Here is a 572,460-nt window from a genome sequence, read left to right as displayed (position 1 = left end):
AAGTATTGCTTTCTTGCTGATGTTGGGTTTTTAGACATAACTGGAAAGCAACACTAATACATCTTACTGATGCTTTGTCAGTCACAATGTAGGAGGAATCTTGTACCTCTGGGTCATATGAATAAACCATGAGCTGTACCCTCCCTTCCCTGGCTTCTCCAAAGGAGCTTGAAATAGATAAGAAACCCTTTGAGGTAGAAAAAGAAGATAATTTATCCTAGATCGCAAGGTAGGTGACAGACTGGAAACAGACCTCAAATCTTGCTTTGCAAGCCAGTGTCCTCTCTATCTGCCATAGAGCTTTGTGTTGTTTTTGAGCTAAGAAAATAAGATCTGGGTACCCTTCAATGCTCCTAGTGACCCTCACCTAGAAACAGCGTTTTCTACCTCATTTTGCCCTGGCTATGCCCTCTACTTGGAGTGCTGTGAAGAGGGTGGAGTAGGTACTAATGCCAGTCCTACAACAAAATGTTTCTCTGTATCCAAAGTATTGGCACTTAGTTGGCTCTGGGTGGAGTTTAGGTCACCAAAACAAATCAATCCTGCTGGGACCAGGGCTTATGGGACAACTCTTGCAAGACTAGATGTAAATGGGTGTACTGAATGGAGTCAGAAAATGGCAAAAGTTTGTGAGCATTTGGATAAGGCCTTAAATGGTTGCATCAGCCACAATCCACTCTATGCCAGGATCATAAAACCATGCTAAATCATTGTTTGCCAGCTGTTCATAAAAGAGCAAAACTGTCATGCAAATTCCTTGTAGATAAAGCTGTGTGTTTAAGCACTTCCACTCTGCAATCTAGTGCCTTTTTTAAACTGCTCAAAATTGATGACTTTGTTGCAGCAGACACAACTTCAGTAGATAAATATTATTTTTAAGTGGTGTAATGGTGGTTTGTTATCCTAACATTCAGACAACTCATACTGGTCTACTAGCTAAAATAGTGGAAAGTCACTTCCTACTCTCTTTTAAGCTTCTGAAACTTTCAGGATTGTATTTTCAAGCATGTGTGGAGCAGCTTACTAAATGTGTAAAATAACTCATTGGTCAAAGCCAATTGTGCTAATGATTGAGGATGGACTAATTTCCGAAACTCCAGAGTTTGATCCTACTTGTAGGAGAGCTAATGCTAATCCAGTTTATAGCAATAGTTTGTAGAGGCTGTGAAAATGTTCAGGAAACGGATATTTTTTTGACTGAAGGTGCTTTTTGCTCCTATTTTGGAAAAGCTTCAAGAAGGAACTTTCTCACACTCTACAAGGCAAAAGTAATCTTGCCTATACCAAATGGGCAAATGGAAAAAAAAAAATTCAAATTCAGTGCTTTTTGAACCTCCAAATGGTTTGGCTCATATTCTGCTCTAGACATGGCTAATACTTGAGATGAGGAAGTTATCTGATGACTTAGGAATGTCTGTTGTTCCTTGTCATTGCAGTATTCATCCTAAAGTGACTTTTCTTGACCACTTCTGGGGGGGGAATCTATTGCTATTGTACTTGTAAATAGGCCCTCACCTTAATTTTGGGTTCCGATGTGCAGTGTGACCCGCAAGACCCAGTGCAAGCCTGGCAGTGAAAGTAAATGGTAGGTACAATGCTATGCAGGAAAGTGCAAAAGGGGTTAAATAGCACTGGAAAATATTTAATGGGTTGACAGCAAAAAGCTTCAGTGGCATTGCAGCAGGAGGTCAGGGAAGAGAAATGTCACATCAAGCATAAATTTCTTTTAATACAAAATAGAGTAATCCAAAGGGGCTGGAAGAAGTTGAAGGGACTTTGTTGACTAGAATGGATGTGTCTTGCATCAGACACTAAAAGCAACTGATCATGTATGGTATTGGCTTCAGTTTGTCACATAAACCCAAAGGATTACAATCACTTGAAGTCTGATGCTGACTTCTTGAAGCTTTGTTTTCAGTTTGGAGTTCTTAATGGCTTTTAAGTTGCTGTTTATAATTAGCGTAAGAGTCTGAATTTTCCTGTGTACCTTACACGAAGACAATGTTGCACAGGAAATCCAACATAAACCCAGTACTGATTTTATTTTTTTCTTTTGTGAGGACATTGCCTTGAATAAAGTGCCTCACTGCATGGTACTGGGGTTTGGTCCAACAGCCATCAGACTGGGACTTCTCCTGAGGCTGGATCTGAAATTCAGGCTTGAAAACATAACAAAATGTCTGATCCAAATGGGGGAGAGAGACTTCATATTAGGGTGGAGTGTTTACTTTGCTCTGTGAAGTGTTTTTATAGTGTTCTCTATTTCTTCAAAACTCTCTGTGCAATCATTTAAGAAACCAAAATGCTGTCAGCCTTGTTAACAGCAAGTCCTGGAAACATTTTTCAAACCACCTCTCTGATTCATCCTGCCATATCTAATATATATGTAAACAGTTTATTTTTGAAGTTTCATGGTAAAAAGGGTGCTCCTGCATGTACTTACAGCTTGGATCTTTGTAATGAAGAGGTTTAATTGGCACCAGTATGTCAGTCTGTCCAAACATAATACTTTCTGCTCAGAGCTTTTCTTTAAACTGCTTTTGGTTTTACTATGTAAGGACCTCAGACTATTTAACAGATTTAAGGACTAATTTAGCTGTAGTCTTGTTGACACAAAGGTTTGTACATACAGTCCTGATGGGTGCAGAGCTTTGCATGTTAGAAGCCCTAGCACCCATGAGGCTGTCTGGTATCATTTTCCATTATATCCAGTGATGCTGCTTTCATAGGATGTTCAGAATTTCCATCACACTTCCCCTATTCTGTAGGTCACAAAACTGACCCCAAAGATTGCGGCTGAAGCCTACAGACCATGTTCTCATGCAGCCACCTCTTTGCCTCCCTGTCTTGAATTCCTCCTTGATGGGATCATTTCCAGGATGCATTAGAGGGGATGAGGTAGATCTGGTTTCCAAAGGGACTATACCCAGCTGCTGCAGCTGTTCTGTGGGAGCATACCATGGGCAGCAGTACATTAACGAGGATCTAGTCTTTATTTTGTATAAACAAAAGACAGGTTGCTCAAAACCCCTCCAGTAAATGTTATAAACCAGCATTCTGGATCAGCTGATCCTGTCTGCTGATGTCCCCTTGATCTTCACAGGTACCATTGACTGTTTTGGGCTTGCCCAAACATAGTGCAAGCATACTTAGTTCCGAGGAACTGGTGACACTTGGTTTCAAGCTCCCCTGGATGTAGCAGGACTGCAGTGAGAGTAATTGTTTCACAAACTTGGAGGCATGCCAGCCATTCAGAGCCTGCCGCTTCCAATAAGCATGTACGGCTCAAATCTACATACAGTTTAATTGTGGGCTTGAGTTAAAATGAAAATCCAAAATGAAAGCAACTAGTTCCACTTTGAAATTGGACAAGAGACATTGAGTTTGATAAAAGGAAACATGTTTCTACAGTAATGTCTCTCCACCAAGACTGCTAGTATAGTTCAGTCTGCAGAACTGCTTAAAGCTGCCATATGCTGCGGGAGGAAGTTATTGTTTAGCAATTCCTACAAAAAAGGTGCCTTTTCGATAAAATGCTACCCAGGAGCAGTGTTGGCATCTTTGTGTGCCACCAGATCACTTGTATGGCAGCTCTGGTGGCAATGCGGTGTGGTGAGCCACAACTGTGCCTTTGGAGGATGTGCTGTGGGCTTGCAGGGAGTCTTGGGGGAAAAATCTTTGGTATATCAGATGCAGTTTTATCTTGCTGAGTGGATCAAAAGCTGCAAGGCTATTAGCTTCAGCTTAGCAATTAGCCTGAGCTTAGCACTAAGCTCCCAGAGTCTCTGGGTCAGCCCCAGAGCAAGCAGGTTTCAGTGTGAATAATGCTTGGTGGCCACAGCTAGTGTGTAACGCAGTGCACAAGGAGTTAAACACATCTGACTCCCAAGCCTGGGACAGTACAGGTGCACCTGCTTGTCTCAGCCTTTCTGGCTCCACAAATAGGTACTGCAGGTACACTTTTAAATGCTAGAGGACCTGCCTTGTGCAGCTTAATGCTAAGGACACAGAACTAACTTGCAGAGTTAAGTCTTGATCAATGTAGGTACTCAAGAGCAGCAGCATGTATGGGTGATGTTGCATGTTCAAAGAGCCTGCTGAAGTTTGACACTGCCCACAATACCTGGTATTAGACAGAAGAGGGGGAGAGTGTGACACCATCCCTGCTGTCAGCTAAGTCACTTAGCATATGACTAGTTCTGCTAGAGTCATGCTGACCCTCAAAAGCATTGCAGCAAATAACACCTGCTTACTCCATCTTGTTCTAAGATCATAATCTCTTTTGCCTTTTTGTTCCCCTAACTGCAGGGGAGCTGGGCTTTTACCTGTGGGCAATATTCATGCTGAGATTAGCATGATGATGAAGGAAAGAACCTGAGGGAGGCTTAAGCAGTGCCCAGCTCTTGTTCTGACCCTTGATTTCCCCCACCTGATAAGAGCTAGCTTCCTCCTCCCACACCAAACTCACAAACAGCAGCTAGTTATACAGTAATGGAGATTAAGAAAAAGGAATTTGCCAAAGACATCAACACTCTGGGAAGTCTCTTGCTTAAACCCTGTTTTGCACTTTGCTATCGTAGTTTACTTGAGTTATTTCAAACCCAAGGAAGGAGAAGGTGTGCTGCCAACTCATGGGTCATTAATTTCCAAGCCATGCTGAAAGGTGCAAGGCTGAGCATGTTTTTCTTAATTTTTTTACTGACAACAAATATTTGTGTTTGGAATATTTTGTGAAAAGCAGAGACCAGGACTGCTCACTGGCTTGGAGCTGCTCATCACACCAATCTGCGGTGAGGTATTTGGAAGACCTTAAGGCTGTGTGGGACATGCCTAAGTGTCCATGGTAGTCATTCTCAGCCTAAGATTTACAGGATGATAACAGATTCTGAGGGTTTTTTCCAGCTGTATGCTAATACTTTTCCTTTAGTAAAATTTATTCTACTCAGTAGGAATTCTGCAGCCTCCAGGGTGTGAAATTTTGGAGTATGTTCTCCTCTAGCTCTGAGCTTTGCTGCAATTTCTCATCTCTTAGAGGTGATGCTAATGGTTCTCAAACCAGTGGCACTCTCTGGAGTTTGCCAAGTGAGGATAAACCATCTCTGGAAGAGGCTAGATTCTTCACAAGATGCAGAGGCAGGGTTTTGACTTGTGAATATATTGCTAAATACCTTGTGGTATGCTTTTTGTTTAGAGAAATGATGTAAAGTCTAGCGTTGGTCAAGTTTTAACGGTCTTATGTTCTGCCTTTCTGTCTCATCATTGAATTCTTAGTCAAACCTGATGGCTTTAGTTTTTGGTGCCTTTTGTGGTACAGAGCTGCTGAACAACTTTATCTTGCTTTAGAGGTGTCTGTACTTCAGTAAGTATATATGAAATCTTTCATGCAGACTCACTTCTGCAAATACATAAACTGGTGACTAATTTTAAATAAATGAATAATCTCACTGACTTGGGAATATTCCTGTGAACAAAAGTCTTGAGTGGTTTCCTTGGATTTGAATTGGTTCCACATGTAAAGCTCTTTGGGAAGAAAGTTTCTGGATAAAATACAATTCCAAATGTTTGTATTTACACAAAACTACATTCCTCCAAAGTCAAAGGAATGCCTTCAATTTGTAGCTTAAACAGTGTAAATGATTTGTTATAGGTAGTTTTAAATATCCTATTTTCTATACCAGTTTTTATGATCTTACAGTTATGGTTTTCATATAGTTAAAAGATTGTTTTTCTCCTTGTTGCTAAGAGAAAAACACAAACAGCAAAGCAAACTAAATACAGTCACTTTAACTATTCATAAGAAAGCTGTATTAAATGTAAACCCAAATAAACCCCTTTCTCAATTTTTTCATTTGCAGTACACATACATTTCACAGAGCAATAGTAAGATTTTTGGACAGGAACATAATTAAGACTATGCACTTTAAGGCAATGATAAATTGGGTTTGTAGAGCTGTGCACTTAATACATGCCTCAAAATGGTGTGACTGCAGAACTGTGCAGCTTTACATCAACTCTGTACGTTCAAAACCATATCCTAGGTTTTACTTGATCTTGGATACTATTTCAGCTATGACAATGTTGTATTTATACACAGCCACGATGCTGTTATGAATGTCATTATAAATATAAGCAAAAGTTATTTTAAGTCTGAAATGCACAATAAAGTCACCTGCCCTAATGTCTTTACATTGCAGGCTGTAGTTTTACAAGTAATACTGTCTGAAGGGCTTGGGGGGAATGTTGTGTTATCTGTAATGTGGCTTTTATCTGGATTTTGTGTGCTTCAGTGTTAGAGCTTGCTAGTCAAGTGAGGGCTTTTCATGTGGAAATACTTGTGTTGAAATTCCTATTCTTTTTTAACATAAAAGCATTAAAACATGAAACTTTGAAAACTTGGGGTGGAAAAGAAGCCATTAAAATGGTGTAACAACTGAAGACAAGATGAAAAATGTTTAATGAAGTGAGCATAGATGATAGCGACCTATGTGCTATATGCATGTACTTCTATAGGCGAACAACACTAGGTGTGCTGACAAAATGGATGGCAGTGAATGTGCACACAGAAATGCAATCTGGTGGAGTCTGGAATTAAGCTGTGTAATGTACAAATGTCCCCAGGAGGAAGATGGAGGCTCTCTTGGGAGGCAGAGAGCCTGTATGCTGAATTTTATTAATATAGTGCTTGAAGCTAGAATGAGAATGGTCTCCTCTGCCTCACCCCATCCACAAGTGCAAGCAAAAACTGGCTTAAATGGCCTGTGAAAAGACATGGAGTTAATGCTAGGTATTTCTGCATACAAAATACATGCAATATCTTAAGGTATGTTATCTGTGTAACTCAATTTATCAAGGTGCATTAAGCAGATTCAAGTGTGATAAAGTGTTTGTAAACCACTGATGTCTAAAAGCCAAGAGGATATAGTGGGAGATATTCCTCTGGCCTCACTCTTCTCCCCAGCTCTCCTCTCCCCAAATCTGCTGTTTGCTGTGGTTAGAGGATATTACTCTTAGATCTAACATGATTGTCCTTATATCTTCAAAAAGCAACAAATGTGAGTTATCTTAGTGGCTTATCAAAAGCATATAGAAAGATGTGATATTGATACTATAGGAATATTAATATAATATATTCAGGGGTGAATGGGGAGTTGTCAGAACAGCTGTAAACCATACATGAAGGAAAGCCTGTCTATGCAGGGATGTTTCTCCAGCACAGAGAACTAAATGCTTATTATTGGGGGTTATGCTTAATCTGGAGACTGGTATACAGTGCAAGGGCTTAACTTCCAAAAGAGCATTTGGCAGAGCCTGACTCTGCAGCATCACTGAGGAGACTAATTGTACAGTACTTCAAGTGTTTGGACAATATGATGGAGAATGTATGGAATGTCTTCTAAATGTGGCTAACAAATATGCATATGAAGCATATTCTTCCCCAAATATGCCATGATGGACACTGCAGATTTATGTCAGTATGCATTCAAATTAGGAATTTTGATTCACCTGGATTTTGTTCAGATCAGGTATAATAGTTTCATAACTAAAATGAAGAATGTGAAGAACTTGTCTTCAGCTTCTCAGGAAAACACTTCTGAAACTCTAGCTGAAAATCATCAGTTTCTTGCCAGAGAAGAACACTTTGGAAAAGTAGAAAGAAAAAAATCCAAACCCTGTCCTCAGCTGCAGACACAATGCACTGTAAGACACAGTGGACATAACCATGCAGTTCAGTCATTCTTTCTACTTCTGCTGTGTTTCAGATATTCATAGTTTTCTACTTTAAAGCAATAGTTTAAAATAGAGGAAAGGGAGTATCTCTATTTGTATGACCAGGAAGATCAACTCCTATCACTTGTTGGATGAGATGATTCACATTTTGCACAGAATTATGTTTTTGCTCCTGGGTGACAATCACTCTGGAGACTAATTTTTTTTGCATAGGATAATCTGTATTATTTGGTGAAGCCTCCCCAACAAACTTCACTCTAAACATATGTATTTTGATGAAAATTTTTTATTAAACTTAAGGTTCTGCTTTAGAAATGTATAGTAAGTTCTGTATCAAAATAAACAATCCTGCAGTTGAGACTGGTGTGTAGGGCACAGTGGAGTAGAGCAGGGATGTAAATAAAGATTCCAAGTATCCCTGAATGCCTTATCCACTAAACTAAAGAAAACAAGAATGCTTATTATTGTCTTTTTGGTAAAAACCTTCCTTAGGCCCTTGCTGCTTCTTTCTGCCAAAACTTGTCATCTGGGTTTAGTCATCACTTAGACTGTAACACTAACAAACTTTTATGTAAACATTTATGTATAAAGGCTTTGCAATTGTTTTGGTAGAAAGAAAAGTACACAAATTCTGATTGTCATTTTCTAATGAAGCATACAGTCCTCATAAAGGACCAGTTAGAGACACTTTAAAATAAATTCTGTTTTTTCCAATTTCCCCTGCAGCAGTGAGAAACTTGCGGCTGTAAGGCAAACCCTACACCTCTTCTATTCTCTCCTAGCCCTGTCTCTTCAAATACAGCCAGCTCCTGCTTCCCCCTGTGTTTCCAGGCTTACACCTTGACCTGTGTATGTGTCATGAGATTTTTGCTTTTGTCCTGTTTCACAGCCCTTTGAGTGACCTTGCACTGGTGCTGCAGGTCACATAAATGCTGCTCTCCTCTTCATTTTATATATCAGGGTGTTTGTTCCCTAATTTGTCATTAAATATGATTCCAGCTGTTTCAAGCATTTCTATGGCTCCAAACACTTAGAATAGTTGTTTTCAATAAGTACTGCAGACACACAGTGTGTCCAGTCTTTCTAATGTGTTATCATTATGTAAGGAGCAAAATAGAAAAATATCAATAACTAAGTTGTCCTGCTTTTTTAGAATGTGTTCCTGAGGATTTTGATTTCTATCCAGCTATGGTCAAATAATCCCTTGTTCTTGCAGATGAGCAGTGAATTTCCAGTAGGGATGGTCTTAGGAGACTGGTAAATCCACATGTAGTTTCATCTCCTCCAGGCATTTCTCCTTGCTTCCTGCCAGCCAGTGTTTCTCTTGAACACTTCATTTTCTGTAGAAAGCCTTCCTTGTCCTATTTCTAAGCTTCATGTTTTTCTTCCCCAATCTCCAAATGTTTTTTTCTCTTTAACCTAGATATTAAGTACACTGTCTCTTTTATCAAGTCTTTAAATCATTAAAGAAATCTCAGTTCTAAACCTCTGTATAATTATCAAATAATCAAGTCACTGGTATCTGATTGCTCTAACTTGAAATTTGTTTTGAACATTACTCAACATATGTGGAGCAACTAAGCTATGAACTGTAACCGCATACTCAGAGGATATTTGGAGTCCCCACCAGGGAGAGCTTTTTGTAAATGGTCCAAGCTGAGAAAAAGCTGCATTTGAAGCTTGCACTTCTGATTTTTAGATTTCAAAGCTAATCAGGTGTGAGGATGCTCCTGAGTGCACCTGGGGACAGGTGAAGTTGTTGTTCATGCTACATGGCAATCTGGCTTTGCTATTTTTTGAATATGCTTAGAAACACTTGGTTTGCTCTTCTAAATATTAAGAAGGTCAGTTCCATGCTGTGGTCACTTGTATGGGTATGTCCAAACCAGCATCCACCTAGCTTATGTATAAGTAATCAGGGAAGGACTATAGATAAAACTTCAAGAAGGATGATGCAAAAAGCATGGGGCACTTAGTGGGTTATTTCCCTGTGCTAAAAGTCTGTGCTGCTGCACTCTCACTGCTCCTGGCAGCTGTGCTGGCTCCTCAAGTCCACTTCTTCTGCACTACACTTCTTGTATTAATATTTGTGTTGTATTTAACCAATATGTTACAGGCAGGCCTCCTTTTTTTTGTAGCACTTGCAGCAGACAAATTGTGCTCTCTTGCTACATTTGGAGCCTGTAGTCTTTGTTTACAGCAGCTCAGTACCAATAAACTTCTGGTTGATGCTTAATTAAGAAGGAAAATAGCATTATTTTTCAGTAAATGCTGTTCCAGTGGCTGCCTAGCTATACTTCACGCAAAAAAGCTTTGGTGGTGAGTGGGCTGAATAGCTGGTTTGCTCTTCTACCCTTCAAGTTGCTCTGCCTGGGATACTGAAAAGGACCAGTGATGTTTTGTACCCCTGCAGGGTGGTTTTCCACACCATAGTGGCACAGGCAGCTTCGCATTTCAAATCAAGTTGCTGCAGATCTTGGTGAAACAGGGATGAGAATGGCAGAGACTTCTGTACCATCCTGACAGCTCTGCCTTAAGTCTTTCTAAATGCACTGACAATCATGATTTTTTTTCTGACTCTGGATTAAGTTGTTCCTAAATGTTTGGATTAGCAGAGATACTGTCCAGCTGTTATACCTCCTCCTCTTGCAGAGTGATGTCTGTCCTCACCATGTCCTTTTTAACGAGATATCAACAGTCCAAGTGCAAGAAAAGAGTAAATGTTCCACATTCCCTCATTTCTGTGAAGAACTGTTGTGATAGTACACTTACATAACATGGGTACATTCAGTCTATAGGGTATTATCTGGTAGCTGTCTTTTGGCCTGAATCTGGGAGGGTAAGTGCTCACACATGATAGAGGATGATCTCATCTGGCTGTCAGGAACCTGTTTCTCTCTAGCCCATATGCTTGTAAAACTCCTGGGTAAGAATTATTAAAAAATACCAAACAGCAGGGTGCCCCAGGATATGGTCTGGCTTCATATGTGAGAAACAAAGCAATCAATAGGAAATAAAAAAATTGAAGAGCCAGTGCTAGAGCCTCTGAAACCACATCAACTTTACTGGGGGAAATTTCCAAACTGGCATCAGCTCCTAGCAGCTTCAATTTCAGTTGTGATAAGATGTGGCCAAGAGATTAGCTTGACAGTTCTTAATTAATGTCAAAGGCTGTACCCATGGACTGTGGTACCAGATTAAAGATAAGGATTGGGATCTTAACTTTCCTTATTTTTCAGTTTTTGAGCCACATTTCACTTCTGTGGAGAACTCAGAAGACAGCTAAGAACTGAAAACTTGCATTGCTGGATAAGATGGGCTTGGAATAAAATTTTGTTTGGGAGATCTTGGTGTTGCATGCCAGAACAGAGAACTTCAGCAGGGTGAAACTCTGTGAAACACCTCTCTAGGGAAGCTTTACTTTGCATAAAAACAAAACAACAATAAATTAAGACCATAAATCCCAGCTGGCCAGGAGGGCAGGGAATGAATTGACTTCAGTGCTCAGTTCTGCCTCTACTTTACACAGAAGGTTGCTGCTCAGGAGTAATAGATGCTGTAGCAGATAAAAGTCATTTTGCCATCTGGTAGAGAAGATGGGGGCAGTATTTTGAATCTAAACAAATACATGGTAGTTTCCTCAGATGAGCTTAACTCTTAATCTTATCCTGCTTAGCCTCTGTCCAAATGCAAGTGTGCCCAATTTTGAAATGGAGAAGCAAGCAATGGGATTGTATTGGATACATTGCAGAGATAGGTATTGTGGGGTGAGACTTCCTCAAGAAATGTGGACAGATGTGGAGCAAAAACAGGCTTTGGGGACTGATGGCTTAACTTGAATTTATCCACTTTTGGCTTCTATTGCTGGAAATTCACTGCTTGCTAGAAGAGACAAATTGTTGTTTCCCACAACTGGGATGCGAACAAACATACTTAGCAGTAGATCTTAACCCATAAAAACATTTGGTTTGTTTTAACACCTCTTCCTTCCCTCATCTTAGGTACAAATAAGACTATTTTTGCTTCATAACTCCAGCAGAATAGGTTGCTCTACTTGCCCTTCACAAATATCTCTTGATGGAAAAACGTATGAGCTTAGGAACGATTTTCAAAAGAGTGAACTGCTTATGTAGATCATATTTGGCAAACTAATCAGCTCTCTAATTCTAATTACCTCCAAGGTGTATAATGAAACCCCACATAACACTTGACAAATGCAAGGACTGAGTGGATATTTTTCAAAGTCAAACTCCTTTTTCACCTCACAAGACCTGTTGAATAAAGTGAGAAACAGTGCATGAGTCTCAGTATGAGCTGATTGAGTTGTTACAAATGTTCATTAAATCACAGAAGATGGGGGATAATACAATGAGTAGTGGGTGTTGGGAACTGTTTGAGTTCTGTCATATCTTTATATATAAACTTGATAACTACTGTGAGGCTGTTCTGATTATTTTCTATGGCAGGGATTCTGTGGGGTAAAAAAAAATGGAGGAAAGGTAAATCTTTCCTGTCAAATATGAAGGGGGAGGAAAAAGTCACTGTGTGGTGTGGGTGTCAGGTGCTTGTTTGGAGCCACAGGAAGGCAAGTTCCACTGTTTCTTGCAGTGCTGAGCTACTACTAAAGCTCATGAGACTTACATTTTCTTAGATGTCTGCATTTTTTTTTGAGTAACTAATTTGTAGCATCTTGAGTAAGGGGGATTTTTCAGAGGTGTAATATCCTAACTGGAACTGAATTTGGGCACTGAAAAAACTGGTAGTAAAAACCCCCATCAGTACCAAAAACTTAGGTCAGTGTTGCAAAAGCTTTGGAAGACACCAAAGGATTCATAACTAAATTAGATTGAAACTAGCTCAAATCTTTTGGCTTGAATATTCTCAGTCAACATTTCTTCTCTGTGATGACATTCTGTCTCCTGTTGCGTCTATGTCTGGAGCCTTTTCCTTTGAAAGGTATCACAGATTTGAAGAACGAGGTGTCATAATCCATGGGTCTTCCAGCAAAACCTTGAGGCTACAGCATTGCGGATGGCAACAGCTAGAAGCCATTGTGGAGCTTGGAAACTGAGATATCTCAGGACACCTAAAGCCTCAGATATGTTCTCTGCTCTGTTAAGTATCTCAAAGTGTGGGTGTGATGCTATTTAAGTGGGAGCAATGCACAGTTTGAGCACATCTGGTGGATTGTGCCAGAGGAGAGAATATTCTGGGTACTGGTGAGACAACAAACATAAGAATTAACTTGAATATCTTTTAGCCCTCTTAGACATACTGAAGCATCCTAATTCTTATTGCTACTAGCATCTCTTAGCAGTGTACCAATGGTAAGGTAACTTTTTTAGCATAAAGAATGTTTTCAGAGGGTGCTGGATGTTTTGCGGACACTGGGTTGGGAGTGGACAAGCCCTGTATGGACAGAGAAAGGCGATGGTGCTGAAATATTTTCTGTTTCTCACCCTTATGTTTTCATTTAGGGAAATGGCAGATTGGCTCCTACTAGATGCTGTGAACACTTACTCCAAGTGGACTTGAAAGGGATGTGAGTAGTTTACAGGTCTTGGAGGAGTTTTACATGGTTGAATATTATGTCTTTCTTCTCTAGGAGATATATCACAAATTAATTACAGAAGAGCAGACTAGCTACAATATTGAGGTATGAGCCAACCATTGGAAATGCTTATGGTAGTGCTGAGAGTGTCCTGCTTCCCTGTCTGGGAATGACACCACTTTCTCTGCTGGAGCAGGGGAGATGAATTCATGCCCCGCTTTTCAACTTGTATCAAAAAAGACTAGTGGGACTGACATGGTCGTTTGTCGTACTTTGACTGAAAGGGTGTTGTGTCCTAACTGGCAGCACTAATTTTAAAGCATTTTGTTTCTTGCAATAATATAGCTATGCCAATTTGAGTGTGTTAAGCAATTTCTTAATGGAACTTTACTTACTGTTAAAATCCTTTGTTTAGATTTGGTGCTTTGTTTGCTTAAGCTGAATGAAGCAATGATTGCTTTGGTCTCCTTAAAGAGAAACATTAGCTTTGAGGAAAACAATATATTACTTTCCCCTTAACAGCACCTCCCTTCCTGTCTGTCTGTTTCTCTTTCCTAGTTCTTCTGAAGCTCAGAGGTTTCATAGTCTGAAGTTATAGTCATTTGGGAAACTCTATAGAGAAGTAGGAGTTGAATGTTTCTATCTCTGATTAAATAAATTTCTCTAATTTCTTGTTAATGAGAATGTTTGTCTTTGTTTTTCACTCCCCTTTGGGAGACATTTTTAGGCAGTAATGCTCTAAGAACGTATGGCTGAATTATCTGCTGCTGCTCTGATTTCAGTGGAGTTGGGCCAGCAGAGACTTTGGCCCACTGCTTGTCTGTGTTTCTCGGAAATGCTTTTCTGAGCAGATTTGCATTGTTTCCCAGAGGAAGGCTAACTCCACTTAATGTATTAATCCAGGCAAATTTATAAATGCAAGAACCGCATGGCAAAGTGTATATATGGGAGTGAAGGTTACCTCATGTCCAATTCCCTTAACAGGTTTTGTAGTGCATGAAACAGTCAATAGTAACTCTTCCATCTTCATTTAGTTACAAGGATCTGTTAGTCATTTGTCACCCGAATGTGTCTCTTCTCCCCCTGCAGCTTCTGAGTACATGAAACAACTTCTTACCATATCACAGGACCAAATCAAATCAAGTACAGAGGGTTCCCACTTAGATGTAGTGTAGTGAGGTTAAATCTGGCCCATAATGAATGAGCTGAAGAAACAAGCAGGTGCTCATTGTGCAGGAGCTTATTTCAGCTCAGCTGTGCTATACTTAAATATATTATAAAGATCATGTCATGTAATGAGTAGGGTGAACTATAAGGCCCACCAGCTTTTGGGTTTTGTGGCTGGTAATTTGTCACTGATATAAGTGATTTCAGGACAGTGCATCTTGTTGAAGTATCAATTTGTTATGGACAATTTGGAGGCATCTCTGTCTAAATCTGCCTAAAAAGGTCAGCTGGGAGAGGCTTGTGTGATGTATTGCTGCTGTTGGATATTTGCAAAGCAGAGAAGTCTTGCTGTGCTTGCAACTTTAATCAATAAGTGCTGGGATATCTGCATGATGTAAACATTTATGGTCCTTTGTTGTAAAGTCATGTAACTTACCAGGCTCTGAGCACTCAGCTGTGTGTGATCAGCCAAACCATGAAGCCAGGCCCCTGTTGTTATACTTTCCTTGAGGCAATATTCTTCCTTCGTGGGACTTCTGTGGTTTAGTACAGGACAGGGTGCTTGTCACTGAATGAGGTGACACACTTGGGCTGGGCCATAGTGAGGGAGAGCACTTCTGTCCTTGGAGTAACAGATGGAGTTGCAGGGGGTTAAACCTGCATCCCCTCTCCAAAATGACTGGGTCACGAGCAGCATGTGAGTGCATGCAAACTTCTCTAGGTATTCAGCTTCCTTGGAGCTCCTGTTTTATAGGACGTTACAATGCAGGAGTCTTGTCTCCAATTCTAAAGCACAGTTCAAAATTCAGGTGTTGAGATCCACCAAAAATGTTGCATTGGAGAGGAGGGAGGGGTTCCTTCCATTTCAGCAGCTTTCAGACCTTGTTGCAAATATCAGGCTGTTTGACTGCGTATCTTCCTGAGAACAGACTGAGTCGCTGGCCAGTTCAAATGTCCCTTTTTGCCCAACTGGCAGTGTGTCTCTGCTTGCTTATTAGATGTGGAACGGTTGTGGCATCTCTCCCTGCTTTGGACAGAGGCACAACATGGACTTGTGGCTCTGTACAAAAGGCCACAGCCTTACTGACAACATGCCATCATATGAGTCACTTACGAATAATAATATTCCAAGCTGTCTGAGCAACTGTGAGAAAGATCCTGGTATTAACAGTTTTCTGAGCGCTAGCCCAACTGAATCCATCCTTTCATGCTGTTTCCCATTGTCTGCTGTTGCAGAAAGACTTAAGAGCAGCTGACTGCAGAGCTAGAGGGAAATTTCCTAAGTGCTCCTGAAAGAGAGACCACCCAAAATTCCTGCCCAAAGATAGAAATAGTAATTAGGGATGAACACTTCTGTAGATGAGGAAAAAAGGTTATGGCCTACTGCTGCTTAGAACAACTTTATTTTCCTTTTTTTTGAAACTTCTTGGTTATGTTGGTAAGAGGTTCTTCTGTTAGGGACTAGGATATGTAACCAAATGCTGGAAGCAGATGTGTCTGCAGGGTCTTCTGCAAGTTTTTCTTCCAAAAGGGGAGCTGAATATTTGTGTGACTGAGCAGCCTAGAAAGCCTGGAGGGTGTGCAGGTGAACCTACCACTTCCCAATCTGCCTGTCTCTTTGGGTGAGCTTTGGTAAGAGATGGGGAAGGAGGAGGCACGATGATGGAGACGATCTTGTGCTCTGGTGGATCTATGCACTAAAGGACTATTCTAAAGCAGACTGGAGGGAAAAATCCCTTCTTCAGCAGAGTCTGAGTAGACAAGGTACAAGCTATTTCTCTTGCACCTGTGCTAGTTCAAGAACAGGAATAAGTTTAGCCCACCAGGTCTGTCCCCAGAACACCATAATCATTACCATAAAACACCAGCCAATGAAGCTTCCATAAAACACTCTGAATAAATATTTTTTCTCCTTCATCTATTTCTGTAAAAAGGTCTTTTGATGAAAACATCATTAGTATGTTTGAAAAAACCATTCCCTGAGTAGTTATTTACTTAGTCTTTAAATACACAAGGCTGTATAATTGACTCCTGTGAAAGCACTGCCACTGTAGACCAGGCAGAAATGCCCCATGTCTGTCTGGAGCCTCCAGTCGTTTTCTCCCTGTGCTGCAGATGGTGATGTTGATGCCCAAGGGGGGGAAACCTCTGTGTGACCAAACAGCATAGGATAAGGATGGTGTCTTGGACCTTGCCCTTTCCTGTGCATCATGTACCTGGCTGTCCAGGTGGGGAATGGGGTCTTGAAAGATAAGTGACACTGAAACCTGTAGAAGATGTCAAGGGGAACTGGGAGTTTTCAATACCCTATCCCTCTGATAGTGTGTAGGGCTGGAGTCTGTCTCATCTATCAGTGTTGAGCCTGGTCTATTTGTTCAGACAATAACTTTAATGGAATTTAAGGAGTTTCAATGTGGCCTCTTGTATCCCTTGGTGTCTTTCTCCAGAGAGAGCAGGTGGTGTGGTGGTGTTCCTTTCTCCCATCAGCTGAGCACTCTTTTTAAAAGCCTCAGGGAGGGAAATACAGAGGTCACCATCTATAATCAACACAACTGTCCACTCACTGAGATCCTATTCAAAGCGAACAGTAGTATGGGAACTACATCTTGGGTGGAAATCTATGTAATGACTGACTTGGCAAAAATTATTTCAGAATGTTCCTTTTATTGGACATGACCTATTTTGCTGCAAGCCAAACATGCATAGCTGTGAAGTTGAGAGGCTGATGAAAGGTTACCATATAAGTGGTTGATAAATCCTTGACCCATTTCATATCTTGCTGAGCTTTTTACAAATTAAGGAGCTGTAAAATGCCTGTGAATCCTGATGACCAGCAATGTATGAGGGTGAATAGCCAGCTCATACTGGCTCCTCACGAAGCAGGAGCCAGTAAATGGAAATGGTCTTGGTTTCTTTTGCTGTAGGTGTTATGCATGTTATTTCCACTCATGGTCTGTGTCTGCTGTAATGCACTTGAGGTGCTGCGAGATATTGATTGTGAGCAGCTGCAAGATCTTGTTAGCCAAGAATTGATCAGTTCTTTTTATCTTGTGTTTGTCCTTACTCAGGAAAGGATGGAGCTGGGTGTGTGGAAGTATACAGCTATATTTGTGTTGTTGATGGGGAAGAAGATAAGCTGCAGACTCTCCAACTCCCACCTCTGTAGCATCATGCCCTGTCTCTGCATGTAGCCAGTGCTATGCATGTAGGGCTTGTTCTTTCTTCTGTCTGGAGTCTTTTGGGGGTATTGGTATGATAAATTCTGATAGGGATAGAGTTTGTAAGGGGAACTGTTAAGTTTTACAAGCTGCACACCATATTTAGCATAAGTTTATAGCTACAATTTTATGCTTATCATTCCCTGGAGTTTAAACTAGATCAGATGGAGAATTCAAAAGTAATCATGTTCTTCTGAGGAAAAACACAGAATACTGGTGATTTGAATGAACTAGGGTTTTTTGGTCATGTAATACACAAACTAAAATATATTGAATGTACTAAGAATCACTTAGTCCTCCAAGTCTCTGAGATCCTTTAAACATTACATGTACTTTCATTAACACGATGTTTTTTTAAAAAGTTGGCTTTTTGTATCAGTGTCAGTCTGCATCTTTAAGTGCCTAGAGTAGCTCTTAAAGATTCCAAGACACAGAACCAAGTTAAGGTGTTTTGGTGTCTGCCCCTGCCTTCAGGTGCCTAATGCAGCCTAGAAAAATGAGACTTAGGGTCCTAAATCAAATGGTGCTTATTGAAATATATATCTTTTAGACAGATGCTGTAGTAGAAATCATAGTTGCCCAACTGCTAACCTCCAGAATTTTATTCTATTGTGGGTAATTATTGATTTATCTAGAACCACAACAGTTCTGTAGTTGATTTAATTGCCTGTCTAATTATTCTTGATTGCTTTTTCTATTAATCATTAATATTTTTTCATTATTCAGCAAGGTTTAGTATTTTAAATATAATCTTAGCAAGGATTTACTAGTGTGTTTTATCTGTTTTCTCCATTAATGAAGAGGTGCTATGATGCTATTAACAATGTTGCAGTGACAGAGCAACCCAAAGTCACCAGAACGTACTAGTGAACCTTGCTCTGCACATTCAAACATAGTATGGGTAAAAATGTTGGCTCTGACTGTGCTGTTGAGAAGGTGATGGGAATGCTTTTATAATCTGTCATCACCTTTATGGTATATTTTTAGGGAAAAATGAAATACTTGGTAAAAGGCTTAATTTATCAATATATTACTATCACGCACATGTTAAAACCAGGAGCTTTTTGAGGTTTAATGATATTTAAGTCTTTCTGCATGATCCTGGGAAGGATTGTTGAACAAATCCCTCTTATGTTACCAGTGCCACGCAAAGAGCTGTTAGTCTAAGATGGCATTCAGTTTGTCACATTTAAACTTGGGGATGGAGTGTTTGAACCAAACCTCTTCGTATAAATAGTAGCTTGCTTTCTCAATAGCCTCAATATCCACTTAGATACATCCCCTAATTTATAGGGGACTGAACTGAAAACCTAGCTCCAACTTCCTCTGTGTCCCAAACCCATCTAACTCTGGAGCTAGATTTGTGTGGGTAGGAACTGCCTATTTTTAACACATATTTTGAAATGTGTGGTTTAAGGGCTGGAAATTGTGCCTCTGTTCTAGGCATTTCTTATTTTCCATAGTTCCCAGGCTAGTCTCTTCATAAAATAATGTTGATTGTGCTTATATTCAGAGTCTTAAGGGGAAGATGGCTTTGTGTTCTCCTCTCCCCAGCTCATCTTCAGGCCACAGTGGTGATCCAGCAGTGGCAGCATGGCACTATTGCTCTCTAATGCTGTGTTTGAACACTTTGGTGCCCTTTTTTGAAAATACTACTTCACATTCATCTATGCTATCATGCAGACAGCACTAATTTACTTGTGCAACTACCTATTCTGTTGCTGTTTCCAAGGGAAAAGCAGATGAGCGTTGTTTCTGCTTGGTGTGCTCTCCAGAGCCCAGAAGATCCACATGTCCCATTCCCAACATTGGGCCCTTTTAGCTCTTAAGTCACCTTGAAAAACTTCTCTTTGGTATTACTATAGCTCTTGTCTTAAGGTAACAAAGCTCACGGTCGCAGGGGACCATAGATAAGATGCTCAAAGCGGCAGAGGTGACAACCTTTATGTATTTCTTGTAGTAGGCAAGTTATCAGTCAGCCCTAATGTCAGTGTTACATGGATATGTTGCATGAGGCAGCCCCTGCTTGAGAAACCACTGGAACTGCCAAAAAAAAAATCAAACCAAAGAGTAGTTGATATGATGTTTATCAAGTAAACCCCTTACTCTGAGTAAGGAATAAGCTGCTTCCCATATTGCTTGTTTTTTGAAGAGGATCTCCTGGAAGGAGCCTGTACAAGGATGTATATATTAGGAAAAATGAGCAGAAACAGTATTAAATGGAGCAATGGTTCTTAAGAAAATGCAACAGTTTAGGCATCAGGCTTAATGGGCTAAATGCCTTAATTTATCTGGGAAGACATCAGAAGTAGAGTGATCTATAGGCTAATGTATGTCATAACTTTGTTAGCTGTGGGAGCTACCAACTTTAATAGGAATGCCAACTGAGTCTTGGTGCTAGTATTGCTCATTAGCATGTGTATGGTATGACATGGGATCTTTACATCTAATGCTGATGTCCTTGCCAAAGTTGATGTATAAATGTTCATTTTGAGCTGTCATTTGTCACTGTAGACAAAACTAAGCTGAGCTAGATGCTATATTTAAAGCAGAGATGATACTAGTCCTTGCTATAGTTATAGGCTTCCCACAGTACTAAGGAAACATATGACAAATCCAAGCCAACTATTTTTCCAGATTTTGTGCCAGAGTTCAGTTTGCATAGGTGGCAGTATTGGAAACTCTCCAGAGAAAGCTTTTTATCTGACCATTCATTTCTACTAGCTGTTCTCATCTTGAATCCCACTCAAGTTGAGTCTAAACCTGCCATAGCTGAAAAAGCCAACCACTCCGCTATCCAAAACAACTCACTAGTTTCAAACCTACCGCAGATTGAGACAAACAGGTCTCAGATAAAGGCAGCGCTGGGCTTTTCCATTTCCTCTGCTTATCAGAGCCAAAAAGCCCTTTTCTAACAAGTTGAACTCATCCAAAGGACCTAAAAGGAGAATACAGATTATTGGCTGGTTGCTTTCTGCACAAGCATGTAGGTTTTCACCATTGGCATGGGCAAGTAAAATACGTAGTGTGCTGAAGCCCACCCACTGGGCAGATAGTTGGGCAAATGCAAATTTCCTTGTGGGCTGTTCTTGCTTCACTTCAGACAGTCTGAAGGGGAGAGGGGGAAGGGAGCTGTGATTAGTCACCTCTGCCATTGGGAATTGTTTCTACACCTCAGCTGAATGACTGACACCTCTGAGTAAGAACACTGAGCAATTAATAATAAACTTTGTAATGAGGTCTCAGACAAAGGGTCTGTTGTAGTGAAACTTTGGGGAATTGGGCTGTTGTCCAATATCTGAAGATACTGAATATTCTTGTTCTATAAATAATACAAGAAAAATCCTGGAACTCTTCAGTAATATAGGTATTCTTCTAGAATATACATATATACACATACTTGGAAAAAATCACAACAGCTTTACTTTTTGAGCAGTTCTATCAAGTGGCCACCCACTCTGAGCTGGTCTCTTTCTGGGAACCAAAGCTCTTGGAAGCTGAGTCTTTTGATCTGGGAAGCTTTTATAGCAGTCTTGGAAACACGACCTACTTCTTTCAGACCAATGTCTTCTGTCTGTATCTGGAGGGAGCCAACAAAGATGGCCACAAATGGTGTCACCTCTGAAATTCAGGGTTGTGAATGGGCATGACAGAGATGGGTGAATCCATAAGCGGCTGAAGATGAAACAGTGCCTGGCAGATTGAAACCTCTTGTGCATTGTATGCCTTGAGAGCAGTAGTTAGTGCTTAAAATTCGTGAAGCCACCACCAATTCTCTAAAGGCTTGAACGGCCTCTGAAAACCTTTGCTGACTGATGTTCTGTTATACTGGAAAGCAAAGGAAAGATCAAAATCTCATGACTATGAGAATATTCTGAGTTTGTTTAAGCACTTTGAAGGCTGAGGTTCCCCTCTCTTCCGGAGAATATTATTACTTTTTGCTGAGTTTTGAAAAATCAGACCACACCATGTTGAAAAAGAGCAGCTGATGATACTGGGTGAACTGGCTGATCTCAGATGTGGAGTCCTATGTGAAGAATCTGCTTCCATGGGATTCCCACTGGAGAGTGGGAATCGACTGTGGCAGTAAACATAGCCTGAGGCATTTGGTAACTATCTAAAATTCTAGTTTTCATTATAAAGTAAGGGCCATTATATCTCTTAGATTCCCTTGACTCCCTGCATTTGCTCAGTTTTTCTGCTATGGCTGTAGCAGTCACACTGAAAGCCCTAAAGAATCTGAACTAGTGGGGAAGGAACAGCACAGCTGTATTGCACAATCCTGATATGATGTGGCTACCTCTGACAAGAGTTTTCCTGGTCTATTTAGAGTTTGGCTTTTATGTTATAACATAGTGAAGATGCTAAATACTGTTCAACAAAACTTGATGGACTTTTTTTAAATTGGGAGACCTTGATAATGAGCTGGTGTCAGCTGGCAACACTTTGCTGTTCAGTCAGCAGGCTCGGATCTTTGATCACCATTTATTCGAAACAGCTGAATTTGTCACTTTAGACCAGTCTTATCAATTTACTAATCATATGAACTCACTAGTGACTTCTACCACCACAGCTCCCTGCCACTGATCTTTTTACTTGTAGGTGGCAGTTAAAGGTCACTATTTTTTGTGTGTGTGTCCTTCATAGTTATATCTTAGCCTTGCAGTTGAAGTATTTAAATGCATACTTAGTTTTATACATGTGACTGCCCTACTGACTTCACTGGGATTACTTATATGTTAGGCATATGTTTAGGTAACTCACCAGATTAGAGTTTAACTATGTATAAAAAAAGTTTTCTCTGTTCTCTAGTCCAGGAGAAACAGGAGCTGTGTAAAGCTGGAAGGCATTGCCAGTTGGAAGCAAAGAGACTCCTCTCATTAGAGGCCTCATAAGCCTGGGGTTAGAAAATTAAGCTGAAGCATAATAGGAGCATCAGCATAAGGTAGAACTTGCCAGTAAGAAGTGAAATGCTGGCTAAAACAAATACCCTTACAAACCTGTACAGCTGGATTGATTGGAGAGCTTGATTACTCATCCTTTCCTGTCTAGACAGACCTAGTTTTTAAATTTAATTTAAAAGTTAATACTTATCATGTTTGATGGCAGTCTTGATGTTGGGATGAGGTTTTGTGAATTACGTTCAATATAACTGGAAATGGAGTTTGGGAAGTGAGTAAAATGGCTTTACCTTTTGGTGTAGCTTAGCGGAAGAAACATGTGGGGGTATAAAAGAGAGGGAGCCTCCTGCTGCCACCTTTTCAGAATTTGATTACAGCAAATGCATTCAGCATGTTCTAGGCTGGTGTATTTGGGAAAATCTTGGTTCATTTGCCTATAAACAAGAAATATTGCATTATGAGGTCTTGACATAAACCTGAACAAATGCAATGTTGTCAAAGGTATCAGGTGTATGGGAAGTAGATTAATTTGTACCTGGAAGACTTTTATATCTTGGGGATAGCATAGCTTGTTTAAAACTATAAAGGCAGAAGGTGACCTGTGTAACCTCGGCCCGAGGCTTTACATTGTATGATGGTGGTGAAACTGTCCACTTAGTGTGTGCCCAGAAAAGGCAGAGGATTTATTTTTCACTTTCTATCTGTTGTTCTAGTTGCAAAGTGATTTCCCATTATAGATGGGGAGAAGAGGTGATGAGGAACCACAGGGCTGGCTATGTGCTGAGTACTCTTTAAAGGGGGCCATTTGTTGTCAGCCCAATCACTTATACCTGCAGCATCAAAGCTGAAGACCCTGATTTGAACCAGTCCAATGTGTCTTGATAGACTCCAGTAGATTCAAGGGAAAAGAACATGAGAAATAGAGATCTGACATTATAAAAACTTTGAATTTTGTTAGAGAGAGGTAGTTCACTTTTATGTGTTTTGTTTTCTGTTGCCATTGAATTAATCTAGTCAATATGGTAATAATTTTTCCTTGAAATTTCATGTTCTAAAACAGGTCAAACTATTGACAAACTGTTCAGCTTTTGTTCTGATTTTTTAACTTCTTGTAATATCTATTAAACTGCTGGGCAAAATGTAAAGAATCCAAACAGACTGAAAATACTCAGGCTTTGTGCTCAGACTTTACAGGTAAAAAAGCGTGACGGCTTATGATGGCATTTACCAAATGAATATTTTTAGGAAAAATAATATGGCAATAAGAATCGTATCTCCTAATGTTGTACTTAATAGGGTGAATTTCAGAGCTTTCAAAAGAAAAAAGTAAGAATGGTCATGGCTATTTACTCATAAACTAGCACAGATAATCAATATAAAACATGGTATGTGCTTAGTGCTGCCTGTTGCTGCATTAACTTCTGAAATATTAGACAGTGATTTACCTTTTGCAACCCAACTAATATTGAAGTCTGAGTTAGGAACATCTGAGTACAATTCCCACTTCAAATGCTGTTGCTTTAAACAGGTAAGGTGGAGAATAGGAGAAATTAGGTCCTTCTAGCAGAAGGGAAACCCCAGGCAAAGCTAAGATCCAGATTTGTAGAGTCCTCAACTCTTAAATTGGAAGAGAACAAGGTGTGCAAAATACCTGTAGAGATAAATGCTGAAAGGGCATGCCTGCAGCAGAGTTGAGAGCTAAATGAGAATCTCAGTTCCAGTACTTAACTGGATGCTCTTTCTAGGTAGTCTGTACTTCAGTCTACTATGAAGATGGCTGAGACATCATTATATGAGAAACCCAGCAGAGTGCTAGAAATGATGCTGTGCCATACCGGAGTATGAGCTGACTTCATCAATGGTCTGGTTCTAATCTCTCCTCACCAGCTACAAATTTTAGTAACTCCCTACTGATGGTTTTGGATACCCTAACTCCAAGTGTGTCTGATCCTGAAAGTGACCTTGGAGAGAAGCTTTAACAGGTATTTGGCCTGTCCTTTCATCTTTTATGAAGAATGTTATGTTAAGTGCTCTTTGGCTGCTGTTTCAGGGAGCTGGCACAAGCAAAGTGGTAAGGAGCTCATTTTAATAGAGCTGAACTCATTAGCATTCCAGATGCTGAGAATGTGCACAGCTGGATCACTGCCAAAGAGCAGGCCTCCTCATCTGTGGCTTTCTGCTGGCCTAAAAATAAAGTTCAAACTGACTTTATTAAAAATCTCTCTATATGTATACCTATATAAACATATATATTTATACATATATAAACACTCATTATGGCCAAGCTGATGTTTGCCCATTGCCTCCTTAAAGGATGAAGTCCTGCTCTGTCCTTCGCTGGTGGACAGTGTCATATTGCGAGAACTGTGATCACATCCAGGTCTTGAGGTCACAAGTTAGGTTTGCCTCACAGCAGTGTTGAGATGCTCTGCTAGTTCCTGAGCTTGAAGAGGGACTGTCACTTTAGAATACCATATCACCTTGATTTATATGGCTGTATCCTCTCTGTGACCAGGCTGTTATTTCATCATGCATATACAACACTATCTTCTAGAGAGTGGAAATGTTTTGAAACCCACCTTCTTCAGTAAAAGCTGTAATAGGTGATTTTATGAAAATAGCAACTCAACTGGGGTAAGAAAAGGATCAAATTATGCTAAGAACTACCAGGACAGAAAAAAGAATAATCCAAACTTGTGGCAAGGTATAGATCCTCAGCACATCTTTAAGAACTGCATGTGGTGTTTGGTACTCAAAAGTAAAAGAATAAACTATCCAGAGAAGGAAAAAATAGATGAAGGGTGTGGAATGGCTTTTGTAGAAGAGGTGACTGAAAGTGTTATTTGTTTTGATGTGGAAGAGATGAACAAGAAGGGATTGTCTTTAACTTCATGACCTGCAGGGAGAAGGTCAGTGGGTTGTTATTTGCTCATGGTTTAAAAATCAGAGGCATCAAATTAAATTACTAGCTGAAGTGTTCAAAATGAATGAGAGGAGGTACTTTGTCACACAACATATGATTCAGGTGTGGAAGTCATTGCCAAAAGTGGCCAAGCAACTATTGAAATAAAAAAAAGGCTTTAGAGAAATTACCAGAAATAAGATTTATTGGGGATTATTAAACACAAAGGTCTGTTTAAGCATGCAGACTCTGGCTCAAGAAGTCTGAGCTGCACATCGCCAAAACCTGAGAGAATAATGGGAGGTGTTGCTAAATGGCTGTCCTCACATGCTTCCTTATAGAGTTGTCTGCAGCAGCTGGAAGGAGGTTACAGGGCTTGGATGGCCTTGTAGTCTAATCCGTACTATGCAAGTCATCTAAGACAGGTAAAAATGTCCTGATTCAATAGGCTGAAGTTGAAAGACTGGCTGCAGTGTTGCAGAACTAACCTAAGAGACATTACATCCACATCCCCTGAGCCACCATCTGGATTTCTACCCTCTTTCCTTTGAGGAGCTAGTATTCTGGGTTTGATTTTTTTTTTTTCCAAAAGGCAATGAGGGCTAGATCTTAAAGATGCTTGGGCATTTTACTCACATATATTTTAAGGAGAAATCTGTATCCTTATGGATCTTTCCAAAAAAGACATCACCTATATTTAAATAGACCTGTATGCCTAGTTCTTTTATGCTCTGTTTTATCAGCAGAAAGGAGTACCTTTCTCTAGCTACTTGCACTGGTGAAGGCCTCTTTTTTCACTAGGCTTTGCCCATTCCTGGATTTGTAGATGTGTGAGTTTCCTCTCAGGAACTTAAAAATGGCTGGTCTGTCTGTCTATCTGAGCTAGTCACACAGAGCAAATGAGGGATGGGGGAGGGAGAAGATTCATAAATTGCAAATGTAGTTAGGATTGATTCTAGGGGAAAGAGAAGAATGAGAAAAAGCTTGGCAAATTTACTGCAGAAAAAGACTGAGGAAGATCAGTGTCAATGAATATCGCCCTAGGAAGAGGACTGATGCCTCCAGAAGGTCAGCAATGTGCTATCAAATCACGGCTATGGTGAAAGATGAATTAGGCACCCTTCTGAATGTTGACAGTTACTGGAGTATACCACACCATTGCAGACCTTTCAAGGGTGTCTGAGATGGGAAATATCTGTCTACTGTTTGTTTACCTATACATGGTGGCTCAGTGAGTGTGTTTGCAAATGATCCCAGTTTCCAATAAGATGATGTTGGATATAACCACTATTTTCCCATCATAGTCTAGTTCAAAGTTGGTCTTGTGGGTTTATGGCTGTCTAGTTCCTTCTCAATTCTGGTACATGGGCTCATTAATTAAACACCCATCATTTAAGGAACTAAAAACAGTCCAAAAGTTTTGTTGACCAAAGTCTGAAAATATGAAATGTTCTTTGGGGGGTTTTGGGTGTGGATCGTGAGGCACATTTTCGTAATATTTAGTATGTCATCTTCAAGTAATGTTTTTAAACCTCAAAACTCCAGGGAAGTGCTGTAGGCTTTAGCAAACAGATGTTAGCAGTCAGGAAAGAATTATGATTCCTGCCCAAAAATATTCCCTCCTGCCTATCAAGATATCCTGACATGCAACACTTTCAAGATATGCCTCTTATGGAAGTGGGGACACAATGTTTCTGCAGGTCTGTGAATCAATAGATTAAAAAGAGGTCTTGAGTCCCTCTTAATCATCAAGGCAACATATGGTTTGGGATGCCCTGATTAAGAGAGTGTGTGTGTGTTAGGGCATATTTTGTCCCTATCTAGTAGCTGCCTAAAGTTGTTTGACTCAGCTGCTGCTTGTCATTAAACAGTCTTTTAACTTAAATATGTGCACTAAGATCCTACATATCCCAAGTTCTGTAATCTGCTTCAGGGATCAATGGGAATTATTAGCTGTGAATCCAGACCCCTGTTGTTACAAAAACTGGGGAAGGGTTGGCCCCAGAGGTCTTGATGAGGGGAAAATGACGACATCTGGTCGATGGGAAAAGTTTAGCTTCACTTCCATGAAACTGCATCAGCTTTCTGGCATTTTCTATTTAAAGCTTAATGGTAAAGGTATACAGAGGTTCCTGAGACAGAGCATGAAACTCACTGATCCAAAAGGACTGGGAGCTTCTGCTGATTTACAGATAGCGTGACAGTGTCTTCATGAAACTACCAAGCAACATGGGGATAGCTGTGTAAACACTTGAAAATGAGCTGACATTGTGCCTGAGGTACAGTGAGAAACCAAAGGACTGTCTCTACTTTACCATCACAGAGGCACCACATGACACAACTTCATTATCTTTGGGTTGATACAACTCCATGCTGCATCCTTCTCATGGGAGAGCATAAAGAGTATGATCTGATCATTCTTCAGAGCTCTCATGCTTTAAGATTTAATGGAGGCATCTGAAATCTTGCTCTAACTTTCTTTGTAGCAACCCTCAGTGTGGTTAGTATAACAACCTGTAGACAACTTGCCTATACAGCCAACTGAGTCTGTGGTCTCTTGTTGCCTGTTGACCCCAGGTTTATGACCCTAACCCCATCAAAAGTTGAACAGGATGGGACATGTGCTTCCACATGGCAGAAGAGCTGTGTTTTTGAATCCAGAGGTGGTTGGACTTAATCCCTGCAGATGGCTTCCCAGTTTCGCTGCTTTTTCCCACCCTTTCCTGGGCTACAAAGAAAAGGGAAAGGAGGGATGATGGCTCTGTAGAGGGAGTTGTAACACTTGTTGAGGGTGGTACACTCTCCTGCTAGCTTATGTATTACCTTCTGGTGTTCTGCTGCTGTTACAAGTGTATGTCTTTCCATATCTTTGTTTCCACTCTGCATTCCTGTTCCTGAAAGTTACTTTTCAGTGTGGGTTCTAGCCTGACAACTTCTTTCAAGTGCCTGTTGAGTGCTCAGCCTCTGCCCTTTAGGTCTGGAGAAACAGCAGTCACAAACAAAGGTTTTAGGTGGGAAACAGAAAATACTCTTTGGTATCTTCTCTGCTCCTAGTTAAAAATATGGACTGATTTTTAATTCTCTGGGAATTTAGTGTCCAGTCTTAGTCTGAATTGGTATACCATTTTCTTCTCATCTCTTACCAATGGATCCAGTGGTATATACTTCCCCTTTAATCCTTCTGCTTGCTTACGCTTGGATGATTACTGTTTCAATGAAGGTGAGAGCCCCAGTTTCAGTATTTTGGGAGTTCTGATTTTTGAACTTGCGGTGAGATTTATTAATAATTTCAAATGGAGAAAAATCACTCTTTGAAATAGCTCCACTTAATGTAAATACTAAATTTAGGATCATGTTCTACCAATGTTTACCTTAATAGACATGCCCACTCTTCACATGAAGTTTGCCAGACTTTTATATTACAGTAAGGTGAAATTGGCTGCCTGTGAAAAGTAAATAATTCTGATTAATACACACTAATTTTATCTGTGCGGTGTATATATGACCCTTCCATTCATCTTCAAAAAAGCTTCCTGTGTCTGTACTATATTGTCTCATTTTACAAATGATTCATCCATCTTGGTGGTGGGGAAAGGACATAGGGAATTCCCTAGGAAAATGTTGCCTTAGCCATAACTGCAGTTTATTCTTGCCTAATGGAAATAGATAATACTGTGCATGGATCAGCTCTTTGGAGACCAGCCCAAATTCACTTGGGTGCTTGAAATTAAGTTCCACTTGATTTTGGATCTGTGGTGAAACTGTTGCTTTGAGAGGTGTTAATTAAACTTTAGAGGATTATGTCTTAATTATGTTCATGTAATCAGCACTAGTGTAGAAAGAAGCTGTCAGGAAGGCAGTGATGAACCTCATCTAGAGAACTGCAGATGGTATAGGCCAAATAACTGTTTCTCTGTTCATTGATATGAAGGAAAAGAGGTGTTCCAAGAGTAATGTTAATGGTAGTATTTTTTTGCCTAACTCAGAATCCATGAAGCCTTCGGAGAGGCTCCTTTTTACACTTCACCAGGCTTAGGGCACGCTCACAGGCCCAAGAAAATACATGACATGGACATGGTGCTTTGACTGAATGTGAACCCAGACATGTGCTGGCAGATTTTCCTCACTTAAGGTGAAATCCCTTGCAAATGGCTCAGTCAACCTAATAAAAATCAGAACTGCAATCTCTCAGTTCAGGAAAGTACAACATAATTGTGATTATAGCCTTCTGCTGTCTGAACCACTTAAAAATGAACAACATGCTGAAGAAAAATCTGCAAATTCTACCTATTTATTGCCTTCACTTCTTTAGTGGCTGGATGTAAAGCTACACTATATGATTGCAAGTCCAAGAAAGGTGCTCCCTGGAATGTTTTTGAAAGCTTCCAGAAATTGAGTGAAAGTCTGAGCTTGGATTGAAAAGTGCAAAATTCCAAGTACAGAAGCTCACAAGTTTTGTTAGAGGCAAAGAAAGCTTATGTTTATAGCTCTTTCAGGCCTGATCCAGCTCTTGCTGATGTCAATGGAAAGCCCTTTGCTTGAGTTCTTCATCAGCAAGGTTCTGAGCCCTGAGAGAAACAAGATTTATGGAGAAAGCTGTAAATGGGCAGTTTACACCTTTCACCCCATTTAGCAGAAGGAGCTGCAGAAGATTAATCTGCGGCAGTTTCACTGCTGAAGACATTTGAACCATGAGAAGATGCAATGTGTTAGTAATGAGGGCTCAGATGCTGTCACTTGCATTTCCAGGATTTTGAAAGGGTAAGCAGTGACTGCTCAAGTGATGGACTTGGAAAACACAGTGTCTAGCTTGGTATGTTAGGAAAAGCATGTTTGGGTTTTTTTGGGAGACAGGGTAAAGTATGACAGCACCACCACCACTGGAGACAGGCCAGATATACATATTTGGTTAGAGAAGAAAAACAACCATCTGTCTAGAAAAGGATGTAAACATAAGTTTTAACTTTCTGTCTTAGCTGCTTCTGCAACAGAAAGGAAGCCTTGTATGTTGAGCTATTCTGCTACTCTCTAAAAAGCTACTGTAATTCAGACTGTGTTGAAAAGGAGCAATTTAGGGATAGATTTTTTCTTTTACTGTGTTTTTCCAAAATATGACTTTTTTTTCACATAGGTCCCTTCTGACTCAGGAAAGGAGAAATCATTTGAAAGGAAATAAATCTCTACTGATGGCTATTCAGAAAAGCAGCCAATAAGCATCAGTGATCTAATATTAATAAATGCCACGGATGATGCACTGAATAATCTCTCGGTTGTTTTTGTTATGCTATTAAGAAGTTTAACTTTAGGTTTCCAAGAGCCACAGGCACACTTTTTTGGGGTGTGTGCATTGCAGTGAATCTTTGGAGTATCAGTACAAGGAGTGAAGTATACTCCAGAGGCATATCATGATTATGGCACAATCAATCTGTAATACATGGGCTGTAAGGCTGGAAACCTACTGAATGCAAATGAGCCTTGCACACCTCTAGCAGTGCAGGATTCAGCCTCAGACCTGCTGCTGGCCAGAGGTCTGCTGGCATCGTAAACAGGGATAACTCCTGCCCAAAGAATGACTGAGCTGCTGTCTAAAATACCTTACTGCAACACAATTGTGTCAGGCCAGGAATGGACTTAACATGTGTTAACTGAGGACCTGACCCATTCAATTCTTATTTTGTCTTCATTGTTCTTTATCCTCAATCTTGTAGCTGAGGACAGTTTGAATTAGGTTGGGTGCAAGCAATCTTCAAACACAGAGGACCTTTTTCTGCTGTGGCTGATCCTTCATCTGGTGTCTTCTACTTCTCCAATCCATCATCTTTGTCTCTGGCCCTGTTCTCTTATCTTGTTAAAGCTGTTGAATACAAGACCATTTCTGTTCAATCCTCAACTACAGTCAGGAGTTGGATAGCAGATCTAGACCTTAAATCACAAATTTTTTGAACAGCTTTGCCCCCAAGACTATGATAGATGTCACTTTTTCCATTCTGTTGTATCTGGTAAATATCAATTAGCTGAAGCCTGTTATAAATCTGACTTAACAATAAGGGAAAAGTGCTTCCCAATATAATATTATATGTATAATATAATATTACAGCTTTGACTTAAAGATCAAGAAGGGCAATGGTATCCTGGGTGCATTAAGCAGAGCGTGGCCAGCAGGTTGAGGGAGGTCCTCCTCCCCATCTACTCTGCCCTGGTGAGGCCACATCTGGAGTTCTGTGTCCAGTTCTGAGCTCCCCAGTTCAAGACAGACAGGGAACTACTGGAGAGGCCAGCGGAGGGCTGTGAGGATGATGGGGGGGCTGGAGCATCTCTCTTTTGAGGAAAGTCTGAGAGAGCTGGGTCTGTTTAGTCTGGAGAAGACAGAGGGGATCTTATCAATGCTTATAAATATCTAAAGAGTGGATGTTAAGAGGATGGGGCCAGACTCTTTGCAGTGGTGCTCAGCAACAGGACAAGGGGCAACAGGCACAAACTGGAACACAGGAAGTTCCATCTCAACATGAGGGGAAAACTTCTTTACTCTGAGGGTGACAGAGCACTGGAACAGGCTACCCAGAGAGGTTGTGGTGTCTCCTTCTCTGGAGATATTCAAAACCCCCCTGGATGCAATCCTGTGCAACCTGCTTGAGGTGATCCTGCTTTAGCAGGGGAATTGGACTAGGTGATCTCCAGAGGAGTCCCTTCCAACCATAACCATTCTGTGAAAGACAAGCAATTAAACTGTCTCATTTTCACTTAGACTTGGGTCTACAGGGACTGAAGAACACTGGATATGATTATTTTTGGGTTATTCTGTGCTGTGAAACAGAAAATGAACCTGAAAAAATACAGAAGTTTGATTTCTGAGCACCAGTCTAAAATCTGAGGAGATGGCAGAGGACCAGACCATTTCCTCCACCCTCTGTGCTGAGCATGGGGTTGGAGTATGTTTTTGGAGTTGAGTCATCCAGCCTCTCAGAATAGGAGTCTAACATTAATGCATCTGGAACAGCAAGAGCCTGGCCAAGTGCCTATCCTGATTTGGTGAAATATTCTTGGCAACTACCAAGCATTTTTAAACCAGTTCTTCATTAAATACAGTTTTACATGCCAAAATATGCCAGTTTCACTTTATATGCAAACTATTTTAAGGAGACTTATGTGCAGACTTATATTTATGGTAATAGCAGGAGCTGCACTGCCACAGTCAGGCTAGGGTGGTGGGACCTGGGGGATGAGAACTAGCATTTGCTGTGCCAGGCAATGTAAGCACAAGTGCCTCATTTCTGTCATCTATCACTCACCTCATCAATGTAAGCCCAGATCTGGCCACAAAATCTCAGTCGTATGGACTCCCACTGACTTCTGTGGGGCTTTTCTAGCTTGGAGGAGCTTCTTCAAACTGAGCTCAATGAAGCGTTGAGGCCTTTGTGCAAGTCCTAGCTGGTGTTTCATGTGTGGTTGTAGATCAAGTGAAGGCAATGCTGTTGATGGCTGCTTCTACCTTTATGGGGGGGGATAAATGCCAGCTTCTTAGAAAGTTAATTTTAAGTCAAAATCACTTTCTAGATCATTTTAAGATGATGATATTTGTAGTAAAGATGTAAGTAGCAAACTTTGTTTTCCAAACACAGATGGAAATATTGTATGGTTGGGACCAGTACTGCCCCTTGCCCAATATTGTCAGACTTGCTGAATTCAGCCTTCCAGAGTCTAATATTTTGCTGTTTAGCAGTCATGTGGATTGTGTGTGCCTCTACAGAAACTTCAGGGGCTTGATGTAACTCCTTTGCAAATCCTTCCTGTGAAGGAGAGGAAGAACCACACAGCAACACCAGGCAAGAACCAACCTCAGAGCTATCACCTGCGGTGAAGGAGTCAGTGTGTGGATGGAGTGGGTTTAGTAGCATGAGAGCAATCCCAGATGAGGGGGGGGTGATGAGCATGTTCCTCCGCACACTTTGTTCCAGAGAAAAGGGCAGGAGCCACTGAAATTAGCAGTTCTGGGCTTCCCAAGGGAAAGCAAGCTTATGGGCAGCCAGGGTCCTCCTTGGCTCTGAACCAGCTTCTACATATGCCGAATCCTCTCAATTCTCCTGTGTCCTCAGCCAGGATGGGGGGAATTGGCATGGGTGTCTTGCTGGTCCAGATCCTTTCCTTCTCTAGTGGAAACGTGGAGGGAGCTTTGAATCTTGCAGGCAGGAATAAAGCATGTTTGAGAGGTTTTCACACCTTAATGCAGAAATGCATTGCCTTTCTGGAAAGGGATCACTTGCTCTGTATTTGCCCAGGCCCTTCTGCAAAAGGGGATATGCGCTCCAATTCCAGCAGGAGTGACTTCTTCAAGGACCATATGTTTTTCATGTGCCTTATCCTAAGTGTAAATGTGGAACCCATTTACTGAGTGCAGGTCATGGCTGAATTAGGCTGGAATGGGGTGTACCCTGGGGCGCCTGAGCTGGCGAGCATACCAACAATGTGTCAACTCAAGTGTTTGGCTTAGGAAATGTGTCTGTCCCAGGTTGACTCAGGGCTTCTCAGATGGGCACCTCAAGTAGTCTTGTCCTCAGATCGTCAGTGCTTGGGGCTGCTATAGGAAGGGGCATGGGGAAAGGGAAGGTGCAGTAAAGTATCAGGGTGGCACCTGGGCAAAGTAGGCATGAGACCTACAGGTGTTTTGTTATACCTACTGCCTGTCTTGTCTGTGCCGAGGTGGCCCTCTGTTAGTCCTTCATGCCTTCTGAAAGATGCTGTGTATTTGTAGTGCTGATTTGCAAGCCTGTCAAATGAAGCTGTTTTGCTTGTCACATATATTTTTGTAGTGGGCTGAGGGTAGTTTTGCTGATTAAAAATGCATGTTTAAAATAATATTTTATCTCTTTCCTTCTGGGCTGAATGCAATGTTTTGTTTGACCCCAGGTGTGGGGGGTGGATGAATTCTATTTTTTGGTAGACTCAAACTTTTAGAATAATTTTGGATGGGTCTGAAACAAAATACAGTGTTTTCAAGTTCAGCCAGGGAACCAAAATGTAACTATTTGCACAGCTGTAATGGTACTTCAAAGGAGATAGGACTCCTCCTGGAGCCCCAGGTGCGTGGAGAGGGCACTCCAGCCCCTGCCACAAGCTCTGCATCCCTTCTTTCTGCATCTGTGGAAATGCAGGACCACTGCCCCACTATTTTGATGACTACTGTACCATCCAGGCTAACAGGTTGCATTTTACAGTAGGAAGCTCAAAGTATGTCTATGCTATTTCGTCAGCAAATGCAGCTCCTCCTTTGCTATGGGCTGCTGTGCTTTAAACGTGGTGCTGAGCTCGTCCTCACAACTCTGTCAACGTAATCCTCTTCCCTGTTAAAAATCTAACCGGCATCAGGATGCAGCCGGACGAGGCTGTGTGGAGCTGAAGGCGAGGGTGAGGCTGCACTTACGTGTGCACACCTGCACAGGCTCCAAAACTTCTGCCTACAAATTCCTGTTTATAAACAAATAGAAGCAGCTTTCATCCCGTAAACAGTGGTCAAAAAAAATTGTGTGAAAATCAATGGGCTTCTTAATACAAAATTTTCCACCAAAAGTTACCTCTGTGAAAGGTTTTTTTATGACAATGTTTTTTCTAAAGTTATAAAACTTCCAGCAAAATTGTTTATCAAAACATTTTTGTCTTCTGGTAGTAAGAATGTACTCTTGATATTTGCATTAAAAACTTGAGGAACCTTCTTAAAAACCTTGGGAAGATTTGAAAAAAAACCCAACAATGTCTGCCTTAAATGCTTTCAGAACAAAAAAAACCAATTAAAAATTCTGTTTATGTTTATACCAGCAGAATAGGTTTATATAACTTAACCAGCTTGTCCCTTTGGCTTCCTCATACCTCCAGTTTGAGCTCGTGTCCCGAGGGCTGCGGGCACTAAGCTCTCTTGGGAGAGCACTGCTTACGTGGCAAGGTGGAAGTTTATTTGGTTCTGTCTAGACCTGATCATCATTTTTTTTTTCAAAAAAAGGTCTCAGGTGCAGGCTATATTTTAGTGCTCATGCTTAGACATTTGCTTGATATGTGAGTGCAAAAATATGCAATTTTTAAGACGTTTTTCTTTTTTGCAGTTCTCTTGTAGTCTATTCTGCCCCAAGTGCTGTGATGGATGGTATGCGTTTTCTCTGGAGTTTGCATATAAGGGCTGTTTCTTATGTTACTTTCAGGTGAAAATGAGAAAGAAAAAGGGGCTGGGAAAAAGTAAGGAAAAGGTGACAGAGGCCAAAGGTTGGGATAATCTGGCAAAAAGTCATGAGGTTCCATATCATTGGAGAGTTTGGCCTGTTCAGTCTGTCTGCAACTGGGTTTTAGTGGAGATGGGGGAATTACTGAAAGGATTGCACAGAGGCAGCTCTGCAGAGTCCAGGAACACAGAAGAGAAAGTTTACCAAGTTAAACCCAGTGCATTTCTTTCTTTTTTCTTTAATATTGAGTTCTGTATCTGATTTTAATGGGTGTTTATTCCCAGCTTGCTTTATAGAGTGGTTATTAGGAAAAAAAGCCTCTTAAAAAAATTATTAAAAATTGTTTCCATTGGCAGGGGAACTTTTTACAAACAAGGTATGTAATTACTTTTTTAACTAGTGAGAGACCTGCTGTTTCCTTTGGTCACTGACACAGTGTTGCCTCTTTTTAATGACTGGGTACAGAGATACTTTTTTTTTATTAAAGCTTTTGAGAGACTCCAGCTTTAGCAAAAGTTTGTTAAAGCAGACTGGAGACTTCTGGGGCTCTTACTACTCCAGCAAGGCTGTTTGAACAACTCTGTGGTCTGGGCAGGTGTCCAGCTGGATGTATTGATACTTTGCTGGAATGATCCAGGAAAGTTTTGTTGCTAAGTTGTATCTTGACTGGCAAATCCTGCTCAGCAGTGGTTTGAGATCTGCCCAGCCTGAGCTTTTAGTGTTTCTTGGAACCATTTGTCCCACTTAAATCTAGGGCAAGAGCAAGAGATGCTCTTGTGTTACAGCCTAATTGCTATCTCATTTCTCTCTGAGATCAAAGATGCTTGAATAACTTAAGCTGGTGCTAATTCCTTTGAGAAATCCAATGCTGCCGTGTGCCCTGGGAGTTAGTCAGTTGGACAACCAACCTGCCGTGTCCTGGCTACCTCTGTCTTTCCACTTGAGATCCCAAAGAGACCAAGATGAATTCCCAACAAGGGGCTGAAGGAGTTTTCATGCATGTTAAGTGTCCATAGGCTTTCCTTCAAGGAAACAAGTTATAACTTGGGGGCAAATGTTTAAAAGCTGCATTTATCCCCAAATCATCCTCTCTGCTAGAATGCGTTTGTTTTCCATGTGCCCATATTTGTGTTGCTGCTTCCTTAAGCATGATAGCACGTACCAAATCGTACGCAGGCTCAGGACAGGATGTGGCCTCAGGGAAGACCAAGGAGGAGGTCTGCCTGCCAAATAAAATCCCTGCAAGGCTGTCTGGCGTTGGTTAGGCAAACGGAAAGCCGAGACATCTGCTATGCTGTCGAACACTGCTCCCTTCGCTATCTCCTGCTGCCACCCACATTCTCATACGTGTGTCCTGTCCACCTGCCCTGTCCTGACGTGTGCTTTGTACGTCTAGACAGGAGTCTGTGCATCTGCCTGACAGCTCAATCAAATTCATTCTCCTGGATAGTCTGGACACCCTGGAAATGCTTGCTCTGGGACACAAACATTTGTGGCTTACCTAGAGCTGTGTCGTAGCCTTAAACCACAAATATTTTTGTGTCCTGGAATTAGCCTTGCATTTACAAGTGTCTTGGTTAAAACAGCAATAGGGATCTAACCCGGAGACCCTTGTGCTACACAGGCTGCAGGGATGAGAGAAATCCCCTTTTCTGACACATCTGCCCAGATGGTGTTTCTATGCTGGCTGCTTCTGCAATATATACAATTCCCATCGCTGATAACAGTTAATTAAATGGTAGGCTCGGTGCCCTGAAGCACTGGTTTCTGAGACAAGGAGGTAACAGGCTCTGTGTTTATGGTGCTTAGCAATATGGGTTTGGTTTTGAGCAACTCATCAACAGCATGATACTGGCAAATTAGTGAGATTTTAGAGAAAAGTGCATCTAGAAGGCTGGCACAGAGGCATTGGCACAGGGAAGGTTTAAACGTTAATTATGAGTAACTTAACTGAGCAACACTTAAAAGTCTGTCTGCCAGTGATTTTTCTAGTTCAAAATGAAGGAATTACACTAGAAGAGACAAAAAGCACCAGAACCCAGGAAGGGATCCTCAGCTGCTGCCCAATCCCAGAGGCAGATCCACTGGTCCTCTCAGTCACGATAGCAGCCTAAAGCATTCCCTATGTCCCTTTCCCTTTACCTGCTTGCTTCTGACCTCATGTCTGGCATGCTGGTTTGGTAAACCAGCATGCTAAATTGGGTCAGTGAACTATTCCAGGCTATGAAATAACCCTGGAAGAAAAGCCTAACCTGATCTGTTCACTAATGCTGTGTCCTGGGCAGCCCTGAGATCAACTGGACTGTCAAAGCGGAGGGGGTGATTGATGGGAGACAGGCAAATGTGGGAGCTGTTTAAGCTGGTGCAGCTGCTAAGACTAACATGGGCTGACTTTGCCAACCACCTAAAATCCTGCTTGTAGTTAGGTATACCTGTGGTCTGGACAGAGCCAGGTATTTCAGTTCTTAATTGTCATCCATAAATTAGCTATCCTCCAGTTTGTCTTACAGGCTTCAAACTAGCGTACTTTCTTGGACCAGGCAAAGGCAGACTGGATGTCTAGCATAGCTCAGGGCAACAGTGGTGTGTGCCCCTACCCAAGAAGTTATGGCTATAGCACACTCAAAGGATGAGCTATACTGAACTTCAGGTCTTCCCACAGTGAATCAAACCCTGTACATCATCTCTCTCTTCTTCCCCAATGATTATTTTGGCTACTAGCTTGTGAAATGTTGATGGTGGGATGGAGCAGCCCCATTTAAAAATGTCAAATTATTTGCAAGTTCAGGGTCCTACATCCAAATTCTCTGTTTCCAAGTCACAACCCAAACCACTAAGGAGCAGTTGTACTAATTCTCAGCTCACTTCTCCTGGCCTAGTGGCTATGAAATCCTGGAAAATGGAGGGAATGAGAGCACCACCTTTGAAAAAACCTGGGTGCTAGGGCAGTTTCCTGCAAATCAGCATCTGCAGGTTTAAGTCCCTCCAGCAATGAGCTGAACCCCTCCGCGCTTGCCACCAAGTACTGAACTGTCAGATGAAGCAGGGGACCATACCAACTGCTCCTTCCGCCCTTAAAATATAAGTTCCTAGGAAAGTTTTGGGCTGGGAATAGCGAGTGGAAGGAATTGCTTGCAATGTAAGGTTAGGTGCCAGAGTTGTGAGAAGATGATGGGATTTAGGAACTACTCTGGCACAGTTCCCAATGCAGGACAATTCCTGTTCTGTGGCAGTAAATCCACCCATACACTTTGCAGTGCATCTGACTTGGATGCTTGAGTTTCAGTAGGTGAAACAGCACTCCAGCTCTGAACTCTGGGTTGGTGAGAGGTGATTATATTCTTAAATATATGCTATTAATTATAGGAAATGTCAGCCTTCAACTATGCTTAGAGCCACTGGCCGGAGTGTGATTGATCTTTCTGCTTAAGAAAGGTCTTTTTGGCCCTGAAGCATTTCTACATTTTCTTGAAATTTGCTGTTGAAAACCACTTTGAGAATCACACCTGGCTTGTAGCAAACAGTGGTGGCCTTACTTATTGCCTGGGAGCAAAAACGAGGGGAAATCCAAGAGCTTTGACATGAAAGGCATATAAAGGATACTAATGACTTCATACATTCAGCATCAGTCCCTAACTCCAGTGGCAAATAGGAGCAGCTGATGAGGGGAAAGACTAAAAGCTTGTTCCAACTGATGTGCAACATGTTTGCTAGTGAGTGAAGTGGGGAGCCCAGGAAGCTTGTGGATGCACCTAATCAGTACCTCCTCACCACTGAAATGGCTGTGTGTGGGTCTATGATGCTTCTTAGGGTTAAATTACCCTTAATTGTGTTTTGTTGCATCTAACCTTCTAGCAAAATAGCTGGATTTCATCTAACAACTATTTTGCTTTCAACAGATAGGAGGCCTTTTCATGGCTGAGCCGTTCATTCTCTAATCCCTCCTTTTTCCTTGGCTCAGGTTTGCTATAGTTACCCACGGTCTGCTTGTGTCAGTCCCAGCAGGGACAACTCTGAACTGTCTTTTCATTTTAATCAAGATGTCCGTCACTGTTATATATGCTGTTCAAAATACCCAAGCTATCAGACCGGTCTTTCTCAATATGGGTTTTATCTTGAACAGGCACATAAAAATGCTGGTTTGTCTTGCAGTTTCATAAACAGGCAAGTGGATTGTATAGAGTAGCTTTGTTTGGGTCCTGTTGACTGAGAAGCTCTTTGAAGATGTTTTAAATAAACATCACTTGCTAGTAGTTCATTATCTAGTCAAACAAGGAGATTTCATGGTTTGGAGTTATAGAAAGGAATCAGCTAATGTAAATAACAGTGGATGAAGGAAGAAGTAATGATTTTTATATTAGATTGTCAGAAAATGAAGTTGGGACTAGCAGAGTATCTTTGCAACAGCCCTGTAAAATCTTTAACACAGGCGTAAGCGTAACCATTGTGCAGAGCAGTGGGACTACCTGTTTACTGAAAAGTTAAATTCTGCTTAAGTGTTTTGCTGGGTTAGCATCAGCATATGAGTATCTTGAAACTCCAACAGCCTTACTTTATAAATATTTAAGAGGCATCACTATCTTAGACCTACTTATGCATCCAGAATACCTTGAAATGAGGGCTGGAATAAGACTTAAACCAATAAATGGACAAAGGAACACACAGAGCCAAATTCCTGCTTGGCAAAGTTCTTCAGTGTTTGAGCATTTGGCAGACAATATTTAATAAAGCACTTGCATCCACAGTTAAAACTTTATACCATTAGCATTCCCCACCTCTGTATTCATTTTTCTGCAGATACTATTGAAATTAGACAGAGATGACCATTATAGCTCTCAAGGTATTTGTATTATTAGAAATTAGAAGTGTTGGATAGTGTGTGTATCACCACTACTGTTTTCAATGGGCTAGTCCTAAAGAAGACAGGGAATCCATTTTCACTTAGGGATAAAAATCCGCATTTCTTTTCCCTCCAGAAACTAGGAAACTATGACTAAACACACTTTTTGAGATGGTGCTTTTCACAAGAAAAGGAGAGGAGGTTTTTTTGGAACTTAACGGTTGATTAAGGGGGATGCTTGAGATTGCAAGGGGAGTCAGTAGTGCACATAGATAACATGGTAATTTTTTGCCTCATTTTCTGCTGCAGGGTAGAGTGTATCCAGAGCTCTTCTCTGATGCTGCATGGCCAGGGGTCCCCCAGGGAACAGCACTGGGTATCTTGCTCCTTACTCATTTGGGACCTGTGTTTTTTGGATAAATCCCTTCAGCCAAGAGCAGAACAATAATAACTCCATATGCTGAGAAGTTTAACTATTATCTGCAGAGTGCTTTGAATGCACATTAAATTTTGTTTCTAGCTCTGTTGAGAGCCTGAGCAGCTGGAAGATGGCAGGGAAATGGGTAGCTGGTGATTGGGAAGCCTTGCTGTGGATGCGGAGCCTCCCCAGCTCCACTCAAACAATGGCAAAAAGCCACCTACCCCATACTAAAAAATGAAACATTTTACAGACATCCATAAAGGAAACTGATTTGGGCTGCTTTATCCCATGTAGCTAAAAAGGGTTAGGAAGCTGTGTTTTCTTATTAGAAATTTTTAGCCAGGGGATAGTTGGGTAACCGAACAATAATTAATTGTAGTGTTACATAGAACCCTGTTTCCAGGTTTAAGACAAGCTCCCCTCTCTCTAGATGGGAATACCTGACACGTCAGGGAGTGGGGAAGCACAAGTCCTCTATGGGAATGTCAGTCGAGAGCAGGCTGTCAGGTTCATTGGTGATAACTATGAGGATCAGAGTGTCCAGTTTTCCATGGACAGAAAGTAAGTGCCTGCAAAGGGCTGGCTTAGAGATAAGGTGATGTGCTGAATAACAGGAGCCTGGATGGATACCCAGCTAATGTAGAAAACTGGCAGTGACAGCAAAATTTCAAGAGGTGTTTTAAAACAGGAAAAACTTTATAGGATGCTGGCTCAGCTAGAAGGGGGTGAGGATTGCATGCAAGTTCCCAAGCCTGGCCACCTGAATTTGAATGCTCTTTTTACAATTAGTGACAAATAGATGTTAATTCCCTTGCTATGCTGTACAGCCCTTAGCTATCCACTGCTGATCAGCGGGCTTGGAAAAAAGGACACATCAACCATACAGATCTGAGGCAGGTACTTTTCTGGACAAATGCTTTCCAGTTGCATGGTGTTGGAAAACTCATAAGATTTCTGTAGTGTATTGTGCATGTTCCTCCCCTCTTTGCTTGATTTAAGTTCTGCAATATTCCGGAGCTATGTCTTGATATATACTTGTACTGTGCCTACCACACTGGGCTTGATCTTGGGTAAGGGATGACTCAGAAGCAAACTCAGACCCCCTCAAAAAAGCAAAAGGTTTAGGGGGGGCAAGAAATAACAAATTAGGGCTCACACTTGGGTATTTAAAGCATTATGGTTGCTCAGAGCTGAGCTATTTAATTTGTTAAATTGAGAGCAAATGGGTGCTGTGTACTATTCCTAAGTGTCTGACCCTCTTCTCCATCCCTCACTGTCATTCACTTGCTTTTTTTTTTTCCTCATGTCCCCTCACCTCTGGGTGATAAGGAAACTTTCTTTATTTCTCAGATGGGAGAAACATGAGGCAATTAAAGACTTAGACCAGGTCAGATAAGGGGCCCTGCCTGAGCTAGGGCTGAACCACCCTTTGGCATGTTATTTATCAAAAGAGGTCCTGCGCTTGTGCTCAGATTTTCATATTTTTTTTAATCCAGTGGTTGCTTCTGGCTTTTTGAACTCAGAATCATCCGTGGGTGAGAAAAATGCCTCCCTGTGTCTCTAGCTCTAAATGAAAGGTAACACACATTCCTCTTTCTGTATGTAACTTCTCCCTCTCCTTCTTCCCCAGGCTGCAAAGTCGCTTGCTCAGGCTGCCCACCTCTGCTCTCCCTCTCACCCACCCTAATGTGGCTGGCAAGGCCTCTCTGGCTCAGTGTATCACTTCTTACCTGCCTGGGTGTTTTTCCCCTGCCCGGACATGCTCTAGCTTGTGTCCAGCACCTCAACTGGCCTCTGAAGACAGAGGCACTCTTAGACTGCTGATCTTTCCTCTGCAGCTGCCCTGGTAGCAAAGGGAGTAAATGTTGTTTCTGACCACAGCAAGCTGTCCAAAAGAAATAACTTTCATATCAAATGCCCAACAGAAATTCAAGCTTATACCCCAGCTGCGTGGCTGTGTGTGAGAATTGTGCAGATGATTCTCCAAGGGGCTCACCAGGCTGCAGTGCAGGTGCTTGATTTCTCTTCCTGCCCATCAAAATGCCCGGGTTTAAGCCCAGCCACCCTTTTGCCCCTTCATCCCTGGGCTGAGCACTCGGTTGCCCTCAAGCCCTGCTTTGGATGGGTGTGGATATATTGGAAAATTAGAAAGCCAAACTTTCAGAGATGTTTTTCCAGGGGCTGGGAGCTGCGCGCTACCTGCTCCACCCTGAAAGCATCTCACGGCAGGCTTGCTGCTGCGGGGCAGGGCTGCTGAGGCAAGATGGTAGCAAAAGGCAAGACATGAGGGGGCTGGGGTCTAACAGCCCTGATAGCAAAGGACATATCTCAGGTTTTGCAGCCCCTTTTCTTTAAAACCTCTGAGAGGGGTCTGAGAAGTACAAGGGGAGATAGAGATGGGTGATGTTTTTTTTCTGATTATTCTTTTTTCATGAGAACTAAGTTAGAGAAGGTCAGCTGCAGAAATTTTGTCTGTATTTCTCCTTTCTCTGCTGAAAAATCTGGAAGGGAACAACTGGTGAAGATTTTGTCAACAGGACCCACGTAAATAAAGCTGTGTCAAGACAGTAGGTTTTAACCTAAGCCATTCGTGCTGTAGGCAGACCCATGCTGCCTTAGGAAGGCTGTGATATGAATCCCACCTGGGAGGTCTCCAGCACCAGGAAAGGGAGATCCCTTTAGCTGAGGAGACCAATATTCCCACTGCTTTGCACTGCTCAATTAGAGACACTACAGGACCTGGAAATTGGAAGTTTTGCTGGTTTAACAGGCCAGGGGAGAGAGGAGAAGACATTTGCATTCATAGGCTGACCCTGCAAAGGGCAGAGAGCCCTCTAATCAGATGCCCAAATCTTGCTGCGAGCCTTCTAAGCACTGCTTGCTTTAACGCACATGGTTGCTTGGATGGATGCTAGTGCTTGCTGGCACAAAACCTTGCAATGGAGGGGTGCTTTTAGGAGGGGTTTGCCTGATGAAGCAGGAGTAAGAAATGCAACCAGCAAAAGCTTTTGCTACCCTCCAGCCCAAAATGTCAGTGCCTCATCCCATGTTTTTTTCTTTGAGGGCTATTTTCATATTCCTTTGCTCGGGGGCAAATCTTGTTGATCTACCAGCTGCAGGTCTTTCCCCTTTCCCCCCGCCTTCCTTTCTTTTCCCCTCACCGTTCCTCTTCATCCTCAGTTCCCCCTTTCCTGGGAGGGGACGGGAAGCACAGGGCTCTGCACCACGCATCTGTCTGCCAGGAGTTTCGCTTCATTGACAGAATCCTCCACCGCTTTTTATTAAAGACGGGAAGTGTTTTGCAGGCTGGGGGTGACTCTAGGTCTGCTTGTCTCAAGCTTTCTAGTGACTCATCTGTCTGCAACTGATATGATGTTGTCTGATATATTTTTTAAACTGCAGACACCGTTATGTGCTGAGGTATTGAAAGGCTGATTTCTGTTTTGACTGTTGTCATGTTGGCTTGCAAAGTCTAAGGTATGTGTCACTTTTTGGGGTTAACCATTCTCATTCAGTAATTTTATTAATAGCTTCTATGCTCATGAATGAAAAAAAAGAGCAACTTGTTGAAATTGGAAGGAGTAGGAGGGAACTTCTCTTTTTTTTTTGTGATCAGCTGTGTGGATTTCAAAGGCTTTCCCCAGAAAGAGACTGTCACAAGAAGGCTGCATTTTCTTCTGCCCAAATGCAGCCTCTCAGCTAATTACACCAGATCTGACTGTGGCCCTGTTATGCTACAGAATATATTGAGGCTTACAAATGAAACCTGTTATACGTTGGGATGTTAAACATACAGCTGCAGTGTCTGGAGCTATGTAGTATAGCTTACAGGCTTAGAATTTAGAATAAAGAAAGAAGTCAATAGAGTGTATTAAGCTCATTAAAGAGATAAAGGTAACATACAAATTAAATTGATTTCTTTTGTGCTTTAAAAGAATTGTCTGAGACAACTGAAAATATTTCTCTGGCCACTACTTGCTACCTCTAACCCAAGAAGTAAATGATAACAAATATCTCATTTCTTTTAAAGGCATCTGTTTCTTTTGGTTTTAACTGTATTTATTTAAATACCATGACCCTTCTGTGATTCCTCTGTTTTCTGAATAAAGCTAACCTGTTAGGTAATTTGGATGACATTTACAAAAAGGCCCACAGGTTCAGGAATTGTGCAGCTTTCAGATGAATATTTTTATCATGCCTTTCAAGTGTGGCCACATCTTGTGTCCTTCATTGCTGATTTAGGGCATTTTACACCAAGCAGAGCATCTCTTCAGAAATTATGAGCTTGGAAGGGAGATGATCTGAAGAGGGTTACCTTTTATTGCCTAAGTAACCCCAAAGTTACAGCCAGAGGGGAGATGTGCTGAAGGCAAAGAGTCTGGGCTGGGGAATAAAATTTCAGCTCTGCTGCACAGTTCCTGGTCCTGATCCAGCTTGCCTCTGATCCAATGGGCTGCAAATGATTCCTGTAATCTTTGGTCCCTAAGCGCCTCACCAGGATATTAATAATTCTGTATGTCATAAGGACAGAGGAAATGAATTAATTAATGTAGGAGCTCAGATTGTACATTAATGAAGCTATAGGAACGGACAGACAGGACTGCCCTGAGCTGCTCGCTTAACAACAGATACTGGAGGATAAACAGAGCATGGGAAAATAAGGAAACAGCTGAAATGTCAGTGAGAAAGAGGAACCCCCTTGAGATCCTTGCAGTTTTAGTGCAATGGTGTTGCATTCCTCCCTCAAAACAGAAGTCCCTGAGGTTGAACTAACAGGAGAAAGCAGAGTCCCACTCTGGAAGTCTTAGGCAAATAGGCGGAGGGGCCAGGTTATCCCTCTGGAATTTTTATCGGCTCCAGCTGCTTTTCTCCAGGCTGATTCACCCCTGTCTCTAAGGAAACATGGGGAAGAGATGATGTTTCTTGCAATCTGGAGGGACTCACAATATGCCTTCAGGGCACTGGGTGTATAAACAGAAGAATTTGAGATCAATTACCTGTGCTGTTTAGGTTGGCTTTTTCCCCCCTTCCTTTGCTGACCTATAACAGAACTTGTATTGAGGTGACTCATCCCCTAAAATTCTCTTGGTTACTATGGAATACTTCTTTGCAAACAGCATGCATACATGATATAACCAGTCATGTGTATGTGTGTTGAAATGGTTATTGAGGAGTCAGTGGTGGGCTAGTATGAAGCTTTCTTAATTGTGTTTTCATTCATATTAGTGAATTTCCAGTAATTACAAGGTTAAAAATTTATGACTAACAGAAAAAAAACCAGTGCCTATGATTCATGATGGCATTTTGCTGAAGAAGAGAAGCCCCTGTGAGCAAGGTCTCAGAATATATAGAATAGAAAAGGGATTATTTTTCCATGGGACCTTTAAAATGCATTCCACTCAGGTGCAGTTAACAGGTAAAATGAAAGTACCTGGTTTCTCTGCAAATAGAGTTACTAGCAATATATGTTTTAAGAATATCAAAGACCAGAAATTCTGCCAAATCAGTGTAGGTCTGCTCATTTTGACAGCAATATGGTTTAAACAAGCTACAGCCTTAGCTGTATTTTTCTTGACCAAAATAAGAGTGACCAAAAATTGCGAAGTTTCACCTGACCATCTTTGCACAGCCTTGTAGATCACTATGTGTGCCTTGGATGTTATATTTGTGCTGTGTGCTATTTGACAGAAGGCTCCAGATCCACGAAGCACTTAACAGTAAACTCTAAAGATGTTCTTAAACAGCACATACAAAATCACATAGAAATGATCAGAGTCCAGAATAGGGCTCTTAAGTCCTTGATTCAGTGTATTCATCAGATTTGTTGGTCCCAAGTACATCCTTAGTCTTTACAGCCCCCATAGTCTTGTAGTCAAATACATGTGATTTCCTGAATGAGAGGAAAATCTGCTTAGGAATTATGGCAAAGCAAAAGCCAGCTTCTCACTTGTTCTCACAGGGCTATGTCTTGCCATGAGAAAACAAGGGTGGCATTAGGGGTATTAAGTAATGCTTTGAGCAAGACTGTACCCTGGGCAAAAGGAAGATTGAAGGGAAGGTTGTAAAAGGCTCACCGGGCACACACCACGCTGTAACTACACTCACTGCTGGGATTTGTCCCTGTGTGGGGTTTAGAGGAGTAGGTGGGAAGAGGAGTTGTTTGTCTGCACGTTGAGCTCCTGTTAATGGTTACCCAAAAGCAAACTTATACCTGCTCAATAGGACATTGTCCTGTTGTCCACTTGTGTTGAAGAGCAGGTGACCTTTTATGCTTGGGTGGTGGAGGCAGTTCCCTGGACCCCTATGCTGATAAATGCAGATGCAAATCTACTTGGTGTTTCTCAGCTCCTGCCATGCTCATGAGATCCTCCAGGAGGCCCTAAGCCTGAGGGAATTTCCCCCTGATTTCCCCCTGCTTGCAGAGATCCCCATACTTGTAGAATATGTGGATGCACTCTCTTAAATTCAAAAGCAATGCTATTGTTTTGCATCATACAGCGCAAAAATAAGTCTTGTAAAGGTGATGCTGTATCTGGATCAGAGCTGACTTGCACCCTGACAGCTCCACCATGCTCCTACTGTGGTACCTTCAGTGGCTGCAATGACCAAGAGCTGCAGCTTGAGCCTGGAGGGGGACACCCCAGGAAGGTGTGTCAGAAGGGTGAGGTTGCTCTAGAGAGGGAGGGAGACAGCCAGTGTGAGGTGAATCACATAATTATCCCAGCTGATGTTGCAGAACCTCAACTTTCATCCTGTAACAGCTATATCTTTAGTCCATGAGAGGTCTCGCCCGCAATCATACGTGACTCCAAGGTAAATTCACAGGGTAAGACCACCGCCACTCCCACTGCTGATTAGGTGGCCTCTTTTCAGCAACTGGAGCAATGGTCTTCGGTCCTTCCATTTTTAAGGACCAATAAATACCTTTGGACTGAGCACAGTTTGAGGCCCAGTTTAATGGGAGGGAGTGGGTAGACAGAAAGGAGAAGAATAAGGAACCTGTTGCTGCTCACCTGTGCCTAGACCATGGCTTTGCTAAACCATGGGTCAAGTCATGGGCCACAATCCAGAAATCTTTGGTCAACGGCAGTAGGTAGCTAAATTTCATTTCTGCCTGTCCCATCACTTCTGCCAGAGCAGAGCTGCAGAATCCTATGCTATGGCATGTTGGGTTTGCATGAATTGTATTTTCTAACATTAGAAAAATTATCCATAAAAGCAGAAGAAAACCCTATCCAGCGAATAGTCTCAGTTAAACAAACATGTAAATTTATGGTAAGCCCTATGAACTACTGAGAAATGTCTACTAGAGCCAATAAGTGTGCTGGCTTTCAGTCTCAGTCTTAATTACCCTGCGTGCTACTTTACTATGTACTTCCAACCCATGCAAAGAAAATAAATTGGAGCTATCTGATCAGAACAGCTGCTCATGTGTTCCAAAGATTCATCCTTTTGGAAAAATATATATATTTAATAGTTCTGAACAGACAGGCTTGTGTTGATAGCTGGCTTTCACTTATTTGGTAGGATCCTATAATTCCTTCAGATCAAATGTGAGACCACATGAAGTGTGAGCACTTCTGTAGATGTGAATTTGTGAAGAAAATTGCAGTGCTACTAATTTCTGATTAATCTTGACTCTTGAATGTGAGGTCTTTATAGCAAGATAGGAAGTAAAGTTGGTTCACCATAAAACCCAAAAGAAGTCTAAAAACTTAATATTTTATTTTTAGGGAAGTGTGTATTTTAAAGTCTGTTTTCATTTCCTTTTTTTCCTGTTTGATTTGTATCTTTGAGAAATATCTACTTTCCTGGTTTTATTGCACTTCCTCACACCTTCCCCTCTGGAGATTTAAAAATCTGAGATGTTTATGGGCTCAAATAGTCTGATTTTATTGGTCCTCCAAGAGCTCTATGTATGGCTCAGCCTTACAGTCGGCTGATGTTCTTCTCCATGGTTTAAATAATGCTGTTAAAGAAATGAAACTTCTAAGGACAAAACCCCCCAAAGATCATTTATCAGACGTTTGGCAGAATAAGTAGCAGCTCTGATAATGCTTCTGATGGGCTGAATGAAAGATCTATAATCCCTTTTTCTGTAGTAAATGTGGGCAAATCTGGATCTATTCCTCCTAGCAACCAGTAATTTGACATAAATTACACAGCAACTGCTTAGCAGGGTTTGGAGGGTGGTGGGTTTTTTTTCTTTGCCCTAAAGATGAACTTCATTTGTAGCAGGGCTGCCAAATCCGTTTCATTGTAAAGAAATTTGCTTTCTAAACTAGATACCCCTAGGGATTGAAATTGTGTGTAAACTAAGCCAAACCCAATTGCTTGGCTGTCTGTATTGGTTGGATGTACGTTAACAAACGGTATCATTCTTTGCATCTCATATTTACTAAGCTATTTATTTATTGGCTTCAGGCTGCATTCCTGGAAGCCTGTCAAGCTGCTAAAATGCGTGGAGCCTGTCAGAGCTATGGAGGAGGTTCCCACCTTAAAACAGGCGGCTGCATTACCGGTAGAGGAGCGAATGTGGCTTTTTGCAAGGACCTGTCTTGCAACCCCTTGAGACTTTCTCTTTGCAGGGGTGAATCTTATCTGCTGTCTTTCCTCCTCCCAGCCTTTCCAGGTGGGCACTTGAGCCCTTGCATGCCGCTTGTGATCTGGTCCTAAGGTTTTGCTGGCTGATCGCATGATTTGCGGTTGGTTTTCAGTCTTCTTTATGTGTTAGTATGGATATCTGATGGAAATTGCTGTCTAGCCTTAAGGAAATCTCAGAACAACAAAATGCATCAAAATTGCCGTGCTGGACAATTTTGACCTTTCTTTCACAAACATGGTTGTGGACTAAACCTTTTTTTTTTCACAACAGCAATTAAGAACAGTTTCACTTGGAGGGTAGGCGAATGGGTTTGTCTGCTGACTTTGAACCTATGGGATCCAAACTCCAAGGTGTCTGTAGGTGCAACTGCAATATAAACAAACACTTTATCAAGTGCCGCTTGTCCCTACGCTTTGGATTTAGATTGCAGCAATAGGGTATGTGGCAATCTTTTCTGCCTTTGAAAATTTTCTTCCTCCAGCCTATCCACTATCGCTATTGAATTACAACCTAATCATACTAGAAAGGGTAAGTATAGTGGTCAAACTGACAAAAAAATACAGTCCAAAAGGGGGAAAAAAATGTTCTCTCAGCCAATCAGAGTGTGGACTAAAGAATGAGTCATGTCTGATGTATTTAAAAAATATATGGCCTGTTCCTGTAACGTAAAACATTGCTATAGCTTGCTGTTCTAATACAGTGGAAATTCCATATTTATTTCTCGTGAAGCCTATCTGTTATGTTATCCTACTGAGTTACTTAGAAACAGCAGTCACTCCAGTGTTTTAACAGGGGACTGTAACCAAAATTTCCTTTGTGATTTCAGTGTAGGCTTGTCTTGACAATCCATGAAGATGATGTAACCAGAAAACAGCCCATTAATCTCATGTAAAGCTTTACGTTCCAAGGGTCAATAAATCAAGTTTAAATGAGTTTCCACTGAACAAAAGTAAAGGGATTTTATGAAAAACTTTCATTTTCGGTGATGGTTTCTTTTACTCCATGTTGTTATATAATTTTTCAAGCAGCAGCTAGTTATGCTAAAACGGGAGAACACTGATGAATTTCCCTTTGTTTCTGCACCCTTGTAAGATGTTTTGTTTAGCAGATGTAGAAGCTGCTGAAAGGAGGAAAAAAAAGGGGGGGGAGGAGGCAATTTCGGTGTCATACTCTTAGGGCAGGGGGGAAAAATGCAGAATTTATTTCTTTATGGCCTATGGACAAGACTAATTACACGTTGGAGCTGTGCAGAATTACCAGAATCAGCTGGAGATGTCTGAATGCTCAGTTGGGTATGAGTCTGTGAGCTCATTTTCATGTTCTGGCACCTCTAAAGTACTAGAAATACAAAATCAGTTGTGTTTGTAGGCTATGTTTTTTAAAGCAGTTTCCGGCATTGAGTCTTGCCCTGTTCTTTAGCACACAAAATTCGGTAATGCTGTGAGTACGTGAAAGGGTATAGCAGAGATGTGTGAAAATCCAGCTTTATAAGCCTTTGGATATAGAAGCTGCAGAATGTAATTTATACAGATGCATGTGCGTATGCTTGGCTACATACGTGCAGTTACACTAAATAAGCACTTGCAGTTAAGGCTGGCTCTCCTTTGGTGACTTTGCAGAAGTTGTTGGCTGTGTCTCTACACACGTGTTTGTGGTCCCCCAAACCTCCGCCTTGTTCACCCAGCTCCCCCGAATAGCGACACGCGTCGCTCTGCAGAGACAGATGTCAGCTAAGAGAAGAGGAGGGGAGGTCTGGAAAACTAGGGTTCTGCAAAAAAACAGTGCTCTGACTTTTAGCAAAGTTTCCTTACATCTTTTCAGTACCTGCCTGCTGTAGGATGCAGAGGCTCTAGGATTACTAATGCTTGCACCAGACCTGTTGGGCTCTGCAAAGCCTCCAGTCAAAGTCACATCAGCCATTCAAGGCTTTGCAAAAGAAACAGGAGGGCCCTGCAAGGGGAGTCAGAGAAGGGAGGAAAAGTGCATTTATGTCCTCGTTGTTCTGTCTTTGAGATTTTTGATGCAACATTTGTAAGCATGAGTGGTGTGGAAGCAGAACTTGGGTGATTGGAGTAGATCTCTTGGCTTCAGTGGGTCTTTAATAATTTTGGAATTTTTAAAAAATCTCCAAAACTATATTCAGAACCTATAGCTGCATTTGAGTATTTCAGTTTCTTTTTCTCATGTAGTCCCTTCTCAGAATGATGACCGGGGGGGAGTGGGGGGTGGAGGGGAAGGAAAGAATTCAGTAAAGCTGAGCAGGATCATTTTGCCTGAAACTGTTAGGAAACAGCACTGTTACCAGCAAAACTAAGGAGCCAGTAAGCTCTAATGCTGGGGTGTTGTCAGACAGGTGGGAAAGGGCTGGAGCAGTAACCTTTTTCCCCCCAGGTCAGCTCTAACCAGTGCAGCATGCCCCTAGTAAAAGAGGAAGGAAGACCTCCTGTGCTTGTAAGTGGCTTGTCTGGGATGTACAAAGCTACCCGGTGACCTTTCAATGCCTGAATTGTCCTGTGCAGAAAGTGCAGACAACTGTTTTCTCACCCTGCAAGGAGAATAAATCCACACAGTTTGAGATGCCCGGGCACCATCGCCACACAGGCAAGTGTTTTTAATTGGAGCTGCTGCCCAGCCCAGGAGTCCCGTCATGGGACACAGCTCTGCCATGCCTGGCACGGGGATGGCACCAGCCCCAGGGGGACCCTGGCTTAACAGGGATTGGGCAGCTGCCCCCGTTATTTGGGAACATTTGTTTTACACAGTGCTGTGAGGATCTATGGGTACAGCTGTGGCTGTCTGAGGGTCCCCCACATCTGTGTTACTGTTTTCTAGCAGTGATATTTTTTTCATGAATAACTTTATACTTTCTTGGCTTCCAAATATTTGTGTTTTACGCAAGGAATTAAAAGTAAGAGAATCTATTAATTTTCCTTTTGTATATGGTGATATTTGGAAGCATAGCAGGCATGAGAGGATAGGGAGAGGTGTCTCTAGGTGTCACGATTAAACTGTCATCAGGGAGGGCACCTTTGCTATGGAGGCCAACCTCCCCAGCAGCTGAATGCCTCCCTACCCCAGCAGCGCTCTGAGAAGGTTTAGCTTTGATGGCAGGGCTGGGTAAGCCACAGAAGCTGCGTGCTCTTTTGCTGCTAGAAGCACAGGTTGCTGAGGCTCCCTCCTCAAGCGCGGAGCTCCTCTTCTCATCTTCATGTGGATGTCCTTGTGTCTGAGCATCTGCCTCGATGTTCACCGACGACAGTGCGAGCTGGATTCTTCCCCTCCTCTCCTTCCTTCCCTCTCTCCAGGATTTCTGTGTGAATGTCAAGATCTGTGTGGAGGTTGGTAAAGTAATAGGAAACATTTCTGACTGTTCTCAGGAGTTTATGACCAAGGAAAACCAAGCAAGCAACTAAGTCTAATGAATGTCTTGGGTCACTTCCCACTGGATGGAGCAAATGGAGGGCATTTTTGGTTTTGTAAAAAGTGCATCAGGTTGATGCAAGCTGAGCAGGCATTGGGTATAAGGAAAAAATCATAAACCAGCCAAGCTGATACTTGTGTGCAGAAGTCCCCTCTTCTTCAGAAAATCTAGGTGCAGTAGAGCTAACTGTTTGAACAAGAACCTGAGTCTGACACTATCTGAATGATCTGTGAATTTTGCATGGCGAGAACAGGGAGGAGGAATCATGTTGTCACGTTCTTTCTGCACTCATAGCATCAAATACCATTTTGTTGGAAATCATGGCTACATCACATTCCTTTGCTGCTAAAACAAAGAGACGAGCAGAAAGGCTGCAGAAGAAACATGCATGTTCAAGTACAACCACTTACATCAGGGCTCATGTTGCTCTCTTAGTTCAAGAACGTGTTCTTGAAAAATATGTCCCAAGTCAGTCACAAGCTATTGGGCCTGTTAGTGGTGGCTTAGGTAGAAAAGAAAGGTATTTCCCACCCACAGAGAAGTTACAACAGAGGCTCACTGGCTGGAGTGATGGAAGAGGTGAAGATGTATGAGCAAAGGGATCCCTTCTGGCCTTAGCAAAATATATGAATCCACAAATTTTCTCTGACTTGAGCAAAGCTCTCACTGAACTGAGGAAGAGCTGAAACATGCAAAAGTTGGCTGCAGCATCTTTTGTAGTAAGTAGATGATGTAAGAAATAGCATGAAAGGAAAATGGTTTCCTGATTAAATGTGACCTAGGCTTATAGAGCTCTCCAGCATGGGAATGGTTCGGCTGGCCAGCAGACCAGATTTGCTGTCTAACTTACCAGGTGATCTCTTTAATTAAAGCCATTGCAGTGTGCTTCTACTCTCTTCCAAGAAGTATTTTTGGACACCTTGGGAAACACAATAGGTTTGCTAGTGTGTTTTCTTTTAAGCTAACTAAAGGCATATGGGAAGGTATGCCTGCCTTAATAAAATATTTAACAAAAGGATCTACTTCTAAAATCAGCAGAGGAATTCTCTTAGGAAGTCTAGATTTTCACAATAAGAAACTTTCCTCCTATTCTAGCTTTAGGAATATTGCCTTTTGTCATTCCTTTGCCTCTGCTGGCACTGTTACTGTTTCCTTTATTTGGTATAGTGTTTTCCAATAGTAAGTACCCAGGACAGGCAAACAGCTTCAAAAATATTGCATCTGCTTTTCTTTCGAGTGCTTATCAAGGCTGGGGACTTCTCTATTAAGGTGCCTTCCCCCAAGAAACTCTTCCCTGCTTAATTAGATATACTGTGAATATTTCACACTGCCCGTACCATAGGACTGGCTAGCCAGCTTGTGTTCTCAGTCACCATGCAGATCAGACACAGTTTCTGATTTTGATGCCTTTATGCTTCCTGCCTGAAGTTAGGATATCTAGAAATTGCTTCCTTTGTGTTTCTCGAAAGGTCAGTCCTCCTCCAGCTATATGCAGATGAGGCATCTCCCTCCATCCCCATTCTTGCAGCAAAAAGACAACAAGCAGGACAGCGTAGTCAGGTCATACGTAAATTGTCTTGCAGCATCAGCAGAGGCAAGAGACTTGATGAGTCAGCCTTGAGTTATAAACATCCAGCACTAAAGTCTGGCTAAAGAGGCCTCTGTTACTGGCCTCTGGGTGGGAGGAATTTGCACAGCCTTGAGTAAATATCCAGACTCCTAGAAGCCCACCAAATTTGAGCTCAAAAACATGTCTTGGTATAAAGGTCAGAACGTGTATTCCAATTGCATGGTCAGGGAAAGCATCAATTTCAGGTAAAAGAGATTAATAAAGGAACTTAGTTCATTCCATTGAATGTAATTATGAAGCCCAGGGCATGTGTAGAAAATGCGTGGGCTTTTTGATCTCAGCTTCAGGCTTCTAGAGGGATTTTATGTCTCTTCAGGACCTTCTCTGAATGGTATTAGGCTTCTGGGACTCTGGGGCCATTGCAGTCTTGCACTGAATGGAAAAGAACAACAGGGAGTGCAATGAATGAATGCAGATTCTCTCACACTCTGAATTTATGAAAGCAGAGATATTTTTTCTTAATTATAAGCACCTCCCCCTCCACTGAGTTGTGTGACAACAACCCACCGAAAAGCCCACAACCTCAAAAGAGGTATCAACTGTTTTCCCAGAGTAGGGAAAAAGCAATGTTTACCCATGTATGTTCATTTCCAGGATGAAATATAATAAGATCTCATATTTCTCTCTCTTTTGTCAATTGGTTTGTGAGCTTAAAAAACTCTGAATCATGGTATTGGAAGGATTATCTAGAGATCATGTAGGCGAAACCCCCTGCTCAAGCAGGGCTGCCTAGAGCAGGTCATCCATGACCACATCCAGTCAGGTTTTGAGTATTTTCATTGGGTTTTCTGGGAGGAAGGTATTTTGTTAAACTGTAGTGGAAAGAAACTGCAAAATAAGACCTTTGTGAGGAGTCAGAGAGCACAGCTTCTTGCAATTGGGCCTGTGTTTGGCCTCAGCAGGTACATTTCAAACCCTTGCTCTCAGCAATTTGTCAGAAACTTGCTTCTATATCACAGGGAGAAGTGAAAGATCTATTATCAATTGATGCAATTTCATGCTACCCACAAGCATAGAGCTGCAAAGCCCAGCATTGAACTGGGGAGTAGTCCTGGAGAAAGCACAGATCTGTATCTGAGCTCCCTGCAAGGGTCTAGGTGGAGGAAGCTTTGCTTTTGGTTTTGTAGCGTGTTTCCGGCAAAGGTGGCAGCCTGGATGCAGAGCTTTTGCTGCATGAGAACCTGCTGGTAAATGATACTGGGCCAGGCACAGTCTCTGGAGGAAATAAATAGTTGGGAATTGGTGGTTTTATTCCTTTTCCCTCTGCATTTTCCCTTTTTTCCTTGTTTTTCCTCTCAGTAACCTTGGAGAAGCTCTGAAGATGATCAGTCAAGGGGACCAAGCTCCTATGTGAGACTTGGTGAGAGTGCCCACCTTGGCATGGCTGAACAGAGCTGCTGCAAAGCCCCAGCTCCTCACATGAGGGTGTGGTGGTGGATGTTAGGTCTTTGGCATATCATAAACCAAGTAAACTGATTGGGTCACTGTCTGTCTTGCTCCAATGAGAAAAATCCACGGAACTCTGGCATAGTGGAAAATTACTGAGGGTAAACAAAAATGTCAAAAGGAACAGAAACCTCTTCTGATGTATGGCCAGGAAACCTCAAGGTTTGCAGGAAGCTGTGCTGGTGATTCACGGGGTGGTATTCTTCCCTTTGAGTCAGTCCTGAATCCATGCCTGGGTATGACCACATCTGAAATATGGCTCCTCTTTCAGCACAGTGCCCATGAACGCTGTGCTGGAGGGCTGGCTTCTCACTGGATTTTTCTTGGAAAACTCCCATCCAGGAAGAGTTCAGGCTTGACCAACTTAGCCAACGAAAGCTGGCAGAATCACAGCAAAGGCTTTGTAGCTTTGCTTGAGCAAGTAGAGGAATTCAGGGGTATTAGATCAGATCCTTGGTTAGTAAAAACCGGTATAACACTGGTTGAATTGCAACTGCAAACAATTGGTCTAACACCACTAATAAAACATGTCTGCTGATTAAATAGGAGGAGAGGAGAAGAGCTGAAGGACCTCCTTGCTTGCCATAGTTACAAAAAAGATCACTATTACTTTGAGAAACCAAGTAAAATGCATTGTGAACAGTGAGGCAAAAATGAGCAGAATATTGATAACGGTCACTGCTTGAATGAGTTTCAGCTCTCTCTTTCCTGCCAAGGTTGAAATGCAAAGGGAAGTTAATTGGCAGTGGATGTCCCATCTATACCAAAGCCAGTGATCCTACAACAGCCTGTTCAGACATCTGTGCAAAGCAAGTTGGTTTGCTGCAATTCTGTGGACAGGATGTAGGATGGCAAATCACTTCATTTGGCACAAATCCATACCATAGCTGGAAGGACCACATAGGAATGATTGGCTCGGAGGCTTGAATACTTTCTCATACCCAGGCACGGGTCCCCACAGATCTAGATTCAGTCTTGATGACTGAATACATACAGAGGTATGTGCTGAAATACCTACAGAGGTTTGTGCTGCTACTCCTCTGCAGCAGCAGCCGTTCTGATGTATTTCTGCCTGTAGGTTGGTCTGTGCAGTGTGTTGTAGGGAGTAGAAAATCCTTTAGCTGGAGAACTTTAATGCCTGGGAAGAACAACAAATGACTAAGGATGAGACCTTAAGTGCAGTGAGGCTTTAATGTTTCCCTATAAATGAAGAACCTATTTAAAAAGGCAGCTGATGTGGGAATGTGAAAGTGATAAGGCCTAAGGAAACACATTTAATAATAACATTCCATCACTTGATACTGGAATGGTAAAATGGCAAACAGCTGAGAAGTTATTTTCCATGAAAGTTAATATACCGAGAATAATGGGGCTCTCTACTGATTAATGCTTTATAAAGCAGTGTGTTGATGCAAATGTAGTCCAATGGATGTCAGTGGTGTGGAAGATAAATTTTGTTTAAGTGTTTTCCTTGATTAGGTTGAGATTGTAGGATCCATAAGAAATTTTGGAGCTGTAACAGCGCTTAAGCCTGTCTTATTCCATGTCAACCAGAGACATATTAGGCTCCCAAAATAAAGGCTTGTGCAATTGGCAGGTCACGTAGCTACAGCTCAGACAATACCATTGAACTTAGTAGTATTACCTTTGGGTAACACTTGATGAGACTTTGGTCAGATACTCAGGTACACATGGACTTGCATAGATGTGAGTGGGAAGTAGGAGAGAGGGAGACAGAAGGGGAATTAGCACTGCCCCTAGATTTTTTTTTCCCTATTGTCCTTTCTCTCTTCTAGGAAATTAGGTATTTCTGGCAATATCCCTCTCCGGTGATGTTACAGTATCTATAAGCCCCATGCTCTGGGACTTGGGGAGCTATACAAATAGGGAGGGAACTCTCTCCTGCATGACCAAAGTCCCTTGTTCACACCCAAGCAGGGTCTAGATTCTACAGTGTTAGTTTGCACTGGGCCACTCTGTGAACACCTTACAGAGCTGATGATCCTTGGCGGAGGAACGGGTGCATCTTCTGCAGAGTTCCAGTCTGAATATGGAGGGGATACTTCATCACTGAAGTGCAGCTTCACAGATTCATTCAGTCATTTAATTTCCAAACCCACAGTGACAAATGTGGCGATGGTCAGAGCGGGTTCAGCTATACAAATGTGGGAGCATGCTGAAATGGGTAATAGTTTGCTATTTTTTCTGCGGACAGCTTTTGACAGAAACCATTTCTCTGATCCCCAGGTCCACCCATATTATGAGCTCAGAAATAAGGCCTGCAGCCAAACCATTCTTGGTACTTGTTTTGCAAAAGCAAACAAAAAACAAGTGATGAGGTCTGTCCATCTGTTTTAAACCCATTTCTAATTATAGCATGTTTTCTCAATACAATCAATTCTTCTTGCTGCCCTGGTGGGATTGCTTAGATGGTCATCAGGAGCTGATGCTTCTGGCTGAGCCAAATTCTAAGGAGCCTGTATTTTTTAATAAGTTACAAAGCAGTGCTTGTATGCCAGGATGGTTTCCAGCTGCATACTGTGCTGTAGCAGTGGGCTCAGGTGTGGAAACTTGTTCCTTAGTTCCCATCACTGCATCCGTAGCCTTTGCTAAGCTGGTAAGAAGGGACTGAAGAGTGCGAGAGAAGGAGAAGGAGCCTTGCTAGAGGGACCAGGCAGAGAAATAAGTTCACTCTCAAAGACAAGGAGAGCAGTGTGACAAGGCAGCCGCGTGTTGATCTGACCAGCTCACCTTGCAGGTATAGCATGGAGGTGTCGTTGTGCTGCGTCGGTGTTGTGTCGTGTTCAGTGACAGACGTTATGGGCAGATGGAATGTATTGTCTGTGAGCTGCTGGCCACAGCTTCCTTGTGAGTCAGTGCAGAGGCAGCCCGATAATCTGAGTTACAGTATTTTGGGAAGCTGGGCTAATTATGGTGGTAATACCAAAGTTGTAGGAGGGGATAATTCTGTTGAGGAGAGGGAATGAAATATTTAAAGAGCTTGCTGATGGTGATTTTTGCTGATAATTATCTGCAGTTATGATAGACTTTCATTAAAACTAGTCAAAATGCCAGAAATAAAAAAATAATCATTTGGATATGTGCATGGATTGCATGAACGCTTTTTGGCTAAAAGTTTCAGGTTTCCTAGCATTGACTGAAAGTAAAAAGCAAACTTGAGCCTTAAGCATCCTTTTGAGTTTGTCCTTTCATGCCACACAAAATAAAAAGATATTCCAAGAATAATTTCTGACCAGGTCTATTTTTATGCTAATGATCTCTGCAGCAGACAATAGTTTTTTCTGTTGCTCACCCTTAAATTAAAATTAAGGTTCTGGGCAGGATCTTGCTTTTGTGGACACAGACAGCCTGATCCCTGTAACGTGTTTGAGTAGAACAGCCAATTCCACCATAAATAATTTGCAGAAATGTGTGTAGTTTGTTTGGGTTCTGTGGAGTATTTTTGTGTTTGGGTTGTGTTCTTTTTTTTTTTTTGAAAACATCCCTTTTCCTTTAGAAATTATGCTATAAGCATTTAACTGCATAAGCAGTGCCAATGAAAACCCTTCTAAAATATCATTTTTCATGGTCATCCTGCCGGCAGGACTTAAACTTAATGACTCATGTGAATCTCTGTTGCTTTCTCCCAGTGGGAGCTAATAAATCCTAATGGAGTAGCTGCCACTTTATAGCTCTAGGAAAGATGGAGGAAATAAGCTCTGTTAGCACTCTTGGTGGCTGGAGGATAGAATGTCAGAAGACTGAAGGAAGCTTGGAAGAGTTGAGGAGCCACGTGATGGTCCTTCAGCTGTTCTGCGCATCTGTAGCTGGAGATACTGCAGCAATCTGTTTGCTTTACCATGCGTTGGTGCCACCTGACAGTGAAATGCCCTTGTGTTTGCATTGGCAGAATTGAGCTGTTGTAGTCTGTTTCTTAAGGACATGCCAGTTCTCTAGCATTGTAAGACCTCAGGATGCCAAAACGCCTGCGGTCTCTCCCTTCCAGTAACATATTACAGTTTTTGAGGGTTTTGGTCTCTTCTGCTATCAGTCTTATTTTGTGTTAAGTCTGTCTTATGGTTGCGGCGAGTGAGGAATGGATGTGCTGTGGATTTTAACTGGATTAAACACCTCTGCTGTGCTTCTCTGGGATTTGTGGAGCGTGATCTCAGTGCCCCAGCTGGTCTGCAGTCCAGTGGAGATAAGTGATGTCTGTATCCCATTCTCAAAGCGCTGTCAAGGGAATGATTTACTGAGTGCAACTTACTTCATGAATGATGACATTTGCACAAAGTATCAGTGAGAAGCTCAAGTGGGGGATTGGGGTCCCAATTTGCTAAGCACAGGGATTCGTTGTGCAAGGAGATGGCTTACGTTGTCGGTGTGTTCCAAGGACTAGCAGATGAACCCAGCCAGACACAGAAGCCCAAATAACAGTGGGGGGATGACTAATGCATCTGTAATCAGCAGGCACTGCAGCATGCTGCCATCGTTCATTGCTGTCAGAGCTGAGGCAGCTGCACAGATGAAGAAGTGATGTCATCCCTCACAGCCTTACCCCACTCGATGCAAGGCTGGGCTGGAGCAGGGTCTGCCCAGATGCAGGAGGTGGGCAGGATCCTCTCTGAAACAAAGGTCCTCATGATGGCCAAGTGCTCAGGTCCCTCTTAGGTGTAGGATTGCCAAAGGAGTTTCGTGGGACTTGGGCAGGCTGGATGTTGTGCTCCTGCATACCAGAGCTGGGGGGTGCAGAAGCAGCCTGAAGCCCAGGGTGGGTAGGAGCCACAGGGAACAACATGAAGTGTGATTTTCCAGTTCTTGTCTGCTTGGTGGCTAGCTGCACTTGGGGTAAGGTCAAGGTAGTGTTGCCCTCCTGGCTCTCTCCACCAGTTGACTGCAGCACCTAGGATGTGTTTTAATTCAATACACTCAGAGGAAACTTAAGATATATAAAAATCTCATAAATTGTTGAGGTAAGCTGAGAGCATTTTTAATACTGGGTGTCAGGTGGGAGCTGTTTGAGGGGAATTTCCAAGTGTAGGTACTTTGTTGTAGGCATTACAGAGAAGCTTGTCCTGATGAAAGCTATTTTCAGAAAATAACTTTGCCTCCTGTGGCGATCACCCTTGCTGTTCAGGGTTATCTTCTTTTCTATCAACAGTATGCCTGGCCTCTGCCTGCCATTTATCCACCATGTGTCAAATTAACTCTCGTTTCAAAGAGAACAAACTCTTTCTCCCTTCCTTCCCCAAAGAGAAGTTAAGTTAGTTATTCTTTCTTTAATGAGAGACATCTGCTCTCTGGGATCTACAGCAAAAGCAAAGCAAGCATGAAAAAATTTGGGTGGAAAAATGTCCCAGCTTTTATTATCATGTCCCACAGAGATGCATGAGTAAAGTGAGAGTAGAGCTGATTAACAGCCACAGACCAGCGATTCGTTCCCTCCACTTTCCTTTTGCTTTACATTATGCCTTGCAGGTCTTAAACATCATTTAAAAAATCATAAAAACATCATTTACTTAGCTGAGGTAGAACACTAGCTTTCATCCGCTGCTAAGGATCCTTCACTGATAACTGCATATCTGTGGTTGATCAAAAATACTTCAGCCAATTAGAATTTTTTTGTCAGAAAACCAGACATTTAAAAAGTAAATGTGGCTTTTCTTTTCTTTTTTTTAATGAAAAGATTGTGAACTATGAAAAAATACCTATAGAAAACTTTTAGCCTTAAGATGAGCACTCAAGAAATCCAAAAATGCTTCTGGCTGCACCCAAAACTGCATATTTTTTTTATCTGGAAATGATGCTATGCTAATTTATGGGAGGTCTAGCACAGATGCCTTGTAACACCAGGCTTCCTCAGCTGTGCAGCATTTCTCAGGTTGCCTTTCCCATCATGTCTTTCCCTGTGGCAGGGCACTGATGTACCACGGGAGGCACTTGGCTTACAGAAGATAATGGGAAATGATCATCAGCCAAACCAGAGGTTCTGCGCTGCAGAAGTTTCCCTAAGTGCAATGATTTTAGTTTTAGCTGAAGTAGTCAAGTTTACAGATTTCTGCCCCAATGTTTAAATTGTCACTAGGCTTGTTGAAACTGCAGGTAAGTAATTAAGGCATGTCACAGGATGATTTCACTTTCTGCCAGCTTCCTGCAGTATTCATTCTGTAGCTCAGATCTGCAGCAATGGATTCATCATCACAAGAATAAAGGAGAGAATATGACTCTCAGTCACTTTTTGAATCTCTGCATTGTGAGTTGGCTTGGCATTCATCCTGAATCTTAGCATAAATTAGAGCAACCCGAGGTTTGATTCAAATTTGTACCGAAGATGGCCAGGGACTGACTCCAGGACTTAAACCAGACTCATACACTCAAGCCAGGTGTGAGGCCACTGAGTGTTACGAAAATCTTTTTTCCTATTCTAACAGGGAAACACACCCAGCCCTCCTGGGTGAGAATTATTGTCCCTTAAACCAAGTCTGGCTTCAGCTGCGTGTCAAAGTACAGGATGCTGAGTTTGTCTTGGAAATGTTGTTGTGTATCTCTGTGTTTAAAAGGGTGTGAGTTGGTCTACTGACCTTGGTTGTGAATGGTGCCTAGTTGAAAAATCTCATCTGGGCTCCTTCTGGAAAATCTGAGGGTTAAATCATATGTAAAGTTAAATATAGCAGAGTCAAGTCTGAATAGAAGTCTGAACTTCACATCCTGGTCCAGACAAATTAAAATGAGGATGGGAACAGATCTGCGTGGCTTAGATCGATTGCTGATAGATAGGAAAGGAATAACACAAGAATGCCTTCTTTATTAATTTCAGGAAGGTAGGAGGATGGATATTCAGCACAAGATCATTGAGCAAAAATAGGAAAACTTCTGGTGCAGAGATCCTCTGCAGGACTCTGTGGACCAAGATAAGCCCCTGAGGGCTTGAAAGCCTTAGGATCTTACTGAAGCAGCTAGGCAATCTGAGCAGTCAGAGCATTGGCAGCACAATAGCCAAAACATGATTGCCCGTCAGGGTGAGACACAAGTTATTACAGGAACCAGAAGCATGGAAAGGGTTGGGTTTGTACTGTATTATTATAACTTATAACGTGTCCCGCAAAAAGCAGCGGTTATGATGCAGACCTCCAGCTCTTTCCAATAGTTACCATAGCTCGGTTCAGAGGCTGAGGTAGGCTGTTGGAGAAAGGAAGGATAGCCCCACTGAGTTTTTGGGTGGAGTCCTGTGGATTTGTGACATGTGCTTATTAATACTTTCCACTTGCACAGTGGTTCCAGATATTCTTTGAAGATTGCTGGCTGTCTGCTAGGCCTGGTAGAGTGACCTTCAAGACACCATCCTTCACTTACACATCTGTTAAAAAATGAGCAATTTTGAGGACAGGGAGTGACTCCTTCAGAAATGTTTGGGATCCACTCAGCTGTAACACTGTCAAACAGCAGACACCAAGAAGGATGTGCTTGCCCTTGGTTAAGGACATGGTACCGAGAAGGATGATGAGGAACATTGTGGAAACTTAGGGGACAGCTGCTGAGTGTTCACCCGTTTCTGAGCTAGGCAATCACTCTGGATTTCAGAACTTCTCGGATAGTTGGGATATCTGACAAAATGTTTATGTTGGTGGATCAGAGGTTACTTGGGGCCATTCTCACCATGGCTGATTGGTGAATCTCCATTGACTATAACATGATTCTTTGTATTGAATAACAGAAATGAGAAAACCTTGCTTATAACCAAAAGCTGAAACTGAAAGGCTTGCCTGTCTGGAGGCATGCCACACCTTCTTTCATGTATCCAGGAGAGGGCAGAGGTAGGCACAAAAGCTCTGCTAGCTATTGTGACCATGGCTGTCACCAGCTGTAAGACAGTTCCCCTTCTCTGACAGCTGGTGCCGGCCCATGGCTTCCATCAGATGGGACCGGGGCTCTCTGTGAACCCCCTGTACGGAGTGGGCCTGTGGATAACTCCTTCATAGTGAGGTGGTTTTATTTGTGATTCAAAATTGAAAAGGGACTGTGATTCACTGTTGCTTGAATTCCTGAGGGACTTTCTGCTGATTTCAGCACCTGAAGCAAGAGGAAGGGCACACACCCTGCTTGAGGAGCTTCTGCAGTGCAGAGACAGGGCAGTGTGACCATTGCTTCCCTCTCCATGACACTTCACTGGAAGCGTAATCTTTGCACCCTCTTAGAAAGTCCCCAAGAAGCTGCTTGTAAATGGTGAGAGTTCCTCTCATGAGCAAACTGTACTACCCCGTAGGATAACAAAGAAGATTGGAGGAAGCAATGGGGGTTTTCAGAAAACTCTTATTTTTCCTTCCACATTTCCAGTGCTGATATGAGTCTGGATCAGAACCAAATGTTTTCTCCTGCTTCTTAACCACCCCCTTCCCATAAATTGGGAGCTGCTTAAGCCGTAGACAGGAAACTCTCAGACAACAGTGGCTCACCATTTAGGATCCTATACTGATCACAAATGTTATTTGCAGTTGTTCCTAGATTGGTGTAATGGAAAGATTTGGACATGACCAATACAGTGCTTTTCATACAAGAGCATGTAATATTTCCACATAGTGGTTGGTGTCTGTCTTTCCATTTCAATGGGAAAGACAGAAAGAAGGGGTACCAGGATCGTGGCAACAAGGAAATTCCCAAAGCAAAATGTTTCTGGTAAGTATGACTCACAAGAGTCAAAATACTGCTTCTTAACCACTGGCCAGCTGAGCAAGAAGAGGAAAAGCAGATAAACAGGACAGGACAACAGAACAGCATCTCTGCAAAGTTTCCAGTCCTCCTGCCCAGTCTCTGAATACTAGTTTCCAAATGTCTTTCACTCTTTTACAGCTCATTGGCAAGGACAGTGGATTCTTCAATAGGATCCTTTTGTATTATATTTTCCAGGAAGGTATATTTTATGGGATTCTTCAGGGTTAAAGTAAAATCCAAATAAAACTGAGAATAGTAACAGCTTAACTTGAGTACAACTCTGGTAATGATATCCTGATTGCCTGTAAGTCTTTAGAAGCATCTGTCCTTCATTTTCTCTGCTAAACTATACACACACACACATATATGCGTATATTTATATACACCTGAAACCTTTAAGAACTAAGAGTTGTAAGCGCAGATTAGACCAACAGTTCACGTAGCTAGTTTCTTGTTTACAAGAGTGGTCGTTGCTCAGTGCTTCAGAGGAATGTGTAGGAAGCCCTTTATGAACCAGTTCTCAAAATATTCTGCTTCAGAAAAATATTTATTTCAGCCTCTGCAGTAAAGGTCAGCTTCAACCTGAAATATATATTATAGCTTTTCTGAGTGCTCCGATTGATTTAGATAACTCTTGATATAGTTGTCACCCGTAATTTCTTTATGTCCCCGCTAAGCTGTCAGGCTCCTGTTCTTCAGTGACAGGGACTTGCCGTGCACTGCATGGAAAAAAATGAGAGGAAGGCTGGTTCCTCAGATCAGTGGTGATTACCTGCTTGAAATGAGTCTCCAGTATCTCTCCTGTTTTCAGGCGAGCTGTGAGCAGTTCACTAATCCTGTGTGGGGTGTTCTCAGTGTGGAGATGCCTGCATAGGAAGATGAAGTTCATCCTTCTACGTGTAGCTCTGTCAGGGTATTTTGTGGAAAGCTTTCTTTGAGGCCAGAGGAAGCAGGCTAGCATAGGTTTGGACCAAAGTACTATCTTTTCCCCTCCCAACAACAGAGAACAATATTTTCTCTGAATACAATGCAGCCAAGTGTTTTTCTTCCATCAGAAAAAATGATTTTCTGCTTGGTCTCCAGTATTGGCAATATCAGAAACACTCTTCTCCCCCCGCCCCCCCCCAGTGAGATTGGGATAGGTTATGACATCTTAGAAATGTGGACACCAAAAATATAAAGCTTTTGAACTGTTCCTTGATGCAGGGTGAGTTTCCACTGCACTTTTAGCCCGAGCTTGAACCCTGACTTCAGCCTCTCCACACGGAAAAGCCTCTGTGGGGGTGGTTTAGGCCAAAATGAATTCAGCAGGGGGTATAGATAAGAAAGGGATGCTGTATTTCACTCAGGTTCAAATCACCTACTCACGAGTGCTGGTTGTTCTCGATTTCCTTCCTAAGCTGCTCCTTACAGGACAAACACATTCTCCATAGCTGTGTTACACACTTGGATGTTCACCTATATCAGTGCAAAAGAGGTAGAAATATTTATTTTTATTTTTATTTGCAGTGAAGAAAGTAAAAACACAAGAATACTGGGTGTAGGACAGAAAGACTTTTTACTTGAAGTCAAATAGAAAATTGTACTGGATGAAACAAAGCTATTCAGCTGCTGAAACTCAATGTATAAATTCAAAATAAAACTGGATAGAAGTTTGAAAAAAAAATTTATGATTTTGGTTGTGGATTTTCTTGATACTTTTTTGTTAGGAAGCTTGGAACTTAGTTTTTAAGGAGAAAAGTTATCTGTGGGGATCTGCTTAGCAGAGATCCAGATTGTAAGTGAATTTGGAAAGTTTATAGTCAATATTAATTCCTGCATTGCGCTCACAAGGAAAAGCAATGTTGAATGAATGTAATGCCAGCACAGATTTCATTCTCTTGTAACATCTTGGAACAGATACAGATGCAGCCCAGCACAAAACTAGGAATCAGAAGGTATTCCTCTTCTGTGGTGTTTCTGGTGGGCTCTGCAAACACACAACCAAAGAACAGTAATATAGCCTGTGTTCATTTTAATAGCTTTTCATCAGAAAAACAACAGCCTAGCAGCATGTCCTGTATCAGATGTAATACTACAGAAGCAATTAATTAATTAGCATAGCTTGAGATTTTCTGAACTCTGATATTAAGCTCCAAAACATCTGTCAGTCTTCTGCTGACATTGCCCCAGGAAGCTATTTATTTTGTACCTCTTCCTTCTATGTAGGATCAAGTGAATTCCTCTGCCTCCATTGCAAGCCAGCTCTTGCTGAATACAAGCTGGGAATAGATGAACACAGGAGGAAGCCTGAAGCATTGCTGAAAAGAATCAGCGCAGATGGGTCTGACTCCTGAGAACATATTTTGCTGACTTTGAGTCAAATTTAGGGTGAGATTTAATTGTTGTCAGCTCACTGTATGCATTGTACTTTAGCGTCTCGCTGTACTGTGTCCTAAATTAATCCTAGCTGGGATTAGGCTCACCAAAAAAGGGACGTGAGCAATGATACGGCTCTAGAAGGAGGTAACAGGGGCCAAAGTTTTCTCTGTGACATATCTACAGTTCTCACCTTGGACATAAAGCCAAGTGAGAATGAGGAAATGTAGGACCATCTGGGTCTGTGTGACTTTCTTAGGTGACCTTGGGCAGGTCTGGGCCACAGCTCATCATCTAAGTTATAGTTTTCCTGATTTGTCCATTTATATTTTATTCTTCTTAAAGCAGGACATTTTTGCCTCTATAGTTCTTTGGGTTTTTTTTTCCCTTTGGGTGTGAAATGTCATGGTTATGCTCAATAATATTTGCACCAACCTTTACTCACTGATGTCTAGTCATCTGCTACAGTGCTAATAAAACTTGTAAATAAACAGTAATTTTTGCTAGAAACATTTATAGTGCTCAGTATGTTCAAGGAATCATGGAAGGAAACATCAAAATGTTTTCTTTGTAGCTAGTGGAGCTTACAAATATGATCTCAACTATAATTTCCATTTGAAGGAATTTTTTCAAGCATCCCATGGAGTGTAACAAGTTTCAAATATTTCAGTATCTTTGAGGAACTGCAAAGATTAGAATACATAGTACATGTTGCTCATTGTCTTGTGGCGATATGAAAGATATAAAATCATGGCAAAAGTAAAATAGGCTAAATTAATCCTAAACACCACAGCCCTGAAAATGTTGAAACCATCCTTGACTGCTGCCTGTAATGTTGTGGGTTTGATCCACCAGGAAGTGCTTGTTTACAGCCTCAGCAACTTATATTTCCCTTTTGCAACAGCAAGGCATCGTATTGTCTCATTCCTGCTCCAGTTATCTCCTTTGTTGCTATTAACTTATATTGCTCAAGCTCCAGTCCCATTTGCTTCAGCAATGGGAGTTGCATAGATGAAGCAATACCAGGAGCAATACAATCAAATTACAGCCCATTTCAGGAAAAAAAAAAAGAAAATAAAGAAAAATATTTTTAAAAAGGCAACATGAACGGAAAGAGAATTGGGAGAAGGTCCAAAACAACTTTGTGATGCTGAAAAGTAAGAAAGCAGAAATTATAACAGTCTCCACAGAGAAAATGAAAGTTATAAAGGAAGAATTCTTTCTGGAGTTGAAGATGATTATAGGAGATTACACCAGTATCTGTAGGAGATAACTGGTATCATCAGGAGATTTATGGGAATTAATTGCATTTAAGGAAGTTATTGCTAATGGAAGTTACAGGGATTATCACTCGTTCTTGGGAGACTTTCCCACCATGAGTCTTGAGTATGCTTGGTATGCATTTCTCTGCTGATAATTCAGGCATTACTAGGTTGGACTTAGTCTAGATTAGGTCTCTACTGCAGTCCTAGTACTTCAGTATGCAGCTTTAAAAGGAGCTGGCTTTAAAGTACTACCTGAAGTATTGGCATGGCCTCACCACTGCAATGCTGAGCTCAAACCAGGGTACATTTACTGGACAAAAATGGACTGAAGGTAAGTCAGTCTGATGCAGCTCAGGAATTGCATGGCAACTGGATATGTTGTGACAAAATGGTATTTCTCCAAGTGGTTAGAAGTAGGAGCAGGCATGTTGTTGTCGTCTTTCTGTTCCCCCCCCCCCCCCTTTTTTCTTTTGAAGCTGGAAATTCAGACTGACATATGTCTGAGCTCATGGTCTTTGAGATTACATGAATGAATACATAGCACCTGCAGGCAAAGAGAAACGTTGTAAACAAAGATTTAGCTTGAGGAGAAAACCAAAAACTTCTGAAACAGTAGTCAGAAAGGTAAGCTTGGTACAGCTGCCATTGAAGATGTCTTGAGCTGTCCATGCTGGACATCATCTAGAAAGTCAGAAGCATTTGTCCATTGAAATGCATCGAGTAGCCAGGCTGCTAGAAACACTTGAAATCAAGGCAGAGAAAAGACTGGCCAATATGTTTGCAAACGTAACCCTAACTGCAGAAGATGACTGTGTTGATCCACACAGTTACACCTGATGAGAGCCGCAATTGTCTAACTCGGAGACTAGTCACACCAAAACCTTTCCATATAACTTTCTGGTAGCCTGACCTTCATTAGGATGTGCTGGGTAGTGTACAAAGATGATAACAGGGGTTGATTTTTCTAATCTTCTTTCTTATCATATGTAATAGAGCAGGAAGCAGAGCCTGGCTGACCAGGATTGTGATAAGCTTTGGAGCAGGTCAGTAAAGAACTGGCTCTTCCCAAGCTACTTACGTGTCTCTGACAGTTGCATCATTTTTTCCATGTCAAAAAGCCAGTCCTCTTGCTGTTAGCACAGAGATGCATACAGCACTTTGCCCCTGCTGTGCAGTCTCCTTGATGTAGAAGGAATAATAACGGCTAGTATCAGGTTTTCTTTTCATGCAGAGCAGAGGGAGAGAGGACACATCTCACTGTGCATTTGCAGATGGTTTCTGCAGTTAGCAGCAATATCTGGGGTTTGGGGGGTTTTTCCCCTCTAGGGATGGCTTATGCAGTGGACAGTATACTGTGTCTGAGAACATGAAACAGCACGTAACCCCATCTCTAGCTTTCGCCAGAAAAAAAAAAAGTTATATATATGTATATATTCAGTGAACTGTGGCACCCTGACTTCATCCTAACTCTTGCTGTTGGCACAAAACACCAATTTACTGCCCTAAAAAAAAAAAGCCTCTCTTGCAAAAAGGAGACACCAAGCCCCTCAGTTGCATCTGAATTATGAAGTGTTAGAACTCTTTCCCAAAGCAAGCCTTCAAAGTCTTTAGCTGATCAGATAAACATTTCACAAACGTTTCTGCTTGGGGCTGCAAAATCTTTTCTCTCCAGCATGCCTCAACCTAGGAGAACGAGTAAGGACAGCAGATGATGCTGAAGGGATGTGTCTGCTGCGTTTCCTGATTGTGGTAGACAAAACACACATAAGGATTCCCCCCTTTCTTCTCCTGAAATTAATGCTGATCTGACACAACGTTTTCTCTTTCCTTCCCCCTAAATCTGGTATGGCCTCTTGAAACACAGCTCAAAATCTGAGTAGTCTGTAAAAGTAGGATCTTTACAGTTCTTTACCCTCCATCGTCTACCAGACTGCGGCTGTGTACACAGGGGAATCAAAACTTCCTTTGAGAGGAAATTTAGGCTAAAAAAAGAAATAGCAACAAAAAATTCTGTTATGTTTAAGAAAAAAAGGAGGTAAATAAAAATACTATTCTCTCACAAAATCAAGTGATGGTCAAAGAAAAAGAGCCCTTTGCCTGTTATAAAATCATATTCACCGCTGCATATCTAGCGGAGATCTTGTCCAAAAGTTTCTTCAGAAGCCGGCACATTGCTGTAAGAGGGCATCCCAGTGTTGGCACAGCATACCTTCTCACTACCGAAATGTGATATGTGATAAATGACGGTCAGTGGCTTAAGGGCATTAATTGATTCACTCTCTGCAGAAAACCTTTTAGATGAGCTGGGTTCAGATCTCACAGGAAAAGAGCCACTGCAAATACGAGCGTTGTTTATAAGCGAGTTGGGTCTCAAGGGGCCTATCCTTATCCCCGTCACGTCTGCGAAGCTGCCTGGGAAACATCAGCAAATTGCGTGCGCAGCAATTCTTCTTGTAAACACGTGAAGCCAACTTTGTAGCTCCCAAACACTGGGTTCTGCCCCAGGGAAAAACCAGGCGATTGCCTGCAATTGAGGCATCCCTCCAGTTCTCCCTTCTCTCGATGGGTTTGTCACTATTGCAGCACTGTGAATTTGAGTTTGGAAAGTGCCTGCTAAAGTTACCTCTTGGAAAAGATTGGACTCTGGGATGAAGCTGTGCGTGCTGGCCATCGCATTGGTCCACATGCTGAGGTTTAAGCCAAACTGAAAGCCCAGGCTGCTATTTTCCAAGCTAGAAGCTAAGGTGCAGTAGCTTTTATTTGGCACAAAGAGGAACTGCTGCGTGGACTTGCTGGAGGGGGAATAGGAAGGTTTATATACAGCGTGCACATGAGGTTCAGAGGTTTGGTTCCTAGTTCACATTTGGAAAGCAGCAACACTTTTGGAAAACCTTGTTGCACCTCAGGAGCTAGAAGAAGTGGAGACAAGAACATGCAGTAGAGAGCTGATACCCTGCAGATCAATGCAACACAGAGCCTCTGCGTGATCGAGATGTTTGCATTTGGTGCATCAGCAACAAGAAAGGAATATGCCAAGTAACAAGCACAAAATTGATGAGACGGGTGTTTTGCTTTCCCAAGTAAGAACAGGCCTGTGCGGCCGTTGTTTTATTTTTTCTCTCTTCTTTCTCTATGCAGGCAGTCCACACATGCTTTTCCCGTGGATGGAAATTCTTGTCCTGCAAAGTGCCAATACTTTTGCATGTCTGCATGTTTTCAACTTCCAACTCTGTTTGCAAAATGAATCTGCCCTATGCCAGCCTGCAATTTTAGTTGTGCAGTAGATACTGATTGCTCTGGCTAGTAAAGGCTGCTCGCTTGAGACAGCTTGTGGGATAAGACCTTGGTACTGTAAGCATCTTGAAACACAGACTTTTCCCCCGGGCTTTTGGTAATGCCTCGGGATTGACTCTCATAAACAAAATGATATCTGGGATCGACATTGTTCTCTAGATTAGGGTCCTAAGTCTGCAAATATTTGCACAAATGTTTATCCCTGAGCACATGGCTGGGCCCATCAGTTTCAAGCTGCTTAACTTGAAACAGCCGGGAGCTGCGCTCGGTTTGGAGGGAGCCCTCCTTCAAACAGTACCCGAGCGTAGAAAAGGCAGAGGGGGAGGACTGGTCGAATGGATGCATTTCTCTGCCCCAGTGGCTGTCATCATGGCAGGAGAGCGAGCTTCCAATCTGCATGCAAACTGTTAGCAGAAGGTGAGAGAAAGCCTAAACTGTGGCATGGCTAGGCTTTGTCACAGAGCATCTCGGATGGACCCAAATAGCTGATTGCACAAACCCTTTCTGTCTCTAACCCTGCTGGGAGCAGCCCCCGCCTCTGCGTGCGGTGCGTTACAAAGTGGGCCCTTTCCTCAAGGTGTTTCCCCTGGATCCCGCCGTGTTGGCCAATTCTCTTAGTCAAGGGTAACCTCATCGAGTGTATGTCAGCTTACGAGCTCAGATGCAAACGTGATTTTCAGCAGCTTAATAAGTTACCACTCATCAGCTGTGGTGCAGGTACTGGCAGGGTGTGCTCACAGCCTCCCCACCTGGGAGGGAAAGGGACTGGGCGAAAATCTCCAGGAACGGGACCATGCTGCATCCCCACTAGACAGTAAATTCCTGTGGCTCAGCAGACAACAGTGGTGTCTACACAACCCCAGGTCTGTAAAGACATAATTCACGATGGTATACATAAAGGGTATTTGGGGTTTAAGTTTCATTTTGCTTCCAGATAGGTGAAAGACGATGCTCACAAGAGATTTCTGCAGCAGTGTGTGATGTAGCCTGTAGCCAAGTCACCGGGGCCCTCTAACCACTAACTTCTTTTGGCCAGGATTTTACCCACTGGCCTCACTTCAGTGAAGCTGTGAAGCCAGTACATACTCTTGCTTGGCCCACAGGTTCTCATCACAAACAAGAACAATACTAATAATAGCTTATTAAGGAATATTTATGATGAGTTTAAATAATTGCTGTGTGCCTTTTTCTGTGTATATTGCTTAAATTATTTATTTGTTAAATATATCAGAATATCTCAGGTACCTATTTACTTTTAATAGCAGTAAGAGAAAAAGGGGATGATGCAAACTTCTCCAAATAACGGGAAAGTCATTTCTACTATACTTGGCTATTCTTCATTTTCAGCAGGCAGTATGATGCAAAGGAGCCGGATAGGTTCGGGAGCACATACTACTTGTAAATAAAATTGGTTTCTAAATCTCGGATGAGAGTGCCTGTTGGAAATGTGCAATTGCAATTTATGAAACAGGAAACAGATGTATTCTGTATTGTAACCCTCTGTGGTTTGGAGTGGGGAGGTAGGAAGGGTATGATAGCTGAGGTCAAAGATATAGTGCAAAGTAAAGGACTACTAACTCGGAGAATAATAAGTGATGCTTGTCGCTTACTGCCATGCTTTTCTCTGTGGGCCTCAGGGTGCTTTGCAGACAGCAACTAATTAGCTATTGACCTCTCTGCCTCCAATTTGTGACAGGGATGCAAAAACCGTGATTTGGTGGTACAGTAAATCCAGCTCTTGGGTTCCTAACACTAGATCAAAACATAATGGCAGAGCGATGTAAAACAAGACAATCCAGTGTAAAGTCACTTTTTGACCTCAGAAATGTTCTAAAAAATGCAGCTGGGTGAACTCTGCGTTGGCAAGTGTTACACTGCGTTAGCAATTGTCTGATTTCTGACAGCCAGGGTAAAACTAGCATAAAAGTATGAAGCCAGGCTAAATTCCATCTCATATACTCTGAATAGTTTGTCAAAAATGCAATTGTGTGAGCTGGTGTGATGAGGGTTACATCCACAATGCAAGTACGTATGTCTGGTTCCAGTTACCGTGGAACTGAGGTCTGCAGGACCCAGACCCAGCGAACAGAGGTGACGATTTGCAGACCCGACTCCCTGGAACTGGCTCATAAAAGTAGGTTTTGGCCACCCAAGGACAGCTGCTGAGCCTCTTGCTTTGAGATTGCTTCTGGGTGGCCTTGAGCTTGGCTTTGTCTGTGTTTCAAAGGTTAGCTGGTCTAATTGCATTTGCCGGTGCTCCCGCTGTGAACAAAATTTACACTGGCAAAAGCTCTCCAGCCTGAAATAAGTGCTCAGGTGCACTGCTCAATACAGCAGAGCTGCTGAGGCTTAACTGGTACCCATCAGCTGCCCTGAATTTACTGCCTACCTGTGTGCCCAAATTGCAAAATGACACAATGTGGATTAACCTATAATGAAAAGTGATTAAATGAATGCGTTTTGCCTCAAAACTGGGCCTGGTTAAAGCTATACCTGCCTGGTTGTCTGCCTCATCCCTCTGCCAGAGGTTCCAGGGCAACGTTAGCAGAAGATAGTACGTGCTTGTCTTAATTTATGGGATAGCGAGGTTGTGTCGGGAATGAGAATGTCTTCGGCCGGCACAGCCCAATTTGCAACGTCGCCAAGACCTGATTCAGCAGGGTACATACATACTTGCATAAGTTAATGCACCAAGCTCATGCTCACATCCGCCTTGCTGAGCTTTCACTCCAGACACACCAGCCATTGTCTGGGCACACGCCTCTTCTTTGCTGATGGGGCGCATTTGGAGATGACCCACAAAATGCTTCTGGCCAGCGATTTGTCTCCCGTGGCACCTTTATCTAACATGCATTAATATGTCTATCACCAGAATATCCAGTCTTTAAGCTGCTGGCTAGATGATACCTTTGTGAGACAGTGTTGTCCTACTGTCCCTGTTAACAAATGGGGTGGTGAGGCACCAAGGCAAGAACCCCTGGTTCTTAAGGGATGAATTGTCCCTACCCTTGGTTCTCTGCTGCCTACTACAAGACTTGCTATTCTCCTGGTAAAGAAAACAAGAAAGGACACGAGGAGATGTGTCTTTGGATGTAGGCTGCTGGATCACAGCTTCCTCAGAGCTCAGCAGGAGCTCTAACACCTGACAGTTCTCCCAAGCTATTGCCTCTGCAGCATCAGGATCTCACAGAGCTTAGCAGGTGATCCAGGAGCCTGTGGTTTTTTCTTCAGAAACAAAATACCATTGCTGAGCAGTGTCTTGCAGCTGCGAGAGTCGGGGGCACCTAAATCCAACTCCCTCTTTGAAAATGATGGTATACGTATCTCAAGAGCAAAATAAGAAGTCAGGGCAGTGGTGCGCCATCCAGTACCTCTCCACCATGCACATCACAACTGTCTGCTTCTCACAGCATGGCCACTGGTTATGCTGTCAACTCTGTCTGCTCTTGGATCTGAGCTCCATGGCAAATGGATCTGAAACTTATTTCAGGCTAAATTTCTGAGACACTGTTGCCTTTCTTTTCCCAGCAGCTCTAGTGGAATTTGTTTAAATTCCCTGATTTGTTTCTGCTGTTGCACCCAAATTTTTGAGTCTGTTCTGAAAAGCAAAGCCACGTTCCAAAAGTCTGGGGACTGGCATGTGTGAACCGATGGGAAAAGTAGACAGAGTTCTGTGGGGAAGAGATTTTACCTGGGCTTTTATTTCTTTTCTGTGTCCAACAAGAAAGAACGTAAGAACTTGACCTAACTTTGACTTCTCCATCAGCAAGCTCAGACACGGTATTGGGAAAGAGAGGTCAAGCGGTGCTGAGAGTGCAGAGGTGGGCAGCACCAGTGCGACACCAGAAGCACCAGAGAGAAGGAAATTGGCACATCAAGTTGTTTTCTTCCTTCATGCCAAGTGAGAGCAACTGGGGGCGATAGGTTGTTGCAACGTAGGAAAGCGGAAACAGATGCGCTTTCTGCTCCACTGGCACTGCAATCGACCGCGGCTCGGGAAGGGTGAGTGTCGTGAGATGCCCCAGCATCAGAGCAGGGCAGCTGAGGTCACCGGGGTGGATTTCAGAGTGAGAGCTGGCTTGTGTTGAAAACCTATGTGGTATTGCTGTGAGAATATGAAATAAAGCCATAGTTGGAGCATTTGTTGGTCTGTTGCTAGGCAAACATTTCAAAAACAATCCTATTTTGCAAACTGATTCCTTCTTGTCTTTTTTCTTTTCTTTTTTTTTTTTTGAGGCCCTTAAAAAATTATCTAGGGCAGACTGTGATTTTTATCATCGTATCTGTTCTTTGCTGTTGCTGTGACTGAGCACTTATCAACCTCTCGAATCACCCTTGAGTTAATTTTCAAAATATTCATCTAGGTATTTGGTGCATTGTAATTCAATACATGTTTGCGTCGGTTCCTAAGGCACAGGAATTGTTTCTTCTCCATGAGAACAGGCTGAAGGAAGTCAGTTTTCACAATTGTATTGTTGGTATGAATTTTCCTATGTGTGAGGATTGGAAACCCTTATTTCTTAGACTTTATTAAAGAAAGTGCAATCTGTTCCTCACAGTAAAAGAATAAATAAAACATCAAGTGTTTAAACACACCGGATCAAAGCTGCTTACTTTATAAGATTACTTCATAAGTGAATTTAAGCTACTTGTCAAATATCAGGATTATGACCATGAAACGGTCCTTTTTTCTTTCATGAGTGGTGGAAAGAAACCTGGATTCAGCCTTTCCCATGCGTTTCCCCTTGTGCCGTGACATCCCATTGCCCGCACCAGTTTATTTGCCAAACGTGCTTTTGCAGATGATCTCTCTGGTGTCCTCCTGGACCAGCTCCGGGCCAGCTTGCTTTCCTCACTGCAATCGTGGGGCCACGATGATGAGATATGTTTGCATCAGTGTACCAGGAGAATTATGCATGGGCGTTTGTTAAGACACGTAGGTCAGTGTTGGGAGGGCAGACCCGAGCATCAGCCATGCTTTGCCAGCAGGAGAAGAAAGGGTTGTGTGTTGCTCAGAGACCCAGCTGCTTGCATTTGCTCTGCTGGGCTGTTGTTAAAGCTTGCATTCGCTGCATTTAATTTTAGGCATCTACCTGGTACATCTCTCAGTTGCCCTGAACTCCTACTCCAGGATTACAGCCACGAAACAGTCTCTGGAGCTGTAAACCCTGTGTGCTGACGCATGGATGATGACGCACTGTGCTGCATCCAGATGCCTCTTCCTGGCATGTCACCAGCCCCAAGCCTCTCCATCCAATTTGTCCGTCCCAGGAAAGATCAGAAACACCTAAGCCTGGTTTCCTATGAGCTAGAGGTGAGATCGTCCCTGGCACAAACACCAGAGAGGAGATCTCCTGCCTTTCTCAAAGCCACAGGCTCCCAACCCTGCTCCAGGCTGGCTGGCCCAGGAAAGCTGCTGCTTCAATCTCCCGTCTCCATCCCATCCTGAGCAGGAGGCTGGGCCACCCACTCCATGATCCCTCCAGGGCAAGCAGCTGAAGGTAGGAGGTCTGTGTCACCCCAGGTCCTGATCAACCATGACAAGGTTTACAGGTGGCTGGTTTTTGAGGCAAAGGATGCACATTGCTTCCTGGACTTCCTGACATAGCACTGATCGTCAGTGCCAGAGCAGCCTTGAGGGCAGCCATGCTGGTTAGCCACAAAAATTAGCAGCTAGTTTCTCAGCGTTGACTGCTGCTGTGGGTTTCACTTGATTAGTATCAGCAGAGGATTTCAGCTCAGATTTATGTCAGTCATTCGTTATTCCCACTCAGTGTCTAGTATCTTGTATTCTCTCCCATCATCCCAAGATGACAGTCAGCTCATTCCCAAAGAGTAGATGGGACATACTTGAAAGCACACGACTTCGCTCTACTTGCAGAGCACAAATTGCTTCCTCTGTCCAAACACTTGCTTCTAGCACGCTGGTTTTCCCACAGGACTTTGGGTGCATAATATCTCTTCAAGGGCCACAGAGGAATCCACATTGTCATACACAAAAAAGTGGTCTTGAATGAATTAGTCTTTGTATCTCAGCTGGAAAATTATAATTTGAACCATTCCACTGAAGCAGTGAAATAATATGTGCAAGTGCCTGAGAGGAGCCCAGCTTGGAGGCTTCTAGTGGAAAAAGAAAGTTTGGATAGACAAAAAAACCTGGCATGAAGGAGAATGTCATGAGATCAGCACATAGAATATGCTGAGGAAGACAGAAAGTGACTGAACAAATCTAAGTAATTTGGGTAGCAGTTTGCATTTATTAAGTTCTGGCTCATCAGATGTATCAAATTAGGCAAGTGCACAAGTGCTATGTTTATCATACCAGGCTCCTAACGAGCATTCTCTGTCTTAAGGAACTCCATTTAAACAAACAGACGCAGACGGGGGAACGGCTGGGAGGTAATGAGGTGGTGAGAGGAATGTATGTTGAATTCAGCACTTCTCTGGCTAACTATCAAGCCATTAGTCCCACAAGAAATTCCCAAACATCGTGCATGAAAAGATAGGCTCCCTTACACCATGTTGTCTAAGCGGCCTCAACCACGTGGTGTCTGCTGCTGAGAGAGCCTAGACCCAAGCCCAGCTCCCGCTTCCATGGAGAGGCTTGGAGAAATCCAGGGAAAATTCCTGGGGATGCAGGATTTGCCGGTGATGCGAACCAGGCCTGTCTGCCTTCTTCCACGCAGACTTGCTTCCTGCGTTTGTTCCAAACTTTTTGTTCTTCGAGTGCTTCATCTCATCTAATCGAGCTGCTAGACTGAAGGGGAGTGCACTGATATTTAGCATGAATATCCCAAATGGCATTTTCATCAGTTCTTCCTTGTTGCACGCTCCGACTGTAACCGACAGCCATGAGCAGCAAACTCATTTGAAATCACCTCAGGAAAGAAAAACATAAACAGGTCAGGAGTAGATCTCTTATGCAGAGATAGACAATTTCTCCTCAAACTCAGCTTCTCCCCATATCCCCAAACAGTAAATTCACAGATGCGATCTTAAAACCTAATTAATAGGTAAACAGGTGAATATCCTGCCTAGAGAATAGTTTTGCATTCCAGAGAGCTGATACATGTCTTTGGTACCTGATGACTGTATCTCTGCACTGCAGCTGTTACGACTTCATAGAAAGATTGGTTGATTTGTCCCACATCCTAGGTCTCTTACTTTATAAAAGACTGAGGGTTTTTTGGAATATTTTTCTGAACAAATACCTGGTACCGTGTGGGGGCTTGTAAGTGTTTTTGGAGTAGTGCTATCACAGCTCTTGAAGGGTAACTATCTTAAGGGTTTTCTAAATCTAACTATTGCAATGTGTCTTAAAATTATATTAATTTATCCCTTAATCATTCCTATTATTCTTGCCTGAGTTTTCTCCTTTTTTCCATTTAGGGTTGGAATCACCAGTAATTTCCACATAGTCTCGCTGGTGATCCCTTTGCCAGAGATGCGCCATCTTTAATGCACGCAGCACAGTTACAAACAAGTTTATTATAGCTAACTTGCCTTACTGTTTTATAAATCTGTGTCTCAGATGATAACCTCCACCCTGATCCTCACTTTCAAACTATTTCTTCCATTGAATATCTGCACTTTGGATCACTCTCCCTCCCTGGCATACGCTATCATACCGAGTCTCATTTCACTGTTTCCTCCTCATATTTCTGAGTGCTCAGTGCAACACGGATGTTGGCTGCATGTTTCAAAGACATTTCAGATGTGAACGTACCCGCTCCTTTTTATTCTCAAGAAATTAATGAGGTCGTTAAACAAAACCAGACACTAACTTTAATGTTTTTACCGCTTCCCTCAGTATCTCTGCTTTTCAGCATGGAACAGCTACTATTTCTTCTTGTTCTATGGGTCTTCCATCAGTTTGCTGTCTGGATGAAGGATTTCACATCTTCGCCACTCTAAATGTCTCTTGAGACGTCATACTAAAAGTTTTATTCCTTTCACTGCAGCATCACCTTTCATTCATTTGGGACTAACTCATGTCTAAACCAGGGTTACGGTTTACTTGGTGCGATGAGTTCTCTTCCTGGCTATGTGTGACTATAGAAAGGAGACTAAAAATGAACATATAGGCTTAATACCCCTTCTGTTTCTTGCTCATAGTACTGTTTGTCTCTTGAACTATAATTTGCCCTTAAGGATACAGCTAATGTGGGTTCCTCCTTCCCACATAATCTTCTCTCTGTTGATGGAGACAGCAGGAGACATGGGCTGACCTGTTGGGTTGTGTTGCCCGTCCACAGAGGACAGGACAGGTTGATCTTGGCAATGTTTTCTAGGATTTTGCTCAGGCCACCTTGCAATGACTCAGGTTCGGGCTGTTCCCTTTGAGAGTCTATGCATATTTCACAGCCAGGATTCATTTTCAGCCCCTGGCTTCTTCCTTTCTTTGCTCGTTTCATCCCCTTCATCCAGGTGCCATATCCCATTTCCTCACCTTTCAATTTGTCTGATGCCTCCAGCACTTCTGGGACAAGCTGTCTCTGGTTACAAGCTTCACATCTCCTCAGAAAATGCCTATATTTTAAAAAATATTGTGCACCCAGCATCTTCCCTAAATACTAATGAAAGCTGTTGAGTGCTTAGCACATGTGAATCATGGTCGATTCTAGATACTGAAACATGGACATTAAGCCTTAACCTCTAGTTCTGAAAGTTTAGGCTGTAATATAGGAGTGCAAAAGGATTCAGCAAAGGAGTTGTCAGTACACAAACATCATCTATTTATCATTTATACGTTGTACCAAGCTCAACCCAAAGCAGGCATGCTCTTTCTATCTCCGCTCTCTCTGACAGATTTGAATACACAACTATTTCCACTGCATGTTTGTTTCTTCTGCAGGCAAAATTGGAACAACTTTTGAGAAGACATTCATGCTGCGGTTCTTACAGCCCAGGCACTTTTATATGTGGAGCAATATTGGACCAGCACTTTGGAGGTGGCATCTCTGCTCTTGACTCAGTAATTGAAGTGGTGGACGACCTAGGTTGTTTTGTTGCCCCTATTAGACATTTCTGAGATCTGCTAATAAGAAGGGCTGTTGTATCTGTAGTCTGTGGCCAGGCAAATATACATCCACACCGTATCATACAGTGACTTCTTTTTAGTGCAAATGGACAGCACCTAATTCTCACAACGTTTAAAAATGGAGCATAATTCTGTTTGAATGGAAGTTCTTCAGGGTCAAAATCCTGTTCCCATGAAAGTGAATGGGAATTCTTCCTCTGGCTTTCATGGAATCCAGATCTGGCAAGCCATGAATGCAGATCTGTCACATTTCTTTCTCTTTCTTCATTAAGTTACTGTGATTTTTTTTCCTGGGAATCAGATTAGTGAATTCTCATTTGACCGAATACCTCTCTGAGGTACCTCAGCGAGACTGGAACATTTCCTGTGGCTATCGTATCCGCTTCAATATCCTTCAAAGTGAATGTCACAGCCCTTTAACCGTTGAAACAGGCTTTTCTTTCACAGCAGCAAAACAGCAAACCAGCCTGGATAAGATGCGAGGGACACCATAAATATTACACAGGGTCTGAGGCATTTACTGTAAATTCAACAGGAACTTTTCCAGCTTCCCATTGGGAGAGATTTCTCGGGAATAGAAAACTCTCTGGAGTTTGTAATAACTTCTTAAGCGATATTGGGATTTTTAGCATTCCACATTACACAACAGGAAGCAGAATCTTAATAGAAACGCGGCACACAGTTGCCTTTAATAGGAAACAGAGTCTATGCAGCAGTGAAGGAATATTTAAAATATTATTTCCTTTTTTTTTTTAATTAAAACTGATTTTAGATATTTTTTAATTTACTGAACTCTTTACGCTGCTGGATTCAAGAAAGGTCCGTGCAGGGTGAGGCATGACAATCACAATGACAAGCTGTTATACTCTACAGGCTGACTGGATCCTCACTCCAGTTCTGTCAAAGTTGCTGGGCTGGGAAGCCCAGGAGAACAGACTATCACATGAGTGCCGTGAGGCTTCAGCTTTGTGTTTGCAGATGTTCTTGTATAGATAGGACTTTGAGCTGAATCTAGATCCAGGCATTTTTCAATGGCAGTGGGACCTCCTAAACTTGAGGTTGAAGTCCTCAGTTTCCTGCTGAGTCCCTCTCCGAATGGGAGCAAGCTTCAAACTTCAAGTTGGCAGTGTCTGGTTTTGTTCATCTAGCGTATGAGTGTAGGATGCAAAAGCCTGACTGGGAATTGCAAGCACGCATAAATGGCAGGGTTTGCTGGTTAAATCTACAAGCCAGACTTCTGACTCCTCACTTGTGCTGAGTATCAGAAAAGGCACGTGGAAAGGTAGGGCCAGTCCTGAAAAGGGGTTTTCATACCCTCATTGACAATGCCAAATGCTTCCCTTTCCCATTTACATGGGTGAACAACCGCAGTCAGTACAACATATATAGCAAACTATAATTAGCAACTCCTTAGTAACTCCTTCACAGAGAATTTACTTGCTAGGATCCTAATTCACTGAGGCATCCTTAGCCTTGTGCTGCTACAGAAGTGTTACGTGGTTGTCTGAGGTCGAGTGTGTGGTCGGGGTGGTTTGCTGAACAGGGTTTGCTGGCCATATAGACAACAACTGACAGCGAGGAAGGATTCCCCCTGCTCCTGACCCTGGAGAACTATCTTTGTGCTCTGGCATTCAAGAAATACCCAGACCATTCAATAGTCATAAATGTTTTTCCTGACTTTCAGCTGAGAGAAATTCCTTCCAACTGATGTTGCTTTTTTATACAAACCGCAGGGTACACGATCTTGAATTGAACCCAGCCCTTTTGCTTTAAGGTAATTTGTGGCTGTTTCTTGGGTCTGAGTGAAGAACGGGGCTTGAACTTCTCCTTCCCCACAAGCCAAGTGGCTGGTGAGTAACACTTGTGAGTAAGCCTCGTCAGATGTCTGTGCAAATGAACCTTTCCCCCACCCAGTCTGAAACACGTACAGAGCGATCCAAAGAAAGTAGAGGTTTTCTGTGAAAGCGGGCAGGCAGGAGGACTCGAGCAAGCCTTGGCAGCAGAGCTCACCTCCGACTGCAGGAAAGCTGTGACCGGAATCCAGCTTCTTTGCCTCACCCTTGTTTCATTTCCAAATTTAAATGTGGGATAATGTTTACAGTAAATACAGGTCACCTCCATGTCTGGGAAGGAATTTCATCTCCATGCACTTCTGTGCTTTCAAAAGAGTTGCATTGTATAGCAAGTCTTTTATTTATAAGCAGTTGGAAAGGGGCTTCTGTTTTAATAAGTGAGTAATCAATGGGTATGACCCATGCTGTTGGTAGCATATAATTTTCCTGTCTGTGACATGCTCAAGGAGCTCTGTTGACTATTTATGAACTCTGTGCATCACTTAGAAATCAGACTGTGCTGTGAAGCGTACTCATTTGCTGAAAAGGGAAATAGAAAAGGCCATGTATGGGAGGAAATCTCATGCCTGAGAGTTGCACTAGGTCCTGCGTGCTTTAGGATCACGCTGTCAGACCACAGCGAGAAAAGGGCTCCTGTGCTTTTTTCAGCCTCTTCCATAAAGAGCAGGACAGACAGAAATTTCATCCTGGAAGTTTGCTTGCATGGTCATCCCCACAGTCTGGTACTTTTTGCTTGTGCCTGTAGTCATTTCCAGGCAGAGCTGTTGTGAATAATAACTAAACAGAGACCGAGATCTGGTTGCAAGCTACTGAAGAAAGTGTTTTTTTTCCCCTCTGTGCTAGAGGGTTGTATGCTGAGTTCAGATTCAGAGAAACTCTTACCAGACTCCCCTGGAACAAGCTTGGAAGGACAGAGCTGTAGTGGAGGGAAGACTGTTTCCAGCTAAAAACGTGATTATAAAAATGATGTTATGGTGGGAAGCAGCTCTGGCCGACACAGTGGCTGCTGGGGATGGGACTTTGTAGCTCCCTCTGTGCTATTTTCCCTTCAAAGTGGAAGCTGCCTCCTTGCCTGGAGTTGCAGGAGTCCTGTCTTCACCCGCTCCACCCCGCACCTGAGCCTCGGAGCTGGGCAAGGGGCTTTGCAGGCTGATGAGAGGGGACGTCAGCCCCAGCTGCAGCCAGGAGGCATGGGAGGGATTGGGTAACTCTCTTATCGTCTGCTTTTTTGCTGCTCTGTGATGGGGCGTGGGAGGGAAAGCCGATGACAGGTCAGGCATTTTACCTCGCTCCAGCTCACGCTCTTTCCTGCAGACCATGTGTAACCTCAGTTTCAGCATTTGTCTGCCCTTGGGACCCAGATTTCCTTTTTGGTCCTGCTCCTGGCCCGTGGCGTGATTGTAAGAAATCATTTCACAGCTGCCTGCCTTAGTTTCCCCCCACGCAGTGAGTTTTTCAGGATTAGTTAGCTCGTGCCTCTCTCTTCCCCCATCTCTAAGAGATGCTGAGCATGAGGTCTATCCAGGGACTAAGTTACCTGTAAAAGAGATCAAAGAAAGGTCCAAGCTACAAAATAAGATTCCTGGTTGGTGGCTTCTGATCTTTCCCATTTCTGGGTTTACAGTCCATTTTTGTTTGCAATTTTGAGCAAGTCAGGACAATTTTGGTGTCAGGAGTTTCTATCTGGAGCTGTCTGCGAAAAAAGAGGATCTTGATGTATTTTTGCCTTTCCATGACTGAAAGCTGCTATAAGTCCCAGAAAGGCCTTTCCAGCATTAATAACATTTTGTGGCTTCTATCCTGAGGCATATTTAAAAAGGCTTGGTTTTCATAAGGTGGATAATAAGGTGAAAATTGTCTCCTACTACAATTTCTCAAGTCTAGCCCTCCTCCCAGTCAGTACCAGAACTGGCCCCCCTGCTCCTGAGCATTAAATTCAACTGCTTAGCCTTGTTAAAAACTCTAGGTTTAGCTTCCTGCTTAAAGCTGTAATTTTAGATCCTCAGTGGGTATAAATAGTCACAAATACACAATGCAGTTATGCTGACTGACATTAACTGGGAATAAAGCCCAAACGTTTATTCCTTCTCTTCACCTCTGCTGTCTGTCTTTCCACCGCAGACACGCACACATACCCGCATGCACGCTTGTACAGACCGAGACACTGGAAAGGAAAGGTTTTTGGAACTTAATCTCCTGCAAAACCTATAGCTTCCCTTCTCCTGTGTAAATTGATCTGTAGGTTTATTGGTTAAAACTATATATGAAACACTATATATGTCCATAACAGGAGCTGTGTGCCGACCTTTGATGGCATTTTTACATGACAATTTGCAAGAACACAAAAGTGTGCAAATTCTGGTGGCTCACCAGAAACACTGGAACACTGGAAGTTTATCATTCCTTCTCCATGACTTTATGTATAGTGTTTGGAGGAGGAGGTTTTTTCTGGTTTGGATTTTTTTCCTTTTTTTTTTTTTTTTTTTTTTTTTAAAAAAAGAATAATTATAACCCAGCAAATGCTTCTGGAGTTAAAGGGGAAATCATCTCCCATAAGTCTGTCTGGAATGACTCAGCTCTGCTTTGGGGATCTCCAGTGCAGAAATGAGGATATGAATGTGTTTCTCAGCCATTTCTTGAGGGATAGCTGCTTCCCTCATGGCCCCATGGGTCCTTGCTCACCGCCAGTATCCCTCCACCCTGGATGAGGGCCACACTCGGCCCTCAGGGATGGGTGGGAGAAGCAAGAGTGTGTAGGAGCTGTGTACGTGCTCATGTGTTAGTACAGTGAAGGACGTACGATCTGGGGCCAGCTATCATGGCATCAGTAGGGCACGGTGGCCCCATCTTCATGGGCAACCATCCCAAAGGCTCATTCCCCAGCTTGGCTCCTGCAACTGGAGTTGCCGGCCACGAAAAGGCTGTCCGTAGGCAGTGGATGTTGCCTATCACACGTTATCTTTGCCTTCTCCCCTTGAGCTCTGTTTTTTTGGCAGCTCTCTGCAGCAGCCGGTCACTGCAGTTTATATATGTGCGTAAAGCAGCTGGTTAGAAATGTTTGGTCAAGGGGTTTTTTTTCCTCTCCTCCATGAAAAATGACTTTTAGACAAACTACTTCCCATGGAGAAATTTCCTTTTGCATGGACATTCCTGGAGGAGGAGGGGATGCCCCAAACACTGAATTGCCTCTGGAGGATGCAAACATCTGACGATGCTTAAACGGAGGAAAAAACCCCCAAACACGTCCATTTTCACTGGACTTGATTGCTTGAGCGTGTTTTCTCACAGCAATTATGTATGATTAACTGTAAGCAGTTTCCATGACTGATAAGTCCTTTTCTAAGGGCCTGCTCTGCACTGGCTGCTCAGGGCATGAATTCCCAGTGCTGTCATCCCTGCCCCTTCCCAAGCCTTAAATTCCTCTTGGAGAATAGCATCCGAGGGGATTGTCCACATCAAGCTGGATTTATAGGAAGCAGGCAAGAAAGGAAGGGGAATATTTTCACATTCTTTTGAAACATACGTTGGAAAATTTCCCTAGGAAAGAAAAGTGCTTACGCAGCTTTAGTTACTGTACATGTGCTTTGGATTGTGTGAAACCCTATCTGCTTTTTCTCAGCAGAGTCCTGATCCCCACATGAGAGAGGCAGACAGACAGGCAGACCGGCAGACCCGGCGACGGTGACTTGCTGCAGAGCCCCTTCAAGATCCCGCAGGCAAGCGCTGAGAAATGTCCCCACCGCCTGCATTTGTCAGTCCAGGAGGGTGGGAGGAAGAGGAGAAGATATTCCTCCTTGGGCTCAGGCCCAAAGAACTTGTGAAAGCAAAATATTCAGAGCGTAAAGTCTTTGCTAGAAAAGATGATCGTGGCTTAGAAATGCCTCAGAGTTTTTATCAGGCGATGAGTTTTAAGGGTTAGAGGGTCTGTTCCCCTGCACCATGTCTTGATGCTGCTGGTGCAGCTGGATAGTCCCTGCCCGTGGCAGAGTATGCTTCGGATGGCAAACCTGGGACAAAACCCTAACAGCATATATGTACAGGAGGGCAGGGAAGGACTGCTCAAACACTTAGAGCTCGGCCTGATTAGTGTCAGGTCTCCAGTACTGCTCTGTCCTATGTCTTGAAGCCCTCACCTCCTGTCCAGAAGGTTTTGGGGCTAAATGCTCAGATGGCTTTGTTTGCCTTTCCTGGAAACGAGGAGATTCTCTCCTCTTCTGTGCACATGTGTGTCTCGGAAAAGAGTCTGGGGAAAGAGATGATTGTGGGCATATGTGTGTATGTGTGTGGGCAGCCACGCTACCTCTGTAGACGCCAGCAAAAATGACATTTTTTTGTTACTCCTGGCAGGATCCAAGGGTGAAGGCACCTGTGAGAGTACAGAAAAGCCCCTTCATGCCGTAATGGAGATGTGGTGCTGGAGAGTGCAAGGGGCAGCTTCCCGGAGACGACTGGGCTGGTGCTATGGTTTCTCTACTGCTGCTGCCCATGGAAATGTGCGTCCCTGCAGGGGCTTGGCGTATATGTGAGGAGGAAGAGACAGCTCCCTGAGAGCAGGTAAGGCAGGGGAAACACTGGCAATGTGAATACCACAAAAACAAAGCTGTTAATAATTACAGCCCAGTAGTGCTGCTAGCAGCCGCTGCTTTTCAGGCTGGACCCTCACCCTAACCGGGTATCTCAGGCACCCCTGGACTCATCTTGGCTGAAAGCTAGGCAGGGTCTGGCAGAACAGCAATTTGGGGGCACTTTCCAATCTCCTGAATCAGCATTTTGAAAGCTAGACATGCTGAGTTACCCACCTTCCTTTCCCCAAGGCATGTGTGTGTATCTACAGATATAAAATACACATATAGCTATGTGTTAGTACACACGCTCCCGCCTCTGTGAAATGTCAGCCAAAAAATAATTCAAAGATTGCTTGGCCTCGTTCAAATGCTGTTAGGCTTCAGAAATTACACACCCCTCCAGGAATGGGTAAGAGCTGACACAAAGCAGCAATAACCAAAAATTTCCCAGCTGTTGTGTCTGGCCTTTTGAAAACAGGAATTCCTTGGTACAGAACCTGAAACCTTACTCTTTCCATTCAGCATTGCCTGAGGGCGCTAGCGTTAAAAGGATGTATAAGAAAGGATTTATTGTCAGCAAGGTGCTTGTAGCAACAACATTATTTTTTTAAAGACCTGAGTATAGACGGACATTAGGAGGATGGGGGGTAGCCATTGCTAGGTCTGTTTTTCTTCCCAAGACTGTCTGCACAGAGAGCTACTTGCAAGAAACACATTATGCTCCAGAGTGCAATGGCCCTACAATACTTGCAGAGACAGCTCACAGCTCTTCGTGGTTTAGTCAAGTTGGCTGCAGTCAGGGCTAGAGGGACTTGAAGCAGAACAGGATCATCTCAGGAGCACACCGTGGGATAACAAGGTATGATATTCTGCTTGGCCTGTTGTACCTGAGTTTTCTCCAGGGACCTCAAGGGCTGGGGGAACACACACCACAGATGAATGCAGGAATAGTCTGCGATTCCCTTAGCTGCTGTCAGAGTATGTGTAGATTATTCCTAGAAATTCAGGGAAGGGTGGGAAGCAAGTTTTACCAAGACCTGGATCAAGAGTGGAAGCTGCATCTCCTGGTGCACAGGAGCTGAGGCAGATAGCATCCCCGTGAGAACATCCCTGGCCAGGGCCACAGGAGCTTTCTGGCAACAGGAAGGAGCTTTAAAATGCTCCACCAACCCCCACTCTGCCTTCCATAGGCCTTTGGTACATGACTTGATGGATTAAAGCTTCAAGTAAAACACTCAAAAGCCCAAAATACTATTGCAGTATACGTGGTGTATCTCACCTTGAGAATATAGAAGCCCACAGCTTTTAAGCCAGCACACATTTCCTCTAGCTTATAACACTACTGCAGCTATTCCCAGGGCAGTAAAAACCTACTGTTCTTTGATGTGGACGTTTCCCCTTCATGGCTTGTGACATGTCTCTAGCTCAAAAGGTTGTTGGTAATGTGTCTTCAGTTGCATAAGGAATGCTGCACAGATTTATGCTAAATGTCGTGCTTCCTCTGACAAAAGCAAATCTGTGGGAGCTCAGAGTTTTCCTCCTTCAAGCCTCCCCCCAGGCCATCCACATCTTCCCTCCATCTGAGGATACAAACATGCAGCTATTTCAGTGCAGACTCCCATTGTTCGCAGAGTGCTTTGATGATAGAATCCAAACTTTGTACTTGAAGTACTTAATTGGGTACCAGCACAAACTCTGATTTACAGCAGTATATATAGCCGTGTTCTACATTTTATTAATGCTGTGTGCACAATCATGCCACTGAAGTCAGCTCCTTTCAGTCAGAACTCGAGACATGAGGCTGATTATTGGGATCTGGGCATTGTGATAAAATTTTGAATAATCAGAATCTCAAACAGTGGGAAATCACAACTCAATCATCACTCAGTTCTTCAGAGTGTTACTTTTAAAGGTTTCTTTCAATATATAGATGCATGAAACAAAATCTGGTGCAAAACACTTAGACTTGGTGAGCATTTTAGTATGAGATAAGTGTCAAAACTGACCTAGATGGAAATGTGAAAAAGACAAGTCATGATTTCTCTCATGGCTTTAACAACGATTAGTTTGAGTTTTTAGTAACAAATGCTGCAAATACAAAATCCTGGAAGAGAGGGTTGAAAAGTCCCTGGTGCTTATTTTGGCTCTAAGAAACCTGGATTTTTTGAAGTGAAGAACATCTGCAGCTCCTGTTGATTTCAGAAGCAGCACACTACCTCCAGGATTTGAACAACATACGGTGGAAATAGTTAAACATGAATCATTCATTACATAAGTCAGCACTAAGAAAATGATCTCATATTTATTTATGTCCTATCCGAATTTGTACTCATTTCCTCTGTGAAAGGTAATACAGGTAGTAAGTTCTTCAGTATCCCTGTGACCATGTTTCTCTGTACCTTACAACTATTGCACTGGCCAGCCTTCAGCTTTGTCCTTGCAGTAGGGAAGCTGAAGACCTGGGGTCATCCTTACATCAGTGAAGTTAATCTGTAAGTGGAATATAAAGAGCTAATCCAATTAACAGTAAAAACTAATCAATTGGCACATGCTATTAACAAGTCCATCAAATGCATAAGGTGCCTTTAACCAAGGATTAAAATCTTCTCCATCACTTACTGTCGTTTTGTTTCGAACCATTAGTAATTCATACCTATAGCATGTGTACAATGTCCAATACTCATTTCTTGTTTAGCCATCCAGGGATTCATCATGGAGCTAGGAAGAAAGATTCAGTAGTATATCCAATTCTAGGAGTAGTTTTTTCAGATTTTTAAGTTGATCAGTATTTCCAGTAACTGGTAGAGCTGTGTAAGTGGAGACACAGTTGGTAGTATTATAATTATAGTTATATTCCATGATGTTTTATTTAAATTGACTTTATTTCTTCTCCAGTCTAAGTAATGTTGCTATGTTATTTTTATGATGTAGTCCTGTGGTTTCTAAACTAAGGCCCACAGAATCCTGCAGGCTGACTGTCACAGAGCTGGTCCATGGGTTACACCAAGCTGGAGATTCAAAGAGGGCCCCCGCCAGCTGAGATGAAGCTTTATGTCTCACTGCAACAGGGCTTGGCACGTTAAATGTGCACCCTGGCATGCGATGGGACCTGTTGCTGCTTAGTAGTTCCACACACGCACCAAAATTAAAACAGATTTGGGAACCACTTACCTACTACATTCTTGTTCTCAAAGGGGTATGGCTTTGTCAGTATTTTACAAAGAATTAAGTCTAAGGCATGACCCTGGAGAAAGAAGTATTTAATTGGTTCAGAAAGAGCTAAAACCTGCTCCCATAGCAATCAAAGGAGGTTTTGCCATTGTTTTATGGAGTTGGAAGAGATTCAGAGCATCCCGTGATGGCTGCTTTGGGTTATGGGAGTTATGATTATGGTTTCTATTGCTGTTCTTTGAGTCACAGCTTGCTCCAGGTGCATAAAATTCAAAAAACTAAGGTTTTGGTGCATGAAATAGAGACAGGCTGGGGAAATGGAGGGGCATGGGATGGGGACTCCAGGTGCAATTTCAGCCCATGGGCTGGAAGGGATATGTGGCATCTTTCATTTCCCCCACTGTGGAGCTAATCTGAAATTCTGGAAAGATCTTCCCGCTATAAAAGAACTTGTACTTACTACACTGTCCTGGTTTTGGTGGGATAGAGTTAATTTTCTTCCCAGCAGCTGGTATAGTGCTGTGTTTTGGATTTAGGATGAGAATAATGTTGATAACACACTGATATTTTAGTGGTTGCCAAGCAGTCAGGGACTTCTCAGCTTCTCATACTGCCCTGCCAAGGAAAGTCGAGGGGAGCCCGAGAAGCTGGGAGGGGACACAACCAGGACAGCTGACCCAAAATGGCCAGAGGGATACTCCATACCATATGACACCATGCTCTGTATATCACTGGGCAGTTGGCCGGGAGGTGGGGCAGCTCGGGAACTTGCTGAGCATCAGCTTCTAGTAGAGAGCAATTGTGCTGTGCATCACTTGTTTTGTATATTCTATTATTAGTAGTGTTAGTATTGTTATCATCATCATCATCTTCCTTTTCTGTCCTGTGAAACTGTCTTTATCTCAGTCCATGAGTTTTACCTTTTTCTTTTCGATTCTCTCCCCCACCCCACGGAGGGGGTGGGAGGGAGTGAGCAAACAGCTGTGTGGTTGTTTTAGCTGCTTGCTGAGTTAAACCACAACACACAGAAAGACAACTTCATGGTGGTACCAGTGATGGTTATGGTGATGTCAACCCAACTGAGAGGTGTGAGGCGAGGCAAAGTGCATCTCCAAACAGGCAGAAAAGAAACTGCAGTTCGTTTCAAAGCCTGGCCTGGGGCTGGTTCTCCCCCCTAGCCTGCACAGTGCTACAGCTGATTTCAGGGTGGAGGTGCAGGGCTATGGGATGGGGCACCAGGCTGGCAGAAGAGGGTTCAAGAGTGTTGTAAAGGCGTGTGGGTCCTGGCTTCCAGAAGTTTCGGGTATGTTAGCATCAAAGCTTTTGTCCATCCCTGTCATAATAGGTGAGTATCTCACTGTCTTTAACATAATCACTTTCCTCAAACCTTGTGTTTCAGTGTGGAAAAAGCAGTAGAAGGTATCTTATCTCCGGACATATGGGAAACTTGCCATAGGAACTGAACCTGTGTCTCCCAAGCTCCAGGCTCAGACTAAATCAACAGATAACTCCTGCCCTCTTCCTCTGCAGCCACTGATCCGGAAAAAGCTGCGGCCATAATCTGGTGCTAAATCTCTTCAGATCAAATAGCTTTGCTCTTAACAAAATAATCCTATAGAATGACTTGGCTTTCAGCTGAGAGCAGGAGGAAGATCTGGGCAGTGTATTGCAGTCAGGGCATGGCACCAGGAAATTAAACTTTATTATGTGTGCTCTGGCAATGAAGTGCACACGGAAGTGATGTTTATGGCACTTGCACCACGATTCTGTCTCTTAATTCTTAATCCTTTGCCCATCACAGTATGGTTGGAAAGTTTTCTTAGGGAAAAGCAGGGCTAATTTCAAGGCTTACTGTTGAGAAAAAAAAAAAAAAAATCTGGCTGTGGAGTTTTCCTCCTTTCTTTTTTTAAGTTGCCAGACAAGCTGACTGCTCTGACCGGCTTGTCTGTGTTCACTTCTGGAGTGAGCGTGTCAGGTGGGGCATAAGCCAGATATATATCAAGGGTAGGTTCATCAGCAAAATAGCTCGGTCCTCCGACACCCACTTTTCTGCTGATGGTACCGTATGGTCATGAGGCCAAGACCACTGACGTGCCTCCTGTTTGGAACTCAGGGCAGAATATAGATGGATTTGTGCATCACCATCGCTACCCAGACCCACAGAGTAAGGGACAAAAGAGCCACTTTGAGACCAGCTAGTCTGCCACAGAGGAGCATGGTAATAAGACTGTGGATTAGCAATCTGGTATTTATCTTCCCCCCCCCTCCAGCACTAGGAACCTGGTAGTGGTAATGAAAGTCTGAAGCCATGGCTTTGGTTCCTTTCTAATTTAAAGATTAGATACCAGACTGCGAGTCAAGAGCTTTGGTGGCTGGTCTTTAGCTATACTGTAAATCTTTTTCCATTTCCTCTGGCCAAAGCTGGAGTTGTGACCCAAAGCAAAATCCTCAGCCACTGTCAAGTTGCTGGGTAAAGTTTGCCTCTTCTGCTGGTGAATTCCCAGATTTTATTTTAGGGTATCATAATCCTGATAATCAGAGGACTTGTCTCTAAGGATCTATTCCATGGAAATATTTGTGATTTTCAGAAGAATACCTTCTCTGTTAACAATAGTGCTTACTGAACCTTCAGTTAGCTTGCATCCATGTTCAGGAAGTATTTTGCCTGGCATGAGCATGAGGAGGTGTGTAAGGGGCGGATTGGTAATTTACAGTAAAAAAAAATTTCCTGAGAGGCTTTTGAGGAGAAAATGAAGAGATGCATTCAGTATGTGCAGGTCTCAGCCAGCTAGAGATATCTATATTTCAGACGTTGTGCAGATATCCAATAAAGCAAAATACAACTCTCCTTAACTAGAGCTGCAAATGACGCATTTATAATTGGAGCCCCAGGAACAAGGGTTTGTGGTTCAGTCCTACTCAACACTTCTCAGTCCCTGTGTGAGCTTGAGCTTTCAATTCATTCAACACATTAATGCTGAGTATTGTTGAAGCCACCAGGTCTCTCTCCAATGGATTTCAAATCTATTATACAGGATCTCTCTGTTCCCAAATATATACTTGTTTAAAATTGGTGGAAAAAGTTTGGCTAGGCTTGTTCAGAACTGGACCTTTGCTCACTCACAAGGTTCATGAACCTTCACAACTCTCTAGGTGAACTTAGCCTGACTTTCCCATGTATAACCAAATCCCAGGTCAGTCTCATTTGGTTTCATGTTTCACTACAGACATTTTTTTATAGCTCCAGTTTTAAAGACCTGAGCGTGGGACAGATACAGGGCTCCATAAACACAGGCAATAGCCATAATAATAGTTGTGCATGTCATTTGTTGTATCTGATGCTGAAATATATTTCCCTGTAGCAAAATCCTGGAGTAACTGTGATGTGAATTAGCAGCAAAGTAGAAATAGAAGAGGAGTGTTTATGATTCTTATGTTAAAATAATTCCACCAAAGTTTGATTTACGCAAAACCTCACAGTATTTCTGTTTGGTCTAAGGCATTGCAAGTTTGCAAAAGTACCCAAAATATTGAGGGAGGTAGCTCGGTTTGTTCTGAAATGACCACAAAAGGGCAAAGACATTGGTTAGAAATGTACACTATAACACATAGTATATGAAGTCTGCCAAAGAGTCTGAATTAGACAATTCTCTCATGCTATTTCCTTATAAGAGCCCAAAGAGGCGGTGCTTTATGTCAAGAAGCATGAGTCAATCCTCAGAGGAGGATGCTCAAATGGAAAACAGATCGAAGGAGGGCTCTGTGGGCTGTGCTGCTGCAGGTCCTGTCCCTTGAAGTGAAAAGCAGAGGAAGGGAAGAAAAATGGGATCGGTAACAAATGATGTGATGGCAGAGTGTCAATCACAGCGGAATTTCATTCTGGCCCTGTATTACAGCAGTGCTGGGAGTGCTGCTCCAGCGAAAGCTGCGTCAGCACTTTGTTTAGCTTATACACCGATTTATTATCTACCCTTTGGGCTGAGGCTGATTTTTCTAGGAGTTAACCTGGCAACAGTTCTCTTCATGTATTTTCAGCTAGTGTGCAGCTCAAGAGTTGTTTAACCTCTCACCCCTGTGGCCTCAGTCCCAGCTTATCCTACCACGGCACAATTTTCTTGGAGTAACTGGGGCTGTAAGCTTGAGATCCAGGCTCTACAGCAAAGACGGGGGTTTGCGCACAGCTGCCCCATCCTCAGAAAACGCCTGCACGCTGTCCCCATCCTGTCCTTAGGCAGAAAGTCCTTTGGGAGCTGATAGAATTGGTGGATATTTTGGGGCAGTTTCCAGCTAGTTTGAATATGAACATCGTGTGTGCCAAGGGCAGTGATTTACGATTGCAAGTGGTGGAATTGTCCTACCTAATTAGTTACTGCCTGTCGGAAAAGCTGGAATAAATGCGTCGTCTTCATCTGATTCTGTTGTGAAGTAAAACGCAATAGCTTAAAATCCTCCGTCTTTGAAATGGGACATGAATGCAGTCAGCTTGCCTGGTGGGTGATGGCTCATTAACCCATGAGAACTTGATCAGACCAAGCTGAGAGAACGAACGGCAATAAATTGCTAGACTGAGACGCTGTTCTCCCAGAAGCTCTGGTGCCGCTTGGATCGGAAACTACAGCACCGCTTGCTGTAGTGTGAAGCCTCTTGCTTAAATCAATCTCTGTGCCTGAAGTTTGGAGCGTGGTAAATATGTCACCAGTTCTTAAAACATCTCCCGGGACCCATATACCAGGAAGGCTGACTTCTATGTCAGACAAACTGGCAGAAATTTTAGAATTAGTAGGCACTTGGATAAAACTGACAGATCGGGGAGGAGATAGTGCGGCATCCGTAGGGAGAAATCACACTTCACAAATCTATTGCAACTATTTGAAGTGTCAAACAACCTTCGGCTGAGGCTGAGCTGGCTGACAGAGTTAGGAGGTTTTTAACAAGACCCCTCACCAGAAGCTTTTTGAGTACTCACATTGTCATAGAGGGGAGAGAAAGACTTTTCAGCCATTAAAAAGTTGTAAAAATAACAAACAAAGGACAGGAGGAAATCTTCAGATTTTACAGTGAAGTGTTTTACAAACACTTGGGAGTGTGACGGTGAAAGTGATCATGTTTGCTAATAATATGTAATTATCTGGAACTAAAGCTGGCTGCAAAGAGATGCAAAGGATCTCCCAGTACTGAGGGGACATTCAGCAAAATGGCAAATGAGGTTTGGTTTTGCCAAATGCAGGATAAAGCACACAGGAGAAAGGAACCCCAACCACAAGCACACCCAGTTATCAAGCTCCAGAAAGTGTATTATGGATTGGCCTGTTCAAACATCCCCTTGGTGCTCACTAGAGACCAAAAGGTAGGACTTATCACAGACAAATAGCAAACAGCACAGCGAACGCTCTGTGTGATTACAGAAATCCCTGGTGTAGGGATTCTGTGTGCAGTCCTATTCGTCTTGTCTTATGACGGATATAGTGGAAAGGCACAGAGGAGGAAAACAAGTAAAGGAATGAGTGCCTTGAAGGGATATGGGAGAGGGCTTTCAATCACAGATGGCATGGAGAATACAACATAGAAACTCCTTGTCAGGGACTGAAAATGTAAGAGGATTCAGGACAGTGCAGGTCAGGTTCAGGGAGGAGGAATCCATCTATGCCGCCGGCGGTTCCTGACCCGCTGCCTGCTCCAAGGAGGATGGCATGTGAAGGGAAGGATCCCTGCAGGCTCCCCTCTTCTTGCCCTCACTCCCTAGCTATGGTCAGGGTACTAGGTTTAATGGGCCTTTGATTTGACCTCAAAAAGAGCTGTTGCTATGATACTTTCTACCCTATGCCATACCTTTAGCTGTCATTAGGGTCTATTCACATGCTCTTTTCTAGCTGAAGACCTTACAAGGCTGGCCTGCTCCAGCAGCTTGCCACGACCATCTCCTAAGGATAATCCTCCCCTTTTCCAGCACAGATTGCCCTTGGTCCTTCTCAGTCAAAGCCATACATGTCAGTGAAGCCTCTGTATTTAAAGTGCTTAACCTAAAGGGCCATGCTTGCACTGAAACGCTGTTGGGAATCAGCAAGCAACCTCTGCTAAAAGGAAGGGTGGTGAGAAGCTAAAGGCACTGATTCCTTTTTATGCACAGCTACAGGATGGAAGACACTTCCCAGGAGCAGGTGTATGAACCTGCATTGGTTTATAAATCAATCCACCTCTTGGCTGGAAGCTCCCATTCTGGTAAAGAGGTTTTGGGTGTATTTAAAGCTGCACCCAGTCAGGATTTACTTTTGATTTACAAAAAAAAAAAAAAAAAATCCATTCAAGCTAGGTGAGGTTATCTACCCTTGTTCTTAATTGCAACAGTTTAAACTCTGGTCCAAGATCCTGGTGGGAAACTTTTCCTGGGAAGCCCTAAAATCTGGTGGCAGATGAACCTATGCCACAAACTGAGGGTGGTTGTTTTTAGAGCAATAAATGAAACATCTTTTGTGACCAATTTCACTGTGGAAGTCCAACAAGGCAAGCAGTTGATCTTGAAAGGAGATGTGGCCAGATGAAGGAGTATTTCATGATGAGGGAGAGTTTTGGGGCTGTAATGGAGGTGGAAATACTAATGAAACACTGTACTGGAGGAGAGGTCTATCTTTCTGCTAGGATTTGAGCTATTTTTGTACTGTGTCACCCACACCAGTGTTCACAGCAGCTCAGCTGTGTCCCTACATACCTCCAAAGTCTGTCACATAGTTACTATTTTACAGAGATTTTTTAGTCCTTTTAACAGAGGAGTTAGGCTTTTCCAAAGAAAAAACATATAAAATTTCACCTTAAATGACCAAAGTCCTGAAATACAAGGTTAAATGGCCAGGAGTGAGGGGCCTAGTTTCCAGAAAGCAGGTGCTTCAGGGCTGCAAAAGAAAGCCACCCAAATCATGAGCTAAGCTGGAGCACCGAAGCTGCATGCAGGAAGGTATCCAGTGATTGCTGGAGAATAGCTTGTCTTGGTCACTGACCAGGATGATTGCATGTTAAAGTTATTGCTCTTCCCAGATATCCACCACGCACTACGAGTCAGTGGCCAAAAATCAATTAGGAGTGATCACATCACACCACAGAAGGCAACTATACTGTCAATCTTTCATTGAGCAACAGTGCTGCTTATTAGCTTATTGAGGATGTAATAGGAATAGCAATGGGTGAAGAGTTCATGACATTATTTATGCATCAGATTTCCTCCTGTTCGGTCTGTTTGCAAATTGACCTTGACTTTCCCCGATACGTTCATAATTCCAGTGGTAACTAATTCCAGTGGCACAGCTCATTTGAGAAGGCTCCATTTCAGCCTGCTGGTATCTGAAAGGTGGGCTGTTTTTTTTAACGACACTTAACTCTCTCCATCCAAAGGTTTCAAGGGGCTCTGTATCATGCCAGAGATGTTTTACAGGAGCCTGTATCATGATGGAGATGTTTTATGGAAGTAGTATGGTGAAATACAGGGAGACCCAGCAGCCAAGTGTCAAGAACAGAACCCTTCCACTGCCTTCTTTTGAGCTCAGTGCTTTAGCCCCTGAACTCGGCATCCATGGCCACATGCAAAGCCTGATGACATCCCTGAGTGCCTTCCTACTGACCCCTATAGGTTTTGGGTCAATGCTAGGTCTCCTTGGTCCTCTGTCTGTGATATCACAGCCTGCTTTCATACAAATGAGCAGTGAGGTCACACGTTTAGGCCCCCAGGTCTGAAAGCACTGAGGTCAGAGCTTGTTTCAGTCAGGGGAAATAGAGCAGAAAAGTATTTGGCCCTACTCAGAGACAAGGGAGAGGAGAGGATGAGCTGGGCAAGAGCCCACATGTGCTTGAACAGAAAAACGTCTGATGTTTCGCAGACGTGGGGAGGAATGCGACGCAAGGCGCAAGGCGCAGCCCAGGCTGGATGAGCTGTTACAGTTCTCACTTCAGAATAAAAGCCCAACTCTCCCAAAAAAGCCACGTGCTCAGGCAGAAGGGACAGGGAAACAAGCCACTTCTTCTAAAGCCTTCAGGTGTTATCAAGTCCCGAGCACCGTAATGCTTTTCCTTGGCTTGTGCAGCTGGGGCCTGTGACCCTGAGAAGTGATGAGCTCATTCCTGACCTGGGCAAAACCAGCTCAGAGATGGTCAAGGCACGAGTAGTGCTGCCAGCTTCTGTTGGTGGTCTAAGGAAATTACAGACTAGACATGGATGCTTTTGCATTTTCTAGAGTGTCACAATTTGGGGTCATTTTGATGAAAGTCTGGTTGCAGTTGAGGAGCTCAAATTATCCCTTCCAGCAATGTGAAGGACCAGCAGACTGTCTGCAACATATAGAAAGTTCAGGGTCACCCTGACCCAAGCTCTGAGTCAGACTGTCCAAAAAGACTCTGTCTCCATGGGCGATGTGTTTGTGACTGCCCTCGTCCAGCCCTGAAGGCAAGTAGGGGCCTGGGATGGTCACAGAGAGGCAGATGGCACGAACGCAACACTCCTGAGACGCTTTCTGAGGTAGCTTGGGAAAAGTGCTTTTGCATTTTGGGCCAAAGCTGTGAAGAGCAGGAATGTGGCTGAGGACACCTGCCCTGGCTGCTAAATACGTAGTTGATACAGCTGTGTTAAGCCCAGCTCCCCCCCACATCCCTGCTCCACAACCCAGTTAGGCAGCTCTTCTTACAGGGTGAGATCTGCACCTTGACCCTTGGAGCCTGCCTGTTCCCAGGACCAGAGGGAGGAAATAACTGTCTCCAGTGACACAGCCATTAGAAGTTGCACAGGCATCACTGGGATGCTCTAGGAGCTGCAATTTATAACAGGTATTTATCATTTTATGATGTTGGTTTTCCTTCTGTTGGTAACCAAGTGGCAAATGTCCTAATTGGGCACTTGGGTTGTATAATGAGGCTGCTCAGGAGGTTATGTGATGGAGGACTAGAAGTTAGAATGTTACTAGAAGCAAAAAAAAGACATTTTGGTAGGTTGTATGAGAGCCCAGAGGTGTTTGAGGGACTAAAGGGTCTTGAAGCACCTGGATCTGACCCCAAAGAAGGCTTGAGTGGTAAGATGAAGGTGCACAGACATGTATGACTGCATCTGGAGTTATGTCTCAGTTTGTGTCTCTTTTGGCCTCTAAAGTAAGAGGAAAGTTGGTATGTGACTTTGGTGCAGGTTTCACGCGTCCTCTGCAAACGTGCAGTGTTGGCCAAATGTAGATGCAAAGGCGGCGTGTAAATACCAATGAAGTGGAGGAAACCTTAGCAAAAGGCTGCTGTGGTAGATGTTAATGATAGCCAACTACCAGGAGATGAGAATATTTTCTGAAAGGGAACGCTTTCAGCAGGACTTAAGAGCAAATAAAAGGAGCCCTTGAGAACTCCCAAGTCCTACAAAGCTGTAAGTCCAGTGAGGGAGAACAGCAAGTTCACGTATATTGTGGTGACAAATCGGATATAAAGAGATGGAAGAAGTTGCTCATACTGGCAAGCCTTTCAAGGGCATGTAGATTGCCCAAGTTCTCTTTAAAAAAAAAATAAACATGCTTTTTTCTTAAAAAAAAAAAAAAAAAGCATCACAGCTGTTTTTGCAGGGAGTTTCTCTGTCAGGAAGTAATGAGGTCTTGCTGCCTGATTGATAAAACACACACAGGCTTGGAGTAAAGAGGTTTCATCTGTTGTGGTCTTCAGGGCATCACTGTGCTCTGTAATATTAAAAAAAAAAAATAAAAATCACTCTCTCTGCTGACTCATGCTCTGCTCTCTGGAAACTGTAGCTCTCTTTCAATCCCCTTCCTTTCCACCCTCCACCCCTGGCATTTTTTTCCTTGACAGCAATTTTCCATATATATATATATATTTTTATTTTTTTTTTAAACTCAGGCTACATCCAAAAGAGTATAGCTTGTTGAAGGCAGTGTTTTGTCTCTTCTAATCCTATTGGCAACAGATGGAAGATTATGGAAAAGCATGCCAGTGTGGCTGGAAAAAATGCTGCAATATCTATAGCTGCTCATGTGCTGTTGTCTTGCACACATTTAGCCATATGCAAGGCAGACCTGAATATTTTTTTTCCAAATTACTTCTGTAAAGCAACTTGAAAAGAGTTAGGGTGAGAATTGTGAACGTTTCAAAACTAATTTCAAAGCTTTCTGGAAAACAATACTATTTAAAACATTCCGTTGCTGTTTTTCCTAAACAATACAATTTTGGAGTGTTTTTTTCCTATTGAGCTGATGTTTTTACTTGGGATGTGTTTGTAAGATGAAGGCTAATCTGTTCTAAGAGTTGCCAAATTAAGACCTCTGATATTTTTCCCCTTTGAAATATTTTTTTTTCCGTGTTGTTCTCAGTGCGAGCTAATGTGGAAAGTGTTTTGAGCATCTTTGGAACGTTGTCTGCTCAGGGCACAAAAGAGTTTCGGAAGCAAGTTGTGTTTCCAGAGTCCTCATATGCATCATCTCTCTTCAGCCTGGTCTTCAATGTCTATTGTAGTCATTAACTGCTGTTTCCAAAATAGCAAACCCCTCAACGGTCAGGAATTCCCTGTCTGACTTGATGGCCTCAAGCTTCTCTGCTGAGAAGCAGCAGGGTAGATAACTGGTGGTGGGGTACCCTTAAGCATGTAATATTATTAATGTTTGGGGGACTACTTTAAAAAAAAAAAAATCTAAAAAAACCCAAACCTGAGAAAGTCACAATAATGCTTAACTTACCATTATACTTTTACCATGATTGCTTTGTCCTTCTTGAGATTCTTCTTACTCATCACCTAGTTGGTGCTTAGCATCCAATACTTAGGACAGTTTCAAGTTGATCCCTCTGGCCTTTAAAAACCCTTTTTCAGTTCATTGTTGTTGTCATTCTGATTATTGTTATAATAGCAGCAATTATTATTTTCACAATCAGAATGACAGACCATCTGGGTAATCTTGGCTGTTGCGATTGTAGTGACTAGTTCAGAGAGTAGAGTTTAAAGCATAACGCGTATTGGGATTTGGAGGAGGATATAATCCTATGTTTTTCCCAGGAATAGCAGGTCAAATGTCACTAAGTGTTGGCCTCTCTCATACTGTTACTAAGATTTTCTGTATCTGTTGTGTACCTTTTAAGTTTCCCCTTCTCTTTGCTAGCTCAGAGTTGTGTTACTCCTTGAAATTCTGAGGGGGTTTTCTTTTCTTTTAACAAAAGAAAAGCTTTGTCCTCAGCATTGCAGAGAAAGTAACGACAAATGCAAAAGCAAATTAGTTATACTCAGTTGTGTGACTAGGCTGAATAATCAATGTCTTTAAAGCCCAGTGTCGCCAATAAAACACCTTCACGTATTTTCTTCTAACGATGGCTAGAGACTGCGTTAATCTAGTAAATAGTCTGTTCAACTCGAACTTCTGCTTGCTTGCTTGACTATTGCGGGTTCCTTCTGTTACAAGTGTGGTAAGTCCATGAATTCAGCTGAAAAGAGGAAAGTGATGCATTTTGGGGGGGTCAAGTACAAGCATATCTACTGACAAGCCCACTGCAAATGTTCATGTGTGCTGTAATTGGCTGCTCTTTGTTTCCTGAAATGGTCCTTTCACGAGGACCTGGAAATTCTAGGATATCTAGGGACTGGTTGTATTTCTTTTAGGATGCTCAGTATAGACCCATTTGTCTCTTAGTACAACTGAAGTAGTGAAGATGGGGGGAGTTTAGGGGGTCGTTAGGAGTCTTTTGATTTTATTATATATATTTTCTTTATTTTAATTTTTTTTCCTGTGGTAGCTGAGATTTGTGGTGCTATAGGCCTGCTTGGCTTTTCTTCTCCTTCTGCTTAGCTTGGTGACTAAATTCACATCCTAATAGAAAGAAGGAGAATCAGGAAAAAGCAATTGACTGAAGCTGTATCTCATACCTTGTCTCTGAAAGGCTTCTTGTGAGAAATTTGAAAGAAAACCAGAGTGGGCCAGAGCTGCAGTTTACAACCTGATCATCCGTAAACTAATCAGCAGAATTATTCCAGTTAATACAGGTTTGGATAGTTGAGATTCTGGCCCCAGATCTCTCATTTCTAGAACGGCAACAAACAAACAATGTCCTTCAGCATTCCTCTTGCATGGGAAATGCCACGCTTGTTTAGTTTAAGATGTTACTGCTTTTTCAGCCAAGGAGCAGCCATATGAGCTCGGGCTCTCTCTGTACAAAACGGGTGGCTTCTTAAACCATTTGAAGGGAGCCAGCTTTATGGGACACTGGAATGGACTGGGAGGGAGTAGAAACATCTCTAAATCTCCATCCTCCCTTCAGAGGCTGTGCCTTTTTAGGCTGGTCTTTACCAGAGACAGAAGAGCAATGAGTCTGCAAGATCACCATCCATTTCACCAAAACTTGGGTGCATCAAGCCCTCGTGCGGGACTGTGTGATGCACTGCTATCATTGCCTCCCAGGAAAGTCACTATTTTTGCATGACCTGGAGCATTTGCCATTTCGTTGCGTTTGTCCCCTCGTGCCGGGACGCGAGTGTTTGAGGGCAGGCACCATATTGTTTTGTTCTGTTTTGAACAATACTTGGCAAAGAGGAAAGAGAAGGGCGTCTTGGAGCTCTACCAGGTCTCCAAAGTGCTAAAATAATACTAACCCTGTAATAAATCTAAATTTTTTATTATAGTCTGACATTCCGCAGCTTATTTTGGCTCTGGGAATCTGCGAATTTGGACCAAAAAAATGTAAAAACTTGTCAGTGTGGAGCAAATGAGAGCACCCAGCTTCAGTCAGTTTAGCAAGACACAACCATGAATCACTGCTCCTTGCTGAGAAGAACACAGGATTTCCTGGAAACAAATTCAGGCCTTGACGGAGCTGTTTGATCTTCAGTTGATGTTTTGTTTTTGTTTTCTAAGCAGCAATAACATAATTTTAAGCTATAAACAGACCATTTTCCCTTGTCCTTGAAGTGAGTCACTAATTAGTTAATAACATGAATTAATTACTGTGTATAATTAAAGGGGCCATATTTGTTTTATCCACTATGTTCTTTCTAGTAGTGCATTCATATTAATAGTCTCTGAATATCCAGTTCTCCTTGCCCCCCTCCAGGATCAGCTCTCCCCAAAGCCTGGTAGAACACCTGTGCCTGGGACGTAATGATCTGTGACCATGGAGCTTACCCAGGGATAAGCTATGCAAAATAATTACTCTTGTATGACAAAGAAAAGCCCCGAGGGCTGGGCTCACAAAAGGGTGCCTTGGTTTTTTTTTCTTTTCTTGAAGGCTGGATCCCTGCCTGCCCTGCTCACCACCAGCCATGCTGTGATCTCGGGATGGGAATTTCAATGCCGAGTTTATGGCCTGAAACTTTTGACAATTGCTTCGTCATATTTGGTGGCTAAATAAATGGTTTGTCCAATTAATTACCAAGAAGATCTTGCTGATGAGGCTGTGGACAGTTTATTGTGAAAAGTTTATGTGCATTTTTCAAGCTGCTAAAAGAGGACACAACACTTCATATGTCCTCAAACAAAATAGACCTTATTCTTTGACGGAGATGCTCCTGGTAAACAAGCAGGGAAGCAACAAAAGCCAAGCCAGCCTGGGACTGCCTGTCCTCTTTCGGGGCAGATGATTTATTGCTTAGCTTGGGCTCCTTGTGCTTGGCTTTTGGCTCTTCCCTCAATGACCTGTATCCTGTTGGCATGTGCCCTGAATCAGGTGCCATGGTTTGTCCTTGGAACTAAGTTTCAGTAACCTGAAACTTGATGAATGAGATGTGCTGCACAGACAACAAGCGTAGTAACTTCTAGAAATGCATCTCTCTGCCAGATTCCTTCACCAAACTTGTGATGGTGAAGACCTGTGGTAAAACAGAGTGACTCTAAAAACCTATTCCGTGGTTTATACCATCTCTTAGTAGCTCACCCATTACGCCTTTATCACAGCACATTAAAAATGCATTTTCGCCCCCTTTAAACTGTCTGGAAACCTGAAAAATTCAAAGGGGAAAAAAGAATCTGTTAGTTTCTTTTATTAAAGTGGTAAAACTGCTTCTGATTCCAAATTGCTCTGCATATTTTGGGGACAAATGCTTGTCATTCTTGTGAAACTCTTGGCTGCTCTGGGCCATTAATGGTCATGGTTAACGTATTCAGTTTGACCAGAATAGCTGGGCAGCCCAGGGAAACAGTACTGGGTGCCCTCACTTTTCATAGCAGCGCATAGTTCAGATCTTGCAAGTGCTTGACTGTAGGTGATGTCCTGCAGCAACAGTCCCACTGGTGAGGGAAGCATTTCTGGTATTTGAGGGTAATGTGTTGGGTTTATGTTTGTGGTGGTGGGGTTTTTGTGGGGTTTTTTTTGTTTGTTTCAGCCCTTATCAGCTTCTTCCTATAACACAAGAAGAACTGTTTCCCTTAGATAAGTCCAGGCTGAGAAATTTATATTAAAAACTTTGTTTCCTTTCTTTGGATTAACCAGTATGAGAAGCTGAAGGACCAGTGGGCTTTTGGTAGAGCTGCCTTTGAGATAGAGTTAATTTTTTTCCCAGCAGCTGGTATAGTGCTGTGTTTTGGATTTAGGATGAGAATAATGTTGATAACACACTGATATTTTAGTGGTTGCCAAGCAGTCAAGGACTTCTCAGCTTCTCATACTGCCCCACCAATGAGAAGGCAGGGGGCATCCAAGAAGCTGGAGGGGACACAGCCAGGACAGCTGACCCAAAGTGGCCAAAGGGATATTCCATACCATATGACATCATGTTCCGTATATCACTGAGGAGTTGGCTGGGAGGCGGGGCAGCTTGGGAACTAGCTGAGCATCAGCTCCAGATGGAGAGTAATTGTGCTGTGCATCACTTGTTTTGTATATTCTTTTATTGTTGTTGTTGTTCTCTTCCTTTTCCGTCCTATTAAACTTTATCTCAACCCATGAGTTTTACCTTTCTCTTTTCAATTCTCTCCCCCATCCCACTGGGCAGGATGTGTGGATGTTTTAGCTGCCTGCTGGGTTAAACCACGACATCCACTCCTCTTTCTTTCTCCCGCTGTCCCTGAAGTGGAAGTATTTGGGATTCTTTCCTGGCTTTAGTGTCTATTTTTTTCCAGACCTACCAGACCAACCATGTCCTGGGCTGCATCAAAAGGGTCAAGGGAGGTGATCCTGCCCCTCTACTCCACTCTTGTGAGACCCACCTGGAGTACTGCGTCCAGCTCTGGGGGCCCCAGTGCAGGAGAGACATGGAGCTGTTGGAGCGAGTCCAGAGGAGGCCACGAGGCTGATCAGAGGGATGGAGCACCTCTGCTATGAGGACAGGCTGAGAGAGTTGGGATTGTTCAGCCTGGAGAAAAGGCGGCTCCGGGGAGATCTAATTGCAGCTTACCAGTACCTGAAGGGGCTACAGGAAAGATGGAGAGGGACTGTTTATCAGGGAGTGTAGTGACAGGACAAGGGGGAATGGGTTTAAGCTGAAGGAAGGTCAATTTAGATCAGATGTTAGAAAGAAATTCTTTACTGTCAGAGTGGTGAGGCACTGGCACAGGTTGCCCAGAGAGGTTGTGGAGGCCCCCTCCCTGGAAGTGTTTAAGACCAGGTTGGATGAGGCTTTGGGCAACGGGGTCTAGTGGAGGGTGTCCCTGCCTGCAGCAGGGGGTTTGGAACTAGGTGGGCTTTGAGGTCCCTTCCAACCCTAACCACTCTATGATTCTATGATTGATTCTGTGTTTTAAGCTGTGGTACTTTAAGATTCAGCAGGCCATAGAAACTTGTCAAAATCCCAGTAGTTCCTGTGGCCATGACAAGCTTTGGGTCCAGGGGCGCATCTGGTCCATATGCAGCCATACTAGTGTGGTTAGCTGAATAGAGATTGGGGCTAGGGGGGCTGCCGATAATGCTCTGGAGGGGGGACAGCTCGAAGGCAGTGAAGGGGAGAAAGCTCAGTGCTGAGGAAGGGTGGGATCCTGACTCTCAATCATAGCTTCTTCCAGCGCCCTGCTCCAAACCTCCCTGCCTGGCTCCTCTTGTCTGTCCTGAAACTTCATGGCCCCTTATTTGTTTTTTGTTATACTGAAAAATGTGGTGGGTTGTTTTGTTTTGTGATGTGTGTTTGTGGGGGTGCGTTTTGGTTGGTTTGTTTTCCTTTCTACATGACCAAAAGTGATCTGACTCTTGTGCTGTAGCTGATGGGCTAAACCAGAGCTCCCTTGCTGCCAGTCTCTGAAGGATTTGTTATGCCCAGGTGTGCTGCATGTCAGAGAAATCCATCCAGTGCAAACAGAAAAAACTCCTCCTTCCTTCCCGCTTCTAGCATGTCTCCCCTGGCCCTTTATAACCACAGATCTCTTGATGCTTTGCTAAATGTGGTGCACGTCCCACACTGGCAGCCAGCCGAGACATATGTCTGAACTGAGCACTTTGCTTGCACAGATGTCCGCTAGGTCTTTTTTTGTTGTAGGGTTTTTGGGGTAGTTTTTTTTATATATGCTCCAAGAATTGACAGGCTGAAAGAAGTGAGACGTGGCTGTTTGTCACCATGATTTGTATGGTCCTTGGTGGGACTGCAGGGAGCTCAAGGAGTGAAGTCCTCCCTCCCCCATACCTCCCACTGAAAGATCTGGCCATCACACCAGGGCGTACAGCCCTCCAGAGATGTTTGGATGGGACCGGCAAGGGGGCTGCTTCTGGGACAGTGCCTGGTAGGGCTGTGGTGGGGAGCGCCCAGAGGTGACTGGGACCAGAGGAAGTTTGGGTTAGCGAGGAGGAGGGAGTGGGGCAGCAGTCCAAGCAAATTTGAGATTCTGCCAACTACTAGCAATGGAAATCTTGCTGATAGGTGGCTATCAGCCCATCCTGCTCAGGGTCAGCTTCCCTGCAGGCGTGAGTCCTCCTTCCTGCTCATGGCCCCAGGCATGATCGGCTCTCAGGAGAGCTGATTGCAGCTTGGCCCTTTAGGCAAGAAGATTACACCAGATTCAGCTGATGTCATGATCTCATTCCCAAATGCTTTTCCACATGCTTGAGATGTGTTTAGCAGGTAAGGGAGAGCTGGCAACTGTCACAATTTGCAAAACAAAAGGACTCTTCTGCTCTGTTTAGCTCCTTCTAGTTTTTTTGACTCGGAACTCCCCACGGGCTTAGCAAACCATGTCAGCATCTCTGCGTCTTCGTCCTGGCTTTAAACCCTCCCTGTGAAATGTTAATCCTGGCTTTGCTACCTGAGTGTAGGATCACCTAGCTGAAAGGGTCAAGGCATTGAAAGCATTTCGGAGAGCTTCTACGGCCTCAGAGGTCCAAAGGCCACTGACTCTTCTCTGTGTGGGGGATGGAAGAGTATTTGAAGGAATTGAAGAGGTGTGTGTTTGGGGTGGTTTTTCTGCTGCTGTCTCACAGGTCTCTTGGAAGATGTACTGAGCCACTTGAGCAGAGGTTGTGACCTATCTGTCCTCTGTAGAAGCCAGCCTGAGGCCATGAACCAGCAGTGAATATTAACCAGCGCAGTAGCATGATGCCTTGCTGTGCCCGAGGCCTTGCTGATAGGAGTCTTTTGGTCCCAGCCACAGGGACTGCAGTGGTCTTTGCACGATGCTTTGGACCAACTGAAACAGTGGTCATTGAGGCCAATGCTTGCTACTGCCTGGTTTGGTCTGGTGAGAGCAGATCCCCTATTCCCTAATAAAGAGGGCATGAAAAACACATCCTCACCTATCCCCTTGTGTCTAATGCAAGCTTCCCAGTAGCTTAAGCAGCACTTAAGGAGTTTTATAGGGAGTCCCAGGTGATGTTCAGTGCTTCACACTGACCCAATGCTGCTGTCCCTCGTGGGTAGCATTAATTCAGCCAGCTGCAACCTGCTGCGATCCTCTCAAGCTGTGTGTGCAGCGTGTGTATGCTATGGGGACGTGGGGGGGTCATTCTCACAGTTGGCTGGGAAGAACCTCTCCTGTTCATCACTGCAGAAAAATGCACTTTTCTTCCTGGAAGCAGTATTTCGCTGCTCTCCAGGGAAAGCTGAGTGTGAAGGGCTGTCGACAAGTATGAGTGCTGATATTCCTGCCCTCTTCCTCCTGTGCAGGGCTCACGTCTTTGCTCAAACTTGAGGATGGGCCTTATTCTCATGTTCTGCTGAACTGGCCCAGCGTGTGGCTGGGGAGGGGATGTGGCTGCTTCCCGTGTATCCAACAGAGTTGTCAAACGTTATTGCCTCGGCCCACCTTCAGGAGCAATGCCTTGCTTCCTTGCAGCTTCACAGAGCTTGCTCTGGTCTTAGCTGAGCACAGCTGAAAGCACAAGAGCAACCGGTGGGCTGATCCTACATCTGTTTCTAATAACATTGTCTTAGAGAGACCACTTCTAAGTGACTCTGGTCCAAGCATGCATGCTAAGCTGAAGGTACAATTTTAGGAGATACTGTCTATGTTCACTGCTGCCTTCCCTCTAGGCACTTATAATCAAAGAGGCACTGGGGACAGATACTTGCATTTCAGCCCACAACCACTACTAGGTGAGACCTTATGTTTCCTCGTGTGATACTGCAGTATGTAAGAGTAAATGAAGAAATGACTTAAGGAATGCTTCTTAAATTTCTTTTAAAGTTAAATCCTTCCTAGGAACCTGGCCTTATGCAGTATTTCTAGGCTTGACTCTTGGATTAGGAACAGCAGAAACTGGGGAGACCATGCTGATTTTTATTTTTTTTTTCTTTGTCACAGATTTCCTGGGTAAACCTGCTCAGTTCTCCTTCCCCTATAAAATAGGAGGAATGATAAATCTTTGTATTCCTGCAGATACTGTAAGAGTCCATGCCAGTAGATGCTACTGATAATGAGGTGCTGTGACAATCAGCTGTTGTATGTTGTGACAGGTCCCTAATCAAAGAAGCTTGTTCCAGCCTGACCCAAGTGGAACCAGAAATGGTACTGACCTGGGAGCAGGGCATGACTGGCAGCTGTGCTTGTGGGGCCTTTGGACTTGGTGCGGGGTGCATCCAACAAAACTCACACAAGGAATGGGCTTGGCAGCTCCTAGCAAGCTCTTAAAATGAGGAGGTGAAACAGGGATAAGCAACCTTTCTGAATGAGTGAGGTTAGATTAAAAACAACTACTTAGTTCTGTCACCGGTTCAATGTGGATCTGACACAGGGCTCTTCTTACATCCTCTAACGTTTACGTACCTTCATCTTCCCCATCTTTGATTCTCAGCAATGAGAGAGTCAGATTAATATGCTGTTAATATCCATTTGATACTGACTTTTCAGGCTTCAGTGAGACTGGACATGCAAATAAGTGCCATGAGAATCACAAGACCTGAGGCTGAAAATACTGTATCACAGAACAGTGTTTCTATTGTGAGCGCAACCACAAGACAACAAGAAACTCATCTCATGATGATGAGCTGTGTGGGTGTTCTTGTTTTTAAACACAGATTTCCATATGCAAGAGATGTGGGCAGTTCCCACTTCATTTATCTTTGCTATTGAGTTCATGTACAAACAACCCAAATTCCAGATATGTTATTTCACGGTGATAAAGGGAATGGGATCCCATAATACACAGCTCCTTAAAGCTAGGTTAAGTGAGCCTAAAACTTTGAGGGCCATGTTCTGAACTGATATAAACTGAAATTACTGTGATTGCTCCTGACTCTGGCTCTCTGTTGATTTAACCATGGTAGTTTCAACAGGGCTGTGCCTGTTTCTAGAGTATCTTGTTGCCCCCTCGTTTTCTTTCAGATTCCTTAAAAAGAGTAAGTGTCCTGTATATCTAGAGGAGAAAATGAAGAACACTTCTGGTTTGTGGAGAGAGAACATGTTATGGCATCCTTTAACGTATCGTAGGGGGGACAGAATATACAACAAAAAGCAAAAAAGCTGGAGGACAGACTCTGAATTATGTTCTTTGTGTCTAATGATCTCATTCAATCTTGTGAGGTGTTCAAGGGCATGGCTGGGGGAAGGAAGTTGGAAGAATAGCTACACGTCTGGGAGAAGTGGTATAGCAACTCACGTCTTGCCAATACACCTAAGTACCTTTGGGATAGTAGTGTCTGGCAGTATTCACTCTATTTCTGTCTTTTGGAAGACAGAAAGCCAAGCTGCAAACAGTAGGTTCCCCTACTGAGGATAATGGAAGCTTTCTACAGGGCACATCTACGTACAGTCAGGATTCTTGGTGCTCTTTGCAAAACTCAGGAATTTTGTAGGAGGGAAGCAATATAAGGTCTCCTTTTCCGCCATGCTTTTCAAACAATTGGGTAAGACGTCTGAAGTGAGAAGTCTTATCATAAATTATTGCTCTTGGCTGATTCTCATGTTCTGTTTCCAGCAAGCAGCTCTTGCTTTGTGTTTTTTCTCCTGTATCTATGCTATGCAATGACGTTATTTGTGATTAAATGAGAGAATACAAGGAAAAACTTAGACGGTGGAGTAGGAAATCATGTGTCTCCCTCTCAATGCCAGGCAGGCCTTAGTGAGCTTTTGGATCAAGTTATTTCATGGTCTTCAAGGCTGGAACTGGCTTCTAACAGTACCCACTCTTACCATTATTCCAGTGATGACTAATTCTAGGAACTGGGGGAAAATTGCCCAAAGAGCTGCTCAAGAACATCTCAGACGTTCATGTTGTGGGTATAGGACTCATCGGCATTGCTCAAAAGCAAAAAGCGTCTCCCCGCTTGTATATTCGCTTCCCCAGCAGCTTTCTCTGGTTTGAAGGAGTCTTTTCCAAAGCATGATGGAAAGGTAGAGAGTTATGTTGGGAGGAAAGGAAGGTCCTGGGTGTGCTGAACTTCAGGGTGTCAAATTTAATATCACAAAAGGCTGCTGGCAAGAGGTCTGCTTTCCCCAGAGGAGCTTCCCTGCCTGTCTATGAATATGGAGGCTGCCTCTCTACTCTCTGACTTCTTCTACCGATTTTTCCAGCCCATCTGCCTTTATACAGCAGCCTTCTGCATGCTCCTTATCTTGTCCTCCCCTGAGGAAGGTCCAGCCCTGCCTCTTCCTCCTCTTGCACATGGCCTGCCTGGAAAGGATTAATTCTTACTGTCCTCTTTGAACTGAACGATTGAGGTGTCCAGTTGTCCTGCTAGGTAGTTCAGCCAAAGAGTGAAAAGGCTTGTAGCAAGGGAAGCTGTGGAGTAGTTCCCTGGCATTTTAAAGCCGGACATAAGGCAGAGTTAAAGGACTGACTCTTGAGCCCTTTGGAGTAATAACAGACCCCCACTAACAGTGGATGCAGCTCTCCACGCATTTGGGCAACAACCACAAGTCACGGGCAGAACTGATCTTTCCTCTGCAGTGAAAGCTTAAGAAAAACAAAATGCAGGAGTGAGAGACTTAAGGCTTTTCCCCTACTTTCAAAACTAAAACTAAGCCAAGTGATGCATTTTTTCCACTGTATTTTTTTAAAAAAACAGATCTTTTTCTCATAGCTCTGTTTCCTGAAGCGATTCCATTTCTCAAGGTCATCTTAAGGCTGCAGATCCTCATGGTATCGCTCTTCCAGCAGCCTCCCTGGCCCAGCAAGCCTGCATCTGAAAACTGTTAGGGAGGCTAAGCAGCAGTGATAGCTTGTTCCTGTGCCAAGCTGTGCTTTTCTTATTATTGCCAGTATCTCCAGCTATCCCCTTCTGTGCTTTGGGGCTTGCAGAGTAGCGTGTTGCTTCTGATTCTTAATTGAAGATGGAGACTTGACCTCATGTTGGAGGCTTGACTTCACGTTTCAAGGTTCAGAAGTTAATCCTGAGGCACCGTAACCATATTTGATATCTCAGGGTCTGTAGAGCACCTGGCAGGATGGCATTTACTCCCTGGCTGAAGACTCTACTTGGGTAACTTCAGCCATTGGAAGCTGGGTGTGTAGTCTCTCCAACTTGTTTAGGAGGCTGGAGCTGTCTTTTGCAAGTGCCAGTCTCCATTCAGAGCACCAAAAATTGGTGCAACTGCCCTAAAGGACTATGGGCTACGTCAGTCCTTCTCTGTGGAGAGGAGCTGTGTGGTTTCTTTGTACTCAGATGACTGGTTAACTCTATTTTAGGTTCACTTTTGTTCCTTCCTGACCCTCTTCTCCCTATTATTCTCCCTTGTTCTCGAAATTAAATGAGTCAAACCCTAAGACTACAAAACAGAGACTGCAGCAGGGATGAAAGCTGAGAGCCTGGGTCTGGCTGTCGTGGAAGAAATCAATTGGCCTTTGTACCCTTGAAATGAATAGCATGGGGGGATAAGAGTTTGTGGCTGAAGTTTGTAAGTTCACAAATGTTATCTGCTTTGAAAAAAATCAAACATTTGCTCAATCGCACAGGATGGAAACTTTGGGGAGGGGCAGGGAATATGTACGCAATCTTGAATTTGTGCTGTCATTGTTCAGATGTGGTCAGGGATGTGTCATTGGCTTTAACTGGTGGATGAAGGGCCTAGTCAGCACAACATGAAATGCCTCTGATAGAGAAAGGATAAGAAGTTCAGCATTAAAGGAGAAAAAAAAAAAAAAAAAAAAAAAAAAGAAAAGAAAAGAAAACAAGAAAAAAAAAAGGGGGGGGGAACAGAAAAGAAAACAACCCCCACTGTCCCCAGAGAAGAAGCCTCTAGCTTCTGCTTTGACAGAGGTCTTCTGGATGCAGATAGGCATCAGTGTATAGATGTGTTGGGGGAGAAGGTAGGAAGAAAGGGAGGTTCATGGGGTAAATCCTGCTTGCTGCAACACTTCCATGGGCTGGGAAGCGGTCATGGTCAATCTCAAGGACTGCTTGCAGTGGGAGAAGCATTTTGAAAGATATACAGAATTGCAAAGCAAAAGGATTTTCTTACTTTGTTCCTTGTTTCTGCTGCCAGAAAACAAGACAAGGCTTCTCCTTGCACTGTATTTTCTAAAGTCATATCTGTAACGGTTACTGTGTTAGAAAGGAAACATGGAAATTTACAGGAAGGGAATAAAAGCTCAGCCTAATCATCATTGTTCACCAAATGTAGGACATCTCCAGTGGCTCAAAACAAAGGTTCATTTTTTCCCCAGTATCCTTCCTCCACAAGTGACTAGCGTTGGGTGCAGAGGGAAGAATGCAGGGCTAGCACAATACAGAGTGGAGTATCCATGGACTTACCGACCCAACATCTGCCAGTCCAGCCTGGGAACCTCTGAAGTCCAAAGGCTGTGTCTACATCTTTGGTCCGGTTTACTTTCTTGCGTATTCTGAGATGACTACCGGATACCAAATTTTAGTATGTTCCTTTCCTACTTAACAGCATTTTACATATCAGAAATTCTTTCAATAGCCTCTTCCTGTGAGGTTAAATATATTTAGACATTAATAACGCTGAAATGAGTTCATTGTCATTTTTTCTCCACAACTTACTAATAAGAAATATATACTTTTTATTATTACAGTAGATCTTAGAGGCCAGATCACTCATTGTTTTCAATCAGGGTGTTTCCATTCAGAATTTTGAGTTGTTCCTTTCTTTTATTGACAAACCAGTTGAGAATTGGCTCATGCAGCAAACCTACACATGTGGGTGTAAACCCGGACAGGATAAAATAGCCTTTTGCACCTCTTGGTGTGCAATTCCTTTCAGCCCCCGGTAAACCCCAAAATTTGACTAAATGCTGTCTTGCCTACCACAAATAGAGACTGGGAACAGGGCTCTAATGTCAGCAGACACCCCCTGAGTCCCAGTAACTCTGGAGCCTACAAATATGTCAGAGAAACAGTGAGAAGAGCAAAGTTAGGACAGGGTTAGTTAGTGGCTGGGCTTGAGAAAGCATCACCAAACCTCCAATGCCCACCAAGGGTGTTAAATTCAAAGTAGGTTCTGCAAAGGAGTGGAAGAAGTGACAGGCGATTGCGGTTGTCTCCCTCCCATGTAGCTGAAGTGGGAGTCCAGGAAGTTTCTCTGAAGCATGGAGATAAACCAAATCCAGGGAATATTGCAGCAAGTGAATATTGCGGAATGTGTCTGGGGAATATGCCTGCAGCACTTGTGATGGATGAGAGAAACTTGGACCTCGCCATCTGACTCTAATTCTTGCAATTTAGCAAAAATGGCTCCTGAGCTGATTCCTGCCAGGCAAACAGAGGTGCATTGGACCCTGTTGCTGCTTCAGGACTTAACCTACGCAGTTCCCAAGATGTGTATATGTATCTGAGGTGGTTTTCCACTTTCTCCTGCAGGTCTCTCCCCCAGCTGGGACAGTCTCTCTTGCATCTCTCCTATTCCTTGTGCAAAGCTGTGGACCCTCTGACCTCGCCCTAGCTAGTTGACCTGGGTTATACCAAATCCAGTGAGGAGCTGGGCCGTGTGCTGTGGCCGACTCGGCTCCCTGCTATCACTCCCTGTGGAAAGACACCTCTCCTGGGCAGCAGCCAGGCATTTCAGCCTCTGCCCCACCAGCATCTGAACCGCTGTCCCCACGTGAGCTTATAGATGCAGCTCTTGTTCCCATGAGCTTGATGTACCAGATATCCTCTCATGAATAATTGCAGGCAAGGCTTCTTCTCTGACATTTGCAATAAGCCTGCTTTCAAGGGTGTTTTTTTCCTGCTGAATGTGAGCTCTCTTCTCTTACTGAAGTACCAGATCAGACTTCTACAGTCCAAGGTCTAAGCAAAAAAAAGACTCTTTGTCATTTAGCTCCCACATCAAATTGATGTGTAAGATTCCATAGTGCCTGCTACAGGACACCAAAGGGTTAAGCTGTTGCTTTGGCTAAAACTTATCCAGGAGAAATGTAATAAATTTAATTCTGCTATATCTGGATTCTACGATAGGTCTAATGACGTGAGGTTTTGTGCTGTGCAGCCATTCGGTGTTTGTCCAGACTGAAGTCTGCCTCACATTTTGAATTATTTGCAGTAAGTACAAACATGTGCCGTGCATTTTCTTACATCTTATTCTAATATTTGTATGATTTTTTTAATAGACTACCCCCCCCCCCCCCCCATCCTGGGAATCTGGTGTTCTTCTCTTTCTGATGAAGCTGTGCTTTCTGGGACTGCAAAGCCCTTTCTTTGCTTTATCGAGGTCTACTGCAGCCCTCAGTGTCCACTCTTGCCGAGCAGCTTCATCTTGCAGCAGGCAGAGGCAAGAGTTTTCTCACAAAAGAAGCAAGGATTCAGACTGCAAGATGCTCTGGTTTTTTTTGAATGCGTGTCCCTCTGCAATTCTAAGAGCAGAGGCCAGCAGGATGCAAAATTTTCTCTCTGGCAGTATCACCAGCTCATGCAACTCTTGTGTTATTTTGTGCTTGAGGACCTTGAGATAAACTGCAGAGGTGAAAAAAGTTAATAAAACCCTAGCTATCATAATTGTAGATCCAAAGCCTGAAAACATAACCCTCCTGTCTGACAAACGGCGATCAAAAGAACCCGAGTGTTACTATTTGGTAAGCCACTTGCCTTATTTCTCAAGGTTTGCTTCAGGATTACTTGTAGTGCTTTGCAGTTGGCAAAAGGGTGGGTAGTAAAATAGCAAATCCTGGTGTGTGCTTCAGGTGTGGAATCATATCCTGAGACAGGCTGTCAGCCTTGGGGCGAGACTGAGCTGTCCTGAAAATTGGAAGAATTCGTATAAGCAACAGAAATGATTGAGTGGCTGAGGAGAGATGTCCTCTCTAACTCCTAAATTGTGGATTTATGTAAACTGAACCACTGGGATTGTCAGTTAAGATACTTGTTCATTTGTTTCCCTGCTCTCTTATTCATTGTCCCTCCAAAATCTTATGGTGGTGAATATAAGATGAAGGGACCAGTGCTGTGGGGGATGGAGATGCCTGTTCAGAGCATAAAACCCACATGAAAAGACCTGCTCTGGGATTAAAGGAGGCTTAGAGAAGACCGAGGTGGCAATCTGGGCAAGCATGTGCCTGTGCACATGTATGTTGGGGGCAGGGGTTGTTGTGGGGCTGTAGCTTGGCTTTGGTTTTTGTTGGTTTTTTTTCTTTACTCAAATAAACATTGCAGTCCCATTCTTTGACGGGCTGAAGGACATGGGAGCCTCTTTTTCCCAGACACTCTTTCTGGGAATCTATGCTCCCCCCTAGAGCGCAGAATAAACAAACTAGAAATTTTGGGTTTTAAAAACAAAACAAATAACTATTGTTCTGTCTTCCCCCTGCCTCCTTCCCTTCCCACCATCTCCCCAGCTGCCTTCCCTCAACCAGAGCATCCCTTGGGAACTCCTCTGTCCCAGATGTGCTGGCAGTCCTGAGATAACACATCCCACCATCTCCTCCTGCTGAGGCACAAGAGCAGCACTCACTATGTCCTTAGCTCCATGGCTCTAGAAACCAGCCCCAAATCAACAAAACTCTAGTTCGTGGTTTCAAGGGCCGCTGCAGCCCATGGATAACCAGCCTGGTTATTAGGTGAGACCTGTTGACTTTAAAGTCTACCACAAGCAAGTGACAACAGCCTGGTCAGAAAAGGTGAGACTATGGTGCAGGTGGATGATTTACCTCTCAACTCTCAGGAATTTACAGACTTTTTTAAAAACCTAGTGTTAGAAGGACTATGGTTACCAGTACTGGTATCTGGGTTGAAGCAATTTGCAGAGATTGCAAGGTAACTTGTTGAGTTGATGCCTTTGAGTTGGTTCATTTCTGAGTGTTGCCAGTGTAAGAGCCAGAGAGTGAAATGTCACTAATTTGGGAATCGGGTGCTGTCAGGATAATGGGTTTTAGCTGTTGCTGTGCTGCACGGGGACAAGCAAACTCTCTGGGTGCTACTGGGGAAGAACGCATGTTGAGCTCCTCTGTTTTACACTTAAATATGATCCCACGAGCTCACCCTGTGAAAGCTTTCTGTTTTCAGCGTCTCACATCAGTAGCTGTTTTTATATAGTGCCTGGTATAACAGATCTCTTCTCAGGCCTCAGACTTGGACAGGACTTGTATTTGCGAACTGTTGTGACCAGTGGTTAAAATGGGAGGAGCAGGAAATGAGGGTGTCTGTGGTATGGCAGGGAGGGGGGAAAGCTGCTTTGCCAAAAGAAAAAACTACCCCAAACCACTGAGCCTTGCCTACTAGGAGAGGAAGAAAAGGTAGCAGGGTCTTCTGAGTCTCAGGCAATGCTAGCACGGCATATGGAGGTGTAGATGTGATGATCATAAACTGATATGAAAGCTGGTGACAGCTTTTCACCAAATGTTGCAATTAAAGAAAAAATAAATCTGAGAGGATACTTGACTGGCTGTAATGACTCGAGGCAATTTTGGGTGAGAGCAAAGCTTTGCTAATTCACATTAGCTGTAGTGCAGCTCGGATCCTGTTGGTTATTGCTGGGTACCAAAGACATCAATCAGACGTTGGTGGCCAATTTAAACACGGTGGTGAAGCTAAGACGTAAGGCAGCAACCGGAACAATTTGCTACAAGCGTGTGCCAATGCCAAGTCTAATTACAATTGCTAACGAGCTTTGTTCTACAAGCTGTGTGATAGGTGGAGATGGAGCTTCTTCACTGAGGCCCTTCTCCGAATAAAACAGTCAGTGGAGCATGTCCCAACCTGCGGGCTGTGGCCACAGACTGTGGGAGAGGAAATGGCAGCTAGGAAATAGGTGATTGCCTTTAATTGCCGCAGTGCCACAGCTCCCCAGGGCTGCGGGCACGAGTGCTTGTAAGGAACTGTGCGTGTCTCCCGCGTCTCCCACTTCTCGGGCGTCTCCAAGCACAGCAAGTGAGTCCAGCAAGTCTGGCTCTGCACCCCTGTAGAGTTTGGGGGATTACAGGGAAGGAGGATTTATTTGCAATGAGTAAATAGGATGGTGCTCCCTACCTCATCCTGGAAAGACTGAGCTGCTGCCAGCAACTGTTGGTAGCTACGCTTCTCTTGAAAGCGTAAATAGCTGCAAGAGGCTCTGAGGGCAGGGAGATGAACCGAATGATGAAGGCAGATGATCCCAAAACAGGGAGAGAGTAGAGAAATGCTGGGAATACCCAGGTACAAGCACTACCCTGATCACTGCTCAGCTTCTTCCTGAAGCTCTGTAGGAGCCCAGCGAGATGTTCATGTTCCTGTAGAGTGAGAAATGGTGCTTGAGCCCTTATCACAGCTGCTACTTTGTGCTATGTCTTTGGGAGAGGCACTGCAGCATCTCGCCTGAGGTATCTGATGGTTTGGGGCTTTTTCTTATCTCATTAAGGACCCTATTTTGCTCCAAGATAATAACGGGCTCTGATCCCCAAGCTCCTTCCCACACGGGGACTCCTTCCATAACAACAAGCAGATTGGTAAGTAACAGTTGCACTGGTTCTATTACAAAAAGAGAAAAACATAAAAAGGAGAGACTAAGGCCCCTCACCCCTACTAAGTACAAATCAACCGGGGGGGAAAAAAAATCATCTTGCTTCTGAAAATCCAGGGAGAATGCTCCCCAAGCTTGCCTGTGGAGGCTAGCATAAGAAAGTATTGCTTAATCAAAGTCATCCTTGACACAACTTAAACCCGTTACTACTTCTACTGTCCACCACAACTGCTGAGAAAGGATTAATCCATTCTTCTGTCCTGCATGTATTTGAAGGTCATAATCATCTGTCTTCTAGACTAAACAACTCTCATTCTTTCACGCTTTCCGTATAAATTGTGTCTTCTGGCCCTTCTTGCTGTTCCCTTTTGGACTTAATTCACATCTCTGAGAACCCAGTGCCTGGGACCGGTCATCATGTTCCCGGCTTCCTCTTTGGTGTGAAACCACAGCCAGTGCTGGTGAATCTGCTGGGCAAAAGTGAAGGCCTAGGGTTGCCCAAGGCGAGTGGGGGGACAGTGTTGCAGAAATTTGCCTCTTGGAAAATGAAAGCGTCGAGAAATGAAAGTGTATTATTCATAATACGTTGACCAGCACTGGGTCTGGAGATGTTGGTTGCCGATATGGAGATCAGAGGTGCTGTCCGAATGCCAGCCAAGAAGCACCACATCCCTTAGTAATGCAAACCAGCCTCTTGATCTGGATTGCACGAATGCTGACATCTCTGTCTGATTAACACACGACTTCTGCTTTGTAACAGCTTGCACCAAGTGTGTGTTATATTTTGAGATCCAGATCTGTTTTATCACTGATCCCAGGACAATGGCTAAAAAAAATTATAAAATCATAGCATCATTTTGTCCAGTTCCTAGTCTTTAAGAGCATTTTCCTTCTTCCTGCCCCCCAAATGTATCTGTTCATTAGTGATCTTTAAGATATATATACACACAATTTTAAAAGGCTGTTTTGATGTTTCACTATATGGTTAATGGATTCAGTCTGGATCACACGGACACTTGAATACAAGCTTAACTGCGCTCCAGAGAAGAGTCTGGCTTCAGTGAGACCAGCTCAGCCAGGGACTGAAAATTTACAGGGGCTGGAGCTGCAGGGGCTTTAGAGGACAGTCGGGTTTCATCTCCCTGCAGAGCTGTTCTCCTTTCCACTGCAGGATGGTTAGGGCTGGCCTGGAACTAAACACTGGCCCAATGCTTGCAGGAACCACTGGACTTGCACATAGCAGACTTACTTGTGCATGAGATAACAGCATGATACAGAGATATTATGGGATACCAAGACATTTGCTTGTTGCTGACCTGCATCCGTAGGAGAATCTCAGCCCTGCATCTTGCAAAGAGCTGAGCAGTGGTGAAAAACCCCACCATGGTGCAGGAGAGGCATGGCCAGCTCTCCCACTGTCCTTGCTCTGGGACTATTTGTCCTGCATAGCAGCTCTCCAACGCCAATAGCTCTTGCTTCCTGCAGCATAAGGCTGGCTTGCCTAAGATGTGCTTTGAGGAAAAAAATACCAGGATAAAGGGTAAGCCTTTTCCACACAGCTGAGCCTAATAGCTCAGGTTACTCCATAGCTTTACTCCTAGAAATGTTCACATTTAAACAGTCCCTCATTTCTTTAGGGAGAATGATACTTATCTTTCAGTAAGTATAAAAAAGCAAAAGAGAGAGAGGTCTGGCTTTGGTGGCTTTTTGTTGATTCCTTTTGTGCATAGTGCTGGTTCAGTAGAGAGAGAAAAGGTACCATTTTATGCTCATGGCATAGGAGATAAGACACCTCACGGCCTTTGGGAGCTGGGTATAACAGTGCTCCTCAGCAGCGTCGACTCCATCTAGAGATGAGACAGCAGCCAGGGTTGTGTTACCCAAGTGCAGACAGCTATGCTCAAAGAGATGCTCCTTATTGAAGGCCATGTTCATTTGCCCACCCGCTTTTTAGGCAGGGCTGAGGCCAAGCAGCTGTGCCCAAAGGTACCCCTGCCCACAGGGAAGCACTCAGGGTAGGTATAATAGTCCTACCCCCACCTCTATCAGCCCCAGACAGCGTCTCAGTCTGGCAGAGCACCAGCAAACAGCACCCTCAGCCCGTGGGATACACAGGATTCTGTTCCAGTTTGCCCAGTGCTGGGCTTTTCTCACTGCAGCATCCTCCAGGTCCGGACAAAGCCCAGCTTTTGTGCCTGGGGTGGCCAGGGCCTGTTTATAATTGACTCTTGCTGTCAATAATCAAGGAAAAGTGCAGATAAACTTGTTGACTTTATGTGGTTATCCCTACCTGGCTGTTATGCAAAGTCCCCGAAGAGCAAACAGAGGAGAACAGGGCTGTATTGGGAACCGCTGAAATAAAAGCAGGACGGCCACAATGTGTGTCGAGCCGAATGCTTTGCATAGTTGCGCTGTCAGCAAACACAAGGAGCCAGAGGGCAGGGAACCAGCTGCTAGCACGGCTTCTTTCTTAGCTCTTATTTGCCTTTGCATTTGTTATCTTGGACATAAAGAGGTCTGTAAGCCAGGGATTTGGGCAGTTAACCTCAAATAAACCCTAAAAGACCTACTTCAGTGAAGTGTAACAGCGTCTGTTGAATTTAATGGAGCTGGGCTTGCTCTCACCAAGGGTGACTTGGACTCTGAAAGCTTGCTGTTTCCTGGAAGCTAATGGCATTTTTGGGGTGTCTCTTTTGCTTTGCGTGCAACTTTGATTACTGCTTTTGTACCTGGGCTTTATGTCTGGCTCATCTGCACATCTGAGTGTGTGTACACGTGTGCGAGAGAGAATAGCCAGCAGCGAAAGGATGCACCGCTGTAAAGACAGACTCTTGGTTTTGCTGTGAAATATCCTTTATGCTCAGACAGACAGCAAATATTTGACACTGAGCAAGAAAATCAGGTATGCTGTTTGACAAAGCGGATCGCTGTGGAAAGTGGTGTCGTGACTCACCAGCAGACCATTTCATAGCCTCACCCAGCCCCGTTGCTTCAAAATACTGTTCAGGATCAAAGTATCTCGCAGGCAGTCAGTTTTGTTTCTTTAAACAAAACCAAATCACGCTTTATAAGGTCAGCAAGCTTCCAAAGAGCGACTTGGAATACGGTTGCAGATGGATAGCTATGGCATGAAACGAAACTGTTTGGAGAGGCTGTCAGCAGCTGACACCGTTCACAGGGACAGCCGGGTGCAGGAACGCTGTTTTCACTCTTACAGGTTGGTGATTCACTGATGAGTAAAGGAAGCTCACGGCAATTAGAGGCACTGGTCTCGGCTCTTGGCAGGCAGGCTGGTATGGATCGTTTCCAGCTCTACTTCTTGATTTCTTGATGACTTTTGGGTGTTCAGGTGCAGGCTGGAAAACAAGCCCTGTGGTGGACTGTTGGAAAGGGAGACAGGAATTATAGTTAAATATAGGCTTTAACCAAGCAAAAAGTTATCCAAATGGGTTTGTTCTCTTGCTCTATGTAATTACTAGCAATTGAGAGATCATTGAAACAAAATACAGATTCAGCAGTTTGGAGACCCTGGAAGATAAAAGCCTGAAAGCATCTGTTGCATCTCCTAAAAGCACCAAGCTATTTGGTACAGCTTCCAGGACTTGGGACTTCTGATGTGACCCAACTGAGAGCAGCAAACCAGAGGAAATAAAGCATCCCCCCCTGTGAGTGACAACTTGACAAAGACCAAAGTGGCCCCATTTCCCTATTGGAAAATCTTGGCCAAAGGCAGGCAGGAGCAGAAAGAATTAAACTCATGTTGAAATCCTATTTTTAATAGGATTGGATCCAAGCCACAATTTGGGAATTCAGAAGCCCATGTCCCACTCTCTGGTTGTCCCTGATGTCAAGTAGGGTTTCTAACTATTTTATTTATAAAGATGAAGCACTGTGTTTACAGTGCCTCTGGTGACTTCAGTAAGTCTGAACTGACATCTCTGCAAGATCACAGTGCAATCAAGATAGCTCTAGTCTCGGGTGTAATTCTCCTTTGCACTGATTTAGAACAGCGTAGCGCAGCCTCACTATACCACCCTGCCCCTAAATATCCTACAGAGATATGCTGGGTCCCAAACTGCTGAAACCTCAGCAGTCCCTGAAGATCAGGACTGTGAAACAGCCATCCTTCCCCTGGTGTCTCCTTGTAGCCCTTCACAAATCCAACAAAAGCTACTAGCCCCTTTTCAAAGCTTAGACCATCTATTTACATGGCATTTCTAAAGAAAGATGCGTAAGATCTCAGGTGAAGATTTCTTTCTCAAGCAAAGCTTTTGTGTGTGGATTCAAGCAGGTGAGGGTGATGCGTACGCTGCTGCTGAAGAGGATCTGTGCACGCAGGGGCTGAGGGGGAGTATGGCAAAGCCCTCTTCAACACATACCATCTATTCTGAGCCTCTGCCAGCTTTCTGCTACCTCTGGTCTGTTGTCGCTGGGTGCACAGTGAAGGAAGAGGTGCTGATGGCAGTGCTTGTGGGGAAGTCTGAGAGCTCTGATTTAATTCAGATGAAGCGCGCAAGGCAGAGTGGTTTCTCCTTCCCTCCCTGCCAGGAAGGGCAGGATGTTTATGTGCTGCTCAGCTAAAGGTACCCGCAGCCTGAAAGCCTCTTACTCAATTTTGCCTGGTAATTGGGATTTCTTATTGGCATGTCCAGTATCAGTGGATCCAGCTGAAACCTGATGTCCCTAAACAAACCCTGCCTTCAAAGCCTGGCTTGCAACATCCTCTGAGAGGTTTCTGGCTTGACGTCATCCTTCTCAGAGTTTCTTTCAAACAGTCCCTTGTTAACTCAGGAACAGGGCGCATCGTTTGGACGCACGTTCACAGCTCCCATCGCTGCTTTGGGGGCCAAACAGCAAGGGGATTTATGAGACATGGAGACTGGAGCCCGGAGGTAAATATTGGGTAATCAGAGAAGTGGCTTCAAGGAGCCAGTTGGGCTGTTTATCTCACCCTCAGCCTCCCCCTGGGGAGGCAGCTGCACCGTGTCAGCTCCGTCACACACATCCCTGCCCAGCCTCATTCATAAAATCCCACAAAAGCCCTATATTTGTGAAGGGAGCCCTGTGCAGGCTTATCAGCGTGGGGCTGTGCCTGGTGTGAAAGCACAGACAGTCCCTTCATCCCTCCGGCCGGGATTCAGGCCGGCTCAGCTGGGAGATGCCTTCGTCTCCCCTTGCAGCGTGTGTGCGGAAGGTGAGCCAGGAGCAGGATCAGACCTGCCATAAATGCCGTTTGCAGGAGGCAAGCACCAACCGCCAGCGGGTAGGACAGAAATCCCTCGTTACCATCCTCGAGACGTTGAAGGAAGGAGCAAGGAAATGGTGTCGGGGAGCTGGGAAGCTGCCTGCTCTGAATCAGCTCTGTGTGAGATGGAGGAGGGAGGGCTGAGCAGTTATTCTTTTTGGTGTGTTGTTTTTGGGTTTTTAAATACCATCACACATGGGCCTGTGGGTCATTCCTGCCCCGCAGGAGCAGCACAGCTGCAGGTCAGACTCTCAGGTGGTGTAAATCAGCATGCCCTGCCCTGTTAGTGCTGGATTCGGATCGAAAGCATGGTTGCCACCTGCCTGCTTTGTTAACTGGATTAGCCATTTACAGGCAGTCGCTCTTTTATGGCTTCGGTGTCTGGTTTTCCGACATAATTCTTCCTTTCCCTGTCTCAGACTCTGTTGAGTCTGGCCCCTCGCTCTCTGTAATTGAAATATAAGCATTGCTGTGCATCAGACAGACTCAGACTTTCTCTCTGGGTTTTTTCCTTTTTTTTTCTTTTTTTTTCTTTTTTTTTTTTTTTCTAATTTCTTTCATGATGACCCATGGGAGTATGGCTGTAACTTTAAATACCTTCCAGCACCACCAGCTGAAATGAGGTTAGGGAACAGGGAGAATTAAAATATGCTTCAAAGGAGTACACAGGAGGAATACAAATAGGAACAGATAGCCTGAATTTAATCTTTTATAGGGTCTTTCATAGAGAAGAATATCAGTTCAGGAGAGGCTAGTGCCTGTAAGGGTAGAAGGAGAGAGCTGCCTCCTTCCTCCTCTGCTTCCCAAAGTCTTTTATGGAGAAACTGCTCTGCTCCAGGGTGGGCAAATGCAGGGTCCTAGGAGGGTTTTTTCAGCTCTCTCCTCTAAACATGTCACCTAAGTGCCCACCTCTGCCTGGCAAGGAATCCTTCTCTCCTCTCAGAGCAGACTTGTGGTCCTAAAGAAGACTAAAACTAATTAAAAGCCTCAATTGAAACAGCAGAAACTGGTTGTACCTACTGATGTTCTCCAGCCCCACGAGCTCCAGCTGAGCAAGGTGCTGACCTGCACAGTGCAAAGCAAGCACAGAGCGTACGCAGACTGCGAAAACTTCACGTCTGCCTCTTCCTGGGGTGGGAAAACTGTTCAAAAAAAGCTGTCACAAATGCTGTAAATTCAAATGGAAAAGTTAATAGCTAGGAAAGTGTGTACTTGCTTCCATGCCCTTGTTTACTGAAGACTTATATCAGAGTCAGACCAAATGCCCCTCGCTCCTCGCTGTCATATATCACGTATCAACCCAGCCAACAGGTCACCAGCTCTCAGAGGGAGCTGCTGCCCTGTCTCAGGATGAAATCAGTTCTGCATCTTCAAAAGACACAAATCATTCAAAGACAGTCAAAGATGGAAGAAATTGTACAAATATCATGTTTGGGGCCAGGTCCTGAGACACCTGGAGTCGGCAGAGCTGCAGTGATTTATGTGAGCGTACTCGAGGGCATGGATCCCTCCGCTTGTGCATCAGTTGGAGACTTGATCTCACCCAGGAGAGCTTGCCAAAGCCATCGAGAGAGGGCTGTGACCTAGGCGACACACATCGTCACTGTGGGATGGGAAGGAGTCCAACGGGACGGTGTCCTGGGAACCCTGTTACACAATGCCTTGGGTAGCCCCGTCTCCCATTGCCGCTCATCGAGCTTTGAAGCTACAGAAATCTCTCAAGGGTGCTGCCTGCTGTGAGTGATGGTGCTCCATTTGCCTGGGGGATGCATCCCAGAAACATGCAGGTGTCCTGAGCTGACATCTTCCTGAACTGCCCTCCTTTATATTTGAGAAAGGAATCCAAATGAAAAATAGCATTTGGTGCACTTAAAGCAAGAAGATAAACTGCTTCAATCAGGTGTGTTTACAACTTAGTCACAGATGCCCATGCTGACCTCTTCTTTACACACAATTCACTGTTTCCTGCATGTAAAACCCTCTTTTCCATGCAAGATTGTAAGATTAAATGGATGTATTATGTCCTTTTGCGCATTTAGAGGAGATTGCTCTGCAGGGCTAGTTCTCACAGTTGTAGCTTAGCAAGGGAAAACTCACTGTTAAACTGTTCACAACATCAGGATTGTTGTCGTCCCTCTGCAGTTCACTCATCTTTGGTTTTTTCCCTCCTTCAAAGCTACCTTTTTATCCAACGCTTGGTCACCAAGTGCAACCGGTCTTTAATGTAAAAGAAACAGAAAAAAAGAGACAATAGGATTTCCATAAGAAGCTGCAAATGCAGGAATGAAAAGCTGGGTGGTGTGGACCGCTGGATGATCCTGCTTCAGTGCTGAGAAACACGTTTCTTTTTACCTTGCCACTGCTCGGTGACTACTAGCCCTCCCAGATTTAAACCTCAAGCTCTCTCTGCTGAAGTCAATGGCTGTATTTGCATGAAGCATTCAAGAAGGAAAGAGTTTTCTTATCTCTGGCAAGTCTTTCTGCTTAGCGTGGTGGGTCGGAGAGTCAGTCCCAGGCTGGCGGTTATGTCTGTACCACATATTTCACAGTATAGCTGTAGGTTTGCCAACTGTCAGTTCGCATAGTTTCACGGTTACATCTTGCTCTAAAAATAGGAAAAGTCTGGTAATTGCTGATGTCAGGCAGTCCTGTTCCCAGTCAGCCCCCTACCACCTCATTAACTTTTAAAACGTACAGGTTTACGATAATAAAAACTAGGAAATAGGGAGGCGTGAAAGGTAAGGCTCAAAGGTAGAAAACATGTAACGGCAAACCTAACACGAAGTAAGAATAATAAAATGTAAGGAAAGAATCTGAAAGGAGGCGATGGGTTGAAAAAAGAGCCCCAGTATTTATAACTAGTAATGTAAATTGTCAGTATTAAGAAAAATAAGGGCTGGAGAGGAAAGAAACTGCTGCTCTTATCCAGGAGATGCTCTGCATGTGTGTTGCTGTTGAATTTCTTGAGACCTTAGATAGCATATATACATAATTTAAGGAGAAATTAACATCAGCAAGTGATATTTATGAGTATAGGAGCAAAATCTACACTGAGCTTACCTTTGAACATCCTGCTTGTCTGTTGTCTGTCTAGCAGGGTTCGTGTTGGCTTGTAACCGAGGGCTTGCAGCTGGTCCTATTGCCCACGCAGCCTTTTGAAACTGAGCTTTCTGCGTGCCGCTGCTGTACGAGGAGCAAGTGATAGCGAGAGGATGCTGTGGTTGTGGCCGTGTTTGATCTCTGAAGTGTGTCCAGGCTGAATTGAGCTTATGGGAGATATTGGGGCTGCAGGGGAGGTGACTCGGGTCTCTCTTTCTCCTGGTGTGCGGTAGCCCAGGTACGTAGGTACCCTTGTTTCATCGGACTTGCCCTGATAGAGACCCGGCCGCAGCTTCACCGTGCATCTAGTGTGCTCGGCAGTAGGATATCGCTAAGCACCTCAGCATCAGAATGGCGGTGGTCGGGTCCAGTGCGACTTCTCGGACATTTAAGCAAGAGGGAGATTTAGGTACCTCTTGGGCTTTCCGAACCGTTCACCATTCCCAGTATGTTTGCATGTACTTCAGGGAAACTCCTTCTCTTCTGCAAAGCAGAATTAGAGCTTAAGCTGTTTTGATACTTTGCAGATCCTGTAATTCCCCTCTTTTGTCATAGACTTCAGAGGAAGGACACAAACTGCAAACTATGTGATTACCCAAACTTGGGTAATTTCTGTGCTGCATCTTGTTCAAGGAGGTTGAAAGGAAATCTGAAAATCTTTTTCATGCAATTGGGCAAGTTAAAGCCAAACAACACTGTAAAAGCGTATGTCTGATTAGTTCAGGACTGGTTGCTATATGTTAACTGTCTCCCTGTTCAGCAGAACTGCCAGATCATAAACCTTCATGGAAGAGAAAGGCTGCATCTGCCTTTAATTGGGACAGATAAACTGCAGGCAAGCCAAATTCCTAGGCATGCCTGCACATGTCCTTCGCAGGCTATAGTCTCTCTTGGTGATCTCGCTTAAACATAGTCAAAATGATTAAAAGATGCCCTTCCCTTATGTTTTGAAACATCATTTTCACTTGAAAAGTAATCGCAATACTACTGCCTGCCACGCAGCGCACTTTGTTAGTAGGTCTCAAAGCAGTTCACAACAAAGAGTTAAGCATTAGGCGGGGTTAGGATTTAAAACAAAACTAAACTAACTGATTTTCTGTCTGGAAATGCTGATTTATCAGAACTGAAACTATTTGTGGGAATAGGTATTCCCCTGAATTTAAAAAAAAAAAACCAACCAAGTTTTAGCACTGCTTTAAAAGGCACTGCTGCGATCTAAATTTGAAGTTTTATTTTCTGGATAGAAACAATGCTTTATTTGGCTTATACTAAAAAGCTGGAGAGCATTAAAAAAAAAAGTCAAAATTGAAGCAAAACATCTTGAAATTATTATAGCAGAGTCTTTTGGATAATAGCCTTGTGAACGTTTTAGAGATACAAAGTTTTGCTTGAAGACAGATGCAGAAATGCCAAGACCTTGACAATACCTCCAGCACAGGAGGAGCATTTTGCTATCAGCCCGAGTAGGTATGACCTCCCCATCCTGCGCTGGGATGACCTCAAGGGCAGACGGCGATGGGGTAGGTCTGGGAATGGAAATTGAGTTTCCCTATCACCAAGATAAGACCTTTCCCTTCCCTTCTTCCCTCCCTCTTCATCCCCAAATGGCTCACCAGGAACTGCTGACTCGGTGGTTGCCGCTGGCTCCCCGCTGGGCATGTGAAGCATCCCGCCTGGCTCCGGGCTCCCATCACTCCTCTGTCTGACTCCTAAGGAAGAATGGAAATGCAAGTTTAAAGCTAACCCTGGTCACTTGAGTTAGAGGTATCAAAGGAGTATTTCATAGAGGGATAATTCATCTTAACCTGCCCTCCAGTTGAGTTTCACAAATCTTCCATTTCACTTTTTTAATTAAAAAAGTTTAATATATTTTCTTTGTACCCACCACTGCGTCTTTGAAGTAAGTGAAATATTGCATATGCCAATAATGTTTTCCATACAAATCGCTCGCGCCATTTTCAAAAGGGGAGAGATTATTTCAAGCATGAAGGACGTTGACCGAGATGATCCGCCAAGGTCTCCTCCGACCTGAATTTTCCCTGGGATCCCTTGGCCGTGAGAAATGGTTTGGGCTTTATTTTCTTCTTCCAGACAAGGACAGGTAGATCCTCTTGTCACTTGTGGAAATCTTTTCAGAATCCATCCTTGTTATTTTTGAGACTTTGATGCAGAAGAGGAATAGATGGGCAGCTGGCAGAAGTTTTGTTTTTGACTTCAGTGGTGTCTGGACTTGCCCTGCTGTTTGTGTCTCCGAAGTCTGACTCAAACCCAGTTCAAGCCAACGGAAAGAATCCCAGCAGCTTAACAGATATAAAGTTGCCGCTCTTGAAAGGATAAACTTTTGGTAACACATCGTTTCATAAATATCTCGTCTTTCTGATCTGCTGGTGAGCTATCATCAAACAGGGTTTTTAACGATGGTTATTCAGTGCTACCCAGATGATGCACTGGCTGCCTAAATCTGTTTATTTTAGTGCTGTTGGGATCCTATCATGCCAAGGGTGCCCACAGCCTCCATGGCGTCTTCCTTTCCGAATCCAAGTAAGACAAAACAGTCCCCCGAATGTATTACCGCTTTGAAAAATGATTGTTCTCCTTCAAGGGTAAGGATAAGGCTTACGGGGAGAGGTGGTGCATTTCCTTAGACCAACTGATAGAAAAACCTGACAAGCTTTTGGCCACACAAGTCTTTGCTTGAGGCATTTAGGAGCAGCCAGGGAGCAGATTTCTCCACGGCCTCCCTTGTGCAAGGGCAGCTCCCCCGTGGATGTGTCCGCAAGGCTCGCAATTTGTAAGCCAAAGAAATGTTGCTGATAATCCACAACTTGCCTAACAAGGACTCCCCGTGCAAAAATGGTTGTTTGTCTTCAAAGAAATGCTTTTGGAGAGCTCCTTTGTGGTAAGTCGCTCAACGTTACTGATCCTCATTAGATTAGAAAACTACATGCTTTCCCTCCAGGAAGAGTATGTAAGTTGTTGGAGTTTCTAACATCAGAAATGATCGAAACTGAGTGGTTTGAAATGGTAATTTTTCCTATAGCTGAAATTTAAAAGATGACAGTTTTCTTTCCCACGTCCATTCTCATTATGTATCAGAACTTACGGTGTGATTTACATCCATAGCAAGTAAAATGGAAAGCCTGATTCCTTTCAGGCCACTGCCTCCCATCCCTTTCGCCTGCTGCTGCTCCAGCCTTCACCGAACACCTGCACTGCCACCTTCTGCCTGTCTTACAGAGCGCAGTTGAATTTCCACCGTGATTTCCACCCCCCACCCCCCCCTCAGCCTGCCAAATTCATGATGTTATGTCCTAGGAAAATTTGGAATGCAAAGAAGAAACCGTGTGTGTGCATGCAAAGTCAAGATGGTCTGTAAATTGATTTTTGTTTCTATCTGGTCTCTATTACAGGTGGTGATTGCACCGTACCTAACTCCTAGCTTTAATTTAGAGGAAGGGAACCCTACAGTGTTGCTCCCCATGACCCAAAAAACTAAAATACTTCGCCCAGCCACTGTTAAGCCAACATATTGGCCAACGATTAGGCATAAGTGTTCTTCCAGGTTTGCTTAACAGCCTGATTGATACAGGCAATGTCTGAAATAACCGAACGGGCACTGGTGGAAGACAAAGCTTAGACCATCAGTTGGTACAAATCAGGATTTCTCACTTCGGAGAAGCTGCCCTGATTCATACCCAGTGGTTCTCTGTTTGAAGTTATTACGTGAACCGTGCTGGTTGTGTCTGCTTCTCCTGTGGCTTAGGAAAAGGAAACCCAAGTGGCTCGTGTCTATGGCTTATGGATGGATGAAAAATGTCCCTTTTTTTTTTCTTTCTTTCTTTCTTCCTTCACAATTGAAATATTGTTAAATTCAAAGTCGATTTGAGAAAAAAAAAACTCTGAAAGCTAAGTTAACCCGGATGTACTTTAAACCCTTTCACATTGCTCATTTTAAAGAATTCTTGGTATTTAATTTTTTTCCTAGCAAAGGAAGGGGTGCCGAAGTCACCCTCTCTTTAGGAAAATAAATGTTCTTTGGGAAGATGCTAATTCCTGCAGCAGCCAGCCCCACACCGAGGGGCACTTCCAAGCAGGAGCAGAGTCCCTGGCCTCAGCCCTGCGAACCTTTGAAAGAGAGATGGGCTCACCACTGTCTCCTGGAAAGTGCCAGAGCAATTATTAAATATGTGAAACCCAACCTTTAACAGAAAGCCAGTTCTTGCAGCCTTGGGAGACTCGATGCATGCATCAAAAGGTTGGAAAAATTTCCCCTGCAATGTAAACACGATTCCTCGCCGCACGCTGCAGCATGGCTGAGGGAACAGTGGCATCTGGTGTTCGCTGAGCTCTCTTACAGCCACCGCTTCCCAAGTGGGCGCTGGCTTCGCTGGGCGCGGGCAGGATTTGGCTCCCCACACGCAGGTATCTAGTGGCACCTGAGACCTATACGACATCAAAGACATCTGTACAAGCGTCCAGGCGTGATACAGGTGATACGGGAGACTCAAGCCCATCTGAATGGCAGCTAGAAGTCTGGGTGGTGTGTCACACGAGAGAATCCCAAACTTGCTTCTGGTGAACAGGGTAATCGCTCTCGTTGGGGGATGAATTTCCTCCCACCCAGGAGGACAGCGGTGGTGACGCAGTATCGTCAGGGAGTCTCTGATTTGGATGCTGTTTGACTTTTATGTATTTTATGAAATCTTTATTCTATCTTTCTTGATAGAGAGGAACTTGTTGCCTAATGAGGTGCCCTGGTCCATTTGGTGTGGCAGGCTGTCCACCCAGGGGCCTGCGACACTCGGTCTGTGCTGCAACAGTCCCGGGGCGTGATGCTCAACTGTGTGTGTGTCTGGTTTGGTTTTACCATCTGAACGTTTCCTCGGTCTAATCTCATGTTCTCAATTTGAGACCCAAAATGCAAGTGCTGCCCAAGAGCCTTTCCCCTGTCAGGGAGTTTTAACTTGCCCAAAACCTGGAAGGAGTTTCACTGGGAGATGGTTGGTTGCGCTTCTTTCCTCATCTTTGTTCTTCCCATCAAACAGGATAGTCCCACTATATCTGCTGCCACTTTTCCACTGCTAGAGCCTAAAGATGTCTTTTAAACACCTCTGGCAGCCAGTATCGATAGGCAACTGGGCAGTATCTGAACCTTAAGGTGAGCATGTGCCGTATCGGGGTTCCAGGTGGAGGGTCCTCTACTGCTGGTCCCCGAGACACAGTCAAAGGCTTGCTTGGAGACAAACTAAGCTGCGTTTCCTTCTCCTGGCAGGAGAGGAAGCCCAAATCTGAACAAAACAAGGTTAAAGATGTGCATCTCCCTGGTGATTTCTATGCAAATGAGAAAGGGCAAATTACTCTCATCGTTTGGCTAACTGAAATTCAGTTTATCGGTCTTCTACCTCAAGTGCATGAAAGACAGGGCATTTCCTACTGAGATGAACAGAATGACAAACTTGAGCTTGGACCTCTATGGAAACAATTTCTGCTGGTTCCTGTCATTTTTCAAGTCGCAGATTTTTAGCAGTTCTGCATCCTCATACTAATCCAAAGACTGTTTTGCAATATCTGCAGGTTACCCCATGACGGGTTTTACCTGAGTGTTGGGACCGAGCGACCTTTTTCTGTTCGTGTTGTGATGGGTACGTAACCTGACGCACAAGTCCCCAAGCCCGGTTACTCCTCCCTGCTATGCAGAAGTGTGCGGCTCCCGTTAATTCCTGCTCCTCTCCGTGGCTCCGCGCAGAAACCCAGCGCTTCCCCTGCACAGGGCCTTACTTCCCTAGCTAAACTCATTCGGAGATCCTAATTATTGTCTCTCTTAGGCGGTTTCTGTCCTATTAAGTTACAACAAATTGCATTTTGATGACATCAAACCCAGTTTGACAGCTACGAGTGACAGCAAGGGGCGTTTCTGCAAAGGCACTGCTTAACGGCGACCTCCTCGCCCAAACAAGCAGCACCAGAGCTAACAAGCTATCTCTTCTTCTCCCCCACGAGATTTAGAAACTCATGAGGTGGTTTTACGTAACGTGTAATACTCTATAGCGATAACAGCCCACCGGCTAGCTTTTGGGTGGTGTCGTGTACTTCGGCACGGCGTGCCTTGGACCGCCGCATCTCTCTGTTCTGCAAGTGTTTGTTCAAATCAAACCCTGGAGTTGCCATGCACTGAAGTTTATTTTCTGTAAAACCACGGGAGGTTTTCCAAAGTGCAGCTGAACTTCTGCTAAAAAAAAATAAATCAATGGCAACCAGGCACCTAACTCCAAATCCCACTGAAATTAAATTCAATCCCCATCATCTCCTGCAAAGACTTTGGTCTTTGGCTGGCAAACCACCTGATTCTTGCAAGTCAACGGGCAATTGTAAGCGTGCGGAGAACAGGTCGCAGAGGCTTACGCTCTACAAATACCCCAGCCCTCTTGCTATCAGCAGTCAAGATAAACGTTGTTGCCTGAACAGGGTTACAGAGAGAGTGAGAAACGTTGGTTTGGTAATGTGTTTTGTTTATTAAACTCAGTTTTCACTGATGTCCTGAGTTGACAAAAATATTTCCCAGGAAAATTGACAAACGGAAACAATTCATAAATATATATTTATCTGTTTCAAACACTGTAGGTATAAACAAACAAAAGCTCTGGTTTGCTATTTTGGGAGGTCCTGTGTAACCAGCATTTTCAACTGGCCAATTAGCAGCACGTGTGTTAACCAGAGAAGAACTTCCACTTGTTTTTAACTGATCAAATCCAGTGTTTTAAAATTATTGCTCATTATCAGACAAACAAGATATAAAGGGTGTTCATTAAAAATCTTCATTAACAGCAGGGACAGTCTATATTGACAGTACATGCAGCTTTATAGTGGGAGGTCTTTATGCAATTAAGACCAAAACTTTCAGAAATTAAGATGTTGGGGAACCAATCGGAGGATATTACAGGAGCCAAATCTTCAGCAGGTCTGAGCTTGGCACCTTCCTAAAATCTACCTTAAGATGTCGGGGAGAGCACACCCCCCCCCCCAACATAAATGCCTCGGAACCACTAATGGCCAGGGAGAGAGCACCCAACTGCGACCCTGCTCCAAGGCTTTGCTCTCCCAGCTACACGCTGCTCCTGCCTCTTTGCCGAATCCCCCAGGGCTGCCGCGGGCTGGGGACGAAGAAGAGGACCAGCACACAAAGAAACATCACGGAGTTGTAGGCGACTGAGATGTTTTTCCTTCCTCACTGGTTCTCCTGGGTCGAGGGAGGGGACAGTGGCAGGTACCAGCAGAAGGTGGAAACGTGGATCTCCTCGCAGCACTTGGTAACTAGAGGCATCTCAACTTTTGCAGCTACTGGTAGCAACGCCTTGCGCGGCGGGTTCCCCCCCGTGCCTATTGCACGCACTACTCAGCTAGCGGTCTCTCACCGGGGCTACGCTACGGCAGTTCTCGCTCCCTTCTGCTTGGGAGCACCTCGGGGCCAGCGTCCGCCTTCCTGTGCCCTCCCGGTGGGGCACGGCTCGCTGACCTCCTCGCTCTGCTCCGGCCGGCGCGCTCACTTCTCTGCAGGAAAACAAGGAGCGGCACTACTCGCGCTAACCCCTCGGCAGAGGAGCCTGGTCCCAGTTGGAAAGAAACCCGCTGTCTGTCTCACGCCAGCGAGGCACATTCCTCAGGGCATCGCGACAGAGATGCACTGCGGGGTCTTCTGGCTATCGTCCACCCTTTCCCCGGCGGGTCTCTTTGGATACACCACGCTGGCCATCTTGAAGAACTCATCTGCAGCGTCCAGAGCTATGAGACGATCCTGCCAAAGGAACGGGGTGTTACAGTCACTACGGGCTGCTTTGGGCAGCTCCCTGGTCAGGGTCCTCCCTCCGCAGCTGCCAGGCATTAGGTCTAATCTTTTCCCACTTCGTTAACAGGCTGTAAGATCACCCAGTTACACAGGCTTAAAGGAACTTGGGAGGAGGGGGGGAATTTATAGCGCTACTCACACTTCTAAGGAAGCTGAACAGCCAAGTTACAAGTGCAACATCTGACGGGGACGCTCCAGGTGCCACCATGAATTTGAGCACCCTCTGGTGCAGGTCACCTACCCGCTCCCCTTCGTCTGAGCTCACTTGCAGAGACGAGGGCAGTGGGGAGGAAGGCACGCTCGGAGCTACTCACCACCACGAAGAGGTAGCGCTCAGAAAGCTCCCAGCTGGTTGGGAAGATGTTTGTCTCCTCAGAGAGCTTTAACAGGATATCCCGGGCTTTGCCCATGTTCTGGGAGTCGCTGATGATGCTGAGTTTGGTCACGGACAAGAGGGAGTCTGCTTCCTTCTGGAAACCTGGGCAAGAGATGTGTTACAGAAAGGAGTCAAGCGTGCGGGCAGGGGCATCCCTGAGCCCTCTGGGCTCTTGCGTGGTTCCTTCTTCCCCCTCCACCTTGGGCTGCTGCGTTCCCTACTTGCTAAAACAAACTAGCATTTCCCCGAGGCACGTCCCCTGCACTTGGGGCCGGTAAAAGCTTGCTGGTGGGGGGGGCAGGGAAAAATCATACAAATATTCAGAGCAAGTTTGTCGCTAGTTTTCCAGAGAAGGTATATGAACACCCCCGCCCAGGGTGTGCATTCAGCTCTTGCACGTTCCTGATGCCGCCAGAGCTTTCAGGGCTGGTGGGGCTTCCTGAGCACCCCAGTGACTACACCTGTATGTCATTGGGAGGTACCAGTGCTAAAAAACCTTGTGGCAGTAATGGATGCACGTGTAACTGTTCCTGTAGCAGGCAGCAGCTCTTATAGGAAGGGCACCCAGGGAAGGAAAGGGGGAGGAGAATGAACACAGGGATCTTTAAGTGTAATGGCTACCATTAACTTTTTGTTGAGCTCCAGGGAGCTGGTGGTGATGCATCTCACCTGAAAACGCTTACAGGGCAAAGAGTGGTGGTCTTGTGATTAAAGCACAGGTCCAGACAATGAAAGATGCCAGGTTTCACAACTGGTTGCACACCAGCTTCGCTAAGGCCAAATGATCCCTGGCCTTGAGCTTGCCCACCCCTTGCAAAACAGGTCCCGAGCCATTGCGGACGTGAGAGAGATGTGGCAGAGCCTTTGTCAATGTGCAGTAACAGATGAAAGGATGTCAAGTGATCCCTCCTGTGTTTGGTCTGTACAGGCTGGGCGAGCACCTGGGTGGAGATGAACGCTGATACCTAGTTATGAATTTATAATGTTCCTCCCATCCAGAGGCCAGAAGGGCAGGTAGGGCAGGAGCGGCTGAGATACCCATCTCTTTTGCTCCCAGTGGCAATATTCTTGAACAGCCCTACAAGTGCGCTCGACTCGCACATCCTCCTCCCATTAGCTGCCGACCACCTCCAGAGCTTGGCGCAAGTCACCGAGCTGATGTGCCGTGCCGGCACGTCTCCTTGGCCCGAGTGTCGCGCGCTGTGTGCAAGGCAATTGGGAAACCCAGGTGACGCCCGCCACTGCTTTCTCCGGAGGAGCAGCAGCTGAGCACGCAGGACCGGTGGGTCCAGTTTGCTGTTCGCAGGCTGGGAAAGAGCAGGAGTAGGAGGGCCACTGTGGAGCAATTTCGCTTGGTGAAAGAATATTTCAAATTCATTTAGGAGCAAACATAGTGGGTGGTTCAGCTCGGATCAGCTGGCATAGGCTAAGGAAGGAAAACAGATGTATCTGTGTTTCAAATCTGAAAGGAATATTCATTTCTCCCTGCTTATCTTGTTTAGAAAAACCCAGGGTGAACTCCCAGGTATCCCTGCTAAGTTTCCACAAGGAAGCATGATATGGATCACTGTACGTGCTGTTGTGGGCTTGAAAGGCTCTCCCGCTGGTTGTGGTTCGTGGTGGGCTTTTCGACGTGCCTGCAGACACGGTGGCCCTGTCTCCTGCCAGCCGTGCCTGAGCTCTGAGGAACCTCCCGCAGGCTCTCAGCTGCTGTGTGGGCTACCTGATGGCATTGCTCAGCAACCTTCTTTTGTTGTCCTCCCTTTCTCCTCTACCAGCCTGATTTTGTGGAGCCATTCCCACCCTCAACCATCGTGGGACCTCTTATTCGGTACAACAGAAATTACATTCTTTGTTTCCTTTAGCTTACCTAAATCCTCCAAAATGTGTTTCCACCTGCTTCTCACTTCTTTTCGGGTCTGCCGTAAGGTATAAATATCATAGTTGAGCTTTTGCCATTCCTGCAAAGCAAAGGGATAAGAGACACTCAGCCATCTGCATGCGGGGAGGTCTCTGGTGCTTTTCTAGGAATTTCAGCTTTTAGAAGCGGGGCCAGAGTTGAACTGTTGATGTTGGCACTGAGGGATCGGTATGAAGGTCGATGGCCAGGTTGCCGTTGTCCCTGGAAGAAATTACATGGACCAGCACAGAATATTTTAGCCTGGCATTTGGTGCAGCATCTCGGTATCTTCTCTGCATGTACAAAACAGGCTTCCAGTTACCTTGCAACGGGATTACAGAATTTAGCTGAGGTGTTGCTGAAGACCAAAGTGGTCTCCTCGGTCAGACTGGGAAAATATAATTCCAGCTCTGTGCTGGAAATCGTAACGCTGTCCTAGGCTGGAGAACCACATGAGCTTCCAAATGTAGCTCATCTGAGAGACTTTGATCTCTTTGGTCCAAAGCCCTTTACTCCAAACAGCCCAGCTAGCAGCAAAACCTGAGGTTGTGAAAATACTTTATTCGGCCTTTACAGCTTGAGAAACCACAACCACACATTAATAATTACCTTCTATAAACTATTGCAACACCTTATTTTCATATTCTTGCAGTTAAACTGGCATGGCACATTTTCTTACAGCTGATGATAGCCCGCGGGACTAAAATTAAACTAAAACAAAACTAAAAGTTTGAGAAAAAAGTTACTGCTCTCAGTATGGTCACACATACAGTGGCTTCTCCAAACTGCTCAGCCCTCCGTTTGGCATTTAACCAAAACAGGCAGGTTTTCAAAAGTACTGGAAAACAAGGAAAATAGACTTTTTTCTGGTTTGTTTTTTTTTTTTAAAGGCTGGGGTACCTTTTTTTTTAAACAGCAGAGAAGAGGGATGCACGTAGATAGCCGAGGGCTGAGCCGGAGTCATTTGACATAGTAACTGTTAGTGACTGGCAGTTGCTGCAGTTAATGCCTCATTTAACTATACAGCTTAAATCCTTGCACTCGACCTCGAGCTTTTTATCTGCATAATGGGACACTGTCTAAAGGGAAAGGTTTTGAGGTTATTCATTAAAGTTATATTAGCACAATTAAACACATCTGTACAAGTATGCATACCTGTGGAAACACACGTACTCTGTAAGAAAACCAGGAGTACTTTTCCTAGCTGGGTTTAATCAATGCACACGCTACAAAGGATGCCTTTACAGAACAGGAGGTCATAACATCGCTCAGATAATTTCCCTGCACTAACAACCTTAATTAATCTCATTTCTCAGCAACAGATTACATAGATGGTCTCTTGTAGAATAAGCCGGTGTTAATCTGTGCCGTCTCCCTGGGATTTTCCTACGTAAAAGAGGTTAAATAACACCCATTATTTAAGGGCTGTGCTTTAGAAATCCCACTGGTTTTCTGATACCTGGTGCCTTAAAGAGTTTACTTGATTTGATATAAAAGGTTGGAGATTTCTTAGTGTTTTTTTTTCCCTGAACCTGGCTGACACGCCACGACTGCAGAGAATTAAAACGACGAGCCTGTTTTCTTGTTGATAGCTGCAGAAACCCCTTGGAGATTGCGCTTTGGAGGAACCGGCCGACGGGGTTAAGACACTGCTGAATTCAGGTCAGGAGAGCAGGGGAAACACGGCTCTACCTGCAGCTATTTGCTCTGCACCGCTCATCCTCCTGGAAAGCAAAATCCCCTTCATTTTTAGCTTTGTGCTGCTGCGAGCAGCGAGCGGCTTTGCCGATCAGAGCTCCGTTTCTCTCTTGACTGCAGCAGTGCTTGAAAACAGCTTTTTTGTTTTGCACCTGGCTGCCAGTGCAAGGCATCAAAATGTCTTTCCAGCCCTTTGCTAAAGAAAGGAGGCAGGGACAAGATTCCTCTGCCTTGTGACACCAGCTCGTAGCTAGGAACTGAGTTTCTCTTAGTGGGGGGAAAAAAAAAGAGGGGTTTTATTGTATTGTGGGAAGTTTATTGCAATCTTGAAAGTTTTAAAGAAAGAGAAAAAAGGCTGCATGATGCCTCGGTCCCTGCTGGCGGGGATCCCTTGGGAACAGCTCAGCCTGCTCCTGACCCCATGGTATAAGCAGAAAGGCGAGCAAACCAGTCGGGGCGTGCTGGTGGGGAAATAAGCTGCGTGTGTCTGCCCTGCCGTGGAGATAAACAAATGCTTTAATGCACACGATGGATCAACGGAGCCGCTGTGATTCCAGGCGTGCTGAATTAGAAAGCCAGGAGGGTGGGAAAGATGCTCCTCTGCCCAAAACGTGGCTTGCTGGCACCTGGCAGCAGCTTTCAGGGCTGCGGGGATTTACCCCCCGGGGTAGCGAGCCAGACTCCTCACTAAGCGAAACGGAGAGCAGCGCTTAGCACGCAGGGAAGCTGCTCCCGATTTTCTCTGGATTAACGGCAGCCTGGTTTTCCCTTGTCTATTTTTGTTTTAAGGGAATCTAGGTTATGGCTTGCTTGTAGGTCGTAGTTACTGAGCTGCATTATGGAAGCGAATCCAGTGCGTATTCAGTCCCAGGGGATGTCGAACAGTGTCCTGTTGATGAGGAATTTGGGGGGTGTGCAAAAGAGCAGCTTTGGCACAGAAAACGATGCTTAACAGTGGTCCCTGGGAGGGATCTCCTGTTTTAGTGGTGTTTCTTTGTCCTGAGCGTGGAGCTGGATGTATCTCTGTTTCTCCAGAGAAAGCTGGGAGGAGGATACTGCACATGGTCTCAGTTGGTCTCAGTTGTTGAAAAGAGATTGTGGAGATCTCTCTCTGAAGTGGAGATTGTCAGGGTAAGGAAGGGTGGCTCCGGGCTGAGCTCTCGAAGGGACACATGCCCTGTTCTCCATCAGCCTCGGAAACCACCACGTTTTCCCAGGTGATTCCTTGTAGCAGAGACGTCCTAAGTGCTGTGGGCAGGGGGTTGTCCTCTGTGTTGCTTTAATGAGGAAATAAAGTCAAGAGCATCTTTCCATCCCCAAAATTATTCTAAAAAGCATCTCCCGTTAACTACACAGCAGAGGAAGAGCAAAGCTCGTCCTGCCCGTGTCTCCGCATAGGAACAGGCAACATCAGAGACTCGGGAGGGTGTTCTCCATCACATCCTGTGAGTCACCGAGATGTGACGTGCAGAGGGAACGTTTGGTCGGGGCCGGGCAGCATCACAAGGCTGAAGCTGCTCAGCACCCGCTGCCGGGCAGCCCCAGGACTGGCAGCCGGGGCTCCCCACCAAACCCCGCTCTCCCTCAGCCCTCGCTGCGGCTGTGACGGGGACGGCTGCGGCTGTGACAGGGCACCAGTGAGATGCAGGACAGGGCACGCCGGTCCTTAGGGCAGCCCCGGGCAGAGCCAGGCCGGAGCAGGCTGCTCTCTGCACCGCATCCCGGGCTGGCTGCCCCCCAGAGCCCCTTCCAGCAAGGCGTCTGAGCTTGTACGCAGGCATGGGACCAGCAGCTCTCTCCCAAAACTTAGCTTCGTTTTGCATCTCTTGTGCACCTCCGTTCCCTGTCCTGCCTCTTGCATAGTTAGATGGAACTTCTGGGGCAATGAGGTGGCTTCTTGCACAGAATACTGGGAAAGTACAGCAGGAGACTGGTCTTCACCAAACCCCTCGGTGTTTCTGTGGGTCTGGGACACCCCAGCCATGCATTCAAAATCAATCCTTTAAGAAAAATACCCTTTTGCCAAAATCTGAATTAACCACAGGAAACAAAAGCGGGTTGCAGTTCCTGGCCCTGTTTTTTTTACAATCATCAGCTTCGCCCTTTTAAACCTACGGAGCAGGGCACGACACATACCCGTGGGGGCTGGAGAAAACCCTTTGTGCGTAGGTCAAGAATATCCCAAGCGCACCAGGGAAACCCCCCTGCCTCTCTCCTCTGAGTGCTCAGCCCTTCAAATATTTACCTGGAAAAACTCCCCGGACTCTCTAGTGTGATATACTAAATCTGCAAATGCCAAATGGAAGTGAGGAAATGCTGGGCATGAAATACAAGCCAGGTTGGTACGTAACTGAGAGCTCTAGGAAAAAATGTGCCAAGAGAACAGGCAAGCACTGCCCAACTTTTCATCCCTCCCCGTATAGAAATTTCCTAATTAGTAGGTAGCTTTCCTCACGTTGCCAAAGCAATCCTTTACCAAAGCCTTCTCCTTTATTCCCTGAAATGCAATTGGTGTCACCATTCTCTTCAAGAGTTATTTTGGAAATGAGGTCGAAACAGAGCTATCGGGGAAAGACTGCAAAATACCAGTCCAGGCAGGTACCACGCCACAGCCAGGGATGCTCCTACTCTGGCTCCGCGACTGGCCCCACTGGAAGCAGCTGAGCAAATACAAACTCTAGATCCACGCTCATACATTGAACCATCGTCCGACATCTCAGCTTAGAATAAACTCAAATTGGATTCAGTTTTAAGAGGCATGCAGGCATTAAGAGGGTCAGTTCTGGGCTCCCCAGCCAACACTCCCAACCCTGGGCAAATGCCATCACCTCTGTATGCCCCAGCATCAGTGCGTTGCACGGCTGACCTTCTCTGTAACCTGTTTAAAAAACAATAATCCTGTAGGAGAGCAGGAGGAAGCAGAAAAATAGGCCTTGTCAGCTTGTTAATGGGCTTGCCAAGACAATTGTGCCAGCACAGCTCTGCCAGCCAGGCCCCAGCAGAGACGCAGGCAGAGGAATTGCCTTTGCTAGTGGGGTTTATGAGCCCACCTTCCCCAAGGGAAGAAGCCAAAAAAGAAAGAAATGCTGCGCTTGCCACAAGCCGTAAGAACGGTGCGTTTCTCCCGCAGTCACCATGTGAAAACCCGCCTTTGGTTTCTGTTCACAGACCCGTAGCACAGCTGCCCTAAACCCGGGTCCTTCCCCGAAACCAGCACCGGCGCAACAGCCCGGGCTCTCTGCCCACAGCTGGGTAACTCCACGCACCCCACCAGGGGACATCGAGGCACCAGGGCCACCACAAACCGGTCCTCGAGGCGGGGGGCATGTGCCACACCAGGCACATAAGCCCACTAAGCCCAGCTCACGTTGTTAATGTTGGAGGCTTGCTGGAGCCACAGTAGTCCCCCTTCCCCCTAAAACGCTTTTCTCCACACTGGTAGGGCACGTGCTGGAACAGCGACGTGGTCTGTATCTATGCAGCACCTTAAATAACACTCTGTTTTCCTAGAGATCCTCATTTCACCTCCAGATTTGGGGTTTTACTTTATATCACAACAGGTTTGACGATGCTGCAGGGCAGGAGTAGGATAAAACCATTTTTTTCCATATTTGAAACCTTGACCTCAGCCTTGAAAAGCTTTAACGACAGCTTTGATCTCCAAAGCCCGCATCGGCTTTACCAGCCCCCTTAAGCCACCCCTTCAGCTACAGCTTTTCTGGTTTTCTCCGCGCACGCCCTCCCCTGCCCACACTTTGCTTCCAAAAGTGCATCCGCGCACATCGCGCTCATCAAGCGGAGAGAAATGCGGAGCTGCAAGTTGCTCAGTCCTTACGATTTTAGGAGGCTCCCGCGAATCTTGCCTCGTGTACCTATTGCACGGTGGGTTTGGCGACCGCCGGGTGCTCCAGCGGGCTCCACCGTGGCCAGCAGCCCCCCGAGCCGTCGCTCCCAGCACGCGGCGTCGAGCAGGATGAGCAAGTCAGGGTGAAACAGGGCGTACCCGGGACGTCACGGCGCTTGCTTTGAAGAGCTCGCTGCCCTGGTTCAGCGAGGAGCAGGCCCTGCCATCCTTACGCAAGCTAAGGTCACACCGAGCTCGCGCTGGAGCTACCGGATTTCCCAGAGCGTGGCTGTCGGGAGGGGGCCGGGAGAAGAAACGGCTCCGCGTGGATCAGGTGTGGGAGCAGCCCCCTGGCAGGGGCAAGGAACTGACCCCGAGGGAGGACACCAGCGCTGAGAGGTGCTGGCAGCCCCCCTGCAAATGATCTGACGTGCAGAAAATTGACTGAGCTACAGGGTGCACTCGGTGTCGGAGCGCCTGGCCCTCTGCCTGCACAGTTTGGTTTATTTATTTACAGCAATCCACGACACAGAGGTTCCCAGGCCAGGAAAGAGCCATCCCGGCCCACGCTCGCTGACCTCCAGCGCTGTGCCGATGTCACCGCTGCATCCCGGCCCATCGCTTCTCCTGTCCCAAGCTCACAGCACCTTGCCACTATGTGAACAACCATTTGGAAAAAAAAAAAAAAAAAAAAAAAGGAAAATACCCAGGAAAGCAAAAGTGGGTTAGCCAGATTAAGAAAAATGTGATACTGGTTTGAGGCTGAGGTGGTGCACGTACAGCTAAAGCACACGTGACATAGAGCGACCCGCTCTTGGGGATCCTTCCAAAGTCCTGTGCCAGGAAATCGCTAAGATAAAGGTGGGGAATGGCAAAGCCTACAGTAAACGCGCAGCACGCCGAAACTTCTGTGTTAAATGAAGGAGCAGAAATACAGGGAGTAGTTCTCCGTTTAGACTGATTTTAACCAAGAGAAAAAAAGGACCCGCACTGCACAAACGAGAAACCTTTCCTCCGTCCGCTGTCCCGCAGCATCCACACGCTCTCCCCAGGGACCTTGGGAGCGGAGCAGCTCCCGCAGCAGATTATGGCTTTTGCAGCCCAGTGCTGTTCTGCAATTAGACTTTTTCTTCTCTCTCTCTCTCCCAGGGCTGAAGTCCCATAAGGAGGGGAGGGCAACGCAATCTGGCCTACTTTTAAAATGCTCGCTGGAGTAAGGAGAGATTTCAGCACCCGGGGCCGAACACAGGCGTGTTGGGTTTGCCGGCCGAGTCCCTCCCTGTTCTGCCACCCCGAAAGAGCTGCAGCTGGAAACTGCAGCCGTTTGCCGAGCTTCTATACCGTGCCTCAGTTTCCCTAGCTGTAAAACAGAGGCAGCAGCTGGCAATCAATAGCTGCAAAGGGCACTGGGCCGTAATTCAAATCAAGCGTATCATGTGTTGGCTTTCTTCAAAGTCAGCCTGGTGTACTCCTCAGGCTTTTTTATTAATTGCACTGCATAACACCAGCGGGTATGTGATCTTACATTCCCTGCGGAGAGGAAGCCCCATGCTCTTTGTACTTTCTGTTTTCACCGGCAGGCACAGCGACTGCTCAGACCTGCTAAAACCCTTACGGACCCAAAAGCGTCGGGTTTAGGACAAGCAGGCGCCGGAGCGCTCTCCTGCTCACCCGTAACTGATGCTCTCCCCTGCCGCCTGAGCAAGGCTGACACACAAGGCTCCCTTGCCCAGGGAGCCGTCTTTTTAGCGCTTACCTTACTGTTTTATAAATAATAATAGCTTTTAGGAGGCCTGCCTCATAACGAGCCCTAAAGCGAGTTAAAAGGCCGCTCGACTGAAACGAGGAGCTCCGGCACTGCTCTGAAGTGCACCCAGCTCTGCAACAACTCGGGACCGGCGCAGCCTCCTAAACGGAGTTGTCCTTGTTTCCTTCAGCTGGATGCAGCTCCCTGTCTTCCCTAAGACAGCCATCACAAGGCAGAGGAAGCAGTGGTGAGGAGGGAAGAAGATATCTTCATTTATAGCTAAGGGTTACGTCCAGCCATGAAAACCTTGTTACGAAACCATCTATTGTAAATACCACGATTAATTCAATCCCCACAAAAAAAAAAAACCCCAACCATTAAATAGGGATTCTGGGCAACTGTATACAAGGATTGCATTACCTCAGTTTGAGGTTTAAAAATTGTAATTTAAGTTTAAGGCTTCTCGTGCAAGCTGAGCTAGCTTTTGGTTTAAGGGGACTATCACAGGAGGAAGAGTTACAGACGTGCCGTCTCTTGGATGAAGTGGGATCGTGTTGAAATGAAATGTGAAGCCTCCGGGCTTTCCTGCAAACATTCTGAAGTCTTAAAAGCGATCAGAGAGCGGGAAACATGTCACTATTTTCTACAGCCTGCTCCTAATCAGGCCACTGAAATCTCCTTTGCGCTGAAGTGCTTTAGCAAAGGAAATCAGGGCTGCAAAACAGCCTTTATGTAACAGCGATGATTTTTCCCTTCTGCACTAAGCGCTGTGCCAGTTCTCCGCTTCCCGCTAATTGCCGTACAACCCATTAGAGGAGTATTTAACGTGACGCGTCACTGGAGCAGCAGCTCAGCTCCAGGCGCTGCCATCGCTGGGCAAATGCCGCTGCAGGCAGGGCTCGCGCCAGTCTGATCACGGAAAGGCCAAACCCCGGGAATATGGGACAAAAAAGGCACCCTGTGAAGCTAGGAAATTGAGCTGGGTGCTCAACCAGTGCTACCAGTACGTGTTTGCGGGTGGTGGTGGTAGAGGCGCTCTTAGGACATCGTGCCTCCCAGCTCAGGGCAGCTCTCCTGGCTCAGTGGCTGGAGAAGTCCCCTGGTTTCCCAGGGACGAGACGGCTACAGACGCATCCACACGGGATACGGGATAAAATCTGGAGGGTGATAGAGCAGACAGCAGCACCTGATGTCTACGTGAGCCACTCTGGGGGACTTCGGGGTCTTTGTGGCAGCGTAATGGGTGCTTAAATAAAGGCACCGCCAAAGCATCCGACGAAAGCACCGAGCCTCGGTCCGCGGTGAAACCAAGCGCGAGGAACGGCACCGCCTCACCTCCGAGTCCTTGTCCAGCTGGTTCCTGACCACGATCATGTTGTACAGCACTCGGTCATCGTCCGCCTCCGTGTGGGTCACGTCGTGCGGGGTGCTCCACAGGTTCTGCTCCTCGTCCCGTGCCAGCGTGGCTCCGAAGGAGGCGTAGGGGTTGTTGTTACTGCAGAGAGGGGGAGAGGCGAGGCGGCGTTACCTACCGCAGCCTCACGCTGCCTCCTTTTACCTTCCCAGGGCAAAGTGCTGCGGCAGCCCCATGTCCTGCCTGGGAGAGGGGGCGAAGAGGAGGAGGGGGGAACGGGAAGACAGCCAGAGTTTTTTACCTTTGCAAACATCCTGGCCACGCAAGCCACGGTTCAAACCAGGCAGTGCTGCCACGAAAGACATCAGACACAGAAATTTGCTAACGACAGCGGATTATTTGAGCAGCTAGGATGGAGGAACTGCAAGCATCCATCTGCAAGGATGAAAGGCAGCACCTCCCCGTCACTCCCGTAGCCCCCTGCCCTGCTCCCCGGCACACCTTCCCATCCCAAGCCCTGTGCAAGCCCCCCCAGCCTCTCCGACCTTAATGTGGGAACAGTGCTAATTAACTAAGACTCAAAAATCCCTATGGCTCCAGAGAGCATTTTCTCTCTGCCCGGCTAACTCTGCAGCCGTGCCAAGATCCCAGGAGCACGATCCATCCCCACGGAGGGGTACGCCTTGAGCAGCAGGCAAGGGGACAGCTACGTGCAAAGCCTCTCTCTCACTTCTTGGCCAAAGCAGCAGCTGCTACTCATCTCCTCCTCAAAGGCACTGCTGCTGGGCACGGTTTTATTTCGGACAAAACGCACGCCACCTCTGCTGAGGGAGCTGGGACTGGTTAGCCTGGGGAAGAGATGGATCGGGGGGATCTCATCCATAAGCGTAAGTACCTGATGGGAGGGAGCAAAGGAGATGGAGACGGACCCTTCTCAGTGGTGCCCCGTGATAGGGGACACACCGAAACACAGGAAATTCTGTTTAATCCTAAGAAGGGTGGGTGAGCACCGGTACAGGTTGCCCAGAGAGGCTGTGGAGTCTCCATCCTTGGAGACACTCAAAACCCAATTGGACATGGTCCTGGGCAACCTGCTCCAGCTGACCTTGCTCAAGCAGGGGTTGGACTGCGTGGTCTCCAGAGGTCCCACATCCACGACCACATTTCTGTGTGACCCTGCAGCTCTATTTTCTCCTCAGCAGCCCAAACCCTACCGAATCAGCAGGCAATCCCACCCCAGCAGCTCCTACCGGAGAGGATGCACTGAGCTGCGCAAGGACCTGTGCCAAGGCACAGAAAGGACATTTAGCCCCATTTTTATCTGGGGGATGGAAACCTCCTCAGCCTGCTTGTGAACTCCAGGCTTTCTTTGCTCAGTGGTCAGCAAAGCAGAGCATCATCTTCTGGGAAGGCTGTCCCCACCAAGGCAAGGAGCTTTTTTCACTGGTGGCAGTTCTGTGGTTTATGGCTTTATGTTGTTACTGGGATGCGGGGAGGGGGGGTTTATAGGGTTATTTAATTCTGCCGGGAGAACTTTTAGCAGAGGATTTCCATAATGTTTCTAATGAAAATATCCGGACACTTGAGCAGAACACCACAAACGGAGAAATATTTTCGGCCTTACCCAATAGTTTCAGCAGGCATCCTGTGGCAATCCCTGCTCACTTCTTGTTAGAACAACCCACTCTTTATTCTATTTGCTACCCAAACCCCATTCCTTTCGCAAGGAACCCATCCAGCGAAACCTCAGGTAACACTGTGGGCGCTTTAGCTGTGACGCCAAGCCATAAAAAAGATGCTAAGAGGAGCTCCAGCACATAGATAAAATAGAAAAAAAAAAAAAGACATCCGCATCAGCATTCCAGCAGGAAGGTTCATTAGACTTTCAACACACCAAAAACCTGAGCAACAGGTAATAAGGGAAAAGATAATCTCTTATAATCTCTCATTAAAGACAAGCAAACGAACGTAACTTGGAGGGTGTGGACGACATAACTCAGCCTCTCCTGCACCAGAGCCGGCACGGGTTTACTCAAACTGTTTTTCAAACACGGAGCAGGCAGGATCCCAGTCTGGCAGGGATCACTCAGGAGACAGCCGTGCCATCAGCATGAGTTTGGTCCCATCCTGCCTTCGACGGGCTTCTTCCCACTCAGCGACTGACCAGTACCTTCACCATCCGACTTATTTAAACCTCCGCATTTGGCAATAACACTAACACGCCTTAGCTTGTACCAGCCACTCCCTCACAGCTTGCAAGGCGCTTCCCAACGCATCTCTATTTCCAAACCCCGACACGGAGCATCCAGCAGCCTGTAAGGGATGCGGGCAGCGCCCAGGAGTCGGCAAATCCATACAAGTACGGGGAGCTCTGCCAACCGTGAGCGTCCCCAGAGCGTGCTGGACTTCCAAGCAGCATTTAAAATGAAGAAATGGGAGAGAAAAAAGGAGCACGTGAACGGCAGCCTGCTTTGTGGGTTACCGGAGTCTCCGTGGGACCAGAGGGGACTCAGACCATGTCACACTCTGGGCTTTATCCAGAAAATGATGAACGCTAATGCTTCCACCAACAAATCTCTGCTCTGCGGGGGGGGAGCTTTCAGTCCAGATTAAACTCATTTCAGGATTCAGAGCCCAAATCCTCGGTTTATTTGTACCCTGAGGACATCATCCAAGCCGGATCCCACCTTCCCGCATCGAGAGACAGCCAGGCAGCCTGAGCGCTTTGCTGCAGCAGCCTGGCTCGCTGGCTTTGGCCAGGGTTTCTTTTCCCAGCCCTGCGCTAGCGCTGCGCCTCCATCTGTGCTCCGTCCTCACCTCCACGCACAGTGCTGGCTACCCCATCGCGGGTTACAGCCAGCCTCGTATACGCTCGGGTAATATATGCACCTAATTATACGCATACTCCCTCCTCCTCACTGCTTCATTCTTTGACACATTGGATTGATGAGGCTGCAGCGACTCTGCTTGGGGAAAAATAAGGTGAAAAGTCATAAAGTCAACATTTCAGTAGCAAGACCAGCTCTCAAAAACTAAACCTCAGCTACAAGATCTGAAATCTCAAGCAGGCCATTCATTTTAAACAACGCTGCGATAAAAATAAAAATACAGCACGTGTGCTCTTGCAAGGACCCCACTTTGAAATAAAACCCCAAAGCTTCCCAAAGGGGGACAAGCCAGTGATTAGGCTGTTAGATTAATTATGCTGGCACACTTGTGCAAGAGCAGGTGCCTTTCAAATGCCCAGCATTTATACAGGCTTTCCTACTTATAGCCAGCATTAATTGGATCGCCGGCGGAAGGCATGTTACTAAAGAAAGGTACCCAGCGAGGGACAGATGCCCCGGCCGACAAGGCAGCAGGAAGGAGCGCACAGGCATTTAGCTCTCGTTAGGTTAATGCCAATTTCCTGGGCTAGATGCCCCATGCTCAGGATTATCTGGTTATTATTTAGGTAACTGCTTTAACAGCACAAAATCAGGATGTTTCAAGCCCTCTCGCCAGCTCTGCTATTACCTGCTACCTATGTAGGCCACCCTGGGTGCATCCCACCCTCCTTCTTGAAATGCATCCGTCCAAGCTCTGTCCTCCCGTGACACAGGGAGGGCACGGTCCCTGCCCCATCCCAGGGCCGGGTTACCCCCCGCGGGCTTCGGCAGAAGCCAGGACCCCGTCTGGCAGCTGGGGAAGGAGGGAGAGGTGCCGCAAACCCCGTGCACGGATGTTTTGCAACACGCAAAACCTCATTACGTGCTTGCACAGCTCTTCTCTACAACTCAGGGCTTCATCTTTTTTGTATGAAAATTCCCCCCCGACCTCACAGCTCCACAAAGACAGATGTGACCGACAGCGAGACAGAAAAAAAAAAAATCTGCTCTCTAGAAATCAGCACGCGCGCTGCTTTCACATAAAGTCGGCTCCAGCCGTGCCGTGGGGTCTCCTTTCCAGCATCCCCGGCCTGGGGACACAGCTCCGCACAGCACCGCGCTGCCTGACGGTGGGACCTGACCCCCTGCGTAGAGATGCGGGGACCGAGGCACCCCCGCTCGCAGGCGGGATCCCCTTTTTGTTCGACGCCTTGGCCTCCTCTATCGAACCGTGGAAAGGCAAAAGCTGAACGGGTTCCTATGACGAAGGGCGCCCGGGAAACACCGAAGAGATGCCGCTCTTGGTTCGTTTGCTAAAACTCAACCGTAAGCAACCCCACGGCACGCGGCAGTCCGGCGTGCATCGCGCCACGAGGTGTCAGGAACACTCGGGGCCCCGTGGCAAACCAACCCAGGCGGAAAAGAGAACTGAAAGCAGCTTGTTACCGCCGGGAGAAAATCCCTCGGGAGCCCGGTCTGACTCTCGCAGGGGATGGGCAGCTCCCCACGGACAGCAGCGGCCCTAAAATCGCTGGAAACTGGGTTGGGTGAAAGCGGGGCTCGGCTTGGGGCGCTGGGGCAGCCAACCTGCGGGAAAGGGCTCTGGGATCCGGACGGTGCCGGTGGGGGGGGGGGGGGTGAAGAGGGGCTCACGCGTGGCCGTGGACCGAGCGACCCGTCCCCGGTGGGAGCATCCCTCCTCCTGCGCAAGGCGGGGGGGGGGGGGGTGGCTCAGCCCCATCCCTCCGAGAGGGCCGGGGGTTAGGGAAGAGGGAACGGGGCGGGGGGGGTTGTTCTCACCTGAGCAAGGGCTCCTTCTCGGGCGCCGCCGCCTCCCCTCCGCAGCAGCCGCAGCAGCCGCCCAGCGCTCGCAGCCAGGCCCCCAGCCCCATCGGCGCCGCCGGAGAGCCGCGCTGGGCGGGCTCAGCCCTCCGGCGGGCTCAGCCCTCCCCCGCCCCGCAGCGCCGCCGCCGCAGGAGCCGGGCAGAGCTGGGCAGTGCCGGGCTCCGCGCCCGCCGCCCTCCCCCGCCAGCAGCGGCCGCTCCCACGGCGGCTCTGGGCGGGCTGAGTCGGGGCCGGACCCCCCCGCGCCCTCCTGAGCCCTCCTGCTCTCTGCTGCACCCTTCTGTGCCCTCCTGCACCCTCCTGCACCCTCCCACAGCCTCCTGCACCCTCCTCGATGCCTGTTTCATCCGGCGCGTCCCGGCCGAAATGGGCCACCACTGGCCAGAAACCAGAAATCCCCCTCTTTCCAATCCTCCACATCACTACGCTTCCAGACTTATTCCCGCTCAGTTTTCGGGGTGCGGGGCTGCGCTCCCGGGAAGTGTAATGGGAAATGGGCAGGGGGTGATGCACTCGGCCCTATCCTGGTGCAGGGGGGGTTTGGAGGAGGGAGGGAAGAGCCGCCACGATCGCTCCCTTCTTTATTTCTCCCTTTCTTACAATGAATATTCCTATCATGTGCCTAGCTCAGACCCCAAGGAAGAATAAAAAAGCTCAAATGCAGTATTAAGGTGGTCCTGGATCTCGTTTAATCGCCTCGGGTTTGATTGTGTTTCAGAGCAGACCACCAAGCATCAGCCAGTCCCCAAAGCAATTGCTCTAAGTGCGGTTGGCTGCCTGTGTCCCGAAGAGCCATTTAATTTTAGAACAGCAGCTTCCTGACACCACTGCATTTTTTGCTTATGCCAGCAGGTATAATAATATAATCTACTATATCCTCGTGCCCAGCACACACGCACAAGGAAAGGTGAAATAATATCAATTTGCACTCACATTTCTTTCCCTCTTTTTAATTCCAGGGCTTGTTAATTCATCATCAGTGAATTATGGCCGCTTGGATGCCCAAGAGCCCTGGGAAGTGAAGCTCTGTGCTGGACGGGGCACAACCATTTTGTAACAGCGCTGCAAAATGCCCTGAAGGAACATACTCAGCTTGGGGACTTCGTAGCCTCCGAATCCAACCCTAGTGAGGTTTCTCCGACAATTATTTCAGCTGGGGGGGATCGAGTGCGGAGGCTCACAGCCCCCTGCCAGGGTGCAGAAGCAGCCAGGGGCAGAAGGGGGAATCCGGCCGGAGCACGTTTAGGAGGAGTGGAGTAAACTGCACGGACACCGCAAGCATCACGCACAAACCCAGGCAGCGTCAGCGGTGGCTTCCCCTGTGGACTCACCTCTCCTCTCCAATTCTGTACCAGAGGAGGCAGGAGGTGGGAAACCTCTGGGTACCCGAATGCGGGGGGCTGATGATGGAGAACTCCGGGAACCCGCTCAGCCAAGAGGGCTGCAAGGCTGGATTGCGGTGCCACAGGGCGAGCTAGGACAGTTGGGTCTGTTTGAGGCCATCGGGTAACGCGAGATGAAGGGCTCTGCAGTTACAGATGAATTGGAGAGGATGATAAGCTGTTGGCGCTGCTTTTGTCAGCAAATACAGATGTAAGATGAGCCAGGAAGCACGGAGGAGCCTCCGGTCGCTGCGTGGGGAACAGGAGATCTCAGTGTGCTCCGCCACAGCTCCTCACGTGACTTTACTTTCATTTCATTCATCGGCCCCACACCCCATCTTCCCATCTTCCTTAACTGAAAGGCGAAATCAGGGGAGAAGGAACTTGTTTCTCATTGTTTCCAGAAGATCCCAGTGCTGAGGCTTTGCTCCCAGGCAGGGCTTTCAGCTCCCCACGCGCTGCGCATCAGTCATTCATAACGAAGGATTTATGGCAGGATGAGCTAAGGGGGGAGGCAGGATTTCAAAGTCAAGGGCGCTCTCCTCTGCAGACTTCCTCCTCTGACCTTGAGCTTGCCCCTGCCTGCCTTTGTTTCTTCTCCAACCTTTTGTGCGCTTGAGCACGAGAATAACCAGAGAACGTGCCGGCTGCTACCAAAAGGATCTGGCAATTGGCCGTGAAAGTTTCTTGCCCGGGGGGGGGCTCCCCAAAATAGTCATTGCCGCAGAGATCCTTTTCTGCCTCCCCTCTCCCTCGCTGGTTGATCTGCTGGGTCTCCCCTTCCTCTGGGCTCTCTTTTCACATGAGCACTGATTTTTTTTCTGGACCGCAGATGCCAGGGAGCAGGTAGGGACAGCCCCGAGCCCAGCCGAGACCTCGAGGCACAGCTATAGCACACACAGCTAAGACGTCGTTCATTTGTGGCTAACTCCCTTCCCTACAAGGAGGTTTTATCCCGTGCTCCGTTGCTCCTAAGCCGAGAGAATTCTTCATTAATTTAAAGTCTGAGCCCTCTAGGTTTAAAGAGAGCCTTGTAGAAATACTGAGTATTTTCCAATCCCTTTATTCCCTGTTGTGATAATAAATCTTGTTCCTTTTCCATCAGAGAACAAATAAACAGGGGAAAGTCTCCTGAGAGCCGAAGCCTTACTGGAGTCGTAAAAGTAAATCATTTTCTTCACAAGGTAAGAGAAATATCGCTGGCTTCTTTGCAGTGTAAATAACCCAGGCGATGCAGCCAGAAGCGATGCTCCGGGGAGCAGCGTGCCCTGTTTTGCCCATTCACCCGTTACATTTTCATATCGCTGCTACCTTTTTGGTGAAGGGGGGACGCCGGGGTGGAGTGTTTATTTCTTCCCAGCGAGCAAGAGCCGGCTGGTTACAGACTCTTTTCTCTCCTTGGCATAGTTATCACCTAAATACATGTCCCCCAAGCTCCAAGGGGTAGGAAGGAGGACAGTGTCAGCCCCATCCTGGATCGGTACCCTGCTGATGGGGAGGTTGGCCCTGGCACTCCCAGCCGCTCACCCTTTCTTCCCACCTTCTGGGTATCCTCCCTCCAGCGCGGTCCAGCAAAGAGCTGTCGCGTCAGTCAAAGCTGAAATTAAATTGAAGCCAATTAAATTTGTAAGTGAAATGCAGCACCGTGACGGGGCGATTTGCCTCCTCTTCCTTCAGCTCCACGCCGCACGCAAACCGTTTGCAGGATTCAGCGGTACCGGGCCAGCGATGCGTAGGATGGGGCTGGGCACCTTCCACGGGTCGTGCTGGGGAGTCGGAGCAATGTTGGGTGAAATACGGCCCTGGACGTCACCGGGGTGGGCACAGCGCATTCCTCGGTATGTGCGCTGGGTCTGGGTTTCTTTTCCCAGGATAACATCTTGGAGCTCACTACAAGCAGTAACGATGGTGCCAGCATGTGCGTCGTGACCTTGCTTGTCCCAGTTCCTCTCAGGAAATTGCCCGGTGTTCAAAATCTCTAAAATCGAAGCTGCTTATTTCATGCCACAGCGCTGCTTTGCCCAGATCTGAAGGTCGGTGTATCCCCTCCTTTGTCTTCCTCCCACGGGCAGGGGCAGGATGCTGAATTAAAAGCAGCAAGCCCGTGACTTGGCTGTGGGCTACAGCATTGCTGCCATTTTCCAGTCTGTGTTTAAAGATCTGGCCAAAGGGGCACCTCCGCTACTGGGAAAAAAGGATTCAGGACTCACACCATCCCTGAGAGGCCAAGTCCTGCAGCATCACCTCTACACAGCTGCCAGCAGCAGCGGGCAGAGACATCCAGCCTGAGGAAAGGAGAACAAGAAAACTGTGAGTATCCCAAACTCCTTCAGGTGCCACGCATCTTCTCAGCACCTTGAGTTTAGCGAGATGTGGTTAAGTGATGTTCCTCTCCATCCGTCCCTAGTAGCAACTACAACAAAATTCCCTCGTGAGGATGCAGGTGGCCAGAGCTGGGGTTTTCCCCCAAATTCGTCTAGGTGGGTGTGGGAGGGTGACCTGGAGTGTTTTCCAGGTAGAGGATTGTCCACAAAAAAGGTGGGGAACTGAACCCTCCGAGCAAGACATTTTGTAATTACTTTAGTACTTGGAGCCTCCAAAACCGGGAGAGCCTCCGAAAGATGCAGCTCGGTGTATCCGGCAGCTCCGTGGGCAGGATCCTACGGGCAGAGGCTGGAGGAGTAGGAGTGGTGTAACCTGGAGGCGAGTGGGACACCGACTTCATTGCAGAGGAGGCTGGAAGGAGGGTTAAATGACACATCGTTAAGGAAAAGAGAAAACTCATTATGATTTTTTGAGCGGCCCAGGTAGAAAACCAAAGGGCCCAGAGTTGCGGTGGCTGGGCTTAAAATACAGTCATGGAGAAAAGAAATGAGAATTCTTTTTCCATTTGAGAAATAGGTATAATTAATTAGAAGGTGTTTTGCGACACATGTTTTGTAGCTGCAGGAAAAGTAAGCCCGTTAAGAGTTCTTCTCATGAAATTAGGGAAGATCTTTCTGCCAGAAAGTTAGTGCTGGGGACGGCGTGAACGCAGTTACAGAGCCAGGCTTGCTCCGAGAGTGACATTTGTATTCTGGATAAAACGGAGCAGCTCTTCCCCAGTGGCACCAGAACAAGGGAGGAAGGGAAAGGAAATCTTCAGCAATATCAAAGCATCTGGTTAAGGTGACGTCAGATGTTTTGTTTTCACGAGGCAGCACTGTTTCCCTTGGATGTCAGGTCATTACACTGAGAAAAAGAACTCAGTATAATATTTACCGAGGTGCGGTGAAATGAACCACAATAATAGAAACGAAATAGCTTTTTCCATATCAAGATGAGACGTTTTGGCGCTGCGGAAATGACAGCGCTGTTGGTGAATGACACTGACAAGCGATGCAGGAAGACTGACAGGAGTCTCATTTGGGCTTTTTTCCCCAAAATAGATTGGGTTTGGTTTTTTAAAATAAATTTCAGAGTGAAATGCATTCCCAATGAAAAAAAAGAAAAAACCAAACCAAGCACATCTCTGGAAATGGTCCGGGTGCAATGGCTGCAGTGAAACCCCAGCGGCAGAGCGTGGAGGCCGAGCGCGTACCCGGATCGCTGCGGGAAGGAAGGTGAGGACACGGCGTGGGCTGGGACGGCCGCCGGCGGAGGAGCACGGGGTAGGCGTCAGAAGCACTCGAGCAAGTGCCTCTGTATTTCCAAGGACAGGAGTTGATCTCCTGGCCGCAGATGAGGTTAGGGTTAGCTTGCTGATGCTGCTTGGAAAAGCAAAGCTCTGGCACCCAGGGAGGAGGCAAGATTTTAGGAGAGCGGGTGTGGAGGGACGCCAGGATCTTACCATCTCCTGTTCTGCATTAAGCTTAGGGTTTGGAGGTCTATCAATTCAGGAGCCCGCTATATAATTTAAATCTGCAGGGCCTATAGGTTTGGGGAACAACTTGGGAAGACCCCAGGGTGCTTTGGTATTCCTTAATGCCTACAGATTTAATAAGTAGGCTGGTACGATGACGAACAAGGTCTGATTCCCTGTGCCTGGGGTATAACTTACCTTTGGGCTAAGGCTCAGCAATCCAGAGGTCGAGGAGACCAATTTATTGCTGTATGGTACAGGGCCATCGGAGATGAGCTGTCACTTGGGGAACAGGGGTCTAGAGTTGGGGTAGGAAATCAAAGGCAGCTGGATCCAGTGAGCCAAAGGCTGGGAGAGCTTAGAAAAGGACTGGTGCCATTTGCAGCTCAGGACTGGCTCATGTTTTCTTTTACCGTAGGCATTTGGTCTCAGCTGTAGCCAGAGGATAATCAGATAAATATCACCTGTACATCGCCCGTGAGAGCAGCCTGTGCTATGGGGACCACGGAGTCAGGAAGAGGGCGAGTGACTGAAGCCCAGGACATCGTCCCTTCCATCTACACTCACATTCTCAGCAAAGTACAGGCAAAACCAGGGGATCTAAACCCCAAACAGGCCAGACTCTTGCCAGATGCTGCGGGACACTGCAGGTTATGAAAACAAGGGGGCTTTTGGTGCTTGTGGTGTATTTTCTCTGGTGTAGCTATGCACCCTCTGGTACAATTAAGCAGCAGGTGACCCAAATTAAATACTCGGCACAAGCCCAGTAACTCCAACCCATGCTTTGATTCAGCAAACCACTCCAAAGTGGCCTCCATCTCCAGCCCCTGGATAACTTCCACTGACTTCCCTTAAAATTAGGAAGGGCTGTGCTAATTAGCATAGATTCGCAAGCACTGTGCAAAATACAAACTGAAGTGAATGCACTTGAAGCGAAGCACGGCTCTGCTGGCTTCAGCTGTACGCAGTAAGCATCGCTGCAGCGTGGTAAGGGTAAAATCCTGCCCCAAATCAGGGGAGGGGCTCTGCCTAGTCCTTAAATACCAATGCTCTGTGCTCTTAGGGTTCATGCTGGGGTTATACGGGCTGTTTGTGCCTTTGCTTTTCCTGCTGGACGAGAGGAGGAGGCTTCCAGCATCAGCCAGACCTCTAGGTATGCCTTTAGGTGCCTATAGCGTTTGAATCCTGTTCTCCTGCTGCCTCCCAGCATCTGCTGGCCTTCACATCCGCTTCCCCGGACGTGCGGGGCTGCTGAGCATCCCCCTAAATCGTGGGTATTTTGAAAGCTGCCTTTAATTAACAACAGAAACTGCGTGAAGGTGAAGGCTCGGCTCTCGGGCTCCAGGAGCTCGGTGGGATGGAGACTCTGGCAGCTGCCTGCCGCTTTTTTTTTTTTTTTTTTCCGCCGCTCCGGCCGGGACGGCGGTGGAAGGGGGCGGGAAGAGGGAAGGAAGCAGCCGGGGCCGGGCTGCCCGGGGCGGCCCCTCGCTCCCCCCGCGGCCGGGGCGGGCGGTACCGGGGGCGGCGCCTGCGTCCCCTTTGTGCGGGCGGCGGGAGCGGCCCGGAGCTCGGAGCGGGGGGGTACCGGGGCTGCAGGCGGTAAGAGGAGGGGTGAAGCCCCCCCCGGGGAGGGGGTGTGGGGGGGAGAAGGTTTCTCTGAGCCCACGGAGAGCACCCGGAGGATTCCTCCCCCCCCCCCCCCCCCCCCCCAAAAAAAAAAAAGGGGCTTTGGCGGGGCTGCCGCTCCCTGCTGGGAGCGAGTCCGGAGCTGGCCGAGCCGCTGCCTCAGCCCAGCACCGCCGGGTCTAAGCACCCCTCGGTGGATCCTGGCGTCTCGCTCGGGAAACTCCCAGCTCTCGTGTCCTTCCGGCCTTCCGCCCACCCGGCTCGGTGCGGAGGGAGCGGCTGCCCATCCCAGGGGACAGGGAGTCCTTCTGGCAGGCTCTCGGGGTCTGGCCTCGGAGCACGGAGTCACCGCTGTCTCAGCCAGCGCCTGCTCGGGTACCGACAGAACCAGGATACGGCCGAGAGCCTTCCGGCGCGGCGGGCCGTGAGCAACGGGCCGAAATACGCTGGGCCTTGGCTCGCAGGGCTCTGCTTGGGGGGTGCAGGGACCGGGTGGTTTGTAGGAGCTCGGGGGGGGGGGGGGGGGTGTTAAAGCGATGGGTAAGTGGGGCAAGGCTGAGCAGCCGTACCCGCGAACGCAGCTCTGATGGCCGGGCGGACGGTGCTGCGGCCGCGGGGCTGAGCTGGCCGGAGGCCCGGGGGCCCCACGGCGAGGCCAGGCTCGGCTCCGCCTGCGGTTCTGGGCAACGGGGATAACGGAGACTTGGCCTCCAAGGAGGCTTTGGGGATTGCTGGGGCAGAAAGGGGTGAAAAAAATACTGGGTGTTTCAGAAAGTGCACGGTGGGGTTGGTGTGATCGGGCTGCTAACAGCAAACCATTGATTTCCTTAAAAAATAAAAAGTCCACTTTTCTGATGCTAGTTTTTCTGATGCTCTGCTTGGTCCCCCCCCAAATTCACAGCTCTTCCAGCTGTGCTGGTGATTTATTTCAGGAGACACCCAGGTGGGTGGGGAAAGCAAAGGAGTAAGGAGAAGGGTTTAAAAGCCTGGAAAGCTTTTCCTTGTCAGACGCTGCTGGTTTGCTTTCACAAAGAGCTTATACTCGTGGGAGGGATGCTTGGTGAGCAGGTTCACGCTCCCTCACTGGAGCCTCGTGGGCAAAGTCCTCGCAGGTCCCTGCCAGGAACGGAGACTTTAGCACCTGCCGTCACAGGCTAAGGCAGGCAGGAGGAATGTGATCCCGTGGTCACAAACCTGGTTTGCTGCCTTTCCCAGGAGCCAGCTCACCCAAGCATGGCCACCCAGATGTTCGAGGGGAGAGGGCATGCAGCCGTCTACCAGAAATACAGGTTTGCGCCGGGCAAAGAGCTGCAGCAAACCATCCTCACCTACCTGCAGGAGAAGGTGAGTGGGGTATGGCCAGGCTGTAGGGAAAAACCGGGCAGTAGTAGTGTTTGGGGGCAGTAGTAGTGTTTGGGGGCAGTAGTAGTGTTTGGGGGCAGTAGTAGTGTTTGGGGGCAGTAGTAGTGTTTGGGGGCAGTAGTAGTGTTTGGGGGCAGTAGTAGTGTTTGGGGGCAGTAGTAGTGTTTGGGGGCAGTAGTAGTGTTTGGGGGCAGTAGTAGTGTTTGGGGGCAGTAGTAGTGTTTGGGGGCAGTAGTAGTGTTTGGGGGCAGTAGTAGTGTTTGGGGGCAGTAGTAGTGTTTGGGGGCAGTAGTAGTGTTTGGGGGCAGTAGTATTTACCCTGCTGGGAGTGTTACCTGGGTTGGTGTCACAGGGAAGAATAAATCAGCAGGGCTCAGGGCAAGCTGTGGGCACAGAAGAGCCTTTCCATGGGCTGTGCTGTGCCGAGGCTGTTCCTGTGTGGATGCTGGGGGACAGAATGGGGTAAAAAGCACAGAAATTGGGAGGCCACCCACTGAGATGCATCTGCTCCCCCCCTGCAGATGGCAAACCCTGCTGAGCTGGTGGTGGATGTTGGCTGCGGGTCTGGACAAGGCACCCGCTTCCTTGCGGAGCACTTCAAGAAGGTGGTGGGAACGGACATCAGCGAAGCGCAGATCCAGGCGGCCAGGGACGCCCCCTCCATGCCCAACGTCTCCTACCTGTGAGTGTCGGGGGAGCAAGCTCATTCGAAGGCAAAATTCAGGCCCTCGTGTGGAGGTGGTGTTTTGTGAGTATGATTGTTATAAGAGCCAGCTGGCACCAGAGTAAATCCCATTTGATGGGATTGCTGGTGTGAAGGGGCATTATCCTAGACTTACATTAGCTGTGGTCTTGCATCCCAAACAGTCACCACTGACTCCAAAAAATGCCCACTGACTTCACGTCCTACTCCCTAATTCCCGTATTATACACTGCCTTTTCTTCCTTCCCCCTTCCAGCGTGTGCCCTGCGGAGGAGCTGCCGTTCGAGGATGCCTCGGTGGACCTCCTGACCTCATTCACGGCTGCTCACTGGTTCGATATCGAGAAGTTCATGAGAGAAGCAAACCGGGTGGTTAAGCCGGGTGGTTGTGTGGTCATCAGCACCTACACTGTGGACATGAGTCTGCGCTATGGAAACTGCTCTGAAAAGCTGACCAAAGTCTTCAGGGAGGTGAGGTGATGGAACCTAAACCTTGGGGCTTCCCTTCCTGGTCTGGGCAGAGGGAGGTGCCTGGTACTTAGATGCGGAGAGGAAAGCCATGGGCTTCGGGGGGTATGACTAGAGGACTCCTATCGCAGGGTGGGGCAGAGGGAGGGTTAAATACAAGGATGAGGTCAAGGTGAGGTGTTAGTGGTTCCCACGTGGGGCTGGGGCTGGCTGGATGAAAAGAGGGATGTTAGGACTAACAGGGCAGACTTTTTGGTGTGGCAAGAAGGCCCATGGAGCAGATTTGGGGGGGCTTGTGTCATCAGGGACTTCTGCTGCTGTCCTGATGACAGTGAAAAGAGTGGCAAGTAAAACTCTTCAGAAAGAGGGATTTGGTGAATTTTAATGCAAGGAGTAGAAAGACCCAAACAAACAGAACATGATGGAATGCATCGGGTCTAGGGCCAAGCAAACCTGAATTAAGTTGAAACTGAGAGCTTCAAGTGGGTTTGTGTTTGTAATCTGCTGTTTTTACAGTCCTGGGACCTGCTTTTAAAATATTCACATAATAGAATAAAACTCGTCTTGGAAGACTACAAAGACATCTTTGAGGCCCTGCCGTTTCCAGACAAGAAGAGGTGAGCAGGAACTCCTCGGTGCAGCACCAGGAGTAGATGGAGGTGGTGCCTCCGCTCGTCTGCGGGGCTGCTCTGCCACCAGCCCAGTTGAGGACACGAGGGAGCCGGGTTTGCCGGAGCAGGTAGCTGCTGGGTTTCAGCAAATGCCTTTGCGTCGTGGCAGAGCCACGTGGCTGCGCTTCCAGTCCCGTTGGATTTAAGGCAGCTATTCTGGGCCGGCAGGTGTGGTCTAAGGGCTGCAAGGACCCTTCCTGCTCAAGGCAGAATTGGGTTAGAGATTTTTTTTTTAAGTTGGTGGTTTATGATAACTTGAGGCTTCTGGGCAGATCGTTTAATGGATGAAGGGGGAAAATGGAGTGAGAGAAAGAACCTGCCCCAGACCTCCCCACCAAGGCATGGGGCAGGGGCTGACTCCGCAGGCAAAAAGGATGCGTTGGCAGCGGGGCTGGGGAGGTGTTGGTGTCCCGGGTGCTGGAGGGGGAGTGGCCTCTGCAGGTAGGTCTGTAGCGAAAGGGCGGTTCAAGTCACGGATTGTCTTAGGTGGTCCCTGGGACCATCTCTGCTTCTGCAGTGCTGCATCAGTTGGAGCTCCTGACCCCCCAAATGCCACAATCGGATGTTGTTTCCATCTGTTGGATGCTTGATGGTGTTGGGTATTTTATTCACCACCACCGCAATCTGTTGTCCTTGTTCCACTGCCTTTGAGATTTAACTTTCCAATGCTCCTTTCTTCCCCACCTCCCTTCTAGAATCACTGATATCTTTGACAAAATTCCCATGACTGTTGCTGGTGTGGTTGGTTACTTGGAGTCTGTCTCTCCATATCAAGCCTTTAAGAAGAATGACCCTGAAGCTGCAAAATCCCTCCTCCAAGAGACAGAAAAGAGGTAAGAGAACCGCTTGGGAAAACAAGCAGGACATGGAAGACCCCTCTTACACAGTGAATGAAGAGTGAGGTTGTGGAGACCCCTTCAAAGCTAGAAGTGAGCTGTGCGGTGACACGTTCCCTCCTTCCCTGTGGGTGTGGATGGATGCTTGTTGGAGAAGTTAAACAGCAGATCCTCAGCTGCTCACAGCATGGTTGACCTCAGTTTGTGTCAGTGGACTTAAAGTTTAAGTCCATGTAGCTGTATGGTCGTCTTGCACTGATGTATCCACGTGAGTCTCATGTCAAAGGTCTCTTGAGTTTCTCTACCTTGCTCTTGATTAGCAGAGGGGAGGGGGAAGTATTGATAGTTGTATCTCAACCAAGATATTTTGGCCCATAACTAGGGCTTGCTGCAGAGCAGGGAAGGGGAGGCCTCCCTATGCCTGTAACTTCTTCATTGACCACGCCAACCCTTGTGTGTGTTGGAAGAACTTGCCATCAAGACCTTGATGCTTTGGGTGGAAGAGACCTATCTTTGTGGATGTTGCCCCACATGGGTGGGAGCTAGCTGGGCAGAGTGAGACCCTCTCTCTGCTTCTTGTTTCAGGATGCTGGAGGTGATGGGAGTTTCTTCTCGTGAAACCTCAGTGGAGTTCTGGGTGAGGCACGTCTGCGTGCTGGGGTGCAAGGGACGGTGAGAGGAAAACCCTTCTCCTGACCTTGTGCTGGAAGGGAAGGATAAAGTGGGTTGTCTCTGAATACCCAACTCATGACCACCCTTATTCCTTGGGAAGATTGATGGTGATTTTGGTGATTAAAATTTTGATCTTCTGTGGAAAGCAGATGTGGATTTATGCCTGTTCTCAGGTTCCTGTCCATGGTGGTCCTCCAGTCTGCCCAGCACTGTGCTGTCAGCACTGGAAGGGTCTGGTTTCAGACTGGTGGTGGTTGGATTGCACTTAGGGATGAGAATCACAGTAACAGCTGAGAAACTTGCTGCATTTCTTACACAATTCATAATAAAAAAAAAAAACCTGAGAAAAAGTTGCTTGTGGCTCCTCTTTTGAAGAGAGGCTGTAGAGCACCTGGTGGGGTGGGAATAACTGAACTTCTTGGACGTTGCTTACTTTCTGCTTCACGGGGTAGATGGGTTTTGAGGTGGAAAAAGGCCATTTGTCCCTTTCCCTGCCCAGGCGAAGCTAGGAGGGGCTGTTCTTGCCCATTATGTGACCCCATCCCTGGTGCTTTGCTGGCTGGCGCAGGCGTATCGGCACCTTATCTCCCCCAGGTTTGCCCAGCGCTGTGCCAGCCCTGCTGCCTTGGCCCTCACGGGGGTTGCTTGGCCCCAGCACAGCTCCGGAGCCTTTCTGGGATCGCTGCTGCGGGGGAGCAGGTTTGTGCCTGCTCTTGCTCCCCCACGCTGCCCAGGGAAGATTAGAGGCTGTGTTTCAGGGAGGGGCAGATGGAGGCAATGGGGTTCAAAGCCAGGCACAACCCAGCACAGGTCTCCTCCTGTTTGCATTCTGGAGATTTTAAGACCAGGCACAGCATCTGCTGGGACCGTTCCCTTTCCTGTAACTCCTGCCCCTGGCAAGAAGGTGGCACCGATGCCATGGGCAGGGCTGTGACCTTGCTGTTACACCTTGGTGCATTATTAAGGAAGACAGAAGTGATGCCTCTGTGCCCCCCCCATAGAGACAGCACCTGGGGGGAGGCTTGTTGGGGCTGGAGGCGCTTCAGCTGTGGTCCTGGGGCTCTTGGGTATGGTCCTGCCATGGGTGCAGAGACTGAGCCTCCTTAACCTGGCTGCAGAGCAGGGAGGCTGGTCTCTGTGGCTGTGGCCAGGTGTTGGAGAAGACCTCATTGAGTGGTGATGCTGGGTGGACCCCTGCTGCAGGTCACCAGCCAAGAGGCTCTACTGGGTGCAGGTTGCATTTGGGGGAGCAGCACCCAGAAAAACCTTCCTTGCTGGGTGAGGATGGGGCTGGTGGCCTGTCATCTCCTGAAGGAGCACTAGAGGTCTCTCCCTGCCCAGGACTACACCAGGTGAAGGAGCTGGGTGCTACTGGGAGGCTGGTGGCATGTATGGCTGCCTCAGCTGGGGAAGCCCCAGCTTGGCTGGCAGGGCTTGTCCTGGTGAGGTGCATCCCCACAGGGTGCCCTGGGCAGGGAGATGTCCCTAGGGAAGGGACAGGCCGTGTCCCTACAGTGCTGGCACAAAGGCTCTGGTGAAAAAGCACTGCTTTGGGTTTTTTACCTCACTTTAAAATAGTTTGTTTAAATCTGCTTGCTAATTAATTTGCAATTAACAGCCCTTCCCTCCCTGGCATTGACAAGATGCTCAGTGCATTCCCCAGGATGATGCAGTGGGCGACCAGCCGTGATGTAACACCAGAGATTTCATCACCGATGCACTTGGGCATGGCGTCAGCAGCACGAGACGCGTGGAGCGGCACAAACCAGCCCGACATCGCAGCGGCTGCCGCAGCTCACGTGTCCTGAGAGGCGGTGCAGGGTTTTGGGGTGTGTAGCGGGGCCGGCAGCGCTTTGATGGCTCTGATAACCTGGGCCGGCGGGGATGGGCCCAGTGGTGGCTGCCAAGCAGAAACCTGCAGATCCTCCTGATGTCCCCTGCCCCGGTGCCATTGAGCCACAAGCAGGGCTCCTGCACATCACCCAGGCTGGGGGGGGGGTTTAAAGCTGGCTTTTTGGGGCACTTTTTTTTTTCCCCTTATTTCTTTTCCAAGACCAGTGACTTGAGCATGAGTTGGTTTGTCCCAAACAAGCCAACCAGCTCCAAAAGGGGTCAGGAAGGAGCGATCTGAGCTTGTCCTTGCCTTCCTGCTCCAGGGGCATGGCTTGTGGCCAAGGCTTTTCATGCTTGTGTGATGTGGCAGCTGATGAGTCATGGGGTGATTGCCTCACCTGGTGCTGCTGCCATCCTTGCTCCCAGCCCTGCCTGTTTTTGCTTTCCTTCTTGCACCTGGGACCTCCTGGCACCTGGGATTTCTTGCTCTGAGCAGGCTGGAGTGGCTCCAGCTTGCCAGGCTGTGTGAATCTGAGGAGGGGGCTCCATCGTTGCCATCTGCGCCGCATTCTTGGTCCGGTGCAGTTTGCAGTCAGGGCTGGGACCCGCCGGGGCTGGAGTGAAGGCTGCCATGGATCCCCGGCACCCTGCAGATGCCACCGGGCACGGTGCGGTGTCCCCAGCCCATGCCGGCTTTGGGAAACCCTCTGCTGTTGTGGCAGGAACCGGCGCTAGCGTGGTTTGGACGACTGTGCCGAATGCAGCCGAGTTTTGCTGGCTGAACTGGGGATTGGGGTACGGCAGAGCCTGGCGTTGCCACGTGAGATGCTCGCCGGCATGCCGATGCCCGGATGGCATGACCGAATCCCGTCAAAGAAAAGCTCTCGCTGCTGTTCAGCCAGGCACCCGCAGGCTTGGCTACAGCTGGTGGCAAGTGAGGGGCAAACATCTGAGCAAAGCTCCTGGGAGATCTTCAACCTCCATCACGGCCGCCGTAAGTGCCGGGGGGCTGTGCTCGCAGCCCCAGCTTCCCCGCTCGGCTTTCACTTTTCCTTTGGTGTCTCTGGATGTCCTTTCACCTGCGTGAAGAGATGAGGTTTCACTTTGCTTTTCCAACCAGAAATGACACCTGGGAGATAAATGCCGCAGTGATGGGGAAGAGGAGCCAAAGAAGCTGGGTTCTGCAGGGATGGGATGCTGCTTGGGCACCCGATGGGTGACCCCAGAGTGTCCCCAGTGCCGTCCTTCGCATGGGGCACTGGCTCACGGCTCTGCCTGCGTGCTAGGGCAATCTTCCAGCCCTGCTCTGGGAGCACAGGCTGCAGATGGGGCCATTCTGGTGCTGGACATCACTGCTGGGTGCTGAGGACCCTGCTCCGACCTCACTGGTGGCCACTGGAGATCCCAGCTCAGGTGCCAAAACATCCCAGTGTGGCTCATATCTTGGTCTGGAGGAGGAAATGCTCCACGGTGCCTGTGCCATGAGCTGGCCAGGCTCCAGCCTGAGGCAGCACCGAGACCCCTGCTCCCTCCCCTCCCTCACCGGGGCCAAGTTCATTTTTACACCCATCAGGCTGTTTTGCTGAGGTCCCACCTCTTCCAGCTGAGCCGTGCCTCGCTTGGGCAGCGTACGGGAAATTAGTTACGCTGGCTTGGGGTTTTTTCCACAGTTGTATTGAATGTGAACTTGTTGCATTAAATAAAAATTATTTTTCTAAATCTGTGCATTTCTTTAATGGGAGAGACAGGAAAGACAGCGCTGTGGTTCTGTGCACTGAGAGGGCAGACGAAGGACCGGACCTTTTAATTACTGAACCTGCTGCAGCAGGGGAGGCTGGCAGGGCAGCCTGGGTGGGACTTGCTGTGAAGGGAAACCCCGTGCCCACCGCGCTAGCGGGCTTTAGCACCGTGTTTTGCTCTCCTGGCTTTTCTCCAAGCTGTACCTGCATCTGGTTTGGTCGAAGTGGAAATAGCCACCATCCAAGCCGTGCTGCTCCGTGTCTGCTGTCTCTGCTCCTCTTCATCTCTCGGTGGTGCCTGCTGACAGGACAGGAGGTGACGGGCACAACCCAAAACGTGTGAAAGTCTCTCTGATTGCAAGAAAACCCTTTTTTAACTCTGAGGGTGGTCAAACACTGGCCCGGGTTGCCCAGAGAGGCTGTGGAGTCTCCATTCTTGGAGGTAGTCAAAACTGGACAACATCCTGGGCAACCTCCTCCAGCTGACCCTGCTAGAGCAGGGGTTGGACTGGACCATGTCCGGAGGTCCCAGCCCACCTCCACGACTCGGCACGGCAGGTCTGTGCTGGTCTGCCCGCCCGTAGGTGTATCCTTCCACCACCTTATGCAAGAACTTTTCTTGTTTGTGTGGACTCACACTTGAAGTCAGTAATTTATTTCCAAATAAATTAAAAAGTGGGTCCTTCCTCTATGGCCACCACATGAGGCACCACAAAGTGCATTTCTACCTGTTGCTGCGTTATTGTGCATTTGTTTTTTAGTTACAGGTATTGCCTTAATTTTCTGTATTTAATGCTTGAGGAACGCATGAAATTAAAAGCACAGCCGTGATGGTGCTGCATCGTAGGAGGTTACCTCGGGGGAAGGATGGGTTTTGCTGAATGGGGACATCCTTCTCGCTGTCAGCGGAGAGATGTCAATACATAATATTTGCGTTTCCGTGCTAAACAGGGAGGAAACCCCGGCCAGCTCCGGCGGCTGGTGGGGGTGGCAGCCCCGCTCATCTCCGGCAGCCTCCCTGCACAACCTACATCCCACCTGGAAAACACTAGGTGGAAGTGCTTCTGCTTTCACCTTTTTTCCTGTTTTTGTAGCGAACCTGGTCCCTCAGGATAAGAAGCACATAAAGCTCATGCCCGCAGCCTGCATTCAGCAGTGCCCGCTCCCAGCTACTGCTTTTGCTCCCTCCGTGCCACAGCTGTTGTGCTGCGCTTTCCTTGGGGAAACTGAGGCACGAGCTGCCGCCCCTCAGGAGGCACTGAAACCCTCCTGGCCACTCTGAGCCCGCTGTCCCCGTGGGGCTCTGTGCCCGGGGGTCTCCCGCAGCTTTTGGTGTGGAGCTGGGCTGGGTCGTGCCCAGGTTTCCCCGGTCTTGCCAGCACCTCTGCGCCGCTCGACGTGGCGGCAGCGTCCCCCTGTGCGGCTCCCTTGGAGGGGCGCGCGCCGAAGGCAGCCTGAGCATCCCCCCAGCATCCCCAGGGCGCTGGGTGCGCTCAGCCCGTGGAGGTGAGCGGCGGGACAGGCAGCGGGGCAGGCAGGCAGCGCAGCAGGCAGCAGGGCAGGCAGTGGGAGGCGGGCGCTGCCCGCACCTACCGCACCTGCAACAGCGGGATTCCCTCCACCGTCGCTTTCGTTTTCTTCTTTCCAGAGCTGCCAGGCTGCGGATTTTCCTGCCAATCTGAAAGCGCAATCACACCAGGCAGGCATAAAAGCCGGGGAGATGGGGCAGCAAGGCGGCCACAGCAAAGAAGGCAAAGCAGCTCCCTGGAACCAGCTACCAGCGCACCAGCCCCGCAGCCAAGTGAGCCGCCCGCAGCAACACCGTCAGGAGTCTCTGCATCAGGGATTTGGTGGATCTGACCCAGAGCGCTCTGCTTCATCCTCTCAGGCTTCTTGCACCGCAGCCCTTTCGCCTCATCGTAACCCGCTCGCCCTCAGGGTCTCATCAGCAAAATGCTGCGCCTCAGCTTCACCCTGTTGCTTGCACTGGTGTTGGGGGACTGTCTCGGGGCCGCCTTCCCCCCGGACGCCCTGAAGAAGAGCTTCAGCCTGTCCAAGTATCAGTTCCTCGTGCCGCACGAGCTCAAGGCTGTGCAGAAGATGAAGGAGCAATTTGTGAGTACTGCTGGCAACGGGGGCTGGCGGGGGGCGAGGCAGAGGGGATGCTGAACTCAAGACCCTGAGTGACAAGGTGGATGTTTTCCGGGATAGTTTTCCAAGGGAGTCTGGGGACAAGAAGGATGCTGGGCCAAATTTCGTCCTGGTTTCAAATCCCTCCAGGCTGACCAGGGTTGCACATTGCCAAACGTCAAGATGACAGTTTTTCAATCTCTCTCTCTTGGTTTATGCCTGCAGGAGGACATCATGCTGCTGTCGGACCGCAAATGCAACACCAGGCTCTTCCATCGGAAATGGAACACGGCAGAGCTATCGGTAAGAGCAAAGCGATGCTGTAAAAAGGGGCTACACTCCCCCCTCCAGCCAGGATCTCCTGTCAGATGGTCCCACCTCCACCCGCACCCCCGGGCAGGGCACGGGAACCCTGTCACGGCCAGCCCTGCCGCTTCGGGTCCCTAACCGGGGTGCTCCCGCCCGCAGGTGGCCGACCGAGTGATGCTGGTGGAAGCTGAGCTGGAACTCGCCACCGCCATGTTGGGGGTCCCCGCCATCCCCGGGTTCGCCGAGACGCGCCAGCGGCCACTGACCTTCCTTACCCAAGTCCGGGAGGACCTTCGAGGCTGGGTGAGTGCTCCCCCCCCCCAAAACGTGGCGGCGCCGGTGCAGGTGACATTGCCGTGGGGCATCGCCGGTCCTTACGCAGCTGCTTTCCTTGCAGATGGCCACGGAGGCCCCTTCGCATCAGCCCTCCGGGAAACTGAGGCACTGGCTGCAGAAGCTGCAGACGGCCAAGAAAACAGTAAGTCAGGCCAGGACGAGGTGTTTTGGGGTGTTGGCGACCGCGCGGCTGCACAGGGCCCGCTGCACCCTGTCTCCAGTGCTAAATCCATCCCTTCTCCCTGCCGCAGGAGACCATCGGCTGCCTGGAGGCCTCTGCCATCCTCCACCTCTTCCAAGTGCTGAACGACCTGCGGTGTGCAGCCCTCCGGGAGCAATGCACTTAGCCCCCCGCCAGCAGCGCGCCCGGCGTGGCGCCGCGCTCACCGGCCCCAAAGGATGCTCCGAGGATCAAGAAAAAAATATTTTTATTGCATCGCTGGACTGTATTTCTTATTTAAATGTTTTTCTTATTTATGTGAACTCAGGGAACAATTCCCCCCCCCCTCCTCCCCCGAGTCTTTTAAATTATTGGGGTTTATTGTGTATTTATAAATGGCTCAGGAAGAGGTAACGAAATGCCATTCCTGAAAGATGCTGTTCAATGGGAATAAGTCTATTTATTGGATGTCTTTGTTTTGCTGCTTTTCAAAACAGACTGTTTTTAAGAAAATCTATTTTTGTACCTGCTATTTATTACAGAGATATTATGTATATTTGCCATTATTTTTTTACATGCTATTTAATATGAAAAATAAAAGAGATACCATAAACAGACAAGCTGCCAATCATGTTTTCACTACCCTTTGCTGCAATGTCATCCCTTCAGAAAAGCCAGTTATTGGGGGGATGAGGGAGGACATTGAGGTGAATTTGGGGCATTTGAAAATTAGCAGAACTTTGACACTCCTGTTCACCTCCAGCTGTCTGGGGGGGTGCACCCTGACCCCCTCCCCGGCGTTTGCCTCTGGGGACAGAGGGATGCTGTTGTGGCCGGGGCTGTCCCTGCCACTCAGGGCAGGAGCCTGCTGGCCACCTGCTTCCAGGGCGGATGCCCATGCTGGGTGGGACAAACCGGGGCACGAAGCCTGGAGGAGCCAACAGCCTAACGCGATGCTCGCATCCCGGCACGGGTTTGGCCATCTTGGGGGCTCTCAGGAGATCCATAAATGATTTACCCACCAAATCAGAGGTCAGGGCGAGCAAGGAGCCGGGGAAGGCAGGCACCCAGCAGGGAGAGGAGGAAAAGGACCCATGAGCAGACCCAAACCTCACTCAATCTCTATTTCCTCAGGTCAGGGGGATGTTTCATTGGAGACATCACCAGGGGAGGGGAGCTGGCAACAGCAGCCACATGTATTGTGTGATGGTCACACCTGGGGACCACCCACAGCCTGGGGACCCAAAGGGCACAGGTTTTGGTGGCAGGAAGGAAAGAAGCGCAGGGGAGCCGCCAGGTGCTTCAGTCTGGGGTAATTTTAAAGTTGCTGCTTTTTGGTTGCAGGGTTGGGGACCGAGCTGCAGCATGGTCACAACTTCCTGCAAAGAGACAGCCGGGGACGCGAGCCAGAAACGCTTGGCACAGAGCACGTCCCAGGTACCGCCCGCTCGTCCTGCCCAGGCTGTGCAAGGATGCTGTCCAAGTGAAACCTCGTTGCTGCCGGGGAGGCAAAAAAAGCTTTATTTTCCCTTCTGTTTCCAAATTGTTCTCCATACTAAGGTAGCTGGGCACAAAGGTGGGGACAGGCTGCTGCTCCTCTATCTTTTGCAATTGGCCTCAACCTGCTGCTGCAGGAGTGATGGCACTTGAGTGCCACTTGCTGCAGCAGTACTTTGCCCGTCTGGCCACACACTCCCAGGAAAAGGTAGATGCCATCAGTGCCAGCTCCGGAGGGGTTCGCCCCTGCTCACCATTCCACCTGTCAGTTTTGAAGATTTGTGAGAAATCCCTCTCTATTGGCCCTATGTATAGCCAACATCTGCAGGGGGGAAGTTGTTTTTCAAACATTTCTGGCCAGAAGTGCTATGCTGCAATCTCCAATAGGATATATGGATCTGGAGAGGAAAGCCTAATGAGGGCAGAAGGTATTTATTCATCCCCCAAAATAGAGGTATTTGGATTATCCTGCTCTCAATGAAACGCAGCTGCTGGGAAATGGCAATGTGATGCCACTGCACCTGGGAGGAAGGCGCAGGGCTGCCTGTGCATCCGTCTCCAGGGAAGGAAATCAGCTGTATTCCCCGAGCGGCAGCAGAGTCACAGCACAGCTCTCCCAAACAGAAGGCAAGGGCAGAAATTGCTCCTGGGGAAGAGCGGTCCCTCTTTATCTCTCCGCTGCGTTCACATGGCGTCACGTCCATCACAATGCTCCTCGCTTCGCGCATCCTCCAAGGGCAGAAAATAAAAGATGCACCAATACCTTCCGCACTCCCCCCCGCACCGCTGCCTTTGGCAGTTTAACTTCCCGGTATCTCCCATGCAAAGCGTCGTTCACTGCAAATTAAGGCTATTTTGTTCCTTTGCCAGATGGGCCAGGCTTCAGCAACGGGGCAGCCAGGCTCCTCCAGGGGTGCTGGGAGCCAGGCTGATGGGGAAGGGGATGGGACTGCAGGTGCCTCAGCTGGCCAGTGTTAGCCTAATGCCCCTGCCAGCTTTTTGTAGCTCAGGAGGAGCCCCTCTGCTTCTTCTGGAAGCTGCTCGCAGGTGGGCAAAAAGCACTTCAGCTCTCCCCGCAGGCTCAGATGAGGGGTGCCGGGAGGGTGATGCTGGGAGCTAGAGCCTTTCTGAGCGTCGCTGAACACTTGGCTTGTTAACGCAGAGTGACGTTAATGGCAGTTCCCCGGCCTCCCCAGGGAAAAGGTGAGCGGCGTGCTCTTCCCTGTGCTGGTTTCAGTACAGACGCGGCAGGAGGACAGACGGAGAGCCTTGGGTTTGCTGTGGCTCTGTGTGGCCCCAGTGTTTGGGAGGCACCTGTTGCAGTTCCCATGTGGACTCTGATCTCTGGCCCCAAGGGCAAAAATTTACCAGCAAGAAACCCAAAGGGGTGGGTAGACAGATGTATGTTTAACCGACAGTGGAAGGGAGCTTCCTCTGCAAAGCTCTGCTGGAAAATGATCAGGAAAGCATCGAGGTAGACCAAGTGGTTGAAAAAGGAGGATAAGGACAAGGATGTGACTTCTGGAAAGGTCACCCCCCCCCAGCCAGTTTGTGATTTGTAGCCCAGAGGGGAAAATACCGGTGGTGTAGAAGAGACCGAACTGTCGCAGGGTGAAACGTAAAGGCAGTTGTGAGAAGATGGCTCTGTGGCCGAAGAGCACAAACACCCCTGTGGCAGCGGTGACTGTGGCTCCCCCCTGGCGACCTACGGCCAGAAGGTGGCAAGATCTTGTTTGCATTACATCTCTGTCCCTCTTGCTTCCAGCGTGAGCGCCTATGCTGGTTTTGGAGACCTCCTGGAATCCTGCAGGATGTAAATATAATAAGATAAATAAAGTAGGGTCCTGTGGGATTTGGCAGATGTCTGGCTAAGGTAAGGCAGTAACAAACTACCTGATCGCTGCTCTGTCCTGCTGAGGTTTTTGTGCCACTTTCAACATTACCAAAGTATCCTGGTCCTGCGATTAGCAACACGGCTAAGATAGACCGGCAAGATCTGTTTGCTTTCTCCCTCCAACAACTGTTTATGCAATGGAGTTTTATTTTGCTAGGGTTGTTTTTATTTCATGTATATACGTGGTTTTGTGATTCTGTTGAGTAAGAAGGAGAAACAGCTACCAAATTACAGAAAAGAGAGTGGAGTTTGGGAGTTTTTCAGTTCAGCCTTCTTTACACCGGTCTCGAGCAGCAGAAACACCGTAGCTTTGCAGGGGGTGTTGCTCAACGCATTCCAGGTGACGTTTCTGCAGGCAAATCAGGAAAGCTGACAGCTGAGCTTTATTGACGGATCACGTTATACACTCCTGGTCATAAACTGCTGCTGGTCCCAACCCTCCAACCAGAATGCAGGTTGATAATACACAAGGAATAAATGTGCTCTCACCTCTTAGCGGGAGCATTTTTCAGGGATGCTTGGCGCTCTGAGGAGTAGGACAAGGAGTTGCCGCTGGTGTTACGGGAACATACTGTTTTCTAACGTGCTAGAAACTGCTGCTCTTGATGTTGCAATTTCTCCTCCCGTTCGGTGCTGTTCATAATTACAATTAATAATTCCTGTCTATCAGCAATCATACTAGGAATCATTTTGTGATGTTGCTATCTGGGGAGACAGTGTTCAGTGAGATCCGACTGCTTTTAATTTGTTTTGACAAAAAAGGTTACTTAAAAAAATAACCTTCGCTTTGAATTGCAGATGACTTCAGCTGCACATGTATGAGTGGCGGATGGGTGACTCATTTTTTTAGTGCAAAACCCAGGAGTTTGGACTAGAGGAACAAGTCAAAAGATAGCTGTTGAAGGCTCCTGGGACTCCAAATTGCTGCCTGAATTAATAATGATTTGCTTCCTGGGCACTCCAGAAGTCTCACTTTGGCTGTCACCTTAGTAGCCATGATTGAACCATTTTCTCTGTGTCCGGAGAATTCCCCCCAGCAAGCTAGGTCCCCTGACCCCCCCTTTGCACTTGTGCAGGAAATGCTTGCGGATGGGGCCAGGATGGCTTTCTAGCTCCAGGGAAGACACCCCTGTCCTGGGGTATTCTTAATTTTCTTTTTTTATTAAAGAAATCCGTTTGTTTTCTATTTTGTCCTCCGAAAGGTTGCTCCCGCTTCAGCCCAAAATCTTTGAACCCAGCACTGACAGACTTGATAGATAAATGTAATGGCCTTTGAGAAGGAAAAACTGTAGATTTACAAAACAGGAGGCTGAGATTTACGCTAAACCTGCCAGAAATGGGAAAAGGTATGTCAGGAAAAAAATGTAGTCATTGAAATACCTTTGGTGCAGGCATTTAAAGGCTCAGGTTTTAAGAGCGAGCCTCTTGCATCTGCTAGGGTATGACTGTGAGCTGTCAAAGTCATAAGGGAATTCCAGATGGTTTATGGGAAAGCTCTGAAAAAAGATACTGGCCATCACGGGCTCAAGATAACAGTCCCATCCCTAAATGCTGGAATGGAAAAAAGATTAAGGAGAAAAGTTCAGATATGCTTCATAAATATTTTTCCAAGTTATTCCTCGTTCCTAGCGTGCCTCTTGTCTCGGAGGATGTGGCTGGGTTGGGATGACAACTGTACCTTCTTGATGCCGCTACAAGTGCTATTTCCACGACGTATCATTTTATGTAGCAAAAGAGGTCTGCAACCCATCGGAGTGAAGGAGCTCCCAGTCCCTGCGCTCCTTAAATTGCTTCTTAAATTTCTAATGGCTCTTTATTTCCCTAAAGGGGGACGAGCTGGGACCTTCCCTGTCACCGTCTGTCTGTTGTAGTGTGGCTTTATAGGTGCCAAGAGTCAGGCTCAATCCCAAACACCCTGTTTGCACACCAGTGCTACCTACCGGCTATGCATGCATGTTCAAATTGCTTGGCTTTCTATCCCTGCAAAATGCTGCCTAAAACTTGCCTTAGTTCCTGTCATCTCAACAGACTGCAGTGTCCGTCGCCTGTTTTGACCATCTGAACCGATTCACGGCTGCAGGCAACGCGCCACGCCATGTTGGCATGTAGACATGGGCCGTTAGGATGTTTATGGATAACAGCTTATGGGATTGACTAAAAACCTTAAGGTCTGCTTCCCAGAGAGTTAGAGGCAGGCATGCCCTGATAAAAACAAACCAGAATCTCTTTTTAAAGGACAGAACTGGTTCTGAGTCATGCAAGCCAAAAGCTGAAAATGTAACACCTCTCATGGCGCTGGGCTGGCTCCTCCATAGTTTAACCGCAGCTCCAAAGTACAGGTTGTCACTGGGGGCTGTGACACCATGGACATGAAGTCCTGCAGGCAGACTAGGCTTTCAGGAGATGGAATGGGAACATTACTCTGTTCAAGGAGAAAAAAAAAAAAAAAAAAAAAGGTCAGGATTAGGCAAGAAACCTTCAAAAACCAAAATACGTGTGGGCTTTTGGCTTTGTGTTTTGTGGTGTTATTTGTTGGGTTTTTTCCTAGACCTGCAGGCAAAGCCTGGCTTTCTAATCTGATTTTGAACCTTGCTCTGGTGTTTTGTTCTCTGGTTCTAGCAGCGCTCAGGGGAAGCAGCAGCTGAATTCCAGGTCAACGCAGTCTCTGATAGGTATCACAGACAAACGTGTACACTGATTTTAATCAGGGGGTTGCGCCATTGTTTGTTATAACGTATACATGGAATCTTAGCTGCTTGGTAATCATCATCAGACAGAGCCCATAGGGCTGTTTTGCTCTTGTCTTGGCCTGTTTCTCCTTCAGTGCTCTGTTCACAAACTCTGTGATGCACAATTATCAACTAATGGGAAGCCAGCTGTTACTGCAAGAACTTTCGAGATCCCCTTTTTCGCATGACTTTTAATAAAGCTGCGTGTGGCAAAATGCTCCGCTATTGCCATCGTGACCACAATGAAATTGGTGATCTGCTCTTCTTTCAAACGGCCTGCAAGCAGACGCAAGGCAAAGCATGCGGGACGCGAAGTGTCACACGTGGCAAGGATCTCGCATGCCTCCCATTGGCGATACTTACTTTTTCACGTCTGTATGGGTATGAACAGCTCTGTTACTGCGAGCGCCATTGCCATAGTTACTGTCGCACAACATCGTCTTCCTTCTGATACTCCAAAGCCCGTTTCGGGTCTGGTGTGACAGGTCAGTCTCTAATGATTTCAAGCTAAAAGAGGCATGCTCTTGTTTGAGAGAGGGAGGGGAGAAAGCCGACACACGTTAGACCCCAAGCAGCAAACAAGGTGGTAGAATGCAAAGACTGTTTTCTGCCACACCAGAAAGTCCTGCTCGCTCACTGGCTTCCTTCACTGTTTAAATGCTGCAAATTGAGTCATACCACATTGCTTTTACCTTCATACTTAAAATCAGATCCCTTATCTAAAGAGTCTTAAAGAGATATATTTTTCACCTGCCTCTGTATAAAGGCCTAAACCCACGTGGCCTTCTCCACTAAGGACTACTCTCTTGCTTTTCTCTAGGCAAAACGTGTGATCCCAGCTGCCCTAGCTTGAGTACAAACACAGAACTAGCACCTCTGTGGAGATTGCAAATTCTGGGACCGAAACGTGAGAAGCAGGGACTTCTACTTTATTTTTCAGCGCATGGAGTATGTCTGGATATACAGCTAATGTTTTTAAAGTAAGAAAAAAGCTGTGTTTAGAAAAGCCATGAGGGAGTTAGGATAACGGCTGGTTCTCTTTGTTCCTGACAATATGAGAATTTCCACGATTGCTCATTAAGGCAGGAGCTGCTACTTTAACAAAAAACAGACTTCCTCTGCTTCATGCCCAGAAGAGATGTACCTGTTAAATAAAAGCATGAGAAAAGGACACAAGAAGACATAAATACTCTTTAAATGGTGGCATAGTTTAAAGGCAAGATGCTTGCTTCATCTTTTCTAGCTTTAAAAACCGTCACAGTTGGGTAATGGAAAATGGTTCGGTAATCACCTGAAATCCAACAGAGGAGAAATCTTGGTTTTTGTTTGCTGCACCAGGTGATGTCTGCAACTGCTCAAAGTCTTGCTATATGAAACATGAAATACTTGCCAGGTCACAGACACAGTGATGGGAAAACAAAATACTCCATTGTATGTGCATCAGCTGGAAGTGGGTTTTAACTAGGAACGATTTTCAGCCAGTCATTAGTGATTTTTAAGTTCTGATCCAGTTAGAATTACTTCATAAACTGCTCTTGCCAGTGGTTATTTCTTTTGGTGCTGAACCTTTGCGACTCTTGCCTCTTTGGCAGCACCTTCAAAAATATCTCGTTTTGATACCTCAAGCATGCAGTGCAGTGCCTGATTCGGGGTACCTGCCAGGAAAGTTTGAATTTGCCCCAGATCAGCTGGTACTTGTGAAAATCAAGGTTCTCTGTAAGTGAATAGTATTTCTCAAGATCCTGGTCTCCTCACTCTTGGGTGACTGAGATCAGCTTCAGGAGTAGTTTATAGTACACTCCTCAAGCCTAAGTGATGAAAGGAGGTGAGAGAAACATCTTGTCAAACACAAACGAATGAATAAACATGAGTTGAGAAAACACGGCAGTGGGAAGTGTTCACGCACGCCATGTATCCCCTGTGATACACATTTTGTGTATATACACTGCGTTCACTTCGTTTTTTCCCTGACTAGATGTGTGGGTAGAGAGGGAGCACAGTAAAAATAGGAGACTCTTGCTTCCAGTAAACAGCAGTGCCGTCTCTCTGTCTAGACTTACAACAACACTGTCTGAAGAAAAAGAATAACCAGGCCCTGGGTTTAGATTAATCTGATTTTCAAAGATTTTTTTTCTTCACGCTGTTGTAAATTGAAATTGTTAAGTAGTTGCAGAAGGTCACTGAACATCGGATGCTGAATTTCTCTCATCACTGATAACAGGAACTGGCAGAGGGTGTGAGCGGACTTGACATCGTTACAGCCTGTGCTGCACAGTATTGGCTCGGCTTTAATTAGTCTTTAGAGGAGGCAGCAGGTTGTTGACAGCACCTTTATGAATTGGCTCATAAAAACATTTTATTAATCCCCATACAGGTCACAGTGACCAGATATTAACTGCTGTACTGCAGAAAAAGGAAGGACAGCTGGTGATACCTGAAGATAAAATAGAAGCAGATTTCTTGAGTTTTCTAAAGAGCAGCTTAGCTGTTAAGGGTATTTTAAGCCTAACTAATAATAATGCTGTTGCAACTGTGGCCTGCTCATTGATTTTTGGACTTTGGTAGCGGGTAGTGCCCTTCAGGAAATAAAAAGTATCAGCAAAACCAGAAGATACATCAGTATCTTGAATACTCAAACTTGTATATTCCAGGACATCGCCATTAAAAGGCAAACGAGCCAGGAAATACTAGTGCGGAGGTTAGCTTGGCAACCTTTGTTTGCCCCAGCAGTCTTTATGACGGGATCACGGTGTTGTGTTGTAGGGTCCATAGTCTGCCGCAGAGCGTGAAATGGCTTCAGCTTACTGCTGTGGAAAGTACAGCTATCCTCAGGCCATCTTCTTGGTTCCCAGCTGCGCTGGCATGGGAATCTGGAAGCAGAATCACACAGAGGCTTGTCTAAGATGCAAACACAGTCCCCATTGCCCGGCAAAGGGACCCGCTGCCGTGGCACAGCCAGGGAGGTGGCAGGCGGCGAGGTCCGAACAGACGTAACTCTGGTGTGAGGTGCCCTGGCAGGGACCTAGCCGCCTCCTGCACCTCTGCAGCAAGCCGATGGGCTCCTTTTGGATCAACTTGTGCTTGGATTATTCTGTAATTAGAAAAAAACCACCCTAGGATTTAGTGTTTTGGACACTTTTTGAGATTATTTTCCATCTCAGCTGGCATATCCGCGTGGCACAGCCACGGAGCCAGGGCAAAAGGAGGACCGCCAAGTTCACTGTTTCTCGCCACTGTCGGCAAATATACACACATTGAATTTGCTTTTTAATTCCTCTCTTGCCTTCTACCCTGCTGAAGCCAGAGGGGAGAGCAAGTTTTTCCAAACATGTGCTTTCTTTCTCCATCTTTCAGTTACAGTTTTTTCCAGCTGAAGACCAACGCGTGAGCAACTGGAAGCGGGTAAGCTGATCCTAAAAAGAACCGTGGAACAGCCAATTCAACGTGCTGCTCTGCTTTTGCACTGAACTTGTGAAAGGGTCAATTCAAGGCCTCCGAGTTGCAGTTCTGCACTGTTGGACCTGGGTTTAACTAAGCAAAATCCCAATTTTTTTAGGGAAGGGTAAGCAATATTGTTGCAGTGAATGTTTAGGATGCAGCAAGTATTTTAATAGCTGTCTGCCAAACTTTCCTTCTGTCTGGTCTGCAGCTTTCCAACCTGGATGCTTCTCTAATGGCTTCCATTTCAGTTCCCTTATTCGTTAGACAGTAACACTTTTAAAGTTTTGCACATATTTTACAGGGTGAGGGTCTGATCTAATGTGATTGTGAAAATTTCTGAAGATTAAACCGGTCAGGTTTGAGTCAGTGTCACCATAATTCGGGAATAAAAGAAAACTCCTTAACACCAATTTAGCATTAAGAAGCAGGCATTTCCTTATATTGCAGCACTGCGTGTCAGAAGGATAGTTCTTCTAATCAGGCACACCTAATGCTGGTTCTCTTGTCATATTTATACACAAATATTGCAAAGATTACAAAGTGGTACACTCCCCATTACAATAATTGGTTCATATTTCTTTGCCTAGCATGCAAACTAGAATGCATGCTCAGTTCCTTTCTCCGCCTCTATCTTTTGAGTAGGTGGTAGAATTTGGGTAGGGAGCTTATGAGTTGGTGGTCATGGGGACCCTGGCCCAAATTACCTTTCCCCTAGTTTCTCAATACTTCGGTGTTGGTAATTGTTTGCTATATGCCTTATGAAGGATGCTGCTGGAGGCAGTTAGTGTCCTCCCTTTCTGAAAAGTATGTACATAAGGACCTTGAAGTGTCTTGTAGCTCCTCCTTTTTATCATGATGTGTAGCAGGTGCTCATTCTGAGAATCGTTAGCCTTCTACCTAAACTAGTAATGAATAGTTTCCTATCACATATAATACAAGTAGGCCTTCATTACAGGCCTTTCTTCTTGGCTACATTTTCTTATTATGTATACTACAAGCAGGCCTTTGTTACAGGCCTATCTTTTTGGCTACAATGGTAACTGTCATTTACTCTCCAACATTAAATGTGCTCTTATGAATAGTTTTTTACATCCATTTAATCTGATTCACCATTGCTTCCTCTAATCTGGCACTGGAACGTACAGATTAAGTGAATTAATTTAAGCATCCACTAATGCAGAGGCTTTAGCAAGCCAGATGTTCAAGCTCCTCTTCTGACATCATGCTGATGATGCTTGTTGTTTTTCCCCTTCTGGTGATGTTGCCGTTTATCACATCTCCCTGGTGTCTCAGTATAATTAATACTGTAGCCGAATCAACCCGCATTTCCACAGGCCTGCCAGGGTTCGGTAGAAGACAACACTGGTACCGGTGGAAGGCTGTGTTCCGGGCTGGGGCTGGCAGGGGATAGATTTTTCCTCAGGCCCAGCACCCGCTCCGGCTGACACGGCCGCGCCGCCGCTGCCCCATTCAGGCTGCGCCCCAAAATGGCGCCGCCCTGCCGGCAGCCAACAACCCCCCCCCGGCCCCCGCCGCCAGCCCCAACTCTCGCGAGACCGCGGTGGGCGTACCACCCCGCCCACTTCAACTCTCGCGAGATCCCCGCGCGCTGCCCATAGAGCTGTTGCTGAGGGCGCGCGCCCCGCGGCGGTTGCGGCTCCGCCCTCGGCCCCGCCCACTTCCGGCGCCGCCGCTGAGGGAGGGAAGGGCGGAGGGAGGAGCCGCCCCGCCGCCCCCTGCCCCGGGCCAGCCCCGGGGATGGTGTTGGCCGCGGGAGCCGGGCCCTGACGCCGCACTCAGGTAAGTGCCGGCCGCCCCCCTTCCCCCGGGCCGGAGCTAGGCCCCGCAGCTCAGGCTTGGCACCTTCCGCCTGCCTCAGGCCCAGCCCCTCCTCCCACCCGGGGCCCCCACATCTCCCAGGGCCGCCCCGGCCCGCCAGGCCTCGGGGCTCCGGCGACACTGCGGGGGGACCCCGCTGGCTCCGCGGAACTACTCCCCCGGCCCGAGAGGGTCGCGTCCCCACCGCAGCGGCCCCGGCCATCCCCCCCTGACGAGGAGCAGGCACCGGCGGTGCGGAGCAGGGCGGCCCCCCGCTCCCCAGGGAGCTGGAGAAATCCCGGGGCTCTCTTGCCTTTGCCTATAAATAAGCGCAGCAGCCCTCCCTCCCCTTTCTACCCGGTGTGTGCAGTGGTAAAGCCTGACTTTGCGGTTAGTAAGTTTTGCGTGCTTCCTCGCTGTGCTCCCGTGATGAAATTTGGGGTATAGCTGGAGCGAATCATCTCTTTTCCACACTGGTCACTTCTCTTCGATTTCCTAGTTTTCTAGGACAAGCAGTGAGGAAACAGATCTATAAATGTGTTCAGGCATTTAATTCCTATTGAAGTTGACTTCATTTGGACTTGGCACCTAAAAGGTGTTTTTTTGGGGGTGGAGTGGTGCCTGCAGTTTACAGTTTTTCTTTTCTTTTCTTTTTTTTTATTTTAAGACCCTGTGTTGCTACTTCCCAGACTCCCCTACTCCCCCCTTCCTTTTTTAGTTTTGTTTTTAAACCAACTGTTGTCTTTTTTTTTTCTCCAAGGTAAAAAAGGACTGTTTTGTCTGCTTATTCTTTCTTTCTCTGGGGTAGTGGAAGGAAAAAAAAAAATCTACTGAATGTTTTGGTTTGGCGAGCAAGATTTACATTTGCCCTGAATTTGGGTTTTTTTGTTTTAAATCTGGATCTTGAAGCTAATAAACATACTTGTCAGCTTCAGAGAACTTGACCTTCTTGTAGCTCTTTGCCAGAGTTTCATACTGTTAAGTACTATTGTGAAATACATGCTTTCCTTTTTTAAAAAAAACTTGTTACTCATCTGTTATATTCTTCTCAACATCCAAGTGTCATGTCAGTTGTTTTATTTCTCCTTCTTGCCCCTTCACTGGTATTTTGGTGTTGGCTTGATGTTTGGTATAAATCTGTCAGCTTTCTCACAACCTTGGGAAAGCAGTAGGGCTGTCGTTACAGATGTAGTGACTAGATTGGCAGGTCAGAGGCTTTATCCCCTGTTTTCTCTGGGGCAAGAACAAACAAAATGAACAAGCAAAGTAACTACTGTTGCAGTGGATGTGTTAAACTTGACTTCAGGGCTTGCTTACAAGAAGGAAAGAAACATCGAGACACACAGAGCTGAATCTGACAAAGATAAATTTTGTATTGAGTCTTGTCATTTTGTGGTGTGATTGTCTTCATCTCAGTGGTTTACTGGACTTTATTATTATTTGCCTTGTGAATATCTCTGCTGATTCTCCATTTTATACTAAACAGAGCTGATGTTACCAGAGTAACTGGTTCATCTCTTGGTAACTGCTGCATCATACCTGTCTGGTCTTCTATGCAAACTAGTTCATGTAAAGACTGCTGACTTCTTACAAGTTTTTTTGCCTTTATTTCATTGGATTAATTTGTATGACTAAAGGATAAATGTTTCTCCTACCATTTTGGTGGCGGTGAGGCCTAAAGGATATGGATTTTGTCAGCATTACATTGTTTTTGGCCAAACTGTTAAGAAGAATGAGTTACCTTCAGCTAGGAGTAGTGTCAAAATGTATTAAGCCATGACTGAATGTTTTGGTTTTATGACTTTGGCCTTCTGTCCACCTTTTCTTGGAATTTATTTATCAGTGCAGTTATCTTCTATAGTGGAGGACTGACACAGCAAAAAATATCTTCATTTCAGTTACCAGATCTCCATATCTAATTTTCTCCACCATTGCTCTGCAGTGTGAGGAATGTATTGTGAAGAGTTACTCTTGTGCAGCTGCATAGATAATTGCACTATTTGCAGCTTAAATCAGTTTCCTGTGTCCTGTTAGCTGACTCAAAGCTCACTTCCTAGTGTTAGAGAATTGTTCTAGTAACCCTTCCCCTCCTCTTTCTGTCTTTTTGGGTTTTTTGGCCAGCCAAAAAGTAGCTCCTAATATTGTCACATGAAGTATGGATGAGAATGGTCGTAGCAGGTTGTCTGGCCAGGGTTGTGGCAGGGGTATTTTCATAGCAGTTCTTTCGAAGGAGCGATGTCAAGCGGTGGTATACTGTGGTGGATGGTGCAGTGAAATTGGATTGTAAACAGTGATGAAAGTCTGATCTTTCTCCAGAAAAATTACGCTTCCTCTTGGCCTAACGTACTGTAACTCTCTCAGTATTCACATCTGAAACAAACTCTCATTCTTCAAGTACTCTAGGCCATCCTCGTCTTTAATTGATATATACAGTTAACATGACTGCATTTTCTTTGAGTGCTAACAATGTGATGATAGTTGTTGAATAAGGGACTAACTATAACTCAGTTTTGTACATGGGGTTTTTTTCCTCCCTCCTGGTGCTTTAGCTTTGGTAATTGACTGTGTTCCGATATTTGTGTTCCAGATTGAAGACAGCAGTAATGCTAACTCTGGCAAGCAAGTTGAAGCGGGATGATGGTGTCAGAGGACCCCGTGCATCCAATCCAGCTTCCGATTCAACTCGGAGGGTGTCTGTTCGAGATAAATTACTTGTTAAAGGTGAAAGGAACTTATATTTAAATATTTTGGGATTTACCGTTTGCAGGTGTGTTGCCAGTAAACAATAATAAATTGTGTAGAAAATTATTTCTGGAAGTATTATGCTTGAACTGTGCAGCTTGATCTAGCGGCAAGGAATATGTTGTTTAGGCTGATGTTTCTGCTAAAAATGATCAATAACGAATATACTACTGTTGATATGTAAGCTTTCGCTATTAGGATTCATGCCAAAGGAAACTTGCATTTCCTGGTCTTATTTCAGAAAGACTTGAGACTGACACTGGGGTATTTGCCTGAGTGATATTGTCTAACTCTAGCATTACATACAGCTCTTCTGAATTAGGGTAGATTCTGCCATATAACTGTATACTGGAGCAATATTTCACTGCAAATGCTACTACCTCAGTGTACTGGGATTGCCTCAACCAGACTGTGAGAACGTTACCTTCACAATTTTCTCTCTTTGCATTGTTCTAAGGACAGGGAGTTTTGATACACTTTAAACCCTGATGTGATAACTGTTGCAAAGAGCTTGTTTTAGACTTCCAATTTGGAAATCCTCAGTTAACTCTAGTTCTGAGAGGGAAAGATATCAGGCAGGAGGAATAAGCTCTTTAACCAAGCTAAGCTACAAAGCCAAATTACTAAATATATATAATCTGAGATTTTGACTAACCTACAGGTGTAGACTTGAGGGGAAAATAACAATGTAATATAAATAGACTTCAAGTACAATGCCTGGTATAGCATGAGGTGCCATAAGAAATTTTACCGTACCCTTAGAACAATCATGTATTTCACTTTTATGACTAACCCCTTACCTAAGTCTGTAGGGGAAGAAAAGACTGTAAGCTATAGAGAATTAGTATTGATGTTGTCATCGCTATGGCTACCCATTAGCAAACCAATGCAGACTAAGTTTTGAATGAATTTAGTTCCAAACTGACAAATATTAAAAGCAAGTCAAGTCACTGCCGGTATCCTGACAAGTGTGAGTGCTAGATTGTGATCCAGTTGTGTGCGAAAGTTGTATCATGTGGCTCTCCAAAAAGAGTTGTAGGAGTGACTGTCGGTTTGGTTAGAATGGTTTCTAGACTGAAATTGGAACTGACAGTAGATCACTTCAGTATAACCACACTGAAAGTGAGAGGAGAATCTAGTAGCTAGTGTGAAAAAGGCTTGTTGGGGATATTCTTTTTTTAAGCTACTCTTAAGCTAATTGTAGACCACTCAATTGTAAAAGTTTCTAGAACTTGCTCCAGCTCTTTGTAGATGCTGCAGCAGCTGATCTATCTTAATGTTGAGAGCCTAAGTGAAGATGGACTTCTGATGTTGATGGTGTTTTTAGGTCATGTATAGATCTGCAGGAATGAGTTTGATAGGGAGTGAAGAGCTGCCTGTAGAGCTGTGCATACAGCAGGGATGCTATTGCATCTGGGCCTGCGCTGGTGCCTTTTGCTGCTTGATTGTATGGAACTGCAATAGTCTGGTGTGTGCTCAGCTGCAGGCTGTTGTATTAGATTTGAAACAAAGTTGGTGGGCGATTGTGAGAGTAGTTGTAAGTAGAAGTTGTTACTGATGTTTGTTTAGGCTGGAGTTAGCAAACAAACAGGTGACAGTTTTAGAATGGGTGAATGGCTCAATCAGGTCAATGTCCTGGCAACTGTGAATTAAAAAATAATCTGTTCTGCAAAAAAAGAAAAGAAATGCTGGCTGGAAGTAAGGAAGGAGGAGATGAGGAAAGGCCCAGCATGTTCTGTCCTTGTTGGCCCCAGCAGTTATGCTGAGGTTAGCGCTGGTTTAGTTGTATCTCTTAACGGTGTTAGTGGTGGTGGTTTTATTCTGCTGTGCAAAGCCTCTGAGTTGAAAGAACGAGGGACTGTGGTCACATACAACAGAAAGCTCAGTGATAGCTATGCTCTTTCTGTAGCACACCTGCATCCATTTTGGCCTCAAATCAGTCCATAGCTTCTCAGTCAGTAGGGGAACAGTGGGCAGCTGGTCTGTGCAGCATCCTCCACAGCAGTTTACACACATGGTGGGCTGTCTTGGAAGCTTAGCTGAGGGTGATTTTTTTTGGCACACATTTGCCCTGGGAGCTGGTGATAGTGTATGAACCAAGGTCAGATAGCTGCTTGCTTGCTCGAGTGATGATGATGTGGTATTCCTGATCCACAGTAACTTGGTGATAGACTAATAAATTCTGCAGACAGATATCTGCCAGTTTTACTAGAGGTATTACCCAGACACAGACAGTGTCTGGTTTTTATCTGGAGGTAAATTAAAGGCAGCCTTGCTTGTGTTGATAGTCCACTCCAAGGAGGCATTATAGAATCTCTTTGAAGGATGTGTTGTCACACTGATAACCCTGCAGTCCTCAAATGTTTTTGTACACTGACTGGTAAATAGATCAATGCCACTTTGATTATGGGGTAGATGGCCGTGACCCCAGCCACTGATAAGTGCAGACGATGCTTACAAACTTTCTCAAAAAAATGGCATAGACCAACTACATACGTCTGCTAAGTGATGCTGCCTTTAAGTAGGAAAAATAAGTGATAATTTAGATACAATGTTAGCTATTTACAGATTCACAGATTGGTTGGGGTTGGAAGGGACCTCTAGAGATCGTCTAGTCCAACCCCCCCCTGCTAGGGCAGGATCACTTAGGGTAGGTTGCACAGGATGGTGTCCAGGTGGGTTTTAAATATCTCCAGAGAAGGAGACTCCGCAACCTCTCTGGGCATTTGCACCATGTGAATGAGAAGAAAATTTACAATCAGTGTTTGAAATACTTTTAGTAAAACTGGAAGTGTGTGAGCTATCAGTTGAGTGTTGTCAGGTGCTGTCCTTGACTCTAGTGATGGATGCAAGTCAGACTTTTTTCCCCACTTCCGTGAAAAAGTTACTCTTAAAATACTGGTGCCCTTTGTTATTTTTTCTAAGCTGTGCCTTTGCTTACATGTCCAGTATTGTTATATATTCAAATATCAATTGTGGCTCAGGGCAGTGTTTTGTTGGATTATTTCATGGACATATTATGAATGGAAAAAAACTCTTATCTAAAACTTTGTGTAGGGAAGTAATTCTGAGACAGCTGGATATTCTCTTCCAGCTGTCTTCTCAGGTGTTAATCATGGCTGCTAAACAGGATTTGGTAACAGCCTGTGCCCTGCTTATTACTTCAGCAGCTAATGGACTGCACTTGGGAGGTGAGGGGCATGGTGGCAGTTCTGATCTGAAACCCTGGGAAATCACAGGAAAACATCCACCACTTTGGAATAACTGAGGGCAGAAGTGTCTGAGGGTGTGCTAGAGTGAGGACTAGTAATCCAGGCTGACAATTCTTGGAGAGAGGCTTTCTGGACTGGAGATGGACCAAGCAGTGACTGCCATGTTTCAAGACAAATCAAGTGGAGGAACTGTGAACAACTGGAGAAGGCAGAAAGCAAATGCTGATGTGGGGAGAAGTAGCAGACAGAAATGGTGCTTGAAGAGGCTCTGCTGCCTCTCTGGCAAGGAGAGAGGCCCTAATAAAGCACAACTGTGTTAAAAGTTGAGTGTGCCTTATTCTTGCATCCCTGTTTTCACTGGATTTCCAATACAGGCTCAGTTGGAGAGTAAGGCCCTAATTCTGTAGACCTAGTACTCAAGTTAAAATAGAGCAAGCAGTACACTTACTTTAGCAGCTTTCATTTTTTTTTTTTCTGTGCTGCAGTGGCAATTTTCGATGTCGAATTCATCTCCAAGAGGGAACTTCAGGTTAGGAATAGGGACCGCATGACTGCTCCTGCAGGATGTTCTGAGCTGTGCAGTGGTCAACTTGAAAGGCAGATCCTTTCTGAAAATTTGAAGGGAGCTGAGGACGAGTTAAAGTACTATTAAGTTTAATATTCTATAATGAACATGACTACTAAATTGAATTAAAGGTGAAGAACATGCCAGGATGTCAGTAGTAGCAGTGATGTTTATGCTTATTGATCACAAAGGTTGTCCCTTGAAATGTTTTTTTTATAGTGCACCTAAACATCATTCAGTTTTATATTACTAGTGCTGCTTAGTTTGATTGTAAATGACAGCTTGAAATAACTTAATGTCTAAGAAAATGAGTTAGCATGGCTTATTCTTCAGTTGTCTGCAACATTTGTGGGTTTTACAACCAGCTGTATGTAACCAGAAAATGTATCAGGTGTGCAGTTGTAGAAGGAAGTGGAAAACTGATCATAAAAATGAGATAAATGTACATTGTAAGTAAAAATGAGGAGAATCCATGTATTTGCTTTCCTCAAACCTTCAGGTATGGTAATATCCCTCCTCACAATAGCAGGCCAGGAAAATTGAGAGGGGGGAAAAAAATAGGAGTGTTTTGAGAATTATAAAAACCTTCCTTCATTACCACTCTTGAAATTACTTGAGACATTGTTTTGAAAATGCTGCATTTACTTCTGCATGTTGCACAACATAAATCACAAAAGCATTTCGTTTTGTGATGCTGCTTAGTTGTTCCCCCCTGCCATGAAATTCTTTATTTTGGAACAAAACAGTGGAAAGCTGCTTGTTATACGAGTGATTCATATTTATTAGAGGAAACTAGTAGTTTACACTAAATGCTTGCAGCGTAATTTTAATAGATATTTTAAAGCTAAAAATTGAAGTTAATTTGAAAAATTGTTAGTGACACTTTTTCTAGAACTTAGCTGACAAAGGGAGGCCTGGTTCAATGTCTTGCTTGACTCCTTATGCCTCTCACTGTCAGCATACCTGAAGTATGAAATGATATATTGCCAGAGTTAGAGATTTCCAACCACGGTGGTTTTTGTAGTTTTTGACGTCAGGACAATAACTTTTGTAATAGTGTATAAAAGCTGAAGCATGTAATTTGATAGTATCTTGTTTATTTTAGACATTTGGAAGTGAAAGGAAAATTCACATCTTGTACTCTGTTGAAAAACTGGCAGTGTTAGGTCGCTTGTTTGACTTCTAATACTGGTCCATATGGTTGTACAGTTCTGAGGAGCTAAGTAGGGAAAGCTATAAAGATAGATAAGAATTAGGAGGCAAACAGCATTATACTGCTAGAATTCATACTTACAAAATGGGATTTTTTTTTTTAGTGTCAAGGTATTTATCTTCATCTCTAGCAGTCTTAAAGATGTACATTAAAGAGGGACCTAAACAAGAGGTGGGGCTTTTTTTGACAAAACCAGAGGGAAATAAGTATTGCTGTGGATGAGAACGTTCATTTCAGTTGAGGAAATAATGCTTTCATTTTGTATACTTAAAAACAAACTCCAGTGAGAAACATATGGCCAGACTCTTTGTGGCAAGGCTAGTAAACAAAGCACTTCTATATTCTGACTTTTTGAGGTGGGGGAAGGGGAGGGAGCAGAACAACATGATTATAGCCTGTGCGTTACCGAATATAACATTCACGTGGGTCTCTCATAAACCATATGCCTGTACACACATCAAAAGTGCGTGTTCCTATTTCTGTCCTGAGAATTGTCATGGGTAGGGAGAATTATTGTTTGCGAAATCATTTATAAATAGCTCTGGTTGCTTGTGTTAGGCTTAGCTTTCCCCTGTTTTATAAAGTTCCTAAGCTGTTGCTGGGACATAATCAGTTTGCATTCAACTCTTCCAAAGTCTATGGTAGGTGTAAGTTTAACCCTTGCCTTTTAACTGTTTTTATGGTTTAAAATAGCATTTGGAACTGTCCAAGCAAGTGCATACTGAGTCAAGAGCAGGACTTTGCAAATATACTTGCGGCTTGGGTGTGCTACTGCACCAGATCAAGTAAGGTTTCAGGAACACCAGACTGGCTGCTCAGGAGCTAGTCTGGCTCTGGGCTGACTGCACTTGCATTTCCCCCCCCCCCCCGCAGAAGCTCAGGCATGTGTCTGCACTTACGGCCTTTCAGACCTACCCAGGGCGGGTTATCGGAGTGGTTGCAGGGCCTTGCGGTGCTTCTGGGTTTGTGGCTTCTTGGCAATGAGCCCTCTTGTCTGCGAGGGGAATTCAGATGCTCTGCTGTGTTCCTGCACCTCTGCTAAGCCAGCACTCAGTGGGCATTGATGAGCACTGTTTTCCTGTGGATGTTCTGGAGTGCTTACACACAGTATTTCCGGAGACTTGGCTTATCCATTTGTTTCTCAGCATCTTAAGAAATGGTCAGGTGTCTGGCTGTGAATTAAGACACAGATACTGATAGTAATTTTTTGAAAGACAAGGTCAGAAGGATTGTGAGAGTAAGTTTGTTCTTCAGTGAGGCTTTTGGATGTCTTGGAAGTTCAGAGTGTTAGAGCTCTAATTATTGCTTCTATGTTTTACTTATTTACAAATCTGTTAAACCATGCCAGTAAGTTGGCAGACTGCACGAGGGGTGTTCTCTTATGGAGAATATTCTTGTCAGTGATATTGCTTTATGTAGAAAATATATAATGTAAACCATCGGAATCCTTATGGAGCTTGAATGTTGGTGAAAATCTTTGTGTTCTGAGCAGCAAAATATAAAAATTAAGAGACTAAAGAGTCATAGAATATGGAAAATTCACAAACACTGTAGCTTTGGCCCATTACATTTGCTAGTTATTGTTAATCACCAATGTTTATATGGCATGGTTGATAGTAACATCTGTTTCCTTCCTTGATGTTACTTTAAAAGTTTAGATTATTGAAGCAGGCCTTTACCTACTTTATCTTTATAAAGTTCTTTTGGTCTTAGTTTCAGTGGTTTGTTGCAGAGTTAATTAGAAACCTAAATTTTGGGGAATTTGCTTTTGTTCTCAAAGCTTGTGTGGATTAGTTACTGTGGCCTTCCCATGTGTTTGCACACCTTCAAAAAGCAAGGGTGCTATTCTGTACTCATGGGTATGAGCAGCTTCCTTTTAATGTTTTCACATGAAAACCGTTCATCCTTGTGCCAAGACAAAGGGAAACACAGAAGTGTGAAGGCATTACAGGGAATTTTTCGCACTTGAAAGGAGCTGTGGTGATCAGTAAACTTTACTGAACCTTGCAGGAGGGAGAAGTGAGGCCCCAGCTCAGCAGGGCTGCTGCAGCCTGGCCATTGCTGGGTTTCAACACTCTGTCCTTTGGTTTCTCCCTTTTCCCTGCCTGCCCTTTTCTCAGGATTGAAGCAAAGAGCAGGCAGGATTCATTAAGCCAAACAATGCATAAGCATGGAAAGCAATAAGGAAAGCAGTCAACACCTTAAAATAAGAGCCGGGTCCTGAACTCTTGTCTAGTGAAGATTGATAGTGCCTCCCACTATGAAAGGCTGGTGAGTTCGAAGAGAAAGGGATGGGGGAATACTCCTATGATGGGTTTGTATAGCTGCAGCCTTCAGTGGTTGGTTATGTCTTGTCTTTTTTTTTTTTTTTGACCAGAAAGGGAAAGTAAAATTCAAATCCTTGACTATAGCTGAAATTACATTTTTGGTATGTTGCAAAGACAGTATTCCTTGAAAACTTTAAGCAACCGTATGTCCCCAGTGTAGTGTGTCTTTCAGCGTACAGCTTTAGTTAAATTGGCTGTGACTGCTCAAGTGCTGCAGAATGTGAGATTTTAAAGAGTGCAATTGTGAATTTTTTAGGTAAGTGTGAAACACGGTGTTTCTGTTTTGGTGAGGTTTTCTCTCTTGGTACAGTAGGCTTGCAGATGCAGGATACCAGGGCTGTGCCAAGCAAGTGGGAGGTGGGACTCAAATTTAAGCATCGTGCTTGCTGCAGGGACCAGCCAGGTATGGTAAGCATGGATGCAAGAAAAGTTCTGGGGAATTAGTGAGCTCTTAATTGTGATGAGATCAGGTTGGATTCTGTGCCAAGAAATTGCTCCCCATATATTAAACTGAATTACAGTTTTAAGATGTATGTTTTTGAAAATTGGTGTTGAAATTTCTTACACGTTGTTGTTAGCTCAAATAAATGGGCTGTGTCTGTGCAGACCAAAAAGTGAAGTTAGAAATCAAGTGGAAAAAAAGACTACAGGAAATGTAAAAATGTGTTTGATTAGGTTTCCTAGAACTTCAGCAGTAGAAGGGGGAGGTATCTTGATGCATCTCATTCATATTTCTGTGAAATACAGGTAGTTGGAGAATAAGACTTCAACAAAAAAATACACAAGAGAGGGAGAACACAGGGAGTATTTCAGAGAAAGCAGCATGGCAAAAAAGGGGTTTAGGAATAAACTTCCCTTCCTAGGAGCTATGCAACTGAATTGGGTTACTTCCTTCCTTTCATGAATGACTAAGTTTTATGTGTGGGGAAATACAATAAATAAAAATCTTAATTCAACGGGACTGCATATCTATAGCAATCTGTGCTCCCAGGGGAAATACCCATCAGTCACAGGAGGAAAAAAAAAAAAATTATCTTAAGACTCTTGAGTTTGTTCAACAGTGCAGAGGTCTGGGGGCAGTTGTGCAATGGATGCAATCACTGACCGGTGCATATTGCTGTGTCAGGTGCTTGAAGTGAAGGTTTGTCTTTCTCTGTTCTTTTGGTGCTCTTCATGCTGGTTTCTGCAGGCAAGACCACATCTAGTATAACAGTGCCCTTGAATTAGGGTTTCCATAGGTGTTTTCAAGTGTGCAGTACATGATGTCATGCTTGGAGGCTTCCCTACAAAAGCAGTGTGTAACCTCAGGCAGGCTGTAGCTGATGGTGGAAGGACAATAGCGGTTCAGTTAGATGCTGGAGTGTGGTCATGCTTACGCAGGCTGTGAGCCTCCTGTGCACGTTTTCATCGTTGGACTGGCACCTTGATTCTCAAGGTTTTTCTACTCTCGTGTTTTGCAGGCTGTGGAGTTCTGGCCTTCTGTATTTTAGCGCCTTATGTAGATGAGTTTGGAGGTTTGGGTAATGCCAGCACTCTGTGTATTAGAAGCCCTGACGCTTCAGTCTTGGCAGAGCTGAACCTCCTAAATCACAGTAGAGTATGTTTGCATTATCTGTAGGGCAGTTGAGTGTTTTTAGTAATGAATTGCATGACTTAAAGAGAAATTTCAAGGTAAACCTCCAGTGGTGCTTAATTATATTTTTAAGTGAAAATTTACAGGGTGGTTTAAATTAGATCTGCCAATTTGGGCTTCAGAAATGGCTTTATGCTTGCACAAATAACATTTTGTTTTTTTCTTTCAACAGAGGTTGCAGAACTTGAAGCTAATTTACCTTGTAAGTATAACATTTAATGGTATGCATTTTAAGGGGAAAAGGACCATTGAACTGAATGTTTCGACTGAAGTATGAACACTAATGATACTTTTTAACTGTAGGGGAAGCTGTGCAAAACTCTGCCACCCAGGCTGGGACAGGTTTTCTTTGCTCCCTCTTAAGGGGTTGTGGAGAGGTGGATCCCTTATTAGGGTCCCTTGGAAGCAGTATTGATCATTTGCCTCTAGAATTTTATTGGTGGTGGAGTGGGAGCTTCCCTCTCGTGAACCACCCAAAAGGTACCTGGAGCTGAAGAGTACATTTACTGCCTCACTCCTGGTTTTTCTCCATTCTCTAATTTTCAAAACAGTAGATGCTGTTTTAGGGGCAGAGCAAATAGCTCAGTTCTCTGGAAATGTATTAAGTCAACCTAGTGCTCTTTCACTTCACATGCAATCTCTAACCTCATGTGCATGTTAATAGTGAAAATACTAATGAAATTTTTTTTAAAAAAATCCATATTCCTTCTAAAAAAAAAAAGGCAAAATAATGTAGTTTTTGTCCTGGAATCTGTCTTGTATGTTATGCTAAAAGCTGAAAATATTAATGGCCACTTTAAAATAGGCTTTTAACAGCACAGGGTAAGTGGCTTGTTGCTTCTAAAGCTGGGGACAGATAGTTAAAAGTCAAATACATGTTTTCTGCTCTTTAGCTTTAGAAAGCTTCATTCTGTAATAGACAGCAGAACACAAAGCCCTTTTATAAATGGGAGTGAAGTTCCTACTGCTTTGTATTTGTTGCGGAGGGTGGGTGTTGACAGTGAAGCTGAGTTGTTGCTGAGCTCCCTTTCCCTTCAAGCATTGACCAGAACAGCATCATTCTGCCATGAGTTCTTGGAATGCACGCAAGCACAACGAGTTATTGCCTGCTAGGCTCAGAGGTACATTCAGAGTCCATCGCTTGCTCCACAAAACTTCCTGTGGTGCACGTTCCTGTTTTGGAGTAATCTAAGATCTTTTCCCTGCAGGGAAAGAAGCAGGAGCTGGTTGCAGCAGACCGAGAGTGTATGTGCAGGTTATTACCGTGCTGTGCATTCATACTGTCTTGTCCATATGCTTATCTAACAAAGAAAAGCAGTGAATATTCTCTGCTTACGCTGGCAGGTAGCTTGTGATGTTTCTAGTCTTTCTCCATCTAAGGGAAGCTTTGACCATATTTTTTCCTCGCCAGGTTAAATTTCAAAGTGCTGCTTCTGATGAGCATCTTTGGTTTGCTAATGATTTTAAATCCGAATCAATGCTCAGATCTCAAAAATCAAGTTTTTCCGTGTACAGACTGCCTGATGGGAGGAATTACAAGGGGGAAATACACAGAACAGAAGCAGTAAAAAAGGAGGGCAGGAAGAGACATTATTTATCTCTTCCTTTCTGTATGCTTTTCTTAAAGGCAATTATAGAGATTTTACACAGACTAATTTTAACTTTTTTGTGTAGACTCTTCTATAGGATAACCAACACCTGAGAAATGTGTATCAGGGTTTGTGGTTACTACAACGTGAATGCATTACTAGGGTTTCTGTACAGTTCTCGGTTTTTTTGGGGGGCAAATAAGGTCTCTATCTCTGATACTCTTTAGCTACTTGACTACAGAAAAAGAACAGCCAGCTTGATGGATTAAGAAGCTAAAGGCTGCCTAATGTAGATGATAATGTATCCATGGATATAGACATCTTCTAGTGCCAGTTTGACAGCTTGTTGCTGCCATAGTCAAGAAAGTCCAGTTTTGTGCATGGGAAGGCAACTTAGTTTGTGTCATCAAATGCGAAGAACAGGCTGTTATAGTGTGAACTTGAAACTAGTCAGTGGTTTCAGTACAACAGATGTATCAGATTGTTTTATCTTTTTTGCACTTGTTCTTAATTTTCACTATTCTCCTTAAATTCATCTAGTCTGAGAATACGACCATAGCGTTTAGTTTGTAATGATGCTCCATAACTTTTGCTGTTAATATGTGTAATTGGTTATGCAGAAGAAACTTGTTCAATATGACAGCTGAATGGAGACTTCAATGGCTTGGGATGAGGCCTTCAGTAAAGCTTGTATCTCATTAGGTCTTACAGGTATAAATAATCCTTTGTTGGCATAGGGCTGTGGTGGCATGACTTTTTGCAGACTGCAGTGTATGATCAAATGTCAAATATACATTACTATTAAAGAGCTTGTAAGGAAGAGATGCTCATTATCTAGGCTGTCATCTTAACGTGGAGCTAGTATATATACAAAAGACCAAATCCTTTGGCATTTCAAGGTCTTTGGACAGCATGGTTTACTGAAAGGAAATAAGCTTCTTCCTCACAGCTCAAAGAAATGAAGTTCCATTACTGCAGGTGACCTGTGACTGTATAGGGAAGAGGTGCTTAGAGACAAAGTGTAGGGGGGAATCACTTGACTGGAAGGTAGGGATTAATCAGAGAGGGAATTTGAAGAGTGTGAAAGATGGTACACTTGCTTTCCCAACAGTGGAAAAACAATTGTCTGATGTATATTATTCTTTTGCTTCACAGGTACATGTAAAGTGAATTTTCCTGACCCAAACAAGCTTCATTACTTTCAGCTAACTGTAATCCCAGGTAAGTTTGTTTGGTTTTTTTTAAGCATGTTACTTTTGTGTGTTGCTGTTTAGGAAATGTAATTTCAAGAGTTTGCTGAAGAATCCAATAACTTTCTACTCAAAAGACTGGCTGTAATACAGTGATTATTTTATAGATGGAATGGAGAAACTGGGGTGGATTTAGAGAACTAGATTCCAATAAAAATGCCATCAAAATTGAGCAGGTTAAGGAATTGTTCAGATCTTGTTTGGTCACTTCGATTGAAAACTTTTTCTCTTAGCCAATTTCAAACCATTTTGTTTTTGCTGAGAATCTTGGGCTATGTGTAGAGAAATTGTTGTATTACAGCCCTGTCATGTTGCAGATTTATTATTTTCTTCTGATTTCTTGGTTCTGTAGTGTTGAAAAGGTAGATGACAGATACAACACTGCTGGAAAACTTCAAATCCATGCATGTCTGAAGGTGCCTAACAAGTAGGAGTCTCTTAGTCTTTGAATATTCAAGTATGTGGAAGTTAGATCTTGTATTAATAATACAACTTAAGTATACTGCAAAACTTTTGCTGGCATGCTCTTCAGTAAAAGGAAAAGCTCAGGACTACGTTTTTGGAATTTATCATTTCTATTTAAATTTCTTAATAGCCATCTGAAAAATTACAGACTTCGCTCACATGGCTGTCCATTTTAGAAGAGAAACTCGTGTGTTTTATGGATGAATTTGCATGGAAGATTATTTAAACATGACATACACTTATTTTTGCTGTGCCTTACCTTTAAGACTCTGTGCAACTATTTAAATGAGAACATTGATGTGTTCAGTGTACTGAATTGTTTGAGTTACATGTTCTGGGATCAGTATCTCCCTGTCAACTAATTCTTGTAGGTGCATGTTTTCTGTAGATGCTTAATGACAACAGAATTTGGATGCAGTATGGCAATCATAGTGATGTCTTACTATGGAAATAATGGTGATAGGAATGTTTCTGATAACCCAGTATCTTCAAGTCAAACGAGCGCTAGATGTCACTGTTGGTGCTTATTAGCCAAAATCAGCTAGTGTTTCTTCGGCTGTAGAAATCTTGGGTGGTCTTTGTTAATATGTCCATTCATGTCTCCTTTTTGTGATGGAAAAATGAGTGAGACTGCCCTAGTCAGTGTAATCAAAAATAAATGCAAGTGTTGTTATAGAACTTTTAACCTCTTAAACATGAATACATGTCCTACATAGATTACTTGGTGAGTGTTAGTCTGCTTGTACCAGATGTCCTTCGGTTTGCTGCTTATATTTTGGAAATGAGTTGACTTCAAGATCATCACTGTGCAAGTTAGGGATGTCTTGAATGTGAAGCAAGCATAGCTTCTTCGTACTAATTCTGAGGTGTCTAAATACATAGTCATTTTTTGTCTGTTAACTGCTGTGTGGCAAGATGTTGCAGTTGGAAGACAGTTGTTGAGTGCAGGGCATGGTTTTTGTGCTTGCTTGGTTGCTGAAATGATCTTGGGAAGGAGATGATCTTAATTAACATTTTGTTACTCTAAATATAGCTGCACAGCTGAAGTCTCTGCAGTTGCAGTCTGACCGAAGTAAACATCTATTTTCAGCTGTGCATAATTCAGGTACAGAATCTTGTGATCAGCTACAGCTTAGTACAGCTCTCTAAAGGCAGAATATAACACATACCAAGAAAAGTTTTGTAGCTTTGATTCTCGTCATTATTGAGGTTTTTCTTTAGAGCATGCTAAATCTTAGTTATCTCTGGGGTAGCAGAGAGGCAGCTAAGTGGCAGTCACAGAATTTTTCTGGCTCAAATAGACCCAAATCCTTTCTTGAGGCAACTATTCTTGTAGTGTCTAAACAATGTTGCATGAATCTTGACAGTCAGGAGGAAGAGCCAGTTTTCTTCCTCCTGCCTGGAACTGTCTCTTGCATTGAGGAGCTGAGTTACTTCTAAAAATCCTGCTCATATATCTGGCTCTTCAGGGAGCAATTTTCAAATATCTCTACAGCTTTCCAATTGTGGAACAAGAGCTGGGCTCAGTGTGGCTGTTAGTGCCAGGGAATATCTAATGCTGCCTTGCATTTCTCACTGTTAGGAGTTGTGTAGTAAGTGTGTATAGTAAGCCAGGGTTGCTAGTCTGCACAGCAAAGAGGTTCTTGCTGGCTTGCTGCTTAGGGTTGTCGGTTTGCTTATCTGCAGTTACAGAGATTGCACCCTCCTATGACAGATCCGTTAAAGGCATGCTAATTATTTTATATTCATATTTTATGTTTATGTTCTCTTATTCTGATTCACATTAGAGCTTGAATTCTGTAACCACATTTTATAAGGAATCTTACACTGAGACAGTTTCTGAAAGTAGCCAAGGGTCGGGTACCATGAAATTACTGACTGAATGTTGTTTTTTAACTCTGGAAATGCCTTTTGCGGTCAGCATTCTAGCCTTATGCTATTGACAAAGCCTGTTCTCGGGTGCTTTGTTTTATGCAGTCATTTTGAATGTGGCTGGTGGCAAAAGGACAGCGAAAGAAGCTTCTTTAGGTTCTCACAAAAAGACTAATTTGAATAAAAAATATACTTTACCAGCAAGCAGAAATACTTTCTCCCTTGCTCTGTACTTCCTACAATAACCTTTCTTAGTAAGTATTTAATTTCACAGAATTATTCTGGTGACAGTGAGTTTTAAATTAAAATGAATTTGTAGAAAATCTTGATGAGGGTGACTGCTTATTTCACATAAAAAGTTGTCCTCCAGAAATTCCACTTCCTTTGTTACAGCTTTCTGCAGTGCACCATGAGTGGATAGGAGTAGTACGTGCTAGAAAATGGATAAGGCGCAGATTTTACTGCCACAATGGACAAACTGTGTGTTCCCGAGGCAGATACTGCTGGCTTTCTCTGCTGTCTGAAGCTTCTTTTTCCTTCTGTTATCTGAAACAATCGTTCTGTCATTGAAAAATGCCCTTATGCCACCACTTGTGTCTATTGTAGCTTTTGTGCCAGTATCTTATTGGATCAAAGGCTAGGAAAAATAAGGAGATAGATGTTTATAAAGCGGGCAAAGTCCTGCTTGCTGTACTGATATTTGGAGCACAAAATTGGAAGCTGGGGCTAAAACATGATAATGACCTGGAAAAAAAAAAAGCTGGGTTTAGGTAGCTTGCACATGAAGAAAACCAGAGGAATATGTAGAGTTAATGCAATTTTCCTGCAGTTCCCAGGGTAGTTTGGGGTTAGTGTGATTATTTGAGTCCCGTTCTTCAGGGAATTAATAAAGAGCCTGTCTTCTGTTTTACATGCCATAAAATGACAAATTTCGGTGAGCACGGCTGAGCATTTCAACGCTGCTGATTCAAGGAGCTACTATCAAAAGCACATCCTTTGTGGCCTGTCCTAATTATCTTGCATTTTCTTTTAAAGCGATAAAATAATTTGGTATTTTCACAGCACTTCTAGCCATCAAAACACAAATGCAAACTAATCTTAGAGTCAGGTTTTTAATAGTGAAACTGGAGACTAAAGTGGGAGGGATGCTTGCTCTTTTAATACAGCTTGAAGACATAAATTCAGTAGGAGTAAAACTGGAGCTCAGACATACTCCCTTTTTGCAAAAGTCTCATCGGTGGCCAGCTTCCTATGTTATGTGCCAAAGCTATTTTATTTGGCTGTTTTATTTATAGCGCTTTCCTCACTAACTTTGCCAGAACTTCAGTTTTTCCCAATGTTACATGCCTAAAAAAATGAGGGTCTTTGTTCCAGTCTGTATGGGTGTTATGGGACACAGGGAAGGAAACTACCATGTGGGAAAACCTATTTACTTGCTTGAGGTGCCATAAGATGACTTCCTCATGAAGGCTTATCTTGTTAATGCGTTGCAAGTTTTCTGACTGGGTACTGAGGCTTTCCAGAGACAGGAATTTTTCACTATATGTTTGAGGGATTGATAATAAGTAGCATGCTTTATTGTTGTTTAGTGAAAAGATTTACAAAGATACAAGGAGAATTGTAAAAAAGAAAAAAAAAGGGGGGGAGGGGAGAAGAGGAGAGATGCTTTATTGTTCTGATTTGGTAAATATGGCCTTGCTTAGTTTATAACAGACCCAGTAGTGCACTTTTTGGTTAGTGCTAGTGTGGACTGATGCCAAGCTAAACCTGAAACATAAAACGAGAAGTTGTAATGCAAGACAGTGAGTATTGAGGGAAGCAATCCTGTAAGGATGTGGAAGTGACTTGCAGTGTGAGGTAGAATATCTAAAGTACTCTAAGTCTTCCAGAGATTGTTCAACCTTACATAGAACACAGAAAAGCAAATAAAAGAAAATGGAACTAATACATGAGGAATCTCTTAGGGCCTGTGGAGATGTTAATATGTGGTTAGAAAGTGCTTGAGCTAATCTAAAATGTTTTTTGCAGAGAAAAAGGAGTGTTCTTTCACTCCTTGGTCCTGGTGCTACTTCTGCTGACACTGGTGATAATTTAACCTCTCTGCAGGAAACCGAGCTCTTCATGCAGTGATGGTTTTATACAGTGAGAGGCTCAGCTGGGCTTGTCCCCTCCAGCTGAACTTGCCTTGTCCGATTTCATCCTGCACGTGGACGCTGGGAGTTTCTTCTGTGGCTGGGTGGAAGTGGAGCTATCCTGAGCTACGTCTGTGTGGTGGGGAAAAACAGAGAAAGTGAAGAACAACTGTTCAGCTTTTCCCCCCCACTCCATGCATCTCTTGAGCAAGGTCAGAGTGAGTGATCTTGGGAGTCAAAGACTACCTTAATGTTCCTGTACGCTACAGGGGCTGTAGGCCTGGCGTTTTCAGTGTGCAGAGGGACATGGAGAGTGGCTTTTCTCTTTGCTGCTTGACTGGCAAGAATCTGGCAGTGTTTGGCAAGCTCTCCTCCCTTGGAGCTGTTCTTGAATGTTTCTTTTGGACAATTGTGTTACAGTGAGGATTTTCTTTGACATAAGGCACATGTACATACATCTATCAACAGGCATCTATTTCACATTAGCAGGGTCGAATGTGATGAGCTGCTGCACAGTTTGCTCCAAGTCCGCAAAATAAGGAACTATTGAAATTAAGCCAAGGAAAATAATTTTCTGCTGCCGGACTTCCTGAGCGACCTTAACAGCGGTGGTGGTTCTCCTTTGCCTTGCTGTACTGTCAGCAGGCTTCTCCCTGTGCAAACACATGTGGGTGTTTCATGTGATTGCTTGTGTTGGGAAGTGATAGCTTGATAAGTGCTTATGAGCTAATGGGCAGTGAGGAGGCCCGTGGAAGGCTTTGAGGTATGTGGCTTGCACTATAACAAATGCTGAATTCCTGTATGGTGTTGTCTATTTGTTTTAATATGATCACTGAAAGACCCGAGATTCTTTTGACTGGTTTTTACAAGGAGCAGCATCACACTTGGAAATAGTGAGGATGAGGATGCACGTTATAATGTGCTAGATGGCAGATAAAGTGCAGTTAGCTGTGTCCTGTATGGTAACTCGGTGGTGCTTGAGCTGTTTGAACTCCCCAGGGGATATTGGAGCATTTTCCTAATTATTCCTTCCTGGAACAGTCAGAATCTTGCTTTGAGTGTTTTGCACATTTGACAGGGAGCAGTTTCATTAAAGTGATATTGGTATAACTCACCTTTTACATCTCATTCTTTAGAAATGGCTCGCTTTACTGATTTTTATCTTAGTATATTTGAAAACAAAAGATGAATGTTTTTATCTGGCTTTTTTCCATAAAAATCAGTGCATGTGCATTTACTTTCTGGTAAAGCGTAGTGTGCCTGAGAAGACTGCTTAATAAATCAAACACACGTCAAAACTGAATTGGAGTGGAAATGGAGAATGTATTTGAAAAGTGTATGTTCTGGACAGGTTATTAAAGTGAGATTTGCAGTGGCTAAAGGCTTGCAGCGATGTGCTGCACAGTTCAGTGGGGAGGCAGCTGTAAACATTTCTGTGTGTGATGGGGAAGACCAGCCATGTCCTGTTTTCACGCTCTCTGCCTATGCTACTGTTGCAGTCCAAAATTTCTGATGCTGTCCACATGTTGAACCTGCCAGTGGTCTACACAAAGACTCCTTGGAGCAACCACGATGTGCTTCCCAGCAACCCTTTCACTGTTCTGCAGGCACAGGTCTCTTGGACTGTTATGCTGGGTGTAGTGTGCAGTTGAGTGTCATCTTTTGGCAGCATCAGCTTTTACTGGCTCAGTTCCCTCTGCAGCTGAGGGTTTGTGTTATTTAACAGGGTGATGCCCTTGCCTCTTCAGTAAGGCAGCTGATAAGAGATTGCAGAGGAGGAGGATAGGAGCTGACTGCTCTCTTGTGATTATGGCATTTGGTGTGGAAGGTATACACTTGTGCTGACAGTGGTGAGATTGTAGTGCGGAGTGAACTGTGAGTAGGTGGGTGTGGTGCATTGGTTGGCAGGACAAAATAGAAGGCCTTGCTAGATCTGTGTAGGGACTGGGAAAGTGGCAGATCCAGAAGGCACCATCCTGAAAGAGGGTTTTGATGAGACATAATAGAGGAGCTAGAACTTTTTTGTGTTTTAGAACAAGCTAGATAATAAGAAAACTTTTTAAAATCTTTCTGTAAGCTATGGATAGCTTAACAGAACTTTCCTTTGCAATGTTGGTTTTGAAAATAATATTAAAAATACTGTCATACAACAATACCCAGCCTTCCTGACCCTCAAACCTTTACCGTGGCTGTACCAGGTGATACAGAGAGCTAGAGTACTCAAGGTAGTTTTAAGTCTGAGCATTCCTCAGGAGTCCCAAAAGCCCACTGTGGGCCAGGTACCTGTCTGTTCTACTTTGTGAATGAGAATTTGATAATGGCAATGTCAGGCAGACACATCTCAGGTCACTTGCAAGCATTTCACCTTCCAAGCACAGCCATCTTGAGAGCTTACAGGCTGACTATTATCCTATTATATTATCTTTGGTTAATGCAACTAGATATTTTCAGACTTCATATTTTAAAATTTAGCTGTTTTAAAAATTCAGTATTGAATGTGAGGTTGACAGGCAGGCAGATTTTCTGAACTGATATATCATCTGAAGATAATTACTATACAAGAGCCACTTAGTCTTTTATTGTAGCACACTCTGAAGCGTGCTCTTGCACACCATTATTCACATTATGATGTGTGATTGCTAGCACAAGTCTGGGAAGATGTGCTAAATCCTGGAGTGGGATTTAGCATGCATTAGCAAGTGTCCAAGTATGTGTCCAGCTCATTCCAATGGTCGGTGTTGTGGTACCGCATGCCATATAGCTGCTGTGTGGCAGAATTTTGTTTACACAGACATGCGAAAATTATTCAAAGGTTCATCTAGCTTGGTGTTGCCTGGAACTCTGGTCAGGAACGTGTTTTTTCCAGGATCACTTTGGGACTGTTGACTCTTCTGACTTAATTTCTGCTGGAAAGGTTTTGGGAGTGAGGGAAGACACTGTGTGCACACTCTTTGGACTAGGATGCAGCTAGCATTACAGTGTAACTAGGTTAAGTACTTGATGATAACCCTGTGCTGTTATTTTAATCTTTGTAATGACAGATATTTTGTGTTATATGGCATCTGTTATTTTATCTTATTTAACTATTCTGTTGTTTTTTCCTTTGCTAGATGAGGGCTATTACCAAGGTGGAAAGTTTCAGTTTGAAATTGAAGTTCCTGATGCTTACAATATGGTGGTGAGTATTTGTCATTCATCTAGTAGTTATCACTTTAGACTTCCTTTCCAGGTAACAGGACTTCAGGGGCAACTTGGCATTGAAATGAAGAAAGGACCTTCTGTCTGTTACTAAAATATCATGAGTTTGTAGAAAAATTTTGGTTGTCTGGAGTTTTTGGAGGTCATCTGAACTCCTCAAAGTTGGGGTAGCGTTAAAAGTGGGATTTGGTTGCTCAAGGCCTGGGCCAGTTGGCATTTCAAAATTTCTTAGGATGGACATTCCACTGCCTCTCTGGGCCTCTGTTCTAATGTTTAATCACCTTTGTGACTTTTTTCCTATATCAGGTCAGAACTTCCCTCTTTACAGCTTGTCTGCTGCCTCTTGCTTTATCACTGTGCACCTCTAAGAGCCTGACTCCATCTCCTCTGTACCCTCCCATTAGGCAGCTGTGGACAGCAATAGGGTCCCCACCTTCAGCCTTTTCTGCTCCAGGCTGAACAAAACCAGATCCCTCAACTCTCCTTGTACTGTGTGTGCTCTGGTCTCATCACCATCTTGGTGGCTGGCTGCTGGGCTCCCTCCAGTTTGTCATTATATCTGCTACCGGGGAGTTCAAAATGGGACGTAATAGTTCCGGACACAGTGTCATGAATCCCAGGGAGTGGGGAATAATCATTTCTCTGGTTATTCTCTTGCAGTCCAGTTTTTGCAACCAAACAGCCTTGAGACTTTTACTGCCTCAATGATATTATTCCTTAAAGGAAAAGTGAGTATTTGCAGATGAGTCAGACCTGAGGGTCTCCCTTCTGGCTGAGGTTCCACTCTCATCTTTTCTCTCTCCTGTTAGTTATTCTTGAGACCTGCACTTAATGATTATTCTCACCAAAAAAAAAAAAATATCTAAAGAGTGAAATAGGTGAACAGAAAGGAAAAAAATTTCTTTTTGTTTCTCTGGGGCCTTCAAACTGGTGGTTATAGTTGTGATATTAGACTTAGGCACTTAATCCCTTTTGAGGGCATGCAGTGGAAGACGTGGAAAGCACAGACATGGTGACAAGTAGCCTACTTTTGCACACTCTGCCAGTTCTACTGCCTGTCTCCCAGACTGGTTAGTTAAGTATCTTTAAAAAAAATTAACAATTTCAATGGTTATTAAGCAAACAACTTTCTAGAGCAACTACAAATGATTGCAATATCTTATAGTAGATAAATAGAAAGCTCCAGACAACTTGGTCTTTTCAAGCATGAGAAATGCTGGTATTTCATTATTGTACTTTACTAAAATTGCAGAACTGTGTAAGGGAGGGGAGATGCAATTACAATAAAAATAACTTCAGACGTTGTTTTCAGAGTTTAGCTGTCAAAAGAACAAGATTGACTCCAAAAATGGAAAACAGCTGGGGCACATGTCTGGTTCTCAGGAGTTACACCTGCCATTCTGTGTTCTGATAGCTTCTTGTGTAAGGAAACTAGACTCATTTGAGCATTTGAGTTGCAGTATTTGCATTTAGGTATATGAATTGCAGGAAGAAGTAAACCTAACTTCTTTTTTTTTGAACGGTTGTGATAATTTTGCTTGCTTTTGTAACTTTTTTTTCCCATCGTTCTACTTTCTATTTTCTTTCTTTTGGTTTTGATACTTCAGAGCTCTTTCAGAGAGGCTGAAGAATGTATAGGAGAGGATACTAGAGGAATGTTTCCAGGAAGACCTTTGGCTTATGTGTTCAGATGCAACAAGCCTAAATTCAGCATTATATATATGTAGTAGTTGCAGTCACAGCATTGTTTATATACAAATGTGAAGGAGGCACAGTGGTCTAGAATGTACTAGCTTGAATTCCCAGACTGAGCTTGGGGAATGGAGCATTAACACTGCTAGTAGAGTAGAAAGGTTATGTTTCTGAAATTGGAGGAGTTGGGTCTGCATTCCAGAAGATGCCTTCACAAGTTTCCTAATATTCCTTTACTTATACTGCATGTCCCATGTATTCATAGACTATATTTTATAAAAAGCTCATGCTTGTAGAGAACCATAGCACTTCTGAAAGATTTGAATTTTCCTCCTCCTTTTTTTTGACAGCTGTGCTCTTCTTTCATGGTAATATTGGTCAAGAATTATTTCCTCAAGCTTGCTTTTTTTACATGTTTAGGATCCTGACTGTCTGTATTGATCTACTTCTAAAACACCTATATGTACTAATAGTGTTTGCAGTTGTATGGTTTTGACTGTGTTTTTTTTTAAGTTCCCCTTAACCTCACCAGAGAATTTCATACAGGCTTACTAGCTTGTGTGTGATTACGCACACACTATAAATACAAAGGTGGTCATTTAAAGTTGACTGCATCCTTGTTCTAACTTGAATAAATTGTGCCATTGCATACCTGAGAAACATGGCCTTCAGTAAAAAGGGGAAAACTCTGTCACATTGTCTGCTGTCTAATTTTTTAGTCATCTTCAATAATAGCAGTTTAACCACTGTGGTAATGCTGGGCCCAGGGGAACATACACAACATAGACTGATTTTAATTTCTTAAATTTTTGTTTGAAGTGTTCCCCTAAAAAAACACACTGCTGGAGGAAAGCATTTGCTATGTGTTAAGGGAAGAGATGAATGTTAATTTTGATCTGGGTTTTTTTTGCTTCTCAATTTCTATAATTAAAAAATCTTCTGGTTTGTTATGGCTCCCTGCTCAGCACTGCCAGAAAATCTACAGCAAATGTTAATTAGAGACTTTTAAATTCTGAGCATCTCTCATTCAATACAAAAGTAAAAAAGTTTGCCTTTGTGCAATTTGAAACAAAAAGCAATAGGTTGAATGTTGGATTATGGTCAGGTTATTAATGAAAATGTGTATGTTCACAAATATTGAGATAATTATGCTGAGACCATGGTTTGTTTTCTGGCCGGCAGAGTAGGACTGAAACAAGTGTTGGCAGTATTTCTAATGGAGCTCTTCAGACCTGCCAGTGCTCTTTCAGCCCATAATTAAGGTTGGGATATCACACATCTGTGTCAAGCTCCTTGCAGCAGTGCTGAACACATTTGTGTTGGGAGTAAAAATACTGGGCAAGACTGGCAAGTCATTATAGCTCTGCTTCAGAGCCTGCATCCTCTTTCTAGCTAATCTTTTTAGCCTGCAGAAAAAAAGGACATCTGTTTTTAAAGCTACAAAATGCATGATTTATAGTATACTTTCTGTAATGGCATCCTTTAATTTCTGTAGCATACTGTTGCCAAAATCCTGTGTGTTTGCTGCTACTCTGAGGATTTCTTCTTTTTTTGCCCTTCATTCCTCATAAGCAAGCATTCAGCTTCTGCAGTGGGAAAAGTGGATGTGTAGAATGGTGATGTAGTAGAAGAGTATAAGAATACATAATTGAAGAGGAAAAACTTGAAAGATTTTTGTGTTGTGGACTGCAGCCATGGCATACTACTCTGCCCAGTGAAGCATTGGAGGCTGATTTGGAAAGTAGAGAATCTGAATACAGAGAAGTAACGTATCCTTGTACTTTAGGTGTGACTGACTAGGATGTGCATCAATTTCTGATACCTGGGCTATAAAACTTCCTTAGTGTGAAGATTCAAGAGGCTGAAATGTGGGAGGGATGCTTTGGAGCAAGCATTACTGTGAAGTGCTGCCTCTTGCTTGTGAACAGAGCACACAGCTGGTTAGAGTTTAATCAGCCTTCTGTACCATTGAACTGCTGTACTGAGAATTAGAAATGTTTATTATGATTATCTGTAAGGCAATAAAATATTATAAGGGTTCTTCCACTGTATCTGTAATTAACCTATTTCAGCTACTGGAGATGGGGATAATTTTAGAAGCATCTGAGCTTGAGAACTGTTCCTATTTTTAATTGGTTATTGGAGGCATGAGCATGGTTCAGATGGATTTGTGCTACAGTAATTTGCATCACCCCACTCTGCAGCCTCGTGGGCTGTGTTTCACTCTGTGCTTTACAGAAAGGCTGAGGAGAGGTAAGAGCTCACCATGGGCTTTTCCTAAAGCAGTGTGTTTCCCAAAGCAGGGAACTCTTCCAAGTACTACAGCTGGGCATTGTCATGTTGGCTAGTCCCAATGATTGTGTTCATTGTTGCTGATTTAATACTGTAACTGAGCAAGTATAGGTGTTGATTGTGCCTGAACCAAGCAATAATCGAATGAAATGGACCTGATGGTATCTGTGGTCCCTAAATGATCTTTCTCCTGCACTGTTGTTCTGTGGAGGCACACAACACCCCAGAAGTCATGTTCCTGAGTAGTCCTTTTGAGTTCGTTTGGTTAGTACACTAATAAGTACTTCCTGCTGTTGGCTTAATGTTTTAATATGTACTATACCTAGTGTTCTCCGTTAAATTTCTTTCTGCCTGATTGAGGCAGACCCGGGATCTCTATCTTTTTTTCTTTCAGTGAAACTGCTACGGAGAACTCTTAGCATTAAAAGTTATTGTTCACTCGTAAACTCCCGTATTGGAAATGGGGCCAGAATGGGGAATTCTGTTCATGCCTCTGAGTGAACAGTCAGGTGATGCTTCCTGCAGCACTAGTGAAGGAAATGAAGGTAGTCATGCTCCCAAGGGCCAAGCATATAAACATGATCCTGAATGGAAAGGCCTCAGCTTTCCAGGAATGGTCGGAGTAAAAAACATCCTGAAAGGAGGACTTCATCCCATGTATGTCCCAAAAATGTTTTCCAAAATGAATTTGTGCACCTTGGATCTGTTCCTTCTGTAAGCATCTGATTCAGGCTGGCTGCTTTTGGAGCCTTGGGAAAACCTGGCATTGCATCTGCAGAATCTTCTGCTATGATCCAAACTCTTTCACAGCTCAGATTTCCTTGATTTTTTTTTATAGCACTGTTTTAGGGGCATGCCATAGATGGAGCCAATAGGCTTGAGCTTTTGATGTTTTCTGGACTTGATGTACTGTCCATGTTCTGAGTACAAAAAGAAGAAAAAGTAGTTCATCCTGAGAGTCCTCTTCCCTCTAAAGTTGGAGCTAATCTGTGCAGAAGGATACTACAGTGAGAAAAGTAAGAGTATTGATATTTAACTTTTGTTTTAGGGCATTAAAAGTCTTTGGAAGGTCAACACTTAATTTTATCTGTTCTGAATTGCTGTTAAAAGTTTCAAATTTTCTTTCTTAATTCTTCTGTAAAGCTAACTGCTGAAGTACTAAAAGACATGTTGGTCTCTACTAGTATATGAGGGCTTCCTCCTGTCCCAGGCAGAGAGCGTGGGATGTACCTGCTCCACAGCTCAGAACACTTCATATTTCATGATATTTGGGAAGACCAATGGCTGATCCCTGCTTGCGTATCCATGTGTACATGAAACTGCCCTTAATACGTTGCATCCTTTCCAAATGTACTGTTCTTTATATCCATAGCAGGTGTACAGAGTGAAGGGAAGATTTCTTTAATACTGTAACTTATTATTTACCAGACAACCTGTGGACTTTTTTCTTTGGTGATGAGATATTGTGTCAGAACAGAAAACAGTTGGTACTGGTAAGGATGTTGCAGAGGGATCATGAGAAGGACACTGGAGCAGAGTTAGTTAATTTTTGTAGTGTTTCCTTTTAGAAATACTAAAATTTGTTGGTAAACCTGTCACTTGGCATTTAAAAAAAATATTATTCTTGTTAGGAAACAGGCTGCACATTCATGAGCTTTTGTGCAAAGCAAAGAGGAATTTGTTAGTGTTTGTGCTTACAAAACCTGCTGGGAATGTTGCTGTCCATACAGACATCAGAGGAAGCTGTGAATCAGCAAGCAAAACATTTAATGGTGTACACAGCAAATACCTTTAGTGCCAAGTGCTGCTGCCTGACCTCTGTCTCTGCAGCAGCTTTTCCCCAAGCGCTGCTTTTTTTGGTTGACTGGCAGCCCAGAAAGAGGTTAGTGGGAGATGACTGGGGGATGAATTGCTTTAAAAAAACAAACTCCCTTTTTCTGCCTTGAGGTGCAGCTGGTGAAATAATGGGTGCTACAAGACAAGGGACCTGGTGCTTTAAGGAATTGAACCTGATGGGTAGTACAGATCTAGTTTAACACCCATGTAAAACTAAACTGGTTGCCACCACAAGCCTGGCCTCGTTTGTAGCTCCCATGGTTCTGGCATATCATGTTGTCAGAGTAGACAGTCTTAGGGACTCTCTGGTTTACCAAAGTTTTTATGATATCAGGTGCCTTAGGCAGCAGTCAAAAGCTGGGAATTTAGCAGCAGAGCTGCTATTAGTCCTTTTTCTGGCCAATATGTTAGTTGTGGAAAGTGAACAACAAAGGGATTTGGTTCCTGAGGGATCAGATGCCCAAATGAGGGGCTTGCACCTACCTTTTTGGTGACCCTGCTTTATACAGGTCTTGGGTTGGAACTGATGAAATGGAAGTTGGGTTCATGCCTCCATATGGGAGTGTTGAGGTGGTGCAAGGAAGTGTGCATGCCTTGGGCAGTTCTTGTCGAGGCCTACTCCTCTTCCATGTGTCGAGCTGGGTAATCCATTCCACTGAAAGCACAGGGCAGTGTGGCTTTGTTTTCTTTGACTCATTTCTCCGTACTGTGTGCTTAGCTGTGTTTGGTGTTCAGTTTTGGCTGATCTCAAGAAGTTCAAGAACTGGTGGGGGAGAGTGGTAAGAAATACCTTAGGGCTAGCTTTAGCTTGGTCTCTGGAATCTGTATTCCTGTTACTGCCTCTTCTGGGGAATTATGTTTTGTAGAAACTATAAAAAGCTGGAGTCACAGTTGCAGGGCAGTTTTACAAGAATGCTTTGGGACTGTCTAGGGAAAATATTTCAAATAAGCAGAAATTTGGAACCAATGTTAGGAACCCCATCCCTTCTCTAGGGAAACGGTTGTGAAAAACTATGGTTACAGGACACATAACCATACCTCTATTAGTACACCTGTCATGTTAGAATGCCAAATTGAGCAAGATCTGAAACTGTTAATTAAGTTCATTTATTGATTAGCACTTATATTTGGTCTCTCATTTGGTGAGAATAACGGAGGGGAGAGATTTCTTTAAAAATGCAGCTAATAAGTAATGAGACAAACTTGATCCGAAGCTTGTTGTGCACAACTTCTACTAAACTGAAGTCAGCGTATGCGTAGTTCTCAAATGCTTGCAATGCTTTCTTGTACCATCTGTATGTATTCACCAGTATGAAGTGGACTGAGAATGGACCTGAAAGACTGTTTCCATTATCAAAACTAATGAGATCTTAAAAGAGAAGTGGCTCCTTAGAAATGGAGAAGAAAATCAATCTGTTCACTGTTGTGGCCCCCAACAGAGGTTGGATCTACCTGAGCAGCTTTCAGTATCTGAGGCGAAGGATGGGTTTGAGCAATGAAATAAATGGATTTTGTAAGCCTTGTTGTGGAAAGTGTCACATGCGTCACCTGGAGATGGCTGGAGGTATTCAAGTGAAACATCTCGAGGAAATCTTGTGTGGATTTGTTGGTCTAAGGAGGACTCAAAAATGACTTGGAACAAGCTCAAAGGAGAAGTTTTGTCTGAAGATAAATTTTATGATAGTGCTGCACTTGTCCTGTCTGTCTAACAGAGGAAGGAAGGGAGAAAAAGAGAAAATCTTTGTCTTACTGTCAGGAGTAGGTTTTTTTAATTTTTAGAGATGAAAAACACTTTGAAAGGATAAAGCAATTCTTTTGTTTCCATGATACAAAAAGAGACACCAGTTAATTCACTCAGGCTGTGAGGATTTGGGGATTTTTTTTAAAAGATTTAGTTTGTATAAAGCTTTTTTCTATTGATCAATGCATTCCCTGTTTGAAGGTGCATATGATAGAGACTTACTCTTTTATCTTGATCTACTGGCATGGAATAAATACTGCTGCTTTCCCTTTCTTGAGAACTAGACATAATCTTTCAAAACAAATGAGGGTGTAGCTACTGAAAAGCTGTGCTGTTAGAAAACTTCTTAGGAGAACATTTGTTTTGAAGGTAGAAAGTGTGAGACTGTTTTCTGGATGCCATTTAATTTTCAGTAATGCTGTGATCCAGCACTAGCGCAGTCAGTGTCCTTCTGTGAAACAAGTGGAGAAAAGTCAATGTCTATAGTATAAATTGCAGATTCACTGTGGTGATAGTTGTTCTTTTAGTGCAGACAGGTATGTAATTGGTAGCTCAGTACCATGCATGTTTTCTTACCTCTTCATCAAGGAGTCTTAGTTAAAAAAAAATCTGTTTTACTAAAAAGATAATTGGGAAGTTGAGAACAAAGCAATGAGACAAAACACATCATGCTGCTATGCAAATACAGCTATTTAAGCTATTTTATCTCTTGACTGAAGACTTCATGGGAAGCAGTGGAGGAAAATAGCTCCACATCTATGGTATGTGATATAATTGAAGTTATGAAAGGTACTGGTCTGTGCTGATGTGTTCCAGTACACTTACTATAAGAAATAATCTATTTGATTGAAAGCTGCAAATTGTAATTTGGAGAGCATGGCTGGAATGACGTGCTGTTGCTAAGCTACTGGAATTTTTATGACCCACTCTTTTTATTTACTTCACAAAACTAGAACAAATGAGGCTGTATTTTAAGAACCTGTATTTCAAAACCCGCTATGGAATTCAGAAATCTGGTGATCTTGCCTGAAAATAAGTTTGGTGGCTTTTTATGTTAGTGTCTTAAGTTCGGATATGAAGCTTCTTGTGATACTTCCTGTTCAATTGTGAACAGGAAGGTCTTGCGTTTAAAAGAAGCTGTTCTTTTGGTGTAGTTATTACCATTGCATCCTCTGCTGCTTTTTAACAAACTCCCTGACTTGGATAAGCCTTGGGGGAAAACACTTAGCAGTTTTCTGGTTTGAGTTGTTGTCTTACTGGTTAAGTGTTAAGAAACTGAATAACATGGAATATTTTCTTTCCCCTGAAGTAGACAGGATAAGAGAGTAAATTTTGTTAGCTTTATTTAAAGTTTTGTTTTTCTAAGAAATAGCCTAATACCAGCACAAATACTTTTGTAAAGAGTTGAGAGAAGCTAAAAGGGCAGAGAAAGCCAGTGTAATTCCTGTAGGTTTTATTTTTGGTGTCTTTAACGTACAAACCTGGGCTGTGAATATAAAATGTATTTGCCTCTTTCAGTTCTGTGACTTGTACCAGTGATCCAGTTTTATTTTAAAGGATAACATCATAATTTGTTTTCTCTCCTGGCAGCCTCCAAAGGTAAAATGCTTGACAAGAATCTGGCATCCAAACATTACAGAGACGGGAGAAATCTGCCTAAGGTACCAACAGCATTCTGTTTTCTTTAAACCTTGGAGGTTTGTCTGTGTGATGAAACATTGTATGTGATTTTCATGCCAGTATTTTTTTAACAGATTCTTCAAATCAGTGGCATGTGACCCTTAGGAACTTAGACATCTACTGAAAGTATTCTTGCCATGTGTTAGAGACCATGTAGAGCCTGGCTTTTCAGGTTCAGACTTAATGTTTTGTTCTACTTAAGGTAAAAAATGTAAACTCCAATCTAAACTAAACTTAATTGTGGGGTTTTTTGTCCTTCCATCGTTGAATAGTCCTCAGGTCCTGAGAGCCTGAGACTGCTTAAGGCTTTACTTGTTTTAATGCCTGAATGTGTTAAGTGCTTGAAATGCATCTATATTTCAAAAAGGAGGGGAAAAGTGTTCCTTAAACTTTGACAGTAATGAGTCTATGTTTGCCATTTGTTTGTTCTAACATTTAATATCCACTGTAATGTCCACACATGGGCCAGTTAAAACAAAACAGAGTTGCCGGAATGTAAGTAAAAATATCAAGGCCAAAAGCTTTAATTTACCACAGTGAAGGGCTTTTGTTGGGTGGTTTTGCTTGATGGTAAATGCTTCCTCTTCAAAATCAGTTTCTGAAATGTTGCAATTTCGGTGTTTCATGATGAGTACCTGATAATGAAATTGGCCAGAAACCAAACATAAGCAGAAATGAGAAGCATGACTGTCTTTTTTCAAGTTAATAGGACATAAAAGAAAAAAATAGATGAAGCAGAAAAGGAAAATAAGTGAGATTGAAAGCTGTTGTGAAAATCCAAAACTATTGTGAAGATCCAAAACTATTACCACATGTGTAGCAAATTAGTGCTTAAAGCTATTTTTTTTCTAGATTTAAAAATAATTTTAATGTTGTGTTCAAGGTCCTGGTGAAGACAAAGTTTTCCCAGGGTAATCTATCACGTTCCATAGGCAGGTCAGGCTCAGCTGGTAACTAAAGAGCTGATACCAGTCCTTTTAGTCAGTAGTGGTCTGCTCCATGCTTCTGAGAAGCTCATATCATCAAATGGTGATAGAAACCAACCTGGGGAGACTGTAGTGTGTTCCTGATGCTTGATGGTGCCAGACTGCAGCAGGGGTACAGGAGCAAGGGTTAGTGTCCATAGACTTCACTTTGGGTTTGGAGGATTTAAAAGCGGTGGGAAAATGTACTGAATCTTCTGAGACTGCCTAAAAATCTGATTCAGTGCCTCCTAGGAGTGTGTTGCATTTTACACAGCTGAATTTGTCACTTGGCAGTAGGGAGATAGATTTAAGGATTGTATTTTTACAGTTTAAATTCCATCAGACTTCTTGTGGTTTAGTCAACTGGAGAAAGCTTAGACACTGAGTCAAATAGTATGAAGTAAAGGAATAAGCGAGCTGTTCAGAACCAGGGAACAAGAAGTGCTAGACACCAAACAATAGCTAAAAGTTTAAGCTCTGATTACAGTGCTACATCTTCTAAGGGTAAATAAAGCCTCCTCACATTCTTGAGGATATTTCACTGTTTCTTGTCTTTAAATGGTTTTAATTATGAAAGATGAAGGTAGTGTTGGAACATCATAATTTTACATAATGAAGTAATTTTTAGTATCTGCACTGAAACATCACCTTTATTTGATTGACAGATACTTTAACATATCAAACCTTTGAACTGTCTTATTTAGCTGGCAAAACTAAAATAACTTGGATTGCTTTATGCCTGTTATAATGGGTAAGGCACTCTATATATAGCACCCTGCAATCAACTTATACAATCTATACATTAAAATAGCTTCAGTTTTTAAAAGCAGAAGAAAATTCCTTATCAGTGTTTTTCCCAACTGTCGGTACTTAAATGTAACTCACACTGTGGTATGTGTTCATTTGATAATCATCACTGAAATAAAACATAACAAATGATTAAACTTATGGTCAAGTGGGCACAAGTTTTGGGCAGGAAGAGTGTTGTTTCTGTGCTTTATGGATTGCAGCTACTCTGGACCATGTTAATTAGATCTGGATCATACTTGTGGATATTGCCTCCATTGCACTTGTGGATGGAAAACATCAAGATACCTAGAGAGAATTTGTTTACTACATAGGTTTTTAGAATAGTTTAATCACTCAAATTTCACTGCTTTTCTGCCATGTGGTGAGATGGCCAGTGTTGTTGGATGTGTCCTTTTTCTTCAATAGGTGTTGCTAAGGTTTGGTCACTTCATGATGCAATGTTAAAGGCTGCTGAATGGAGAAGTGTTTGAAGACTGATTAATTGTATCATCTAGTATAGCTCAATGTTGCAATTTCTCCAGTTATCAAAGCTGATTGACTTGCTTGTTTCTGCTCCCCAGTGCTCTTTCCAGTCTCCTCATCTGTGCCAATGTGGAAACAAAAAAAAACCCCACCCTTTTTAGAAGGATTTCCTACACCAATTGCTCCACTTATCCAGTCTATAGCGCGGCCTCCAGAATGGTTGCACTGGCAGTGCTGGGTTGAACAGGGGCGTGGGCAGCAGGAACTGAGCAAGAGAATAACCCCTATGGTGTGTCCTTGCCAACAGAAGGTTTCTGAAGTGGATTTACAGCTTTTTAATTCAAACTTACCTTGAATGATACTTTCTGTTGACAAAAGGAAGGCACAAGTTTTGTTGGAACTGACGTTTTCATAGAATGGTCTGGGTTGGAAGAGGCCTTAAAGATCATCTAGTTCCAACCCCCCTGCTGCGGGCAGGGACACCCTCCGCTAGACCCCGTTGCCCAAAGCCTCATCCAACCTGGTCTTAAACGCTTCCAGGGATGGGGCCTCCACAACCTCTCTGGGCAACCTGTGCCAGTGCCTCACCACTCTGACAGTAAAGAATTTCTTTCTAACATCTGATCTAAATCGACCCTCCTTCAGCTTAAACCCATTCCCCCTTGTCCTGTCACTACACCCCCTGATAAACAGTCCCTCTCCATCTTTCCTGTAGCCCCTTCAGGTACTGGTAAGCTGCAATTAGATCTCCCCGGAGCCGCCTTTTCTCCAGGCTGAACAATCCCAACTCTCTCAGCCTGTCCTCACAGCAGAGGTGCTCCATCCCTCTGATCAGCCTCGTGGCCTCCTCTGGACTCGCTCCAACAGCTCCATGTCTCTCCTGTACTGGGGCCTCCAGAGCTGGACGCAGTACTCCAGGTGGGTCTCACAAGAGTGGAGTAGAGGGGCAGGATCCCCTCCCTGGACCTGCTGGTCACACCTCTTTTGATGCAGCCCAGGACACGGTTGGCTTTCTGGGCTGCAAGCACGCACTGCCGGCTCATGTTGAGCTTCTCATCAATCAATACCCCTAAGTCCTCCTCCTCGGGGCTGCTTTCAATCCATTCCTTGCCCAGCCTATAGCTGTGCTTGGGATTACGCCGACCCACGTGCAGGACCTTGCACTTGGCCTTGTTGAACTTCATGCAGTTCGCACTGGGCAACCTCTCCAGCCTGTCAAGGTCCCTCTGGATAGCATCCCTTCCCTCCAGCGTGTTGATCACACCACACAGCTTGGTGTTGGCATTTTATGTTGATAAATGTGTTCATCTGAGATCTTTACATAAAGCAGATTTTTTTTTTCCTGGACTGATCTCCCCATTACAATAATTCTTAGTCACTTAAGCTGTAAATCATGTCAGCTGGACTTTCAGAAAGTTTTAAGCTTGCTAGAGCCATGCAGTTCCCAGTTGAGGAGAGGTTTTTGCAAGGTCTCTTTAGGATGCTGTGCATTTCAAAAGAAATAATTCCTCAAAGCTTTTCTCCATGCAGAAACTGCTCACAGAGTGAGAAGTTGTTTGTGGAAACAAAAGCTGAGCAGCTGGCTGGTCACATCAGTGGCTGTTTTGGTTACTATAGCTTCAAAAATACTGATTTTTGTAGTCTTCCCATAGGAACTTGCATATAAGGATTTGAAATCATGTTCTGGGAGATCTCCCTAGATAGAAACACCAGATGTTAAGGTGTGTTTATTGGTTCCAGTCCTGCCGTGACTGAGGATATGCTTGCCTTTTCTTAAGTCCTGCTACAGCTAAAGACAAAGCAAATGAAAATAGTGTTTTACTGTCCTTCCTCGTTCCTGGTGAAGTTCCCTGCCTGACACACTCCTGCTCGTGCCACAGCACTCACCAGCTTTAGTAATCTGAAATGCTGCAGAAATTGTACAGTTGGTTTACCCCTCTCTGTACTCTTCAAAATTCATTCTCAAACATCCCAAGGAAAGCTTCTGAATGTTTGTTCAATCTAATACTAGAGGAGCTTTCTGCTCATTTGCTTTTGACAATTTTAGAATAGTCACTCCAGTATAATGGGTTTTCCTGCCCATCAGGTGTCCTGAAACCCTGGTAGAACAGATGGCCTCTGTGGTGTATCTGGCAGGTAGTCAAAGGCAGCCTCTTGAAGCATTGAGTGGGCGAGGAAAAACTGAGTGTGCTGTTTGAGAACTTAGTAGCCCATCTCCTCTGTGGCAGCAGGACGTGTGAATGACAGGTCTTTGAACAGAAGCTAGATGCAGATGCTTGTTCATCCGCTAAACTAGTTCATGATGTTTAGTGTATTTCTACTCATTTAGGTGTTCATTCTGTTGGTTGTGTGAACGGTTATCTGCTCTCAGAGCATCATGCAGACCTCTGAACAGTCTGACAGCTATATCTAGGTCATCCCCATTGAGAATATGAGATGCAGTTTCTCTAGACACCCTGTGCTGGGAAAAGGTTTTGATTAGGGGCCTAATGATCATTCCCAATCTGTAGGAAGAAAGAAGATGCCGCTTTAAAAATGAATTATATCAGCAAATGAGAAATATGAGGCAAAGTTACACTTATTCATCTTCATTGCTTTTCTGCCAGAGCTCTGAGAGGTATGAGTGTCTCCTCTTAAGTCCTGGCTGCTCATGTCCCCAGCTGGAGATGTGCCGAGAGAGCTCTGAGGCTTTGGGAAGCTGGAGGGATGTTAATGAGGCTTAGCTGATATGCTCAGGCACTTTGAGCTTTATCAGTGGATGTTTTTATGCTTTTTTTTGTGTGTGTGTGAACTTATTCCTCACTCTTGAGTTCATAGTGAGGTATATGAAGAGGTCAAGGGGAGTACTGTAGCATGATTTCATAATGAACAGACAGAAAGCAAGCTAAAAAGTCTGTTAATTTGTCAAAACCTGAAAATCCTGGCTCTTTCCTGTTCAGCAGCATTTTTGCTTTTACTTTTGTAATATGAACAAAAATCGCAGCCACAAGATGCTATTTTTAATGTTCTTGAAATTAGTTTTGGGCTGCACTAGTGGTAATGGCATATTTTATCTTTCTAAAGGCACAGAAATGAGATTAGCAGCACTGTTAAGATGGAATAGTCTTGTCCATTATGATCATTCTATTCCTAATCTCTCTGTTGAACAGGGAGTAATGCTAGTCATAGTATATTTCCTTGGATTAAAAACTTGGCACATTCAATAAATAACTATATAGATAGCCTATGTGGTCCGGTCATTTACTGTAACTTAAAAATTACTTAATACATGCCATCCTGAAAGCTGGTAAAACCTAACAGTTCAAGACTATTTCACTTTAACCCTATCATTTCACTAGTAGCAGCTGCTGGCAGTGATGAATTTTTGTGCTTTGCTACTTCGCTGTGTGAGTTTTCAGTTTTAGATTGCTTCTTAAGAGGAAGATGTGGTTGTGAAATGATGCTTCAAGGAGTTTTCCAGACTCTTTCTCATTCAGATTATTACTTTTGCTTTCATGAATCTGAGCAAGACTTCAGCTCATCTCAGTTACGCTCTGGTCCCCTATATTTTTACTTCTCATAACAGCTGATGTTTTGACCTGAAAGGTCTAGGACTGCCTAACCAACTGAATACATCTTAATGTTTTCAGCTTGTTAATAAGTCAACAGTTTCACTGGACTTAATATGTAGCATAATATGTAGGTCACACAAAATTCCTATACAGTATGTGTTTATATAGGAAAGTCTGTATCTTAATTATTTATATTAATATTCACATATGTTAACATTAAAATTCAGGAGTGTGTATTATAGTTTATAAGGAACTTTTTGCTCCTATAAGCAGTCTCTCTTGCCCAGAGTAGTGTTCATAGTAATTTCCAGTTGGGTTTGTATAGTTCTTGAGCTTGTCTGCAAAGCCTTAAAATACTCTGTGTGTAATATAGCTCACCTGCTGGAAGAGGACTGTAAGATCCTGCTGCTAGACTTTCCTGTGCTGCATCCCTGGAGGTGAACCTTCCTGAGCAGACAGACCAAACCCATTTCACTTCCCTATCCCTGCCTCTAAGAAGCCGAAGTCCTTTCACAGAAGAGAGGATGATAATCCTCTTTCTTCCTAATTAGATATCCCACCAAAAATACCCTTTTTTTGGATTGAATTGTGCCAGATTTGGTGAGAGATGGGTCATTGTGCAAGCCTGTCTCTTTTAGCAAAGATGAACATCATCTAAACTGGAGTACATGTGTCTGTGTGCTCAGGGGAAAATAAAGGTTCAATGTTGAGACTGTGTCATGAGGATTTCTGTCACACTTTTTTTGCTTGATGAAAATAATTCAGGATTTTTTGACAAAGGTTGAGCTCAGTTCGGGAGATCTGTAATGACACTAGAATGTGATTCGAGGAAGACATACCAATTCTTGTGCTTTAAAAATCCCAGTAGCTAGATATAGCGCAAGAGGTAATTCTTACGTTGCAGTTACTTCCTAAGCTCTTAATATTTTCTGAGAAGATTTCTGTCAAAGGTTGTTTAACCAGAAGTTGCACTGTATAATATGTGTGTCTCTTTTCCAGTTTATTGAGAGAACATTCAATTGATGGCACTGGCTGGGCTCCAACTAGAACATTAAAGGTACTATTTCATTTTAGATACATACATCAAACTAGATATATCTTTTAAAATACTTTTATGGACTTGGAAACAGAGGCAGATAATGCGGTTTGCTCTAGAAACAACTGAGGTTTTTTCTTCAATTATTGGTGGCAATACTGAAACAAGTACAGTGCTAACTGATTATAGAAATGTTTGCTAGTTTTAGCATAGCTGCACAAATACTGCTTTGATAAAAGGCTTTTTAGAATGGTGTCACTACAGGTGACCCTAAGAAACTGTGCTTGGTAAGATTGGTCTGCTTTTTTTTTTTTACCTAGGCAACAAATACAAGAGCATGATGTGAGCAGGACTAACAGAAATCCATAGCCCTTGTAATTTCCATTGTATTGACATTCCTGATAAATCAATAGTTCCCTGTTGTTTCCCCCCCAAGTTCCTCTGAGCAGAGGAACTTAGAAAAGTGAAAGGCAAGATGCACTTGGGACAAACACTATGTGAAATAGAATCAGGGTGTAGATACTGCACTGTCTTGAATTCCATTTCATCCCCAGTGTTCAAAGGGTGGAGCAGCACATCTGCATGTAGGTATTGCATGAAGCAGGGCACTCTTGGCTGTTGTAGTCACTCCAGTAGGGAACTAACTGCTTCCTCCCTTTAAGCTTGCCTCAAATGTCATTTTATCCGAGTCACTAAACTGTAAGTGAAATCTGCCCCCTGTAAAACTTGCGGTGGTTGTGCCACTGCGATAGCAGAATGACTTCAGAGGTTGGTTCTGCCACAGCTGGGCAATGTTAACAAATTCAGAGTCATAGTTCTTGCATGAAATAGTCTTAGGGAGATTGTCACAAAGGACGTGCACTTCAGTGCAGTGACTGCTCTTGTCTTGTTACGGGAAGTGGTTGGATATCTATTTACTGTTATGTGAACTTGCTGCCAGAAGTCTTGCAGAGCACTGTGCAATAATCTCCTTTTTGCTTTTACCAGGATCCCTGCCAGAAGTGATCCTTAAAGAACATTAGCTACATTAGGTAGATAAAGGGTACATGTCAGGTGTTTGTTTCTTTTCAGAAGGCAAATGAGTTTTATCTAATACTTGATTTCCTTTTTCGTACTATGAGATCTGTAACTTTCTTCAACTGTAAAATCTCTGCATGAGCACCTGACTTGCTGGAAAGTGAAGTGGAATCATTGTGTGGTGTTTTGTGGGTTTTCTTAAAAACCCTTTCCCTATTTTCTTCATCAGCTAGTATGATTTTGTTTTGCCCTTGTGTTTCTGTTTTCATATTAAGTTAAATCAAGACACTGACTGGGTAATTAAGTTAACTGCTTCTGTTCCTGTCCCTGTATTTCGTTCCCAGAGAAAGCTTTTGGACTACAAGTTTTAAGTTTCAGCCATTAGAAAATTAGTGCACCAGTATTGCAACTGGAGAAGAATGTAGATATATTTTTATCTGCTCTCCTAGCTTTGCTTGTGGTATTTTTCTTAGAGATTAAAATACTGCTGCATGTTAAGACTATGGGAATAACTGTTGACATTGTGTACTTAATTTCCTATCCTCAGTGATGATGTCAGATGTGTATTAATCTTTTTTCCATTTCATTCTTGTATCAGTTTGCTAATTGCATGCAATTAATTTCATAGATTAAACATCCTGGAATCTCAACTACTAGGAGACTCAAATTATTGAATGTTATGAAACATTTTGGGGGTGGTTTTACCTTCAATAAGTTAAAGAGAAAATAAACCTCCACAACCCCAAACAAAAAAACCAGAAACTTTGTCTACGGGTGTTGAAACAAAAGATTCAGCAAGAGAAAAGGAGATAGTAAGTAGTTTAACTTCAAAAAGAAATAAAATAGAATCCAGCATCCCCCTTTGATTTTGTTCTTTTCTCCCATGGACATTGAAACACTGCTATTGCAAGCTCACATTTCATAGCTTTAAAAAACCCCCACCCCAAATTGTGAAGTTTTCATTCCTTTTTGTCTTCAGTCTCCATTTTAAATAAATGTGCAGATTCAGTAAGTGTTCTCTTGCTTGTCATGTTGTCACTTCATGTGATTTGAAGTGTCATCACAAAAAATAAATACCACATGTTGGCCCTAACTTTCTGGGTTGTGCCTCTCTAAAAACGCTGTTGTTACACAGTGCCTCAAGCACAAAAGGAACTTAAACCTGAGCAGAAATAGCCATTGGGGATGTCGGTAAGCTTCATGCACTATTCCCAAACAGTGTTTTTGTTTGAGATACAGATTGTAATTAGATGGTAACTAGCATCTGGAGTGAGTCTCTTCTTTGTCGAAGATATTCTTCATCCATTCCAAGTGCATTCTTTGAAAGGACTAAAAAACATGGGAAAGGTGGGTCTTGGTCAGAGCTGGGGTTCCTGATGGCTGCTCCATCAGGTGTTCTTTCAGATCTTTGGCTGTCACCTGTGAAACTTCATGCCTTCCTGTGTGTTTGGAAGCTTGATTAGTGTCCAAGTGCTTAGACTGCAGGCTGCACATGCTTCTGAGATGGAAAATACAGAATTGTGCTGGTTTATCAACAGTATGGCCACACAGGCAAATATTCATACACACAGACAAATAACTTGTGGTTGGTATGTGTTAGCTGTAGACCACAGAATTACATGAAACTGAGTGATAGCAAGCAAGAACCATGAGATGTGACCTAGGTTACTTTTATGTCTTAACATGCCACTTGCACCCACTAATCCAGCCTTGCTGAATCCTTTGTTTCCAACACTTGGACACCATGGTTTAGAGAACCTGCTCATCTCCACAAGCAGAATATTGTGTGAATTTGCACATTAGCGCTACAGATAGTATCTTGTCTTGGCCAATGATGGACTCAAAAGTCAGTATTTCATATTCTGCTTATCAGTAGTATGAAGGCAGCCTGGTTTTCTGGAGGAGGAGTACCCAAATTTCTCCAATAAAGCACTCCAAACCACTGCTAAAATACTTAATTTGAGAATGGGGATGTACTGTATTTCTGTGACAAAAATTGGCAACCATTCTGAGTGCATTAGCAAAACTACTTAGAGATAACACAAAACCTTGAAAGCCACATGCACAAACAAGTTGTTGTATTCTACTGCATGCATTCATGTTATGTGCTTAACCTTTTAGAAGGCTTAACTTTTAGAAGTTTTAGATTGTCTCATCTTCTGTATCCTTGTGGTGGCAGCAGAGCTCTTACATAAAAAATATTTCAAAACAAACTGCTGTGACCTTTTTAACACTTTCTGTAGTATCAAATGGGTAGAAACTTGAAGAGACATTTAAACTACACCTTTTAACTTTCTGATATAAAAAATCAAATATCTTAAATACTCTTAAAGTTACCTGATAAAATGTGTTTTAACAGTGTAGAGAATTCTTAAGGGGGAAAAAAGCTTGCTCAATTTTATTTTCTGGCATTTTCTTGCACTCAGTGTCATCTCATCCATGATTGAATTCTCTGCATTATCTTGTTTTCTACTTTTAAAACTATCTATATATATTTTTAATCACTGTTGTTGCAATTGTGAATGTTTTCTTTATCCATAGAAACATTCCTGAATTCTAAGTTCTTAATTAAATTTCTGGTAATGATTTGCTTATGAATTGTATAAAAACTGATGCAATGCTTTCTAACTGATTTTTGTGTAGTCTTTCACTTCTTTATAGCTAGCTATGAGTTATCAACAGGAAGCTATTTACCTTTCTGTCTCCATTCTGTTATGGTTTGCATCATTTTATTGCATACTTTCCTCTCTAAAACAGAGTATTCATAAAGTGAAGGGCGACTGAAGTTATTTTGAGCCTCTGTTTTTCTCCCGCTTTTAGGTCTGATGATCAAAATTGAAGTTTTCCGGCTGATAGCGAATAGCTGGTTTTAATTCCATTCTGTTCTCAGATTTTTATGTCACTGAAGATAGCAACTTTTAAATACTTAGTATGAAATTTCGCTTTTGCTGTTGCTCTGATACCCTGCTTCCCCCTCCATAATTCCGATTTAGAACTCAAAAGTACTTCAGTAGCTCCTGTTAGTCCTCAACATGCACTTCCTTGTACTTTATTCACCATGAGTATCATCTGCCTAGTTAAGATAGGCCTCCCTAGCATTCATCAGTGTTTTCTGAAATGCTTGTTTTCACTTTGCTATAAAATTATCTCGGGTGATTGATTTTAAAAAATAAAGGAAGAAGTGGATCTGTGTATTGTGATTGCCTAATTGGTTCTAAAAGTCAAGCTGTTCCTTCTGCAATTATCTCTAACAAACTACAACTGGAAATTTGTGACTGATTTATGGACCATAAAAATAATCAAAACACACTTGTGCAACTTTGGAAGGCTGAGCGTAGTAATGTTAAAAACACTATTTTAAAAGGTATGATGAATGTTCACAAGGAGTATTTTGTCCTTTTTTTTTGTAACCCTGCTCTGATGGACCTACAGTGGGTTTCAGATGATTAGAGAACTATTTTCTGTAGGATCTTCATGTTTACTGGTAAGGTGTATATGCATTTCAGTTCTTCACTGAGATATTTTGAAGAGCTGGGGTTTTTTGTCATTTCTGTGTTACTGCAGTTGCGAGAGGCAGGAATGGGAATAGAAAATGTCAAGATAGTCTTAAACTATAGATATGCAGATAGCTTTTTATACCCACCTATAGAAAAGCAATATTTTTTCAGGAATTACTTTCTGCAACTTCAGATACTAGGTTAAGAAATATCTCTGTGTTATTAGATAATCTAATCTAAAAGGAATTAAGAATCATTTACAATAAACTATTGCTATTTGGAGTTTATCCTTAAGAGGCTTGCTTATTTAATTAGCATTTAATACTGAATGGGAAAACATGCCCTATTTGTTGTGTTGGTTCTGCTGTTGTCTTCAGGCAGTAAAATTACTTTACAGTTTGACATTTGCATGATTCCAAATAATCTCTTGGAGAAATAAATCAGAGGGTCTTGACATAATTTTTCTAGTTACCTTTGCCTCAACATTTAAATGTAAGACTGAGTAGTTTTAAAAGCTTCAGTATAAGCACAAAACTTTCATTCATCATCTTAATGAAAATAGGTGGTCTGCTGTCAAAATTACATATAATTAGTGTAGAGGAGTATTTTAAACAGACAATGACTGTCACTGTCTTCAGGATGAACAGGGGAAAAAAGTAAACCTATGTGTTCTGTCTCATTCTCATTAATTCTTGCTGCTAATACTTTTTTTTTTCTCAGCCAGCATTGTAGTAACATTGTTCTGCTATTGAATGGGTCTTTTTACTGTATGTAGAAATGTCAGAGCATGTGCTTGTAAAAGCTGCCTTCCTTGGATGGCATATGTTTATCTTCCATAGTGGTAAAATAAGGAGCACAAAGTCATCAAAAGAAACTGGAATGCTTCATAGCAGTGGCAAAGAGCACAAATGCTGTCTCTTACTGTGCAGGAGGAGAAGTTACTGGGAAATCAAGCATAGCTTAGCAAGAAGATTTTTGATCTACTATGAATTTTAGATCCATCTCTTGGGATCTTCTTGGTGACTATCACCGAGGTTACAAAACTGAGCACCTGAAAAGGTGGACACGTCTTCTCTGGTCTCCTGCAGGAGTTGGATGTTGTTCCAGGCAATGTGTCCCTGCCTCCTGCATTGTTGCCCACTTCAGACTTTTTACATGACCTTATTTCTCCTTATGTGGTTTCCAAGTGATGACATGGTGGTGCCTGTCACCTGAGTCTGCTCCCCACCCAGAGCAGTGTTTGGCACACTGGGAGGGAAGGAGAGAAGAGAGGTGGACTTAATTTTGTACCTGCAGCAGCTGTTCCAGAAGGACACCCTAAAGGAGCTGACACCCAGGCACATGGGCTTTCTTTTCTCTGAGGAGCAAGACATGCAGAATAACTTTCTGGGAGTCCTCACCTCCTCAAATGTGCTGTGCTTGGCTGGCTGTAGGTTTTATGGGTAACCTGCCTGAAATGCTGTTCAGAGAAGGACTGTGCCTGCACACCTCTCAGTCTTCCCTCTGGGTTCACACCCAGCTCACCCTCTTTGCAGAGCTGCCTTCCCCCCTGTGCATGCAGAGAGCACTCGGAGGTCCAGCTCTGTGTCTTGGTTTCAGGGAGGCTCCTAGGACCACGTAGCACCATGGCTCTTGCTGCCACTACCTTTACTCTTTCCCCTATGTAACAAAGTGAGTAATAAAATAAAACACATACTTGCAAGCAAATAGCTTTAGGGAAAGGTCACCACAGCAGCAGGGAGCTATACCTGTAGCTTAACAGGCAAGTGCAAGTGTTCAGTCTTATCCTTTATTCCCTGTAGACTTATTCTTTATTTGCTGAAAGGATGTGAGGTGAGCACTGTGTGTCTTGATCAAAGAAATCTGTGAAGGAAAGAAAAGTAAGCATGTTGGCTTGTCCCTGAAGGTATGGGCACTGATCTGCTGCAAACTGCTCTGTTGCAAATAATGTGGACCCCTTCAAAGCTATGCTCAATTCTTGTCAGCACAGCAGGAGCAGAACCTACAGTGCTGCTGCACAGAGCACTGCTGCTGAAGAGAGCAGGGCTTTTCACTCTCATATATATATATATACACACACACGTATATATAATCTTTCTAACAATTCTACTGCAAGCCTTACTCCCTGGCACTTACGAAATGCAAGGGGGTTGCTGGTGCTAGCTGGGATGAGGAGCAGGCTGACAAGGTGTCCCTGGATGTGGCCTTGAAGTGATTTTGTGCAGGATAGGAGTATGCTTGAAGTATCCTCTTCAAATTCTTCTGTGTAATGATCCCAGGGTGTGGATAACTAATGAGCTAAGAGCTTTATCATGTGCTTCCACCTAAACATCTGTTTCAGATCCTCTGTAATGAGGTGGGTTCGTGTGTAAACCCTCTCCAACCTGCAGGTGTCCTGAGGCTTGAGAGCAGAGGCTTCCTCTTTCATCTACTGTGGTGATGTCCTGTGGTTCTCCTGATCCTTCTTGGCAATTAGTTGATCAGTCACTGCCTGATTCTGCCACTGGATCCTGGTGCCTGAGAAGCTTTGGACATTCTTGCAACATGTGTTTACAGTGTCCCTTCCTCAGGGCCTAAGCTGCACACCTCCTTGTATTTCCTGGGATACTGAAGGGGATATCAACATTGCAGAAGACAGCTCTAGGGAAGCAGTGAAATACAAGGGGAGAAATACAGAAGAAACATCAATTTAGGGATTGGCAGCAGAAGGTAGAGGCAGGTACAGAAAAGAGGGGTTTTGAAGTAGTAAAGGGGTAGATGAGGAAGGACAAAAGAGATGCAACCATTTGAGGGCTGTTGGTTGTCAGCAAATGTGAAAGGATGTGTACCGCTTGTCTCCTTCCATAATGTAAGAAGTACTTCAGGGTGTTGTAGGAGCTCCCAGTAGTTCAGAGCCACCCTTTTGGTGTGGTTTAAAGGGTGGTGTCCACTTTGGTCTTGATCTTTAAGTCCCTGCCTGGTGCTGGAGCACGCAAGGTGTGCATCTGCAGCAGGATGTCTGGCTGGACTTTATCCAGAAGGTTATTTTGCACACCGGAACTGCTCTGACCCTATGGATGGTGGGGACAGATGGAGGTTCTGCTTTGAGATGGCACTGCTGCTCTGAACCGACAACCAACCTGCTTGTTGGCACTCCGGTCGCTGAGCTGGGGAGGCTCTCACGAGGGCTGGGTCATCCTTTGCGGCTCCCTTGGGGACTGGGGGGAGCCTGTGGGTGTTCTGCAAAAACCAAGTGAGGGAGGTTTAGTTGTTGCAGTCAAAGGGGGTTCTGATTGTCCTTGTTGATGACAATTTAGATAGATGATTAGAGGTGTTGCAAAAGGCATGGCTTTAACACAAGGTACCTTTCAATGGTTCGTCTCCCTCTGTAAAGGAAGTCATCTAAAGAAAAGTGCAGTGCAAAAGATGTATGTTTCTTCGATACTTTGCTCTCCAAAGTGCTTAAAATGTCCATTGTTACTGCTTTCATTTCTTTCTTTCTTCTGCACCTCTAAAAATTGAATAAGCAGCAGACAAAAAAAAATTCAGACCCAGTATTTGGTAAAGAGAGGTTACAAGCCACTGAATACAATCTTCTAGGTAGATCTGACATTATTTTTCTTAAAATAAGCTTCAGGAAGTTTTTCTGCAGTGCTGCATTGTGTTGTATTTCGATTTTATAAATTGGCTGTACCAGTCTTGTAAGGAGTGATTTTTATTCCCCCCACATACGTGCCTAGACTGGTGAAAATACTTTCACAAATCAATGTCTTGTACAAACCTTTGCTTCGTAAGATTTGCAAAAATTTTCTTTTTCTCTCTTTAATGGCTTCTGGCAAAGCTAAATCTTTGTTTTAAATACAGTAGCTGTTATTACTAGCATGCTTTTAAAGAGTGATTCAGTAAAACAGTGCAGTGCATTAGTAAGTCTAATTAAACCATGCTTGTTTTCCCCAAATTGTTGATTTCTGAATATGCAATTTGTGTCAACTTTAATCAGCTGAGTAAGACTGGTCTCCGGAGGGTGATTGCTTTAGTGTTCGTAATCACTGTACTGTAGTTCATTAAGAAGCTATGATGGAATTCCCCTGGGAACAATTTATAAAAGATTATCTGTTTGCTCTGAAGTAACCTTGGGGACAAACGTCAAGGAGTCAGTAACAAAAGTAAGGGATTTTAGATGAGTGCTCCTGCATGCTTGGCAATTCACAACTCTCTTGGTCTGGGAGAGGAACAGAGTATAATTGTTCCTGTTTTCTTCCTTCGAGTATATTTGAGCACAGAAGAAATCGTTTTCCAGCCTTCCTCCTTTTTTTTGTGTTTGCTAACTGGAGCAGTTCATGCCATTTAAATTACCCAAAGCCCTCTAAGTAAGCCACTGTTGTTGTGTTTGGGTGGGAGGCATGAGCTGGGATTGCAGGCATATGAGAATTGAGATGGCCTTTGTGGTTGATTAAAGAAAGCTGATGTTCTCTTCATTGCCTTATTCCAGGTGGAAACCGTGTTTTACCTGCTAGAGGAATTTTGTGTGAACTTGCAGCAGGGTTATATGCAAGATGAGAGGGGTGCAGGACAGGGAGAGGAAATGTAAAAGAACATTTTATTTGGGAGAAGACTGTTTAGGAGGGAAGCGAGGTTTTTTAGTAAGCTAAGAAATGCCTACCATCTCTGGCATGAAAACATACTTTTATTTTTTTTTTAACCCCTTGGACCAGCCATAAGTTTTGTGCAGTCTGTTCCATTGTAGCAACTGCAAACAAGTATGTTAGTCCATGGGGAGAAATCAGAGGTGTTTGAGGAGGCAGAAAGAAAAGTCCAGCAGGGCCTGGGGAAGATGGGGCTGGGTGGGATGAAGGACCCTTCATTTTCTAGGCTGCAGTGAAGAGAGAAAGAAGCTGGGCTTGTTTGTAAGAGGCGATGGAAGAAGGTGGATGGAAGTGGAAACCCGCCCCGAGCTGGTGCACAGGCAGACAGGACAGCAGAGAGCTGCCTCAGGCGACAGCCCTGCAGAGGCCTGACTTGCAGCATGCTGAGGTTTTGGGTGTAACTTCAAGCCCTTTTCCAAACGGTAATGTACTAAGCTTGGCACTTGTTTCCGGAGTTAGTGCTTCAGTTAAAAAAAAAAAAAAAAAAAAAAGGAAAAATCGCATCAGACATCTGCTTGTATGAATGACTGCTGTTCCTTTCACTGATCTGAATGGGTTAAATTGTTTGTACGAGCTTTAATTTAATCACAGTCTATTAGATCAGAAAGGCTCCTTGGATCTCTAAAGAAATTTCTTTGATTGGAAGTTCATTAGTTGCTTTTGTTTGGCTTGTTCTCTGCTTAAATTAATGTATTAGATATACTTTGCCTGTTAAAGGAAAAATCTTAATTTACAATTTACGTGTTTACTCTCTATTCAAAAGAAGTGCTGTGTGGTTGTATTTCCAAACATCGACGGGCATAGATAAAACACTTGTCTGCTACATGGTTTCACTGGCATCGCTTTTGAGAAGTGGTTGTGAGAACTGCCACTTGGGAAGGTTTGGTGACTAACTGAATTTGGACCTCCTACAAATGTAATGCTTTGAGACTCTCTAGCCTCAGGAGAGGCTATTTCAAAAGCTGTATTTAATATTTTGATTCACTGCTCTTGAACTTTAAACATTGGTGTAGTGGCAGATTTTTTTTTTCCTCATTGGTATGCCATAAATAAATCTGTGGACAGGGGTTTAATGTTACTTTTCACTCAAATGCAACACAAAAATACTCAAGAATGAGAAGGGGTGATTATAAAGGGTTATTTATAACAGTCTGTTGATCTTCTGACTTGCTTGTCTTGACTTCCCTGTGCTTGAGCTCAAAATAGTAGACAGTGCCAAGGAGCAGAGAGTGTTTCCTTCATTATCCCCACTTCCACTATGGATTTAACCGGGTACTGCTCCTTAGTTCAAGTATGATACTTGAGTCTTCTGAACTAACATAGTAGAGGGGAATTAAATCCATTTGCTTACCTGAGAGACCTGTGGTTGGCTCAGGAAGGTGTCTAACCTTGTGGGTGATGTCTCTGCTGATGCAAAGCCTCTGGGAGACCGGAGGATGGGGAGAGGGCCTGCGTGGGCACAGCTGGGGCAGAAATCAGATAAAGCAGTCTGGGGAATTCTGCAGCCTGTTCTGCAGGGCCCATCCTGAGCAGACTGTACTGCTTCGGTACAAAAAGTGCAAAAGGTGGTCGGTTTTGCTCTGAGGTTATCCCTCAGTAGTGGGTGTACTTGTACTCTGTAACTTTGATGTCAAGCATTGAAAGTAGCTGAAAAGAAGCTTTGTAAAGGAAACAGCCTTATCGGGTATTCGCCATGTCCAACAGGCAGATCCTTATGTCTGATTCTCCTTTTGCAAGTAGATTCTCTCGTTGAAGTGGAGCAGCATAAAGGTGTGCGTTATTAACCTTTTAAGGTGGCATCTGTCCTGCTCCTGCATCTGAAGATAACTTTTAAAAATTCTTGCACACAGAATTAACTTTCTGTTTTCAGAGTATTTAAGCCCAGAAACTAAGTAAATGTTTGAAGCAAAAGGTGATGCTTTATTTCATTAAAAGAAAACAGAACTTTTTGAACTGTTAAATCTGACAGGTTCTTCAGGGGCTTGCAAATTCTTTTAGTTCATCAGGAAAATGTGAAGCAAGCGTTCAGGCGAGCGCTTATCTGCATGCAGCAAGCAACTCCGCTGAAGTCAATAATGTAAAGTGATTATTTTTGCAATGCAACAGTGTCAAGTTTTTCAAATATGAAATACTTGCTTCACCCTTGATCATCTGTTCCATCCCAGTTCCTTTTCTCGATATCCTAGATTGAAATCCAGGCTAGCCTCAAACTCATTACAAAAAGTGTTGCCCTCTAGTAGTAATTTAGCATTATTTTTTATGGAGCCATGCAAGGGTATAAAATGAATCCAGCAAATCATAAAACTTGAATAGGTGGAAACATCAGAAACAATATTAAGAATTTCACACATAAGTTATTCAGTAATAATAATAATCCTTTTATGCTTTTTGGTGTCTAGAACGACTGTGAAAATGTACAGCACTCTGAAAACTCACAGCCTTACAGAGGTTTATGCTGGGGTTTTGGAGGGATTTTTTTTTTTTTTTTTGATTGAACTCGGTGCAAAGCCAGCCTGAATGAGTCAAGTGTCCCAGAGACTTAAACCCAGGGTTCAGCAAATGAGAATTTGGGGGCAATTTAGGTAAACTTCAAAAGCGTGTGTTTATGGAATGGGAAAATAATTTGATATAATTTACATTTCTGTTTTGAGAGGCAACATTTATTTGTGTAAGATATGGCTCCTCGCTGTGTGTATTGGAGCAGAAGCCGCTTTGTCTGGAGTTTGTTTGAATTTGCAAGTGTCCTGGTGGGGAGGCTCTGGGAAGCTGGGGGCTTCAGCACTGTTAAACGTGAAGAGAAGGTGAGCTCTGTGGGATTTCAGAATCAGCGTGACTGTGTTGCTCTTCCATTTGTTTCTTTTTAGCCATGCTGTTAAATGGTTGAACAGTTGTGAACAGTTTGCAACCCTGTGAACGCTGTTTTGGCATTCAGGCAGGATTTAGAAATGGACAGCGTGAGCTCCTCATACTTCTTTAGGATGTTTTCTAATACTCAGTATTGTAAATTCTGCATCATGTTCTCCAGCCACAGTCTGCTGTCACGTGGCGTTGATGGAAGATGACCCTTACAAAGTTAATTTATTCCTGCTTCTTCAAGTGGAAGAAAGTAAATTACCGTGCTTTAGTAAGGTCCCATTATCAAAGGTTGTGGGAAACACACAGTGGGTTAAAATCAGACGCAAGAAATTCTTAACACCCCGAAGACATTCAGTCTGCCTCCCTGAAGGACAATGCAGCCTTTGAGGGCAGCAGTGGAAGGGGCTCCTGACCTTCAGGGCTCAGAGCATCTGCTGGGGCAGGGTGGCTGGCTGGAGACAGAGGCACAGCTCAGCCGTCCCTGGTTACACACCCTGCACCCGTGCCAGGGCAGCGTATGTAGGGACACTGGCACAGAACAGACCCTGGGAGTGGTGATGCTGTGACAGCCTGTCCTGTGCTGCACACCATCTCATGCTGGAATGCAAGAGAGTGAAGCGGAAGCTGAGATCTTCATGCCTGTTCCTGCTCTCCGGGCTCTTCACACCACTGAAATCCTCCTTTAGTCAGTGACTTTAGCTTATTTTTTCTCTAGCACCACTGCACTGTACAAATAGTTTATCCCTGGGGTTGCTTAATACAGGTTTCCCTACTACCACGTTTTGCTAACCTCTGCTATTCCCGGTTTCTGTGTCAGTAGCTGTAGTTGAACAAGCACGGAACTTAAGGGTAAAACATTGACTTTCATCTGCTATTTGAAAGAGTCCATTTTCTCATACTTGCCAAGGAGCTGACAGCATGGTTGTTTGGGAGTGGGGATGACTGCTCAGCACTGTAGTCTTAAAATGTTTGGGTAACTGTAATTCTTAGGTGTCTCAGTTGTGTCCTTTTTTGCAGTTCATGTGTCTGTGCTGCCACTGGAGGTGATGAGTACACTTGAAAGAACTGCCGTCTTTGCCACACCTGATGATTTCAGAAGCTCCATTAGGAGAAGATGCTGAAACTGAAAACTCTGTCTGACAGTATCTGCTTTGCTGGACAGATACATGTTATTAAAAGCAGATAAACTGCGTAGGTTGTTCATGCAAGATCAAAGGAAAATTGGATCGTGAGAGGCTGTTGTCCGGATAATGCTGACATCATGCCTTTTTCATTAGGGCATAATTGGATAGCGTTCTTAAGGGATATGGATTTCTGTGGTGCACTACCCTCAGCAGAGGACCTGCAACAGGAAACAAACTGAAATACGCTTGCTTGTTGAAGTTCTTTGCTGTGGATAGAAGTTTTTACTTTGAGGCTTTATTGTTAGTGTGAAAGGTACATTTCAGCCATGAAACAATTAATGTGCAGTGTTTGTCCCGCTGCTGGAACTCAGGCAGTGTGGTTTTCATGGGTAGGCAGTCAAGTGCTAGCAGGCTTAAGTGTCTGGTAGGTGTGAGCTCCAGCGCCCAGACTTCAGTGGGATTTTGCAGTAGGGTAGCTTAGTTACGTTGCCACTAAAGAAAATAATCTTTCCTCTAGATAGAAAAACTTAGCCACTGAGTTGGTGGTAGATGATCCTTTTAGTTCTGTCTCTGTAATGTTTGGGTCTTGTGCATTTTCTTAGTCTTTGAAGGTTGTAAATGGAGGGTGTGGACTCTGAGGTCAGTGCTAGTGGAACCCTTTTGGAGATGCCTGCCCCAAAATAAGCTGTGTTTGATGACACCATTTGGAGGCAGATTCCCCTGAAGCTTCCTGTGGCAGGAATTGCAAACCCTCTCTATTCACCTGTGGTTAAATAGGTACTTAACAACAGTAAAATGATTTGAGACATATGCTCATATAAGAATGGTATTTCTCCATATTCATGCTACACCTAAATCTCTTTTCTCTGATACTTTGACACAGTTTGAAATATTTGTCTGACACCATTTTATTTTTTTAATTTTAAGAATGGATTGCTGAATTAAGCTTTATACCCATCCTGTGAAGTAAGCAGTGCAGCCAGTTGGTGGCATATGCTAAGGTATTATTACTCCTCTTGAGCAGAGAAGCAACAGGTATAAGGATTCTATACGCACAGAAGGATCTGAACTTGGATTAGAATATGCAGTATTTGTTTTTTTGACTTCTAAATATCAACCATCCATGAAATGGGAGAGCTTTTTCAATATTTTGACTTAAATTAGTAAACATTACCCTTAATCTAGATTTGATTTCCAGTAATTTCATGGATTAATAGAAAAATAAAATACGTGAACATGTTCAGAACACCTGAAATGCATGCCTAACTGATTGTGCTTTTCCTTTGCAGGATGTCGTGTGGGGGTTAAACTCTTTATTTACTGTAAGTAAATGAATATTTTGCGTATCCACTTTCCTTTTTTCCTGCCTGGTTTGATTTCACCATCACCTAATGTTGCCTCTTAAACTGAAGGTCATTATTTCCTTTGGCTTCAGTGGGTGTTGTACAAGTATGAAACCAGTTTGTGCTTTTGTTTGTGTAACTGCAAAACTCATACAGATGGTCTGAAATGCCAGCTTTTTTGTACATTGTTTTTACTGTTGGTTACAAATCGATTAGGGGATATTTTGCTAACAAGTGACTTGGGATCTTCCACACAATATGAAATTCCTTCTGCTGGTTTACAGGAAATAGCAATTCATATTGCTCTGAGAAGGAATTGTGTTGGTGGTGTTTTTTAAAAATTACGTTCAGGAGTTAATGACTGCCCTCAGATTCATGCTTGTTTTGAACACTTATATTGCTGTTCAAGGACTGCAGAATTTGCATAAACCCCATCTTGTCACAGAAATGATATGATTTTGTTCAGGGATCCCATTTATGCCTCCTAATTACAGGAGCAACTTCAAAATGGAGGAGAGGGCAGGAAGCTGCATGAGGCAGGCAGGGTGCAACAGCTGCTTTTGCCCTAAAAGCAGAGAGAGGCTAAGTTTTTACTGTACAAAAGCTGCCTTTTTTAGGGAGTCCAGGGTTATGGTCCCCTTTCACAGCCGTTGCTGCTGGGTAGGAAGGTCAGGAGAAAGCAGAGAAAGGCACTAACTTGGTTGCCGCATTTGCCATCAACTCTGGAGAGAACTACCCCAGCTACTCCAGGGTGGCTGTGAGAAGCTTTGGACGAGGAGCATCGCTGTGGGCTTTGCTAGCCCCAGCCTGTTTTTGGAGAGAGGAATTCCTTCTGCCACTACCTGTGGGAGGAGGACCTGAGCAGTGACTGTGCCCCCAGCACTGTCACGAGGATCGCAGTGCATTTCTAAAACCTCTAGCATAGAGCAAGCCAGCGACTGGCTACAATCTAAGCTTTCCTGGCATCCAAAGGCTTGATTTGTTTCGACAACTTCTTTGGTAAATTGATTTAGAAGATTGGAGAGCATTTGCCTCTTCAACAAAGAGTAATTGCATTTCACAGTTAGTCTCCCACTGCATGCTAAGTAACTGGAAGAAAGCGAAATCCACTGGAGGTACATAGAAGTGCCTTCAGAGGCAGAACTGCACGTAAAAATAATCCATTGGTTAAACAGCTGCAAAGAGCGATGGTCATGCATCGGAGGCCACGGGAATTTGTCATGGCTGGTAAGAGCCATGCTTCCCAGCTTGCCTCTTGGATTTCCCTCACACCCAGCTGCTTATGAATAATTAGACTTTGAAAAGCTGGCACGGGATCGTACTGGCCTTGCAGATTTTTTTTTCTTGAAGAAAATAAGTGAAATTGAGGTGGGGTGATGTCCTGGTTTGAATTAAATAGGAGGTTTGCTGCTTGAAAATGAGTCAGAGTGACATGAACCTTTCACCCTTGTGAAATGATGACATTTCACTGCTGTTACAGGCTAACCTTAAACTGGGGAAATGATCTGGGCTGCAGGCAGAATATGGGGATTGTGAGTCAATGTTAATTTTTTATGATGATTCCCCTTTTATCAGCATCTTCGTTTCCTTTGGTTTTAACCCTAGACCCTTTGTCCTTCCGAAGTTAACATTTATTGAGATTAAACTGACAGACTTGAGATTTGACTATTTCTGCTCCCTGCCCCCACATGCCCTTAGCTCTTGGGATCTTTGCACTCCCTTTCCTATAGGCCCTGTTTTTCCCATTGCACTAAAACTTTCTTGTCTGTCAGGCTCCATTAGGTTATGTAGTTTCTTCACAGAGGAAATGAAATTTCTTTGCTATGGAGATGCAATCATCAAACTCATTTGCATTTACCTTTGGCAGGGATACCTCTCAAGGTAGTGAGAAAATGGTACTACACTTGCTGGACTTGTTTGCTTTGTTTCATTATCTTGTTCATTAGGGCTTTGGATTCCTTGTACGATGCAGTGAGTGGTAACCCTATGATGTTCTCTGTTTCCTTTCCAGGATCTTTTGAATTTTGACGATCCTTTGAATATTGAGGCTGCAGAACATCATTTGCGTGACAAGGTGAGTCAGCGGTTTATTTGAAGCATGTTGTTCCTAAACAAATACACATACTGTACTCAGCGATTCTCAGTCAGTCCTTTTAAAGCATCCGAGCTGGTACTTCAGGCAGTTGAGTGACTCATTGTATCAGCACCCAGTTATTCAAACAAAATGTGCTTTATCTGGGAAAGTAAACTTGACACAGTAGTGTTATTCATCACATGCTAGAATTGTTGACCACAGTGTAGTTGTATCCCCCAAATACATGATCTTTTCCTTCTTGTTTCTGAGATTTTCCCTGAAGTTGTCCATGTTCTATGCAGCAAATGATAGCGAATTGGTTTGGCGCAGTTGCGTGAGTAGCCTTTACCCTAAAACGCCTGCAAAAATATCTCGTCCTTCTCTGTCTCTTTCAAAATGCAACTTTATTCTTCACAGCTCTTACATGTTGCATTCTTTTATTAAGCCAGAAGAAATATGGGCACATTTGAAAGCCAGAAGTGAAAACTTCATTCATTTATTTACTGATTCTGGTTGTTCTGTGTGTGTTGTGGACTGGGTGGAGCAAAACATGGTACTGATTATGGCACTGAACATGAGACACGTCTCAACTGAGATTGGGCACGGAGGTGGAGGTGGACAAAGTACTAACTTCTCCATTGCATGGATCTCTAAAGTTGCATCACGTTACATTATATTGATGCATACCTCAAGCATATAAAGTTACACTTGATATGTTCAAGATCTCTTGTTTTAATTAAACCTCTTCCGATAGTTTTGTTGAAGTTAACCTTAAAGATTCAAGAAGACTTCCAAGTAAATGTTGATTTGAAGAGTTCATTGAAAATGCAGTCAGGTTATCTCATTTTTTCAAGAGGAACTATCAGGATTCCAAGTTCATCTTTTCAGCTATTTTTTGTTTAATGAGATCTTGTAGTTATTCTGGTATCTATCAGTGTTTGCAGGGCTGGGATGAAACCATAAGCCTAAGTTGGGAAAAAATTAGTAGAAGCGTACTCTGGAAGAAGGTTGGTTTTTTTTATGGTCTTACCTCATTTTGGCAAAGAGTTCCAGGAAGCATTCCAAGCTATAAAACACCAAAAGTACTCACAGAGGGGATACAGCCCGACAAACAAAACCAGTGTAGTGAAGGTAGCGGGCGGAATAATTTTCTTTGTTTGCATTGTCAGACTGAACTATTCTTTAATATCTTGCCAGCTAAATTTGTAGCTCTTTGGGAGTAGTGAGGCTACACACTTATTGCTGAGTGTCGAATTTGCACTTGGTTTCTTCTAACTGCCGGTGGAAAAGTGGTTTGTCTGGTGTCTGGGTAGATTTGTGGGTTTTTTAAGGAATGATACTCCCGTAGTACTGGCAGAGTCTTCTGTGAGCTGTGCCCGGGCTGTGGTAGGTGAGTCTTACCAGTGCCGTGAGTAAATTGTTGGACCTCCGACTAGCCACACAGTAATGTCCTCTTCCCTAAGAGTGACAAAATGCTAAGAAATCACTATCCTGCATGTCCCAACCTGATTCAGAAAGTGGAAATCCTTGGAATCCAGAGAAAGGAAGAAAGTTACCTGCTTTTAAAAAAAACACAACTTCCTCAAATATGGAGATGTGGGTGCTCAAAATATGTACTGCTACACTAATAGCACGGAAGGTTTTTCAGGTAACAGCAGCTGTGGAAGAAATGAAAGGGCAATTGAGTGTTGTTTTTTACAGTATTCTAAACTGAAAATATTTTTTGTGCAAACATTTTTATTTAGGAAACTCTTAAGTAGTCTCCTCACAGGTATCTGTAAAATTCATATTCTGACATGTTAACTTTTTTTGGAACTTATCTGAATTTAGTTTAGGTATTTCATTGATAATGACAGGCACCACTGAGTTTTTAACAGGTAGTGCTGGATTTTCCATAGTATGTCCTACAGCAACATCAAGACAAAACCAGTAATGCCTGTCTAGAAAGAATAAATTATGCAAGGGAGAGAAATGGCTGCTTTTACAATTAGCCTCAGAGGATGCAATTGCAGTGTGAGTTAGGAGTTAGTTTTTGTCTCTCTGGCATAGATGTCATGTAGCGTATAAGCACTTTGTTGTGAAGTGAAACTGCTGTGGTCCTGTCCTGTCTCTTAAGAAAATACTTGCAATGCATGATATGATTAATATGGGAATGTTAACAAATTTTCCCTGAGACATTTTTACGTGTGTAATACAATTATACAAATAGTGTATATGTAACATATATGCCCGCACACACAATCTATATACAAACAGATGTCCAAATATATATACAAACAGTTCTGTATACGAACATCTGTGTCTAACAGATACTGGAAGAGAATGCCTTTGGTCATTTGACAGTGTGGGAGTATGTGGCTTGTAACAGCCAAAATAAACATACCTCAAGCTGTCTTCTGTGGTTCTCCTGGAGGAGATGACTCGGTATTTCACTGATGTCATTTCAGATTTGAAATCCTGGGATCCCTTTGCTCACATTCCAGGCTAAGTGTGGCTGCCCGAAAGGTTAACAGCTAATCTGAAGCCTGCCTCTGGTTATTGAGTATGTGAAACTGGAGTTTGTTCAGTTCCGTAGGCTGGTATTAAGTCATAAAAAATTACTTGCTGCCTTGCAGATGCTGGAAGAAGTCACGTCATAGATATTAAATCCTTATTACTGATTCTTGGAAAACAGTTGTACTGTGAATGTTAGTATTACAGATCAGGCTGGAAGGCACAGTTGTTATCTCTTCCTGCATAAAGGACCTCTTAATTTTTGCGTGAAATCCATGGCTTATACCTGAGCACGTAGTTGTAGTCTTTGGGAAAGCAGCCTTGTTCTAAGATGGAAAAATGATGCAAAATTCAGAGCTCGAGCTGTTCAATTAATTGCTTTAAACTGTCTTATCCCAGCTAGTGCACCTTCAGCTTCCACTGGAGGCCTCAGGGGCCTCCTTCAGCTTGAGGAAGGAGCTGTCAGTTACTGAATTTCTTCCCTTCCAGCTTCTTTAAGCCAGTGATCGTTAAGTCACTCTTTTTAAAGTATGTACAATTGTTTATGCAGCTTGAGTAATTCTACAGTTCTTCCCTACACACTTTGCAAGATGTCAGTAACTTTTTGGAAGGTTGTACAACAATAGTGTCATCAACATCCATTTTCACAAATGCTAGATAAAGAGATTATCTCAATATTCAGGCTTGCTAGCCCTCTACTTATGTATCCAAAACCTGCCTGAATCAGCTACAGAAGTGATCTGGAGACCTGTGTGGTAATTGGTTGGTTTTATCAAAAGACCTTTTCAGTGGCAGGATGCAGTCTGCCACCTTTTGTGACTTTTAATTAAATTTTGCAGAAATAAGACCCCTGTATTTGTCTGCATTAAATAGTACTGTTCAAATGATTTCATCATCATTGCAATCAATTTTGTAAGGCTTCAGTTTTGCTAATTGCGCATTTATCTTATTAATGTCATCGAGTGATGTTGGATGCTCCAGAGCTTAGTTACCCTCGTGGTAATCTTTTTCCACATAGCAGTCAGACATCTCCTCTTTCAGCTTATGAGCTCAATCTCATGTTCTCTTGTCATGCACCTCCGAGAAGGCTCTGTCCTCTTAGTAACCTGCTCATCGCTATTGGGGGTGCTGCTTTTAGGTCCCCCCCAAAGCCTTCTCCTCTCTACCAGCAAGCCCTGTTTCCTCAGCCTCTCCTTGTCTCAAGGCATTCCTGGCAGAGCTGTCCCCAGCTTGACATCTGGGACTGTTGCTGTGCAGGGGCTGAGCATGTCCCAGCAGCAGGGTTTCACATGTGGCTTTTCTGAGCTTCCTGAGGTTGCTGTCAGCCCTTCCTCCAGCCCACGCACGTCCCTCTGGAGGGTGGATTTGCCCTCCAGCATGTTGACTGCATCCTCTTTAGTGACTGTATTTCTGGTGCCAATTTCCACAGTCAGCCAGTTTTTAAACTCAAACCTTCTTGCAAGCTTGTTGACTGTGGCTTTCAGCATTTAATAAAGCATTCAGATAAAGTTGTAGTTCCCCTTCACTCTTTTTTTTTTTTCCCCTTGCCTTCTTTTAACTCATAATTGTTTCCAGCTTAGGGAAAGTTTGCATTTTTCATTTTTGGAGTGTTACTTTTTGGAACATTCCTGGTGCCCACATTGCACTGCAGTTAGGTCACGATCACTGGAAGATAAGCAACCATCCTCTCTTGGTTTAAAGCTCAATAAATCAGAATAAAAAGATGATTGATGTGTCTATATAAACTAAGTAAGGTGTTTCCCAACATTCAGTCTTCACACTGATACAATCTCATCGGTTTGGTGGTAGGAGTTTTCTTGTTGAATTTAAAGAACCGCTTACTGGCTAATTAGCTGGGACCGCTTTGGATGTAGCAGAGAAGACAGTCTGTCAGTAATTATGTGGATGACCAGAGCCGTTAATTGTCAATTGAATCGATTCCATGGATTCCTAAACAATGAGCAAGTGTTTAAGTCTTAGTGACTACTCATTTAAAAATGATGCACTAAAAATTGTAGGACTTGCTGTTTTGTACAGTGAACAATTAGAGCTCTATTGATCTGCTTTCTGTGGCAGCCAGGTAGGCTGAATACTGAAAGAATAGGCATATACCCGGGTAGTACAACACCAAATCGCCTTAGTAGTTCAGGACTTGTGCATTCCTTAGCCAAAGGTTCTATGGGTGCTCTGTCTGCTATTTGTTAGCTGAAATCTAGAAAATACTTTCCATGTGTACTTCTGTCATGGTTGCTTTGAGATACTACCTCAGGACATTGCAATTTGCTGTGTTCCTCCAAAGCTCTTATATTTCCTAGTAGTGGTTGCCTTTGCCAAAAAACCCCAACATTTCAAAGCCATACGCGCAGTACACAAGAAAATTCACTATGCTATTCGTGTAGCTTAATGTAGAAACATTTTTTCAAATATTCCTTAGCTTGCTTCCTCACATAGGCCTGCCATATCAAGAATGCTAATGCTGTGTCCTATTTTATTTGTATTTGCCTGTTGTATTTGGTGCTATTTAAAAGACTAAAGCAATTTCTGTCATCCTGCAGATTAGCAAACACTCATTTACTTGTTTATCCATGTGGTCTTGAGTTATTTTAATAGGAGAAAGCTGAGTAACATCACCCTGTGTTATTTTCCTGTGTGATCTTTCCATCTTCTCAGTGAAACTCATCTGTCTGTATTCAGTGCAACTGAACTGTGTTCAGTTTTGGGCCCCTCAGTACACGAAGGACATCCAACTGCTGGAGTGTGTCCAGAGAAGGGCAACGAAGCTGGTAGAGGGACTGGAACACAAGTCTTATGAGGAACGGCTGAGGGAACTGGGGTGTTTTAGCCTGGAGAAGAGAAGGCTGAGGGGAGACCTTATCGCTCTCTACAACTACCTGAAAGGAGGTTGTAGTGAGGTGAGTGTTGGTCTCTCCTCCCAAGTAACTAGCAAAAGGACAAGAGGAAATGGTCTCAGGTTGCGTCAGGGGAGATTTACACTGGATATTAGGAAAAATTTCTTCACTGAAAGGGTGCTCAGGCATTGGAACAGGCTGCCCAGAGAGGTGGTAGAGTCACCAGCCCTGGAGGTGTTCAAAAAACGTGTAGATGTGGCACTTTGGGACATGGTTTAGTAGACATGGTGGTGTTGGGTTGATGGTTGGACCTGATCTTTAAGGTCTTTTCCAACCTTAAAGATTCTATGATTTTTCTCTTTTCCTTTTTTCTCTCCTTCTCCTTCTCCTTTTTTCTCCCCTTCTCCTCCTTCTTCACAAGAAAATACATTACTGCTTGGCTTTTACTGTGGTTTTTGGTTTGGGGTTTTTTTTCTTTTTATTCAAAGCTTCTCTTGGTAATAAAGAAAATAAGGTTTTTATTTCAGGATGGCTTCTGTGGAGATGGGTTTATAATGTTCATGGTGTTACGACATCTGAAGCTGCCTCTTAAGGTTTCCCCTTAGGATTTTAATTGCCTTACATAGCCTCAGTTCCTTAGGAAACTAGCCTTAAAAGTCTCTCCTCTCACTTGCTGGCAGTCTTTGGAGGTTGTTCTAATGAGTCTTCTGGGATGAACATTTTCCTTGAATTACTTGAGGACTGTCGTCTTGTCTTTACAAGTGAGAGCACTAATCTAATGCCATTAGAAATTCCATCGATAATTAGGAACAGTTGCTGACTAGATATTTCATTGAAGAGCTTTTATAACCTTTTACAATTGTCTGCAGGTTTTTTGAGTCCTTAAATAGCAAACAGTTTAGAATTCTTATAGAATAGTCTTAATTTTTCAAACCCTACCTTGGGCAACTGGGCAAGAACCAGCATCACCTGACAAAATGCCAGTGCCTGGGCCACATTCTGGAGAGGATGTTAATTATCTTCTGAAAGCAGGTCAGTCATTGAAAGAGAAGGCTGTCAGCAAGAGGTCTACCTCTAAGTAACAGCCATAAGTAAGAAACAAATACAGATAGGTCTGTAGAGAATCTTTAGGCATCCCTTTGGAAATAGAGCAAGTTGAATTTCCCCCACAGCTGTCCCTCTGCATCAAAAACTGTCGTTGCCCAGGATAGCCTCTTTAGTTCTGGAGCCACCAAGAACCAGCAACAGCTTCAAATTGTAAAACTTCTTCACCAAGAGTGATTCCATCCTTGCTGGGTTTTTTGCTTGTGGGTTTGGGGTGGTTTTTTTACATCAGAAACAGAAATCTGGCTTGTGAAGCACGTTCTCAAAGTGGAAAGGGGTTACTGTTCTGTCTGACTTCAGGTTTTATCAAATGCTATAAACCAATCTGCCACATGGACTGGGAGCCCTGTGCTTTCCTTTCCAAGCTACCCTGCGGGGTGCTAAAGACAGAAGCTGGCAGATTTGGGATCTTTCAACTCTGCTGAGGTTTAGAGTAATTTTGTCCTCAGACCGATAATGCCTTCAGACAGTTAAAAACTCCCAGAGCTAGCTGCCTGCGTATCATTTCAGATTTGATCCTTCTAAAGACTCTTCCAAAATAATGTCATGGCCAGCTGTACTTTTATTCTCCTGGCTTTTTATTTCTGTGCTTATACATAATAAGGGCGTAATTACATTTAGATTTAAGACTACCTTGAAAATCCATTTTTCTGTGTAGCTGAAGAAAAGCATTTGAAACTAAAGAGCGTCTTCAAATTTGGATTCTTCTTGATCTCTTGTCATTGATCACTTTGAAGTTAGTTTTCTTCTATTAATGGTAATTCCATATATCAGAAGATTAGTCTGTTTGAAATGTTATTTGATGCATCTGAATGAAAAGCAAGATATAAAACGCTAGCATGTCGCAGGTCTGTTGGATCCTCTAAGCAGACAAACAGTAACACAAAATAAAATTAAAGCTTGAAGGTTTGGGAACAAGATATTTGTTATCTGTATTTCTTCCTCAGGTCTTCTGCTTTAAAGTAATTTATTTAACTGATCTTACAGAAACTTCTCTTTCTCTGTCATACCTGCTCTTTTTTTGGTTACCATTTTTATATCAGAGGCATTTGAGTACTTAGTTCCTGCAACGATTCTTCCAGGTCTTTTCCCTTGCCACTTCTCCAGAACCATCCCAAACTTCACAGAAACAGAACGAGCGGCTGGCAGTGGCTACCAGCCAGCGCAGGCTCCTTTACACATCAGTGTCTTCAATGCGGATCAACACCTCTGCTTATTGAAACATCTGAACAACGTGCACTATTGCGCTTCAGTTGAGACACTAGCTAACATCTGTGTTGGAAATGAATGAAGCATCTGCAGGAGGATTTTAATAAATAACTTTTTTTTTTTTACTTACCTCCAAGCTGCTTAGACTCTGCTTTTTTGGCTTTTTATCTTTGGCTTTATGTAAAACTCAAGGACAGAGTTTTACAAGGTTTAGTTCTTTGAGACTTAGGCTGCAGACCCCAAGAGCAGAGGTACCGTGACCATTGCAGGGAATGCATCATTTAGTGTGTTAACTTCTCTTGCTTGAAGTGTTTGGGTCGGTTCACCTCTTCGTAAATGGAGACTGAATGAGCTGCAAGAACATTTCTTCCAGCTTTGAGTTAATTGGGTTTGTGTGGCTGGCAGCAGAAGCTTTTCTGTGGGTGTTCTTCACTGAGTTTTCTGCTTGCTCGATTTAATAGTTCGTAGTTAAATATCTTGAAGTAAATCTGTCTGGGAATTAGAAATACTACGCATTGATCTATAATGACTGTTGGCGAATTTGGGTGCAAAACAGTTTGTTTGGATAGTACTCGCCAAAGTTGTCCAAGATTCTGTAAAAGGCATTTCAATATAAAACATTTATACTACATAAATTATTATAGATAAAATTTCATGGTCCACAGATGCTGCATCTTGTCACTGTACATTTCAGAGGAGATACTATTTGTGGTAAAAAGCACTAGGAATGCTCTAAACAAGCACTTTATTTTCCAGATAATTATGAAATATGTGAAATAGCTGTGTTCATTTGATGGGTAGTGTTCCTTGAAGAAACTGAAAACAGTTGAAATTATTTTATTTTGCAAAGTAGTCAAAAGCATATGGGTAGGTCAGAAGTCAAATACCAGCTCTGTATTACTCAAGTTTATATCCTGTTTCTGTCTGAATGCTTTTTTCTTTATTGGATTGAATCTGGGCAATGCACTCCAAAGGTTTTTACTGGCAAACTGTTTTTTCTAATGCCTTCCCCAAGGAACTTTTAAAAAATAGTGTTAATTTAATTCATTAATGCATTATTTTTAGCCCAATTCTCTTTGTCAAACTCGTTGTCCTTGGCAACAGTTTCCCATCACAGCTATATACTTTGTTAAACTTTCCCAGTTTCCCAAACATCCCTATGAAATTTTGTATTCAAACAGTGCTAATGATATTTGGAGAATTCTGATCGTTACTATTTTCATTTTCTTAAGCTCAGATGGCTAAAGCTTAGTGATGGCTCAAGACAACTAGAAAATTAGCCTTAGAACAGAGAGATTGTTTTGAAAACATTTACTTGACGTTGATTTCAGGTGGTCTTTAAAAAAATGTATTTTATTATTATTAATGTGTTTGAGCTGGTGCTAGAGGAGCAACCATGCATGCGGTCGGTTGTGCTACGTGCTCCTAAAGGATGCGGAGGAGTTTCTCAACTGCACCCTGCCTCTTTAGCTGCAGGAGGATGCGGTGGGGAGGAGTGATGGAGCACGCAAGAGTGACTTGCATTGTCTTGTTACACAAACTTTTGCTTTGCTTGTTTCTGAAGGTAGCACGCTGGAGTCTGACTGGTTTTTCTTTGCACCATTTCCCTGAGGCTTTAAGTCACAGGGAGCAGGGGAGATGCTCTTCTGAGTCAAAGCTTCCCCAGTGCTGGCAGCACTCCAACTGGAAGAGTTGCCACCGGGAAGCAGTAGCTCTACTAGACATCAGGGCTCTTCTTTCTTTGTTGTGAGAGGCTCTTCAATCCCTTCTAACAGATTTTACTGAAGAGGCTTCTCGCTAAATTATCTTTTACGTTTCATTGTAATAACCTTGACAGCTTTGTTGGGTGGAAATACTTTTGATTAAAGCGGAAATTTTTGAGTTGTAGCTCAGCTAAAGAGGTAGTCGTGTTTCCTGGTAGGTCTCCTGTTTTGTGTTGTGCTTGCTGCTTTTTCACTAAGTAATTCCTGCATAGGCAGTCCAAGTGAAGCCCATTAGGTGTTGTGGAAACATCTGGCTAGGTACTCATGTTTAGAAGAAAGCATTTACAAAGACCTTATGTCCAATCTCGGAATCGTCACCACAGCACGCGTGTTTGCAAGTGGAGGGCTCTGAGTTCACGGAGTCCACAATTATTGCCTCCTTTAGTACTGTGCAGGTGTTTTCCTACTTATGGGACATAAGTGAGGATTTAAAAGGTCAGTATGGTTTTGTGATCCTCCTTCCCCCCAGGTTTCCAAGCTTACCTGTGCAGGTCAGAATACATTAGAGTCCATCTTCTAAGATACGTCTGTCTTGTCTTTTGCTTAGTTGAATACCAGGCTCTGTCCTGTAGTCTCTCACTGAAAACATCCAACAGATGCTTTGAAATGTTACTAAATTATTTTTAAAGGGTTAAAAAATGGGCACATTCTTGTATCAATTTCAAAGTTTGGTCCCTAAATCCCGGCCAATAACATAATGGTATAACAAACTCAAAGCTGAAAATGGTTTAATGATAAACCCCTGCTTTCATCTGTCAAGCTAAACCGAATGGAGAATGTAGATGATCAAAGCATTATTTGGCAGCCTTTTCAGAATATTGAGAGAGCATCTTTATCAATTATTGGCAGAGGAGAAGGATGAGATTGGAGTTTGACACCTACTTGTGTTTTCCAACCTACCACTAAGTCATACTGTGCATCTAAATGTGCAAAGTGCTGGATGCCCTCAGTTTCTCCTTCAATTAAAAAAGAGTTGAGACTATTCAGAGTTTTTCAGGATAGGTCTTCACTTTTGCATTGATCTTGTAGCAACTGTTCCACAAAATACCGTTTGCAAGCTGTCCTGCCTCTGTTTCGGCACGGCACGTGAAAACGTATTAACTATTCCTGCAAGACCCAGGGGTGTAATGAAGTGCGAATACAGATTACCTGCCGCTCATTCCTGTCTCCTGTATGCGAGAACAAAGGCTGATGGCAGTATGGAGAGGGATTGCAAGCTGTTAGTGACGTGCTGGGTTAACGTACCCTAATGTAATCTTGCATAAATGAATGGAGATAAAAACAAAATGTAACTTTGCTGTTACTGGAAGGATGTAATATAATATCCAGCTCCAAGGTGATGTAGGTAGTCTGGTATTTTGCTAATTGTGCAGAGAGTTATGAGATCTGGCATGTCACGTTACTGGCCTGTTTCCTGCTGCGTGCTTGTCAGTAACGTCAAATTCATAACTGACAGCTCTGTGCTGCTTGCTTGAATTTCTGCCTTCATCCGATTTATTTTGTAATTTATCGAGACAGAGTAGCTTCCTGCTCTAAAAAAAACTCGAGGAACAACGGATGCACCTGTCATGCAGAAGCAACGCTGGAGAATTTTGGTATGAACACATCAAAAAATGGAGTCAAGAAACATCTTCCACCTTGTGTAGAGTACCTGGTGGTGCTGGCTGTTTCTGGACTAATGGCAGTGATTCCTTACTTGCACTCTTCCACATCCGCACCCAGAGCCTCTGCCAGCGCTTTTGGGTACGGTGGCTGGTGGCTCACTTGACACAGCATGAAGGGATAACGTCTGACAGCATCTTGCTTCTTGGGTTCTTAGCTATGAAACCAAGTTTGCATACGTGTCAGTCAAGGGAGGATAGGAGGCTGAATATTTGTCAAAATAGTCTGAAATTTCATTTGATGACCTGTCGAACGTGGCATAAGGAAATGGTAGGTCAGCAATAAATGATTTTTTTTCTGGAATCTCTTTCCAGCACCAGGCTGGTCCTGACCTAAATATTACTTTGTTTAGCCTCACGTTCATTTTGGCAAAGTAAATGGAGAGAAGTGGATTAGTTACAGCTGCCAAATGAAGTGTTGTCAGGGAGTGGGTCTTTTCTGTGGATTCCAGCCCTGTGTTGGCAGACTTAGGAGGAAACTATCTGAAAACTTCAGCTTGTCATCGTGTACTGACTACCTTGTCAGTAGTGTGAATATTCAGTAACAAAATCTATAAAGCCAGAATTTTTTTTTCTGGTGTCTAAAAAGAGCTTTATCTCAATGGTAAAACGTTTACCGCGTAACTTGCAAATTTCTTTCCATGTAATATATTTTATTACTCAGCAGAACCTACAAATAAGTTAGTACTTTGAGCCCGTGGCCTTCTGAGTATATGGATTAACCATAGCTGCCACTCGTATTCGGTTATGTGGCCAGCCCTGTGTGTTGGAGTCAGCAGTTGACAGCAATTTCAGCAGATTTTGTACTTGGTTTTAGCGCTGGAAAAAAAAATCAGACTTCCTATGAGTCTCATAGGAACAATTCAACAGCTGTGTCTATCCAGAGCCCTTTAATCAAGGATCCCACTGGATTTTCTCATCTGAGGATATCATGAGGATACTGGTTATTACATGACGACTTCTCTGATTAGGTAGTACTCTCCACTATGTCAGCTTATGGTCAGGCACTCTAATTTTGTGGTTAGATTACAGATACTTATCCTGGAGGATTGGGCAATTGCTTTTACTGTGTTTTATTTGGCTGCGACAACAGAACCAACTTCTAACGGTGCTGCTGGCCAGAAGAACCTGATGGAGTTCATACTCGCCATCAGTGAAATCTATAGGGACAGGATACCTAACAACTGCTGTCGCTGTAGGTGGCTGGATTTCTTGCGTTACCGCAGCGAAGCACTGATTTAACACTGCTGGGGTATTAGCATATCGCTCAACTAAAAATAAGTCCCTTATAACTTCCAAAGTACGTACGGTGCTGGTTGTAGAAAACAGCTGCTTTCGATTCTTTAGTATCATTGAGCGTATGAACCCGTGAGCTGGAATCCCTCTTGAAAAATAAATAGGAGTTACATTTAATAGGAGGAAGAGGTTGTAAACGAGGTTTGGACATATTTTGAATATTCTGTTTATTTCCTATTGTCTGAAAATACAGACAGACATCTGCGTAAAGCTTAAATAGGTAGATAACCCTGAAAGACTTAACAGACAATGACAAAGATGATCCTTTGGTTTAAGACTCTTATTCGCTTCATCAGGAATGAAAATTAATGTGTCAGCACTGCAAATTTGGGTTTTTTCTCTGCACTGGCTGCAGTCAAACCAAGCTTTTCACCTTGTCTTGATTTTTTTATGATTAGTAGTAATTATAAGCAATTGCATTTTGATATCTTTATTATTAAACTGAAGAAATAGATTTAAAGAAAAATAGGGTGGGTTTTTTTTTTTACTTTCAGTATCATGAAGCTGATTAATGTTGGTGTACAGTAGAATTTGTAGATATGTTTGACACTTGTGTGAATAGAATAGGATCTGATGTCTACAAATTCAGTTTGATCATCCAGCATTGCAATTCTGAGCGTAGTTTCTTATAGAAGGGACTTAAAGTTATACAAATTGCTAGCGTCCTGAAGCAGAGGAGGCCACATTATCATGGTAAGGGAACATAGTTACCTCCTCTCACTGCCTAGGTAGCCGGGGGCCATAGGTGCTCGGGCATTTTCAGTTCGCTCTAAATCACTGTGAAATCTGAGATCTAATGCCTAGATCTTATTTGGGACATTTCATCAGTGGAAACAAAGCACGCTGATGGAGAGCTCGTCACGTTTTTGCTCCTTTGCAGGTGGGAATGTAGTGATATAGAGAGGGAAATTATTCACCCTGGGTAGGACAATAAAGCATGGGAGTCTGGGCATTCATTCGGACCCTCTTCATCCTGGATTAATACCCTGGCATTTAAATTGCATTCTGTTTCTTATCTTTTCCTTAATTTTGACTTGAACGTGTCTCAGTCTTGCTGTCATGTTCCTACGCAGACAACCTTTCTCATCTATTTTCTCTCTCCTCTGGCAAGTTCAGTTTTGAAGGAGTAAAGAGAGACCGCTTTGCTGTGCTGCTGTTCTTACTTGTAGGTGCCAAAGGTTCCTGTTATAAAGAAAAGCTAAAATGCACAAAGGAAGAAGCAACCAATTTTGTAATCTAAGCTTGGCCTTCTACTTTTTTTATTCTGCCTGCAAAATAAATCCCTTTTCTGGTTTTCAGAACTGAGGTTGGACTGTGGTTTAAATCAGCACTGCACTGCCCCGACTGCAATCACAGCTGAGACTCTTGTCCTAGGGGTTTTCTTTCTTATGTCTTAGAAACTTCAACCCTACAATCAGCCTGTGTTTGCGACAAACAGAGTAGAGAGGGTTTGGCAAGGAAATCAGTCTTAAGTTTGAGTCCCTAACAGTAAGTAACTCTCCTGTCTGAATTGGTTCAGATAGCCATTCTCCCTTGAGGAGCCCCAATTTGGGACTGTGTAATGCTGACAGAAGGAGGCTTCACCTGGGTTTTTGAAACTGTTCTCCTTGTGCTGCTGAGAGGAGAGTTGCTCTTAATGGCTTGGCAGTGGCTCCATACCACTCACTCATCCTTATGATGAGTGGTTACTCATCCATGATATAATTACTATATTCTACAGGCAGTCCCAGCTATCATTTCTTGGCTGACAGGAAATTTTCTCTTGTGTGTGACTAAAGTCTGTGGTCATCTTTTTAAAAATAAAAATAAAGGCTGCCGTCAGGAGGATAATTTCCTGAACAAGGCAGTATGGTACAGATAGCCACCAAAATAGATGGAAAGGAAAAGAAAGTTCTTTGCCTTGATCATTAGAAGCAATCACTTCAACATAATTAATATAAATTATTGTAAGTGGGGAGAGATACAGAACTGATTTTTTGATTAAAATTTCCTAGGCTGTTAAACTGTAATGGGGTAGGGGAAGGAGGGGAATCCATCCATATATTATAAGCGAAACAATCTGGTCTCAAACATATTGGAATATGAGATAATAGTAATTAGGTGTAGAACAAAAAAGTTTCTGTGGAGCTGAGAGTAAGGGAATTACTGAGTTGACAAGCCCGACACTTTCCTCCTCTGTTCTCAAGACTAAAAATTATACTTTTAACAAAATGTTCTGATGTTTGGTGCATCCCTCTGGTATGGATAGATGCGTCAACCTCAGTGCCACTACCGTGTTTGAAGGATTTCTGTTCTGAATCCTTTCACTTCTCTGATAAAAGTTGGATTTTGTTTTTGGAGGCTGTCAGTCTAATATTCTTGTAACAGCAGCAGAATAATTTGAAGAAATATAAAATTATGGATAATGATGTAATTGAGTAAGGATAGACTGGAAAACTTTGCTAGGCAGTTGGCAGGTTACATGAAAATAAGCTTGTGTTTTTTATGTAGCTGCAAGTTAAAGGCTTTGATAGAAACATTTGTCTTTCTTGCTTATGCCCAGCATAACCAAGTCAACAGTGATTCTGAATTCTATTAGAAAGGCTGTTTGTTCTGTAACCGTAGGTTTTCCAGCACTTCATCCTTGAGACATTTTCAGAAGGCATTTCACAGGATCAGAGTCGCTGAGGTTGGCAGGGACCTCTGAAGATAGTCTAGTCCAGCCCCTGTGCTCTTGGTAGAGTCATCTGTAGCAGCTTGCCCAGGACTGTGTCCAGTCAGACTTTGAGTATCTCCAAGGACAGAGACTCCACAACTTCTCTGGGCAACCTGTTCCTGTGTTCCACCACCCTTACAGTAAAAGAACTTTTTCTAATGTTTAAAAGAAATTTCCTGCATTTCAGTTTGTTCCCAATACCTCTCACTCTGTCACTGTGTGCCACTGAGAAGAGTCTGGCTCTGTCGTCTTTGCACCTTCCCATCAGATATTTATATCCATTGAAGTCCCCCTGAGCCTTCTCTTCTCCAGACTGAACAGTCCCGGTCAGTCACTCAGTCTCTCCTTGTATGACAGATGCTCCATTTCATTAATCATCGTTGTGGCCCTTTGCTGGGCTCACTCCATTAAGTCCCTATCTTGCCAGTCCTGGGGAGCCTGGAGCACAGCACTCCAGATGTGTCTCATCAGGCCTGACTGGAGTGAAAGGATCACCTCCCTTGACCAGTGCTCTTCACAGTACAGCCCAGGATGCTAGTGATCTTTAGTGGTTCGTGGTCATCTTGGTGACCACCAGGACACCAAGGTCTTGCTCTGCAAAGCTGCTTTCCACCCAGCCAGCCCCCAGCATGTACTGGTGGATGGTGTTATTCACAGGCACGACTTTGTATTTCCTCGTAGTGAATTCCTCTCCAGCCTGTCAAGGTCCTTCTGAATGGCAGCACACCTCTGGTGTATCAGCCCCTCCTTCCAGTTTTATATTATCAGCAAACTCTGCCTCTTCCTCCGGGTCATTACTGAAGAGGTTAAACAATATTGGCCCCAGTGTCAACCCCTTGAGTACTCCGCTGGGACTTTGTGCCACTGAGCCCAGCAGTTCAGCTGCTTCAGTCCACCTCACTGTCCGTTTATCTATTCCTACTTAATCAGTTTGTCTTGGAGCTTCACTGAAGTGAACCTTTAGCAGTTGCTTTGCTTTTTAGTATTTTTTTTTTTGTAAAGGAATAAGGCTTATGCAGTGATGCCATCCATCTGTCCCCTTCCCTTATCCCAGCCTCCCCCTCAATCCCCGTAGCTTTTAAACACACACATCAATTTATGTCAAATTTGACAGAGCAGCAGAGTCTTTACATCCAGTTCCCATAACTGTCACAAAAATTGTCAGGAGCAGCAAAGAGAGGATGGTCTGTGAATGAGCCTTCAGGGAGTCTCCCATCCAAGCTCAGCCAGGACCTGCTCTGAGCAGACCACGTGCTTTGCCTTTCTCTCAGCTGGTGGTGAGGAGACCTGGGCGCAAACAGAGGGAGCTGCAGGAGGGTGAGGGAACTCCAGTTCTTTCTGGGAGAGAGGAGGTGGTAAAGAGTGTTTAAAAAAAAAAAAAAAAAAAAAAAGCTGCGGGGGGGATACTGATACCCTGCAAACCTGTAACCAGTCAGATTTTGCTGTCTTTCCTTGCTGGATGGGTCTTTTAAAGCCCTTTCTTGATTGTGCTAGATATTCCCTAGCTGTATGGGTAAAAATGTGTGGGTTGCAAATAGACGCTTGCACACTAAGTGAGGCTTTATTCTGGTAAAGAGAACTACCTGCAAGCTATTCAAACACCACAGGGAGTTCCATTACTTCCTACTGATCATAAGATCTGCATATTTTTATTTGCATTTGTCTTTTTTCTTTTGTGTATTTAGCCACATTTGAAGTAATTAGTAATCAGACTACTATATACATTCATTTGGGGGGGATTTTTACACAAGTTTCACTTTTTAATTTTCAGTATTACTGTCTCCAACAATAGAAAGATAAATGCTATTACAGTTGCTTAAGAAGTAATTGAGGTCAAGGCTTTGAAGCTACTGCTTCGTCTTGCATTATTAATTCTCAAGATTTACAGAAAGAGTGGCATTGTAAAACCCATTGTAAAATTGTGTACCATATCATACTAGCTGCTCTGCTTGCATGCATTCTGCTATCCTTTTCATAATGTCTGAACATCTCATTGGTTGCCTCTTACCATTTTTAGTTGTTTTCAATTCATCTGTAAATTGGATTTCTCCTTCTCTACTTTGACTCTTCCACATGATCTTGGAGTTATTTGGATGCTAAGTCTTGGCAAGAAATTACTGTGAAAGAGAAAGGTTCCCAAGAGTTTGCTGGGGCTCTGGAGGAGAAGAGTTTGAGGTGATACAGATGCTTCTATATGCCCATATGAACAGTAGGAAGATACTGTTGAAACTTAGTAGCGTAAGAAATGTTTTGCCAAACATGGTGATTGCTGCAGTACTCAGGAATCCCTTGGTCTTTGCTGGGTTTCCTGATGCTTCATCTCCAGTTGAGGTATGTCAGGAGATTTCAGCACAGCTCTCCAGACAGTTCTTTCTATGGTATGATCCAACTGATCTTTGCAAAAGAAATGCATAAAGACGTAGGTAAGCTATAACTTGATCTCTTTACTATCTTTCTCCCTTCTTAACTGTTTTATTTCTTGGTGTCTGTTTATTTTACCAGGGATCTCAGCTGGTTGTCCCAGAGCTTGTAACACTGATACATCATACTTAAAAGTATGAGTAATTGCTTTGCGGGGTCATCATTACAAATGGTCTAAGACTTGCAGCGTTCCAGACCGGAGTGCCAACCTCACCTTTCTTTTCAGTGCCACCTTTTGTACTGCAAACACACAGCAGACTTCTCTACCCAGGACAACCATCTCCATTCCTTTGACCCATTCTGTGTGTGTTTTCTCCCACTGCTCTTCCAGAGAGACTCTGAGCTACCAGGCTGGATCTGGGCCTCCAGGAACTCCTCAGGCTTTTGATTTGTGATCTGGGTCCAAGAATTTAGGATGCAAATCAATATATTTTCATCTTCAACTTGTTCAGTGCTGGACTTGGTCAACAACTCAGTTGATGCAGTTGACTCTTAGCTCAAGGAAGAGTAGACAACAGAAAGGCTGCTTAGTACTTGTCAAGACAGGGATATCATTAGAGCTGATGAGGGGAGGCATGCTCAGATACCGCTGTCACTGTTTGCTTTATTTTTTACGTTGTCTGCATTGTATAATATTTGAGTCAATGTGTTGCTTAAATTAGCATAGTCTCATCCTTGCTGTGCTGTTTTACTTGTGTTTGAGCTTCTCTTGGACTGGGATCTGTCTTTGTTGTCTAGCATGAGGTTTTCCACTTAACCTCATTCCCTTGTTTAAATTGATAGCCCTGCACCAGCCCTTGACATCCTGAAATCTCGCTTCCTAGTAGGAACTAGCTGGTTCTGAACACTTTCAAGAACACTGCTTTTTATTTCTAACAGTACAAAACTGTGACGTGATGAAAGTGTTAGGGTTTTTTTTTTTAACCTTCTTCAAGTAAAATAAGAAGCTCGCAGTTATTCCTGGATATTGAACTGAGTATCTATTTCCTGATTTCTTCTAAAAGGGGTTACGAAACACTGAAGAATTGTTCTAATTAAATGCATCCAAAAAGTGTATCTGAGGAATTGAAGTATATATTCACCTTTGGCCACACAAACCCGTCATCTCTGTGTAAGCAAACTTTTTTTCCCCTTATTTGTAATGAATCCCACAGTACTCGTAACCGATTCAGAACTTGCAGCCTCGCTTTCCTGATGCATGGTACTGCCGCTCAGACGTCAGCTGCTCCACGCACCTATTCGATTTCATGCCGACGATAGGGATGCGCGCGTATCGCTGTGACGCCTGAGGACGTCAGCAGGGCAATAGCTGACAGTCAATTCGTGCGTCATTTGCCTTTGCCTTCCCTGGCCCTCCAGATCTCTGGATTTGGAGGCTTAGGGGAAGAAATCAGAGCTAGAAGTCCTAGCTCTTCGTTGCTCAAAGAGAATTTCAGGACCACTCGTTTCAGACCACAGGTCTCCAGCCGGTATGAGTGCCTGTGGACACCACATTTACGGTTTAGGAGTCAGTAAGTGGCAGGAGGAGCTTCTCAAGGGAAGATCTTGGTCTGCTGCGTTAGAGGCTAACCTTAGGTTTTTCAAGCTTTTTTTACCACACTGGAAAAGAATTGTACCCCAAAAGGCTTTCAAACTTGATGTGGGTTTTTATTACTCTTTGATTACAGCTTAACTGTCTTATTAACAACAACAGTACCATCCCAGTCCAAAAACAGCTTTTCATAAGAATTTGCCCTGTGAGTCATTGCATTTATTTATCTCCATATTTATTGCAGTAAATCCTTCACTTCCTCTGCACACCCAACCACCCTCTTTGGTGTTTGTTGTTCTCACTGAAATTGTGGCAGCCACAGTAGGATACATATTTTGTTTTTCTGCAGTATTCTTGCATTTAGAAAACTGCACTGGGGTTTTTCTTGGATTGCCTCCCCATTTTATGTTCCGTGTCCATGTTACAGCCTTTGAAGCCTTTTCCCAGTGAGCATAAAGTACATTAAACGGCATGTGCAAATGAGCAACAGCACAGCTGCTAATTGTGCTAACAGATGTAAATAGGAAAAACATTACTTTTCTAATGCTGAAAGTATTTATAGAAACCATCATCCATCTTTCATAACACTTTGATTATGGATCGAGCCTCTTTCAGGTTCAGCAAAGTTGATTAAGCTTTTGCAGATGGTTTGACTTGCTGAGGTAATGATAGAAATGTGGAAGAAATGCAGATGTTTTAAAGCTTTTGTTTTACTTTAGGCAAATAAGTGGCTTAAAAAGAAAGCTTTTGCTTTGCATTCTAGAAAAATACATGGCTTTAAAACAGAAACATACAGTGGGTTGCCAAATGTAAACAAGGAGTCTGACCTCTTTGAGCTGAGTTCCCCATGTACCTCACCTGCCTGGTCAGGTTTGTTTGAACATCATTTGACTTGAGCAGAGTATGACTTGCAAAAACCCTCTTGCCAGGCCCAGGCAGCTCCGATTTCCTCTGCGCTTGTAATTTAGCCATTAAGATCTCAGATCCCGAGGACATATCCTCTCTTGGGAATGAATGGCATCCTCACGGGTGGAAGTGCATTTGCAGCACAGGGGAGGTTAACATCAGTGTAATTGGGATGATTCAGGTAATTTTCTTGAAGGGCTTTCTGTGTAACCCTTTCCAAGAACTGCATTGACAAGACGGCCAGCGTGCCCGACACCAGCCTCTGGCTGACCCCAGTAGCATTGGAGGCCTGGAGACACAAGTGCCCGCCATCAGGCACGGAGTGACCGAGTAATCTCCATGCTCCCTGGTTTCACCTCCCAGGAGGATTTCTTTGTTTTCAGCAACCTGGGCAAAATCACAAATGGCAATAAGAAAATTGATTGCAGTCAGGACAAAGCGAGAGTCATTTGGCACCGTGGCCGTATGACCAGAGGACTCACAAAGGTCTCCACCGTCTGCCTCCGGCCAAGCTGCTCCCTAAGCCAAAGGGCAGATTTAGCAAGAGTGTCAGGACCCACATCACATTTGAGCTGGGGAATGATTTTATTTGGGAAGCTGCTTTGCCCTCTTCAGCTGGCTCGGTTCCCTCGCCTTTGCACAAATGGGATTTAGATGTCGGTATCCCTGGCTACCCTGACAGCTTTCACACCCTGCCTCCTAATCCATAGCCCTTTCCTCTTCCCATAACTTCAGAGAGGGCTTTTTTCCTTTATCTGTGCTTCACTGGCAAACAACAGACAATTTGTGGAAGCGTGAGGAAACGGTTCCTACTTCAGATCTGAGCATCTCAAAGAAAAGGATGTGCAGCTTCATGTTCAGTGTGCTAATGCTTCGTTCGATCTTTGCAATGCATCTTTGACTTTTCCCTGCAGCAGTATTCTGGCAGGCAGGTCACCCACACTTTTCACATCAGTTCTGTAACCTGCCTAAACATACAGATACTTTTGAAAAAAGGTCCAAAACTTAGTGTTTCTCTTCTTCCCCACAATGCTGCTTTTTTTTTCCCAAATAGTTGCAGTAAAAAGAGCGGTGGTTTTTGGATTTGGGTTTTTTCCCCCCTGCGGTAAAAAGTCCACCATTTTTACTCCTTATGACTTAGCTACCAAAGAGATCTACTAAAGCATTTTCTCCTCATTTTGCAAAATGAGACCTGCTTGATGTCTAGAAACAATGTTTAAAATCTGAAGTGGAGAACATGGGCTGTGAAAATTGATGCGGTTTCGACTGCACCTGCTAGGCACAGAAGCTTGTGGCAGATATGTATGTATATAGGTTTTTTCACTCCTCACTCTCCTCTTTCTTCATAGAACTAAAATTTAATTACAGAGCTTGGAAAATTCTTCAAACGGTGGAGAGGCTGAGCTAAATAAAACAATGACAGGGAAATGATAGCAAGGTAGGAGCACGAATCAGAAAAACATCTCGTACTTGAGATTTTTGTATTACTCAAAGGTTTCATTCAGCTCCTTTTTAAGTGGGAGTGGGTGTGTGGGGGTTGATGGGCGTGAATACTCATTATTTCCTGCAAGATGGAGAAGACAGAAAAGGTTGCTTTAAATATAATTCACAGGGCTAATGGGTTAATCTACTTGGTTATTATATCCTCCTCCTAAATCTTTGCCTGGAGCTGAGTAATGTCATCTGGTTGTTACTCAGCTCCTGCTGCTGGGAAGACCCCTTTACTAAATACTTTAAGTAAAACCACAAGTAAGGACCCAGCAGAAATAGTTTGGAATTAAACTTTGGATTAAAATAGTGTTCTGTAAAAATAGTGATGATGATGATTTCATTGTTTACTTTAACACAAAGGAGGGAAGGGCAGGAGCAATTGAGTATTTTTGTGATTTTTTTTTTTTGCCTCCATTTGAATTCTACAGAATTGTAAATCTAAACGATGCGAAGGTGGATCAGAAAGAGTTTGTCACGGTATCTGGGTTGTTGCAGTCACGATTGAGGGACAGATGCGGTATGCTGTGCGTTTTCCTGCAGGATCTGGCCAGTATGGCTTTCAGCCTTGTGAACGCAGCCCCCGAGGAAGGGGGAATAGCCTCTGGTCTCTAGCGTACTTGAGGGTAGAAACTGTGGTCAATATTGTGAGTAGGAAGAAGAAAAAATTTGCCAGATACTGCAGTGTGTGAAGTGGTACCAGTAGTGGGTATGTTAGGGATAAAGAGCTCAGTCTGCTTTGTTTTCATTTTTTTATTGTGTAATTCTTAGGTATACATTTGTTTTATATTAAAAAAAAAAGATTCCTGAGATAAAGTTTCCATTACAACTTTTCCAAACTTCTCTGGTAGCTGTCACAGGACTTATAGAGAAGTATTGTGCTTGATTTGGATAACCGAGCAGATCTTCTTTATTTTTCAAATTAAAAGCTTAGTAATAGACAAGCAGTTAATCAGTACAACTCAGTGCAGTATAAATTGTTGAAAAAATAAAGTCACCTCTCTTAGAGGTGCCAAATCAGGTCAAGGTTTTCGAAAAGGTACCTATTTCTTGAGTGAGTGCGTCAGTATACTTTTACAAATTATAGACTGTGATTCTCTTCTGGGGTTTTGGGGTGGCTGTTTTCCTTTTGTTTCCATAATTGTCTATATATCCTTTCCTAAGTGCTCCTCAAAGATACATAATTTGTGATAAATTACCGTTCAGGCCAGGTACTGGGGTTGTTTTTATGCCTTCAGTGTGAAATATCTTCTAGTAACAACTTTTTATAGTCTGCCATATTTTTTTAATCTCATTTCAGTGTGGCATGTTTTTAAGACTTGCAGCTTGTCAGTTGAGACTTAAGTGAATTGTTTTAATATTAGATCAGTCAGTTGGTTTTGATTTTTTTTTTATCTAAAGATAATTAGTTAAGGATTTGCTTTTTAATATTTTCTTACTGCAAATCATTGCTCATATCATGCTGTCTGGAAGAACATACAGTACAAATGAAAGTGATGAAATCAGTAAGTTGTTTGAAATTGATGTCTTTGGCCAGAGTTGTTACTTTTATACATATATATATATAAAAAAAATATATATATATCTACTTAAAGGTTATTTGTTAAACTTCTTTGTATAAGCAAAACTTTTTTGTTTAAGTACAAAAATATACCCAGCAGAAGTTTGATGGAATGTATGTTTTAACTTTACGGTCTGTGCTGTAACCCAGTTTTCAGCTAACGGTATCATGTAATATGTCGTGGCTCATGTATTCCATACTCTTCATCCACTGATGAATTTTGAATTTTGCTTCAATTGATTGACCCCATTTGATTTTCATCAAATGAAGCAGTGATTTGGCCAGCATTACTTATGCAGCAAATACTTCCCACAGGGCTACTCACGTACCGTTCTTCTTTCCCTCTCACTCCCCTGCAGCTCAGGGCAAAGCTGCTTTGGGTCTGCTCCAAAATTGTGTAAAGACTCCTGTTTCAGATGCTTTCTTCTCACACACGGGTTTGAGAACTGACTACCTTCTGAGCTGGACTTCCACCAGGGTCTTGCTTATCCAGGGTGAGGACGGGGATGGTCCCTGGGAGCTGGAGGGGTAGCATGTGGGGCAGTGCGGTGAGGCCCTTGGTCCCCCGTCCGGGCTCATCTGTACCTCTTAGCATCCAGCTGGAGCTGGGAGAGGACTTGCTGTGCTCTTTTGGAGTATGCTTAGAGTGAGGATGTTTTGGTTTGTTTACATTTTTAGTAGTTTCCTATTCCCAGCTGATCATCATATACCATTTTTTCCTTTAAAAGGTATGGGGCATTTGTTGAACTGCATAATCTGATACTTGTGCTGTCCATCCCGTTACTGTGCTGTGTGACGGGATGGCCATTGTGCTACAGGATACTGGCATTGTCTGAGCTTCAATTTCCCATACTTCCTACAAGGCCAGTGCCTAATTTAGGTCCCTGAATCACGTCACTCTGTTTTGCACAGCAAAGGCCTGTCTCCTGGCTTAGCACCAGGCACCGGTCAGGTCCGTGCGTCCTTCCACCCTAACCACGGCAACAGGTTCTGCTCCCAGATAGAAACCCAAGCCTCGTTCCTCCCCACCACCTAGCACATCTCCAGAAAACCCAAGGGTGCTTTTGTCCACCTCGTACTCCATGTATCTTTTACCTTGAAATTTGTGAAGGAAATGCTCTATAGCGAGGCTGATGAAGGGCAAATGATGGTAGTTCAAAATTCGATTTCCCCTTTGAAAAGCTCCCCCAGGTGGCATTTTCAGCACTCACTGATGGCTTATCAGGGCTTAATGGCCGGCTGAGTCATTTTTGATGTTTCCTGTGCTATAGCATCAGGGGTTCTGTAGAAAAACGTCACAGTAACAGTCAACCCTCTCCCCCTTCATCAGTCTTTGGCCTGACAGCTCTGATGATGTGGGAATCTACTTCAGTAGTAAGTACTCAGCAGGCAGCCGTGCCTCTGGCCAAGCTAGCAGTGGGACGTGATCCAGGTCCAGAGCCATGTGGCAGAAGCCCCAGTGGGCAAAGCAGCCACCACCATCAGCTAGATGAGTGTTCTGGCAAGCGCATAAATGGTCATTGACACGAACTGCTTTAACTGTGGGGGATTTCCAGCAGCAAACCTCCTGCCTCTTCTCCCTTTCATCATCAAGACCACAGGATGGGGTATTCTTTTTCGCATCAGTATCTGTCTTGGCATCAGAGGATGGTTGGGGCTCAGGGCACTAATGCAGACTTGGGGTTCAGTACAGTTCCTTGGAGTCTCCTGCAGAAAGAGTCAGAGGAAAAAGCTCCGTTCAAGTGGGTAGGCTTTGGGGTTTTTTAATAAGAGTAGGTGTTTTGCACAGCCTGCCTTCTAGTAGTCCTACACTGAGGATCTGTCCTTGAAGGGAAGTTAAGAGAAGGTGAAATGCACTGCTTTGTGTTGCAGAGTGTCAGGGCAGGTACGTACTGCATGGCGATGGGTGCTTGCACGCACAGCGTCCACATGTCAGGTGAACAGTGTGTCTCCAGCTCTACTCCCTCTTCTTTCCCTTAGCATTCCTAGCAGGATTTTGTGTGCCCCTCTTTATAATGCAGAGTATGTGCCACTCTGATTAATTTTTTTCCTTCTGATTATTTGGTACTGCACATAAACAGATGTGCACATAGAAAAGTGCCCCCTGTTAATCAGGAACTCTTCAGCCATATGGCATGTGAAGATGGAATATTACAGCTACGGGATGAGAACCTCCTGTTCAGCAACCAGGTTCACATGCAGAGAGTACTGTGTTAAAATATTCTTGCCAACGCTGTCACTTCCTTCATCTGGCAATTCCGCCTAGGTGACAGGATGGATTTCTGGAGCCTTCCTTCTTTGCTGAGGTCCTGCTTCTGTTAAGTCATTGCCGAGAGCCCATCTTCCCATTTGAAAACCTCGTAACGGTATGGGTGAAAAGGCAGAGGATGCTCTGAGCTGTCTGTACTGCACTGGTCTTAGATATTGTACATACAGTGAAGAAGTGGCCCTATTTATTGCATGTCCCATGGTATTTCTTAGCCTTGAGCGCAGTTTCTTCTGGTGACCCATCTCTCGTCAAACCCAAGAGTAGGAAATAACATGCAATCAAGCCCTCGGTTAATTGATTCAGGTTCCAGTACATTGGGGATTTTAACTAAGAGCAGCCCTGGATGGTTGCAAAACCAGCAAAAAAACTACTAGGAGGTGTGATAGTTTTGATTACTCTGAGATCAATGGAATTACCAAGGTGGATCTTTTTGCCTTCTTGTAGCTGGCAGCCTTTTATTTAGCTCTGTACCCCAGCAACATGGTGAGTCCAGAAGGCTTCATTTATCGAGTGCAGTTGTGACCAACATGCTCTGATGTTGTGAGTGCCCAAGAACAGGCTGACAGCAAGTGGTGCTGCTCCGAGTGATCAGTCCATAATACTGAAAACATCCACCATAACCAGTGAGTGAGAGGTTTCTGGCATTGTTTGCCATTATGAGTAATTATTCTAGCTTGCATTGAGGTAGTCCACAACATATCAGAGCTGAAAACAAATTCAAAAGGTCACTTTTGTTTGTGTGATATTTTAACGGGCTCAAGGTACCTGGAGATTCTTCTTGCCTGAGGCAGCCTGAGATCTGGGAACCACTCTAATAGACGTGTTGTCTATAAGTAGTTACTCAAAAACACTTTAACGTGTTGTAACTGTCATCAAAGGATTGAAGTTGCCCGGTATCTGAAATCTTATTTAAAATGAAGACGGCATTAGCTCTGTAGTGCTATTTTCGTAGCACACTTAAGGTATGGTTGTACGAGCATGGAAACGGGTGTGTTTGCAGCAGAGTTAAAAGTCGCTACACAGAATATTGCTTTTAGCAGGTGCCATATTGTGCCAAAATAGCTGCTCCTTTCTCCTAAGAAGTGCAGGCAGCCTGTCTCATAGGCCTGTAAGGAGGAAAGGGATTCCTGCAGCCCTAAAGAGTTGGTTTCTGTCCTTGTAGGATTCCTGGGCTCCTACTGCCTGATTTTGAGGTGTCAAGCATCTTACAGTGATTTCCTGTAATGGATCCTTTTATTTCTTCCAAAGCACAGATCTGTACCTCTCTTGAGGTAGCGGTGGGTGTTTTTTCCCTAATGTGCCTTTATACTTTTATTTCCACACCTGTGGGGTATCTTGGCCTTAAACTGTGTTTCAGCTTTCTTTGAGATTCAGAGCACTTTGCATATGGACTTCATGGATTGTGATACACTTTATCAGTTGGAAAATGAAATCATGGGCAACATTTCTGATGGATCGTAGTTCTTCTTTGATCCTTTGATTTGGGACTTTAACCACGAGATAACCTTTATCCTTTTGCCGATAGAAAAACTCACTGGCAGAAAACCAAGCCATCATAGAGGGAGCTCATGAGGAAATGTTTGAAGTGTGGTGGTGTGGCCGAGGAAATACTGGTGCATTCCAAAGCTAGCTGTAGCAAAAAGGCTATATTACTGCTTTATTCTGGTGTGATGTCTAGCAGAAGTTTTAGTGGCAGTGTATAGTTGATCAAGACATGGGGGGAAATAAATTTTTTTTAAAAAAGGAGGACACAGAGCTGAGGTAGACAAGATAGAAGCAGGCAAAGTTAGCTGGAGGGGACACATTTTAGCTTTGATGATTTTTTTGTTTCCATTTTAAGTATCTTACTGTGTATTTCAAATTTCAGAATGGGTTACTACGTGCCCCTGCAAGGGAAGACAGCGCTCTCCCCGTTTTTAAAACAAGCTTCGCAGTTCAAAGCGACTACTCGCTACTCTTCAGACCTTTTTAGCAGCATTAGTACGAAGTTATGGTGCATATTGCGGTGCTCACCTTTTATCTGCTGTTAACCAAAATTAAAAAAGACACGATATTAAAGTCCTTGAACAACGAACGGCCATTATTCACAGGGGGCATTAAACTTGCAAACTGCTGCTCTGTCTCTAAACTTCATTTCATTTAGCTCTTTGTGTGGGCTGTACCAGAACACTCAGGGTGCGTTTGAAGGGCATCATCTTACTTATCGTCAAACCTGGAGCTGACACATTCTGTTGTTTAAAGCAGCATGGTGCCTTGCTGCGACCCCTCTGCTCATGGCAACGAGACTTTACGCCCTTCCTAGTAAAAGCAGAGCCTTGACTTGGTGAGCAGAGGATTTCAGTGCTTCCACAACCCCTGCTCTCCAGGCAGCTCCAGTGCACCGGGACGCTGCCTTCAAAACCTCTTCATCTGTTGTGTGCATTGTGTTTTGGGGTTTTTTTTTTTGTCTGTCTTAACAGACATGAGTACATTCATTTCCCAGGTTTTCCTGCTTTATATTCTAACCGGCACACAAAACTGGGAGGTGGAAATCAAGCAAGATGCGCTTTGCCATGAACCCCCCACTTGTCTGTGGAGCGCAGGCCACTCGGGGTGTTTGTGTTGAACATATTTAATAACAGACTGTAAGCACGCGAGGCGAGATTCAAGCTCAGAATAACATTGCAGGAATGTAGCATCTGTCTGACATCCTGGCTTGGACAAGGATCAGACGAGGAAAGTATGTCAGAATTTCTCTCGCTTGGCACCTCCATGCTTTATAAACTACCAGAAACGTGTGCTTTTCCATAGGCGCAGAGGTTGTATAATAGTTATACAGGTTTTTCTGTGGAGGGCTATAGGTCTCAATGCATTCCCTCTGAATGACTTCAACAAATGAGTGACTCAAATGATGAATTTTTAATTCTCTACGCTATAATAAACAAAAAAAACCCCCAAACAGTGATTGATTATATGCTAGCTGCAATGTTGTGCAGTTACCATGGGGAGCACAGAATGAGTATTTGGGAGGGAGCTGCCTTAGGGCGTGTGGCTTTTGTAACAGTTCCTGCCCGAGCCTTCCCTCTTTTGTCTGAGAGGACAGCTTCCCTTCCTTCTCTAACACCATCTTCGCTTGCCCGGCACCGGAGACCTGTCCCAAACGTTCAGTTTGCATCTCTGTTGATCGCTGGTGATGGCGGACCTTTCACTTGATGGAAATTAGACCCTACTGGTGCTAGTTTGGGGATCCACCACTGCCATAGTCCTACATGAGTCCCGCTCTGACATGCTTTGGGGTAATTCTGACTTTGCTTTTTCTCTAGGAGGACTTTCGGAATAAAGTTGAAGATTACATTAAACGCTATGCGAGATGATGAAGGGAGATGGATGGCAGGATCATGGCTTCCACACTTAACTTCAACAACTACAACAACAACAACAACAAAACCAGCCCGGATTGTACTAGTCCCGTGTCCATGTTGTACTGAAGAAGAAAACTAACTTCATAACTTGTCCATGTTAAAAGGAGAGTTCAGCATAAATACAGCAAGAAATTGTGTATGTTGGTTGAAAAAAGTTGTTTGCTTACTTTTAAAAATGTTTACTCTTCTGAACTGTACTGTATATCCTGTTGATGAGATATGCTTGAGAAGTTAAAAGAAATCACTATTGAAATTGTAATTACACTTCTTTTTAACTCTTGCCTAGTTTGGAGGGGGAAGGAAAAAAAAAAAAGAAAAGAAAAGGTGGCGTGTTTTTGGAACGCTTCAAGTTGGCAATAAAATGGTCTCCTGTGAACCAAATCACAATACTGTTGCCTTTGATGAGCAGAAACAATACAAGCTTTTTCCAAGAGTCATTCAGCTAAGGCTTAGAGCTTGCCAGAATGCAAGTGCTAAATGAAATTCTACTTCTGGTATTGAAATTCTTGATGATACTTAATGTAAGTACGTTTGGAATTTTTACATTGTTATTTTCGGCTCCTGTTTGGGCTACAGTATTTTTTTTTTGTTTCTATTTGTTGTGTGAAGTAGTTAAAAAATATAGACTAATCCATAACTTAAGTACATGTGTAGTATTAGTAAAATTTTATACATATATATAATATATATATATTTCTGTGAAAATGTAATGAAAGGGAGATTTTTGTTAAAGAAATCTGCCTTTTGGCTTTCCAGTCTGGATGTGTTGAGGGAGCATCAGACGATGTTTGATCTGATGAAAGTTAATTCAAGCACCGTTACCTGGAGAACACCTAATTGCGTGCTTCAAACTTCTGTGCTGAAAGTGAATGGCTGATACCGCAGCTGAGAATAACAACGCGCTGCACCCTCTCTTAAACACTCGTGTGCCCCTGGCTTTTTTGGTAATCTGAAAGGATACGATGCTATAATTGCCTCTTCTGTAAGTAGCTGTATATCAAACACGTAGTATGTGCAAGCAGAGATCCTTCAGGAGAGTAGCGTGTACCTCAGGAATCACGTCAGAGTAAATGCCGTGAGAAGTCTGCTGCCTGTCGTGTGCCAGAGAGCTCCCCGCTGCTCACCCGCTGACCCAGGCGATGCCCGGGGGGCACTGGCATAGCCTCAGGGACCGAAACGCATTTCGCTCGTGGCACCATGCAGAGGAGGTGCGATGGAACCGATTGAAGCTTTTATAAATAGATAAAGCATAGAAATAAATGTTTGTGTGCTTTCACACAGAGCAAGCGTGTGTGTGTGTGTGAGACGCTTGGGCGTTGACTGTTGGGTTTTTATCCCCCCTAATTTTTATGCTTCATTCATTCTTTCCTCTGCAGACACTGGAGGAAACCAAAATAGTCTCCATCGTTAGTGGGGCAGAGCTGGATTGCAAATTTTAAGCACAGTTGCAGCTTGCTGCTTAAGTTTTCCCTGTGCCTTTTCCCTTACAGCTTCACAGGCTCCTGCACACGTTACCGGAGGACTAGGAAGGCAGGGGAAGGAAAGGGAGGGATTGGCACGCAGGAGGAGAGTCTTACTGTGAGCTTCGTCTTCGGATAATATTGCTGCTCTACTTAAAATGAAACATGGATCAGCATAGTACTCTAGCAGGCAACTGCCTTGAGACATCTTTGCTGCCAAAATAGTAATGTCAGGGAAGGTAAGGAATAAAACACTTGCAAAAATAGAAAGGTTGGGAAGTACGTCCAGTTTTTCCTGTTATTTTTGAGCCAAAAACGCTGTGGTAACAGAAGCTGAGGAGTCCTTGTGGTAGTGGCACCCTGGTACCGTTACCACCTTCCATCACTGCTTGTGCTGGGGGATGGTCCCTGTTTCTTGGCTGTCACCTGGGCTGGGCTCCCCGCTCCTGCCTGGAAGCTGCTGCAGAGCAAATACAGGGCTGCTACAGCCAGCCAGGAGAAGCTGTCGGAGCGTGCAGGAGGGTTGGGGTGCCAGCCAGAGCAGCAGTCATTAAAGCCAGTCTCTGCCTCCCACCACAGTCCCGCTGTATAATCCCTTTGTCCTGTTTTTCCTTACCTAGAGGAGATCAGCGGAATATTCACGTTGGGGTACTACTAACTGCTGTAGAAAAAGGCCTAAGCATCAGGTTTTTATCCATCCAGAATAGGCAGGGGGAAAAATGTTACTCCTCACCCTAGATGAGCCCATCTGCTCACAGTCCGGGAGAATAAACTTGAATTATTTTTTCCTGAACATGAGGAGCTGGGAATTTTATTATATATAGATATGTATTTGTAGAGATGCAACTACTCTATACTCCATCTAACCACCCTTGATTTCCACCTCTCACCTAAGCTGGGGTGCTGCCAGGGGCAGGGCTCACTGCACGTGGCCAAAATACTCCTACATAAATCTCACGGGGAGCTCGTCTCCGTCCTGCACCCCTGTGGACTGACCCCTGCGATGGCAGAAGGCAAAATATCCTCTGTGTCCCCAAGGTGTCAGCTGCCCCTCGTGGCCGGTCCGTGGCTTTTGGAACAATCTGTTGCTTTTTTCTTCTTAGTTTTTATTTTTTTTTAAATTATGTTTATCCTAAGGAGATACCCATCTTCTAGAAAGCATCTTCAGCTCTTCCTGGCTGCAGGGATCCTAGTCGCCGGAGCCCTGGGCACTCCTCATCAAATAATGCTGCTGTTGGGTGGGGTTTTTTTTTTTCTTAACTGTTCAGCTGCCCCTGACAAAAAGCCCCAAATGGCAAAGAAAAAAAATGCTGCAGAGTCCTGGAAAGGGAACAGGAGCTGGGACGGGGCAGCGTGGGGTGGGCCAGGCAGATGGGTGAGTGTCCCACTGCCCAGCAGGTGCAATTCTGGGTTTTTTTGCGAAATGTGAGGGCCAAGGGGGGGATGACAGCAGCTGGGTCTCCCCAAGGACTGCTCCCTGAGCTGGCGAGGCCCTGAAGGGCAGCCGGAGGGGTCTGGAGCTTTTGGGGACAACAGAGACCAGTGGTGGGGTTGGGGGTCCCCTGCTCATCCCAGATCCTGCCCAGTCCCATCCCCCTGAGGGAACCAACCCCACTCCCGGGCCCTGCCAAAGGGACGGACCCCCGACCTGCCCACCCACACCTGGGGACACCCCTGGGACACCCCCCGCCTCAGAGGGCCAGACCCCACACAGTTGGCCCTGCCACCCCTCAAGCCACCCCTGGGACTCCCGGTGCCACCCCAAAGGGTGCCCAAAGGGTGGGGTCAACACTATTGGGGGGTCTCTGGGATCACAGAGGCAGTGAGGGGGGGCCCAGGGGGGCCCCTCGATCCACTCTGACCCCAGCCCTCACGGATGGGGCGAGCGCTGAGGATTCGCACCAGAGACGGGCACCTGGTTTATTGATGTATTTATTTATTTGGATAGGAAAAGCACCTTATTCCGGTTGCTCGTTAGCCCCAGGGCCCCACCAGGGCCACCACCAGGGCCAGCACCAGTGCCACGACCAGTGCCACCAGCTCTCACCGCTGACTTTCACCCATTGCTCCCCACCTCCCAGGCAAAACCCACCCTGTGCAGGCCTTGGCCTCGTGCTGGGGGCCGGGGGAGAAGGTGCCTTTCCTGGTGTGGGGAAAAAAAGGACAAAAAGAGGAAGCCGTGGTGGTTTCGTTGCACCCAGACCTGCCTCCCCGCAGTTACATCTGCCGGCACGTCCCAAAGCCGCACCGGCACTCCAGTGCCAGCAGAATTTCAACCCCGCCACCACCCCTTCTTCTTTTTTTTTTTTCCCTTTCCTCCAAAATTTTCCTCTTTTGGCACACAATGCTGGGGGTGCCGGGAGGGAAGCAGCTGGGAAAGGCTGAGTAGAGCTGCGGCATTGCTGATGCCTGGGGTGAGCCGTGCTCCCCGGTACCCCGAGAGGGCTCCCCACTGCCGGGGCAGCCCGCGGCAGCCTTGCCGGCCACCGGCATCCCGTATCGCCAAACCACCGTCGTATATCATGTCTTTAACTGGAAACTGCCAGGTGATGGCACGTGCGTGGTGCAGAGGGTACCGGCGAGGGAGGAGCGGTGGCGTTACTGTCTCTGTCTCCTGGACTTGGTACCCCCGGGGATGCTCCTCTGCCAGGGTCTTCCCCTCAAAAAAATGGGTGCTTTTGGGGTGGGGGGGTCCCCCTGTCCCTCCCCTGTGCTGGTGGCAGGGCATCCTACACGATGCCCTCGCTGCGTTTGCTCCTCCACACCACCAGCGCGGTCATCAGCAGGGTGATGAGGATGGGCAGCAGGATGAAGGGGCAGAGGACGCCGTTGGGGGGGTCATGCAGCGCCCGGCCGGACGGGGAGCAGTTCCTGAAGTACTGCTTGTGGACGGCCACGAAGAACTCATCCACCAGCCGGTTGGGCCAGTAGCAGTCGAGCCTCTCGGCGATCAGCGCCGTGCAGTTCGTCAGCTCCCCGTAGGTGCTGCAACACAGACAAGGGCACGGGGTTATTTTTTTTTTCCCCCAGTATTTTTTTGAGACTGTAGGTAGATAGGTATAAAAATATAGGGGTTTGGGTTGGTTTTGTTTCTTTTTTTTTTTTAAATCCCATCAGGTTTTGCCATTTTGATCACGCCTTGAAGTGCTCACCCACAGCCAGAAGGACAAGGAGTTTTCATTTACAGAAGGAAATGAAAACAGAAATAATATTTACAGAAATAACTGGAAGCAAGGGGTTTTTTGTTTGGTTTGTGTTAATTTCTGCAGGATTTCATGGCCAGACCGGTGCTATTAGAAAGTATTGGGCAGACCCACAGAAACCCTCTGGCACCTTTGAGGACAGACCTTCAGGGACCCCATCCTGAGCCACGGAGCAGCTCGCCCGGCTGCCGGCCTTCGGGGCACCCTCCTTTAGCTGGCGCAGGTTCATCCAAAAGGAGACAGAAGTACATACATCAAATCTGCTTAAAATTCTCCTTTTACTTGCCTAAAAATGGGGAGGTTTGCATACGAACCAACAGCACGCTCTTCAGGTTCACCCCTCTGCAGTACCACGACCCATCCCACCTCTCAATGGCCAGCAAGTCCATTTTGTCGAGAGTTTTGGGTTTTGTTTCCCCTCCCAAAGATTTGGAAAACAAGGAGCAGCCCTGAGCAAGAGGCACCGCAGGAATATGACTGCCTCTGTGCTGGTCCAACCAGCCATCCTCTGGAAGGATGGGTATTACCATGGGTTTCAAATCCTACCTCCTATAAATTGGCTATGCGTTTAAAAAAAAAAAAAAAAAGTATATATAATTTTTTTCTCCCCATCCCAATTACTCACATCTGATGCTAGAGAAGCAGAGCAAACCAAAACCCAGCCAGCCAATTAAAAACCCACCTGGGGGAAGAAATATTTTATAAACAGCTTCCCAGCTACTCGCCGCAGCCTCTCTGCATCTCATCAGCTGGGGTTTCGGGCAGGCGGCGGTTGCCTCGCCGTGCCCGTCGGCACACGGCAGCGCCACAGGGAGGCCCTGCGGAGTCCGGTGATTTAATTAACAGGGCGCCTGGAGCTACTAAAAGCAGCTTATGCTCAACATCTCAATGTGCAAAATTACCGTTTCCTGTTCATCAGCATCCTTAGCAGATGGCAGGAGCTGAAGCATCCTCAGGAACCAGAGGGAAAGAGTTAACAGAGAAGCGAATAAAAGCTATTTTTAAATCTGAAGGGCCGTACAGCAGCTGGCTTAGCCCTTCCCCGGCTCGCACCACGCTTTCGTGCTGATAAATAGCTGCTCCCATCATTATACGTGAAGACGTGCAAGTAACCAAAGCAAAATGCTGTCCGCAAACGAAAGGAGAAAGCGTAATTACATTTTGCACTTAGGCAGCAGCCGTATCTCAGCGCTCAGACAGCTCCATGCACACCAGCTGGGGAGAGGCCGGGCCCGAGGAGAGGAGCCCAGCGGGTACAGCCCTGAGAGCAGCGCAGGGGCGTGAGGAGGCGGCCGTGGGGCTACGACCAACCGTCCAGGCATGGAAGGGGCTCTGCAGCTGTGGCTTAAGATACCCTAAGTCTTGGTCCCTTTTATTTTCATGTCCCCTGTCTTTGTTAAAGCCACCCTGCGCTGGGTAGGGTCGCATCCTGGGCAGGAGCAGGGTGGGCAGTGCCGCCCACCGGCCTCGCACAGCCCCAGAGCCCAGCGGGGAGCGAGCAGGAGGGGCCCGGAGGGCAACAGAAAACATTTTCAGCAGCAGCTACAAGTATAGAGGTGACAACGAGGGCTGTGGAGCTCTCAGCCAAGGGAAAACAAGTCTGGATGCTCTTCCAGAGATCACTGTCTTTGCTTACACAAAGCACTACCTGACCATGACAGTTTCATGAACAGCCAACTAAAAGCAAAGCCAAACTCTGACCGGTAGCCGAGTGCTTTAATTTCTTCCACTTTATCTCATAAATCTCCCTGGCTGTCCATAGACACGAGCTGCCAACCACCAGCTGAGTCCATCTCCACCAGCTGAGCTGCCGTGTCTCATCGCGGCTGGAGAGCAGCTCCTGCAGGACTCCGTCCATCCTCTGTCCTTGCATGCAGAGCACCAAGACACGTGGTGGCGAGGACCTTTTTTACAGGTGCTACCACAGAGGGATCCCAAAGGGATCCACTTGCTGGGCTATGGATAAACCAGACTGGTTGGACCCAGGCTGCTGCTTGCAAAGCTTTGTCAGAAGGAATCAGGAGCCCACTGGAGCAGCAGCTCCAGGAGCTCCAGGATGATCACGCTATTTCAGATGTCCAGAAAGAGGTGCAATCCTCAGGCGCAGAGTTAAAATTCTCTTTGGAGAGAAGGCAGAGTCAAGCTTTTGGCTTTCAGACAACCCCACAGCTCCTTTGCAAGCCTCCGTCTCCCCAAACACCACCCCTCCAGCTGAGCAATGGCACAGACCTTCCCAAACAAAGCCTCCAGAGATGATACCCTTGCAAACAGCAGAAAGTCATCATCAAATCTCAGCCCCCTCACACCCCATGCTGTGGAGGACCGTGTGCCGTGCCCCAGCTCTGCCGGGGACACTGCCAGGCTCAGGGTGCTGCCACCAGCTACAGCCCCGGAGGGACCCCGCTGCCGTGGCGGCACAACGCGACGCCGATGGCTGACACAGTTGCAGAAATAGAGCGGCACGGCACAGCACCGGCTCTGCTGCCACGGCCCTGGATGGGGTGGGGGGTTCAGGCTGTCACCCGCTGCCAGGGCAGGCGGCGGGGGGGAGAGAGGGGCCCAAGTCGGTGACGTCGAGGGCATCTGGAGATTGCAGTGCCTGGCAAAACACTCAGACAATTTTTTTTGGGGGAGGATCTAAGAGACCTGAATGCCACTGATCCCAAACCAGACCTGAGGCAGGGGAGTGCAGAGAAATACCCGTGCCCTGCATCCTCTCCTCCCTCGCCCCGCAGACCAGGGGCTGGCTGCCCCTGAAAACAGCCGAGCCCTGTGGCCATTACTGAAAACAAAGGGTGAACCCCAGGGCAGATCCCCGGCCACGCTTCCAACCAGCTCTGCAATGGCTCCCATCAGTCGGGGTAAATAAGGAGGTGGAGAAGCGATGGGGCCACCGACCCGCACTGTGGTACGTCCCCGCAACTTTGCAGAGCTGCCAGAGGCCCTAAGGCTGTGCCATCGAAGGATGGTTGTCCCTGACTTCCCAGCCTGCCTGGGAGAAAGAAGTAACCGAAGGAGCGAGTGGTTTTAACGCTGTTTGCCAGGGGCTATGGATAGCCGGTGTAGCCTGAAGCTAGGCACCGTGTGCCACTCATAACAACCAAAAGTCAGGTTTTTGCAATCTCTTCATGCTTCTCACAAAGACCATCCAGTTGTATCTGCAGGAAGATCCTGGTCAGGTCACCTGGGCTGGTCATGCGCCCCTGGACCCCGAGGAGAGCTTGGTGGCTTCAACTCCTAAGACACACTCCCTTTTCCCAGCTGGGCCCGAGCTTCTCTGGGTTTTGGTTTGTTTTTTTTCCCGGTGCCAAAAATTGCCGGCAGCCCAGCAATGGCTCCCCTGGGAACGGCAGCTCTTGGGGGGCTCGCCTGTGCTTTGAGCTGGAGGGATGGAGAGATGCCCCTGGCTGGAGGAGCGCTGAGCGTGGAGGGTGTCCTTCGCTCGCCATGACGGTCAGCGTCGCCCCAGAGGCCACTAGATGTGGACGGGGGAGGAGAAGCTATCTGCACCCACTCCACCTCCCTCTTCTGCCCCTCCTCTCCCTTGCTTTTGCCCTAAATACCAGCATCTTAATTTAAAAATCCTTAAAAAATGCCTTAAAAGACTAGCTTTAATTACTAAAAGAAAAATATTTAAAAAATGGTGATTATTGAGCTGATGTAGGATAGCTCTGGGAACAGGCAGGTTTTCCTGACCCATCCCACCACCACAGGCTGCGGGCAGGGAGATGGGCAGCCCTGAAAAGTACGGCTTTGATTAGTTCTAAATATTTTTTTTTCCCTACCCGATGTGAACCACAAGTAAAACTGTTTTCTCATCACCATGGAAACGGTTTGTGTTTAAAGGATGCTGCAGCGGGAGGAGGCCGAGCATCGCGGGGACCACGTGGGGACAAATGCCCGCAGGCAGGACGAGGACGGGCCTGGGCCGCTGGTGGGAAGCAATCGAGGACTGATTTATGGTTTGACGGGATCCGAATGCTTACACTGCTGTAAATCCTGAGCAATGCCTCTGGTTTTTTTACCACTGCAACTGAGACTGGAATTTGATCTGCCATTTATTCCTCGCCAGCGCCTTGGTGCGGACGGTGCTACACTACGGATACCAGTTGGGTTTCACAGGATTGCCAGCTCTCCCTTCTGCCACGAGTATCACAATTTTTCCTATCCTCCCCAAATCCCTTGCTTCAGAAGGAAAAACAGAACAAAAAAAAAACCAAAAAAGAAAACCAAAACCTTTTGCTTTGTAAATTAAAAGAAAAAAAATTGATTTCTTCCTCTGCAAGGTTGCGGGGGGAGGTTGGAGACATGCTGAAGGGGCATCCAGAGGGGATCTGGCAATCTGAAGATAAATACGTAGATAATGAGGTAATAAGACAGTGGATCAATCTGGTGTCTGTAAGATAATGGATAAACAACCTGAAGAGACACTGCGAGCGTACTGACAGCTGTGAGAGCAGCCCCCAGCCGGGGGGAGGAGCGGGGCAGGGTACCAGGCGTGTCGGGAGCTGGCAGCATCGTCCCTCACTTCTGGACCGGGCTGCAGCTGTCGGAGCGGCACGCTCACACTGGTGGGCTCCTTCCCCGCAGGATGCCCGCGGCGAGGGGAAAGCATTCCCCGCAGATTTTTAGGCATGCCATGGGGCGGATATATTTGGGATGAAGGCACCCAGCTCGGCTGGAGTGACACCCGCAGCTGCGGCATCGCTCAGCACAAGCACCCCCCCCGTCCTGCTCGCTGCACCAATGCCATGCAAAAACCCGTCGTGCAAAGCCGTCCCCTGGCCATGGCCTGCCAGCGAGCCCAAACTGTGCAGGAAAAAATATCTACAAGTCATCAGCTCCTGGTGATGCATTTGCGGGTGAGCAGCCAGCAGCCCGACCCCTCCAGCAGCCCCAGCTCTGCAGCAGCGCTCCACGTCCCCAAAATAGCTGCCCCGAGGGAGACCACAGCAAATCCCTCGGCTCAATCGCTGCGCCGATGAATCTGGACCTAGAATCAAAATAGCCGAGTTGATCTTCAGGATAATTAGTCATGCACAGCTGAGCTCCCAGTCAAAGCAGCTCGGCCACCGCCACGAAGCAGAGGGGACCACAAAGCAGCTCCAGTTTTAAACAACGGGGTGGCTGCAAGCCCCGGAAAACAAACCACCAGGGTGCTTGGTCTAAATTGCTCTGAGGCCAGGGATCCATGGGGCAACGCCACGGAGGGGCTGGAGAGACCGGCCTGCAGCCCGTGGGCGGCTGACCCAGCTGGCACCGGCACGCACGGCATCCGAGGCCACAGCGGATCGCTCGTCCTTTGGGAAGGAAGAGAGGGAAGGAAACCAGATGACCCAGGGGAAAACACCTCTCAGAACAGTCCTTCTCCCTTCCCAGGAGACAGCGTTCATCGACAACTTCCACAACTAATTATTTTATTAAAAAAAACCACCTGGCATCCCATTGCCAAAGTGTGTAACGGCTCACGCAAGTTCTGCTGGTGAAGACTTGCATATCCAAACCCATCAACCTTCCCTGAACTAGCACGGCTAAGCAAGCCAGGAGAGCTCAATGGTGTTGGGGCAAACCTTCTCAGAGAGTTGGTGCTTGTCCACATGGTCCAACCCCAACCTCAGCAAACGCTCCTGGTCCAGACAGACCCCCCTCCATTACATCTGAACGCAGCGGTACCAGCCATGCAAGAGCTCGGTTAATACTTCTGAAGGTAAGAGGGGAAGATAATGTGCAGCCTATAAATAGGACCAATAAACCACAATTACAAACTCTGCTGAGACAATTCATTTATCCAGATGTTCCCATCATGTCATTCTCAATTGAGCAGTGAATGATGGGCCTAACAGGCATTTCTCCACTGAACGTCGCATACGAAAAACCATGGCTCCAAATGCGATGCTGCTGATGGTACGGGACCTGTCAGAGGCAAAACCTTCAAATATTTCTCATTCTTGTTTTGGACAGCAAAGCATCAAAATTCCTCAGTTTGGGGAAAGACAGGGAGAGGACATGAGGCTCCAGGCAGGTGTTTTATTTCTATTTATTCATCTCATGCCTTGTGGAAGTAAAGTCCTTCTCCCTAAAGCTCGATGGGCAACCAGCCAGCCTATGCCACCCCCTGCCCATTCCTGCTGGGACATCTAACAGCACTTTTTCCTCCTAAAAAGGGCTGGTGAGTCCAATGTACACCCAGGGAGCAGGGGTGTCAAGCGAGGTGGCCACCCAAAACCCATATCCTTGCAGAGCAGCTTATTTACAACAGTAGCTGAGCTATTTCAACCTGATTTTCCCAGTGTCCTGAGGGCACAGGAGGATCAGAGGAATGTCATCTCTTAAATAACCTGAGCCTTGTGTTTGCACGGAGCAAATGGACTCACGCAATCAAATTAAACACTGCAAGTTTATCAACATTTCCTCCAAGTGCCTCAAGGATAACAAGTTTAGTAGAAGCTATTTAAAAGAAAAACAGGACGTCAGAGATGAAGAACAAGCTCTTTAATACACCTCTGCTTCCTGTGCAATGGCTTCGCCGAAGGTCTGGAGGAGGAGATGGATTGCATCTCATCAAGCTTGCAAACAGCACCGAACCAGGACCAAAAGTCCTGCCCCAGGGCCACACTCGGGGCCTGCCTGGGGACAGCCTGGGTTGGGGACAGCTCTGCTGGGATGGCCCCAGGGTTGGCAGCTCACCCCCAGTGCAGCCAGGACACCCAGGGAGGTGGTTATCCCCTTCTCCTGCCACTCACCACATCTAGACCACATCTGGATGCTGCCTCGACAGAGGGTGACAGGTCCCATGGAGACCCTCGAGGCAGCTGGGGGCTGGAGCATCCACAGCAGCCCTGGACATTTTTGATGAACAGATGAGGTTTCTCAGAACCAGAAAACCTCCCACAGTCTTTCCACGCCGTTTTCTTCCCCTCCATTTTGTCACCGATAAAGGGGAAGGAAAAGCCAAGCTGCCCTTTTCAAAAGCTATGTATCTATCTATATGTCTGTTTACATACACACGTGTATTTAGATTTTAATTTGGCGCAGAAGAAAGGGGCATGAAGCAGGAAATCAACCAAAATCTTACAAAACCTCTAATTTTTGTGCAAAACACTCATGGCATACGGCAACATCTGCTTGCCATTTCCAACTGACCTCAATCCCCCCCCCCAGCCTTGTGTTGCAAGAGCTGGTTTTTGTCCGCTGCTTTGTTTTCACAGAGAAAGACTACAGCACAACACCACTGCATGATGTGGAAAGCCAGCTCAGAGTTGAGAACGGGTTTTTATTTTCTCTTTTCAGACCCTCACGCCAACACACAGACACCCCTGACCGGTCTGTGCAACTTTAATCAAAACCATCTCGCCAGGAGAATGATTTACGCCGTGGTGGTACTGAAAAATTGAGCTCTTCTGATTATAAATAGGAAAAGCTAATCCAAAGAAAGCGGCATTCAGGTGGTTTGCAATAAAAAAAAACCCAAAAGAAATGCAAAAAAAAAAAGCCAAAAGCAAATCCACAGAGCAGCATGTTCCCCAAATGCAACATCCCTGCTCTCCCTGCTGCCGCATTCAGGAGGGTTTCCTTATCACCCTCAGTATCCCCCCAAGGATGCCACCGAGCACTCCACCAGGAAAGCAGACCACATCTCCGCTTCTCCTAAGTCATAAATCACCATTAATTCCCTGACACTGATTACAAACAGGAGGTTTAGCAGAAGACTGCCATGCTGTACTGTGCCAGCCACTCCCTCTAGTTGCTAAGAAAAATCAACACACAACTTTTGGAAGCAGAGGGCGAGCCAGTAGGTCCAGTGGGACGACCTGGGATTTTCTCATAGAGAGGGTCTGAGGGCATCTCAGAGGGTTATGGGGTTTTCAAGCTGAGTTAAGGCATTTTGGACTGTCTGGAGAACCTGAGTGCTGAGAAATAAGAAAAATCTCATGGAAAATATGTCCATCAAGTTGTGAGTCACCAGAAGAGGTAATGGAACCATGACGGGGATCCCAATCTACTGCCTTATTAACACATCGATACCCAGCATGTAGCAGACAGCCGTGGTCTTCTCCTATTGAAGCTCCACCACTGGGGTGTGTGGTTTTTTCAAACATACATAACTGCATTGAGCAAGACCGCCATCCTGATTTCCAAACACTGCTAGGGTGGGCTCCTTGAAAGCCCATTTAATCACAGAATGGCTGAGGTTGGAGAGGACCTATGGAGGTCCACCTCATCTTGTCCAAATACCCCTGTTCAAGCAAGGCCACCTAGAGCTGGTTGCTCATGACCATGTCCAGATGTTTTTTTAATATCTCCAAGGATATTAAATATCTCCAAGGAGACACCACAACCTTTCTGGGCAACCTGTGCCAGTGCTTGGTCACCCTGACAGTGAAGAAATGTTTCCTGATGTTCAGAGGGAACCTCCTGTGCTTCGCTTTGTGCCCATTGCCTCTGGTCCTGTCACTGAGCAGCGCTGAAAAAGAGCCTGGTTGCATCCTCTTTGCACCCTCCCTTCAGGTTTTTATAGCCCTTCATAACATCCCTCTGAGCCTTCTCTTCTCCAGGCTGAAGAGCTCAGTCTGAAATGCTCTCTCAGCCTTTGCTCACAGGAGACATAATCCAGTCCCTTCATCATCTTCGTGGTCCTTTGTTGGACTCTCTCCAGTATGTCCATGTCTCTCTCGCATTGGGGAGCCCAGAACTGGACCCAGCACTCACCAGCGGCCTCACCAGTGCTGAGTAGAGGGGAAGGATTTACCTCCCTCAACCTGCTGGAAACACACCTCCTTATGCAGCCCCAGATACCATTCCCCTTCTTTGCTGCAAGGGCATGTTTCTGGTTCATGGTCAGCCTGGTGTCCAGCAGGACCCCAGGGCCTTTTCTGCTGCACTGCTTTCCAGCTGGACAGCCCACAGCATGTCCTGGCGCCTGGCGTTGTTCCTCCCCAGGTGCAGGACTTTGCTCTTCCCCTTATTGAACTGCATGATGCTCCTTTCAGCCCATTCCTCCAGCCTGTCAAGGTCCCTCTGAATGGCATCATGACCCTCTGGTGTGTCACCCACTTCTCCCAGTCCGGTGTCATCTGCAAACTTGCTGAGGGTGCACTCTGCCCCATCACCCCAACCATTAATGAAGAGGTTAAGCAGGACTGGACCCAGCACTGACCCTTGGGGTACACCACTAGTTGCTGGCCTCCAACTAGTCTTTGTCCAATGATCACCACCCTCCGGGCCCAGCCGTTCAGCCAGTTTTCAACCCACTTTGCTGTCTATTCATCCAGCCCACCCTTCCCCAGCTTCTCTGTGAGGATCGTATGGGAGATGGTGTCAAAAGCCTCACTGAAGTCCAGGTAGACAACGCCCACTGCTCTCCCCTCCAAGCCCACCTCGTGGCCCCTCCACAAGTGACCAGGATGGGGAAGCCCCTTCAGCCAGACCCGGCAGGGATGGAGCTGCAGCATCAACAGCACTTGCAAAGTGGAGTGAAATGGTACATTTGTTCCCCCATCCCATGAAACGAAACCCACCACTGACCTCCTTATACCCCAAAATCAGAGACAGGTGCAGGTGGTCCTGGGACACCAGGAAGGGACCTCACTTACCCTACAGTCTCATCCCAGTCACACCAGAGCCGCTGCCCAATGCCCTCCATGCTGAGCTGGAACTGCTTCAGGCAGTAGTGCCGGATCATCCAGCCGTAGTCCGCCTCCTGGCACGCCGTTGCCGCGATGAAGTGATGGGCTGGAAGACAGGAGGCAAGGGGCGACTGGGGTTAGGCTCTGTCGCAGTGGGTCACAGCACAATGACAGCCCCTTGCCCTCCACGGCGTGGTTCCCCCGCAGCTTTTCACGCAGAGGGCATCTGCCAAAGCAAAGCTGGACACCACAGCAACCCCACTCTCAACTAGCTTCTTCAAAACCTCCTCCTCAGGGTTCTTTTTTTTTCCCTTTTTCACATCCCTCTGACCCTGCAGCATCATCCCCCATTACCCTCCCAAGTGGCGACACTAGGTAAATCAATTATTCAAAATATGCCAGGTAAGTCATAAATAATTGGGGACACAGATTTATTCTCTGCTGATCACTTGGCAGAGTAATCACTTGACAAAGTCCATGTCCTTGGACTTTAAATTCCCTTTTTTTTTTTTTGCTTACAAGAACAGTAAGGGTGTGTGGGAAGCTGGGGAATAACCCCACAGCTCCCGGCCAGATTCCCCCCTGCTGCTGAGCAAAGGCCCCCTTAAAAACTATCTGCGCTGTCCCACACTTGGAAACAAATATCCATCTGCGATGGAGCGTGGGGACAAGCGTAGGGAAATTAATCTCTGGCTGCACGGCTGCTGATTTAATTCACCTCTGGGTACGCGTCCCTGCTACACGGTGCCTTCTGGTTTGGGACCAGAGGATGAAGAGAGAGAGGCTGCTTACTTTGCTACAAGTTTGTGCACAATTAGTGTAATACTGCTAGCGAATGGGAAAGGAAAAAGACAGTAATGCTGCAAAGGGGAGAGGGAGCAGGCTCGAAGACCAAAAAAAAAAAAAAAACCTTCAGAGGAATGATTTACTGAGCCTGGCTATAAATAATATCTTTGCCGTGGTCCCAAAGTGCCAGCTAGTGCCTTTGCAGCTCCTGGAGTACATTGCAGGCAGGCATCACATACCAGCTCTATTTTTTGCTACGCATGAATAACTGCACAAAAGAGTGGGACTTTATTTTTATCTATCTTATTTTTTAACAAAACATAATTTAGCTACTTATTTAACAGTCAGCATATGAAAGCCATGGGATATCACCAGCGGCTCTTGCACAGGGGATGCCCTCCTTGAGCGGTCTCTCTGCAGTCCCCAGATCCTTGGAGCACTTTTAGGTACCACCACCAGGCAGTGGGTGGGAACTTGGGACCCGCTGGGACATTCGGGTGGCAGGAGGCCCCCAGACCCTCGGGTGAGGTTCCTGGATGGCCGCAGGGCTCCCACGCTGCCTCCCATTGCAGCAGCCGCTTCGATCCGACTTGAGATGAGGCAACGTGAGTTATCGAGCCATGGGAAAGGGAGTTAAAGAGCGTTAAGCCCTCACCATTGCAGTCATAAACCCAAGTTTATCACAAGTTAAACCTGTCCCCAGCTGATACCACCGAGGGGCTGACCCCACAGCCCCTGCGCAACACCACCTCAGCCAGTGACAAGCCCTGCTCTGAAATGGGGATGTTTGGGATGATGAAGCAAAGTGCCAAGAGGAGGAAGAGAAGGAGGAGGAGGAAGGTGCAATAATTTTATGTAAGAGGGGGACTGCAAAATCTCAGTCTGGGCAGGCTCAAGAGTGATTGATGGCTGGGAGGCTTTTCTCCCCTTCCTACCCCTTCAAATCTGGATGAATCAAGTGAACAAGTGACATGGCTGAGCGAGCACCAGCATCCAAGGGAGGTTCAGGTGCCACCCCGAGGGGTGACCGAGCTGCGAAGGACAAGCACCCTGCAAACATTATGCCCATCACGCAGCCGGAGAAACAGCTTGCAGAGAAAACGCCGCCAGCAAATGTGTCGAGTGTGGAGAGAGCTGCATAAGGCGAGAAAGGAGAGCAGGGAAGGAGAACAGATTAAAAAGCAGCCAGACGAGCAAACGAGGAGATTGAGGAGCAAAGGAGGAAACGGAGCCAGGCAGAAATGAGCGAGGCACGCAAAGCGTGGAGAGAAATTGAGGAAGAGAAAGCCGCTTCAAGAAATTCAACTGTGATACAGCACAAGAAGAAAGAGAAGCAGAAGTTAACTGAGCCCGGCCAGGCTGCCCTTCGCCTGCCTTCACTCCTCCCCACTCCCAATTAGCACGGACGAGCCTAAAGACAAGTCATCACTTGTACCATAAAAACAACTGTCTTCAGAGATGCCCAAAAATTTTCTGATGATGGCACATCTGGTTCTGCTGAACGGACCTAGAGGAAAACACCTTAATAGGCAGCTCCACCTTGAGAGGAGAGAGGAGAAACACTAAATAAACCATGGGGATGAAGCAACTGAGAACTGCCAACGGGTTGCAACGCTGGCTTGAGTAGCTGCAACCCACTTATATCTGGTAGTCAGCATGAAAATGAGCCCTACTTTAAAAGAAAAAGAAAAAAAAAAAACCAACCCGAGCCCAGTGAAAACAAAACCCCTGGGAGCTTTAAGCACGTGCCAATCAAAGCAGCTCCAAAGACGCTGCTGGGTCGGACGTGGCTGTGGGCTGAGTACAGGTGGGCAGCTAGGAGAGAGCCAGCGCACGGGCTTCGTCATCCCCGCGTGCCTGACTCCTACGCTCACACTTTGTTCCTGCTTCTTGTCTCAGCTCTGAAGGTCCTTCGCAGGCACAGCACCACCTTTCTTTCCCCCCCTGCTCCAGCAGCTCTTTGCAATGTTCTCCGGGAGCTCTGCCTTTCCCACAAGGACTTGCCTTCTGCAGTGGTGAACTCTGCAGATGCCAACACCCAAGGAGCTTGTGGAAGACATCTGCCCCCCCGACATCTCCCATAACTACACACGGGGTCTGTCTGCAAATCCTTTTCCCCGGGGGACTGGAGAAACCAGACCCATCAGCCAGGGACTGAGACATTTCATGAGATTTGATTTTTAACATCGTGAAGGGCTCTTTTGTTTTATACATCAGAGGCAAAGAGCATCCAGGAGGAGCAAGGCTCAGCAGAGCCTGCTGTGCAAATGCTGCGAGGAAGGAGCTGGGCATGGCGAGACCAAAAAGCTCTTTTGCTTTCAGCTGGCTGGGGAGAATTGGCTTTAGCTTTAAATGTACATTTTAAGGTCAAAGCGAGGAGAAGCTCCTGGCGCATTGCCATATGGTCCCCACCTAAGCCCATGGATATTTCCCTGCTGCTTCTCAGATTTCCCTCAAACTCACATTTATCAACACATCTGGCTGGGGCAGGCTCAGGGTTTGTAACACCGGGGGGGAAAAAGCAGGGAGGGATTTTTTATTTTTTTTTTTAACTCCTGGCTCTCATTGCAGAAGGCTCCCCCCCCACCCCCAGCCCTGCTGACGGACACAGCATAAGTCAGCTGCAGTGAGCTGTGAGTAACTGGGCTCCGGAGCGGTTACATCGCTGTACTTAGCAGCATCCATTTGTGAAGGCTACAAGGAGCTGCTGGATAAACGAGCTCCAAAACCCGACTATATTGAGGCTGAGCTGCCTCCAAGAGCTCCTTCCTCGCGTGCCCCTGGTGCTCCCATTCCCTTGGGACAAATGGCATCAGGAGGTGCAGGCATGAAGTGGTCCCCTGGGAACATCCCACCGGAGCCATGCGGTACCTCCGAAGCCCTGCTTGGTCTTTAGGTGCTGCCTAGACATGGAGCAGGGGGTTATCTCCGTCTTCCCATATATCCCCAGCCTGTACAACCATATAGGTGACACCACCGCGAGCCATCCGCAATTGTTCCTTGCACGCCGCCTTCTGCGTGCAAAGGCGTCTTCCGCAGGAAGGAGGCACCATCCGACGTGGCGCTTGTCTCAGCACGAGGACCTGCGTGACTGCTGATGAACGCCCTTCCCTGCCGAGAGGAGCGCTGATTGCCTGTTAAAAGACGTGACTTTAAGGATCCTTAATTTGCCTCCTTCCAGGGAACATCCGGAGAGCGGCGGTGAGGAAGTGATTGGAGGGAAGGCTTTTTCAGGCATCCCAGATCCTCTTGATTGCCCTAGGACTGATGTCCTGAGGAGTCCCAGCAAACATCTCCCAGGATTCAGCTTACTGAGGGTTAGCTGCAAAAAAACCCAAGTCGCTCATGTATTTCAGCAGGGAAATAGTGTTGGCCCTGAACTGTCACCAAAATTTCAGGAAAATAACTGGACTTTCTTCCATTGCACTTCTTACAGATGGGGTTTGGGCCAAGAGCTCTGGGCACACAGGTCTAGAAAACAGCTTAGTGGACACCACCTCCTCCTTCTGCCACTGCTGCACAACCCATGCTTGCCTCGGTGACAGTTCACCAGCAGAAAACCCTGAGCTTTCTCTGCAAGAAAAGTTAGGCATTTCACATCACCAGCCCCTCTGCATAATTCGTCTCTGGCCATTTTCTCCTCAATTTTCCGGGACTTCTTGGGCTCATCTTGCTGGGACATGCAGCCAACCCCGGGGGAGGCGGAGGCAGGGAGGACCGCGGAGCCTGAGAACAGATGAGCATTTCAGGCTGGCATAGCACAGGAGGTCAAAGCGATGTCAGCACTGACGAACCCGGTTCCCAGGCATCACGACGGAGCCTGTTAGCATTTTTTTTGCAATCCTTGCCGCCCTGTCCCTCTACCATTCGACCTCTGGATGCTGCCCATGACACGTGTGTGCTACGAATATATGGAGAGTTTGGGGCAGTGAGTCCCAAGTAAGGCAGCCTAATTTTGGGGGGAGATCCCACCAAGGTAGACTCACACGCCATGTCCTTCTGGGCTTGCTGGGTTTCTCCAGACACAACCGGGACAGTCCCAAGCCATCGGCCACATGGCTTCTGCAGATGAAGGCTCCTCACCCAGCGCCCGGACTGTACCCCCTGTTTGCAGTCACATCCAAGAAGGAAGCCCTTGATGGAGGCTCTTATATAGGATGGGAACTGGAGACACACTAATCTGTGAACCCTTTCAGTGGCACCCACTGGGTGCTGTTGGAGGGGCTGCCAGTGCCACCCAGCATGGCTGTAGCTCACTGCTATTCAGCAAACAGGGGAGCTTGAATTCCCCAAGGCCACGACACCCCTCGATGGAGCTGGATGAAGGATGAAACTATTTGACTACACACGCAGAGTAGTCACCAGACCATCCTGGCTACTGCTGAACCAGCAGGGTTTTTTGGTGGCAACCATTCAGGGCTTCATAGCCAAGAAATAGCCAGTTATTCATCTAAAAGTTGAGAGGTCTAATTAAATCCCAAAAGATGAAGATAATTGCATAGTGACACTCACAGCAGGGCTGGCAATGAACAAGTAACACGCAGCTAAACCTGAGCACCAGCAAAGCTCTGGGCCCAGACCCCAAACATCCCCATGTCTTCTCCTGGACTTCTCCCAAATGCTGTGACCCCCACTGTGAAATGATTAGCTCTCTCAACAAGCCCAAGATGAAAACAGTCTGTTTTCTTCTCCTTTTCTGTGGGGTTCTTTGCTCTGTTATATTGAGAACAAGCATCACGGTAAGGACCTGGTTGCAAAATAAACCCAACAAGAGCTGGAAATCTGGCGCTCATTTGCTGAGCGTGCTCGGCTCCAGGAGAGCAGGTTTTGAGTGAGGGGACTTTGTGGGCACAGCCCTGGGAAGCCCCAAAAGCTGCTCTGTATGTGGGGAGCACACGTTCATTAGCCTCACGCTGCCTCCTTTTGCTTTTCAACCCTTCCCTTTGCATCGGGACCCACATCTGCAAACAGACTGGTCAAACTCATCCTTACCAAGTGCATTTCTCAGCATCTTTGCTTTCGCTCAGCACAGCTACTACATCCACTGCTAATTAGTAACTCAAGGCAATCAAGCTCAAGTTTTCATCTTAAGCCTGGTGAGCATCTGGTGCCGTTCCCCATCGGGGCTTGGACACCCTTGGGAGCATCCCTAGGTCACGTCGGAGCGAGTCCCCTCCCGGCGCTCCAGTGCTCTGCTCAGATAGAAGCACAAAGCCAAGGGAAGGATCAGACCCAGCCCAAAACTGAAGACCCCCACGGGGTACAGCTCCACATAGGGCTTAAAAACCAAACCACTGCGTAACCTAGCAGGAACCTCAGTTCTCGTGCAAGAAACCTCGTGCCAAGAAACGTGAGAGAGAGAGAGAGGAAGTCACCCATGGCAGCTGGGGAGAAGGAAGAAGAAAGGCACAACCGCCCCTTCCGGCATCCACAGCACTGTAACCCCCAGGAAGGGTCCAGCACCCTCTGCTTAAAAATATACCTCCTGCCAGGGCTGCTCCGGGCAGCTGCCAGCTCAGCAAAGGCTTCAGAGCTTGCAAAAGCTCCCTTGCTTCACCAGGAAAAAATGAAGCTGGCGCTTAGCAAATGCGTGACCCCTTTCGGCTGGAGCTGGGGGGCAGAAAAATGCAGCTGTTGGTGTTGGGAATGACAGGGAAACTGGCACAACACTATTCATTTCTCTTTCAGAAAGGAGGGAGCCGTCCGCTAACGCCTCTGCTTGCTGACAGCCTGGGATGCACCCCCACAATCAATTGAAACCTCCGAGCCCTGGCAGGGGATGCTATTTCTGTCCCGGTTTTGCACAGGGAATGTATTTTTAAAGCCTCTCCTCCCTGCCCGGCTGGGTCAGACTGGGGGCACTCCTGCCTGCCCAGAGCTGCTGGGATCCAGCAGCTCCCGGGGCTGGGCAGCAGCTTGGGAGCAGTGAGATGGATGGAGGCACCCAAACTATGCAGGCGATTGCGGGGGGGAGAGAGACCTGCCCCCTTCTCAAGTAGCCTGCCCGAGCCCCACCACCAGCACAGCATTATCCCATCCCATCCTCATGAAGGCTGAACCCGACTTCTCCCCAGGCAGCTCCTCTGGTCCCCTCCTCCCTTCCAAGCTTGGCAAATATTTCATTTCCAGCATCTTTCCCTCTCGCTACGAGCCTGCTGCGGGGCAACATCTGTGGAAGCTTTCAGTATCTCCTTTGTGGTGATTTCCAAGGCCAGGTTAGAGGAGCGTTGCATTACAGCTCAGGACAGCTTTTCCTCTTGAGCCTGGCAAACGTGGTGGGAGGAAAGCACGCAGCACAGGGCTTTCCACGCTGCCCTCCAGGCACAGCCCCCTTGCCGGAGGTGCTCTCCTGCCCCAAACACCAGCTTTTAACTCAAGGCACCTCCCTTTTCTCAACTGCAGGCAAGGACTATCATCTTGATCTCTTCTGTAAAGCACTTGGAGATGCAGAAAAGCAATTATTTAACAGACAGAAAAAGAGTCCATAACCACCTACCCACCAGGTCTGCAGCTGCTAGAGCTACCCTGCCACCACCTCCAACCAAATAAATTTGGCCAAGGAAAATGGATGACAGGTAGCACTTCAGGCATCTCAAAAACTTCATTTATTAACATATGATTGGATCAGCCGTTGCTGCTTTTGCCACAGCAAAGCCCAAGGCTCCCCACATCCAGTTTAGGCACCTCAAAAATACATGGAAGCGTTCAAAGTCCTTGTAGAGATGCTTCTATCTCCTGATCGCTGTAGGGATGCAGGTGCTTGGCAGGCAAGCCCACGGGGAGAACCCATCATCCCCACCCGCAGGCACACAGCCAGAGTCAGGCTCAGGGATGGCACTGGCCACCCAAAGCAGATGTCTACCACCTTGTTTAAGGTGAGAAGGGCTTTTCTCATCCCAACAGCAGCAATTGAGAGAGCTGTTCTGGCCCCAAACCTGCTCCCTGCTGCTTCTGGAGCATCCTCAGGTCCCAAAACCAGGCAGCCTCTGCCTCCCCTGCCTGCTGCATGCTTGTTCACTTGGCACGTTGTGATGCCATACTTAATCCATAGGATTTTCCTTCCCAACATAGCCATTAGGGATGTAAATTAAGAGGAAATTCAGGGGTTTTCACATGCTGAAAGGGAGTGTGGATTTTTCAACACGCCACTGAATCACTGCGCAGCGAGGATTTCGGAGGCAGAGCAGACGCTGGGAGTTGGGGGAACATCTGCCCGCGTCCCAGCTCCCAGGAAGGCTGATCCCTGGATGTCCTGGACATGCTGCCACCGCTTGCTTTGGAGAGGAGAAGGAGCCCCCCTTCCTGCCTCCCCTCTGCCCTGGGGGGCTGCAGATGGAGCAGCAGAAGGAAACTACCTGGCTCCTACTCGAACAGAGCAGTGTGTGAGCACGGCACAGACGTGGTTACAGAACACGGACAGAGCTCCCCAGCGAGGTCTGCGGATGGAGAGCTCACCCCATATTTCACCTGTCCGACAGCTTCACTGCCGCAAAGCCACAAAAGCTTTCAAAGGATTCAAGGGTTCGGGAAACTTGGATGGGAGCGAAGTCACTCAGGCTGGGGGGCGGGGGGGAAAAAGCCTCACGGCACGGAAAAAAAAAACATTAAATGAAAAGAGACAGGGCTAGGAAAGCTCAGTTTTAGGAAAACAGATATTCCCCTGAAAAACACACACGTGATTGAGGCTTTACTCATGCGAATGAGACCTCTGTGCCAAACACGCACCGCAGCAGGAGATGCCACGGCGTAAGTGCTGTACAAGGGCCGTCAGCAGCGGTGAGGGTCAGCGTAAAACCTTGCTGGCTTGGGAGACAGCAGATACCTGAATGCAGAAAGTCGGCCCCTGCTTGGCCAGGCTGGGGACAGTCCCCTGTTAGGGCCCTGGCCACCCAGAAAGCTCGGGCGGTAGATGACCTCCGAAGAGGCCAAAGGCTTCCACATCTCTGGGACCGGAGCACAACACATGGTGGGTCTGAAGAGCGCGCTGCGGTCCTGCCAGTGCCGTGCCACCGCTGCTTCCAGAGAGGCATCCCCAGAAGTCCCGTTTCTGGGGGGCACTGGCCCGGATGAGTGCGGGAGCAGAGCCAGCGTGAGGGCTGCACCTTGCAAAAGTCAGGCTGGAGACAGGGCGACGATGCTCCAGAAACACTTCTGGGGATAAACATCACCGGGCATGAAGACTTATTTACAGTAAAACACAGTAACAGGAGAAGGTCAAACGGAAACAAGTGGATCACGAATGAGCATCGGCTCCAGCTCAGCTGCACACCGGCAGCCGGACACGGCTCTCGGCACAAATGCCAGCCCAGCGACGGCAGCAGCCCCTTATGGACACGCTGTGCTTCCCGGTCCCCTCGTCGTACCTGCAAAGAGGTCACGCAGCACCAGAGTGCTACCATTCCCTACATCCCTACCTATTTTTTTTGCAGCCCTACGGTCTTTCCATAAATGCACCATTTACAACTTGCTCTGGATCAATACCAGGCACCGCGTTTTTACTGAAGCACGTTGCACCCGAGCGCTGCATTTGCTTTCCTGCAGCGAGAGGCGAGTGGAGCAGCTCTGGTCCCCGCTCGCTGGAGCCAGCACCCCAACCCCACCGGCCCCATCCAGCTCTGTGGCCCCACAAGGAGCGGGGCTCCAGTGCGCTCCGCTGCGCCCAGCAATCAGCTCCGTAGCTAGGTCCCTAATTAGGGCCGCTTTGTGAGCGACGGGCTAACGAAGCCAGCCGGTACACGGGTTGGGAGTCCTTTGCCCTCATCTCTCTTTCCAGCACGACACCTCCTTGCCGCGTCCTGGCTCTCGCTGCCTGCCAAAGGGACCACACAATAACGGAGGTTTCCCTGCCCGTCCCCCCGGGGACCTGCGCCTGCCCTGCCTGCCGTAGCGGCTTTCCCACGGGACAAGGGACCCGGTCTGAAGTGGCTTTTGGGATGCCCAAGCTTCTCTCCCGGCGTTGGGGGGTCCTGCTGCCAGAGATGGGATTCCCTGCACTCGGGGTGGCAGCTCTGCAGGGAGGAAAACAATTTGGGAGACTGAAATGAAAACCACTATGGTCTTCAGCCTGCCCAGGTGGGATTTCACAGCCTCATCTCTTCTGCCCGGCACCGGACTGCCTCGCCGTCCCCCCTGCCCATGGGTGACCCGTGCCACCCTGCCCCTGGCTCCCCCCAACTCACAGCCCAGCCCGAGAGGGAACCCCAACCACTGATTAACAAAAATACCATCAAATCCATCTGCTGCAAGCGCCCTGCCTTGTCAGCTTAATAAGGCACATGCTTAAAATAAACATAATAAAAAAAAAAAGAAAAAAGCCCCCAAACAGGCATTGCTTTCAGGCAGCTGGCTCCTACCTCAACAAATAATTCACTGGCAGTTATTTTTATGCAGTTTATTTTCTGCCCTCTTGTAATGCTTGGGATAACTATAAAACGATACCAAAACCTCAAACACTCCCATTCTAGCAAAAAACTAACTGACTACAAATCATCAAAGTATGAGCTCAATGGATAAATCACTACCTCCCTTCACAGGCACAACAGGATGCTAAAATTAAAACCTCAGATATCCTTTTGGGTTTCATGATTACGTTCAGCTGTATGCAAAATATCTCATTAGTGCTGGCTGGAAAAAAAAGCTATTTATTTTGCTTTATGTAATAAAATGAAGGGGAATAACTGTTCCAGGAGCAGGGTCTCACTGGATGAAGTTCCTCTTTTCTACACTGAGTTGATAAATCCAATTAAAGGCATTTAGGTTCTGTGTGGAAGGGACAACTCCAGTTCTCCTAAATATGAAAGGGATCGATTTTCTGAGGATTTGAGGGGTTTAAGAAACTTGGAAATACTTTGGGTTGGTGTAAGACTTCCAAAGCACTAAATTACTGCAAGATACAGCGACTCACCAAAGTATCAAGCGATTGCCTCAACAAGCCCACAGAAAACAGTTACACTAGCCCCTCCAGCTGGATCCCTGCCGTGCTCAGGTGATGCTCGGGTAGCACAGATACTGCTGCACGCCGTTATTCCTCTTCCAAGTTCAATATTCTACGGAGCACCCCAGAAAGCAGCTTTCCTGCACCTACAACGTACCAGCCGAGCCCTCCCCAAATGAAAGATAATTTAACATCGTTCTGATACAGATTTCCATGTAACGGCTCTTCTAAGATACAGAAGATATGATTAAAATTAAAATGCAAAATAAACGCCGGTACTTTGCAACGCATTGCCCGGTGCAGGACAGTCCTGCTTAGCTGGGTCACAAGGCATTCACTTTTTGCCATATAGTATTGCTGTTAAATAATATAAATATACTGAAATAGGCTGTTCAAAGAGCCAGGACCCTGATCCAGTTTCTCTCCTCGCCTCAGTTTCCCAGATGTATCAGCATGAGTTACGGTATGTCCTCGTTATCCATCAGTGGCTGCCAAGCACATTTCCAGGAACGGGACTTATCTTACATGTCCCTAGACTTGATTCTGCATAGAGTAGAATGACACATACTTTTCTTTCCCCCAAAAAATTCATTTAGTGAGTAAAATAAAATCAAAACCAGCTAAGAAGGGGGGAAGGAGAAAGGAAATCAAAACCCAGGCATACTGAAAAACAATTGCTGGCTGACTGCAAATCAGGAGAAGGAAAAATCTGCCACAAGCAGTTAGTTATAAAGATAATTATATCCTTAATGAATAGCAGGGTCTTTTAAAAAATAATTCGCCTTGATTAAATTAATGGAGGAAAACCACAGGTTTTAAACATGCACTGGAGATTGGGGATGGTACAGCCCTGACTTCACTGGCTTCACCCATTCCTAATTCAAATGGGGTCTGACCATTATTGCCATCAAATACCTGCTCGCTGACCGAGGTGAGCCGAACCAGGGATCCCCGTTTAACTTGGCAGGCTCATCTTTCACAAACAGCAGCTTCCAGGGGCCGGAGGGATGCCACCCCCGGGAGCCAGCCGCACCTCTCCCACCTATCGGGGGAGGACAGTGGTTTCCAGCATCGTTGTCCCGACACCTTAACCCAGAGTTAGACCTGTGCTTTAGAGTTATTTTTAAAACATCAGCAAAGGATGGGATGCCAAAAGAGGCCAGATGTCAGCTTTGTCTCAAAGCCAGGCTGGTCTTGTTGCAGAAAGCCAGGGAGAAAGGAGCGGCCACTGCACTCAAGATCTCAAGAACGTGCTAAAGGCAAACGTGCTCTTCTCCCCCCACTCCCAGACTATTTTTTTCCTTCAGCTATTTTAGTTGATTGAGGCTATAATAAGAACAGGGAAACTAACACCAAGGTTGAAAGTGCCTGGCATCAGTTTGGAAACAACACGCTTCAAGCTTTGGTTCGGGTTTCAATGGGTTTGTGTGCATTAAATGCAGATTATTCTGGAACGTGGGACTATGAACCATTTGATTGGACTATCTTCGAGAGAAAAAAATCAGTTCCCGGGCAAATGTTATTCACTCAAACAGATTGCCTATATAGAAGCACATAATAAATAAATATAAAAATTCATTAGGGAGAAAACCAAAATAAATAGCTGCACTGTCTTGTTGGTGCATTCATCACAGGCTGCAAAGAACAGCAGCTTGACTAAATACTTTCAATATACGGTTTCCAGACTAAAATCTGTTGCTGAATCACGTGAGCAGCCCAGAAACAATTTATTTTCCTTTTTAACAGAGATTTCTCAATGCAGTTTTCTTTCCTTCCAGCTGAATAACACACCGAGATGGCATTTCTCCGCAACTCACCCACACAGAGCGCTGCCGTTTTCCCAACAAAAGTTACCTAAAGGATACGGGGAAGCCCGGACGATTGCATCCTGCCCTTGGTTGAAATCCAGCGCTGCCGGAGGTTTTCACCCAGGCTGCTGCCCGTTTCCCAGCGCAGAGCCCCGCTCGGATGCTTTCCCACGGTGCCAGGCTGTGGTTTTAAATCCTGAAAAGCTCAAGTTGTAGAAGCGCAAGGACAAGGGACTGAAACCATTAAGAAGGTTCATTACTGGATTTGCTGGTTAAAAGCAGCGAGCTCGTAGGCAGCATCCACAGCTGCACCACAGCAGAGTAACGGGCTCGGGATTCCCTGGCGCTCACCTATCCACAGTAGGAATTTGCTCAGCAAACCCTAGCCATGATTTGCTTTTAGAAAAGAAGAAGGTATTTAGCTATTTGACCAAGTCGAAACACGCTGCGTATCCCCTATAAGCAGTTTTTAATGCTCCTCTCCCTCAAACCCAGTGCTACCCCACGGTGTTTTCAGTCCTCGCTTGGTGCGGGGTCTGTGCTGGCAAGGGCTGCGACCACAACCGTCGCTTTGGGGCCAAAACCTCCACCAAACGCGTCTGCTAATACCGACAGAGCCAGACTTCGCAGCCGGTTAGGGAGGCAGAAGGAACTTGGTAGCGCAGAGTGGTAACTCTGGATTTCTACCCGCAGGCTTCCAAGACCTCCCTCAACTCTGTAATGACCTGATATTGATTTCCAGCCCTTTGAAAACATGAAGGATGCCAACCCCATTTTTAGCGATTATGAGGTCTCTAATTTCATTCCAGGTCATGGCATTTATATTTTCATTACCCGCAACCTCCAGAGTGGTTATAAATACAAGATTATAGTGTCGGTGCTTAACGGCTGTTTAATTCAACAGCATTTCAGAGTTAATAAATGCAATTCAATTTCTCAAAGCAAAGCGGCTTCCTGACCAGATAACACAGCCTGCATCCAGCCAACCAAAGCCATATGCCACCGGTTTCTAGAGGAATACGGCTAGCACATACGGGAGCAGTACATGAAATTACACAGTGGAAGTAATTTATTTTTCACTACTCACATGCTTTTCTTTTAATGTATAGGAAGACTCAAGTCCTCTCTACTTCAGAGATGCTCTGAAAAGGAGGAGGAACGTTTTACTTTATTATTAGGGATTTATAACATGACACACTCTAAATATTTAGGAGGATTTTCCCAGAGACGCAGTAGCCTTCAATTAGTATTTAAAGCAAGACTACGTATCTTCCTAAAAGATGAGCTCGAGCTCAGATAACATGCAGGCATTACTGAGCGTGCTTTGGGGTGAAGACAGACACAAATAACCCTAACGGACCACAAAATTTTGCGGAAGCAGTGCAGCCGCCTGTCTCGCAAAGCTGTACCCAATAAGAGGCAGAGGTTCCCCTTTCTTGTTACTTTTAGCATTAATCTTTTCTTATTACTATCATTTTTGAGCCCGGAAAATGCAGGTGATCAGCTGACTACAGCCTGTAAAGCTTGATTGACGGTATCAAGGTGTAAGGTGGAACAATTTAAGGATGGTTACAGGGCAAAGGGAATATACAGGTACGCACGTACGTACAGAAAACCCAAAGCATCTCCTCTCACTGCCGCCTCCTTTCCTGGAGGCATCTGGGAGCAAAGCCCAGGCATCAAAGTCGTGATGCTTATATGTAAAGTGAAGACAATTTAAACCGCCCCGAAGAACTGCAAAGGTTTTAGGTTGCTACCTGCTCTCCAACTCCAGAGGTCCCAGCAGCTGAACAGAGGATACAAAGGCACTTGTAATTTTGTATTTTCCAGGAGAGATCATAAACAGTGCCAATAGCTGTTTTGTTTTTTTACGAAAGCATCACCTTCTGTAGAATATGCAAACACAATGCTGTACAGCATAGACAAAAGATGCAGGGAATCATATGATATTAATGTTTTACTGGCCTTCTTTGCAGTTTCCTCTTATCTCTTTCAATAATACAGCTATCTAAACCCAAAATAAATCAAAGCAGCGTAGCACAGCACTGCGTGCCACCAGAAACGGGCACAGGAAGCAACAGCAAACGCCGGCGTGGGGAACATCTGTCCCCGCCGGATCTCCAGCCACCTGCTACCACGTTTGTGAGAGGCACTGCAGCCCCGCAAGCAACGGCGCCGAGCATCACCTGGCCCTTCTCCCGCCAGCCAGCATCCCCGGGCACGCGTGTGGAGGCCTGGGAGGGATGCTACTGGTACATCTCTGCACCGCACTCCAGCAAGCGTCGCAGCAGAATTGCCATCGGTGCGGACCCATCTCTCGGCAAACCTGCGAGTGTTTTAGCAAAAATAAGAGGGTTTTCCTGTTAACTCTCAGCTGCGTGACCAGCTGAGTCATAATCCTGCTTCATCCATCACCACCAGCAATAACCCAGCCCTCAGGTAACCCCTTAAAGACCGAAATAAGGCTGCAGAGCAGAGCATGGTGCTAATCATCACCACTCCCGGTAACAAGGGCTCATTCCCTCCTCTCTCAGCAGCCTCAGCAGGGAACCGCAGCCAAAAACCAGAAAAAGCCTAGTTTTACCTCTAATGGAAGTGGTTACCTTGGGATACAGCTGGATCTCAGGCCTGCTGAATGAGACCAGGGTTATTTTTACACAGTCAATACCTTGACCCTCACTGCTTCTTAAGGACTCTGCAGCCAGTTGCAAAGTTACTAAAAGCTTGAGCTTTAAGATAAAGGCTTGAGATTTTAAGAGAAAGGCTTTTCTTGCATAGGAGGAAAGATCTTCCAGGATCTGGACCCCAGCTTCAGTACAGCCAGGGGGGTGCGGTGGGCAGGAGAGGGTCTCTGCCATCCTCTCATGGCCCAGACCACACGCAAATTTGGGAGTCAACAGCTTTGAGCTGCCAGGGGAAAGCTCTCCAGCTGGGCAGTACAGCTCTCACAGCTTTAGGCCAGGGACTCGGTCCCCACCACCGAGAAGTCCTGCAGAGGCTCTGGTCACAAGGCAGGGAAGATGCTCCCAACCAGCAGCAGAAGTTGCCGCACTCTGACTTGATGCAGAAATGACCAACTCAACGGAGACACAACAAAGCAACATCAGCCTTAACCTTGCTCTTTGTTTTATTCTGGATGACATCTGGGCATGTCTGATGGTATCTATTTCTTCTGAAACAGAAAGACAGCCTCCCCAGACCACTTCTGCATCCTGCCGCGGGCTGCAGCAGCAGACCACAGCTAAACGTGGCAAGAAGGAGCTGGGGCAGGACCAGGCTTGGCGAAGGCCCCTGAGCTCAGGGTGAGCTGCCTGCAGAGACAGACGCATCTCCAGAAATACAGATCTGGGGAAGAGAGGATCAGAAGCCACCACCCAGTGCTCGTGGTTCATAAAGCTCTCAACAATCTGCAAAGGAAGGTGCTTTAGTGACAAAGGCAGCTGTCTGAGAGCATGTCCCAAGGCAGCGGCAGGGCTCCGAGCCAGCAGTAAAAACGCCAACACGCAACAACAAGCTGTAAAACTTGTCCTCCCTACCTGCTGCCTGTCTAAGGAGACCCCGCAAAGGTGCTCGGCATGATTTACAGGAACAGAGACGATGCTGCCCACGTTAAGAGCTGGTGTTGAAGAGGCACTCTGGGTTTGCCTGCCACCTCAGCGCTCATGTTAGCGAGATCCTGGCACATCTATTAGCAGAGCTTTCCCCCTCCTTTTATCTTTGCTTTTTTTTTTAAAATTTTCATTTTCATTTTAAAACATCCTTCCTCAGAAGCATCAGCTACCTCAAAATTCACAACTCCACTGTGACTTGTGGGCTCTCTCAGCCGTCACCTGCAATTTTAGTACAGCCCTCTCTGTGTGCGGGGCCATTAATCAGAAAGAAACAAACAGGTTTTTTGTTGTTGTTTCTTTTTTAAATAGTGCAGAACAGATTAAAAAAAAATAATTGCAGGACGAGGATGCAGCAAAGACAAATGCATCCAACCACTCGACACCACGATTAGCTGTCATCTATCACACTTAAGTGGCTTACACAGAGGCAGACATCCTGCTGCGACCGAGCGTACGGGAGATGGAAAAGAGCAGCCTGGAGTATCACCAACTCCTGCTCTCTTCTTGCAAAACTTACAGTGCCCAAACCAAGAGAAGGAAGGGGTAGGAAAAGGGGAAAGGAATTGGGAAAACACAGCAGAGAGAAATCCTAACGAAGCAGGAACTAGTGCTCGCTGGCTGCAATACAGCCACAGGTTTCTGCACGGGACTGCTGCCTCCTCAGCCAGGGACACGGAGCCTTTCCCTGCAAGCGAGCATGGAGAACCTGCCTCGTCTAACGGCATGGCCTTCTCCTCCCCGTAACAACCACCACCTAAAGAGTAGTAAATAGTTAATTAAGACCGTTACATGCAGCACAGCTCAATGCATTATTCACCAGGGTTCAGAGGAGAAAACCGGCAGGGGAGAACAAAGGGGAAGAAGAAGAAATCTATGCTTCCTCAAAGAGCACTTTGATTTCATGAAAGATCAGCGCTAGAACAAGGGTACGCGGTTTCCCTTTTAAACAGCCTTAAATAAACACACTTCTTATACAGAGTACCAATCCGTGATCCTTCTGAGCTTTCTGCTCTGGATATTCAGGTTACAAGCACTGCACAAGTGTCTACCTGTTGCATCTGAAATGCTAGGGACATCAAAGAACCCGGGGCGTGCTGTCCCCTGTGAAAATGATCGGGCAATGCAAGAATTTCCAACCCGATTTTAAGTCGATCATCTGCTAAACCCAGAACATCCGACCGCAGCTTAGAAATGCTCGCTTGAACGAGCGCTTCTGGCTGCATCCTCTCCCTGCGGCTCAGAAATAGGAAAACAGGGACTCCTAAAGCAGTCTCTTAGTAATTAATTTCTACTTTTGAAACAAATGGCAGAGGACATCTTCCAGCAGGAACGTGCTTCAGTAAATCTCACCTACCAAATAGGAAATCCCACACAAAACAGGCTGTGTCCGATAGCATCGTCATCTGACGTATTCAGAAGCCAAGTTAGACATTTTATTATATCCTAGTGCTCTGGAATGATTTCTTCTTTTAATTTCCACCTGCTTTTCGTGTTGCCAGCAAAGCCCAGCTGGAGGCTCGGCAGATTGCAGGAATAAGCAGGTCAGCGGGTGCCAGTAAAGTCAGGGAGGGGGAGGCCGGTGCTGCACACCCGTTCTCAGCGCAGAGGCACCTCCCGGTCCCACCGGTGCTCCCCGCGGCCCCGCTCAGGAAGGCGGAGGACTTCCCGCAACCACCACCCTAACGACCGGGCTACTCCGGGGCTTCCAGGGCACCTTCTCCCGCTGCCACCTCCCCGCACCACCGCTTCCCGAGTCCTGCCCGGCCCCGGCCCCCACCCGCCGCAGCGGCAGCCGGGGAAGTTTGCTCCCGGGGGAGCGCACTTACCGAGCACGAAGCAGAGGAACCGCCGCGGGAGCAGGGCCATCGCCGCCGCCGCCGCGCTCTACCCCGCGCACCCAGCCCGCCCGCGGGGCTCTGCGTCCCCGGCCGCGGCGGGCTGCCGGCGGCCCCTGGGAAGGAGCGGGGCGGCGGGGCGGCGGGGCGGGATCCTCCCCCCCCCCCCCCCCCGCGCCCGTGGCGGCTCCGCTCCGCTCCCCGGGGCCGGGCCGGGGGATTGCGGGAGGGGGGGGGAGCTCCGCGCGGGCGGCCCTGCGCGCAGGGGCGGGCCCCGACCGGCACAGCGCCCCGGGCTGCCCCCCGGCACCTGCGGGACCCCGCTCCGCCGCCGGCTGGCGTCCGCCGGTGCGCCCCTGCTTCGCTCCTGGCGCGGCTTGCTCGTCCCTGCCGCCTTCTTTTTCAATAGAAGCCGCGACCGAAGGCGGGTAATCTGTCTGGCGAGTTCAGCAGGCTTTAGCCGAGACCACCGTGCCCGGCTAAGGCAGCGTTATCTCCGTCTCCTCACCCTGGAACGGACAGGTGGGTGCCCAGAGACAGGGGAAAGGGAACAGAAACAGAAATCGTTTTCTCTCACGCCTTTTCCTTAGCCCTCCTTCCGTCTCACCGAAGACATTTCACTCTAGCCTAAGGGTAAAAACCGTACCTCCCTTTCTTTTTACGGTGCTGAATATGAACATAGAGGATGTAATGCGATTTTCAGATGAAAATAAATGTTTTGTGGTTTGGTTTATTTTTTTTACTGGGTAGAAAATAATTACTGAGCTAGCACAGCTCCACCTACAGCTGATAACTGAATTACATACAAGTGCCTGCTCAGGCTCTCCAGGAGCACATTTAGGATCAGGATATGTTATTAGGAGCCTATCATCCCAGTGGGCGAGGGCTCCAGTTCCCGGGAAATCATCACCCCACAAATTAGACCTCTCCCATTTTAAGTTAGCTCTCCCTTTCAAAGGGAGAAGAACAAGAAAGAGCAAAACTTGACCGAACACAAGTGTGCCACGGTGGCTAACTTGAATGTTTCACATCATACACGTTTCTGCTTTCCCCACAGAAACCAAACAGCTTGCACACTACAAAGCCAGTTCATCCTGAACTATTAGTAACACCCACCTAATTACAGACCAGATCCGGGGAACACAAAAGGGCAGCATATGCTGATGATAATGCGGTAGAGCAAAGCCTACGGCTGCTTTCATCTTGATAAGAACAGGGAAGAAGCCAAAACTGAGGCCTCACCTGCAGCTTCAGGACCCAGTTACAGTACTGGCTGTCGAAGGCAAGGCTGGGGGGTCTGAAAGCGTTACCTAGAGTGGTTCTGTGAAGAGGAGAGGGAACGGACGAGATCTGAAAACAGCACAACTTCTTGCATAAGGAATTTGAACCTTTATTCACAGGGAAGTAAGGCTCTATTTTCAGCAGCAAATGCAGCCAGGTTCTAGAACAAAGTACAACAAAGAGACAGACAACAGCAATGCACTGTCTTGTCAGGCAACATCACAGCATGAGCCTGTCCGTGTCAATCATGGATAATTCTCCTCACCCCCTGCCCAGACTTGTACACCTAAGCTGCCTTTCCTTCGTTTACCAGAAGAGGATTTAAAATCCAGACCTCTTCTGTACAGTAACGACACACGCAAACACGAAACCCTGGATACTCCCAGCTCTCCTCCTCTCCCCTGTATCAACCCAAACCAGAAGCCTCAGGGAGCACGTGCTTTCCACTATACCAGGCCATGGGACACAAAAAGAGGATTTAGAAGCCTCTGCTTGCAGCACCACAAGGGGAATATGAGACAACAAAACGCCATGGTCCAAAATAAAGAAATAAAATAAAAATCCAGGCTCCATCCCAAAGGAACTGTGTGGCCCTATCACCGCTCTGCAGTCTGCAGCACGCTTCCGAGTCAAAAATGGACACGAGACGACTCTGCTGCAGCCGGGGATTATGTAACCGCGTCCACCAGCACTGCGCTGCCAGCTCCGAAGCCTGGCTTTCTAAACCGAAGCCCTTGCTGCCTCCCCCGCTCCTCCCTGGTATTCAAAGGATACATGGAATTTCTACAGACTATTCAGAATCAGATTATCTGGAAAGCATAAGCGTGTTGGCTATTTATTAACATCTTAGCAGCTACCACCATGCCTAAAATTAAGTGGCACGCAAGAACTGGGGGTTGCGTACTTCAGCCTAGAAAAACCCTGCCAGTATTACAGCAGTCTTGCTTTGCTGAAGTGTGGTTTTTCTACCTCAGAGAAACCTGCTGAAACGCTTGAACCAACTACAGGGAACAACAAAACCGGGAAGAATCATTTAATATCTGCATAAACAGAAAAACACCCCAAACTGACCTTCAGGTTACATCCTCTCTTAGATAAGACTACGTATCATACAGTGATGTTACGTGAGTTTTCATTAAGATCTGCTGAACTAAATCAAATACAAAATACAGTACGATCCTGGAACGAGCTGGAATATAGAATTTGCAAAAATCTTCCAAAGGGAGATGATCAATTCTTCATAATCGGAAAGCCATCGACTTAAAAAGAACAAACAAAAGCAGCAGGTAAATTTTGCATGTACACATTCAAACTGAAATAAAAGGAACATCAGCATTTTAGTACCCCAGAAAACCACGAGAAGCTATAATTTGGTACTGATAAAACATAAGGAAACAGTCATTTTTTTATGCTGCCCTTTTACAGCATCATAATTGCTGCCTACCATTAGGTTTAAAAAACAGAAAAAGGTTAAGCACGCTGTTCAGGTAAATATGACAGCCGCTCACTAATGAGAATAGAAGGACTTTCCAGTCCAAAACCTAACTTCCCATTTCTAATGAAGTTACTCCTTCAAAATTAACAGATATACAAGACCTATAAATATTCAGATGTCCAACTCTGGGCTAAGTCAGCCCAAGAAAAAAAGCAAGCTTGTATCGTGTTTTACTTTAAACCTGAATTTAAGTTGTTCTGCATTAAATGCTACGTAATACAGCTTGAGCTAAAAGTATTATCTGTACAACTCTGGACATTTCATCAGCTTGCAAGAGCTTAAGGCTCTGAGGTGGTATTTCTCAGCAGACACTTACTCTTGAAGAAAGTCTGAAGCTATACACATACCAAAATCAATGTAGATGAGCTTTGAGCAGAATCATCTTTTCTTAAAGATATTACATACTAGTTTCTTACTATGGAAAGATGAGAACTCTTTTTCCCCTATTAGTTACCAATGACTTGGCTATTTCACAGCTCCCTTGTGATTAAAGTAAAAATTGTTACAGGTCATCATCTCTTTAGCAGAAAAGAGAAAAAAGTAGGAACAATTATGACTTGAAAGCCCACACACTATTTAATAAATAAATAAATCACTTGACAAGGAAAGCACAACACATTTGAGGCTGTTAGAACCTTACTAACTGAAAATACTTTCAAGTATAACATGAGGTTTTTTGATGAGTTTGTCTATATTTGCAGTCCTGCAGAAGTAAGTCGAGACTTCATTTTATTTTGATTCATAGAGCCATCTGCAAAAGCTTACAGGGCAGTCAAATACCAAACTAACAAACTTACGTTACAGTAGTCACTTCAAAAGGAACACAGCCAAACGCGCATATTGGTTGAGATTCTTTTACTCTCTCCCTCAGTATGGGAGGCATAATCTTATGCTGTATTTAACACGCTCTCCTACGTCTCTGTGTACTCAGCACAATGCACAGGCAGTCCTTCTGAAGGACTTTTCTAGTCACTGACATTACTTCCTAGAAGAAGGACTGAGATGAACAGCCTACAAGCATCTATTTCTATATTCAATGCATCTACAGCAACTTTTCTATCCCAGGCTTCCGTTTCGTCTTACTAGGCAGAATCGCTCTACTTCTATTACAGTTCTACTATGTAACGCACAGCGGCTCTGGTCAAGTTAAGGCTGTGTTACGGTTTACTGGTGCGCTACAGTAACACACGCATAAGCACCCGACGAGGTGAATTTCATCTGATAAGCAACATTCCATGGGTACCTTTTTGTATACCTGGATATATAAAACTATTGGCATAAACAGTATTCATCTTGGAAGAGGTGGTATCAATGAAAACCAAACTAACTCCTTAACATCCTTGAAAAAAGAGCTTTGAGACCAAAATCAGAGCATGAAGAATTTAGTGCAGGTTCAGGAAGAAACGCTACAGAAGAATAAATATTGTACAGCTTGTGTTTGTGGGCAAAAGTAATGCTGGAGCATTGCTAAGAATGTACAGGACAGCATGGGAAAGCTGGTAGTGGCACTGCTAGCAGCCCTAAAGTAAGCAGAATACTAAGCTTAGCAGGAGACTGAAACAACTACCAACTCAAGGCTGTCTCCTAGAGGAGAATATATACACACACCTTCTTAAATTCTGGGCTGTGCTTTTAGCATGCTCAGCTGACTGTAGCTTCCTGCAGCATCTAGTGCTGGGTCATCACGCAAGATGTCCTTTGACATGAAAAAACTAAAAGACATACAGTCTTACTCTGTTAGATTTCTAGTCTAGAACTGAATCTCATTGGTTTAAAAATTGATGATTTTTATCTGAGTTGAGCCTATACTGGGATTTCTTTAGGAACTGCTACACAAGGACTGGCCATTAGGTGTCACCTTTGTACAGAATATGTATGAACGTTCACCACTAAGTTAATCAATAAAACAGTTTGCATAATAAACCCCCCTGTATATCACGTTTTATAGAGCAAATAGAGCTAGCAAGCCAATCTATTTACAAGTTGTTCTGCAAAACAGCTAGAAATCCTTAGAAAACACGATTTCAGTGGATTCATTCAGGTACTCCTTGCAGAGCTTTATACTGAGTTGCTTACTAATCTAGTCAGGCTATACAGCTACAGAAATTCACGTGGTTTTATTTCAGTATATTTCTGTAGGCTAGAATACTCACTTATTTACATTGCTTTTCCAGCCCACAACTGGGGGTCGATTTCCTTAGAACGACAGAGGTCCTCTCCACAATAGAACTGATGGACAAACCACTTAAGATACCTTTGTTGTTCTTCCTCACTTCCAGCAAAGCATCCACAATTTTGTCTCTGTACAAATAAAAGAAATAACTGTTTACATCACGTTTTGTGCAATACATTTAGCACTTAGTTACCATGGATATTGGATCCATTACAGACCACGGCAGAAATGAAATCCAAATACTCTCACCTGCTAGCCTCTGGATGAATTTCTTGAAGGTTCTTCAGTAATTTGGTAAAGCTGCTCAAGTTCAACGTATTAGGAGAAATAAAGGCATCATATGAATTAGTGGAGAAAGGAGCAGATGTTTTCTGCACAAAATTTTCTCCAATATCCTAGAATTGCATCAAAATAAGTGAAAAGTGAATGAGTTAGGTATTGTACAAAGTAATACAACATATCTTTACTACTAATAAATATTCCTGTTACCGAAAAAAGAAAAAAATGACAGCTACAGATCAGTAAATTACTCTAATGCAGCCAGTCACATTATCCAGTCTGTAAATTAGAAATAAAACTACTACATGCATTTATGCGTAACTGACAGTCCTGCAACATTAAATGAGATCTGATTTATATTTCCCAGAGGACTAGCATGTTTAAAGTTAAATCCCCAAAGGTAGCATATCGATGTAGTTTATGAGAGCAACACCAGTAATTACTATCTTTGCCTGCTCCAAGAACCAACCTGAGACAATTAAAAAAAAAATTTAAAAAATAAATATTTCTACATACGATCTTTCTTTAGATTTGTATTTAAAACCCAGGAGTTTCCCCTCTAATATTCCAAAAATCTTTCCTGTGTAAAATCAGAAAATATTCACATAAAAAAAAAAAAAAAAGAAAAAGCATTGGAAGTGGAAACTTAAAAGAGGAGAAAAACAAGATGAAAAATCTAGTGCAAATGGCTAGGTTCCCAACTGGTTTAGGATTAAGAAAAAAAGATGGAATATCACAATTTGATGCAGGGGCACAATTTGATGCTGCACTCTTCTGCAGCATGCCAGAAATTTATTACTGACACATAACATGTTTTCCTATCCTAACGTCATTCCCTCTATATACTAAATGTAACACGTATGGGACAAGAACTTTTAAGGCTCTTAATCTGCCATATCAAGGAGCCTTAGTAACAATTATTTACCTTTTGATTAACTCCAAGGAAATAATGTACCGAATCTTCAGTAGCTGATTTTGGAGCAAGGCACTTTGTTTCTGAAGGTACTTGCGTAGAGCAAGAAATTTTTGAAGCAGTAATGGGAAGGAGATGCATTTTCTCTGAAGCACAGGTGGCATCAGGTGCTTTCATGGAATTGGAGGCTGAAGTGAATGTTTTTTCTTGATCATTTCTTTGACTGTTATCAACAGGTTGGATTTCATGCCAAAGCTTATCTGTATGTACTTGGGAAACCAAAGATTTATTCTCTGATGAAGTATTTACACGTTTAACACTTGCTGGTTTTCCTTTTATTTTTTTCTCGTTTATTTCCTTTACAGCTAACTTGGCTTTATTAGTGTCTCTAAAGGAAAGAAATAGAAATCTAAGGCATAAATTTAAAAGAAAAAAGAAATAAGTAAAATGCATATTAAATTACTATCAGTAAGAACACATGATGGCTTTCATCTTTTGAATGTTAACTGTATCTCCATTACACTCAACAGAGTATTTCGGACTCCTTGACTTCTCATAAGACGAGAAACTGTCTGGAATGACAAGTTTTTGTCAACCTATCTATTAATGTATCCACATTAATTGCCGAAACAAATTAATGAACAACTCCCTCCTCTCTCCCAGGATTTGCTTACTTTGACCAAAAACCAAATCTGAAACAAGTGAATCTTATATTAATATACCTGCAGTTACTAGAATCCACAGAGGTAAGAGTGTCAGAAATCTGATACTTCTGGAAATGAGATCTTAAATCACCCTATAAAATAGAAGCACATTTGGTTGGAAATGTTTAGTATGAAAGAATTCAGAAACGAGGCATGACGTTACTACTACTATGTAAATAAGAACAGGCGTACCTCTGACACTGAGGAACTTAGGCCACCAACATGAATAAAAGAACTCTCATTTCCACTCTCCGTTATCTTCACTTCTAATAACGTAAGAAAGCGAAGTGTTACTAACTTGTTTTAGTTCACACTGATGTCTTCTCTGTAGATTTCGGAAAGCATAGATAGAAAACTTTTAAAAAAACCTAAAAGAATGAAGAGTATCTTCTAACAGAAAATTAGTGTCCTGAGAAGCAGAACAGTTCAGTTTGTGAAATCTCTTTTCCCTGAGCATTTCCCGAGGTTTGAAGAGGCAGAAGAGGTACAACCAGAGAAAAGACTGGTCTGAACTAAGAAGTCCCCGTGGTAAAGCATGGGTAGCGTAGAAGCTGCCATTATGGGGAAGGAAACAGAACAAGGAGGAAGAGAAAAAAAGAAAGATTTTGGCTGGACATTTACTAAATTGAGTTCAACCACTGTAGGTAAAGTTTTCAAGGAAAAACGTGGATGGAGAGAGCTGAATATCTGTACAAGCATTCACTGCAAGTCAATGAAAAAAAAAAGTCTGACAACACAGCTAGCATTTTTTTCCAAGTTTACTTATGCTGGTAGAAGGAACAGAATACTGAAACAATAAACAAACACCGTTATTAGGTATGGCAGCTTAAAGTGCACGACCTCACCTCTTAAATCAACTGTGTCTTGCTTTTCTTGTTGCTTTTTTGTTTCTTCAGATATTACTGAAAAATCTGCTACTGTCAAGTCCTCCTCAGCATCAAACCAATATTCATTCCCTTCTTCATTTTTCACACAGCCTTGACAGTTGAAATAAATTTCAGTGTGTTAAAATTCAGACCATGGTATGTCATTTGAGTAAATATTAAATTTCTGTGCTTAAGAGGATTCCAGCTACCTACATGATTTGGTGCTACATTATGAAGAGCTGACACACAAATCCGAAGTGAAAACTTGTAAGGAGCAAAATTTTTTTTCAAGATGTAAAGTATAACATAGAGCTGATATAATGTTGACCATTCCATCACAGAAAGGACAGAGTATCCATATACGCATTTTACACAGAGTTTGTGGGTTTTCTCCCAACAACTTAACTAACAAATAATGTAGTATTTCTACTAAAAGCAGATTGCTTACCACGTTCCACATCCTGATCTTTATGTTGTTCTTCAAATGTCTTGGAGGAAGCAGAGTCACTTGGCTGACCGCCATCAGTTAAACATACTGTCTGTGGATTGTCCTACAAAGATGTTTCAATTATGTCACAGCCCTTGCACCTGATCATATGTTATTTTTCTGAACTTCAGAATATTAATTGATTAAGCAGGTAAATTTTTAAAACTTAACCTACTGATCGCCTTCAAGAACTCCCAAGTTATTTTATTTTGAAAGGACAACCGAAATTCTGGTTGCATCAGCTGCATTTGCAATTACTGTTAGAAGATCCCAGCTTGAGCCCTGAAGACTGCGATTGTATTGGCATATACCGAAAAGGAGACTATGCTTCACAACATTACTGTCTATGAAACTCAGTAATGAGGAAGTCCCTACCATGTTGACAGAAATTTTCCTTTCTTGCAGTTTTGATGCTTCGAAGTCAGCTTTTCCTGCATCTGAAACAGAACTAAGAGAGATCCAAGAATTTCATATAAAATATGACACAATTTAAAATTCTATAATGATACAGAGTACTACTCTGAGATAGAAATTCGAATGTTTCCAAAAGCTCACAGTAAAAGAAATAAAGTATGCTTAATAAACCTGAGCTTAAAATGAGATCCAAAGTTTTTTGATACTCGTATTTTATAAAAGCATTGGTTGTAACCTGAAACATGAAGCTATGTTCTAGCTTTATGGTAGGCTGGTTTTTGTTTATACCTAGACAACTTTCTGTGTGATGTTAAGATGTATGTCTTCACAATTTGAAATCTCCATGCAATTTTTGATTAATTTTACTAATGCTTAACAAGAAATTTGAAAAAGATCTCTAGGTTTTTTGGTTTTTTTTTTTTTCACCTGATGCCGTACAAACTTATTGCCAAATATGTTTTAATCGCCACTTAGATAAAGTAACTGGACATGGTTCTTGAACATGCAGTACCGTATGTTTGCCTGAACTATGAAGTCATTTTTCTATCATTCTCCATTATCAAATTATAACCTTAGCAGAACAGCTGCTTATATGCCTAATATTATCTTTGTTGGTAGCAAAGTCTTTTTGTTTTCGTTGTTTTTTTGTTTGTGTTTGTTGTTTTTGTGGGTTTTTTGTGGCTTTGGGGTTTTTTTTAAGACAGATAGCATTAAGATTAGAGACAAAGATTTTTAGTAGGAAAAGTAAGGAACCAGGAAAATTACCTGTAAATTGAAAATTTTTGCTATGAAGTTAGTAAAAATATACCTCTATAGTTTACATATTAGAACACTACAGAGAAAAACATCCTTAAAATAAAATCACTGTACCCAAAGTGCTATGCTAGGCTTTCAGCTAAATAGTCTGCAGAAACAAGATACATCCTGAAATAAAGAAATTCTAAAATTAACATCTTTTAAACTCATTTCTCATTTATTTTGAGCTTTAATAAATACCATAAGTGAGGACTACTTACTCATAGCAAAGATCCTCTCTGAACAACTGCCAAAAAAGAAAAGATTTGTCTTAATTTTTTTTGACAAGAACAATTTATATTAAAACCAAAGAAATTAAGAATTTACCTTGCACGGGATATAAGAGGAGGAGATTGGGAACAACTTCATCTCAACTGATAGCGGTGGAAGTGCATTTAAAGGTATGCCCACTTTTATTTTCATTCTCATACTGTTGTAATTCTTTTTTAGCTCTTCCAAAACCAACATGAGAGATGAACCTAATTCAGTATTTCCATTACATCTGTTAAAATACGTATAAGTAAATAAGATCAATTTAGACTGACATTTCATGTCTTTTATTGCTTCCAGAAGTGCCCGAACAGGAGCGCACAGCAGCTCTCTGGAGCCGTACTGTGTTCCACAGCACTACCAGGTGCTCTCCTGAACCCTCTCCTGAGCTATGGAGCAGACACTACGGCAGTGAGATTTTATAGCGACCCGTGGCACAGTGAAGCGTTTAATTCAACTTGGTTGAATTCCAAGTTCGTTACAGGGCGTACGGTTTATCAGCTAGAGACTCTGCAGTTGCCATCCCCTTCCTCCCTCCCTCAACTCTTAACAATCCCCCACCTCCTCCCTCTTTCTCTTTTACCACCTCCTCCCCTCTATGCATCTCATCCGCTCCTGAACAGATTCTCTGTACTATTTATTCCTTCTGTACTTTTCCTCCTGTACAGAAAGACATTCCTGGAAACAAACTGGTTTTTGCTAGGTCTGTGAATGCTACAGAAAGTTTTAGGCTGAAAATAAGACTTGGCAGTTATAAGCATGTAAAGTCTTTCGGACAACAATGCTAACTATAAACGCTGTTACAAGCTATGCATAGAATACATCACTAGTATTTAGCAATTAATGCCTTTTAACCAAGTTATCCATTTCATTTAAAAGGACATTAAAGTACATGCCTGCTTAAACACGTGTTTTCCTCCAAAGCCAGTTTGTAAATCTTCAAGCAGTGCTGATAACACATCTGATAATGAGTGTTTAGAATCTGCAATTCCGCTTCAATAGCTCTCTGCAGTATTTTTTGACAGTAGCTTGATGCAGAATTCTTCACAGCTTGTTTGTCAAGGCATACCGGCCTTTAAAATAACAATAAACAAAGGTTTGAAGCCCTTGAATCAATATTTTACATTCATTATGCTTTATTTTCGAACAAGTAGCTTTCCAAAAGCTATTTCCGATATGATTTAAGGAAAAACAAGAAAAAGTGAAATCAGTTCCTCCTATTTACTACACAGAAAAAATGATGCCTTATAGTAGCTTTCACATTATAATCAGCCTTAACGGAGAGGCAGAAACTGCACGAGCACCCAAATAATTTCTCCCCAGATAAGTGAGGTCGTAAGAACAAAAAGAAACTTAACAACTCTGTTGATCTACAGACGCACTTATTTTGTTTCCGCAGTCACAGAATAATTTTGGTTGGAAAGGATCTCTGGAGGTCTGCAGTACAAACCTCTGTTCGAAACAGGGCTAGCTTCAAAATTTGCTCAGGGTCTTAGCCAGTCCAGATTTTCTGTTGTTTTGTTTGTTTTAAATCTCCAAGAAAGGACACAGTACCATCTCTCCAATCCTCTTCCAATACTACTTTCACTATAAAAAGCTTTTTCTTACACCCACATAGAATTCTCCTCACTGTAACTGCTGGCTCTTGTGTTTTCAACACACCTCTGCAACGAATCAGTCCTCTCTGCAACCCACCAGCAGATTGCCACAAACTGCAGGGAGGTTCCCCACCTCCCAGCCTTCCCTTCTCCAGGCTGACCAAGCCCAGTTCCCTCAGCTCTCCCCACACATCAGGTGTTCCACCAGCTCTCCTCACCACCTCCACGGTCCTCTGGTGGACTTTCCCCAGTTTGCCCATCTCATTCTTTCACTACAAGGGCCACAGCTGGAGATACCTTCCTAGATGTGACCTCACGAGCACCAAACTGAGAAGAATCAACACTTCTTGCTAATGCGGCCCCAGGATGTGGTTCCCCAACTCTGCCATCTGGGAGCACTGCTGACTTACACTCCACTTGTTCTTGGCCAGTCTGCAACTGCAGATCAAAGCTATTTTGGTCTTTGTTCAACTTCAGGGAGCCTTCAGCTCATTCTTCTTGCTCGTCCAGGTCTCTCTGAAATGCAGCCCTACCCTCCAGCATAGGAGCCGCTGCCCAGCAATCTTTTAGTACCATCAGTTTTGCCAAGTCACAGGCAACCTTTCAAGCATGAAAAAAATCTTACCCAGCACCTAGAATTCCAAACCAAGAACAATTCGTGACCCACCTGTCCGTGCTTTTCTTTAAGTCACTGCTACAAAGCTCGTTTTTTGATTCCTGCTGTTCCTAAACAACAAACATTTTAAAAAGTTACAGAATAACATTTGTATAGACAAGTTCTGAGCAACTTTAAGTTAAGAAAAATTCTATATATCAAAATTGTTTGGTTGTGGTTTTGTGGGTTTTTTTGGGTTTTTTTTTTTAAATTACCTGAATTTGTGAACTTCTTTCAGCTGTTGCAATATTGCCACCTGCATGTTCTTGCAGCATGCCAGTAAGCTGCGACCAAATTTCCTCCATACTACTGGCTCCACATGACCAGTCTGTATTGCAAGCAACATCTGCACAGGTTTCACGATGCCATCCCACGGGTCGAGATTTGATCATCGTTATCTCTGTATTAATAGCCCTGGACAGGAGACAAACCTCAGCACTGGTACTTCTGCTTGTTGTAAAGCAAGCTCTAAAATCAGAACTTGCATCAACAGCCTGGTTAACTGTAGAGTCACTGGTAACGTTTTTCAAGTTTTCACAACGCTCAGAGTTCTTGCAGCTGGTATTTCCCCCGGAAGATTTATCTGCAACTTCCACCCCAAAAAAGGGATTCTTCTGAGTGGGAGTTTCAGAGATTGGAAATTGGGTTTCAGCATCCTTCGCAGTGCAGTCAGTGCAGCTGGCACCACACGCGCACACGTCAGATTCTTCACAACTGTAGAAATCAGAGTCCCCTGTACATTCACAAAATTGCATGGCTACTGCGGGGGCCCTTTCCCGTAGTGATGGCAAGGGATTTTCTTGCTTCACTGAGAAGCTGTGAATGCCTCTGGCATTGTTTTCAGACACTTCTTCACTTGTAGCTGTTTGGGGTGGCAGTGTGCTGTCAATCAGTGGGATGTCTTTCACCTCTCTGTTTTCTAAACTGTCACATACTAGCAGATTTGGATAGACCTTTTCTTTATTCCCACAAGAATGACTTTCAAGTATAGTTCCACAAACAGCACTATGATACTCTGTCTGCTCTTCCTGATGATCACAAGCCATGCCATTGCAAAGCAGTGGAGACAGGTGGGGAACCTCTGGCATAGCTGCTTCTGGGCAGGTTTGGTCACCTACGCCATACCCACCAGCAGCAGAACAATCTTCTGACATGCCAACGATACTTTGTTCCTTTGCGACTCCAACCCCTGGAACTGCATGAGCTGGATCTATCAGCTTTAAGGTTTCAATTCCTATAGTTTCCCTTTGCTCAGAAAACTCACCTGAGCTATTCCTATCATCAAAATCTTGCTCCTGAGCACTGAGATACTCCAGCTGTGAATCTTCACCTAAATGGCTTTGTCTGCAATCATCACACACACCACAATTAATGTGTGTATTGTCACATGCCCTTCCCAACATATCAGCTTCTTTCTTGCTTTCATCTACCTGTGCACAGCACATTCTCATTCTGTTTTTATTATATGTTTCAATATCTGCATCTAAAGATGAACTTAGATAAGGTAAGCTTTCCTCTGATAACTTTAATTCTGAAACATTGACAGAACGTGCCTGGCCAAAATCAGAGTGGTTGGCTCCTGCTATGACGTCTCTGACGAGCATGTGCTCAGCTTCCTCAGAGTAAGAGAAAAGATGCGAGGTCTGATTGAAGCATCTCCTTTTGCTTTTAACATCGGTCTTCTTTTCTAATTCCATAGCACAAACACTTAAATCCTCCTCCTCAGAATTAATCCACACGACTCACTTCCACTGCAACCTCTCAAGGGTGTCAGCTTGTCTCTTCCTATCAGTTTCTCACTTTAATAAAAATTAAAGAGAGGTTTGAAATACTCCATGTTATGCAAGAGGACATTACTGGTTAAAAAATATGTTAAATTAGCCATCTTATTTTTATCTACGGCATGCTAGTACAGAAGCTAGGAATTATACGGTACATTCTCAAAGAAATCCTAAAAGCTCACAGAAGGCTGTTAAAAGAATTTGCTGTTCTTGCTCGTGTCATTTCAATTGAGTAAAAGCATCCTTAGAGACCAATCGATCCTATTTTCTTATACTCTTGGGCAAAGTTTCCATCCTCTTACCACTGCAGCATTTCTTGGCTGAATCATCAGAATCCCTGTGGATACACAGCGAGCTATTTACATCATATGCTAACTTCATGACAGCACACAGAGTGTTTAGATGCAGGTACTGACTCAGAGTCGGGATGCTGATGGGCACGGATTCAGTGACCGCAAACCGACCTCACATCATTCCCGATTGTATTCGGGCCTGTAAGCACTCCTCGCCACAGAAAGCCTACCGCTTCTTGATCCATGACCAGTATATTTACTGTCGGAAACATTCTCCAGTCCAGCAGCTATGAAATTTTAAAAACTATTTAAATGAGTGAAGAGGTGAACTTAGAGCTCTGTGCCTCCCAAGAACTAAAAACCCTTCAGGAGGTAGACAAGGGGGAAACCGAAGCATATTCCTTTTGATTCTATGGCAACAAGAAGAAATGTTTATCAAGCACAGAACTGTAAGAAAACCTGAGAATCTCTACAACCAAGAACATAAGGGAAAACAGGAAGATCGTTTCTTGGATCAGAATGCTTCTTTTAGTGAAGAAGCAAGCTGGACAATACACCAAAACTTTTCCCCGCTCTGGGCATGACCAAACCTAATTTTATAGCAAACATGAATTAAAAGCAGAGAAAAAGCACTTTAGGGATGGATACACTCTTTGTGAAGCTTGTTTCTTTTAAATGCTGGTCGGTTCTTCTCTGCCTTCTCCCAAAGTTTATAATGAAAAGAGGGATACATACAAACGTTAGATATATTTCTCAGTTGCGTATGCTTTCTGAACTACTGACATGAAACCTCACAATTTTATGTTATAGTCTCAGGTCTCTAACCTGACCATTATCTTACATAAAGCACAGCAAAATACAGTCCTGCCTGTAACTCTTCTCCCTGCAAGGGCAGGCAGAGCAACCAACTCGGGTTGGGGGGGAGAAGCAGTTTCGTACTCTCCTAAAAAAACCTGCGACACAAGTCTCTGGTTCATCCTCCAGAGGAAGTTTCCAGCGCGGCAAAACAGAATCTGTAAGGAACCGAGAGAAGTTCTGAAGTGCCACACAGGCTGCTGGTGGAGACTGGAAACTCAGGGCTGTTTCCTGGCCACTGCTTTGGGATTTACACACAAGTTACACAAGCCCTGTCCACTCCAGACATAAACGGTGTGACCCAGGCCTCGTATCTGCATGGGAAGGTTTGCAGAACAGAGCCCTGAGAGAGAGAACTTTGTGACAGGCCTTTCCCACAGGGAACAATGGCTTGTCTCGCCAATCTGCATCCACGGGTTCTCCCCCACTAAGTGGCATCATTAAAATTACACCCTTTAAAATCACCTCATAAAAATCATTTAAATCATTTAACATGCTATCAATAGGAGTCAGTCATTCTCAAAAAAACCAAACCAAACCAACCACCTTGCCGTGATTTTATTATGCACTTCTATAGTTATTTTTGTTTCAAAAACATTAGCTTTCTTATTGCACTAACTTTACTTTCGTCTCCTAACTGAAGTTTTGAGCAACTGTTACCTGTGAAATTAAAAACCTTACCATATCACTACCAAAGCACGTCTCAAACGCCTACACGTAAATCACAACATATTATCACAGAGAAATTACGTGTGTGTCCCCCAACTTTCTCCTTAAGAACAAGTTAAAAAACAAGAACCACAACAGCTCTATCTACGTCCTAGATAAATAACAATACCCTTGTTGTTACCACTAAGCCAAGCCGGTTAGAAGTCAGCAGCGGAGAGCCACAGCCGAGCCCCCGGGGAGGAAGCCCTCAGAGCAGCCCGGTGTCCCCGCTCGGCCAAAAAGAACCCCCAGGCGGGGAACCGCGGCTCACCGCGCTCACCCCGGCTCCAAGGAAGGCTGAGCAACCTTCCTGACGCCCTAAACGCAGGCGGCGGCCCGTCCCCCCCTCCCGTAACGGCCCCGTACCACAGCCGAGCCCACGGCCAGGTTACCCGAGCCCGGCGCCTCCGCCCCGACCAGGCAACAACGGCTCCGCGGAGCACGCGCTTAACGGCCGCCGGCCGCCGCTCCCCGCCCGTGCCTCCAGCCCATTGGCTGCGACGGGAAGCGCTCGAGCGTCTGATTGGCCGGCAGGGCGCCTGCGCCCACCCCCTCCCCCGCGTGCTGCCTCTCCCTCTCATCGACGCCCGCGGTTGCCACGTCTCCTCAGGGGCGGTTGGGCGCTTCTCCTCCTCCCTCACGGTGTTCTCCTCACGCTTAGCGCACAAAGCCCAAACCGCAGCCAACGGGGGACTGCAGCGTGCCTTTTGGTACAGCTACTACAACACACAAGCAGCTAGAAGGCTTTCAGGCTGAGGGATCATCTTACAGGCACTGGAGATGAATGCAGTGAACTGGGGACCATCACCCTGTAAGCATCTGCTACACAGGTTATCGAGCATAAATGTACATGCTATTTTTACAAGGGTGGTTCTGGCCCCTACTCCTTCCTTTAAACACATGCATCACTTAGCTGCCTAAAACAAACTAACGCCCAAACCCATATAATCGTTTAGAGTATTTAAAGCTCCTCAGTGTATTTCCTGTAAATGATCTCTCCATGGCAATGTCTCCATCGATTTCAAGGTGAAACTGAATACGAAACTTGACATGTTTTCTAAAATTAACATGTTTTTGATGAACCAAGCTGCCTCCTGTTGTGAAGGATTCTTCCCGGAAAAAGTCCTTGGGGGGGTTACCTATATGTTCACCATAAATCCTCTAAGTGGAGAATAAATCCGGTTAGTGATACCATTCAAATTTCTCCTGGTGGGACAGTGTCCCTGTCCCCCCCCCCCAAGTGCCCCCTGCCATTGAAAGTGGTAATATTTAGGGCTGTCTCTCACACCACTGCCCTTGTTCACACAAGCCTCTCTGCCTTTGACATTTTACAACCAGTTGTTGCTCACATTTGTGCGTCTGCAGTAATATATTAAAAAGGAAAATGAGCCTGTTAGACCGGTGTCATCCAAAAAGTCTGTATTTTCCGAGAGAACTTTTACCAGTAACATCATCATGACAGACCACTCCATAAAAACTACCCAAACAACTGAAATTTTTATTGGCGAGTTCTGCTAATGAATTTCCTTTTCCACACTTGTATCTCCTAACAGATTTGAATTTAAAAGAAAAACAAACAAAAAAACATTTTGGGTAAACATTCCATTTGCAAACAATAAAATTATTTAACATTTAAAAATAAAACAAAGGATAGCAATTTTAAATACAAATGCTAGGAAAACCTGTCCTGGTTCCCCCAGGAACCGTTCCTTGCCAGGCTGCCACCACCTCAGCTCCGCTCCGAGTCAGCAGGCTGGGTACCAAAGCTCTCTCATTTGGAGCCCAATTAAAGGGACCGGGACATGTGCTATTATTACCATTCAAAGCCCTGTTGTTGTACATTCTTCACAGGAAAACATAAACCAGTTTGTAGTAAACCAAGCAGTACTTTTTCTTCCCTTATTCTAAAGCTAAGTCATACCATAAGTTAGGGGGGAAAAAAATGTGGCTTCAACATTCAGCTACTTTATCACACACAAAGATTTCTACTAAGAGCATATCCAGGTTGAAATACGTATTTGATTTCTGTCATGAGGTTAATGCTTATGGAGTGCAAGATGCAGTCTACTTTGAAATAATAAACACATCACTTCTTGATGAGCAAAATAATATTTTTAGCCTCTTGGACCAACACTTAGTTGCTAGGTTGTTTCTCCTGAATGTCATCAGGAGACAGTTTTCACCGCTACCACAAATAAAAGGATGACCAGTGGCAATCACACACCTTATCATCAGTTAGTAAGATGTTGTATTTAGCACGTTTGTCTGCATTCTGAAAAAACCCTTAGTTTATTTTTTAGGCCCCAGAGGCTTTGTACACCAGAAATTACACAAGTCAACCACAGAAAATTGTAAATTGGTATCCACAGCGATTTTGAGGTATTCCACAAGAAACCTGGCTCTGCACCTGAATGTTCCTCTCAAAAACAAAAAAAAGAAAACCCAAAGCCCTAGCTGCAGTGGAAATTTCTTTTAAAAGATTCCTTTAATCCCCATGGTCCGTCACACTTGATCAACAAGGACATACCTATTTCCCCAGGGGTACACACACAAAAAAAAAAAAGCCGCCTTCATCCTTTTCTGGGAAGATTAATTTCAGCACTTCATTCCTAAATTTCTGGGTACACTCAAAAGAGATGAAGAGAAAGGTGTTCTTTTCTAGCCAAAGCAAAGAAACACATTCAGACACTGGTTTTGGTTTATTTAATTTGTGAAGGTGCTCTAAAAAGATACCAGCGATTCCCCTTACGTCAAAAATAGCAGCGGTTTACACTCTAACCTCCAGTCCATGAGGAAGAGGCTGGGGAAAAGGATCTGGACCAGCAAGTCTGAAGACCAAGCGAAGAAGAAATGGTCTCCCGGGTCTGGATTTGGCTTGATAGAACTGCATCTATTGAGGCAAACAGGAAATGCTGCTTCACAGCGTGAGCAGGTTCCTACGGGACCGTTCGCCTGCCTTACTTGCTAGGTAAGTTAGGGCTGAAAGGGGAAGGACAGCTTTATTCTTCAGGTAACTGCTGTTCTCCTTTGAGTAGTACATTCAGAATAATTTCTGGTAAACCAGAGCTGTAGTGCTAGTTGTGTATAATAAACTGCCTGCAACATTTTTATTGGTTATTTTTTCCTGAAAAGTGGAAAACCTTTACAATGACCTTAAAAGGAAAATAATTCGCTACTTCTGTATTTGTAGAAAAACCATAGGCAGGAATATTTTCTAAAGTGCTTCTTGTTTAAAAATTAGACTTGTATTTTGTAGCGGCATAGTTTCCTAGTAGTTCACGGACCAGTAGATAAGTTTCTGATGTAAAAAACCCATTACATAGTTTAAGCAAATGACACTTGCTTTGACAAATGCACCAAAGTGAGCAATTTAAGTGCAAAACCCACCATTTCTTAAAACATGGCCTTATGCTGGTTTATCAATGCAACTTTACACCCTTTAAAAGTAGTTTACTTCAATTCCAAGAGCAGGGATTAAATAATACAAATAAAAGTTGAAAATTCAATGAAGCTATTGCCTATTTACCCTGAAATAAAATAAGTCTTATGATTCAACTGGTGCAAAAATCCCTCCAAACACCTTTGTTTTATTGGCAAAGTCATTTAAGGTCACTTTTGCTTCCAAGACCATCTTCTTCCATGGTTTCCACTGAAGGAGTTTTGCTTTGTAATGGCTTGTGGTTCCACAGTGATTTGTAAATGAAAAACCTACTATGAATAACTCTACTGTAGTTACTAAATTACAGATACTGTCATGAGAAAGTCCAAAACTTAGTGTTTTGGGGTTGTGGTTTTTTTTTTTTTTAATTTTCAGCAAGACACAAAATTCCAGTCCAGTTAAAGTGTTTTCTTTGAATGCCATTTTAAATGGCAATAAATGGCTGCTGTGCCTTCTGGATGGAGAACTTAAACGCGACGCCCAATGTGCTTCTTATACGGTAGACGGATATTGTACTTCAAATGTACCCAAAGAATGGTGTAGAAGGGCTCCTGCAGGCACAGCCATTTGGATCAGCTTCTCCTATGTATATAGTGCAGTAGGTTTGAATCTGCGTAGAAGGAACCACAGCTGGGTGGCACGTAGCAAATGTTGGGGTTGTCTGTTCTCAGAAGGCATGACACAAAGCATCCCGGACAGCAAGAGACAGAAGCATCTGCAACGTTGTTCTGATTCTGTCAAGTAGTAGTAGTTTCCATCAACAGGTGACGTTTATTGCTGAGACAGTAAAGCACTCCGGTTGGCTTTCATCTTCTCCAAGCGTTTTACTAGATGACCATTGCTGACTTCAAGCTCTTCGGTTTTATCCAACGCTGAACGAAGCTGAAGGAAAGAAGCAGAAAAAAAAACCCCACGTAACTTTTGCAGTTTTTTCCCTTTCCAAAGGTAAAGCAAGGTTTGTAGTTACCAACACTAACTGACCATATTGCTGGAATTTCCTTACAAGATGAAGCAGTTGAAAATTCCTGTTACCAAAGAAATGTATAACTGCTTTGAAGGCCACACACAGAGATATTTTCTAAGCACGGTGCCAAGAATCAGAATGTTGAACAAATGGCTCAGTTTGCCTCAACTTGAGAGGCATGCATGCTCAGAGATACCTGCTGGGTGTCATAGGCCTGTCCCACTGCCTGGCTTTTACGTTTCTGGTTCCTGGAACTACAGCCACAGCCATGACTCTGGTGCCTTAGTTTCCTATAAAACCCACCACAGGATGAGGGTAGGAAGAGAGAGGTGGACTGCACAGAGCAGTACTTACAGGCAGCAGAGCAGAAGGAGTATTTAGAAAAAACAAAGAGCCACACTGAAGAAAACCACCTCAGGAGGCAGGTGTGACAGAAGCTGACAAATATATTTAAACTGCTTGTAGCAGCTACTTGGAGAGCACATGACATTTAGCAAGAGAAATGAGGTCAAAATTACAGACAGCTTGAAGGTGCAGTGTTTAAGAGAGAAACACAAAGAATCTGTGAAGGGACGCAGTACAGCCAACAGGCATGAACAGATGGACGGAAGAAAAGCAGGCTCAATAAGAATGATTCGCATCCATTTAGCGCTCAAGTTTAGGCTCTGAAACTTGAAAATTTAGACTGTCATTCCTGGTAAGGTGTGGCACTGTGCTTAAATAATGAAGTGCCCAAATTAACCTTACAGCTGGATTTCCAGCTTTCTGCTGCTCTAATTTCTGAATCACATATTCTAAAAAGACCAGTATTTATATTTACAAATCCAGAATTTTAACACTCAAAGTAATGAGCCTTCAGGTGCAAAAAAGGACAAGGACAGCAAAGTAGACATAGGAATTCTTCAGCTTGATGAATGTGGAACCATGTGAACATGCACAGCTACAAAGCAGCATGCAAACCTGAGCATATGAAGGCTCCTTCTAGGTTCAAGTTGCATAAGGAGAACTTAGTTTGCTCCAGAGAAGCAACTCCAGTACAAATCAAGTCGTAACAAGTCAGTTTAGGAAGGAATGGTGAAATGGCAGTGGGAGTTCACAGTTGTGACTGCTACTCCAGTTTGAGTGCTGAAAGTTTGGTTGCACAGTCAGAGCAAATAACTAAAGCAATTTAAGAAGTAGATGTTTCTTCTTTGCTAAGAAGGGTAGCTCCCCCTCTAAAATGCACCAGACAGGTCTCCCCCCATGCGATGCAGGCTGACTGCTAGCCTGTGACAGTTTGCATTTACTTACCTCTCTCTGTAGTTTGCGTTTCTCTGCTTTCAGTTCATCTTCTACTCTTTCAGCATTTTCAGCAGCAGTTTTGTACCGGGCTACCTGACCTTCCAATCGTATTACCTAAGGTGAAGGCAAGTTTTTTTTGAATTAAAAGCTGTACCAAGAAGTTACTCTGAAGGTTTATTCTTCCAGTAGTAGTTAAGCAATAACCAGAGTTGCTCACTTTTCTTTAATAAAGGCATATTTCAAGGGAAAAATAAATACACTGAGGAAGCCTGGCCATGGTAACTTACTCCGTATCTTTCTATACATAACCATATTTAATATGCTTCCAACAACAAAAAATATGGTCCATTGACTAAATTTATCTTAGTAAGGGTATTGCTGACATACTCTGGACAAGAGCAGTCAAAATTGAACAGTCTTGTATAAAATCCATATATACAACATCATATGCCAGGAGCCATTTAAAAATTGTCAATAGCTAGGCATAAGAAAAATATTCTGAAGAGTTCAGTAAGTGCTCTCAATATACCTTTGAGTTTGGATGATTTTGAATAATATATTTACTCTTCCCCATACATAAATGAAAGCATCTTAGTTTTTATGACTTAAGTGCAATAGCCCCGATGCTCCAACACTCCTGCTTCTTATTTTAAGGGAAAAATCACAAATGATTTTATTTATCATATAATAAAATACACTTTCCTCTGCATTCTCACCATGCCTAAACAAACATAACAAGCAAAAACTTACATTCTGCTCCAATGCTGTTATCTCTTGCTCAGACTTTGCTAGTTTAAATTTGAGATCACTGATCTGTCTGTTGGCATCTCCTAAAAGAATTGCAGATTTATCAGAGATGTCAGAACAAGCGTTAACAGTGTCTAACAAGTCTGTCGTAAAATTTCCACCCTACAGGAATCTACTTGGGGCAGTGGTAGAGTAGCAAGTGCTCTCTGTCAAAAAAGTGGCCAGCAGATAGGCACTACTCCCCCGTCTTGCCCGATTGACCACTCTGAAAGCAGAATTAAACAGGAGCTCACCCCAGCTCTCCTGGGGAGCATAAGGGAGGTTTCCAGTTGCAATCCTGCTCAAAGGATTATCCTTCCCTCACCTCTAGCAGAGGTGCATGGCTGGCTCCCAGTTGGAAGCTCCCTTAGAACCGAAGGCTCATTTTTACTTAGAGCCACGTGGTTATCGTACAGATACGTTTTCTCGCTCACATGCAAAAGAACAAAAGTTCTCTTAAAATCAAAATGTAGCTCACTTTGGAGGTCAATCATGTGCATATCTGTCCCATTTTCTAGAACTTCATCTTCTGACTGTGTATTTTCCATCTTGCCATTCTTTTGCTTTTCTTCCAGTTGTCCCTTTAATTTTTTAACCTGAAGGATATAAAATAATTAGTTATTACAATAAGGGAAAATTGTGGCTTAGTACTCAAATTGACTCTAGTATTATAAAACAAAGTATTTTTTTTTTAAAAAAACCTAAATTCCAAAAAATCTCATTACAGAATAATTTCCTGGAAATTCTTGTGGCAAATGACTCATCATATTTTAAGTATCAATACTTATGCATAAGTTCCGGACCAAACCTAACAAGTGGGAGAAGACTGTTTCATTAGAAAAGCCGTAAGTGTTCTGTAGTCACATTCACATATAACATTCTTAAAAACCTCAAACTATGTTGGGTTGTGTGTGAAGTCTCAAGGCCAAAGATATAATCCATAAATGAAAGCACAGAGCATCCTGCAGAGAAACAGATCAGCTGAAGTTTTTTGAATAAGCTTTATATCTGCTATGGAGTATCACGGTAGCAGCAGAAATTACTTTAATTGCTATTTACCCATCTACTGTAATTCCTCCAGCATTTCTTTCTGAGTGGCCCATTGCCCACAGACCTAGCAGTTGGGCAGACTCACTCTTGGAGATAAAATTTGCTTCTACAATTTCTGGACCATATTTGTTATTTTTTTTCCTTGGGCTTGGCCAATCTGAAGTATTATTTTTCAGAAACAGTCATGGAGGAGTTTTAGGTGACTAAGGACAGCAATCCGCAATACTCTGAGCACCGAATGAGACCATTTAGCAACATGGAAACAGGCACACTGGGTCATATCTTTCTTCCTCTGTATCCTGAGGTAACACGCAGGAGAAGTGTTTCAGAGGAAGAATAAAGTGGCAAGCAAAGGTGTAAGTCATCAGCAAGAGCAACCCAGCACACGTTCCAAAAGGCAACAGTTCTATACCTTGCTGTTCTATACCTTACGTTAGGGCTGGTTTTTTGTTTGGGGTTTTTTTTTTTTTTAATCTCTACTGTTCTTCTCACAGATTTAGTAAGCACACAGCATTTCAGTTTTCCTGTGATTACCTGGTCTAGTAAGGATTCTCGTTCATCAATGAGTCTTTTCAGCCTGTCTGGAAGAGAAAACCAAAAGTTCAGTACTGATTTGATCGAGCCGCACTTTGCAGAGAGCATCTGATACAAGACCGAACCGTTAAGGTTAGTGAAACTAATGATGAAGGTAGTTACGCACGTACCACAGGACAGGAGGCCACAGACAGGGCTGGGAAGGGGCTGCAGCCAGGGGAGGTTATGTCATTCTCACAGAACATGCTTGTCACGGCAGTAGCAGCACCCAGCTGCATGCAAAGAGGCTAATCTTCTACGTTAGGTTAGCATGCAAGAACTCTAGGGTCAAACACAACTGCAACACAAAATCTCACAAATCTTTACAGTTTAACATAAGGAAAATACTGTAAACACCTATAATCATAGCTAAGCACATTGTCAGCACATTAAATTTTCACTTATTTTACTAAACAGCATGGCAATGATATTTTGTCTTATCTCCAGTATTATGACCAGAAAAAAAAATTGCCCATTAAATTGTTTCAAATGTAGCAGTCTGGTAAAACATTCTTTTATCTTTAATCCTTCATAGTCAACTCTCCTGGTCAAACATCAAGCAGGCAGTGGGCAATCTGGACCAACTGTTGTGTTACACTTGAACTTGGAAGTGCTACAGATCAGCACATGGATGTGTGTGGCATTGATTAATAAAGTGCACGCTGTACAGTGAGACAACTGGAAAAAAGAAATAGAAGTAACCAAATCACTTGGGGTTTTCTTCTTCCCTATTAAGGGATGCAAAATGTGAAAGCATTTTAGCAGGTACTCACAAATTTTCATATCACTAAAATTACTTTACCTCACTAATTAACAACCTTAGTTTGTTCCGGTACACCTCAACAGAAGTAAACTGGAACACAGCATTCAAACATTTTTGTTAGAAGAGGATATATTGACCTCAGACATGTCTTACTCCACAAGTCTGACACATATGTTTATTGCAGTTTTATTTAGTTTGCCTCCCTTGCCAGCAAGCGGTCACCTGGGCAGAACCAAAGGCGGTGGGCGTTCAGAGCTCAACTCCACATCTACTGTCTGGCCTGGTAATTAAATGGTTAAAATCCAAAGGTCACTCAAGAAAAAGCACTTGTAAATGTTAGCAGGTAGATTCTGTTGGTAGACTTAAGTATTTTTTAAAAGCTTTAAAAATATCAACACAGTAGTCCTCAGTCACTGTGAAATCCTGAACAGGCCTAAGTCTTGTGGTTCACCATTTTTTGTTGTTAACACACGAAGTAAAGGCAACAAAGAGTCTATATTGAATCAAATCATGGGGAAAACAGAAGTTTTCAAGTGAAAGTCCCTCTATATGGCAGACACGTACAGTCCATTAGCTGGTAAGCCATTCCCTTCCTGGGTATGTGAGTTCCCATATACCAACAGTCATTCTAGAGCATGGAATAAAACCTTTATCTTGGCTTCTGATGCAATACTCAGACACAGATCTTAAAGTGACATCCCCATCCAGCAGTTCTATGCATTCATTTTGAACCACCTCTAGTCCTATCCTTTGTTTGTTTGGGGTTTTTTAAGCCATTCATAACACACTGAACATTGTAACACCTGAGTATTGACATGGAAAAACAACCTAAACCAAACCCAAACAAACCAACCACATTTCGGTAAACTATCAAGAGTAACAAAAAGTTACAAGTATAAACCCTTTCAAAATAATAAAACAATTTCACATATCTACATGGGAAGGAAAGGAAGCTTAAGACAGAAATTCTGTAAAAGATGAAAGGGAAGAAGAATAAAGGTGAATGAAGAAAGCAAGGAGAGCAAACAGTAGAAGAAAGGTCAGAGATAGTCAGACCTGGAGATAGGGTTGGGAGTCACAGGTCAGCAGAGATCAAGAAAGGCAGTTACCAAGAATTGGAAAGAGAACAAGGACTGATACAGAAGGAAACCTCTAGGCCACTACAAAATTAGCCCCAAAACTTTTTGACTCCAAAGGGACCAAATAATCCACCTTGATCCTGAAAATAGCTTCGTTGTGCACACAGCTGAGTAACTTTCATTAGCACAACCACTGCTGTGGGGTAGAACATGCCTGCCTGAAGGACTCCTCCCCCCGTTCCCAGTAAGGAAGCACACCAGCTTCCCCCAACCCCTTTCCTTGCAAAATGGATGTCAGCATTTTGGAATGAGCTTTCAAATCTGATCTTGCCATCAGTTCTCTTGTGCACCCCACTGGGACAGGTGACATCCTGGCAGCAGGATTTACAAGACTACAGAAAAAATCAGTTTGCTAAAATTGCCATTTATGTAGAAAAGTTTTCTGCATGTATAGGTGAAGGTCTCTTTGGTTTCATTTATCTTAAAATCCCATACTAACACAGAAAACTTTAGCTTTAACAAATATGTCTGCAGAGCCACCTTATTTTTGCATGTAGGAGATGTTTTTCCAACAAATCAATGATCTGAGGACCTTGAGAACAGGTGAGTAGAAAAGAGCAATCTACTGAATTAGCACATGAAGCAGCTAATTACAATTCTCATCTGTAACAATCATTATCCTTATTTCACATATGAAGATACTAGAATGAATAACTAGAGCATGACATTCATCTCAGATTTAACTTTGGTAACACGATTCCCAGGCTACTGGCTGCACCAATTCATGGCTTTCACAGGGAAAGGAGCTTAACAGCGGGCTGATGAAGGAGCTGGGCAGAGGCCTGGGAGAGGGCAGGACAGGCAGCGGGGTGGTGGCCACCAGTGTCTTCTGTTGTCCAGGCCTGTTTGTCAGTCAAATGACTGTTGTCATTACCTTGGTAATGCAGTTGACTGAAGGTATTGTTAACTAGGGTGCTGCTTCAGTGGCACAGTTGACCTAACACCCCTTATCAGCCACAGATCCTGGCATCTCTTCCTGCTTTGGAGGGGAGCATGGGATGGGAAGCAGCTGGTTTTAACCTGAAGGATTCATACCATGTGTGTGGCCCAGCAAATAATTAATAGTGATGCAAATGAGAGGGGTAAACTGTCCTTGGAGGGTGGAAAGCCATCCCGTGAAATCACATGGCAGCCCCAAGGAGCTTTTCAGAACAGTGTGCAAGAACCCAACTGTAACGGCAGGTTGGGTAATACTCCTTCTCCAGATCTGTCAATTTATTTTGGATCACGAGAAAACAACAACAAATACCGAAAAATGCCTTCCTCTCTTTCCCAGAAGAGGGATACTGCTGGGGACAGGCTGTTGGGACAGTGAATAAGCGTGGGATTTAGAAGACACCAGCTTGAAATACTAATTTTTGAGGGGGGCAGGAGAACTGGTCTTTTCTGTAATAAAGGAAATATTGGCCAAAGCGTTTCACTATTACTTGCTGAATAAGAAAAAAGAAAAGGTTTCTTCAGCTACTGCTTTTGAAAGCATTTCAGGCTAGCTCTGAATTCACAGTAATGTCCAAACCTGGGCTACATGTGCCACAAGGTACTGAACAGAAAACCCAGCGAGCGTTTGGAACTATGGAGCTACTCTAAAACACACAAGTCTCATGCCTCATCAGCAGACTTTCCCTGCTCAAAACAAAATGGACAACATAACAGCAGCAAATAATACCCTTGATTATTAGTTGTGATTTAGTTATGATTCTGTGATTTTACTTCATCCTGCGAATTCTTGGTTTCATGTCAGACTTCATCTGAAGACTGATTTTGATATTTTGCTGTCTTTGAAAGTCAAAACCAATGGAAGAGACAATCTGGATCTTTTCTTGTATCTGTTAGATATTGCAGGGAAAATGCCGCAAGTGGTTTTCAATTGTGTAACTTCACAAAAGATGTGTTACATAGGTAATTCCTCCTGAGACACTGTCCCCTCCCGCTCTCTCATGGCGCACATTTCACTCAAATGCTAGCTGGCATACAATATCTAAATTCTTAAATATGGAATATAACATCTAGCATAGCAGTTCCCTTTATCTTCAAGGTGATTTATGCCTCAACGTGCATATACTCAAGCAAAAACCAAAGAGGTGAAGAACACCATGACCTTCTCCATGGTACTTGCCCACTTCCAGAAGGCAGGGACCAGCTGCCAAAAGAGGTGCCAAGCGGCTGACGTTCAAGAATGGATTTATAGTACCTTCGCTATTCTTCAGTGCCCGTCCATGTTCCTGCTCCCACCCCAGTTTCACTGAGAGCTGGCCAGTTACTGTGGGATAAAAGCTGGTACATGGACAGTTAGGTAAGACCAGAGTTGTCATTATTTCTCCTTCTGTGACTTGGCTTTAAAAAGGATTTCTCTTACAGATGCTTTGTTTTCTGAAGTGGAAAAGCTAGTTAAAAACAGGTCACCATTAATTCCCTCAACCATTCAGAAGGTTTTCTAGTAGAAACAAAGTTGTACAAAACTACAGGAAATGCTGGCATGTACCTAATTTCACTCAGAGTTGTTTATAGATCCATCCACAAGTATAGGTGAAGCCTGGTAAGCACATTTAGCTATATATTTAAGCGTATTTAACATTTAAATATAAATACATTTAAAATACTTTCAACATTAAACCATGTATTACTATTGTGAGTATAGCAGAGACAAATCTTTAAATAAATGCTGCTACATAGTAAGAAGAGAAGCTTTTAAGATCTGTGACTTTTTAGATTGGCATTTAGCGTAAACCTCTAAGAGCAACAACTGCTAATACTTACAGAAACCACACTGGAACTGTTGTAAGTTGGAGAGAAGCCATATGACAGGAGTTACAGGTTTACAGTTAAAGGTGCCATCATATATTAAAGGTCCTCAAACACCAAGGCTGCCCATTCCTAGCACCATAGCTCTTCTAGCTATGTAGCACAATGCAATACATTTAACAAAAGCTGCAGAAAAATGTTTTTGAAATTATATAGATTTAAATCAATATTTATGCAGGTTTATAAACAGTGCTCCGGACAGACAATTTAAAGTATAAAATATGTTTATTTCAATTATATACAGCTCAGTACATTTTGATACACATCTTGAAGTTTTGCAGTCTGTCTGTACTCCATTAACTTTGTAACATCAACACAAATACAGCTTTCCATTGCTCCCCCCCCCAACTCCTCGACTTGCATTCCCTTGGGACGTTCCTTGCTTAAAAACAACTTTAAATGAATTTTTAATTATGCAAAACATGCTTTTCCTTCCAAGCACTAGCAAAGATGCAAGAAGAAATACACCAATGCAGTCGAAGTGTCTAATTTATGCCAGCAATTCAAAGCAATCCAGCTTCTCAAAAAGGCACGGGGGCTAGTATACAGAACAACAATTGTTTTTGGTCTGATATCCAACAAGAATTAAGACATGCAAAGTTTTCTTTCCAGAAAGGAAGAGGTAAGAACTTTTCAGAGATAAAACAACATTCCTTCGGAGTCATAGTTTGCAAAAAAAAAATGCAGTAAGGAAATGCAATTTTAAACAAAAAACTTCAGAAAAAATATTTTATATATTCATAGCTAGACAGCACTTGATAGCAAACCTAAGCACACATTACAGTGTGTATTGACACTTTCTTGAGAAAAAAATTTAAAAAGTGAGATGGTGTAAAAGGCCTATCATGGTGCAAAGTGCCTAGATAAAGTAAACATGTATATATTTATTCCTTTCAGCAACCTAAGAGCTGTACGTTGTACTTCAAACTGTATACTGTTCTTCCAAAGTGTTTAGACTAAGCAGATGCAGTGATCTAACTATATTTTGGAATATGACCGTATCAGAAATACACAAAGTGGAATGAGAGTATCTGGGGTTTCTTCCCATAGTAAAAAAATAAATTGGTTCCTAGGCTTTAATCATTTGGAAAGAAGTTGTAATGTCAGATCAGTGTTGCTGATCTACTGAGTTCCTTCATGAAGTGTTAATGTACTTACTGTATATCTAATGCGCGTAAGTACACGCAAATATGCGCCTAAGTTCACAAAGGTCCAGTGCATAGAAGTACATTCATGACACCTATCATCTAGGCTAGAAAATAAAAAAGATCTTCCTAAAGAAATTCCTCAGTAGCAGTTATCAACACTAAAAGTACTTTAATTGCAAGATAGTCTGAATAGTTGATTTATGAAGTTTGCTCTTTTGGTGATAAACTTTAAACCTGAGACACAGCAAAACCAAACCCACACACCATTTCTTGTGGCTAGGTAGGTCAGTGAATAACTTATTTGCATCATTATCACTTATGTAACATTGTATTATGATGAGAGTTAATTATAAAGAAAAAACTTTAAGAGTATTACTAAGGTCTGATGTATTGTGCAAAGTGCATGCTTCTGTGCTGGGACTGATCAAATGGCTTCTAACTCGTGCAGCCTTGAGATTTTGAACTTAGGATATTGTACAGTCATCTCGGGATTTACCCTTACCCCTTCTACCACCCTGCACATCCTCCTTGCTTTCATCCCTGTTATTGCCAGCACTTTCCAAATCCTGTTCCAAAACATTTTCATCGGGTATTTTGTCTACTTCATTACAATCGGATGCTTTGATTTCATCTTCCATCACATTAGTCTTCTCCTCAGTTTTCCATGATGCTTCCTCTTGCAAGCTCCGTGTTTCTTTAGGCTCATCTTTTTCATGCTGCAAGCTGTCATCTTCAGTCAAGGCACCTTTGGTTTCTATTTTGTCTGTTCTTTCTCTGGCTTCTTCTGTTTGGGCAGTTTTCCCAACAGCACCATTTGCTCCATCACCCTCTTCTTTCTGTGTATCAGCTTTCTCTCCATCACATTTTTCATTAGTTTCTAGTATCTGTTTTGACTCATCGTCAAAATCAAATGCATCACCTTCATCTTCCAGTCTTTCCTCTGTTTGACCCTCAAATTTAACTTGTTCACTAACATTTTCATCCTGCTCAGCTTTCTGGGAATTATTTGCACCTTCATCACCACCGCCATGGTGTTCTGCAAGCTCTAACTCTTGCTCATTTTCTTTCAGTGTTTCTTGACTAACTTTGTTTTCAGTAGTTACCCCAACATCTACAGTTGACTCCTCTTTAGATTCACCTTCCCCTTGTTTAACTACATTCTGCACTTCACCTTCTAAAGGAGTATTTTCCTCTCCCACTGTATCACCTGTTGTTTCTTCACTACACTCCACTGTTGGAACTTCTACTTTTGGCTTTAAATCTTCTACCCTTTCTGTCCTCCTTTCCTTTCCTTTCCCAGACTCATCCTCCGTTTCCAATTCTGACTCCTCTATTTTGTCATCTGAAAGACTTGGGTCTGAACTGGTTTCCTGAGTTGTCACCTCTTTCACAACGTCTGTGTCTGGCTCTGTCTGTTGCAGCACACTTCCCTTTACCTCAGCAATACAGCCTACAGCCTCCACAGATGCCTTATCTTGCTCGCCTGTTTCTGCAGAATCTGAACACGTCTCCAACTCTTCCATTAATACTTCCTTCTCTCCGTCCTCAGCCGTAGCACCTTCAACTTCAGTTTTAGCGTGCATATTTTGTTCCTCTGATGATGCTAAAGGACTGTCCTCTGAAGAAACTGTTTGGGTGTGTGTCTGATCTCCACCGACTTCCTTTTCATTTGTATCTGCTGGGACACCACTTTCACATGACTCCCTCCCCTCCAAACCCACAGACGCTGTTTCCCTCGCCTCACCCTGACCTGTGTTCCTAACCTCATTTTCTTCTTCAGCTCTATCACCTCCCGTTTTATCAATTCTCTCATCAGTGCAGTCTTTGCTTTCAACCAGCTTTTCTTCCACGGTATTTGTAACCTTGTTTTCAGCACTTTCTTCTGAGCACTGGAGTCCCTCAGCGTAACTCTCCACATTTACATCTTTGCTAAGCGAGCCTGCTGCTGTCACCTCTGGCAGCCCTGCCTGGTTAGAAACCAACTCACAGCTCTCGCTTGTGATGTCGGCCTCCTGATCCATTTCATTATCACTCAGGCCTTGGCTAGTTTTAAGATCTTCTCGTTCTTCCTGTTTGGGTGCACCTTCTTCCAGTTCATGCTCTGTACCCAAGACACTAGGCATGTCCTGAGCAGTCTCAAACATCTGAGAGTCCACCTCCGAGTTCTGATCTGTCCTTGCGTTTAAGTCATGGTCTTCAGCCTCCGTAACAACAGGCTGTTGGGCTGCTGCGCCTGCAGGCTCGGTCTCCTTTCTCAAATCATCTGCATCACTATCATCAATTGAAGTAGCGCTCCCTGATACATGTTCTGTAAGGCTTTGAATTTGTTCTGAAAACCTACTATCTGGTAACATCACTGTTGACAGGGCATCATGTTCTTCAACCATTTTTTCTGCCTCTGCATTTTCATCAGCATGCAATGTCTGTACTTCCTGCTCCTCAGACTCCTCTTTGTGTTCCTCACGCTCAGTATTCTGCAAGATTTCTCTTTTCCCCATATCCTCCAAAATCTCTTTTTTCATGTCCACTTCATTGGCTTTGCCTAAAAGACCATTGAGAAAGTTGAAGGGACCATGCCATAGCACTTACCTCCCCACTTACAACCCGAAAGAGAATGAATCAAAGAACAGGTTAATAAAAGATCAGCTTTTGCCAATTACGTGAGGCAAAGCAGCGATTGAATTAGTAAGGGTCCGGGGTTTTTGATCAGTGAAATTCACCACCACCCTCTCAAAGCAAGTAGTCTCTGATGCTGGCTTGTGTTTTTATAAAGTAAAAGATTTATGCTCTCGGCTGTGTGAATTACAGCTTTTGTAGATGAGAACAACTGTTTCAAGCAGTGCAATTTAACAGTAATACTTGCAGATGTAACACTAACAGTAAAGATTATTTTTTCCTTGGCAACTTTATCTACAACTTTAACTCTAACACCACTCTATGCATGCAAGAGTGTGTGTCTGATGCCATTATAATGAAGTAATCAAGGATTATTCGGTAATATTTTATTCCTAAGTATCGTAAACAGGCATCGTCAGTGTACAAGACAAACACTGAACGTAAAATCTGATTGGCAACCGTTCAACATCGCCGACACAGACCAAAGCTCAGGCACTTAGTGCCCTTTACAGCCACTCACCCACCCAAAGGGATGGGGACTTCACTGGTTCTAGGGGGGGTCTGGAACAGTTTCTCCTTCAACTTATCCTTAGGAGCAACAGGTATTAGAACAACAGTGTTTGTGGTTTCAGCAGTTAGCTTTTGAGTCTATGTTGTACTTATCTCCAAAAAACAAACCAACCAACCAAAAAAACCCCAACAGAATAAGGAGAGGCAGAAAGCACGTTATATTTAAAAATACGCCCTTACCTTGGTTTTGGTGTTCCATATTGTTTCCACACAAAAACTGAGTGAGGAAAAAGCAGCCAACAGCTAAAAGCAAGATAGCTTGCACTTGCAACAGTTGGCTGCCTGTCACTATTTATTAGTATGTTCATTTAGAACAAAAACCAAAAGACAAATCTATTCTTTCCTTTCCTTCCACTAGTATAATAGCTTTCTGAGAGGCCATTTATCACAACTGCATAAAAAGAAAGGTTTTGCCAACCAGATTTCTCCTTCCTAACACTACCCATCTCAGAGTTATCATCTTTGAATTTAACAGTGTTAATCCCGTTATGGCAAGTAAAAATGTTGAAGTGTTAATAGGAACTGGTCATTAGTACTAGATACCAAGAACAGCGAATTCGTACATTTGTGTGTTTTAACAGTGCCTAGCACTGTTGTTCAGCAGACACTTAGAGTTCTCAGGTATATAAATGAACCAACATACAAGTTCTTTATAGGAAAACTAAAATGCCTTTTTTTTCCCCCGATACTTTAAGATACATGCTGAAAAATACTGAACAACAGTAGGATTATTCTGGGACAATTTTCAAATTCGGGGTTTAAATAGTAATCTGAATGACAGCTACTTATCTGTAATGTAATATTTGTATTCTCGTCCTTTGTCGCCTTGAATGGGAAATGAAGTCTGCCTTTGCAGGAAACCGCACAACATACTTGAAGTGATAATAAATATTAAGCAGAAAAATGCATAGGAAGTGATTCAACAAGTAGCATGCTGCGTGATGCGTTAATCGTCCCGCTAACAAATGCCCAAACTCCAAGCAAAGATGAATGAATGGACAGACAGAAGGATGGGAAAGGATATACAGCACTTACCTAGCGCCCCATCCCCTCCTGACTTTAATGCCTGAGGTGTGCCTGGAACGTTTTTGGAAGAATCCAAGGGTCCTTCGTTCTCAAGAATGTCTGTCGTCTCCCCGTTGGTGGCTACGTCAGAGTCTGGGATTATTCCATGTTTCTGTGGAGAAGCGGAAGAAATGCTTTAGAGCCTGCTGCTCAGAAAGGGGGGGGGCGACAGTTCAGGTGTTCTTCTCCTTGACATTTGAATAAACATTTGCTTCAATCGTTCCATTAAAAATGACTGGAAGTCAGAAAAGTGCACAGGATATTACAGTTCTCAGTTTAGCCATTATGACAGCAAAGATGTGATCCCAGCTTTTTTTTTTTTAAACATATATCTGCTGTGTAAAATGTTCCTCAGAGAAGTGTCTCCTACAAAAGTAACTACTTAATCCTATAGTATACACTAAGAGCTCACCGTCAATATTAGGGGGAAGGACTTTCTATAGAAAAATTCCCGAAATGGCAACATGAAAATAGAGTTCTTCCTACTAAGCTAGATTAGATTTTTCTGCAAAAACGTACAGGAGGAAAAAGTTGGCAGTTGAACGTAAGTTTCTTTTATTCCTCTTGCATACCTTCAGTTGTTCCTTCAGCACAACCACTTCATCTCTAAGGTCATCCCGCTCACTCCTTATGGAATCAAAGAAATCTTTCTGCCTCTCTAACGCCTGAGTTCCCAACACAGAGGGCGAGGAGATGTGAAGAAAGGAAGGGAGACAAGTAAAGACCATGAAAAGCAAGTGTAAACAAGAATGAGGAGATTTAAGATATTCAGAGGTTCATGGAAGTGGCATGTATGAAAAAGATAAAGTTTACAGATTAAAGGACCGAGTTTACATACATACAGATACACTTCAAATCCAAGAAATGCACAGCTGATTCAATGACCAGGAATTCCTACTAAAGACATTCAGAGCCCAATCCTCCATTAGGGATCCTTCAAATGAGGGTCACCTTTTCATTCTTATCTGCTACACAAATTAATTCATATCCATATAACTTCAAAATGCACACTGAAGGCATACTGCAACTCCCATGTGTTAACAAAGCGGCATGAAAGCAGGCCCAGCAGATTTTAATAGTCTTTTTATCCATGGGTTGCCACAATGGGTGCAGTACATGTCAATTGAAAGCTGGCAATAAGTCATCTTTAGACTGGGACATACCTTGTGCACATGTGTATTTTGCTACTGACTCCCCTCAGTATTTCTATGGAAATACACAAATAAAACAGTAACAAAAATCACAACATTTTGAGTTTCCAATTGCTGGAAGTTATTGGACATGGCAAGCACGGGCAAGTTGCCAGATTTCTTTCTCCTAAATTCAGAAAGTCTCTCAGTGCTCGTTGTTACAAGAGAAAGCCATGTTTTTCTTCAAGAGCAGGTTTCCATTTGGCTTTGATAGGGGGTGGTGAGAAGGGATTAGAAACAAGGGAGAGTTACAGACTTTCACCCCAAGAGCCTATAAATAGCTCTATTGCTTCTGTATCACACTCCAGTTTCTGCTCAGTCTGCAGAGTACATCTGAACAAGCAAAAATTCAGTGCTGATGGAATTGCATTATAAATAGCACTTCCTTTCTCAATATGGGAAATACAAATGGTGCACCACAGCAAATAAATTACCCTAGGTTTTGAAATCAGACCAGCTGCTACGTTTTTCTTGGATTTTGCGATACCAGCCAAAGACAAAATCTGCTATTTGCTAGTTCACTGCTAATACAGCAAGACAGCCACAGCAAGCAAAGTTACTAGGGAGGATTTTATTCGTGAGGTTTTGCAAAAGCAGGATCAGCTGGAGAACGACAGTGCCACTCTGAACAGGTTTCAGGAGTTGACAGTCCTACCCCTATTTTTTTGTCTTTCCACTCTATTGTCTCCTGAAGATCAGAAATTTCCCTGACATAGCTCTGCTGTTTCTGTTGCAGCTGCTGGATTTCCTGAGAGATGGGAGCAAAACAAGAAGACAGAAAGCAGGTAACAGGTTAACAAAGAAGGTTAAGATTGCAGTGAGGCCAAAGAATGAAAAAAAAGTCAGGTGCTGAAGTAAGAGAGTATCTACACGCACAGTTTCTGACATCTCAACTAAGCCTACGCTCCTGAAAACAATCTTACTATCCACGAGATGACTTAAAACAAGTTAGATAGTTCCATCAGCTTCCTCTGCATCTCCACAAAGAGCCGTCTGAAACGGCTTATTTCGTATTTCGGACAAGGCAAAAAAAGAGAAGTCCAACTTCAGATAATCGTTGTGAAAGTACTATTTCTATTAGTCAGCTCTGAACCTGTTTGGCCTGAAATACTAGTATTTCTTCAGGTGAGAAACTTGAGTAAGGAATAAAATTCTCCATGCCTCACCTTCTACACTCCTACTGCTAACTATGAATATAGCAGTCAAAGCAGCCATTAAAAATAACATAAAACAGTTACTTACTGCAAGCATTTCTTCTCTTTGCTTCAAAGCCTCTTTGAGTTCCGTGAACTGAAACTGCAATATGCTATGAGCATGCTTCTCCCTCTCAAATTCCTACGAATAGTGAAATATTCATGATAATTTTATTGATCAAAAATAGCATCGCATGAAAAAAAAAAAAAGAAAATAAGCCCAACCACAAAGAAAATGCTTACTGTGATGCAATTCTTGAATATTCCTCTAATCACAATCCCACAAGAGGACAATTTTTATCTTATTTGTCCTTTTTCCAAGAAACTATTATCCCATCAAATACAGAAGTGACAGACATCATTTAGCCAGCTTCATAAGTGTAGCAGCAGGCTGGCAGCTTTTACACTCAAGTCCTACAGACCTCACAGAGGAACGGCTGGGAATTTAACCCACTCTTTCCACACAGCTGTGTACTAAAAGTTAGTTAGGCATTGTGAACTTCAAAAAAAACCTGACAACCACACTGTATCTTCCAGAAACTATGTGTTGTGAAGTACACTACAGTGAAACGCCCCAAGCTAGAGAGACAGTTCTGAAAAATCTAACACAAGCCACAGCTTTGTTATTTAACACCAACTCACTAGCTGTCAGATGCTGAATTCATGTAAAACTCAATTCGACTCTCAACCAAGTAGCTGCCTTAACTATATAAATTGCACAACACTCTCACAGGCCTTCTGAAGAGAGCTTTGTGTGTAAAAATACTCCAGAAGTCACTATGAACAAACCCTCTGAATTTACTTTAACAATGGAATATAAAAAGACACGTGATATCATCAATATAGCCTTTCCATACAAAACATTTCCAGAAATTGCTTCATAAGACAGAAACTTAGGGAAGATTCCCAACTTGGAATGATCACAAACACACAGCATGCAGCTATTCCACTTGCTTTAACAGGAACTAAACCAACAACTTATTTAAACTCTTTAATAGTAATTTGATTGCCTCCTGCCTCCTTCCAAAGGTCTCTTTGTCCGTCCCCCCCGTCTTTCCCAGTTAAATGACATGCCATAGCTCTATACATACTTTACTTTTTTCTTCATATTGCCGCCTGGATTCTGCCAGCTGTTCTTCTAACTCTAAGAGCGCATCCTTCAGGGTATCTACTTGGTACATGAAATTTGTTTTTTCATTGTCTAGTTGAGCATTTGACACCATAGCCTTTTTATATTTCTCTTCCACTTCGGCTAGCGAGTCCTGCAAAGAACAAGCAGACGCAGTCAGAGTCAGTTATAAAGGACACTTTGCCAACCAAGACCTGCAAGAAGAAAATTAAGTACTAAACCACAAGCATGCTGAGTACTCCTAGGGAAACCAGTGCTAATCATGTGCTAGAGACGCTTACCAGCTGTCCCAAGGTGAGGAGAACCTCCCCTGTGTTCCCACTGGACGTCTCTACAGCCAAGGAACCTCACCTCAGGATGGATTAAACGTTTCCTGTTCTCTGCTGCTGCTTCAGCTTCTGCCTTCTCAGAGTTTTCTTCCTCCTCCCTCCTCCCCCTGCCCTGCACATTGGCAGCTCAAAGCAGCTGCTGAAGATGACAAGTTGGAATTTTTTTTAAAGGTAAACTAGCCTTGATTTAACATCATTTTAGATTATCTTAGCTCTCAAATTAAGGCAGTTTGACAGCCACTTCACACAAATTTCAGGGAGCCTTGCAGTGTGTGAACCACTAAATGTACTGACTCAGGAATTAGAATTTGCCATGAAAATGCTGTGGCTTTTGTGACCCGATGTATCATTTTTCATTAGGTTTCCTATATCGCATCGCTTCTTTACAAATATACTCTGCAAGACACAATTCCTAGGGTCTCAAAAACCTCTCCTATCAACTTGGCCTGGATATAAGACGCCGAGGTATTTATAACAACAGATGATGGCAAAATAAAGATGAGGATCATTCTTCGTCTTGTGCAAAGTTTGCAGTATCCGATTTTAATGCAGAAACAAAGAGTTCCATAAACAAAACAGTGCAAATATGCAAACACTGAGGACACTCGTGTCGATCAAGCAATTCTTCTCAGAACTTAAATAATTCTAACAGTTACACCTAAAGCACAGGTGAGTTTCATATACTTCCCTTTTCGTTCAGTCAATGGAACTGGGGATGACAGAGACAAAAATATGATAACAAAATTAAGTTTGAATCAGTTTAGTTTACATTTCTATAGACAAATAAGAGAATTTGTCCTTAGAGACATGAATTTGTACAGTTCCAAACACAAACTGTGTTTCAGTGCACTTTCCAGACCAAGGATGAGAAATACCAAAGGAAAGCAGTCAGGATTTGGAAACAGTGGTAGGATTAAACCTCAGAAATTAGCTGGAAAGGAAGTATATGCAAGTAAGAAGTTGCTGCACACTTCTTCAGACATGCTACATTTTGTTTTCTTAGCATCAAGCAGTGCAGCTTAGGCACAAATCACCACAAAAGGCAATCTAAGGGACACAAATTGAAAAGTGACCTACATTTTTAATGCAGTGTGGTTATTTTGCTAAACCTGCTACACAGTGATCAGGGAGAAAAAAACCCAAACCAGTTAGGTTTTACAGAAAAAGTCCCAAAATAATCTTTTTTTTTCCATTGAGAACTCACTTCAGAAGGCAGCATCTTCACCTGTCACAGTGTTAGGCCAATGACAGAGTCAGCAATTAACGCTGATGTCACATTATATGCCTGGATGTCTACGTACGTATTTGCAAGACTGCCTTTTCCAAAAAATGCGGCACACGTTGCTGCTCACTTAGGAGGTGGTGGTACAGGGATGCACAACTTAGTTGCTACACCAAAATTTTTTTGTGGTTTCATGAAAGCGAAAAGCGCTTCCTCTGTGCCAACGGGTGTGAGCGTTCATTCTTCACATAACAAGCTTTGTTACGAGAACTGTTTAAGGGTGTCTTCTGTGATCTAAACGTGAAACCAAAATGATAGTCACCATCTCACGTGCACAACTTTCCAAAGGCATGCTGGACCTTATCAAAACAAAAATATACAAGCTTTTAAACTCTGATTTTTCATAGCACTCTAGGACATGAGTTTTAGTTCACCTTCCAATATTGGGAGGCTTCCTGGATGAGGAAACTAAAAAAAACCCTAATAATTTTAATTTGCTAGAAAAAATGATTACCTTCTCAAAACAGCAAAGACAACATGCGGTAGTAATCAGCAGCCTTTCAGTTAACATTTGGAAGCGTTTCTCACCACAATCAGTCGAGGTCAGAACAGATACTTCTGCAGTGAATGAAATGCTTTTCACACCACTTACAAGCCCTCCCAGAAGAAAGCATGCAAGGTCAGTTCTAGGTCTCACACTGATTCTCTGAAATGTTTAGCTGGTGTTAATGATGACACTCCCAGGCTGCAGTAAACCAGTACCTTCATTTCTTTCAGTCCCTGCATGTATTTGCCTTCTACGTCCTGAATCTGGTCCTTTAACTCATAGATATCCTGAGGGAAACGGTGAGAAAGGTGAATGATGCCACTGACACTAACGGGCAAAAGCGCAGCTGACAGGGAAAAGCGGGCATCCAAAGTTCTCGCTTCAATATTTCTACCACACAGGTTAAGCGGTCTGATCCTGACCTGGAGCCTTGCTGGACAATGAAATTTCTCGGTTAGAAGTTTACGCTAATTCTGCTCTTCTTGACTGGAAAAAAATGAAATCTTCAATGTTAAGGACAAGACGCAGACCCAGCTTCAGAGCCTCCAACAATGACGTGCCCCAGCCACAGTCCTTCTCTACCCCTTTCACCGATCATCGCCCTCTTTGGGGAATTCTGGTATTAAGGGTAAGGGCTGCCGAAGCAAGCCTAAAATGCAGGCTGTACTAGAGACATAGGAAAGACTGTGTGAAAACCATCCGTCACTAAAATTAATTCTACGTCCTATTTCACAGTCTCTCTCCTCGTTTGTCCTTGGTCACCAGCACTTGGCTATCTGTCAGCTCTTTACAGCGTTGAAACTGGGACAGACCTGCTTGTATCCGGGGTCCTAATACAAATTCCAGGTGTTTGGCTGCAATTTCAGAAGAGTTGTATGTCGTACGCATGAAAGTTAACAGAATTCAGATTCCCCATTTTAAAGTAGTCTTCAGAATGGGGCATTAAAAAACAGATTACAAAGAACAATTTAGCTATGGACTACCCAGACCAGCACTCAATGATACGAACACTTTTCATCTACAGCACAGGATTCATTTTGTCAGAACTGCCAAAAGGGGGAGACAAGACAGTTTCTTTCTCGGAAAGAAGTCTAAAGCGTATTTAACAATATCCTTTAGATAATATTAGTCTATTTAAGAATAACGCGGGAGACAGTCCTCATTAGTATTAGCCTGCCAGTCCCAGTTCTTACTGCCAATTTCTATAGTCAGTAACGGGAACATCAGCACTACTTTCAAGTAATCTTCTAGTTTATTAATTTACGAAATGTAAGTCATAAAAACATTCTGATCCAAAGAGCCATAGTTAAGAGACAGGTTCCTAACAATTTATGTTGAGTTTAAGTATTTCTTACCTTAATTTCTCTAATAGATGCCTCCGTATCAGCCGAGATAGATGTATCCCCACTGCCTCTTCGTGAAGAAGTCCCACCCAGAGAAGCTAAGGTAGCTGCCGATAAACTTGAAACAGTACGTGCTCCCTACAATCACACACAGTTAAAAATGGTTATAGGGTTTTTTTTAGATACATTGTGGGTTTGGACCTTTGGAGGTTTTTTTGGTGTGTGTGGGTTCTTTGTGTCTTTTTTTTTTTAAAATACATATTACACCAACCCTTGCACTTCTGCATCATGCAAATTTGATTAAAATGTAACTTTCTAAGAAGAAAAAAAATCAAAATATCAAGATTTAACAAGGGAAACTAATGAGAAAAGGCTGATCAAATGTATTTAAACACTACTGAAATAGGAGTTTGCATGGCTTAGCTTCTAATTCTAGACAAAGTCTTTAGGGGCTAGCATCATGCCAGATATTTTCAAAATTTATAATAATACATTTTGCGCGTGCTTTTGACTGCCCCTCAAGCTCCTCTCCTTTCATGGATATTTATCTGTTCTGTAGCAGTAGCTACATTAACTGTTTTAATGTACTGAGTGTTCTACATTAAGCCAATTTCTCACTACTGCAGTACCCGCCTCAAATTATTATTTATTTTCATAATTAAAATCTAATAAACAAAACCAGTATTCATGTGGCTTAGCCTACAGCAATTTCAGTGAACTGTTACTGAAGGTCAGCTACTTAACCTCTGAATAACCACAGAGGTTTGAAAGTTTTTCTTAAACATATGTAGTAGTAGAAGGCTCCGATAATTCAAAGTTTTGCTCCCCAGGGGATTTTCTAGAAGATTTCTGTAGACTCACCGCAAGTCGTACCTACCAAAAAGAACGTGAAGAAAGCGCTAATGGCAGAATAATTCAGAAGATCCTTCTTACCTTCTCAAAGTCTTTTTCTGGCCGTTCCTCAATCTGTAAAACAAAGATTTAGAAGGCATCGTTATGTAATAAAGGACAAGTGAAGGCAGTAAGACATCAGGAAGGGAATTCTTAAACCTGTAAATGACTTCATTAGCAATTTCTATCCACTCATAAAGCAGTCAGCTCGCTCGGAACAGCAAGGCTAGACAATTCACCCCAAATTTCTAAGCAGCACGTAATTAAGTGGAATATACTTATTGGTAAGAAAACTAGTCTATTAAGAAAGACAGAGAAATACTTTTTTCCCATATTCTACATCACAACATTTCAAACATGAAGATAGCACTCAGTCTATGAGTTAATGTGAGAATACACGGACCTACATGGGCATGAGCTTAGAGCCCCAGCTGTCTTAGAGCCCACATGAAACTGCTGTGCTGACATATGCAGCCACTCCTATTTACTTTAGGATAATTCAAAAATATGCCTCAAATGACCCCCAAATAGCAATTTACTTAAGTAGAGAGGTTAAGTTTTTTTAAATTGAAAGATCAATAGACCTCCAGGCCAAGATAGCTTCTAGAAGTTACTTTTTTTTTAATGGCCTCTGAAGCCTGCCAGCACATCCTCCCCCATCCCAAAAAGCAAGGTGACCAGGCTAGACTCAAATGACTGTACTGTGTCTGCACCACTCCCAAAAGAAGATTAGAAAAAAAGGAAAAGAGAAATCTAAAGCTTAAAAGCCCTCATAAGCGTTCTCCGCTCAAGACAAAAGGTCTGTGACTTCAAGCAAAGATCCAAGTAAAGGCTGCGACCACATAAACCGACACTCAAGTCAAATACAAGGGACCAGTTCAAAGTCTAAATAAACAGCTCTTCTATGGTTTCAGTACTTCACTGGAATTTACTAATTCAGAAGAGAGATCCTGCACTAAAAGTAGTCTAGAAGAAACAAAGCAGAGCCAAAGTAGCATTCAGGAGTACAGAAAATTCCCACGGACACAGTTTAAATGCTTAAAAGAAAGTTACAGAGCAAAACCCACATACAACCTGTGTGCTTTTTTTTTTTTTGATAGGCACCATCCTATCAACTTTTTCCTGAAACCAAACAAAATATACATGTTCCCAAGAGCAGAAATTTAAAATCAAGTGTTTCATCATTATTCACTTTGCTGTTGAGGGGGATTAAAAAAAAGTGTTTCACAACAATCTTTTTATAAATATCTCCATCTAAAATGGAACTAAGTTTAAGAAGGATTGAATGAAAGGAAAAGTTCAGCAGAACTCAAGAAGTCCAGAGCACGTCAACTACTTCTGGGAACTTTCAGCACCACAGTCAAGATGGTTTCCCAAAAGACCTCCAGAAGATTAATGACTTCCCCAGATCAAGAGTGGTACCTACTACAAATCAGCTTTTTACACTGACAACAGTCTCATAGCATAAATTCCCTACGATTAGCATTAAGAAAATGTAAGACTTAGGCTTCGAAGTAGAATAAGCCAGACTTAAAGCACTAGATGTAAACTTTGCAAAAGACACTGGATACACAAAGTACTTAAGAAAAAAAAATATATATCCCTGAATTTGGATGCAATAAGAGAAGGTCACCAACGAAGGCAGCTACTTCAGTTCAGACCCAATAAACAAGACGGACTGACTTTTGCAAACAGCCTGTTATTTCCGTGCCAGACAGCTCCCAGTGGTGTACTGGCAGCCTTCTAGCCCAGCCAAACACTATGTTGTTGTTTATCAAGACAGTTGTGGCAGCGTAAATATTGGCATGTCACCAAAGATTAGTGTGTATACACACACACACTAATCTATCTCCAGAAATTTATCTACAGCCTTTTGCAAAGTCTGCCTTATGGGTTCAGGGTGCAACTCAAAATATTATTTTCCCTAAGCTGTTTGCAGAATGTCCTCTATTTTCTGAAAAATGTGCTACCTCTGTTTTTAATAAGATAAAGAAGGGAGCAAATCTTGATACTTGTTTTAATGATGCATCACATGAGTCAAATAAAAACTTCCACTTAAAGGGAAAAATGTGGAAGAACATGGTGAGAGATACCCATACAGTGGACATTTCTACTCAGCACACTCATAACCACACCTGTGAAGCTTGCTACACATTTATTGCACAACAATCTTTAATAATTCTCTGAGGCGGCATAATCTTTAATAATTAAAGCTGTTAAGCAACTTCTAAAGTTGGGGTGGTTTAGGAAAAAAAAATACAGGAGATGTCATTTTCCCTGGTGATGCTCTCATACACACATCCCTTTGGTGCCATGAATGGAATACTCAGAGCATTTTCTCCTCAAAAACAGTAACTACCACTACCAATTTATTTAAATATTAACACTTAAGAATTTAATCTGGCTTGAGAAAAGCCAGTTCCTCATTCTAACATAGTATCCTTTCATTACAAGGATGCCTCCTGCTACACAACACTTTTCTAAGCAAAAAAGGCCAAAACAAGCGGCATTTAATTTTATGGTTACCTGGCAGTGATACACCAAAAGGTGTAAAGAGTGTCTTGTAGAAGGACACAAGTCTATTTTAGATGAGTGTTTTATACAGCTTTCATTCTGCTCATCTTTAGCTTTAAAAAGGATAAATCCTGCTTCCCACAGCAGTCAGCCACCAGAGGGAACTCCAGATTTTCAGCCTTCACCCAGACCCAAGAAACCCTTTGGCATTTGACCCAATAAGAAATCAAACAGAGAAAGGTCAGGAAAAAAAATTGCTTATTTTTATTTGAAAATGCATGAAATTCTTGCCTAAAATACTTACCTTCCATATTATCATTCAATAAAGAAAGCCATAATGATTAGGCAGACTGAAAACAACTTCACCTTCGCAGTACCATACTCAGCATAGCCCTTCATACAGATGTCCTAGCTTTGGGACTTTTCCACCTAAAACTGTAAAGAACTAACAGTACTTGCTAGAAGAGGAGAGCTAAAGAAGAATTCACCTTTAATTTCTAGAACATTATACCATTTTTTCATTCCCACAAGGGTAGAGGTCTGTCTCTAATCACAGATTACCTTCCTCTTCCCCAACAATTTGGGCAATTTGTACTTGAATGCGTAAAAAAGCAGGAAAAGGAAGTAATTTTCCAAGGAACTCCAGCACGCACATCTTTGTTTTGGCAAGCGGAATAGGTTGCTTTCTGCACAGTACAATGGGATCAGAGTTCAGCCTCTTCCAACAGCAATTTCAGAATAAATCCAGAGCCATGTTACAAAAATGTCAGCAATATCAGAGGCTCACCGCAGCTGGAAACTTAACAAGAGCAAAATCATCCCACAAGTCTATATATGGATACATTGCCTATTTTTCATAGATAATAAAAACATTTTAGTATAATGTTTGAAAAAGTATTTCTCTCTACTCCACAGTCAGCTAGCAGGTTAACCCTTGAAGCTCTTCACCACCAGTGAGTGGCCAGGCGAAAATTCAAGCCCCTGCAGTACTATCACAGCACATCCGAGATGGGTCTCAAACACTTACTGAAAAGACCAGAGACCCCAGGACAATTAAGCATTACACTCCAGCTACAAATAAAGAAAAGAAGTTATTCAGATCTTTAAATCGATGGAGAAATCAGGACTAAGACACAGTTTCCAGCCTCCAGCCTGCTAATCAAGGCTGGAGAGGAAGGGAAACATGGAATGCTTGCAGTTGGGTAGCACCGCGCACCACCCTTGGGTACAAGAACAACTTCAGCTTGTTCAGTACGTGGCTGTCGCTGCTCAGCTCCATCTAAGATCTTGCATTTAGATCAACTTCCTGAGAAAAATCAAGGGCTGGGGGTTTTTTTGGTGACAAATCAAATTAAGATCATTTCCTGCTCTTAAAGTAGTACAGTGCAGTTTGAAAGGGAAATGTGGCCCACACTGAAGAAAAAAAAAAACTTGCAATAGGTAGTGGTGAACACAGGATGCTATCTACAAAACCCGGAATTACAACCCAAGAAGCGATGCAGTTAAGTATAACCCCTACAACAATCCCCATCTTACCAGTTTGATCAGCTGGGCTGGGGCAGGCAGCAACCCCGAGGATTCCTGTGTGTTCTCCCACTGAGAGCCACCTTAACACTGGCAATTAGCAATAAGCCTTTAAAAGTCAGCAGGGGAAAACCACTGCTGAACTCTGTCAGCTCTAAAGTGGATTTGTCAGAAGTATCCTCGCTCAGGAATGAGTGTTATGCCAAACATCATTGCTTAAACAAACTTATCAGTCTCCGAAATGCAAGTTAGCGCTGCAGCAAATCCTCACTCCAGCGGGGCCGAAAGCACACGCAGGCTGTCAGTGCCTGGGCTAGGATACAAGCCTACCGTACATCTGGAAGTGTAGAGGAGAGAAGGCAAAGCTTGCGCACGCTGATAACTGCTTCCATGAAAATTAAGTCTGTCTTCATTTTATTTCTGGTGAGAACACGATAAGCTTCTTCAAATGAAAAAAAGCCTTTCACAACTCTGCGTTAACATACGTACACGCGCTAAGCGGCACCTGCATTTCCAGTCCTGCCCTGAGTATGAAGCCGCTGCTGTCGGTACCAGCCGCTGGCTGGGCTGCGTGCCCATGGCTTGTGCCCACCGCCTGAGGCTCCACAAGGGAGAAAGTTAATACGAAATATCATCTTCTCAGAGTAGTAAAGCGTGCCTGCTCCTATTATTTTGCCTTCCTTTGCTCAGAAAGTCTTCAGATAAATACTATTGCATTCTGAGCCTATTTCAAATGTATAAATAATTGCTTGTCACTAGTAGTTTCATTAAAAAAAAAATTCCAGCAATTCACATTAAAAAGCCCATTTTGGCCAAAACACACCACTAACTCAGGCACGAGATTTACCTCCATCTGTGCAGACGGCCCTGGTGTTTTACTCTCAGTAGCCTTAAGATCTGTGCTTTATATTGAGTATAAAGCTTTAATATTAAATGACACATTTGCACATCTGCAGTCGCTGCAAGGACAGCAGACAATTACTAGTGGGGATAATGGGAAAAATAATCAAACAGCAAACCATGGAGATGTACTGAATTCTTAAAAATACATACAAAGACAAATAAATATTCACATGTGTTTAAGTATCTCCCGGGCTTTTCCTGTATTACAAACGTGGTAACACAAATGAGAACACCAGCTGGCAAAGCTGCGTGCAGCAGGAAAACTACTGTCACTTTTTGCTCACTTTTTAAATGAACAGTGATAGAAGGGGGAGAAAATTCTGAGAAAAGATTTAAGAGCTGCAGTAACAGGATATTTATGCTTTAATTTAAAAAGTTAAATTGAATCATTCTCTGTTCTCAATATGTAATTTCTCACGATAGTTAGTTAGGCTTGCAGACAGCTCAATTTTGGTTTTCTGCCCATTAGTGCCCACAGTCATATTTAACTTCAGTGTTAAGCACTTGTGACTACAGTACATGGATATTGTAAAATATCACACTCTCAAGTGACATAAGCATGCTGGAAACTCGGCTTTTCAACTCAACAGATACTCCCTTTCCTTCCTCCTCCGCCAGCCATTTAAAAAGTAATCTTGGAATCAAATCTTTATGTGTATAAATGCCAAAAGATACATAGAGCAGAATGAAGAAAGCATATGGCTCGATACACTAAGGCAGGGAACAACGCCGGTTTGGGGGTTAGCAATATTAAAACAGTTTTAATGTAGACTACTGATATACACAAAACCAACCACTTTTTTTTTTTCTGAAGTTATCACCGTCATCCAAGGACATTTTTATTCTTCCTTTAGGAAGTCCAAGCAGATGACATTTTGGGAGTGTACAAGTGGAAGCAATGCACTGCTAAGCCCACAAAGCCTGGTCTTCTCAATTTCAGCATTTTTACTGCCAAGTTCAAGTACGCAAATGGAAACGTTATCAAAACGCCTCAAATCCTCTGTTAGTAAAAGGCAAAGCAAGTGATTCCTTACTGTGAGTTACGTGAAAAGGAGCTGTCTGTTTAATATAGGAAAAGAAAAAAAATATTCCAAGGGGCTGTTGCATTGACCCCATGGGGTAATTAGAACTTTTCAGAGCAATGCCACCCTGTTAGCAAGGCTTGTGCTACCTTGCACAAGCAGAAGCAAAGCCCCTGCAGCGGTGCCTTTTACACCCACTACGGCATTAACTCTCAGCTCTTCTTCAAGGCCATGGAAATAACAGAAGCTCTTCACACCCTGCAATAAACCACTAATTAAGTAAATAAGTGCCTGTTGTCTCCTTGCAGAGCAGATTCAGCTCGGCACCTCTCCAGCATCGGTGCTGACACAGCTAACCATCTCCAGCCACTCGCACATGAACAGTGCAAGCGTGAGAATGAAGGCAGAAAAATCCCCTACACTTCCCAGGAGGGGCAAGCTGCGTTCTCTGATTACTGTAAGCAACTTGCACAAATGACTCTGCAATACAAAAACCCCACACATCATCAATGTACCCAATTCTTAGACTTAAAGAACTTTAATGGCATCCCTGGTTATTCTGATTACTTTTTGCTTTGGGATAATTGGAATTCAGTTTGCAAAACCATTTAAGAAGTATTACTAATGTAAGATATATACCGCAAGAACTCATAGCTCAGGGACTAATTAAAACACTGATTTATTTATAGCTCACCAGCTGCCACACATTATTTGATGAAAAACCTTTTTAAAAAAATAAAATAATTTTAAAAAGTGGATGTACTCTTGTCTGAGAGACACCAACACTTCAGAGCACGCAGCTCTATTCTATCAGCTCCATTTTCTTTTGCTCCAGCCAGTTTATTCAGCTCCTCCTCGCTTCGGAGAGGGCTTCCTTGATGATCAAAAGGCTCACCTACTCCCTGCTTGATGACAAGAAGTAACCCTGCATGGAGAGTTCAGGCACCTTTCACCACCGGGACGCAGACCTACTGCGCAGTTCTCATGGCGGGAGAAAAAAAAAAAAAACAAACCAACAAACCACAGCGCAGGTTTTCAAATCACTACGGCTACGTTTGCAGGGGGAACCAGCGTGATGAGGGATACCAGGTAGAAAGCAATTCCTTGCTGCGGACCGTGGGTGTTTTACTGAAGAGGAACACTCTAAGTGTTCATGTTCCAGCTTACTATGTTGCATGCTGTGGTAGCTTCTTTGACTATCCAGACACACCTTTTTCAGTAGTCCTTAAAGGCAACATTTACAGCATTTAAGTTTCAGCTACTCAAAGCAATAAAGGCAATAGGATGTTATGACTAGAAAAGCACATTGTGCGTGTTAATTTATAGTATCGCCTTCGTCATCGTTTTGTATCTCAATGGATGTGGTAGATAATACATGATAGGCCCCAGGAGAGCTAGCACATTAAAACTTCACTAGGAGGAATGCTTCCACAAAGCAAAGCCAGCTTACCAAAACTCTGTGCAACACTTGAGCTCATGCTTGGTGGAAGATTAATTTTGTTACAGACTAGTCTACTGTAAGCTGCACATTTCCTCTAAAAGACACGCTATTGCACTCTGCTGCTGTCACCACGCTATCAGACCTTGCTCTGAAATTAATCAGGAAAGATACTCAAGAGTTGTAAACAGCTACATGGAACAATCACAACGAGAAAACACCGACATGCCATTGCAAATATAGAAGACAGTTGCTTTTTAGAGATATAAAGGGAGGGAAAAAGTCTCATCTTGGTCAACTACAGTCCCAGGGGTTGGACGAGCCCTTAGCATTTCAGCCTTGTTCAGCCATGACTACTTGGGAATTCGAGCTGCTAGACACACTGGGGATGCGTAATCCTCCTAGCACTTCACCACGCTAAAGACTCTGCACTGCCCGGTGAGCTACAGTCCAACAAGTACGTTCAAATCCAGCCTCTGGATAGCCCTGCAGCTTTGCAGCAACACAAGACCATAATACTGCTGAATGGAGAGAAACTAAACTCCTTGAATGGTGCAGGAAGATTTCAGGTTTCCTGATTTTAATCACCAAAGGAGATGCGGCACTGGCATCAACCATCAATCTTTTTCACAATACCCTTGCATTTAGCATTGTCACGTGAGTCCAAGAGGTACTTCTACTGTAAAAACGTGTGCATCTGCATAGAAATTACTTTGGGTTTGTAATTTCTCATGTGGTCCACCCCTTCTTTGTCTTAAGCATTGCCCAGAAGCTCCAATACATACCATAAGAAACTGTGTCTTGAGGGACAGTGACCTCTTTGAACATGAGACACCTTAAAGAACCAAAGAATTAAACAGTTTAGGGAGAAAGAAAAATAGAAGAGCTCACCACCGGACTGGCCCGAGCAGAGCTGGCTCTGGAGGATGCCCGAGATCCTGAACCAAGGTAGCAGCTGTACTCAGAAGGCTGCCGCAGGTAAACCAAGAATAGCAAGCAGAGAAAAGAGAAAAGCATTAGAATTGGGAAGGGGAGAGAGGATTTAGAGCATTACAGCTGAAGTTAGTTACAAAAATGGTTACGTGCAGCTTGACAGAGGAATTGCAGTGAAAGTGAGAGAACAGACACCTCAACTGTTAATTTAAGGCAAGCAGTAATTCCAGTTGACAGACCAAGTAGAGTTTTGATTCAATTCTTGGAATGACAGAATACTAATTTTTTATTTATATATCTTAAGATACCAGTCACAAGTAAACAACTCTCCGTCTCCATACAAAAGGCTCAATCCTATTACTCTTCAAGAGCTCCGAGGTTCTCTGGTGAGCCTTCTTCCCCTGTGTCCAACATTGTGCACATATAAAATGAATCCGTGCTCCGGAGGCCAAAGCAAGAAACAGCCATTAAAGTAAAAACTGAGACCACCTCAGAGACCATGTCTCTCCCTTGCTTTTGCAGCACCTGCAGTCCTCATCTCCTGCCAAAGAAAGTATTTTAGTCCTTCTTAAAAGCAAACATCTAAGCAGTGATGCAGAACAGGCAGGGCTGACTTGTTGCTGACAAGGACAAAGAATGTGCGTACACTGTTTTATTTCCAGAGGTTTTATTTGCAGTGGAAGTTGAGAAGGGAAACAAAAGTTTAATGCGTCAGGGAAACAACTAAAACTTATTCTGGAAATGCATTTTAGAATTATTCCCTCTATTTTTAGATTTCAGAGTAGAAGTGTCACATTCAATCTTTTATTTAGATGACCTTTATAGAAAGATACACAAGTATATATAAAAAGGAGGGGTTTGATACATTCAGAACAGAGATGAATTTAAAAAGTTTGAGGTTTACTGGACGTGATAGTTTTCGTATTGCTACCACCTCAAGGCAACTGTGAACGTAGCCTTTGTAAAGGGGCATGTCAGGCTGCCAAATTCCAGGTGCCAAAGCTTGGCCCGACGGAAGGGCCGGGGCAGCTCAGGAACAGGAACAAGCATGAGGAACCACTCTTAGCAGCTCAGGCTACGCTGCTAATGACCTTTACGAGTTTATTTTATAGGTGCTTAAGACAATCTCTCAGATACAAACCCACTGAAATCTAAAGAATTATCCTACTTTTGAGAGGCATGTACTCTGTCTTTTTTTAAGGTTTCTGCTTTCAAGTTACCTGGCCACTACAGGAATCCCCTAGACTCCTCAGCTACAGAGACACCAAGCTACTGGGAGAACTGTTTCAGCATCATTAATCACACTAACAGTATTAAATGCAAATTAAGCTTACAGTACAAATAAATGATTAGAGGGTAAGGTGGAAATAACCCCAGCTACGGTACAACCATGAGCTTAAGTTACTAACCACAAGGCATTACGTCCCAAGGTACGTAGCCCTTAGCAAGCCCCTGAAGGAGGGCAGAACGTGACCACGCTGTGTCCTCAGACACCTTACACGAAGCGACACTGGCTTCCTGCACCTGAACTACTGAGCTGCATTTCGGACATGAAAACAGACAAAGTTTAGAACTGCATTTAAAATACTTGTAAACTGTGTGCAATCACAGCCACTTCAATTCCTAAATTAAAACCAAAAAGAGCTCCAGTAAATATTTAGATTTTGTTTTCTTATTAAGTGTTCTAGCACAGAAGCCTTGCGCCATCACTGGGTTTTTATGTCTAACATAACAAGGATGTAGAATAAACTTGAAACACATGACAAGGAAAAACTATTAACTACTGACGAATCCCACGTGAATGTTTCACAGGGCCTATTTATTCCGTAGCTGCTCTCTGTATCGCAGGGCAGAGCATGGAAGCAAGTGCCACTCGTTCAGCTGAGACCAAGCACAGCCAGTTTCAGCCTTGCCCCTTGCATTTCCTTGTCGTCTGGTCACCCAAAAACATTCCTTAGGGACAGCTCCCCCAACGGCACACCCTCTGAACGTCGTAATGCTTCTAACATGCAGAGACCTTAACATAATCGCACAGAACTTGGTAATTGTGACAAGGCAAAAGCCTCGTACTTCAACTCTCTCATTACTACAGGCGACCGTGCAACAGAAACCGGAAAGGCTGGGTTATACACAGGCTTCCAAATACCGGTGGCACAGGTTGCGATGGGATGGAGGAAGGGGAACAAGCACCAGCATTTTATTCAGTGTTTTCTGCTCGAGCCATTAACAAGTGGCTGAAACACTTGTAAACAGCGTTTGGGCTCGGAGCCCACTATAAATGACTTCCCTCAAGAGTAGAAGCGTATCATCTGGACCTTGGAGAGACTTCTCTCAAACAAAGGAAGATATCCCGCACATACAAAGGGCTACAACCAGCTCAGCGCAGCCTCAGTGGCTAATTCACTGAATTGCAGACTGCCACAACAATCCAAGCAGGTAAGTATCGATGAATTTCCCAAGGCAGCCAAGTGAAAACAAGGCACAAGTGTGAAACAGAGTAATCTGAAGCTTAACACCAGTAGCAGCAAGATGCACAGCCCAACTAGCAAATCAGTGTGGTTGCAAGAGGACAACATAGTTCTTGAAAGACTAACAAGCACTTAGTAAGCATTCTTGAAAGTTTTGTTCTTTCTCCAAGCTAATAAAATCATAACTTTTAAGGTTAAATTAACATCGATGCTTTGTTTTGAGCTTTTTTCTGTTCAGGTCTTGGGTGGTGGTTTTTTTGCTTGTTGGGGGTGTTTTTTGGTTGGTTGGGGGTTTTTTTTTGATAATCAGCAAAGGAGTTCAGAGGCAGAATAAGCACTAGCGCCACAGAGCAGAATTTAAAAATTGAAAAAAAAAAAAAAAAAAGTGGTTTATTTTTTCCAGGCAGATCCAACAGCAGCAGATGTACTGCCTGGCCCAAACACCCACCACGACCCAGAGGCCCCATGTGAGGAGAAGTAAAGGCACTTTCTGCCTTTCAGTCTGTAAACCGAGTCCTGCGGCCTCTCTGTTTTTGAAAGGAAACAATTTACATTGTCATTCCTCACATTGTCTCTCTCCATAAAAGACTGAGCTCTCCACTCACAGGAGCACGTATTTCAAAAACGCTGTCACAAGTCGCCTGAAACATCACTACAGAATATAAATCCAAGACACAAAACCAAGCAAGCCATACATTCACAGCAATCCTCTACTACTTCATGCTATCAGATAACTGCTAACGGGGAAGTGATTTTCTTTACTTCCTTATTTAAGAATCTGGTTTACTCTCAGTTTTCAAACACAGAATTAAGTCTCAGCGAGGGAAAGGACTTTATGTACCGGCTTTCCAAGGTTTTTATCTGCAAACCAAGCGCAAGGCAGAGCTGAATTACCCTCAGCACGGGGCTCTGTGGGTGCTAGCCAGAGCTGGTCTGCATGAGGCCAGGCGTTACAACAGCAGAAAAATCACTAATTACCAATTAATGGAAGCTCACAGAAACTGTGCTCGTACTTTTGCCTACGGCAGCAGGCTATGAATCTCACACAGTCCATCTTAAATGTTCCTCAGCCCAGAAAGGGCTGTGTTCTGGTACACACAGGTTACTGGAGGACAGAGACAAGACAACAGGGAAATGCAGAAAACATCTTACAGCACGAGAACTAGAGGCACTATACCGACGACTCCCACTGTAAACGCTCTCGTCATACACAGACGCCTACAATTAAAAGACAGAGTCAGAACAGGACTGGCAGACCTAGTTTGTAGTTTCAGTCTGGAGCATTACAAATCGACAAGGTGCAGCGCAAAGGACGTAGGGGAAATGAGCAGTATGTGCAAGGACAGGGACATCTCCTGTGCGCAACCACAAGCAACATGCAAGTGAAGATCTAACACAACCTGAAGTCGATGAGCTGGAAACGCCGTAAGGCACGTGCAAAGTCCCATGTCCACCCCCTAGTCCATCACACAGTCATGCATTTCCAACCATTCTCCCAACCACTAATTCATCAGTTTATGTCGCCTTCCAACAAAGGCTACATCAATTCTTAAGTTGTTCAAATCTGCCTAACTTTTGTTTCTGGTGCTGGCAAAATAGGGGAGGCGGGGAACCCCCACACTTGTGCCTGATGAATTTCACTTACTAGCCAGTTTACCAAATCAATAAGAAAGGAGGAAGATGCGTACGTTAAGACACTGGCTCCAGTTTAGCATATCAATGTCTGGCTCAGGAAACAGGAAAAACTACATTTAAGCAGTGAGAATAAAATCTGAGAGAAGTTCATTTTAAAGGTTAAACAACAAGACTGGAAAAGTGGCTAGAAAAAGAAAAATTAAACAGAGTTTTGTTAGCTGTTACACAACCAGAAAGAATTGATGTTGCCTCTCTCTGGCCTGCTCCTGCACACTGTAACTAATACACCGAAACAAAGACAACCGTCTCCATCCAGAGAGGAGCCTGTGGCAGCATCACAACCCCACAAGCAGCGGTTGCACAGTTCTAGTGGGAATAAAAGGAAGGATCAGCACATCCAGGTCTGTACAAACAGCATTGCACACGTGCATTCAGATGGATCAGACACCGGAGTGTGAAATAAACGGACCCAACAGGAACTACAGAGGTAAGAGACAACGTGCACGGCTGAAGGTGAGGGGGTTCGGTATTTGTGGGGAGAGCATTAGTACAACAAACCCTGTAACTTCTGGCTGGCAGGGCATCGCTGTACAGCAAGGAGGGCTGAGGAAGACAAGCACAATTTTTTGCACAGAAAACGCAACATAAAAAAGGCGCTCACAGCAGAAATAACCATCTTGATGAGACATTAGGATTATTTAACTAAAACAGAAGGAAACGCAGTATAGAGGGTATTAGTCATCTGCACCATAAAAGCATTAGATCTCAACTCCCAAAGACTAAGAGTACCAAGCAGACACATGCATTTTCTACAGGAAGGGAGGACACGAGAGTATGCAAAAGCAAAACCAGCATCATTTAATTTTAGGTTGTTAAGTTGTTATTGTCTCTCATTTCTGTATAGCAGCCAGAAAGGGTGTTACTCCTCGCTTCAACCAAAGCTAGGAAAAGAACTACGTATAAAGACAGAAGTGTTTTAAGACACACGTTTTTAAGTGTTTCACACTGTTAAATAATAAAATAAACATCTTATAGCAAAGACGCAGAGAAAACCCACATAATTCAGGACAAAATTATGTGTATTTAAGTCAGAGCACCATAAAACAAATGACTTTTCTGTTAGTAACCATCATTCACAAGATGCAGCAATTAAGTTCAGAGAGCACATAGTGTATCTGGCATACCGAGGTGCAGGACATACTCCAGCAGTGGTCCCCAGCCCACGGCTTGCAGGCAACGTGCTGCAGCCGAGTCACCCCGCTCATCTGGGGCGTCCCCATCGCTGGCCACCACAATGCACGGGGTGACGTCCCTGTGCTGCTACCCACGGGGCAGGACAGGCTACGGACCACGGCTCAAGCACTGCTTTGCTAGCACGGGGCTGGCTGAGCTCTGCCCACGCGCAGAGGACAATCCAACCTCTTGGGTAATTTTGAAGCTTCAGTGATTTTCTTCTAGCAGTCTGTGAATTACTTGCTTGGAATATCACTTTATGCAGACTGGACACAGTCTTAAGCTTGCTAGACTGACACGGTCTGCAGAAAGTTGCCTCAAATAGAATAAGAGAGCTTTAGTTAAATAAGATTTCCCTTACTTTTCCAGACCAATTGAGACCAAAAGCAAACAAAATAACTGTAGGAAAGGGAGGAGCGGCAGAGGAAAACTAATTGTGCTTGTTTTAAAACAGGTTTCCATTACTCACTCCAATCTTAAAAGGTCTGCTCTGGTTTTGGTGGGGTTTTTTTTAAGTTTTCACTAAAAAGAACTACAGAGACTCCTGACAATTGGTCCAAATTCATTCCTAAATACAAGAGGTTGTATTATCCAAATGAAGTCAGAACAAGTCCAGGCCAGGTAAAGCCAGAGGGCAACAGACCCAATTTCCATTTTGGGAAGAAGGTTGAGCTGTAGAAGCATAGCCGCTGTTGTGAAGACCCAGATCAGAGTAGTACGAAGCCTGCATTAACAACAAACAGACAAATCCTTGAGAACACGGCTTCGTAACATGGAGTTTCTAAATTCCTTTAAATGGGAGGCAAAAAGTGAATTAGGTGATTACAAATAGCAAGGAGTCAAGGTGGTCACAGATGCAAAAAGCAGAGATAACTGCATTAAGGAAACTGCATTAAAGACATGAGGATGTGCAAAAATTGTGTGTCCTTTCAATTCATAAGGTAGAGATTTTTTTAAATAAAAAAAGGCCTTTCCTCTACCCCTACAGCATCTTATGCACAAAATCCCCATTTGGTTTATTTTCCACCAAAAAGGCTTCAAACCCTCATGTTGTCTCCTCCCCTCTCGTAGTTATGACCCTATGTGAGAGTACGCTGCAAGGACGTGGTTTGTACGTGACTCCAAAGAGGGAGCACATTTTCAGAAGCACGATACAGTCTGAGCACCTAAGTTTCATCCTCACTCTATTTAAGCGAAGCTGTATTTATCTACATACTTCCAGCTTCTGTTAAACAGAATAGACAACATCTGTTTTACAAGACGCTGGAAATTTTATCTTCCAGGCTCAAGTTCAGAATAAATGGCTGCATCACAGGTTCATACCTAAAAACCAGGCTCCTGCCTTAGAGAATTTATTTGTTCTCACATGCAGTCCCGCTGCTGCAGACAGAGCTGACTGCCACTGCCCATCAAGCACTGGAAAAACATATTGGTCAGAGAGTAGGTGAGCTTCCCTCTGAGCACTTGAGGGGTTTATGCCCTATAAGCTAAACCCGCAAGAGATGCGGGAGAAGGTGCTGGAACAGCTCTGCTGGGAGACAGAGAGCAAAGCCAGGGACCAAAGCTGTTGGGTCTCCCCAAGAATGGGGAGACCTTAATTCAAGACCAAGTTAAAACACCAAAAGTACCAATAGTGGCTGTCTGACAACTCCAGCGGACTTAAATCACCCTTACTCTCCAAAACACTACCTTATTTATCTAGTGCGATATACAACATCTCCATTCATTCCCCCCAGCACCTGTACTGGGGCATAGGATGCCAGCTCAGCTTTTCTGCTGTCGTGTATTATCTGTGAGAATTCCCGCTGTGCAAATGCTTCGACACAAAGCTGGCGCGTAGGGTTTGCCAGGGTGCAGGAAGGCTGACAGCAGGAAATATTTATAATACTGAGTGGAACTCTGTATTTTGGCTTCCCAAAAGCTTTAGGGGCATGCAACAATATACTGTGAACAACTTAAAAACAGCTGTTTATAACAACTTCACAGAGAGGGATATTTAAATTTGCAAGTCAAGGTCTGTTTTCAATGCAGATTGGAAATCTGTATACAAGACACGAGGCATCTCAGAGAGCCAGAGGAATCAAGAAAATACAGACATACTAGGAAGACTTTGCGTTTTCCTTGTTTTCAGAAAAATGTTGGGCTGAAAGCACATCTAAAACATGATAAAAAGAGTTCCTCTGCCACGCCAGGGACCGATGCCACCCCAGCCAGTGTGCAGGGGCCAGGGAGGAAACACTACCTCCCCGCACCCCCACCCTCCTGAAACGACTTCTGGGCTCGCTCAGTCTCCTGTAAGTAGCCCTGCACAAGTTGCAAAGGTATTTTCAAAGCCTCCCAGGCACTATTATATCCCTTATTTTCCCGCAGGTGCAGGCACACCGGTGGGAATGGTTGTTCTGAAGGAGCTCCACACCTCTCCCTGCTTTGCTATACTCCAGAGCTCTCCTTCCACAGCCGTTCGCTGACACCCTGCTTCTCCAGGCATTTCTTACAGGGGTCTAGACAACCAAGATACTCCGCTGTCAGTAGTCAGCAATTACTCAGCTTTCCTACAAGCCCTAAGTAATCCTTGCATCATCACTGTAAGTTATGTGGGCATTAACTCCATTTACACATGAGGGAGACCTGCGGCAAATTAAAGAAACTCGTTCGTTCTTGACACTGGACTTCTGTCACTGCAGGCAAACAGATATGTGGATAAGATGCAACACCCACAAGTATATACTGAGGGTAAATCATTGTCCAACCTAAAAAAACCCCCAAACAAAAACAAAAAAAACCCCACCTTTCTGCCTCATTTTTCCTGACTGCCTACAAAATAAGACTTTCACTAAAAAGAAATCTGAACAAACTGAACTGAGCTTCAAGAAATGACTTTAATTCCCACCTAGAGAGTTTGTGATCCACACGTGGACTATCTCAGCACTCGTATTTAAGGAATCAAACTGTGATACAAGTACAGCGTACAAAGGCCGATCCCCACGTGGACATTGCTCCATTTTGTGACTTAAAATCAGACACCAGTGTTGGAAACAACTATGATCAGCAGACTCATCACTTCCTTGCTGACCTGAAGAATTTGCCTCTTAGTTGTTTCGTTATCACTTTGACAATCTCTACGGTTAGGTTGGGGTTTTTGGAGTATTCCTAAAGTGAATGTCAGTCAGACTGGCATCAGCTGGTTTTGGAGTTTCAGCTATTATTCTAAGACCCTCAAGCTTTCCTCTCCCTTCTAAGTAATGATTAATCTGAATTACATTTCGTAATAAAAACTGCAAGGAACTAATGACGTTGCTGTAATTATGCTCTACATAGACTAAACCTCCGTGCTGCAAACCCTAATACCAAGATGATTTTAAATTATTTAAATGGAAACCAAACAACTGCTTTTCCCTGGATGACTTTCTTACTGATATTTTGCTCTTCCTGCAGTACTTGGAGCTCTGGAGTATGTCGTTAAAGACTAAGAACATAATTTGTCAGAAGTACTACATAATAAAGTTCCTTGAACTTGTCAAATGGTTCAGCAAGAGCGCCAGTGACAGGACATACTGTTTCCTGAACAGTTTAAGCAACACTATTTCATTGTCTCTTATCCACATATGCAAGCTAAATGCATAAAACCAGATGGAAGCAACAATTTAAAGTGGACATAAAATGTAAAGTCCCATTTCACTATTTATATAATTGCCTGCTTAACTTCATGCTTACAAAACAGCCTGCTGAAGTGTGTCTGACGTTTAGCATGTATTGCTCAAACATTTAGCTAAACGGAGTCTTAAAAGTAGTTTATTTTTCCCCTAAACATAGAGCTTTAGTCTGCATACCACTAAATTTCTTTAGAAGTCTTGATCGCATAAAGATCAACAGGCACTGAGCTTTTGTCTGCCTTTGTTAAAATAAAGGCATGGGGGAAAAAAAACCCCAAACAGTTCCCTTCCCCACCCCCAAAGAGGCTCTGCTTAAGACAATACCTTCAAGGAATTTGCACAAACCCCAATATTTAACAAAGCAGGACAATGAATTCCTAAAATTGACACAAAACACTTGGTGCTGGAACAGAAAGGAACATTGTGACCCACTTACATACAATGGAGTTAATAATTAAGCTTTTTTGACAGGAATATTTCTAGAAATGAAGTACACCAATGGTAATATTACATAGCTATGTAGTAGCACTTGCACTGGTGGTTCACCTCTGTGGGAGCTTCCAGAAACCCTAGAATGCTGTTTATAAAGGGGGAAAAAAAGCATTTAGTCAAGCAAACTTCAAATAGATAACATACATTTGGGGGAAATTCAAAAATCAAAGTCCGTTTTACACATGCAATTCTCAAGACATGGACTAAATCCTAGGTGAAGCTTGGGAGTTTCAGCGTTAGATCACAATGTGAACGTGTCACACGGGTTGGAAAACAATCGTCCTGTTATCCAACACGTGGAAATCCTCCACGCTAGCTTCTGCCAAAGTATTTCTTGTCACAATTTAACTTCTACCCAATTTTGTGTAAAAGTTAAGCAGTTCTGGCTTCCAAGTTCTACTTGCACCAAATTCAGATACTTCCCCTTCCCACTCATGGCCTAATTTTTATTTATTAAACAGCTTAATGCTGCAACTTCCCATCTGGCAAACTGCAAAACCCACAAGGTGCAAGACAGGAAAAACCTGCTTTACCACAGAAAAGAATTTGCTAATTAGCTTTCATCCCATTAAATACAGCAATAGATTTTATAGCAATATAAATCATCTACTAACCCTGCTAGATTTTCTACTCTGGGATGATCCATACACATCTTCCTCATAACCATTGGTCTGTTTTGGAAGGAAAAAGAAAAAGGGGGGGGGGAGAGAAAAAATTGACGTTGACCCAAAAGGGAATTTTTAGCACAAGTTATCAGTTATGAAAAGCAAAAGCAGAGACAGAACTTTCGAAAGATACACCAGGAACAGGAGAAGTGCAGTGTTAGGGCATTATTTCAAACACGAGGACACAAACATTTGTGTCTGTCACAAGCTGTATACCAGCCAAAAATGTCAAGGATACTCCTACTTGCCTTTTTTGACCTTTTTTTTTTTTTTTTTTTTGGTTAAGAAACACTTTGGCTTCCTCTATTATTACTGCACTCCTGTCTCTTCAAACCCTCTGTGAAGAGCACACAGGATAAAAAGGGGACACTAGGGATAAGAGGCTACAATAAAAGAAATCTCCCTAGTTAGTTACACTTCTGGCAGCTAAGCAATTAAAAAACAGCAAATCGTAGCAACAGAATTAATTCTAAGTTTACATTTGAGAAATTCAGTTTAGTAAATGTGCAATGCTGTATGAAATATCTTTTTAGCTTTCCCCAATTACATCAAAACTAAACCCAGACAGTGACCATCTGCCACATCCCAGTATTTTGTGCGGCAGTCCAAAGACTAAAAAAAGAGATTTTAGTCGGTTCAGCTGTCCTTTATCACACTCCATAGCCTGCCTTGCTGTCATTAAGATGTTTTCTCCCAAAAGAATAAAAAACAGGCTCAAAACAAGCGTTTCGCAAGCAGGGTGAGATACGTGAACTCCCTACGGCAGTAGGGTCAGGAATAAAATAAAACGATCACTACGATGCAGTTTTTAGTCTGCAAACACAATGTGGAAGAAAAGAGAACAGATCCAAAAGTCACCTCAATTAATACCATTATAAGTTCTGATTTCTCAAGCAATTCACTAGTCTGGCATCAGGTCACGAGGCCTGGATTAACACCGAAAATGAGCAAGTGCTCTGCGTATTTGGGGTGGGGTTTTTAGTGGAAATTTAATTAGAATTTTTTATTCAAATCAAGTTTTGAAGGCCAAGTTTTAATGCATTCCTGAAATGCAAATCCACTAAACCCATTCTGAATCAATTTCCAAGCAAAATATTTATCATATACTACACATTAGCTTCCATGAAAAATGAAACAAATTAACTTAGAAACCAGTTTAGATCCAAGCTGGTAAAGCAACTTCTGGGAAAAACTTAGCTTCTCTCCTGAAATGCAGTATCATCACCACAAACGGAGGGCCAACGTCCAGATTCTTTTTTTCAAGAACTAATTTGAAATATTAGTATAGCTTTCTCGCACACTTTGGCTTCTTTCCGGTTTTTACTAGTTGGGTTGTGGTTTTTTTTCAGGCTCCTTGAATTTCTCTAACGCTTTCTTGAAGAATGGCTAAAATGATTCTTCAGCAACTGAAGACTCCAGCCGCAGCCTCAACAGCACCATGCAGACAGATTACTTCCACTGCCCTTTCGTTACTACACTGAGGAACTCGGTTTGCCTATTTTCAGCAATGTAATATTGACTAAACGTAACCTCAGATCATTATCAGAACCGTTCCTGCGCAGAATTCCTTACTTTATAATAGTATATTTTTTAACAAATGTGGCATTTCTCATTTATTTTTACTATTATTCCATTTTGGCAAGTTGTCTCCTAGTCATCATCAGTATTTTTATTCTAATCTTGCATGAAACCTCCTTTGGCCCCTGTACCGAGACAGCTAGACAATATAGAGTCCTGTAGAAGTGGTTTCCCCTTTAAAACCAGATGCTGTCCTAGATGGGAGCAGACCAGATGAGATCCTTTCCAGCTGTCTCATTTTCTAACAAGAGTTATTTTTCAACTAACTGTGCATTTCTTTTACAAGAATTTGATCTTGCCCAAGGTTTCACTTAATGTCATGTAGAAACATGCCAAGAGCATTACAGTCAAGTTACAGTCACATCTAATGCTTTTCCTTTACGCCTTTAAATAATAACCCTCCTTAGGGAAACGAAGCTGAGTTGACATAATTCATTTTAACTGTTTATCACCTTCTATTTGAGGCACTTCTAAATATATGTGTTTAATTTGCCCTGTATCTTTTAGATTTCACACCGATAGCTCTTAGCTCAGGTCATTTCCCTTGTCACTATGACGCATCCTCTCCAGAGACTTCTCCAGCACGTATTTTTGAAGGCAAATGCTCCAAGACAGCTCTTGAAACTCTGCAGGGTCAATTTTATCAGATCTCACTGACCGTTGTTCTACACTACATTAACATGCTAAGCATCTGATCTTCATGAAAACTGGAACAAATAAGCTTGCGTACTGGGGAGGCTGAAATATTCAGATTTTACTTGTTCTCTCTTCACGTGCAGTTGACTATTCTTTTCTGCGTTTTCCTCCTGCTTTTAATGGACAAGGGAAGCGTTCTCACTGCCATTACGTCCATTTACATTTGTAACACTCTTAACCTCAGACTGGGGCAAATACTGCTCCTTCAGGCTTCTTTCTCAGTCCCACATCCAGTTTCTACTTCTCAGAAAATTCTCTGCTGATTTCCAAGGTACTGAGGAACCCCAACCCAGCCTGGCAACCTCTTTCTGCAATGAGTAGCCTTCCACCCCGCAGTAGTACTACACCACTTCACCCTCTCTCACGTACTCTTTACCTCCCTGGAATTGCTCCCCATGAGATTCACCTAAAATCCTGACTGTGTGAGAGCACTTTCCATCCAGGTCTGCCTTTGCAGTGCTCTAAGTAGTGCCCTCTTTGTAAAGGTGCTAGCAAGGCAGCAATACTATGCAGAACTTCCGTTATGAAAAGATGCAGCTTTTACTACATACATATTCTATCAGTATTACCTATTTCTGTGTGATGTGAAAGCTCAGGTTAAGTTTTGAGTTTTTCAAGATGCTCTTTATGTACAACACCGAGGTGAGTGTTTGGATTACACGTTTTGCAGATGCTCGGTATTCTCGCAGACCCAACGAGTCCTGACTGTTACACCGTATCCTTGGCATTAGGCTGGTGAGCTCTTACAGCCAATGTACTTGCAGGTATTCTCTTGTCCTATCACTGCAGTTTTGTATGCAAAACCCTCTCTGAAACAGTTACTCAAGATACATACTGCTTTGGAGTAGTTCTTCTTTTTGGTCCTCTCATTCTCTAATCCAGCCTGCAGTGAGATTAAGAACGCAGGATGAAAAGATCAATGAGTTTACGCGCACCCATCCAGAGCCAGGCATGCATATCAACGTGCAGAAACATCAGTTCAATTTTCCTCCAGCTCTACACAACATGGCTCAGTAATCACACATGAAAAAAAAAATAAATCAAATCTCGGAAGTCAAATAACCAGTTATTAAAGAATAGTGTTAAAAGTGATGATAGTGCTGTTAAATTTAGTAGCCACAGTTAAAATCATTCATGCTTGCTGGGTTAAGTCAATTAAAAGAGCTACCAGCTGTCTATGCTTACTACATCAATAAATCCATGCAAAATCCAAATGTGTTTGAACTATTTCTGTATATAGGTCACTCACAAATAGATGCATTGCATTCCTAATTTGAAATAGTGCAGGGAACGGAGAGTGAAAAAGCTAAAGAGTCTATAAAACTGCTCTCCGCAGTTTGCTTTCTGCGGAAACCAAGACGCCTCTATTTCAACACAAGACAGCACTGCTAACAGTATGAGAAAGTTTTTTTAAACTGAGCTTAAAGTCCCAATCCTCCTTCTTCCTTCCGTGCCCTTTCTGTTCTTCCAAGGGTGAGCTTTACCTCGATGCGTTCAATGCACGTACTTGCTCTCCTCTTACCATTACCTACGGCGTATGATTTTATCCTCCACAGCAAGGGTAACAGCCCGATACACAAGCTGCAGCTTTAGTAGGCAGTGTATTCGACCCATCACCTTTGCTAGGTCTATTCAGACTGAGTTTGTGAGAGATTTTATTCCTTTCTAGCTTTACGCTGAAATAAAACCAGACATACCTGGTCAAACGACGCACAGACTGTAACAGAGAAAGTCTGTTAGGGGAAATAGAAGCTTTTCTGCTCTGACCTACGGTAACTACTGGACTAGACCTAGCTTAGGTCTCTCTAATCATTCAAGCGCTTTTCATCTGAACTGCGTCAGAGTAGGCGGCAAGAGAAGTACCATCTTTACATCACAGACCACAAACTGCCTCTGGATCATTTTAGAACATCCTTTATCTCAGAGCAGCTATCACGACTGATGTTAGTTTCTTCTTCATGATTAGTTTTTAAACACACACTGCAACTTGCAGGCTATTCTCACCACTGGGTAGGTGCTGGCATAGTCCAAATGAGACTGTCAAGGCGTGAAAGGAAATAAAAATCAGAATACAAAAGGAAAACACTGAGGCATGTTATGGCAACCAAGAGAGTCACTCAAAACAAAACAAAAACACAGGCAGAGAGATGTAAATCCCACCTAAAGAACTTTGGTAATGCAAGACTTCCTGTACAAAACCAGAAGTCAGGAACTGTGTCGAGCAAACGAGACAAGGAAAATGCACAAACTCCATCATGAGTGATTCATAACACAGTATTTCATGCCGGATGAAATTAGAGACAGCCAGCTGAGAAGTGGGAGAACAAGGACACTTGCAGTAGAAAAACGACTGAAGAGAGGCTCGAGTCTCTCAACAAACACAGGATGATGTTACTGAGCTTCCCTAGGAGGAACTGCGTGATAAAGAACCGAGCGTGCAGAACTTCTGAAATGAGGGAGGCAGGACGCCCTTCATGGGTTCAGGATGAGCCACAGAAAAGCTATTAAAGATGCCCCTGCATCACAGCTGAAGATCTGCCCGCAGGAGGCAGAGCCTGACTCAGGCTAGCATTAGAGCAACATGCTAGCCCACGGTTTACAGTACGGTCACAGCTTCTATTTGCTAGCCTGCTCTAACCACTATCTCACATGGTTTTCCAGTCCATATGGACGGTTGCTCTGCCAGAAGCATCAGGCCAGCTCCCCAAAAGCTAGCTCAGGCATCCATTTAGAAAATATTCTAGGAGAAAATCCAGAGTAAAGCTTATGCAGATTAGTAGGGTGGTGAAGTTTTAGGAAGAAATAAATTTCTGATACTGGCTTGTTTCACTGAAAACTTCCTGTACAGGAAAGCAGCACAGCTTCAAAGAGCATCTCCTAATGCCATCAGCCCTGGCAATGCAATCAGCCCGAGCGCCAAAGATGCAAGACCAATTTTGAGAAAATGGAAGTCTTGTAGACCAATTACGATGGCATCCTGGAACTATGAAAGGAGCCTTTGAACATTCTGCCCCCCCCCCCCCCCCCCCCAAAAGAGTATTTCAAATTTTCCAACTAGTTTTATAAACTAGGGTTTTTTAGTACTTTCTTCATGCTAAAATAGCTCAGAAGCCAAACTGAACTCTAGTCCTCAGAGGTAATTTTTTAGGTTGGTCTTTTTTTGTTTGTTTTACTTGGTTGTTTTGAAAACACAACACAGCAAGAGCCAAACCCTCACAAATAGCCAGAGAGATATGGTCAAACTATTAAAAGCATCTACTATAAACCCACAGCAGGAAAATGAGCAATGTATGTTCTATCAATTCATTGTGAAAAGATGTGTAAGGGTAAGTTTCAGTTCAGACTAGCAAACATTTACTTTCTTCTACAATCCCAGTGACACTTGGATCAGGGAAGGAAGCTCTGTCAAAACTCTTTCCCTGTGCATGCCCAAGCGTCAGCTTGCATAAGAATATTCACCAAATACTGCTTTACGAGGACAGCGGGGAGTCTGCGCAACATCACTAGAAATACCAGGGTGAAAAGTTTCAACCAGATCCTTCTGTCGGAAAAAGACATACTTTGCAAAAGTATTAAGGATTTATGGGTCATCCTGTAAATCATCTAGAGACGATAACCAGTTCACCAGTGGTTATCGCAGCCTGAAGGCATGCTGGCAGCCTGGAGACTGGCTCTTCCAAGGGATTACAATAATAATAAAAAAAAAAGGTCAGAAAAGTTTCTTCTCAAGGGATGCTGGGGAAACAGAATGCAACTCTTCTGCTCTTTAAATATATAACAATAAAATCAGGATTGTATTACAAAACCACATTGAAAGGAATCAATAGTGGATTTCCACGAATAAAAGGTGTTTCAGATGAACAGGGCTCCTGCTATAAACGCGGTGCCAGTGTGCTTGCATCGTGCCACGTCAAGGCACACACAGTTATAGCCATGGTTAAACAACCTACTTGTATTGTAATCACCTTCTAAACAGAAAGAACTGACATTTCAACTGATTTACAGATTTTCCCCCTCCAAAAAATACTTTCCTAAACATGTCTCAATTTAACTCTAAGCAAAATACACATTGGTTTTCATGTTCAGCTGTGAAGCTAAACTTCTCTTCGTTGAATCTTTGGAGTTTTAAGGCATGTTCTAGCGAACTAAGTAAGTTTGCAATCGTAAAGGATTTAACAGCATTTCGTAAGTGGTAATAAGGATTCCACCAAAAGGGAACAAGGCAACACTTAAAATTAAGTACATCTTACACTATCTTACAGTGAGCTCCATTAGAAATCATTAGGCAGGCTCTGCAGTAGTAATTTTTTCTCCCCCCCCCCAATTTTCCAGAACTCTTCTAGAGGCCTATCAGCTGTTTCACTCAATCCTGTTCTTTGGGCTATACTTTCTCATAGGAAAAAAAAAAAAAAGGTAGTTCTAGCTTTGATAATTATTAACAAGCTTTTAAGGAGGGGGGAAAAAAAAAATTCGTACTTTTATGACATGACATCTCCAAAGAAGCCAGAAACCAAGGATACAAATAAAGATCTTGCTATGAATGATACAGGTCTTGCTTGTTCTATAAAAATACAACTGCTCATCCAGCTTAAGCACATAACTAGCGCTACTGATAAATTAGGAACAACATCCTGCTCTCATCGTCTTCTGAAGACCATCAGCACAAGCTGAGACAACAGCACCTTCACAACTCCTAAAGTCCTTAAACTGCCTTCACAGTTACAAGAGCTGATTATGTCTATGCTAGAATGGAGTTAATATTTGTACACATGTGTATTATCTGGAAAAATACTGTACGCATATTTTGAGGAAAAAGCTGTTTGAACTTTTCCTGCAGATTAGTACTGGTGCACTGCAGCACCCTGTGCTCTGCTAATCCCTCCCGCCACAAAACTCAAGTCTGCAGCTGAATTTCAGATACCTCTAGAGCAGTTTTGAGGAGAGCTTTCACCTGCAATTCCAAAGCGCTAAGACTTATTTTCACTGATAATTTGCTCTTGGTTTCCTGAGCTGATAAACATTGATCACAGAGTAAGCTAGCACTTCCTCTTCCCAAATTCTCAGTATCAGTAATGAAACAGGGGAAGTCACAAGGTGCGTACAAGAAATAGCTGCATATACTTTAGCAAAGTACTTCCTGCAACAGTAATAGTGAACAGCGTTTACCAGAAAGGTTTCTGTAGAGCCACATGCTCTGCTGGTGTTCGGGCACTGTGCATACAAATCTGACAATTCCCCAGGTTGAAAGAATTACTGGCTTTACATGTACCCTAAAAAAACAAAGCAAAATAAAAACCAACAAACCACCCCATATGCCTTGAACACAGAACATGGCAAGACCTTGGAAGGATTACCAAAGTACTATAACCAGTTTGGTTGGACAGGGGAGAGCAACATCAGTACACACACATGCACACTTAAATTGTACAATTTACCAACCCTCAGGCTTCCGCGGCTACCCACTGACATGCGCTCATCTTCATCCGAAGCCTATCAAAAGAAAGTATAAAGACAAGAAAACAATGAAAAGAACACAAGTAACAAGCAGTGAGGTAAATGCAGATGGCTTTGATGGAACAGAAGGAAAGAAGAGACTTACAGAATAAATGTCTTTAAAAAGGAATTGCATTAAATCATAAGCAGAAAGTAAATTAAATCATGCCCTGCCCAAGAAACACTGTCAAATATTGTACTCCAGGATGAATGACAAGCTTGCTTGGGTGTTCCCTGCTCTATGCTTGTGGCCCGTGGTCTGAACACATGAACATTAAACACTCCAAGCAGGTTATTTCCCCACCTTCCACCCCCTGCCCCCATTTATTTTAGCACACTGGCAAAAGCTCCCCAGAGCGACTGGGGAGAGGACAGAACTCAGGAAGTGGCTGAGGGGTTTTCACGCGGCTGGGGTGGGGGGAAAGCTCGTTTTGTTTTTTCTTTTGAAAAGGAACTACCTTATACGTGTCTACTTTCTTAATTTGACATGTCTAGCTATAAAGAAAAAGCAAAAGTAGATACTAACCGAGGCATTTCTTCGAGCTCTACGGGAATAACGCTCACTGTCTTCCTACCAAGGCAGCAGAGAAAAACAAAGAGCCAAGTGTTGAAAGGACAGATACACCAACAGAGCGCTTTCAAAAAGACACAGTGACATTTCAGCCATGTTTAAGAGCCAGTAAGCTTAAACCAAATAACGGAAAGTGACACCTTGTCAAGTCAGAAAAACCCTCTTTCCCTCATTTGTGATCCCAAGTTTCTTCCCCTCCATTTTATTCTGCTACACACTTTCCCTAGTTTTGCAGAAAAATGTAGGCAGTGGCATCTATTTGTATCTCAAAAAAAGCGTTTCAAGTGCATCTCTCTGCATCTGGGAATCTGTATACTTACAGCGCTTTGTAATTAAGCTTTCCAGCTTGCAGCCCTTCAACATAAATCTCAAAAATCTTCTATTTGAAATAATGTGGCAGGGCAACAGTCTCTCTCCAGTGAGTATCCCAGAGGGGCACAGCCTGGCCCCTTCTTCCAGACCAAAAGTATCTGCGCTTTGCTTACAGCCCCGCTGCTTTTTGCGGGCCAGAGGCTGCGTTCACACTGGAAAGGCTGCAGGATGTATTACATTTCAACAAACTGATTTTACATGGAATTTAGAAACAATGACAGAAAACAGGGCAGGGGGAAGCTTTGACATTGTAGTTAATGGTTCTGACAGGTGAATCGACTTCTAAGCAAGGGAATTACTAGTAACATGGAGCTCAGCTCACCAAGCAAGGATTTGAAGAGACTTAATAGCTTATCCATGAGATTGGAGCATCTTGGTTAGATGGCTGGTCCATATGGCAGCAGGCTTTCAAGAAGGCATAGAGCATACCAGCATTTATGCCAACTAATTATCAAAGCCCAAAGAAGGCGGGGAGTTTGAGAAGTTATCTTCCGCACTGGAAGTCAGCTGTTCATTTTTGCCTTTTCCAGTGCGTGCTACTCAGCTCGTAGGGCAAGGCCACGAACAACAGTTTTCACCCAGCATCACTGGTAAGTGATTTCGTAAACTTGGGATTGAAAGACATTTGAAACCAATGCCTTCCAGCCCTTTAGCAACTCCTCCATCTCGCGTTACGGCTGTTAAAACAGTCAGACATTGCTAATGACCAAGTCCATATCTGGTATCAACTTCACTGGCTCAGCAAACAGTGAAATCCAGGACATTGCGTTCTCGGAAAAAGCAAGCGTTGCTTGCAGTAATAATGCATCTGAAGAGTACCCCTGGACGAGTAAGTACAGAGGTAACTGAGGAAGCATGGATAAAACTTGCCCAAAATTTAACTGAATACATTTGAGAAGACTCAAATTGTAGCAAAATCCGCAAGTAGTAAAATGAGTACACCTATTCCTTGTATCTCAATTAGCTTTAACGGGTCTATATGCTAAGCTAATCTTCAAGTGACAGGGTGGAGACAGAGGTCTGTAAAAGAGATGGTGCTAACCAAACCCTTGCAATTTTTTAAGCTGATCTTAAGCCACATTTCAGGTATTGATGCAGACTGCAAGAATCCTTGTGATAAGAGTGGAATTCACATTTCCAGTACATGAAAATACCTACTTTGTGGGATTTCAAACTCTATCAACCATACAAAACTTCAACAGGTGAAACAACAACACGTTGTTTAGCTACGTTGATCAAGGCCTACCATCCATTGCTCGATGTCTCCCCATTTAGTATCCAGACCATAATATTTCTACAGACAGAAAAGGGAAAAAACAGAATTTAGATGAGAAAGGCAAACAGAGAACATTGAGACATGCATTGCCAGGTTTTGGCCAAGCCACACAGCTCCACGCACACAAGCATGCCAGGGAAAAGCCAGCCGGCACGGGGAAAGGGGTGTTTGGGGTACAGCTGGGGTACTCGGCAGCTGCTTCTTTCTCAGCAGAGCTGCGGGGACGGGAGCAAGGAGCGTAATGAGTCTTGAATTCCTGACCCATTTAAGTCAAGACTCATTACAAGGGATCCAAACACAGAACACTTTCAGGATGAAAAATGCTGTCAAATCATGTTTACCGTCCAGATCTGTCAAACCGGGAAGACAAGTTGAATACAATGCAACTAACCTCTGCGCATTCTTATTCACTGTATGCAGAACTCCCCAGAGCTCCTTTTCAGAGCATAAGGCTTTTTGCCTACACTTCAACCGTCTGGCCAGTGCTGGTATCACCAACGAGAACAGAAGAGGAACCTCTAGGACATGCTTCACCAATGCAGCCAAAACTGGAAATCTCTCTGCATTTCAGTACCAAATGCCATGCATTTTCTCAGTTGACTGTCTCTTCTGAACCATTTCTCTGTTCATATTGTCTTTGCACGACACTGGGAATTTCCCTGAACTGAACCTGCATTTCCACCGGACAGCAAATTGTTCAAAGATCAACAAGATTAGTGGGACTTTTCTTCCTCCCCAAACACGTGCCTCAGATCTAGTCTCAGGAAGTTTGCGTTTGTAATGGTGATCATAACATTACTGTGTGAAGAAAAATAATCACCAGCCTAAAGCACAGTAATCAGCAAATGGAAATCCTGCTTAAGGAAGCATAATACGTATTTTAGAACAATTTAGATTATGTGCTTTGAGGTCCATGTATTTGTGGAAAAAACAAGCCTGTACTTGTCAGCTTTCTTAGAGGCTTGAGGCGGCAGGAACAGCAACAGTGAAAACCTTAGGCAATGATCAAAAAAATCAGAAACCTGTTCTGTATTATACTCTGCACTTGGCACTCGCTCAATGGTATTAAAGTAATTTTACTTTCACCCTTAAAAACCTCAGTCACTATTTATATTAATAAACTAGAGCGAATAGCTGTGTGTTCTTTGATATTGTATCAGTTTATCCCCACTGCAGAGTTCTTCATTAAACAACAAAATTATTTTTATGTTAAGGTCACCTTCGTTTTCATCTTAACAGCTCTCGAGAGAAGAAAGTCTGTTATGAAGTAGAATAGGCAGCGGTGTGCTCAATTACACATCTAGGAGAGCCCAAACTGTACAAAGACCTTTAAATGCTGTCAGCTTTGGGGTCAAATCGGGAAAAGGCAGGAGCTCACAGCAATCCCATTTATTGGGAAAAATATTACAAATTAAATTTTTAGACCAGTAATTTGAAAAGAGGAAATAAATTCACTGCATTGCAGATTTAAACAGTATGCAAACATCTCTCTGGAACAAGGAAAAAAAAGAGACAATGGTTTGACAAGATCTTTAACCACATCCCTATGAGAACAGGGAAGTATCCCCCTCTGCTCTCCCTGCAAAGCATCTCAGTCTGCGCCCAAATACATCTAATATACCTATACGATACCAAGCCAAATTGCACGCAAGTGACATTTCTCCCAAATTAGAGCGCACGACACGAACCGCTGTTTCTTCAAGCACTGCACAAGCGCTCAGACTAGTTACTTCCAGGCAGAAGCATAACATGTACAACAACCTGTTACAGAATTTTTAGGTACATCATATCCTGAAAATGACCCTTGGAAGCGATATGAACTTCAGCTGGTCAGGATTGTGTACGTGGTCAGAACCTACAGATATATGCTTTGTAGTAAATCAGGTCAGGTAAAGCCTTATAGAGGCTTTCTTCCCCCCCCCCCCCCCCCCCCAAGAGAGGTATTCTATTTTCTAACACTAGAAACCAATTTAGAAAAAACACTATGAAACTGGAGAATCCTTCTCTCACACATAGGAGGGATCCATAAATATGCTAATAATTTTTGTAAAGTCTGGTGCTTCCTTTTCCTGCCTCCTGCTCTCCTTGCTTTCTGACATAGGCTTCTGAATTCAGTTGTTGAAAAGGGAGATGAGGAAATACCCCTTTAAAAGACTTACGTCACAAGCTTAGTTCCACTTACCGTCTTTTCCTCCACCATTTCAAATTACACTGCTACATGCTTAATATCCCCTAAAGAAAAGTGTTAGTGAATGGCAATGCCTTGAGACTACTTTTAATTGATAATCTTTTAAACGACACCCCTCACGCCGGGCTGAACTGGCAGCATTTGGAGTCTCAGGTATTTTGCCCCCACAGCCACTTCCCATTTCCTTCCCTAAGCTGACTGTTCTGCTTTGCCCTGGAGGGCCTGGCTTGAACAGTTGCCTGTGTTAAAGGAAGAAATTGTGCTTATCCATTAATTTGGCCTTTAGTTAGAGACCTTTGCCAGACTCAAGTTCCATTCTAGCCTGAAAAGTGATATTACAATTAAATAATTAATGACGTTAATACCATTGAGAGAGAATTCCAGATCGGATTTGCTCACTAAGTGACAGCGAAACCGCTGGACTTGCAAACTCACTACGGGATGTTGTGAGGCTAACCCACTTATCTTCTCATCCATGTCAGGACATCAACAGTAAACAACCTCCTTGTCTCCCACGGGGCTGCATACGTACCAGAAGATTAAATTAGTTCCTATAAAAGAGATGGATTACGAGCCTGTTGATCAACAGGCAGATGTTAATTTGAGTCGCTCAGTATGTAGTCAACTCCACAAGTAAAAACAAGAGTAAGATCTATTTGTTGCCAAATTCATGGGGTCAGGATTAAATACCGGAGCACGTGATTTGAGTAGCTATCTACGTGTACGCATGCACTTAAAGAGAAGAACAGCATTTCCAAGAAGCATACGCACTGCTAGGTCAAGCGAGTGAAACATGCAGTTAAGGCCGGTGGTGTGCCAGAACAAAACCAAACAGGCTGTGGTTTTAGGAGACACTTATCATTCAGCAAGCAATAAAAAACAAAACCCACTCAGGAAAAATAAGGAAATAAATATTCAATAAGGTGAAAAATGGCAGGCTTGAAGAAATATATGCTTTCTCCCTCCCTGCAAAATCTCTTTGGAGCTATTTCTCCTAGGTACCACACAGTTCACGTGCTGGGAGCATACAACAGCCCAACATCGTAACCCAAACCCCAAAAGTCTGTTATTACATAGCAATTGACTTCAGTTACAGCTATCATCATGATTATCTTTGCCATCGTTTGGAACTATGAGAAGGAAATTGGGAGGAGGGAAGAGATCGTGACTTTAAACTGAGGTGAGAGAGGATTAAACAATATAAAAGCATTTACAGTGCTCAGGTCACATTGGAAGAAAGGCCATACAGTTTATTTACCAAAAGATTACAAATTCAAACCCAGCATCCCTGATTTACTTCAGTGACTTTCTGCAAACAAAGTCATCTGAAAGTCATTCTTCCCACTGGCACCTCTTAGATGCTTGCCCAGCCTGAAATACTTTCAGCGATACTCTTGGCCTTCAACGCAGAAATGGCTGTATGGTTCTCGGCGACACACAGAGCCACCATACCCTCCTACGATAGCTGGTTTGCCAAATTACTCTTCTGCTCATTGCTTACTCTTTGCCAAACAAAGTCTGTAGAAAAATTTGTATTAAGTGCCTGACCAGACACATTTTTTACACAGGTCATCTTCTCCCACTCCCCCTTATTATCTGCCCCACAACCCTACGGGAGGGAAGGAGGGAATTGCATGGAAATACAAAGCCTGCTGTGCATCTTCCATTCTTAAGAGGTTCTTCTGATTACGCTAGCAAGACTCAAACCGTGGGAACACATGCATGCAAACAAGAATGAAAAAGAGCAAGCCCTACCTTCTGAACTTGATAGATCTAGGGGAAAAGGAAAGGAAAGAAACAAGGAAAGAAAAGCTAGCATGAATGAATAAATAGCAATGCGATGTTCCACAGCTCATTCTAAAGGGGAAAAAAAAGTGTCATTTATACAGAATACACAGCAAAACACGACTACAAAAAAGTGCACATTGAAGCCCTGTCGAGTTAGGTAGAATGAAAGCAGCGTTTACATTCTAGGCCTCCCCTGTGTGCCCAGTTAAAATAAAGCATTCCCGTTCTCATACCCCCTAGGCCCTTGGAGGCACATGCAACATTTGCTCCCAAGACTTTGCACCGGATCAAAACCTAACCTAGCTACAGCCTCTTCCAGCCTCCCTCCTTCAAAGTAACGCCCGGCCAAACATTCACCATTCAACCAGACAGTTGTGCATATACCATCACAATAAAAGCAAACGGCATTAACTACAGAAAAACGGTTCTTCCTTAAGCGATGAAGCACAGTTACAAAAGCATCAATGCTATACATCTTTCACCTGTATGCAGCACGGCGTCAGCTTGTTCAAAGTCTCTGAGAATTTCTCACACATACATTCCCAGCGTTGGAGAATCTCTATAGGTTTCTTTTTCAGTTTTTCATGCTTCCACAGAGCCCCACACCATTTCCAGGCACTAATAAACACACTGCTGACTCTACAGAGTTGTATCATGGTCTTAGACTATTTTAATAATACACAAAAGCATTACAGCCACTCTAATACATCCGAATTTTAAGTAGAAAACTGCTCCTGACTGATCAGCTTTGGAAATCCACGTGAAAACAGAAAATGTGTTTTCTCTTGCATCTCTCCTAGCATTTCTAAAGCAAGAAACCCTTCTCATTCAAATATACCTCAACAGGCTACAAAAATCCAGAAGGAAATTGCAGCTTCGCTCTCCCCGGTTCTCTGCTAAACACCAAGCTTTGTATCTGTAGGAAATGTACCACAGCTCTGGTCTCAAAGTCCTCAGCTGCTCGTTTTCCTAGATAAGCATCGATGCTGAATAACCACCACCACCAGCCCTCCGCTCCACGAGTACAGCCCAGGGGGAACGGTACCTTGCTCCAATTTCAATCCTTCAGCTGGTCAGCAGGCAGCAGGGTAGTCAGCCTCCCGTATTTTGGAATATTCAGGGGATCCCTGACATCCATCGCTCCTCTGGACCACCTCAGGTGAACCCAGAGCCCAGTGCTGGGAAGCAAAGCGTACTTCTTTCAGTCCCTGCCCTCCCGAGCAGGTTCCCCTTCGTGATCGTGAAGGACAACTGCAGAACCCAGCTTAACACCTCAGAAGCATTAATTCCTATTCCTACAAGTGCAGGGGGGATAATTGAGACCCACATTTAAAACTAGCATTCCCACACAACTAATCACCTCACTTATCTTTTACTAAGAAAACCTTGAAGAGAAACATGAACTAAACCCTCCCACAGTTCCCAAGACCGCATACCGACTCCGATCTTTTGCTTCCCCGCTGCACACGCAGAGTGCCTTTCATCCATATGCAGAAGCCAAACACCATCATTTTAGATGTGGCAATTACCATGGAGCTCTTTAACCTTTAACTTTTCCATGCCGTTGTTTCACCCGCGCTTCGAGGCAACGCTCTGCAAGTCTCATTTTCCAAACCCCAATGCTTCAGGCTTGGAATAGCAGGTATTCCTGTTGAATGCAAAGCAAGATGCACAAAAGGTCTTGCGTCCAGGAGCCAGATGGCCAACGGAGAAGATAACACCAAGGCCCTTGTTTACGGCCAGACACTGCGGACGGCGGTCGAGAGGGGCACAGGGACAAAGCCAGGTGTGTCATCATAGCTGTTCCAACGTTTCATAGAACCTGGAAATTTTTGGTCACCCATTAGCTGGCAGGCATTACAACAGCCCTGCTCCGGAGTGATTCATCTCTCATCGGTGTACTGTCCTTCTTAGATAGCAGGTTACAGGAGAAAACGCTTTTAAACAATAATCTCTATTGCAGGAATGACCCCACAAAGAGCTTAACAGAGTGGACAGACACCTAAGCAGTCAACTGTCTTAAACAGCACTTTCCTGTACCACAGTATGACCAAAAAATATGCTTTGTCCACAGTATTAGTGGCAGACTGCTTGCCAGGCTTCCTCATCCGATGAGGTCTCCCACAAAAATCAAGTTTTTCATAGAAATAACTTCAGAATGGGACAGAACAAGCCAATGAAACACAGTTCGATGGCAGCAGAAGGCAGAAACCAAGAATCCGCTAAAAGCGCCTCCAACATCGTCCCTTTCCAAATCATCATGTGCATCTTTGCACTTTTTGTAGAAGACAAAGACTGACCGTCACGAAACCTGCTTTATTTCTCCCTTGTATACGTAAACACCAAGTTTCAGAGTCAGTTTCCTCTCCCATTCCAACCATGAGAATTCTGCTTTCCTCTAGTTTTTCCCCGCACTTCCTGGGATTTTAAACAGCTTCAAACAATCCAGAATGCCAGCTGCGCCATGGGACCTGCTGACTCCGATCAGACTTGCAGGCACTAAATCCTAGCAAGGGAAGAAGGGACCCGAGTTCACAGGATGAACGAGCAGATCAAGAGTGTTTGCAAGTCTTTTGCCCACATTAACCTGGCTTTAGTACATTTACTAAATTTACTACATGCTCAAGGAACTGACATCGAAAAAAGAAACCCGCGACAGAAGGTACTGATAACATTTTATTCCAAAGGAGGAAAAGCGCGTGCAAATGAGGATGCTGGTAAAGAACGAATTTACAAAATAGCAAAGGCAAGTTTTGTGCTGTGCCCTTCAAGTGAGAGCTGAAAATGAAGCGAGGAGACAAGCACAAAGCTCTTGCCTTGAACTAAAAGTGCAGGCTCATCTGCTGTGTGAACTGGCAAGCAAGAATCTTACCCTGCAGATTAAGGAGTGGGAGGAGATCATTCTCTTTTCACTTCAGGCACTAATATCAGCTTAAATTGTGGTCTCCAAGTGTCAGTCCTCAAAGAGACATTTAAAGTCTTGCCAGCAGAACACGCAGAAGGTACTCCTACATAAAACGTTCTTTACAATTAGCCCTAATGCTGCAGCTTTTACATGCCTTGAAACATTACTGTTAAATAGTTCTTGGGAAAAAAGGCTTTAATGAATCTAATGCCAAGCTTCTAAGCCAAAACAAAAATACACAGAAAAAAAATTCTTCTCTCCATTCTACCTGGTAGCCCCACGAGAATAAACAATTTGTTATTCAGAAAATCTGAGCCGACAACTCCTGACTCGTTCTTGTGCGTGAATTAAAAATAAGTATCTGAATGCACACAAGCATTTGTCACAGTACCAAACACAACTCTACGGTACAAGCCAAACGGACTTTAGACTCTGCAACTCTAAACCGAGTGTTTAAAGACCGTGGCAGCACGTTGTGGTAAAAAGCACAGGACCCATCACTGCTGACTCCCACAAGTGGGTACCAGTGGTATGGAAGAGGTGAGGGAACAAGCACCATCTATTATAATCGTCCTTTCGGCTCAAATGTGCATTGGCATTGCCTCACAGGAGAGCTCTCCCGCACTGACTGACTATGCATGGAGGCATACCAGAAAGCCTACCGTGACCTCCAGATTATCCACCAAAGATGTAAACAACAACTACAAGGCAGCATAGAAGAAGTAGTCAGAAACATTCAAGCAGTTATGTTTCTTAGATCTGTGCCTTTCTTAGAGCTTCAAGACCGGGAACTCATTCTCTACTAAATACACACACATATATGCAATTCAAGAGTGACCACTACCCTTACCTTCATAAATTAGCCTATAATCATATCATGATTGTTGCGCTCATTTTCTTTCTTCAGCTTCAGAAAACACTTTTCATTTACCTAGTTTATACTTTCCTATTAAACTTGTACTCATGCTCTCCTCCTTACCTTCCCCTCCCTGAAAAAACCCCCAAAACCACCAGAACACACCACACTGGCACACTTATCCTTCTCTCTGCTGCCTGGCATGAGGTGATACCACCTCTGGAACACACCTGCAATCCTGCCCCACCACAGGGCACAGCAGCAGCCTTCCCCAGTAACCTTCCCACATCTCACACTGCAATTCAGAGTGATTACTTTCAAAAGCCCATCTATTTCTGCTATATAATTTCTCCAACTCTGCTACAGCAGTATGTTGCTTCTCATTAAGTTTCCAGAAGAATTCCTCAAGTCACCTTGTATTTCAAGCCTGGTTTACTAAAGCCATCCCTCCGAGCACACAACCCACGAGACCAACAGCAGCGACCGCTAGCAGGAGGTCCTGCAGCCCAAGCAAGGGCTGAGCCCACGCCAGCAGCAAGCGTGCTCACCGTCAGCTAAATTTTAAAATTTCCAAAAGAATCTACTATGCAGCAATTTCTGCTGTCAATTATCTGTGCCACGTACAATAATTTCTGCCAAAAGAAGAGCTTGAGTATGGTATCGTGTAGCCCTCACTGTTGACCGATGAGCTTTACTACACTGTTGTGACCAATCTTTTGTGTGCTCCTCACCCATGGCTAGCCTACAGATCCGGCACAGGGCACTTTAATAGCTTTCTAATGAAGCTGGTGCTCATTCTACCTACAGAAACATTCATAACAGAACAAAAATCTCAGATACCTGGGGCTTTTGCATCGATACTTCTTTTGTAATGGCAAGCAGAACATTAGTTAAATTACATATGTAGACTCATGAGGCAAAAGTCACTATTTTAAAATAGGGAAAATGAAGCACAAAATAAAGAAATGTCACTAATATGAGCTGGTGGGCAGGAGAGGAGCCAATTTCCAGTCCAAATCCAAATTATTAAAACACCCTACTCCACTGCCAGCGAGAGCTATACCGCCATGTTTATAGCTTGTAATGGTAACATCTGGAAACTTTTAACCCAGACCAACAATATAAATATATTCTCAAGTAATCCATGCTCCACAAGCAGCCTGTCAGGGCATGTACATTGCTTTAAGCATGAACAAGTACATACGCATGCAATAAATTTATTTATTGCTTTTTAACTCCTGTAACTGGCTCTAAAAAGCCTTCTGTAGCAGTAAAGCAAGTGCTTTAAGTTCTGGTTATTCAACATGGCAGTAGTGGGAACATGCTACTTATTCTGCTGAAAAGTTTGCGAAGGAAAATGAAGATGGCAGACAACAAGCTGTACAGACGCCAGTATCACAGTACAGCCTCCTCCAAGGAAGGAGTAGGTGCCAAATCTCTTGTGCTGATCGCTGCTTGGGATTTTCTATATTTATGGTTTCTTTTATTATATTTGCAAGATACTTGTGGCAATGAAAAACTTCCTGCAGCCATCCTTACTAGCATTACCTTGCATCTGGGGGCTGAGATTAAGCTATCTGGGAATAAAAAAAAGATACAGAATATCCAAGCTTGCAAAATATTAAATAAACATGTAGTCACACTATGTAATTTACACCAGTGAATCACAAAACAGATTGTAGTGAATATCTGGCTTAGCTTTTACTGAATTTGGTATTTCAGGGCAACATCCCGTACCAATTTCTATTTATACAAAGGAGTTTTCACAGATTTTCAGATCACTAGAGCTCTTCAGTTATTAACTGCACAGCCATGCACACAAGCTTTACCTTTCATACCAAAATTTCAATTTACTAGGACACCCTTTGCAACATCAGCTTTTAATCTTCAAGGAGGTCATCAGCTCCATTAAAGTTATCTGCAAATTAGATGGTAACACCGCTGTCAGGTGCCACGACACCCGTATTTACTTTGCTTCCCAAAGAAAACACGTACTGGTTGTTTACCACGGATCTTCCAAAGGCTGCTCAGCAAGTCCCATCACTCAGGCCGTAGGCGCAGCAGGCAGTTTGACAGTAACAACGCTCATCCGCAGCCCAGGCTCCCTGACTGCGGTCCAGGTTGCAAGAAACATCCTTCAAAAAGCAGCAACTGTGGCAGAAAAAGGTTCCTCTCTTCCAAAAGCACTGCGCTTGCAGCAAGATTCCCCTGCAGCTCTTGCTTCTGGTGTGTTTGCAGGTAGATCTAACCCTGCCGTGGCTACGGGGTGCTAAGACACATCCAAACGTGCCTCAGCGAGACCAGATGCTCCAGCACAAAGCTGAGCATGGGCAAACTGCCCGAGTGCTGCTTTTGCAGGCTGATTACTGTAGCCTGCACCGACAGCAGTCTGCTATCACGTCCCAATTCAGTGTTTAAAAGCTAAACCGAATCCTTCTCCGCACCCTAGAGCACAGATGTACATTATTCCTACTACATAGTCTCACACCCTGCCCCCCCAGACTCCTTACTTCTTCCCTCTCCTTCAAAATCTATTTGAAAATAATTAAATTATTATTGCTGTTGGCCCTGTTACGTCTACTCTGCTGTTTCATAAAACGCACGTCAACAAATGCAAGTTTTAAGCCCTTCTGGTTCTCATCACCGGTTTGGGCCACCTTTGCCAGCCCATGCTTACAGCCCCATTCTAATAGCACTGCTTTAGCTTCCAGAACTTCAAAACAGAACACTGCTCTCAGTTTCTTGGAGAGAATGACATTTAGTACAGCTCCTCCTTGTCAAACACAACAGGAGCAGAACAAGCCTTTTTGGTCGTTATGACCATTCCTACACTGGAAGCCCAAGATCTCCCACATGCCGACATGCAGAGGCACAGAAACTTTGCTGATGGTATAAAAACAACTACCTCTTCCAGAATTCGAGAGAGACCACACCAGGCATTCAATCCAAACGCTTTGGAGAAGGTAACGTTTTGCCAAGTACAGTTTCTATCATTACTTCTGCCAACAGCAGACCATCATTTTTACAGAACGGAGGCGACCACAATGCCAGCTTCACAGCAACGAAGCAAAACAACTCGAAAAATAAAGGAGTTATACAAGGGCCAGGAGTCTTCCATATTCATTAGATTTATAATGAAGTGATAAGAATCCACCCCCCCAATGCACACACAAACAAGCTGCATACTTCAAAGTTTCATATTAAACAATCATTACTAATTAACCACCAGTGTTTTCTGTGAATAATTTTACTGGCTTCATCAAGATAGAACTGTTGCCACAATCCCAAATTTTTTTTTTATGATCAAGTAACTGAGCAGCATTAGCTCCATGCAGACTATTAACGTTTCAGCCAAACGCAGATTAGCCCTCAGAATATATACATATATATCCAGGAAAGAAGATGATCAAAAGACACACCCCCCCCCCAAAAGCCTTGACCATACCTCTTTCTGCTGCCTCTCCAGTTCTTTCATTCGGATCTCCCGTGCCTCTGCCCGCGCCGCTCGCTTTGCTGCGAGTCTTGCTTCAGCCTGCGAACAGGAACACAGCAATGAAATAACAGCTGGACAATTCAACGTGAAACACACTTGTCAAGCAAGGCATGAAATAAGTAGACTTGACTCGGCAAGACTGTAAACACATCTGTAGGAGTTAATTCCCTATTGCAAGTAATGGCCCTGCCTTCCATAACTTGTTATGCTTCATAGGCAGGTAATACACCCTCGTGTAGTCACTACCCTCGGTTAGCAGTTGGGTTTCAGAGTGCCCTGCGTTTCTTTAATTACTATTTGTGTGGATAGAGAGGAAACAGTGAAATTTTATTTAAGAAAGGCGGGTTTTGCTCTTGGTTTTTTTTCCTGTGGCGCAGATTATTTTTTATTAATGAATTAATTTGACCAACAGCAAACACATTACGTGCCATTTTTTTCTAACCGCTGATGTTGCGCAGTTAGGTAAACGTTGCTGTTCGGCATGACTATGCGCAACTAAGGCTGAAACGATGGAGGCTAGGGAGTAGGGAACCTGAGAAAGCACATCAACTCAATTAAAGTCTCCACACGTCCATATGCAAGTCCAAACCTCTCTGAAGTGGAAATCTGCCGTGAACGGGCCTCTTGGGAGACCTACAGTGCCTTCTCATCTCAGCCCAATTGGAAGTGCTGGAACATGCTATACGGTAACATTTTTAATATTCTGCTTTTAATCCCAGGCAAAATCAGTTAGTCTTATAAAGAAAAAAAAAAAAGTAGAATTAGCTCAGGCTTGGTACAGCGTGAGACTGTGAGCAGTTCACCCAGCGTAATTCAGGGAGCAAAAGGCATCGCTCAGCTGGTCACCCCGGCGTTACACCCACCTCCTTTGCTTCTGAAACCTTTTACTGGAAGTACAGCATCCCATTTAACTGGAAAAACTGCAATAATATCCAGGTCAAGCATATAGAAAATAAAAAAACCACCAGCGCTTTCACTAGCGCTTCTAAACAGAAGGAAAACCAGGAAAAAAAAGGTGTAATTTCTTTTCCCTCTGTAAGTATATTCATCACTCAAACTTGAGGAGAAGGGCCACAGTATTCAAAAACCACAAAACATGGAAAAAAAGAAAAACAAAAAAGGAGCAGTTGGCTGAAACTTTCAGCTAACAGAAAAGGGCTAATGAAAGCCAAGCACAAGCTAGTGTATGGGAGGACAAGGAGCCTTACAGTGCTGTAGATCTGAAATCCTCACCAATGATAACAGAGCCCAAAATATACAGTCACTAGGCCAAAATTTAAGTTCACATCACCCACCTTCTACAAAACCCCACCACAAACAGCGCCAATCCCTAAATACTGCCACTGTTCAGCTATCAACATTCTCCCCTATTTTACCGCATTGCTCCTAGACCAGAACTGGTAGGCAGGCAGGTTCCTTTTTCACAACTACCGCGGCTCCGTCCTGCAGACACAATCCATTCAAATGAACTGAGATTTTAATTCTTGCCACACAGACAGCTTCAAAGTTACTCGTAACAACTGAAAAACCTTCTCAGAGGGTAAAAGCATCCATGGCAGAAGCAGCAAAGGGTTGGGTTTGTATAGAGTGCTGCTCTCTCCGGTTCATTGCTTGAACTTCAAGGTAACCGGCTCCGCCACAGAGCGCCACATACCTAGAGCAAACCTCCACGCTCGCACCCAAAACCTGTCTCCTCTCGTCATCGCACGGTGCCGTTACTTACGGCAGGCTCCTGGGTGTAAGCATGTGTTACTACCAGCGTTTTCAAGGGGCTTTGGCTTCAACAGCCCTTACCAACCTGAAGCAGCAAAAACCCCAACCCCACAGCCCTGCTGCTGGGCAAATACTAGGCGGAACCCTTGCCAGGCAGCATTTTTTTGATTTACCTGCAACGTTTGAAATCATTTAAGACGCCAATTATAAAAACGTGCTGCAAGATATATGCTAAAGGTAGTAAATCACAGTACTGGAACAAGTATGGTATTGCCAGTAGCCCTCCAAACATAACGTGTGTGTACCCCAATGAAGGGGAGTCTTGCTCTAAGGACTCCAGCTCATGAATGATTTTTTGGGGAGAGAGGGAACAGCTTTAAACACCACCTTTGAGTCCTTACTCTTCAGGGATGCATTCCTTCACCCTGACATGCAAACTGTAAGACGACTTAAGAAACAGCACAAAAATGGAAATAAACAAACTTAACACTGTACCTGCATTTGAAACCTGCACCTGACCTGGGTGAAGAACAACATCAGCGCAAACAATGAGCTGTACTTTTCCTATATGGAAAACAAAGGGCCTTAAAGTCTCCATAAGCAAAATACACCAAACAGTACAGAACTGTGTATCTTAACTTCCCACCTGCCAGAAAGACAGAAACAAGATTATTTTGATGTTAAAATTATTGTAGATACCATCCTTATGAATTTCAATAACCAGCTGAGCTTTCATGTTAGAAAAGCTCTATGCTTGCATGTAAAATTCAGATGTTGTGCTTAATACAGACATGTAAACGTTTCCCCTTCTGTCTTCCTCATAGGATTAGAGCCAGCCAAAGGATTTATGTGCTTGCTAGCTATGTTGCAGAATTATACATCCTCCAGAACTGACCACAATATACAGTGAAATGAAGTAGCTTGAAAAATGGGGAAAAGAGTTTAGCAAGTTATTTTAAGGCCTCCCTGAGAACAAGGCTCGCCAGTTCCCTAGATACCGATACCAGTAAATTAAATTAGTTTTACTTTGTGCAACACCCTAGTCAATGACAGATTACATGTATGATACATTCCAGTGTTAAGTGCCAACCCATGGGGTGTCTGTCATTTATTCTATTTCAGCTTTGCAGTCCTCCACCTGCTCATGCAAAGCCAATATGTAAACCTTTAAGACATGCAAGAGTAAAAACACATTTTCACTTAGTATTTTTGCCTAACAATGGCTTACATCTTGGAACAAGCACATCTTTTATTTATGAACTTTTTCTTCCTATGGCCACACAGCTCTTCAGCGTTAAGTATCTTTCAATACAAACAAGAGAAACAATATATTCTGGATCCTTTTAAATAGCTTTTTAACTTTTTAAAGTTAAAAATCTGCCATTAGCACATACTGGTACCTTTGTAAGAAGTCAACAAATTGTTATTCCACCCAGAGCAGTAGTATTTTAAAGCAACTCATTTTTATCACATCAAAACAAGGAATTACAGAATTGTCTAGGCTGGAAGGGACCTCAGGAGGTCTCTGGTCCACCCTCCTGCTCAAAGCAGGGTCAGCATCAAATTCAGATCATATTGCTCAGGGCTTTGTCCAGTTGGCTCTTGAAAACCTCCAAGGCTGGCGGTTCCACAGCCTTTCCAGGCTTCTGCTTCGATGCCTCACCATCCTCACAGTGAATACTGGTTTGGTTTTTTTCTCCCCTGCATCATGTCAGAACCTGCTGGCTTTCATTTTAAAGCCCACCGTCTCATCCTCCCACCACGCACCTCCAGCAAGAGCCTGGCTCTTGGCTTCTCAGTAACCTCATCTTGTATGTCAGAAGGCTGCTGTTAGTTCCTACCTTAAAGTCTGGTATTCTGCAGCAAATACTGTAAGTAAACTGGCTGTTGATATTTTTAAACACATTCACAATGGTGTCTGGGTGTTATCCAGATGATTACACAATTATTTTCATCATGGTTCCCAACAAAAACACCAGCTCGTTTGTACTGGACAAAGATGGTTTGTAAGAAACAGGCCATCCTTCCTTAAAGGGTTTTCAAATCCACAGCAAAATGAGACTACGGGTGACAAGAAATACACAAGGAGAACAAATTCTCAGTGCGATGACCTGATCAATACAATAAGCAGTAGTCTCCGATGGTAACAGTGGTACAAATAGCCTTGAGGTAATGAACGAAACAAACACTTCCATCAAATACAATTTACTTCGTTTCCTCGGGAAAGGCTGGTTAAGAAAGATTTAATACGCTCTTACTCATCATTCATGTCCCTTTGGCACTTTAACAAACAGGACCACGAGTGTCCGTGGGAGGGTAAGTCAGAGCTCCCAAATACTCACCGGTCCCCCGGAACATCCTCATCTGACAAAGAGCAAATCAGTCCCCCAGCTGCACAAGTCCAACGTCCTATCGTAGTGTTTCCAAACCCTACTCATCTAAGGCTACACGTGAGCCTTTGGAGGGTGTTCTCCAACACGGCAGAAACACATTGTGCTATCGTCAGGCTGCTCATTGAACGATCAACCCGTGCCTTTCATAATCCTGTTTCTACCATGCTTTAATTGATATAGTTAGTTAATCCCAAGGAACCTTTGTGATATTCTGTAGGTGGCATTGTTGACAAAGCAGGCATCACTCATGTGCTCAGAGGAAGTAAATCAATCAGGGCAGGGATGAACCCACACCTAACGCTTATTGTGTACGATTTTATCAAAATCAAACTAAAAGTCTAGTAGCAACCTTAACGTCCAGCAAATTCTGCAGCAGGGAGACAGCCAGGAACTACTAGATAGAGATTTTCAGGTGCAGAAGCATAGCTGACCTACTGACAGGAGTAGCCACCCCAACAGCAAGCCACACGGCATGGACATTCATAACACGACCTCCACGGTCATCTACAGACTTTTAGACTAATACATAAGAGTGCCAGATTTATTATGGACTTCTTCCTCAAAAGCAGGGGCACGACTAAACTTGTCTGAGTTTGTTGAACCACGCTCTTTAAATTTAGTCTTGGACTCTGTTTTCACATTAATAGTTCTGTGCTATAAATACTTTGCTTTCTCACACATCTTGCAAACAGCAACTTTAACTTCACATTTCTCTCTCTGTGCTGACTAAACCAAAACAGGCTCTGCCTGGGTGACTTTGGCTTTCATCCAGCCCAGGCACTTGTCAGAAGTGACTTGGGTCTGGCTCTAAGGGCAGGGGCAGAGACGGACACCGTGGCCTGCAAGAAACACAGCTGAACATCATGAAATCACCAATAAATTCACATAGACTTCTGAAATTCAAACTAGAAAAGCTAAACTGAGAGCCTCATGGTTGCTAGCAAAATTAACTATTCAACAGATTCAAGATGAAAAAAAAAAAATCACTAAGATTGAAGGAACTAATCTTAAAATCATCTAAAATTCACTACTGACTCAGCGAGCAATACAGGCCTCAATCAAAAGTGACAGATCGCTGGCAAAAACAGAAGAATAAAAATATGAAGCCTAATTGCATGCATTACAAAGCTTTTGTAACTTCCCGTTCATGAAGTATTGCTCATCTGACAAGGAGAACTGGCAGCTTCAGCCGTACTGTGCACGTCATACCAAAAAAAAAAAAAACAAACCCTCTTAAGGGGCTTCTGTAAAGCCCCGTGTCCAAAGCAAGAGGAGATGGCAACCACACTGCTGAGATGAACACAGAAAAATAATCTTAATTTATATAACTCCCTCAAATATTCCAACTACATGTCCTGCATTTTTGTCATTTTATTGCAGTTGCCCAGAATCATTTACAGCCCCCAAGCCCCAAAACAAGTATACTGTTGCACTGCAAAATGCTCGTTGCTTTTGTTGGTCCGCTTGCTCGGCGCTCGACACCCCTGCTTAAGGGTCACGTTAGTTTTAAAATAAAAACCCAGTCCTATGCAGCAGGAGATCTTTATCCTGCCTTGAGGAATTCAGTACGTTTAGCTCTGAACAGGGGAAAATTAAGCAGCTTGTAACCTGGTTCACTACTGAAGTACAACTGCATCTGAAAAAAAAAAAGCCAAACCAGCTATTTGATATCAGCTGGAAGCATCTCCTCCGGTCTGCAGCACGAGGCAGCGGGGAGAAGTGGGAGTATGAGATCTGCAACTGATGGAGAGTTACCTCCTCTTTAAATACCACTCATCAAATGAGGCGAGGTCTGGTTGCACCCACAGCTAGCGCTGGCGGGGCCAGCGTATAATGCACAATGGTTACGGAAGCGACGACTTCCTGGCCCCGAGCGCAGCATTGGGGAAGCTGCATATTCATTATCATTTTGATGAGAGAATTATTTAGGTGACTTCGTTAGGTAGAGGCTAATGACACACATCCTGAAGGTGTGCATTCTCAGACCTTTTCCCTTATGAAATGTCCAAGAGTTCATTGTTCGACTGGAAGCCCCAAGAAACAGCCAACAAAGACAGGAAATTATGCTGCTTTTTTGAGCAGTGAAAAATGACTACGTTGACTTGCCACATAACTACATACATAAGAGTTTTTGAGCTATACAAAGCACCCCTTAATTCCAATGCACTCAAAATTATCTGCTCCTAAGACTAGTAATCAAAGTTAGTACCATATTTTTTGTGGAGGACTGAAGTGTTAGTTTGCCAGCACCAAACCATGCTCAGAAAGCTCTCTGATCCCACTGTCAGAGAAACTTTAAAACACAAGTCTGCCCAACTAAATTGCACCTGCTCGCTGAATACAACTACTATTATGCATTTCTGCAATAACTATGCTCGGACCGATTTCAACTGAAGATACAGCCAGCAAGTCGCTTTTGGGGCAAGCATAGTTTTTCATGACTGATGCCATCCCATTCCAACATTCTGGATATAAAGTCTTTTCCTCAAGTGTTATACAACTGTTTACTCTATTTACAGAAGTCATATGCTTCATTGAACAAAAGAAATCTGGGAAGGTTTGTTGTACTAAAGAACTTAAAGGACAAGCAGCACTCGATTCGCAATATTCCTCTAACACGGCTGACCAACACAGCTATCAGGTAAAACAACTGCTAACCCACGGCAAAGTTTTTCCTGCCTCCACTTGAGTTACAAGTGACCTAAACCAGCGAGTTCCAGGAGCTCACCATGAGTTATCACGCGCTCCTTAGCGGAAACAAGAGCGTCTACAAATGACTACTATGTTTAGAGGTCAAACCAGCCTCTTTACCTGACATTTTTTTCGTTTGAGTTATAAATATAAACATACCTTGCACCACACACTCATGACAATGAGCCTCTGAGTCACGTAGGGCTCGGTCCATCCACATCCTGCGTAACTCCTCACCTTTCTCTTAAATCCAAATTAGTATTAAAAGGCAGCATGTTCACGAGCCTTAGCCTACACGTGAACATAAGGATTCCCTTCTAATACCCACGTACCAGTGTCACTGGTTAGGCAGACAGGCCCATGGGCTTGTCTAGCAGCTCCTCTCCCGTTCATACGGTGACAGTGGTGAACCGGAGAGTGACAGTTGATGTCAACGGCTGACTAACCCACCCATTAACGTTTTACAGTCACAGAGGGCTGTTCTGAAACTTTATTTAGAAAACATTTAACAGGTTCAGTAGGCATATCTGCTCCCACACCAAACCGAGCAGCAAGCAGTTTACATTTTCGCCTCTGATTTTTAAAAAGAAAACCTTAGAAAATTCCGTGCGCTTTAAAGAATTACCTACCTTAATAAGACCCTCACCAGCACCCACCCCTGCAGAGCTGCCCTGAGTTACAGACCGTGGTCCCAAACCCCGGCCCGCTCCCCAGGTCCCCAGATCACCCCGTTGGAGCTGGGACAGCGAGGGCAGGGGCAGAGGGGAAGCCTGAGGGCAGCAGCGGAGAGGCACAGCCCGTCTGACAGAGGAGCAAGGGGCGCACCCCGCCGCTCCGTGCCACCGCTCCGTGGAGCGCCGGGGCCAAAGCCGCGCTGCCCGTTTTCCCCGGACACGAAGCGGAGCCCGAGCGGGCTGGGTGTAAGCTGCCTTACCTGCTGCCGGGCGGCCGGGCTGAGGCAGTCGCCCGCCGCCTCCATGGCTCCGGCCCCCCCCCTCTCCGTTCCCGCCGGCCGTCTGTCCCCGCCGCTCGGCGCTACAGGAAGCCGCCCGGCCCGGCTCGGCCCCCCTCACGGCTCCGGGGGGGCGGAGCGCTGCCGGGACCGGCCCCGCGGCCGGGGAGCCCGCGGGCGGCTGGGCGCTGCTCTCGGCGGCTGCAGGGGGGCCCTTCCCACCTTCGGGGGGACGGGGGGGGGGGGGGGTGTCTGGGCGGCAGAAGGGAGCCCGCTTAGTACTCTGCTTCAGTCATCGGCCCCCAGAGGTGATTACTAGAGAAATCCCCGCCGGACCCCGGCAACAAGCTCCCCTTAAGCAGCTTGAATCGGAGAAAGCAATTCTGAGAACGCCTTCAAAGCTCATAACCTGCTTTTTATGCTCGAGGACGAGAAACACCCTCAGGAACAACCCAACAATTCCCTGCTCAGTACGTCCGCCCTCCGGGCTACATATCCAAGCCGCTTCTCCGAGCGTGCTGGAAGGTAACATTCAGAAGCACTTGAACAGATGCCTTTTTTTAATATATATATACACACACACACTCCCACATCAACTAGCATTTGCATCGCAGAAATAAACCGCGTAAATGTTGTTAATTTCCTGCGATTATATCAGAATGGTGTGCTGGGTTGCGTAGAGCTGAGCTTAAAATGAGTGATCAGCGCTGGATATGCCACTGTTGGGTTTATTCTTTAAGAAATGGCATACACTAAGCAATAAAAAAAAAAAAAAGGCAAAAGAAAAGGCCAGGAGAAAAGAAAAAAGTCTAATCGAGGTCTGAGACTACTGCAGGAATAGTACCTAGACCAAAAAAAAAAAAGGGGGGGCATTCTGTATTTCAAAAGGTCTCTTATGATGAGCTGGATGAGCCTAAAACACACTAAGGGAAAAATTAGAGGGACTAAAGGACACAAGTGTTTCAAAAATGACACTAAATGGGACAATACCCCAAGAACAATTCAAGGCACGGTCAGAACAGAAGTCTCGGCTCCATGGAAATTAGTGCCATCCCTCGATTGCCCCTGATTTTGACATGCACACACCTAGCCTCTCCCAAAGCTTAAACAGCTCATTTTATCCACTGCAGTTTTGCAGCAGGAACAATAGAATACATGAAGAGTCATCTCTTCCTGGCACCAGATTTTCTCTGGTTGCAGAGACAAGCAAAACAGGTTGCTCCTTAGCAACTAAACCCTGCACGCTCTCTCTCCTTCCTGGTCAGCCGGCGCAGGTTGGGGAGCCCTGCGAATCCTCCGCCCAGCGACTGAGCTCAGTTTTTCCATGAGCTGCCAGCTGAGTACAGAGAATCTGGTTTTTCACACTGGCAGAGCACACGCTGCCATGCTGCTGACGGTATTTTAGCTAATTTGGAAGTGCTGGCACTACTTTGCATTCAGGTGGCAATACTTCAGCTGGATTCATGGGCACTCTCTAGACCCCAGCCATGTCCCTGGAAAGGCCAGACATACCTCCTTGAAAGAAAAGACATTAGGGATGTCTAGCTTGCACCCTGGCCCTCGGAGAAACACTGGTTTAACATAGGGAAGCTTTGCATTTGTAAAACAGACTGTGGTTTTACATAAGTCATGGAATCATGGAACGGCCTGGGTTGGAAGGGACCTCAAAGCCCATCTAGTTCCAACCCCCTGCCATGGGCAGGGACACCCTCCACTAGCCCAGGTTGCCCAAAGCCCCATCCAACCTGGCCTTGAACACTGCCAGGGATGGGACATCCACATCTTCTCTGGGCATCACGTTCCAGTGTCTCACCACCACCAAAGTAAAGAATTTATTCCTAATATCTCATCTAAATCTCCCCTCTTTCAGCTTAGGGCCATTCCCCCTTGTCCTATCACTCCATGCCCTTGTACACAGTCCCTCTCCACCATTCCTGTAAGTCCCCTTTAAATACTGAAAGGCTGCAATAAAGTCTCCAAGTCTCCACCTTTCATTAAACTCCAAAACCATCTGTTGAGCCTACAAACTATTTCTTCCTCTTGATTTGCATTTTCCTTCATTACAAGGTAAAGGCCCAACTCTGTTTAAAAAAATAAATCTGAACTGTCTTAAATCCACTCCGGTGTGTGTATGACAATAGAAAAAAACTGATCAATATAGAAACGATACACATTCCTGCGAAGCAGGAACATAATTGCATGCCCTTCATTAGAAAAAGTCAGGCTGAAGCCACTCTGAAAGTTGATAATTGGAGATTCAATGATACGCTATAGCCTTGTGTTCAATTTCTCCTTGGTAAACCTGCTAGCTGGAGGATAGGATAGGTGTGCCTGCATAGCAAAATACACAAAACAAAAGGAGAAAGGGAAGCCAGTTCACATCGTCGGCCCAGCACACTTCATAGGCAGTCAACATTCAGTACAGAGAAAACATCTGCAGTTTAAATCTCTGTTTCACAGATATCCATTTCGTCCCCCAGTATGACTTATACTGAAATCAGGAACATAACGTGATCGGGAAATGGTTTCCCATTCAGGTGGTGTAACATACAGCCCTAACCCTGTTATTTAAGGCTGATAAAGTTCCTAATCTGCTACATTTCCCTTATCCTCCATCAGCAAGAGCAAAGCACACCAGAAATCTAGAAGAACTGAAGGAAGACCCTATGCAGCAGTGCTTTCTGTCCCAGCTGGCTGGCTCGCCTGGAAATGCGCCTTGAGCCTTAAGCCTCTCCGTTACAGAGCAAACCTGCCTTTTGTGAACAGCCCGGAGTCCAAGAGAAGTTATGTCCTAATTCCCAGAGACTGCTCAGCATTTAATTTTGGTGTAGTAAACAGTATTAAGCATTGCAGAAATCCAAAAATCTTACTCAGTTGTGAAAAAGGTGCTTCTGGGCTATGGCAGCTCACCCCAAGGTAGCCAAGGGCCAAGCACTGAAGTTAATTCTTCAGGAAAAATGTCTTACCTTATATGTAGAAGTTTTAACAGAGAAGGAAAGGAAACTGATGCTAACAGTGTAAATCTGAAGAATGATAACAATTCAGCATGAAGAAGTATGCATATTTTCATTTTAGCTTAAAATAGACAATTTGTTCCAGTTTTCTTGGTTAATGAGAATTAACCTCCCCTTAAATTCACTGGCAAATCTGTACAGTTTTTGTACTATCTGTCACTTGAAAGATACACCAGAGATGCAAGTACTTCTTATAAAATGCATGAATTACTGAGGACACACCACCCACCCCTCCTTTTTCTAATTGCTTTTTAAATCAACATGGAATCCAAGCTGTTTGGTTTCATTTGGAAGCGCTGAGGAAGCACTTCATACCTCAGGACAGATTAAGACACACGAGAGTGCTATGGACCTGCTGGGCAGGAACTTAAGGATCAGGTCTTTTTAATTCTAGCAAACTTCAATTTTTCAGCAATACAGCATTCAAAACACACACTTCAGCGTGTCTGAATTGATTATATACGAAGTGAGGCCCATTCTGCTTGGATTTCCAAACAGGTCCTGACAGATTTCCCAAGAACAGGAATTCTCTTTACACCCACACACACACACACTTTCTCCCTCATCCCTCCTGGCACTCAACACTCCACTGGATCCCACAGACACTGCAGAATAAAAAGCAAGCGCATACAGTTCTGTAACTACAGGAGCTGAGCCACAATCTAGGAAGCCAGTGATGCATTTTACTTCATTGCTCACCAAAGCTACGTAGCATCGTTAAGCTGATAGCACTTAACTTTGACTCCTTGCCCTTCGAACTGCTGCTATGTAACTTGGGGGAGCGGAGGAGGACGCAGCACCTAGAGAACATTGTCTGAAAGTGCATATTAGTCTACCTTTTCTTTTTTTACTCTCTTAAAATGCAGCATTTATCTAGTCATACCTCCCATGCATTCAGAAAGATAGCCAAAGGATCTGAAGTTCTGCTAAATCTATCTTCAGCACACAGTTCTTGTGCCTGTGCATTTCCCATTTGAAATAGAACACTGCAAGAGTGACATGAATTCAGGGAGACATCCAAGCAGGAAGAATGTTCACAATAGAAATACGCATTACATGTAGTACAATGCTAAATTGAGCATAAGAAAAACAGGTAACAGAAGAAGGGGGGGGGGGGAAAGTCAGGTGACATTTTCAGAAACCTGGTGAACTGCAAGTTCATCTTAAGTACTTCTAAGCAGAAAAAATTTACGGCACTTAAGATAGCAGCTCCATTTGTGACGACACAGGCTCCTTATCTCTCCGTGGTGAACACACCTCACCTTTGCAAACATACATACACACACACACACACAAAAAGCATGCTTGCACACAATACATTGTATTTCTCCACAAATACAGGCTTAAATCCTAAACATCAGTTTCACAGAACTGCAACTCTTTGCCCATAACTACCAAAGAATTGCGTCAAAAGAAAGCGGGAAAGACCACACAGTCATCTTTAAGTTACGTTACAATCACTGATAACGCAAATAAATTCCAAAGAAGCCTGCCCTCCAACACAGGTCACACCCAATTGATTATTTTTGTCTTCGGGGTGTGTTATGTGCCAGAGGTAGTGTAAAAGGCATAGAAGCAGGGCTTCGGGTAGGAATAAAATAATCAAACCCTTCACAGAGAGGTTTAAGCACTGAAAAAACCCCTGCAACACGAGCACGCTGGCTCCAATTTGGCCCACCCCGACATTAATTCTTGAGCAGTCACTTTGCAACACGTTTAATTTATATGTCACCTACATATAAATTAAACAAGCTCAGTTATGTATCTAAAAAATGAAATTCTATTGTGTATTTCCTTTTTTCCTTTTCAAGTAGCGTCCCTCGGTATCACATTTACTACTGGCTTTCCAAATAGGGGAACAGACAAAGCAAGCCACATTTGTGGACAAAAAGGTTGCAAGAAGAAAAATTTGGTTACTCAGGCTTCCCCCCCCCCTTTTTTTAAAAAAAAAAAAAAAAAAACAAAACCTCGTTCATAATCTTGTTGTTCTAATGTTCAAGAAAGTCTATAAAAAAAAAAATCTAAGGAGTAACACCCATCTGAAGTCACAAAGACAGAAGAAACTACGCATGCATCTCACTTCATCATCCCGGTCCGCTGTGGGCATCCTGGCACCCTTGCAGCTCAGTTGGCAGAGTTAACAAAACCTCCTTGTAAACCGTAACCAAGGCAATGAACTCAAGTATACACAACTAAGTGCTTCTTAGGAAAACAACGTCCGGTTTTCATCACCAAAATGTACTGCCAGTATCAATAGATTATTTTCTAGTGAGGCTAGAACGCGACGCAGCGAGGAGGAGGAAGGAAACCGCTGAACCAGGCGCAAGTGTCTCTGGCCGCGCTGAAGTCAGACAAACTGAGTCATGCTAGTGGGGAAGCTGGAAGACCCTTGGGTAGCCTATACGTGGCGTCTTTATCATTCAGCTCAGGGAATTCATTCAACTTAAATTCAAAAGCATTTTGAGACGGAATATATTAATGCCTTGCTACTATCAGAAAGCTTCAGAAATTTGAAATATGGGTTTATGGAAAGTTACGTGATCTTTCTGTTTTAGAAGAGCCAGATTTAAGAATAGTTCCCATAAGCTAATAAATTCCTGACCTACTCAAACTTTTCTGTTCCTTTGCTTAATAATGAAAAAAAAAAAAAAAAAACCCAACCTAAAAAAAGACCCAAACCAACAAAACAACCAAACCACAGAATTTTAAAACATTAGTTTTGGTTGGGAGCATCTCATAGAACCTGAGTATACAGACATCTGTGTAAAAAAAAAAAAAAAACAAAAAAACACAACAACAAAAAAAAAAAGATCCAGTAAGACACTTTTACTTGTAAAAAAGTGCTTCTCTGCTGGTGTATTTACACTATTAGGCTTTGCCATCTCCCAGGCATCTCAAACCTAATCAGCTTTAAAGATGGGTAAGCTGCATTAACCATTTCCACGACTGCAAATTTTGGAAAACCAATGGTAATTTCCAAGAACACCATGCAGAAGGGCAGAGTTTCTGCACCTCAGTCCTACCCCTCCAGTAGGAGCATCAGGTGGGGAAACGCAAGCAGCGTTTGAAAACTCTGGGAGCACCACAGTTACCTCATCAAGCTCTCCAACTCAAGACACAAAGAAAAAAAAAGACAACCAACATCCAATTCACAGTGAAAACCAAGTCCAAAAATTCAGACTTACAGCTAAGCGTAATTATGGTTTCAGCTGAAATATTTGACTTTATCCCCTACAGGGAATAAACTGGTATGGGATCTTAAATGTACAATGATCAGATCTTTAAGATCCTTTGCAAACACTGAAAAATCTCGTTATCAAACATCTTAGCAAAAAAAATTTGACAATTCACTTTGAGAAGTGTCCAATTTTCCCCTACAAAGGGGACGATAAGGACACCTACAGAGGAAAACTGGCCAAAGAACTGTTACAGTGCTTCCCATGACCACCCCGACTGCCATCTAAACCGGACTCATTCACACCATGCAATCCTACAGACTGAAGTTTGGTGGGAGATTAAACAAGTTTTTTCATGAAAAGTTTTTCTTGCAAGGGCGTTCCAAGGCTGATTTATTTTGTTTTTAAAGTTTCTCAGAATGCCAGAGCTTTGTTATTCTCTTTTCATTAATTCCCAAGCACCAGGAACAGGGAGTATAAACAGGCGGACGCTCCCCTCCGGCATGCCGATAGTGCTATTGCGCGTTATCTGTGTTTAAGGGGTCAGCATTCTTGGTCTTCTTGCTTAACGTTTTGAGCCAAACACTTGGAAGAGGAGGAGGGGAAGAGACCCACGACTAATGAGAAATTTACACATGAACACTGTCCACTTCGGAGAAACATTTGCCTATGTGTTTGCCAGGAAACCCATCTTGGAGATATAATTTAAGCATGTGACCAGAGGCTGAAAAGTCTTGTTGACGTGGACCTTTTTTCCCCATAAATAAGGGGAATGTTTATTTTGCAGAATGCTGCAGTGAACAGCATATACGGCTCTACGATGTAAAAGACAATTAGGGAGTTGCATCCTACTTCATAAATTATATCGCCATGCAGTCGCAAGGGGCTGCTGCTAAAAATAGTCTAAACAATAACTGAACTCCATCATGAGCTGGCATGGATTATCAAAGTAAATCCTTCCACAAGGAATCAATCTTAAAAGACCTGTTAGAAGTGAAGTATCCTGTAATAATTTCTATAGATCCTAGCAGTGTTTTAGAGGCGTTTATCCCCTTAGTCAATGTTTCCCCCCTGGGGTTTAAAAGTGATATTGTTTTACCATTTACTATTTACTCAGGAAGGTGATGTGTTCTCTTTCCCTCTCCCACCTGGTCACATACCTTCACCTGCACACTAGTAACAAAGAGCTGGTCGACAAGTTCTTCAGGGGCTTGCGCCTGGTGTGGTCTCTGTTGTGATGTGGGGTTCCCCTTGCATATGAAGCCACCAGCTCAGCTGCAGGTGGGTTAGCTGCAAACTGGATTCCACTTTAAGAGGCACTGGGCTTGTGGTAGGAGGGAAGAGTGCTCGAAGCACATCCTTCAATTCAAACAAACCCTCTCTGTGAGAAAGTGGTGGAGAGTTCAAAGCGGCTTCAGAGGCAAGATTCAGAAGAAAATTAGCGTGACAGCTCATCTGTTCTATAGAATCCCGTAAAAACAGAGATTTTCATGAGCATGGTAGCTCCAGAGCTTGGAGAATGGGACGATCACTCCTTACAAATGGAAAGGGATCCTAAACTGGCAGAAATTTGTGTATATAGAGCATACCACTTCCACTGCTATTTAACTACCTTATTCAGTTTCCTTACTCTGGAAAAAAAACCCCACAAAACAGAGAGGAAAGAACAATTCCAGTATAGGATGTTGGCTGGCAGCTCTGCAGAAGTGTGTTACAGCTTTAAACCCCGGCCAGTTTTCTATAGGTAGCGTATTTGGCAGAGGACAAACGCAGTATCAACTAACCACATTTACGTCACTTCTTCAATTGGCGATTCCTCTCAAAATAGCTCTAGGCAGTAAATGGCTGCCCCCACCAGAGGAGAATTCGGATACTGCTCTACAGCTGTTACCTCAAGGAACAAAGCCACACGTTTTGTAACCCCTATATAATACTGCACTCATACTTTAGATCAAGACTATTACTCACGTAAAATAGTTTTGGGGGAGTCAACATTGACCTTGGAAACAGCTGGATCATTCATTCAAATAAACAGAACAGAGTTGTTGAGTTTACAATAATACCTACAAGGAAAAAATTCAACAAAAGCAGCTGACAGTATTAGCAAATATGACCTGGAATTTTACAAGCATACAAGGCTTCCCAGCTTTGTGTCCTGAAATACTTATTTGCATGAAGCTGCATTCAGTGGTTTCTTCCACTTTACTCAACTTCTTTTTATAAAGAGAGAAATTTCTCTTTTACAGTGACCACACTGGATCCTTTTATTCTCCCTCTATTAGATCAGCAGTTTTTCGCAGCGACCGTTTCCCTCGTTTAAAATTTAGACAAAACTGAACCTCAAAACACACAAGTAGAATGACTGTATTCCAGAATAGTTTTTCAATAGCGTGTTTCTGTTTGATTGTAGAACAGCCTTTGCAATTAGAGTCACACAGAGTTCACTGCAGACTTCAGAGAGCTTAAAGCAATCTGGCTGAAGGAGGGGTAGTATGCAAACAGAGGGTACCTAAGGGAGATAAGAGCTCGTAAAACCCATCCCACAGTAAGGCTGTAGTATGCACATCTCAAAAGGCTTTCAACCTTTATTGGAGGGGGGGGAAGTATGTTTGGCATTCTGCATTTTTTTTTTTTCTTTGAGAGAAACAACAGCATGCTTGCTATAATACAAGCACTATGGTTATCCAGGTAGCGCAAATGAATTGGTCACATCCAGAACTGGACAACTTTCGCTTAAGCCAAATATAAAATGAAATATGAAAGATAAGTTACTACCTTAATGACTTTGCATTCTTGCTAGTTTGATATATTAGTGCAATAATGAAAAAATAAATAAACAAAGAGTTGAATTCTATTTCAGACTCTTGGTGCTCGACTGCCATGTCTTTCCAGGGAGGGAGCAAAGCTGCAAGCAGTGTTTCCCAGCAGGACCACAGGCACCCAGCACACAGGGAGGTCAGCTGAGAGACTCTCAGTAAGGAAACACACACGCAAAATTAATTCAGCCATCGGTAGATATTACTGAAGAGCAAAGACGTTTGTCTTGACCATGCTCACAGAGAAAGTAAGCACAATAACCAAATTTGGAGCCTGCAATAAACAGCAATATTTCATCCAGCTTCTTTACAGCATAAACACAGGTTGGGGAGGGCTCCAGGGCTGGGGGAATGCCAACATCTTTTTGAACATGGACATAAACAGAGTTCTTGTTCCTGACTGGTAAAAACATTTGAAATATAAATAAGAACTGAAGTTTGGGGAGTGCTACAAGCAATGTAATCTGTAGGTACCATGTTCTGGTCTCCACTGAACTGCAAATTTCATCTGAATAAAAGTTGGCAAATCTTGAACACGGCTCTGCACTTTTAGCACATCAAAATGTAGATACAAACCTCAGCAACTGCTTAAAACAATGCTCAAGCTACCAGTCAAGAGAAGGGGAGAAAAAAAGAAAAAAAAAGAAAAAAGAAAACCACAGATTTTGAAATAAAAGTTCCTGACACTTTTTTAGGGATTACCCAATCTATGACCAGTAGTTACATAAAGCTTTAAGAAAGGGCATAAATACAAGATTAAGTTCTGGTTTGTTTCTCAAATCAAGTGTACCTGCTTTTGGGTTTAATCACCTAAAAAAAAGAAAAAGCAGCCAAACCCCCGCCTTTATTTGGATCACAGTAAGAACAAATACATTTACAGGGAAATACGTGTCCGCCAGCACCACTGGGTCTCCACAGAACCACAGTCTTTGTATCCAGACAAGTTTCAGACTGATTTATCCTTTTAAGGCCAAGTAAAACAAAAATCTGAAGTTTCAAGTAAAGCACTGAACCCCATATTATATGCTCCTGAAGAGGTACAGAGGCGGTAATGGATTTCAGACGTTATCAGATACCCAATAGCTGGAGCCGCTTGGTCAGACACTGATGAAATGTCCAGTTCTTGGCCATGCAAGTTATATGGTATCGAGAAATTATGCAAAGAAGATAGTGTGAAGTAAAGAGATAAGGGGAAAAGGTGCTGAAAATACTGCAGACCAAACAAAGCATGCAGTGTGATATGTAGAAAACATAGCTAAAATAAATTATGAATATAGATCAAGAGAGCGCAAGAGGGAAGAGAAATGAGAGACTAGTGAAAATTAAAAATTGGGGAGGGGGGAAATGCCTAATAAAAGCATAGGAGACACGTGCCAAAGCCTAAGGGACCCAAGATTTAAGAGCCATGTTCCAGTCCCTGTATACAAACAGCTCAACATCAGTTAAGCGATTGCAACTGAACAGCTTCCAGTGCTAAGACAAACTGTATCATTATTTTGAAATGGTGTAAGACTGGAATTAGATCATGTGAACTGCTGTTATTTCAGTGTCACACTAATATGGGACCTTTCCATTTTGCAATAGGTCAGAACAATTTGTCTCTTTTAAGCTTCAATGGGAAATTTTTTTGAAGAGCTTCATGCCAAGAACTCGTCAGTGAAGTTGCACAGGTCTTTGCCATCAATTAGGAGCAATTCAGAATTCCACTGTGCTTCAGTTTCTTGTCCAGAGAATAGAGATAATACGTCCCTCTGGAGGAAAATACATACAAGCAATATTTTGAAATCTTCAGACGCAACACATTACATACAGAGATTTTATGCCAGCAGGGCAATTGAGGAAAAAGAACTAGTCCTTCGCACAGCAATGGCATTTGTATTCATTAGGTTTACAGGAGAGCACACAGGAAGCAAACAGAGCTCTTTTTTGGAATTTATTTTTCAGGAGCAACTTGCATAACATAGCAGCTCTCTGCAGACAAGAGCAATAGCCTGTGAAGTACAACTCAGAAGCGCTGACTACAGGAGAGGAGAAATGAGAGATTTCTTAATACAGTCAGTACAGTGGTACTTGCCAAGTGTGGAACAGTTGCGATACTTTTTTGTAAGAGCAGAGAGAAGCCTGTAAATCATACTTATAGCACAGCAGTACAAGTTGTTGAAAAAAGTTAAAATTAAAAAGTGAATTAAATGCTTTTAGACATTTAGTCCTCTTGATACAAAAGAATGTTCTGATTTGTAGAGGTATGCAGTGAAACAAGTGCTAAGGTCAATATCCCATCCAGTAGATCAGAGCAGTACTGCTGATTAATTACTCCATCTAAAAAGACTGAGAATGAACTTCAAGCTTGTTTAAACTGGCCTGAAACCCACCAGAGGGAGCAGCAATCAAGCAAAGCAAACATTTTTTGGTGTGTTTTTAGAGAGACAGTACTTCCATCACACAAAGCTAGATCCTTGAATTGTCAGTGTCAACGTTCAGTTACCTGGCTATTCAGTCATTGAGGATGTGGATGAAAACTATTAGCACCTTTTAATCTGTCATTGGGATAACAAAGAGGATAAGAGACCACAGTAGAAGGTATAATAATGGTAATTCAGCCTTCCTTAAATTATTACCCTTACCAATGCATTTCAAGTAGTAAAGCAACAAAGGCAGCAGGGGTTTGTGTTAAGTTTCCAGATGCCCCAGACCCCCAAACCCCCACAAATCTTCCCTAACTTTGCTTTTAAAGAGCCCCAACAAAACCCACACATTTTTTTCCTTTAACTTCCAGCCTTTCAAAAGGTAACAGCTTCCACATTCAGCATCACTTCAACGCAGCAGAAGAAAAAAAAAATATTAAGAGGTTTGAAAAGGTTCACAATATTGTTTCTTGCAGACTCCCACAACTGTGTGACAGCCGTGTTTTTACGTGAAAGAATAGAAACAAATAATTCAGCTGCATGTTTCGCTGACAGTTAGATGGTTTTTTTAAGTAGGAGCACCTCAGAGCTCAAAGCAGAAGCTGAGGACTCAGCTGAATACCTATTTAGAGGCAGAATCTCCCGCATCACTTTGTCTCCTACCTCCCAGCCCAATATTTCAGGATCTATTAATAATTTATTGCCTTTTCTTAGTTAAGAGCAGGAATTGTAAAAAAAAAAAAAAAAAAAAAAAAAGGCACATTCAGCTATAAAGTTCAATAGAGAGGGAAGACTGACAGAAGATTTTTTTAATACTTCGAGACAGAATTTCTTCTTTTCATGCTTCAAGGCAATCCCACGAAGACCAACAAAGTGCAGCTCAGGGGGTCACTGATGCAGTGACCGCTGATGCAGGAGCCACTGCATCATCCCTCTGCTCTGGCAACGGCTCCCTCGGGCTTTGAGCCTGCCCGTGTGGTGTCTGGCCAAGGCCGAGTCCCATCACGAGTTCTTCTAGCAGCTCCTACAGGGTGCGTTTGGACTTGTTCTCATCCCCCTCCCTGTAGTTTTTGTTACTGCTCTCCCTTCCCAGGTTTCTCCCTCTGGGACTGTACACAGTGACCTCAGCAGGTATTTTGTTATACGCACACACTACTCACCTGAAAAAGGGGAAAAAGTAGGAATCGGAATCCAGCACAGTGGCTAGCAAGCCAGTATCACTGACAAAAAAACCCCCACCCAACCCACCACTCCCCCCTTTTTTACATGTTCTGGGTTCCTTTGGGAATAGACCTCACATGCATCAGTCGCCCCAACACAGACTTTAATCAAAACCCCCAACTGCGCCTCATGCTTCCCTGATTTTTTTTTAAAGCCGTCTGTTACGGATGCAGAATTACTCAGAGCCACAGACATACAAAACACAATTGGGTTTAGAGGCATGTCTGCCAGACAATACAAGATTTGCTGGTCATCATTCAAGAAAGTTAGTGTCCAATGTTATTAATAGTCCCAATACAGTTTACTAGTGGAGTAGGCTTTTAGGTTATACCAAAAAAGCAATACATAAGTTATGCACCAGAATAACTGCCGTTTATTTTCTTAGCTCTGACAATGGTTCATGTTTCATAGATAGTAACATTTCAGGAAAGATACACAGCAGCTTCCCAAAAGCTTTAATGATGCTTATAGCTGTATCACCTCGCACAGTCAGAGAGTACAAGAGTTTAAACTAACTCAAATTTGGAGAGAAGACCTCAAAGCCTTCCATGTCACTAGAAGCAATGATGCTTTAATAGGTAACAAATCCCCACGGCTCAACAGCACCAATTAACCAGGGAAGTAACGAAGCTCCTTGAAACCAGAGATGCTGCCTGAAAGGAAAAACCATCTCCTTGAGGTCACCGAGAATTCCTTGTGACCTTTTCCGACCACAGATAAATCCAATAGTTTGTCCCCGTTGAACTCCAAGCATCTACCTGCTCTTCCGTGGCAGTTACATGAGGATATCGTGCCAGTGTACTTTATACAGTCGTGAAGCACTCCTGCCTCCTGCATTACAAGCAGCGCACTGATAAAAATGTACACTTGCCAAGCCAATTCCAAAAATTCAATCAGTTGAGACTCAAGGGCATGAACGGCAAACTTAGTCAGCTACTCACAGCAAACACGAGTGAAGCAAGTAGCGCTACCTGACTGTTTTAAATGACTCTTCAAAAGATCTAAGAATTGCTGCTGATCAAAATATTACCTAAAAAACTGTATGAATAAATTTAAGATAGAGTTGCTGACAGTAGCTAGATACAAACTGAATTATGGAAAGACTTACTTGTCTAAGTCCAGCACAAATCTTTTGTTAGGCATGCTTTTTAAATACACTATACCCAATCTGCAGATACCACATGCATCTTACAGACTAAAACTTGTTAGGGAACGCAGTGTGTAAATATAGCATACAGCTTGGATAGGCTCCATCTACAAGTAACTGAGAAAGCCTACTTTCACCTCGCAAAAGCATTTAACACTGCTTTAGGTCTAGCCAATGCTGGGGAACAGGCTTGTGAGCTATTTATACGAAGAGATAAAGGTGCCAAAAAAGTTTTTAAAAAACCTTGAGGTCATCAAGCCTCAATCTATCTAGGAGATGTAGTGTTCCTGCTACACAGCCAGTTTTTCATATAGCTACTGGCAGAGAATAAGCAGAATAAAGTAAAACGGGAGCGATACACTGTTTCTCTGAAAAACACGTTAAAATAAGCAAAGACAGAAGCTAGAAGTGGTGAGTATTTGGCCAGCATATGAATGCATTCAGCTTAGTACACTATGCATTAGTTAACAGCGGGTTTAAGATTTCCTTTAAATAAAACATGTGGAGCTGCAGAATTTTACACCATTACACAATTAATGAAACAGTCACTTCACAGTGGGTAGCACTATCACAAAATCACGTCACTGCTCCATTCATACAGGGGGAAAAAAAGGATGTAGAATTATATCATTACTAACTCAATGGGGCTTTCGAAATTCTGGCAATGTCAGGGTTAGCCAAGAACCTCAAATGTTCAGAGGACACTCCCCAGTTACATTAATGGCTTGACAAGAGCCGCACTCAAAGTCCGCTTCACTAAAAGCCTAGTGTATCAACACTGGAAAAGCCACTGGAGTACGTAACCACAGTTTATGCAAACCCAGTACAGCATCTGTAGCAGGTCTGGGAAAATTAAGGCTAAATGTCTTCAAAGGGGAGAAGCTCTGCCGTAAATCCAGCTATATACTAGGAATAAGCATGCTAAACAGTCCAGGTTTTGACAAAAATGCCATCATAACCCTTCTGCTGCAACAAACTCTTTCAAGATGTTCACATGCCTACAGAGTATCTATCACCATAATGTGACACACTACACCTGCAGAGACGCTACAGCTAATATCCTGGCAATTACCTGGACACAAGGAAATATTAGACACAAGAACAGGTCACAGAGTAAGCAGTATCAGTCCCAAAGGCACACGGAGTAGCTAGAACTTAAGGTGTCCAGTAATATTTCTAAGCCTGTCAAATACCTCTTATTATTTTTTATCTGAACAATGTGGCAGTAGGAGAAAATCCATCCATGGCTTATTTAAGAGACAGACAAGTGCACAGCAGCATCCTAAGGAAACTCTACATACAAAGATATGCCTGTGGAAACAGCTCATTAGCTATGCTAGCAACAGCTAATCGTCTGTTTCTTGAAGAATTTAGGCAACAACTTATTCAGGAGTAAGAGGTCACTTTGTATTAAGCACATATCAGAACGTGCTTTACGGCAGGCTACGTGCTGAGCACCGATACTGAACGCTGGGTAAGCGGCGGTCAGGACAGCCAGACACCACAGAGGTCCCCAGCCCAACCTCAATTCCTCAGGGGCCAGTTCTTCCACTCCAACTTAGGAATAAGGCTCCCGCACCCCAAACACCGCTTTGAGGGGTGGGAGGGAAGGATACCCCTGTTCTCTGACATTTCCAAATGGTAGCCAAGATGCGCAGCGGTTTCAGTGGGGAACGTGCACAGAACATTCCTGTAAGGAATGCCTCGGGGCTGCATGCCTTCCCCTGGAGGACACCGCAGCTTCTCTCCAGGGCCGCCGGCAGCCAGCCCGGCAGCACACTCTGTCTCGCTTCCCTGCGGAGACCGAAGCCGGTGTCACGCACAGAGTTATCAGGCAGGGACTACACTGGGACACGAGCACTAAATCCGACAAACCCTGCACTTCTCCCCATACGCACTGCTGGCATTTTGCTTTCTGCATCGGATGTAGGACCCCCATTGAGCTAATCACGGCAAGCAAAGCAAACACACGCTCTGCAGGTAAATCGCATCCAAGCTGGACTTGTATTTAAAAGTGGCACCTCCCAAGTTAAGAGGAGAGCCCAGCCACCCGAATGCCCACTGCAAAGGATGCAATGCACACACTACGAGCATACCACGCTGATGCGTACCGGTGGCCACCTCTGAACCAGAAATTATTTGTCATGATCTGACCTCCTCTAGCAAAAGATTTTTCCCCACTAAAACCACAAGCAGGCTAACTAATTTTAAAAGACTGATACAAATTTTGCCCTTAGTTTGTTCACCAGGCTCAGGTTTAACACCTTTGGAGATAAGTCATCCAGAGTAAGCGTAAGGGAATGTCATCGCAGCTCTGTTGCGATATTTACTCTTCACAAAAAGGTACCTATTTCTGCTCTCTTTTTTATACAATATCCTTTTAACTGTTCATGTTTTGATGCCATCCAGAGACTAGCTGAAATCACAACTCACCTGTGTAAATATTTACGCTCTATAACATGCTGTAGTTGTGATGGGCACAGGCTAAGTGTAACACTGATACCATTACTAGGTCAATAGTACCCAAGTTATCTGGCCAATATCAGCAGCCACATCAAAATAAACTACTTAGATTATCAGGATTAAACATGATGTTTCCTCTACACTAGCTGTTTCAAGCTGTTTAGGTTTTGTTCTCCAAATGGTGCATAGATAGCAAAGTAGGTGACAGCTTTAGTATGCTACTACTAGAATCCATTCCTCACTTTCATGCAGACTCACATGGCTTAAATACAATGGAAAAAGAAAGCTTTCTGCCCCAGTCACTGTAAAGTCATGCACTCCCACCTCCTTACACACCACCACCATACAGCTTTCATTCTAGCTCTCTCTCCTGTGATGGAATTAATGTGTGTATAAACTATTTAGCATCTTTCCCTCCTTGTGTAGTTTTTGTTAGTTCTGTAAATTTTACATAAGTATACTGTTGGGAGTATCGATCATTCGCCCCACATAAGAAAGCGTACCTATTTGACCTTTTAAATCTTGCTTTGATGTTGCATCAGTTGAAATAACAGCCATCCCTCACCACCACCAAGCCAGATGAAGGGTTTATTTTCCCCTTAATGACGTTGAAGATTGACCTTCTGCCATGTTCTTTCACTGCAGCAGAAAGAACTCTAAATTAGCCCATTATCATCAATCCCATAAAAATCATCTATCCAGAGGATCAACAAGGTACGCACAGACCAGCCCACAGAGGTGGCTGCAGAACCTGAATATTCACACGGTGAAAGCTTTGGCATTACAAAAAGAATTCACACATTTCTCCTGTGCTGAATCCGTACCTCCTGCACTATTCCCCTTTTGCAACTCGTGGGCGGGCACGGCTCGATCCGATCTCCTTAGAGCATTAATACACACTACAAGCACGGCAGCTGCCACCCGTCCCGCTCTGTCCTCCCGAGCAACGACAGCTCTGGTCTTAACTAGATGGATACGAGCAACAAGGGACAGATGGCAAAAGCGTACTCACCATGTGCTGCTTTCTGCAGGAGATACACTGCTTCGCAAATCTGTTGCGCTACGAAAAAAGCTTGACTTGGACTGCTGATGGATGCCAAGGGATACTGCTATATGACAACAGATTATGGTTCCCTTTTCCTTTGTGCAGCTTTCATACCCAGTAGCAGTGGCACGGTTGAACCAAGGCTGCCCATCACTCCTTTGCCCCGTAGGGTGGTAAGGAAATGATTTATCTGCTTATTCCCCTGTGGTATCTCAGTCAGAAAATCAAAAAAATTGAAATTGGCTATTTTTCATCACATTCATGCTCTGAAGTTTCCCCATGACAACACAGCTGATTTGCACAACAGTATTTCTGTTGCTAACAAAAGAAACAAGAGATCAAGAACAAAAGGAAAATTGAGTAAGAAAGGAAAAGAATCCCTAGTGCTGGAAATATGATTCAAGTGTTAAAAAAAGGCAGTCTGACTTATAAAGGGTACAGGCTATACAACCGCTAACAACCATGTTCTCTCACTTTTGTGACCATACCTGGCAGAGGGAAAAGAAATCAGTCTTCTAAGTCTTGTTTATTGTAAGAGCTGATCTAGTTGTGAGACTAAAAAGGAGAAAACAAATTTAAGTGCTGACCTATAGTTCAAAAATTAGTTTCATTAAATCTATGTACCACTAGCAAATGCCATTCTGATGGCATGAAAGCCAAAACAAGACTCTAGAAAGCGGCGTGTTCCTCACGGGATACATCACTCCAAAACTAGTAGGTATTGATGCTCTTCATAAACATAATTATTAGGGTGTTTGGGGTTTTTTTATGGGCTCCTCTATGTTGCGATAGCATAAACAGTATCGAAGTCCCCAATGCCATAGTCCCCTACACAGTGACACGAAGCACCGGCCCTGTTCTGAATCCAGCAGAACTGCCCATAGGCTTGACAATGAAAACAAACGTTCAAGTGTCCATACAGAGGCAGAGTTCTACTAAATGTAAGTAGAACATTATATTCTTAAAAAAAAAAAAAAAATCAGAATTGACAGTATGCAACTGCATTTTTTCTAAAGCACAAGCTGTATATAAAAATAGTCTTTTCTCCTTAAATCAGTCTTTCATTCTTCACAGTGTCATTTAAAGCTTTTATGCTACAGGGGCTTTTCATCCTGAATTCAGCACAGTTCTTGTGCTTTTTACCCTTCAAATGTGTTCACTAACACACTCAAAGATGATGCCATTAGATTCATAGTGCATTGGCCCGTGGGCGTCCTCAGTCCCAGCTCCCCAAGCAATGGTCCATCTACGTTACTGGGCTTTCTAGGAAACTGTTTCAAAGGAAAAAGACAGGCTCATAAACAACCAACATCAAGATGCTTAAGTCTGCGTCTCAGGCACACTGCCTAAGCAGAAGATAAGATCTGTAACTCTGGGAGCAGCAGCAGTTCAGTCCTACAAAGCAAAATTTATATAAGCTAAATTTTTTATGAACACTTGATTTCACCTGAAAGAGCGTTTTGATTCTCAACTTGAGGGCTGGAAGCAATGAAAGCATGTATGCTCTAAAAAGCATCCCAGGCACACAGCAATGTATTCTTGCTTCTGCTAAAAGAGTAACAGCATCCACCGAAACTTCACCTCTTTCGAAGAGAAATAAGACTCAACCATGCTAGACACAACCAGCTCAACTGAACACAAGGGTCTGAATATATTTTTCAACTCATCTCCCCGATCCCTTCTGTAGATGTATTATAGGCTTTACAACACCACAAGCCTTACTATATTCTGTGTAATTCCCACCACAGGCTCAGAGGGAGGAGATTCAGGACTCCTGCAGACCCATGAGAAGATACAGTCATCTCCAGGAATGAACCAGCAATTAGTCTCAGCCTTTCTTCCTCAATACCACGTGAATCTCCATACCTTTTCAGGGATGACTGCGTCATGCTCCCACGTGGAGGTGGAACGGGAAGCTCAGAACTAAGATGACAATTTATCTCGACAACTTACCAACTTTGCAAATAACATGATTTCCATCTTGAAATCCAAGAGTTACCAATACTAAAATATCGAAATGATAAAGTTTAAGCAAAAAGTTGAAGCTACAGTTCTATTGATGACAAAATGGATTGTGAAAATACTGCAATTTATCAGTCCGAAAAATGGAATGTTTCCTGCTCCCTCCTGCAACCAAACCAGAAATACAAGAAGAGTAATTTTAGGAGCAATGACACTCAAACACTTCAATAGTGCAGACAAAGGATCTCAGACTTAGCCTAGCACTTAAGCCATAGTGGGTTTTTGTGGTTAAAATCTAGGAAGAACATCCTGTATTTTGATGAATAAGACATTAAACTCACGTTTAACCTTTAACTAAACTGAAGAAATACTGAAGTAACAGGATCGAGGCAGCCTTACTATCTAGAATTTTAGCACCTTCTTAATTATGTCAATCAGAAGTCATCATAAAATACTTTTTCTTCCTTCCTTCCACAGGCTTTATAGTGAGTAGGTGGTGATTAACTTTTCATTTAACGGGAAAAGTGCTAGCAAACAGCCTACTCACAGATTTGCCTGGAAGACTGAGATTATTCTAACGTAAGCAAGAGTACTGCAACGGGCCACAATCCTGAAGTCCTTATAAATACTGCACAGAGAGATGGAGCGTAAATTCCTCTCACCAGGAAACTCCATCGGTTAACCATCCCAAGATTAATAGGCGAGTTTCTTTTCTGCATCTCTTCCATTTAATTGTTTTAACAGGCATCCAGCTGCAACAGCATCTTCCTTACTATCAATACAGACCTGACAGCTCGAGATGAGAGTTTACAGATCCCACTAAGGCATTAATTCCCTTCCATAGGATCATTTTAAGTTTATTACAAGTGCTCAGGTGACTAATTTATGCATTTGGACAGTTGTTGATTAAGTTAAGCATCTTCTCTATAAATACTGCACTCTAAGGAGAAGCAAGTGGAATACAAAGAGCAAAAAAGCAACATAGAGTTACCTAATTTGGCATACATTTTTGGTTGAAAAACATCAGCTGCTGGACGTACAAGCTGTCAGACAAACACTTCCTCTGAAATACTACGTAGTAACGGTCATTTCAGTGCATGTGCCAGCACTGCATTGCTCATTTCCAGAAATCTGCCTAAATTCTGGATGTTTTGGTTCACAGAATTGTTACTAATTTAAGAGGTCCCCACTGCGTGCCTAAAATTGAGTAATTCTTTTAATTTCTAATGTGATATTAATAGGAGAGTTATTTTTCCATGTGCTCAGATATTTATACAGCCTTATTTTTGGTATGGTAAGCTGTTTGAGGATTTATATTCAAACTATGGCAGAGGAAAAGGAAAATACACTACACCGTACATTCCCAGTAAGCCAACTATAGCTTCAGATGCCACACTTTATATATTTAAACTCAGGCAGAAGCAACTTTACCTGAATAAGCTGCAGCTAAAAAATAGCATCATTTAACTCTTATTAACAAAGTCTAAATCTAAAAATCACTTTTCTTATTTCTGATTAAGAAAAGTGCTTTCACTTTTGTTGGACTTTACCTTGAGACAAACCCATACTGCGTTTTCTTTGTCACATTTGTCTGGTCCTGTCCTTTAAGCTCTCACACTAATACACTATCTGAATAAAACCAGGGACTCCAGAGGGGAAAAAAAAAAAAAAAAACAAGCCACAAACACCCACTTTCAATGGTGAGAAAAATCCCAAATGGTAAGCCACTATCATCAGTACTTTTGGAGGGAAAAAAAACCCAACAGCGATTTAACTACAAAATAAATTTCAGAGATTATGAACTGCCTCTTTCAGGAAAACATCAGCTCCTTTGCAAGCAATTGCTGCCTCATCCTCCCCCTCACCCCCCCAATCTCTTTCCTTTCCAGGCAAAATTTCAACATTTTGAAAACTGCTTTTGCACTAAACAAAGAAGCAGATATCCACCTCATTTTGATATTCAGCCTTCATCTGCAACCCAGTAGACTGGACTACTTATAGCATCTACACTGCACTGTAGACACCATCAGCCCAGCAATCTGCTTTCTATTATGGACTACACTATGTACAGATGGAGGTCATTAAAATGAGCAGTGTGGCAAAAAGCAAACCATTCACACGATAGCAGAGGGCTGCAGCTGTTGACCAACTCAGCCATCTCCAAATAACTCTCATAACTACAGCATGTAACCCAACCCTTCCTTATTTGTTCACCTCCCTGCAAGGGAATGACTGCAGGAAACATGCTCTCACCCTTCCTTTCCAACAGGGGAAAGGGTAAAGAGAGTAGATCAGCTTCAAGATGACGTAAGTAACTTACCCTTCAAGACTTCAAAAATCCAAGCAGAGATTAGAGATACTAGTGTTAACCAGTCCTGGTATGAAAATTCTTTAGTGGATGCTCTTTGCTTTTTTGTATCTATAGAAGATTATGTAACACATTTGCTAGGAGAAAGAGGGGAGGAAAAAAGTTAAATGAAAGTTTGATTTTATTTTAGAAACAGATTTCTACACCCATGAATCACAAGGCGCCTTGCCAAAGATGCGGAATCTTAAAACCCCTTCCTTTTGTCAAACAAACGGTCTCATGAAAGGTTAAGCCACTTTCAACTCAATGCCACTAATCAATCAAGTTCTATGTCAAGAAGCCGCTCTCACAAAAAGCGGCCTTAAGTACTCGACGCACTAAGACACCGTAGAGCTACAGTTCTACACAGATTAGGAGAGTTTATCTGAATATTATTTTCACGTTCCAGAAATTCAACAACATTTACATGAGTAAATACACCTAACATTATGACAATATTCTAGACGACGATTAATTTTATTGCACAAGGTTTGTAAACAGTATTATTTCCTCAAACTAAAAGTATCAATAAAATCTTGGCCAGAAAGCTGCTGCTTTCTCTGTGAGGTCTTGTTTTTAAATCACAGTTCTGCTAGAGCCTATTAGTTCTTACCAACATAGCAACTTAATCTTTACTTCTCTAGCATATAATTTCCTTTAATTATATTTGGAGAATATTTATAAGGCTATTAACATTAATTACAAGAGTCAGAGAGGTCTTTAGCAGTAATTACAATACAAATCAAAGCTCTGAGCAATTTTTCTCTTTTTTTTTTTTATTTAAAAGAATTAATTTGATAATCTGTCATATTAATTGCTCAATGTTCAAGGCCAGGCTGGATGGGGCTTTGGGCAACCTGGGCTAGTGGAGGGTGTCCCTGCCCATGGCAGGGGGGTTGGAACTGGATGGGCTTTGAGGTCCCTTCCAACCCAAGCTATTCCATGATTCTATGATGGAGCTACTTCACTCGGTACAATGAGGAGCTGAAACAGGCAAACAAATATCTTTGTAGACAAGCTTTAGCACCCAAATACAAGTCTCTGTTTCCCCTCCTGTCCCAGCAAATCCCAAAATTCACTTGGAGACATGAAATGGACCCCTTTAAAAAAGAGTCAGAAAGAATTGATGCTACTCTTAAGCTTTTATATAAAAGTCATCTTACTTCCACATGTCTTTGGACCTCAAATCACATTTTGTAGCAATTAGGAAATCTATTTTTCAGCTAGGCAGCTAGCCTCAAGTGACATCTGAACGACTGCAAGCATCCAGGGTCTACAGGGGGACTGTCGTAACGGGAAAAGTAGATGCTGTTACCTTGAAGAGGAGAAGAAATAGAAGAAATACAGCTGCAGAGGGAGGCAGGCCACAGGGAGATCTCAAACTGGTGGTAAAGAAGCTGGCTGAACTCTAGTTGTTACATGCAGATTTACTATGTCATGCAGACTTCACTCACAGACCAACCTTGCAAAACTACTACCTGGATCCACCATATGACAATGTTAGTAATGCATTTGTAACGCAGGGAGGTGTCTTCAAAGAATCCTGTACAAGCCCTTACCAGTGTCTGAACAGCAACAAGCATGATGAATCCCTCCTCTTTTAGGTGTGCAAGGTTTTTCAGCTTTCAGCTGTCATTTTCAATGTCTTTTTTTAACAAAGCTCTAGCTTCAGATGGCAAGTGGTTGCAACATAATCTTATAAAAGAAATTAGCTATGCTTTCAGCCTTCCTGCACAGGGGAAAAAAACCCAATTGCAATCAGAGTGCAAAGCTCCAATCTAGTTTTTCCACTGTTATTCAGTTGTTTTACCAGAAGTAAACATACGCGAACCTACACAACCCATTCAGAGATGTATGCCATTTGTTACTGAGTTATGACCTTGCCCCCTTTGCTCACACGCACTTCCCACACCTAGCTCCATCACTCTGCACGAGGAACAGATGAAGCCGATAGTTCTGCTCCTGAACTTTGCCAGGATGCTTTTCTAGCTCTTCCTTTCAAAAAGCTCTTTGAGACTACTGCTAAACAGCAATGGTCTGAAGTGTCTAGAAATAGATCGAGAGAAGAGTCAGGATGCCAAAAATCTTGGATGTGAGGAAATGACTCCAGTAAAAATGCAGTGATAAAAGGTACACCACACACAAAAGCAGCCAGAACTATTAAGAGTCTCTTGGCTTGTCCTGCCTAGTCTCTCACCTCATTCATTAACTCCTAAGTCCTACTGATTCTCTTCTCCAAGGTAAATAGTTAAGTTATATAGTTTGAACTTGCCAGACTTGGGGAGCAGGGGGTGTAGTGTGTGCCTTCTCAAATGTGTACTGGAAAGAGAGATGTACCAGAGGAGCAGAAAAACTGCCAAGCACAAGAGTTCGTTTTCTCTAGATTTTATTAATGAATCAGTATTGCTTCTACAGATATACCCTGTCTTCTAGAATTATCATAATACAGCATCCATCACAGTAGGGAGCTTATACTCACAATAAGTAGGTCCAGTGCAATTTTTGCTGAACTCAGGCTGTGGTTTGCAGAGTGCAATTCCATCCAAGGTAATTACTTTTTACTAGATTTCAGACGCTAAAGACCAACACTAGATTAAAACCATCCTGACAAGGAGATAGGTGAAGGACTGGCTGCATCAAGGTTAACCTTCCATGCAATTCATCTCCATAATAATCCTTCAATTTTGGCTTCCTGCCTTGCCAAATCCAGGCAGGCAAAGACAGGTCTTCTACAAAGAAAAGGGTGTTTCTTGTAATGCTATCACTAACATCCAAGATGCTGAACCCGAAAAAGCTGCTGTAGATCTCTAACCTGTTTGAGAATGGAGTTGCAAATTAGCCAGGAATACACACACAGAAAAACTCTGCTGCCTGTCTGCGACACTCGACCTAGAGACTGAGACAGGTCACGTTTTGACCTACTTCATCCTGTACAACTGGTCAGTTCATTTCTAGTACTGAGGCAAAACACGGGGGGGGAGAATAGTGACCGGTTTTCCTGCATTCTGCAATCACAAAAAAAGTTTAATTTTTTTCTCTTTTAAGGAGTTAACTTTGTCATTTGATCGCAAGCATGAGTCAGCGGCAGGGAGGGGAAGAAGACAGAGCCGTTAGGACAGGAAGCTCATTCCCATGACACCCTACTTAGCTAACCACAGGCATTGCCCCGGCAGAGCCGAGAGCTCTGCCAGAGCCGGCACCGCTTCACCTCTCAAACAATGGGAAACAGCAAGGTGAGGGAAATCACTGCTTGGGAGTTAAGAAACGGGATAAAAACGCACCAGAAGTGGGTTCTGCTCTCACGTCTATGCTGGTCAGGCAAGACTCGAGCATCGTTTTTCTCCCAGCTCTTACAGAAGGGCAACTGCTTTACTGGTACACTGGATGGCCCTCCAGTATCACGTCCCCTGCCTTAATGATGGCGCAACTTCCAAGGAGCTGTTAAAATCAACACCAGCACTTTGCTTTCAAAGATATTTTAAGGCATAAGACACCTCCCTCCTTTTTCTTCTCCTCTTTTTGCACGATCAACTTGTTTTTTCCTTTTTCCCTTCTTCTGAGTAAGCACTGAAGTTGTAAAACGTGGCATTATAACTGCCCCAGAAGCACAGATTTTCCCATGGTACTCTGCCAGGATCACTTTGTTCTTGGTTTGAGTCAATGTCCAAGTGAGGAAAGTTCACTCTCCATTTCCATTCCAGCCATAACCTTTTCCCCTGGAGTTTCCAACAATGCTGTGGTAGAAAAAGCCACCAGGCAACAGAATAAAACAGGCTCTTATAGTTGTCTGTGCTTAAGTGTAACCAAAAAAGAGGCTAAAACTTTTTTATTTGATGAGCTTAGAATATTCCATAATGAAGACAGCTGACATGAGCATGAGATGCATGAAAATGAGAGAGCAGTTGCACAGAACATTGATTATCTTCTAAAAGCAGTAACATTAAAAAGCATTCAAGCAAAACAAATGCCGAGTACTGTGACATCTGACTACTGAAGCATTTGATGGCATTACCATGCTTTTCTCTCATGGCCCTGAACTAGCCCATTTCTAAAATAAGCACTGCTTGACAAACTAAAAAGGCTTCTAGGAAGCTGTAGGATATTTTCTTTGTCTTGGGGTTTTGTTTTTATGTAGCATAATCTCACAGCATAAGCAGCCAAACAGGATGAGGAGATAAACCATCAGAGTGCAACTTCATTGCTGTGCTCAGACTCAGCCTGCAGTCTGGAGATCTTTCATTTAAGAGAGACCTTTCTGCTGAAAGCTTGATTTCATTTTTATGGGGGGGGAGGGAAGTGTTGTATCGAGCATTGCCAGTCATAAAGTCTTTCAAGGGTCTCCAGCTTTAATAAACTTCAGAAAGAAACAAGGACGCTTTGAAGCCAACATCTATATTGATTGATATGCACAGTGTCAAACACAGCAGCGGCATTGCCAGGCTCCTCAATGAACTGCCTTCAAGAACCAAGGCATCTCAGCATCTCATTAATGAAACAACACTCAGGAGTAAGAATCATGCATAAATAATTATTTCTGAGATAAATAACTATTCTTCAGAGATAAAAAGTTTGAGTTCAGCAGAATTAAGACCAGCAGCTGATGAGTAAGAGTGCAGAAGTTGGCCAAAAGCCATCACTTTAGGGAATAAAAGTATTCATTGCAGACTCCCACCCAGCCTAAGTATTTTCATGCACGATAAAAATAGACCTGGTTTAAAAACTATTGTGCAAGAAAAGTTATTTCAAATTAATTATTAAGAGAACAGAAGACTGTCAACAAGACCCACTATGTTTCTGGTGGTTTACCCTCAGCTAGATGCCAAGCGTCCACCAAGCTGCTCTATCACTCCCCTCATTCACTGGGCAGGGGAGAAAAAGTATAACAAAAAGCTGATAAGGTAAGGACAGGGAGAGATCACTCACTAATTATCGTCACTAGCAAAACAGACTTGAACTGAGAACAGAAATTCATCTAATTTATTACTAAGCAAAACAGAAGAATGAGAAATAAAATCAAATCTTAAAACACCTCCCCCCACCCCTCCCATCTTCCTGGGCTCAACTTCACTCCCGGCTTCAACCTCCGCCCCCCTCAGCGGCACGGGGGGACGGGGAATGGGGGTTACGGTCAGTTCATCACGCGGTGTTTCTGCCGCTTCTTCACCCTCAGGGGGAGGACTCCTCTCATCGTTCCCCTGCTCCAGCATGGAGTCCCTCTCACGGGAGACAGTCCTTCACGAACTGCTCCAACATGAGTCTCTCCCACGGGGTGCAGTCTGTCACGAACTGCTCCAGCGTGGTCTCTTCCACGGGTGCAGACCTACAGGAGCAAATTGCTCCAGCGTGGTCTCTTCCACGGGGTCACAAGTCCTGCCAGCAAACCTGCTCTGGCGTGGGCTCCTCTCTCCACGGGGCCACAGGTCCTGCCAGGAGCTTGCTCCAGCCTGGGCTTCCCACGGGCCACAGCCTCCTTCAGGTGCCTCCACCTGCTCCGGCGTGGGGTCCTCCACGGGCTGCAGGTGGAATCTCTACACCCCCTCATCCTCCCTCCATGGGCTGCAGGGGGACAGCCTGCTTCACCATGGTCTTCACCACGGGCTGCAGGGGGATCTCTGCTCTGGTACCTGGAGCACCTCCTCCGCCACCTTCTGCACTGACCTGGGTGTCTGCAGAGTTTCTTACATCTTCTCACTCCTCTCTCCGGCTGCAAAAGTGCTCTCTGTTTTTTCCCCTTTCTTAAATATGTTATCACAGAGGCGCTGATTGGCTTGGCCTTGGCCAGCAGCGGGTCCGTCTTGGAGCCGGCTGGCATTGGCTCTGTCAGACACAGGGGAAGCTTCTAGCAGCTTCTCACAGAAGCCACCCCTGTAGCCCCCCCGCTACCAAAACCTTGCCACGCAAACCCAACACAATGTTATGTAAAAACAAATCCCACTTTTCTACTTTCCAAGGTGTTCCCTGTACAATCAGGTCACACTTCAGGGAGAACTCACTGCAACACTACAGAATTGGAAGCTAAATCCATTTATACAATTGTCCTGGTTTGGCAGTATTAGGATGAATATTACATCTCATTGCACCCAGTCTGCCTGTATTCCTGTTATAGAACTGAAACAAAAGCAAAGTGAAGACAGTCTGACAATAAACAAATAAATCAACATAACTGCTATATTAGCCATTTTGAAAGTAAGTGTAGTATTTTGATGGAAACAATTCAGTCTCCAATGTTAAATATCTGCATTACTCTTATTTGCCATACCATACTTTCCCGCAGTGTTCATGAGCAAGCAAATCCAGCCAGAGCAACCACTTACTGCGCCTCAAATGGAATTCTGTCAAGCTTAGCACACTAAAGAGAGTACGAGAAGTGTGTTGTTTCTATATATAAACGGGCTATCTGTGCAGAGTATGGCTGAATAATATGGCCTGCTTAACACTGATTGCAAGTTGTCCTGGGTGGGAAAAAAAGTCATCTTCCTTTGGCCTTACTTTCTACAACCAAAGCATAGCATCGTGTTCTCAAGGAACAAGAGTACATGTACAACAGAAATAAAAATGTGAGCCAATCTTTGGAAAGGCTCATCACACCTACCGCTTATACTTGATTATTTAATTTCTTTAAGTCACTACGCCTTTCATAAAGCATGTCACTCAAAGTGGTAGAAGTAAGTATTTGAGCACAGAAGTAGACAAAATACTTCAGAAATTACAAAATTATAGTATACGGAGGGTTATCTGCATACCATCTTGGGCTGTAGTATCAGACCTTGTCAACTGCTGCTTTGCTCTGCACCGACACCAGACCTTTCCCTCAGGTGGCCTTTGCTTCCTCCCCCTCTATCTCCTCACATCTTTTGTTTTTAAAAACAACATATCTGAAGATGCATCCAAAAAACCGTCATGTATTTACTAACAGAAGAGTGTGGGGTTTATCCTACATAAAAATAAATCTACCTAAGGTTTCCACCCACCACCATCTAGGCATACCACAGTTACCCACGATACAGTTTATAAAAATCCGCAGGCCTTCCCAAGACGACACTTGGATTTGCAAGGCTGCTCGGCAGGATTTCCTGCAGTGCTCACGGTGTCAGTTCTTGGAATATCCTCAAATTTAATGTCAAAAACACTCAAGTGAAATGAATTTTTGTGCTGACTACTGACAAAGGCTGCAGGAAGGATTTTTAACGTGTCTAGTTCTCAGAGTGCCTGTTCTCTGCTTTAGCAGGTATCTCTCCAGCATTAGGTAGCACTCCAGTGCTACCTGTGTATCACAACTTGATACAGTTGATATCGGTACTATTTAAACTGTTTGGGAGTCAAAATAATTATTGTATTATCTATACTAAGCACTCTTGTCAAGAGTTTTGATCCTCAATTCTACAGCTTGTTGACAGCAAGAGGAAAATCAGTGTGTTGTGACGCTTGATGTAAGCTCTCATGGTAAGATAGATGGGCAGAGCCTACCTCCAAAATGTAATAAAAAAAAAATTCTTAAAACAAGGCATAATACTATAGAAGCCACTCAAAAATGTGGAGACTTTACAATGGTGTTTGAGGACCCTTTCAAAAAAGTAAATCCAAAACAACTTTTTAGTAGTGAAAAAGTTTTCATGTGTGCTCAGTGGGACTTTTCTTTCCCAGCCATGTATTTGAAAATAGATATTCTCCTTCTTCCTCATTTAATAACCTTTTTACTGGAAGGAGGTGACCTAGAATTCAGGATATTTAAAAACCGATTTACTATTAAAGCACTTAACTGTAAATAAGTGGGAGTTCAAATCACAAACATTCAAGCACCAAGTCAGAACAGACTGTTCAATCCTTGTTTACATTGCACTTTCAATAAGTAAGAAATATCTACAACTACATACATCTAATATACAAGATTATTTCCTCACACCTTATAGGTATACTTCTATTTTCTGTCACAAAAAGTCAGGGAGATCAGACCACTTCAAATAATAATTAATCACAATTTAAAAAAAAAAATCCTTCAAGCTGCATTCCTACCTGGCTTCAAGCAAATTAAAGACAAAACAGATTTTTACATGTAATGTTACGATTCAAAACTGGAGATGACCTTTAGTGCACCTTTCCATGGGCGGGATACTCTCATCCACAAGCAGATTTAATTAAATTTAGCTCTTCAGACTGATTAGAGTTAATAAAACAATCTGGTAATAGACCATTTTATTGTGTTTACAATATGATGTTTTGTGGGACTACAGCATAATGGTTACAAGTTACAAGGCACTGTTTTTCATTACCTCTTCAACTAGACTTTTATAATCAAATTTAAAAAAAGGACCTAGAGTAAGTGCGGGAGAAGATCAGAAGTCTAGTATATAGATTGTATGAAGACTCTACAAGAGACATCACCAGGGAGACTGACAGGTTTTTTTATAATCATTCTCTTCTGTATAGTAAATGAGTGTATCTGTTTTATAAATAAACTAAAAACATTTTCATGCCTCTCACTACTTTATACTTCTGTTAAGGACTGGACCATTTGTTACCTGTGCGCAGTGTTTGGTGATAGTTAGGTGGGAAAGAGTTGCATGCAATTCGTCAAGTTGTACCACCTTCCTGCTTTTGATTAACTTCAATATTCTGCTATAACAAATAACCTGCAGCTCTCCTCCAGGCTACCAGTATCCTGATGAAAGAATGAGGATGCTTCAAATACAAGCTGAACTTCTTGATTTGTAACATCAACCAAAGAAATGCCAAAAACTGCTTGAGCAAATCTGATTTAAGAAAAAGCGTTGATATCCAGAGAAACAATCTTAAAAAGAGTGTGGTGAAATTGCCTTTTCTTGTTAGTACAGCTGTATGCTGTAGAGCATGGATCCCAGCTTCTACTACATCACGCTTTACCAGATTTTTTTGTCCTTTAAGCACAAATATCAAACTTCAAGCATTTAGTAACAGCACTCTAACCACATCTCTTCAGGAGAGGAGCGGAGCTCTTCATTCAGTTTGTGGAAAAAACCACAAAAAGGAAACTTCAGAGAAAGCATTTTAAAAATTCACACTTCTCAAAGAATTTTAAGAGACCTGTCAAAAATAAGTTTAAAAAAAAAAAATCACACTATCCTCCATATCTCACCATCACAACCAATTATTTTTTTTTTTTAATCTATAAAATACTCTACTCTTACCTGGCCAGCCGATGGGAGTTACCCTCTCATGCTTGCTATCCTTCCACAACCCATTCCCTCGTGGGAAGAGGAATTCCCAGAGAGAGCCAGGATACGTCAAGACAACTTGCCCCGAGGGAGATGGCGCTGAACAACCCATCAGCTCGGATTAAAGCTAAAAAACCAGCATTGTTTAAGAAACGATTGGACAGCTTTTGTGTGGGGGTGGGACAGGATTACTGTATCCAAACTGGGTCTGAGCTATAATGGATTACCTGGAGAATCTGTGTCCTAACCCTTACTAACAAATGAGTTCCGTTTGAAATACACTACCAGGCTACACACACCTTGTCTAGCTGTATAACAAAAATGACCTTCACGGCTATTGATTGGAGTTCTTGAAATCAAGGAATGGTGCTGGGAATATACATCAACGGCATAAGACATATAGCGGCAGCCCTCCCTCGGTCCGGTCCTTTCTTTGCTCCTTTTTCTCCTAACAGCAATTACCACCCAGCAGATACAATTATAACTTTATCCTCAGTCTCACAGTCTATTTAACATTCAAATTGTGTCGATCAATTAATTTAATGTGGGGAACAGCTGGGTCTGAAAAACAGCAAGTTACAAGAAGTAGTGAGAGAACGGGATAAACCAGCAGCAAAAGTACAGCCCTTTAAGAATCACGTTCTATTAGAGGAAATTACAATGAAAACCTAATTCCCTCAAGGTTCACTAAGCAACCATAGAAGCGTTATGCGTAAGGGTTTTACACCTGCTCACTGTATTCACAGGGCTTGTATCCAAGATACTAGACTTTTTTTGGCACGCTGTATTGATTTCATAGCGGGAAGACTGAAAGAGCAGACTTGTTATGCCCGCAGCAGAGACAGCAGCCCTCGGAGAAGCAACTCTAGGTAATGCAGATCTCTACAAGAAGCGTGCTTCTGTAGTAACAGGTTGAGCCCACCCCCAAAAGCTATTAGGATAGACTGCTGTAAGAGCATAGCCACTACAAACCCACTGATCTTTATTTTCTAATGCTAAATTTGTAGCCTGCTTGGCTAGACAATAAATTCTGGGTTACCAGACACTTTTCTGCTAGCCTGAAAATTGTTGTTAAGTCTGACGGTATATATTTATTCCAGCAGTGATACAAAAGCATTTCATCAGCACACAGAGAACCTTTCTTCACTTACTCTAGTTCAAACAATGATTTTTTTTCCAGGGTAATTAGACAAGACTGTACAAATATTACTAAAAACACTGTGTAACCCTCTATAAATAAAACACTGACATTCTCTACATATACCAACATTATCCCTTGTATCCACACACAAGCGTACTATTTCCCAGAGCCCCTAGATTCCTCCGCAGTTCATGTAAAGGTTAGGTCACGTCACTGTTTCAATGTACTCATTTCACATCAGGGCAGATTTAAATTTCATATTTAATAGACAATGGAATAGCATGACCTTTGGGTATCACAAAAAATGTCCCAAAAGCCCACTTAAATTTTCAACAGATGTGGATTCAACATATTTGTCAATGTAAATCCTCTTAGAGCTCAACAACACATGCAGCAAAGCAAGAAAATCAAGACCAGCACTCACGCACACTTCATATGGGAGAACGGATATTTTAAAGAAAACAGATTATGGGAAACGCACAGTTGCAAAGCAAAGCAAAGCAATAAGGCTGTAGACCATTCAAATTTAAACTGGCTTATTTTCTAAAAGCATGTAAAGTTATATCTGTTTTCCTAGCAGCTCAATTGAAAGAAAGAACTTCAAGTTTGCAATCAGAGAGAAACAAGAAGCAATTACACAGATTAAAAAAAAAAACCCCACCAGTAAGCTGTTATCTTTTACTGTTCATAGTCAGCAAAAGCAAATATGATTTCTTGTTTCCATGTGAAGACTGTAGTACACTGGCACCAGTATAAACAACCACATCTGAAATTTCTGAATCTAAAGCGATGTGTGTTTTAAGAGTGAAGGGAAAAAAATGTGAAGCTACAGGAGTTTGATAGGAGACTGGAGACCAGGGATTTTTCCTGCATGTGAGGCACACCAAGAGCCCTTCCTTGCTCTCCTGTCATCCTAGTATGTTAGCTGATAAACGCTCCATAATTAGAAGACCCAAGTAGGAATGCCTGAAATCCATCTGACCTGAGGGAACAAGTTTAAAAACCTGACCCGGCTTTTAGCGTGCCAGATACTCCTGTATTCCGTTTCTGTCTACTGGAAGAGGCTGGCAAGAGCAGACAGAAGAGACAGACTCAACTAAATTTGGTATTCAAATGTGGGATAAGAGAAAGGATATTTTGGGATGTAGGAAGTACTCAGAAGAGGAAGGCAAAGAAAAAAAACCAACCTGTATTTAATTTAAATCAGATACTGGCCAAGGGAAAGGTCACAAGATACACAAGAGCAGAGACTCAGAGGGAAGAAACATTATTCCTTCACACTCCCTGTCTGTGCAGAGCTCTGTGCTCAAGGCATCTGCGGAATTGCAAGAACAGTCTGCAAAGAATCACCAGTGAGACCACTCAGGACAGAGGCATCATCACTTCATTGCTGGCAATATTAGAACACAAGTCACTGACCAACCAGCTAAACCAGTAAACACGCAAATAAACTGCTTTTGTGGAACTCGCTTCCAGTAAATTTTCCATTCCGGGAAAGATAAATCAATCTGACACTAATTACATCTAAAAACTGCAAGTAATGATGTTATGCTAGGAAAAACCCAACTCTGAGAATCTATTTTTGAGGAAGGCAGCAGCAGTTGGAGATACCATCTTGCTTGTTTCTTTGGTTGAAGTTTGAATACAAAATGAATAGTCCACTCTCACTCACATAAACTTTCTGACAGCTAAGAGGAAAGAAAATTGTTGCTCTGATACTTAACTGTTGGGTTTGCATTTCTTCACATGCCAATGATAACAAGCACTGCCCTACCTAATTACCAGGTATTAAAAACAGGAACACAGCAGTGGCAATGCACCTGGCAATTTTGGTTTACCAAAGGCTCTGATTTTTTGTACAGCAAGATACAATACAAAAATAAAATCTAAGTATTTTCTCAAAGAGCACAGGAGCTCACAAAGCATCGAAGAACTAGAAGGCATCCCATGTTTTTGCAAGTATAGCATCAGGATTAAGCTGTATCACCAAAACTCTCATCTTGCACAAAAAAGCCTCGTGCAGGAAGGAGAAAAGAGCTGTGACAAACCAGCAAAGAGCTAGAAGCAATAGGAAATGGAGAGGCTTCCTCACCACATCCGAGACTGGAACACAGCTTGGATTTGGCACTGTCAGATCACTTTCCCTCCTTGCTCTCTCCAGCTCAACCCTTAAATGCTGCGGTAGTATTTAGGTGGATAAAACCACAGCCCGTGCCAAGCTGCTGGCTCACAGGCTGCAGGCGTGCAGAAGGGCAAAGCAGATGCGACTGAACAAATCCGCCTCTTTTCAGATCACACCCGGGATGTTTTACTGAAAGTACATCACGAAGCAAGCAGCTTTCAGTCCTAGGTCAGAAATTTTTAATGAGCAATTAGTTCAGACACTCATTTTTGTTGGCACTGAAACAGTATCTTAAGTCCCTAAATTAACAAAAGTTATTTCATTCTATTCAGTAGAGCTTCCAAGTCAAAACTAGTCAAAGTTTTAGACCAAAGTCCTGCCCTTTACCTGCAATTATACTCAATACCCAAAACATCCATCCTTCCTTAACCCAGAAATAGCTAGTTTTGTTAAACTTTTTTTTTTGTCTGTACAATAAAACCCAACATTTTTTTTAAAGGATTTTAAGACAAACACACACTCCTTCAGAATTCCACACCCTAAAGGGGTACACACTGTATCAGAAATTCACTTACAGGAAAACATGACACACTGAAGGGAGGAGGGAACCGATCCCTTACTGGAGATTGCAGGCTAGATGCCGAAACGTGAATCAAATCTGTCCTGGGGAGATGTTGCTTCATTTACATAGGGATACACTCCTTTCTGCCCAGTCTTGGCTTAGGCATACATCCACGTCCCAAAACAAGCAACCCTCAGTTTTAGAAACAGTGTTAGTCAGAATTAGCTTGCGTCTTCTCCTCTCTCAACCGAAACTCTCAGCTGGTTAGACGATAAAACCGCTCCTAGCTCAGCTCATCAGGGAATACTTCCCAAGCTTTGCCCTTCACACTTCATATCACTGAGTTAAGTTTGTTTAAAGGCAGAATTAGAAATCCATCCAAATATACATCGAAAATGTCTTTGGCACCAAGGTCTAACCAGTGATTACTCTAGGTAAGGACAGCTGTCAAACTAGTACAGCCGTCAAAGTTATGGCACATTCCTGCCAAAGTGAATTACTTCTGTACTTTTTCCCAGCCTCTCAACACGTGACTTCTGTACCCTCTCCATAGCCTCCAAAAATCAGTAGTTTTAACAGCCTGACCAGAACTTCTACCTTTTCACAACAGAAGATTATGTCACATGGTCATTCGCACACTGCAAGCACTTCATGGCAACTAGATCATCTCCTCCTAGGTAATTAAAACCTTCAAATTCCTACCAGTGAAGTATTGCCTGCTTTAGTATTTATTATGCCACATCAAGCTTTAATTTCAACACTTAAAGCTTCTACAACCCGGTCTTTGAGAGTTGCCTTACATTTCTTGCTACCTGGTGGTTCTCCATCTTCAAAATATCTACGACTACCAGCACATCAGACTACTCAGTTTAAGACGCTACTGTCTCATTCTCCTGTAAGAGGTTACACTACTTGCAGGGCAGAGAATGAAGCATACAGCAGCTCTTCACCAGCAGCAATTTACCTTACACCATCTTACTTTTCAGAGTTTAAAACAAAATTATGGGCAAAGATGCCAGGCTGGAATCTAGCAATCATAGTAAGCCTGAACTGCAGCGATCTGTATCACAACAACTCATTTCAGCTACCCATGGTATGAAAAATACATTCGCCAGGCATTGGCCAACACCAACTTGTAAGACTGAAGATCAAGCCTACCCATGTGGATGCTTTTTAAATATATTTTTTGCCTGATGTAATATTCCCATTTCAATGCACATACCAGTTATCTTTCCAACTTTAGCTAGCAAAGTTCTACAGCCTACTTCTTCCGTAACTGAAATAAGGTGAAAGGAAAGTGTCTTGGGAGTAGATGGTTACAGATGTCTTCCTGCAAGAAGCCCTTAAGCGCTTCCCTCATCTTTACTATGTGATGAAAGCCCAAACATCAGCTATTTTTCTACTATATGCAAGGCTAGCTATTCATCTCTAGTAGATTCAGGGTGATGAGCAAGAAGACCAGATAACACCAGAGGCAGAGAAAGCTCCACAATGAAACGACCATGCACTTTCCCTACTCAGAAGCATACTCTGGTATTAAAAAAAAACCCAACACACAAAACCTCTCAAAGCCCCCATACAACTATCTGAAGGAAAATTTGGCTTACTGTGGTTACCCCCCCCCCCCCCCCAAAATGGGGCAACTTCTCCCCCAAGAAGTATTTCAATACAAGCAAGACAACTGCGCTTGCAGCCCAGAAAGCCAACCGTGTCCTGGGCTGCATCAAGAGAGGTGTGACCAGCAGGTCCAGGGAGGGGATCCTGCCCCTCTACTCCACTCTCATGAGACACCTCCCCCTCACAGTACTGTGTCCAGCTCTGGGGGCCCCAGGACAAGAAGGACATGGAGCTGTTGGAGCGAGTCCAGAGGAGGCCACAAAGGCGATCAGAGGGATGGAGCAGCTCTGCTATGAGGACAGGCTGAGAGAGTTGGGATTGTTCAGCCTGGAGAAGAGAAGGCTCTGGGGAGACCTCAGAGCACCTTCCAGTACCTAAAAGGGTCTACAAGAAAGCTGGAGAGAGACTGTTTACAAGGGCAGGGAGTGATAGGATGAGGGGGAATGGCTTTAAGCTGAAGGAAGGGAGATTTAGATTAGATACAGGGAAAAAAATTCTTCCCTGTGAGGGTGCTGAGGCCCTGGCACAGGCTGCCCAGAGAAGCTGTGGATGCCCCATCCCTGGCAGTGTTCAAGGCCAGGTTGGATGGGGCTTTGGGCAACCTGGGCTAGTGGAGGGTGTCCCTGCCCAGGGCAGGGGGTTGGAACTAGATGGGCTTTGAGGTCCGCCCCAACCCAAACCATTCCATGATTCTAAGAACAGCTGATATTTAAGGTTTGCCTGTGAGTGCTTATGTCAAGCTAGATTCACTGCTCCTGGCAACCTGCATGACTTGTCAGGAGGGACAAATACCTTGTTTCACAAGCCCAAAACGCTATGTGAATTATGCTCCTTGCAACCAAAGGATGAAAAAAAAAAAACCAACCAAAAACACAACTCCACCCCTAAACAGTGTTAAAGCCTTGTAAGTACAATTGAGCTTGTACAACTTTATTCAGCAACAGGCCTGGAAAAACATCCTTCTAGATGAGGTAATGATTACTATTACATCCTGCAGACAAGCTCAGCATCTGGGCTTGCAAAGAAAAAGGCCGGGCTTCCCATGTCGTTAATTCTAACGGTAGTCTCTTGCTTGACTGAAATAGGAATCACAGCTCCTAAACAGCTGTTTCCTCGGACAGCGAGATAACAGCTGAAGAGGACTCCAGCCAGGCAAAAACAGACAACTAATTATTTAAAGTTGCAATAGGCATACTGTGAGGCAGACTGTGCACTGGGAGACAGGCTACAATCACACATCTAACTAAAATGAGATGGGTCTTAAGATTTTTGTCTCGCTGCTTAAACCATCCAAAGCTGCTCCTTCAAGCTTTTCCTTTGGGAAAGATTATAAGTGAGGCCAATACCATTTGTTGGATATACAAACATAAAACGTTGGGAAAAAGGAGCACTCGAAGAAGAGCACACTTGCTACATAAAATAATCTCAATTTTGGAACAATTCTCCATGCCCTACTGGCAAAGTCCTCCTTCCTTCCTATATTTAGGTCAGCCTGGCTGAGTCAAGTCCTCCGTGAGCATCCCTTGCTTTCATAACTTTCTATTCTAGAACAGAGACCTACAGCCAGGCATGCTTTTTCAGATCATTTGTTCTCTTGGGCTGAGAGTTTCTGCCTTTATGAGCGCTGATGTAACAAAGTGAAAAAATAAGTTAGGTACAAGCAACTAAGCCAGGCTGTTTCCAAGGGCTTCTCTTGGAATATTTATCTGGCTTTCAAAAGTCTTCATGCATATCTTTAATGCCAAATACCGCTCAAAAAAGTTCCACCACTATACTAACAAGGCACAAAGATCTTAGATGGGCATTATCTAGTATATCCTTAGGGAATACACTGCTTCAAATAGGCAGGTTTGCATAACAGTTCAATAAAGTTTGCATGGCTTATGCTCCCATATAGAAATAGCCATTCTGCTTGTGTTAGCTTTGACTTTTACCAAATTGTTTCCATCTCTATCTATACAGGTGACCCAAATTGTTTTATAAACCAGAGAATTCTCCCCCAAGTTAGCCCCTGGATTCAAAAGCCAGGCCTTTAGATTCCACATACAATGATCACAGCATCTCTTCAAAAGCCTAAATTGGAGTTTCAGGACTAGTGAAGTTATGTAGTGCCTTTTTTACCATAACCAGGAAAGCTGACTGGTTGGTTTCACCGGCATTTTGAGCTATTTCTAGCTACACTCTCTGCTCCTTCACAGGAGTGTAACATCCCAATTTTTTTAATCACTAAGAATGCAAGTCAATGCCCAAACTAAAAACTTCAGTGAAACAATCAAATTTATTCTCCATAAACTGATTGTGCCAGCTATTTTAAAAAAAATAATTACATAAGTATGTAGGTGACAGTTCTTGAAACTTTCAGTGACATGCAGTGTACAAAGAGTCAATAAGCAATCCTCAAAACATTACTTTCTTTAATAGTAAATATAAAGTTATGTTGCCTGAATTACTAATTTCAAATTAGCTACCAGCTAAAGAGTTCTACTCTGTAAATTGCTGGATGAAAAAGGGAAGATTTCTAGCAGAGAGATGACACAAGGCAGGATTGTTTTTCTGAGCAGCATAAATACACATCTGTTTGCAAAACATTAGCAAAACAAAGTGTAAATTACTTCCCTAATAGAAACAAGAAATTTACCATGACCTCGTTCTTCCTCATTCAAGAAAATAAAACCCAGTAACTAGTATTATCTGCCTACAAGAGAAATCTCATTTACAAAGGTGGCAGTTCCTCCCTGGATTTGCAAAATTCTTTCTGCTCACGTAACACAGAATTATTACTAGAGCGGAGTGGAAGTTTGGGGGGTGGGGTGGAATATTCCCCTAGAAATGATGTCTCAAGTTATCACATCAAACCCAAGCAGGAAAAAAAAGCAGGAAGCCAGTCCCTGTAAGGTTCAGCAGCCCAGGACTCTGCCTTCCTGAACCACGCGTACACCAGCCCGAGAGAACAGACAGATGACTGCACGGTACGCACACACGATTACTGCTGGCTGTGCTGGCACAGACCTCAAGGCGTATCAAACTGCTAGATTTTGCAAACACTGCTGGCGTGTATTCACGGAGAGGAATAAAATAGCCCAAAAGTTTCCATTGACCTAAACACAGAATAATCTACTGGCCTCAACACGAGTCTGAAAGTGGAGAAGCCTATCATTGATCAGCTTCGCTCTCATCTGTAAGAGCTGACACCCAGAAAAAGATAGCCTCAGCAATACAAGCCAGGTGTGCTTACAGCAAATCCCGAGTGGCAGTCATCTGCGTCCGCTGGAAACTCAGAATGCCGTTTCTTATTTTAACCACATTTACATACTCGCTCTCCATTTAATTGCCATGTAAGTGAGAAACTCAACAGCCAGATTTAGCGGCATGTTACTACTCTTCCCTGATGGATAAGGCGATTTACAGTAACTGTATCTTCTACCTCTGCTCTGAACAGGTCTAGACAAGGTGATAAACTACTTGCAGCTGATCTAGTTCAGAAATTGCCTCAAACGTTAAAACTTACTATACTGCTTAACGTTACTAATAGTGCTACTAAAACCCCGTTACTACAATATGCTTCACTTTTACAGTTTCCTTCCGCTTGCTTAGTTACTTCCTCTTAAGACGGTTCTCACATCCCGCAGGGGTGGGGACTGCCTTCTTCACTGCGTAAGGCTCTCCTTCGGAGTACGCAAGACTGCACATACACAGCAAGACATTCTGGCTGTAAATTCAAAAGAATTTATGCTTCAAATGGCAGGAGCTTAAGAGAGTCTTTACAAGTCTTAATGCATCCTTATAGGAGCACGCCGTATAGCAAGAACTGTTGATTTTTTCAAGCTCTTCTGAAAATTACAAAATACGACAACTGCAAAGTGTCAAAGCAGCACACTCCTTTGGGAAGAAAGCCAGAAGGAGAGAAGATGCACACGTTTCAACTTACTCCCAGTGATGCCCAGGTAAAAGCGCCTCTATGAATAAATCTGGTTTGGATGGTCTTTTAGGCCCCCATCTGAACAGAGCAAAATGAGATTCTATAATCTGCTAATAACTCGCAAGCACCTACGGCTTCTGGATAACAAAGAAAGACTAAAGGAAGAGTGAAAACCTACGCACGAATGCAACGTGTCCGAGTCTCAGCTTGGGCTATACGCCTGTGAGGAAGGCTGGAAGAGCCAAAGTGTCAGTAACGCTTGTACCCTTCCAACACAAAGACTCTCAGCGTCTATGTTAGGAGACAAAAGGCTTACTTCACATTTTTAAGAGTTCTTAAGATCATACGGAAGGATTCATCCGGGATACCTTGTGCAGAGAGCGGGCAGTTAAACAACAGAACTATTATAAGTGCATAAAACCCAAGACAGAGTAATGCAAAGAGTTAAAATAATATGGGAAAATGCTGAACCTTGAACTTGGCAGTTCACAGTTTTAGCACTCAAGGGAAAACATAAAAGAGATGCTTGTGTTGGGCTTTTTTGACCAAATGGAGTTGTCCTTTAAAGAATCCCCAGAAGGGGAAAAAAAAAAAAAAAAGAGGCACAACAAAACACCACAATATTGAAGGCCTCAAAGCACTTCACAATACGAGAGCAGCACATAAGCTGAAGCAAAATGACAGCAGGAGAGAAACATGCCACAGTGAAGGACGACACAGGCCCCCTGTTACAGATTGATGTTTTCCTTGATCCAATGACAGCATGGCCAGGGCACAGTTGTGGAATATAAAGCCTCATCCCAAAGCAATTCCTAGGATGTTATCATGACTCAAACTCTAACAGACAGCACAATCACTCTTACTTGCTATCTTATGTCCAGGACACGAGACATTCTTGTCCTCCTACCTCAAACTCCATCCCTAGGAACTTGCCCATCCTCTCATCATACTACCATGAAAATCCGACTTCTAGAAACACGCTATCCAAATCACTCACACAGAAATTAGTCTACTGCATGTGTTCCAAAGATGCTACAAAACACTTTAAAATGGAACGCAAGAATAGTAAAGACATCCCATGTCAGGGCTGCCATTAGTGATAACATCTGAGGTTCACGATGTTACAGCTAATTCAATCCAACAGCCAGCTGCTACCAAAAATAAGCTGCACGTTAGCGTTTATCTGATCCCACTGCAACTGTGATTCAGGAAAGGAAACCAAGAGAGAGTTAAATCTCTTCTAGAAGAGCAATTTATCTCATAACCCATCTTGGGGTCACACCGACACACAGTGGGGAGGAGACACACACATAACCCGTGCTAAAGGATGAGGACGGTCACCTTCTTCAGCATCAGCTGAGCAAAGAATAACCCCACAGCTGCTTATCCCCATCTCAGGTCGGGGTTGCCCATCTCCCTCATCGGAAGACTGGGGGAAAAAGGATGGAGAACAACCTGTGTCAGCTTTAGCAAACATAAAATCCAAATTCATGCCATCCTATTCACCACTGAACCAATTCAACTGCACGCAAGAAGAACGAGGAGGTAGGAAGAAAAGACATCAGCTGGCTTTAACTGTTTAAAGTCACCCGAAGCACAATGCAGCGTCTAGTGAGCAGCAAGCCTAACTCATTAAATATAAACGAGTTTCCAAGTTAATTGTACACTTATGCCTACACCTAGCATCATCTTCTGGTTTCGGGGGTTTTTTAGGGATACATAGAAAGGAAAAAGATGTAGAGTGGCCTATTTTCGGATCCTCACTCATTAACACCCAGCAGACAATTAATTTCCCCCGGCTGAGGGGCAGGGAGGGATTTCTGCCCGGGCTGGCACCACACGCCGTTTTCCTCACAGATAAACACTTGAAGCGCTTCAGACTAAAGCGCCGCCCTAAGGATGATAAACCAGGCCGACGCCGCTGAGATGAACGCGATTTTTATTTCGCCTTTTATCAACCTGCCCTTGAATCGCCGTTGTGCCCGTTACCCGGGGGCGCGTGCGCGGCGGTTGGGGGAGCCGGGGGGAGGGAGGGAGGGAGGGAGAAGGACGGGGAGGGGGGAATCGCCGCTCGCCGCTCACCTCACGGGCGATCTGATTGAGCGCATCGTCCTCCGCCGTCAGGCGCTCCCGGTTCGGCAACCGCTTTCGCCCAGCTCCCTGCGTCCCCATGGCGTACCCGCTCTACCTCTGCCCGCCAGCCCCGACCCTCCCGCCGCCGCCACCTCCTCTGCCGCTCGCCGGCGTGAAGAGCCCGGCCGTCACCGCCCCCCGCCCTGCGCATGCGCCGCCGCCCCCCCTCCCCGGCCTGAGGGGCCGGACCGGGCCGTGCGCCGCCTCACGCCCCTCAGCACCCCACCCGGGAGCGGGCCGCGGGCTTGGGTGGACGTGATTAATTGTGGTGTCAGAGTCATCCGTGCTTAATGAGTTCACACGGAGCATGTATCGTCTGGGATCCCTGCCGCAGCCCTTGTACTTAAATTTTCACAATAATTCCTTAAATATAAGTCTCTCAAGCTCAGGACACCAAGCGTGCTACACAGATGGGTGACAAAAAAAAAAAAAAAAAAGGCTGCAAACACACCCACCGCCTTACTGACAAAGATCAGCAAGCTGCATTTAATCTTTACGACTTAATTTTACCATCGATGCAAACTTGATACAGGTAATAGGCGATGCTTGCCTGCTGTGGTCAGCCGAATGTTCATCCAGCAGTTTTCATGTACAATAGCCAAGATTTGGGTCATCCTCAAATTCAGAACTGTGTCAAGCAGTTTAATATATCATCTCTTCCCGTGAGGGCATGTATCAGAGCATAAAGCGACTGGTGGCTGTATTAGGAAAAGAAAAACCCAACAAAACCTAGTTTTAGCAGAATCCCATTCCCCAAGAGGGTATAGATGCCCTCCATCAGTCCCAGGCTGGTACTTCTTCTTCAGAAACTTTTTAATTCTCACTTGTTGCTTTTTATACGAGTGACATCAAGGTGCCTATTTATAGCTGGTGCCTGTGCTGTGATCACCCTCCGCACCCGGCACCGCTCGTGGAAACGCCACGGTCCGAACCAGGCAAGAGATAGCGCACACCTTTGAGATGCAGCCGTTCAGAGCAGATGAGTAATGGAGAGCTGCTAACGAAGCCCTCCTCATCAGCCACCCTGCCAGGCAGGTCACCTCTTCTCAGCCCTGGGATCTGCAGCCTGAACAGGAATCCCTCCAGTTGGGACAGTTTTCTCTTGTTTAATATCGCTTTCAACAGGAAACTCAAAGCCCACCCTCTCCTTCACCCTGCTGTCGCTCCAGCTCTGCTTCAATATCTCCAACCTTCTTAGAACAGCCAAACACTATCTCTTTTTTTTTTTCCCCCCCCAGACAGCATTTAGGCTGTCTCAGCACTCATGTTGCAGTAGTTTTAGGAACCGTGGCTCTTCTGATGCCTCGGTGGCGGTACTGCATTGATACCGCTTCTCACGCCTGGGACTGGTTATCTTTACGACAACCAAATGATTATTTTGTCAGCAGAAGCAAAGAGATGACATCCCCACCTTATTTGGGCATTAAACCCAAGCACGGTGCATCCTGAGATTTGGTGTCAAGCTTACTCTGACCCCATGCAGGTGAAAAAAAAAATAAAAGCACCTGCTCTGCAAGGCAGCGTGGGGCCCTTAAATTGAGCTCCGACCTTGCAATGGAGGCACAGCCTTGCTGTGTCTGGCTTTCCTAGATATCCCCCCGGCTTCCCTTCTTCAACTCCAACCTCACCGCCCCAAGACCTGCCTTATCGCCCTTTCAGGCTCTGCAGAACTCGTTCCCTGAGCCCTTATCCTGGCGTTTGCCCCTGCCCTTTGAGGAATTCTGGCTAAAGAGGCGGAGCAGTGCCTTATTTTTAGGTCCATGTTACCCAGGGATTTCAGCCACCTGTGCAGCTGCATCACTGTATCCATGCAAGGAATTTCCAGTTCAGAGGTGCAGTAAGATTTGCATCAGTCCTGTTTGCCTTACTGGCTAAAAGCCTTTACAGAGGCTTGGTCTAGACAGGTTTATGTTCAAAAACCTACTATTGAGAAGGCTTTGTAAAAAAGAAAGAAAAAAAGGAAAGAAATTTTAAAAATAAAGCAGAGAAATTGGAAGAGAAGAAGCTATTGGGTGACTGCAGTCAGATTTCAAATCACACGTTGAACGTGCGCTGCAGTGTAAGAAATCCTTCTTTCTTCTCACATTCCAGACACTTATAGTAATTTTTTCTTTTAATATAGTCACAATAAGCCGTCTTGTTATAAATATACTATGCATACAGATTTGTCCAAATAAATATGAAATAATGATTCAAACACGTTAGTTTTGGCTACGCTATGAAGTGCGGTGAGTGCAGCTGAAAAATGAAATACTGAAAAGTCCGTTTCTTATTTTAACAAGCAACATGAAGTCGAGGTTCGTTTTGTCTGAGAGTCATAACCGTGATTAATGACACTCGGACAAGACCGAGTATCCCGTGCCAGTTTTAAAGGGCTCTATTTTAAGTGCATAATACGTACCTCATTCTCCAATATCCCACGTGCAAGGAGGCCGTTTCACGCAGAGCGCACCCCAAAGATACGATTTTCCCCTCTGTGCTGCTCTTAAACCAAACCGTCTTGTAAAACTTCACTCGTGAGAATGAGAACAAGCAATCAGCTGTTAAAACTACTGCTGGTGTACTCAACAGACCGCTTTTACATAATAAAATGGATGGGTTTGTATTCCGCCCAGCAAAATATGATTACATTTCTATTAGCGGCAAGCCCCTGGAATCCAGAGGCTAGTTGGTGGTGTTAAAAGTAAACACAGAGCCACCTCTCTGCTCCACCGTAAGATCACGGCATCTGCCAAACCAGAAATGAAGTCTGACAGCTTTAACAAGATGTCCATTAGTCCAAGGAGAGTGGAACGGCTAAATACCTTGGAAAATCTACACTTAGGAGGACAGTATTTCATATTGTCAAGACACGTGAAACGAGCAGAGCTCCATTAGCATTGTAACATTTAGCAAACATAACAGCAGTGGTATCCAGCAGGGTCTGTGGATTTATTAATGGAAAAAAATTACATCACACACAAGTATGTGCTGGCACTGAAATACTGCAGAAAAAAACCCTGGTGCAAGTAAAGGGCTTGTACTTTATTAGATCTCCTAAGGAGCCCAAGATGATCCTCTTCAGCAAATCGGACCTCCTGGGAAAAGCTTTCAGATGTTGTTGCCACGTTTGAGCAGCATCAAGACAGGGCTCAGGAGACTGGTAGTGTCCATGCAGATTTTGTCCGGATGAGATTCATTACTGTCGCTTCATCTCTTCAAGTCAGCAGAGTCGCTATTTGCATCAGCGGAGCTCTGGCACGCTGGGAACCTCGCTTAGCTTCCTCCTGTCTAGCCTGGGGCTTGTAGTTACACAGCGATTCATCACGGCAAAGCTGTAACTGATAACTGCCTTCCCAGGTGGTCCAGAAAAGAGATCCATGAGCTTGGGTTGACCAAGGAGAATACAGTCCATAAAGTAGTGGGTCTCCAAGCCAAGCTTTAGGAAGGCTGGAAAAAAAATATCCCACAACAGCAACAGATGATTATCTTGTTCCCTTTTTACCAACAGCGACTTACTTGCTATACCAAAGATGTGATTTTTTTTTTTCTGAAGAGGGCTTATTTGTTGTCTTCATCTTGCCAAAACCCCTCAAATACTTATTGGCCTCCTTCAGTCACCTTGGCATGTCATGAGAGAGAGTTTTTCATCTGGAAATTTTTCCACAGGTCACTGAAGATACCACTTTGGGGATCTTGAGATCTCAGAATTCGATCCCATTCAAGGTTGAGGAAGAATCTTCCCTTGGAGGGAGATTTTCAAAGGTTATTAAGCTTGGGGTTGATTTCATTTAATATTTTCATTAGCAGCCTGACACAAGTAGGACAGCACTAATGAAATACACTGATGACAGAGGGTTATGAAGCATCACCAATAAAGGAGCATAAAGTCATACAAGAATGGGAAGAGGTTAAGGACTTGAGAAACAAGCAGAATGAAATTAAGCAGACAGCAAATATCACATCAAGAACTAAATTCATGATCTCATCCACTGTAAATGAGGGAACAGGAGAAAGTTCTGGGGTCATAAACTGGTCACAGGTTGGTTGTGTGCCACCATCACATCACAAAGACCAAAGAACTACATTCAATGTTAGAGCACTTCAGGTAAGGGTCTACCAATGCAAGTATTTATACCATTGCACAACCATCCACGAGACCTTACCTAAAATCATGCCTGCAAGTCTACTTTTCCACATTAAGAACTCAAACTTGCATAGCTGTAGAGATAAAAGCTCCTAGGATAAGCAGCAGGAGGAACTTTCCTGAGATGAGAAGGGGTTGGCTTGTCTAGCCAAAAGCATCTCTTTTCTATAAACTGCTTTGGAGAAAGGAATGAGGATGATGTTATGTAAAGCTTGGAGCCAAGTTAGCACAAAAGCATACAGCTAAGCAGGCCGTATATAATTGTAGTCTGGAAATCAGAGGTTTCTTGCCAAAATTCTGGACATGCATCCAAACCTAATTTTTGGGTAGCCGGGGTGAAGTACGTTAAGTCTGTGGTAAGCGCTATACGTCTGCCTTAACGAGCACTAACCCAAACACTGTGGGCTCTCCTCCCTGCCAGTAAATTTGGGATGTGAATATCCATCACGGCTGATGCTGCAAGGGCTCCTGGCCCCACCGATGCTCCTGTTTGGAGGACATAAGCCAGCCTTCCCCCAGACTAACACTGCAATCCTGCAAGCTCTCCTGCCAAGCAGGGAACTTACCTGGAATTTGCACGTTGTCACCGAGCTGGCTGAGAACTGCCCATTTCAGGCTAAAAATGGGAACTCGCTCAACGCAGCCTCTGTGGACCTAATCTAATTAGCAGCAGACACGCCACGGCTCAGAGTGTTTCAGCGCGAAGCAAAGCAAAGCCAGCTCCACAGCAGCTGTAGTTGCGGGGAGCCAAACCCATCCCAAGCTGCTGAATAGCAACCGATTGCCGCGCCTGGCTCACAAAGACGCCCCGTTATGCTCTGCCGTTTGCTATCTCCGCTCCTATCTGCTATTCCCAGCCTGCCACAGCACCGCAGTGAGCTGCAAAATCTGGCTGATTCTCCTCCTTTGGCTTCCTCTCTTGCCGTGTGAAAAAAAAGCTAAAAGTTTTAAGAGAACGCCAGGCTATTTTCAGAAGAAAATACTTCATACATGTCTTCCACCTAGTCTAAAAACACTCTTCGTTTCCTACCTCAAGTGCTATGGGGATAAAACCCATTCCAGACTGCAGGACGCTCGTGTATTACAGTGATGAGACCTGCACACCCCCCACCTTTTCTTCCCAGAGCTTAGGAGGAAGGCAGACAAGAGATCAATATACATATTTAATTTGGGAATATGGCCCTTACATCTGTCCAAAAATAATAGTCTGAACTATTTAGTCCTTCAGCCAGACGGAATCAGGATGGCTTCGGTGAAAACAATGCATTACATCAGCTGAAGCAGCTGAAGAACTGGCTCCGCATCACTCTGGGATTAATATATCAAAGCATTCCTTCTGCCATTGTGGCGATGTCCTCACCCCGCTGACAGCACGTAGACACGAGAGCGAGGACTCACGTTGCTACAAGGGCTCGACGCTGCCTGCTTATTTGGTTTTCCCCATGGTTTGTCTGCTCCACGCTGTGTGGCCTCATCCATTCCCATCCCAAATGTTGCGGAGTTAAGCTGAGCCACATTTTCCAACCAGGCCCTCCAGGTTTTCTTAAACTCCGGTTGTTTTGGACTGCAGTAAAACATAGCCACAACACATGGGCTAAAAACAACCAATTGTTTGTAGCGGACCATGTGCTTGCACTAATTAGTCATACTGTTCCGTAAAATGGCGTATGAACATCATTTTGGAAAAGCTTATGTGAAACCACATCACAGTTTAACTCCCTCGGCTGGAGCGGAAGAGGGGGGAAGGAGGTACTGTTTGTTGTCCCCGTGGAAATCCATCCAGATTCATCCAAAGTGCAAATCAGAGGCAAAACATCCCTTTTCTGAAGCACGGCAGAACTTAACCACCCTCTGCTGCTAACCATCTTTCATCCTTAGCAGGGAACAGGTATTTTCCACTCACCTATTTTATAGCAAAATGAAAAATTACCATGTTTCCTTCTCAGTTCCGATCAGACCGAAGAGGACCTGTGTCTGATGTCTCACGGTTCTGCATTATGAACTGAAGCTGTGCATCGCTATCCCATCTCCTGTCACCTCTCCGCTCACCCACCTACACACAACAGCAGCAAACCGGCTGTGCCAGCTAATAATTCCTGCCTTACCTAAAAAAAAACCAAATAAACCCACCCCATGCTGGTGCTAAAGGATTTCAGATTCCTGCTGCGATAATGACTAGTAGGGCAGGAAGGCAGGTCATTATAGTTTCCTGAAATAAAGGAGTTTGCCTGAACTGGGAAGTGAAGGAAGATACTGGTAACAAAACATTAGAGGAAACCGAGACAAAACACTTCAGACGTTACAGTGCATTAGAGTTGGTGCATCTGATTTTAAGTCGTAACACATTTTTCTGGCATCCCTAGCGTTCCTGTTTTTCCGTGCACAGTGACCAATGGATGGCACGTGGGGCTGTCTCATCTGCCCAGGGCGCTTTCCCTGCCCTCTGCCTCGCTCTGCACCCCAAAGCCAATTCACCCCTTAGTTACTGCACCCCAGCCTTGCAGCAGTTACCATGCTCAGCAATTTTCCTGTAGGCTTTTTCTGCAGCATTAATTATTACGGCACTAAACCCCTTCTGATCCTTCCCTGTAGGAATGTGAAGGAATTAGCTCCGCTGTTCTCCACCAACAAAGAGCCAAAACAGTCAGGCAAGTGTTGTCAAATTCTCCAGAGTTTAGTTTTCCCTCTGACTGTAGAAACAATTAAACGATTATTGATTTTTTTCCCCCCCCAAACACAATGAGTTGCTGCAGAACCCTTTCATTTAAGCCACATGTAAAAATAAATAAATAAAACATTGAATACCCCAAACTGGACAGAAAGCAAAATATTTGCATCTAGAAACCACCAAATTCCATAGGCGGCTGAATGGCTCGTAGGCTTGAAAGCCGTGTAGGGCTGGGCACCGTTAGAAGGAGACATCTCCCCGGGGGTTGACAGGCAATGCCTTTGTTGCCCAACCTCAATTTCTACAGAAGTTTTCATCCTCCCTGACCTTGTAGCTTGTGGTGGCAGAGGGAAAAGGCAGGAAAGACACTTCTCTGCGGTGGCCTCTTTTGGGACAGTTACTAGTTTAAGTTTCTGAAACATCCTGAGCGCATTAGTGGCTCAGCTCAACTAATTAGAAATTCCCAAAATAATTTTTAATACATTTTTCAATTATAAAAGGAGTTTCTCTAGGTAACAGCAGATAACGGTTCTCCGCCCCCCCCCCCCCCAGGCATCTTTGTTCCTTCCTAGTTTATTGGCAACAGATGACTCGTTTCACCTCTGTGTAACACTGACTGCTTTACTACTGTTAGAGCAGTGGCTGGCGTTAAAAGAGGATGCTCAGGCTCATACCGATGAAAAAATTTCTATTCTTGTACCTTTACAGACCATGCCTGTAACACCCTGTACATGAGACTGAAAACCAGCCAAACATTTAGAGGAAAAGCAAGACTACGATGTGCCCACCAGCCTGCTGCAAAGCATTGGAGAGGCAAGACCCATCATAAAATGCCCTAGGAACACGTCTGTGGTATACATCGAAAAGATGGGTGGGGACTTCAAGGAAAAGAAAATTAAATTCACACCCACACGAGCTTTCCAAGTCTGTGCTAGACAGCATTACTTAAATATTTCTCTTTCCGAGCACCGGCAAACCGTTCTCAGTTGCATTTGTTACAACTGTCTCGCAGACGTGGACAGATGAAATGCTTCTGGGGAAGATTACTGAGCTGGGAGCAACTTTTGGCTGTCAGCGAGCTACTCTATAGCCCTTCGTGTAGAAAGGTACCGCCTACAGCCATTTTTAGCCTAGTTTCCTAAGGGAACATGTGTGATCACTCTGTAAGCGTGCGCCGGTCCCAGACTAATAGCTTAAGCCAGCTGGCGAGTTGCCACCAAGTTTATCGGAGAGGTCAAGGTCTATCCCAAATGCAATATCCCCACTGGCAAGAAAGCAGCACGCGGAGCTCATGGTAGGCACGCGATCACGCACGTGGGAGAGAGCGCTTCAGTGCTTTAATCATCTAAACCGCCGCAAAACCCGCACCTTGTTAGATAACGATGTCTCTTATTTCATAAAACTGTTTCCTGCGTTCCCATCGCGTTCCGGATGCGGCTCTCCCTTTGAAGTCAGGTACACAAGGTCTCTGCATCGCAGCTCTTTCGGCAAGGTGGGCTGGACTTGCGGAGGGGGCTCCTCGCCAAGATCTGCTGAGTAAAAGAGAACATGAAGTTTGGATAAGCAAAACATTCAATGCATATATTTTTACTAGAGAAAACCACACGTATCTTTGACAAAAGCTGCAATTTACTTATTAGACATATGGCAAGAACCACTCCATGCACTAAAAGGGAACACTGCTTTCCACATCTCTTTCCACCCGGAGGGAAATTGCAAGGGATTGTGGCTAGCAGGTAACCAGCGTGGGTAGCCACCTGCCTGCAACAGTCTCTAGCTGGAGCACGGCTCCGCTCAAGAGTAAGGAGGTGTGTGGCAGACCTTTCCACCTCAGCACATCCCTGTGCTTCGAGGCTATTTATTGTGACCCATCAAGTGTAATTTCAAAGGCATAAACAATATTACCTGTCTCTTCAAACGGGTAGCAAGCAACGCTATAGAAAAGCCTTTCTTGTGGTTTACACTTGTATTCTTTTTGTAATTTAATCCCACTATACTTAAAATGTTTATTGTAGTCAGTAGTTAGTTTCCCTCCTCGGTCTTTAACACATGCTAATGTTCACCATCACTTATCATCTGGGAGCCATTAATATTAAGCTTGTTTAATGTTCCCAAGCCAATCTCTGGAGTGTTTTAGCGATGTTAATAATTAATATAGGAAGACTAGCATTTTAGACGCCTGAAGCAGTTCACAGCAGGCTCGGTTTCGAGCCTCAGTGTAAATGATCTGTTCATTGTTACAACTCCACCAATCCTCAAAATATTTCTTAACACTCTACCAGTGCAGCGGTGAGGAGCCCAATCTTTTTTCATTAACAAATGCGCAGCCCTTCCTCCTCTCGAAACTAAGAAAATGATCTTTTAAGGCTCCATCGCAGCAGTGACAAACCTTACCTGTGTGACCATGAGTGGGCTACCCTGGGTCTTCAGGCTACCGTGGGTCTTCGGGCTTCAGGAGCTGAACTCTAGTTCGTCTCATTGCATCAGCTCATGACATTGCTGCAGGCACAGAAAAAAAGAAACAGCAAAACCCAGGGTGCTCAGAAAAAGCATTTTCTTTCCAAGCCAGGCCTCTGTGATTAACTTCTTACCCATGTTTTCCAGTAGAACCATCGTGCAAGCAAGGGATTACGTGTTTAACAGCACAGGTATGGCGAACAGTTTTGAGAACATCCGCTGTGACCTCTGGATGGACCAAGTATTTCGAATTCATTCTGCTTACCGTGGTTTCAGATGTGTCTTCTTCAAACAAACGGCCTTTTAAAAAATAGAAGAACCCCAGCCTATTTCTGAGGCTCTGTATCTGCTGGCCGCTGACAAGGGCCAGGCTGGCTTGCTGGCTGAGAAGCGGCATGCCCACCTCTCTGAAAGCGGGCTGGGGGCTCCCCAGACCAGCGCTCAGCATTTCAGAGCCCTGCTCAAAGGAGCACAGCGAGGAGAGCAGCTCTGCAAGAGAACAGTCAGGACCTCAAGTGGACTGTGGTCGCTGAGCTCATTTATAGTGAGCTAAACCAAAATAGCTGCACCCCAAAAGCAAGGCATGCTATATATATTCGCGCACAAGCGACTGGTTCCCTTGAAGCTGACGGTGCAGGGAGACAAGTCGTCTGTCCTACAGCTGGTCCAGGATCCAAAATCACTTAAGCAAGGTCATAACAAAAGCCGCGTTTCTCTGACCATTAATTCTGGGCTCTGCGTGCCCATCGCCAGCTGTCTAAATCTGACCATAACCTCACGTCTGCCCAGCTAGCCAGAGCTCACAATAGACACAGCTTTGGCTTTGCAACAGCATCAAGACAACGGGGCGACGCTCTCGGAAAGCCTGGCGCTGCAGAGGCAGCCCATCAGAGCCTATATATAGAGCAGTTTGTAGCACCAGAGGCTTTACATCAGGTCAGCAGTGGCTCATCGCCACCATAGGCTTTTGGCACAGCCCAGAGCCCTAAAGCCACCAGGCCACAGCGCAGGACAGCAGCAGGATTCAGACGCTAACGCCCATCCTATACCACGTAAAATGCCTGCATACGTATGCACGTGCATTATAGAGACGTGGCTTTCTGAAAAAGCAAAGAAGGATTTCCAGGCCACCGTATCTACTGAGTTCATGCTGCTCGATCCTTGTTAGGGCAGCTTCAGCCTGTATAGGTGTAACTTTAAAGCAGCTTTAGCAAACTCCATTTCACTAAGCCCTTCCAGTGTAAATAACATATTTTTCTGCTCTTTCACATCCCTCAGCAGCAGCAGGGGAAAAAAAAAAAAGCCACTTGTGCTTTCAAACATTTTCTTCAGACACCAAGAGGCAAGGCAGACAGCGGTGCTCATGGTATAATCCAAGCAGCTGAAACACGCTTGGGTATCTGTTCCTTGTCAGACCAGCCAAATTCAGGAGTGAGATCACAGCCACCTGGCCCCGTGCGAAATGGTACAATGTCACCGTGATCCGAGTGGAAAACAAGAGCCTGGAGGTGCCCAAGCAAGTGGCACAAACAGCGCTCAGCTGGGCAGGGCTGCCGAGATCGCAGCTGTCCCCTTGAAACACGCTAAATAAGAAGAAACGGGAGTGTTTCAGATGAAAACTGACTCATCAGGAACAACTTCAGGGTATTCTGGGATCCCAGGAATCCAAAAATGCTAAAACCGGGGCCAAGCAGTTAACAGTTTCCGAGCAACACAAGGTGTTAGCGTTGGTTCAGCAGCGTGGGAGCCTCCATGGAGATGAGACCTCCTGCACGGAGCACCCTAGGAGCACACGTAAAACCTGCGGACAAGCCAAGGGGAGTGGGAGAAACAAGTCAGGGGAGGCAAAACAACTCTCAGACAGCAGACAAATGGCAAAGCTGAGGTTTTAGTCTTGTTTTTCAGCTCAGGGTACTGCCCTTGTTACCAGACCCTGCTGCCTTTTCCACTCAACCACTCTTCCTTAAGCAAGTGATGGTTTACAGAGCTCATATGGATGAGCTAATGCTTCCTCACAGCAGAGTCAGGAGGAACCGAGTGCTACACAACCACCGAAAGAGAGCCCTCCAGGAGCTCCCAAACTGCTCCAGAAGTGTCACTGTCCTTGTGCCTCCTTTTGCTTAGAGAACACAGCAGGCAGAGCCAGAAATTCGAGATTATTGGAATTCTTACTCAAGGAGTTTTATTTTGACCTGTTCTGGTATTCCTGTGTACTACTGAAATATCACCATTTCCTTCACAGTTAAAAAAGAAAAAAAAAAAATCAAAGAAAAAGTCTGAGGTGAAGCAGTGGGGGAAGGTCTACAAGGGGCTTCCAGATGCTCAGATCATGCGTTGCTGGGCTGGAGTCTTTGATTCACATCACCCCTGCAGCCAGACCCGTCCTGTAAATTCTCATGGCGTAATTACATCAGGCAAACATAAAATTAAATGCAGTCCCTAACCTTGGAAAAAACAACCGATTCCCAGTTTTTACCAGTAAAGTTTATCTCAGGTAAGGAACGCTGTACCAGTGCAGGTGAGCAAGGTGCATCCCTAGCTTTGTGCAAGTCGCTCCCAGCACCCTGCCCACCCAAATTTAGATGCAAGCACAATCTTTATTTGCAAACCGCTTGCTGCTGCAGGAGCTCTGATCCTGAGCATCCGGGACAGCAAGATACTTGCGTGCTCAGAAAAGCAGGCAAGCAGACCAAAATACCGTGCAAAAAACCTTTAGCTTCCTGACGCTTCAACGGTGTTTATCGCAAAGGTTCACGTCCCGGCTGTTCGAGCAGAGCCCACCCAAAGGAAAGCTGGCTGGCCAGATGCAGTCCTGGCAGGAGCCCTCAAGTCCATCTCTCTTGCTGCTTGGCGTCTGTTTGGTTGCACAGTTCAGAAATGAGACTCGGGAGCAGACATCCCCGTTGTCTGAAATGGTGGAGGAGCTGTGCCCTCTAGTGGGGTCTGGCCCACGCAGGAGGCAGATGCCCACTCCACGGCCACGCTCCCCTGGGCATTTACACCAGCCGAGGCCGCAGCACTTTGCGCAGGCTTCTTATTTACACCATCTCCTTTTATAAAAGCCCTTAACAAAGGCATCTGAGACATAACGTCTGCTCGGGCAGATGAGCCGGGTATGAAAATAACAGAGCACCAGGCGGGTGCTTATTGCAGCAGCACAAATTGGAAAAGAAGTTTCTCTTAGCAGCTACAAAGCAATCCTTTCATAAGGCTTCAAAGCCCTCCAGCCGGGACCGAGAGCCTCATTTTCTACTAATAATTAGATGTTTAGTTTAGGTGCATGATGTTACCATAGCTTGTAGGTCCAAAACAGCGAGTAAATAGGAGCAGAATACCTTTCACAGCATCACTCATTGCTGTGGACGAGGATTCTTGCTGCAGCAATCCCAGCCTAAGGAATCCACTCCCCCAGCCCTTCCCAAACCCTGAAATACCTTTCTACCCCTCTGCTGTGCCAGTCCGACTGTTCGCAGGGACACACAGACTCCCACTGAAGAATTGATCGATCCAAAACCCTGGGAAAAAAATAAGGCTTTAAGTCAGCTCATTTCACAGCACAGTCTCGTGAAACAAGTTATGGGAGAGGGATGGGAACACCCAAACTGCTTCTGTGCTGGAAAAATTATACCAGCCTCAGACGGTTTGGGTTTTCATAGGGTGGTTAGGAATAGTCTTCAAAGGATCCCCAAATCCTGTTCTAACCTCTGCTGAGCTGATGGGAAGGGACCTGGGAAGGTAACGCTTTGCTTCCCTCGGGCAAAAAAAGCTGCGGGCAGGGTAAGATCTGCTCTCAGGCTGGAGGCGTACATGGGTACACTCAAGCCAGTTTTGCTGCGACGATGCAAATCCGTGCACGGATGCATTCCCAACCAAAGGAAAATACATTCTCATTTGGCTCACGGACCAAATCTGTCATGGTGATTCAGCTTGGTGAGGGCACTGCTCCCGTATGACATCTGTGCAACACTTGGGCGTCTGTACGTGGCGTGGCATCATAGAAATGGGAAGTAATCAAGCTGCAGCAGTCAGGCCTTGGAAGTCACAAGACACGCTCTTCGTTTCAAAAGTGGGATGGCATTTTTTTAAGCTTGCTTGTAGGACTCCTGCTTTTCACCCTGCTCCTTATAACTGCTAGGAGTACATTTTGTAAATCTGTTTCACTTCCAGAAAGATTTAGGAGCTGTTACTTGATGACACAAGTGACAGAAATACAAAAACTATCCTCATTTAGAATTTTAATTATTAGATCTTCCCGTGCTCACTCCAGACCTGTTATCCCAATGCATTAACACGCCGTGATTTCTCTCTCAAGACACAAGAGCTTTAACAAGAGCAGCCTTCTACAAAGCACCAAGCCCCAGCTGCCTATGGTAACTAGCTATTACCTTAATTAAAAGGCAGTAAAAGCCCGAGTACTCAGTTTTTGCTCACTTTGCACCTCTCCAGCTCGCCTGCTGAAGCACTTTGCAAGAGAAGCGGGTGTGCTGTCTCCCACCAGCCGTAAACCAGCCACGCTCCTGAAAACAAATCCCTTCGGCGATCCCAGACCTAAGTTATCTGAGCCTGTACCCTGGCACAAGACCAAAGCCAGGTCTAATGTGCGTCAGCAGAAATTGCTGTGTTATAAAAACCCAGAGAAGGCCAGATCCCTGGCACGCCATTGCTCCAGCCAGCCCCGCACCGAGCCCTCCCCAGTCCTTAAACCCCCGGGATTTAAGGATGTGGGCTGCAGGTTGCTTTTACTCCCCACATCCCTGGTAGCTGGGCTGGCCTCCGACCCTGGCATGGGGAAAAACCCACCTACCCCTTCATCTGTCTGTCCGTCCGTCCATCCACCGCCAAACCCCAGCATGGGAGAGAAGGAGGGAGGGAGGGAGGGAGGGAGGGATGGAGGGGCGCGGGAGGCATGGCCACTGGCCCTGCTCGCCATGACGGCAGCCCTGCGGTCCCGCCTTGCCCGGCTCGCTGGCGGGTCTAAGGTTCACTAGCTCCGGTTGCCTCTCACCTTTGACACCGCTTCCCGGGAGCAGCCAGGTAGTTTCGCTTTTATCTGCCCACAGGCGTGGAGAGCCTCGGGCAGCCGGACGGGGCCGTTGCCCCAGCACCCCTGACGCCACGGACCGGAGCGCTGGGAGGAGAGCAAGGCTTCGGGAAGGTAAAGGCATCCTCCGCCGGGCAGGCCCCAACCTACCATCTCCGAGGTGCCTTTCGCAGACGAGCTGCCCGGACTCCCATCCTCCCACCGGGAAGCAGCCCCGCATCCCAGCCGCAAAGGAGGGGGGGGGGGGGGCGGCACCGTCCTCAGCGGCTCCCCGCCCTAGAGAAGAGATTTTTAGGAAGACTTAGGAAGCCCTCTGCCCTACCCCCATCCTCTCGAGCAGCCGAAGAGCTGCTGCGAAGGTCTTAGCAGAGAACTTAGTCTCACCCACAGCCCAGGGTGGTCTCCCTTTATCGCTGCCCTATTTCCCCAACCCGTTCCGGCTGCACAGTTAATGACCCATATTCTGTTCCCCTTAGCTTTGAGGAGGGCTGATTGCATTGAGAAATCAGCACTATGTAAATCTAACGCTGTTTACGCATTAAGTCTTTGCAGTTGGGATTTCTGTATCCCCTGGTAACCTTGGCTTAAGCGAACTTTCCAAGCTCCTACCCCAGCGCTGCAAGAGCTTTTGCAAGTAGGAGGAGGTTCCCAAAAGCAGAGGAGCGCTTTGAGATGAATACTAGAAGTTAATTGGGAAGGTAGGTGCGTGGCCATTATTCGGGGAAAGAAAAAAAAGTTTAGATCTGAAAGAACCTAAAAACATCGTGTCCAAAAATTGCAGAGCTAGGTATTGCGCTTACATGGGTAGCGCTGGTGTCCTGTTTTCTTCTGAGGAGGTCATTAACTGTTGGTTTTGCTCGTTGCTGCACCCTTGCAGAAGCTCAGCAATTGTCTTTAATGGCTTTAGGATCTTCTCAGAGCTTGTGGTTTAGGAAAGTTTAGACATCAGTTAGACGTCATTAGGCTTAAACACCATTAATTTCCCAGGAAGTTAAATAGAGTCTTAAATAACACTTCTCAGTAGCTCCATCCCCAAATGTATGCACTTTTTTTTTTTTTTTTTTTTTTTTTTACTGTTTTCCTTTGGAAATAAAAGGCTCATCCCCTGCCAATAAATATAGCAGGATCCCTCCTCCCCAGGTTAAAAATACTGCAGAGATACTAAATTATTGACTGGCGAAAGCCAAGCCCTTGCTGTTGCATTCCAGCGCAAATCTCTGCTCTGCCACCTCATGTTTCTGTTTTTTATTACTCGTGTTTATGCCCATAAAACATGAGTTTGAAAGGATGCTCCTTCGATAAAGTCCACTTTCCTGCTAATTATAAACAACTGAGTCACCCTCATAAACAGATTTGTCAGGTTCCTTCTTGGAAACAGCGAGGGCAGGCGGTTCAAGTGCAATATCACTGATCTGGCGCTGCTGCCGCACCCGCCAAACAGATTACCTTTGACTTGATTTACATTAAACCAGTGGGCTCCATAGGGTAAGCTGGTTAACGCCGGTAGGAGCTGCGTCCGCGTACCCGCCCCCTTGCCCACGGGAAGGAAAGAGGAGACATCGAGATGGGGGAACGGGGGTGTCTGGCTGAGAACACAATTTCCTGGGTGCAGCGATGCTTAATCATCCGTTAGGAAGTGAGAAATGATCTGCGTCGCGGCTGTTTCGGTACTCACCTTCTAGGTAAGTGTAAGATCAGGCAAGCCTGCCCCGAATATCTGCCCCTAGACACAGCTGTCACAAAATATTAAGCCGTATCGGGAGACTAAATCCACCAACAGGATATTTTTGCAGTTGATTGAAGAGAAATGCTTGTCTAGACTAATCTCCGGCTCTTTATATTGAATCTGAGCAGGTTCAGCTTTCCTTGCCCCTCGGCGTGATCTCGAGGCACGAGGACAGGACTCGTAACTCCTTAGCTGTTTCCCAGGCTGCTCCCTAAATTGCTGAATTATTCTTTCCCAGGCTCAATCTAAAGAGCCCCCAAATCCAGCATCTAAGCAACCCCAGTTCAGGTTACACCTCAGCCTTTCAAAAAATTTGCTAAAGCCGTTTTGCACGGAAGCATCGGTGGCTTCTTCAGAGTTCTGAGTTCGCAGTGAGATAAATCAGACTTATTCTAATTATGCTGACAGCAGCTTTCCGGCATGCAGGTGCACTCTGCTGGGGCTTAACTCACAGAAATCAGCGGGAAAGTTGCTTTAAGTGTTTCTCGTGGATATGCTCAGTCAGTCCCAATCCAGGAGGTTTCCAGATGAAGAACAAGCTTCCTCTGCTTTGTTGGCCGTGCAGGTTAAGAAACAGGGATGCTGTTTGCTATGAGGCAGCAGCACCCTTATCCGCACCCGGCGCAGCATCCTGGATTTGCAGAGCCGACTGTAACCCTAAGCTGGGTCTCGCCGACAGGGTCTTCCCCAGGGCAAGGACCAGCCGTGGAAGGGGGACTACCAGCCACGTGAGATGTCTGGAGGGCTTTTCTCATGGTCCCTTAGCCAGCAAGCACAAGGTTTTACTCTGTATACTCCTTTTTCCACAAGAAAAAAAAAAAAAAAAGAAGAAAAAGAAAACAGTTTCCCCTAAATCCTATTTTCCATTGAATCAAAACAAAAAGTCGCTTGTTTTGCTTCCTTGCCGTTCAAGGGAGATTCACCTTCTGCCTTTTAATATGGAAAAGAAATTGTTTCAAATGAGCTTTGGCAAAACTCCCCCGTCTCTAATAGGTGCTTGCTAGCAGGAAAAGTTTGCAAGGAAATGTCTATTATTACAGTAATTCTCAGGTGAGCTTTGTTCCAGCATCAATACAGCCTTCTAGGGTTAAACAGGGAGCAGCAGAGTGAAATAATGAGAAATTGAGTAATATAGACAATCTTGGGTGGTTTCATGCAGCTTCTTGCTCCCCTAGAGAGTTTTATGGCATATCACCTCCGGTAGCTAACACAACTGCCCAGCAAGGATAGCAGTCTTACTTCCAGCCCTACAGAGGCAAACATACGGAATTAATACCGTAAGGAGCACCCTTAGGCTGTGCCGCAGGGTTTATCTTTTTCCTGCCTAAAAAAAAAATAAAATATATCCCGCTCCTAACTAGCTGTTCTGCACAAACTGCGATCCCGCTCTTCATCACTGGGCTGTATGAGCCGGGGGAAGAAGATTTTACCCCTGGTTTTTAAGGGGATGAAAGCCCATCTCGCAGAGAGCAACCACTGGCATCTGTAGATATAGCCCCGGGTTCAGCCACCGCCAGGGAATGCTCTTAATGACAGCCTGCTTGGATAATAGCTCAGGGAAAGGAGAAGAATGAAAGGTCTGGAGCCTGCCCGATTGCAGGGCAAGGCAGGCGAGATAAAGGAGGCACATGGGATGAGCAGCGCGCAGGAACAAGAGGCTTTTGTCAGATGAGGGAGTCACAGAGACCTTCCTGGGTCAGGAGCTACATCGCTAGCGCCGCTGTTGGGTGTCTTTATAAAGGTACTGCACGCCAAAGTCCCGTGAGCCGCAGGTAGAAATTGCAGTAATTGCACCAAATCTTCACGCTAAGTCTTGCGGGTCCCTGCTCTCTGGCTGACCAGGGCTTTCTTCAAAAGCACGTGGAGAGAAGCACCCCACGCCAGCAGCGTTCACCCTGGCATGGGAGGCTCTTCATCCGGCATGCCAGGGCAAAGCTTTGGCTAGCTGCAGGACGGTGTTATTTGCCACCCTGCGCTGACAGTTCCCACCGACAGCGGGGCAGTGCCACTTCCTTGAGTTCAAGGCTGGGAGAAGGGGACACATGCCACCCAGGAAGGGTCACACCAGCCATTCTCTTCCTGGGGTACGGCCAATGCTCTGCGGTAGCTGTCTGAGTCAGGTTTGAGGTGACCACTGTTATTTTGGACCGTGTTTCCCCACCGTTCCTGGTCACCGCGCAGCGTAGCTCCACCCCGAGTGATGCAGAGTCACACTCCATGGTGCAACGGTCACGAGGGCATGAGACTGCACGGGCTTGATCTGCTCAGGGTTTCTTAATCCGTGGTGGAGGAGCATGTGCCGTCTGCTTGGTGTGCTGCTGTCCTCTCAACTCCTGCTTTTTCACCCTGGCAAGCAACATGCTGACTCAAAGCGGTGCTGCCACAAAGCCCGTCAGCTCTTGAGGTGCCCAGCCATTCCCTGGGCAGCGTCCTTAGCAAGCTGGTAGCAGCATCACCTTGACACCCAAACTCACCTCCAGCCTGAGTTAGGCTCACCTGGTATAACTTCAACCAAGACCTGCAATAAATGTGGAGCATTGGCCTGAGCTCTTCATCAGGACTTTGGGGAAGGAGGCATGCTCAAGAGCAAGGCACACCCGTAAGAGATGTCCCTCTGCCGTTAACTTTCTCCAGCATGTCCTCCCTTCAAAGGAGAAGCACCCAATCCAATCTCCTTGTCGACATCCAAGAAAGCCTCTTGCATCAAGTTTCTTCCTAAAGATTTCCACCCTCTGGTCATAACTGACAGTGGCGGAGGGTTTGATGTATTAAATTTGATTCAGTATATTAATGATTTTATTCTAGCCTATTTTGAGCTTAAACCTTGCCTGCCCCACTGCCACCGGCCAGGAATTGATGCAGGAGGCTCAGCTGATGGACCTGGATCACTGCAGATTGCTATTGAATGGAGTTGGTTTCCTTGCAGGGCATGGCGCTGAAAGCAACGCCGGGCACCTCCCTGGAGGGAATTCGTCCCACCTACCTCTACAAGGTGGTTCTGCTGGGGAGCACATCGGTGGGGAAGTCAAGCCTGGCCTACCGATACGTGAAAAATGACTTCAAGGAGTCGCTGCCAACCGTGGGATGTGAGTGAGTGGCTTCAATAGTTTGATGGCTCTGGACAAGAGACCAGGCCTGATGCTCTTCATTGCGGCAGGGTGGGATGCAAGAGGTTGGTGCATCTTGCAGTAGCACTGACTCACTTTTGGACATGACACGGACTTGCCCCAAAGCCAGAGCTCCCCCTTGGCTGTCATCTTCAGATCTCTGAAGCCCATTTCCCTCAGCACCAGGCTGTAAGCAAAGCCACATCCAAACGGCACAGGTTTGGCTTAGCGCTGCTTTTTGGAGACACTTGAGCAGCAAAATGAGTGAAACCTGGAGCCCAGATCATATGGCCCATCTGCCCTTTGCATCTTGGTCCTGTGCCACCCCCACAGCTCTTCAGACCCCCCAGGAGAGTCTCCCCTGTACATGAGCTGCCCCAGCCTCAGTGTCCCGCTGGATCAGGGAGGTTTGGGCCAGGGTGTGAGCAGGCAGGACAGCCCAGGAGGCAGCTGCCAGCTGTGGCAGGACCCCCCCGGCACTGCCCGATGGTAGGCTCGCAGCAGTGCCTCGATCCTCCAGCCTGCTTGCGGACCTCCCCACATCCTGGCCAGGCTGCAAACCCCACGCTCCGCCCCACTGGCAAAGGGGAGAGCATCTGCCCCTGTGCGTCCTGTCCTGACAGGCCATGCTGAACACTCCGCACGCATGCTCGTGATGAAAACCATCTGGAGAGCTGCAAGAGCTCTGCTCCCTCCATAATGTCCCTCGGGCCAACACGCCTGCTGGGATCAAGCTGCCTCCCCTGCACGTTCGCATCAGCACGGCTTCCTGCAGCACTTAGACATTCTAGATATTCATTTTACACGATATACCTGGGGTTAGCCCTGAGAAGGCACAGAGGTTGTGGTCCCACCTGAAGCCTGAAGAGCTAGCTGGTGGAAAAGAGTGTGGCACTGCAGAGCCGCTCCTCTTGTCCCTCAGCCTTGGCCAGCCCACAAGCAGCTATCTGCTCCCTGGGAGCAGGGATGGAGGCTCCCCTCCAGTGGGATCCCTTCTCCATGGATATTTTTGTTCACAGTTCTCACAGGTCTGACCCACCAGCAGGTTGGAGGCGGCTGGCTCGCTCTCTGGGGTCTATTCTGCAAATCTCAGAACTATCTGACATCAAAACTGGTGTGCATCCACCCAAATCTTCTGCCAGGAAGGGCTCCCAGCCCACCACAGGCCGTCCTACCTTGCGGCACACCATCCCATGGGCAATGCCAGCGCTTACGAGAAACCTGTCCCAATTTTGTGCGTTAGAGCATTGTTACCGGCCCTGGGGATGGGTTTGACCTCACGCCAGCAGAGCTGAGCTCTCCGCTCTTGCTGCAAGCGAACGTGCACCCTGCATGTTGCTTGCAGGCTCCTTCTTCACGCAGACGCTCAACCTGGAAGCAGGCACAGTCAAGTTTGAGATCTGGGACACGGCAGGCCAGGAGAAGTACCACAGCGTCTGCCACCTCTACTACCGGGGTGCCCACGCTGCTCTCCTCGTTTACGACATCACTAATAAGGTAAGGCAGACCCTGTCTGCACTGAAACCACGCTGTGCTGCAGCAGAACCAGTGGTGCAGAGGTGTCCAGGTGATGGTGTTTGTCCTTGGTGGAGCAGAAAGCGGTACATGACACTGCCTGAAAAGACGACCATCCCACTGGGATGTGTCAGGGACTGTCCCTGCTCATGCAGGACCATGCCACCACCCCAGGGGTACTTTCTGCAACCAGATCCCTGGGTGGTTTTTGTCTCCATCTCTCCAGGAAACACTCAACAGAGCAAAGCTGTGGCTGGGGGACCTGGAGAAGGAATTTCTTCCTGATGAAATCGTCATCGCTTTGGTGGGCAACAAGACGGACCTTGCTGCTGACCGAGAAGTCGCCACCGAGGTGAGCGCCCATGGGGAGCTCCCAGGCCCCCTCACCGGCAAGCACTCGGATACGTCCTAGCAAAGCCAAGAATTTAAAAGGCTTTCAGACACCTCCAAAGTCCCTGTTCAATTATTGACCTGCCACGAAATGCCACCGTAACCAAAGATGCAGCCCCAGAGAGGACTGGGGGAATAACTCTGCTTGTCTCCACCTAGGAAGGGGAAGAGTTTGCAAGGACCAAAGGCCTCCTGTTCATGGAGACATCTGCAAAATCCAACCACCAAGTAAATGATATCTTTATGGCCATAGGTGAGTTGTGTGATGGTGTGAGAGCAGAGGTGGGTGAACCACAGGCCCCAAACCTCTGCTTCAAGGCTGCAAACGCCTTCCTGCAAAGCTGACCCCCTTTCATTGCTCATGCTTGCCACCAAGATCTTCCTCCTGGCTGGTCCACCCTGCGCTGCACCCAGCAGCTGCAAGGCTCACAACCACAGTGGTCCATGGGTTCTGTGAAATGTGCCCCACCTCTTAGAGCAGAAGGATGGACAGATCCATCCCAGGATGCTGCAGCATCAGAGATGGATTTCAGGCCCTCTCCCAAAGCCACAATTTTCTTTTTCTGTGGTATCCAATCTAGGTGTAATGGTGGCCCCATGTCATTTCTTCCTAGCCCAAGAGCTCCTGCAGCGAGAACAGAAGAAGGCATCTGCCCCATCCCCACATGGGAGGTCAACAGTCAACCTGAGGCAGAGCAGGGCAAGGATGGGGTGCTGCCAGCTCTGAGGATGGGCAGCTCTAGACCTCAGGCTGCACTGCCAGCAGCACCTGGATGAGGTCCCCAAGAGGAGCAGTGACAAAGCAAGGGGACACAGAAGCATAGGGGCAGCTCAGCCTGACCACCCTCCCCCTCGGAGCGAGGTCAGAGCCCATCCTGGGGGCACGGGGCCTCTTCAACCCTCCAGCACTGGCTTCCTCCAAGAGGTAAAGCCCAGGGGTTTCTTCCACCAACTTTCCACTTCCAGAGAGGAGTGTGACCCTCCAGCACTGCTGCCACCAGCCCTGACTGGGGACATCCCCCTGCCCCAGATGCACGTCAGCTCCTCTGTGTCCCTTCCCATCCAAAAAGGGAGGGCTTAACTTTCTGGAACAAAGCAGGTACATCCTGGTGGTTTTACACCCAGGCTGGAAATAAAGAGAATATTGTTCTAAAGGTGGTGTGCGTTTTGTTGGTTTTGTTGTTTTGTTTTTTTTTTTTTTCCCTGACCTGGATGTCAGCCCACAGGCAGGGACCAGAGCTGCTGCTCCCCTTGCCCGATCCATTTCAGCCCTGATTGCCTGGGGCTGCCCCACAGGATGGGGTCACAGCCCACCCTGGGGAGAAATCACCGATATATCGCAGATACAAGAGCCAGGTCTGGGGGCAGAGCAGGGCCAGAGCGGCTGCTGGGTGTCACGGCACCCCGTGCTCCGCAGGGCCTCCCCTTTCTGCATTACGGGTTACACTGCAGGAACGTTCCTTGGCTGGAGGAGAAGGTGGGACCTGTGCTGAGAGACATCGGGGGGCTACCACAGCCTTTGCCGGCTGCCACGCCGACACAGCCCTAGCAGGACCCTGTCCAAGTTGGAAGGAGGAAAGAGCTGTTGCTTGTACTGGGAAGGATGCTCTCTCACCTCCTCCATCCCCAGAGCACCTGGGCTGTCTCCAAAAGTATGCCGGTGCCCAGCAAACCCGGGGGGTGGGGGTGGGCGTTGGGCTCAGGGGAGGCTATTGCCCTTTCCAGGACAGCTGCAGCAACACCAGCGTGGCCGCGGGCAAAGAGCAGCCCCAGTCATCCCACCCACAGGGCAACGCAGCCACGGGGTTTTCGGTGCATGCCTTGGCAGCCACGCCACGGACAAGGCTTGGCCAGGCTGAGCTTGGCCATGAAGCAGCAGACACCCTTGAAGATGCTCCCTACGTTGAGGGGGGAACCACAGCACCCTTTGCCAGGTTTGCCAGGCCAGCCCCCACCCCAAGGACCTCCCCCCCCCCCCCCACCTCCAGCACCCCACACCAGCCAGGGGCACCCACCTGTGATGCTTCCTTCCTTCCAGCAAAAAAAGGGAGCTGCTGCCTCCTCCTGCCTAAATCCCCTGCCTTAGGGCAGCTGGGAGGCAGGGATGCTAATTGCCACTCACCCCCCCCATCTGCCCCCTCCCTCCCGAGGTTAACCCTCCCCTCCCCAAACAGCCCCAGCCCCCCCCCACCCCGGTGCTGGGCCAGGAGCCGCAGGCAGCGATGCTGGGGGTCACCCTCCCCTGTGGCCCCTCTCACCCCCAAACTGGAGAGTGGAGAAAATGGTCTGGCTTGGGAACACAGGTTATGAGGGGATGTTTGGGGACATGCAGCGTGATGTGTGGGGACCCCACCTGCTCCCCAAATGTTTCTGACCCGGGCCATGGAAACGGGGTGGCTGTTTCTGATCCCAACACCATGGAAATGAAGGTGTTGGGGGGCACCCATGGGTGCCAACTTGCTGCGGGGATGCACCTGGGGAAGTGGGGGGGGGGGGGGGGCTCCGGGGCTTATTTATACAGTGGGTTTTGGGGTGCTGGGGGGGGGATAAGCCGTGCCCTGCAGAGAGGGAAGTGCTGCTGCACTGCATGCACCGCTGGGGCAGGCTCCAAAACTCCAGCGAGACCAGCAATTTTTGGGAATTTTTGGGGGTCACACCCCCCACCCCGCGACCCCCTGCAACCCCCTGTACCCCCCCCCCCCCATAGAGGTTGGGACACAGGGGCTGAGAAGAGAAGGGCTTTTATTGTCGGCTTCAGCTCAGGGGCTCCGCTCCTCCCGGGGGGGCTGGGGGTGCGGGCGGGGGGGGGCGCAGGCTTGCCGCCGGCCAGCCCCCCCGGGATGGGTGCCCTCGCCCAGGGCTCGCCGCCGCCCGAAGCGCCCCACGGGCCGGATCCCACGCCCCGTGTACCAGGAGGGATCGATGTCCGGGTCTGCAAGGCAAAAGCCGAGGAGCTGTCAGGGGGTGATAAGGAGGGGGGGGGGGACATGACACACAGGGTGGGGACAGGGCATTGCCCCCGTGGGTGGGGGGACGATGAACCCCGGGGGAGTGGGAAAAGGGGCCAGGGGCTATAAAAGCTGTTGCAAAGGCTGTTTCAAAGCAAACCTTTGCTTCTGCATAGTGACACCCCCCCCCCCATCCTCCACCCCCCCCCCCATGTGCAGCTGAGTCTGGGGATGCAGAAGGGGCTGGGGGGGGGGGGATGTTGGCTGGGGGGAGTCCCTTACTCCTGTTCTCCTTACTCCTGATTTCCATGGAGCGCTCGCGGATGCGGCCGTGGGCGACAGGCAGGGTCAGGCAGGCGAGCAGCAGGCACAGGAGGCAGGCGGCCCCCAGCTTCATCCCCGGCACTCTCCGGCCACGGCGGCTTGGCCCCAAAGCCTCCCGGCACGCGGCGTTTCCCGCTGGTGCCACGAAGACGGTGGCCTCCGACTCGGCTGTGGGAGCGAAGGGGTTTGGCTGTCGCGTAGACACCCCGCTTGGGTTAAAGGCTCGGAGGGTGAGCCCCCCATCAGGAGGGGAGGGCTGCGATGGAGGGGGTGGGGTGACTGTATCGCTGCCATCCCCATCGCAGCGTCCCTGGACGCGGGGCAGCTTGATCAAAATCCCCGAGGTTTTGATACCTTTTCCCCTCTGGGGAAAATCTCCCCTGCAAACGCGAGTTGTACAAACCCCACGTTCATTAAAACGGGTGTTTTGTCCTAGCCTAGCGCCTTAGGCCAGGCCTGGCATCACCCTTTTTGGCTGGGACCCCCAGCGCACCCACGGTGGTGGGACCCCGCAGGTCAGGAGATGGGGAGAGGGGCCAGCGCCAAAACGTGGGGTTGAAGACACAAATGGGATTTGCTGCCTGATGCTGGGTGACGGATGGACCGCAGCCACATCCGCACCCTCGGCACCCACCCCTGGACCCGGCTGCCGACGTGATAACCCGGCAGCACCCTGTAACATGTTTTATGGCACCGAGGCAACGAGCGGGACGGTGCAGGGTGGGCTTGACTTCGGCAGCCGCCTGCAGCGAGGGAGCAGAAGCCGGCGATCCGGGTTAAGCAGGACACGGCAGGGATGCGGTAGCAGCTTTATTTCCAGGGACTTTTGCAAAGGAGAAGTTTGCAGCGTGTCGGGCAGAAACCCATCTGCAGCTGGAAAGCTTCCCCGAAGGAGCCCTGAGAGCACTCGGCAGCGAGAGCTCAGGTTTGCTGCACCCACCAAGTTTTTACAACCCCCTTTCGGACACCCCCCCCCCCACCCCCAGTTGCTTGGACAGACACAAAGACACGCACACACGGGCAAAGCAGCGCTTGGGAAATTATCCAGCAACAAAAGCATCACGAGAGGGAGAGAAAAGCGGGTCTCTCCCCCCGCCGGGGCTGCACTTACCACGGCGTGGCGAGGCGAGGTGCCCGGCTGCCGTCCCGCTGAGCCGAGTGGCCACCGTCTGAGCCGGAGTCCCCTCCAGTCGCCGTTTTTATGGCCGGTTTCGTGCTGATGTCAGAGGCGAGCCCCTGCGGGGACCGAGCCGGAGCACCTCCACTCCCCGCCGCCCCCCCCTCATCAAATCAGCAGAGGGATTTTCGTGACTCAGAAGGGACCAGCGTTTTATCTTCCGCTGGCCGAGGCAGAGCGCTTGGCAATACATTAATCCTTCTCCTCGCCCCAGCAAAGTTTTCCGCTCCATCACCACGGTGCTCGCAGGGAGCCCCTTGCCCAAAACCCACTTTGGGGGGGGTGTGTGTGTGTGTGTGTGTGTCAGTGGGTGATGCCACCCTGAATGCTGTGCCCACACATCGGGGTCCCGCTGCTGCAAACCGCCTCCGCCACAGGGGTTATGCTGGGTGCCACCACCCTTCACCTTCAAATCCTCCCCCAAGAGCTGCTTTAAAAAAGTAATAATAATAAAAAAAAAAAATAAATGCGGAGAAGTGGGGAAGGCAACTTGCTGGGGTGTGCAGGCTGGCGGGAGCAGGCTCATCCCTGTGGCATGGGGGTGTCAAACCTCCCGTTTTAAATGGGTTAAACCACCCCTCGGTAAAGGTTTCAGGTGATGTTTGTTCTGCCAGATGTGACGCTGGAGGAGCCAGGTTGGGTCCCGAACACACATCCAGCCCCAGGCAAAACTGGAATTACCGGGACTTTGAGGGACATCCTGAAACGAGGACATCTCTGTGTCGGCAGGATGGTGAAGACGCGGTCACCGGTGGGGTGTGGGCAGGGGGAAGGGGTCTGCCTACCACCTCCACGCGGGGCTGGCGTCACCCCGAGACAGAGCAGCTCCTGCTGCGGTCGGCTCCGATGCCCGAGCACAGCCAGTGTCGGGGGACAGACACGGGAGCAGCGTGGGACAGAGGGTGATGGCTGCAGGGGAGCATCAACGGCAGGGAAAGGAATGAGGAGAGGAGAAAAAAAACCTCCCAACAGCCAGGAAACCCAGACCCTGGGCTCAGCACAGCTCTCTCCACCCCAACCACATTGCTATTATTTAATACAGATTTAAAGCAACCCCTCAATGTTGTGGGCTTGTGTTTCGGGGGGGCTTCGACTACCAGATTTGATCCTGGGTTTCCACACAAGTGGGAGCAGCGCGTTTCAGGGTCAACCCCTCCTTACCCCCACGCTCCCCATCCCCTTTGCCTGCCCGGCCTCGCTGCTGGGTACCACTGACCCACGCTCATCCCACCCGTGGCTCCGTGACCAGCATCTGACGAGTCGTATTGCCATCCCGTTCATCACCATCACCCCCCGCGCCCCCGTTCTGCTGATTCGGCTCCTGTCTGCTTTCAGCTGCCCGGTTTGTAAAGCGAGGGGTGCAGCAGCTGGTTAAAGGAGAGGGTGGGGAGAGAACGGAGCCTTCGCTCGAGGGACCTGAAAAAAACCCAGGCACTGCAAAATGGGTCCTAGGTTCTGGACATAAAATTGCCTTTATTGCATGATTTAGTGTACATATATATAATCTCTACACAGGCAGATAGGGCAGGAAATTGGCAAATAACAACGGAGGTGACTACAGCCTGAACGATGCCTTAGTTTGCACTGCTGAGGCTCGCTGCGAGGACTTCTTCTCAGGGTCAAGCAGTTGCGTGGAAGGACTTGAGTTACGGCTGAAACCGGGTACAGCGAGAGGTGTGCTTGGGGGGGAAGGCTGAACCCTGACACCAGAAGGGTGGGTGCAAACCCATAGCATTGCCCAGATCTTGGTGGAGCTCCCTTCTGCCAGCCAAGGAGCTGCCACCCTAGCACCGAGGCTGGCTGAGCAGCAAGAGACGCGCCCGGCCGTGCTGCGGTGTCTGGGAGAGGTTCTACAGCAGCAGCGGTTTGCACTTCCCCTTCTGAACTTCAGGCCAGAAGGATTTCACTTTAAAATAAGAAACTGGTTTTGTTTGCAGCTGGAAAGCCCAGATCTTACAAGACTGCTCTGGGATGACCGTGGGACCTATTTCCAGGCAGTTAGCAGTCTCTACTACTACCGAAGCCAAACGTACACGTTACTTGCGTGAGAATTCACTCTACCCCTCACAATTAAAGTGCTTTTAGTTCAGATGCACAGGAAGGGCCCAAAGGTCCAGTCCAAGCAGCCATCACTGGGAAACTGCCAGCATCGGTCTGACATCCCCACTCCGGGTACGAGCGACCCTCCCTGCATCGCCCACTGCGGAGGGCAGGAGGTGGGGGCTATGAAGGACAGGGACCAGTATTAAGCAAAACTTTTTAACATGAACCTCCTCCAAAGTTTCCTGCAGGAGAAAGCAACCCCCTCCTCGTCCCAATGTCCTGGGCATGGGGCCAGGCACTGATCCACCAGGGTGAGTAGACATGGAAAATAAAATGTTGGAGGAAAACAAAGAGTTTGGGATTTCTGGGTGTTACCAGTGCTGCTGTCATCTGGCAGGAGCCCAGGGCCACTGCAGCCCCCAAAGGCCACCCCCTCCAAAGGATCGGATGGTCCTACCAGGTCCTACAATCCTGTCCTCAGGGACAGGGGGGACACTCATCTGCAAAGCACCTCTTGGCATGGGCTGACTCCATGGTGGAGCAGGGGAAGCCTCCGGAGAAGCACCTACGCTCTGCTTGCTGGAGCCCTTCTGAACTTGCTGGTATAACCTCACAGGGAGCAGGGACATCTTTGAGAGCTGGAAAAACCAACCGATCCCTAACAAGCCCTCTGGCCTTTCTTCCAACCTTTCTTGCCAGCCTTGCCTCATGTCCCCAGATGGTCAGGCATGGTAGCGAGAAGCCTCAGTAGGTGTTTGCACAGCTCTGTGCAAAGATCTGTTGGGCAAGTGCTCACTGGGAGGGAGCCAGCGCTGCTCTCACCCTGCTTTGCTGCTCAGGGAGGGGGAGTGATGCTCCAAGGGACGTTGCAGGGAGCTGGGACCAGTGCTGGGATGTGAATCCCAGCTGGGGATGCCTGGGTCCTTGCTCTACCTAGAGCATCCCATGCCTGCTGTCAGCTCCTGTCCCTGCTCAGCACCAGCCTGGGGCGTGCAGGACAGGCTCTGATAGTGATGCAATGACTGTGGCAGATGACATTGGCCTTTTGTGAAGGGCTGGGCCATGTCACTGCTCCTAATCCCCACGCTGACATCCAACTCCTCCTGAGGAGGTCACTCCTGCTCTGCATCCTTCTGGTCCCCTTGGTTGACCTGGTACCAAAGAGCTGCCCAAAGCTGAGGTCTCATGCCTGCACCCTTCCGTGAGAGCCCCTGGACACATGTCCACACCCCAGTGCCTCGCTCCTCTGCCCGGCAGCTCCCAGCAAGGCTCCTGCCCACGGCCTCCGGCTTCCCTCCTGTCCAGGGTTTCAGGGAGAGATGGGAGCGGGAGAAGAAAGAGCAAGCATTGGGGTGAAAGTGGTGAGGCTTTGCACGCTGAGGTCTTGAATCATCAGTGAAATGCGGTGGCAGGAGGGTCCCCCTCTCCTCAGGACAGGTGGGTCATCACAGGCTTCTGCAAGGCACCAGAGGGAGAAACCTCAGCTCACCCCCGTGCCCACACCACCCCGAGACACCCCAGGCGATGAAGCCAGCGCGCTCCCTGTCCCCTCCAGCTGCCACCGCACGGGGCGAGGACCTCCCACATCCCATGGACCACGCAGGCAGCAGGGATTCAAAGATGTACATCTTGTTTGGTCCCCCTTCCCTGGGGCTTATGACGTCCCAGAGCTCAGGGGGTGATGCCCAGGTGTGCCTGTCCTCACCAGACAGCATGGTGAGACCAACGCTGAGAGCCTGAGGCTCCGCTGGCTTGAGGAGAGCATGGGGAGGGACAGGTCCTTCTATGAAAGCCCAGGGAGTTTAGGTGCCACGGGGAGCCCAGGCCAGCCGCCCTCCTGGCAGCTGGGTTTGTACCGCAAAGAGCCGCTCCACTCTCCTGTTCTTCCCGTTGGGGTTTCTCTGCGTCAGGGAGCCACGGTAGACGGAGTTGCGGTCAAAGGAGTCGTCAAGACCTGTAGTGAAAGAAGACAGATGGGTAGCAGATCGTCATCCATCTCACTAGAGGCTTCAGTTACCCACCAAGTCACTTGGGTTTTACCATCCCCCACTTACTGTGGTTTTGGAAGCATGGTTGCACTTCCCTCTCCAGAAGGGTGGTGGGAAGCCCTCTGACAACAGGGACGCAAAAGCTGCTGCTACTTGGCTTTCTAGAGTGCCACACAAGCCGGATCAGCCTGCCAGCAGTCAACTGCCAAGACCTCTGCTCTGGAAACCTCCATGGTACAGCAAAAGCCTAGGCCATGAGGAGCTCTCACTCCCCAAGGCTTCAACCCTCTCTTGACCTACTAAGTCATCTCGCCTTCTCTGCCATCAGCCCCCACCAGCTGCACCTTTGCAGGCCCATCTTTGCAAGTCACTGACCTGCGGGGAGGGCAGTCAGGAGATCGAGTTGCCCCATCGCCCAGGCCAGGCAGAGGGGATTAGGCTCGCTGGGTGACGTCCATCCTGATTGTATATCCCTCTCTGTCTCCTTGTGGGGCTGACGTGTCCCCCGGGCTGCCTTTATCTGCCTGCCCTTTGCAGGAAGGAGGGCGGATGACTCCTCCTCAGCACGAGGAGAAAGGACCTTTCCACCTACCAGCCTCAGCTTGGGAAACGGGACTGTTAATCTTCTGCATGCGTTGGGGGAACGTGATTCCTTCTCTGCATTAAATGATCTTTCCCCCTTCCCTCCCTTCATCTTCTGTTATCTGGAAGGAGAGCCATTCTTTCTGCCTTTAAGCTTATGAGGCGAGATAAGAGAGAAACAGAAAAGTCATTTCCTAATGGGTCTTGCTGATAGTAGTCAGGATGAAACTGTTCCAGTGATTGTCCCCTGCCACAGAAGCTGCTGTGCCAAGTTTCAGGTCAATGTCTACTTCAGAGCATTCCCAAGCTGCCGTTTGTCATAGCCGGGCTGTGGAGGGCCTCTTGCCCCCCACCAGAGACCAATGGCTGAGGAAGGTGGGCAACAAGGTCAAGGATGCCTTCCCCAAGACATCCAAGCAAGGAAGAAATTACTACCAGAAGAGATGATGGGCTTAGGCGAGGCTTTGAGGTCTAACGGCTAACAAGATGCCACAAATGAAGTAACGCACCCCCTTGGACTCTGGGGTGGCAGAAGCCCAGGCTGCAGAACAAGTCCTGGTTCTCGGAGGTCTGAGACAACTCAGCCTGACCTCCGCTCTCCTACCGCTGCCCTCAATCCTGCCGGCTGCCTCCTCTCTTCTCAGTTATCCACCACAGAAGAAGCGTCCCCCACAGCTGTCCTAACAGGAGGCCACGAGCACAGGGAAGGGGACCCCAAATGCAAACACACGACTGGATGCAGAGAGAAACGACCAAGTGTCCCCCATAGCCCATCCCATCCACCCACAGGTCCCCACATCCACGGTCCTTACCGGTGATTTCGAGGGGACTGTTGAACTTCCTCCTGAACCCCTGTGGCCCGGGCATCGCCTGCGAGAGAAGGGGAGCAGCCCGCCGTGGGGAAGGGCATGGGAGGACAGAGGTGCCCTCTGAGGCCACCACTTTGAAAGCAGCTCCCTGAAGACCCTGGTTGTCCCCAGGCTTAACGCCACGCCACGTGCACACACCGGGAAGGTGCGCTAACCGGCACGGATTCAACACATACTCACTTTCACGTCATCCGAAGACTCCCCTGGACTGCTGCTGGTGGGACCGGCAGAGCGGAGGCAGGCAGCCTGCGGGCAGAGGAAGGGCAGAGGTTTCTCTGGGGCTGCAGATGACTCGCTCTACCTTTCTTTCCATTTTCACCTCTTTTGTTTAGCCTGGTCTGATCCTAAGGCGAGCGAGAGAGGCAGCGCACTGCCAGGGCAGCAACTCTGCCTGACGGACCGCGATTCTAAAAACCGGTATGGGAACACAGGAGTTGAGCCCAGGCTGCGGTGCACGCAGCAGCCCTGCGTGCTCTCCCCGCAGTCCCAGGAAGAGCACCCCAAATACAAAATCCTCCCTTGATGCGTGCAGGGAATCGGCATTATCCGCCCCCCAAGTGAGACAGCCGCTCTCGGAGCCGTGGGGCAGAGTAGCAGGCAGCAGGGAGGGAGCCGGGCACGGCTCAGCAAAGCCAGGCAGCCCTTCACAGCACCCAGGGACGGCAGCGACGACCCGGGGGAGCACGTACATCCCAGGGCTGGGACCTCTCCTACCCACCGTCCTCCACGCTCACCTGCCCGCTCGACTTCTTCCTCGCCTTTTCCACCGACTTCACTGTCAGCCCTGCAGCAGACAGAGCCGCAATTCGAGATTCGATGTCCGATATCTTTAGGAGAGGGAAAAAAAAAAATAAAACCCCATACAGATGGTGGCTGGAGGATCCATCCCTGCCTTCGTTTGCCGTCACTGGCCGGGGGGATCTGGGCAATGCATCTCTGGGAGCCAAACCTTGCTCACCTCGCTCTCTGCCTGCTGCACCTGAGCGGCTGCCGAGGCCACTTTGTCCTCCAGCTCCGACAGCTCCGAGTCGGTAGTGCCGCTGTGCTGAGCCCCTTCCTCAAGCTCCTTCAGGGTTTTCTCAAGCCGGTAGGTTTTCCCAGCAGTCAGGTATACCTGAAATACATGGGGGCGGGGGGGGTGGATTTAAAAAAAAAAAATAAAAAAAAATCACATTGCAGAATTAACCTCTCTGGAGTGCTCCTCTCCTGGTGTGACCGCAGCCCCAGGCGCAACAGCTCCTGCCACTATTTTATGACTGCCTCCTTGCCTCGCAGCACAGACAGTACCAGTCAGCTCTGGCAGGGTTTTTCATCTCATTTCCTCCCTTCCCCAGGCTTTTCAAGAGCAATTACCAACCGAGCAAAGTGGTAAAAGGCTCAATGGGAACACAGAAAGGACCAAAACTCGATGACCTACTCAAGAAGCATCAGCATCTTTATTCTGTGTGCTCAGCGAGGAGGCAGGCGCCTCCAAACCAAGCACGGGCTGCCATGTCCCATGGCGGCAGCGAGCTGGGAAGGAGAGAGACTAACTTTCTAAATCCGCTCGGTCTTTTTTTTTTTAAGGGTGTCTGTGTTGCCGGGTTGCCTGCGAGTAGGGTCAGGATTTGGGAGTTTGGCCCTGGGCAGTTATAACCAGCCTGACCCCTGCAAAAGGCAGCTTTGCCCAGGAACTGCTCTGAATACGCAGGAACGATCCCGGCCAAGAGCCCCAGCAAACGTGCGTGTGAACGGAGCCCGGCGGTGGGGTGAACCGGGGAGCGCTGACCTGGGGTGCACGGTGGCTACGGGAAGCAACGTGTTAGCTTTGCTGTCCAGAGAAGAGGGGTAAAGCACCTAACCCAATAAACCCACGGGGTTTGCTGTCACTTGCCTCTTCCCGGGCTACTACAAGGATGCGAGTCCAAGCAAGGTAATTTAGGAGACATTAGTACATCCGTATGCAATCACGTAAGGCGATCAGATAGGTTGTGGCCGCTGTTTTGCTGGCTGTTCCCAAAATCTTGATACTGCTAATGCAACTCCGGCTCCTCCAGCCCTCTCCGCTTTTCCTGGGCTGGGTATCGTGCAAAACTGCCCGGCACGAGCTCCCTGCGTGCACCGAAGTACCGAGCACCCACCCAAATCACAGCAACGCTGCCCGCAGGTCCCACCCATCCCAGTGCAAACCCTTGGGCCGTAAACAGAATCGCCAACGTTTCGGAGCGCACCCTGCTCCCAGCAGCTCTCTGCTTTATGTATCAGCTTTCCCCAATGAGAGATGAACTGCAGAGCACGATATAAAACCTCGCTCCCCGGCGCAGGGTGTTGCTGACAGCAAAACCCAATCACCCCAATGGGGACGCGACTCTTCGCCCCATCTTTGAGCTGCTGCTTTGCAGCTTGGTAAATGACACTGCAAATGCAATCCGTTTCCCACCGGGAATCGATTCCTGCGGGTTTACGGTAGCTAAAAAAAAATAAAATAATTGTCGGTGCTTCACACAGTCACACAAACCTAGCAGGGGATTACGCTGTAGATGTAAACCTATCACCTGCGTGAGCCCGTCAGCCCCAGGCACAAGTCAGCCTTAGCAAACAGGCGGGTCGCGCTATCCTCGGGCCGTAAAAGCCTTGATGAAAAGCAGTGCTGGGGAGGAACCCAAGAGAAGCGGGACAAAAAGCTTTCGCTGCAGCTGAAGCACAGGACTGCTGAAATCCAGCAAAGCCATGCTACAGCAAGCTGGGGACCGCGCTTGTCCTCTCTCCCTGGCACTCACCCCGGGGGGACCAGGCAAGGGAAGGCACGAGACAGAACATCTGCACTTGCTGTTGTGCCACCTCCCTCGTCAAACAGCCCTGGCCACCGTCGGACAAGACCGGACTCTTTAATCCCTCGGCGGTGGCCATCCTTTTAATGCTGACCTACCCACTAACAAGGAGTTGTGTGTGCGTGGGGGGATGTCCTCTATATTCCCACCCCCCTGACGCCCTCCCTGCTTGCAGAAAGCTCTCATGAACCTTACATTTTCTTCAAGCTCACGGTACACTTCGGCCACCTCTTTTCCGTCTCCCAGGCTGGGAAGCTGCCCCGCGGGGAGGTCACAGCCGCCGTTGCACCGGTTCTCTCCGTGCAACGACTCACGCGCTGCTTTCTCCGTGGCGTTTATGGCTCTCAGTACTTTGGCCGTGATTTCGCTCAAAGCCTGAGCCGATGACCTCTGCGTACGCCCGGCACAACCAAAGCGGAGCGTGGGAGGGAGAGCGGGGGGGAAAAATAAGGATGTTATTTTAATGTGGCGTACAAAACAGCATAAGTCGGTGGTGAAAGGGGCATCAGACCTTCAGGAGCTGGAGAAAGATGGAGAAGTGATAATTAAAAGGCTTACGCTGTTCCTGAAGGGCTCTCCACTGGAGATGGATACGTGGCTAAAGCAGAGCTTTGATCTCAGCCCGTGCGTTTCTGGAGGATGACGGTGACAAAAGAAGTCATCTCAAAAGGCTTGGGAAAAGAGGTTATCAGGGGACGTGTTGCTTGCTGGCAGCAGTGCCGCCGGAGCTGTGGGACAGCAGCAGCACCCGGCCACCCGAAGGCCACACAGTTACTCAGCAGTTAAGGTCTAATTGCAGCATATTGCTTTACACTTCAGCAGGCCTGAGCACGGATGCAAACAACTCCTTAAGTTTGTGGCAAAAAAAACCCAACAAACAACCCAACACAAAAACCCACCCCATAAAATTATTGCATTGCCACACTGCCAGAACTTGGGACTAATGTCCCTTTGCCACCCCAAGGAGCACCGATGGCAATAACGCTTCTAAGTGCTGCCTTTCGCTCGATAAGGCACTAAGCACCTGTAAAAACAGACTGAAGAAACTCATCATCTCTCTGTCAGCTGATAATTTCCTAGAAACCAAGGAGATGGGGGAGATATAGGCACTGGCGACAAACGGTCGTGTTTACAACCGCACGTATTTCCAGGTAAGCCGTCCTGCAGAGAAGCAGCTAACTCAGTCCAGCTGATATTTTTATCATTTTATGGTGCCTTCATGGTACAGCAGAGGGTTTTTTTCCACATTTTCCATTAGGAGTGTCTGCTTTCATCGCAGCGTTCCCCAGTTAGAAGGGCTTTCTCCTGACTGGAGGGGAGACTGGCATCAACCCATACTCAGAGTCATGCAGAATCCAAGCCTGAATCTGGTATAAGGAAAGTCGCTGTTGAAAAATCCACGCTGACATAACCTTTAACCAGGGCTGGTCCACCTACATCACTGCAGGCATTTCTAACTCAATCCTGCAAAGTAAAAAGCTGAATTTTGTTTCACTTCTCAGATTTGGTTCTGCTTGAGCTGTTGCATCTGGGTCTCTCTTTGCTTAGGAGCTGTCGTGTAGCTCCTGCGTTACCCGCCTGCACGACCCCACTGAGAGACAACCACCGTGCCCGTATCCTCCCTGCTTCATAGCTGGGTTTTGGTCAAAGAAAGTAGCAAATCTGGAGAATCCAGGCTTCATTTTATGAGAACAAAGCAGCTGCCATGGGTACCCCACTAACATCTCCCTGTTCCTGAGCACAGATCAGGGGTTGAGCCTCTGTCTGCTGCAGATCAGCAGCTCACGCAGGAATTAAGCTACCTGGGCTTGCTGAGTCCCCACTTATCCCCTGGGCTGCGATTAACTAGGAATGGTTAATAAGAAGATGCACGTCGTTCAGCCGATGAGTGGTAGTGAAGTCTAGCTGCAGCAATCATCCAAAAGCAGCTTTTAGGAAAAAGGAGGCAGTAAAGGAGGCTGTCGGTAAGGATGCGGCACACCGCTGATCCAGTGTCCGTAAGAGCACAGCAAACGGTACCCAAAACTGTGAAAGAAGCCGTCCTGACAACAGTTTCTTGCTCTAATCCTGAGATTTTACGTAAAGCCGTGCAGAGACTCACAGCTAAGACAGACTCACTAAATGCACCGTGTGTGTAGACGCAGCCACCCTCTCCAAGCCCAGCAGCAGCCGGATTTTTCCTTGCGAGGCTGAGGAACAAAAGCACGCTAAAGAGAGCCGTCGTGGCACCACGAAAGGCTCCACAACCTCGGATGAAACGAGCTTTGCGGGAGAGGAGAGGGACAGCGCGGCCCCCCCCTCGCTTCCTTTGCCACGCTCGCCAGCGACGGATGTATCGGAGCAAACGCGCACGTACCCCCTCCACGGCCAAGGCAGAAGGGAGGGGATGAACAAATGAGCCGTTAGAGACCCGAGAAGGAACGCTGACCTCTCCGTTTTGTGCCAATGGACTGTCTCGGGAAGCTCCGCACAACTGGAGACACACAAGACCTCCCTTTCTGAGTCACCTGGGCTGTCGTCAGCTCGTCCCCAGTGCTGTCACCCAGCTGGGCGAGGCGAGGGGGATGCGGTCCAGCACCTCTCTCTGCTCTCACAGGTCCAGCCGGGGAAGCGGTTCTCCCCTGCAAGGCTGCACACCAACGAGAACCCCTCCAGCCCTGCCGTGGCGATGCACGGGGGAAAAGCAGATCTCCGGAAGGACAAGGGGAATGGCCGGAAGCTGCAGGAGGGGAGATGGAGATCTGAGCAAGAAATCCTTCCCTGTGAGGGTGGTGAGGCCCTGGCACAGGTTGCCCAGAGAAGCTGTGGCTGCCCCTGGCTCCCTGGCAGTGTTCAAGGCCAGGTTGGATGGGGCTTTGGGCAACCTGGGCTAGTGGAGGGTGTCCCTGCCCATGGCAGGGGGGTAGGACTGGATGGGCTGTGAGGTCCCTTCCCACCCAAACCAGTCTGTGATGCTATGAAATGCAGCCAGCAGGCAGGGGGATAAATCAGAGCTGCAGTGGGACGTGGGGGTGAGGGGCCCTCTGGGTTGATGGGAACAGGGCTGCATAGACTCTGTGATCCCTCCTCCTCTCCCTGACCCACGTCCCCATGGATCACCCACCACCGAGTAGGGGACAGGAGCCAGCGCAGTGCTGTAAGTACAGGAGATGCTGACCTAGCAGAGTGAAAGTGGGACCAGGGACTTTGGGAGACCCTTGCCTAGCACAGGAGCACTGACAGGTCTGGAAGAGACGTTTCAAGCTGTAGCAGGTGCCTGAGAAAAGCTCGCAGATGCATTACCATGGTGCAAGCTATACGCCACTGAGAGCAGAAGGAACCACAGATGGAGCGCAGAGCAGCGTGGGTGGGAGGACACAAATTACCTTTCGAGCATCTCTGGCCATGTCGTCACTGGAGGAACTAATCTCTGGTTTCTTCACTCTCTTCTCTTCACACTTCTCTTCTTCAGAAGAGATTTCTTTGTCGCTGATGTTGCTGGCTAACTCCTCCAGCTTCCTCTTCAACTCCTCCTCCTCAGCATCAGGATCAAGTTGGGACTCTGGGGCTGGAGACTGAAGGAGCAGAAGGGGGGAGTTGTGTAAGAGTCTCCTGTGGTGGACAATGAGGTATGCCCAGGTCCAGACACACTCACCAAGACTGGCCAGAAGAACAGCTTGAGGAGCGTGACCACAGATGGACTTTGCAAAGGGGACTTTGAGCCCCCTCTCCCCACCCGTTTTCACAAGGGGTGGTCAAACCACCCAGGGAAGCAGCACAGCCCAGCGAGATGCACTCCAGCTCCATGCTGAGGAGTACAAACCCTTGATCTAAAGAACCTCCATTCCCATTTTCCCAAAACACAGAACTTGCTTGTTTTTCCCTGTGGAAAATTGCCTTCCCCCCCATTAAAAAAGGTTCGCATGGGGGATTTGGGGCCAAAAATCACCATGTTTTCATTAGGAACCAAGGGCAGAGATCGCAGTGACCCAAAGACACGCTCCACCAGGCTGACGGAAGGGGTCACATGAACCATCGCTCCCCAAGGTAGCTTTCGGAGCCTCGAGGTAATCTAATTTGCGATGAGAAAAGACACAGCAAATTTTCCTCTAGGATCGGTGGCATATTTCCACCCAGCCCTGTTATAAGGTGCCATTCGTGGTACCCGGAGAAGAATCGCATTAAACTCCCAGGCACTGGGAGGGATCTCCAGAAGTTACTGAACTCGCTGCCCTTTGCGTTAAGATGGGAATACAATTACCTGTGTCAGACCTGGTGGGTTTTTTGTCTAAGCTGTTCCTAACGACCTCGAACAACGGCATCTGCAGCAGGCAATCTTTCTCCCAGGCAACCTATTCCCGGGCTCTGCTATCCTTTCTGCTAGAAAGCTTTGCTTAATAGTTAACCTCAGCCTGTCCCACAGCAGTTTAGACCCATTGCCTCTACTCTGACCTACCACCCTAGGCATGGAAATAAAGCACGGGAACCTGCAAACGTGCACATCTCCTCCTCCCTTGGTCACATTTACTGACAGATGCACTGAATGATTACAAACGTGGCCATCCCCATCACAGATTTTAGAAAAAAAAAAAAGAAGATACTGCATTGTTTCATCTATGCCTTAGGGGACTTCTCTGTAATTATCACCGTCCATTCTGCCGAGCCATCAGCAGCCAGAGAAACTCGCGATGACGGTTCACACAAAGAAAGAGTACGTAGTCTAAAATTAGAAACCCAAAATCAATGTTAAGCGACCTAAGTATTCACAGATTCTACATTGCTGCCCAGCTTTAACTTAATTTAGCTGTTTTCTTCCGAACTTGATGGCATGGCAAGACAAGGGCAGCTCAGAAGCGATACAGAAATCCTTCTTGACTCAGATCTCACGTTCACAACGACCAGGTCACTTCCCCATACGTACTAATTGATTCTCGCGTGATTTTCAAATGAGCTGTCGCAGCTCTGCGGATGTACTGACACCCACCTAACGATACTCCTGAGATTGGCATTTCGTAGAGCATCAACCTGAAACCCAGTTTTCCTTGTGCAGAAAGCGCAAGGAAGGCACTACCTTGCACGGGGGCCTAAATGCCATGGGTTAAATTCGCTTCTGTGTCTGTCCTGCCATGCAACGTTTTCTAAGGCACTGCATCACCTGCAACTAGGGAACACCCTCCAAAGCCAAAGCAGAGGATTAAAATCAAACAACCTGAGCCGTTTTGTCTCTCCTGCAATGCCGTCCGTTTCAGAGAAGCCCCCCCCCCGCAGATGGCAAGGGGAAGGGACCAGCAGAGAGTGCCTTGCCGTGCCCGGTTACCTCGTCAGAGCGCACCAGGATTTTTTCCTCCAAGCGGTTCAGCATGCGTTCAATTGCTGACATGCGTTTGTTGAGCTCATGGATCTAGAGAAAAGGGGAGAGAGAGAAAGAGAGAGAAAAGGAGTGGAGAACAAACCAGCCACCGCTTCCAGGACAGTGAGAAAAGAGTGCAACCAGCAGAAGAAAGCGAGCAGCAAGACACCACCACCGTGGGCTGTGTTAAAAGACATTAAAAAAATAATGCCTTTAAAAAAAAAAAAAAAGCCCTGGATACGCTGACAAGCTGCAGGAGGTACACGACCTCTGCTCATATCTGGAAAACTCAAAGTGATGCCGAGTACCCAGCACACCACAATTCCCACCAAAGCATCGGTAACTTTGATGCAGTGAACGTAAAACCACGTCACCAGCCCCGTTGTGCCCCTTGCCCAGACAGAAGCACCAGGCTGCAACGAAGCCGCCTATCTTGCCATCATTCGCACGCTGCCCCAAATTCAAGTCAACGGCAGTTTTCTCTTCCTAAACGTGTTTTTTGAGCAGATACTACCCCATCACCCCCCTGCCAATGCAGCGCGGGAAAGGAAGAGGGAAGAAAGTATTTCCCACGAAAAATTCCAGATAGAAAAACTAAATCTGAAAGTTTTCCCCAACACACTTTGAGATTGTCTGACTTCTCCACGCATTGATTTACCAAAATGCCTGCCCCTCCTTTCTCCCTCACTCATCCAACTGAAAAAAAGGGGCATGGAGAGAAGAGACAAAATCCTGAAAATCAAAGAGAAGTAGCTTTCTATGCTCAAGAGCCAAGACAAATTTTTGTGGTTAAATCACTGAAAACATAAAAGGAAGCTTGGCTTTTTTTTCCTTTTAGAAATTGAAGCTTTGCTTTCTTTCTTTTTTTTTTTTTTTTTAAAAAGTCTTTCTCCTTTGATCCAAACAAATAAACCACAAAAGATGAGAAATATTGCCCATTTTATATAGATAAAACACGACCTCCCACATCACTCCTGTTCTGAGTGGCTGCCTCCCATTCAAAGGGGAACAAGCAGCAAATGCAGTAAGTAAATGCACTAACAAAGAGATGCAAGGGCTTGGCTTTGTTTTTATAACATTTCCATCCTCTCACTTAGTTTTTGTGCTTCCTAGTGTTCGATTAATTAGATCCTCACAACAGCTTGGAGAGATTGCATCTGCTTAAGGGAAGATGAATATAAACCCCGACACTCCGGAGAGCAGAGCGCTGTAATTACTGTCCCAAACTGAATGCCTCTTTAAGCAGCATTAAACCCACAGGCAGGAAGCAATCCAATCCATCTCTAAGTGGTTTCTCAGTACTTGTTAAGGCCTGACTCTTGCATCACTCCCAGTGATAATGAGAAGTCTGCGATGGGCCATCAGCTTCAGAGGAAGAGATGGTGACAAGCCGAGGACCCGGGCACTACCGCGCCTTCGTAACACAGAGGTTGGGAGAGGTCGGAGCGTAATGCACGGTTTGCCGTGGATGGGCTACGGGGATAGGAGCTGAAGGGCTTGCTTTCGTTCATCCTTCCCAAGCGACGCTGGTTTTAATTGCACGGTGGTCACTTCGTTAGGGTGCATCCTCATCAGGGGCTGGACCGCGCTGCGCCGCTCTCCCCGTGCCAAAGGCTGGCAAATGCTGCTCTGTGTTAATGCATTTAAAGCAAAGCAACTTAAACCACAGAGCATAAGCAGGACATCAGGCAGGACGTAAAACTATGACTTGCTGCTGGGGAGGGAAGGCAGGTGACTCGAGCAGAGGTGCTGCCTCCAGACTCTCAAATACCCAAGACCTCTAACAGAAGCTTTATGTAAAGAAGAGGAGCCAGATGGCATCAAAACTTTGGGAATTCAGGACCACTAAGCTCCCTTAAGGTACAGCAGAGTGGCTTTTGGGGAGAAACTTGGTAAATCGGTGCTATTCCTCATGGCTCAGTCCTGTTCCTACCTGGCTTCTAAAGACCTAAAGGCAAAGACCTGCACAGTTACCAATTCAGGGCTTCTTTTCATGTCTCATCAGGTTTAAGAGCATTTTTAATAGTGGTTTTTTTTTTTTCTTTCTTTTGTTTTAAATTTTGTTCTAGCACCTTCAGCTCCTGGAGTCAGAGGGCTAAGGAACAGCCTCTGCTTTTGTTACTAGAAAAGTTAAGTTCCTTATGTTCAGTACTGAAAAGCGTATCCTCTCCACAATTAAAGCAAAAGTGATTTTCAGATCAGACAAATTTTGATGAACTTACAGCCAAGGCAGTTTTAGGAAAGAGGGTGTTTTTCATCTGTGGGGTCAAAGTGACCCAGGGCAAAGAACTGAGCTCTCCACCTCTTGAAACCTTCAGATGCCACCAAGGTGTCTACTGTGAAAACAGCACTTTTGAAGCCAGGCTATGGCTGTGACGTACCCTGGAAGTGCCTGTAAGCAGCTCAAGAGCCGCTGCTTTGCTGCTCGGGAGAATGCAGCCTGCTGCTCGCTGTCCCAAATCCCTCCTGACCTGCCTTTGCCCTCCTGCCAGCCTCAGCCCCTCCATCTCCTCCAACCTCAGGATGAGAGGATGGACACCAGCCTCTTCTGAACCTCTTCCAGCTCTGCCAATACCCCAGAGTCGGTTAGCCCCAAAACCTGGATGTTCTTGCTTTCTCTCTTCTTTGGGCTTGTACCTGGCCTCTCCTTGGCCAACGGCGATGGCAACGCACGTGTGCATCATTCTGAAGTTAATGGTCCAGCACACAGCCGGGTCTCTTCCTGCTGGGCAAGGAGAAGGCTTGGCGGGAGGACGGTTGCTAGCTGTAAACACATCAGCAGCACAAAAGGGCAGGAAGGATGAAGAGCTATTTAAGCTAATGAATGATGTTGGCATAAGAGCAAATGGGGTTAAATTGGGAGTGAGAAGGTGCCTTGTAACCATTAGAGTGATGAGGCTCCACAGCAGCCTTTGTACTGGTGTGAAGGAGCAAACCACAAAGCACGCCGGACCGCCCTGAGGTGAGAGCTTGCCCAGCTGATGGAGGAAGTCATCTGAAGCCTTGGTAGGAATTTGGCCCCATTTCCCCACTCTGCAAAGCACGGTGCACATTTCGCGCCTAACGTACCGTGGCCTCGTTAAGGACACCCAGTCCAGGGTTCTTCCATTTACTGCTGACTGAAATAGGCATTTACTAATTAAAACATGTGCCGAGAGAAGTAAAAGGCAAAGGAAAGGTTTCCCTACAGAGGCACATAAAGTGTGGTGCCAAGGGATGGTTGTGGTTACACAGATCCCCCCACCGATTACTCAAAGGGGGGTCCAGGATGTGCAAAATTACCAGCTGTGAGTGGAGCCTGACATCTGGCTCTCCCCATCTATCTGTGGCCAAACACCACCCTGCCTTTTACTGCTCAAGGGGTCTGAGGGATGCTTTACCGTTCTCACCACCCACCGTTTGCAAAGGCGCCATCAGGAACTGCAGGTCCTCACTTGACAATTAAACCAGAAGCTCACAGCCTTTTTGACACCCTTCTCTAGGCTGTTCCCCCTATTATCATCATTCAGAAGAGATACGTGACAGGTCGTCCCGACCCAGTCCTACCGGGGCAGGAACACTACACGCTGCAAAGGAAAAAGCAGGATCTTGATGCTTATTAAATATCCCTCTCCAAACCTCCGTCTGATCATAAAGCACCAGCACATTCAATTGAAGAAAGTCTTTTTCGGGGACACAGAAACCCATAGGTAACTCGCAGATTAATAAGGACAGGCTGGAAAATTAACAGCAATGAAGGCAGGCTCGTTACTGTGACAGCAGCACGGGCAGAGGGAAGCGCCAGTCCCTGATTTTCTCTTTGCCATGGGTGTAAAAGTGGGAGGGCTGGAAGGAGAGCCTGGGAGAGGGAGCAGAGAGCTCTAGAGTACTTCTGCATCATCCCAACGGTGCAGAGAAAAGTCTATTCTCCCTCACCTTAATGAACGAAGGGGCCTTAAACACACCCTCCCAGGTCTCAGCCCTCCTCATTTCACGGCCACCTTGGCAGGTCCCACACAACACGGAGCGCAGGACACGGCCTGGGCATTCATCTTGCTGGTGCCACACAACTGTGATACGATGCAAAGATGAGCCAGCTCCTAGGTCATCCCACGGGCTCGCTGTATTGCTCTGGCAATGCAAAGTGGCTATGCTCCCAACTTCTTTGGTTCCTGAGCTGAAGAGGAGGAGAGAGGGATCTCGAGTCTGGGATCCATTCTGCTCCCTCTTGGACCCGCACACGGGAAGTGCCAAACTGCCCCTGTGCATCCTGGCTGGGAGACTACCTTGGTTTGCCACCAAGGCTTCTCTTCTCCTCCAAACCATCCTGCACCTCGCGGATAACCAGCGTTGTTCATGGCAAGAGAGTCTTGTGGCCACAGACTTGGTCTCGCAAGAGGTTCAACAGCTCTTTGGTACCTGATTCCCGGCGTGGCTGGCGTTCTCCTGGGAGGAGGCTCTGTTCCGGCGTTTCGCGTGATGGGGCGGGTAGGCAGGGAACTGGGCTCCCTTCGTGTCCTCGTCAGAGGTGTCCATATCTGCCGAGTACCGGGACCGGGACTGCTCGCTCCAGGGGCTGCCTTTGGAGAGAGAAGGCTTCAGCGCAAAGGTATAAGAAATTCACACCCTTGAGTTCCTTCCTGGACATCGGCCCCATCCTTAAGACAAGCAAATAGTGAGACGTTTCTCCAGATCACACCTTTCTGTGAATCTCCTAGATTCTCCAGATCTATCCTTTGGCAGGAGATGCTTCTACAAGAGAGACCGAGGGCAAGGATGGCTGCGCTGGACCAGGCTGCAGCTCCATCCGCTGTGGCCACGCAGGGTCCCACACAGCGGTCCTGGGGTAGCGGTGGGCACAAGGAGCATCATCCTTGCTTTCTCATGCCCTGAACAGCCAGGTCCCTCACGAAAAACTGCTGTTGCCTTCCCAATTTTGTTGGAGCACAGGCTTGGACACTGCCCTTCATCCTTTGCTTAGGTGCTGGAAGATGTTTATCTCAAGGTTAGAGAGGTACCAGTCTAGGATAGAGCATTTAAGAGAGCAGAATTTCTCCTTTTTTAGAGGAGAATTTCAAATGAGACAAAAACAATGAGAGAAAATGGAATTAACAAGCCGGGGCGAGGCTGCTGCTCTGTCGCTCCAGAGGGGCTCGGAGCAGGAATTTAAATAGTCCACAGTAAGGTTTATCCAGTGTTTCCTAGTGCCCTGAAAATCAAGCTCCTGAAAATACAACCGAGCAGTTGGAGACCCAGCAGGATGTGTATATCTGACAGTTGCATGTGCACAAGCCGGTACCCAACCCTCCCGGCTCTGCTCTCGCAGCAGGAAAAACCAATAGTAGTAAAAGGCAAATTCTGCACCGCCATTCGCCTGGGTTTTTATAGGCTCATGAAACCACAGATCCGGGTGCTACTTAGCAACCCCCAGTGCTTGTTTGTTGGGGACAAGACCAGCCCATTACAACCAAATAATTTCAGCTGATTCTCTCATGGAAAAAAAAAAACCCACCCCCCAAAAAAAGAAAAATTACTTTTGCAGATGGATATTTTGTCTTGACGCTCCAGCCTTTCAGTGGCTTTGTGGTTGTTAAAAAGAATAATAAAAAAAAAAAAAAAGACATTTTTGTTTGGTTCCAACTCTTGCAGCCACTTTTCCCCAAGGTACCAGAGGAGCCTGGCCAGAGACACCTACCAGGTTTTACATTTCTTTCCAGGCTCCTTCTCCGTGAATTGACGGTGAGCCGAACCTCTGTGCTGAAGTGCTGCTCCGGAGGGCTCACACCCGGTCCCTGTTCCTGCAAGACGTGGTGGAAGACCAGATCCGCCTCCGCGATCCTGGACTCCTCCTGTGAGGCATCTTCGGGCGAGTTGGGGAAATCTGGGAAGGACTGAGAGATGCGGATTGCTGCTGAGCAGCCGCCCAGGAGGACTCCCTGCCTCTTCTGACCTTCGCTAACAGCTCCCAGCTTTATCCTCCAACACACGCATCGACTGACTTTTTTACAATGCCTAATAATCCATTTTAAAGCCTTATTTATCTTGCTGACGGACCCTGAGCACTACTTCTCATCGCTACCAGGGGGCACTGTTAGTTTTTACAAGAACTGGGCAGAATCCCTTCAGCGAGGCTACAAAAAGCTCCAGTCTTTTAAATCACCGTGCCCTTTCGCTTTTTCGAGCGATAGCCGCCTTCTGCCCCTCAAATAATCTGCAACCAATAAACCCAATTTGGATGATCTCAACAGAGTCCGGTCCTCCCTAGACTTAAGTTGAAATCTGCTGCATGAGGATGGGTTTAGATAAAGAATTAATCTACTTGTTTACCCCAAATTGTTATCGGTTTACGTGGAATGGTGTGAATTACTTCTTTCAAGCCTTTGCTACGCATCGCAGTGCATCCCACTTCTACCCAGGAGCAGAGTTTAAAGTATGACAGTATCATTAGAAGATGGGATGATGGGAGAGGAGTCTGCCTTCATTTCATCCCTTGAGCACTGCACCTCCAAAAGCTCGCTGGAAACTAGGGTGTCCCATCGCCTTGGGACAAACACAAGAAAATTGTTGTCCGCAGAGAGCTTCTTGCTACCTCATCTTACCACTCATCCTCACTTCAGTCAGATGTCTTACTCCTGACTCAGCCTGAGGCAAAGGACTTGGAACAGGAGGAGATAGCACGGGAAGCGAGGATGGGCACCATCGCCCCTCAAACCAGCTGAAGGAGGAGGTAGCAGAGGTAGAAAGGAGGAAGAAGAGAGGAAAACACCCCCCACCCCACCCCCAGCACTCTCCCAGTACCTGGAAAGCATCCGGGCTGCTGGCCGCTGGAGAGAGCTGCACAGACTGGCGGCGAGACTGAGCAGAGTATTCCGAGTCCAGCTCAAAATCAAAGGGATGGACAGACAGCAGGCGCTTTGTCTTGCGCATCTTAGCATAGGAAGTGCAAGAAAGGAAAATTCACCATAAACCACAGATGACCTTGAAGAAAGGGGGAGGGAGAGCCCTCGTCTCCTTCGTTTGCCTGAGTCTGCCCAGCCCAAAGCAAGGCTCCTGCTTTTTGCAGAGAAAATTTGGATCCGGTGTCATCCTGCTTGCAGGGAGCCAGGTATACAGGGCAGAGTGTGCTTGTGCTGGAGTCAAGGAAAAGTGGGTTCCTGATTTCCACAGCCTCTGGATCAGGACTGTGGCCACCAGCAGACAGTAAGAAGCTCTGTCCTGGTTTATAGAGGCACTACGGGAAAGCTGAGCCAGCTTACAGCTCAGAGGGAGGTCCAGGAGATGCTTTCAAGTCCTGAAGCATCTCCGTGTCTTCAGAAAAAGGATGCTGTGGGTAGATCTCCCCAGATATTTGGGAGGTCACCAGCTGCCTTGGGGCAGGAGCAGCTTGGACAATCCTCTAAAACTTGAGAAGCAGATCAAAATGAAGTATCAACGCAGCACATACCCGCAGCCGCAGGCTGAGATGGTGCGTATGTGACAGCGTGAACGTAACCATACCAGCATTTCAAAACCACACCAGCAGATTTCAGACATGCTGCAGGGATAAATACACTTCCCATCAGGCTTCTTAATCTGCATTTCAATCCATACACATGGTCCCAGAAAAACCCAGGAGACAACTCAATCATGAAGCCAGCTGTTCTTTGCTACTCTGCCAGGTGTCTCTTCTAGTAAAAAACCAGGTGGGTTCTCATTATACAGGTAGTAGCTGGGACTTTTATAGTAATTAGGGACTTCCTGAGCACCAAGAGTGGGGGTTTTTCCTAGAGGACAAGTATTTGTGATTTTACTGACTTGGTTGTTTTTATGCAAGCTAGGAGAGGGGCTCATCTCGGAGAAGGAAAACAGAGCGAAAGGCCCCGTTTTGAACGTGGCACAGAAAGCCACCACCATCACCACCACTGCTACCACCACCCAAGGCAGCCCAGCAGCAGCTGAGGGCACAGAGCAAGGCAGGAGGCGACCCAGAACAAAACCTTACTCTGCTGTAGCACTCTGCTTCAGCTCCACGAAGGACATCGTCTTCGTCGTCGCTGTGGTCCCCAATGCCACCACTGGTGAGGAGCTGGCATTCACCTGGAGGGGAGACAACAACACGCTGTGTATGGGCAGCTCCTGCACCCCGTTCCTGGGGGCGGTGAGTCCCCACCATGGTGGTCACGCCAATGCATCTGTAGGTGAGGTCATGCTTCTCATATGGGGTGAAAAAGTCCAGATTAGAAATACATCCCAATTTTTTTTTTCTTTTTGAATTTTTTTGCATACTACGTCATGGCCAGTAGGTTGCACAAGGGAAGGGGACAAAGGATGGGAAAGGGACAGGAACACCTTAAAGTAACCCTAGTACAAGGGAGAGGAACATCTTACGGTAGCCCCAGCGCTGCAGCTGGCACGTAGTGAGCTACAGCCTAAGGTCTGTAGGATAGAAGCTCTTTGGGGTGCATGCCGTTCCCGGGTAGCGCTGCAGATACCACTCTTCGCACTCGATCTTGTGAAAGATCTTGTGATCTGGCCTCTCATTGCTTCCCCTTCCAGCTGTGCACCATCGCAGATGTGGAAGTGACCACCGCAGGAAGATGAAGGGCACCTGCACCTCAGAGAGCACCCTGAGGTCCACCCGGGTGACTCCAGTGTTTGGGAGCACCACAGCTCAGCCCAGCGTGGTTCCTGGTTCCCATCAGTCTATCTCCCAGTGACGCGTTCCTTTCTGGGTCCCCATGTCTGCAGCCAGATCACCGCCAAGCCCAGCAGTACGTTGGGAACAGTACAAATGCCAGACCGAGTCCAAAGTCAAGGTGGCAAAATGGTCTTTCCTATATCAAATGGCAAGGGGCAGCGAATGTGTCCTGCTCCTAAGGAACACAACCTGAAGTCCCAAATTCAGTGGGCTCCTTACGAATACGGCCAGCTTTAAGAGTATGATGTAGGTTCACTGAGCTGATGGGTACTCACAAGCTTCAAGTCTGGCACGTGACTAAAAGCCCTGTTGTATCCCAGCCTACCCTTGGAGACCCGAGGTGGACCACGGTGCAAGAGATGAACACTACAGTCCACTTCCACCACAGATGGGAGATGTCCTCCCTGGTCCAGCCACACCAAACCGTGCTGGAGTGCCCATAACCAGAGGGTGTGAAGAGAAAAAGGCATCGGAAACCTCTCTTGAACTGCAAGCCACACGCTGCAATTCTCTTTTTTCACTTACTGTTAATGTCTGGCAGGCTGTAAACTCTGTCATGAAGACCTAAATGAAAAGAAAAATGGTGGGAAAAAAATAAACACATTTTCTCCAGGTACCTGGCAGAGAACAAGCCTCAGAGCTACGGTTAACTGGAGCTCTCATTCTCTAGCCATCACAAGGCACAATCATCAAAAAGGCTCTTTAGAGAGAACAAAACAGGCACTTAGAGACAGGACTTGACTTTTAAAAGTCAAGAGAGCTTCTTGCCACCACTTCCACCGTCCTGATGCAACACGCCTGGGTGTGCAGCAGCAGGGGAAGAAGGCGCAGCCGACAGCAGACGCCACGCAAAATGCCATGGTCCTTCTGCTGTACGTACCTCCTGCAACCAGACATACGTCCCAGGAGGAGAGTCTTGCTTGCTCAAGGGTCAAGCCAATTCACTTGATGAAGTAATACCGACAAAATCATCTCTTTTTGAGAAAGACATCAGAATCTCAACATAAAGGAGCCTAAAGCGCTGCTATCCTCACGCTCGGTTTGGTTTTCTCTCGGATTGTCTTTTTCGCGTGGTCTGACGCATTTTCAGACCGAACGCCGCGTAAATCGTCAGTCCATTAATTTTACATTCAGTGCCACTACCCTCCAGGCTGTTTCCGATGTTTCTGCCACGAGTGGTCTGGATAGAAGATCAGTTGAACCAGATTATGTCTGTGGTTATTTGCGCAAACTTTTCTGTGGCTCCTCAAGATGGGAATAAAACCCACGTTGGTTTTTAAAGGCAATAGGCAACGCGTGAATGGCAACTAGCAGCTACTCGGTAAATAAATAACGACAGCTTTCAGCATATGTTTATACACCTTCGGACCAATCCCAGAAATACCAAAGATCCATAAAGCTCTGAAAAACATAGCTACAGTGACAAGTAACTCACTAAATTTGATACAGTTTTGTCAGTGCCGGAACATCATCAGGTTGGCTGTAAAAATCTTTAGATCATGGGAAAAAATGAGTGCTGGCTTTACCCAGCCAGCTGGATGTTTTGGACCCGCAGGTTAAACTTGGGTTAATTTTACAAGCTCTCCCCTGTGACGAAAAGAGCTAAAGGAAAGAAAAAAACAGAGCTGTGGCTGCTACATACTTAGAAACTGCAGGACAGGAGACTTTTAAAACTAAGCGCAAGATATTCTCAAGTCTCTGGTAAAACCTTAAACCTTAACGGGGCGGGGGGGGGGGGGATAAAATCCACCAAGAACATCTGCTCTGGTGCTCATAATATGAACGCACCGCTCCGAACCTCCGCTTCCTCCCCAAAATGTTGTGCGTGGTCTCGAAACCACACGGCTCTCGGAGCGGCATCAAGGCTGACGTTCCTCACTCGGTGCATCCCAATGCCCGCTCAGCCCCCCGCACGCAGCCGGGCAGGAGAAACCCCGGTGCTGCTCCTCACCTAGAAACGCGGAGTTCACGCCCTGCCCCGGCTGCAGCCTGCCGTAGAGGGACTGCAGCACTTTGGCACTTCCAAACCTCTTGAAACGGGATCGCACGTGTTCGTAGTACCACTCCAGGGAACCGATCTTCACGATCCTGCCCAAAGAGAGGACGCGCGTACGGGTGAGCGCAGCCCAGCCACGCTCTTGGTGACCAGACCCTCACCCAGAAAACGCGTCTTAACCAAAACACAACCAGCATAGAGGGATGCTGAGTTTGGGCGACTCTTCTTGAGCCTCAGCACCGGGGCTCGCCTCGCCCCCCTCGCCCTCCGTCGCAGGAGCGGTACCTGGAGAGGCGGCAGGGATCGCAGACCCAGCCTTGCTCCTTCTTGTTGTAGCGGCTGCAGTTCTTGCAGATGTGGAAGCGGCAGTCCAGGCATTGCCGCTTGCTGTTCAGCAGGAACTTGAAGGGCTGGAGGCAGTGGACGCAGTGGGTGTCGTTGAGGTGGGACTGATTCGTCAGGAACTCTCTCTTGCTGCTCTCCTGGTCGATCTTGCATTTCAGTTCCCTGCAGAAAATATCCCAAAACACATAAACTTTTTTTTTTTTTTCCTTTTTTTAGCATTTCACTGCCAACTCTCACATGGCAAACCCCATCACGCTTCCATCATTTCGGGAACGATTTTCTAGGGAACATCCCAAGTCCCGCAGCTTGTGGAAACAGCTGTAGGGCAAATCTAATAAATAACATAATCACGAGTTAAATAAGCTGAACAAACAAGTGAGCTCCAGATTCAGGGCAGGTTGCTATACATTAGGATCTGCTGGTGTTCAATTTAAGATTAGATTTGGTTGTGCCAAAACTTATCCTGTTTGCTTCATGGGGTATTGATCATAGATCCCAGGAACCTCAGGAGAGCAGCTCTTCTCAAAGGCTCTGGCTCCATCCCAAGCCAACCTTTGAGCCTGAAGTCCAGCTGTGAAGTAAAAGCTTTCTGGAATTCTCAGTTTAAAAGAAAAAAAGCACACTTTGAGATTAAAAAGGATTAAAAGGGGTTTTGATTAGTCCTTCAGTGCTAAATTCAGTGAGATTTTTTTATTAAGGGCAGAAGTGATGCGCAACGGGGTCCTGGCTGTTCAGAGGACAGCAGATGGAGAAGATGCTCACGACAGTCCCGTGAAAGCCCGGCCAACACAAACGCTTTCCGAGAGCACCTTCTCCTGGGCACTTCATCGCTACAGGGCTCCCTCGCTATCCAGGGCTGGCTGGTAGAGCGGGTCCCCGTGCAAGGAGGTATTTGTGCAGGGCTGAACCCCCACTGACAGCCAGGGCCAGCTAAAACGCCTGCCGAGCCGGGACGGGGGGGCTGCTGCGCTCCCCAAAGCCTTTCTGTTTGTTCCCCGTGCCACGCACTACCTCGGATATGTTTGCCTTTGGGGCTATGGCTGAGAGGCAATGTTTGACTTGTAGGGAAGGTTGTTTTCTGTCTAGGCAGGGTTAGGAAGCTGCCTTTTCCAGAGCAGAAGTCAGCCCGGGACAAAAAACTCCGGTAATCAGGTCTGGAGGCTGCTTCAGGAGCACAGCGTGGACCACAAAGCTTCTGGTGATGCTCCCGGTGCTCCCCAGCCGGCAGGGAGACGGGCTGACGCCGGGGTGACCGCAGCAGGAGCCTTGCTGGCGTGGCAGCGCGGTGCCGGGACGTCCACGGGAGCAGAGATACGTGGCTGGTGGTGGGAAGGAGGTGAACGTCAATCAAGCTAATCTCTGTTTAACCAAATCAGTTTGCACATTAGGGATCAGCTCTCGGGTTTTTTTTTTTCCGGGGGGAGACTTATCGCCAGCTCGCTGCCAGCACGCCAGGCTGTGTTCTTTGTTACACTGGAGAGACACCAGCTTGCGTTAACCGAGGATCTGGGACATGTAAAAATCAGTATAAAGACTGAACTGGGCACCTAGTTTTTACATTCAGCTTTTCACCGTCCTAGCAGTGTTTCACGTGACCTAGTGCAAATGTCCAGCAGTAAATTTATATGTGTCTACTGAAAACAAACCCCCAAACAGCAAACCCTTGGCTTGGGCTCAGTGCTCCTTTTCCACCCCATGCCCAGGCTGTTTCCAGCAGGATCCCATCTTTCACTGGACTGCTTTTTCTGGTTCCCAGAGACCGGTTGGATCCCTTCACCTCCCCTCCCCTTGCCCATGAGACCTGCTGGAGGAAGGACAAGTCTCAGCGAAACCAGTTTAAAACCCGCAGGAACCGTGCGCCTCTAGTCTCCTCTCGCTGGCAGGAGCACAAGCCAGCCCTTTCCCCGCTCTGCTCACGGCAGAATAAATCAACGGCGGTGGGATGCCAAACTGCAGAGGGGTCGGTCCAGCTGAGCTCCAGGAGAGATGTGGGGGAGCCATCCCAAAAAACAAGGGGTTCCTGGCAGGGAGGTTTATGGAAGGAGGGAGGGAGACCCCCCCCTACAAAGTGGCCATTATTTAATTTCTGGGGCAGAGCGTTACCCTCGCGTGGTTGTGCAGTTTCTGGCCAGCTGAAGCCTTTGTCCGCTGTCGGTGAATAGCTTCTGCCAAAAACAAAACGCAGAGAAGTAGCAGAAAGGGAAGAAAAAGAGCAAGCTGGGGGCGGGGGGGGGGGGGAACATTTCTTCAAGACTTGCAGGTTGAGACAAGCCCGGTGAATAGAAAAGCAGATGAGGATGCTCAGAGCACAGGGGGGCTGGCTGCAGGGTCTCCCACAACCTCACATCTTGTCCCAGCTTGGTACAGGCATTAAAAAAAAAACCCAAACCCACGTAGCTCTGCGTCCGGCGTGCAGGAGCATGGCAGACTTTGCCAGACTGGTGGCAAAGATATTACAGAAATCTCTGATGGATGGCCCTAGCTGAGGCTGAGCCTGCAGAGAGAGGAGGCACCCAAGCCTGGGACCAGGTAACGTGCTCTACCCTAGAAACCCAGGCAGTGCCAGGCACCGCTGGGTTAACGCCAGCCCTCCGTGGGGCAGGATTAAACGACAAAATTAAAAAGAAAAGCCTTGACTGCTGGCACTGAGGGACTGCTGCTCCCTAAGCAGCTGGGCAGAAGCATCCTGAGACCTTCCCCACTATCTTGCACACCCTCTAGCACCTCCCATACCATGGCACTCGATTTGGGAACCTCCTGGGCATCAGAGGGGACCCAGATAAGCCAGTCTGGCACCGAGGTCACGTAGGTAAGGAATTCACCTCGCCCACTTTGCTGCAGGGCACGACGATCTGGGTCCCCACCTCCTTCCTCCAGGCAGAGCTCAGATCCATCACAGGGGAGACATTCACCCTTTCCAGAGTGATAATTTTTTTTTAAACACCCTTGTCTGATCTCTGTCCTGCACTTCAGAGCTACCGGCAGAAGGCGGCTGATGATGATACTGAATTATCTCTGTCTCCCACACAGGCTGGGTTTTCTTAGGCAAAAAAAAAAAATAAATAAATAAAAAAAATCAGGAATTTCAAAAATACGTGGCTGAGAGCTTCTCCTGGCTAATGGTGTAAATGGAGAGGCTCCCGCACAGCCTTGCGTGGACTGCAAGCTTTTGGGGGATGTTTCCACAGCTCAGATGCAGATATCCAAAACAAAGAAGGAAAGAGGATGACTCTCATGCCTCACCTTTCCCTTTGGATCTGATAGAGAAACCAATGAGGTCCCGGTGTCTGGAGCATTGTCGTGCCATGGGCACTAGTCCTGGCTCACAAAATTCAGAGCTAGGAGGGCAGGAGGGCTCAGAGGGGGTGTAGCACTGCCGAGAGCTGACCTTGGGAGCGTGCATCGTCCCACTGGGATAAAAATGAGAACTTGGCCAGACCCCGAACAGGGACACTGCAGCTACAGTTATTCTTAACTTAATAAAGTTAAGAAATCATTTAGTTCAAAGCCTGACGTAGTTAATGAACAAGGTCTAAACCCCCACAATTTTTCTCAGGCTCAAAATTTAATCTAATGGGACTGAGCATGTTTTAAACAGCACTTTTGTCACATGCACTGTTTATAAGAACTTAGAAGGCACGTCCATTTGCTGCTCCAGTGATTTTTCAATCTTTTCCCAATCGGTGGCCCTCTAAGACTTTCCCAGGACATCACGGCTCCCTATATAGCATATTTAAGGCAACTACAATAGGTTTACTACTCCTCTCAGTTGTTTTTTCCTGGATACCTCAGGAGTCCGTGGACTCCCAGGACCCACTGAATACCCCTCCTGTCCTAAACACATGAGTGTCTTCGCACCAAACAAAAGCAAGGGAGCCAGATGCCATCCATGCTCCAAGGCAAGGTCTCCCCGTAAGAGCCGCGCCAGCGGCGTCAAGCCCCACAAAGGCATTTCTTGAGCGGGGGCCATAAACCGCCGTAGCGACACCGACCCGCATCACCGCCAGGTTGCACCTTTGTGGCCTGAACGCATCACCTCACCGCTGATAACGTAATCTATTAACCACCGGGTTTGATTTTAACAGCCAGGGGCTGGCCGTTCCTCCTCGACACGTCGCTTTCCTCCCACATCCCACGCGCAGCCGGACGTACGGGGATCACGGACCACCGAGCAGATACTCACTCCAACCGCTCCTCCTCTTTCTTCCGCAGGTCAAAATCCCGTTGAACGACTTCCCAAACGTGCTTGGCCTCTTCATCGGTTAGCTTGGAGAGGTCCAGCTTCCTCCCCATCTCGTCCCGGCGAGGGTCGAAGCCGGTCCCGTTACTCGTTACCCCGAATCTTCCTTCTCCCGTCCCCCGGGATGCTGAACGGGAGGGAGTGGAAGGAGCTCAGCCCCACCTCCGTGGCTGCCCATATAACCAGGCAGAGCTGCGGGCAAGCCAGCCGGCTCCTGGCAGTATCGCAGCCGGTCTGCCGGGCTCGCCTGCCCGCGGAGAGGGGCGGTGAGCAGCGCTGGCGCGGTGCCTATCTGCTGCGGGGCCTCTCCGCCAGCCGGGCGGGCAGCCCTGCCTTCACCCCACCACCCCCCTCCCCTCCCGCTCCCTCCCCGGGGTCCTGCCCCGAGCCGCAGGCAGCTCCAAACCTCCTCCGCCCGGCTGGGGTTAAAGGAGATGTTTACTCTCGGATTAGCCGCCTGGTTTATGCAGGGTGTGAGAATCAAAGGAAATTTTTCAAATGCCTCTCCCCCGGGGAAGGCAAGCTACGGGGTTTGGGAGGGGGCTGAGCATCCCCGGGAGGAGCTGTGCCTGCACACCCGGGGCACCGGCTCCATCGCCATGGGTCCTGCCCCACCACGACCCTCTGCTCCCTCCCTGGCTCTTTCTTCTGTGTCTGATCTCGTTAAACCAATTTCCCCCCCTCCCCGCCTGCCCACAGCTTTGTAAAGGAAAAAAAAAAATTAAAAAAATCAAGAGCATCTGGCTTCCCCCCACCAGTACATCCACACCGGAGCCTGGCCTCCCGCATCTGCCAACCTCTCTCGCAGCAATTTGGGAAGCTGAGCTCTGCTTGTAGCAAACAGCTTAATTAGCACACAGTGCCCCCCTCATTTCCAGTTAGCAAGAAAAGATGGTTTGACAGGAATTTTAAGAAAAATGCTAAACACACCACATACCCAAAGGCACATCACGTGCCCGAAGGGGTATATATTACAATAATCCATCTACCAAAGCCGCTCTCTTGCTCGGTAAAACACTCCCTGTGTGTCTAAGCAGGAATTCCCCGGACCCTGGATATTAAAAGAAACCCAGTTCTCATCTTCGTCAGAGCAAATATTGATACTAAACGTGCTTTTTTTCCTCCCGATGGGTATTGAAACAGGGAGCAAGATCGAAGAAGAAAATATTCTGCCTGGTGGGAGCAGCCTCCCTGCTACGCAGCCTTGCCCACGGGGCACAGGGAATTATCCACCCTGGTAACTCACTTGAAACAAAGGTTAGATTTAACTCTATGAGCAGAGCCAGAAAGGGATTATTTTTGAATCTGAACTTGGATGAATTTTATGCAGAAAAGGTGATGACTACAGATGAGCTGGGTAGCAGGAATGCACGATCTTCGCTGGAAGCCAGAAATTGATTTCTAGCTCCTATTCCCAGCAGAGATGTGGTCCTGGCAAAAGCAATTAGTTTATTGGCAGGAGCCAGACATCAGTTGAGCTGCTCCTTACGTAAGTGTATTTGAGAGCTGCGTGCGCCCCACTGAATCCAAACAGTGAAGCGGGTCAATAGACATTAATTAACATCACAACGAGACCCTGTTCCAGGACCTGTCGGTACAATCACGCCAGAGCTCCAACACTGGGCTTTGCACAGCCCAGATCCTAATACTTTCTTCTCCGAAAGGATAAGGAGGTTGCATAAAATTGGGAAGATGTGGCCTGCTACGCAATGAAAACGTGAAAAATGCAAGTGCTTAGCAGTGCCAATGCCCCCCAAAAGTGCTGGTTTAGCCAGAAAACATCCCAGATGCGGGTCCACAGAATACATTTCAAGTATGCCGTTGGCCTGGGAACTGCATCCGTTTAGGGAAAATCTCCCTGCCCAGCTCGGTGGTGTATGTACCAGCAAAGAAAGACTTTTTTTTTTTTCCCCCTCTTTCAAAGCAGCTTGTTGAATTTTGTAGCAGTTCAAAGCCAGCAACCACCAGCTTCCAGCAATCCTCTGCTTTCAGCAGGACAATCAAACCCGCCTGCCCACAGCTCTTTCCCTCCCATCATCCAACCACGAATAAAGGCTCCCACATCTTATGAACTCATGCAAAAGAAAGAAAAAAAACAAACCCAGAACCACTTGCACAGACACTATCACGTGTCGTAGGGCCGGATGACGTTATATGAAGTTCACCAGCGCTTGCAGTGACCACGCACTCGTGGGGTGGAAGTTAGGAGCAGGGACGCAAAGGACAAGGTGAGTTATGTGTTTCCAATTAGCTGGAGGCTCAGCTGGCCCTCAAGCCCAGTTCAAGCGGGGGTCCGGGCACCTGGGTGGCAAAATGGGAGAGAGAAGTGTTACAAGCTAAGCCTCTCCTGGGAAACCACGTATGGATGGAGCTCAGGCTCAATTTCTGATTTTCAGTCTTGCCAAATGATAAGAGAATGGGATTTCTGGGGTATCATCTTTAAGAGAAACATGCCCTTCTAGATGCAGGGCCGTTCTTTTAAAAATAATATTCATGTGAGCTGTTATCTTTGCAGTTCTTGGTAATCTTTTGTAAGACAACTGTGAACTGATACATGGGACAAGTGGCCTGGACCTTCTCCAGCTGGCCATTTTACAGTGTTTTTTCTGATAACTGGAAGTAAACCCATCCTCTACAAGCACAGTTCAACAAAACCGATGGATGAAGATACTACCCAGTTGCCTCTAAAGATAGCAAATGCCACCCCAGTGAAACCAGCCAACACTCTCACTCCCCTCATCCTCATTGCCAGCCTGGCATCTCTAGGTGCAGAGGACCCTGCTTGGCCAAATGAAGGAGAAAACACCCTACCAGTTTCTTTAAGCATAATAATATCTGATTTTCCAAACCACTGCCCCAGCTGCTGCAGAGGGAAGACGCGTCTACACGAGGCTCCCACCACCCTGTACGTAAAACCGATGCTGGTGCACGCAGGCAGCTGCCACCGTAAGAGCTGGCAAAATGGCACTTGGGGATGCAGGAGCAGGACATGCCATGCTGCTTCCACCTCGCGCAAGCAGTGCTTTGTTGTGGATCGCCTTGTTGGGGAAACCAGCACAGCATGGTGTGCCCACAGCCTCAGAGGTGGGAATCATAGAATCATACAATGACAGAATGGTTTGGGTTGGAGAAGACTTCAAAGCCCATCTAGTTCCAACCCTCCTGCCATGGGCAGGGACACCCTCCACTAGACCAGGTTGCTCAAAGCCCCATCCAACCTGGCCTTGAAAACAGAGTCTTTCCATGCGCGCAACAACCACCAGGCCGATTGGGATAAGCTGCTGCAACGCTGCTCAGGGGGTTGGTTGATTTACAACGGAGCCTGCTCCAGCTTTGCTTCTCGCTCCACGGATAACTCCTATGGGTGTTTTGGCTCCCATCAGCATAGGGTCATCCAAAGCACCCGGCCAAACTGCTGGAGTTTCTGAAAGCCAGGTGGAGTCAGACCAAGAGCATCCACCAGCAGCTCCAGCCCATCTCCAACCTGCAGGCAGAGAGAACACAAGACCCTTATTCACAGGAGCACAGCAAAAGCCGGGCAGCTCCAACAAACAAGGCAGCAGCAAACATATTGCTGCTGACCCTAAAGAAGCCTCTGCTGCTGGCATGGGTGTCTCTGCCTCTCTCACCACCCCCTCGCAATCATCTCCGAGTCATGAGATCTCTTAGGTCTGGGATGGCATTCCTTCTCCCTTCAACTTCTTGGCAGTTTTACAAAGACCTCTTGTCATCCCCATCATGCCAGGAGCAGAACAAGCAGGACAGGGAAAGGGTGTACAATACTGCTGCTATTTCTGTGCGTGACCCATGAGGGATCATTACAGGTCTTTATCTATTAATATGACTGTTTAATTATGTTACACCATGACCACATCTCATTTGGAACATCCCCAACGGCCTCGCTTAAAGAAAATGGCCATTCAACATCAATTATCACAGGAAACGATACTCTGACATTCACTGCAATTGGAAAAGTACCATCACAGAGGACTAAAAAACAAAGTTTGTGGAGCATCATTTATAGGGTGGAAGCTGTAAGGACATTTTTCCTAACCACCTGAGCGTTATGGAGCTTTAGTCTGGATGATGGCACAGTAGGACACGTGCTCTCTTCCTTCGCTTATCTACCTCAATTTTTCTAATATGGATCAAATAATATTTTTGATGGATTATGCCGCAAGCCTACTGTCAGCCTGACGTGAGAAGCGCTGCATCTTTGCATTGTCTACCAAGGGCACTATGCACCAAAGCCTGATCCAAGCTCACCACACTGCCCTCGTATTGCTCACAGCCCTGTATTCCCACATGTCAGGAATTATTTCCACTTTCCTCACTTGTTTTACCAGCATAAGCGAGACTGAACCATCCCTATTCCATTTCCAGCTTACCTTCAAAAAGGAGTAAATGCCACCACCTCTATTTACTGAGTAGTGCCTTAATACGAAGATAAACCCAGACACTAGCCTAACAAAAAGCTAACTGGGAGAATTCCCACCAGAAATTAAGTCTTTTCACAGGAACGGGATCTTCCCTAGCGAGCCAGGTGAGCTTGGTTCTGTGGGAACCCGTCATCTGCAGTGACTAAAAAATATAACCCAAGCATCTGCCTTTAGACAGGTGGTAAAATACTTGGCAAAGGCCATCACCCTCTACGGCTCGTAGGAATTACCAAGGTAAACAGTAGCTGAACAAACATGAGCAAATCCCTTCCAAATCAACATGAATTCAAGGTCACTTCCGACACAGGTGTCTTAATGGATTACGTCCTATTGCAACCCAGCAGCAACAGATGAAAACAAAGGCTGTTTTGGACTATGTGGGCTGTGGAGACCACACAAATCTTACCTGAAGTCTGGGAGTTGTGATTTGAGAAAGACCTTCAAGGTCAGAGCCTGGGTCTGGGTAAAGTTCATCACTGATTTTAACATGGATTTAGGAATTATGCCAGAGACCAACAGTTCAATACATCTTAAACACAGAGTGCCGATGGACTGGGCCAAGAATAGTTCAATACTTCAACAGATCACAAGATCTAGGGTGGAGGACACTGCTCTTTAGACAGGCCAGTCCATTCCCACTCCCCTACAGCTGGTGATGAGCACGCTGATCCCCTCTCTCCTTCCCAGTGCCTCACAAGGAGGCCAGACCAGACCATGGATGGTTGGGTTTCTACCCCTTCCATCTGGAGACTATGTCCTAGCCTATCTCCAAGGGCTGGGCTTTAACCCATATGTTCAAACACCCTCCATTGCAATAGCCTAGAATAGCCTGAAGACTCCTCAGTCGTCACCGGCAGAGGTGGAGGTCTTTGCAAAGAGTTTAAACGCGGCCTAGGCCACAGCAACCTTGTCTCGAGGCAGGGGATGGGCCAGCTGCACTATTCTAGGATAGTCCCACCCAGTTTGCAATAAAACCTAGAGTTCTTCACACCATTTTGACAATGATGAAGGCATCAAACTCAAGAGATCCCACCAAATGCCCAAGAGGGTCATCCTGACAATTTCAATTTTTTTCCCATTTAAATCTTAAATGTAATTAAGGATTTCATCCTGCAGCAAGGACTTGGATTAACACTATCCCTACAGAAAGCAACACCGTAGAAGGGGCTGGAGGCTTTGCCAGTTACACTGGAAACAGCCTGAGCACCTACAAAGATGTGAAGAAGATCAGAGTTATCAGGTAAGGGCACTAACTGGATGTTCCTGTTCAGACAATTAGCAGGGTCCGAAATGACACAAACATGGTTTTAGAGAGCCAACCACCTGAGAAACCAAGCAGCTTACGCACATCTAGGGTGTTTGCTCCAGGCTGTCTGACGGCACAGGTTGTCATTGTTGAACTCATTCCTGCTTTGCTACAGCCCAGAGGGGTCTTCACCATGGTAAGAGGCTGATATTGCTGCAAAGACGACATCCCCAAATATCTGTCCATTGCTACTGCCCGCCTGCCAAGAGATGATACTGGGGAGACAGTGTAATGAAACGAATGATAGCAAAGGACTTGACTTGTCTAAAGGACACCAAAGACGAGTCCCTGGAGGTCAGCAGAGATCTGCAGGTGTCAAAAGAGGAAAAAAATCAAGCCTAAAAACAGCTTGGGAAAGGCTTCGTAGCTGGGAACAGGAAAAGCAGACCATTGCCACCAGAAGGAAACCCCAGAAACCTTCCCGGAGGTGCTGTTCACTGCCCGTGCAAGCAATCACAGATGGGTTTTAGTTTCTAACCCACCCAAGACAGCAGACAGGACAAAGGACCAGGAAGGGGCTTATCATCTTTCGATGATGAAAGCCCTGAGGGCCCAGAAAGGCAGAGGACCCCAACGCAGACCCCACAGACTAAACCACAGCCACTCCCAGGCCAGGCACGATGGTTGCCGCTCTGGAAATCCCTGCCTACCTCAAGCATCCGTACCTCACCAAATGGGAGGTTTGGGGCGCATGGGAACTGGGGCTGGAGCTCACTTGGCTTCTGCTTCCCAAGGGCTGTTCCCGGGCATCGAGTCACAAAGTCAATCTCCTTTTGCCTTTGCTGTTTAAACACTGGAAACAGCAACCAAGCAGTTATGAGTCTAATCTAGGAAGTAAATAAAATTTTTACCCTAAAACTTTGCACGTGACACATTTCTCAGCCCCCCCAGGGATAGCATCGTGTCGTGGAGGGGCAGAGATCAGCTATGCCTGGCACCCGACCAGGAGGGAGACACAGCTTTTTGAGACAGAGAGGAAAATAAGTATATTTTTGACCCCTAGAGCCAGTGCTGGAGAACAGGTCCAGAACTCAGCTCGCCATGTCCCCACTGGAGGAGGATGAGGACAGATGTTGGGGCCAGCCACTGCTGCTGCAGAGCAGCTCGGCACACCTCTGCTGACCGCACCGGGACGCCCTAATGGCAAAACTCTCCTTCCCTCTCCCAGCCTATTACCTTTATTCATATTTTTCCTTTGTAGAGGCTGACAGTTGTTCTGAGCTGATGTTTTAGGTCTGCATTGCCTCATTGTGCCTAAGTCACCGGCTGCAGGTACATCCCCCGCTGTGGGAGGTTTTTAGACTATTGTTCTATTTATTTTCAGTAAACGTTGAAACAAATAATTCTCTTCTCTTCTGTTACCCTCCCAGTAACCTGCTCCGAGGTGAGGCAGTGCTTCGGCACTCCCAGAGCTGCCCGGGTGCATCCTGCTCAGAGATGTCTCTGCCTTTGCTCCGAGCAAGGGAATGAAGCAGGAAGGCAAGTCTTGGATTGGAGAAAGTTTGGGCAGGCCTACAACGGGGCAGATGCAGGCATGGAAATGAAGATGCAGAGCCCAAGAGACAAGCCCTGAGGCTGGGTACAGGCAGATGGGCAGTGCCGTTGGCTTAGCCCTGTGGCCTGCAGCTCCATGGATGTCCAGCTGAAAGCCATCCTCTCCATAACCACATGGCTTTTTTACCCATCTGTGCTACTTGCTCTGGCTTGGGTTTGCACCAACAAGCAGAGCACCTGAAGAAGCTCCCTGTGACGGTTTTCCTCTCAAAGGAGACCTGCTCCGTTCTTGCCACCCAACGCTGGGCACCTCCTGGCTGTGCCTGCCCGGGCAGCCGTCCCCATGCCAGTCCTGTGCTCTTTGGCAACACCTCCTCTGCTCTCAAGCTGGGTGGCTCGGACACCAGCCACGGGATTTGTTTTGAGCTGCAGCTTGTTTCCAGCCCGTCAACCTGCCCGAGGCTCTGTTGTGAGGGTCCAGCTTCCAGGGGGGGTCCCCGGTCCCAGCCCTTCGTTGCCCTCCTTGTTTGAGATGTGCTCTGTCTTTTCTAGCTGGAAGGCATCTCACCTTGCTTTTGTCCTTGCCAGACATGACCCCGGAGGGATGGGAAGGACCGGTGGGAGGCAGCCGGCAGCCTTGGCGCCGCACAAGCGCTCCCAGCAAGGTCACGTAAGGAGAGCCTCGTCAGCCGCCGGTCGATCTACTCTCTAATGAGTTTCCAGGCGTCCGTGTCTGCCTCGTACTGCCAGCGAGCACCATTATTCCCGTTCTCTTTTCAAGATGCTGCTGGGTCCCCTCGCCTTGCTGGGACAAGGTGGCCACTTGCCAGGGCTCGGAGCGGGCAGGCGGAGGGAAGGTAGAGTTGTTCTTCCAAAAATGAAGAAGCTGCAGAGGGGGAAGGGTGAGGAAAGCATCCTCTTGCAATTATCTGCTCCCCGAATCTGGAATGCCTGTGCTCCCTGCATTACCTCGGCTTGGCACCGCTGCCCGGGGTGATGCAGGGAAGGCAGGAGCATCTTGGAGCCCAGGCACCCGTCATGCCTGGGGATGCAACAGCCCAGAGGGCAGCTCCCTGCTGATCTAACAAGCGTCTGATGAGCAGGTTCAAGCCAGGATCCGAGCCGCTCACATCAGTGGAACGCAGACATTATATAGTATTACATATATATAATATACACATAGGATGCGGTGGTAGTGCAACATCATATCCTCAGAGACTTACCCGTCCCCAAGGCTCGGTGCTGCGGGGCAGGCCTTTCCGGCTGGGGCAGGGATGGTTGTGCCTGAGCAGAGCTGGCTGGGGCACAGGGCGGCTGCGGGAGGTGCTGGGGGGCACAGCCGGGCTCTGCTGCCCCTCCTGTCTCTGCCAGCCCACGCTTGAGACCAGCAGCCTGCTGCAGCGCGGGCTCGGTGGTGGGAATAGAGGGATGAGGTTCTCCACCGGAGCATTGCCCATGAAGTTCCCAGCTCTGCATGGAGGTCTCCCAGCTCAGGTCCTAGCCTACGTCCTCCTCCCTAGCACCTCTGCCATCCCAGCCACCTGGGCAGGGCCAGAGACCTTTGTCTCCACCAGATCCAAGGTGCCTCCTAGCCTGTGCAACACCAGCCACCTTTCCAAAACCTCTGCAAGCCTCGTCGCTTCCCCATACCTAACCCCCCCCCCAGCAACGGGAGGCCTCGGCTCCGCAGAGCTAAACGCGGACCTGAGGACTTGCACAGCACCCAGCAGGCGATGGAAGTGAGCTGGCATGAAACACCCCCCCCCAGCAAAACTCTCTAAACCACACCAGCTACCCGTGACACGCTGGCTCCGTGGGATACAGCTCATCTCGCTCACTGGAGATGCTCGGATAAGTCATCTGCTTATCAACATCCTCTTGTTACACCCGGTAATAAATGAACGTCGGCTGCTTTGCTTTTCCTCCAGCCATTGAGGCAGGCTGAGCGAGCAAGGTGGAGGGAAATCCAAAAGTCTGGCTGTGTTTGTGTGGTTTTGGGTGAGTCACGAGTCCTGTTCCCCCCCCCCCATCCGAGCTTCCAAGCCTGCTTCACCCCGGGAATAACAGCGACGATGAGAGCGAGCTGGCGCGGGGAAGGCATCTGTGGCGTGGTTCGAAACGGCAGCCTGGGGTTTTTGTTGCAAAGGGAGATGCAAAAAAAAAAAAAACTTCTGGTGGTTACTTCAAACTTCAGGGCATGACTTGGTCAGTCTGGAGAGGGCAGCTGCCACCTAGAAATACTCTGGCTGGAGGGGTAAAGGATGGTCTGCGGGGCATGACGGCCTTGGCAGGCTACAACACGGGTAACTCCGGACTTGAGGAGCAGCACCAAGGCGGCGAGCAGCGGGAGAGGCAGAGCTGTCTTGCCGGGGTCCTTGGATTGGTAGGAAAAGGGAAACTTTTTTAGCCCATCCCAGCCAGAAAGTGTGTTCCACTTCATAGAAAAAACAACCTCCCGTGTGTTTGTAGCTGCGGTTTCCTCCTTTGCTGGCATTTCTGATAAAGCTCCAGCCAGAGCCAGGCTTGCTTTCTTGCAGCTTTTTCCGGTGTAATTCAGACTTCATCCCAGGGTGTGCCGATGTCAGAAGGCCCCCGATGAACAGCCACGGGGAAGGGGAGGTATCCCCACATGGGTGCAGCAGTCAAAATACAACCAGCCCCAAATTCTTGCTTGTTTTGCAATCTCCCACAACAAAAGCATCGTACTGCACATCACCCCGCTCAGCACGTCCTTTCTGGGCACCCAGCAAAACCTTGTAGGATTTTTCCAATTCTGCTGGAGGCTAGAGCTGAAGCCCCCCGACCGCTTGCTGGTGCGGACCCAGTGCCGAAAGATGCAATTTGGGGAGGCGGAGCAGCCCAGGGATGCTCCTCTGGAGAGACAGCAGTTTCCTTGTGCCACCTTGTGGAGTCCAGCAAAAAATACAGGCAGCAAGCATGGGAAGCCAGCACAGGGAAACGGATTTTTTATATTAAAAGGGTTTTTACTTTGCAAAGGCAGCTCTCTTTGCTGCTTCTAAGTCGAGCGCTCTGATTTCTGATCTGTACATTAACTCCGAGGGAAATCTCCGTCCCTGATGCACATCTTGATGCTTTCCCATTCACTCTTTCCTGGTTGCCAGCCCAGCAGTGAGAATAGCTATCTGCAGAGTATATTAACACCCCCCCCCCCAATCACCTCAAATGATTTACCTCCACTCTGGATGCTGAAGCCACCCTCCTCACTCTGTTCAGAAAAAAACCAGTGTGGGCCATGACCCAAAGGTGGAAGCATCCAAAGCATCACTCAAACAAGCTCTGGGTACAGTGTTCATGCCCCAAATTGGACATCACCAAATAGCTCTGCTCACCTTCTTCCTATCCACCGGACCCAGGAACTCCTTTTTAAAGGACTTCTCTAGAAAACCCCCTCTGCAACCTCAGGCACCCATGATCTCCAGCAATGTGACACCCAGGAGCAGCTCAGCCCAACCTCTTGAGCTCAGGCCCGTTCTGCGTGCTCCACCACCCTGGCTTGGAGCACGGACACAGAGACAAAAAACACTGGAATTTTTGTCTATAAGTGAAGACACTGCATATTTCTCTTTCATAAACAAGTTTTTCATAGCTCTCTTGCCAGGTACTGTCAAAGGAGAAGTGTCTTCCCCACCCTCCCAAAAGATTAAACTGTGGAAAAGAAACAAACACCATCTCTAAGAGTCCCTCATTTATTTTTTTTTTTCACCTTTGCAAAGTTCTCCCAACCTCTGGGGAGGGCTTGACAATTGCCTTTTTCTCCTCCCTGTTCCTTCTCTTGGTAGAGAAGGAAAATCCCAACTGCTATCCCATGACCGGTGAAGTCCGGCCAGGGTTGGCCTCTTACAGGGGGGAAAAAAACCAAATCTCCTCCTCTCTCTCTGGTATTCCTCATCCTAGTTGAATACAGACCAAAGTGGCATTTCTGTGAAGAGTTTCAGGCCATTTATGTAAAAATCACTCCTGCTGTTAAATACCAAAGAAGATTTGACCCTTGTTTGCTGTAGATCTTGACCCCCTGCAGCATCCTCCGTTAAATACCCCATACCCCGCCCCACTTAAAAAAACCTCATGACCAACTTTGTTACAATGCTTGCGGGCCACCAGTTTGTGATATGGCAGTACTCAGTTTGGGGGGAAAAGGTGTTCCCTTTCTCTTTGTGCCATTGACCTCTTTGGTATTCTCCTTCAGACCCAGAGCTCCTGGGGACGGAGGCGATTTCCCACCCTATGTTTGTACAGCACCTTGCACAGCCTTGACCCAAAACAGTGCTCCCAAAGCACAGCTGGAGGAAACCACTGCCTCCGAGGCACAGCTCCATACAGGACCTCATATCTCTATAGCCATATAGGTCAGTTTAAAGCCACATAACGCACCCCAAGCCCCCAAAACATCACAAGAGTCAGCAACCCTTGGGAGATGGTGGGCACAGAAGTGGTCCCTGAACACCCTCTGCGCTTGTTGCTTTTGGTGGGGGATTTATCCAGCTGCCAGGATGATGCTGTAGGTGCAGGGACAGCACCCCCCCACCAGGTATCCGGTTACTCCATCATCTTGATCGAAATGGTGCTCCTGCTGTGAAGGCATCATCCAGATCAACCCTTCCAGAGAAACAAAGCCTCAGTGCCCTGCAGACATCCCCGCTGCCTGCTCCGAGACGCTAGTCTCAGCAGGGGTTTATTTCATGTACAATGGCTTTTCATTCAGCACACGAGTGTTTAATTCGATCCAGGGACTTGCAGAGCGGAGAGCTGGCGAAACTAGATGACCAGATGTTTTCTGAGGAGGCTTGCACTCCTCTGTGGCACAGCAAGAAGGATGTTAGTGGCAGCTTGCTCGAGAATATACATCAACGGAGAAATTAGTGAGAACATGCTGCTGTCAGCACAAGCGACGTACATGCTGTACTCTGTACATCACTGCACGTTCCTGCTCCACCAAAGCCTCCCTGGTGCAGAGCGGAGGAGGAGGTCAAATTACTGAACCAGTGCTTGAGATGTACAAAAATCCTTTGGTGTTAGCTCCACAACGGGTTGCTCTCTGCTGTAGCACTCTCCTTTGAATCGAGGGCACCGGCTGGCATTTTTATGCCTGTTCAGTGCCAGGTTTTGGAGGCGAAGAGGGAGCAAGGATGCTCTGCAATGCTGTTGTGGCACCCTGGTCCACCATGGCTCAAAGGCTGGACCGTGAGCTGCCACGCAGGAGTGTCCCCTTCTTGGTCTGGGAATCATCTAAACACCTTCTGGGGTGTGCACACAAACTGGGGGTGGGGTGGGGGCAGGAAACGGCAATTTGGAGAAGCTGATGGACAACTTTGGACCCAGATGCTGCAGCCTGGGCTGTGCTTTTGCAGGACACAGCCTCTTCCATCATGCTTGAGCCACCAAGGTGCGTGCCCAGCACTGGAGGGATCTCCAGAAAAAGGCAGGTTATAAGCTGCAGTCCCATAACACATTCACCCCCAGGAGAGTGCTGGCAGGACCGGCCATCACTTGGTCAATCTTTGCATCATTAGCAGCCAAAATGCTGTTGTCACCAGAGAAGGTGCCCTCACTGAGGCAGAGGGTTAGGGGCAGCCCGGTGAAGGTTGTGCTGAGATCAGCACCAGGAGCTGGAGCAGACAGAGGGGTATGGGGGAATTTAAGCCCCTGACTGAACAGCCCATCGGCAGGGTGCTCATCTCACCTCCTCTGGAGATAACTACAAGTTGCTTCCATCTTCTCCAGGTTTGTGCTCGACGTGATTTTGCATCTACAGGTTAGAAAGGGCCGTACGTTAAGGCTTAATCCCCAGCCTGCCAGCAGCATTTTGTTCACCGTGGATAATGCTTCCCTTACAGGCAAAAAAAGGACTGCAAACACCCAACATATGGCACAATTCTTTTCAGGTTGGTGATTACTTCACCTGGAATCAGCACAGCAAGAGAGGTTTGGGGTGGACACCCAATAAGCACCTTGACCGAGCAGCAAAGGTAGTCCTGCCATGAGGCTTCCTCCAGGCTAGGCTTAAGGATGAGCTCCGCTTCATCTCCAAAGCCATTTCTTGGGGGAGAGGCTGGAGGACAAGGTTAGCCAGAGGACCTGGTCACAGCTGATAGTGCCACAGGCGTGCTGGCAGGTTTCGGTGGAGCAAGAGATGGAGATTGCTTCTTGGAGCTAGGGGCAAGCATGTAGAAGGCGTTCTCCTTTTGTATTTCTGGGTTTCCATCCCAGGTACAGTAATGCATCTCTGGAGCCTTGCATTTGAGGGCAATGAACTCATTTAGCTTTTACCTTCATGTCTGACTCACATTAGGCATGATTTTGGAACAGCTGGCAACCTACTAGCATTTCACTTTCCTGGGAGAACTGACCAACACAGTAATCCACCAAACACCTGCCCTCATTACTGGTACCTCTACCTTTTCCTTGCAAATGAAGCAAAAGCTGGGGAGGTCCATCTCCCTGTGGTGCCCACCACCACCTCCCTGCCAAAGCTGCTCCCACACTGGCAGCAGGAGAAAAACCATCCTCCATGTGAGATGCTGCTGGCACAAGACCCCACAAAAAAAAAAACCCACACATCAACAGCAGGCTGGATGCAAGTCTCTCTAATTGAAGAACAATAAATTCAATGGCTTGAGGAATCAAAGCTGCCAGTGCCAGAGGACAAAAAAAAAAAGTATCTTCAAAACTGTTGCTCTGAAGGTAGGGAGGAAGCCTAACAAAGATTAGCTGCAATTTAGGAGAGGAAACCAATGAAAGAAGTGCTGGTGTTTGTGGATAGCGGTTGTTGGCCATTTGGCATCCTTCTCCTCTCTGTTTGGAGGACCAGAGACACCCGAGGATTAGATAAAGCAGGAAAAAGCACCACACAGAGTAAACCAAGAAGATCCAAACTTTGAGCTCCATCTCCAAAGAGGAGCTCATTGGCACACAGCCTCCAGTCTCACAACAGCTGATGCACACTGGGGCATCCCGTGGAGGTAAAGCCGGGCTTTGGCCTCGAGCATCGGTTATCTCGGATACAAAACCTTGCCCTGGCACGTGTCTACCTTGCTGGGCAGCAGCACTCTGTCAAAGCTGCTGGGCTGGAAAATGCCCAGAAATGGTCTGAAATAGGGGCTTTTTGTGCCCAGCAAGCCTCTGCTGATCCAGCATTTACCAGAAGGTTTGAGAGAGAACGAGTGTTTAAGATGGAGAATGTTTGCTAACCCTTTGCATTTATCAGACTGGACAAAGCAGAGTTTTGACTGGTCCATCTTTTTTACTGAAACAACTCATTACCTGGTGGAAGGCAGCCAGCTCCAAATCCCCTCCACTTTGAAAATTCACCCCAAAACCATCTCAGCCTGCAGATAGCCTGAAACTGGGGCAGGATGATGGAGGTTACATATATTTGGAGGGGGTTGGATTAGACACGCTTCAACCATACTTGCTCACAAGAGGATATAACAACCCCGCGAGAGCTGATCGGGCTCAATATACTTGTGTCTGAGCTTTGGAGAGCAGGTCCAGATGGAAGGACTCTGCCATCACCAGGGGAAAGCTCACCTTTGCGGGCAAACGCTTGGGGTGATGGCAGAGAGTACCAGTTTGCAGCTGGTTTGGGAGCGAAAAAAAAAATTAGGGCAGAGCATCATCTGCCACAGATTCGCCTCCTCCCTATGAGCAGTGACGTGCCATCCCAGAGGGAAGGGGACAGCATGCCTGGCCACGTTATTTATGGATCACAGGGAGCCAGAACTCCATCAGGCTTCGTTGGCACTCAGGCTTGCTCCTCCTGAGTTTTACTCACAGAGATGCTCGGTCCCATAAAGATCAGCCCCATTCCACCTTGCTTGTACTTGACAGGTGACTTGCTGCTAGGTAACGTGGGGATTTTTCTTTTTTTAAGGACAAGCGTGTTGTTGTTCTGCCTTGGGGAAATGATGCGATTTTCACGTGTCCCCGCTGCAGAATGAATGAATGAGACGTTTGACGGAGGACGCGTTAGCAAGGCTGGCAAGCCTGCTGGCTCCGGGTTTTATAAGGAGCGCTGAAGGCTTTTTTTCCACTCGCTTCTGCCACGAGCGGTTGGAAAGGATGGTAAACAGCAACGGTAACCACGCAAAGCCATCCCCACCTCTTCCTGCCCTGGGACAGGTTGGTCTTTCACATCCAGGGACATCCCCAGCCCGGGGGCTGCAAGCAGGGACCTGGCACCGCGGGAGCAGGGGGTGCCTGCGGGGGGAAGGCGGTCACCCAAATGGGTGCCTAAAGCTGCAGGTGAGGAAAGGTTCATTGCCACGGAGGTTACCCGGTAATTGGGAGATGTTTCCATAACCTCCTGAGCTTTTGCAGCCAACGTTTGCTCCCCAAAACTGAGCTACAGGGATGAAAAGACTCAATTTCTCCTTTGGCTCTGCAAAACCAGGCTGGCTTCCTCAGCAAACACACCCCAACAAACAACAAACTCACCTGCCAAACTTAGAAACTTCAGCAAAACAGCATTCTTCTCCCCAGGCAAATAATTTGTTAAAGCTTTTTTTTTTTTTTAACCCATTATAGCCAGATTTTAAGTGGGAGCTTATATCTGGTCATTTGTGCAGCTTTATCAGATTAATTTTGGGGTTTTTTTCACCTTAATTTGGTATTGAAGTCACACTTACTTGTTCACATTTGATTGTGTTTGGGTAACCTGGCAGCGCCGAGAACTGATATTTCCTTAAAGAAAAACTAGAAGAATAAAAGACTGAGGTTGTGTCTGTGTCTCTGCTGCAGCTCATGCAGAAAAATACATTTCTCTGAAAACCGCCTAGACCAGCCAGAAATGCACCCATGCTTTGGGTGAGTTTCTGGATGGATTTGGGCAAAAACCTTGGGGTTTTTTGTACCTTCTAAAGAAGCTCCAGCCATTTAGAGGGGAAAATTCAGCATCTCCCAAACGACGCCTCACGGGCTCTACCCAGAGCAGCGAACGGCGCAGTGGAAGCCCAGCTTTACCTCCTTGTTAGGAACTCGGCATCTCCAGATGCCTCAGACACAAACATCTCACGCACAAGTCGTTCCATACGCTCAGTGCAAACCGCAGACAAGCCCCTGAGGGATAAATACACACCGACCGCGTACGTGCCTTTTCCTGGGGGTTTATTTTTAAGCTAACTCCAAACAAAACTGCTACGACGCGGAGACACTGTTTATATCAGCTCCCTGTCAAGCGATGGGATGTTTATAAGGAAGAGAACGAGGTTACGCAGCCTGTGGACCCCTCTTGCCCACCCAGCAGGACTCCTTGGCATGGGGACAGCAAGGACCACCCCCCATGGAGGAGAAGAGGAGAAACAAGCGCATCCCACCCCGGGGTACCTTTAGTGACAGCGATGCCAGGATGCTCGGTAACCAACGCCGCTTTTCGTTATCACCGGGAAATACGGCATCACCCTCCGCGTCGCAGCAGATTCGTGATGCCCTGGGGAGCGGCAGCCACCTCTGCCCACCACGACCCTCCCCAGGGAGGGGAGCACGCTGCTGGGGGGTGGGAGGCAAGGCTTTGCTGCCAGCACCCTGCCAGCTCCTGCAGTCACTCACGCCCTCGGGAGAGAAAACACGAATCTGATATTAAGGCCCAAGAGACCGGGGAGGGACTATCAGGTGTGGGATGAAGCCCAGGGAAGAACCCGAGAAGCTGCATGATGTGAGAGATGGAGAAGGGGAAGTGGGGAGCTAACCCTGCGATCACCTTGAGCAAAATGTGGGGTTTTTCCTCCCCTTAATTCACAGCTCTCTCCAATTGAGGTGAGTGGCCCAATTTTCGCAGCTGAATTAAGCCAGTTCTACTTAGCATGGCTCCGAAGACTAAAAAGCAGCGGTGTTTCTGGCAGGGAAGCACGGTGAGGGCTGGGTGAGGACCTGGTGCCCCAGGAGAGAAGCAGCAGCCCCGGTGAGGTCGGGGTGCAGGTCACTATCCCCACAAGAAGTTTAAGAGTCCGACATTGCTGGCTTTGTTCTCACCCTGCCCGCAAGCAAGAGCCACTGGTGAAAAACTCCATTTATCACAAAAAACCCCACATGGGCGAGAAAATCATATATTCTTATTGCTTTAATAGGGATCCCTAACAAGAACATACCCCCGGGGACTGGGACGTACGGCACACCAACAGAGCTTTACATCCCCAGTGCTGCCCGCCCCCCTCTTCGCACAACACACGGTTATTTCTCTTTAGCGCCGGTGCACGATGACCACAGGTTTCCAATGAACTGGCTACAGCAAACTCTCAGATATTTTCCCCCCCTCCCCATATCTTCCCAACTAACACAACACTCATTCACGGGTATGAATAATTCCCTATAATTCCTCTTCGGCTCGTCTGCCGTTACATCATCCTGCCCGCGTGGGCAGCGAGTATTTCTGGCTTCTCTCTAACTCCAGCTCTTTTCAAGCCACCTCGCTTCTCTCCCCCAGTAATTAGTAACAGTCTTTTCCATCACAAAACGGGAAGTTTCACTGAACCGTTGAAATTCAGCCCATTTCAAACATCTTTTTACACGGCACAGGATTTTAAAGTTGCCGTGGGACACGGAGGCCAAGGCTTTGAAAGATTATTTTTTTTTTTATCCCCTTGTGCAAGGCATCACCTAGAAATATCTAATGCAAGAAAACAGGAGCAACTCAAAGCAACATCTGGTAACATCTGCGTTGGCCACACCACTTCTCACTCATGCTCTCCAAGTTATCTTTTATTCCAAAAAAAAAAAAAAAGCTCAGCTACCATCTTTCCTAGAAGCTGAGCATCACTGCTCGCGTTACAGTTTACTTACCCACAAGCTGTGCATTGTGTTAGGAGGGAAAATATTCACGTTATTTACATTTTTGAGAGGCACTGAAAAGCTCTTTCTGCAGGATGCAGTTGGTCAGGGCTCCGAGTGCCTTTGATTTACAATCTCTCCTACAGGCCATAGATTAAGAATATATATACACACTCTGAGAATACACACGGCCCTGGTGTAGGTTTGCTTTTAGTGCTGCTTCTGGGGTCAGCCCGTTGCTGTGATTTATTAGCAGTATTAGCCTCAGAAATGTTACGACAGAACAGGCATCCTTTTAAGAATTCGCTGATTTATCAAAAGCGGAATGTTTTCTAGCGTACGCAGAAATTTTGATTTGGGGAAAAAGAAAAGACAGAGCAATGCAGTAACTCCAATAATATATATTAATGAATAATATTAATCAAAATAACTCCTAATAAGTCCCACTGGCTGAAGCTTTTATTTCACCTTTGATTTTAAATGATAACACTTGGGGGGGTGGCACACGGCAGGAAGCAAAAAAAAGGAAGGAAATCACTTTTCGGTTAGCCTTAAACCACTTCCCCTCCCAGGAAGGGTTTTTCCTCCAGTCACGTGGGAGAGGCTGAAATTTTCGGTTTCATTCTTAAGCCTTTTCCTGCTGTTGCACCCGGGGCGCTGGGATGCTCGTAGCAGCCCCGAGGCTTTCCCAAGCCCCCTCCTAGCGCAGCCTGCCTCGAACCCACTATCGCGACTCCCTCCTCCAGGACGGGAGGGACGTTTTGCAGCCGCGTTTTCATTTCTTCACCAGGGCTGCGGGGCAGGAACAGCAGAGCCAAGGGGCTCTTCTCTTGCCTTAATTCCCACCCTGACCTGCCCAGTTCATTTATCTCCCAACCGTCTCTGCAAGCTCTAGGGATGCTCCTGCCCTTTCCCCCCCAGCCAGCTGTTTCAAAGTCAAGGGTGGTATTGAACATGGCACAAATACACCAAGAGACATTTCTGCGGGGGCAAACGGACAAACAGAAAGCGTAGGAGAAAAGCAGAACCAAGAAAAACTTCAGGAAAATATTTCCTGGACCGCTTCCTAACCGGGGTGCTGGTGGTGGGGGAAGTATTTGGACGAAAGCAACAGCAAATCCTTTAGAACTAATGAAAACCATCTATTGCGAGCAAACCGAAAATGCAAGCTGCACCCCTGCCCTTGTTTTAGGGGAGCAGCTCTCTGCCTTGCTTGGCAAGCAGGAGAAAGAGCTTGCTCTTTGAAACAGGGCTGGGAGGGCCACGGCCGAACCCCACGCCGCTGCGCAGACGCTCAGGCTGGTGATGGAGAAAGAGCAGAGCAACCCTCGGGTTTTGGGGTACCCACTAATTTCACAGTAAGCAGTGAGCTTGTCTTGTAGGAACGGGTTTTATTCGAGGGGAAGAAGGTGACCTTGGGTTTGGTGGATGCCCAAGAAGTCCCTGGAGAAAAAGCCAGCAGATGGTGCTCGAGGATGGAGCCGTGGCGGGATGCTCCTGGGTGTCCCCGCACGTTGGTGACCTGGAGCCGTGGCTTATGTGAATCATACAGGGGAAACTCACAGAGCACTTCTTAAGCTGGGGGCAAAAGTGGCCCAGCTGAAGTGCATCCACATGCAGAAGAGAACTGCAAAATGTCACCACTGTGCCTGTTTCAATGAATTTTTGTATGGGTCCTGAGCTGACGCCCTTATTCCAGGGATGGGAGGTACAGCAAGGTCCCCTTCGCATTCCGTCAAGGAAGGAGCACATAGTTTTGGTTTTTTTATCGTGGGTGGAAAGAGAATTCCTCAAAACCCTTTTCCTGACTCATAGCATTAATCACGTCTAGTTATTAATATACCAGGGAGGAAATCTTGCTAAACTTAGTCCCAGCCATCGCTAGAAATCACCGACACAATGTGATTCAGTCTTTTACTAATTATCAGAGAGGGTTTGTTTGGTGTCTGGGGATGGAAAGAAGTCCATCCCTGCAGATGTCACCCCTTCCCCAAGGGTTTTGCTTTCCCCCGGCGATGTCACAGCAGCCGCGGTCAGGACCTGCCCATGTCCCCCATCGCTGCTGTGGTACTTTGCAGGGGGTCACCAACACAGAGAGAGAGAGAACCACTAAAGGAAGAATTGGAAAGGATCATGAGTGGAAGGAAAAAAAAAACCACCAACAACCCCACCCCAAAACACCCCGAGCATCCTGGCTGGCTGCTCCCCCCCACCCCATGCACCAGCTACAAAGCCCCTTTTTGGAAAGGAAAACCTTTGAGCTTGGTTACTACAGCCATAAAGGCAATCCGAGGGGAATTTAAGACCTCTCGTAACCTCATTTAATTATTGGAGCACTTGGTAAAAGTCCCTTCAATATTAAAACCATATTAAGACAAATTCTGCATCGCAAAAAGAATAAATACTGACTTCCGAGTTAAATATGTTCTCAATCCAACTGTGATAGGCATACAGTGCAGGTCATTGTGTTTTGCCAATATTTTACATTAATTATCTCCAATCCTCTGTCTTGGCTGGTTTCCCTACTGTCCTGGGGTGGCTGGAGCTTCCCTGCATTTTACAATTTGGGAGGTTTTTGGGTTTTTTTTAGTCACTTCAAACTCTTCTCCTGCATTCCTTCCTCTCCACGCAGAAAACCCTGGTTTCTGAAGGTTATCTGAAACTAATGGCAACACAGATCCCAGTTACCATTAAGCTCTCATGACCAAACCATACTGGTTTCCACTGGTGGTGGTGAAGCGGAAAGGCTGGATGCAATTCTTGCTGGAGGTGACAGCAGGGGATGCACAGGAGAGGTGCTGCCCCGCAAGCCCGAAGGCAGGAGAAGACGCAGGGCAGCACATCGCCCGCGCGCTTGGCGAGAGCGGCCGCGACCACGAGCTGCGGCTTGACCGGGATGCTCGTGCCACCACAGAAGGTAAATCCTTTGGTTTGGGTGCTTCTGCCAACACAGCGCACCTCTGTTTCAGGTATCGTATCCTTCAGCAGCCGTCCTCACCCAGGAGACCCCGTTTTCCCCATCCCTTGTTCAGCAGCAGCAGCTCCCTTTTGCCAGGCACATTTCTTATTTGGGAACACCCTCGCCTTTCAGCTCCAGCTCACCAGATTTTGGCGGGGTGAGACACGACACCCTGCTTGCTTTTGGGCACGCGGCTGGGGATGTTTGCGCTGGATCCCTCTCCGAGGTCGTCGCTCAGTCTCCGCGAGCGCCAAGCCAAGCACCATTTCTAAAACGAGCTATTGCATCAGTTCAAGGGCTCAGCACTTTCCTGAAGCATTCCAGCTATTTCTTTATGCGGCTAGTCTTTCAAAGAGCACAAAACCTAGAGCAAACATCATAAATCCCCATTCGAAACGAAGAGCATTTGACTATTTGATTCCAGGGACGCCAACTCTGTTCCAGCCTTATATGGACCCAAGTAAGGGCAAGAGATAAGAATTCATATTTCCATACCATCATTTCTTGCTAAACACAGCCCAGTCCAGACTCAAGCGTTTAACTCCGAGCGGCAACATGCCATCACTTGAGGCAGGGGGCTAAAATTAGCCCCTAGATCTGCCTGATTAGGCTTTGCCTAATAAAAGGTTAAGGGTATTTTTTTTTTACAACACATAGGTTTAAAAAAAAAATAATAAAACCACCAGTCAGGAACTTGCTGACTTGATTTGTTGCCTTTCAAACTTTTACTCTAAACCTTTCACTAAGTTATATGTATTTTAAAATATTAAATCTTATGCTAAAGGACTAACTTTATAAGTTATGCTATAACATAACACCCCAACACTTCTTCCTCCCCACCTGGGCAGGTAAAAAACCCCCTGCTGTTACACATAACTAGCAAACTGGGTTAAAAAGAGACTCTCTCCCCCTGTGCTGATGATTATAAGCGCGCAGGGGGAGAGGCTGAGCTTTCCGCAGCCTTGAGCATCTCCAAACGGCGCTTTGCCGGAGCCCTGCGTAACTTGGTATGGTCCTTGGCACGTCCTGGCTCCTGCAAACATCCAAGCCCAGCCCTTCCCGACTGCAAGGCATCGGTAAACCGGCTCCTGCAACCCTGCAGGGCTTTTTTGTTTGGTTGGTTTACTTATATATATTTCTTCTTGCTGATAACGGGGAGAAACATTTTGGAGACGACGGGGCCAGCGCGGGAAGGGGAAGCCACACAGAACGGAGGCGTCCCCCGAGGAGGAGGAGGAGGAGGGGGGAGCGGGAAGCAGGGGGGAACTGCGTGTGATGAGCAGCTCTGACCTCAGCCCCAACCATCTGGATCCCATTTGCGGCGTTGGATCGCCCGGCCCTCCGGCACTCCCGCGCCAGCCGCCTCCTCCAGCCTCGCTCAGACCCGCGGCGGCCGTCTTGCGGGGACCAGCGCACCCCCATTTCCCTGGCTCCGCCGGTGCTTGCACCCCACCGAGCAAGGCGAGCAGGGACCGGGAAGGCTGAGCAGCACCGACACGCCATGAAGCAAGGGTGAGAAGCGCTTCGGAGCGGAAAATCCTGGAATTAGCAACTTTTTTTTTTTGGGTTCGCTCAGGGGTAAGTGTTGCTTTCCGTGCGGGAACCCTTAGCCCGGGCTCAGCAGCTGCTGTGCTGCGTTCCCCCCGCTCCGTAGGGTGTTAGTCTTTGCGGACTTTTCAAGGAATTTTGGACAAAACCCATCCCATGCGCCGAGCGGTGTCCTCAGAGGAAGGCTGCTCCCGGGCTCGTCTTGCTCTTAGATGAGCAGAGCAACACCACCGGCTTGCTCACACCAGAAGCCCCCTCCCCGAGCCCACGCACCGCAGGTGTGCTGGGACACTCCTGCTCCCACCAGCACAGTAAATAAATGTAATTCCCCCAAGTAGAGCATTTCTGCTGTTGCGGGACAGCGTTTGCCTTTGATGCCTTGAAATCGCTGCAGCGGCGGCTTGGTGGGATGGGAGCGGGATGCCTTAGGGAGCAGCGGGTGGGTGGCCCCAGGAGGGAACGTAGCGGTTTGGGGAGCTGCTGGGGCACAAGGAGGTGGGTGCACGATGGGACCCTGCAAGGGGGTGTCTCACTGCCCCTTTCCTGCTCCCAATACATGTCCCCAGGGCTGGGGGGTTGTTTGATAGCAGCCCTCCTGCCTCCTGCCTCAAGGCAAGGTAGGATGAACGGGCCAGAGATGCTTGTCAGCCTCTCCACCCCACGCAGGTCCCTCTGCCGGGAACGTCCCTGCTGCTCCGGGGTGGCCCAGTGCTGCTGTGGCTCCAGGGACGACCTTCATGGTCACCCATGGAGAAGGAAATTGGCCAAGCATCAGATATTTTTCCCCCTAAGGGCTATCCTGCCTTGCATGGATCCACCTCCCCATCCCTGCTCCCTCCAGCCTTTCCCCCCGTAGCCCCACTCGCCCTCGGCTCCCCGGGGCTTTGCACGCAGCGATGTTCTTGCCGAGGGGGCAGCTATGACTAATCGCGGAGACACTCCGCCACCGTCCCTCTCGGCTCAAAGCCCTCCCTTCCCAACCGGAGCCCAGGGCGAGAAAGGGTTGGGGCCAAATTGGTTTCCTGACCAGGCACAGGGGCCAAAAAAGCGGCTGGAGCGGAGGTGGCCAAAGCCACGCTGGTTCCAGTGGGTGCAATGGGAAACTCTCAGCTCATTTGGGGTTGCTGTGATGATTCATGGACACTCTCAGGGGAGGAATGCTGCATTTTTCAAACTTCTGGCTTTACCCCATTACTTACTGGTTAAAAAAAAAATGCATCGGTATTTATGGTTGGATAATTACTGTGCTTATATAGTGCTGTTTCTGGGGCACAACCACCCAGTTTGGGAGCTTTGTGGAGGCCAGAGAGATGTCTCCAGCCAGAGGCTGTTGCAGGGAGCTGGGAGACTTCTCTAAGGTTGTGTAGGAAAGCAGTGGCGGAGCAGACAACTATGCATGTCCCTGGTGCCATCCCTTGACTTCGCAGTAACAGAGATACCAAGACAGCTCCCAGAGCTCAGGAAAACAGGCTTTCCATCCTCAAACTTATACCCTCCTCCCACCCTGGTCTTTGCAGAGAGGTTGACCGTGACCAGGGGTGCGATGGCATTTCTAAGCTGGGAGTGCAGGGCTGCACACTTGCTGCTGCCGCATCATCATTCATTCATTCCCTTTCCGTTTTTCAGCATTCTCCCCGGATCCCTTTCTGGTTTTTTCAGATACCTTTACAATTCTCCATTCAAACGCACTAACCTCCCTGATTTCAGGGTGAGCTAAACCAGCCCCCGCTCTCTTCCCACATGTCAAGGAGAAAAAAAAATAATTTGTTGTTCCTCTCCTAACTTTTGCTACGTGCCTGTCTGGGAACAGAAGGGAACATCTTATTCCTTCCATCAGTGCAAACTTTGGTAACTACAGGGTCTTGCCAGCCTTGGACTGTGTTTTCCCAGCCTGGATCTATTTGATTTGCAGCAAAGGGACGAACCTGCGCCCGCGTTGGGCGTGCACGGCAGCGGGGCTGGCCGCGGGTGGCATTGCATGCCCGCGCTCCGCTGTGAATCACGGTCAGCCTCACCGCTCTGCGCGCCCATCACTTTTTCCACCTTTTTAAGTGATCTGTGTTCCACATTAAGGAGCAGATTTGTTTGGGTGGAGAGGCACTGGAAGGCTTAGGTTACTATACATAAAGAGTCATTGATCTTTGAGGGAGTTTCCTTTTTTTTTTAGCAAGTACTCCCTTTCCTCTTATTAACTACTCTATTTTAGTCTCAGTCTTCAGCTGAAGAAAACAACCAGATTTTGAGCCAACAGCATGCTTATAAGAACAGAAATGAATATGTGATTCCTATTAAATGCTAGCACCCAGGGAGCCTGCCCAGGTAGGATACAAATGCAACATAACCCTATTGCTTTCCTGAACACCGGTTTTCAAAATCAGAGCTCAAGCAGTTTGCAAAAGCAGGAAGATTTTTTTTTTCCACCCTTTTAGGCTTGTTTGCTTTTAATGCTCAGGTTTACCTTTGTAGGAAGAAATGTTTCCAGGAACAGCCCTCAACCCAACAACCCTCACCTCCCCAGTGCCATCGATGACAGATGGCAGCAACACTGATGGAAACCAGCTCTCTTTTGAGAGCCGGTACAAATTCAAACGGCTCCGCTCAGCTTCTTGAAGCCACAAAGAAATTCAGAATCTGTCCCATAGAGCTCATCCCAAGTCTCTAGAAATAGCCTTGCTTCTCTGGAGGGCTGCGTGGCCGGGCGCTATTTGGTGCCGTATGATGAAGACGTGGCCAGGTGCCCAGAGGCTTGGGAGACTTATGTCCCTTTTCAAAGGCGGCTGAGCTATTTCACGGGGAAAAAATCATGGCATTTAGCCTCCTAGGTGCCCAACTCACTGCTGGCAGTGGCTTTTGGCTACTGTTCTCCCCCCCAGCTCAGAGCTCTTAAGTGCAGAGAAATTTAAGAGGGGTTTCACCCAGCTGAGAGAGGAACGTGCATCGCCTCCATAGGGCAATTTGTGCCACCACGGCTCCGTGCTGGGATTTTGGGAGCTGTCTCTCCTCCCTGCTTGCTCCACAGCTGGTTGTACATCCCACTGCTGGGGGTGCAAAGAGTTGCTCCGGGTGGCCGGGGACCGCTTTCAAGCCACTGGCGAGGCTTACTCCAGCCTCACGGCTTCGCTGCTGCCTCCCAGGGAAACACACGTCACAGAACAGCCAAGTCAAGGGGATTGTGGGCTGAGAAGTTTCGTTGGGAAACACGGTGGTGATGAGGCATGGAAAGGCCCCTTGGTTTTGAACCCGTCACCCCCACGGAGCAGATATTTAGAGGGGTCCGATAATGCATCGCAGCATCCCACCTGCGGGACGATGCTTTGCCCTCCCTCTGGTCCTGCCTTTTCCCCTTGCAGAGAAGCTGTTACGACCCAGGTGCGAATCCGCATCTTTCTCCCACTACAAGATGACCCACCCCACAGGCACAAGGGGATTTAGGGCTGCAATTGTTTTGCAAGCTTATATTCAAAATATTTTTTGGGAGGGGGGATGCCCCTGGGGCTGGGCAGGAAAATTGGACCACGCGTCTGGTCTGGGGCAGCAAATCCCAAAGGTCCCTGGCTGTGCCAGCTAGCAAAACCGCACAGGCTGCCTAAAGCCAAGGCCAAAAATGAGCCATTTGTCCCCAGAAGAGCGTGCAGTCATTGCTCTGTCAGCCTCGCTCAGTTTGGGTCCTCTGTTCTTTCCCAAAGGCTGCTCATCTCCCCGCGACGGCCCGCATTTCACAAATAAATCACTCATTTTGGAGTTCCTGGTTGTCACACCCCAAGAGGCAGTTCTGCCCAGCTCAGTCCTTTAGCCTTGAGGTAAAGAAACACAGCAACAACTGCAAAACGCTAGCGCAGGAAACTCCAACAGCTCAAGCTGGACAATCCAATTGCTTTCTCCTACAATCCGGCACAACAGATAGCATCAGTGCCTGAAGCACTGCCCAGCTGAGAATTCAGATTTCAGAGGTATTTCGCAACAACATTAATTATTCCCTCTACCTGCCATCGCACCCATCCGTATCTAGACACAACACGCATCGCGTTTCTATTCACACCAAAGCCATAGATACTTCCCCTCCCTCTCAAAGCCAGCCAGCCCAGCTGAGAGGCATATGTAATGAATCAAAATGATATGTAACAGCTGTAGGATTTTTTCCTGCCTTTTATGTTTTCCTTTTTTAAAAAAAAAAAATCTCTACTCATCTGCTTTGCACTTTTACAGATTTTATTTTAATTACATTCTAGCGGAAACACACACAAGCAAAGGATTGCTTAGAAAGTGAATTCGAAACATCCACCCAAATAAAAAAATTATGTTAAATGTCAAACTTTATGCACAGAGAAGTATGCAATGAGCAAAAAATAGCTGCTGGGGAAAATATTTAAGGAAATCACTTCATTGCATTAGTGGTAGAAATGATTGCCTTTTGAAAGCATTATTAGTAACAGATGTATATCTGCTGATGAAATAGAGGACATACTGCAATATTAAGAGGTCACCACACACTATATAAACTCTAGACAGACATAAAAACTTCAGATTATTGAAAACTACACAAGTTAATCTTTTAGCACATGAATTATTAAGGGACTAACTCCCCAGGTTTCGGTGCTAATTCTTAACAGCTCCAGAAAATGCTTTCCTTTTCAAAAGACACTCAGTAGTTAGGTTAGTCAGCATTTTTTTTCCCCCCAGCTTGTAGGATTTATACCAAAAGCTCCACCAGAGCTTTTACCCCTCAGAATTCCAAGGAACACTCCATTAAAAAAAAAATCCAAGAAAAAATTGCCTTATTGAAAATAACAACAATCCAGGAGAATCAAGTTGCAAGACAAGTATTAATCATAATCAAGAATTGAAATGAATTAACATAAGTTCACATCTCTGTTTTTATCCTGCACCCCCTGCAAGCTGATGCTACGTCCATCTTCTGCAACCAGTGGTAGTTCAGGACACAAAGCAAGAGCACATTAAGTAAAGCAGAATACTTGATGCGCCTCACCAAGCCAGGACCTCCAAACACCCAAGAAATAAAAAAATATATATCACATCATTTATTGCCTTAAACCCACTCCTCCCACTGAGTCAGTAACCTACTGGTAGCTCAGTCAAACCAGATGCTGAACAGAATTTTGATTCAACACCCCCAAAAAGCATATTACTTCTAAAAAAACCAACCTTCTGTCTTTGCTGGTGCTGCTGCTTCTCCTCCATGGCCACCCCCTACAGAAAGGTCACCTCCTCACCCACCCCTTCCTGCATCCCCCAACTCCTCTTCCTTTGCTAATGAGGGTATTGTGGAGGGGGGATATAAGGGAAAACCTGGATCAGGAACACCTGTGCTTAAATGTTCCTCTTTTCCATAAGTTATCAGTCCCTAAGAGACATCAACCATCTCTTCCTGCAAGATTCTGCTGCCTGTCTCCTTCTAATAACTCATTCCACTCCTCATGATTTTTGGATGGCTGTTGGGGAAGCGTGATGTTAAAACTTATCTCTTGTGGATAAACAAGTCGCTCTGCTTTCATATAACCAAAAATATAGAGGAAGCTTCCACAGAGGAAGAGGGAGGTTTGATAGCACCGGGGGAGATTTGCCTTTCCCTTCTGCTCTGTTTCCTGGGTGGAAACTGCCCTGTAAGACTCTCTGCAGCTTCTCAATGTTCAAATTAAAAAAAAACCAAAAACCACCAAACCCAAATGTTTGCTTTGGTCTTGTCATTTATTAGCTGGCAAGGCATTAATTTTCACTGATTTATCTTGATGGTCTGTTCACCCCCAGCTGTTGGGACTGCAGAGGGATAGGACGCCAGCAGCTAATAAACAGGATGATAACATAACTTCCTGCATTTTGGAAAAGGAATACTAGCACTTTTACTGCGTGTGTTGTTTTAGTGGGCCATTTTTCTGTAGCGTGCATTTTATTCCACTTTTTTCATTCATTGCTAGCGGCGTTTTTACTCCCAATGGATACTGCAAGGCAAGCCCGTCTCAAAAAACCTTGCGGCTCTTCCATAAACCTCTTCTGCCCAGAGAGGAGATGCTCTGGTGGCCTTGGATGGCTGCTTGTCACAACCCCAGTGCTTTTTGCAAACCTCAGCTCTGTATTTGTGTGCTCAGGGGACGAACCCCGCAGTGACGCCCACGGCCACCCCTGCACCCGTGGGGAAGCGGAGCCCGTCTTTGCCCTCCCCGTGTGTCCTTTGGGTGTACCTAGGTTTTCTGGGAGCAAGCTGTAAATCAAGGACAGGGTCCAGCCGAGCTGGTTCGCTCCCGCTGGAGGCACTCTGAGGTTTGGCTTGGACTCCAATAGCCGGGGGGATGGATGGGTGCCAGCTAACAAGGATGATTTTTTTTTTTTTTTTTTAGACTTTTTATGAATGATAGCGATACCTCTGGGCTGCAGCAGCAGCCGCCTCTATAAATTGAGGAGTTGCCAATAACAGGAAAGACTTGTCACATCTTAATTAATGCTGCGTGCTAGCTGCTGGCTCTGGGTGCCCATTAAATGTCTCTCCACCTGGTATGAGCATTATTATTAATATTATTATTACACTACACAAATGTGGGGGGAAAGACAGGGGCTAGCTTTTGCCTGACTCATTCAGAAATGCCATGCGGAGCACCTGGAAGGGCAAACACTGCCGCAAACCCCATCTCCCGTGGAGGAGCAGAGCCCAACCCAGCTCTGACACGCAGGGAGCCAGTCAAATGCCAGGATCGGGTTTTGGGAAACAAGGTGGAGGTTGTCCCCTCCCTTCCACTGATCCCAGCCCCATACCCCTGAGGGTTGTCTCTTCAGTGGAAGAGGGATCAGCTGTTCGGATGTTTATTTCCCAATTCTCTGTAATTCCCAGCACCTGGTTCTGTTTCCGGCTGTGCCAACGATGGCCATCTGTGTAACTACCATGGCTTTCCTTAAAGAGGGGTTGGGCTTCCCCCCAGCTCTCTTTGGCTCTTGATTTGGTCATAGCTCTCTGGCCTGATGGAGTTGGCAAGGATGGTGATGAGAAAATTGATTTTTTAAATTTTTTTTTTCATGATGACCCAGTTAATGGTTTGATATATTTGATTTACTTTTTGGCTTGTTCAAGTAATTGAGCCCCTTTTGGGGAGTGAAAAGTACTAAATCACTGCATTCCCTTTTGGGAGGATATTTTCTCAGTTAAGCAAGCCTTGATGGTTTCTGTTTGTAGGTTTGGAAAGGAAGATTAAATAATAAATTGGTGATCTCTATGACAACATATACACAGCTTTCCTGAAGGAGACATTATTTCAGAAGACTTGCCAGGTGAATCACAGATAAGAAACTTCCATAAATTATATTTTTGGCTCTAACACATAAAATATTATTCTTGGTGCCTTTCCAAAATGTGATCAGCTGGCGTGGGCTACTCCACTCCTGGGGCTGCGAGCTTGGGGGAGTCCGAGGGCTTTTTGATGTACAGCCACATCATGTGGCTCACTTGGGTCTGGAGTAATTAAATTTCCATTTGTATATTTGGGACAGCTGAAAAGGTAAGTTGAGGCAAAGAGGGATGTTCAGGGCAATTGTTATTATGCTGTTTGTAAAAAAAAAAAAAAAAAAAAAAAAAAAGGGCAATAGTAAGAGAGAATGTGTTGGCCAAGATGTTTCAGCTAGTCATCCATGGGTGAGGAGGACAGGAGAGAGGCCATCATTGGTGGTAGAAACCTAGGGTGACCATTTTCCTGTGTATTAGGTATTACCTGGGCAGCATAGGCAAGGAGAAAGCCCTCTAAGTCCACAGGGGTGATTAAATGCCAATTACGTGAGCAATGATTCCTCATCCAAGGAAACGCTTGCTATGAAGCAGAATCTGGCCAGCACTAAAATAACTTTTTCCTGCCAAAATGCCACAAAAGCATCGCAGAATCGCGTGGTTTGGCTTTTCTATCTCGTGCCTCATCCATGCCTGGCCAGCACTGCTGCTGTTTCTCACTCTACTTCTCTTTCTCCATTAGGTCTCACGTTGGGTGCTTTGAAACAAAGAGAATAAAAGGAAAACTCAGATAAAAGACCAAAATGAGGAAACATCGACATTTGCCCTTTGCGGCAATGTTTTGCCTCCTACTCTCAGGCTTTTGCTTGGTTCGTGCCCAGCAGCAAGCAGGTAAGACTGGACTGCTTTATCCAACTTCGCCCCCGTATGAACATGCCGCTAGTTTGCAACGAGACGTTCGCACCGTTTGGTTTTTAACGTGCATGTCGATGGTATGTTGTGGTTTACTTTCTGCTCTGCAGTTCCCACTCGGCTGAGGGTCCTTTCGGACCCAGACCTTGGCCAACACGCGCGGTGCCTTCCCGAGCATGTTGCTGGCCAGTGGCTGGCCTTTGAGGATGCTCCATGGGGAACACAGGTGTGGGATGTGTGCCCAGGGTGGCCCCAAGTGGGTTTTCTCCTGGGCAGAGCTCTGTTGCCCTCCTTGCATGTGTAGGAAGGCTTTTTGCAGGGAGAAGAGCGCTATCACAACCTACAGAAAGGCTGTTTGATTTTTTTTTAAGAAGAGGCACTGGAGTCTTTGTGACAGTAGCTGGTGTCATGGGTGGGGAAGGATGTTAGCAGCAGAAAAAGTAAGGAAAACTCATGCCAGCACCTAGGCTGCTTAAATTGAGCAGCTCTTTCTTCCTCGAGCACTGCCGCGGAGCCAGCAAAGCCCTGAGTGAGCCAAAAAAAAAAAAAAAAAATTCCCAGAAGACCACAGATGGCTTGAAGCCAAGCAAGCCCAAATTCACACGTGAAGCCACAAGCGTCTTTGGCTCAGGGCTGGCATCCAAACCCACACGGTGAGGGTCTGGGAGGGGAGAAGCATCTTGCCTCTCCATCCCGGAAAGGGTAGGTTGCATGCTGTTCCCTCCTGTCCCCCGGTGCCTATGGCGTTGGGGGGCTGATGGCTGCCTGGTTTTTCCCCAGTGCTTCTTGTTTTGCTGCGGGCAATAAGGGGAAGCTAAGCTTCACTTCCACCATGCAAAAGAGGCTGTCGGTCGTTTGGGTGAGGAGGAGGAGGAGGTGGCGGCATGTTTGCGCTGACCGATAGAAAATCCTAAACCCCCATCTGTTTTTTTAAAGCTGTCAAAACCATTGCCGTGGCTGATATAATATTTCTAGTGGATTCCTCTTGGAGCATTGGGAAGGAACATTTCCAACTCGTTCGAGAGTTTCTGTATGATGTTGTAAAAGCTTTAGATGTGGGAGGAAATGATTTTCGCTTTGCCCTGGTCCAGTTCAGCGGAAACCCCCACACAGAGTTCCAGTTAAATACCTACCCCTCTACCCAAGACGTCCTGTCCCATATTGCCAACATGCCTTACGTGGGGGGAGGCACCAAGACTGGAAAAGGATTAGAGTACCTAATCGAGAACCATCTCACTAAAGCTGCTGGAAGCAGAGCCAGTGAAGGCATCCCCCAGGTTATTATAGTGTTAACGGATGGACGATCCCAGGATGATGTGGCTCTGCCATCATCTGTCCTTAAATCGGCCCGTGTAAACATGTTTGCGGTCGGCGTGCAGGATGCAGTGGAAGGGGAGTTAAAGGAAATAGCGAGCGAACCCTTCGATATGCACCTTTTCAACCTAGAGAATTTTACCGCTCTCCACGGCATAGTTGGAGACTTAGTGGCGAGTGTCCGTTCATCCATGACTCCAGAAAAGGCTGGGGCCAAAGGACTGGTTAAAGACATCACAGGTAATGGCCAACTGCTGATGGCTCCCATCAGCATGGTATCTGCTGGCATTGCGCTGTTTAAAGCCTTTGTAGGGGCAAGACTGAGATGGACGTTCAGAGGTTTAAAAACAAAGGTTTGAAGCGTGTGGCCCCGTGTTTGTAGTTATTGAGCGTGCTGTTGTTTGCAGACCGAGCTGGCATCCCTGCCAGGAGGTAGCTCCGGAGCCCTTGGATGGGCAGCAGACCGTTGTGGCCATCCTTTTGCACCCATGGCATGAAAATGCAAATGTAGGGCGTTCTGCAGAGTTATTAAATTGCCCCATCCTATCCACTCCTGAGGCAGGGAAATAGGGGATGAACACACCAGCTGTGATGGTGACTCTTTGAGGCCCTGACCCAAAATACTCTGGAGACTGAGAAGGTTGCTGCTGGCCGTGGGGACGCCATGTGGGATGTCCCCTTGCTGCTAGTGGGGGAGATGGGCAATGTGCTACTCCAGAAAGTCTTGTTCTTGGCTTAAGACAGTAAAAGAAGTTTGGTGGAGAACTTCTCCACTGGAACCCCATCCCTGAGCTGGCCCTTAACCTCTCTCCTCATCTGCTTGGAGAAGGTGTGTGGTTGGAGTCCCTTTTGTGATGCCACTCAAACACCTTCTTTATAAGCCGATGGATTCCACCTCCAGAGTGCTGGACCCTTCCCGTAACAGAAACCTCTCTGCAAACCACGTTGGCTTCAACGGATCTGCACTGAGTGCAAGCCGGGGGCCTGATTTGCCTGGAAAAAAATCAGACAGTCTTCCTCCGTCCCTTCTCTGTTTATGAAATTTCAGTATGGAAAGGGCCTTCTGAGCAGCTTTGTTGTGTTTCAAAACAGAAGTCCCAGAGATCAAACCTTTCTTTTTATTCCTGAGACTCCATCTGAAGGTCAATAGCTTGTGGGGTGACGTAAGGCAACGGCAGTGTGATGAGGCAGCGTAACATTAATCCCCCTGTGTTGTCTTGCCTGATTAACCTTCACGCCAAGCCCCACTGGGTGCTCTCCATCACTGCATGACACCAAGCAACACCAAAAGACTGTGCTCACATGTGTTTTTGTTGTGCAAAGTGCTTGACAGGGCAAATATCCAGATCATGTGAAAGCCACAGGGAGGGAAAAGCAGCTGCCCCAGAAAGATGACACAAGGTTCGCCGAGTCTAAGAAAATCATGTCAATATATGTGGAAAATTAATGTTATACCCAACCTGCTGACAGCACTGCAGCGGCTATTCGGCATCTTTGTCGTGAAGGACCCCAGTGCTTCCCTGTTGAAATCAATCGGGGAATTGGTTTTTGGCAGCTGGCTGCCCTCCTCTGGGGTATGCCAGCAGGTAACCCCATAGCATATAAATATCTGGAGTCACAGATGTTTCTTTAAAAACTTTAAAGGCAAATTCCTGCTTCATGTATATCATGTATTTCCAAGTTCATTTCTACGCAAAGATATTTTTTTGCAAGCATTTCCTTCCCTCCCTATAATACAAATTTAAGCTAATCCTACTATTGTAGTTTTGCCTGTGTGTGACTTGCATGGGCGATCTATGGAGTATCATTAAAGATGGAAAAAGACGTTACAGGTCCTAAACATTGCATGACAATACATAGCATGCAAAGCATGGTACAAATAACTGTTCGCATAAGAGTTTAGGAGGTCAGTTATTCAGCTGATAACTCCATGTAGCATTAAAATGTATAAAAATGCCATGGATGTTATGCTAGAAATAAACCCTAATATCAAACAGAAATGTGAAAAAACCCAACCGATCCCATAGTATTTCCGATATAGAGTACCAAAGTTGTCGGTCTGTGGCAGTCCCCAGAGATGACTAGTGTAAGTATGTAAGTCAGCCCCAAGTTTGCCCTGATGTATTTGTTAAATCTGAGCTATCTGTCTCATCTGACTCTCCTTGCTTAGTTGTGTAACAAGCATGCTTTCACTTGTTCTCCAGCACCGGCTTGTTCCATAAATGTGCACTGAAATACAAAGAGTTTTTTTACAGTGATGACAAATTATCCAACGCATCCATTTCACATGTATTTTCTCTCCTGTGGGAGCAACCTGTGATGACACCCGTTTGTGTCTGAAATCTCGTTCCTCAAAAAGATGCCCAGGGTATCTAAACCAGCACTGGGTACAGCTGCTTTGAGATTTCCTTTTCATTTGTACGATGAAGTAGAAAGTGTACATCCCAACTGAAAATGGCACAGTAACGACAACCCTAAGCACCCCTAAATTTTGGCTCAATGATGGAAGAACAAATCCCAGAGCCCTTTGCAGTTCTGAACCATGTTGATGTTCTCCAAGCCAAGACTGGCCGTTGAGTCGGCCCAGGGAAGCGGTGATGCCCTGGAGAGTCTTCACCCTTGTCACTGGAATTGTGGCGTTATTTGAATCTCTTGGTGGCATTGAGATGTATGAGAACATTTACTAAAAAACAACAAAAAGGAAAAAAAAATATTAACACCACTGGTTGATATCAAAGACTCCAGGTTTATTCCTGGCCTTGCTAAACCATGTGTCAGTTTTGCTAGTGGTTTCATTTTTGGCTTTCAAAAGCTCAAAGTTGGATGGGATTTCCAAATGTGTCAGTCATTTGTAAATGGTCTGAAACTTGATTTCTTATCAAGATTGGAGAGTAATAGCATGGAAGCAATTGAGCATGCTTTGGGGTCTTCACCCCTGCCCCCTTATTGCATGCATACAGCTCTTGGTGACATCGATGGTAAAATTATTTGAGCAAAAGGAGTAAGAGCAGACACCAGGGCACTTTGGGTCTGCTCCGGTAAGTCTCTCAGGAAAAAATGCTTCTCCCTCAACAACCATGTTCATGCCATAGAAAAGTTTTTGGGTTTTTTCTGGTGTGTGTATATTCTCAGCAGATGCTTGTGATCATCTGGGTATGTCACAACAAATAGAGTTGGATAATTGTGTCATGACTGATTTCATCACCCTGTTTTAACCTGATTCTGCATTCCTTGATTGAATATCCAGAGTCTATATGAAAAATACAGAGCAGACCCCTCTATCGATAATCAATGCATCTTTGTGCAAAATAATTAATGCAAGATACTGTTTGCGTGGCACAGGTTGACAATTGTGTGGGTCAGCTTGCTGGACAAACACCATCGTGTGAATGCTGGCCAGCTGGTAAAAGAGTTACAGAGCAAGAATAATAACCAAAACATTTTCAATTATTTCTAACAAATGCATTTCCAATAATAATCTTTCACGGTGGGAGAAGCCAATATATTCAGCCACTGTTTTTAACCAGCAAAAGAGCAGAATTGCAACAGAGAGGCTGAAATTTTCTATGTATTGAGTAAATGGTGGCTTTTTCCTTCCCCCCCCCCCCCCCCAAAAAAAAAAGAGACTGTAATTAGGAAAGCTTCCCACAAATATTACTGTCCTCACCCACTATTTTTGGAGTGAATTACCACCAAAATCCACCTTTTTATTTTGGCTCTGTCAAAGTACTTAGACAGTACCGATCACTGATGGAATGGATGTAGATTCCAAAAAACAATATATTTTTACCGAGTTTTCTCCTTGTGTGCCAGAAACGCTGACCCCCCCGCCACGTAACTGCAGCCCCCAGCTCAGGTTGCGTCCGCTCGAGCCGTCTCTTGATGGACAGCGGATGGTGCCGGGATGGGGCTGGGAGCTCGTATTCAATCAGAATGCAGAACTAAGAGGCAAACGTCACCTCCTCAGTGAACATGTGTTTTGTTTTCTCATTTTCGTGTTTCTTACTGGTTTTCCAAGAAACATGTCAGAACACTGTACAACCGCATGTAATCACTCATTTTAATGCTTTCACCTTTTGCATTTCTTTTTTTAAAGCTCAAGAGTCCGCTGACCTTATTTTCCTTATTGACGGATCAAACAACATCGGAAGTGTCAATTTTCAAGCCATACGTGATTTCCTTGTAAATTTGATTGAAAGCCTCAGAGTTGGAGCTCAGCAAATACACATTGGGGTGGTGCAGTATAGTGATCAACCCAGAACCGAGTTCGCTTTGAACAGCTACTCCACAAAAGCGGATGTTCTGGATGCCGTGAAGGCACTTAGTTTCCGCGGTGGCGAGGAAGCGAACACCGGTGCGGCACTGGAGTTTGTGGTGGAGAACCTCTTCACCCAGGCGGGAGGCAGCAGGATAGAGGAAGCGGTGCCTCAGATTTTAGTGCTGATAAGTGGTGGAGAGTCTAGTGATGATATCCGAGAGGGCTTGTTAGCGGTGAAGCAAGCTAGTATATTTTCGTTTAGCATTGGGGTCCTGAATGCTGACAGTGCAGAGCTGCAGCAGATTGCTACTGATGGAAGCTTCGCATTTACTGCCCTGGATATCCGTAACCTTGATGCTCTTCGAGAATTATTACTGCCCAACATTGTTGGAGTGGCCCAAAGACTCATTTTGTTAGAGGCCCCAACCATTGTGACTGAAGGTATGTATGCCTTTCTAGACTGTTGCATTTCGATGAATGAATGAGCTTTTGCACGCTTTAAAAACTTATTTATTTTTTTAAAAAAATTTACATTTTTATTTTTGCAATGCATCTCTTTGGTCTGGTTATGGAGAAATGATGGGAAAGACAAATAGTCCTGCAGCTAATGTGCAGAAATTTGTTTGCCCAGTGGGTTATCTTTTGAAAACTGTGGGGTTTTGTGTCAGTAACTGGCATGGCATGGGGTTTTAAGGGACACAAGCAGAGTATTAAAAAAGCTCATATAATCCTCATTGTGGTATCTAAGCACCCCGGGGGTTAATACTGCAGCACGTTCAGTTCTGAAAACATTTATGTCACATAAGCTTACGTTATACATCAACTGAAAGTGTCATCAGAAGGAAATTGGACTGGGGAAGCTAACAGGGATGTAGAATGGATCCCTGTTTCAGAGTTGAAGTTATCAGCTCGCTAATACGGTAAAATTACGTACCTCATTGAAACTGTGTACTATCCTTAGGAAAAGAGTGAAATTCCACGTGGAAACCTCATTAGAGGTTTTTGTGTTGTGGAACTTGAAAGCAAAACATTCCTTAGTTCTTCCGAAGTGAAATCCCTACCTTGCTAACATACATTTCCCTTCAATGCATAAGCTGAGAAAGTTTCGCAGCTTTCGTGAGGCCATGGGAAAAGAAAATATTCCCACTTAGGTCACTTTGTCACTCTTAAGTCCCCCTTGACATTATTTCTGGACTAGCATTAGCTTGGGTGTGGCAGAATAATGAATACCTGGATTTACGGAGCAAGTAGGTGATCAAGAGTTTCTCACCCTATGGTTTTAAGGCTAAGTTAAATTTACTGATGGCGAGGCTATATGAAAGACATAATACGTCGTATTTCAGAGGCCCCTTGGAAGGGCCAGGCTGGAGTTGCTGTACTTAATTACCAGCACGCTTAATGCAAAAAACAATTTTGGGATCCAAGTGCCAGTCTGGAGTTCTGTACATACTGTTCAACTCATGATGTATGTTGACATATAAAACTGTGTTCCAGATGTCTTCACTGATCTATGTCTAAACATGATTGTTATCCCGTGGCTCAAATCAAAGGGAGGCATTTGCCTAAAAGATCATTTTATGACCTTGCCTTGATTATTCCAGGAAAGAACATAAAGGCGTTTTGCTTGTAGCACCCCACAAGAGCCATATTTATCTACATAAGCTGAAGTGTGCGTGTCTAGCTAAAATGTGCATGCCAGAACCCATGCAAGTCAATGGAAAACATCTTTCTGCCCCACTGATTTTTAACAGTTTGAATGGCAGGATTAAAAATATTGGTACATTTGGTTTCATCTACACTTGCATATTTTTCACTTGAAATGCCAGCTCATTTGTAGATGGTACTACAGTAGCATCAGCCTGTGCAATTATGTATAGATGGATATGCTAAATGAAGAAGTTGGTATTTTCAAAGGAGCTTTAGGGAATTTCCTTTGCCTAGCGTCCATGGAAATTAATTTTGACTCGTCTGCTTGATTCACATTGGTGCCTTGGAAGCCTGCAGCATAAAGCACTGGTTTGGGACATGAAAAGCAGCCTGAAAGGGATGCCAAACCCATTGAGATGCCAAGCGTTCCTGTGAAATACTGAAGTCATCTTGCTTCACTTTATCTCTCTGGCTAGTCCTGCTGGGATGAATGGGTGTCTCAAAGTGTCTTTCTGCCTCTTGTCCCCTCTCCTTTAGCTAACAGGGGAGCTTGGATGATTAAACTAGATGAGATGCTTCACCAAAGATAGCTGAGATGGCAATGAGAAGTGAACTGTGCAGGGCTGGGTTCAATGCTGACACCCTCCGACATTCCCAACTTTTAGAGTCAAAGATAATGCTTTGATCCCAAATTCTTTGAAATTCCTGGGACGCTTGCCATCAGCTTCACTGGGCTCTGGATCAGACCCTATGAGATGTGTACGGCCTTGCTTCAATGCTCTTGCTTTAATTCTGTCCATTGAAATTAGCACCGTGGGGTGTTTCTTCCTGTGGGTTTTGGTTTCGTTTCTTGCATTCCTCTTCTCTAAGGAAACGTACTGCAGGATTTGAGAGCTGCAAGAGGAATTAGTAGCAGAGGGAGCCATTCCTTCCCGACCTCCCTCATCTCTGCAAAGCCCCTTTGATGTTTTCCACAAACTTCTATATAAAGTCAAAAGTTTCCAGGGTCTCCATTTTTGGGTATCTAGCTGCTGACAAGCTGAGGAAGCACTTTGAACATCTCTCCCGGGTGACACAAAGCAGGGATTTCAGCCCTCGTTACCCCTTTGGATAATTTCCTCTGTTCAGCCCTCTCCTCCTTGGAGTAACTGATGAGGAAAAAAACCCTGGCTGGGGCAATGAATGCTGGAAATCTCACGGCTCTGGGAAGGGGATACTTTAAACAAATCCTTGTTGCTTTGTGAGTAGCTCTGTTTTGATAGCCTGGGCAGTGAACTACAAGCCGCCAGCAGCTCACATGAGGCTGTGGCTCAGGAAAGGCACCACCGCATTCATTCTGTGTGAGGTCTCATCATTTTCCGTCCGAGAGCACCACAGCAGGCTATTTTAAGCTTCAAATTTTGATAATCGGTCCTCACTTGAACAATTTCCAGCAAGACTCTGCGAGAGCCTTTTGGAAAGGCTCGCGCTTGCTGGTGGAGGCAGCTCGTGGGGTCCTGGGGCAGAGTAGGCAGCGGAGTCACAGAAGTCATCTCCAGCTCTAAATCACTCCTTGGGGTAGCCCAATCTCATGGCACTTGCCGTGAGGCTGGCCTCTGGGAGCACTGCTTTCTGTGGCCAGCTGGTGTCCGGCCAAGGAGGACTGCAGCCAAAGCTTTGTTCTTTGGTCAAATCCAAAGTAAATAGCCTTCACGCAGAGGAGCTCTGATGGGCCGAGGGGCTGCCCTTTTCCATCCGGGCAGGACAAGAGTGTTTGCTACCACTTGCCCTGAGGGCTGTGAGATCCCGGTGATGTTGGGTCTCCTCTTCCCTCGGGCTGTGCGCTGGGCATAGCAGCAAGCCTGGGAGGTGATGGACCTGCTGCCCTGAATATTGCCCCCATCTCAGGTGCTCTTAGGTGGGTAGGCAATTTAAGGACACCCCATGTCCAACGTAACACAACGATCCATAATGCTTCAGCATGACCTGGAAGCAATGCAAGGTTTCCTATTTCACTTCAATGGCATGCAACCAGGGAGGTGATGATGTGAGTGGGGTTCTTCACAATAGTGGCCATGGATCACTGCTTCAAAGAATAAATAGGGTTGTCTAAAAGAGGGTGTTAAATTATCTCCCATAATGCTCATTTATAATGCTTTTATCAGAATGGTATTGGTCTTACTAATATTTACTGTTGCTTTATGTGCATTTGCTGTATTAAAAACAATGGTGCTTTGGTTTCAATGCTGCACGACAGGTTTTTTTTACTCCCCCTCCCCAACTATCTTCCTTCAAACTTAGCCGAGGAACTGGAAAGCTAATTGTGCTCTTTGTGTCCTATGCCATCGTCAATAATAAAGTTTCAAAGATTGCACCCTAGGAGACCCATTTTGTTAAAGACATGGCAACCAGAACATAATTCAGCTCTTCTATGACTGGGCTAGCTGTGCCAAGAAAAATCATAACCTGTTTTTGTTAGCTAAGGAATAAGATGTAGGATGCGAAGACCCAAAGTCCAGGTATGTTGAGTAAGTGGAGACTGTTCTTAACTTGTGTTTTTGCTCTTGGGAACCTAATCCTTCCGAGACCAGGCCACTTTCTGGTGTTATTCAGATGGCTCCACTGCAGACAGAGGGAGAATCACCTGCTTATTTTATCTCATGTGCCAGCTGAGTGCCCAGATTTCTCCTGACTGTTTGCCTTTCTTTCTTGTTTTGACATGTATATAGATTTTAATATTAAGTTTTATAAACAATGCAATTCTTGCAACTCTTCAACTCTTCTGTGTTTTAGAAAGGGGGAACGTTCAATCAGATTTCTTATTAGCTCCCTGCTAGAACCTAAAAAATAATTCTGTTTTGAAATCAAGACCCTTTTAAAGGTGTTGAGAATAACAGTACTTCAAGCAAGCAAGAGGTCCTAAACGTTGCTGAACCGTTGTCGTAGAATTAACGCACAGTGTGTGGTGAAGGCTTCAGCTAACATTGTGTTCATGTGTTACTTGCAGTTATTGAAGTGAACAAGAAGGATATAGTCTTCCTCATAGATGGCTCAACCGCTTTGGGGACTGGCCCCTTTAACTCAATTCGTGATTTCGTTGCCAAAATTGTCCAAAGGCTGGAGGTTGGACCCGACCTGATCCAAGTTGCGGTGGCACAGTATGCAGACACTGTGAAGCCAGAGTTTTATTTTAACACCCACCAGAGCAGAAAGGACGTGATGGCTAATGTGAAGAAGATGAAGCTCATGGGTGGTACGGCACTCAACACTGGCTCGGCACTGGACTTTGTGAGGAACAACTTCTTCACCAGTGGTGCCGGGTGCAGGATGGAGGAAGGGGTGCTCCCCATGCTGGTGCTCATCACTGGTGGTAAGTCCATGGATGCTGTTGACCAAGCTGCAGCGGAGATGAAAAGGAACCGGATAGTGATCCTTGCCATTGGGTCGAAAAATGCTGACCTGGCAGAACTTCAAGAAATTGCCCATGAAAGAGATTTTGTGTTCAACCCAAATGACTTCCGCGTTCAGTTCATGCAAGCGATTCTCCCTGAAGTGCTGTCGCCTATCCGGACCCTCTCTGGAGGACTGATTATCCAAGAACCACCATCAGGTAATTAATTATCTTGTTCTAACCAAAGAGATATGGTTTATATGTTTGTGAACTCTTATTCTATGATGTGTAGAGATAATGAGGGGAAAGCATGAAGCATGTGTTTCAGCACAGCTAAATGTTGTCTCTGGTTTGCAAAATGTGCATGAATAGACAGGTGAATTTTGTAGCACGGTTGTTGTTACAGGTTTGGCATTCCTTCCCAGAGATTTTTGTCCCATTCCATGTTTGTCACCAACATTTAGAGACCTGGACGTGAAAGATTTGCTTTACTAGTTAGGTACCGAAATCATTCAATGGAGGCTTTTTCTCTCACTCAGGGTTTGTGTAACCTATGAACAGGACACACTGTGAATGTTATAATTTCTTCCCCGGTTTGAAAATCACGTGTAGTGGATATTTGTTCAAGAAAGCTTAGAAGTTTCTTCTGAGAAAAAGTGTAAAGAAAACAAGCAAGTTTGTTCATGGAGGTGTTCGGAGAAAGCTAGCCTGACACTATTGGACTGAAACTCACCCTTTAAGAACATATTTACAGTTTTCTTATCATTTACTCAGCTCAAGCCCTAAGAGGCATACGATACCCTTGCAGTGTTGATTTTAATTTAATCTGTTTAGAAGATGATTCAAAGCCCCATGAAGCCAGTGGACTCTTTTTACTTGGTCTTGCCATTGACATCAGTAGACTTCGGAAGCAATCCAACAGCTAGAGTCATGGTTTCTGAGGCAGTTTCCCCTGTATTTAAGGAGGTGTTCTAGCTGCATAGAGATTTCATAACAAAATTTGCAGGATTTCTTCCCGATAGAGATGATTGAAGTTGAACTATTGTTGTACTAGATCATATTTGGACCTTGCATTTCTGTCCCATGCCTTATAAACATTAGAAAAACAAGACTCCCAGTAGGGTCAATAGCCAGGTTCCCATTGCCTTAATTGGGTGTCAAACTGTATCCACAATTTTTCTAGTTTCTCCAAGTAATTTAAAATTATAAACTGCAGCGTGAAAGAAGCAGAGGTTTTGGAAAGGGTCCTTAAAAAAATTAAAGCCTATGACCGATCTGCATGAAGAGCAGACATCTTAAAATCAGTTTGCCCATACTTGTCCTTAATTAAGATGAATATCACGGGACTTATCATTTAATAAGCTTTTTTCAGAATGTGTTTCCTGCTAATACAGTTTTGCATGGCTATACACCAAACCTGACATTTTTATTTTTCAATGTGAATTAAAAATGTTCCTAAACTTCGCTGTTCTTTAAAGCTCATTCATGCAGCTTCTCTTTTTTTCCCAGTCCTTTTGCTCTACTGTACTCACAGCTATTCACATACACAATAAGCAAGCAAACACATCCCACCCCATAAAATGACTATTATTAGTAACATATATGATTTTGACACTGGGCAGTCTGTTACATTGCCTCACCCTGGGCCTTGGATGGCATTTTTCAGGGAAAAATTAAAAATACAGAAAGCCAAGACAATCTGTAAAATCTGAGACCAATGCCTGTACTCCAAAGAGCCCTTTTGGTTTTAATATCTTAGTATTTATATATTTTATATATAGGACAACAAGCTTACAGGGACAAGGCAGGTAGAGAGATGGATGAACAGAGCCATACATCCATAGGTAAATGCTTTAAACAGAAAAATATTGAACAGAATTAGCAATGGGCATAAATACATTCTTGAATAACTTATTTGGAGGAAGGCATCCAGGGGATGCATTGGACCAGCCCACTCATCAGTCCTCTGAGATCTTATTTAAAGTTTTGGCATTTTGGTCTGTCATCTGGACATGACGTGTTTAGAGCAAAAAATCACAGTGGTGTCTTTGGGGTGACACTGCAGATCTGTGTCTTGGGACTCACATACTGGGACACAGCCTGGGAAGGATTTAATCTTAAAGGAGCTGACAACTGGCTGGTTACTACCACCTTCAGCAGCCTGCAAAATGTATGTCTGACATCAAAATGCAGTTTTCTGCCTCAAATGCAGACGTCAAAAAGGCAGGTGTCTCAGGTAGCTGCTGCAATCTCGTCTGGATCAGCTTTTCTAAGCCAGTTAGTAAAAGCTATTTTTAATACCCACTCAAAATACCAACCAAATTGGTTACTTGGCAGAAGTTTTTCCCACTCAAGTGGAACCTAACTCTGTGCCGCGGGCCAGCCGATGCTGGCTGCACAGCACGAGGGTAGTGCGACCGTGGAAGTCACTGCAGGGCAGGATATGGTCCTCTACATCTGGGGATGCACGGGAGCATCCACGTGGAATGGGGGATTGCTTAATAATTGGTAGCTCTTGGGTGTCAAACCACACTTTAGGTTCCAGAAAACAGAAGTGTTCCCTAAAGCTTTGTTGGAAAGCCCCAAATAAATGCACGGTGACTTGCAGATAAGCAGGGTGTCTGCAGGCGTTGATTCAGTGCTGCTACACCAAAAATCAATGCGGATGGCTTTTGCCAGCTAAGGATCTGGTCTGAACGTGCAGCCATGGCGTTAGCAGCCATTGAAAACATCTACCGTGGCAGAGACTGAGCCTTGTTAATAAACCTGATGATTAAAAGACTTTTCAACACAAGTCAGAAACCTCCCCTGCCAAATGTAGTAATTTCCAGCAAGGTCCTTGTTATTTCTGTGCTGATCACACTCTGTCCTCTCTCTCCCACTCTCCCCGCTTCCTCCTAACAAGGTTTACATGTGTGTACGGCGTATGCTGTATGCACACATGAAAAAAAAATATCTATTTTTGTTTTCTGTGATGTCTCATGTTATTTTCTGTGCTCTACCGCAGTTCAAGTAACCAAAAGGGATATCATCTTTCTTTTGGATGGATCACTCAACGTTGGAAATGCCAACTTCCCTTTTGTCCGTGACTTTGTTACCACCCTAGTTAACTACCTTGATGTTGGAAGTGACAAAATCCGTGTTGGCTTAGTGCAATTTAGCGACACTCCTAAAACCGAGTTCTCTCTATACTCGTACCAAACCAAATCAGACATAATTCAACGTATGGGGCAGCTGAGGCCCAAGGGTGGGTCAGTGCTGAACACTGGCTCTGCACTGAACTTTGTGCTTTCAAATCACTTCACGGAAGCTGGTGGGAGCAGAATAAATGAACAAGTGCCGCAGGTCCTAGTCCTGGTGACGGCAGGGAGGTCTGCCGATCCTTTCTTGCAAGTTTCCAATGAATTAGCTCGGGCCGGAGTGCTGACTTTTGCTGTTGGAGTTAGGAATGCGGATAAGGCAGAACTTGAACAGATTGCCTTTAATCCAAGAATGGTATATTTTATGGATGATTTCAGTGCTCTGACAGCTTTACCCCAGGAATTAAATAAGCCTATAACAACCTATGTTAGTGGAGGTGTGGAAGAGGTTCCACTCGCCCCAACAGGTAATATCTACCTTCCTTCATGTTGACTGCATTAAGTTAATCTTGTTTCTCTTGACTGTTTGTTCCAAATGTACACCTTCACATCTGTCCAAGGCCCTGAGTCATCAGAATGGCTAGGGCTGTGCTTAACCTTCAATATGTGGCTTGACGCTGGCAGCTCTTAATTTTGCTCAAGTCATCGCTAGTACACTACAAAGACAGCACAATTTTAAGTTTTTTGGACCAAAGGAGGATCTGAGTGAGTCTATGTCCACCGGTCACTCAGGGCTTCCCTCTCTGTTGCAATAATAATGTCACGACCTGTAAATGCATCATCTGCAATAGGTCAGGACACGAGAACAAGGACTTTTGGCCTGAAGGAGTGGTGTTGGAAGGTTAAAGTCGTGCCAAAGAGCATGGAGGAGCAGAGGTCTAGCCAGGTACAGGTGCCCGAATCCTTCTCTAGAGCCATTTTGTCAAAGTGCTGTTACCAGGCTGTCAAGGAAGCTGACTTTGACTCCATATGTTCAAAGTTATCCTCCAACATTAAACCCAAAAGATGCTGGCAAGTTTAACCTTTTTTAAACAGGTATTTACTCACTAATTCCCTTACTGTGGCTATGTGCATGCAAAGACATAAGAACAACCAGGATTGTTTAGTATGGAAAGGAGACCATTAAGATTAATATGAAAGATGTTAAGACACACGGATATGAGATGCTTGGTTTTGCTTGGATATTCAATGAGATTAAAAGGGCATCAAATGGAAATGGGTAAAAGGCTTTTTGTCCTCCCAAAGTCGTAACTCACTTAGGGATTTTGATGCTCCTTGTGATGCAACTGGGAGAAGTACCTTAAGAGAATTCAGAAAATGCTTTGTGTATATATGTATGTATGAACTAATGTCTATTTGTTATCTACTGAGCCTTTAAATAGAAAAAAAACCCCAATCCTCCACTGCTGTTGTACTTCATGCCTATGTTATTGGCATATTGCTAGACCATAAACATCACTGGCCTAATCTGAGACAATTTACGATATGACTGATATGATGCGATACAATATATGATATGACTATCTGGTGCCTGAATGTATTGAGTCTTAGGATAGAGGTGTCCTTGATTCCCCTTCTTCCTCAGATAAATAAGTCAAAGGTACTGCTTAGTCCTGTAACTTTTGAATACTTTGGTAAATGAAAATCACTTGCTTTACATATTGAAACCCAGCTAATTTGCAGAGAATTTTCTAGGATGACATTTAAGAAGAAAAATGCCTTCATATCTCTTTTTCCCCCTCTTTTCATTTGTGAATTTATTCTAGAAAGCAAGAAAGATATTTTATTCCTGATTGATGGCTCAGCCAACCTCTTGGGTAGCTTTCCTGCCGTCCGGGACTTTGTACACAAAGTCATTTCTGACCTGAACGTGGGTCCCGATGCCACACGAGTAGCTGTAGCTCAATTCAGTGACACCATCCAAGTTGAATTTGACTTTACTGAACTCCCATCTAAGCAAGACATGCTTCTCAAAGTGAAAAGGATGAAGATAAAAACCGGGAAGCAACTGAACATCGGAGCTGCACTAGATGAAGCTATAAGACGGCTGTTTGTGAAGGAAGCTGGAAGCAGGATCGAAGAAGGGGTTCCTCAGTTTTTGGTCCTCCTTGCTGCTGGGAGATCAAGCGATGATGTGGAGCAACCATCAGATGCTCTGAAGCAAGCTGGAGTTGTGACCTTTGCTATCAAAGCCAAAAATGCTGACCCCGTAGAGCTGGAAAGGATCGTTTATGCCCCGCAATTCATTCTGAATGTCGACTCCCTCTCTCGGATTTCAGAGCTTCAGCCAAACATAGTCAACCTGTTGAAAACTATCCAGCTTCAGCCAACAGGTACAGGGACCCCTGGGGTTTCCAAGAGGCTGAAAGACATCACTTACATGCCCCCCTCAATTTGGTAATTGGGGCAATTTGGTCTGGTGATGTTTAAAACAATTATGTAGAACTGCTATCGTACTTGGATTTTCCTCTGATCAGACCCCAATACAAGAAAGCATTAAGGTCCAAACCTGAATTTTAAAGATGAGTAAGGAAAAAGCCTTTTGTTCAGCTGCAAGAGCTGCAGTAGCTGCTGTTACCAGTGTGTAAAACATGGTACAAATCTGAAATAAGAGAGTTGTTGCCCCAGAGATCTTGCATAAATTCACGTGCGATGCTGGGCAAAGGCTTGTCTCGATTTCTCTTTCCATCCTCCCTTTTCTGGAGGAGTAGTAGGGAGTAAGGAGCACTGCAGCGCACTGGATTCACTCTTGCTCCGTTATTTCTTATGGGATATGACAGCAGTTTCTACGTTTTGTACCTACGCATCAATAAATTAGATGCTCTTGACTCAGTTACTGTTACAAGCTCAGTAGATGAGTATGGATTAATTGAAGAATAATAATTAAAATAATACAAATAATCACTCAGCCACAATTAGAAATTCATACTGCCATACTGGAAATTATGCATGTCCAGCTGTGTGATTTCCTGAGGCAGTCCTAATTTGAGAATTAACCTGTCTCCCAACAGCAGGTGGGATAAGGAAAAGTGTAATAACATCCACGTCATCTCTCCGTAAAAGTCCTGGGCAGATGGACTTAGAATCATAGAAACATAAAAAAGAAACAGGGCTGGAAGGGATCTCAGGGTGCCATCCACTACCTACCCTTGTCCCCAACAGGACCTTCTTGTCCAGAACCAGCTGACATTGGTCTAATCTATTCCAAAAACCCTTCAGTGGAAGAGATTTCCCAGCCTCCATAATCAATCTGTTCCATTGCTTTTATCTGTATCCAGTAGATGCTTTTCCTTAATGTCAAACCTCTGCCGCCTTAGTCATAGTTTTAAGTCTTTTACGTATCCTTCAACTCAAGAAGGATACAGATGTTGGCTCATTCCTGTGTTTTGTGTGACAGCCTTTCGTTTACTTTAACCCTGTCGTGTACATCTTGTCTTGGTCCTCATGTCACCAACTGTGTACTCAGCTCATTCAATCTTTCCTTGTAGTTCTTGTAGGTTTTCTACCTTTTCATCCTTGTGTCTCCAACATCAGCTTACTCCAAATAACCAGAGCATAGCAATGGGGGGCCCTGGTCGTCTCTTACCCCATCCTTTCCATGTGGAGTCATTGCTCTTCCTGTATTTGTGCAGCTTTTGCCTCAACATAGACCAGTGCAACTAGTGCTCTTGAATTGCATCCTCCCTTTTCAGATCACTTCTGTCTTGTCAAGGTCATTTTGAATCCCTTTGACCACCAAGTACAGTGAATAATTGTGCTAATTGCTCACAAATAAATGCATCCACCTACTTTTCTTAGTTTTCTTGGCTAAAAGAGAGCCATCTCATAAGAGTACCCATATTTTTTTTCTTCTTTATCTGCTACCCAGACGCTTTTGATAAGACTCTTCCCCTGCTCCTGAACTTTAGAGGAAGTATATGAAACTGGGATACACCAGGCAATGTCTGCTCCCTTTTTTCTAGCTGTATTGCTCAACACAAGCTAAATTAATATTCCAGTCCTATGCATTAATCCACCAAGTTTCCAACATTCCTCTTAAATAATAAACTCGATCTGAAGTCTGCATTAAGACTTCAACTGCCCTTGTTAACTCTTTATATGTCTAGCATTCATAAGCAGATATTTAAGATTTTCTTCAGAGCTCCTGCTTGTCCCACTTGACCCCACTCTAAACAAGCCGACGGCACTTTGGGAGATGCCATCCATCCGTTGCTGTGTTTGAGAGCCAGTGATGTTTTCTGCTTGGCTGAACCAAACCTTTGCAACTCTGTTAGTCAATAGCAGAATGTGTCAACAGTTCTCTGATCTTTGACATTTCACAGTCTTGGTTGATTGGTTTTGGGGGATTTTTTTTGGGTTTTTTGTTGTTTTTTTTTTTTTTTTTTAAAGAATGGTCACAATGAGCATTTTTTGTGCTTGAAGTTAATAAAAAAAAAAAGCGTGTCTAGCATTTTAGAAAAGCATTTCAGAATTTTCAGTTGGATGTCCTTTTCAGCGGATTCTTATTTTGTCTGAGTATGTGCAGGATTATTTATTTCGAAGTTCAGTGATGCCTCAGGAAAGCTTGTCTCTCCTTCTCTTCACTGGCTTCACGTGAGCACCCTCTCTGCAGTATGCCATTTCATTCAGAAACTCAGTTTTCTCTGGGAGCAAAAGATCCTTGATGCCCCAGACTCCTGTTGCATATTGCAAAGCTATGTGCCTCTTGGGAGCAGATGGCTTCTCCCAGCCTCAGGTAGGAGATGGCACCCAGAGTCCTTTGGCACCCTGTTTCCTATGGGTCTATGATTCTATGACTCGGTGGGTAAGGCATGGCATGTGTTGCACTGCGATTTCCACCAACTTCCACCATCTGCCTCTTCACCAGGGATTGCATACGATGGCAGAGGAACCGAACCACCCGTCCTTGCTTTCCCCTCCCCAACCTTTATACTCCTTCAGTTCAATGTAGGCGGAGAATAATAATCGCTGCAAAAGAGAATCTCACTTATTCCCCCCTACCCTTACTTGTCTCAAACAGTAGTTGAGAGAGGTGAGAAGAAGGATGTGGTGTTTCTAATCGATGGCTCGGATGGTGTCAGAAGAGGTTTCCCTCTACTGAAGACCTTTGTTCAAAGAGTTGTTGAAAGCCTGGATATCAGTCGTGACAAGGTCCGTGTCGCTGTCGCACAGTACAGCAACGTCATACAACCCGAGTTCTTACTTGACACCCATGAAGACAAAGCAGATCTCATCAACGCCATCCAGGAGCTGAAGATTATGGGAGGATCTCCTCTGAACACTGGAGCAGCCCTCGACTATCTCATCAAGAACGTGTTCACGGTGTCAAGCGGCAGCAGGATAGCGGAGGGCGTCCCGCAGTTCCTGATTCTGCTGACCGCTGACAGGTCCCAGGATGACGTGAGGAGGCCGTCGGTAGTCCTGAAGACGAGTGGAACGGTGCCCTTTGGCATCGGGATCGGAAATGCCGACCTCACAGAGCTACAGACGATTTCCTTCCTCCCGGATTTTGCTATCTCTGTTCCTGACTTCAGCCAGCTGGATACGGTGCAGCAGGTCGTCTCGAACAGAGTCATCCGGCTGACCAAGAAAGAGATAGAGTCACTTGCCCCTGACCTGGTTTTTACATCACCCAGCCCAGGTGAGAAGATGTTTGTGTCTGCACCGAGAGCCAGCGGCAAAATATGATGTTTAGTAACATCATGGTTGCAACACAAACTGAAAAAAAATCAAAAATGGTCACGGCTAAGACTCCAAGTCCATCTTGGTCTCACTGTCGATGTATTTTTTTGATGTACGTACCTAAGGTTGGTCGGAGCTGCGTAATTCAGCTGAGCCACCTTTAAGCCCAGTTCATCAAGGTGGTCCATGTCGTATCTACATGGAAGACCCACAAAGTGAATCCTACGACCTTAATCTTATTTTAAGTTGATAGATTTTTAAGTCCATGCTATTCCTCCTGGAAGGAAAATTGCGTCATTTAGATGATACAGGGAAACCTTCACACCACTATAAATCAAGGTCAGCTTTCTGCTAAATGTAAGACCTGCTGGTATGTCTTACGTTTGCCACGCTTATTCACTGGGGGAAGGGAAACTGGAAGCAGGCATCAGGAAAAGGATCAGAACTTCCATTACTGGTCTCACTTGGAATGAAATCCAGCCACTGTATGCCTGGGATGAAGGGTACCCACCCCAGATCAGTCCCTTTGAAGCCCACCATCCTACTCTATCTGTTCCTCCCCTGCAGAGCCGGACTGCTTTCCTCCATCCTCATTTATCAGTGTGACAGTGATAATTCAGGCTCTGACCTGAATTACCACTGCAGAAAACACTTTATTAGGAAGCAAAAAGTCATCCTGAAAAGGCAGAAGCTGAGAGAATATTAGGATAGAAGTTGTCCTGGAGGACAAAGCCAAGGAAAGAGGGGTGGTACTGAGTGTAAAACAACCCAAGGCTGCCTGACAACCTGCTCTGAGTAAGGAGCAACACCAGGCTATGTTTCCTTGGGTGGAGAGCCCACAAGGAATTATTGTTCCAGGTTTCTCCCACTCCCTCTTGCTTCCTTTGCTCTGGAAGTTGCTGTTATTGCACTGCCTGAGGATGTGCCTAGCAGACTGGTCCTGTCTCTGGGTTGAACCCAGGGCTCCCTGCTGGGGCTCCCAGGAGATATCACAGCCAACAAAACAATGAGCATCCTCCCTGTGGCCAAAGGCATGGGCCAGTGATGTAGACAATGAGCTTAGCTGCTCCCCATAAGCATTGCCTGATGCAACCTCTGACTGCTGCCTTCTTTCCTGCAGTGGGCGTGAAGAGAGATGTCGTTTTCATGGTTGACGGTTCCCGCTACGCCGCCCAGGAGTTCTACCTTGTCCGTGATCTCATTGAGAGAATAGTGAACAACCTGGACGTGGGTTTTGACACCACCAGGATTTCAGTGGTCCAGTTCAGTGAGCATCCCCACGTGGAGTTCCTGCTCAACGCCCACTCCACCAAGGACGAGGTGCAGAGTGCTGTGAGTCGGCTGCGGCCGCAGGGAGGGCAGCAGGTGAACGTGGGGGAGGCCCTTGAGTTTGTGGCAAAAACCATCTTCACCCGGCCCTCCGGGAGCCGCATAGAGGAGGGCGTCCCTCAGTTTTTGATCATCCTCTCCTCCCGCAAGTCTGATGATGACTTAGAGTACCCATCACTCCAAGTCAAACAAGTAGGGGTGGCACCTATGGTGGTAGCGAAGAACATGGATCCTGAGGAGATGATACAGATTTCCCTTAGTCCTGATTATGTGTTCCAAGTCTCCAGCTTCCAGGAACTGCCCAGCCTTGAGCAGAAGCTGCTGACTCCTATTGAAACCCTGACTGGAGGCCAAATCAGACAGCTGCTGGGAGATGTGCAACTCCCTGTAGGTAAGGATCTGTCAATACCGACTGCCTCTGTGCTGCTATTCAAGTAAATGTTGCCCAAATATGTAAATAACTTTCCATCCTTTCTCTCTAAACTGAAGTTTTCCTTAGTTAAAAGCAAAGGTATAGCACATGTACCGTTTTAGGAGGAAACTTTTAGATACGTGGAAATGCTATCCAAGTACGTAAATATGTTATAACTTTTGATTCTCAAGTCAAGTACCTAAATATGTTACACCATAGAATCATAGACTGGTTTGCGTTGGAAGGGACCTCAAAGATCATCTAGTTCCAACCCCCCTGCCATGGGCAGGGACCCAAATTTTGATTTTCAAGTCAAATACCACCTATTCCCATTTAGCAGCTCTCTAGGCAAGTGACATAAATCTGGGGCAAAATGAAGCTGGAAAAATTGACAAATCCGGAGAAGAGTGTTAATCAATGAAACAGATAAGGCTCTGAGTAGTGCATGTGTTGAATATTAGCCAGACTGGTAACACACACATGCACGCTTGCACGCAAGCCCTTTTGGAGAGGCTCCCCATAGCACCATGCCTAAAGTTTGCTAAAATATGCCGCACAATTTTACGTCACACGAGAGCAGATAGCACAGAAATCCTCCAGCAAAGCTTAAGCAAAGACTTTGGCACACAAATAATTTCTTCTATCTTTGCTTCCCTACAGATGCTTTTGGTGATGAAAAGGACATAGTTTTCCTTATTGACAGTTCTGACAGCGTTAGGCCGGATGGGCTTGCTCACATTCGGGATTTCATCAGCAGAATTGTTCAGCAGCTGGAAGTTGGGCCAAACAAAGTGCGAATTGGCGTGGTGCAGTTCAGCAACAACGTCTTCCCTGAGTTCTACCTGAAGACCCACAAGTCCAAAAATGCCGTCCTGCAAGCCATCCGCCGCTTGAGGCTTAGAGGGGGGTCCCCCGTGAACGCTGGCAAAGCCCTAGACTATGTGGTAAAGAACTACTTCATCAAGTCTGCGGGGAGCAGGATAGAAGAGGGAGTGCCCCAGCACCTAGTCGTCATCCTTGGAGACCGGTCCCAGGATGACGTGAACAGGCCTGCTAACGTGATCACTTCAACGAGCATTAAACCTCTGGGTGTTGGAGCTCGGAACGTGGACAGGGGCCAGCTGCAGGTCATTACCAATGACCCTGAGCGCGTGCTCGTGGTACAGGACTTCACAGGACTCCAAACTTTAGAAAAGAAGGTGCAGAGCATTCTTGAAGAGCTTCCGATACCTACAACAGAAACCCCTGGAATTTCAGGACCTGGTAAGACTGCTGTTCATCCTGTAGACTTTTCTGGACAGAGCACAGACAGAATTTATATAATGTGAAAACGATTCTATAATAACACCTTTTGATTCCAACCCTTTAGTCACATTGCTTTAAAGAAGACTTTGAAGAAGACCTTGTTGACCATAGGAAAGAATAGAATTAAATTTGAAATGACATGCAGGTGTCTATCACAAAAACAAATAATGTTGTATGAAGTGTAATAAATCTGTTGTATAAAACCTTTCTTCTTGTATGGATGTAAAATCATGCCAAAGGCAGATGAAACTAAAAAGATAGAAAGAAGAGAGAAACACAACACTACTGCACTAGGCATCTTAAATAATATAGATGCCACAAACAATTATTAATAACTGTGTTTTCTTTGTAATCTTTCCAGGAGGCAAAAAGCAGGCTGACATTGTGTTTCTGCTGGATGGCTCCATCAATCTGGGGAGAGATAACTTCCAAGAAGTTATCCAGTTTGTCTACTCTGTGGTGGATGCCATTTATAGGGATGGTGACTCCATCCAGGTAGGACTGGCCCAGTACAACTCAGATGTCACCGATGAGTTTTTCCTCAAGGACTATTCCACCAAACCTCAGATTTTAGATGCCATCAACAGAGTCATCTACAAAGGTGGCCGAGTGGCAAACACCGGCGCAGCCATCAAGCATATCCAGGCAAAACACTTTGTGAAGGAGGCTGGCAGCCGAATCGACCAGAGGGTGCCTCAGATTGCCTTCATCGTCACGGGTGGGAAGTCCACAGATGACGGGCCGGGTGCCTCCTTGGAAATCGCACAGAAAGGTGTCAAGGTATTCGCGGTTGGTGTGAGAAACATTGACCTGAAGGAAGTCAGCAGACTGGCCAGTGAGAGTGCCACGAGTTTCAGAGCGGCCACAGCCCAGGAGCTGTCTGAGCTGAACGAGCAAGTCCTGGTTACGTTGGAAGCTGCTATGGAGGAGAAATTGTGCCTAGGAGCGACAGACGTTACAAGAGGTAAGCACAATCCTTTCGTAATGTGCTCAGGTCGTTCCTGAGGGTGGCTTTTAATATCCAGCATGTTTTGGTGGACTTGTCCAGCCTGCTCTTGTGCTTTGCCTATAGCCTGAGGTGCAGCATGGGCTCAAACCTCCTCCGTGAGCATGGTGGTAGGCTGCAAGCCTTCGGTACGACAGCTGCCTGTTGGTGTGCTTCAGCAGCATGTGAACGACTGTATCGTCACCACAGAGGTGCCATGGTGGTGGAAGAATTTCAGATATGACAGGCAGGCACTCAATCACTGACCTCCTACTACCGCATCGGAGGGGCTCCTTTAATTAGCTGCCTTTGGACTAAGTCTCACTACCTTCCGCTCCAGATGCATAGGTAGCATGTTGGTAGGACCAACTTGTTTAGTGCCAAAACGAAAAGCGATGGTCCTTGTTTTGCCTGCTGCATTTGTAACAAGCTAATTGGACTCCTTCACCGTTCAGTCCCCGGCACGCACGATGTGATGGAAATCAGGATTTCTTTTGCCAGATCATCCAGGGTGCCCAGTTGATCTTGTGACAGGTATATGAGAAAAAGCTAGGGCAAGGGTGGTTGTATTTTAAGGCAAAATTGCCTTAAGAAGGAATCCCATGATTTGGCTATTTCAGAAGCCAAGCAAAGGGAGTTGGGGTGAGTAAGCGACCTGGTATTGCTGTCGGACCAGACTCCCTGCAGCTAGTTTAACTTACTGCAGTACAGCAAATCCTTCTCCCAGCACAACTGGCCGTGGCTCAGCCCTCTGGCTTTTGAGCAGAGGCGTCTTCTGAACCTCTGGAGAAGCTGAAGGAAAAAAAAAAATTAAATTAATAAAAAGCAGATTTTCCCACATTATCATTGCTATGATGAAAGGAAGCCTGAGGCATTTGTGTATCAAAAGGTGGCAGCTCTCGATGCAGAGAATATCTTCTTTAACGACCGATAGAATAACTAGAAAGGTCATTACTTGAAAAGCAATGGTTGTATTGCTCAATGGTGACGCTCTCTTCTCTTCTCTTCTCTTCTCTTCTCTTCTCTTCCTGCATTTCCCTTTCAGATTGTGACTTAGATGTCATACTTGGCTTTGATGTCACGGATGTTGGGCCCGGTCAAAATATATTTAATTCCCAGCGAGCTCTGGAGTCCAGAGTTGAGTCCGTGCTGAACAGAATAACACAGATGCAGAAGATCAGCTGCACCGGCAACCAGGCACCCAACGTTAGGGTGGCCATCATGGCCCAGGCTCGGGGGGGACCCGTGGAGGGACTGGACTTCTCAGAGTACCAGCCTGAGCTCTTCGAAAGGTTTCAAGGCATGCGCACCCGCGGGCCCTATTTTCTCACAGCGGATACGCTGAGGTCCTACCTGAACAAATTCAGATCTGCGCCCTCCAGCAGCACCAAGGTTAGTCAAAACCGAGGCCGCTGGGATGGCGTTGGCCAGAAAAGCTTACTTCTGGTGTATTTTAGTTGGCAAAGCAACTGTAAATTCATAAAAAATGAAATAAATAAATATATTCATGAAATAAAAAAAATTGTTGCAGCCAGTGCCCATGAGCACTGCTTGGCTGCAAACTATTGCTTTCTAGATTTTCCCTGTTTGTGCTTTAGGAACAAATGCCCGCATGGTATGATGTACTGAAATCTGGCACAGAAATGCAAAGCTTCATGGCCTGGAAAGGGCATAGCAATTCCCCCATCTCCTCTCGGATGAAACGTCCCTTGGAAGAAGGCCTTTCAGGTTGCATATTGGTTGTGTTTCACACCTGAAATATTCTGGGTGCTGACATAAATTTGTTTCTCTCCCAGGTCATAATCCATTTTACTGATGGTGCAGATGACTCGATAGATCAGCTGGAGGGTGCGTCGTCTGCTTTGCATACAGAAGGTAACTTTTTTACTCTTCCAGGCAGTGATTATAGTCCATGTTAACAAGTGGCCCATTTTACCACCATTTCTCAAGAATCCACCAGCTTTTGATAGTAATGAATAAGGATTTCATGATTTCTACATGCACTTGCTGCTCTTCATTACCTTCCTGTGATACTTAGCTGCTTGCTGGCACATAAGCGTGTGGGTAACCTGCACTGAATGTGCTTAAAGATGCTTGTTCTCGATTAAATAAGCTCCGTTTGCAGTCAAAGAGGTGAATAACGACCCATCCTTAGAGGAGGATGTGCAAGCTGCGCAGAGCACCTCACCCCATCACAAACCCCTTCTGCTTCCTCCACCTCCCAGGTGTCAATGCTCTCATCTTCGTCGGGCTGGACCGAGTGAGCAATTTTGACAAAGTGATGCAGCTGGAGTTTGGTCGCGGGTTCACCTACAACAGACCGCTCAGAGTTAATCTGCTGGACTTGGATTTTGAGCTGGCAGAGCAGCTCGTAAGTAACTTGGCGCAGGCAGCACTGCCGTGTAATGCTGGAGGAAAGCCGACGGTTGGATGTCCTGCGGGGCTGAGCCGTGGCTGAATTTACACCCTCTTGGCTCTGATCCTCTCCCCTCCCTACCTCACGTCAGTTCTTTTTACAGATGCCACAGCAAATAAAGTTAAGAGTCATGGCGCTGCCTGGTCTCGTACTGCTTCTGGAGAAGCCCTACTCCAGCCGAGGCTACAGCGCATGGCATTAGGTCCAATGGGATGGGATAAGATACCATCAAAAACTGCCATTGCCAAAAAGCCTGCACTCTGCATCTATTTATACTGTTGGGTTGTGGGGTTTTTTTAACTTTATGGGTAATGCACTGTCATGCCTCGTCAGTACTAAATCTCTTGCAGAAGCACCGCTTTCTAGGTTTCTTTCCCCACGTTGATATGCTGCCTGTATTCCAGACATGCTTTTAACAGATGGAGGAGTTTTCCCTTCTTCTCCATAGATTTACTTCCCTCCTATGTATGTATTCCCTCTCAAGTTCGTTGGGTTAATTTGCTATCAATCCTGGTAATGTCCAGGTCCTCCCAACTTCACATCTGCTACCAGCATCGTTAGGCTTCTTTTTCAGCAGGTTTAGTAAGACTTGGCTTAACCACTTATCCCCGTGTTAACCTTGCTGGGCCCTTCTCTGCAAATCAAAGTGTAGCCACTTGGGAGTGAACCTTGGGTTTTGGAATAAGAGCTAGTCTTCAGCCCATCCCCACGTAATTCAGTTGTCTAGGAAAATCCTTTCAAAATGTAAATGTGCAAAGCTGGCAGGAAATATTTGCAGCCAGCAATGTACTTGGCAAAGAAAGTGATTTTTTTTTTTTTCTTGCGGATGATGCAAAACCAAGCTGTGATTTCTCTGAATCCATATCTTTCCTTTTTTCCTTCTTTTTCCTCTTTTGCTGTGTGTTCTCAAATTGTTCTTCGCCTGCGGGTTGCTGGTGAGCTACTCAATGCAATGACTTTCTCATGGCCTATCCCACAAACTGGATTTGTTTCTTTGGAGATGAGATTGCTTTCTTCAGTGACAGGCACTGCTCTTGGGACCGATCTCCTACTAAATGTCCTCTACAGCTTCTGCCCCTTTTGGTCCCCATTTAAACCTTTGCCTCTGATGTCCATACACAAAAGATAACGTTGACTGCTCCTTCCTAACCATGCAATCTAACCAGTCTCCCAACGTGCACCTCCTTCTCCTGCTGTCATGGCTATTTCAAGGCAAAGAGACCCTCAAATGTGGCTGGACCAACTTTGTGCTCAGCACGGGAGCAATTGCACAGACCTGAAGACTTGCAGGAGTTATGAAGTTGGGGCTCTGCCCGGTTTCTAACACCTTCCTGTTGTGTCACGTGCGTTTTGCTGCAGGACACCATCGCAGAGAGGACGTGCTGCAAGGTCCCATGCAAGTGCTCGGGGCAGAGAGGGGACAGAGGCGTGCCAGGCCCCATAGGACCAAAGGTAGGTCACTTCATCTGAGGATGAAAGGTCCCGGTGCCAGACCAGTGTCCACCACAGTGGTGATGGGTGGGTGACGTGTAGGCTGCACACTGGGTGGTGCTAATGGGGAGGTCATCTCCACTTACCCCGCCATGTAAAACTGGCCCTGGGCCATGCACAGTGGTTGAGAGCCGCTCTTCTTCCCTTTCCTCACAGCCTCTGCGTTGTAAAAGATAACCAAGAGGGCAGGGATGAGTGGCTGGAAGGAGGGGGTGAAGAGTCTTGTGAAACGGTTTGTGGACATCAAAGGGAGATGGTTTCATTAACTTGTTTACACAGATGACGAAGCAGATGCTTTGTGCTAATCTAGGGAAATCTTGAATATCAATTTAGAGGTAATCACAGAACTATGAAAGAAATGCAGAAACCCTCTCTGTTGTCTTCTAGGGTGCCACGGGTGATCTTGGCTATGGAGGCTATCCTGGTGATGAAGGAGGACCGGTAAGTGATTGCCCTTGCTCTTCACAGTACTGCTGAAATTAGGGACCTCACCATAGTGAAGTATTTGGGGATTTTTTCACTAAATATTTTCTGCTGGGGTTGAGGGGATTGGTTAAACAAGAGAGCAAGCAGAACTTTGTGTCTCCTCCACCTGATGGCCTGGATTGTTGGTCCCAGCTGCTCCTGGGACAAGGTCAGTAAGGAGCTCCTTGAGAGCTGGAGAAGGCAGGATGAGGGGAATAACTCCCATTATTTGATGTGACCCAGCTCTGTGCTATTCCTCTAAGGCAGGTGGGAATGTTTGCAGCAGGGTGACTATGAACACAATAAAGTCCCCAACTTCATTAAAGCTGCAGCCTATGCCAGAGTTATCCATATCAGATACAGCTGAAGTTAGCCCAAGAAGGGGTGTTTCTATCCATCACAGTGGCAGACGTGAGTCGCATGACTTCTTACTAGCACTGTTTCATCCAAACTCTTACTTCATGAATCCCACGTCACCCCTGGAATAAACAACTCCCCACGCATCACATCCAGGAGGTGAAGCTGAGGCCAATGGGCTGGTGGTGCTCATCGCTTTTCCAATACCACAGGCAGGGGCCAAATGCTGCTGTCAGATATCGCGTGCAATGCAATGTTTTCCGGGGGCTTTAAGGTCAGGATGAGATTAAACTTCTATGCAGAGCTCTGAGGGTTTTGACTTGTCATTTTATTTTTGAAGGAGAAGTTTTATAAAGCTCTTTCATAGCTGAGAGTTCGGGAAGGATGTTTCTCTCAGTGATGAAGACTTGCAGTGGATCTCCACATGAGGAAGGTTGTGGGCAGGAGATGGTGGGGTGGCTGAGTGTTGGTCTTTCAAAACCTGATACTCTGTTGGCTCCTGTGGTTCCAAGCCACCTCCTGCGCTTGCTGGTGCGTGCAGTTAGCTGAAGAAACACGCTTAGCAGGCAAACCCTGACCATTGCATTTTTCCCCTCCATGCAACAGGGAGACCGTGGACCACCGGGTGTGAACGGGACACAGGGTTTCCAGGGATGTCCCGGGCACAGAGGAACTAAGGTATGTATGGAAGGAGCCTACATGGAGCAGACCCAGAGTCCAGCTGGCGAGAGTCCACTGAAGGCAACTCCTTCTGCTTTAGGAAGTCACGCAACAGCCACCAAGTCCACTTGGGTGGTGGTGTCCACCTGGCCAAGTACCAAGGCTTTCAGCAGATGTCGTGGCTTTAGTGTTGCTATGAAGAGCAAAAGGGGCAGCCCAGGGACCCAGGCTCAATCTGCAGACAAGGCTGATTTATTTTCTGCAGTCTGGCTCTAGGGGAAAGATGTGAGAAGAGATGGATTTGTTCTTAAAACCAAGAAGTGACGTGTGCGTGCCTTGGCCTGGCGGTGGGACGGCGTGAGGGTGGAAATCTGCTTTTGAGGAGGAGGCAGAGAAGTGAGCCATGGCTGCTGCTTTATAGAGGAATCTTGAGCAAATGGTTCAGGACAGCAGTCGCACCACAAGCCAGAGAAGGTGGTGAAATGTATAATATTTATGGGGAATATTCAGCAATGTTAAGGGGATGTTTCCTACTATTTGCTTTGACCACAGGATCCTCTGGCAGGGAGCAGAGGAGTGCATGAACCAAGCCCATTAGCTGCAGCTGAGATACTGAGTCTCTTTAAAAAAGCTGTCCAGACTTGGACAAAGCCACTGAGACTGGATCTGGATTCATATAAAAATGGGTGCAGGAAGAAAAGAAAGTCAGTGGGAAAAGAGCTGTGGCTAAGGAGTAAACTATTTTATTGGATCACCTGGCTAAAACCCACCATGCACATATTTCATCTTGGTATGAGCATTGAGGAGGCAGCTGAAGAAGAGAAATAAGGGGCAGATGGACCCTGGTGCAGCAAGCCCCAGTCCTGGCTCTGGGTCTGCCACCAAGCACGGCCCCCCTTCCCCACCGCTTCCCACGGCAATGAACCAGGCAAAAGCAGAGTAACTCCCTTTTCTGATCTCTTTAGGGCTCTCGGGGATTCCCAGGAGAGAAGGTATGGAGCTATTTCCTCACGCCACCGCGGTGAGCGTACGGACACATCGGTATCCCCCTCCCCGTTCCCCTTTCCCTCAGTGAGCATTTGCCCCTCGCCTCTCTTCTGCAGGGAGAACTGGGAGAAATGGGTCTGGATGGCATTGACGGAGAAGAGGTCAGTCATTTTAATTGCTTTTCTCTTTATAACAAGATGCTTCAGTGGCAGGGCCCCAAAACGGCAAATACTCTTCTAAAATATTTTTCTTTTGTAGGGAGACAAGGGTTTGCCAGGCTCCTCCGGAGAGAAGGGATATTCGGGCAGAAGGGTAGGCTTTTAGCATGTTCACGACGGGGCTAAATGACGGTGAAAAGGTGGATTTGAGCCAGGGGAGGGTGGAAAGCCATCACGTTCCCCTTGGGGCTGAGGACCGTGGCAGAGATGCTTTCAGCAGGCAAGGGCTGCTCTTGCTAACTCTCAGTCTCTTCCCACAGGGTGATAAGGGAGTTAAAGGCGAACGAGGAGAACGAGGTGACCGTGGGCTCCGCGGAGACCCGGTAAGTACTGCTAAGGCATCTTCTTGATTTTTCCACCCAATTTCCACCAGTCCTGGGGGTGGAAGCATGCACTCAGGCTTATTAAATGTCACTGGACAGGGGCAGGTCCAGCGACAGAGCAAGGACTCAGAGATGATGCGTGGGTAACACATGCCTCTTGATACCAATCTGTCAATCACTGTTTCACTACATTAAAATTCCTCTTCCTCCCCTTCTTCAGTTTCCCAGTTGAAAAGCTGTGTCTGTCTGAAAACACCAATAATACTTCATCTAATTCAGTCAAAGAAGAAAAAAAAAGAAAAGAAAAAAAAATGTTGGTTTTGAGCTATAGCAGAGCAGTTTATGATGTCTGACTTTCATGTCGCACTTACACAGATGTTCCTCATTGCTCTATTGCTTTCAGGGAGATTCAGGAGCTGATAATACTCAACGGGGATCCAGAGGCCAAAAGGGTGAAATTGGACCAATGGTAAATTTTTCTTTGTTGTCTTTTGTTGTGTTTTTTGTTTGTTTTTACAATAGGATGGGACAGGGAAAGAAAGAAAAAAGGATGCTGCCAAAAAGGTGAAAGTTTCTTAAACTCCTTGTGCCTTGTCAGATGGAATATTTTTCCACTAGAAAGTGTTGTTGGTTTGCAACCAAAACTTTTTCTGGGAAGATGTCAGTTTGGAAGATGTTTTGTGTAAAAAGTGCTGCTTTATTATTATTATTATCATTTTACAATGACTTTTGGAATATTGTCACTGAAAACAACTTTGTATTTGGAAATTACCTTCATGTGTTGTTGCGGGTCATATATAGAGAAATGTTTAGATGATATCAAATCTGAACATCCTGATTCACCTGAAACCTTTGGAAAAAAACCCAACCCACACGCTCCTTGGAAAATTTCAAATGTCATTTGTTTTCATATCAGCTCAGAATAAAAATGTGTCTTAAAATGTCAGAAGACATTTCCCAAAGAATGGAATGTCGGCTTGCGCTAGCTCAGAAACTTGATGGAAAGTCTCTGCGTATCGTTAGAAGCGTTTCCACCATTGCAGAATAACGAGTAACTTGTGTGAGAGTACAAAAGGACCCCTTTTTTTTTTTTTTTTTTTGAGAATTAAACCTATTTTCGCAGGGCTCTGACTTGAGTTTTGCTTTTCCCTTAGGGAGAGCCAGGACTGGTGGGGCCGGAAGGACAAAACGGTGGAGTTGGGAGGAAGGTGAGCTGCCAGACTCGCAGTCAGCGGGGGCCGAGCTTAAATTGACAATAACTTTTTCCCTCCTGCTTTCCCATGTATTTTGTTTCACAAGCGTCAGGAGTTCAACCTAAAAAAGAAAAGAAAAAAAAAAAAAAAGAAATGAAATAAAATGCCTGGTGGTTTGCTGACTTTAAAAGTCTAATCCTGAATGTATTCCCATGCAAGTAAATCTGTGTTTAGATCAGTTGAGCTACATCTGGTTTACTCCGGCATGTGCATCGGCTGCTGGTTTTTTAAAAGGCAAAAACCAAACTGGAGCTGGTGTAGCTGGGACATCTGGGGATGCATTCCCTGCTGTTCAGCTGCCGCCTGTCCCTCGGGGCACGTGGCCCATGGACTGTGGCACACTCCTGTATGCGTGACGGAGCAACTCACCTACGTGGGGGAGTGTTGGGGGATGCGAGGAAGGAGAAAACATGCCAAAGTTGGATTTAAGAGGGCTGGCCGTGTGGTTTTCACTCTCTATTTCTCCCCAGTAGTTTAGACTATCCAAATGTAATTTTGGACTAAGATAATTGGCAATACACAGATCTAAAAGCAATAAAGAAATGTGTGCTTACATACTTGTGCAACAAGTCTCAATGTTTCTTCGTTCGCAGGGTATGACAGGACGAAGGGGAACGATAGGAGTTAAGGTAAGTGATGATGGGGACAACACCTGGGGCTCCCACCACCCCACCGGCCAAGATGGATGTGCCAAGAGAAGACACATGCGGGCTTTGCTCTTCCTCTGTGCCTCCTCTGTCCTCCAAATTTCCCTCCTCCTCCTCCGGCTCATCTCTGTGTAAGCTCCTTGCTGGACTCATGCAAAACCAGCCATCCACAAGCCTGGCGCTGTCTGTCCTCTGCAGCATTCCCTGCTCAGATGCTTCATCTCCGTGTGCTGCTGGAGCAACATAACGGAGCCAAAGCATGAAGGAGATTGATGCCTGTTGATTGCAGGAGGCAAACTACCCCACCAGTTCTGTGCTCGTTCTCTCCTATAACCATATTCTGCAATAAAATAACTGTTCTTCCCTGCTTTTTATGCAGTTGTAAAGCAGTTTCCCATGCCCTGAGATCTCCTTTCCCTCCCATGGTATTGACCACATCCCCCCAGGCTAACCTGGTTGTCCTGTTTTGCACTTCAAGGGTACCAAGGGCTCGCTTGGTCAAGAGGGGCCGGCAGGAGAACAAGGCATGAGGGGCCCACAGGTCAGTGAGCTTACGGGACTGAGAAAGCAAAATAAACGTCTTCTCTCATGATGTTGTTGCATTATTTCATCACAACTGCTCCCTCAAAGAGTCTCAGCAGCAAGCAATTTTGGGGCTTGGTTATTTTTGGGTGTGCTGTGGCCTGGCTGTCCTGCCCTGGGACATCAAGCCTGCCATTGCATTCGCACCACCCAAGTTGTGACATGTTTGAAAACCATCTCTTGGGTGCTGTAGAGTTTCTTCCCCTTGCGACCTCGTGTATCACTGGCGTGTTTCTGTCCGTGTGCTTTGACACAGTCTCTCCTTTTCTCCCCACGCAGGGTCCACCTGGCCAGCTCGGCACGCCAGGCATAAGAGGAGAGCAAGGCGTTCCTGGACCCCGGGTAAACCCTTCTGCTGCTTCTCAGCCATTGGCCCAACTGTGCTCAGCAAGAACATCTCGCTGGGCTAATAAGATGCAGCTGATGTGTCTTCCTGTTTCCCTCTCTAGGGTTCTAATTCTGTTTCATTCTCTTATAATACTCTTTCAGTGCAATCCTCCTCTCAACTTATGTTAGAGATGTTTTGATTAAGAGTTACAAAAGATAGAGTTAAAAGCAACCATAAAAGAGTCAGGCCTTCAGCATTTGGCCCATTATGGTTTGCGATCTTAATTAAAGAACAACCCCGAGTGACTGGCAGAGCATCCTTCGTGATGTTTCAGTCTCTGATGCCAGACCATGACCATCTCACGTGCTTGCTGGGGGGAGTCCCCATCATTTATTTGTCCCACCCCATCAAGAGTCATGGTGATAAAGCCAGACACATCTTGCATTTCCCCATCCTGAGCGGGACTTTGCCCCTCCTGCTTACACATTTCCTGGAGGGTTTCTCTGGGGACGATATAGGTTGCTGCTGATATTTGCATTTAGCTGACCTGGTCCTTCTGCTCTTCCCAGCTGTGAATTACACTTCTGAATTTCCTAAGGTGCTTTGAGAGGCACCAGCCCTAGTAGTTAATACATGATTTCTACGGTCACCCAATCCCCTAGTTTCTGGCATCCAGTTTTATTGATACATTGCCAATGTGCCTCTCCTTGTTTCCGTTCCAGGCTGGTGGTGGGCCACCAGGAACCCCAGGAGAGCGGGGCAGGATCGGTCCCCTGGGACGAAAGGTATGTCTTCACGATCAAGGGGCATCAGCAACTAAGATAGCAATGAAAAGCTTCTGGATAGGAGTGAGCTAAAATAATTACTGGAGATAAACATCTTGGAGTGAAATTAGCTTCTCTTCACTGGATTGCACAGTGTGGAGTAGAGCAAGGTCTGTGCTATTGTTGTTTCATTAGGCTCCCATTTTGTTGAACAGAGAAGCAAAATTAATTGAGTAACTGAGATTTCCAAGTAATTTTCCAGGGCAGATTCTCAACCGATGCCCACATGGGAAGGTGGTTGTGCTGGATCTCTCTAGGTGGTTTTATCTCTCCAGATTCACACACGCTGTTTCATTTTCACAGCTCCTCCACTGTCCACTTGCACTGGCAAAATCTGCAGAGCTTGGGAGCTTTTACTTTTGCGGTGCTTATGAAAAGCAAACACCAATAGTACCATCCGTTGGTGGGAGCTGGCTGGTCTCCCATGTCCCATTGCTCAGCTTTCTTGAAAACACTAAAGGTCCTACTAAAGACCAAGAACTTTGGTACTGTTGCTGGCTGTGTAGGTCCAGCCATGACTTCCCACCGCAAAGACCACTGCAGACTTGTCTATGTAAAGAAGCCAGTGCTGATGGGATGGGCAAGGCTCAGTTGCCTGGAGTTTCAGCACGTGCTTTAACAGATGCTCCTGTTTTCAGGGTGAGCCTGGAAACCCTGGACCCAAAGGGCCAAATGGACAGCAGGGCCCACGAGGAGAGATGGTAAGTGTGGCCACGCACTCATGCCTTTAAGGATGCTGGGCTGAACCCTTTCTGGTTGCAAACAGACCACAGCCCTTCACAGCAGGGAGTTTAGCTCCCTACGGACTTTGCATCCTCCACAGTGCAATAGGAGAGAGGGAAATCAGCCTTATGTCTTCTTCTGGCATGAGCATAGTTAGTAATGGTAGTCCCTTTGAGGAGGTGAATTATATTTGCTTGAAAAGTGACTTGTAACATCTCTGAGATGAGTCTGAAGGGCAGAGGCTGTCCAGAAGATTATTAGCAAGGTATAGCACAGGGAACAGGCATCCTGTATGGAGTTACTTGGCCTTGTCCTGGCTCGTTGCATGAGGTATGGGTAGACACCCTGGTCAAAGGTAACCTAGAAAGAGGATGTGTAGACTAAGTGAGCCCTTTGATGGGGCCTGGTTCTCATTACTCTCTATAGTGAGGGGCCAACTGAGGAAAAAAATGGTTTGCACAGAGTAAGGGAGGACAAGATTGGGTCAGAGCTATAAGTACACCCCTAGCGTTGGCTGACCTGGGGAGTCTCCTCCTAACCTGCTTCCCGTTGCTGACTTCCATCTGGATTTTACACATTGTATGTGTATGAGAAGCAAGTTTTAATTCAGATTTGTAGTTTTGGCACCACCTTTTTGTGCTTTTTTTCTGGCAATAATTTCATCTAAAGAAGGATTTCTCAAAGGCCTGTGGCATCAGTGGATTCTTTCTATTGATGTCGCTGGATCTGTGAGGTTTAAGCTATTCATATATGACAGCATATTAACAACCTTGGCTTTCCAATTTTAGGGTGATGATGGACGAGATGGAATTGGTGGCCCAGGTCCTAAAGGCAGAAAGGTAGGTGTTTGCTCAGCATGGCTCTCTACCAACATGAGTTACCAAGGACAAGGAAGTATCCGTGGTCTCCAATGCACATGGGCAAGGGCAGAGCCTGGGTGAAGTCAGAGAGGCTTCATACAGGGGCAGAAATCAGCCCTTTGTGTACCCTGGTGAAGAAATCAGGCAAGGCTCTTCAAACCTTTCCCCTCTTCCTTTGTCTTGGTTTTGCCCATGTAAATCAACTTCTCCGAGGAGGAGACACAATGTTTTTGTACCTTTTAGCCAGAAAGCCCCATGAATATCTGTGGGGCTTTGAAAACAATATGCCAGCATCTTTGACAGCTCCTCTACAGTTGAAATTAGCCTTAGAAGAGCAATCAGACCTTAAAAAAGAGTAGATGTTTGCTTTTGTTAATCGTATGAGGAACAAAATTGCAAAATGAATTTGCAGTCTCTCTCTCTTTTTCCTCCATTGTTTAATTCCTGAAGTTGCTACAGATCTGTCTGCAGAATCAGGTTCATTTTCTAAAACTCTATATTCAAGTAAACCCTTATGTTGTTTCAGGGAGAACGTGGCTTCATAGGCTACGCAGGCCCCAAGGTACGGTGCAGCCCGTGAGCTATACATTAATTTTCCAAGCAATGTAGCTGTTACCTATGGTCCTGTGCAGATTTAGAGCTACTGTCTGTGTTTTCCCTCAACAAGGGTGGACCTGGTGACCGTGGTGGTGCTGGAGGCCCTGGCCCTAAAGGAAACAGAGGTCGCAGAGTAAGTTGGGCCGTGACACAGTTTTTCCCCTCTGCATGAATGGCCTGAGAGATGTGCTCATCTTTTCCCTCTGTTGACTCATGCTCCTGGGAGTCCTCCTGCAGATGTTCATGGAGAAGGATTTCTTTTGTTCTCTCTCCCTCTCTAGGGAAATGCAGGAGATCCTGGGACACCTGGTCAGAAAGGAGAGGTTGGATACCCTGGATCATCCGTAAGTGTTCTTTGCATTTGCTGATGGAGCCTCTGGCCTCCCCTTTGGAGAGAGTCCTGATTGCCTCTCTGAGAAATGTAGTGGTCCCCATTAGTGCCAAGGATTGAAAAACATGCCCACCTCCATCTTCTGCTAATTTCAAGTTGAGCAAATTCCTCTTTATTTGTCTTGGATGTGTCTCTAATTCCTAACTAGCTGTTTATCATTGATAAATAATCACTTGTGCTCAAACAGCAATGCATAACAGAAAGAAAAAGTCAAGAGAGAGGCTCTTACCAGGCACTAGGATTTCCCCATGGGCATATGCCACTTAAAGATCCTTCTAGGAAGGTCTCAGCTCTTTATCATTTATCACTCCACACGGGATATGGTCCATGACCAAATCTGACTGGCACAGAGCATCCTAGAAAGGCCAAGAGGACTTGGCTTGCTTTGCGCGTGAACCTAGAGCATTGTAAATATCCCTTTTGGGTTTGACCTCAGCTTGGTTTATTCCTCAGAGGGTAAAATATTTCCTGCTCTTGCTGGAAATACAACTGAAAACAGGCAGGTTTCCCCCTGGTTTCTGCACGACCTGTGGTTAAATAATCATTCCAAATGGGTCCATGGGGCACCCTGAAAATACACATTGCACTCAATTTTACTTTATTTTTCAAACAGGGACTTAAAGGCGATAAAGGAGAATCCAGAGATGTAAGTGTGGCATCATTTGTCTCTTGTTTTGAAATACTCTTTTGTCGGCTGTGTCACGTATCTCTTTTTTTTTTCTTTCCCTTTCTCCCTCTCTTATTTTCTAAAGCAATGTGCGCTTGTGCGGAACATCAAAGACAAATGCCGTGAGTACATCAGTGCTTTGCTACTTCCCTGTCACTACCCTTGTATGTCCATCATGTTATACAAATGGCACTAACCAAGCTGCTTTTTTTTCCCCCATTTTTCCACAGCTTGCTGCTATGGTAAGTTACCTTCAGTTCTTTAAACCCCAGCGTGACCATGTGCCAGAATTCTTTTTCTCCCCACGTATGCGGTATGAATGATTTACCCCTGCTGAGGACATGGCCCTTGCACCTTGACAACTATTTGAGGCACTATTTGTTCCCAACGTACGTTTCCGGCAGGTCCCAAGGAGTGTCCTGTCTTCCCAACTGAGCTGGCCTTCGCTATTGACACCTCCTCGGGCGTCGTGAGGGATGTTTTCAACAGGATGAAGCAAACCGTGCTCAGAGTGGTCAACAACTTAACCATTGCTGAGAGCAACTGCCCTCGGGGTGCTCGGGTGGCTCTGGTCACCTACAACAACGAGGTCACCACGGAGATCCGCTTTGCTGACGCCAGGAAGAAATCAAGCCTCCTCCAGCAGATCCAAAACTTCCAGGCGACCCTGACCACAAAGCCACGGAGCCTGGAGACTGCCATGTCCTTCGTGGCCAGGAATACGTTCAAGCGTGCCCGAAGCGGCTTCCTTATGAGGAAGGTGGCTGTCTTTTTCAGCAACGGAGACACGAGAGCCTCCCCACAGCTCAATGACGCCGTGCTGAAACTCTACGATGCTGGGGTCATGCCTGTGTTCCTCACCAGCAGGCAGGACCCAGTTCTCATCAGAGCTCTGGAGGTTGGGGTCATTCACTTTTTCTTTCATTTTCTGCTCATGACTTCAGTCTGGTTTGCTGGGGGGATTGACGGCGTTTGCTCCTACAGGCAGTGGTTGGCTTCCACAGGCCTTTCAAGTGCTTAGCGCTGAGAAAGCATTGCTGGTCATACTCATCCAGCATGTCTATTAGGAGAGAAATCCAAAATACAATGTATGCTGTGAAACGCTACTGAGGTTATGATGAGTCATTTGTTTCCCAGACCATGGCGCCAGGGTGCCAGGTGTGGTATATGAAACAGAAGAAAAGATAGTCCCCATAGCAAGAAAGGTCTCACAGAAAGGCAAAGAGCGGGAAGGTAGAAGTACATTGGCTTTGTTGGCTGAGAGAGAGTGGATGCACAGAGATTTAAAGCAACAAAAAAGCCCCAGACAAGCATGCTGAGTGCTGGTTCAAGTGCTTGACCCTTTTCTTGGAGTTTATGTCTCTAAACTAGTTCCACTAAGTGACACCGGGGGCATTAGGCTACTCCGAATGGGATCCACCAAAAGTAGCATGCTGACTAGAGAATCTCTTTGAGTTGTGGATTGCCCTCCCCTACTTTGAGCTGAAGATAACAGAAGGTAGCACTACTAACACCATGTTTTTCTGTTTGCATCTAACCAGATCAACAACACAGCGGTTGGACATGCAATTGTTCTTCCAACTGGTGGCAGTCAGCTGAATGAAACTATCCGGAGGCTCTTGACTTGTCACATTTGTCTGGGTAAAGCATCCAATTTCTCCTCTAGACAGTGCCAAATTCTTTTGGTTGCACAGCAGTCGGTTGTCAGTGGTGTGGAAGGGAAGCCCAGTTGGGAGTCAGCCCTTCTGCTGCTGAAGACAAGGGATTCATATTCCTATGTTGATCAGAAAACATTGGCGTTGTGAATGAGGCTTGCTGGGCATTCTCCACTTTGTAAAGAGAAGCTCCTTTTCTGGCTGGTTCCCACTTTTACAGCCCAAATACCGATAGCTAAACGCTCTAAAATATGGCCCTCTGCCATTTATGACAGAGTGCTTCAGGGATCCCTTTGGACAAAGGAACCCATAAAAATACTAAATGTTTGACTAAATGTGTTTTGGGATGAAATGACTTTGGTATCAAGTAACGGACCAGTGAATGTCCATGGCTTGATGGTATTTCATATGACAAGAGATTTTTACAATGATGAGGGAGGGTCATTTTGAGTTCCTCCAGGTGAAATCTGCTGTATTTCTTCCCTAGATGTGTGTGACCCTGATCCCATCTGTGGTTTTGGTAGTCAGAGACCTGTATTTAGAGACAGAAGGGCAGCCCCAACAGATGTAGACACTGACATGGCCTTCATCATGGATAGCTCAGAGTCCACCACCCCTCTGCAGTTCAACGAGATGAAGAAGTACATTTCCCACCTTATAAGTAACCTAGAAATCAGCTCTGAGCCAAAAGTATCTCAGCACCATGCAAGAGTAGCGGTTCTCCAGCAAGCTCCTTATGAATACGAAACCAACTCAAGCTTCCCACCAGTAAAAACTGAGTTTTCACTAACTGATTTTGGATCCAAAGAGAAGATCATTAATTACCTTCAGAACCAAATGACCCAGCTTCATGGCACAAGGGCTATGGCAAGTGCAATTGAACACACGATGGCTCATATTTTTGAAAGTGCACCAAACCCTCGGGATCTAAAAGTCATAGTTCTGATGATGACCGGAAAAGTGAATAAACAAGAACTTGAGTACCTGCAGAAGGTTGTTATTGATGCAAAATGCAAAGGGTACTTCTTTGTTGTCTTGGGCATTGGCAGTAAGGTGAATGCCAAGAATATCTATACCCTAGCTAATGAGCCAAACGATGTGTTCTTCAAGTTGGTCCATAAACCAGGAGAGCTTCATGAAGAGCCCTTACTACGCTTCGGGAGACTGCTGCCATCTTTTATCAGAAGTAAGTAGAACATCCTGCAGCTAAAGTGTTATGGAAGGGGCAACATGTGACTTCAGAGGGATTAATCTGCCAGGTGTAGTCTACCTGCCTGCTGGTTGGGTGGGCTCTAGCCTGACTCTTTGGGCAGTGGGACCCACTGAAGCTGGTCTGGTTTTATATGTTCTGTACTGTTTGGTCAGCTTGTTGCTGCTCATGGGTCTGCCTAGTTGAATACGTCTGGTTTTCATTCACTTTGGCCTCCACAGCCCATCCCGTGCAGTCTGTTGGTCTGCCAAGTACCATTTGCGCTTCGGTCTGGTTTGACTTGGTCTCCACAGGCTCACCTGTGGGATCTGACCTAATCCTGCTTGGCTTGCTGATCATATCTGCAACAAGTGCCATAGGGTATGGTTCTGCTGGGGCACTTGGCCCTCTGCAGCCCAGCAGCCTGCTAGCACTCCCTCCGTGCTCCTTGAGCAACCAGCAAATCTTTCTTCCCAACTTCAGCATAAACATCATGTCTAGAAGGCATTTGGATGGCTTAGGCTCTGATCTGGAGTTGCTGCCTGTAGATTTAAGGACCAGATGAGGAGGATTTCTTTCTCAGGGATAAACAATACTGCTATGTTTGGGATGTGCAGATTGTGCCTTGAAAATTTGCATCTCAGATCCCCAGGCTGGATCTCCAGCTAGAGACAGCTCCCAGAGATCCTAAACAGACCTGGCCAGCAAGGACAAGAAATGGGCCTTTTCTAGGAAAACTAGTTTTATCAAAAAAGTCCTGAAAATCAGTCTACTGGGCTAAGAAACCACTGGTTCAGGAATGTCTTGCACTAAATAGGAAGCAGCCATGAGCACATCTTTCCCTGAAAATAAATGTTTAGGTTTTCTCAATTTGCTTTTTCCACTTACCGCTTACAGGGGTCCTGGAAACTTCGAACTCTTGAAAAAAAAAAAAATTAACTCTGTGGTTGGAAGTGCCTTGTTATAAGCAAGCTGTTTACATATGATAGACTAAGACATATAGCCCTCTGGCATCTTGTAGTTACTGCTCTCGTGTTTGTAAATCAGAATAACAAATCTCCCAGCCCAGGATGCTGCAGTAACCACGCCAAACATCACGAGATACTCCATAACTTTTATCAGAGCAAGCAAGGAGAGAAGACTTTTTTTTTTTTTTTTTTTTTAAATCAGGAAGAAATACATGTAATGTGATGTTGGTAGGTAACCACCACCCTCAACGCCAGTGTTTAATGCCAGGCTCTCTCTGTCTCTAGGCGACTTTGCTTTCTACCTGTCTCCAGAGGTAAGGAAACAGTGCGAGTGGTTCCAGAGTGAGCAGCAAGCCAAGAGCCAGAGCCCCGGGCAGACCAGGCACAAAGCAGTGTAAGTAGTGGTTTGTCTGCAAGAGAATGAGCTTTGCTAACAGCCTGTCTGGGGGAGAAGCACTCGTTTCCCGGTCCCTGTTTGGAAAAAGATAGAAAAAGCAGCTTCAGTGATAACGATCAGGATTATCAGCATGTTACCAGTTCCTTTAGTATCAAACCAGATATATCTGCTAGAAAGGGTAGATGAGTATGCATGCAATTTTAAATATGTGTTAAATTCCATATTTATATATGTATAAAGGATATGAAGGAGGTATATGCTACTGTCATCATGCAGGTCAGAAATTTCAGAAAATACGATTAATTAGGGGTTTTCCACTCCAGGGGCTATTTTCAGAGGTGGGCAGCACTGTGCTATCTGATATTCAGGATCCATCACAGAATACATCCTAGTATTTTATGAACAGAAGTGAAAGCTTGTGTCACCAAGACCCGCTCATTGCTGGCACAGAACTGTGCTGGCTTTAGAAGGTCGAGCCCCGTGAAATCAGCCATGCTGTACAGAGCTGTCTACAGAATTCCCTCCTACGTGTGTAAGGTTGGCGTACAGGCAGACTTGTGCCCCAAGGGATAGGCAGCGCTCTGCAGCGTTTGTCGCCACTTGGCTGAAGGCATACCTAAAGCTGACAAAGACTGTTGACCTCCGGGGGTTTCTTGCCTACGTCAACTCATCTCCACTTCCAAAATTCTGCTTATATAGTGGGGAAAAAAAAGCGCCATATCAACTGCTTTTGCTTTGACAGGTACGTGGCACCCAACGTGACCGTCAGCCAGACCGTAAGTGCCAGCACCATGGTCAGTGCGACCATCAAGCCTGTCGTGAGCACCAACACGCGTGCTAGAACCACCACCGCCCAGACCACAGCCAGCACCGCGGTCCAGGTGAACGCCACGGCGCAGAGCACAGCAAGCACTGCCGCCCACGCCAAAGCCGCCGGCCGCACCACCACGAACACCACAGGAACCGCGGCGGGCGGCGGCAGGAGAAGACAAGGGGGTATGTGAAAGGCTCTCCCCACGCGAGCAGGGCCCTCTCGCTTGTCTGTACCACAGTTGTGGCTCCTCTTCCTCCCTGAGAGGATTATTCCTATGGGAAATGTCACCGAGAGGCCAAATTTCATGCTTGCAGAAACAAGCTTTTAGGTGCAAAACTGGAAAACTGCAGTGGGGGGTTGAGGCTTTGTCAGCTTGTGTTGAGAATTTTGTGTGAAACCGGATGGGGGCCGGGCTGCCTCTAGGCATAACAAGCAGGACATCTAAACATGGGACAATCCATCATCTGCTGCCTAGCTCAGTAGTACAACCTCAGAGCACTTCTCTTTCCAGTGCGGCCTGTTTGCTTTCTATGTTTTCCTCGTAGCGTTACCCCTTGGCTAAGTTTTGCTATTTATGGTGATTCATACGATGGCATTGTTCGAATTCTCCGTCAGCTCATATAAATAGTTAGTTGGGTTAGTTCACCACTGAATCAGTGTGGAGACCTATTTGGGAATGGTAAAGGTCTTTCACATGAGCACAGCTCACGTAAAAGAGTTTTCCCATGTGTTTTTGCAAGGGGGTGCAGGAAGCTCTGCGCTAGCCCAAGAAGAACCAAAGAACATGTGGCAAAGAACAGGGATGCTTAACCAGTCGATGCATGTAAATAATAACTAAAAAACAATAAATAAAAGCCATTCAGCTTTAGCAAGGTTAATGCTTTCATCAGCTTGCAGGGAACAAGCATTTCTGGGTGTTTCTTGCTCTCCTGTTGCTTCCAAGCAGCATTTATAAAGGTCTTGCCCAATACTCTGCCATAGCAGGAAAACCTTTCCCTAACAGCTCGTTTGACCTTTCTAAGGTTATGTTTGATCTTAAGCAGGCTTTGCATCAGCAGATCAGTGAATCCATTGTGCCCTAGAGAAGGATCTGACTTGGCATGTTTACAGTTGTTGGGAAAGTTGTGCTGGGAATCACATTTAAGGCTGCGTAATCTTGTGAAAAAATTTGCTTTGATTTGCTAGATTGCAGCAGATTATTAAAAAATAAACCAACCACTTGGTACATCATCTAGGCTATGGAAGAAAAGCCGCCTTGCAGCGTGCCGGGTTGGGCGTCTGAGATGGCAAAGTCACAACCCGGTTTGTACACGCCACAACTGGCTGCAGACAAATTTATTTGCTGTGGACTTGGAAGGAGATCCTGTAGCACTTGAGAGGCTTTTTTTCCCTCGAGATCTTTCCTCTTCAAATCCTTGCTTAGTGTTTCTTCTGATTTTCGCATTGCAGCAAAGACCCACGACATCCAGATCACAGATGTCACCGAGAGCAGTGCCAGGCTGCGCTGGGCCAGCCCCGAGCCACACAACACCTACACTTTTGATATCACCGTCACCTTAGCGCATGACCACTCTCTGGTGCAGAAGCAAAACCTGACCGGCACTGAGCACATCATCCGAGGACTCAGAAGCGGACAGAAATACTTTGTCGTCATTACTGGCTACCAGAAATCCCAACCCAAAGTAACCTACGCAGGGACGTTCAGCACGAGTAAGTACCTCTCAAGGAAAACACACTTTTATTTTTTTTTTCATAAAATGGACACAAAAAAAAAGGAAAAAAAAACCATGTAAGGGATGGGGGAATCAGTTGGTACCAACAATCCCAGCCCTGGCAATGCTCAGTTGTGTCACCACATGTCTGGCATCCTCTGGACCAGCGGCAGGACCCGGTTATGAAATGTTGTGAATGTTTTTCTTTGGCAAATGCAAGTTGACACTTCAGTGGTGTTAAGTTGACACAGACTGTGGGAGAATTAAAGCCAGTCCCAGAGGGGGGGTTTGTTGTACTCTGTGTGCAGGAGGCTTTGCACAATGGATCTTCGTGGGGTCCAGCCGGCATTGCTGTAATTAATAATAAGAGTCAAACTGGGTTAACACAGAATAAATTCAGTCCAGCCTGATTGCAAAATAAGCGAGAAAAGCTTCTTCTCCCATCACCATTTCCATAGCCACCTATCTGCTTCGCATAATATCTTATCCAGAAAAACCCACAAAGAAGAGATTAAATCGAGAGTTTAATCCTTCGGGGATCCAAGCTCCATGTGTACAGATCACACGTAAACCTCACCAAACCCTTTGGCATGGCCAAAAGTTGCTCTGTTAAGACACAGCCAATTTTTATTTTTTTTTATACAGTTTAGCGTAGAGGTGACTTGGCTTGGTGATGTGGAGAAGTTTGCGCTGGTCCTGCCAGTGCTGCATCTGGCGGCTTCTGGCACTTCAGAGCCAATTTCAGTGCCCACAGGGAGCCTCTCCATTGGCTTTGGCGGGTTTGGATCAGGTCTGAAGTCTCTTACCTTCGCGAGCAATAAATGTGCCCACAAAAATGTTGAGAAGAGACATCAATGTGTAGAAGTAATGTTTGCATGTGCTGAGTTGGAGCTCTCGATGCCCAGGGAAGCTGTATTTCCCCACGCAGTTACATCTCAAATGGGAACAAACTGGGGAGGCAGCAGTGAATGCCACCTGTGCCCAGAGAAAAGCAAATCCAACCCCTCCTGCCCCGCAGAAAATAAGCCACAAGTTGCCCTGGAAAGGGTCATGATGCAATATGGTGCAGTCATGCAGAGCATGCCCACGCAAGGGATTTCTTCCCCCGGTGACAGTCCTCAACAACATAGTTCTTAGAAGGATGTGAGGCTGTGTTGGGAGGAGTGTGGCCAAGGAGAGGGGTGCAATGCACGGACAGTCCTCGAGGGCTGCAGGGGAGCAAGAGAAGATCCATCATGGACTATTTTTCTCCCCTGGAGGATGCCTTTTTTTCCCCTGCCCTCTCCAAGACCAGAGGAGCAAAGCCTAACCGGCTACAGAGAGGCCACATCTGCTCCTCCAGAGCCCTCCAGTTGCATGCTGTGGGTTGAGCAGGGGCCATCCAAAGCAGAGTTGCGTGGGGCCCTAGAGATGCTCCTTCACAGTCACCCCCGAGGATGAACCCGACCGTGCTGCAGAGCTGCCAGCTGGGGTGAGCAAGGCGAACCAGTCCCGGCTGGGCGGTTGTGGATTACTCATCCTGTCAGCTGCCTCCAATAAACATTTCTAAAACGTATGTGCTAGGGTAAACAGATCCAGACCTGACTCCTGTGACTTGTGTGCATCCCCCGTGCTGGAGCTGGGGCCAGCGCGTTTGTTTATGGCTGTGCCGAGGGCGCTGCTGCAGATCCCCTTCCCTCGGCTGACCCTGCCGCTTCTCCCCCCACAGAGACCCCGGCGCAGCCCAAGGTGTCCTTGGCCAACATGATGCTCAACACCGAGCCACTGGAAGGGCCTGAGACCGGTGAGTACGGGCGACGGGCTGGGGGTCTCTGCCGGGACCCTCACCGAGAGCCTGGCCATTTGCACCAGTCTTCCCCTTGCCTGCTCCCAAACCACCTGGCCTTTCTCCAAGCCCCACTAGGACCAAAGGATCCGCAAGTCCTTTGCGTTGCAGATCCAGCAGATTATGAGCTAGATGACAGCCTTGTCCATGGAGACCTGAGCCCTGTGTTGGGGTCTCTGCCCCATGCTGGATCCAGAGCCTCCTGAAGACGCTGTGATCTTCAGGGGGGACTCAAACCAGGTCTTGTTTCCATCGCTACGATGGGTGATGAGCCAGGGCCCAAATGCTGGCTGCTCTCCAGGGACAGGCTGTGCCCCACGGCCTCTCTGGCACGTGAGGATGCAGAACATCACCTGATGCTTGTTCGCACTCTTGCTCCCCGTGCGGGGCAAAGAATAGGTCTTGGCTCCTTGGTTTAACACCCAGCTCTCCACAAGGGCTTGACCACCAGCCAGGGCTTACAGGGGAGTTAGTGTCAAACATTTGCGTTAATTTGGCTAATTGGTAGCCTCCCTCTGGTTTCACCCAATCTGCCCATCCCCTGTTTCTCTGCCACCGGCGGTGTATGTAGTAAACAGCTAAATGAGCAAGCTGTCAGCTCCTGCTCTGTTGTTCATCCCGTCAACCTGTGTTAACAACCCACAGTCACCGTAGCTGTTAATACGTCATCTCATCGCTTTTGTTGACATCAAGCTCATTACGCTGGCGTTATTACACTCAGTTGTACCAGGCTGCAACCCTTCCTGGAAGGGTCTGGAAGGGCTCTCGGCCTTCACAAAGCAGCACAGGCCTCTCGCAGGCACCAACTGTGGATCTGGCATCCAAAACTCATCTCTGAATCATCACACTCATGGTTTTTCTTTAAGCATTTTGCTTGCACTGTGGTTCATTTTCTTCCTGAGGCGATTTGAGAGCATGGGGAGATGCTGCTGCTCAGTGCGTTCAGCCAACAAGAGTCGCAAAGCTGCTTGTCGGGGCCTGGCTGCTCGCCTTGACAGGGATGAGCATGGACCTCGCGCCTGGCTGGTGGTATCACCGGAGCTTGCTGCAGCGGAGAGGCCGAGGGCTCGTGCCGTGCAGGGACCGCGTCATTTCTGCCTTGCTGCATGTCCCATCATCCCGCCCTTCCCATGCGTTCCCACTCATTCGGTCCCTCTCCCTGGCACCGACGTCCCCTCTGAAGCTTTCACCTGGCTTGTCCCCACCAGGTGACACGCAACCCCGTGGCTTTGTTTAACCCCTCGTGTGCCAGCCCTTTGGAAGCAAGGTGTGTAGGCTTCCGTAGGTCTGCCTGAAGGAAAATGGATGTGCTGTGTGCTCACTCTGTGCTTCAACGCAGACCTCTCCATCTCAGCTCCTCTTGTCGTGACCCACCTGCAGCAAACGTCTCTGCCCGAGGATTTATGGCAGCCGGCAATTTGGGGGAAACATTCCCCAAGGATGCTAATTTGAAGTTTTTCAACAGGCTAGAGGCAGGGGATTTGGGACGGGTTGTTTAACTGAGTCTTCTCTAGTTTTCTGTGCAATGGGAGAGACCCATGTGTAAATCTTCCGACAGACCTCGGAGGAAGCCCCAAATTCTGCCCTTCTGATGTAGGCAAAGCAGCTGCTAGCAGGGATGGGATTTGGACCTAAATTATCATTTCTGGGCAGGAAAGGAACATACGTTTAAATCCTTATCAAGCCTCAAAGTCTACCAGGTGCGGCTTGCCTTTAGAGATAAACTAAACACACTTAAGGATTAAAAGTTACTGCCAAGACAAATAGCTTTGAAAATAGATGAGAGAGTTGTGCGAGGGCCCGATCCTGTGTGCACCAGCGGGGAGCAAGGGGCTCCCACCTCCTCGGTCCAGGGACCTGGGGCTTGGATGCGTGGCGAAATCAAGAGCGGGGAGAGGCAAGCTGGAGACCGGGGAAGGTTTGCGTTCGGTAAGGGAAAATCACACGACAAGGAAATGCCACCAGTCCTGTACCGGGCTTTTTTTTTTTTTTTTTCCTTTTCAATCTCTTTGCTTTTTCAGCTTTTAACCCTTTCAGAATCACTTAACCTTTGCACCTTTTGACATGCAGATTGGCCAGACCCTTGCTTGCTGGACTTTGACATGGGCATGCAGTGCAAGGACTATCAGATTGTGTGGTTCTTTGACTACAAAAACAAGATCTGCAGCCAGGGTTGGTATGGTGGCTGTGGTGGTAATGCCAATAGATTTGAGGCCGAAGCTGAGTGTGTTAGCAAATGCTTAAAACCATGTAAGTACCATGTGGGGGATTAATCCTTTTGTATTTTATCATATTCTCAAATAACATTTTGGATCGGAGAGAAAACATCGTTTAAAATCCAAACCCACGCCCTTTTTCCTCCAGCAGCAGCTGAGAAAGCGATGCAGCAGCCACCCCTCGAGAAAAGATTATCATCAGGTAATACCCCCCAAAAAATAATCGCAAACCAAAGCAAATCCATTATTTCACCTTGACCATTTCACAGCATGCATCCAAGCTTGTCCAACACAAGATCACCAGTTGTATAGACTTGGTTTTCATTTGCTCCTTGACATTGACCATGCCCTACCATCTGCTTTGCATGAGCAAGTCACCTTGCACGCGTGTTGCCACACCAGGACGTGTCATGTTCGCACCACCTGCGTGCAAACCGCAGCTGTATAGCAGAAATCACACGCTGGATTTTGGGAGAAGTGCGTGGTGGTTGAACTGGAGCATGGCACGGTCCCAAAGCAGTTTGTATCATCGCTGCATGACTAACCGATGCCACCGCTCAGCGGTGTGCCTTCACGGAGATGCAAAGCATTGCGAACGTTTCACTGCCTGTAGCCGAAACGCTTGAAGGAAAATTACTCCACGGGGCTAGAGTCTTGCGTGCGGATGTTCTCCTTTCACACCAAAAGATAAAAATCAAAGTTGAGGGAGGAGCCCACAGGAAAATGGCAATGACTTCCTCTCCTCAAGGACTTTGAGAAGAAGGGGTTGTGTTTGCAAACCTCTTCAAGAGCCGGGAGGGAAGTAGGGACGTGCAATCACCTGTGTTGGTTAAACAAAAGGGTCGGCATGGGAACCTGACCCCAGCAAAGCCTTGCTAGCGTAGCAGCCTCCCCTTTCCAGTGGTGCTTCAGGGCCCTTTGCAGAGATGGGAGAGGAACCTAAGAGTGAAACAAGTTCTGGTACCTAATGGCAGGGCTTTAATCCTCGTAGGGGCATGACAGGGTTTGAAAAGGCAAATTAAGGACCCCTCCCACCATTCAATTTTCTCAGGTGTATTTTAGGCTCCTTAAATCAGACTCAGGAATTTTTGTGGCTGGCAGCGGGTGCAGCCCGGGTCCAGCTGCGGGTGCCCCTGCAGAAACATGCAGGCAAGCGAGGAGGCGGCCACCACCAGCCATGGAGACGCCCAGGGCGGCAGCTGCTCACAAAATGAGTTTGCAAGGTGCTTCCGAGCTGCAAAGGGGCATCACGGGCAGAGATTCATCGGTTGCAGGCTTGAGGACTTTTCAGCCAGAGGAAGCAGCGTATGGCTCGTGCAGAAACCTGTAGCTTCAATCTGGAGCAGGATTTCATCCTCACCGAGCAGGGAAACCTCCCTGATACGGTTTTTCTCCGGAGGGTGCGTGTTTCTGCTAGCCCCATCCCATAGACCAGCCCCTTCTGACCATCGTCACATGCCTTGATGATGTTTCCAGCAACTGTTGTTCAGGCTAAAGTGATATTTCATGAACTTGGCGCCATTCTGCCCTGGGCAGATAGTCAAGAAAAGCAACTGAGGGGCCCTGGAGGGATGCTCGCGTCTCTGCCCGCCCCGCAAGGGTCCCCGCTGCATTCTCTTTTCATTTTCTGCAAAACCAGAGCTTGAATCCACCAGGGAAAAAGAGAGGCGGGAGTTCAGGTGCCAGCTCAGCTTTTAAAACGCTCGGCGTTGGGTCAGGCTCTCACTTCAGCCCTTACCAGGCACCGGAGCCTGGTGCAACACTAAGAAATGAGTCAGTCTCCCAAAACTTAGGGCTTTTTGGGTGCAAAAACGTGCACCAGACCCACCTCCCATTTGAAGCCTTTTAAATGCTGTGATAACCTTTAATTATTTTTCTTTTTTTTTTTCCCCACCATGACAAAATTAAACGTAAGCATAACTGAAGAGCCCAGGCACGTTTTCCCCCACGGGATGAATTTAAACCCCAGCTTACGGTGGCTGCCCCTATCTTTTGAACCTACCAGAACCAGCCACGGCTTAAAATACATTTTAGCCTCCTAGTTCTTACTCACCATCAATTCTTTGAAATTTTTGGATGAGCTTTTGTTTCATTTATTGTGTTTCGGGCTTGAGGGTTTTTGGTGGGGGAGGAGTTTTCATTTAAAATGCCATGCAGTGGTTCAGCTGAAGCTGTTGCTAGATGGTGTGTTTGATGGTGCTCTGAAGCTGGAGAGTGGCACAAGCCCCCGCGGCGTGTGAATATTTGGGCAGGCAGTCTGAAGATCACAATTCAAGTGAATTTTCAGCAGCTTTCCTCAAGCCAGATCTGCCTCTAAAGTAGTGGGTGAATTTCCACGTGCATCTGCTGATCCTCAAGGTTGCTTCCACTCCCAAAGGGGATGAAGTGTGGGGGGGGGAAGGTTGGGCTGCCTGGACCCCGTGCCGCCGAGAAAAATTGTATTATACCTCCTGTCAGCTGAATGTTTTGATTACTGGTTGGATTCCCGAAAGGGTGTGCGGGGTTTGGGGGTAGAGTCATTCTTGTATTCACATCTGCTGGATTTCAGGGTTTTGGAAGGCAGGGAAGAAGGGAGATGGACTTTGGGGAAAAAAAAATTTAAAAAAATCTGAATATAAAAAGGCAAAGAGCTTGCCAAAGGCATGGGGAAGCTTTTGGCTGTAGGAGCCCAAAAGCAAAGCTGAATTGGAAGGTTGATCTTGATTTCAAATTCCAAGGAAAAAAGGAGATTGAAAAAGAAACCCTGCTTCAAAAAGTTGCATTTAGAACAGGACGATGGGCAGGAGCGTCCCTTCAGGCATGTCTCCTCTCTCAGGACGTATTCCCAGCTCCTCTTATCTAAACAGTAAAACCCGCTGCTCAAACCAACCACCCAATCTCCATCACCACCACTTCAGCCTGACCCCTTCGACCGCAGCCTTGTTCCGGCAGCGATCTGTCCGCTCCCTCACGGAAGAAGAAGGGGGGAAAAAAAAAAAAAAAAATTGCAATTAAAACGAACGGGCAGAAAGGCTTTCGACGTTTGGCAGGGCCTACCCAGAAGCATAGCTGTGGCTGGGCTGCCAGGTCCGTCACATTAGCCTGGGCATTTCCGTGTCCATCCCGGGAGCATCCCGGCCTCGCCGCAGCGTTCCTGGGCTCCGGGCAGCCGCCAGCACCAGCTGCAATTTCCTTTAAAGTAAACCCGCCGCCGGGGCTCTCTACGGCTCAGGGCCCATTGCCAGAACTGCTTTCCAGTCGGGATTTCGGGGATGATCTCCTCTGCCCTCCTTCCCGCTAAAACTTTAGGAGGGTTTAGTACGCCTTTGCTTTCGGCAGACCCCAAAGAAATTTGCTTGTAAATGCACCTTTTTATATATTCACCCTATATCTATACACTCTTTCCAAATTTCACTATATATTCCCCTATTTTTGGGACTATTAACCACAATTTAAGGAACAAGTCCTTTAAGTAGCTTGATTTCTGGCACCAGCTTTACAAAAGGCGTGATCCTAAGACAAGATTATCGGAAGATGACTTCAAGACCTGAATTTCCCCAGCAGTCATTGCTGGTGTAGTCCGTATACATTGATTTATTTTTGCTTTTTGGGGGGGGGGGGGGGAGATAGAAGACTTTATATATTATTTTTTTTAATTGAAAAAGGGTCCTGGTTGCAAATACCCCTCTAGTGACAGGCACCCCACAGTTTTCCCATCTGACGCCCCCTTCATTTTTCAGGGCTTGCTGTTTTATTAATTTACTTGTTTGACTGATAACTTCTGATTTTTACTCACGGCCAAGGCTGGACAGCAGCAGCTTAAAGCCATACTGCTGATGAGTGGAAGCGACGATATCAGAAATTTTGGGGGTCTGCCTGACTCAGGGCTACGGTAACAAGGTTTTTACAGGACAAACCGTGCTGGCTGATGGCGATGGTGTGCTGAGCAGAGGTGCATGAGCTGCTTCTGCATCCCTATGTGCAGGGGATGCCTTGTTTGTGACTTGATGGCAAATCGGTAGCTAATATCGCGCTTTTTTTTTTTTTTAACTTTTTATTTTTTTATTTTTTTGGCAATTTCATTTGAACATGCCCAGGTACTTTGTTATTTTGTTCCCTGCTTACCCAACAAGGGATGCAGAATGCCACGGGGCACCGTGTGGTAGGTCTGGGAGCATCTTCGCATAGAAGATTTCTCTTTTTGGGGGAAGCCAGCATTTTTAATGGGAAAATGATGGTGCAAATACTTTTCCCCTTGTAGTCCAGCCGGTCGTCTCCCATTTCTGAGACCTGCCAACTCATTTCCTGCAAAATCCAGGGGATTTGCAGACAGCCACTGCTGTGCAACAGTCTTCCTTCATCTCAGCATCGCTCCGTGGATGCACAACAGCAACGCGGCCGAGGGCTTGTGGATCAGGGCTGGTGACCTCCAAAGCAAGATCTCTTTGCAGACGAAGAGATGGGATTTAGTCGCAGGAGACGGGCAAAGTCTATGCTGTGGTTGCCCTTTCTGAGCTTGCGCACCGGCCCTGCTCACAGGCGTTTCTATACCATGCGAATACGTTCAGGGAGGTTGCGTTTCACCCGGCAGTGCTTTTGCTGACTCTTCTTGCTCTTGCTTTTTATCCGCAGTCACGGATATCTGCCGGCTGCAAAAAGACGAGGGGACCTGCAGGGACTTTGTGCTGAAATGGTACTACGACACCAACACCAAGAGCTGCGCCCGGTTCTGGTACGGCGGCTGCGGAGGCAACGAGAACAGATTTAACACGCAGAAAGAATGTGAAAAAGTTTGCGTCCCTGGTAAGCGGCGTACGCGCAGCTGGAGAGGGGGTCAGCCAAGTCCCCGGCATTTCCAGCCCTGTGCGCGGCTGTAGTGAGATCAGCGTAACACGCGGTGCTGGCAATTAACCCATTTACCCTCCCTCAATATCTCGCACGGTTTCCCGTGCGTGGAATAACCTCATTTATTTTATCTCCTTCTCCGTCAAACCTTTTCAGGCAACATCAACCCTGGCGTGGTGACGACGATGGGAACATAGAGCCAGCGACCTGCCAACACATACCTCTGGGACAGCCAGGAGCATCCGCCGTTGCCACCTTACCCCTATAGAAGCTAAAGGGTATAGACTACCTTGCACTGTACTATTTCATGCTTTTAACTTCCGAGCAAACCTTGAAGAAAGCGTTTTGCTGCATGACCTATCAATATGGTGCTAAACTGTTTGTGGACTGAGTGCTACATGTGTCTGGGTTATATCGTATAGCTTCAACATTACCAAATATTTACCTAATTGCAGATTGTTATCGTCTAGCAACACGTCTCTAAATTACCCTTTCTTTCTAATTCTGGCAGTCCGCCTGTCTAAGGTGCCGTAAAAATGAGATTTTTTTTTAAAAAAAAAAATCATAATTTCACCGCAACTGTTACATGCTTGCTTTTATTGTTTTCATAACTGAGCATAACTTTACAGGGGAAGCCTTCGCGTAAGAGAGTAGCTAATTCTGATAAAGAAGCGGTTCAATTTTTCATTCTTCCTTTTTTTGTTTTAGGTTTGGTCTTATTTTTTTTTTTAATTTCTCCTTTTGCTGGATTAGATTTCAAACTAGATCTCTTGTATGCATTTGTAACACACGTGGCCAACAGAACTAGCAAGGAAAAGGAAGCAAGGTTTCCAAATGCAAATGCACTGCTGGGACCAAGGCCTCAGTTAACAAATTTTTAAATTGTGGTGTAGGATGCCTCTGGCATTCTTCTGATGTTGTATGTTTTATAAAATACAAAGCGAAGCAATTTGGGGAGGGGGGGGGGCAGCGGGTGGGAGGGGGATTTTATTTTTATTGTGGATTCTGTGTCAGGAAGTCTATACAAAGAACTTTTAAATAAAGTCTAATGGAGGTTTTGAGAAACTCGTGGTTTTGTCTTTGTGAAAGCCATGGTGGGCATCGGTGGAGCGATTTTTGCAGGATCTGGAACCCGTTTATTTGGAGGGAAATCCCAGTGGCCCTTAAAGGGAGGATGGCCGTAGTATGGGGGCACATCACTGAGATGCTGCTGGTAACCTGCACTTTTCCAGCTTGGAAAAAGGTGGAAACTGGGATGTCTCAGGAGATGGTGGTGAAATCTCCATCCTGGAGGAACTTAAACTCAGCTGGACATAGCCCTGAGCAACCCGGCCTCAGCTGGCCCTGCTTTGAGCAGGGTGCTGGACCAGAGGCCTCTGGAGGTCCCTTCCAACCCGCACAAATTACTGACCCCATGGGCATTTTTTGGGTGTCTCCTTCGCTGTCCATCACTGTGATGATTTTTACCCCCGGGTGTTGCTGTCCTTCTCTGACCTCACCCAAGGAAGCTAAAACTCACAGAAACGATACACGTTACCCTGCCCTTCCAAAAATCCCCCCCTAAAAGCACGAAGCAGATGAACTCGATCCCTCCAGGGCATGGGGCAGCTCTGGGCGGTGGGGCTGAGGTCCTAAATTTCCCTGAGCCTCCGCTGTGGTTTGTAGGTGGGGGCTGATAACGCTTCCCATGGCCTGGTGGAGATGCTCGGAAGGAAGAAGTGAGCCTTGCAGGCACACGCCATGGACGGGGCAGCTGAACGCCAAAGCCAGAGCAGGTCCACGGGGGGAGAAGGCAGTTACTCACTTCTGGAGAACGGGGTTGCATTGGTTAGATTTTTGGAAAGGAGACCAAGGTTACAATTTAGGGCTTCCTCCATGGGTTGGGGTGGGAATGTCATGCGGAGAAGGTGACCTGATGCTCACCTGCCCCACGCTTCAGGCTGCCACTTTCTGAAGCACGTCAGGTGGGTCTCCAAGGACCATAACACGAGACACTTCACATGCATTGTACGCGGTGCCTTTGAAAGCAGCCCTCCCAACAGGTTTTTTTTTCCTTCCATAACACCATTTACAAGACTGAATTAAGCCGGCCAGACGCCTCACGCTCCCCGTTCCATGCTGCACACGATGGCGGGGCTCCAAGATGCCCACCTTGACCTGTCCAGGTGAGTGGGGCTGCAGATTCGTCGTGGCAAGGGGACCGCTGCTCTGAGCTTTGTCCCCGCGGGGATTTACATTTTTAGGTGTCCCAGCTTTTAAGCCCCGGCAGCCGTGCTAGGGAAGCTGCCCTGTTTATTTGGCACCCTCTCCGAGCACATCACAAGGGTTTCATGAAAAAAAAAGAGGGGACCGGGTAACCTTTTTTAATTATAATTGACTCGTGCAATGGCTGCCCCCGGGAGCAGCCTGCCCTGCATGTCACCGTGCACGGGGCGGGCATGCCCAACACCTCCTTTTTCCGCTCTCACAGGGTATATAAGTTGCAGCTAGGTCAAAGCGACCCACGAATCATCCTTCCCTCTGGTCTCCCACCCCTCTGCAGCACAGGAGAGGGTTTTGGTTTTTTTTCCTTCTCCATACTGGTGTTGCCTACGTTTCCCAGGAAAGCAGCTTTCCACGGACCGTGCAGCGCCCCGGGATGCAAAGGCGCAACAAGGGCTTTCACAGCACGACGGGGGGGAGCGGGTGGCCTGGGAAGGAGCCCCCCATCCCCGGGGCTGCGGGGCGTTGCAGCCGCGTCTCCCGAGCCTTTTAAGGAAGCCCGTTACGCCCCGGGCCCCCGGCCAGCGGCCGCGCGGGGTTACACATGGAAGCCATCTGCAGCTGGGAGCGCATCTGCCAGCGTGGCTGCGGGACCAGACCAGGAATAAAAATAGCTCAGCCCGGCCCGGCAGAGCCCCGAGCAGCGCGCTCCGCTCCCGGCTGCCCACGGTTAGCCCCGACATCTGCACCCCGCTGCTCTCGGGGTGGCCTTCGCCATCTCCCACCAGCATTGATTAGGAATGCCGTGCTGCGGATCCAGCTAGCATCCCCCCGCCCCGTCACCAAGCCCCCCCAGGTTAGGGGAGGGGGTTGCTCCCCCAAGGTGGGTTTTTTTTGGGGGTTGTTTTTTTTTTTTTTTTTCAGAGAAATTAGCTCTGGCTAAACAACTCTCATCCCCTTGTGAAACTATTTCTTAGGAAGATCCTAAAAGAAATATAGGCACTGCGTTGATGAACTCAGGACAGAAGTGATGTATGTAGGGAACAAAGGGTGATGTAATCCAGAGGTCGCAATCCTGTAAGCAGGACTTCTTACGCAGGCATCCCTCCTGCAGCAAAAATGCCCACGATTTTGCTCTGAAAGGCACAGTGTCAGCCTTCCACCCCTGCCTGAGACAGCAAAGAAATGAAAGCTGGACTCCAGCCCAGCATTTCCCCAGAAGCTGAGGGCAGGTTGTGAAATAAAAGAGCTTCGCTGGAAGCAAAAAGTGTCCCGGTGAAGACCTGTTCTGTGGTCCAACGCTGCTGAGAAAGTCTCTCCATCTTACGGCACAAGCCCTGAGCGAGCCACTGGAGGACGTGTCCCGTGGTTGGGCTGATGCTCTCAAACCCTCGGGTTGTGTTCCAAAAAGGACTTACGTGCCTGAAAGCCTGCTTTCTTGAGGCACATCAGCCTAATAAATACACTATCACTCCCTATAAACTGCATCTCTCGTTGCCAGACCATAGCAGCTACATCACTTCTGCTAACGGTTGGACTCGATGACCTTAGAGGTCTTTTCCAACCTTAAGACTCTATGATTCTATGATTCTATATGTGCCAAGTCGTCTTGTAAAAAAGTTGAGCGTCAGTGGCGAAGGTAACCTGGCACCTTCCTCCTCCGACCTGCTCGCACCTTCTTCTGGATAGGCCTGGCCATACGTTTGAGACCTTTGGACAACCAGGACCCACTCCTAAAAGGAGATGTGGCTGCAGGAGGGGATGTAGGACTTTGTGGCTTCCTCTGGGCAACCTTGGTGTGCTATACTTCATGAAGAGGGTCACTGGTAAAAATACAGGCTGGTGGCTCTGCTCTCTGGGCATTAGTGTTAGGACTTGAAGACAAAGCATGAAATCCAAGAGTTGCTTGGACTTTATGTGGCTCTCCAAGGCAGGGTCAGCCTGAGCTACGACAGCCCTGAAAGGTGAGAGCGGACAGTCCCTGGGACAAACGATTATGTGGGGTTTTTTTTTTGCAGTAGACAGTCTCAAATCTCACCGGCTGTAGGTGAAACCCGGTGGGCTTTGGATGAACGTGCTAGCCTTGGATTCAAGTGAGCTACAAGTCCACTGATGAAAACCAGAGGGTTCAACACCAGAGCAGAGACAAAACCTTTCATGATACCGGTGGTATCCTAAAAATGAGGAGTAGGACATGTAACAGAGCTAAGCATTGCAGCCAGACCTTTACATTTAGGATAGCACCGGCGTTTGATGCTTGGTCAGCTTCTCTTAACGCTGCAGCTTAATCACAGCCTTCTTGGGAAACCTTTACAAGGAGAGGCGAAGTAGCTCTGACACATTTTATTAGGCAGTATTAAATTTATTACATCAGTAAAAGAAGCCAGTCTCAACGTATATAAATGTACACCCGTGCCTGCCCAGCTCCTCTCAGTTAAAGTGGGTTTCCCAGCAATGCCGGGCCAAGCAACGCCCTACGCCCCGAGTGCTGACGTTGCAAGGGCAAGAGTTTAAAAGGCGAAAGGTGTCTTCCACACCGGGCATTCCTGGAAAGCAGGACCGTATCCAAGTGCTTCGCCATAGGTGCACATAAACTTGAGGCAGCTGAGCCTGGCAAATGGATGTTCAGAGGATTAAGACATAAGTGTGGGCTTTTCCTCGGCCGCAGGTTTTCTGTGTGGCCATCACCCTGCCTGTCTGTGTGGCCATCACCCTACCCTTCTGCGTGGCCATCACCCTGCCCGTCTGTGTGGCCATCACCCTACCCTTCTGCGTGGCCATCACCCTGCCTGTCTGTGTGGCCATCACCCTGCCCGTCTGCATGGCCATCACCCTACCATCCTGTGTGGCCATCACCCTGCCCATCCATGTGGCCATCACCCTGCCCGTCCGTGTAGCCATCACCCTCCTTGCTTCAGCCTCCCGCTTGTGAGTCGGAACTAACACATCTCCCAACCCTAAAACCATTAAACCTCTGAGTAACAAGGAGCTAATAAGCTGAGATAAGGGGATTTGGGGGGCGAAACGCTAGATTTTGTAGGTGATAATTTGCTTTCTGCCCATGTGCTACAGCCCTTGCGCTCCCATCAGCTCTTTGGGGCAGGATGCTCCATCCTGAGGAGCAGCATCTCGCAGGGACCTCGAGCTGCCACCGAGACCGGCGTCCCCAATGGCTTTAATTTCAAACCCATGGTAACGTCTCGGCCCTCACCACCCGCCCAGAAGCCGGGGGCCGCTCACAACATGGCAGCAGGCAGCTCAAAGTCCCTGCGCAGCCTTTCCGAAAGCGAAAAAAAAAACCCCAAAACCAAAAAACCCCGCGGCTAAATTGGACGTGGCCGGGGTAAACAGCCCCAGCGAAGAGCTCCAGCTGCGGGATGATTTACGAGACGGCAGGAGCGGGTCTTTTCTTCGGTTAAACAGAGCAGATCCGAACCAGATGTCTAACCTTTATCTCGATGGCTGCGGAGACGGAGGAGCAGACGGGGCGGGGGGGGGAGGAGAGAGAGAGAAAGACGTTCGAGTTTCCATTAGCTGCCGCTCCGCCGTCTTCCAAAGTCAGCTCATAAAGAAAAATGAACACCACCAGCCAGGAAACTTTGCTTCGGTGAACTATATGTTTTGTTTCGACCTTCGCTGCTATAGCGACCGCGCTGAAATAAAAGTGCAGCCGGCTGCGATGACCTCACCGTATTACTCTATTAAAATCTGATATTATAAAGATATAACCCGGGCAGATGATTGAAGATTTGCACAGAGGCACGGCTTTCGCTGTGGTCTCCAGGAAAGCGGGGCCAGGGAGGGCAGGTATAGGGGGAATATATAGGGCAGGAGGTTAAAAGGCACCCATTTTTGGGGATTTTTTTTTTTTTTCCCCACCCCGGGAGCGAGTGAGATGCTTGGGAGAGAGAGACGGGTGCTCCTTGCGTTCCCAGGGAAGGGGCAACTTTTGGCCATCCACAATGAAAAGCTTTTGGGCAGGGTCTGCGGGGCTGGGCGGGGGGGGGCCACGCACCGCACGGCGTGATTTCACAGCCCCGTGCAAGCAACGGGGATTTCCAAACCGAGACGCCAGGCAGGCAGGGCAATACCCTGGGAATAACACCCAGCTCTCGAACCCACCAAAAACCGGGTTCCAAACCTGGGGTGAAAGCACCCCGGCGTGTCTCAATTTTAGGCTAGCCTAGCGGGCAAAGCCCAGTTAAGCCGTCAGTCTTGAAAAAAAAGCTAAGAATAATTTAAGCGTGTAGGCAATTGATATATACAGCTTACAAAGGGGATCTGCAAAACTGTGAGCGTGGTCAATGAACTGAAGTGGAACTGAAAGGCCTGGAAAAAAAAAAAAAAAAAAAAGTTGCTAGGGATGAAAGCGATAGTTTGCTATTTCTAAAATACTCGTCTAGTTTTCCAGCAGTGATTAACTCCGCAGATGGGGACGTTGCGTTGGAGGTTAATGAAAAAAAAAAAAAAAAAAAAGAGATTTGCATGAGATCGACTGAAATATTGCAGAGGGCATGCCACAGCCCGCTTTGGAAAGAACCGGATCGCTGCGGCCGCTCTTCTCCGGCGTTGGCGTTTCAGGCTCCCCTGCTGCTGCTTCCCTACTCCAGCCCTTAGAGCATCCCTGCAGCTACTGATGGTTTAGCTGCAGCGCACGTCACTCTCGGATGACAGCATTACCACTTAGGTCTAGCAACTAAAAGTTGAAAGAAGTGCCATTTGGAAAGGAAAGTTAAATACGCTCACTCGCTGCTCACGGTTTTTTTTCCCCCCCCGGAAATCTGGCAACTTTTGTGGCAAGAACGGTTTTCTAAGTAAAAGATGATCAATGGTTTAAAAGAGGCGTTTTTGCAGCAGGAGGATTAAATACGACGAGCCTGACATTTCCCATTAACCCACAGCTCTGCTGCTCTCATGGCATTGCATTTTTACCCCAGTTGTTGTTTTTTGGTTTGTTTTTTTTTTTTTTTAAGGCCACTAGAAATGAGAAATCATTTTGGGAAAGGCAGCGATCTCGACCACCCGCTCCTGCCCTGGGTGCCGGGCTCCCACGTGCACATCCACCTCCCCGGACTCCCGGGCTGTCGTGCTCGGGATTATTCAAGGATGGATTTTGGACAGTTTGGCTGATGGTTTGACACCCACCAAAAAAAAAAAAAAAAAAGTTGTCAGATCCTCAAGCCATTTCCAAAATAACTACTCGAAATCCCCCCCAAGCCCAGTTGCATTTTAAGACGCCTTCGTCTTCTCTGTGCTTTCTTGCTCTGCGTGCCCCCCCCACCCCGTCCCTCTTCCTTGGGGTGCAGACCACAGGCAACAGCTCCGCATCGCCCTCCGTGCCACCCCGGACTCAGGTGGTCCCAGACCGGCTCCTTACTGAGCTCAGCTATTTTATTTACCCCTATTTCTCCCCCCCAGGATGGAAGCAGAGAAGCACGTCCAGGAAGCCGCATTCCTTCACATCTAAAAACCTGCCGCTGCAGAGAGCAGGCTGGAGGTGTCAATCCGGGACTGAAAGCAGTAAGCTGTCCGACGGGGAACCTAAAAAAATAAAAAAACAAAACCTATAAACGTTCCCCTGAGAAACTTCAGCGGGCAAGCCCACAAGGTCGCTGAGGACGGTTACAGCTCGTTACACAGCGATATAA

At 45.5% G+C, this 572,460-nt stretch overlaps 10 protein-coding genes and 2 long non-coding RNA genes across 91 annotated transcripts; 6 read left to right on the top strand and 6 right to left on the bottom strand.

Annotated features, from left to right (window-relative positions):
• Nucleotides 1-86,904: 86,904 nt before the first annotated feature.
• On the top strand, nt 86,905-156,573 carry LOC142602314 (uncharacterized). Of its 2 annotated transcripts, XR_012836007.1 has the most exons (5): nt 86,905-87,108; nt 151,249-152,855; nt 153,543-153,704; nt 153,830-155,273; nt 155,931-156,573. It is a non-coding gene; the product is annotated as an uncharacterized LOC142602314 (long non-coding RNA). The 2 variants fall into 2 exon arrangements; XR_012836006.1 differs by having other exon boundaries at nt 151,249-153,704.
• Nucleotides 121,320-150,455, bottom strand: MREG (melanoregulin). Of its 4 annotated transcripts, XM_075756001.1 has the most exons (7): nt 150,245-150,455; nt 145,559-145,718; nt 136,905-136,995; nt 134,973-135,136; nt 128,429-128,524; nt 126,777-126,899; nt 121,714-121,851 (listed from the first exon to the last, which is right to left on the bottom strand). In XM_075756001.1, exons 1-6 carry the CDS (start codon nt 150,334-150,336, stop codon nt 126,807-126,809), a joined length of 696 nt encoding a protein of 231 aa, XP_075612116.1. In that variant the 5' UTR covers nt 150,337-150,455; the 3' UTR covers nt 121,714-121,851; nt 126,777-126,806. The 4 variants fall into 4 exon arrangements, with proteins under 4 accessions (XP_075612115.1, XP_075612116.1, XP_075612117.1 ...); XM_075756000.1 differs by lacking the exon at nt 126,777-126,899 and having other exon boundaries at nt 121,320-121,851; XM_075756002.1 differs by lacking the exons at nt 121,714-121,851; nt 126,777-126,899 and adding an exon at nt 127,178-127,298.
• A 413-nt stretch (nt 156,574-156,986) lies between the features above and the next one.
• Nucleotides 156,987-162,199, top strand: LOC104637048 (putative methyltransferase DDB_G0268948). 2 transcript variants are annotated; one of them, XM_075756004.1, is made up of 7 exons: nt 156,987-157,111; nt 158,354-158,482; nt 159,022-159,182; nt 159,460-159,673; nt 160,187-160,287; nt 161,037-161,174; nt 161,763-162,199. In XM_075756004.1, the coding sequence occupies exons 2-7, from the start codon at nt 158,372-158,374 to the stop codon at nt 161,851-161,853; spliced, it is 816 nt and encodes a 271-aa protein (XP_075612119.1). In that variant the 5' UTR covers nt 156,987-157,111; nt 158,354-158,371; the 3' UTR covers nt 161,854-162,199. The 2 variants fall into 2 exon arrangements, with proteins under 2 accessions (XP_075612119.1, XP_075612120.1); XM_075756005.1 differs by having other exon boundaries at nt 157,088-157,617.
• A 4,966-nt stretch (nt 162,200-167,165) lies between these two features.
• LOC142602250 (interferon lambda-3-like) lies at nt 167,166-168,679 on the top strand. Its single transcript, XM_075755742.1, has 5 exons — nt 167,166-167,536; nt 167,777-167,854; nt 168,020-168,163; nt 168,258-168,338; nt 168,448-168,679. The coding sequence occupies exons 1-5, from the start codon at nt 167,375-167,377 to the stop codon at nt 168,541-168,543; spliced, it is 561 nt and encodes a 186-aa protein (XP_075611857.1). The 5' UTR covers nt 167,166-167,374; the 3' UTR covers nt 168,544-168,679.
• Nucleotides 168,680-179,590: 10,911 nt separating this feature from the next.
• On the top strand, nt 179,591-264,457 carry UBE2F (ubiquitin conjugating enzyme E2 F (putative)). Its single transcript, XM_075755998.1, has 10 exons — nt 179,591-179,717; nt 182,323-182,456; nt 191,600-191,629; nt 194,172-194,237; nt 201,846-201,913; nt 211,085-211,155; nt 217,962-218,019; nt 232,407-232,439; nt 234,472-234,534; nt 263,083-264,457. The coding sequence occupies exons 2-10, from the start codon at nt 182,339-182,341 to the stop codon at nt 263,131-263,133; spliced, it is 558 nt and encodes a 185-aa protein (XP_075612113.1). The 5' UTR covers nt 179,591-179,717; nt 182,323-182,338; the 3' UTR covers nt 263,134-264,457.
• A 2,475-nt stretch (nt 264,458-266,932) lies between these two features.
• LOC104631743 (RNA-binding protein 44) lies at nt 266,933-311,414 on the bottom strand. The gene is made up of 19 exons (XM_075755783.1): nt 311,292-311,414; nt 307,590-309,173; nt 307,387-307,445; nt 306,024-306,194; nt 305,179-305,371; nt 305,073-305,098; nt 304,018-304,090; nt 303,604-303,706; nt 303,135-303,266; nt 302,482-302,555; nt 302,308-302,381; nt 301,598-301,973; nt 300,643-300,788; nt 300,380-300,521; nt 297,695-297,726; nt 296,687-296,765; nt 295,436-295,493; nt 277,438-277,576; nt 266,933-267,626 (listed from the first exon to the last, which is right to left on the bottom strand). Exons 2-19 carry the CDS (start codon nt 309,069-309,071, stop codon nt 267,371-267,373), a joined length of 3,615 nt encoding a protein of 1,204 aa, XP_075611898.1. The 5' UTR covers nt 309,072-309,173; nt 311,292-311,414; the 3' UTR covers nt 266,933-267,370.
• Nucleotides 311,415-312,482: 1,068 nt separating this feature from the next.
• LRRFIP1 (LRR binding FLII interacting protein 1) lies at nt 312,483-426,940 on the bottom strand. 45 transcript variants are annotated; one of them, XM_075755983.1, is made up of 27 exons: nt 426,727-426,940; nt 376,700-376,786; nt 369,461-369,478; nt 365,488-365,535; nt 363,825-363,869; nt 363,245-363,295; nt 359,810-359,842; nt 358,641-358,688; nt 355,481-355,537; nt 354,886-354,951; nt 351,365-351,445; nt 350,047-350,091; nt 349,006-349,071; nt 345,344-345,421; nt 337,094-337,126; nt 336,173-336,298; nt 335,033-335,104; nt 332,682-332,852; nt 331,640-331,732; nt 331,053-331,145; nt 329,780-329,872; nt 329,178-329,319; nt 319,066-319,112; nt 317,960-318,077; nt 317,446-317,525; nt 316,705-316,809; nt 312,483-315,332 (listed from the first exon to the last, which is right to left on the bottom strand). In XM_075755983.1, the coding sequence occupies exons 1-27, from the start codon at nt 426,814-426,816 to the stop codon at nt 315,222-315,224; spliced, it is 2,097 nt and encodes a 698-aa protein (XP_075612098.1). In that variant the 5' UTR covers nt 426,817-426,940; the 3' UTR covers nt 312,483-315,221. The 45 variants fall into 45 exon arrangements, with proteins under 45 accessions (XP_075612098.1, XP_075612101.1, XP_075612099.1 ...); XM_075755986.1 differs by lacking the exon at nt 335,033-335,104; XM_075755984.1 differs by lacking the exon at nt 350,047-350,091.
• Nucleotides 426,941-428,939: 1,999 nt separating this feature from the next.
• Nucleotides 428,940-441,149, bottom strand: LOC142602313 (uncharacterized). Of its 4 annotated transcripts, XR_012836004.1 has the most exons (5): nt 441,034-441,149; nt 439,463-439,543; nt 435,966-436,070; nt 434,940-435,100; nt 428,940-430,206 (listed from the first exon to the last, which is right to left on the bottom strand). It is a non-coding gene; the product is annotated as an uncharacterized LOC142602313 (long non-coding RNA). The 4 variants fall into 4 exon arrangements; XR_012836003.1 differs by having other exon boundaries at nt 428,940-435,103; XR_012836002.1 differs by having other exon boundaries at nt 428,940-435,100.
• RAB17 (RAB17, member RAS oncogene family) lies at nt 440,679-448,956 on the top strand. 4 transcript variants are annotated; one of them, XM_075755945.1, is made up of 7 exons: nt 440,918-441,183; nt 441,613-441,767; nt 445,722-445,881; nt 447,248-447,399; nt 447,644-447,769; nt 447,967-448,060; nt 448,422-448,956. In XM_075755945.1, the coding sequence occupies exons 3-7, from the start codon at nt 445,725-445,727 to the stop codon at nt 448,532-448,534; spliced, it is 642 nt and encodes a 213-aa protein (XP_075612060.1). In that variant the 5' UTR covers nt 440,918-441,183; nt 441,613-441,767; nt 445,722-445,724; the 3' UTR covers nt 448,535-448,956. The 4 variants fall into 4 exon arrangements, with proteins under 4 accessions (XP_075612057.1, XP_075612060.1, XP_075612058.1 ...); XM_075755942.1 differs by lacking the exon at nt 441,613-441,767 and having other exon boundaries at nt 440,679-441,183; XM_075755943.1 differs by lacking the exons at nt 440,918-441,183; nt 441,613-441,767 and adding an exon at nt 441,808-442,751.
• Nucleotides 448,957-450,544: 1,588 nt separating this feature from the next.
• PRLH (prolactin releasing hormone) lies at nt 450,545-452,305 on the bottom strand. 2 transcript variants are annotated; one of them, XM_075755947.1, is made up of 3 exons: nt 452,191-452,305; nt 451,038-451,247; nt 450,545-450,739 (listed from the first exon to the last, which is right to left on the bottom strand). In XM_075755947.1, exons 2-3 carry the CDS (start codon nt 451,150-451,152, stop codon nt 450,567-450,569), a joined length of 288 nt encoding a protein of 95 aa, XP_075612062.1. In that variant the 5' UTR covers nt 451,153-451,247; nt 452,191-452,305; the 3' UTR covers nt 450,545-450,566. The 2 variants fall into 2 exon arrangements, with proteins under 2 accessions (XP_075612062.1, XP_075612063.1); XM_075755948.1 differs by having other exon boundaries at nt 451,053-451,247.
• Nucleotides 452,306-453,705: 1,400 nt separating this feature from the next.
• MLPH (melanophilin) lies at nt 453,706-481,350 on the bottom strand. 7 transcript variants are annotated; one of them, XM_010300253.2, is made up of 17 exons: nt 481,058-481,348; nt 476,815-477,036; nt 476,485-476,621; nt 475,059-475,097; nt 473,838-473,932; nt 472,655-472,783; nt 471,552-471,747; nt 470,276-470,436; nt 465,845-465,928; nt 463,914-464,102; nt 460,744-460,938; nt 458,697-458,852; nt 458,473-458,565; nt 457,919-457,984; nt 457,682-457,739; nt 456,156-456,253; nt 453,706-455,754 (listed from the first exon to the last, which is right to left on the bottom strand). In XM_010300253.2, exons 1-17 carry the CDS (start codon nt 481,165-481,167, stop codon nt 455,728-455,730), a joined length of 2,055 nt encoding a protein of 684 aa, XP_010298555.2. In that variant the 5' UTR covers nt 481,168-481,348; the 3' UTR covers nt 453,706-455,727. The 7 variants fall into 7 exon arrangements, with proteins under 7 accessions (XP_010298555.2, XP_075612053.1, XP_075612051.1 ...); XM_075755938.1 differs by lacking the exon at nt 460,744-460,938 and having other exon boundaries at nt 481,058-481,350; XM_075755936.1 differs by lacking the exon at nt 465,845-465,928.
• A 22,037-nt stretch (nt 481,351-503,387) lies between these two features.
• COL6A3 (collagen type VI alpha 3 chain) lies at nt 503,388-565,675 on the top strand. 18 transcript variants are annotated; one of them, XM_075755913.1, is made up of 46 exons: nt 503,388-503,672; nt 510,823-510,917; nt 511,610-511,758; nt 512,716-513,333; nt 517,190-517,792; nt 521,985-522,587; nt 525,376-525,975; nt 527,275-527,841; nt 530,532-531,149; nt 532,311-532,910; nt 533,592-534,194; nt 534,598-535,200; nt 536,267-536,613; nt 537,018-537,096; nt 537,447-537,592; nt 538,997-539,089; nt 539,516-539,569; nt 540,557-540,628; nt 541,576-541,602; nt 541,714-541,758; nt 541,856-541,909; nt 542,076-542,138; nt 542,542-542,607; nt 543,293-543,346; nt 543,985-544,020; nt 544,517-544,579; nt 544,900-544,962; nt 545,671-545,733; nt 546,411-546,473; nt 547,284-547,334; nt 547,882-547,917; nt 548,023-548,085; nt 548,234-548,296; nt 548,957-548,989; nt 549,096-549,144; nt 549,415-549,908; nt 550,552-550,651; nt 551,153-551,851; nt 553,108-553,216; nt 553,962-554,215; nt 555,483-555,743; nt 557,454-557,528; nt 559,641-559,820; nt 559,935-559,988; nt 564,398-564,568; nt 564,767-565,675. In XM_075755913.1, the coding sequence occupies exons 3-46, from the start codon at nt 511,671-511,673 to the stop codon at nt 564,805-564,807; spliced, it is 9,624 nt and encodes a 3,207-aa protein (XP_075612028.1). In that variant the 5' UTR covers nt 503,388-503,672; nt 510,823-510,917; nt 511,610-511,670; the 3' UTR covers nt 564,808-565,675. The 18 variants fall into 18 exon arrangements, with proteins under 18 accessions (XP_075612028.1, XP_075612030.1, XP_075612029.1 ...); XM_075755915.1 differs by having other exon boundaries at nt 530,529-531,149; nt 549,096-549,132; XM_075755914.1 differs by having other exon boundaries at nt 530,529-531,149; nt 559,941-559,988.
• The last annotated feature ends 6,785 nt before the right edge of the window (nt 565,676-572,460 follow it).

This window comes from Balearica regulorum, chromosome 6 (genome assembly GCF_011004875.1).
Source record: "Balearica regulorum gibbericeps isolate bBalReg1 chromosome 6, bBalReg1.pri, whole genome shotgun sequence".
Classification (NCBI taxonomy): domain Eukaryota; kingdom Metazoa; phylum Chordata; class Aves; order Gruiformes; family Gruidae; genus Balearica; species Balearica regulorum.
Note: the sequence above shows the minus strand (reverse complement) of the source record. Positions and strands in the feature narration are given on the sequence as shown.

What these genes read in the sequence shown, in the direction of transcription:
- PRLH (XM_075755947.1), bottom strand. Translation starts at nt 451,152, where the DNA reads ATGAAGCTGGGGGCCGCCTGCCTCCTGTGCCTGCTGCTCGCCTGCCTG. An exon ending in CAGGAGTAAGGAGAACAGGA is followed by an intron (nt 450,740 to 451,037) that starts GTAAGGGACTCC and finishes TTTGCCTTGCAG; the next exon opens with ACCCGGACATCGATCCCTCC.
- LOC142602250 (XM_075755742.1), top strand. Translation starts at nt 167,375, where the DNA reads ATGCTGCGCCTCAGCTTCACCCTGTTGCTTGCACTGGTGTTGGGGGAC. An exon ending in AGAAGATGAAGGAGCAATTT is followed by an intron (nt 167,537 to 167,776) that starts GTGAGTACTGCT and finishes TTATGCCTGCAG; the next exon opens with GAGGACATCATGCTGCTGTC. An exon ending in TGCAGACGGCCAAGAAAACA is followed by an intron (nt 168,339 to 168,447) that starts GTAAGTCAGGCC and finishes TCCCTGCCGCAG; the next exon opens with GAGACCATCGGCTGCCTGGA.
- RAB17 (XM_075755942.1), top strand. Translation starts at nt 445,725, where the DNA reads ATGGCGCTGAAAGCAACGCCGGGCACCTCCCTGGAGGGAATTCGTCCC. An exon ending in GTCGCTGCCAACCGTGGGAT is followed by an intron (nt 445,882 to 447,247) that starts GTGAGTGAGTGG and finishes TGTTGCTTGCAG; the next exon opens with GCTCCTTCTTCACGCAGACG. An exon ending in TTTACGACATCACTAATAAG is followed by an intron (nt 447,400 to 447,643) that starts GTAAGGCAGACC and finishes CCATCTCTCCAG; the next exon opens with GAAACACTCAACAGAGCAAA.
- COL6A3 (XM_075755910.1), top strand. Translation starts at nt 511,671, where the DNA reads ATGAGGAAACATCGACATTTGCCCTTTGCGGCAATGTTTTGCCTCCTA. An exon ending in GTCTGCTTTGCATACAGAAG is followed by an intron (nt 537,097 to 537,446) that starts GTAACTTTTTTA and finishes TCCACCTCCCAG; the next exon opens with GTGTCAATGCTCTCATCTTC. An exon ending in CGAGAAAAGATTATCATCAG is followed by an intron (nt 559,989 to 564,397) that starts GTAATACCCCCC and finishes TTTTATCCGCAG; the next exon opens with TCACGGATATCTGCCGGCTG.
- UBE2F (XM_075755998.1), top strand. Translation starts at nt 182,339, where the DNA reads ATGCTAACTCTGGCAAGCAAGTTGAAGCGGGATGATGGTGTCAGAGGA. An exon ending in ACTTGAAGCTAATTTACCTT is followed by an intron (nt 191,630 to 194,171) that starts GTAAGTATAACA and finishes TTTGCTTCACAG; the next exon opens with GTACATGTAAAGTGAATTTT. An exon ending in GGTTAAACTCTTTATTTACT is followed by an intron (nt 232,440 to 234,471) that starts GTAAGTAAATGA and finishes TTTCCTTTCCAG; the next exon opens with GATCTTTTGAATTTTGACGA.
- LRRFIP1 (XM_075755949.1), bottom strand. Translation starts at nt 426,816, where the DNA reads ATGGGGACGCAGGGAGCTGGGCGAAAGCGGTTGCCGAACCGGGAGCGC. An exon ending in CTTCCCAAAATGGAAATTGG is followed by an intron (nt 350,092 to 351,364) that starts GTCTGTTGCCCT and finishes TGTCTTCCTCAG; the next exon opens with CCCTCCTTGCTGTACAGCGA. An exon ending in AAAGAGAAGAAATGCTTGCA is followed by an intron (nt 331,146 to 331,639) that starts GTAAGTAACTGT and finishes CCCATCTCTCAG; the next exon opens with GAAATCCAGCAGCTGCAACA.
- MLPH (XM_010300253.2), bottom strand. Translation starts at nt 481,167, where the DNA reads ATGGGGAGGAAGCTGGACCTCTCCAAGCTAACCGATGAAGAGGCCAAG. An exon ending in AAAGAGGAGGAGCGGTTGGA is followed by an intron (nt 477,037 to 481,057) that starts GTGAGTATCTGC and finishes TATTTTCTGCAG; the next exon opens with GGAACTGAAATGCAAGATCG. An exon ending in ACCGTGAGCTTGAAGAAAAT is followed by an intron (nt 458,853 to 460,743) that starts GTAAGGTTCATG and finishes CATGTATTTCAG; the next exon opens with GTATACCTGACTGCTGGGAA.
- LOC104631743 (XM_075755783.1), bottom strand. Translation starts at nt 309,071, where the DNA reads ATGGAATTAGAAAAGAAGACCGATGTTAAAAGCAAAAGGAGATGCTTC. An exon ending in GGAAAATTTCTGTCAACATG is followed by an intron (nt 303,707 to 304,017) that starts GTAGGGACTTCC and finishes ACATCTTTGTAG; the next exon opens with GACAATCCACAGACAGTATG. An exon ending in TCCTTGGAGTTAATCAAAAG is followed by an intron (nt 300,789 to 301,597) that starts GTAAATAATTGT and finishes ATGCAATTCTAG; the next exon opens with GATATTGGAGAAAATTTTGT.
- MREG (XM_075756000.1), bottom strand. Translation starts at nt 150,336, where the DNA reads ATGGGGCTGGGGGCCTGGCTGCGAGCGCTGGGCGGCTGCTGCGGCTGC. An exon ending in GAGAAGGAGCCCTTGCTCAG is followed by an intron (nt 145,719 to 150,244) that starts GTGAGAACAACC and finishes CCCTCTCTGCAG; the next exon opens with TAACAACAACCCCTACGCCT. An exon ending in AGCTGGACAAGGACTCGGAG is followed by an intron (nt 136,996 to 145,558) that starts GTGAGGCGGTGC and finishes TTTGCTTTGCAG; the next exon opens with GAATGGCAAAAGCTCAACTA.
- LOC104637048 (XM_075756004.1), top strand. Translation starts at nt 158,372, where the DNA reads ATGGCCACCCAGATGTTCGAGGGGAGAGGGCATGCAGCCGTCTACCAG. An exon ending in ATGCCCAACGTCTCCTACCT is followed by an intron (nt 159,183 to 159,459) that starts GTGAGTGTCGGG and finishes TCCCCCTTCCAG; the next exon opens with CGTGTGCCCTGCGGAGGAGC. An exon ending in CTCCAAGAGACAGAAAAGAG is followed by an intron (nt 161,175 to 161,762) that starts GTAAGAGAACCG and finishes TTCTTGTTTCAG; the next exon opens with GATGCTGGAGGTGATGGGAG.